The sequence below is a fragment of the Patella vulgata genome, chromosome 6, assembly GCF_932274485.2.
Source record: "Patella vulgata chromosome 6, xgPatVulg1.2, whole genome shotgun sequence".
Classification (NCBI taxonomy): Eukaryota; Metazoa; Mollusca; class Gastropoda; family Patellidae; genus Patella; species Patella vulgata.
The window spans coordinates 10,915,263-11,384,894 of NC_065884.2; the positions used below are offsets into that span (position 1 = coordinate 10,915,263).

The 469,632-nt window shown below is 36.7% G+C and overlaps 16 protein-coding genes and 2 long non-coding RNA genes across 25 annotated transcripts; 9 read left to right on the forward strand and 9 right to left on the reverse strand.

Moving 5' to 3' along the window:
• The first annotated feature begins 225 nt into the window (after nt 1–225).
• LOC126824250 (beta-1,3-galactosyl-O-glycosyl-glycoprotein beta-1,6-N-acetylglucosaminyltransferase) lies at nt 226–2,679 on the forward strand. The gene has a single exon (XM_050553447.2). It carries the CDS (start codon nt 226–228, stop codon nt 1,681–1,683), a length of 1,458 nt encoding a protein of 485 aa, XP_050409404.1. The 3' UTR covers nt 1,684–2,679.
• A 2,003-nt stretch (nt 2,680–4,682) lies between these two features.
• Nucleotides 4,683–72,176, reverse strand: LOC126824764 (sarcoplasmic/endoplasmic reticulum calcium ATPase 1). Of its 5 annotated transcripts, none has more exons than XM_050554131.2 (26): nt 71,720–72,175; nt 71,460–71,477; nt 71,159–71,241; nt 49,664–49,768; nt 48,902–49,040; nt 48,061–48,227; nt 46,247–46,313; nt 36,251–36,339; nt 35,247–35,330; nt 34,838–34,931; nt 34,088–34,218; nt 33,555–33,643; nt 32,752–32,854; nt 31,756–32,013; nt 30,947–31,165; nt 30,307–30,429; nt 29,283–29,495; nt 28,754–28,848; nt 28,106–28,231; nt 27,431–27,633; nt 26,364–26,449; nt 25,492–25,625; nt 19,022–19,139; nt 18,636–18,753; nt 16,215–16,310; nt 4,683–6,741 (listed from the first exon to the last, which is right to left on the reverse strand). In XM_050554131.2, exons 1-25 carry the CDS (start codon nt 71,835–71,837, stop codon nt 16,225–16,227), a joined length of 3,066 nt encoding a protein of 1,021 aa, XP_050410088.1. In that variant the 5' UTR covers nt 71,838–72,175; the 3' UTR covers nt 4,683–6,741; nt 16,215–16,224. The 5 variants fall into 5 exon arrangements, with proteins under 5 accessions (XP_050410088.1, XP_050410087.1, XP_050410086.1 ...); XM_050554130.2 differs by lacking the exon at nt 25,492–25,625 and adding an exon at nt 25,993–26,126 and having other exon boundaries at nt 4,683–6,258; XM_050554129.2 differs by having other exon boundaries at nt 4,683–6,258; nt 71,720–72,174.
• A 29,288-nt stretch (nt 72,177–101,464) lies between these two features.
• Nucleotides 101,465–105,119, reverse strand: LOC126824252 (glutamate receptor ionotropic, kainate 2-like). The gene is made up of 2 exons (XM_050553449.1): nt 104,209–105,119; nt 101,465–101,471 (listed from the first exon to the last, which is right to left on the reverse strand). The coding sequence occupies exons 1-2, from the start codon at nt 105,117–105,119 to the stop codon at nt 101,465–101,467; spliced, it is 918 nt and encodes a 305-aa protein (XP_050409406.1).
• Nucleotides 105,120–156,088: 50,969 nt separating this feature from the next.
• Nucleotides 156,089–158,099, reverse strand: LOC126824398 (tripartite motif-containing protein 2). The gene has a single exon (XM_050553619.2). The coding sequence runs from the start codon at nt 158,088–158,090 to the stop codon at nt 156,828–156,830; it is 1,263 nt and encodes a 420-aa protein (XP_050409576.2). The 5' UTR covers nt 158,091–158,099; the 3' UTR covers nt 156,089–156,827.
• Nucleotides 158,100–189,338: 31,239 nt separating this feature from the next.
• LOC126824854 (gephyrin) lies at nt 189,339–199,345 on the reverse strand. Its single transcript, XM_056101655.1, has one exon. It carries the CDS (start codon nt 199,314–199,316, stop codon nt 197,106–197,108), a length of 2,211 nt encoding a protein of 736 aa, XP_055957630.1. The 5' UTR covers nt 199,317–199,345; the 3' UTR covers nt 189,339–197,105.
• Nucleotides 199,346–224,160: 24,815 nt separating this feature from the next.
• On the reverse strand, nt 224,161–254,719 carry LOC126824855 (mediator of RNA polymerase II transcription subunit 15). Of its 3 annotated transcripts, XM_050554261.1 has the most exons (18): nt 254,584–254,719; nt 251,867–251,954; nt 250,917–250,968; nt 249,584–249,742; nt 248,023–248,195; nt 246,052–246,132; nt 244,910–244,948; nt 244,261–244,310; nt 243,923–244,011; nt 243,394–243,537; nt 243,001–243,064; nt 241,583–241,649; nt 240,391–240,539; nt 239,932–240,098; nt 239,470–239,568; nt 230,860–230,895; nt 226,196–226,293; nt 225,294–225,309 (listed from the first exon to the last, which is right to left on the reverse strand). In XM_050554261.1, the coding sequence occupies exons 1-16, from the start codon at nt 254,640–254,642 to the stop codon at nt 230,891–230,893; spliced, it is 1,485 nt and encodes a 494-aa protein (XP_050410218.1). In that variant the 5' UTR covers nt 254,643–254,719; the 3' UTR covers nt 225,294–225,309; nt 226,196–226,293; nt 230,860–230,890. The 3 variants fall into 3 exon arrangements, with proteins under 3 accessions (XP_050410217.1, XP_050410214.1, XP_050410218.1); XM_050554260.1 differs by lacking the exon at nt 230,860–230,895 and having other exon boundaries at nt 224,161–225,309; nt 248,029–248,195; XM_050554257.1 differs by lacking the exon at nt 230,860–230,895 and having other exon boundaries at nt 224,161–225,309.
• LOC126824856 (zinc finger protein 665) lies at nt 254,688–260,757 on the forward strand. The gene is made up of 2 exons (XM_050554262.2): nt 254,688–254,737; nt 255,509–260,757. Exon 2 carries the CDS (start codon nt 255,522–255,524, stop codon nt 257,037–257,039), a length of 1,518 nt encoding a protein of 505 aa, XP_050410219.1. The 5' UTR covers nt 254,688–254,737; nt 255,509–255,521; the 3' UTR covers nt 257,040–260,757.
• Nucleotides 260,758–262,081: 1,324 nt separating this feature from the next.
• LOC126824857 (ubiquitin-conjugating enzyme E2 G1) lies at nt 262,082–273,253 on the reverse strand. Of its 2 annotated transcripts, XR_007681653.1 has the most exons (7): nt 273,116–273,253; nt 271,759–271,861; nt 270,553–270,650; nt 269,604–269,782; nt 268,540–268,639; nt 264,153–267,269; nt 262,082–264,065 (listed from the first exon to the last, which is right to left on the reverse strand). XR_007681653.1 is itself a non-coding variant. In XM_050554265.1 (6 exons), exons 1-5 carry the CDS (start codon nt 273,159–273,161, stop codon nt 268,562–268,564), a joined length of 504 nt encoding a protein of 167 aa, XP_050410222.1. In that variant the 5' UTR covers nt 273,162–273,253; the 3' UTR covers nt 262,082–267,269; nt 268,540–268,561. The 2 variants fall into 2 exon arrangements, 1 of the variants encoding a protein (XP_050410222.1); XM_050554265.1 differs by having other exon boundaries at nt 262,082–267,269.
• A 12,379-nt stretch (nt 273,254–285,632) lies between these two features.
• LOC126824852 (uncharacterized) lies at nt 285,633–296,280 on the reverse strand. The gene is made up of 9 exons (XM_050554248.2): nt 296,229–296,280; nt 295,297–295,435; nt 294,587–294,742; nt 293,626–293,860; nt 291,507–291,729; nt 290,887–290,962; nt 289,390–290,380; nt 288,532–288,614; nt 285,633–286,928 (listed from the first exon to the last, which is right to left on the reverse strand). The coding sequence occupies exons 1-9, from the start codon at nt 296,271–296,273 to the stop codon at nt 286,429–286,431; spliced, it is 2,448 nt and encodes an 815-aa protein (XP_050410205.1). The 5' UTR covers nt 296,274–296,280; the 3' UTR covers nt 285,633–286,428.
• A 2,308-nt stretch (nt 296,281–298,588) lies between these two features.
• Nucleotides 298,589–303,193, forward strand: LOC126824859 (uncharacterized). The gene is made up of 4 exons (XR_007681655.1): nt 298,589–298,637; nt 300,243–300,285; nt 302,215–302,363; nt 303,086–303,193. It is a non-coding gene; the product is annotated as an uncharacterized LOC126824859 (long non-coding RNA).
• Nucleotides 303,194–305,983: 2,790 nt separating this feature from the next.
• LOC126824253 (probable ATP-dependent DNA helicase HFM1) lies at nt 305,984–322,956 on the forward strand. The gene is made up of 17 exons (XM_056101692.1): nt 305,984–306,005; nt 311,508–311,609; nt 312,389–312,534; nt 313,385–313,432; nt 314,069–314,115; nt 315,651–315,784; nt 316,442–316,489; nt 316,634–316,717; nt 317,224–317,315; nt 317,578–317,684; nt 318,417–318,464; nt 319,066–319,163; nt 319,487–319,615; nt 320,284–320,369; nt 321,231–321,314; nt 322,250–322,401; nt 322,836–322,956. Exons 1-17 carry the CDS (start codon nt 305,984–305,986, stop codon nt 322,954–322,956), a joined length of 1,548 nt encoding a protein of 515 aa, XP_055957667.1.
• An 867-nt stretch (nt 322,957–323,823) lies between these two features.
• On the forward strand, nt 323,824–326,960 carry LOC126824858 (uncharacterized). Its single transcript, XR_007681654.2, has 4 exons — nt 323,824–323,901; nt 324,957–325,002; nt 325,402–325,607; nt 326,786–326,960. It is a non-coding gene; the product is annotated as an uncharacterized LOC126824858 (long non-coding RNA).
• A 264-nt stretch (nt 326,961–327,224) lies between these two features.
• On the forward strand, nt 327,225–338,172 carry LOC126824860 (putative histone-lysine N-methyltransferase 1). Its single transcript, XM_050554266.2, has 6 exons — nt 327,225–327,270; nt 328,866–329,256; nt 331,442–333,905; nt 334,291–334,400; nt 334,865–334,951; nt 335,663–338,172. The coding sequence occupies exons 2-6, from the start codon at nt 328,892–328,894 to the stop codon at nt 335,715–335,717; spliced, it is 3,081 nt and encodes a 1,026-aa protein (XP_050410223.1). The 5' UTR covers nt 327,225–327,270; nt 328,866–328,891; the 3' UTR covers nt 335,718–338,172.
• A 1,135-nt stretch (nt 338,173–339,307) lies between these two features.
• Nucleotides 339,308–347,289, reverse strand: LOC126824861 (eukaryotic translation initiation factor 3 subunit I). The gene is made up of 9 exons (XM_050554267.1): nt 347,195–347,289; nt 345,494–345,674; nt 344,420–344,485; nt 343,680–343,829; nt 342,800–342,927; nt 342,272–342,382; nt 340,988–341,077; nt 340,524–340,690; nt 339,308–339,451 (listed from the first exon to the last, which is right to left on the reverse strand). Exons 1-9 carry the CDS (start codon nt 347,195–347,197, stop codon nt 339,370–339,372), a joined length of 978 nt encoding a protein of 325 aa, XP_050410224.1. The 5' UTR covers nt 347,198–347,289; the 3' UTR covers nt 339,308–339,369.
• A 9,666-nt stretch (nt 347,290–356,955) lies between these two features.
• Nucleotides 356,956–401,659, forward strand: LOC126825301 (citron rho-interacting kinase). The gene is made up of 43 exons (XM_050554884.2): nt 356,956–357,066; nt 358,017–358,220; nt 358,638–358,813; nt 359,897–360,045; nt 360,466–360,561; nt 361,424–361,517; nt 361,726–361,938; nt 362,748–362,901; nt 363,992–364,229; nt 365,428–365,761; nt 366,727–366,854; nt 367,304–367,466; nt 367,949–368,074; nt 368,286–368,450; nt 369,083–369,244; nt 369,805–369,930; nt 370,808–370,876; nt 371,603–371,719; nt 372,231–372,328; nt 373,280–374,993; nt 376,140–376,328; nt 376,791–376,862; nt 377,352–377,468; nt 377,822–377,931; nt 378,568–378,651; nt 381,887–382,022; nt 382,515–382,619; nt 383,407–383,547; nt 384,401–384,511; nt 384,886–385,054; nt 386,033–386,359; nt 386,731–386,914; nt 387,724–387,960; nt 389,342–389,447; nt 390,335–390,415; nt 392,084–392,225; nt 392,959–393,191; nt 393,836–393,947; nt 395,313–395,444; nt 397,437–397,517; nt 397,653–397,734; nt 398,306–398,482; nt 399,198–401,659. The coding sequence occupies exons 2-43, from the start codon at nt 358,025–358,027 to the stop codon at nt 399,343–399,345; spliced, it is 7,794 nt and encodes a 2,597-aa protein (XP_050410841.1). The 5' UTR covers nt 356,956–357,066; nt 358,017–358,024; the 3' UTR covers nt 399,346–401,659.
• Nucleotides 401,660–402,020: 361 nt separating this feature from the next.
• Nucleotides 402,021–417,798, reverse strand: LOC126825304 (NFATC2-interacting protein). The gene is made up of 8 exons (XM_050554890.1): nt 417,685–417,798; nt 414,807–415,062; nt 412,943–413,033; nt 412,255–412,347; nt 409,370–409,547; nt 408,679–408,823; nt 405,789–405,928; nt 402,021–405,151 (listed from the first exon to the last, which is right to left on the reverse strand). Exons 1-8 carry the CDS (start codon nt 417,727–417,729, stop codon nt 404,972–404,974), a joined length of 1,128 nt encoding a protein of 375 aa, XP_050410847.1. The 5' UTR covers nt 417,730–417,798; the 3' UTR covers nt 402,021–404,971.
• A 4,083-nt stretch (nt 417,799–421,881) lies between these two features.
• LOC126825302 (uncharacterized) lies at nt 421,882–436,939 on the forward strand. Its single transcript, XM_050554886.2, has 2 exons — nt 421,882–421,965; nt 426,090–436,939. Exon 2 carries the CDS (start codon nt 426,225–426,227, stop codon nt 432,684–432,686), a length of 6,462 nt encoding a protein of 2,153 aa, XP_050410843.1. The 5' UTR covers nt 421,882–421,965; nt 426,090–426,224; the 3' UTR covers nt 432,687–436,939.
• An 11,499-nt stretch (nt 436,940–448,438) lies between these two features.
• LOC126825303 (uncharacterized) lies at nt 448,439–458,117 on the forward strand. Its single transcript, XM_050554889.2, has one exon. The coding sequence runs from the start codon at nt 448,601–448,603 to the stop codon at nt 454,043–454,045; it is 5,445 nt and encodes a 1,814-aa protein (XP_050410846.2). The 5' UTR covers nt 448,439–448,600; the 3' UTR covers nt 454,046–458,117.
• The last annotated feature ends 11,515 nt before the right edge of the window (nt 458,118–469,632 follow it).

The following is a 469,632-nucleotide window of genomic DNA, read 5'->3' on the forward strand; positions in this document are numbered from 1 at the left end:
CCAGGTGGTTCAACACAGACCTCAAGCACTATACACCCCCAACTATTACAATTTACAAAAACTGACAGTAAAAACATTACCCAATCTTTGCTTACAACCCGAGATAATGCACTCAACAAGGCGTTTACAGGGCATCTTCATTTTTTGACAAAGCTCCCAGAATTTAGTTCAAACCAATCGCCCGACATTGGCGCTGGATACGGAAAATCCCCAAATTTAAAGTCAATGGACACTTTACCATTAACAGAAAACAAAATATTTCAAAGCTGGGTAGTTGAAACCGTTCCATTGCTGACTCAAAAACGCAATCCCCTAAATAAACTACGTAAGTCGTTCCCGAAAAGGAAAACCTGGGTAGTCGTAGATGCTCAACACCCATATCCACCAGATGGACCAAGTCGAAATGAAGTACACGAAGTTATTCCAAATATAACTTTCCCAGACATTCCAGTTCCAGCCCAACAACCATGTCATCCGAATACTTATCTTAGCGAGCAGTGCAAATCTCTCATTCAAAACAAGAAAACGCACGATTTACCCAAACCCCAGTCAAAGCCATGTTCACTTACCGCTTTAATCAAAAACTGTTCGAGATTTCGATTAGTTCATGGATATGATGATGCCCCAATAACGAAAGAAGAAAGAGAATTTCCTCTTGCATTTGCGATTAAGATGCACACGTCACCAATACAAGCTGAGCAACTTCTGCGCGTGATTTACAGATCTCACAATTTCTACTGCATCCATGTGGACAAAAAAGCAGCTGACTGGATATTCAAAACTATGGAAAGAATATCCAGATGTTTTGATAATGTACATGTGTTGGTTCGTCGCGAAAACGTGGTTTATGCGAGCTATGGCGTCATCGCAGCTGAACTCAAGTGTATGAAAGCTAGCATGAATGCGGGAATCAAATGGAAGTATTATCTAAATCTGAGCGGACAGGAATTCCCGCTGAGAACAAATTTTGAAATTGTGAAGATACTGAAATATTTTAACGGTGCTAATGACATAGAAACGTTCGATCTGCCACGTTCACAAGAATGGCGATATAACGTAAAGCACCGTATCCTGGAAGACAAAATGTATAATTCACAAGAGACCAAAACTGAATTTCAATACAACCTGTCGCTGAGCAAGGGAAGCGCTTACGGAATGTTTACTCGTGGATTCATTCAGTTTATTCTCCAGGACGACATTGTTCAGAAGTTCTTGGAATGGCTTCAAGATACTTATTCTCCTGACGAAACAGCTTGGGCAACCTTGAACACGTTACCATGGGCCCCGGGTGGTTATTCTACCGAGTCACGTCACACATTCGACACGCATGCATCACGTGCTGTGATATGGGATTGGGATCATGGTGTCACGTGCCATGGGAAACATGTCAGAAGTGTTTGTGTTTTGGGGTCACGTGATTTACCTTGGCTGTCATTGCGACCGAACATCTTTGCCAATAAATTCGACATTGACTATGACCCCGTTGCTATAGATTGTCTGGAACAATTTATAAATTTCAGAACCAAACATCCGACATTTTCTCAGACTAACTGGAAATATTTTTTGAATATGCCTCACGTGGCTCATTACAGGACCAAAAATAGAACGGAATCCGTGGAAACATTTCTACAGCAACGAAAACAGACATGGCTGAACAGACACGAGCGAGATAGTAAACGCTGAGAAATCAATCACAAGTTTACATTTGTAAAGGTTTGGGATGCGTAATACTGCGATAAACATTCTAAAAATGTTGACCATGACCCGATGGACAGAATTCTTCGACGTTTATCAGCTGTAAAGAATGGAAACAGTAATCATACTGTCATTTGTGCTGTGCTAATGGCCATCTTGTTTTGGACCATATTACGTGGTAGAATTGTCACGAAGCCGAGTCCCCTATCGTCAAAATGCGACGACATCAATGGAATGTTATCTTTGACTTATCAATATAAATACAATGCTTCACTTGTATTTAATGAAACGCTTGGAACAATCCTTAGTCTCATATTGAATTGACACTCGGCAAACCTCGGCAGATTCCGTTACTCTACATCTAGATGCAGGGTACCGTAATCTGCTGAGGTTTGCCGAGTGATTGATTTGGCTGCTCTTAATACCCGAAGTGATTCTGTAAACAACCACTGTGCAAGCCTTTAAAATTACTTTTTGTGTACCTTGTTGACATGTTGCCATGAACAAGACTTTTCCTTTGACATTTTGGCTACATTTTCCATTAATCCGGTAACCTTGGAAACCGGAATTGCTGTTAATTTTGAGCACTATGAGTACGTGTTGGTACAAACAGGTTCGCTGTAAGTCCAAATCGGGTGTGACCTAAAGACGTAGTTAATTATTTAATCTAAACTTTACATCACTGTCATCTATAGAATCCGGTTTAAGCGCTCGACCTGGCTCGACCATCTTTGTTTTAAGGGGATAAAGAAGTTCTACAACACATTAAATGTCAATCTGACTCCATCTTCTTTAATCTTACACCCATTAAAACTATTTCCAGGTTTTTTTATTCATTTGTTATTCAAATTGTTTTTCTTTAGTGCTTGAGATTTTTTTGTAAATACAATTCCACTAATCATTGTGACGTGACGAAGGTCATGAACTATTTTTAGAATCACGACATCTTTATTTGGATATGTGCGTGTTTAATATTCTTTAGAAGTCGACATTACAAAAATAAAAGTAGTAGAACATGGTTGGTTTTTAAACTTTTTTCCCACAAAGTTTTATTTATACAAATTAATTGTATAAGTTATGGTCCGTTGCTGAAGACGCCCATTTTGTATCTTTGTCTTCTTCTTGTTCAACGATTTCGCGATTGGGTGCTATTATATAAGGGCATAGTTGCGACAAAAATGAAGAAAGAGAGAGAAATGGGGTTTAACATTCACTCGACACCAACTCGGAACTAACATCTAGTTTAATTTTAGTTCATCAAAAAGCTTGAGGGAAACCGGAAGACTCGGAGAAACCCACGAGGTTGGATAGGCGATCCTATCCTTGTCACGTACAAGCATGGAATGTAAACATCACCCCTTGACTTAATGACAGAAATGAAATGGAATGGGGTTAAACGTCCTTCAGTTCTGCTCCGACTGGGTTAATGAAGACGGGCATACGCCATACGGTGAGCTATTAGGGAAATTTTGCCTAGACAGCGGAGCTACGGCCTACTCTTATATCGAATTCCAACTGCCAAGGGATGTTTTTCTTACACACCAATGTGTACACGGGACCTCGGTTTTCCATCCGAACGGCTAGTAAGCTGTCCTTGTCAGACCCCGCGTCGTGCACCACAGACAAGGGGGGACAATCACACCGGAAATCCTCGAGGAACTTTCTTGGCCAACACCGGGGTCGAACCCGTGACCTCCAGACTAGCGAGCCAGCCTCTTACTCATTTAGCCACCGTGGCTCCCGACTCAATGACAGGCGTGGTTGATCTAAAGCGCACAAGTTAAACCCAACCCCCTATGCTTAGGCATAGATGAGCCTGCTTCTTATTTTCGTCGTCCATAGAGCCACAAATAACCATCAAGAACAAGCGTGTGTTCGTTTGGTTTTTGTTCAACCATTCGATCAAATGATCACAACAAAATGGGGATCACGTGGCTAAGTGGGTAAGACGCTAGCTCGCTAGCCTGGAGGTCGGGTGTTCGATCCCTGCATTGGCCGAGAAAGTTCATCCAGATTTTCCGGCGTGGTTCTCCCTTGTCAGTGATGCAGGACGGAGGGGCTGACAAGGAATGCTGTCTAGTCGTTCGGATGGGACGAAAAATCGAGGTCCCGTGTACACATTGGCGTGCACGTAAAAGATCCCTTGGCAGTTGGAATTCGATATAAGAGTAGGCCGTAGTGCCGCTGTCCGGGCAAAATTTCCCTCATAGCACACTGTATGGCGTATGCCCGTCTTCATTAGCCCAGGTTAGGAGCAGAACAGTAGGACGTTAAACTCCATTTCATTTCATTTCATTTCACAACAAAATGCCCGATTTCATCAAGTCGTAACAACTTCATATAAACACTGGTGAGTAAATAGGAAATAAAATGAAATGGGTTTTAACGTCCTACTGTTCTGCACCGATCAGACTACTGAAGACAGGCATACGCCATGCTGTTGGATATGGGGGACATTTTGTCCGGACAGTGGCAAACGAATTTACGGCGTTTTTGATACCTGTTTTTGAAATAGGAAGTGCTTGCATACTCTTGGAAATCTACTTGGGTGAATCTCTGCAAGAAAGTCCAAGGCTCCGCCAATTCGAGTACGATTCACATAAACCTGGCATGCTTGTTGTTTGGACAATTGACGGACACTTCGATGACTTTAAATAGCATTAGGGGCCAAGGTGGCTCAGTGAGTTAGACATTGGCTCAATAACGACGGACACTTCGATGACTTTAAATAGCATTAGGGGCCACGGTGGCTCAGTGAGTTAGACATTGGCTCAATGACCTGGAGATCCCGTGTTCGATCTAGGTGTTCGTCGAGAGGTTCATAGGGTTTTCCGGCGTAGTCCCCCCTTGTTGGTGCAAGACAGGAGTCCTTGCAAGGCACAACGTATAGTCTTCATTTGCCCAACCGGAGCAGAACAGTAGGACGTTAAACCCCATTTCATTTAAATAGCATCTCAAATAAATACCTAAAGAAAGACAACAAAATGTTATAGAAAAAAAACCGATAATTTACTTCTAAAGGAAATGTACAAATTCGGGTTCCATAGTATATCTACAATAAACCAAACCTTATCAAAAGTAGGGACCTCGACTCCCAGGGGTCCTTATCTATTCTTTTAATTAAGTCACTCTGCAATTTTTATTGATGATTATTTTTAAAAAGTATACATCTTTTAATATATTAATATTTAGACTGGTGTTCGGCCAGTAACCCGCCCTCGATAGTTTTAGGGACGAGTTCCCTGTACGTGCCCGGTGGTCGAATATTGGCACGTGATATGCTCGAGGTCCCTACTTACGATGTGGTCATTGAGGTATAAGTCGCGGGAAATACACATAATGTCATAAACCTTGGGCGCATTTCGATGCCATAGATACACGTCCAACAAATAAAGAATTTAACTTTAAAATAAAATGCCCAGATAAATCAAGGTTTGGAGTTATTTCCCCTTTGGAACAAATATGCATAGCATGAAATTTGACTAAGTATCCAAAGTTACAAATAAATTAATCGATTATTTATACTCTAAAATTTAAAAAAAAAATCTCCATTCGAAAATAGAATCAGGATTAAAATTACGTCATATCGCGATTTATTTCCCAATCAAACAAAGAAAAATATCCGTTGACAATAAAAACATACTCGCTTTACATGATTAATGGGATATATATTAAATACATTTAAATAATTTAATTTTCTTTATCACAGTGGCTGATGGGATAACATTGGTACCGGAACAAGAATAAAGTTCAAGGTCGGGTCAACTGCAGGTCACGGTTATAATTACATAGCTTAAAGGTTAAAGTTCGTGGTTCAAAGTTGAAAGTTAGTTGGAGATAAACATTTTTTTAAAAAACACACACGGCTCATTCAAACATACATTATGATGTTGATAATTTTACATACATAAATATATACAAAATCTGACCTGTTAATGCCATTCAAAAATAATATTTTTTTGAAAAAGAAAAAAAAAACAACGATTAAAAACAGTTCTTTAAAATCTACATAGATTCAATATTTAAATTTTTCCCGAAAAGAAAAAGAAAAAAATATGGCAAGAGAAAAAAAATGACACACAACTTTTAACTAACCAGTCTGCACAAATGGTTTTTTTTTTTTTTTTTATTATTATCAATATTTTGTCTTTTGGCAGAATTTTGTTTGGCTTCTTTTATTGTTGCAAGTCACGTAAAGCCGAGCTGTCCTATCCATAGCTTGTGTTACACTGGAAGTAGGCCTAAATCTAAGAGTTTCTGGCGACGAAAGATATTTTGGTCTAAAAGTAGATCCAAACTGTCTAAAAACTATATCACACTCGTTGAAACAAACAAATAAATAGAAATAGAACAAGCGAGCGAGGTAATCCAATCGCAGTGCTCTCCCATTGATTAGTCCTACGTCATAAATGACATAAGAGCCTAAGCCACGCCCCGTAGAGTTTGTTTCCTATGTAAAACCGTAGATTGGTGGTGAGTTCGGGTAATTCAACTGGAGTTTACAATCCATAATTTAAATTCCACGGAATTTTCTTTTGGTGGTAGGGGGAGGCAGGAATTCAACTGGAAAAGGGTGGTGTAAAGACATGTTATACTAAAAATAGACACCGAGTATACATCCATATACAATATAGTCAGTTTCATATATATATGTAGGACATATTAATCAATGTTCATTATTCATAAAAAAAAAACATTTTGTATAACATAGTTTACATTTTGACAATAAAACAAATACACAACATTTGAATTTAAAAGAAAACAAAAGGGCCTAGAGCATGCTATGACTACGCGCAGGGCGGCATGCAATCGCTGCAAACAGATACATTTCTATGCTAATAGATCATCTGTTTTCTACGTTTTAAAAAAATGGGAATGGCAAATAGAAAACGCAGTACAGATAACGCTATCCAGCGCAATTCGCCTATTTGGATTGGACGGCTAAGCTTGATGCAATATTTGCATTTCTCCAGTCTTCATTACAAAACTCCAGAAACGAGGCAGGGAAAATAACCTCGTTATCACCTTAGAACATCTCAGGATAATCTGAAAATAGGGATAAAACAATGCCATTATTACTGACCAATCGTATCGTTGTATTTTGAAATTAATGTTAATGCGTTAGTGCCTGTATTGTTTAAAAATAATGTATAGAAAGGTTTGTGTATTCCGGGACTACTTTTTCCTATGTTATAACATCTAATATTTCCCCTTTGACCCGTTTAATATATTTAATACTTGTCCGTTTCTTTAGATACTCCCATTCTGTCTCGATCGGTTATCCTATCTATTAAACAAATGTTACCCTAATCTTATATTCAATACCTATTTATCGTTTATAAACCATTTTTGGTATATGCCCTAATCTTATATACAATATCCATTTGTCGTTTATAAACCATTTTGGCCTGTACCCTAATCTTTAATTCTATGCCCATTTATCGTTTATAAACCATTTTGGCCTGTACCCTAATCTTATATACAATATCCATTTGTCGTCTATAAACCATTTTGGATTGTACCATAATCTTTTATACTATGCCCATTTATCGTTTATAAACCATTTTGGCCTGTACCCTAATCTTTTATTCTATGCCCATCTGTCGTTTATGAACCATTTTCAAACCCCCTTTGTCTGTATCCTATGCCCATTTTTCGTTTATAAACCATTTTTAGCCTGTACAATAATCTTTTATTCTATACTCATTTGTTGTTTATAAAGCATTTTTGGTCTGTACACAAATCTTATATACAATACCCATTAGTTGTATATTGACCATTTTAGCCTGTATCCTAATCTTATATACTATATCCATTTGTCGTCCGTAAACTTTTTTTGCCTATATTCTTCTATTATAACCTACCTAAACTTAATTTTTCACCAAACACCCTATACCCACCCCATTACCTATTTGCTACGTAGAACAATGCGGTGTCGGTGAATGTATTTATCACCCACCTGTTAACTCATCATGTACCCTACATACTGTTATCCTATACTTTACCCATTATTCGTCATATATACCCATCTGGCATCCTACCCTTTACCCATTATTCGTTATATATTCCCACCTGTCCTGTCATTTACGCATTATTCACCATATAGTCCCATCTGTTATCTTATCCTTTACACTTTATTGGTTATATATTCCAATCTGTTATTCTATCCTTTACCCATTATTCGTTATATATACCCATCTATTATCCTATCCTTTATATATTCCCATCTGTTGTCCTATCCTTTACCCATTATATATACCAATGTCCTATCTCATCTGGCATCCAATCCCATACCCACCTTTTATATCCTTTACTGCTTTATTTTTTATGCCATATATCTTATCATTTATCCTATCTTTTATAGATCAGTTGTCCTATCCTTTACCCATCATGTATCTAATAATTTACACACCATTTATCCGATCTTTTACCCATCATTGATAATAATAATAATCGTCTTATACAGCGCTGGAATTTCAACCAAATGGCTGCTCATTGGCGCGAAAATTCATCCTATCTTTTACCCATCATTCATACTATACTTTACCAATCATTTATCCTATTCTTTACCATCATGAATCCTATCTTTAGCCCATAATTTACCCATTAGTCATAGCACTTATCCAAAATTTATCTTATAAGTTACCGTCATTTATTGTATTCTTTACATACCATTTGTCCTAAAATATATCCTATGATCCCCCCCCCCCCGCTCAATCATCCGATGCTTTATCCCCCCCCCCCATTCATCTTATGACTTTCCTGGTAATTTATCCGAAATTTTTCCTACGATTTGCCCCTCATTTACCCTATACCTTACATTCGATAATTTACCCAACTCGATATCATTTGTCCTATTATTAACCCCTCATTTATCAAATACTTTTACCCACCAAAACCCATCTTTTATCCCATACTTTACCTAATAATTTTACCCAACACTACTCATTATCATGTATCCTATTATTCACCCATCTTTTATCCTATAATTTACCTATCTATCTATCCTATAATTTATCCTACTATTAACCCCTCATTTATCTAATAATTTTACCCACCACTACCCATGATGTATCGTATTATTCACTCATCATTCATCTGATAATTATCCCCATCGTTTTTCCTATAATTTACACAACTATATACCCCACTGTTGTCTCATTCTACACCCAGTATTTATCATATCAATGCAATCTCAATTTACCCACCTGTAACCGTATCTCTTACCCACCTGTTAAAATATCCTTACCAAATCATTTATCCATCGAGTATCATATATTCATTTAACCATTATGCGTATATCGTTTACATAATACAAATCAATTATCCTTTATTCTACCTATTATACATACTGATTAAGATTATTCTATCCATTACCCATACTGATTAATGTTATTCTACCCATTACCCATACGGATTAAGGTTATTCTAACTATTACCCATACAGATTAACATTATTCTATCCATTACCCATACTGATTAAGGTTATTCTACCCATTACCCATACCGATTAAGGTTATTCTACCCATTACCCATACCGATTAAGGTTATTCTACCCATTATCCATACCGATAAACGTTATTCTACCGATTAGCCATACTGATTATGGTTATTCTACCCATTACCCATACTGATTAAGGTTATTCTACCCATTACCCATACTGATTATGGTTATTCAACCCATTAGCCATACGGATGAACGTTATTCCACCCATTCTGATTAAGGTTATTCTACCCATTACCCATACTGATTATGGTTATTCAACCCATTAGCAATACGGATGAAGGTTATTCCACCCATTCTGATTAAGGTTATTCTACCCATTACCCATACTGATTATGGTTATTTATCCCATTAGCCATACGGATTAATGTTATTCTACCCATTCTGATTAAGGTTATTCTACACTTTAGCCATACTGATTAGGGTTATTCTACCTATTACCCATACTGATTAACGTTATTCTACCCATTACCCATACTGATTAAGGTTATTCTACCCATTATCCATACTGATTAAGGTTATTCTACCCATTATCCATACTGATTAAGGTTATTCTACCCATTATCCATACTGATTAAGGTTATTCTTCCCATTATTCACACTGATTAAGGTTATTCTACCCATTATTCATACTGATTAAGGTTATTCTACCTATTACCCATACTGATTAAAAACTAGCGAGTTTTGTTGGCATCAGATTTTCCTACGTGATATACACAAACCAATCTACAGCATTATCTAACAACAATTCATCTAACAAAACTAGCTAACTTTATTGGTTTTTAATTTATTATATTTTCTTTCTGATTCAAACAATCTAAAATAGAGATTGGAATGTAAAATAGCTTAACATCAAAATAGATATAAAAACAACTAAGACGAGTGGGTGGGATTTTAATGAAGAAATCACATATTATTAAATATCATTTAAAAGGATTTCATTTATATAATGTATATAAATCCAATCGAGTGTTGGTAATCATAACGAATAGAAAGACACGGTATGTGAGATTTAGATAAAGACCTGGCTGTTCTTGCTATAATAGTTCAAAAATGAATAATGCAAAATAAATATATTGAAAATGTCATTCAAATTACTTTATTCTGAGCAAAGTTATGGCTGTAGTTTTGACAAGATGTGTGCATTGATTGTTTATTATCGTAACCACAGTATTGGTATATTCGAGACTTAGCCTCGCTACTCCATTTTTAAATTAAATCATTAAATAGCCGAACAGTTCTAATGTCGATGGCATCGAGAGTTGGTTGTGGCCTTGGGGTGTTAACACGTATCTAATTAATAATTTATATAACACGTAAACCTAAAGAAAGACCCGCAATAGACAAATTTAGCTCTTGAATAATGTATCTTTAACTTAATACATTTAAAAATAGAATAGTAATGTGATGTAATCAGAACTGTGCTGAAATTATGACAGTTTTCACTATTGGTATATCACGTCATATCCGATATTAATTTAACAAATATGCTGAATATTAGTAAAATTTATATTTATTCTCTAGAAATGTAGTTTAACTCAATTTTATTACTAATATTTGTAGAAATTTACCCCCTTGATATCACGATTACCGTGTCTTGGGGCAATTTACATTATTTTACAGATTCATAACACTGAATTGCTTGGATGCATTAGGATTTCGCATATTTATTAGTCTATACAGTGGCTTATTTTAAACTTGTTATATTTTCTACAACTCGGTATTTAGTTATTATTAACAGTTCATTTGATTTATTAGAATAATCAACATCTCGATTGTTTTCTTTTTATTTTGTAAGAATGTATACTATAAGGATTTGCAAGACAATATTTCACACGAGTGTTACTTCATACAATTTTGTGTGATTTAAAAGGTTTGTTGATTTTTATTGTTTTACGGTACTTTTAAAATACATATATAAATATTAGATTTAATAGGAATTGTACATAATTATCAAAAATGAATCTTGACGCATTTTGTATGAATTCTTTTCATTTTCATAAGTAATTTTTAGCTTTTTAATGACTTCATTGGAAATTAACATTTATTGCAATTAGAATATCTTAAATGAATTAAACTGATTTTGAAAGTTTAAAAAATAAAAGAATTTACAACAATTTAAACTTTTTTTTATATCATGTTATGAGATTATTTTTCAGAATTTACAATATATTTTACAGATTAGGACATTTCGGGACCAACATATATGGTTCAACCTTATTTCAATAATTCGCTTGCGCGTAGGGGTCTTTAACAGTGGGGGGAAACAGGAGGACGCGGAGAAAACCCACGAGTTTGAAGAGGCAACCATACTCCTTGTCACGTACAACCGGTGAACCGAAACCACGCTAGTTGACTCGATGACAACGTGCACGCGCTAACCATTCGGTCATCTAACCCTCCTTACAGATTAGGAATTCATAGCATTATGGTACGTTCTCTTTCTATCCACTGATTAATAAAATCATTCCGTTTACAACATACACGTAGTTATTAAATTATAACTTCTCTAATTTATTTATTCTCTATAAAATACTATAGTCGATTTCAGTATTTAGCAAAATCAATACTTTTCACAAAAATTATTTTGATAATTGTATTATTCTTTGCATAAATAGAAATTTGTTGCTATTCTTGTGATTGTTTATATGGTTTTTTTTACATGTTTTTATATTTTTTTTTTACTTAACATGTGATTTCTTCTGGGTCGAAAAAATTAAATTCAAAAGTAAAAATTAAACCACGAAAATTAAAAAAAAAATGCAATACGTGAACTATTTTACTACTTATATTTTGCGGTTTTACATGCTGAATTTAATTTCTATGGGTTATTAGTGTTTTAATTTGTACTAAAAAATTTAATTTTTTCAACTAATTTTACAATTTATTCTTTATATAAAAATCAATTATTCAAAATAAATGAAATCCTAGATAAGATAAATTAATAAGCTAAAAGAAAGGCTCCGCTGCTGTAGCTGAAACGTAGATTTACCAATAAGACAGAAATGAAAGCACAACAAACATGCACGCGACTTGACATGAAAACATATTCATACACAAAACACAAATAAACACATAATCTTACCATTTCATCCCTGTTGAGTCTCTAACATTTTTACTTTTAAGTATTTCAGATCAAGAAAAGCAATATTTGGGTATCCCATAACGGAGATATCCAAATAAGGTTCCTCTCAATCTGTAATACTTTAGGGTGTACAAATATAAAATACTCCTGTGTTTGACGTTACCAAGGCAATAGTTAAACCCCCAAACACTTCCATTCCAATTTTTAAAATGGTAAAAGTGTTATTCGGTGAGTTTGGGAGTGAAAGCATTACCCATTAGCCATCTAGAAAACGTGGTCATGCAACGGTCTCTAGGTTACTAATAGTAACGGTGTGATAGTATATTTCTCTTTTGACAGACACTTTGATGAATACAATAATCTTTTAAATCAAAATGCACAAAATTTAACAAACTGATTCGGTGTTTCATATTCATCACCAATGAAAGTCAAAATAGAAATATACTCCAGATATAAATTAACAATTAAAATTTGGTAAACGCGAGAAATGGTCAATTTTCTATATAAACTTTCGTTTGGGCGAAACTCAAATTTTGCTTGCCAATGTATATCGGGTTTATGTCCTTTAAAATAAAATGTTTTAACAAACAACTAGGAGTGCATTACTCTTTCCATAATGATTACAATGCGATATTTTTTTTTAAAAATAATAACATTGTATGTTCAATGTGGTCAAGTAATGCGTAATTGTTCAAGATGTATTTCAGATTTAGAAAAACAATAATCATTTTTACTCCGGGTCGAATATTATTCATATTCGGCATGTGTAAGTCCATGCTTCTATTTCGGAATTAACTATTCTAAATTGGTTTATAGAATATATATTAGTGCTAACATGTAGTTTAACTAGGACATCACAAACATACAGTACAGAAGAATAATCACAACAAGGTATTTTGCGCCATTTTTTTTTTTAATTTTTGAATAAAAAATAAAGAACAATGTTTACCAAATAATTCGTGAGCAATCTACCTTGCTGCTGATCACTTTCGTTTATTTCTACAACACGAAGACAGTTAATGAAAGTCCACAGGGCTGTTCAGACCCCCCAACCCACTGTAATGATTAAACGCCTCATAGGTCAAGTGGAAAACTTTCCCCATAAGGTGTTTAAAAGTAGTGTATGAGGACAAGGCATTACAAGGGGCGCCACGGGTGTGAAGGTGATGTGCAGTCATGATGATGCATCCATGCCATTAGTGTAGTTTTCCATAATATATATCTTGACAAAAAAAAGATTAACCTTTTGAAAATTAATCCAAAAAGCATAAAAAAAGAAACTATTTTCATTTTTATTTTTAAAAAATAAAAAACTCTAGTATTTCCATTCGTGTAAGAATAAAAAAATAATTTGAAAATAATAATATTAAATGATGGTTAACTCATAATCAAGGATTGTTGGCAACATTGTTATCATTTCCAAACACAGGCGGTTTGGATAAAAAAACAAAAATAAAAAATTCTTTAATAATTAATATTATGGGAAAACTGGCAGCAAACAACATGGATGCAACAAACTAAGTCGGGTTCACACACTCCCGTTTATTCTAGAAAAAAATAACCCCAGGGTTTCATACACGAAGAACAGTCATCTGTTCTTTGTATCTTCGTCTTTAAACCACATCTCACATTTTTGTTTTATTTAAATAAACAACACAAACACCCCTTTCTTTAAGGGGCCGTTAAGTATATATGTCATTTTAAAAGTAAAATTTTACATACAAGACTGTCTTTCAATCTCTTATTTAAATTTACAACAATTTTCTTAAAACCAGACCAAAAATAATAGTATAGAAGTAAACAGGTGAATAGAAATTCTAAAAGTTTCCCAAAAGTATGTAGCTTAAGCCTTACAATCGGACTACGTTAGATCAAGCTTGCCAGTAAGCCAATACATTGCTCAACCTTCCCCCAAAAGTATTTTGAGTAAAGCTCTTGTGAAAGAACTAAAGAAAGAGTAAGGTATATCCAAGCTTTCACAAAAGAACTTTGATTAAAATCCCGGATAATGAAACAATAAAGACTGAGATCATAGTCATAGTGCATAATATGTTAGTTATATTGAGATGTGGTTATATAGGGGGAGGGTTTCGTATTTTAAAGGTTACAAGTTCAGGTGGAAATTTGAAGAAGGAAAATAACACACCATGCAGAATAATTTTATTTTAAGAAATTCTTTATTTACAAACAATATCATATACACAAATACTCTAAATTTCCATGCATAAGAATAAATACATGTTTTCATTTTTTTTTTTTTAAAAAAAGGTGAAAATTGCCATAAGCTCATTTAAATTAGACCGGTTTATAATATCCTAAACACCAATTCACATTTATATACACCAGATGCGTGTCAAGTGGATATTCTACCCTACTTCAATATGTGATAGCCTTAAATCTACACTCAGAAAAAAAAGTTACGAATCTAAAGAAAAAAAAAAAAAATAAAAATAAATTGGACGGTTATGTTTAATTTTTGGGTAGAAATGACCATTATAAAACAAATTGTTCAAAGAAAAAAAAATCCTGGATTTCAATCTTTTTCAAAAAAAAAATCTGACAAGCTGTTTTGGATGTTGTGAAGTGCATTTTGTATATTATAAATCGTTTAAATTTTCACACAATGTTAACCTAATAAATAAATAATCTAGACTCCTGTATCAATCTTTAATAGTTATCCACAAAACCCTGTAGAAATTTTTCAGCAAATTATGAAATGTGTGAAATTTAGTATTTCTTAATCATTTGAAAAGATAGAATTAACAGCTTCAAAGCTTTTTTTTCCTAATTGAATTTGATAAAATTGATTTCTTGATCTTCAGGGTTTTAAGGAATGTCAATCAAATAAAAAAACTACCTGTAGCACAGTAAAGGGAAATAGATAATTTGGTTTTGGACTCTATTGACATTCTTAGCAATGCTTGCGTCAGAATACTGAATGTTTAACTATGCTAAAATATTTAAACCACCTTGGTTATTGACATTCTAAGAAGTGCTTGAGTACCAATATACTGAATGTATAAAGTACACTGAATTATAACAGATTTCGAGACACTAGCAATATAATTATATAAAAACACCTTACATTTATTTAATGCCTTCCTTATTCTAGTCTTTAGAACTAATTAGCTAACTACAGCGTAGATCATATTTGTAAAAATAAAATCAATTTAATATAATGATGAAAAAGGATTACTCTAAAATAAATAACACCCCAAAATATAAATAAATAAGCCCTTTACCAATAAACATCCCCCTTAAAACTAATCTTATTCAAAATTCTAAAATTATTTCAGATTATGAGTCAAAATGACAGTGCTGCTGTGAAAAATGATTCAAGATTAAGAATGATATTAAATGAATAAAAGTCAGTATATTTCTTATTAATATCCACGAAAAGCAGTTATTTTGGCTAGATTAAATCTGGATTAAATATCTATTTCAACAACAAATATATGACAAACGATACCAAAAAAAAAAAAGAAGCTAAATTAATAAACCCAATAAATATAAATTATGTTTTTAATATTGAAAACCGTTAGTGATGTTTCTTTGTTTTGTTTTCTAAATGCAATTATTACATTTACAGTAATTATTCACGACATGAGTTATCCCCCATTGATTTCCCTTTACTGTGCTTTACTAATTAACAATTCTACTACAGTCAATTAACAAGAAAAGCCATCAAACCACAAAATGTTACAGACAGCGTCTAATTTTACTTCATCAGCGAATAACTAGACCATTCACACTACTTCATCTACATTATTGTACGCTAACGAAACGCCATAACCAAGCGGAAAAACTAAAAACGTTGCGTAAGATGGATGTGGCGACTTGTTTTAGTGAATTAATAAAAAAAAAAATAAAGACTAAAAGGAAAGAGTATTAAATACATAGAAATAATTTATATAAAAAAGTTTCAATTACTTTCAATACTTTATCCCATTTTTTTCAAATGAAAAATGGATGAACGACGTCGTGTCATGTCCGGTGGGGGTGCTGGCTGCTCTTTCATAAATGGGGCTGAAACAAGATGGCCTGAATGAAAACCCCCATAAATATTTGACGATCGCCCGCGCATAATATTATCAGACTACTATATGAAATATTAAATATTTTAAATCAAGCACTGAAATAATGAAGAATCCTAATATTAGAATGACTATCTACTAAAAGCTAAATGACCTGACAGCATTGGTTATATCCAATCCCTAACAGCTAACTAAGAAATGTTAGACGATTCATATTTCTACTCGCAAGGGTTTGTATCTGAAATAGCGCTAAAGCATATCTGAGTGCAATTTTCACTTATTACTAACCGATTTTAAAAATATTTTACACATATACAAAGATAAAAAAAAAGAGTCTTCTGTGATAGAATAGTAGTAGATCAGCAATATACATATATTTTTCAATGATATACACAGAATATATTACAGCAATTATCAGAAATTAGAATAAGCTTGAAGAGTTTTGAGGTATTTATATCCCAAGCTTGGTTCTGGCTTAAAGAAAATCACAGTTTGTTTGGTATCCCTTAAACATAGCTTTAATATAGAAGAACTCTGACTTATTTCGCCTTGACAGAATTTATATTAAACTTTTTCACCCAGTTTTTTGTCAATCAAATTTAAAAAAAAAAAAATCATCCGCAGCAAAAACATAAAGCGTCTATAAAACCCTTTCTCGTTCAGATCCCTTTTTTGACGTGTGCACTTATACATTTCATAATGTAAATTAAAACATTTGAAGTTTATTACGATCGCAGGGTATTAGTTTTGTACTCTTTTGTTTACTTCAGAGTATATACATTTGTCAAGCATTCAAAATGTTAATCTGTTTCTGTCATGTGATTTAGTAACCAAAAAAACATCTGTTTGAACAAACAAGGTTGTAATAAAACAACCTCCAACATCACTTGGGATGCAACACGCAAAAAAATAACATATACATGGCAGGTAACTTTGGTGAAAGGGGGTCACTCATGATGGAGAAAGGGTTTCATAGAAATATTTGCAGCATTTTTCTGATCAAAATATTAACATTTTGTTTTTTGTTTGTGCATTCTTCACATTCAGACGCACTGCGTAGAAAACAATCCACTCCACACACCAAGCAATGTTTGCGACTGATGACTGAAGGTTAACGAATGAAAGGCATCGAGACAACTTTAAATATCCAATGAAATGGCATGTTCCACAAGCAAGTCAGGTCAATATTGAGAATTCCAAAGATAAATTTTTTAGATTAATTATCATGTCCTCGATTCAGATAAAGAAAAAGTTGAACCCGCAAAATTGCATGGAAAACCAACTTTAAACATTCATATCATCAATGATTTGGTGAACTTAGGATGGTATTCAACATTTTAACAAAAGTTTTTATTCTGTTTCAAATTTCATTCCTTGTCATTTGGTCTTGGGTAAGTTTAAAATTGTCTCAATGAGATGCTAAAGGATTCTAATGAGAGATTTATCTGTATGAAAGGTAACTTATATACAATGTGAGGCAGATGATAAAATATGATGATATAGCCCTGTTTAATGATAATATACATTTGACCAAGGCAGTCCCAGGTTTTAACTGAGCGTTATTCTCTATCTCGGGCAGAAAAAAAAAAAGTTAATAAAATAAATAAATATTCAACAGGTGTAGACACTATATAACAAATATCTATATATATTATCTTTTATATTATAATATTTTTCATCTCAAATAAACATTCCTAATTTCATTTACCACGCTTACGCATCAACATTTGAGTTAATTTACAATTATTAATTTAAAAAAAAAAAATGAACTTTACTCTTCCCACACAAACTATTTAATAACTCACACTTGCGTTGCGTTCATCCCATGAAAAACAAAATATATTCTTTTAGTATATATAAACTAACTTTCTCGATACAGCATCTTACATTGTGTAAAAAAAAAAAAAAATTTTTTTTACTCGCAATACCTAATAAATTTTTTTTATTTTAATCGTTTCTTGGTTTTGCATATAAATTTTTAAACAAATTGCTTTACTAGTTAATTTTATTTTTTATTTCGGAAATTTTATTGATCAAATTACAAAATTTATTATGAAATCAGTATTCTTCTGTTTTTGAATTCTAAATTTGTTAAAACATTTTCACAATTTGCTAATTCATTCACTAATTCCGGAAACGATTATACGTAAATGCTGAGATAAAGTTAAACGATTAATTAAATTAAAACGTGGCACTGCCATATTAAATTTGAATCGGACTAAAGAACATGAACATCAGACTGGACAATAATACAACATGACCCCGTATAAAACCCACGATAAAACAATCCATTGACATTCGAAAATAGGATTTTTACCATCTGCAAACTTTCTTGCCACGAATTTGAGTGCTTCATCCAGTATTATAACAGGTATAGAGATCTTTAATACAGCCATCCACTCAACTAAGTTCAATGGTGTAATCTGGAAGATCACCTGGAATACACAAAAAAAATCAATGCATAAAATAAATTGTGTAATCACACTCTCGTATCAAATTTGACTGACCAGAGATCTTTTAACGCGTGCATGAATGTGTACACAGGACCTCAGATTTATCATCCGATCCAAATGACTGGATGCTGTCAAGGAAGAAACCACACTGAAATATACAAGGAAACTTTTCTTGGCTAACACTTGAATCGAACTTGGAATGGAACTGTATGAAATACTAAGCTAAATGTAAATATGTAAAAGAACTTACCGACATGACGTCGACGTAGAGGATAAGGAAATGTAGGGACATAGACAGAATAATGGCCATACATAACCATTTGTTAGTCCATGGTGGCATAGCCCACAGTGACTGATTCTCTGATAAACTGGAAAAATAAATAAAATACTCTTTATTAGTATAGTTTATATACTATTACAACATAAGATCATACAATAAAACATTATTTTCTAGAAATAAGATCAGTTTCTTCATTTTTACACAGGGAACCGAGTCCGAAATGCGGTATATCTTATTCTTGGGGTAACACTCTTCACCCCCCCCCCCACCAAAAAAAATGGGATTCATGTTGCTTGTTGATCGACTTATTGTCATAATTTCAAAATTTACAAAATGGTGGCCATGCCATCATGCTCGGCTTCTGTTACATAGTATGATATTATACTGGTTTTATATATAATTTTTGAAGAAAATACTGTGGTTCCCCATCAGGTTCGCTTTAGGAGACTATCCTCAGCTGATGTTCATCCTGACATTTGACCCTAGATTCAGATTGACGTAACTTAGAAAAGAACAAGTGGCCTCCCCAACCCTCACTCTGAAAGATTGAGGCAAGATCCATTTCATATTTGTGGAACTTCAAATCCTTCCTTACAAGAAATGATCTTATTTCCAGAAAGATATTTATATCAATTTTACTGTTCTTCATTCAAATATTACTGTACAAGAGGCAATCCAACGAAAATCTAAACTTAACTATATAAAAAGCAATAATGGCATGTGATTAGAAACAGATTTTTGGAATAGGATATGGCTCGAGTTTTGGTGAACGTACAGAAGACTAAAAGTAAGACCGAGTCCTGGTGGGAAACAGGGGAGGTGCCACAATATTTATTTATTTTTTTACGATTTAATTATAAGATGTTTAAAATATTGTGTCACCTCCCTCCAGACATGATCAACATTCTGAATTACGGCATTATACATAACAATATTTTATTTTAGATTTTCGTCAAATTGCTCTCCAAATCAAGAAAGTAATTTTCATGAATAACACAAATTATCTATTAGTTTTTGGAAGACTAAGTTTAAATTATTATCGATGAATTGACAAATATAGAAAAGTTATGTTATTCATAGAAATTAGCCTTATAAAAAATATTTATCTTAAATTCATTTGTCCATATTAATTTGTTAATTTTTCAATGTGCAACAAATAAGGATCATATATACTGTCAGGAATTTTTTTTCCCCTCATATTGTGACGAAATAACAATTTTAAAGTACTGTCCCTCCTTCAATAAAATTTCTCTGAATCAACAGATGCAATCCTTGCACCAGACATGTTTATTAACTCTTTTTAAAACACCAGAGTTCATATAACTAACAAAATGTTACACTCCGACAACAAAACCAAGCTTAGGCATGAGTCTGAGGGGCCAGGTCCAGGACCGCGCAGTTCATGGCAAAGAGAAAAAATTCAAATTCCAAATGAAAGTTTCATGGTAATCAATCTAGTGGAGCAAGGACGGACACTGAGCTATCCCTCAACCTTCTCTGTGAAGTTCCACTAGGTGATCAGTCTAGGCTTCTAGCGGCGCGATGGGCGGAGACTGGGTGAGTCTGCAATCCGTCAACCTTCTGTTATTGGTCAAAACCTATTCAAAAGGATATGAAATAATCTTTTCGTCGTGTTAGGGGCCCCACGATTTTAGTCAGACCCACGACCCCGCTCCAGTTAAGCTGGGCTTTGTCCGACAACTTCCGTCAAACCTTAACAATGTGACATGTTGAAAAATTAACAATATGAACAATTATTGAGGTGATTTGAATGGTGGTCTTTTATTTCATTAATACAGAATTAGTGCACTGAAAGAAGTGTCCGTCATGGTTTTGAAAAAGCCCTTAATACTATTTAGAAAGTAACCAATATTGTATAACATGATTGTGTGACCCCACCGAATAAACACTCCCTATATACCATTTCCCATACAAATGAAACAGGGTTTGACGCTGGCCATGTAGTGTGCTGGGCGATCCATCCTGCACCACTCATATTGTGTGAAAAGGCCCTATTTAGTAAACAACCTATATTGTATAACTTGACGGTTGGGACCGGGTACCACACCCAATAAACACTCCTTACATACCATTTCCCAGACACTCTAGACCACTAGGCCATAGGGTCTGGACATATGCCATGTAGTGTGCTGGGCCATCCATCTTGCATCACTAATATTGTGTAAAAGGGGGAAACCAGACTGAAAATCTCTGTGAAACTCAGTCCAAGCAACACTTGAAACAGGGATATCTTGGTTAGTGATCAAGAAATGAAATAGGAATTAATGTCCTACTGTTCTGCTCCAACTGGGCTAATGAAGACGAGCATATGCCATATTTTGCCCGGACAGTGGCACATTGGCCTACTTTTATATCGAATTCCAACTGCCAAGGGATCTTTAACGTGCACTCCAATGTGTACACAGGATCTTGGTTTGTCGTCCCATCCGAACAACTAGAAAGCTGTCCTTGTCAGGTCCTCCGTACTGCACCACTAAAAGGTTAGTGATCCGGAGTCACTCAAAAAGCTACCTTGGTTCCCCCCCCCACCATTAAACTCATTTTGGGGGTCTTGTTTATTGACCGACAGATTTCTGTCCAAAAGAAAACCTCCCTATTTTACTTAAAACTTTATTTTAATACATGACAGTCACTTCTTTCCTAGCTTGCATAGCTAACTAAAGCTGTATGGTGTGAGATAAATATACCATGCTAATTTAAAGGGTTTCTAAATACATTTCACTAGTTATATGTAACAATAAAAAAAATCCTCAAAACTGTTTTACTTTTAGATTGAGCTTTCAATAAAGATAGAAATCCTCTTGCTACCTAAAATTACCAAGCACATTGATTGAATCACTGCTTTTTTTTGCTTTTTTTTTTTCCAAGGAATAGATTTTCTTTTCAATTAGAAATCGAGTTAGCTGATACTTTGTTGGCTGTCTAATGCCTGTTCTATTCTAATAGATTCTCTTTTTAATTAGAAATCGAGATAGCAGATACTTTGTTGGCTGTCTAATGCCTGTCTAATAGATTCTCTTTTTAATTAGAAATCGAGATAGATACTTCGTTGGTGATGTAATGTCTATTCTATTAAAAACTCAATCAAAAACTATTAATTAAAACAAACTAAGGTAATATTTTGTTTCTAAAACAACAAAGCAATATAAAAAACCAAAATATATTAGATTCTTGTTGATCAAGACTAAAGGATCAATTGTCCAGGTTTTCAATGTGAATCTGCTTATGAATTAATTATCTAATAAACATGAAAAGTTTCGATTCAAAAAGATGATCAACAAGATCTAATGTACTTTAAAAAAACAAAAACACACAATAATTACATTAATTTGAACATGTGAATTCTACCCTTTCAATTTTTGGATTCCATAAAGATGGCTGCATAGTGTACATCAAATATACAGCCTGCAACATTAGGGGGTTGGGGAGGAGAAGGGGGATGGGGTAACAATAACTTACCCATATTCTGTTCACCAACAGACTACACCCCCTAAACATGGAGCATTCCCAGCGATTTATGACTGATGCACAATGTTTCCCACTAATATGATTATTCAGTACGTTATACTGAATAAATTAAAGCACTTCGCTTTAATTGGAATTTAAGAAAATAGAAAATATTTGTATCTTTTTTCCACATGGGATTTGTCACACTCATTGTGCTTTGATAGGTTCCTAGGGACATTTTATGCTGGCGAGGGCCAATAGGTATAATTGTTTGGTACTGGATGAAAGAGTAGAACATTTGATGAGTATGTTTCAGCAATACTATCCAATTGTTTTTCATTCATTCCGCACTGATGTTAAGACTCTGATGTCCAGCACTATCTCTTTCCAGCTTCCAACAAATTAGTTTATTAATATTAGTTGATTGGGTAATGGTAGGGCAAGGTTATTAATCCTAACATGAAGATGAAAACAAATTCTTTTAGTGGCCTTTATCGATTGACACAAGTAATAAACACAAAACATTATATGGAACACAATTACTGTTTTCATTTATAAGTGATGTTTCGTTCAGGGTTGCTCGATAATGTTGAGTGAAACCTCAATGAAACATCATTTTAATTTCAGACAGTAGTTGTGTTCTATATGTTTTTGTGTTTATTATAAATTATATTTTTAATTTTCGTCCTTAAAAGATACTGTGAGTGTATTCAAATTTAATATTGATCGCATTACTACATATCTAAGATAAGTCGAACCTATTTCTTAAAATTTATATTCTTTTTTATAAAATAGTTTGAGGATATTCATCACAACACAATTTTAATATTGATCGCCTACATATCTAAGATGAGAAGTTGAAACTATTTTTTTTAATTTATATTTTTATAAAATAGTTTTGAGGTATTCATCACAATATTGATCTAAAATGAGGAGTCACAAACTTTTTTACAAATTATTTTTGCAAGTAACTGTGAGGGGAATCATTTTGATTCAAATTTAAATTTAATGTTTATAACTTAATTAGCCTCAACTTATCCCAGCCTCGGTGGCTCAGTGAGTAAGATATTGGCTTGTTAATCTGGAGCTTTAGCCGAGAAAGTTCATGAGGTCCTCCTTTGTCATTGGTTCAGGACAGAGTAGGCAATGGAGCTTTAGCCTAGAAAGGTCATGAGGTCCTCCTTTGTCATTGGTTCAGGACAGAGTAGGCAATAGCACCACTGTCCGGTCAAAATGTTCCTCATTGCACACTGTATGGCGTATGTCCACCTTCATTAGCCCAATCAAAGCAGAATAGGATGTTAAACCCCATTTTATTGCGTTTCCTTTCATTTAGCCTCAACATATCCAAATGAATGGGGAGGAGGGGGGGGGGGTACACGACCATGTACATCATGTACACGACCACAAATTTTCTTTCAAGTTTTTCTGTCTTTTATCATGTTATTGTAATACGGAACAAAAATTAAACTAGTCCCCACTGTAATAATGTCAACAGATTGTATACATTTGAAATGAATTTGTGTTTTAAAAGTAAAGATTCCAAATGATCATCTTATTAGCATTTATTTTTATGAAAATGAAATGGGTTTATCGTCCTACTGTTCTGCTCCAACTGGGCTAATGAAGACGGGCAGTCGGGCATACGCAATTCAGTGTGTTATGTGGGAAATTTTGATTAGACAACGGTGTTATGGCCTACTCTTCTATCGAATTCCAACTGCCAAGGGATCTTTTATGTGCACACCAATGTGTACATGGGACCTAGTTTTTCATCCCATTCGAACAATTATATGTTGTCCCTTGCCACTAGTAAAATTAATGCAACGTCAGCTAGTTTACAAAGACAAAAATTTAACTATCAACATCTTAAATTAAATATATTGCCTGCAAATTTTCTTTCAATTTAATACAATGCTATTATTTTTGAGTATCACTTTAAAATGAAAATAAAGTGTAATTTTTGGGGGAGGTTCACTTTACCATGAAGTCTTAATTTCTTTGGGAGGTTCACATAATATTACAATAATGGCCTACTACAACGTAATACATTGGTAATCTAAGATTCTCTCAAAAGCATAATCACATTGAATCTAAGAAAAGCAATCTAACACTTAATATATTTTTTTTACGTAAAATATTTAAATTGGAGTGTAAGGTGTACAAAGAAAAAATTGTGTGATACAAAAAGCACAATATTAGGATTAAATTATTAGTGTTCAACATTTAAAAAAACAATTAGTTTTTTTATTAACAATATCTGTGTTAAATTTTGTTTTTAAAACATTAGGTGTGTTGGAGCTGGAAAATTGAGACATCAGATATGGCTGGACAAAAGAAGCTATAAAACTAGGTAAGGGAGCCAACTAGCAGGCTACAAAAGCATGCAGGAAGTCGGTTACCGTTCTTCAACAATCTGTACCACAAAAGGGGGGTGATTTCTTTTTTCATTCGCCACTTTTTACCGACAGGCTGGACGACACATTGGTTTTAGCCTCTGGAAAAATTGAGGCGGATCGGTAGGAAATTTCCATTAAATTGTTACAAATAGTAACAATTTTTAAAAGAAATTATAAATTTACAAAAATACTTGTCGAAATAGGTAAAATTTTCTGAAATTTTAATTTCTAAAAAGTTTGACCAATAAGGTAAAACTTTACTTTGACAAATTACAAAAAATAAACATGGCTAAATTACTGCCATGGATCCGACGTTTTAGTGTCGATCCGAGTCCAGTTTTTAGATTGAAATAATTAAGTATTAAAATATTCACCACCCTTGTGTCGTACACGTGTTGCTCTGTTATTCATGCAATCAGAGAGCCAGTAACTTGACGAACACAGATGAACACTTGCCTTTAGCAATAAAAAACACCACCCCTTCTAGTGATTTCAATGATTTGTTGTAAATAACACGGCAAGCAAACTTCCTGACACACCAAGCCTTTCTTTACATTTCATTGGCTGCCTTACCTGTTGAGGGCATTTAACATCTCTACGACGACGAGCACTGACAAGGCCATCGTCATGGGTTTTGGGTGGCGGAAGACACTGCAATCAATGCCTTCAAACATCTCATCCTGTGCCAGGCACTGAGCTTGATGGGTCTGTGAAATGCAACTAGTTAGCAACATGTTCAAATCAACAGAATAAAAAAAACCTGGACAACAGAGCCTTCAGGCTTCTGCGCCTTCAATAAAAAGAAACATGCAGCGCGGCAGATGTAGTAAAGACTCAATGTTCTGGACAGAGAGAAAAGATGGTTGCTCAATTGACGAAAATATATCTCATAAAATCTACATTGACATTTAAATTTCAAGAATAAGTGAGCTTCAAAATGAAGAATTTTTGTTTCCTAGCAACACCCCTTTTCTTGACTTTCCATAACAAAGAGTGGTTACTCTATCCTAAAGGGAGCGGCAATTTCACGCATGGCAGCATTTTGCGCAGCACGCAGGGAGCTGTAAAAATTACCTGTTACATGCATTAAGCATTTCAATAGTAACTAAAACTGATAAGGCCATTGTCATTGGATGTGGTTCAGAGAAAACTGAACAATCCACGCCCTTAAACATCCTGGGTTCAGCTGGACACTGCATGTGATGAGTCTGTTTGGGTTGAAAGGTTAGAGGTCATGACATCATATATTTAATATTACTTTCAATAAAATATTTGATTTACTAAATCATTTAAGTTTAAATCTGATTTCATTTCATCATATGTTTAATTTTCACATTTTTTTTTTTTTTTTTTTTTTAAATTAATAAATTATTCAAGTAAAAATAGGAAAAGATTTCAAGGATGTATTTGGTTATTTCCAAGTAAAACCTTAACCGGTTTCTTACCAACTGGTAGTAGTTAAGTCGTGGGCCGTGTTCATAGATCATGAACCACCAGGCAGCAGAACCAACAGTAGCACATCCGACGTATACTGGAATAGAAAAATATTATCTTGAGTTGATTTTGGTATGGAACTTTTTTCGAATATGTAGTCTCCAAATTCCAGACTATCCTCAAGTGGAAATTCCAGACTATCCTCAAATGGAGAGAGAGAAATCGGGTTTAATGTCCACTAGACACAAATTAGGTCATTTCGGGAGTAACACATGGTTCAATTTTATTTCAATAATTTGCTTGCGCGTAGGGATCTTTAGCAGTGGGAGGAAACTGGAGGACCCGGAGAAAACCCACAAGGTTGGACATGCGACCCTACTCCTTGTCATATACAACCTTGGAATCGAAACCCCGTCAGTTGACTCAATGACAGACCGTATGATACATCGCACACATGCTAACCATTCGGCCATCCAACCCGCCTCCTCAAGTGGAAATTCCAGATTTTCCTCATGTGTCTGGATAGAAATGTCTACATACAAGACTTCCTTACTCATACTACTAAAAGAAATTCCTTAAATGAACCAGGGTTTGAAGTCCTACATTTATGCACCAACCGGGATAATGAGGAAGTAATTCCTTAAATAAGCTAAGCAACGGCAATACTATATACCGGAAAACACCCGGAAAACACAATTTTATACTGAATACCGGAAAAACACTAAATACTGGAAAACACACTATATACCGGAAAATACCCTAAATAGGTAACCCGGAGACTGGCACCCTAAATAAGTAACCCTGGGTTAGGGTTAGTTTCCGGTTTATAGTATAGCCCTTCTCCGGGTTACCTATTTAGGGTGTTTTCCGGTATTTAGTGTTTTTCCGGTGTTTTCAGGTATTCAGTGTAACATGGTGTTTTCCGGTAGTTTTCCGGTATATCGTATAGCCTCTTAGCAAGTGTTCCAGAACACTCGAGCTCTTTGGTTATTGCCCCTATCTTCTAGCATTTATACCCACTTGTATCAACAAGGACCGTGTGAAATTAGGGAGGGCTCCTTTAAATAAATGTACTTACTTCCAATAGCCATATATCTGAAGAACAACCATCCTGTAATAAGACCTTCTTTGGGATTTCGTGGTGGTTTTTTCATGATGTCCAGATCTGGGGGATTGAAACCAAGGGCAGTGGCAGGGAAACCATCAGTTACCAAGTTAACCCACAACAATTGTACAGGAATCAAAGCTTCTGGGATACCAAGAGCAGCAGTCAAGAAAATACTGGAATAAGAAAAGCAGACGATTTAAATAACAAGTCACAATAGTAAGACATGCTGATATACTCCTAACTGGATCAACATGGAGTTTAGGCCAATGAAATCATCAGTTAGATAAACATGACTTGTGAAATTAGGGCCAACCCCACTTATTAAATATGAAAGAGGAGGAGGAGGGTGGGCTCACTCCCACAGAACATTTACGCCTATGTACAGAACCTCTGTGTTAATTATCCACAAGGTTTATTGTTAGGGCAGACAAGTTTGGATCTTGTATAAATCTGCATTTTATAGCACAAAATATAGTTCATTCGATTTTGCACCACTATCACATTCAATCATACCTCGACAGCCATAATATATTTCAAAAATTCCAAAATATCATACAGGGAAAAAGATTACTGCCTGTCTTTCCCCCAGTCAGCTCTTCCATGGATTCCAACTATTCAAAATCTAAAGAGACTATTTTAACTTACCAGACTACTTCACCAATATTGGATGAAATAAGATAACGAATAAATTGTTTCATGTTACTGTAAATAGCACGTCCTTCCTCTACAGCAGCTACGATAGTCGAGAAGTTATCATCAGCTAAAATCATCTGTACGATGTGTTAAGGACAAATATATCTATAGGGCACAGTCACGCCAATGAAATGAGGTTTAATGTCTTACTGCTAAGTTACTGGATTTATCGGCGTACTCTTCTCCACCTACCAGAGTAATGAGGACTAATGAAGACGGGTATGCACGATCCAGTGTGCTATGAGGGAAAGAGAGAGAGAAATTGGGTTTAATGTCCACTCGACACAAACTAGGTCATTTTGGGATCAACACATGATTCAATTGTATTTAAAAAATTCGATAGCATGTAGGTTTCTGTAGCAGTGGGTTGAAACCGGAGGACACTGGGAAAACATACAAAGGTTGGACAGGCGACCCTATTCCTTGTCACATACAACCGGGGATTTGAAACCACACCAGTAGACTCAATGACAGACCTTAGATACAGTCTGCACATGCTAACTATTTGGCCATCCAACCCCCAATAACACATCAGAGCTACGCAATTAACATGACCTAAATTAAAGCGGTTCAGTTCTGTTGTATATTTTAAAAAGGATATCAGCAGCAGATTTGGCTACAGCAGTACCGGAACCCATAGCAATACCAATTTCAGCTTTCTTCAAGGCAGGGGCATCATTGACACCATCACCAGTCTGTAATATAAAACACATTTTTTTAAATTACAAAATAAGTCTTGATTCTTTGACCAATTTGAAATATCTATAACATCAAAGACGGTTCTCGTTTCAATAGTTAAAAAATAGATAATGAAAAGAGAATATGCTGTAAATTTCAGCCAAATGGCTTTATTCTGAACCTAGATTTTGGCGATTCAATTTAAGACTGGCCTTGATGGTCTTTACTACCGTTGTTATGATAAACAAAGTCTTGATTATCCATTTTTACGTTATTTTTATCTATCACAAAACGTGTTCAAATCCACTCGATAGCATCAAGAGCTGATTATGGTCTTGTCATGAAAATAAATATTTAATTAATAGTTTATGTAACATTTCAGGCCTAAAGAAAGAATTTCAATAGGCAGATTTAATTTTGCATAATGTATGTTTTAATAATGTCCACTTACCATAGCAGAGATTTCACCTTCTCCTTGTAAATATTCAACAATCTTAGATTTATGTGTTGGCTCTACACGGGCGAATAATCGGGCACGCATACAAGCAGCTCTTTGTTCTTCTGGAGCAAGTTCATCAAATTCACGACCAGTGTAGGCTAAACCATCAGTAGATTCATTTTCACCGAATACACCAATACGACGACAGATAGCTTCAGCTGTGGCCTACATTCAAATAATATAAATTAATAGAATTTAATTGAAATAATAACAGCGGCTGCCAGGTCATTTTGGGACCAACATATGGTTCAATTTTATCTCGATAATTCGCTTGCGCGTAGGGATCTTTAACAGTGGGAGTAAACTGGAGATCCTGGAAAAAACCCACGAGGGGAATCGAAACCAAGCCAGATAATAATGTGCATATATATAATGCGCTATATCCACAAACTAAGTTTATGCTCAAAGCGCGAAACAATTACTATCCCGGTCTCTAGGATACAGGTAAAGCCTGATTACCTCCCTTTACCCCTGAACTCTTTTTAAATGTTAGAAAGAGCCCCAACATATGCTGCTTCAAGGAGCGCAACAGTTTTTCGTGTAATACATACACCATCCTACCGGTACCCATTTACAGCTGGGTAGACTGGAATACAGGGATGAAGTGTCTTATTCAAGGACACAATTCGACGCACAATTCGGGTCTCGAACCTGCAACCGTTAGGTCGCAAATCCTACTCGCTAACCGTTGCGCCAAGTCCCTCAATGATAGACCTCATATCTGTGCTAACCATATCTTGGAGGTGCCATAACTGTGTACATGACTGTTGGTTTCAGTACTCTCAGGAGCACAAGTTTTGGGAGGGTTAAACTGATCAAAATTACTGGCTACTATGATAAAAACAGGTTAGAAAATAAAATTACTTGACACTGATGGTGGCCTATAAAAATATAATTTGTAATGTTATGGCAACTGTTAATGCGATTGCTGTTACTATAACAACTGAACACGAGAGAAGTAACTATGGTAACTCACCTTGTTATCACCAGTAATGACAATGACACGGATACCAGCAATAGCACATTGTACAATGGATGCCTTGACTTCTTCACGAGGTGGATCCAACATACCAACACATCCAACAAATGTCATGTTTGTCTGAAAATAAATTGTATATAATGATCCTCAATTCAAAGTTTAAAAACATTAATTGTACGTCAATATCTTCGATTCAAAGTTTAAAATATATCAATTGTACATTAATATCTTCTCTTCAATTCAAAGTTGGAAATCAACGGGAATTAGATTAGATATCATACTATGTCCAACCATCTGCATCCGTTTGAACTATGGTAGGGACAAGCCAAACCATACGAAAGAGCACTGTTGAGCTATTTCCAAGATGGAGGACAAGATTGGAATCATCCCCCTCACAAAAAGATTCAGCATAGCACAAAACTTTTGAAAGAGTGATTAAGAATTTATCCATGCTACCAATTAACTCAGATGGAGTCGACTGATTGATATGGGTGCCACCATATTAAATAGACTGTGGTCTGGATCATTTGCTGTTTGGGTGCTATTAGGCTACCCATGGGGATAACTGGAGATACAGTTCTTACATAACATTTATACCGTACCTTGATTAATGTACTATCCAAATGACTAAACCTACCTCATACTGAATGAATTTTCTAGAGTCTTCTAAATCCATTTCATCTAATCTGGGTGGAGCATCAATAGTAGCAAGAGCTAAACAACGGAGAGTATCTCGTCCAGTACCGTAGATCTTCACTTGTTTAATAATCTCAGCCTTGATAGCAGGTGACATGGGTACCTTGTTGTTTCCAATACGAACATGAGTACAACGATCCAACATACCTTCAGGAGCACCCTAAAATACATCAATATAAATTAAATTAGGGTAAAATATTCCATAATATTTATCTAGAGAGAGAAATTGGGTTTAACGACCACTCGACACAAACTAGATCATTTCTGGACAAACATATGGTTCAATTTTATTTCAATAATTCGCTTTCACGTAGGGGTCTTTAACAGTGGAAGGAAACTTCGACAATAGATCTTTGCCCTGAATGATCGCCATATCAAATAATATATTGTTTTGTAATGCGGTTCTATATTCATATCTGCCATAAACACAAAGACTAAATAAACCTTTTCAATTTTATTAAATAGAATGGAAGCTAAATAAATACTTCTCAAAATTCTCAAAGTATACTTTGTGTTTTCAACTATAACCGTTGAATTAGTTTAGCTTAGTGTCTGTAGACAGATAGCATAAGTTTAGTATTAGATTGTGACATAACCAAACATTGAAGCCTTGGTGATTGGTCTAGATAGTATATTTAATTGGTGTTTGCCTTCTCCTCTAAAACCTTGTGGTTACCCTTATTGATAGCTTGACAGAAACATTGCTTCACGATTTTGAAAACTTGTTCAACAAAGTTCCTTGTTTCTTACCTTACAGAACATACGAGCTCCATTAGCAATTCTTGTTGGCTTGTTGGGAGTGGCGAAAACACTCATGGATTTACGATCTCGGGAGAATTCAAGGGTGACATCTTTTTTCCACATTTCGTTGATAACTTGATTACAGCAGGTACAGTTTTCACGTTTTGTGAGACCAGTTCTGTCCGTCTGGTAGACGTTCATCTTCTCACATAATACTGTTAAAGCTGTCTCCGTAGCCTCACCTACTTTCTCATAAATATCTTTCGACTGAAAAAAAATACACAAAATGTAAATAATGACCACCTTATCAATATATTTTAGACTTGGCCTTGAATATCCATTTTATGGGTAAATTTAAAATCTTGTGGGTGTTTTAATCCATTCAGCCACCCGATGGACCAGAGATTTGATTATAGGCTTGTCATGTGAATAAATGTCTAAATGATAGACACTTAAACAAAATAAAGACCTGTAATAGGAAGATTTAGCTCTTACATAAGACATCTTTAATGATCACTGTGCAATATTTGCAGCATACACCAAATCAAATTAAACCCAAATTAATGATTCATCATTTAATCGAGAAAACAAAATCAATATATCAACGGTTGATCAAGTTTTCTATTTTTACACACTATATTACAGCACATCGTTCACTCTGATGTCATTTTCTACAGTTGGGAGAATGATCAACACCTGTACAGGTGACTGATGAAAATAAAATAGGGTTTAACATCCTACTTTTCTGCACCAACTGGGCTAATTAAGATGCATGTACGTCATCCAGTGTGCTATGAGGGGCAGCCTGGACAGCATGAGAGTCTACTCTGATTTCCAATTCCAAATGTGAAGGGTTCTTTTATATTCATTCTAAAACTTCAGTCTTTCGTCCCATCCGAAGGATTAGACACTATCCTTGCCAGTCCCATGTGACTGATGGAACCCACAGCTTCCCACTTGCAAACAGAAAAACTAGCTCTATATAAAGCCACAATAAAAACTTACGTCGTTGAAATCAACACTAGAATCGTTACACATGGCACAGATGACAGCCATTTCTTCTAGACCTGGGAAATCGGCACACTTAATCTTACGGCTCTTGTAGAATCTAAAGTATTACAGAAATATAATATATAAATGAAATGAAATGTGATTTAACGTCCTAATCCTGCTGGGCTAATGACGTAAGCTGTTAGGGGGAACTGTGCCCAGACAGCAGCGCTACAGCCTATTCTTATTTCTAATTCCTACTGTTCTTTTACACGCATGCCAACGTGTTCACTCTACCTCATTTTTCCAACACATCCGAACGACTATACGTTGTCCCTTACCAGACCCTTCGTCCTAAACCACTGATAAGGGGAACCACGGGGGAAAATTCCTGATGAACAGGACCTGCAGGTTAGCGAGCAAACATCCTACTCACTGAGCCACCGTTCACTAATGAACCAATACATGAGATTCTAAACTTTATGCCAGACATGGAATTATAAATACAATAAAGTTTAGGGGAAAAAGAGACAGAGAGAAATGGGGTTTAACATCCATTTCACACAAACAAAATCATTTTGGGACTAAGACACGGTTCAAGTTTATTTCAATAATTCACTTGCTTGTACTGGTCTATAGTAGTGGGATGAGATTGGACAGGCGATCCTACTCCTTGTCATGTACAAGTTGGTAATCGAAACCATGCCACTTGACTCAATGACAGACCTTATGATTCAACATACACACGATAACCATTTGCCCACTAAAGTTTATGAATATGTGGGAATGTTTCTATTTAATATTATAGTAAAACTTACATTTCTCCTTCTGGGGCGTAGGTTGATCCAGTAATTTCAAACTGACTTGTTTCAATCATATTACCTTCAATTTTACTGAACAAAAACATCTACAACATCAAAATAAAAACACACTTAATTTATACTAGTGCCTGTCTGGTCAATATGAACATATGGTTCAATTTTATTTCAACTAATTCGCTTTTGCGTAGAGGTCTTTACCCGTAGGAGGAAACCCACGAGTTTGGACAGACGACCCTACTCCTTGTCACGTACAACCAGGGATTCGAAACCATGTCAGCTGACTCAATGACAGACCTTAAGATGTAACGCACACTAGCTAACCATTCGGCCATCCATCCTCCACCCAAATAAATGGTATAAAGCAGCTCTGATAGTTATTTGTATTTTTCGGTCATTATCTCAAATGCTAAATGTGTTTGAATGATTTATGGACTGATATATCTGACAATTTTTAATAACTGATTGCCTTGGCTAGATTTCGGAGATCGTCATTTATTGTTTCTTATATTAGCTTTTGATTGGCTGCTTACCTTGCATACTGACATCTGATTGGTTGTCAGAGTACCAGTTTTATCTGAACAGATAACAGAGGTACAACCAAGAGTTTCGACGGAGGGCAAACTTCTTACGATGGCGTTCTTCTTGGCCATTCTTCTGGTACCTATTAACACAAAGTATTGAGATTAGAAATATGTTATAACATTATTTCTTTAAACAATTCACACATTTCAGATTTTGTTTTTTTTTATTTTTGAACAGTTTAACATCTCAGTTTGGAAACCAAACATGAAAGAATAGACCGTCGAAAATATTAAATTCTTTCCATTAAAGTAACGATGCGCCATTGGCATTTCTCTCCTAAATATCAGATTTCTTACAGCCTAATCCATGCCAATATGTACTCAGATTAAATATTTAGCATTTAATTAAGACAAAATAAAAATACCAACGCTAGATAATGTCCTGGTTTGGAATCAGTCGGATTTAAAACATGCCTATCAGTAAATTTTTCATGGATAACAAAATGGCAGAGGGCTTGTCGCATAGCAAGCAGCATAAATCAAGCAATTCAGTTCCATATCTTTGTAAAAACTGAACTGTTATTGGACTGATATTCCTATAAGAGATTCATCTTTGACAATATTGTAGTTTGTAAGTGACACCTATTGCTTAAAATAGCACATCAGAACTTCAAGTACAAATGAAAAGCTTTAAAACCTATTAGTACATATAGTGGATTTGGCACTATATAAATGGACATATTATTATTAAAACCTTACCTAGAGCAAGACAGGTGGTGATGACAGCTGGTAAACCTTCAGGAATGGCAGCTACAGCAAGGGCAACAGCAATTTTAAAATAATAGATGGCACCCTGTCAAACAAAATAACCATATTAAATCAACAGGTAAAAAAGGTAAAAAAAAAAACCATGCAACCCAAAATGTTGTAATCTTAATCATACAACAATGGGATTAACAAGGATGGTTTTCATACATTACAAATTTTGTTCAGAGATTCAAGACGTCGATAATACAGCTCTGAAAATCTTCTATGTACATTCGGATTAACAAGAATAGTCTTCATGCGTTACAAGTTTTGTTTGATAATATAGTTCTGAACATTTCCTTTGTATGATACAGGAATTGAAGTTAGAAATGTTTACGATAAAAAAAACAACAATACATACCCTCATCCAGGAGCCACCATGGGCAGGATCGTTAAAGTGACCAATATTGATGGCCCAGACAGCAACACAGATAACAGTGATGACCTGAAAAATACATCAAACAAATATAAATACAGGTATGTTCAAATAGTATTGAAAAGTATGAAAAATTTGATTATCCAGACTATTTTCACGAATCTGAATACATTAATGAACCTTTAGCAACACCAAATGTACGAATTTTTATGCAAGACAGTCTGGAGTTTTTAATGTCCAAAGTTCATGACAGACCATGTGTTTTATTGCAGTTTACAATGTCCCCCCATGTAATTAATTTGTTGGAGCAGTTTTTGATAATTTGAATTTTTCTAAAAATGCTGTAGAAATTTATTATGTATTGATTAATTTCATATACCTTAGACACCTGTTCAAATTCATCAAGTTTTCTTGGTAATTAGAATTTTTGTGAAAGCCCAGTGTAAAATTTTATTATAATCTGTATTAATCGATTCTGGTCAAGCAGTAATTAATAATTGTTAATTTGATACCACATATGTGGGAATGGATCGCAGCGACGAAGAGTGATGGGCAACCATACACACTATATAGATTAATCGATTCAGAAATGAAATGGGGTTTTAGCATCCTACTGTTCTGCTCCGATCTGGGCTAATGAAGACGGGCATGCGAGGGGAATTTTGCCAGGAGAGTGGCACTATGGCCTACTCTTATTATGAATTCCATCTGTCAAGAAATCTTTTACATGCACGCCAATGTGTACACAGAACCTCGGTTTTTCGTCTCATCCGAACGACCAGACAGCTGTCCTTGTCAGGCCCTCAATCCTGAAGCACAGACAAGGGGGAACCATGCCAGAAAATCTGGATGAACTTTCTCGGCCTATGCAGGGATCGAACACCCAACCTCCAGGCTAGCAAGCCAGCGTCTTACCCCACTTAGCCACCGTGACCCCCCGATTAAGATCAAGCAGGGCCATATATTATAAATCTATTAATATAACATACCTTAGACAACTGTTCACCAAATTCATCAAGTTTTTGTTGAAGTGGAGTTTTCTCGGTTTCAGTGTCCATCATCTCATTACGAATCTTACCTGAAACATGAAAACAATTTAATTAAAATATTGGTTTTTATTTCACAAGATACATCATAGATTAAACCACATGATTACAATATTATCATTCACAACTGTTTTGTATATGATGGCCTCTGTAAGAACTTTCCAGCTATATAAAATCTCCTCCATACATGAAGTAAAGGATGCAATATACATTCCAGTCAAAAACAGTTTGTGATAATCGACGGACCAAAAACCATTGGCTACTTTCAATTTGTTTATGATGCAATGTTTTATTTTTTTTTCATGGAAATATGATTTTTTTTTTTTTGGCTCTTACCGCAATATTGGGTGTGGGGCCCATATACAACAATTTGAAAAACTTATATAAAGGGTACAACAACAATGCCCATTTCTTACTTTTTCTTTTATTTTAAAGTTATTCGTTTTCATAATAAGGATAGAATTTAAGATCTGTTTAAAATGAGTTACATGCTAGGTACATGTACAATAAAAGTCCTATAATTCTTTTAGAATAAAACAGGCCAAATATATGAAGAAAGTTATATGATAGTGGAAGGAAGTGTCTAGTTAGATTGGATATATTATAACCACTGTTGCTAGTAGAATAATTCCATATTAAAAACAGTTTTGTTTTAGATAACTTGCAATGGATGCTAGAGATTGAATATCCATTCTCTTACCAGAACAACAATATTATACTATACTGAAGTCCAAAAGAAAGTATACACACTAAAAATATGACTAAGTTTTGTTAAATCAAAAAAATGTGATAAAACTACACTGAACACGTCTCGTGCGTCCAAACTCAACATTTCTAAGCAAATAAATGGCAAAACAAATGGACATTGTACCCAAATACCGCATACAATGGAAAAACGACTTTGTTTGAAACAGGACGAAATGAACAGTGTATACTTTCTTTTGGACTTCAGTTTAGAATAATACTAAAAACAAGGAGTTGTGTACTGAAATGTTTTTGAGTTGCATTTCTGGTTTGTATAATATTAAATCATATTTATATGTAACCTCCCTCAAAGATAGTAAAAGCTCAGAGTATACATGTAGTAGCAAAAGGGACTACCTACCCTGACCCTCACCCTCACCCTAAAAATCTATACGTGCCAACTTCCAAAAACATGCTCGAGATTAAATAGGCTGACAAAACTCAAATCTTAAAAAAGATCCTGGCTTCATTATTGCTCAATTCCATACTGCTCATTAATTTTTTTATTTTTGTTTTGGTGCTATTTTAGATTAAAGATACATCATGTAAGATTTAGATAAAGAGCTAGCCATTCTTGCTATAATAGCTCAAAAATAGATAATCTAAAATGAAAATATTGAAAATTAAATACTGAGCAAAGTTATCACTGTTTGTAGTTTTGACAAGATGTGTGCATAGTGGTAACCAGAGCACTGGTATATTTGAGACTTAGCCTCGCCTTCCCATTTTTAAATTAAATTATTAAATGGCGAACGGTTCTAATCTCTTTAAAATCTCGAGCATCCGATGCCATCGGGAATTTATTATGGTCTTCTTGTGTTAATAAATGTCTAATTAATAATTTAGGCCTAAAGAAAGACTTGGAATAGGCAGATTTAGCTCTTGCATAATGTATGTTTAATGTAATATCAAGGTAAGAATCCACACAGTTTCTACTTGTGTTACATCTAGTACAATGACTGTATGACATTATACCTCATCTATTTTTAAACTGACAATATAAGAACCATCCCCAGCTTTGTAACTGATATCTAAGAATAAAATAAGTTTGTATATAATGTGGGCAACTTCTTCTTTAACAGTCTATTTTGACATCCCATTCTACCTTGATTATTGTGTTTTTTACGGAGAGGATTCTATCATGGTTTCTTTACTAGTATAAACATGATTTAGAAATCCGAGCCGTTAGACAGCTGTTTGTGGAGACTTGTACAGATATTAAAAAAACATTTCCTAGAGTGATAGACCAAGTACATAGGGCGATGTTTTGTACATAATATACTAGTTCAGTTATCTGGCAAGTATAAATATAGATAATTAAATAAATAGACCTAGTGTTTGAGTAGTCTCCCTTGTGTGCTACAGGATACTTGTTCATGACAGAGTTACCTCCCTTCGATTGTATGAACTGCTACAAGGTAAGAATATCCAGACCATCTACCTGACCAAATATGGTAAAGGTATAATATAGAGGTGTATGAAGTAAACTGAATGGTTTAAAGGGTAAAGTTAATAGATGATTTGGATCTGTTAATGGCTGCCAACTATCTGATTAGCTAGTTATATTATATAAGTTACACTGAGAGATATAATTATCTAAATAGACACTGTGCGTTATCAGGATATACATCATATATAACAACAGTATGGTATAATTCAACCTGGTGTCATATCAATATAATAAATCACAAATATTTATACATTTTATTTTTCTTCACTCTTAATTTAATTTTATAATTTATCCTTATCAGAACATAAATTTAACCCTGAATTCCATCCATAATGTGTGTGGTATAATTTAATCTCAATTCATATCAAATACAAAAAATCAAACTTATTTTTCTTCACTTTTAATTCAATTTTGTTAAAATATGCTTTAAAACATTATTACTTTGAGCAGCTATAAAAGAGAAATAGGGTTTAATGTCCACTCTACACAAACTAGGTTATTTTGGGACTGACATATAGTTCAATTTAATTTCAATCATTCAGTAGCGTGTAGGGGTCTTTAGCAGTGGGAGGAAACCGGAGGACCAGGAGAAAACCCATGAGGTTGGACAAACGACCACATTCCTTATCACAAGCGGTGAATTGAAACCATGCCACTTGACTGAATGTGGACTGGCTATAACTAGGGCTCCTTAGACCGCTCTGAACCACCCGATTTAAGAGAATAGCTGTGACGGCCCCAAGAACTAATAAACAGTCCTATAATATTGAGATCTGTCCAAGGATGTATATCAATTTTCTCTAAATTTCTTTACAGAACTAGGGTGCTATAGTCAATATTTACTTGCACCAAGTGCTAAATGTTTACGCTAATCTGTTCCTGTATTACTGGTCTTTGAGGTTTTTTTAGTATGTATTAAAAATTTTGAGTTTTTTTTTTAGTATGTATTAAAATTTGTATAAATGTTTAATCTACTAATGTCTAGTTTTTAAAAATGGGATTATTTATTTTGATGGGTAAAAAAAGTGAAATTGAGTACACTTTCTGACACCAGAGAGAGAGAGAGAGAGAGAGAGAGAGAGATGGGGGTACAGGTGCCCACCACACAAACTATGTCATTTCAGTATATTGATTGTAATATTTAACTGATGTATTATATTACAGTATACTGATAGTAATATTTGACTGATGTAATATATATTATGATATACTGATAGTAATATTTAACCGATATATTATATCTAATAGTAGTACCTGACTGATGTATATTTATAGTATACTGATATAATAGTAATATGAGTAGTAGAAGTACTATAGATCACATGTTGATAATCACAGTTATCTCTACTATAAGATAAACATCATTACATACCCCCTAGTGTAATAAATATTATATAACCTTATATATGTAATGGTATTTAACATTTCAACGACAATAGATTGAACATTTTGAGAATAACATGTAACTATTATTTTCTTTGGTCATGTCTTTGTGTGTGAAATGTTAGAAGAATTTTGCCCAGGCAGCATTTCTTCTGTTAACCCTTTGTAGAATTTAAACTGTCAAGGGATCTTTAACGTGCACTCAGCCCATTGAACTGACTAGGCAGCAATTTTTTTGGACAGCCCGATAGAAACCTGGCCTGATAAATCCCAATCACGTTTTCCAATCTTTATTAGGGGGCCACGGTGGCTTAGTGGGTAAGACGCTGGCTCGCTTGCCTGGAGGTCGGGTGTTCCATCCCTGCATTAGCCATGAAAGTTGATCGGGATTTTCCGACATGGTTTCCCCTTGTCAATGGTGCAGGACTGAGGGCCCGACAAGGACAGCTGTCTAGTCTTTTCGATGAGACGAAAAACCAAGAACCTGTGTATACATTGGCGTGCACATTAAAGATCCCTTGGCAGTTGGAATTCAATATGAGAGTAGGCCATAGTGCTGCTGCCTGGGCAAAATTTCCCTCATAGCACACTGTATGGTGTATGTTCATCTTCATTAGCCCAGTCGGAGCAGAATAGTAGGACGTTAAACCCCATTTCATTTCATTTCATTTCTTTATTAAACTGGTTGGTGCAGATAAGTAGGACATTAAACTACATTTCAGTTCAAATAATAATGGAAGTCGAGTAACATTTAAAACCGTATAATATAAACCAAGTTAAACTGTGCAAAAACATCGTAAAATCTATAATAACAATAATAACGCAGATAAGATCCCAAGAAAAACATTTTCATTTAACTTTTAGATACATGTATGTTGCAAGATTATTGATTTCCAGATCAACTCATTTGACATTTTCATAAAGTAAATCAAAAAAATATATATATTTATGAAGTAGAAGTTTTATATGAAAACAAAAGAGTTAGGAAATTACATTTTCATAAAAGAAAAATTAAAAAAAAGAAAAAAATTTGTAGCTCAGGTTAATCTGAAGAGTTAGGAATTTACATTTTGTAAATTAAAACCCATAATCTGGATGAAAAAGAATAAAGAGAGCAATCTGTTGTATCTATTGATGGTTCATGCACAACTCTGCATGAAGTTGATTAGTTAATTAAATACAATAAAGCCGAGTTTAGAAAAAAAGATATCTTTAATGTGCATTGTATATGGTGTGTATTGTCAGATTAGGCCAATATATCAATTCTTTGTTTCCCTTACACTGTAAATATTAAGTGCAGGGGGACTGCACCACATACAATTTCACAAAACAAGTCTACAGACAAGACACAATACGCAGAAATCACAAACAAACATACATATCAGATTAAGTGAATGGATCCGCGGGCTGGCGGTAAGCGTCAACTGCGCTGTACAGTCCCGGGCATGTAGTGATACATACTTCACTCAAAAATGAAAACTAACAATGAGGAGGAATATATCCCAAAAACATTGTGTATATTATATTGTTCACTTATGAAATGAAATGGAGTTTAACGCCCAACTGTTCTGCTTCTAACCTGGGCTAATGAAGACGGGCATACGCCATACAGTGTGCTATGAGGGAAATTTTGCCCGGACAGCGGCACTACGGCCTACTCTTATATCGAATTCCAACTGCCAAGGGATCTTTTACGTGCACGCCAATGTGTACACGGGACGTCGGTTTTTTGTCCCATCCGAACAACTAGACAGCTTTCCTTGTCAGCCCCTCCGTCCTGCATCACTGACAAGGGAGAACCACGCCGGAAAATCTGGATGAACTTTCTCGGCCAATGCAGGGATCGAACACCCGACCTCCAGGCTAGCGAGCTAGCGTCTTATCCACTTAGCCACGTGATCCCCCTGTTCACTTATGGAAATACTTGCTACAATTAGAGCGAAATGAGGTTTAACAGTTACTTCTTTTGACCAACATGGTTCAATTTTATTTCAATAATTTGCTTGCACATAGGGGTCTTTAACAATGGAAGGAGAGAGAGAGAAATAGGGTTTAACGACCACTCGACACAAACTAGGTCATTTCGGGACTAACATATGGTTTAATTTTATTTACATAATTCGCTTGCGCGTAGGGGTCTTTAGCAGTGGGAGGAAACCGGAGGACCCGGAGAAAACCCACGATGTTGGACAGGCGAAAAACAATGGAAGGAAACCTGAGAAAACCCAAGAGGTTGGACAGACGACCATACTCCTTGTCATGACAAGTGAATAATTGAAACCACGTCACTTGATTTAATGATTTAAACTACTAGATACATGACTATCACAACAGTTTGTTTTACGCCTCGACAATAGATCAATAAACTTAACTCAATCAATTTAAAATTCTTCCAATCCACTGATTTTATATCTTTTTTTTTTTTTTGGCCACATTTCCTCCAATCCACTGATTTTATATTTTTTTTTTTTTTTTGGGCCACATTTCCTCCAGTCCACTGATTTTATATCTTTTTTTTTTTTTTTTTTTGGCCACATTTCCTCCAATCCACTGATTTTATATCTTTTTTTTTTTTTGGGGCCACATTTCCTCCTTTCAACAAAATAGGATCAATGAACTTTTTCCAAGAATTAAACAAAAAAAATAATTTGAAAATTCTAGTTTATTTGGTTATAAATTCAGAAGGAGAGAGAGAGAAATGGAGTTTAACATCCACTCGACACAAACCAGGTCATTTTTGGGACTAACACATGGTTCAATTTTATTTCAATAATTCACTTGCGCGAAGGGGTCTTTAGCAGACAAGTACAAGCGAGGAATCGAAACCACGCCACTTGACTCAATGATTTAAACTATTAGATATATGATTATCACAGTTTATTTCAAGTTTTCTTTTTGCCATATTTCTTCCTTTCAACAAAAAGAGATCAATGAAATTTTTCCAACGAATTAAAAAAAACCCAAACATTTCAACATTCTAGGTTTTTTTGGTGATAAATTCGATCAACTATTTTTCATGGTAAAGTGGTAATGAGATCAAGACATCTTCAGTTTCAAATTAGATCCACTGGCAAGATTTTCAAACAAACAAGATAAATATTCGCATCAATGTCGACTTGATCTACTTCAAACTGGAAATTTTGGCAATGGGTTATGGATGGCGTGTCTGTCGGTTAATGGCATTAAAGCACTATTTATGTAGGTGTGAAGGTTACGGTGATGCACAAGTAAGCATGTCTTCGAAGTGGTGCATAAAAAAATGGGGCTGAAGTGGTGAAGAAAACAAATTTCCACTCAAACAAAGCTAAATCGTTTTGAAACCAACACAATGAGGGGAAGGAAATCCTTTGGGCGGGGGGGGGGGGGGGCATGGATGGGACGGGAAGACCCGGAGCAACAATCGCAACAAACACTTTGATCCACTCAAATAAAGCTAGATTGTTTTGAAATCAACACAATGTGGGGAAATCCTTTACCACTGAGAAGTTTGGGGGGGGGGGGGGGCATGGAGGGAGACAAATGGGAAACAATAGCAACCCTTTGATCCAACCCAGGGCCTCATACTGTGGTATAATTTGTTTACTACAACTGCATTCAGAGATCTTGCGATTAATTAAAAGGTCCTCGTCGTATTTCCTGATTAATATCTAACTTCTGTATCCACGACTAAGTTTTAATTGACAGAGCTAAGATCGCGGAGGTGCCTCAAAACAAATGAAATGTTGCTTAACGCTGTACTTTTCTGCACCATGCACTTTGCTATAAAGGACATTTTGCTTGGACAGTGGCGCTACAGCCTGCTCTTATTTCGAATTCGAACTATCAGGGGTTGCGTTACGTGTTTGTTACCGTACATATTGCCATGACATCACAACAACTAGACAATGTTTGGTGTCAACCCCTCTCGTCCTGCATCCTTAATAAGAGGCAACCACAGCTACAAATGTCATAAATTTTAATTTCAAAATCTGTGCAAAATACTCTTTCACACAAATTCTATATATTGATGTTTATTAAATATATTGTTCGTTCAATCTTTAAACATATTATATAACTACTATATTTCTCTATTATTACTAATATATCTATGGAAAGAGCTGATATTTGTTTCAAGCCTGTTGCTAAATCTCATTTATATATATATGAACAAAATACTATTAAAACATACATTATGCATTATTGCGGGTCTTTCTTTATCTAATCTCCCATAATTTATCTTTTTAAATCAATTCAAAATCTTTCCAGAACGAGAGAAATGGGGTTTAACATCCACTCGACACAAACTAGGTCATTTCGGGAATAACATGGTTTTGATTTTATTTCAATAATTCTCTTGCACGTAGGGTTCTTTAGCAGTGGGAGGAAACCGGAGGACCCGGAGAAAACCCACGAGGTTGGACAGACGACCCTACTCCTGGTCATGTACAACCAGGGATTTGAAACCATGCCAGTTGACTCAATAAAAGGCCTTATGATACAGCACGTAACTGCTAACCATTCGGCCATCCAACCCCCTAAAATCTGTCCAATATATAGCTGTAGGAGTATAGGTATGTGTATATATAGATAGTTTTATGGGTGTATATATGTATGTACATTGTTAGTTGTTGCTGGTACAGTGTTAGCATGTGACTATAAATAAACTAGTATTAACCCAAGCTGTTTTGTTTATTTTATGTGTTGCTACAGATCCATAAAGATCTAAACATCAAAAACTACAAAAAATACTCATAATTTATCTCTATTAACTATTACATGGCTACTAGCCAATTTACATGTTTCATCTACATGGGGGCATATTATTACATTCTGTTATTTAAGTCATGAAGCCATTTTTTGCATGTTGGAATAGAACCTTTTTAATGGTTAAGTACTTGGTTTAAGTGTGGAATTCTTTCAGTATCAATCTTAACACCAGTTTCTAATGGAGAAAGTATGATAAGTGTTTCAAAATGGTTCTAACAAGACAAGTTATAACGGTTCAAGAAACAGGCCACAATAAAGGTTAAATACGAGTTTAAGATCATACGCCATTTTTTTTTCTCTTAGATAAACATAGTGATAATAAATTCTCGGATTATCCACTACCCGTGTCTTTTTCCGTCATTTTTATCTCAGAAAGTGTTGTACATCTAACTCTTCATAAAGTTTATCAACTTGTACATCAAGCGCTCAATGTTCGCGTGTGACCTTTGACATCACGCGTGCGGAAATTCCTAATCGTCAGGCTGTTGATTAGGGGAACCCTTACATTTTTGTCCTGTATATTCACTCCAGTATTTTTTTTAGTAAGATTGGATATCTCTACTTTCCATATATACCAAAATTACCATACTTTTATTGGAAATAACCACCCGATAAATACTTTTCTGGGAACCCATCTTTAATCTAGAATATATTTTTGACTTTTGAAATATGAATGTACATGTATGTGGCTAATCTGATTTGATATTCCTTTAAAGGGACAATAACACTCTTGCTGGCTTGAAAGCTCCAGAAAATAAATAATGTCTCTATCTAAGTACTAGATGTTTAAGTGTCCTACCTGTTGTGTAAATTATCCATTACATCCTATTTTACTTGTCCAGAGGGTTCGAAAATATTTTTAAATCGAAGTTTCATTTGAAAAGGTTTACGTTAGACATTTCAAACCATTATGTTGAATTTTTCAAAATTTTTAAATAAGGTGTGTTAAGATGAAATTTGTATCATCAATTAATTGGAATATTGTAAAATAGTACAATTTGTTGACCAGAATAAAGATTGGGACATATTATTCAGTTACAACAAGAGTAGTATTGAGTCTTTAAGCAACTGGAAGAGAGGATCTACACCAATTAGAAATGAAATTGGGTTTAACGTCCTGTTCTTTTCGCCGACTGGGCTAATGAAGACGGGCATACGCCATACAGTGTGCTATGAGGGAATTTTTGCCTGGACAGCTGCGCTACGGCCTACTCTTTTATAAAATTCAACTGCCAAGGAATCTTTTAAGTTCAAGCCAATGTGTACACGGGACCTCAGTTTTTTGTCCCGTCCGACGACTATACGTTGTCCTTGCCAGGCCATTGGGCCTGCACCACTGACAAGGGCTACACCCAATTAGGCCATGCCTAGTAAAAATTCTGCTTGTTTTTTTCTACATAATAAAAAAACAATTTAAAACTAAAGAGTACTTTTTCACAAGGATGGCCAAAGAATTAAAAATTCAAATGGGTTTAGCCTTAATTTTGTATATTTTTCAAAATATGCCCAGTTTGTTTGGTCTTGGGGTTTAACTTTTTTTTCCTGTAAAGGTGATATTTCAGACAGAAAAACAAAATGTACATTTCTTGTAACATTTTTTAAATTTAAAAACTTACCGATTTCAGTGTTAAGTCCAGTTCCAATAACGATACCACGGCATTTACCAGCAGCAATGTTAGTTCCCTAAAATATTAAAATATAATTCATTATTATAACGTTAGCCTCAAGCCACTGATGATAACTTTTTAACCCCTTCAATGCACATTAGCCTCAAGCGATTGATCATAATTTAAAGGATTTTGATTCCCTTGCAAACTATAATATTGTGAAACAATCAAAATATGGTTCATTTTTCATTCAGTATTTGTAAAAGATATGAATTTAAAATTTTGCAAGATTTGGCATCTCCTACACACGACATAAAATGCAATTAAATGGGGTTTAACATCTTTCGGTTCTAATGAAGACGGACATATCCCATACAGTGTGCTATGAGGGAAATTTTGCCCAGACAGCGACACTACAGCCTACTCTTATATCGAATTCCAGCTGCCAAGGGATCTTTTACGTGCACATCAATGTGTACACGGGACCTCATTTCTTTTGTCACATCCAAACGACTATCTGTTGTCCCTTGCCAGGCTCACTGTCCTGCACCACTGACACAAGGAGGAACCACGCCAGAAAATCCTGATGAACTTTCCCGGCCAACGCAGGGATCCAATACAGGGCCACCAAATTAGCGAGCCAATGTTCTACTCAATGAGCCACCATGGCTCCCCACACCACACACACAAGTGTTGACTGCAAGCCAGCAGATTAAAAGCACTTAATAGTTTGGTTTTTGTTTTCTTAAAATGTTTAATAATCAATTTGTATATTGCTTAACATAGATTAAACTGTGAAAAAATCAGATGTCCGAAAAATGCACAAGAAAATCAGCGCTTTAAAATTTTATATCAAGAATTAATTTAGCGACAGTAAAACCTGTGAACACGGATCTTAACATTAAAGTAAAACATGCCTCTCGGCTCTTTTTAGATCTTCTACATCAAGACATTCTTCTCATCTAATAAAAGAGCCCGATCAACCAGAATTCGTGATCTTTTTGGTTTTACTCAACCACAAGATATCTAACAGCTTACATCAGAAGATAATAAAATGATTCAAAGAACACATTCATCCATTTACTTGACGGTCTACTGTTGCATAAAATGAAATGCCAGAGTATTCAGGATGTATTCGCATGTAGAGAGATGTACAAACCAAGACAACCATAGCGATTTTCTTAAAGGTCTATTGTTGCATAAAATGAAATAGGAATCCTTACTGATGCAATGAAATAAAATAGGGTGTAACATCCTACTGTTCTGCTCTAACTGGGCTAATGAAGATGGGCATTCGCCATACAGTGTGCTATGAGGTAAATTTTGCCCAGACAGCGGCACTATGGCCTACTCATACATCAAAATCCACTGCCAAGGGATCTTTTACATGTACACCAATATGTATACATGGGGCCTTGGTTTTTTGTCCCATCTGAATGACTAGACTGCTGTCCTTGTCAGGCCTTCCGTCCTGCACCATTGACAAGGTGAAACCACACCGGATATAATACAAAGAGAGAGAGAAAGAGAAATGGGGTTTAATGTTCACTCGATACAAACTAGGTAATTTCGGGACTAACATATGGTTAAATTTTATTTCAATAATTCGCATGCGCATAGGGGTCTTTAGCAGTGGGAGGAAACCGGAGGACCCGGAGAAAACCCACGAGGTTGGACAGACGACCCTACTCCTTGTCACGTACAACCGAGGAATCGAAACCACTCCAGTTGACTCTATGACAGGCTTTATGATACAGCACGCACATGCTAACCATTTGGCCATCCAACCCCCCTAATACAAAGAGAAGCATGGAGATACTTACAGAGAAGAGGATGTTTTTCTTATCTTGATTGACAGCTCGAGGATCTGGGACAGCTTCTGTTTGTTTTAATACACTAACACTCTCACCAGTTAGAATAGCTTGATCAACACGAAGGGTTGTAGACATAATAGCTATTACTCGAACATCAGAAGGTACTTTGTCACCAACTACAAGAATATTATAATATATTGACAAAGAAGACTGACTCATTAAATCTGCCTATTGCAGATCTGTCTTTAGACCTGAAATGTTATCTAAATTATTAATTAGACATTAATTAACTTATCCAGACCATAATCAACTCCTGATGTCACCGCTAGCCCACGATATTTACTGGATTAGGATCCGATCTTCTGCTCAATGCTCATTCATGATTATATCAAGAAATGGATAATCAAGACTGTTTTTTATCGTACCGACTTTAGTAATGATGATCGAGGCTAAGCTCAAAATTCAAACACTAAATTCTCGGTTCAGAGTGGATCAACCTGACTGAAATTTTCATCAATCTAGCTGCCAGCTCTTTATCTAATCTCCCATAATGTCTCTTTAAGTCTTCAATCCCCATTCTTAAAATGGTTGATAATACAGGGCATGTGTAATCAGAATTATACTGACATATCTTTCCATTTAATTTACTTGTTTTCATCTTAAGACTATCAATATTCTTTGTAGGGTATAGATTGTGATTGGTCAACTCCAGATACACAACATGTAACCTACCAATCAAAACTGTCAATAGATAAAGTTCCCCAAATCTTTTAGAAGTCTTTGATTATTGAGACCTTTGATTGGCAGTCTTTTTTCTTAAAAAGATGACAAACTCATATCCTTAACTTACCGGAAATTTCAACGAGATCTCCGGGCACCAGTTTACTTGCCCGGATTCTCTGAACACCTTTGTGGTTCTGTCGTACAACTTTAGCGATTTCGGGTTCATATTCTTTGAGAGCTTCAATGGCACTTTCTGCATTTCGTTCCTACAATAACAATAGAATGAGGTTAAATTTCCTGACAAATGTTTTTCAATTTATCAAAAAACAAATTTGACTCCATCAAGAACAACTCTGGTCTAGTCTGTTAAAACTTAAATACTTTAGAAATGCGCCAAAGAATCGAACGCATGCTCTCCTGGTCAAGTGTGTTAGAGTGTCCAGGAATTTGAGCAGCGGAGGGTTAAAGGTGGGGACAACGTCAAGTTTGGAGTTGGGATGGGAGGGGGAGAGACTACCCATGAATTTGGTAAAATCAGAAGCTGTCAGACAATATTACTGCTGCCTTAGATGCATGTATGTGATTACAGTGGAGCGTGTCAAAACTTCACGAGTCAGTTTTTTTAACGTTATTTCCTTGAATGTAGGAGAAAAAAGATAAAAAAAATAAAGCTTTGTGCCAACAGAGGGGGTGAGGGGCAGACATCATGCCACCCTCTGAACATGTGCCTCTGTGGTGAAGGCTTCTATTAATTACTGTGAATGTTCAACATCTGTGATATTCCTCGTTTCAATTTTCTTTTAACAGTATGGGGGGGGGGGGGGATGGAATCAGATTTTTTTTCTGGTTTTCTTGTAAATATAAACTAAAAGTATGTACATGTACTAACCTGCCAGACACCAACAATTGCATTGGCTATTAAAATAGTTAAAATAACAAAAGGTTCAACAAAAGCTGTTACTTGTTCTTCAGTTTCTTCAAACCAAGCTAAAACCTGAAATAATAAAATACATCTTGTTTAAAAGGCAGTCAGTAATTTACAAGAATAAAACTAAAACAAGCAGAGAAATGTCTAGATTAGACAATGAGTGCAGGGCTGTCGGTAATTTTTCACAGATGATTAGCAGCACTGCTAATTAAAAAGTCCAATTTTGCCAAATTTGATTAGCAAATTTAAAAATCGATTAGCAGTTTTTCAGTTTCAACATAAAACACCTAAATTAACAAGATTATTTTAATTTTAATTTATAACAAATGATTAGATTTCATTCTTAAGATTTTTTAGAATTTTAGCACTTCTACAGGTAGCTGTGAACATTTCTGAATGAATGTAGACTTTTGGTTAGGCCTTATGTCTGAAGTCAATTCTTGGCAGTGGCTTCTTATTTCTTCGTTAGAAAACCATTTCATCTGCTTTTTATCATGTGTTATTATTTTTGTTCAATCGGAAGCACACGGTATTTCACGAATAATCTCGATTAACTAGACGCACGTGATATAAACAATAATAGTTTACGGGAATTCTTACTTTGATTTCTCATTTTACAATACGTTAACACGTATTTATATTTTATTTACAATTTGTTTGGGATACACTGAATTTATTTTTTTCGAATTGAATACTGATATAATTACTCGAAATTGACATGTCTCGCAACGTGAGTGGTACTACTTGATTCCCTATTTCCGGTTTAACAGTCCCGATTCATAGAGTTATGTCCCTGTATTATATAGTATAATGAATTGAGTCTGGGTAGTTCGAGAAGAAAATGTCAAACAGAGAATTCCGTTTTGTTTATAAAATTTATTTGATATTTTATATACGTTAGGGTTGAGAAATGTGGATAAATCTTTGTGACAATATCCGAAATGACAGGCATGTTAATGATTCGCAGTTACTGCGAATCAAAAACGTTAGATTTTAATTTTTGATTAGCAACGGACAAAATATGTATCGCAAATTGCGCTGCGATACTGGTTGTCGCCTGAATGAGTGTTGTGTTTACGAATGTTTACTTTCACTAGCAGTGTTAAGTAATCAATTATTGATCTGTTAGAGGTGTAACTGGATAGAGCAATAAATTATAACACATACTTATGGAAGAACAATTACTGATTTATATAGGCGATGTTTCAAAGAGTATTATCTCAATGTTGAGAGAACACTCTTCGAAACGTCGACTAAATAAATCAGTAATTGTTCTTCTATAAGTGTGTGTTATAGTTTATTAAACATACATTATGCAAGATCTAATAAATCAGTAATTGTTCTTCCGTAAGTGTGTGTTATAGTTTATTAAACATACATTATGCAAGAGCTAAAATCTGCCAATTGCAGGTCTTTCTTTAGGCCTGAAATGTTATCTAAATTAATTAACTTATCCAGACCATAATCAACTAGTGATGGCATCGTTAGCCTACGATATTTACTGGATTAGCAGAACCTGGTCTGCTGCTTCTGATTAAATCAACAAAATGGATAATCAAGACTTTTTTTTATTGTACCGACTTCAGTAATGATGATCGAGGCTAGGCCCATAATTCAATCGCTAAATACTCTGTTCAGGGTGGATCAATTTGACTGAAATTTTCAGCAAATTCCCATTACATTATATAATTTTAACTATCATAGTGAGAACTACCAGTTCTTTATCTAATCTCCCATAATGTATCTTAATCAGTCTGAAAATTACTCATCACCGCTAATAATCTAGATCTAATCTAGATGAACTATTTTAAACTACATGAACAATGAACCCAATATTGTTTGATGATTCTCACTGATTTACTAATCTAGATGTAACTATTTTAAACTACACCACAAGGAACCCAATATTGTTTGATGATTCTCACTGATTTACCAATCTCCTAACAATGGATTGAAACTAAACATTAAATACAGAAACTTCTGTTAAAACAGCACAACTACATGACACCCAAGTTGTAATGATAAAAGCCAAGTAATTGTTAATCCATATACACATAGTTATACACATAAAATACATGTTTACGTTTAATACCAAGTATGCAATCATTTCGAGATTTTAAATGCATTTTTACACTTAGAGAATTGCTTGTGTTAAAATACAGAAGAGTTTCAATTTTCTCATCACTATACCAAAAAAAATCTCCCAAGCTCCTACATCTGTAGATCTTCAAAACCAGAAACCTATTACACTAATCAAATTAACAGAGTTCTACGAGAATATATCAAAATAAAAGAGATAATTGTACAATTATCACCTGTCAGACTTCAATTAGAAACATTTCGATTCATCACTTCAAAAGCCTTACAAATAAATGATAATAATTGATTATGGCTGAAAACAATTTACTTAGATAATATTTAGACCAACATATTCATGAAAGGTAGAATCATAGCTTGCTAGGTAACAAAAATCATGAAATATGGTTTAAAATCCTACTTTTCTGCTCCAAGTCGGCTAATGAACCTAGTCATACAGTGTGCTACATATACATTGTATGTGCAAAATTTTTCCCCAGTGGAGCCACACATGTACATATCACATTTCAACTGTCAAGGGTTCTTTTTAACTTGAACGCCAATGTGTACATGAGATCAATATAAGTTTAAAGATACATTATGGGAGATTACACGTAGATAAAGAGCTGGCAGTTCTCACTATAATAGTTAAAAACTAGATACATGTAATGTAAAGGAAATTTTCAAACAAATTACAGTCAAATTGATCCACTCTGAACCGAGATTTTAAGGATTGAATTTTCGGCCTAGCCTCGATCATCATTACTAAAGTCAGTACGATAAAAAACATAGTATCGATTATCCATTTCATGATAGTTGAGCAGCAAATGGTATCCTAATCCAGTAAACATCGCAGGCTAGCGTTGACATCGAGAGTTGATTATGGTTAGTAAGTTAATTAATGTCTAATTAATAATTTAGATAACATTTCAGGCCTAAAGAAAGACCTGCAATAGGCAGATTAAGCTCTTGCATAATGTATGTGTAAGAAAGCTTGGATCATAATTGAAGCCTCACAACAAATAAAAACCTTCAGAATTAATAGGCTTCTTTAAATTTAACAAATTCAAAAATATATGGATTATATTGTGACCGATAGACCGACAAACTATGTACATGTATGCTTGGTAATAAAAATAGGATTTAATGTTCACAAAAAACTAGGTCCACATGAATGAAGATGAAACTAGAAGTTGGGTCAGACTGATAAGACGACTGTCCATGTTAGCCAAAGTCATACAGAGGATCAATTCCAGAACCATATCGGTGATAAAAGATTCACACTTAGACCATTCTGTCACCTAAATCCATTTTTAGCGCGAGTGATGAGGTCATATTGTAGTCTACATCGACAACTTAATACATTATAGCATTAACATGAGGTTAAGAACATTCTCAGCTAATTTAGAAAGATTTACAAGTCTCTCAATCTGATTTATGTTTCGTTTCGTCTTTTTATGTTTTTGATGGCCTCCACTACATGACGATCTATGACATCAGACATTTGATTAATCAAAACGAAATGAAATGGGGTTTAACGTCCTACTGTTCTGCTCCTAAACTGGGCTAATGAAGACGGGCATACGCCATACAGTGTGCTATGAGGGAAATTTTGCCCGGGCAGCAGCACTACATCCTACTCTTATATCGAATTCGAACTGCCAGGGGATCTTTTACGTGCATGCCAATGTCTACACGGGACCTTGGTTTTTCGTACCATCCGAACGACTAGACAGCTGTCCTTGTCAGGCGATCCCTGCATTGGCCGAGAAAGTTCATCCAGATTTTCCGGCGTGGTTCTCCCTTGTCAGTGATGCAGGACGGAGGGGCTGACAAGGAAAGCTGTCTAGTCGTTCGGATGGGACGAAAAACCGAGGTCCCGTGTACACATTGGCGTGCACGTAAAAGATTCATTTGTCCTTGTCAGGCCCTCCGTCCTGCATCACTGACAAGGGGAAACCACGTTGGAAAATCTGGATGAACTTTCTCGGCCAATGCAGGGATCGAACACTCTGCCTCCAGGCTAGCGAGCCAGCGTCTTACCCACTTAGCCATGTGATCCCCTTGCTTTACAAGTCTTCGCTGCAAATGTCTACCCATGGTTACGTGCAATGCAGGCTAAGAACTCTCCACAACAGATATTAGCAGCTTTAATAACATGAAAAAAGAATTGCAGACACATGGACCTAGAATTGTTTTTTTACTGGAAGCATTGAAATGTGTATCATCGACACTAACTAATTGGTAAGCTAGACACAGCTTCCTTTGGTTTTTTTTAAAAACACGAAATTACTAGAATACACAGACATAATGTATATTGATTCTAGAAGTCACGAAAGAAAAAACATTAATATAACCAGGATAAAACATGAAATAAAATAGGCTTTATAACGTCCTACTGTTCTGCACTGACTTAGTGCCGGACATATATTTATAATCTCAATAAAAAAGACAAATCAGTGCACTGACTGAGCTAATGTGGACAGGCAAGCCTGGAAATAAGGCACATGTCACAGATAATGTTAGGTACAGATTCAGGCTTTGTCAGGCACAAATCTTCTGGTGCCTGTCATTTTTTCCGGCACTGATTTGTCTTTTTTATTGAGATTATAAATATATGTCTGGCACTAAGTTGAAAATGTCAGGTACTATTTCATTAGTGCCTGACATTTTGTCAGGTACATCTAAAACCGTTATTTCCAGGCCTGTCTACAGGCCTATGTCATACAGTGTGCTATGAGGGAAAATTTGCCTGGACAATGGCACTACAACCTACTCTTATTTTGAATTCCAACTGCCGAAGATTCGTTCACATTTATGCCAATGTGTACGTAGAACCTTGTTTTTTTGTCCCATCCAAACAACTAGATACGGTCCTTTCCAGGCCCTCTGTTCTGTCCCATTGACATGATAAAACATGACCAATAACCTACACTATTTGTAGTGAAAATTACTGAATAAACAATGGTGGGATAAATTAAATAGAAAGCACTTGACATACATTCTTTCGATAATAAATCATTCTATATCAACAACTTCATAAATTTTAATGAACTGTAAGTAAACCTTACTGATAATTACAGAGAGAGAGTTGATCATTAGAGAAATGGGGTTTAATGTCCACTCGACACAACGTCATTTTGAGACTAACACATTGTTCAATTTTTATTTCAATAATTTGCTTGCGCATAGGGGTCTTTAGCAGTAGGGACGAGCCGGAGTACCTTGAGAAAACCCACTGTCAACCCTACTCCTTGTCACGTACAACCAGGGAATTGAGACCACGCCAGTTGATTCAATGACAGACCTTGTGATACAGCGCATGTGAAATTTTAATGAATTGTAAGTAAACTTTACTAACAGCCACATGTAGAATTAATCTTTGGTTGTACATATTTGATCATTACAATAATACAGTTAAAAGAAATGAGGTGCATGAACCATGTAATGAACACTTTACTACTTTTCTAAACAATTTTGCCCAGAGAGTAGTGTTACAGCCTATAATTTTTATTTCCACAAGCACGCCAAAGTGTACACAGGACCTCGGGTTATTTTTTTACGGATTGGAACGATTGGATGCTGTTCCTTGCCAGGCCCGCCCTCCATCCTGAAATTCCTGGGGCACTTTCCTCAATACCACCTGGATTGAACACTGTTTAGCAAACCAACATCTTAGTGAGCCACAGTGGCTGCCACACCTTACTTTAATGTTGGTTTTTCATCCCATCCAAACAACTAGTCATAAAAATATACGTATCATGATTCTCTACACAAATCTCTGTTTCAATTAATTACGACCTGATTTCATTTCCTTTGATTATTAAACCAAGCTCGCAATGGATCAATAGCCACACTTAAGAAGGTGAAAAAGCCGGTCACTGACATTTCAAACAATTTAGAACTCAACCTAAAGTATTCTATTGATACATGACCACAGAGAGAGAGAAATGGGGTTAACAGCCACTCGACACAAACTAGGTCATTTCAGGACTAACATGGTTCAATTTTATTTCAATAATTTGCTAGCGCGTAAGGGTCGTATAGTGGTGGGAGGAAACTGGAGGACCTGAAGAGACGAGGTTAGACAGGAGACCCTGTTTCTTGCAACGTACAAGCAGGGATTCGAAATTGGTGATTTCCAGATTAACTGAACCTATTATATCTTATAATCTTCACTGCGTTATATTTACTGTTTTAAAGAGATAGGAATATGAATCCACAGAAATTTTAATACAAATAGGCAATTTTTGACCAACTTAACCTATTATAATACCTTAAAATCTTCAGCTGCCATATTTAGAAGTGGTGTGAAGTCTCTAACGACAGTCATAAGTTTAAAGCAGCAACAAGTTTATACAAGCTGGAAAACTTGTCATTGATCATACAAAGTGTTGAATATGCATGTTAATTTAGAAAATTTTGACAAGTGCTTGCAATATTCTCCATTTATCTCTTACTGTTGAACATGTAGCTTATCGTTTAAAGAATTAAGATTTTTGATAGGTATTTGAGAAATGTGGAGATTTGTAAATAATTCAGTATGTTTGTAGACCCATAATATAGTATCTTTCATAGTATGCAAAGACAGAACAATGGTCGGTTTTTATAAATAACTAACATTATATTGCTACTTTAGGTAACTGCGACTGACTGTCCTACACAAGACCTGTATTACTGATCCAACACTTGCACAGTAAAGTGATGTTAATAGATCAATCATATAATAAACTTACACCGTAACGATTAAAAACATGAATGGAATTAACATCTTATTAACAGCATGTAATTTTGAGACTAACATATGGGAATTTTCATTCCAATCTGTGGCGGAGATTCCTGGGAGAACATTGCCAGGGCAGCGACATTTTGTCTTACTCATTCCAATCTGCAGGGGAGAATATTGCCTGGGCAGCGGCATTTCGTCTTACTCATTCCAACTGACAAGGTTAGTTTAACATTCACTGGGGTTTTTTTTAGTCCCATCTGAATTACTAGACACAATTTACACATCAGTCTCAAATTTTGCACAAGGGCGTCATTCCTCACAACACCGGCTATGGTGAATTGACGAAATCTCGCATTGATAAACGAGATGATGGTTTATTTTTAGAAACACTGACACACCCCACGTGCTAGGGTTAGGGTTAAGGTTAGGGTTGGGTTTGGTCCAAAAATTCTTATTGAATTGTGCAATTCAAAGTGATTGATCCCGTGAGGAATGTCTCCCTGGCGACCAAGCTATCAGTCTCTTAAAATACCACCAATGACGAAGTAAGAATAATAGTTAAAGAATCTAAAATTAAATGCCTCCAAACCATTGTTAAAGATACATTATGGGAGATCAGATAAATAGCTGGCAGTTCTCACTATAATAGTTAAAAACAAGATAATGTAAAGGGAATTTGTTGAAAATTTCAGTTGATTGAGAGTTGACTATGTTCTGGATAAGTTAATTAATGTGTAATTAATAATTTAGATACCATTTCAGGCCTAAAGAAAGATCTGCAATAGGCAGATTTAGCTCTGGCATTATTTATGTTTAACTATATTGACTGCAATATGCATGCACAGATAGTTAAAATATCATATTGAATGACAACATTGAAATCATATACATTGATATTATTATTTAATATCAAAATATTAAATTACAGTGGCAGACATGAAGCTTGTTTTATTCATGTGACAGTTGGAAAATATGCAGGAGAATTTCTGTTAGTGGTTTTATTTATAATACACATTTAATCAAATCAAGAGTGAATTATTTCAACGACATTATTCATATTATATGGAGAATATTCTAATAGTAGGAAAGCACATTCAAATAGAATTCCATTTGATAATTTGATCTATTTTCTTTGAGATTTCTTAAATACATGTATGGAGCATAACATATTACAAAGTAAAGATTGTAATTATGTGCTTGACAAAAAAATCTCACACAAATTATATGAATTCATCGAAAATTAAATTTCCTATACTATAAATTAAATTTTTGTATTGAAAGGCGAAGAAATCTATCAAGTCAAGGCAGTGTTATTTAATCAGTAATCTATTGGAAAAAAAATATTTGCATCAACAGACATTGCCACAGATAAGTGTGTAACAGTATTGATTTTAAACTGTGTCCTGAGCACGTTATAAATTCGACATTTAACATCTCTTCTTCTTCACTGCCAATCGAATTTCAAATTATTTTCAGCTTTTTTTATTTAAACCTTTTGATGCAAAATGGTGGAATGATAATCCTCACTTGAGTCATTCAGTCTGGATTATAAAACCTCCAATCTTCAGGATAATTTCAAGAAGAGTGTGTTATAGAGCGATTGAGAGAGAAATGGGTTTTTAATATCCACTCGACACAAACTAGGTCATTTTGGGACTAACATATGGTTCAATTTTATTTCAATGATTCCCTTGCGCGTAGGGTTCTGTATCAGCGGGAGGACCCAGAGAAAACCCACGAGGTTGGATAAGCAACTCTACTCCTCGTCACATACAAGCGGGGAATCAAAACCATGCCACTTGACTCAATGACAGACCTTCTGATCCAAGTGTTAACCATTCGCCCCCCCCCCCCCCAGGCCCCCAAAGAATGTGTTATACACTTAGCAACATTATCATGGACTAATTTTCCTTTTATCATTTCAAAAGGAAATGGGGTTTAACATCCCACTCCACCTGGGCTAATGAAGATGGGCATATGCCATACAGTGTACTATGAGGGAAATTTTGCCCGGGCAGCGGCACTACAGCCTACTCTTTCGCTGTATCAAATTCCAACTGTATTTTGTATCATTATAGCAGTTCTTTTGTTATGTACATAGGAATAAAGAAATTAATTATGGAATTTTATGACTTCTTTATAGACCTACTTCCTTCCATAAAGGATGTATATCACATCAATCAATTACAATAAAAAGATCATATTTCAAATGGAATTAAAACTATAACAAAGATATGGCTTCATTATCAGTTATTACATGTATATACCACATGTTTTTTTTTTTTTATACCTGACTTTATGAATGAAATAAAGCGTGTGAAATAAATAATATAACATCCATGAAGTAGTAGATATCAGGACACCTGTTACACATACTAACATGGTCATTTAAATTTATTGATTAATTTGATATCAGTAGGATCTATCTACTGTATTTAACAGTTTTACAACAAATTACATTTTGTCAATATTACAAAATTTGTCAAATTTCATCATACTTTAATAATAATGGTTTATTACACAACTGCCTACTCTTATATCGAATTCCAACTGTTAAGAGATCTTTTATGTGCACGCCAATGTGTACACGGGACCTCGGTTTTTTCGTGCCATCCGAACGATCAAAGAACATAGAATAAGGTTTACAGAGGTTTCTAAAAGTATATTAAATTATATTAATATGCTTGTAAGGTATATATTAGGCCTTACACTGTACATAGCAAATGGTATTTAATGTCTATTTTTAAACATTTCATATACGAACGTTGCAACATCTTGTTTACATTTATCATCGTTCATTATATGCATTATTGAATCATTCAAACTAGTTTTAATTTGATGACTTAAAAACTTTTTCCGAAGATTATTGTGGGTGGAGCAATGAAAAAGAATGTGCGCATTTCATCTTCCTACATCTCTATTACAATTTTTACAGGTCCTCTAATCCCTGTGGACAAAAGTTTTTTTTATGCCTTCCTGTCTCCATTTCAAGCTTATGTGTAATGAGTCAATCTGATCAAAATACAGATCTATATTTCGTTTCGTTTTTTTATACTTTCGATGGCTTACACTACATGAAGATCTGACAAGTTATAGCGATAGATCACGTCAGGGGTCAAAAGACCGAATTTTGACCTATGACGTCAAGACATTTGATTAACCAATCAGCATTGATGTTACTAGTGGATTACCCACAGTTCCGGGCAAAAAAGATCAAACACTCGATTCGACAGACCATTTGATTGGCTGACCCCTCATTTCAAGCAGAACGCGAGTTAAATAACAAGTCTTCCAGATCCAAGTGTAGTAAAGACAAGTAAAACGAAATTTTGAACTATAAAAACGAAACGAAATAGGATCTGTGTTTTAACCATATTGGTAATGAGTCTAAGATTATATACATGTAAGCATTTCATTGCACTATGAAATGAAAACAAATGTACTACTATGAGCTACAAGGTGCTATGGGGTAAATTTTGCCCAGACAGTGGCGCTACAGCCTACTCTTATAGCGAATGCCAAGATACACTAGGGACCAAGTATCATTCAGATTTGACGAAAAAAAAAGAAAAGAAACTGAGCTTACCATCTAGAATCTAATAGAGGTATCCAGTTAATAGATTGCCGCACAGAAAGTGTTAAATGCCATCCAGATTCATCAAAAGCATCCAGTTTGTGCTACCGTGTAGTGTTTCTTAAACTACACGGTAGCACAAACTGGATGTTTTTTGATGAATCTTGACGGCATTTAACACTTTCTGTGCAGCAATCTATTAACTGGATTCAGTATTAGATTCTAGATGGTTAGCTCAGTTTCTTTCCTTTTGTCATCAAATCTGAATGATACTCGGTCCCTTGTGATATTCAAACCACATTTGTTTTTTTTGTTGGCAAACACAGAAATACACCAATTACTGTAGGCTATACCTGCTGCCTCTTGCACAACATCTGTCAAAATTAACCACTGCTTAGGGTTACAATAGTTACATGTACATGTATGAGAAGTTACCAGGGCTTTCAATTTTCTTTATATATGTTGTTACTTCAGATAAACAAGAACATGATAGTTTTTGATTATCGCAAAAACGTACGCTACAAATGAATATGAAAGTATACCCTGCCTGGCACACAACATTTGTCAATCGGGATGTCACAAAATATGAGTCATTACAGCTTGAAACCTGATCATACATGCAACTTTTGGGCTGGAGAGAATAAGGTATATTAGTAGCTAAATGAATAAGGTACATGTACATTAACGTTAATGAGAATAACGGATTGTAGACAATTTTATCGTCTTAAAATATCTTACAAGTCTTGGTTAAACCATTTCTGCATGTTTCTATTTTAGATTTTGCTGATTTCAGCGCAGTACTCAGTACATGTGTTTGATTGACTAAACTGTGTCAATTACATTTGAAACAGAAATGCACGGCATATGATTTTATGGAATACGATTACGTTTATTAATACCAGGCAACTAAAGAGGAGAACCCTAGTCGAAACATGGCTTAATCATAAACATTAAACAGTAATTGACTTGTATTCCATAAAATTGTGAATATATCGACTGGATAATTTACATCATTCTCATACATGTACATAATGCTACTGAGTACCGGTAAAATATTTTTTTTAGCTATGCGAATCCCCCAAAATTAAGAGTGGTACCAGGTGTTCTAGAAATAGTGAGCATATCCTGCCTATCGCACATGACATGTCAATATTCGTATTTCATGACAGTTTGGATGTAGACTTCAGAAGATGAGCTTCCTGATAGCAGGGTTTTTTTTTTCTAATTTCACTTAAACCTGCAAAGACCTTTTCAACAATGAATTTATTTAAAAGAAAAAAAAAATCACGTAAAATATCCCCCCCCCCCTCCCTCAAAAAGCAACACTAAAAGTCCTAAGAGTAACACAAACAGTACTAATAGAAAATCCAAGTAAAGGACGATAAAACCCCCACATTCGAAAAAAAGGAGGGCGTAAGATTCCCTAATACAGTGCAGGCAAGTCTGGATCTCAGTGATACATTCGGGGATAAGCAGGAACCGATCCATGAAAAATATCAAAAATAGAGGATCCCAGTACTACATGTACACGACATGTAAATCCAAAAAATTATGTTAATAAACATTTTGGTCCAAATTTTATTCAAATAAATGCTGTACCCTTAAAAGAGCTCTATTATATTGCGTTAAATTATTGGCATGAGCTGCTTTGAAAGAAGAAAATATCAATACAGTGTGCAGTGAAAATCTAGCAGTTTTAATCTCTTCTCAGTTGTCAAGCATAAAACTGTTTGATGTGTTTTAAAGAGACAGCCAATAAAATATTTTAAAATCAAAAATATCTAAAGGGATGTTCACCACTTCATAAAAGTTAAGAGTGACATTAATAATCTACTTGCACGTTTACCTCTTTAATCTAGCAATCACATTGTTATGCAAATTGCACATATTTAACTAAGTCAAAGTATGGAGGTATACCAAGTTTCTTCAATCTCAATTGTAGAATCAGAGTTATCTGTTCCAAAGCACTGACATATCACATTGCTCATCTTAGCATGGATGGACAAATGAACCCATTTCTCAAAAAAAGAGCAAAAACTATCCTTGCATACATTTTGTTAACAGCAATATGACTGGGTCAATGTGATGCCCTTTCGGATCGAGGGACTGGGTTCAGGTTTTTTTTCAAAAGAGACTAATGTACGTTTCAAAGGGCAATAACTTAATAATCTTGAACTATTCACTTTTTAATTAGACCACTCATTTTTTACCTTTTTCTATATTCTACATGTATATGTACATGGTACAACAGAGAGAGAGAGAAATGGGGTTTAACATCCACTCGACACAAACCAGGTCATTTCGGGACTAACATATGGTTTAATTTTATTTCAATAATTCGCTTGCGCATAGGGGTCTTTAGCAGTGGGAGGAAACCGGAATTGTACAACAGAGTCAAGCCTTAATAATAATACACGTATCTTTAATAAATGTTTTAAAAATAGAATATAAATCACTTTTTATAGACCCATTTTCGTATATTTTTATTTTAAGGTTTCCAAAATTAGAGACATATACCCTTTAAAAAGGTCAGATACCAGTTCATTAGCGTCTGACATTTGATGTCAGGTACTGGGGATACTCGATTGAATGTTCCGGAATTAAATTCTATCAATTCCCAAAATAGTGTCATTCAAGTGAAAAGGAGAATCGCGGAGTACAACGCATGTGCCGACTGCATAAAAATTATCTCAACCAATCATGGCAGCTGAAACATATTTGTTACTGAAAATACGTCACAATTCTACTCACACCACCTCAGCTGTTGGGATTGACAGAACTTTGACAGGACCGAATTCCGCGTCACTCGATTGCAATTCTGTCAACTCGGGGACGTTCTGGACTGTGAATCGAGCATCCTCACTATTATAATTTCCAGTCCGTCCCTTTAATTTAACCAGTTGAGAACCAAATCCATATATACTGTCATCTTTCTACGAGAAATCCACATTCCAGTGCCTCTTCTTTATTGATTGTTATTTAATTCCCGAGTATTTACGAGTCGTGATTTATTTAGTTCCATCTCTCTAGACGAGTCCAATGAAACGAAACCTACACCTCCAAGGGAACTATATTATGCCGGTTAAATCTCATATGGCGTAAAAATATTATTTAATTCAATAAATAATTTCTAGGATCAAGGAACTCAATAACATAGATTTATTCAACAAACCTAAAAACTGAAAGATTCAATAAATAAGTTCTTGGATTAAGGAACGAAATGGCAAAATACAGATTTCTTGATCAAACCTAAATAAAATTCTAAAAGATTCAAAAGCACATATACAAAAAGAGAGAGAGAAATGGTGTTGAACTTTCACTTGACACAAACTATGTCGTTTCGGGCCAAATTTATGGTTTAATTTTATTTCAATAATTCGCTTGCACGTAGGGGTCTTTAGTAGTGGGAGGAAACCGGAGAAAACCCACGAGGTTGGACAGGCCACCCTACTCCTTGTCACGTACAACCAGGGATTCGAAACCATGCCAGTTGACTCAATGACAGGCTCAATGATACAGCGCACACATGCTAACCATTCGGCCATCCAACCCCCCAAAAACCCATCAAAAGAGTTCAGCGAAAATTATTGGTGGCACTGATCTCTGTTGACTACATCGTAAAAAGAAAGACCTGCATTAGGCAGATATAGCTCTTGCATAATGCCTGTTTAACCTATTGTATTTACTGACTATTTCACAATGACTTAATGCCAGATTAACACACAGTACACTCAAATAATTCAATCATGACAACGCAGAAAAGTTACAAAGCATCGATAATAGACAATGCCATCAATAATCAAAAAAAAAGTAATTTTTCAAAGCCCAGCGAAGTGTTATTGTCAATTGATCTTTATGGCTTCCACAGCTTTTAAATAACCTTTAATCTTAATGATTAAATATTTTTCTAATATTGATTGTAATGATTAAAGGCACAGCTCCTCCTTTGCATTCCTAAATTTTAACCTTATTCATAATTTCAATCCCTCATAGCACACTGTATGCTGTATGCCCCTTTTCATAAACCCTGTCGGAGTAGGACATTAAGGCCCATTTCACTTCACAAAAATTTCTTTCTACTCCTAGCAATAAACTCAAATTAATTGTTACTCATATTTCCACCCTATTTATATCCTTTCTACATACTGTACCGTTTCTACCCTATTTCCACCCTTTCTACCCTATTTCCACCCACCCTTTCTACCCTATTTCCACCACCTATTTCCACCTACCCTTTCTACCCTATTTCCACCCACCCTTTCTACCCTATTTACACCCTTACCCTTTCTACCCTATTTCCACCCTTTCTACCCTAATTATACCCTTTCTACCCTAATTATACCCTTTCTCCCCTATTTATACCCTTTCTACCCTATTTATATACCCTATTTATACATACTGTACCCTTTCTACCCTATTTCCACCCTTTCTATACCCTATTTCTCTAAAATGAGTGGCAGTACTTGATATAAAAGTAGAACTTATTCCTTCTCTTTAAATCATTCCAGTCTGCAATTCTCGTAAAAATCTGATATGTTCAAAGTTCTAATATAAATCTAAAATACAACACGTAAATATCAATTACTTGCCACTCACTACACATGCCTCGGAGATTTATTAATTATCTGCTGACTTTTGACATTTTGTGACAATGTATTACATGTCAATCAGATATTAATATTGCAATTAGGATTACAACTCGGAGCATTCATGTATATGAAATGAAATGGGGTTTAATGTCCTACTGTTCTGCTCCGACTGGGCTAATGAAGACGGGCATACATCATACAGTGTGCTATGAGGGAAATTTTGCCTGGACAGCTGCACTATGGCCTACTCTTATATCAAATTCCAACTGCCAAGGGATCTTTTATGTGCACACCAATGTATACATAGGTCCTCGGTTTTTCATACCATTTGAATAACTAGATAACTGTCTTTGTCAGACCTTCCGTCTTGCACCACTCACAAGGGGGAAACCACGCCTGAAAATTCTGATTTACTTTCTCGGCCAATGCAGGGATCGAACACCCGACCCGCTTAGCCAACGTGGCTAATAAAGATTTCCATGTGGGCGTATAAAAACTGTAACTGAGATTAAGTAAATATCAATAAACATGTATAATCAGATATAGATTGTTGTGTACTGAAGAAGGTTTTGTTCCGTCAAGATTATTCCATTTAAATGACTGAATGACTGTCAAGAGATGAGTTCTTCTAGAATAATTGAACCCAGAACTAACTGAAAGAAAGGCTAAAAAGTCAATACTTTAGATGAAGCCAACTAATGATTCCAGTACAAAAAAACAGATATAATTCGTAAAACTGGATCGTTGTTAAAAGCCGTATTATTGACCGGAGTAATCATTCTATAAGTCTGTAGAGTAGACAACTCAATCTCTTTTTTTCCCCGTCAACTTTCTTAATGTCATGCATCTAGTCAGTTTCTTATCTCTATTTTAATTGTATAACTCTGAAATCGTTTTAAATGCCAAATGTATTCGAACCAACTCAGTAAAGCCGCTAACGTCATTTGCGTTTTCCAGACGAAATCCAACTTTTCACAGCCTAATCCAACTGAATCATCGAAAATTTAATTTAAAAAAAGGAAAAAAAAAAAAAAAAAATATGAACAGATAATCTCCAAAATTGAATTGAATTTGATTAAAATCATAAGATTTGACCAACATGTGTATGTATGTAATCTTTGTAAAATACTGACAGGAATTCACCAATTTTTGCACTGATCGAGTTTCCAGCTCAATACTTAAAATAACATTTAGAGACTTAAAAGATTTATTGAGTGGTTATTTCCAATAAAAGTATGGCAATTTTGGTATATACATGTATGGAAAGTATAGACGTTCAATCGTACAAGAAAAATTGAATTACAGAAAAACTGAACAGTTTATAATTAAAACAGATGTCCATTACAATTTTTGAAAATTAACAGTCAAGACAAACACAGCAAAAACAGGGTTTTTTTTTTTATACATTAACGAAAAATAAATGTGTATGCCTAATTAGCCAACAGTTGTGGACAAAAAGCTTTGAACTTTGACCATCTTCTATTAAAAGCAGGGGATGTATTAATATTATTAATTATTAAAACCTTGTTGAAAGGACCTTACTAATGTGGTAAGATAGTCAATAGTCTGTAATTTATTAATAATTACCAATTGATGTCTTCATTAACATCATTACTAACTCATTACTACAAATAAACATCTTAATGATGGGCATATGGTCAATTTCACTCTTATTTCAACACGATTATTATCTAACTCTCAGATCTGAGCATGAAAATTGATAGATCAAACCATTTAGATTGAACCCTTTAATCCCTAGTACATATAAATATTAATAACTACCCGGATTTCTTGATAAATATTTACACAAACAGCAATATATTTCATGTATATCATTCAATGGACAGTTTGAAACTGTAATGCTTTTCCTACAACTGCCTCAAACCAGCCCGAGCAACACGTATTTGAGTAGCTCTCTGTATTGCTGGAGTATACATGTACCGGTACCATTATAATACATGTATTATTTCTTGGGGGCACCACAACAATCGATGTGACAGTGTAAATAGTAGCATTAGTAAGAGGTGATCCTGGTGCTATCATATATAAGTACATGTACACTGTATCAAATACCTTTATCTTTTTCTACCTTATCAATATGTGTAATTTAAATCCATAAGCAGCTTACGTGATGCTTTAAGTAGAATCACTTTTTACTTGACATCCCAGTCCTAATTATCATATATATACATGTTGATATCAAATGCTTTTATCATTTTCTACTCAAAAAAACAATTATCTTATTTAAACCCATAAGCGGTTTATTAATATTTAAACATATAAGTCGTGATAGAGCCATATGATTGTGGAGAGTAGACTTGTATAAGATTTAAAAAGTATTTATATCCAGTCAACACGGGTAGAGATTTATGGTCGACCAGTCACTAAACACGAACTATGGGACAAACACATTAAATTTTTATTTCACCAATTTCCTTGTGTGCATGGGGTGTTTGGAAGGGGAAGAAACCCCACAGACAGCTAACAGACTTTTCATCAAGGAAATGAAATGAAATGGAAAGGAAATGAAATTGGGTAATAAGTACAAACTGTCAAATGAAGAACGGTAGGATGTGCATAAGACAACTCCACCATGCAAACTCCGAATTAACACAACTTGGTTGATCTTGGGATTAACACACAATAATGAATCATTTTTTTGAACAGCCTTAAAGCCAAATTGTGCAAATCCACTTTCTTCATAACAAATATGAGGACTATTATATGTGATTTAATCTATCTCTTATTATGTCTGCATAATTCTATACATCAGGCCAAATTAAGCAATAAAACTGGCTAGCTGTTATATAACATCCAACCAGATTCAACAACCAACTTAATCACATCTTTATCTAATGTTAATGTCCTAATCTCTTTCAATACTTTCATCATTTACTGGATTTAAAAAGAACATTATACCAATAGTTGATAGTATTGATCTACAGGTATTATACCAATCCTTGTATTCTCTAATGTAATTCTCTTAGTTCATGTTACAGTCTGGGTATCAAAGACTAAAGATTAATCCATTTTAATGGGGTTTTTCTTTTACATACTGTATACATGTAGGTTGTCTAGTTAATGTCTATAAGCTTATATTAGCATACATGTAATTAGGAACATTGGAACTTAACCATGTCATAGATCTAATGTCAAAATATAGAACTATGTGTTTTTTTAAAGGCTCAATACCACTCTTGTAACTGAAAAATATGTCCCAATCTTTATTCTGGTCAACAAATTGTACTATTTTACAATATTCCAATTAATTGATGATACAAATTTCATCTTAACACACCTAATTTAAAAAATTGGAAAAATTCAACTAAATGATTTGAAAAGCCTGATGTAAAGCTTTTCAAATGTGACTTGGATTTAAAAATATTTTTGAACCCTTTGGACAAGTAAAATAGGATTTAATGGATAATTTACACAACAGATAGGACACTAACACATCTAGTACTTAGAATAAGGCTATTTTTTATTTTCTGGAGCTGTCAAGCCAGCAAGAGTGTTATTGTCCCTTTAACAGGAATATTTTACAGTATTCAACCAAATATAAAAACAAGGAGAAAGATTTAAAACTGTGATGGTAAATCCTAATTAATTACAACACTAAAACAAAACAATTTAAGATTTAAATTGCCAATTTTTCATTTTTCGGAAAAGATCTCAATTTTAAGACTTAATCCAATGCTAAAAAGTACACATACCAGTGCTCAAATCAATTAAAAAAATAAAACCAAAATATTAACGGCAGTTATGTCCCATCTTGGATTCAATCAGATTAAAAGAGGCTCATCAAAATCTTATTACTGCATATTGTATTCGACTTCCCCACAAATGGATATTCTTCTCATTTTCTCAAATTAACTGTCTACACAAATTGTATTAGAATGGAACTTTTTTTGTAAAAGTGTTGAATTATTTAACTACATGTATAACACTAAACCCTGTATCTGATGATATAAATGGACTTTGTAAACTGTACATGACACATATATGGACTTGCATACATGTACTTAAAATAGTAACTCAAACATCACATGACCTCATAAAATTTACTCATTTACTCCATACACTTATACAACCATACATGTACAATAATTTATAAACCCATATTAAAAATGAATGGGAATATATGAGTGAGAGAGAGAGAGAGAGGGAGAGAGGGAGGGAGAGAGAAAGAGGGATAGAGAAAGAGGGGGAGAGAGAGAGGGGGAGAGAGAGAGGGGGAGAGCGGGAGAAAGAGAGGGGGAGAGAGAAAGAAAGAGAGGGGGAGAGGGAGGGGGATCCACCATACAAACTAGGTCATTTTGGGACTAACATATCTTCACCATACAAACTAGGTTTTTTGGGGACTAACACATCGCACAATTTTAGTTCAATAATTCGCATGCATGAGTGGGCCACATACAATAATGTTTAAATGAAATGTGATTTTAAGATTTACTTTCCTACACCAAATGAACTTTAACACAGAACCTATTTTCCTGTGGCCTTCAGTCACAAAAAGAAAACATGTCCAAAATGTGTGGCATGAACACAAAATAAAAATATACCACAGACTACACACACTGTACATACCGTCGAGTCTATTTTTAAACTTCGACAAATTATCTCCAATTAGATTAGAAATATCTAAATTAAGAAACCTCAAAGCCATGGCATCGGCTTGATATCGCCTAACAGCAATCTCTCTCAGCATGACATAAATGGCTTTTTATTTCAGGCCCGTTCTCTATTTACAAACAATCTGCGGGAAAATTTCTCCATGTAAAAACTATTTCTAGACATAGACCTGCCATCAATAGATTCCATAAATCAGAAAAGGAAGACAAGTTTTTTTTTAAGGAATCTGGAGGCATTTGCGTTCCATGTTACTCAAGGTCGGATTAGAAAATAAAAATACATTTACATTCTTGAAAAATATGCAAGAAGCTGGCTTGGAATACGACACTTATTTACTAGCCAAGACTATAATCAACTCTCTATGAACTCAGATGCTCTCAATTTTCATCTGATTGGCAGTTAATGATCCGATTCCAAAATGGATACCGTAATAAAGACTTTGTTTACTATTGTAACAAAGATAGCAATAACAATCAGGACTGGAATACATTTTTTGAAAAATAATTAAACGTAAAAATGGATAATCGAGACTCTTTTTTTTATCGTACCAACTCTAGTAATGAGGATCGAGGTTAGCCTAAAATTCAAAAGATAATATCTAGTTTCAGAGAGGAGCAATTTGACTGAAATTTTCAGCATATTCTATTTACATTATCTATTTTTTAACTATTATAGCGAGAACTGTCAACTCTTTATCTAATCTCCCATAATGCCACTTTAAGGCAACATAAATGAAATGAAACGGAATTTAACATCCTACTTTTCTGATTTTCAATTAAAATCTATGCTCCGACTAGTAGTGGAAGGTTTAAACCATTTAAATCACCTCAGTTCAATTTATTTTTCAATCAACGAAATCAAAAACAAATGACATCGTTAAATTCTCTATTTAATCTTAGTACATGCATGGTATTGTATAGCCTGGTGCTACAATTGTACCCATGAGACCAAAAGTCATTTAATACAACTTATAAACACAGCCATAAAAGGTGAATGACAAATGTTATCTACTGCAAAGCCATTGGCATTTCAATGATTCAAAGTCAATCTCTACGCGCATAAATAATTCTTTTAGAAAAAAAAAACACTCTTGAACAAATCTCATTATTCTGATTAAAAAATGGCAATGTTAAAAAAAATCAAAAGATAAAACAATGAAACTCCTACAAATACAGCACCAGTCGAATATATAAAGCATACAGTGGGACAAGCATTTATATGTACATAAATCTTTGGCCATATCAAGCATTTACATTAACTTCAGCTAATATCGTGTAATTTCTAACCCAAAACCTAGGTAAAAGAAACCCTGACAGTGATACAATGTGCATGTAGGTTGAGCAAAACACTTTATTTTACAGTCTAGAAATCAAACGTTCCAGTATTTGTAATTTAACTGACAAATGGGATAAAAACCCACAGTAGATATATTATATACGACAATCTATTATTTAAAATAAGTTCAATATCTTTTCTGGTTTAGTAGAAATCACTCGTGCTACAATGTATCTAATAATGCAAGTGTTTAGATAAGAGTTGCCATTATTGGTGGGAAGAATGTGTTAGCCTAAGGTAGGAATAGTATCATGGGTATGGTTGGCATATCGTGTCAGTATTCTATTGGTGCCTCACTGCCTGCTATTTTGGTAAAGACCTTGGTGAAGGTCAAAAGAGGTAAAAATTGCCCGAACATCTGCTTGGATGAGGTTAGGCATTGCATCGTTAAATCACACTCACTACAAGGGTAAAACAACATACATTCTACAAGGATTGTTTAATAGGCTATTAAGCTTTTCCATTGTGGGGTGGGGCTTAAAATTTGTGAAAAAAACTAAAAATTCATTTTAAATACTTACAAATGAAATCACAGCCGCTAAGAGTAAAATCTTCACAAGTAAATCATCAAATTGTTCTAAAATAAGTTCCCATAAAGGTTTTCCTGGAAATCAAGAAGCACACAATTTTTACCCTGAATTTTTACAAAACACTTTGAAGAATAAACTATTTAATCCATAAGTGAAATCAGCTTTATCACACAACTTTCAGATTTGTTGATAATTCTCAATGACGTGTGGGACTTTGTTGATAACATAAGCGATCACTATTAATTGCCAAAAACCACTTCGAAAGAAATTATTATACTCCATTTAAACTTACCTTCTTCCGCGGGCAATTCTGAAAAGAACAAGAAAAAAAAATTGACCATTAAATCACCGATTTATCATTCATGGATATCAATTTATATCATATCACAATAGGACACGTTTATAATATATTCAATTCCAAAAGTCACATTTTACTCGCGTGGAAGCCGCCATGACAGTTTCATCACACATCGACGTTCGTTAAGTAACTCAATATGGTTCTACCACGATATCTCCTTCCAAGAAAGTTAATATCATAAATTTTCCACTTACCATTAGGTCCATATTTTTCTAAAGCTCTTTTGACTTGCTCATCCGACAAACCAGAATTTTCATCGGTGCCGAAGTTATCTAATACTTCTCTCACCGGTTTTGCGAATGCTACATCCATGGCACTCGCTTCAATATGCCCCTCTCTTTACAAATATCACCTTCGGCTCATAAAAATTACTTTCTAAAAAATTCCCCTTCCCCTGTAAAGATGAGGTGATACTTAGTCGAAATGAAACTAGTGAAGTAAGTAAAATCCTGCCGAGTGAATTCCCCTATCTCACTGAAGCAACCTGCTGTTGGATGTGAATCGACTATAGCCGTAATTGGTAGCTCCTAGAGAAAGGGGCGCCAGATCTTACGCCCGACACCGAATCTTACTACTGCGCGAAGAGAACGGAATGAGGGATGCGATTTGGCATATAGGTAGTCAGATGATAGCAGAATCCTACTACGTCAAGAAAATCTACAAATAGAATCAGATACTGCGGCAAATTACCGTTAGTATACCATGACTGTAACACGTTTACCCCAAGTAAGAGTGAAATGGACTCGTCTATAACTTTGACATCACACATGGTTCAATGTGTTTTAATGCGATTGGTCGAGTCAAGAATAGGGGGTTAGGCAACTACAACTCGCGTATATTGACGTCATGTAGGTATAGCGATACACTTTCAGGTTATTTTTACACCTTTACCGAATAATCTGTACGACTGAAGCTGATATTATTCTGACTTTCTTCATCGAACAATATATTTACCGCTATATATCGCCGAGATGGGAACAATCATACCGTGGTTTTAAAACGTTAACCTAATTTTAAAAGACGCACGTGTTACATTATTTCATTCACAAATTTCACTGATGAGGTCAAATTTCGGTCATAGAAATCTAAACGTAATGGCTAACCATGTTATTTCAAAACTATTAACATCTTTCAAAAGATGTAAAAAAACCCACAACAAAGCAGGTCGTGATGTTTCTAAAATAACATAATTACCCCAGCATTAAATACCGTACTGGTTACTAGTGGACGTTAAACCCCATTTCTCTCTCTCTGTTACTGTTGCGTGCTGGGGGTTTAAAATATTACTATGTCAAACGTATATATGGCATATTGTATGCCAAGTCGTTCGGATGGAATTTAAAAAAACGATGTCCCATGCATGTACACCTTTTGGGATCTATGTTATAAGAACCGGACACGTCTGCGATATCGCTTTGGTGGAAGCGGACGTAAAATAAAGCTACATGTATTTCACAGTCACACATAGGCCTACGAAATTCAATTTCTTTCCGCTCAAATTGCCCCTCATAGTACGCCTTCATTAGCCGAGGAGCAGAAAAGTAGGACGTTAAACCCCGTTTCATTCATTCACACCTATTTAATTTTTAAGCTCTTCATAAAATTTACAGTCTTCTTTTTATCATTTTACCTGTTTTTATTTTATTTATACCCGAATTGTTGTTTATGCAGTGCCATGTATATTATATCGGTGCCAAAGTGTACCTTTGTTTACTTTGTCTTCTCCGCAGGTTAATCTTATCCGTTTTGTTGTGCGTAAAGCGCTGTTCTCTTGCTCTCATTAATTGGGTGTATAGTTCGATTTTATCTGCACTATCAAATGATTGAATTATTATCATCACTATATATATATTATGGGAAATTAAAGTTCTTTTATTTTAATATTTAAGCGCTAGGATTGGGTTATTCATAGGCCTAAATGAAATGCAGAACTGCATTTGATAGAAACCCCAAACTATATAGGAAAAGTTGTAAAAATAGCCGAACAAGTAGAATAGCTTGTTTCTGGTATTCTGACTGATGCGTTACTATTAGTCATCGTACGATTGGTTTTCTCTATACCAACGAGAGCAGCGACTCCCGAGAAATAGATTATTATTTGTTTTGTTGATGGAGAAAACGAACAAAAGTCCTATTATTGATATGCACAGTTAAAGTTTGCATATATTATCGCCATTGCTGTACCCTACCCAACACCCACTCCACATCTCCACCCTAAATTAAGTACATGTATAACTTTGGTTCATTTCGGTTTACTAATTAACGTGATTTTGTATATTTTGTCCAATAATTATTATCAAGTCTTGTGTATTAGGTAATGAACTAGGTGTTTGTCTAATGATAATCACCCGATATACAATACACAATATTCTTTTACACATTACCCCCCCCCCCTCTCTCTCTCTCTCTCTCTCATCTCTCTTTCTCTCTCTCTTTCTCGGTGTTCCGTCAGCCCCCCTCTCTCTCTCTGGATGTTTCTTCAGTCCCTCTCACTCTCTCTCTCTCTCTCTCTCTCTCTGGGTGTTCCTTCAGTCCCCCTCTCTCTGGATGTTTCTTCAGTCCCTCTCTCTCTCTCTCTCTCTCTCTGGGTGTTCCTTCAGCCCCCCTCTCTCTCTGGATGTTTCTTCAGTCCCCCTCTCCCTCTCTCTCCCTCTCCCCCGCTCCCTCTCTGTCCCTCTCTCTCTCACAGATACACCATTAAAGAAAGCTAATATAATCTGAAGTAATGTATCACATTACCTATTTTACCTTGAATAATATTTCAAATAATTGTGATATAAACGGGAGGAATATTAAAATATTTATCGGGTTTCTATTATATTAATTTTTAATGACGAGCCCATTGCTGTAGGTATAAACTATCTAATGATCTGTTTGAAGTTTCATATTTATCTGTCTATTCCGTGTGCGATATATAATATTAAAAGGAAATGAAATGGGGTTTAACGTCCTGTTCTGCTCCTAAACTGGGCTAATGAAGACGACCATACGCCATACAGTGTGCTATTAGGGATTTTTCGTCCCATCAGGCCCTCCGTACTGCATCACTGACAAGGGGAAACCACGCCGGAAAATCTGGATGAACTTTCTTGGCCAATGCAGGGATCGAACACCCGACCTCCAGGCTAGCGAGCCAGCGCCTTGCCCACTTAGCCACGTGATCCCCCGAATATTAAAAGGGGGTTTAATGTAAATAACACGTGTACATTGTTTGTATATATAAATTACAAACAAAATATTCGAGGGATTTTCGGAAGTTTTTTTTTTTATATACCGCTACGTTCTAACAAACCGATAGACAACCTTTGTAATTGTATTGCATTTATAAATACGTTTAGTTAGCTAACCCAAACAAAACGTCGCCACAAATTGTTTCATGACTTATTAGCCCCCCCCCCCCCCCACTCACTCCCATATCTTCCTTGTAATCCCTTACATCGTCTTTCGATACAAAATAAATCAAACTCCCCTCTCTGTATCTGTCGAGTTGATTCATCCAGTATCACCTACACCCCACTCCATATCCCCAATTCACGTCACATCGTCTTAGATACCAAAAAAATCAAACACCCCTTCCTACATATATTAAATGAATACAATGGGGTTAAACGTCCCATTTGTGTGTGTGAAATAGCTTTATTTAACGTCCGCTTCTACCGAATTGATATCCCATTTGTCTGCTCCAGCGTTTATATACCCGTCCATTAACTAGTATTACCTATATGTGGTATACATGGCACATAGGTGAGAAAGTGTATATTTTAGCCCCGCCCCACCCTCCATTCACACCACAATACCCAGCATCGTCTTCACGATGCAAATAAAGCAATCAGGGGGTTTATATAAGTGTGTATTAACTGGTGCTACCTACATGTGGTATACATGGAACATGGTTGAGAAAGTGTATATTTTAGCCTCACCCCACCCCCTATTCGCACCACAATACCCGGCATCGTCTTTACGATACAAATAAACCAAACTTCCCCCTTTCTGTATCCGGTAGGTTTATATAAGTATGTATTAACTAGTATTATACACACGTGGTGTACAGTATATGTAAAGATTGGTAAGTATATAGCTGTAGCCACATCTGGAATGATGGTATCTTCATATGGTCATTATCACCTAACAGACCAGTCGAAACAGAAATATACACCATATACTCCTTACAGCAACCTCACTACTCTCTATACAGGTAACAGGATTCTGAACATGGCACTAAAGCCCTGATGATAGTCACAGGCGCATTGATTTTTTTTTTATATATGCAGTTGCGTTTCATAAAATATTTTATAGTGTCAAAGTATCTAGGTAGGGTAAAATATAAACACCAAACCCCGAGCATGACGTCATCACCACCATCTTGAAATTGTAACGTCATATAATGATTGTAATTCCATTGGCGGAACTATAGCGATTTTTTTTTTCTCGAAGAGTACCCCCCCCCCCCACAACCAAAGAAGACCACCACCACCACCAACAACAAGAGGAGTAGCACTTGCGGACCGGTTCCTGATCCAATAATTCTCACTTGATTTGATTTGTTCAATTGAGATTGTATCAACAATTTTGACAGACTTCCAAAATCATTGCTGAGACACAGACGTTTTAATATTCTTTACGAACCGTATACCAGGAGCGGACCACTAGGTAGAAGACGGATCACTGCGCTGGATGAAAATACTGCCGGAAACCAATTAATGAGTAATGGGCAGATCAAGTATAGATGTAGGGTGGCCGAACCCATTATAAGACCCAGTCCGTTATTGCCGTAAAGCCTACGACTTTCGTGTACCTTTAAAGGAGGACCACACCACAACAATAAAGCAATCTGATTAAAATACAGATCCTATTTCGTTTCGTTTTTTTTTTATACTTTCGATGGCCTACAAGTAAAACGAAATTTTGAACTATAAAAACGAAACGAAATAGGATCTGTGTTTTAATCAGATTGAACAATAAAGTGGAAAAGCAATAAGACAAACCCACATAGAGAACTACCAGAATATTTCTTCCAACAGATTAAAATATTACTGCTCATGGCCATGTATAATCATATAATAAAACGTAAATATAATCTGTACCAAAGAGAGGGAGAGAGGGAGAAATGGGGTTTAACGTCCACGCGACACAAACTAGGCCATTTCGGGACCAACACATGGGTCAAGTTTATTTCAATAATTCGCTTGCACGTAGGGGTCTTTAGCAGTGGGAGGAAACCGGAGGACCCGGAGAAAAACCCACGAGGTTGGATAGCTGTACCAAAGAACGTAAAATGACACCGCCGTGTTTATCTCCCCTTTTCTAACATGATAATCATTAATTTCCGCCATTAAATACCGCACCAAACACAAAGTAAACAACACCGCTAAAATTCTTATAAAACATATTATTATGATATGAAATTATTTTAAAGTTCACAAGGAAAAACAATTTGGCTTCCTGTTACAAAAAACTAGCTTTCTTGATGGATTTTTTTTTTTTTTTTCGATCATAAACAGTTAAACCTAATGCGGATATATACGTCAAAATGACGTAACACCTTTACGGATGTGCGGATAATTATGTGTATATTTAGGCCACGTGCATGCAATACGATATTATAACAATACTTTAAATTGGACAGTTTCAATTACTGGCTAATTTCATAATGATTATTATTCAAATTCAGCAATTATTACTTGTTTTCCGTACACATTAAATTTGAGTCAAAATTAAATTCCTCCTGACAAACTTAATGAGAATATCATTCGGTTTATTTACTTCCAATACCGGATAAATGCAGAAATAAAAATGACCTATCTTGTATGTAATAACGATGTATTAAACCACAATCAATATGGAACGCTGGCTGTTAAGGAGCATGTTTTACTATCTTCTGGTACTTCTTCCAACTTTCCCCCAGTTAATTTCTCTTCAAAAAAATTGACCTTCAAATAACAGAGAGCATGGTCGGGGTCAAAGGATATTAACTTATCATATTACTGAATGATGTTTTTTCTACATATTTACCTGGTATATTAAATAACTACCAATTTGTGTTCAGGGTTCATTCAGGGTCGAAAAATATATAGATAACAAATGCTATTGGAACTAAACAATTAAGAGAGTTAATTAAGCAGGTGTGAATTAAAAATATTAACTGAACCAATGTTCTAGGAATTATAGTTATTAAAATCAAAGTTCGTCAAATTGGAAAACAAATTTCTTACTCCATTACCACAAGGTCAGCTATACAATCAACAATATCAGGATTCAGGATGAATGTATCAGTAGAGTTGCCAATGCCATAGACTACCTAAATGTATCAATTACAGCTATTAAAATGACAGTTTGTCAAATTCGAAAACGTAATTTTCACTTCACTACCACAGCAGGAAATAAAGCTACAACAGACAACAGTAGGGCAATAATGCGACAACAGGGAATAGTGGGGAAAAAAACGTTACAACAGGCAGCAGTACGGAATAACACTATAAACAACAGACAACAGTAGGGAATAACGCTATAAACAACAGACAACAGTAGGGAATAACGCTATAAACAACAGACAACAGTAGGGAATAACGTTACAACAGTAGGGAAATGACGCTACAGCAGACAACTTGCGTTTTTGAGATCGAAAAAGCATACATTCATTATAGATTTTGCTGTTCCCTCTGTATTTAGTCTGGGTATGTATGTTAATAGTTTGTAGATTCAATAGAAATATATCAGTCTATTAACGACCAGAATAGTCCAACGATCGTTATTTATATAAATACAGTTTTAATGTAAAGTATAGCCTATTATATTGTCAATAATCCAGAAACCGATATGGGTTTTATTGAGTTTCTATAATGATAGAAATAAATCGCAACATGTTGAATATCACTCGGCTGATTCCATAGAATAAAAAAAGGCACTGACAATATAAACTATTCAACCAGGTCAAATTTAAATGGCATAGGCATTGTTATCCAGGCTATTTAGGGAGCACCGTTGGCTCGGTGATTAAGGCACTAGCTTACTAACCAGGAGATCCAGCCGTACGGGGTTCGATCCCGGTGTTTTCCAACGTAGTTTATCCCTGTCAGCGTCTACATTAGCCCAGTTGGTGCAGAAAAGTAAGACGTTAAATCCCATTTTATTTCCAAGCAATGGAAACAAATAAGAATGCGTTTCTGATATGCGAAAAAACTAGAATTTTCCTATAAAAATAGATTTCATATATCTATGTTTCTATTATTGTGTCCATGTTTGCCGTAGGCTTTGTATTTATAATGCCCTTTTTTATATCCCAATGAATGCTCTATATAACGTCACTACTATTGACCTTACGACAATGTGCTCAATGACAGGCTTGAAGCTTCATATTCGAACCATGGAGAAGTTCGCAAAGAACATCTGGGATGACCGAATTCACTTTTACATGTACAAGCTTAAAATACATAGCACCAAACCAAATCCCCGTGCATCACCAGCGCGCGTGTAGAGGCTGGGGGTTATTGAATGAAATGGAATGGGATTTAACGTCCTACTATTCTGCTCCGAACTGGGCTGAAGACGGGTATACGCCATACAGTATGCTATGCGGGAAATTTTGCCCTGACAGCGGCACTACGCTACTCTTATATCGAATTCCAACTGTCAAGGGATCTTATATCGAATTCCAACTGTTAAGGGATCTTTTACGTGCACGCCAATGTGTACACGGGACCTCTGTTTTTCGTCTTATCGGAACAACTAGACAGCTGTCCTTGTCAGGCCCTCCGTCCTGCATCACTGATAAGGGGGAACCACGTTGGAAAATCTGGATCGAACAATTAACTGACCTCCAGGTTAGCGAGCCAGCGTCTTACCCGCTTAGCCACCGTGACCCTGCAAAACTATCCCGTTATGTGTTACACAAAATGAAATGACTTCTAATGTCCTACTTTTCTGCACCTTTATAATAAAGTCGGGCATATGTCACGCGTTGTGCTATGAGAGCGACTTGCCTGAGACAGCGCCGTTTCCGCCTACTCTTCGTCGAAATTCAATTCATTCTACACTCAGAGAAATATCTATATACTCAACTTCGTTATAAACCTGTAACGGTAAATCTCTTTGATCTTTGGGGTATATTCTATGCCCGGAACAACCTTCGTTCAGAAAGACGGGGGGAGGTTTTGGATATATACAGGGAAATTTGGGGTTATTCTTCTGAATGTCTTTCTTTAAACCTGTAACGGGTTATTCTTCCAGGGTAGGTTTTTTTTATCCATAAGAAAACATGATATAAGGTTTTTCTTGTGGGAATTCTGGGATATTCTATATATATTATCATCTTGCGTACATGTAAACATAGACGGTTTATAATTATAAAGGCCTCGACTTCGGTTATGCTGGGGAAGAAAGACTTCAGAAAAAAACACTCGACAGAAAAACCTCGGCCTACCGGTCTCGGTTTTTATTTCTCTCGGGTTTTTTCTTCAGTCTTTCTTTCCCCAGCATATAACCTCAGTCTCGTGCTTTATCCTACACAGAATAGATCTCTGCCCTAAATGGCCGCCATATCAAACAATTAGTGTACTGTTTTGTAATGCGGTCCTACTCCGTTTCATCTGTTTTGTAATGCGGTCCTACTCCGTTTCATCTTTTCAAATTTATTAGGGGGGTTGGATGGCTGAATGGTTAGCGTGCGCGCGCTGTATCATAAAAGTCTGTCATTGAGTCGACTGGCGTGGTTTCGAATCCCCGGTTGTACGTGACAAGGAGTAGGGTCGCCTGTCCAGCCTCGTGGGTTTTCTCCGGGTCCTCCGGTTTCCTCCCACTGCTAAAGACCCCTACGCGCAAGCGAATTATGTAAATAAAATTAAACCATATGTTAGTCCCGAAATGACCTAGTTTGTGTCGAGTGGACGTTAAACCCCATTTCTCTCTCTCTCTCTCAAATTTATTAAATGAAAGCAGATATGCTTCTCAGTATTCTCGATTTATGACTTAAAATGTCGGTTCTCAAGCGGAGTAAATTGTAGACAAACGACGTCATACAGTTTAGTATGAATCCAACTGTCAAAGGTTTAAACAGAACCTGGGGAAATTAGAAATTATTGATGGGAAAATTATGAGTTCACACCACACCACAGAGCCGGTGCTGTACAGCGTAGTGGACACTTACGACTAGCCCCTGGATCCATTCACCCGATCTGATATTTTCTTTGTAAAATGTTATGTGGATATTTGTAGGCTGCCTCTTATGGGATGTTTAGATACATTAAAAATCTGTAATCTAGTAATCTGTGTGCGTTTGTTGTTTGTGATTTCTGTATAATATTGTGTCCGTAGATTTGTCTTGTTTAACTGTGTGTGGTGCAGTCACCCTGCACTTACTTACATAACACAAATACTTAAATTTTGTAAGATATTTCACGTGAAAAGGAGTGGGTCGCCTGTCCAACCTCGTGGGTTTTCTTCGGGTCCTCCGGTTTCCTCCCGGACTGCTAAAGACCCCTACGCGCAAGCGAATTATTGAAATAAAATTGAACAATGTGTTAGTCCCGAAATGACCAAGTTTGTGTCGAGTGGACGTAAACCCATTTCTCTCTCTCTGTAAGATATTTCATCAGAAACTACGCCACATAAACAACAAATGACACCTATTGTCCCACGTGTATGATAATGTCTATATTTAGACCATAACGCGTGTGTATACAAACAGCAATTAACAATCAACCAATCAGATTCGTTCGAAAATTCTCGAAGCGATATGTAATTCATACATGTAATATTGGTCAAGCCAGCCATACTGTTTGTAAACGTGACATTATTAATCGAAATCGCAATAAAAATTGCTATTAAAACTTCTTCTAAAAATAAACCAATAAATGATTTCATTATTGACTTAATAAAGGACAATATTGGTGTCAGTCATTATTACATATGTGATAGAGCTGGTTAAACACATTCCAAATATAATTTTAACACAGAGGTCATTACGATAGCTGAGTAATACAGGTTTCCTGAATCGGAAGTGACGAACGCCAAAGGAAAACATGAGTAATCCCTCTATATAACTGACTGATGTGACGAGTGATAACAGATACACGGCCGAATTTCTGCTCACTAATAATTCCTTCCAAGACCATATTAGAGGTATGACTCGTGTTTTCCTTTGGCGTTCGTCACTTCCGATTCAGGAAACCTGTATTACTCAGCTATCGTAGCAATGATCTCTGTGTTAAAATTATATTTGAAATGTGTTTAACCAGCTCTATCACATATGTGATAATGACTGGCACCAATATTGTCCTTTAACCAAAAAGATAAAATCTTCATCGTGTCACGTACCGCTTCACCACCGCCTGGGCTATATACGTTGCTTTTGGTCAGTGCAAGACAGACAAAAAGATCAACAGTAAAAACACCATCACAAAAATCAAAACATATTTCGCAATATAAATATGTTAAAAATTACCTATAGATAACATCCGTAAAAAGTAAACTAAAATTAGTAAAATGCATGATAAAATTCTAGAAATGTGTTCCATATTCTATTTGCACTTTTTTTTTACATTTTTAAAGCTATCACACTGTGAACACCATCGATATTATGTTTTGAAACCATGCGACTCCATTAGCATTAATACGCCTTTATAATAGGCTACGTATTTAAATGTTATCTATAGTAATGCTCGAATACACTATAACTATTTTTGGTTATCATACATAATAATTGTACGATTCATGAATACAAATGGATAACGGATCGATTAGTTTTGAAATGAAGATGTTAAAGTGAGGGTCAAACAACTTTACATTCATAATATTCTGTACAATTCATGAATACTAATGGATAAATGTATAAGGAAGGGGGAGAGGGGGAGAAATGGGGTTTAACGTCAGCTCGACACAAACTAGGTCATTTTGGGACTAACATATGGTTACATTTTATTTCAATAATTCGCTTGCGCGTAGGGGTCTTGAGCAGTGGGAGGAAACCGGAGGACCCAGAGAAAACCCACGAGGTTGGACAGGCGACCCAACTCCTTGTCACGCACAACCGGGGAATCGAAACCACGTCAGTTGACTCAATGTCAGATCTTATGGCTGCAACGCGCACGCGCTAACCATTCGGCCATCCAATCACCAATTATGTTTATATACAGGTGTAAATAACCACTAAATCAAGTTTATTGACCATACGTACGGCATTTGTTGTTCTTAGTGTTTAGCGTCCGCTTTTCCGATAGTCTTATTTTCATTTTTATTATCTTAGTGTACGCTGCAATGTAGGAGGAAACCGGAGTACCCGGAGTAAACCCACGAGGTTGAGAAGACGCCCCATATCTCCAAGCCACATATACGCCCACACCAGGGATCAAACTCACGACCTCAAGTCTTCGAGGTGCCGGCCAGCTAGAACTCGAAGAGCTACACTATAGACCACTAGCCCACCTCCCACATGTCGTAATCAAGAAATATAATAAAATAAAACGAAATGGTGTTTAACCCCCTACTGTTCTGCTCCGACAGGGATAATGAAGACGGGCATACGTCATGCAGTGTGCTATGAGGGAAATTTTGCACGGACAGCGGCGCCATATGGCCTATCTTATTTCGAATTCCAATTGTCAAAGATTATTTTACGTGCACTAGGTCCGTTTTCTGTCCCATCCGAACGACTATACGTCAAAGCTTGCCAGACCATCCGCCCTGACCACAAGAAAGGCAATAGGGTGATCCAGTTGTTTAATACTTCAAGTCATTGAGTCGACTGGCGTGGTTTCGAATCCCCGGTTGTACGTGACAAGGAGTAGGTTAGCCTGTCCAACCTCGTGGGTTTTCTCTGGATCCTCCGGTTTCCCCCCACTGCTAAAGACCCCTATGCGCAAGCGAATTATTGAAATAAAATTAAACCATATGTTAGTCCTGAAATGACCTAGTTTGTGTCGAGTGGACGTTAAACCCCATTTGTCTCTCTCTTTAATACTTCAAATATTTTGACTTTAGAAAAACTATGTAATGATATTGTATTATATTGTTATTATATATTTGCTCTGTAACCATGTACTATCATTCATAAAGTTCATTCATTCATTAAGATCCCTTGGCAGTTTTGAATTCGGTATAAGAGTAGGCGATAGTGCCGCTGCCCGGGCAAAATTTCCCTCATAGCACACTGTATGACGCATGCCCGTCTTTATTAAAACAGTTGGAGCAGAACAGTATAGGACGTTAAACCCCATTTCATTCATTATTAACGATTTCTGATAATCTCATTTGACAGCAAACAAATACTGACCACATGTGTTAATTAAGAAATGTATATTCCTAAGTACGGGAGTTAATTAAGAAAGGTTATATGAGATAATCCACAATGATTTCTGTTAATCTTATCTGACAAACAATAATTACTGACCACGTGTCTTAATTGAAAACAGTCAAGAGATAATCTATAATAATTTTTATTAGTCCAATTATCGGTTATTTATTTCGGATTCTATTCGATTTAGCTGATGATTATTAGTATATTATAAGTCATATAATAATACAATGTTATTGTTTATAACATTATTACTCATAACTTTATTGTTTTTATTAGGAGTCACGGTGGCTCAGTGCGTAGGACGCTGTTGACTCGTTAACCTGGATGTCCCGTGTTCGATCCCTGCGTTGACCGGGATGATCTGGCAAGGGACAACTTATACGGGAAGAAAAAAACGAGGTCCCGTAAACACGTAAATGACCCATGTAAGAGTAGGCAGTGTAAAGGTAATAAAAATGAAATGAAATGGGGTTTAACGTCCTATTGCTCTGCTCCTAAACTGGGCTAATGAAGACGGACATACGCCATACAGTGTGCTATGAGGGAAATTTTGCCCGGACAGCGGCACTACGGCCTGCTCTTATATCGAATTCCAACTGTCAAGGGATCTTTTACGTGCACGCCAATATGTACACGGGACCTCGGTTTTTCGTCCATCCGAACGACTAGACAGCTACCCTTGTCAGGCCCCCCGTCCTGCATCACTTACAGGGGGAAACCACGCCGGAAAATCTGGATGAACATTCTCGGCCAATGCCACGTGATTCCCCCATAAAGGTTATAAATAATACAGTTAAAAACAATAAAGTAAAAAAAGGTATAAAACCAAATCAGAGGTGCCGGTCAGCTAGAACTCGAAGCGCCACACTACAAACCATTAGGCCATCTACACCCTATATACCACGTAATGTAGAAATGTAATAAAATAAAATGAAATGGGTTTAACCGTTAAGGGATCGTGTGCGTGCACGCCAATGTGTACACGGGGCCTCGGTTTTCCGTCCCATCCAAACAACTATACGTTGTCCATTGTCAGACTCTCTGTCCTGTCCCACAGATGAACTTTCTCGGGCCCTCCAGGTTAGCGAGCCCCCGTGGCTTACTTTAATAACATATAATGTATCGTCAATCAAATGGTAATAAATTTCTGTTTTTATATCTTCTGTTTTTTGGGGGATTTTTTTTTTAGAAATACGTTGACGATAACGGATTAATTGATTTCAAATTTAAACATACATTATGCAAGAGCTAAATCTGCTTATTGCAGGTCTTTCTTTAGTCCTGAAATGTTATCTAAATTATTAATTAGACATTAATTAACCTATCCAGACCATAATCAACTCTAGATGGCATCGATAGCCTGCGATCTTAAGTGGATTGTGGGCCGATTTACTGCATAACTTTCCTTCTCGATTAAACGATTAAATGGATAATCGAGACTATGCTGTTTATCGTACTGATTTTTGTATTGATGACCGAGGCTAGGCAGAAATGTCATTCGCTTAGTTCTCGGTTCATAGTGGATCAATTTGAATGAAATTTTCAGCAAATTGACTTTACGTTATCTAGTTTTTAATTATTATAGTGAGAACTGCCAACTCGTTATCGAATCTCCCATAATGTATCTTTAAGGAGAACATTTTACAAGAAACGTCTAATGACAGTTGGAATTCGACGGAGAGTAGGCGGAATATCCGCTGACTTGACAAAATTCCCCTCATAGCCCACTGCACAGCGTATGTCCGACTTTATTAATCCAGATGTTGTTGAAATAAATGTATCGGAAGCTAAACGACATTTCAATTCATTGTTTTATTATTTTCACGGAGTTTGGATTCTCGACTCATTAACAATAATTAAGCGTTAATGATGTTATTATATGTCATTGATGTGTCAATTTGGTAATATTATAAGATTATTGACACTTGACATGGGATATATAATATTTATAGACAAATATTATATTGACACATGTCATATGACAAATAATATTTACAGACATAATATGTGTTCTGTTGATCATACATGATTGTACGAACAGGAAGACATTTTGAATTGTCATACTGTCAAATTATTGACTAAAAATTATCGTTCGCTTGAAGGCGGTAGCACCCCACCCATCACGCTCACTATTCTCCACATCTCATTCCCACTCAGACAAAATATAGAGAATTATCTCAAGAGGTCCAGGAGGCTACTTGACAGAACCTTTTTGCTTACCATGTAATGGGCCTTGTGCCAGTTTTACTCACATACGTGTAGGGAGAGAGATAGAGACAGAGAGAGAGAGAGAGAGAGAGAGAGAGGGGTAACGTACTTTCGACACAAACCAGGTCATTTCAGGACTAACATATGGTTCAATTTTATTTCAATAATTAGCTTGTGCGTGTGAGGAAACCGGAGGACCCAGAGAAAACCCACGAGGTTGGACAGGCGACCCTACTCCTTGTCACGTACAACCGCCGAATCGAAACCACGCCAGTTGACTCAATGACAGACCTTATGACCCCCAGCCCCATACATGTAGGCCTATGTCAATTGTAGAACTATGTATAAAAGAAACCGGGCTTATAGAAGGCGGCCCTACAACATGATGATGTGTGCCATGGGGGAATTTGTGGCCAGCAAGCGGTGCTACGACCCTATTCTTCACCGAATTTTTCGTACACATCAAATCCAACAGTCCCACACCACTGATAAGCGGGAATAATGTCGGAAAATCCCGAAAAAATTTCTCGGCCAACACCGAGATTATAACAGCCCTAGAAACAATAAATAAAGCGTGTCAATAACGAACCGTAAAACATACATATTTTAATACTATCTGATTTATCTATGTCAGATCACATCAAAGGGATTTAAGATTGTTGAAGGCGCCCCTCAGGGTTCTCTCTCGCCATCCTTATCTTTAATATGATCCATAAACAAACTTCTACCGCCATTAGCTTTTACTCTTCGTGTTATATCCCTCTAGTCATTTTAGCCACGTTTTACTCATATTATCACACGTCACAATTTTCGTCATTGATGTCATCATTATTATGACGTTAATCACACAAATACATTATGTAACGCCAATATTGGGTAGAACAATAGCTCTTCAGTTTATTAGATCTGAGGATTTGATCTTTTTTCTACCCGCGTCCTATAATAGTTCAAAACATTACAATACAAAAATATAACGTAAGTCGGTGAAGGGCAATTTGGTATGAAAAAAACTAGGTTAGTTCTCGATGGCTGAACTTGAGAATTATTTTTAAAAATAAAATAAAAAGATAATGTCAGCTTAAATGTTGTGAGGCGTGAAAAGACGTCATTGCCAACTGGTTTAAAGTCTATTTATAAATTAGTTGTTTAAAAAAAAGTTATGGTGTAACGATTGGAGATGGTCTATATATATATGTAAGTACAACTGGTAATAGAACGTGAGAACCATTGAGGTTGTTGGAAAGACATGATATATATATACATACTAGTATAGCAGACATTGTGGAATAGTGTGGAAGGGGTGTAATTGAACCAGACATGCCGTAAAGTTAACTGGACCAAACCAAATAAGGTTCGACCCCGGAGTTCGCTGAGAAAGTGCCTCGGGATTTTTCAGCCTGGTTTTCCTTGTGTAAGGCGAGGAACCGGACAATCAATAACGCATATTCCATTCGGATGGAACAAAATACTCGCGCACGTGCACGTAAAGGAATTACCTTTGACGGTTGGAAATTGATGAAAAGCAGGCGAGCAATTTGCTGCTACTGTCCGGGCAAAATTCCATGTCCTTTTTCATGAGCTCGGTTGGTACAGGTGGACGTTAAACCCTGTTTCGGTGTTGATTTAAAAACCATGAATGTTTTGCATACAATAAACTAATCTGTAACGCACAGCGTGACGAAAAGTTTATTGCCCCGTATATTGTGCACTTATATAATATCTCCAATAAAAAACCCCATAGGTACTATGTTCCTTTACAGCTCAAGTTACTTGAAATAGACTATACTGTCACCATTCACCGCTAATACAGGACGGGGACATACTATGACGTCATATCGGTAATAAAAATTTATAAACTAACTACGTCAATGGGTTTTATCTAGTTGTATAGTTGAATATTTAGTTTTATAGCCTCAAGTTCATCTAAATACAGACGGCGATAGTATCAACTATCTATTTTTATAGATCATTACATTTTGCTTATGTAAATAAGCAAATATTTTAATTCGTTGAAGCTGTCACAGACGGAAAAATATGCCTGTAGGAATTTAATATATTTTAATGTTTTCTCAATCTAGTAGTAGGTGCAGGAGGACGGCACTACATGCAAACAGTGAATTAAATGCAATGAGATTTAACGTCCTACTGTTCTGTTCCGACTGGGGCTAATGAAATGAAATGGAGTTTAACGTCCTACTGTTCTGCTCCGATTGAGCTTTTGAAGACGGGCATACGCCATGCAGTGTGTTATGAGGGAAATTTTGCCCGGACAGCGGCGGCGGTACAGCCTACTCTTATATCGAATTCCAAGGGATCTTTACGTGTACGCCAATGTGTACATGGGGGCCTCGAGTTTTCGTCCCATCTTAACGACTAGACAACTGTCTAGTGTGCTATAGCACGCTAAACAACAGTGTGCTATATGTGGAAAATTGTGCCCGGACAGCGGGGCTATGTCATACTCTTATTTCAATATGTACAGTAGACCTCTGTTTTTCGACCCATCCCAAGGACTATACCTTGTCCCCTGCCCGGTTAAAACCTGCAGACCAGATACACATGTATACACACTTCAAGCGAAATAAACAACAAATCAAGCGAAAGTATCCGGGGGCCACTTCGTAAGCCTCCACATATCAAACAAACACTTAATTTAAATATAATGACTTTAATATTTATATTGTGATGTTTAAAAAAGAGAATTTAAGGTAAGCGTAACACTGAGCATGACGTAAGAGGTTTATGATAACAGATTTAGATAACGTCATCAATTATAGACCTGCCGTGTTTTAGTTTATGATGTCTAGAAGAATGTGATAATGATGAATTTGTGCTAGCACCTGCAAGTACAATCTCATATACAATATTTTTAATGGATTAAACACTGGTGGCACCATGCAGGCTGATGTCTGAATGGTGACCTGTACAGGGGGGGGGGGGGTGCGTAACGGCGAAATAAGCGATTTTGATTAAGAAACATCATCACTATGGATAACGGAATCTTAATATCCAAAGAGTTGGAAATTTACTCATAAAGTTGTTAATGGGCCTCCCATAACTTCGAAAGAAATGTAAACATACAATTTCTCAAAAGTGTTTTATAGCTGGGGCGCTGGAGGCGGATGCCTCCTCGCGAAAAAAATCAAAGAAGTTGAAAAAATAAAACAGGAGAAAAATGCTAAAACCGATGAGAAAAATGAAAATGTACCCTAGTTAGGGAGGGCCCTAAAGGCAGACAAAAGGGCCCCAAGTCTGACAAAAGGGCCCTCTGGCCAAGGGAAAGGGCCCCCACGTCCGAGACAATCGTTTTCTATACACTGTTACTGTCGAATCCACTACTGAATGAGAATGCAGTCATTGCATTGGCATGAAAATCACCATTTCTGAAAACCTACTAATAAGCTATTCAGGAAAGAGATGGCTAGGCCGTCCAGTGTGGCCTGGCTTGGCGGAGCGATCATTTCTTTGCTGAATTAGGCCCCGGCCCTCAGATTGGACCGGCCTCAAGGGGCCTGGAAGATATGTCAGAATGCACCAAAATGTTTTCTATTTTGCAAAATTTCACTACCTCCGGTGGCCGGGGGCAGAGACCCCCCCCCCCCCCGCGAAAGTTAACCCTCAAAATAGTATAGCATCCGCAATGATAATCCTTAAAACGCCCCTGATATTATTTTCTAACACCCTTCATTGCACGTTTAAATCGCAAATAATCCTGATTTGTAATAAGTAGAATATTTCCCATCATTCTTATTGTTTATCACAATCACTAGAGCCATTTTCCCTACCGGAAGTTAATTAAGGCTCAACTCATTAAGAGGTAATTAAATGCAAATAACTTAATCAAATATATATATATAAAAAAAAAGAAAATGGGTAAAAACACAATGCAAAAAAGTTCTTGTATATCTATAAGTCAATCTGATTAAAAGACAGATCTATATTTCGTTTCGTTTTTTTATACTTTCGATGGCCTGCACTACATGAAGATCTGACAAGTTATAGCGATAGGTCACGTCAGGGGTCAAAAGACCGTCTTTTGACCCTATGATGTCAGACATTTGATTAACCAATCAGCATTGATGTTACTAGTGGATTACCCACAGTTCCGTTCAAAACACGCCTAAAGCTCGCCGTAACAGACCGTTTCATTGGCTTATCCCTGACACCATTCAGAACACGAGTTAAATAACAACTCTTCCAGATCCAAGTGTAGTAAAGACAAGTAAAACGAAATTTTGAACTATAAAAACGAAACGAAATAGGATTTAACCAGATTGATCTATAAGTCATTTGAAACTCTTTTTATTATTAATATTGTTGGAGATAATCTCGATTGATTCCAGTACCCCCCCCCCCCCTTCCCCTCCACACACACACAGCGCCAACCACTAGTTACGGACCAGTCTCGCTCTCTCTCTCTCTAAGGAAATGAAGATACTATAATTGTATATAGGTAAGGTATTGTTTGTTATGTCTGTGTCATGCAGTCAGTTATCATGTATTGTCTATGATATTAAGTCGCCGGTTCTGTATTTACATCCAAGATGGTCGACACAATAAGCTATATCAACAAATCTCCAGTCGACAATCATCTCTATTTGCTCAGTAATAATTGACATGAATATTGGCTGGATCAGCAGACGACATAAATTCCCGCCACTGTAATCTATTTTCTCCTAGAAATGAACTGGGGTTTAACCTCTTACATTTTTGCACCAACAGGCTTAATGCAGACAGGCACACACCAAGCAATGTGCCAGGGAAAGAGATCTTCTACGTGCATGCCAACAATTACATGGGTGTACTTTGGTTTTTCGTCCAATCCGAATGGTTAGAAGCCGTTTGTTTGCCAATGAGGAGCCACGGCGGCTCAGTGAGCAAGACATTGGCTCGTTATCCTGGAGGTCCCGTTTTCAATCACTGCGAAGGCTGAGCTGGCATAGTTCCGCTGTCCGGACAAAATTTCCAACAAAGCACACTGTTTGGCGCATGTCCGTCTTTAGTAGCCTATTTCTTTGCCAATATCCCACTCGGCAAACCTCAGCAGATTCATGTACCCTACATCTAGCTTCGGCTGTGTGACGAATTCCGCCATTGGAACTACTTTCAAGTTCCCGGATTACAAATTGCGGGGCCGATGAAGATGCATGTGAAGAGTGTTTTAGCTACAAAGCTTTCAATGTTTAAAGCTGTTTTTCTTTAAACGATTTTCTTTAAACAAAGGACAACTTTGCAATGAAAACTCTACACACACTTCGAACGACGCCATTTTTAGAATTTCTTTCTAAAAGCGGCAAGTTTACCTAATAAGTAAACTAATAGCCGCATCAAAAGTGTATGGGTGTAGGTACATATCACTACGTCATACAGCCGAGACTAGATGTAGGGTACCGGTATCTGCCGAGTGGTGAAAACCACGCTGGACCAGATGTAGGGTACCGGTATCTGCCGAGTGGTGAAAACCACGCTGGACTAGATGTAGGGTACCGGTATATGCCGAGTGGTGAAAACCACGCTGGACTAGATGTAGGGTACCGGTATCTGCCGAGTGGTGAAAACCACGCTGGAGAATCCATGGCTAATTAAAACCAGCATTATGCCACGAAATGTGTGTTATGAGAGCAATTCGTTTACCTTTCATCGGATTCTAACTGCCAAAGGTTCTTTTACGTACACACGAACGAATCCACAATGGACCTCATTTTCCCGCGGGGGTTGGGTGGCCGAATGGTAATTGCATGAGTGTTTGGTCAGAAGGTCTGTCAATGAGTCAAGTGGCGTGGTTTCGATTCTTCGCCTGTACGTGACAAGGGGTAGTGTCGCCTGTCGGGTCCCGCCACTGCTAAAGACCGCTATGCGCAAGCGAATAACTGAAATAAAATTGAACCATACGTACGTTAGTCCCGAAATGATCTAGTTTGTGTCGAGTGGCGTGAAACCCCATCTCTCTCTCTCTCTCTCTCTCTCTCTCTGGCCTTTATCCACTTAAAGTAGGAAATCGATGCCAAGATTTTATTAATGCTTATGATGGTATTTTCCCGCCCCGTCTGAACGATTAGACGCCATTTCTTTTCTAGTCCAGGGCCTACACCACCGACAAGTGAAAACCAGGTTTGAAAACCCCGACTAATCGTCTCGTCCAACACCGAGATCAAACCGGGTTCTTTCTGGCATCTCAGTTAGTAGACGGAGAGGTATAATTTCTGTTTGTTAAGTACTGAGAACAAATTGCAAAAGAAATTCTTTCACTGGAATCTAGTGAAGTGATACCTAAAGGACTCCCAACTCAAAATTGTCCGCTGAAACTCTGTAGCTTTTTTCATAATTAGCATAAATCCACGATGGCCGCCAATTGAACTTTCTATCCTCCATATCCTGGAAACGGCTCGTTTTAGAACATATAAATGTATTATCATTATATACAAAAGTGATACCAACGAATCGGAAATGACGTCAAAACCCTTAGTCTGGCAGAACTATGGCTGAACCTCGAAATTGTATACAAAGTTTTTTTTATGATTGATTTTATTAGCCTGGGGTGTCCTCTTTCAGAATCTGCAGGGTGAACCTGGGTCACCCTTGAGCGTTTTGAGCGACCGTGGCCCCTCAACTGTCAACAAATGGCTTCGTTTTCTCTATAATTTATCAATGGTTTCTTGTACAGTTGACCTTTAAATAAATTGATCATTGTCATATTTCACCATCGCAGCAAATCTAAAGAGATTATTGCTGATGGATTTCCATGGTAATGTAATATCAGTAGCAGTAGGGTTTTGGAACGCGAGGTCGAAGAACCCAACTTTCCGATAGATCAAGATCCATTTCAGTAAATAGGAATCATTAAATTAGCCTACTTCCATTACAGCTTTGAATGTTATTCTGGGGAGTGGAGCCAAGCGAAAGACTGTGAAAGGAGCGCTATGGGAGATTAGATAAAGAGTTGACAGTTCTCGCTATAATAGTTAAAGATACATTATGTAAGATTTAGATAAAGAACTAGCCATTCTTGCTATAATAGTTCGAATATACATAATGTAAAATGAATAATTTGAAAATTTCATTCAAATTACTCTATTGCGAGCGAAGATGTTAGATTTGAAAATTTGACAAGACGTGTGCAATAATTTCAACCACCGTAGCCTACTGGTTGTTCGAACTAATTCTCTCTCCTCCATTTTTAGCTTAAATCAAAGTAAGGCTGAACTGTTCTAATCTATTTAATATCAGAGAAATCCGATGCCATCAAGAGTTGATAATGTCTAATTAATAATTAGAAAACATTTCAGGCCTAAAGATTTAGCTCTTGCATAATGTATGTTTAAAAAATAGATAACGTAAATGCTGAAAATTTCAGTCAAACTGCTTCACTCTGAACCGAGATATCACTTTGAATTTTAGGCTAGCTTCGATAATCATTACTAAAGTCGGTACGATAAAAATAAACAAAGACTCGATTATACATTTTTACGTTTAAATTTAAAAAAAAAAATCTATACCAATCCGCTAACGATGTAATCGAAAGTTGATTATGGTCTGGATAAGTTAAAAAAAATGCCTTATTAATAATTTAGATAACATTTCAGGCCTAGAGAAAGACCTGCAATACGCAGATTTAGCTCGTGCATAATGTATGTTTAACCAGTTCGAATGCAGAAGTCTTAACAAAAACCCCAGGTCCTGTATACACATTGGCATGCACATAAAAGAACATGTGACAGTTGGAATTCGAAATTAGCGTGGACCATATCGCCCGTGTCCAATTTCGCTCATAGCACACTGTATGGTGTATGCCCATCTTCATTAACCCAGCAGGCGCAGAACAGTAGGACGTTAAACCACATTTCATTTCATTTCCTTGGCTACCTCTACTGAATTCGTAGCCAAACTGGACATTTTATTGGCTCCAGACTGCAAGTATAAGAGGAAATTATGAAACTTTTATTATGGTTTTTAGTGACGACCATCTCGTCTGGATTTTACCAAGGGTAAGATAATGTAACAGCCAAGGGAAAAGCCAAGATATACATATAACGGTACATCTTAAAGATGATAAATGAAAGAGGCATTATCAGTTTTTCCAAGACTATAAATATAATTTTTTCCATATAATATCATACCCAAAATAACCACACATCCATAAAACGTGTTTAATGCGAGGGGTGGAGAGATCCTAAACGCAATCTTTGGCTGTTTTCTTTGCTGTCATCGTACAATGACGTATTTTGTGGTGTGATTTTATGTGTATTTTGGTCGTGTTTTGAGTTATAAATAACACTGTCTCTGCTACCAAAAATAACTCAGATTTATACATACTAGTGTTTGTTAAATACCAGCTCGTGACCCGATCCTTTAATTAAATAAAACTTGAAAGATATTCATTGAGTTCTGTTGTTTATGTTATCTTTTGATTATTTAACTAATGTTATTAAAACACATTATGCAAGAACTAAATCTGTCCATTTCAGTTCTTTTTTAGACCAGGGGCCTGTTTCACGAAATTGTAACTAAGATAAAATCCAAATTTTAGTAATTTGATTGGATAATATTAGATTGCTTTTAGTGTTTAGCCAATCAAAATTGAAGTATCTACTAAAATTTGGATTTTATCTTTAGTTAAAATTTCGTGAAACAGGGCCCTGAAATGTTATATTAATTATTAATTAGAAATTTATTAACTTGCCAAAACCATGACCAACTCTCGATGCCACCGGGTGCTATAGATTTCAACTAATTCATACACGATTTGCGGTTAATGATTTAATTAAAAACTGGATAATCGAGAGTTGCTTTACTATCGTAACAAAGGAAGCAATGACAATTGAGACTGCTCTATTCCCCAAACAGCCCAGAATTAAGTAATTTGAATGAAATTTTCAAGATAATCTCTTTTCATTGTCTAGTTTTTTAACTATTATAGCTAGAACTACCAGCTCTTTATCTATATTTTACACCATGCATCTTTAATTTAAAGTTATAACTAGTCAGCCAAATTAGTATCTAACGTGCAATATATTATACACAATTACTTTATTTCGGGACTTCCAACCTCGTGGGTTTTCTCCGGGTCCTCCAGTTTCCTGCCACTTCTAAAGACCCCAAGCGAATTATTGAAATAAAATTAAAACCATATGTTAGTCTCGAAATGACCTGGTTTGTGTCGAGAGGACGTTAAACCCCATTTCTCTCTCTCTCTCTCTCTCTCTCATTTCGGGACTAACATATCTTTTAATGTAATAAGCAGTGGAAGCCGACAACAACTCTCGTAAAATCGATCGAAGTAGCTGGAGACTAGTGATAGGAGGACATCTAAACTGGGATCTCAGCGATACATAGATGAAATATGTAGAGAGGCAACCCCTAAAACCAGTGAAGATAGGCGAACTCCTAGCTAGTCATCAACAAATTTATTCGTGTAGACGTTTCGGACAGATGACGAAACCAAAGAATCCGTACACTTTGAAAAACAAAAGTAGAATATTTGTTATTAGGCCTAATCTATAAATAGATTTAATGTTCTCAGTGGGTTCCGGCAGCGCCCTAGACCGGTCCTACGTGGGGTCGAATTCTTCGTTTAACGACAGATATCAACGAAAGTCATAAAAATTTATATTGTCAAAGATTTAATTCACACGTTGCCAAGGGAACTTAATTTTAAATTACAATATCACCTCTAGAATATAAAATATCCTCATTTGCCTCTCATTTTCAACACAGGTGCGGATCCATGCGCGGAGTAATCCGGTGTAAATAGTGCCACGGTTCGGCTTGTGCACTAGCACTTGATCTGAGGTCATCCCGTTTGATTCGACAACCGGTTTGGCCCAGTGCCTCGTGTACTGGTACCCGAGCGAGATCTCATCAGTTACATAGCTATAATTTCCTTTTCTCGTATGGGGTAAGTGCACAAAAGTAGGCATAGGACGTTAAACCCGATTTCATTTCATATGGGATAAGGCGTAATCTCTTAGAACCGGTTTGGCTCAACTCATGGCGCCGCTCTCCGGACAAAAATTTCCCTTATGGCGTAAGCTGAAAAGTTAGACGGTAATCCGCATTTAATTTCATCTCATATAATGACTTCCTGTTATCCTATGGAGTAAGGGGGAATCCTGTGAAACCGGTTTTAGCTATTTGAATGAAGTCGTTTATATTAAAGGCGAACGCGAATGCTGCCGATTTTCATTAGCCAAAGAAAGTGCGGGGTCAAAAGATATACATGGTCAAATGGTAAATGCGCCAGTACGAACGATAATTCGCGCGGAAAATCGCAGTGGTCGCGTTCGACTCACTATAAACGAACCTTACGATTTGGGAAGATCCTCTAAGCAGTAAAGGTGTGTGTGTGTGTTGTACGTGACAAGGAGTAAGGTCGCCTGTCCAACCTCGTGAGTTTTCTCCGTGTCCTCCGGTTTCCTCCCACTGCTAAAGACCCCTACACGCAAGCGAATTATTGAAATAAAATTGAACCATATGTTAGACCCGAAATGACCTAGTTTGTGTCGAGTGGACGTTAAACCCCATGACTGTCTCTCTCCCCCCCTCTCTCTAAACTGTAAGGTCCAGTAGCCAGGATCCGCCAAGTGTATTAATTGTGTCACGTAACGGTGTTAGATAGTAATAGATTGTTGTAAATGCGATTACAACACGCCATTCAAAATTCAATACACGTTCCTAATATGGTTTAGCTGTGATCACGTGATATAATTTATATTCAATTCATGTCCACATGTTGCTATATTAGGATACATCCGGGTAAGAGATATAGTAACACGATGTCTTTCTATTAGGGGAGGTAATTAGGAAAGATAAACACATTAATCAACTGTTTACTTCCAATCGTTATTTAATGGATTAAAGGGGCATGATCACTTTAAATAAGAAATGAAAAGGGATTTAACGTCTTACTATTAAGAACCAACAGGGATAATACAGACGGGCATGCACAGTTGGACAATGGCGTTTCCGCCTACTCTTCGTCGAATTCCAATTGTCGAGCTTTTTTTTTTACGTGCACGCCAATGTGTACACCTTTACCTGAATTCCCCTAAATCTTGACCCCTAGGCATCAGCCCGCCAGGCCTATAAGTAAATAATCCATACTTCTATAGATAAATATCCATGCTTTGAAAATCTGAAATCCGTGCTTTCAAAAAATGCTATGTAGCCGTGTAAATCTGGCAAGATTGTCTGATCATTATGATCATCGACCACTTTCGATTTCTGTTTCAAAAGTTTTGTATTGTTGAAGTATATTCCCACCACCACATAAAGCACGAAAATTACATAGCAGAATTAGCGTCGGGTACAGTTGACTTTGGATGTTTCTTTGGGCATACAGTTGTAAATATATATAGAGAGAAATGGGGTTTAACGTCCACTCGACACAGACTAGGTCATTTTGGGACGAACAAATGGTTTAATTTTATTTCAATAATTCGCTTGCGCGTAGGGGTCTTTAGCAGTGGGAGGACCCGGAAAAACTCCTCGAGGTTGGACAGGCGACCCTACTCCTTGTCACGTACAACCGGGGATTCGAAACCACGCCAGTTGACTCAATGACAGGCTTTATGATACAGCACGCACGTGCTCACCATTCGGCCATCCAACCCCCCTGTTGTAAATATAAATATGTTAATTCTGTTATATTGTGGGTACAAAAGTGTAAGCGGAAGTCAAATTCTGGAAATTATCACGAAACAACAAAACACCGGAAACCGTACTTCGCTAATAAAACCTTAAAATAAGGCCCTGGCACGGACAGTTAGTGGGTACGTAGATAACGTAGTGCGCGGCTATAATCGTGCCTAGTAAGATATACACCGAGAAGCCCAAGTCGGGGTTATGGAAGTAAAAACCGACTCGCTACCTGCATTCTAGATTTACTAAGCCGACTTACGCGCTTGTCTGAATATGTCAGCTTGTAACTGATGGTTAATCCTTGATGCCTAAATCGACTTTGCTTTGACAAATTTGATATAAAAAAATCAATACTGTATTGTTGTTTAACCATGATAAGTACTGTGACATTTAGCACTTGATGTAATTATCTATCATAAAAAGGTGCGGTATAGATTATTACTTATCAACAACATTTATATTACTTACAGTTAATCTATATACACGCCTTTGGTCTCTTTCTTTGGATGGCCGAATGTTTAGCACGTGCGCGCTGTATCATAAGGACTGGCATTGAGTCAACTGGCGTGGTTTCGAATCCCAGTAAAAGTGTGTGTGTGTGTGTTGGGGTGGGGGGTGTACGTGACAAGGAGTAGGGTCGCCTGTCCAACCTCGTGGGTTTTCTCCGGGTCTCCCGGTTTCCTCCCACTGCTAAAGACCCCTACGCGCAAGCGAATTATTGAAATAAACTTAAACCATATGTTAGTCCCGAAATGACCTATTTTGTGTCGAGTGAGGGTTAAACCCCATTTCTCTCTCTCTCTGGTGGTAGGCGGGTGGTCGATTAGACTTCCCTTTTCATATTTCTCGGCGGCGTTGGCTTGTTGGGATTCATTGAAAGAGTGGGCTTTAGATAATAAAGTCTGTCATTTAGTCAAGAGGCGTGGTTTCGATCTCAAGCGTGTACGTGACAAGGATTAGGGTCGCCTGTCCAAAATCGTCGTTTTTTTTTCGAGTGTTAAAGAACCCTACGCACAAGCCAGTTACTGAAATAAAATTGTATCGATTGGAAACTTGAGCACAGAAATCTAATAACCGCATGTGGGAATAAAATTGACTATCCTAAAGTCTTATTCATTTGATACATATAGGATGACGCCGTTACCTATGCAATGTTATCCATGCAATCACTAGTAGAAACTGGAGCTCGCAAGTGGTAATGCAAGTCGACGTCAAGAATATTGTTTGCTTCTTTCCTTTATAAGGGAGCCGCGGTGGCTAAGTGAATAAGACGCTGGAGGTTGCGGGTTCGATCCCGGTGTTAGCCGAGAAAGTTTATCGGGGGTTTTCTGGCGTGGTTTCCCCTTGTCAGTGGTGTAGGCCAGAGGGCCTGACAAGGATAGCTGTCTAGTCGATCGGGTGGGACGAGAAACCAAGATCCCGTGTACGCATTGATCTGCACGTAAAAGATCCCTTGGCAGTTGGAATTCGATGTAAGAGTATAGCGCCGCTATCCGGTCAAAATTCCCCTCATAGCACACACTATGGCGTATGCCCGTCTTCATTAGCCCAGACTGAGTAGAACAGTAGGACGTTAAACGCTATTTTATTTCATTTCTTTCTTTAGTTCTTTTTTTTTACTGCTTGGGGAAAAAATCATTGGTGAAAAAATCGATTAAAAAAAATAAAAACAGGTCGCAAAAAAGTAACAGAATAACCTCGTGTGTCACTCATGTCAATAATCTGTTCGCTTGGTGACACAGGGGGGATAACTCCTATATGTTTAATACCATATAAAGTCGTAAATGTTTAAATACACATTTTTAATCCAACCACACCACAGTTTACTGAAGTCTCGATAATCAGGCACCATGCAAACAAACCAGAATATCTTACAGCTTGCCGCAAACAATAATGACGGAACCCGCAAATCCACTGTGCGTAGCCAATAAGGTTCAACCATATTTGGAGGTGGGGGCAAAAACATGAATCAATTAATTATACCAGGGCTAAAACAAGCTACTAAATAGTCCTGGTATTGTGATGATGCAAATGAATGCAATGGGATTTAACGACAAAACATTCTGCACCACCCCCTCCACACTGATCCGTAGTGAATATTCCCTAGACTGATAAGGATGACATTGATGCGACTTAATGAGCCACAAATATTAATTAAATTCTAAAACATTTTTGTTTTATGTATTAGAAAAATAAATACAGACGTTTGAAGTAGTTGTAGGTAAAAAAAATTTCCTATTTTAGTGTAAAACATATATTAAAATGAGTAAAAGGCGCCATTCTGCTCGAATCAGTAACGTCTTATGTAAACAATACACGCGCCATTGAGCCAATGATTGACGCCGTGTGATATGGCGTCATGCGTTGAAGGCAGTCATCTTTTACAGAGATACTAGAAGACTTTCGTAATACTCTGTGAAACAGATTGCACCCCCTCTACTGAAGACGGACGCATTCGCCATGCAGGCCAATTGTGCTATAATGGATGGGGGATGCTAATTGTATAGCCGGCTGGTGGGGGGGGGGATTTTCCGTAGTCCACAATGTCCGCTTTAGATAGAAGAGTATTTTGGGGAATACTCACCTTAACTCTTTTTAGAAGACGGAACTTGGATCCAATTTACCATTTGATCCTTTAGGGTTATGGTTAGTTCCCAAAAATACTCATTTATATAAAGCAGCCATTGTAGGCCGGTTGGCCCCTGTCCGACCCCACCCACCTTAACGCTTTTGACCAAGACCAATGGAATTCCTGAGTTCGAGCACCATGCCTCTAACTAACCTTCAAACAGGTTCGTTACCCCAACTGTCGCTCCACGAATATCGAGTGTTGTAGAAATAGTTCCATACAAGTCTATTTTTATAATCGAGACAAAACGCTGGAGTATGAAAAACTAAACAAGATCCTTTTAATGTTATTATGACTCCATATAGTTTTGCTTTTGATCAGAAATAATATTTAGACAGAATATCTAAACTAATATGGCAATCAGATACCTACGGTTAAAGGGTTCACATCCGGCGAAATACCGTTTCCGTGACTTTCATGGAAATATTACTCTGCATATTCTCAAAACCGAAGGCAATTTGGCTCCAAAAACATAAACTATTAGAGTGAATAAATAAAGGTTGAACATATTTAGTATAACATTTTCTAGATTTAAAAACAATTACTTTTAAAATAGCTTAGGTGGTGTGAAGGGTCTTTAGGCGATATTCAGCTGTTTTGATGACGTAGTACACATATATGGATTACAGCTGCCTATAATGAAAGGTGTTTAGATTGGTGTACTCTGCTATTATGATAGACACCGTATTGTTATGATAGTCAGGAATACAGACAGCTTGCACCAAAAGATGATAAATGTATGCTTAAAAATAACCATTTTCAAAACAATCGCAATGGTTTCACGCTGCTCGGTGCACCAGACGGTTTTTGTTTGCCGCCATGTTTGTTTTTAATGAGTTTAATTAATGTGTTGTAATATTTGGTATTTCGGATCCCTGTGATGTCTCAGATCATTGACTTTGGTTACTGAAGCCAAAAACATTACAGAAGAGTTCCAAGGCCCACGGTTTTAAAAGGTTTAGACTACTTTTATAACGCAACATGATCCCGAGTAAGCAGTTTTAAACAAATAAAGATACATTAATGGAGATAAGATAAAATGCTGGCAGTTCTCGCTATTATAGTTAAAAACTAGATAATGTAAAGGCAATTTGCTGAAAATTTCAGTCAAATTAATCCACTATGAACCGCGAATTAAGCGATTGAAATTTCGGCCTAGCCTCGATCATCATTATACTAAAGTCTATGATAAATAATCCATTTCATGATTAAATTATGAATGGTAGTCAAGCAGCAAGTTGGATCATAATCCAGTAAATATCGCAGGCTAGCGATGCCATCGAGAGTTGATTATGGCCTGGATAAGTTCATTAATATCTAATTAATTATTTAGATAAGATTTCAGGCCTAAAGAAGGACCTGCAATAGGCAGATTTAGCTCTTGCACAATGTATGTTTATGTCGGATAGGCTTCAAAAATATGCTAAAATGTCATCATGATCAAAAAATTTTTAAAAAATACAATATTTAGAATAATACTATGTATCCTGTTTGCGATCCTGTAATTCTTAATCACGTTATCTTGAAGGAGCTAAATCGCTATTCTTTGGCAACTCGAAATTGACACAAACGGGTCGCAAAGCATACAATAATGTAATGTGAATGTATATAAACTGATTTACATTCAATAGTTTCTGTTTTTACTGTAATTTCTAATCAGTTTATCAATTATATTCACGAAATACGCAAAAAGTACAAATTGTATGACAGTCTTTGGCGCCTGGTTATACCGGTAGTATTTTATGTGGAATATGTTTAGCATCGTTCATCGAGTCGCTTCATTACAAATGGCACCCAAAAGCATTCTGGCACGCGAATTTGAAAATTGTCATTTTGTCTTAAATACAGGATATCAGAAGCCCCCGTTTTCACGGTAAGATAACAACATCAATGTTTGACCAATAAGTCGTGTTTGCAATTTCGAAGACTAGATGATATTGAGTTAAAGACTTGCCCCCGTTTAGAAAAAAAGTTTTGGCTAGTATGACGTTCCGGAATGCGATATATTTAGGTTCTTTGCTAGAAGGAAGCACGTGTGTGCTACAGTAAGAAATCTCTGAACATATTATTTTGAAAACTTGGATATAGCTGACTGTAGCTCGTCCCATTATCTACAATACTCATTTGAAATGAAATGGGGTTTAACGTCCTACTGTTCTGCTCCGAACTGGGCTAATGAAGACGGGCATACGTCATGGGAAATTTTGCTCGGACAGCGTCACTACGGTCTACCACTCTTATATCGAATTCCAACTGTCAAGGGATCTTTTACGTGCACGCCAATGTGTACAAGGGACCTCATTTTTTTGTCCCATCCGAACGACTAGACAGATGTCCTTGTCAGGGCCCCCCGTTCTGCATCACTGACAAGGGGGAACCACGCCAGAAAATCTGGATGAACTTTCTCGGCCGATGCAGGGATCGAACACCCGACCTCCAGGCTAGCAAGCCAGCCTCTTACCCACTTAGCCACGTGACCCCCCCCCCCATACTCATTTGACATTGGGGAGCCACTGTGGCTCAGTGACTAAGACGATGACTTGCTAACCTAGAGGTCCCGTGTACACGTTTGCGTGCACGTAAAGATCCCTTGAGAGTTGGAATTCGATATAAGGGCAGGCCGTAGCGGCGCTGTCCGGGCATTATAAACGCACCACTGCAAGTGCTGGCCAGACATAATGAAGTTAAAAAGTGATTTTTGTCATGATTGTTAACGGGACATTTGCTAATCTGCAACAACCCACGTAACTCATAACGACCCTGAAATGTAAGTCAGTAACGCGCGTGTCCACCACATTTGCCATGCTACGTCGCCGTATTGTCCACAGGATACTCGATTGGTGACAGATTGGGAGTTGGGGGGTTGGCCATTTAAGCACCAGCACGTAGTTCTGGTTGAAGAGGTCCATGGAAACACGTGCTGTATGCGCTCGATCATTGTCATTCTCAAATGTATTATGCAGATCTCGGTGACGTTTGGCTAGCAGTCTGGCAGAGCGTAGTCGGCGACACACAGTGTCAGCATTGATGAACCCCTGTGGACCCCCCTCCACCCAATAGCAGAAGTACGCTAGCAGCCTGCTATCCTGCAGATATTGCCGGATAATGTGCCGGTCGTGTAGAGGCATCTTCACGTATTGGCCTAGGACGGTTTCTAGTGGATCACGTCTGCTGCAAAAAGTGACAATAATAGATATCCACGGACTAGTGAGAGCATTCGCCATCGCAATACGTATCGTATCTTGACTGTAGTGGCAATATCCAGCACTACATGTAATATATATGCATGGAAGTATAAAATAGTAGCCGTTGTATATTATTTGGGAAAATTGTCTCAATACATCGGTTAGCATTGTCTTTTTTAAATACAAGGCGGAGGGTCAACTTTCTTGAAACCAATCGTAACCCAAACACGAATGTTATTAGAGCTATTAGTCGAAGCGGAAACAATAAAGGTTGAAAAGATCCTGACTAGTAAAATCGAAGAAGGGCCACGGACTAAGCCCTCTGGGACACCAGCATATCCACCAATACACCATTTTATTAAAAGACAACACATAAACACAGGCAGAACAACATATCAAGGTTCAAACGTAATCCAATCTTCAGGTGATGACATACATCAAGACAATTCAATTACCATTTCATTTCATTTCATTAAAAAAAATTATGTCTGTGAAAACGTTTCAATTAATTTTATTTATTTACCATTATCTCACTGCATTTTCACTTCTACTCTTTTACGTTTAATTACTGTAAATGAACATTCTAACAGTAGTCCACCCACTGCCACAAGCAAACCAATTCCGAGGATCCCAAACGCACCCTTAATGTTGTTCAAAGAAAAGGCATCAACTCGGTCCTTCTCCCTTGTACTAGAGCAGTGCGCAGACGGTTTTTTATAATAACCTTTCAGTAACCCGGCTTCAAATCGCCTAAACATATACTCGTCCAGATCCGCTTTCAGTGGGGAGTTTAACGGAACAGCATAGCTTATATATTGTGCCGTTACAATATTGTCGATTGCTGATAACACACAGTCATTTCGAGAAGTGACATGAGTTGTAATAGATCCATCGATATAAGCGAAGTTGCCATTCAACACTTTATCTATCAATTCACTCTTATTTCCAGACAAAACAGATGAATCGGTTTCGTTTTGTTTCACAATCCCAGCCCATATTTTCCTGCTCTCCTCGAATGTAGAATCTTCAAACATTTCCTGAACACCGGAGTCTTTCATCAGACCAAATTGCCAATGTTCCTGTTTAACCAAATCAGCGAGTGAGGTAAAGGGTATTTTATTTGTTTTTACCAAAAGTGAAGAAGTTAAATTTGCCGTATAAACAGCGGCAATTATAACACAAAAAATAAACCATGCTGCATACAACAACCGACCTTTACTTGTTCTGGGTTCAATGTGGCCTCCCTCAAGAAAAAAGCATCCTAATATATCAAAGAGTAGCGGCGGTATATTTGGATATTTGCCTTTTTGTTCTCCAGCTAAGTCTAGAATTGGGTAACTTTCAGCAGCTATGAACAAAATTGTAAATATGATATAAGACGCCAAGAGCACAAAATAAACTTTAGCATTTAATGGGTTTAGTAATGATGTCCAATTATCTTCTACACCTGGAATCCTGTAGACAATTCCTATTGACGTGGTCATCAGGGCAGGTAATATAAAATCCAGAACTTTTACCCGTTCTGCTGTAACCATATACTCAGCATATACAATATCGACTTCACGACGCTGCCCTAGACCAATCAAACCACTCCACGTGTCATTGTCAGCTGACTTGACACCCCAGTCACCGTCTTCTGGTTCCATTATTTGGTAGGTAAAATTTAAATCTAATGCCATGTCTTTAAGCAAATCGAACACCCATCCGCTGTATACTGACGTCCCATTAATAACCTCCTTCCTTAATAATTCGTACGGCAACGAGCCCAGTAACAGCCTTCTGCCATTGAAATGGAATTTTATATTTGGAAAAATATCTTCAACTGTTGACAGTCTGGTAAGAGAAGTCCAAAGGCTACCCTTTTCTTTTTTGACGAGTGTATTCACTTCAAAACACCCATTCACGGATTGGTGAATGACTGTCACGTGACATAAATCTGTTAATACGTCACCAAGTGCTTGTGTCACAACCGGATACGTCAACATTAGCCATTTTGATTTTATTCTAAAGTCAGTTGTCCTGTTCGAATTGAAATCAAAATTATTAACAGTTTGCATCACACTAGAAACTTTTTCTGGGTTTTCGGTCGTAACATATAAAATGTGAATTCTAGGAAAATGTGTTCTGTGTATTTGATGAAGATGATCTTTAAGTTTTGAAGCTTGTGTGTTGTAAACGGTTCGTCGAATGTTTACTGAATCCATCATTATTAACAGATCTCCTATAAGCGCATCTATTGACGGTCCATCATCATCATAAAGTACCGTTATTTCTTCCCATTGCAAAACAGTCAAAATATTTCTAAAGAGACCACCTGCATGCTTTGTCCAAACGTTGTTGGAAATAAAAGTATCGCTGCTCGGGCATCCAACAATTAGAGTAAGAAACAAGAACAGAATACCCATTTTGCTTCTCGTACGACGACAGCTTTAAATAAACCATAGCTGACTTTAATCCTTTCTCTTTCCCTGAGTCAACGCAATCGATGGTGGATCAATATTTTAAAGGTACTTTATCACTTTCTACTATAAAATAAAAGGGCTAACATAGACTGATCCAATTAACAAAACTTGAAAGACACATTAATTACATGTATTGAAACATAATCATATGCATATCCTGTGCTTTGAAATGAAATGAAATGAAATGGGGTTTAACGTCCTACTGTTCTGCTCCGATCTGGGCTAATGAAGACGGGCCTGTGCTTTGTACACATGCTCGACATATGTGTTAAAAGAGCTAAATCTCCATTCCTTGGCACCTAGAAGTGGACACAAATGGGTCGCAATGCAATGTTTTTAAAAAAGGTTTACGCAACATGATCCCGAGTAAGCAATTTTAAAAATTTTCAAGTAAACAAATAAGTCGGATACGCTTCCAAAAATGATTGGGTTATCTAACACTCACGATTACCATTCTGCACACAGAGATCCACCTACTTCATACTTCGAGAATAGATCTCTGTCCTGAATGACCGCCATATTAAAAATAGTATACTGTTTTGTAAGGCGTTCCTACTCGGGTTCACTAATTAAACCTTTTTAATTTTATTAAATGAACGCAGAATATATACTTCTCCAAATTCTTGAAATATTTGGGACTTAAAATGACGGTCAACTAGCTTAGTGCCTGTTCTTAGACGGAGCTAACTGTAGACAGGTTGTGCAAGTTTAGTATGTGACTATTACATGCTAGAAAGTCAACCGTCTTAAAATTTCAGCTTAAAATATTGAGTCGTTTAGAAGTGAGCGTCAAAACTGCTTATCCGGATACGTAACCTTTTTAAGATTTCGGGTCAAGTTTTTCGTTTGGTAACCGGATAATCGATTCCCGTTCCTTTAGAGGTCTATACAGTAAATGACCTATGTGCTGTACTTGATAACGAAAGCTAAATTTCACCTACATGTACACATTATTTTTATAAAAAAAAGTCTGGTTTTATCTAGACACAGCATAATACAGCTTGGGATACCCACCGATCTCCATTTCCAGATGAAGACTGACAGGTTTAAGTTGTTTGAAAACGTATTACATATATTGGGTTGGTTGCTCGGCCGTAAGGTAGAGGATTTCAAGGGATTTTAACACAAAATTAAGCAGTTGTATTCTCCAAAATATTATCGGGATTGGCCCTTTAAGTAATCAATCCAATTTGTCAACATACACCTTTTACCTTTTAATGAGGTTTTCATTTCTCTTTCAATAACGACACGTAGTTACGTCGTCAACAGACCAATGGCATTAAAGAGGTACTCCCCCTGATGATTTGACTAATCGCACACAAACCCACACTCTGATTAAGACGGTTTAATATTCAGCTTTCGAACTTTAAAGTTGTTTGCTAAACGGACAACGACGATCGTGTAGTGTGTGTGTGTGTGAGAGAGAGAGAGAGAGAGAGAGAGAGAGAGAGAGAGATTGGGGTTTAACGTCCACTCGACACAAAATAGGTTATTTCGATACTAACATGGTTCAATTTTTATTTCAATAATTCGCTTGCGTGTAGGGATCTTTAGCGGTTGGAGTAAACTGGACCACGAGATTGGACAGGCGATCCTACTCCTTGTCATGTTCAGCCGGGGAATCGAATGACAGACCTTGACTCAATGACAGACATTATGATACAGCATGCACGTGCGAACCATTCGGCCATCCAACCCCCACGACTATCGTGCAAGACAGAATAGATTGCGGTTGCCCGGACAGAGGCGCATCCAGCTTCCCCTTATCGAAGTGTCAATAACTTTTTCAGGTTTATGGCAATCTCTTCAATGTATGTTGTTCCGCCAGTTTCCAGCAAAACAGAACACGAATACGACAGATAATCTGAATGCAAAATATTAAAGTTATTTTGAAAATCGAAAAGAATTAACGTTAATTTACATTGTCACTCGATTTGTGGGTAATTTTGTTACAGGACGGGAAGGTATTAATATTATTTATTTAAGTTTGTGTTTAATGTCATCTATATTATGGAGCCGAAATAAAATAGAAGCCAGATAGACATTAACGATGATGTTAAAGTGTAAAAAAAAACTATTACTTATCGCCAAAACAGTTGGATTGTTAATTTGTAGTTTCGGATCAATATTGGAAAAGCTTAAGTTTCATTAAGCCTTTATCAGCTTACCTCTTCCCAGACCAAATAGCTCATCTTACATCAACATGTTGTTTTAGGGATTATTGTAATTGCATGCTATTTTGTTAGGTACACAATGTCATAAAACTTGATATGGTCCAATAAATTTGTCTCTCCGGTATGGACTATTTTGGTAATCGATTTTATCGAAAGTCTTTTCTGTTCTGTTCCACCAGGGGCGTGGTGGGGTGGTCGGAGTTAGCTGGGCAACATTTTGTAACTGGGCCCCGGCGTGATTTATTATTAGCTGCCGCAGGAAGTGCCGAAACAAAGAAAGTCGCAAGTAAAGCAGTCAGGGGAGCGTAGTGCCCCCAAAGATATATGACTATTAATAGAATGATCCCCAAGAAAATTTTATAGTTTTGGGCGCATTTTGCTTACAAATGTGCTAAAATTTTATCCCTTGGGTACATTTCGCAAAGGATCCTTTAGAAAGAATTTTTTTTTTTAAATAAGCATTTTCTACTGTGCCGTTATCCCGTGCCATTAATTGATGCGAAGATAGAGAACCATGTAAACGAATGTGCGATTCGGGAATGATTTTGAAGCGATCAGCATTGTAGTAGTTATGTTGTTCTATGTCCAGTTTAATTGATTTACTATTGGACAGTAGGAACTTTTAGTGTACCATTGTGGTAAGCGATTTTTATATTGTTATACTATGTTTAATAATAATGTTACCACATTTATCTACTGATGCTTCCTCGTTATCAATGGCTCTTGTATTTAACCGTGGCATCAATAATTCTAGATCATGCCAACGTCCTTAACAGGTCTTGTTGGGGCGGGCTTAATGGGTCAATAGTCAATATTGATAGAATGAAAGCACGTGACCTTGATGACATTTTTTTTTAAACTAATGAAATGGATATTTATTAGACACTGACTTTAAACATCTACCTCTTCAAGTTTGGATATATATTTTTTATTTACATAGTTCCATATGATGACATGTTTTGTTTTGTTTTTTGATTTTTGTTTAAAAACCTAATGAAATGGATATTAATTAGACGGTGACTTTAAACATCTAGCTCTACCAATTTGGATATATATTTTTTTGTTTACATAGTTCCATGTTAGTCTTTTTAAAAAAACGGAGCCCGTCTGGGGTTTTTTAGACATCATTCCCGGTCGGCTCGGGCTAGCGGGTGAAGGGAACATTATTTATAGTTACTAGAGACTATAGATTATTACACATATACGTAATAACAGCTGTTGTGAAATTTGTATTGAGGACGTGGAACTGCTATAAAAACATGTATTTAGAACAACATGGTTTCCCCGACACAATAAAAGAACACAACGTGAAGTCAAGGATTTAAAGCTGTGGCATATGATCAACAGCGACGGACAAGAAAAAGCATTATCTCACTGTATTTTCACTTGAACTCTTTTACGTGTGATTACTATAAATGAACATTCTAACATAAGTCCACCCACTGCCACAAGCAAACCAATTCCGAGGATCCCAAACGCACCCTTAATGTTGCTCATAGAAAAGGCATCAACTCGGCCCTTCTCCCTTGTACTAGAACAGTGCTCAGACGGTTTGTTATGATAACCTTTCAGTAACCCGGCTTCAAATCGCCTTAACATATACTCGTCCAGATCCGCTTTCAGTGGGGAGTTTAACGGAACAGCATAGCTTATATATTGTGCCGTTACTATATTGTCGATTGCTGATAACACACAGTCATTTCGAGAAGTGACTAGAGTTGTAACAGATCCATCGATATAAGCGAAGTTGCCATTCAACACTTTATCTATCAATTCACTCTTATTTTCAGACAAAACAGATGAATCGGTTTCGTTTTGTTTCACAATCCCAGCCCATATTTTCCTGCTCTCCTCGAATGTAGAATCTTCAAACATTTCCTGAACTCCGGAGTCTTTCATCAGACCAAATTGCCAATGTTCCTGTTTAACCAAATCAGAGAGTGACGTAAAGGGTATTTTATTTGTTTTTACCATAAGTGAAGAAGTTAAATTTGCCGTATAAACAGCGGCAATTATAACACAAAAAATAAACCATGCTGCATACAACAACCGACCTTTACGTGTTCTGGGTTCAATGTGGCCGCCCTCAAGAAAAAAGCATCCTAATATATCAAAGAGTAGCGGCGGTATATTTGGATATTTGCCTTTTTGTTCACCAGCTAAGTCTAGAATTGGGTAACTTTCAGCAGCTATGAACAAAATTGAAAATATGATATAAGACGCCAAGAGCACAAAATAAACATTAGCATTTAATGGGTTTAGTAATGATGTCCAATTATCTTCTACACCTGGAATCCTGTAGACAATTCCTATTGACGTGGTCAGCAGGGCAGGTAATATAAAATCCAAGACTTTAACCCGTTCTGCTGTAACCATATACTCAGCATATACAATATCGACTTCACGACGCTGCCCTAGACCAATCAAACCACTCCACGTGTCATTACCAGCTGTTCTAACACCCCAGTCACCGTCTTTTGGTTTCATTATTTGGTAGGTAAAATTTAAATCTAATGCCATGTCTTTAAGCAAATCGAACATCCATCCGCTGTATACTGACGTCCCATTAATAATCTCTCTCTTCAAAAAATCGTACGGCAACGAGCCCAGTAACAGCCTTCTGCCATTGAAATGAAACTTTATATTTGGAAAAATATCTTCGACTGTTGACAATCTGGTAACGGAAGTCCAGAGGCTTACATTTTCTTTCTTGACGAGTGTGTTCGCTTCAAAACACCCATTCACGGATAGGTGGATGGCTGTCACGTGACATAAATCTGTTAATACGTCAGCAAGTGATCGGGTCACAACCGGATATGTCAATAGTAACCATTTTGATTTTATTCTAAAGTCAGTTGTCCTTTTCGAATTAAAATCATAGTTATTAACAATTTGCATAACACTAGAAACTTTTTCTGGGTTGTCTGCCGTAACATATAAAATGTGAATTCTAGGAAAATGTGTTCTGTGTATTTGATGAAGATGATCTTTAAGTTTTGAAGCTTGTGTGTTGTAAACGGTTCTTCGAATGTTTACTGAATCCATCATTATTAACAGATCTCCTATAAACACATCTATTGACGGCCCATCATCATCATACAGTACCGTTATTTCTTCCCACTTCAAAACAGTCAAAATATTTCTAAAGAGACCATCTGCATGCTTTGTCCAAACGTTGTTGGAAATGGAAGTACCGCTGGTCTGACATCCAACAATCAGAAACAATAACAAAATACCCATTTTCGTTCGACAAACTACAACGCGTTTAAAGATAGCATGTAGACAACTGTCTAGTCCTTTTCTTTTCTGTCTGATCTTACGTAATCGATTGTGGATCATTTATGTAAAGAAGCCTTATCGCCTTCACCAAGGAACAAATTGCCTAACAATAAACTCTCCCAAGCAACTCTTTAAGAACCGTATTAAAGGACAACGTTGGTGTAGGCCATTAGCAAAGACATTGCGTCTTATCCAAATAAGTTGGGGGAATCACGTGGCTAAGTGGGTAAGACGCTGGCTCGCTAGCCTGGAGGTCGGGTGTTCGATCCTTGCATTGGCCGAGAAAGTTCATCCCGATTTCCCGGCGTGGTTTCCCATTGTCAGTGATGCAGGACGGAGGGTCTGACAAGGACAGCTGTCTAGTCGTTCGGATGGGACAAAAACCCGAGGTCCCGTGTACACATTGGCGTGCACGTAAAAGATCTCTTGGCAGTTGGAATTCGATATAAGAGTAGGCCGTAGAGTCGCTGCCCGGGTAAAATTTCGCTCATAGCACACTGTATGGCGTATGCCCGTCTTCATTAGCCCAGGTTAGGAGCAGAACAGTAGGACGTTAAACCTCATTTCATTTCATTTCCAAATAAGCTGGATCAAGTCTATTTTGTGATTTCCTCTGGCAAATTTCTTAGGAAATACTTTACGATTTCACCCTTGGTGGAAGTGAACGTAAAACCTCAGAAACGAACGTCAGCCATTATCATATATGCAATAGAACTGTCACTAGATAAAGGAAAACGAAACAAAATAGAAAAAGTCCGCGCATTACCATATTTTTATTTAGTAAAGAAATAATAAAAACAAGGGAATGCACGGGCCTTTTCTATCTTTCTCGTTTTCTCTTATCTAGTGACAGTCAATTCTTCTTTTTTTCTCTTTTTTTTTGAATGGACAGATATCCTCTCAGTCTCATAAAACAACGTTTTATCTTACGGAATTATTAGTGAGCTGAAATTCGACCGTGTATCTGTTATCGCTCGTTCCTTCAGTCAGTCAAAAATAAGGATAACTCGAGTTTTCCATTTTTTTGCGTCACTTCCCGTTTCTTCAAATCTTCGTTACGCACTACCGTAGCAATGTTCTCTTGTGTTAAAATTATATTTGGAATGTGTTTAACCAGTTCTATCACTTATGTAATAATGACTGACACCAATATTGTCCTTTAATTCATTGTGGGTAACTAATAAACAGAAACGTTAAACACGAATACGCATGTAATCCAATATGGGGTGGATCCAATATGGGGTAGACCATCATAAACCTATTAAAATACGTTGATATGTTATGTTAATATTGTATTGATCAGTGGAGACGGAAGTCGTCTTGTTTACTTATTTTACTACAAATATCGACGTACTCTGTCTATTTGCACTATTTTACAATATTCCAATTAATTGATGATACAAATTTCATCTTAACACACCTAATTTAAAAAATTGGAAAAATTCAACTAAATGATTTTAAAAGCCTGACGTAAAGCGTTTCAAATGTGACTTGGATTTAAAAATATTTTTGAACCCTCTGGACAAGTAAAATAGGATTTAATGGATAATTCACACAACGGGTAGGACACTAACACTTCTAGTACTTAGAATAAGGCTATTTTTTTATTTTCTGGAGCTGTCAAGCCAGCAAGAGTGTTATTGTCCCTTTAAGTAATAAATCGAATTCTTCACAAATGCTTTCACACATGTATAGAACATGTTATCGTTAATGATGTTTGTATTTCTCTTATGACAAAAAAACAATCATGTCGTGGACAGATAGTGGGTACGTTAAAGTTACAATTTCATATTTTCTAAGAAAGTCAAAACATAATTATTTCTATGTCTTTTGATGAATAGGTTGTCAACTCACTATTATACGATCATAGGTGTCATTCTCACACTTAAAACTCATTTACACCGGAAATAATAACACAGTTACCTCCCAATTACCTCCCTTGTTTTCTATTCTCCACCATGGAGTAGCTATCCTCAAACGTTTGAATTTGAAGAGGAAAATGATATTTTTGCCAATTTCTCAACTGGCAATAGTGAATTATAGGATTAATAGGATTATTCTTTAACAAGGTAGGACTGTTTATAGATACCATCTATTTTAAGGCTTTATTTTAATAAATTTTAAAAATATAACGTAGGGAATTACTACAAACAATATTTCGTCATGGTGATTCTATGGAAGCCAATAAGTACCCCTTTCCCCTTCTTGCCTTCACGCCAACTAAGTGAGATGGATGGCCAAGCCAAGAAGCAGCGAGAAATGGTCGTCATTTCGCTCCGTCGTTGATTCGACAAAAAATGATAAGTGCGAAGCCAAGATGCCGGATCACTACTTATTAGCTTTGCGTTTTTCCACTTCCTAGCTATGAATTTTTAACCTAATGTCCTAGAGAAACCGAGAGTTGATCCTTAAACAATAGGCGTGCGCATGACAGATACAAACCGGAAGGTGGAGTAAAATCACTTCTCGTGTTCTTGCATATGGTATTATGATCACGTTTGCGGACACCTACTTTTTTCGAATCGTAACATTCAAGGCTTCTTTCACGTTCAAACCCGTCTCGCCAGTTCCAGCGAATCATACAATAAACATTACACAAATCCCACAGACAAACCAAAATGTCAAGGGATGGGTGGGGATTGGTGGGGCGGCGAATGAATTAATGTGCGCTCTTTAGATCACAAGGTTTGTCAAGTGAACCTGTCATTGAGTCAAGTGGCGTGGTTTCGATTGCCCGCATGTACGTGACAAGGAGTAGAATCGCCTTTCTAATCTGTGAGTTTTCTCCGGGTCCTCTGGTTTCTCGCGCTTGCTAAAGACCCCTACCCACAAGGGAATTATTTAAATAAAATTGAACCATATGACCTACTTTGTGTCAAGTAGACGTTAAACTCCATTTCTCTCTCAATAAAATATCAAGGCGAATGGTTTAGACCCTTGTCAGTGATGCAGGATGGAGGGCCTGTCAAGGGAAGCTGTCTAGTCGTTCGGATGGGACGAAAAACCGAGGTCCCGTGTACATATCGGCGTGCACGTAAAAGATCCCTTGGCAGTTGGAATTCGATATGAGTAGGCCGTAGCGCCGCTGTCCGGGCAAAATTTCCCTCATAGCACACTGTATGGCGTATGCCCGTCTTCATTAACCCAGGTTAGATGCAGAACAGTAGGACGTTAAACCCCATTTCATTTCATTTCCAGTGATTGGGTGCAGTAAAAGGGAAGTAAACAGTACCTCGTTAATAATAATTCGATTTGCCGATAACTTAATTACACAAACCCAGTTATAGTATTTATCTAAGTTATATTTTAATGGCATCTATAACATCGAGTGGAAATCAAATATAAATGAGATAGGCTAAACGATCATTTTATAGGTGTTTTCTTTTATTCTTTAGACATCACAATTTAATTCGGTTTTAAAGGCTCAATACCACTTTTGTTGTAACTGAATAATATGTCCCAGTCTTTATTCTGGTCAACAAACTGTACTATTTTAGAATATTTCAATTAATTGATGATACAAATTTCATCTTAACACGCCTTATTTAAAAATGTTGAAAAATTCAACATAATGGTTTGAAACGTCTAACGTAAACCTTTTCAAATGAAACTTCGATTTAAAAATATTTTCGAACCCTCTGGACAAGTAAAATATGATGTAATGGATAATTTACACAACAGGTAGGACACTTAAACATCTAGTACTTAGATAGAGATATTATTTATTTTCTGGAGCTTTCAAGCCAGCAAGAGTGTTATTGTCCCTTTAAAAACTGTTTAAATATATCACCGTTACGCCATAATGAGGACTGAGATCGAAATTCGGGTAAATCGAAACGAAACTGCCCAACAAAATGGACGTACGTTGTACGCAAAAAGTGTAAAAGTAGGTAATACGAAGGTTGTGGACCCTCTAGAGGTCACAATATTTGTCCGATTTTGAGAAAACTTAAAATATATATTTGTATCCCAAAGATTTCAGTTCCTTTCGATATTCGCGCATTTCAGACCGTAAATACATGGATTATAGCCCCTGATTGTACGAAAAATCGCGTTTTATAGCTTGTGGAACCGTTGGAGATCACAGTTTTTATCCGATTAAAAAAAAAACGTTTAAATATATCGCCATTACACCCTAATGATGGTTGAGTTCGCGTTTTTTAGCTTGTGGAACCTCTGGAGGTCAAAATTTTTATCCGATTTTTAAAAAAACCCAAAACGTTTAAATATATCACCACTACACCCTAATGATGGTTGAGTTCGAATTTCATTGAAATCGGACCGAAACTGCCAGACAAAATTGTCGCTACTTGTACGCAAATTGTGTAAAAATATGCAATACCAAGGTTGTGGACACTCTAGATTTTACAATTTTTATCCGATCTTGATGAAACTTAAAATATATGTTTATATCCAAAAGATCTTGGTTCCTTTCGATATTAGTGTAAATCGACCGTAACTTCCTAGATTATGGCCCCTGACCCATCTCTTGCAAAATGTGTGTGTATCTTGCCTGGCAAACGCCGGTTTCTTGTTGGGGTGACGCTTTTCAAAAACAGGCCGAGACCCTACCGTGGGCACTTGGCATGTTTGTTCTTTGAACAATTGCGCATCGATTGAGAGACTTCGAATTTAGGTATGACGTCACAATTCCAATATGGTTGGTTCCTGGTTCACGCAGTACGCGCGTGCTTGTTTCGACTATCTATTTATAAATCTACTATTCGAAATCAATTTTGTCCATTAATAAAATGTTGACATTACCGACGTTTTCAAGTGCACGCGTGGCTTGTTTTATTTGCTAATCAGCATAATGCTATTATGGGTTTATTTAAGTAAACTTAATCCGCGAGGTGGTGGTAGGCGAGATGGGCGGAAGCAGGGGGGGGGGGGTAGATGGTTAAGTCTGGCGTCCCGAGAAAAGAACAGACGTTTTGGCCGATATCTTTTGGGCCACAGAAGTTAGATTTGATGTTGGAATCCTCTGTAATACTAGCTAAGGTCATTTTTAAAATAAAAACATATACCACCCCACCCCCCGCGCCACCTTCCACCCCAACCGATCGGAAATCAGGCATATGCAACTATGTCATAAGTAGACCAAATGAATATAATTTCTACTTTTTAAAATTGCTATGACAAAAAATTTAGTACTATTTTTTTCAAACTTCGTTGTATTTTCTTATACATGTACACAAAGAAACCCCACAAAGTAAATCAAATATGCTTTCCATACGTCGTTATTATTCGGCTTCTCCCAACCCCACCACCCCGAAGTCTAAACACAATTGGACAAAGACGAGGATTCTGATGGATGCTTAAACACACATTATGCAAGACCATAATCTGCCTATTGCAGGTCTTTCTTTGGGCCTGGAATGTTATCTAAAATATTAATTAGACATTAATTACGTTATCCAGGCCATAATCAACTCTGGATGTCATCGCTAGCCTGTGATATTTACTGGATTAGGGTCCGATCTGCTGCTCAAGGCTCATTCATGATTGAATCAAGAAATGGATAATCGTATCGACTTTAGTAATGATGATCGAGGATAGGCCCAAAATTCAGTCGCTAAATGTAGCAATATAGTCGTGGCGACATTGTTTTTAAATTTATAGACAAAGAATAGAGAAATAAGATGACTTTATATTTCATTAATTAATATATTTGGCAAATTAATAGTTTCACACATATTCACATATATATTATATATAGTGTGTACTAAATCAACTTAGTCTGTAATTGACAGTTGACACATAAAAAGAGTTATTTAGCCAAAACATGTGTCTATAAAATACCACGAGATATCACGTGAATGGAAATTTTACCTTTGCATCATTTGACTTAATTTAACCAATCATATCGTTAATTGCACAAGTTCAGGGTCATGAACACGCTCTGCTGTGCGTGATATGAATGAGCTCTATAAAAGAAATCATAGTAAACTTTTAAGTCAGACTTCCATTAGATTCCAGAGAGGTTCCATCTGAGTTCCTAGACAGCCGCGAAGCTGGCTAGGGTGGAGAAATGGTTTTAGCTAGTATTGTAATCTGTGCTTGTATACATGTATTCGGCTATGCTATATAAAATGTAGAAGCGACCTGTTGCCCTGTTATTCCTGGTAAGGCAAACGTCTTAAGAAAACAGTAAGAAGTAAATACACAACGTGAAGCAGAAGTAAAGACAGTTAGAGACAAATTCTAGACGATCACAATTCACAAGGCTACAGAAATATGTAGTAAGAAAAGATGCGTGGGTCGTATGTAGGAAGTGGCGACCGGTCTGACATCTCCCGATATCCACGTCTGACAGAAAGGCCCATGGTGCTACATAAATTCTCGGTCCAGAGTGGATCAATTTGACTGAAATTTTCAGCGAATTCCCTTTACATTATTTAGTTTTTAACTATTATAGTGAGAACTGCCATAATCTCCCATAATGTATCTTTAAGAAAGGCTTATGACAGTGGCCGAGAAAGTTCATCCACATTACCCCCCCCCCCCCCTTGTCAGTGGTGCAGGACGGAGGGCCTGACAAGTACAGCTGTCTAGTCGTTCGATTGGGACGAAAACCCGAGGTCCCGTGTACTTATTGCCGTGCACGTAAAAGATCCCCGATAGTACTATATTACACTGTATAGTGTATGCCCGTCTTCATTAGCCCAGTTCGGAGCAGAACAGTAGGACGTTTAACCCCATTTCATTTCATTTCCATTTCTTATGACAGTGTCAAAAATATAATACACCTCGGCCGGAGGCCCCGTTGATACTGAGGCCAAGCCTATATGGATAAGATATTCAGTATAATTTGAATATCATATTTTTAAAATGTATTCTGTTTCTATATATAAAGGACCTATCCCACACTCCTGAAACCCATGTTTAAACTTTCGCTTTAACAAGCAAAATGTAATTATAGACACAGGTGCCATTTACACGTCATAACATCATGTATATCTATGATTAACCTATGTTCAGTACAGGTGAAAAAGTTATCATAGAATTCATCAAATCATTCTGGGTGGTACAATATACAACATACATAAACATCATCACTGTTGAGTAACCAACCATCAATAAACACGAGTAACTCATACTCAACTGTTAATATCATAATTCACTTGTCATTTAACCCGAGTATTTCATAACCTTGACTGAGCTGAGTTTTAGCTTTGATGGTTCTGGCGTGATCTTCGATGTATCCCATTAGATACCGAAGATTCAAGGTGAGAGAAGGTTTAACGTATGGTTGACGCCTGGCTGTGGTCATTTTGAGACTAACATGATTATGAGTGATGAAAACGTGGTTGATATAGAATCTATCGCACTGTAATTATGGTCATACTTGAGAGATGAAAACTTGGTTCATAATGAATCTAACGTACTGTAATTTCCCTGATAGAGGCCCTTCTGTCTATTCTTGTTTCGATTTCCAACTATCAAGGGATCTTTGACATGCTCAGGGGCGGATCCAGGAATTTTTGCAGGAGGGGGTTTGCCAGGTTCTTGAGACAATGTACCCCCCCCCCCCCCCACATGGTCTCTATCGTCATTTTTGCTTATATACATACACATTGAGCTTTTTAAACAGAGAAATTCAACACCTCGTTTGACGTCAATGATTTAATACAATGACATTGTGATTCAATTTCGTGGATGCAAAGCATTAATTGTGATATCACATAATGTCTATATCATTATCTCGTGCTTTGAGTGCCCATCCTGTCCCACATCTGGCGATAAAGGATAAAGTGCACGGCCGAAAAACTTTTCTCATAAAAAGTGTTGATTTACAAAAAAAATTATGTAGCTGAGCAGGGGGGGGGGGGGGGTGGGAACCCCATCCCTCTCTGGATCCGCCCCTGCATGCTGCCAATGCAATACAATGCAACCTCATTGACAGATTAGATGCTTGTCCTTGGTTCTGCTGCTGGAAAATTCCAAGGTTTTCTCGGGTAACTCCGGTATCGAACCGGGTCAGGTCTAAATATTAAGGCCACCTTCAGATTTCGTCAAGGTCGCGAGATGTAAATAGGGTTAGAGCACGTGATTGTTGACGAGATTGTGGGTTTCCCCCCACTGCTAAAGTCCCCTAAACACAATCGAATTATTGAAATAAAATTGAACCATATGTTAGTCCCGAAATAACCTAGTTTATGTCGAGTGGATGTTAAACCCCATTTCTCTCTCTTTAGCAGTGGAAAAATCTCTCAAGGTTAAGCACACGACAAGTATCACGTAAAACTGCGGATAAAACTCACGACCGTGCATCCGACCACCCAATCTCCCACAAATATAGAATACAGCGATAAAAATAAACCTGTTTACGACCATGGGCTAAAACTCACGATTGAATAGATGACCGTGCATTCGACCACCCAACCCTATTCATAGATAGAACACAGTGATAACAATCTGTAAAATGTGTTGTTTATTTGAGTAAGAGACGAATATAGAGATAGCTTGGCACAATTTGTGAAAATTCCTGCAACTAAAAGACTGCTGTATGTAGTGTTTTTAATCCTATAAAGAACAAAGATTATTATTGTTTGATTCACTACGTATTAAAACATAATCAACGTTGACGAAAAAATCCACAATTTGTTTTTAATATAAAGGAAAAGTCTTACATATAATACGAAAATTATGTTGAGTATTGGTAGTACATATGACTGTTTTAACCCTTTTTGATAGTACATGTGATTGTTTCAACCCGTCTTGGTAGTACATGTAGCTGTTTCATCCCTTTGTGGTGGAATATGCAGCTGTTTCAACCTTTTTAGAAAGTACACGTAGCTGTTTCGGCCCTTCTTGGTAGTATATGTAGCCGGTCAACCCTTCTTGGTAGTGCATGAACTGTTTCAGCCTTTCTTGCCAGAACACGTGGCTGTTTCAGCCCTTTTTGGTAGTACATGTAGCTATTTCAACCTTTCTAGAAAGTACATGTAGCGGTTTCAGCCCTTTTTGGTAGTAAATGTAGCTGATTCAACCTTTCTTGCTAGTACGTATAGCTGCTTCAGCCCTCCTTGGTGGTAGCATATGCAGCTGTTTCAAACTTTCTTGGTAGTACATGTAGCTGTTTCAACCTTTTTTGGTGAAACATGCAGCTGTTTCAATCTTTTTTGAAAAAACACGTAACTGTTTCAGCCCTTATTGGTAGTATGTGTAGCCGATCAACCCTTCTTGGTAGTACATGAACTGTTTCAACCCATTCTTGTTATTATTATATGATGCTGTTTTAAACCCCTCTTGATACTACAAGAAGATGTTTCAACCCTACTTGACAGTAAATATAACTGTTTAACCCTACTTGGAAGTCATGCAAACCCATTTTATCCTATCCTGTAATTGTTACCTCCTTGGCATCTATGGTAGTAGCTGTTTTGTGATTTCAGTCTTCCACGATCGTTGATATATATAGTTATCGACTGTGTTGTTGGCACTGGTTGTTCGTCGGTTCTATCACTGCCATGGTAACATTGATTTAAAGTAAATTTGATGATTCAGATGAAGGATTTGTTATGCAGGGCGGTATCTAGTAGGCGGGGCAACGTTGACCCGAGTTGAGACTGTAAATCATGTCCAGATTTGCCCTCCAACCTCCCATAATATGTTAAACGGTGAAAAATAGAACTTGACATTATCAAATTGTATTTGTTGCATGTTTTAATGATACACATCCCATAATATTAGGCCCGATATTCGGGTAATTCATATCTTCCATATTGGATATTGCCAACTGGTTTCAATCATCTCAATGTGCCACTTATATAATTGTGTATTATAAAAAGATATGATCTTTAATTGTTTAAAATAAATATCTCACTATCGGTTACACGTGTAATGTACGTGCTAGTGTTCAATATAGCACGTGCTGATAGCGTGATGTAATGGCATGTAGGTTTAGATGGGTAGGTATCTGAGAGAGAGAAATAGAGAGAGAGAGAGAGTACAAGTAGGAATTTCAATTTCGGGGTCATTCTACATGCCCTTGTCTAGCAGAACCCCGCCCTTGTTTCTGGCATATTTGCGCTGAGCTCTATTGAACTATCGTGTGCGCATAACCTTAGGTACATGGAACATTGAACAATCACCAGGAAGCTAAAGTAGACACATCCATACTTACTTACTTTTAAGCCTTTTAAAACCCTTCACATAAACAGACTTGTTCCAGCGAGGGAGTAGGGGGCAGGTTCAAAGAGGGAACATTCGATTGTCCTACTTTGTGCTTTAGATACAACTCTTAAACACTTCGGGGGGTTGGATGGTCGAATGGTTAGCACGTGCGTGCTGTATCATAAGGCCTGTTATTGAGTCAACTGGCGTGGTTTCGAATCCCTGGTTGTACGCGACAAGGAGTAGGGTCGCCTTCCCAACCTCGTGGGTTTTCTCCGCGTCCTCAGGTTTCCTCCCACTGCTAAAGACCCCTACGCGCAAGCGAATTATTGAAATAAAATTAAACCATATGTTAGTCCCAAAATGACCTAGTTTTTGTCGAGTTGACGTTAAACTCCATCCCCCCTCTCTCTCTCTCTCTCGCTCTCTCTTAAACACGACACTTTGTTTATTTTAGAGGACGTTTGAAAATACAAAACACCATAATTAATCCCAATATTGCTAGTTCCCATGGTTTTCAGGGCCAGCTCAATGCCCGGTGGTAACGCGCATGTCCTTCAATATAACACGATATGATGACGACAGTGCAGATCATCCGAATGATCGTACTTTTGGTAATTAAGTTGTATATTTGGGCTTCTTGTGGGATTTCCGACGTGGTTTCCCCCTTGTCAGTGGTGCAGAACGGAGGGCCTGACAAGGACAACTGTCTAGTCGTTCGGATGAGACGAAAAACCGAGGTCCCGTGTATATGTTGGAATGCACGTAAAAGATCCCCATGACAGTTGGAATTCGATATAAAAGTAGGCCGTAGCGCTGCTGTCTGGGCAAAATTTCCCTCATAGCACACTGTATGGCGTATGCCCGTCTTCATTAGCCCAGTATAGGAGCAGAACAGTAGGACGTTAAACCCATTTCATTTCATTCATTTTCTTGTGGGATTCTTAATTTGCCCGGTGATAACGCGCGTGTCCTTCAAATACAACACGATATGATGACGACAGTGCAGATCATCCGAATGATCGTACTTTTGGTAATTGAGTTGTATATTTTGGCTTCTTGTGAGATTCTTAATTTCTCCTTTCTCTTGTAAAACAAACACGGAAGATAAAATTAACAGAACAGCCTGAATAGAACAACCAGATATAAGAGTAGAATGTTAGCACGTGGGGAACATAATTTGTTTAATCAAGTTAAGACGCAGGTAAATTAGCTGTAATAATATTTCTAACATGTGCAGCTTTCTTCATCTCTAGGCATTCGGTGCATTTCAATTTATTCGACATAATGATTTGTACGTGTACAGTCGATTATCCAGCAATTCTTCAATTAAAGGTGACGCCGATAGTCGTGTAGGTATAGAGTATGGATAGACGCCGGTATTAAGCCCAAGGTTTAAAATGAAATGGGGTTTAACGCAGGCCCGTAGCCAGTGGGGGGCAAGGGGGGGGGGGCAATGTCCTCCTGAAAAAATGTCCACCCCCCCTCCCGAAAAATAATTTGCCGACCATAGCTCTAAAATACCTACTGTAGACTGTGCCGGGGGTGCCCCCCCCCCTCCTAAAAACTTCACTGCCCCTCCGCAGCCAATGAGCTGGCTACGAATCTGGTTTAACGTCCTACTTACTGCCTACTGTTCAGCACCGATTGGGATATTGAAGACGGATATCGGCTATGCAGTGTACTGCATTCGGTACTGCCTGCTCAACTGTCGATAGGTTCTTATATGAATACATGTGTACGCGGGACCTCGTCATGTACCACTGCACGCGACCGTAAAGCCCCGATTAAGCTTCTTGACTACCACAAGGAACGAAACCGAGACCTCCCGATCAGCAAGTCAGCGGCTTGCTCACTGGGACATCATGGTTTTCTCCAGAGGTTTAAAATATCGACATGAACCGAATGACTTTAATGAAGGCTCTCACTCGTCAAGGAACTCCTAATGAGTTGACAGACAAAACGTGTCTGGTCAGTCTGGTGAGAAAAACAGGAGATCCAATACACATACCGGCATTATGCACGTAAAAGATTGATTGACAGTTGGCTTTCGAAGTAAGACGTGCACTCGGCAAACCTCGGCAAATTCCGGTACCCTACATCACCGAGGTTTGCCGAATAAGACGTGATGATCGATCAAGTCAGTCGCGTAGGATATGCATATAGCCTCGTTATGGAAATTACGCATGTCTGCCTTTCGTTACCCAAGAGTTGGTGCAGAAATTCTGGACGTTAAACTCCATTTCATTTCATTATTAATTCCCCTGTGGTTTGCGCATATCATGACACCACCCAATGTAAAAAAAAACGTCGACCGAAAATAACATAAATTACATATAACATCAACACAGCATTATATGCGGCTATATATTATTGGCATCTATCTACCAAAACGTATTTAACAACATCTAAGACAAACGAAACATCAAAAAAATTATCATGGTATACGATAGGAGCCTGGCTCTGTAACATACAGTCATTAAGAATTTTTTAAGATTTTCTTTCTTTAAAGTAAAAGTTGTTTTGAAATTCCTGAATTTATTTCGCATCTGCTTCAAACTTTGGCGCACTTGTTTTCAATACCGCTTATATCTCTGGGTTTTTATAAATCATTGAATAAATGTTATTTTACTACGGTTATATGGTGAATTGATTATCATCCAGAGATGTCTGTGACGTAATAACTTTAAATCTAGATACATCTGGGAATCTGCAAATCTTGGATGATTTTTTCTCTTCCTGGCAGAATGTAATTTTATAACCACTTTGTTAAAATTTGGACGGTGGGACTAAACATCGATCAAAAATAAGAAATGTGGTGAAATAAAAATTGTTTTAATGTTTGTGTCATATTTATATATTCCAAATAGACATTGAGTTCAATTTACGACACAGAGTTTGTCGATTCCATTTATCAAAAGGATTAAATGGGGGACTGGTGTAAAAATAATTCCCGTCCTCAACCCGATTCTTGTGATAAAGTGCTCAATTTTCTATTTTAAAAAATACGAACTATTATTTAGATCCAGTGAACTTATTGACCCCAATGATATATATGGTCATAGATAAGCTTTAGAATTTGTGGACCAATGCAAATCTGGACTATACGCCTTAGAATCTGTGTACCAATAAAAAATGCGAATATAGGCCTGAGTATTTATAGACCAATAGTAAATGTTAATATAGGCCTTAGAATTTGTGGACCAATAATTTGATATTTTTTAGAAAATTATACTATGGTTCAAGGATGTTTCCTAAGAATTTGTGTAGTTTTGGATCGGTCGATGTCACAGAGATAGAGAGAGAGGGTGGAGTTTAACGTTCACCAATAATAATTTAAGACAAAATAAACATTTTACCATTGATACACGAATCGTGTACCATAATGCGTTTCAGCGCCATTTGTAACACGAGACTCGAATGACGAGGTTAGACATATTCCACCATGCATGTCAAACGGGGACGTCATATTCTCTGGAGAGCATACACAATAAATACTTTCTGTGTAGACTTGAATAACAAGACGCTAGAGATTTCCATTCGATTGAGACTTCTGGCGTATTTCGCCGAAAATAACTGATTTGAAATTAGAGTAAAAACGAAAACGATTGAATGTAAATCAGTTTATATACATTCACATTACATTATTATATGCGTTGCGACCCATTTGTGTCAATTCCTAGGTCCCAAATATTAGCGATTGAGCCTCTTTAATCTTAGTAAAAGCCTTTGTTCAAACACTTGTTACATTGAGATTAGATCAAAATAATTCTGTACTTATTGGTTTACTAACTGATGAATTGCAAAATGTTCAGAACGGGGTATCCCGCTTTATTACCGGAAGTAAATATCGTGATCACATCACCTCTGCTTGAATCTAACTTTACTGGTTACCCATTGCTTCATGAGCCAATATAATGTTACTCTTTTAACTTTTAAATATTTAAATCATATGGCACCGTTGGTTTTATCATCTCTTTAAGATCGTATTCGTACATTGGGGTCCTGGACTGAAATCATACGGTAACCGATCGCTTACTGTGAAATAATACGTACTAATACGGAAGATCTTCTACTGGAAAACGTTGAGAGAACAGTTTTTGAAACGTCGTACAAAAAATTGTTTTTCCATAAATATGTGTTATAGTTCATTGCTCTATCCAGTTAGGGGCGGGCGGGCGGGCGGGGGGGGGGGGGTGGCTGAATGGTTAGTGCGAGCGCGCTGTATCATAAGGACTGTCATCAAGTGACGTGGTTTCGATTCCCGGGTTGTACGTGGCAAGGAGTAGGGTCGCCTGTCCAACCTCGTGAGTTTTCGCCAGGTCCTCCGGTTTCCTCTCACAGCTAAAGACGCCAACGCGCAAGCGAATTATTGAAATAAAATTGAACCATGTTAGTCCCGAAATGACCTAGTTTGTGTTGGGTCGACGTTAACACCTCTCTCTCTTTCTCTCCCCAGTTAATTAATGTCTTTAAAGGATTACTCTCATATCTCTACCTCTTTATTCAGGTTTAAATCACAATTTAATTTAGATAAGCTTTTGATTGATTGATTTATTTTTACTGCTTTTATTTATAGAGTTTTTGTAATTTGGAACCAAAAGAAAAATAGTGTCTTTGTTTCAAAATATATATTTTTTTTTATATTTGACATGCTGATTTAAACATACATTATGCTAGAGCTAAATGTGTTGATGGATGCAAATTGTTAATGAAGCTATACAGTTAACTGTAGTTGGGTATGACAGGAATGTAATCAATTGGTGTTCTTTTTCGAAGAAAAAAAATTACATCGTCCAGAAAGAATACTATAGTACTATCTTTTCCAAGGTCGAAAGATGAGGTTACGTATCTAATAAAACTATTATTTGAATGTCTGTTAGGTACATGACCAAACACTGAACAAACTGGTCAGAAGCTCTGTTGATGAGAAATGATGAATTGAAAGTAGAGAATGTCAATAACTCATCAGCTACAGTCGAACAACTGTCATTATCTATCACACTCACAGCTATGTGATCGGCGGAGAAAACAAAATGAGCAAACATCGTAAATCGTGCAATAGTATACAGCTGCCGACTGTGAAATACGTTTATCGTCACATTCGAACCGGATTAAAATACCTCAAGGTTATTTACCGCGTTCGGGCAAAATGTTCGTCCCAGAAGGGAACTATAGAAATGGATTCTTAAAACTGTGCCAAATCTGGAAAGTGAATCAATATTTGAATTAACATTAAATAAATAATTCATGCGATACTGTGGTTTATGCTTTCTGCCATCATGGGTAATTCCGCCCCCTCTCCCTTCACCCAATCTCAGCTCCCAGAGAGAGGGAGGTTTAGCGTTCATTTATCTCTCTGGAGAATCACGCCGGTCATTTTGAATGTCACGTGATGAGTCCTTCCACCGATCGCTTTACAAAGATCCAAAATGGCGGCTCAACTTCGCGTTTGTTCGTGCTTTTGTTCGTTCCTAGAGTTTTACGTCCACTTCCACCAGGGGTGACATCGTAGACAAACGCGTTTCTTTAGAAATTTAGCGTATATTACGGTCATATCGCCGAACCAAACACAATGCGCGCTAAAAGTAGTTCCCGGTAAATCATCACATCGGCTGTTTTTGAATGAACTTTTGATGTCAAGATGTGGAAAATGTTCCCAGGATCATTAATATCTAACTCATGCGACGAATCGATACCTAATTGTCGAGTAATCGGCAGCATTCCATTCAAACAAATCCAGCCAATTAGGAGCTAATGGGGGAGGACCTTAGTAACCGAATTTAGACTGTTTAATGGACGGCGTGTTTCCAGCAGAAAGAAATGAAAAGGAGTAGGGTCGCCTTCCCAACTTCGTGTGTTTTCTCCGGGTCCTCCGGTTTCCTCCCACTGCTAAAGACCCCTACGAGCCAGCGAATTATTAAAATAAAAAATGGACCATGTGTTAGTCCCGAAATGATCTAGTTTGTGTCGAGTGGACGTTAAACCCCATTTCTCTCTCTCTCTCCAATATTTGGTTCCCGATTCGAATGGCACTGTTAACTGTAGTTAATTGGCAGATCTTAAAGATTGTGCGTTACTTGGAACACCAAAGTTAATAATTAGAATTCGATCCGAGCACAAATTGGAAGCCAACGAAAACCGTTAAGAATGGGATATAATGTTCCTGGATATTTGTGCGAGTGATAAGTCTAGCGAGTGATACGCCTGGTTGCTGTGTCGATCAAGCTGTTCCTGATCATATATTAAATTGAAAGAAATGGTGTTTAACGTCCTATTTTCCTACACTAACTTGGATAATGAGTGGAATTTTGCCGCCTACTTTGTGCACACCATGGGACCATGGGGTCCCATAAAAGCAACCGCCATCCCCGCGCAAAAGGACCTCCCTCTGCCTACATTGGGGTAAGTAAGCCACCTTGGCTTCCTTGCTCAAAAAACGTTGGAACAATGCTATATCCATCGGCTTAACAGTGTGCTGAGGTACACCATTTTATATTACGTTCTGCAGATTCTAGAACGTTGTCGTATTAATTCACACTGTAAGAAAAGAAACTTTCTAGTCAGACAATTCTACGACAGTAATTGATTTTACAGACATGCGCAATCTATTTTTGATGATTTATTCTGTTGTCTAGATAACACACCCCGAGTTAAAGAGGCTTGTAAATCGAGAAAATGATTTATGTCACTCAGTAGGGCATCTTAATTATTTTTGAATTTTCGTAGTCGACAATGGATGCTGTAAAACAGCAATGAAATATTCGCTAAGTCGTAAATATCACTGAGAGGAATGACATCGGTGTGGGTTAATGTGATCGCAATATTAAACATGCATTATGCAAGAGCAAAATCTGCTTATTACAAGTCTTTCTTTAGGCCTGAGATGTTATCTAAATTATCAATTAGACATTAATTAACTTATCCAAGCCATAATAAACTCTCGATGTGCAGGCTAGCCTTCGATGTTGGCTGGATTAGATTCCTATATGCCGCTAACGGCTATTGATAATTAATCAATAAAAGTGGATAATCGAGACTATGCTGTTTATATTAATGATTTTAGTAATGATGAAACAATTTCAGCCGCTTCTTTCTCGGTTCATAGTGGATTATTTTGACTGAAATTTTCAGCAAATTACCTTTACACTATCTAGTTTTTAACTATTATAGGGAGAACTGCCATCTCTTTACCTTATCTCCCATAATGTATCTTTAACTTTCTGCAAATTAAATGCTAGAATAGAATAGAAAAATAAATAAGTAGTGTCTGGATAAAAAAAAATATCCTATTTAGTGTAAATGAGTATATAAAATGAATTAAAGGCACCATTCTGCCCGGACTAGTTCAAGGTGTATCAATAATCGACGTCATGTGATGTGACGTCACACTTAGAATGCACATGAACTTTATAAAGATCGTTGCAATACCCCTGTTAATTAAACAGATTGGTAAAACCGGAGTAAGGATTAGTCTTTATGGGACTGTGTTCAGACGGTTGGACTAAAATCAAACATCCGACTTTGACTTCGAAAACAGGGTTTCGTGATTCCACTTGGCTTCCAGTTTAAATGGGTTTGGGGTATAAAAACAACTTCCTGTCCTCCACCCAATTCCAGGTTGTTGACCAATGAAATTTCCGGGTTTGAAAGAAATAGGAGCCAAGATGACTAAGAGCGCGAGACGCTGGCTCGCTAGTCTGGAGGTCGCGGGTTCGCTCCCGGTGTTGGCCGAGAAGTGGTTTCCCTTTTGCAGTGGTGCAGTTGTCTATTCGTTCGGATGGGACGAAAAACCCAGGTCTTGTGGTACACATTGGCGTGCACGTAAGAGATCCCTAGACAGTTGGAATTCGATATAAGAGTAGGACGCTGTATGGCGAACGTTCGTGTTCATTAGATCAACCCGAGCACAATAATAGGAAGTTAAACTCTATTTCATTTTTATTTCATTTCACCTTGAAAGAACTCCAACTTTAATGATGTGTACTTGCAGTGCGAACTTGGTGCATGGATCGTTGTGTTGGCAGTAAAACTTAAACAAAGCACAATAACATGCTGATTGTATTAACAGATACAGGAATTAGATTTAATACATATCGGAACTATTTTAGGTAAAGTTTATATAAAATAAACCCAGATAATATTACCAATAACCTTGTAATTAAAATGAACCATTGACACAAAGGAGCCACGGTGGCTAAGTGGCTAAGGCACTGGCTCGATGGTCTGGAGGTCGCGTGAACGATCCCTGCATTGGCCTAGATAGTTCATCGGGATTTTCCGGCGTGGTTTCCCCTTGTCAGTGGCGAGTCAGAGGGCCTGATAAGGACAACTGTCTAGTCGTTCGGATGCGACCAAAACCGAGGACTCGTGTAAGTACGTAAAAGATTCCCTGTGAGTTTGAATTCGATAAGAGTAGGCCATAGTGCCGCTGCCCAAGTAAGATGTCCCTCATAGCACACTGTATGGCTATGCCAGTCGGAGCAGAACGGTAAACGCCATTTCATGATTTTATTTTCAACCATTTGTGACCTTTTTCGGTGACTTAAGCTGGCTGTTTTTGCTGATTTTCGACAGCTTTGATTTGTCGTAGGACGAAATAAGCTGACTGGAGAAAGACGTTAGAACCTATTTTAACCTCCATATTCGTCTATCAGCTGTTTTCAACAGAAAGGTTAAACACAGGTGGCGAATTATTAGCTGAATCAAATCAAAATTTATCGTCTATTTCCACCAATTACTCAGATAAAACCAATCTTACATAAGTTCTTATTAGTTTAATATCGTAACATTATGTAATTAACACGTGACCCTTCAGATAACTCATGTTGCCTGTACCGGAAGTAACAGTTGATGAAGTCAGATTAAATTTGTAGAATCATTGTAAGTTATGCGAAAAGATTGATGTTACTGTGAATCGGACCTGGCTTCACTACTCCCAGACAAATAGGGGTTTTTTCCACATGATTCTCAGGGTACCTCCAAATGCCAAATAGTACTGCTTGCAAGAAAAATATTGAAAAACATTTCTGATAGGCAAGGCGTCTCCATGTAGTATTTGTAGAATGGTCCATCCGGAAATTGAAATTCCTGATCGTCTTGAAATACAGTCACCCACCGACCCCCCTCTCCCCTCCCTCTCTCTCTCTCTCTCGTATGTATCTATTTTAAGTCGAAACCAACTTATGTGGCCGTGCTTATCAGGTGAAATCATATTAGCGCTATAAACTTTTCAATGTATATTGTTGTATACAAACTGATAACTACATGTTTTAGTTTGACTGTAATGGCGTCTTGAACATACAGGGGGTGTATTATACCATATTTACATCAGCTCTGGGGTATATAAGGTTAATACACACAAGTATTCTCTGTTTAGATTGAGATATCTTCTATAATCACGGGGTTATTCGGTAGATGATTTATTTATAACACATCACATAACATGAAATGAAATGGGGTTTAACGTCCTACTGTTCTTCTCCGACTGGACTAATGAAGGCGGACAGACGCCATACAATGAGCTATGGGGGAAAGTTTGCTCGGATAGCCTACTTTTATATCAAATTCCAACTGCCAAGGGATATTTTATGTGTACGCCAATGTGTACACGGAACGCGAATGAAATGAAATGGGATTTAATGTCTTGCTTTCTGTCCCAACTGTCCTAATAAAGATGAGCACAGTATAAGAGGTGTTTTTTTACGTTCACGGGACCTTGGTTTTTCGTACCGTCCGAATGACTAGACAATGTCCCATTCGCCCTGTGCCACTGGCAAGGGGAAAGCACCTCGGAAAAACCTGATAAACACCGAGATCATTATATTCTGTATTGAAGGCGACCATAATATTTTTTGAATTCACATTTAAATTCACATGGTGTCTAGTCTTAAACTCGCTCATACAGTGTACACGCTCTGGCATATTGGGTCAGTTGAGAAACAGCTGCCCTCAATAAGTACATTAATAACTGGAAAAGCAAAATTATCTAGTATTTACGACCACCCCTGGTTGTAAACAATTCTTCTTGACCCTTTCAAAATAATTAGATATGTCGAATAATTCGTGTATTTAAACGATGACTGATGAGTAGGGGAATTCGGTGATTTGTATCTGTTTCTCTGTGAGTTTATATGGTTAATTAATTGTAGCTTATGTTGGAATGAGAAAATGGTTTATGAGGCTGTTGTTCTGTGGTTAGGAAATGCTCGCCATTTATGAGGGCCTATTGTAGTTTATGAGGCCACTTGCTGGACGAACATTCCAATTAGAAATAACACTTTATTTGAAAATAGCTGGAATGAAATGTCTTTCAATTTTGAAAGGATTAGTAGCCTAAATGTACGCGTGTTCAGTAATCGGGAAGCTTAAAAAAAAACGTACAACCTCTAGAGCTGATCTGCGTGAAATGTAAAAGTACGGATTTCTTTTAATCAGATGTATTTATTTATTGTTTGGTTATTGGAATAAACATAAAGTTTATATAGCTATCTGCATACCTAAATAGACAGGATTATTGGACTATAAATATGAATTGGCCTACAAATAAAGTTGTGACCAAATTGATCTCAATATGACCGAAGTAATGAGTTAAAGGAGCTAAATCCCAAATATTTGGGACATCGAAATTGACACAAACGGGTCGCAACGCATATAATAATGTAATATGAATGTATATAAACTGATTTACATTCAAACGTTTCTGTTCTTACTGTAATTTCTAATCAGTTATGTTCGGCAAGGCAATCTCTAGCGTCTGGTTATTCCAACCTACACCGATATTATGTATTGCGCATGCTCTCCAGATAAGAATATGGCGTCACCGTTTGACATGACTTTTGGAATGTCTAGCCTCGTTCTTCGAGTCACTTGTTACAAATGACGCCGAAACGCATTATGGTACAATGATTCGTGTACCAATGGTAAAATGTTTAATTTGTCTTGAATATTGGATACCAGAAGCCGACCTTTTCCCGGTAAGATTACAACATCAATGTTAATTTAAATTGACAAATAATTCTTGTTTTCAATGTCGAAGACTTTTGATGATATAGCGTTAGAGACTTAGCTACTTTAAGGAGACACTAAACCCCATTAAACTAATACGACCAGGGTGATTTTGGTTAAGAAATAAAGTGTCGATTACATTTTTAACCATTTTTTTAATCGTTACCCGTTTTCATTCTTGATTTCCATCTGCCCCCACCTGGAGCCCAGATGAGTTGTCGTTTTCTGGAAAGTAAGCACCAAATGTGACCCCCACCACACCCCCATCATCACCCCGAGCTCAACATCACGGCTCTATGTATCACAATTTGCAAAGAATTTAAAATCCCCCAAATGAGGATCGGCGTCTTTAAGCCAAAATGTAAACTAAAAATTGGACAACAAACAGACCCCCATCCCCGGACTGAAAACCACTGCTCTATATATCATAATATTGTAATTGGCTAATAATATAAAACCCATCAAATAAGGATCAGCGGCTTTAAGTCAAAATTTACACTAAACATTAGTCAACAAACAGACGTTAATCCAATGATTCTCAACTCGTGTGCCGCGAGATCTTCTTAAGTGTGCCGCGAAATTTTGAACAGCACACTAAGAATATTTCTCACTAAAGAATCCAGCTTTTCAACTGATGAAATTCGAAACACTGCAATAAAGTAAGTTCATTGCTGTGTTTTTCTTTATTTAGTTCGAGCCATTCTATGTGTATATGACTAGTCTGTGTCTACGGTTGTATACCGTTTATGACTAGCCATGTTTTTATTTTGCCAAATTTAAAAAAATTTTATATATATATTTAGCCAGGTGTGCCCCTATTTGTTCATGGGTTCCAAGTTGGGCCGTTAGCAAAATAAGGTTGAGAACCACTGCTTTAATCGTAAAGAGCTTGTCCCATCAATAATCAAAATAACACTTCAGAGCAACTCAATTCACCATAGTTACAATCTGATTACAATACAGATCTATATTTCGTTTCGTTTTTTTATACTTTCGATGACCTAGTGTAGTAAAGACATGTTAAACGAAATTTGAACTATAGAAACGAAACGAAATAGGATCTGTGTTATAATCAGATTGCCATACTTCAATTTTTCATGAGTTATAAGATTTGTGAATTTAGGAAATTTGATATATGAGTAAAGATAAATCGTTAACGATGTTCTGGACGACTGTTGTTTTGTTTTATCTATATTTTGTTGATTGATTCTGATGAGTTGGAAGGACGCCACGAATTCCTCTACTGTAACCATTAACTACATGTATTCGTCCTTCTAGAATGACCGTGAATCGAACAACATGTAGATAGTAACATGCATTATAGTATTATTAATGATGTATTTAACAGGCTCTTGTTCGACTCGCTTACCAGTCATAGTATCGGCATTAGTTAGCCATGACTGACGATACAATAACATCATCTATAAATAGCATCATTCCAAACTTTATTACCAGATTTTAATCATGGCGGAACGAATGTTGATATCCGGTATGGACGGTTGCACACGCGTGTTGATAATTACATGGCTGTGGTCTCAGTGATGTTTATATCAACATATCAACATGTTTTAATAAAAGGCGGAAGTTATTCGTGTAATTGAGGGAAAAAAGAAATTAAATTTGCTGTAATTTTGATACTGGCTCTGCGCTGAATCTTACTCGAATCGTCAAGGTCACAGGCCTACGTGACAACACCAACGACGTGTCGGATCTAACAAGCGTACCGTATCCCATTTTACGCGTAATAATTATCTAACATTAGTTGTTCAAAATTGGCTGATATTTCTTTTTTCGCTAGCTTTTCAGTTTAATTTTATAACCATACCTTTTGTACGCCCCAAAAATCAAAATATCTTTCAGTATTTTTTTAGTAATGTTTATTCATGTCATGGTAAATATATTATTTCCAACAGTTCTGTGTTTAACACATATACACTTATAGTTTTAATTTCCATTCAGCTGTAAAAATGGCAGATAAAACTACTCATAACAGGTTGAATACGCCGCTGTCCGTTCAGTGGGTATTATGCTTGAGTCAAGTGGCGTGGTTTCGATTCCCCGCTGGAGCGTGACAAGGAGTAGGGTGGCTTGTCCAACATCGAGAGTTTTTTTCCAGGTCTTCCTGTTTCCTTCCACTGCTAAAGACCCCTAGGCCGCCAAGTAGCTTCGCGCCTATTCTTAAGCAGAACCAATTTCAAAGCACACAGCTAAGCTTCGTATGGCGGATAATTAGTCATTGTACTGAAATCCCCCTTTTTTTAGATGCAGAAAAATAAAATGGTATTGTTGTTTCTTAAATGCTTTTTTGTTATTTTAAAACATAATATTATGGTAATTAATGTCTTCTTTAACAGAAGAATTTGAAGTCGCAATTAATGATAATTTTCACCAAAAAACAAAATCTAAAAATTAAAACATCTCGAATTGTTACCATGATAATTTTCACCAAAAAACAAAATCTAAAAATTAAAGGATCCCGAATTGTTACCAAACTGCATATTCAAGGATTCCACAGTATTCAGTCTTTTTTACCTGTGCTATTTAGTGGGCTTTGTGCTTGTTAAAGATACCTTCCCACTACAAAATGAGTGATTGATGGCATACATGTATTTGGACTAAAACATATTCAAGTTAATTTAGCAAAAACTTGCTTTAAATACTTCTCAAAACAGTTTAATTGCAAGAAAACTACCCTATGCCGCAAGAATCTATTTTAAGCAACCCAGATTGAGGTAGAATTCATTTTCAACCTGTATTTGTAGGGGGGTTGGGTGGCTGAATGGTTAGCGTGCGCGCGCTGTATCATAAAGTCTTTCATTGAGTCGACTGGCGTGGTTTCAAATCCCTGGTTGTACGTGACAAGGAGTAGGGTCGCCTGTCCATCCTCGTGGGTTTTCTCCGGGTCCTCCGGTTTCCTCCAACTGCTAAAGACCCCTACGCGCAAGCGAATTATTGTAATAAAATTAAACCATATGTTAGTCCCGAAATGACCTAGTTTGTGTCGAGTGGACGTTAAACCTCATCTCTCTCTCCCTCTGTATTTGTAGTTAGTCGTTGTCGATTTATCATAAATATGGAAGTCTAAATACATTAGTGGATTATCCTCTGCTAACTTCTCTTTTCGCCATTAAATCGCTGAGTATAGTGTGCATTTAAGTGTCTCAATGTTCCCACAATCAGTGGCCATTAGATCACCACATACCAAACGAAATGAAATGAAATGAAATGGGGTTTGACGTCCTACTGTTCTGCTCCTATGCTGGGCTAATGATGGCGGGCTTACGCCATACAGTGTGCTATGAGGGAAATTTTGCCCGGGCAGCGGCAACCACTCCGGAAATTCTAGATGAACTTTCTCGGCCAATGCAGGGATCGAACACCCGACCTCCAGGCTAGCGAGCCAGCGTCTTACCCACTTAGCCACGTGATCCCTCACATACCAAACGTCACTCGGAAAGACAGGTTATTTTTCAGTGTTACCCTTACATTTTTGTACCGCGGGCGCCATATGAGTTCTTTTCGAATGCCATAATTGATGCATTCGTGTGAACGCCTCTTTAAGTGATAGTATTTAGATCAAGGTCAATATTTATTGATGTTGTATTAGCCATATTTGTTTTCTGTGGATAATGATTTACACATTTTGTTTCATGCAAATATTCATACTATCTGGCGTGCATTTTATATTTTTTTTTAAAACAGTGTTTGAACAGTTTTACTAATATTTTTTAATCGATGTACAATAAATGAGATGTACAATAAATGATATCAATTTAATTCTTCGAGTTAACGGATAAACTTTGCCATGGCAACACCTTCTAACGTTTCGTTTTACTTGGCTTGTTATACATTTTTTACGCAAATGTCAGGGGCGGATCCAGAGGGTTTGTGTGTGTGTGGGGGGGGGGGGGCACCGCCTGCTCAGCTACTTTCAAGAAATTGTAAAACATCACTTTTTATGAGAAAAGTGTCACGGTCGTGTGTTTTATCCTTTATCATCAGATGGTTCTGTTAAGAGGGATGGTCGTCAGATAGACTTAGCCCAAATGAACGTTAAATATACTTTCGAGCTAGATATCGATGCCATTATAGATGACATTCACCAAAAAACATCCACGCTGCTTATTCTGTCCATTATATTTGGAGTCAAAATTGTGCAAAACTTTAATTTAGGCTCTTGTAAAGTTATCTGTTATAGTTTATTCGGGATCCCATCCGATCGAATAGACGCCGTTCTTTGCCAGGGCATCGTTTTACACAACTGTCAAGCGTAAACCACAATGGAATCCTCATTTGGTATGTCAAATAACTCGTATTAGAGAACATTTCATGAACCTAGGAAGATGTAATAGAGAAATAACATGAGAGGTAACAGGGAAATAACCTAAGAAGGTGTAATAGGGGAAATAACATAAGAATATGTAATAGGGAAATAAAATAGGGAAATAAGCAAAGATGATGTAATAAGGAAATAACCAAAGATGATGTAATAGGGAAATAACATGAGAAGATATATTAGGGGAAATAACTTAAGAAGAGGTAATAGGGAAATAACCTAAGAAGAGGTAATAGGGAAATAACCTAAGAAGAGGTAATAGGGAAATAACCTAAGAAGAGGTAATAGGGAAATAACATGAGAAGAGGTAATAGGGAAATAACCTAAGAAGATATAATAGGGAAATAACCTAAGAAGAGGTAATAGGGAAATAACATGAGAAGATATAATAGGGAAAAACCTAAGAAAATGTAATAGGGAAATAACATGAGAAGATATAATAGGGAAATAACCTAAGACGATGCAATAGGGAAATAACATGAGATGTAATAGGGAAAAACACTGTCCTCATAAGCCCAATAGGGGCAGAACAGTGGGACGTTAAACCCAATTCATTTCGGTTATATTCACCATGTCAGACAGTACACACGTTGCAATAACGATCACATACTTTAATCCGGTTCTGCTCACCATGTCAGGTAGTACACAAGTTATAAAAAAGCCATGATTGTAAAGTAATGAAATTATTATAAAGTGTTACACCCTTCTGGTTAGTCCATAAACCGTAACATAAAGCTCACAAAACCAGGAATTTCTCACAGACAACTATTTACTTCGAGAATAGATCCCTGCTCTAAAAATGGCCGCCATATCTAAAAATTAATATACTATTTTGTTATGCGGCTCTACTCCGGTTCACAATCTGTTATAAACAAAAAGCCTAATTAAATCTTTTCAATTTTATTACATTGAAGCAGAATATTTACTTCTCAATATTCTCGAAATAAACTTACAGATTTCGACTAAAGTCGCCAATTTAGGATTTAAAATGTCGGTAAGCTAGCTTAGTGTCTGTTCTCAAGGGGAGCTAAATATAACAAACAACGTAAGTTTAGTATGGTACCTTATTGTACTGTTGGTTGTAAATGGTTCTAGCATGCTGTGAATGTAGTAAAATGTATATAAAGATGTTATTATTAATGTGTATTGTTGATGGTGTTATTGTTGATATTATGTTTATCTGATATAACATACATCATCTTCTATAAGAATAGTAATATAACACAATTTATTGCCGGCATTAACAACACAATGATGCGCTTAATGAGGCACTCTGTCTCTCGACTAATGGAATGTGGTGCTGATTACACTATTTTGCTTAAATACACTATTTTGCCTATAACGTTTTTTAGGACTTCGAATTCTGTCTTATGGTTTGGATTGTTCGTACTTGGTTTTATTTTATTTAACTCTCGGCAGCAAAATACGTCGATAATTATGAGACTAACACATAGTAAATTTTATTTCTATTTCTACCAATCGGATTAAAATACAGATCTATATTTCGTTTCGTTTTTTTATACTTTCGATGGCCTACAGTACATGAAGATCTAACAAGTTGTACGGGAAGGTCGTGTCAGACGTCGTATGAGCGGCTTTTGACCCTATGACGTCAGCGTTGACGTTTCTAGTGGTTTACCCACAGTTCTGTGCATGGCATGCCAAGAGGTCGCCGTAACAGACCTCTTCCAGATCCTAGTTTAGTAAAGACAAGTAAAACTAAATTTTGAACTATAAAAAAAACGAAACGAAATAGGATCCATGTTTTAATCAGATGGTATTTCTTCATGTGCCACGTCAGGGGGTGGGGGGTTAGGGTGGGGCGCCGGACCCATGCTAACAAGCACATGTTCGACATAGCCAATTTTGCTTGAAGGCCCGAATTGTACTAAGTATATTTTAACATCTGATTTTTTATTTTATAAATTGAATCGACATTTTTTTATTATTATTATTCAAATCGAAGCGACACATTTTTTAATCCTTGCGAATCGACATTTTTTTTTTATTATTATTCAAATCGAAGCGACATATTTTTTCATCCTTGTGACAGGGTATATTCAGCCTTCCAATCAATGTTCATTGCAGGATATATTTGTATTCAAACTAAACTTAGGTTGCCTGTCTACAGTTAGCTCCGCTGGAGAACAGGGGCAAAGCCAGTTGACCGACATTTTGAGTCCCAAATCGACGATTTTAGTCGAAAAGTATTTATTCCGCTTCCATTTAATACAATTTAAAAAGTTTATTTGTTCTTTGTGTGTATGGCAGATATGAAACGGAGTAGAACTGCATTACAAAGTACATATGTAGTATACTAATTTTTGGATATGGCGGCCATTTAGGGCAGAGATCTATTCCCAAAGTATGAAGTAGATGGATCTATGTGTGCAGATTGAATTGTGTTAACACGTGAAGTTAGGACAGCTGTCTAGTCATTCGGATGAGACGAAAAACCGAGGACCCGTGTATACATTAGAATTCACGTAAAAGATCCCTTGGCAGTTGGAATTCGATATAAGAGTAGGCGATAGTGCAGCTGCCCTGGCAAAATTTCCCTCATAGCACACTGTATGGCGTATGCCCGTCTTCATTAGCCCAGTATAGGAGCAGAACAGCAGGACGTTAAACCCCATTTCATTTCATTTCATTTCATTTTCTGTAAAATAAAATTACAAGATGAATTGCAAAATAAAAAAGAGTTAATCAAAACTGTTAGGATTTGACCTTAAAACGTTTTTAACCTTCCAACGGTTGATTAAAAACAAAGCATAGCGATCGACCCAATGAGGTCATTGATTGATGTGCACGCAATTTGTATAGCCTAGAACAAACTTGTCAGAAATTACCTACTTTTCGTATATAATTTACGTATAATTTGATTGAACCTCTAGCCTGGGGTCATATCAGAACTTTCCATATTCTTTGCAACAAAACCTGGTTCACCTTTAAACTTTTCAATGATCGACGGGCGTCTGTGACGTCATTGTTTTATGTCGGTTAAAGATGCTTATTCTGTCCATTTTAGGTCATTTTCTGACTTCAAATGGTACTCAACAATTGGGACTTTTGAAGCCATTTCTTGTCAAAACTTCGCTTAGAATAAAGTAATTTAATTGAAATATTTAATATATTAATTTTTCATCATCTATTTTAAAACTCTGATGGCAAGAACGGCCAGCTAGTTAGCTTCTAATGATCGACTGGGCTGACGTCATTGTTTTATGTGGGTTAAAATATCTCTAATGACATCTATTTCGGTAGCAGATAAGAAATGTTGATCCTGGCAACCCCTAGGTGTAACGATTCTTTTGATTTTTCCATGCAGCAATTCTAAAGTGAAGTCTTTGATCAGTAAGGATAATTATAAATGTCTACCGCCCTCAAACACGCTCAGTAAAGAAGTTAAATCATTCGTATACCGAAACAGTCATAACGTAAATTTAAAGGTGCCAAGTCTTTAACTCAATATCACCCACAATCTTCGACATTGCAAACACGACTCATTGGTCAATTTAAATCAACATTGATGTTGTTATCTTACCGTGAAAAGATGAGCTTCTGATATCGATGAACGAGGCCAAACATATCACATGTAGGAGAATACGACCTATGTAGACTGAAATAACCAGACGCCAAAGACTCTCCTTCAATTCAGACTCTTCGCGCATTTCGCCAAACATAACTGATTAGAAATTACAGTAAAACAGAAATGATTGAATGTAAATCAGTTTTTATATAGTGTACATTCATATTACATTATTATTTGCGTTGCGGCCCATTTGTTTGTCTACGATGTCACCTATGGTGGAAGTGGACTTAAAACAAACTAACGGCCCATTTGTGTTCATTTCTAGGTGCCGAAGAATAGCGAGAGAGAGAGAGACAGAGAGAGAGAGAGAGAAAAATGGGGTTTAACGCCCACTCGACACAAACTAGGTCATTCGGGACTAACATATGGTTCAAGTTTATTTCAATAATTCGCTTGCGCGTAGCGGTCTTTAGCAGTGGGAGGAAACTGGAGGACCCGGAGAAAACCCACGAGGTTGGACAGGCGACCCTACTCCTTGTCACGTACAACCGGGAATCGAAACCCCGCCAGTTGACTCAATGACAGACCGTATGATACAGCACGCGCGTTCTAACCATTCGCCCCCCCCCCACCCCCGACGAAGAGTAGCGATCTGGCTAGTTCAAACAGACACTTAGTATAGAAAACTGTTTTATTGGTCTGGGCAGGCTAATCCACTATGTCATCTCCGTGTGTAACAAAATATAAATATTGGTATTTATCTATATACCTTTCGGAAATGGTTTCGGCTACAAACAATAAAAAAAAGGGCACCACAGGACACATCCTCGGTATCCTCAGTGTTTTCATTCCGTTCTACTAACCTATGCCTTTTCTCAGACTCAAATATGTCCGTTCCCAACCCGTTGTAGGGATCCCAAATGACTCAAACCATCGACTCAAACACACCAGTCAGGGAAATAGCTCTTGGAATGGCTACAGATGCAAAAAAATGACGGATAATTTTCTTGGGGACCCCCCCCCCCCACCCCACTACAGCGGCGTGCTCCGTCTCCGCGGTCAATGCCTTCATTTTGCAATCCCCCCCCCCTTTTCAAAATTCCTAGATCCGCCCCTGTAATCCATACGGTTTCCACGATTTCAAATTATCTGCCCTGGCCTTGATTGTAGATAAGGTCTACGAACCAATCAAGAAACAATTTACAAACCAGTCGTTTCGCCTTCGATTTTATAAGGGTAATTAACCAAATTCATGTCCATTTACTGAACGATTTCTGTAAATAATGTATATATTTCAAATTCATTTATAATTAATTGTAATATCAAAATATGTAGTATGTTTCGCTGATTTCAAATATGTATAACATCTATATGTTTGACTTTTGTTATTATTATTACTATTCGTTCTTTATCTGAAATGTTTCATTCTGTTATGTTTATTATTATTGAACTTATACTTGGCAATTTGGTCCGGTCTTCATTAATTTCATATTATATAATTTGTTGTTAGTTAGTAAGTAAAATTGTCCGATGAGAGTTACTTTCCTTTGCCAACTTCTTTTTCAATTAACGATGCATGAGATTGGTCGTTAAAAATAGCATAAAACATCAAGGGCGAATAATTTGAAAACGTGTCTCCCCCATAGATTAACCCAGGGGATAGTGGAGTAGAACGGAATAAAACCACCGGGGATACCGAGGATGCACAGGACACTACATCTACGGAAGATGGACCAAACTAACTGTTTGTGTAGATGGCAAATCATTTGGCCATCCTTTCTCAATAAGGTGAGGGGGCGAATGGTTAGCACGTGCGCGCTGTATCACAAGGTCTGTCATTGAGTCAACTGGCGTGGTTTCGATTCCCCGGTTGTACGTGACAAGGATAAGGGTCGCCTGTCCAACCCCGCGGGTGTTCTCCGGACTCTCCAGTTTCCTCCCACTGCTAAAGACCCCTACGCGCAAGCGAATTATTCACATAAAATTGAAACGTGTGTTAGTCTCGAAATGACCTAGTTTGTGACGAGTGTACGTTAAACCCCATTTCTCTCTCTCTCTCCTTATGTCCATTTTGCAAAACAAAAATTTAGGACAAACTTGGTTTAACCTTCAAATGTTCAAAGACATATTCTTATAATAGGTTTAAGTTTATTATAGTCTATAATGACGTCACTGATTGTATCAGAAATTAAACACTTTTCCCACAGAATTTCGACTGTAGACGAACCGGAATGATTTGACCTGGAGATGAAGAGAACTCTTTGTAACATTAGTGTAGCAAGTTTAAATGAATAAATAAATTAGATGTAAGTTAAAACATATGGTAGTGTTTAGGTAGATAGTGAAAGCTTTAATCAAACAGATTAAACGATGAATCCAGGTTTAAACATAACCATATAAATAGGCCCACACCTGATTCTTATTACAAAAGTTACCATCGCTGACTCCGGAACAAAAGAGTCCTAAAGGAAGCACATGCTAATTACCCCCCTTGCTATTTAATCGACTTCGACTTATAAAGAGCTTTTAATAATATACGTTCGTTTATTTCTTACATGTATATTTGTTGTATTGTATTAATATCATTTCTGTAATTGTATGCTGCTCCTCGTGGGCGTTTTTATGCAATAAATTTACTTACTCAAATATAACTTTTACTTTCGTTTTATGGAACTGCAATGTGGTTTAACGCCCTACTGTTCTGCCCCGACTGGGTTAATGAAGACGGGCACACGCAATATGATACAGTGTGCTATGATAGTGGCGTTACGTTCTACTCTTATATCGAATTCCAACTGCCAAGGGTTCTTTTACGTGCAGCCAAATGTGTACACGGGACCTCGGTTTTTCGGCCCATCCGAACGACATTATTATATTGTCCCTTGCCAAGTCCCCTATCCTGCTCCACTGGCGAAGCGAAACGTGCTATAAAATAATGTCCAGACAGCAGTGCTTGTGCCTACTCTATATGGAATTCTAACTTGACTTGTTCTTTGCCAGGCACAGAATTCAAAAGTACATTAAACATTGTGAATTACTCGATTCAAATTTCCCAAACAAATAAAGTGTTTCGAAAATCTGTAATTATCCGTAATTATAAGAACCATAGCATGTAATACATTTTTCTTGGATTCTAGACTCATTAGATTTGACCTTGCGGGGTGGTTTCTGGTCTGTAGTCTGTGCAATAAAGCATGTGTGTGCATTACATGTTGTATATGAGACACCGCCCCACTCTACACAGCCGCATCTATATATCGTAAGTATCAGTTAATTAGATTAGAAAGTAATTTATCTACCCTCTACACTTCCATCCATCTTTCACGTTTATTAAACATTCACTGATTCAGATGATCTTAACTTCTGTTCATTACTCGCTTTGTTTACAGTAAAAACACAGATAACATATTTTTACAGAAAGGCTTGGATGAACTCATTCTCTATCTTTCTACAGAGACTTAAACAATATTTTTGATTTAATTTCCCGAACAACCCCTTGTTTTCTAGCGAATTTCGTCATGTTGGGGTCAAGAACAGTTGATTCCGAACGAAATGAAGGAAAGAAATTCGGGTTAAACTACAGGGCCCTGTTTCTCGAAATCTTAACCAAAGATAAAATCCAATTTTAGAAGATACTTCAATTTTGATTGGCTAAGCACTAAAATCAATCTAATATTATCCAATCAAATTACTAAAATTTGGATTTTATCTTAGTTAAAATTTCGTGAAACAGGTCCCAGATCACGTGTATGGTGTATAACCCACAGGCTTGACTTGTCTAAAAGTTATCTAGTAATATTGATGGCTCCAGCTGATATTGTCTTTGATTCGACAAATTAGGGCCGGAACCATCCAGACAAATTACGTAGTGGCGGCTAGTGATCAAGAATAACATCGGACTTCGAGATTATATGCACGCACTTCCAGAACTGACCTCATCCAGACATCTGCTAAAAAAAACACGCTAGAGTCAAAATAGACTTTTGTACCAACGGAAACAAAGCACATTTAACTTGGTAGAGATTCGAAGTTGCGATGGAATTGTAACTTTGGCAGATTCTACTCGTCTGAGTCACCCTGTATGCTAGACTTTAAAGGATATTGTTAATAGGATATTTATATACAACCCGTTTATCTTTATATAAAGGTCATAATTGATCTATATGAAGTCGAGGTTAACCAGGTACAAACTCACTTGAGTTTCTGTTGTAGATCTCTCTGGTGTGTTTCTCTTGTGCATTTAAAGTGGTGGTCTCTGGTACAGACCATTTCTTCTCCCGAACCAAATCGTATTGGATATTATTTATAGTCGTTCGGGTGGGGCGACAAATCGAGGTCCTGTGTACACACCTGCGTGCACGTAAAAGAAACCTTGGCAGTTGGAAATGAAATGAAATGAAATGGGGTTTAATGTCCTACTGTTCTGCTCCTATGCTGGGCTAATGAAGACGGGCATACGCCAAACAGTGTGCTATGAGGGAAATTTTGCCCGGGCAGCGGCACAATCGCCTACTCTTATATCGAATTCCAACTGCCAAGGGATCTTTTACGTGCATTCCAATGTATACACGGCACCTCGGTTTTTCGTCTCATCCGAAGGACTAGACAGCTGTCCTTGGCAGGCCCCCCGCCCTTATCACTGACAAGGGGGAACCAATGCAGGGATCGAACACCCGACCTCCAGGCTAGCGAGCCAGCGTCTTACCCACTTAGCCACGTGATCCCCCCTTGGCAGTTGGAATTCGATCGATGAGTAGGCAGTAGCGCCGCTGTCCGGCCAAAGATTTCCTCACAGAACACTGCATAACGTATGCCCGATTTAATTAGCCCAGTCGGAACAGAACATTGGGACGTTAACGCCCATACTTGAAGGTGTTCGGTTGCAAACATTCGTGACACACGAGTCTATTAATCTGAAAGTCGATACGGATAAGGAAGCGATATAAAATGAAACGCCTAGGAATTGAATGAATTTGTCTGCGATATTACCCTAGGTGGAACGGACGTTAAGTCCCATTTAATAGAAGGGGTCAAGTGTAATGTCTCAGACAACACCTATACCCTTATGTCGTCGTTACGATACTGGGTTATAATACCTACAGGGCATGTGTAATGCTAAGTTATTTTACCTACAGGACATGTGTAATGCTGGGTTATATTACCTATAGGACATGTGTAATGCTGGGTTATATAACCTACAGGACATGTGTAATGCTGGGTTATATTACCTACAGGACATGTGTAATGCTGGGTTATATTACCTATATGACATGTGTAATGCTGGGTTATATTACCTACAGGACATGTGTAATGCTGGGTTATATTACCTACAGGACATGTGTAATGCTGGGTTACATTACCTACAGGACATGTGTAATGCTGCGTTATATTACCTACAGGACATGTGTAATGCTGGGTTATATTACCTATAGGACATGTGTAATGCTGGGTTATATTACCTACAGGACGTGTGTAATGCTGGGTAATATTGATTACAGGACATGTGTAATGCTGGGTTATAAAACCTATAGGACATATGTAATGCTGGGTTATAAAACCTATAGGACATATGTAATGCTGGACATGGGGTTAAACATAATACATCGGTCATTTTGCGACAAACATACGGTCATTTTTATTTTCCCGGACCTTTTTCGCTTACTCTTATTTGATTTCCAACTTCCAGTAGTTTTTTTACGTGCACATCAGGATGTATACGGGTGGATCTGGACTTTTACGCGCCATCAGAACTACTAACCGGACATTCCTCGTCTCAGCCCCGCAGGCGCCACCCACTTTCAACTGGAGGCCGAGTATGAAAAGTCCTGAAAGACCGTCTAGGCACATGCCGAGATAGCAATCCGTGAGATTCTAGTCAACAGTCCAGTTCTTTGACCCCCTGACTTCTAGGGCCCCAGAAATGATAGGATAATTCGGCGTTTCAAAGGATCTTTCCTGTGCCTGGTCAATCTCGTATATAGATGTAACATTTCCAACGACTCGGCACACCTTACTTTCGTAACCCTGGATAGGTGGGTGGCACCCCGGATTTTCTTCGAAGCCAGAACAGACCGGATGCCCGCAGAATAGTATTCTATAATAGTTATATATAAAGACAGGACGTGGAGCTTTCGGTACATATGGTATATATACCTGATCGTGTTTTAATATGGCATCTATATAAACAGATAGTATATTTACATGCATGAACGACCAGTCTTGCCATCGAAATATTGTACTGTTAAAAGTTATTGAGAGCTAGTTATTTCCAAATTTGATTTAATATACAGCACGGACGACTGGGTTGGTGTGGGTGTAGGTCCGATGTATGATAAACTATCTTGATGGGTCTTTATAAGAGATACATGTGCATTGGTTTAATCCGCTTGCTCGAGATTCAACCGGAAGTTCATTCGATGAGTAGTCAGCGAACTAGAGGATGTTAAAGCAGCTTAATTATGATTCGTCAATATTATTACTTCCAATCTCTGTTGAGGATTGGTGGTCAGATATATATTTTGTGTCTTATTTCAACACATCGGAGTATAAAAAAACATCAACCGAGAAAAACCGGCCTTCTAGGCAATATGCCAGATAGTTCCTATTTGGAATATTGTGCCCGGATACCGGTGTTACGGCCTAATTATATCGAATTCCAACTGCCAAGGGTTCTTTTACGTACACGCCTATGTATACACGTGACCTCGATTTTCAGTCACATCGGAACAACGCCAGAAAATTCCTTGAACTTTCTCCAAGACCGGGATCGAAAATGGGACCCCCAGATTAGCGAGCCAACGTCTTACTCACTGAGCCACCGTAGGCCCTGTCTATGAAATCAATAGAAACCAATACACATTTGAAGATGCCATAACTTAAATGTAGAGTTGATTTAAATAAATTTTAGACCAACATTTTGTTTTATTGAAGATGAATTATGTAAGAATTAGATAACGAGCTGGTTGTTCTTGATATCATAGTTCAAAAATAGATAATAAAAAATGAACATTTTGAAAATTTCATCCAAATTGCTTTATTCTAAGCGAATTTGTGAGTGTTTGTGGCTTGGAGGAGATGACGTGTAGATTGTTTAAATAGGGACCTTTCGCACCGGTACGAAAACGAATACAAAAACGAAAACGTCATCGATTCGTGTGTACCTTTGACGTCAATCCGTAATGAGTGTTCGGCCAGTGAAAAACGTTACGCGTATGGAGCTGGATTTACGTAGGTATGCAAACGAATATATTTCTTGTCACATATATATTCTGCTTGATTTGTTGTACATTTGCCGAAAAATCGATTGAAAACTTTGCGTTGACCGAGAAGTTCATGGAGTGGAAATTAACGCCATCTAGTACGTCGGATTGCGAAACCGCGTGTTAGAGGATACGAAAACGAAAACGTAAACGAACATATGTTCGTTTTGGAGTTCGTTTTCGTACCGATGCAAAAGGTCCCTTTTATCGTAGCAACTGTACTCGGGTTAGTCTCGATTATCCATTTTATCGTTTATAATATTTTTTTTAATTTCGCGGGTGTTCGAATCCATTTCGATCTCGGCCATCCGATGACCTAGAGAATTGATTAAAGGCTGGTCATGTTAATAAATGTTTAAATAATAATTTATATAACATTTGAAGTCAGACAAAAGTTCTGCAATAGGAAGAATTAGCTCTTACAAGATGCAGCTTTAAAAGTAATTTGTATCGTGTATACTTTTGACTGTAATGTTAATCAATACGAGGCTTCAATATGTTTGGTTGGTTAGCATGATACAGAAACGAACAGAATTACCCAACCTTATTATAAAGGAACATGGTCTATAATCTTAATGGCTTAGAATACAAAACGTGTAATTAGCCTTTATCTTTAGAAAAGGCCATTTCCTATCTTTTACGTTAGTAGTGTTCGTCTGTTTTCTGCTAAGGCGGCTTATCACTGCCAAATAAGGGCACCTTCTTCGCCTCGCGTTGCTGGTTCTGGCGGTGCATCACGTGACTTGAGAACGTACAAGAGCAGTCTTTTCGTCCCAGAATGAATTAGCGGAGATAATTGCTATAGTGATGTAATCAAATGTTAGATAACGCGGGAAATAAAACATGCCACTTGGCGCGTGTACTTTATTGACCAGAATAAAAGGGAGATAACCGCGCCATTATCAGACAGGAGACGACCTTGTTAAAAGTCACACAAAGTCATTACCTTGCTATTTTGTAGCGAAATCAGGGTGCACACATACTTACACCATAATTGAATTAAAAGTCTCGGTTGTCCAGTCGGGAGGAACAGCGGCATATTGACATGGTCCCCGATGGAAGTAAAATTATGTAGCTACCGTAGGTTGAATGGTCAGTATGTATGTATGCCTACTAGTGTGGAGAGGATGATGGCATCTTACATTGCCAACTGTCAATTTTCCGTAACAGGAACCTGGCAAACCCCCTCCTGCAAAAATTGCAGGTTAAATAGTCACGAAAACCTAAATGGGGTTCTGTGGGGCGTATTAAGAGATTTTAGACCCATTATCTGATAAAATTGTTTTTATCAGAAGATTTACCCTTTTAGGTTTAAAGAAGCCAGAAATCTTTGCTGATAAATCAATATGATTAAAATACAGATATATATTTCGTTTCGTTTTTTATACTTTCGATGGCCTTCACTACATGAAGATCTGACCGGTTATACTTGTCTTTACTACACTAGGATCTCGAAGAGTTGTCATCATTGATGTGTTCTGAATGGTGTGAGGTGCCAATGAAACGGTCTGTTACGGCGAGCTTTAGGCGTATTTTGCACGAAACGAAATATAAATCTGTATTTTTATCAGATTGCTATACCTGCTCCTCGTCGACCTGCTTTGTAATTGTTATAGTCTCGTTCAGTCCAGCCCCAAACTGTACGCCGATTCGACTATGTCACTACTGTAGTAACGTATTTAATTTACTAATTTGTGGATTGGTTAAAACCCTAACTCTAAATTGACTCCTTAAAGACAAGGGAACTACATTAACCATTTTGTTAATTGGAAATAGTTTCATTTAAAGATTTCAGAACATTAACTGTTTGGTTGAAATATGATTGATTATCAAGACATTAATCCGTTCAGACCTGAGATTTGACATATCCAACGATTGTGCTTCTCCGAATGAGCTAATGAAGACGGGCATACGTCAAACAGAGTGCTATGGGGGAAATTTTGCCCGGACAGCGGCGCTACAGCTTACTCCTGTATCGAATTCATACTGACAAAGGATATTTTACGTGCACGCCAATGTGTATCCGTACGACTAGACAGCTGTCCTTGTCAGACCCTCCGTCCTGCACCATTGACGAGGGGAAATCACACCGGAAAATCCCAATGAACTTTCTCGGCCAACACAGGGATTGAACCCGACAACAGTCTTGTGTTGCCTTTATAAGCTTAAAGGCTCAATACCACTCTTGTTGTAACTGAATAATATGTCCCAATCTTTATTCTGGTCAACAAATTGTACTATTTTAGAATATTTCAATTAATTGATGATACAAATTTCATCTTAACATACTTTATTTAAAAATTTTGAAAAATTCAACATATGGTTTGAAACGTCTAACGTAAACCTTTTCAAATGAAACTTTGATTTAAAAATATTTTCGAACCCTCTGGACAAGTAAAATAGGATGTAATGGATAATTTACACAACAGGTAGGACACTTAAACATCTAGTACTTAGATAGAGATATTATTTATTTTCTGGAGCTTTCAAGTCAGCAAGAGTGTTATTGTCCCTTTAAGATTACCAAACATTAACCCTCTTCTTTTTTTTGGAAAGATTTAAAATACCCCAACACTAAACACCTTGTTGCTTATCTAAAGATTCGGTACCCTTTGTGAAATATGTAAGTTATCTAAAGCGGGGCTTATGTCGACTTTGCAACTCAAAGAAACTAGTTGCAGTCAGTTGCAAGAGTGCTTATGTCGATCATATCTGCAACTGAGGACAACTGGGAGCAACTGAATTCGGAGCGCTTATGTCGACTCGGAACTGATAGCGATCACACTGAACACGTGACTTTTAATTTATTCATCATGTGATTAACAAAATGGCGAAGTACTTAGAAGAAGCAACCCAAAGGCATGGTCGGTCTTGCTACAATTCTATTAGTATATTATAGTCGACATCATCAAACCTTATTTATATAGTCACATAACACGTGTCTCTTATCACGTGATGTTATTTCCATAGAAACGAGTTGACTCCAGTTGCAAGAACGCTCATGTCGACTGCAACTAGTTGCCGCTAGTTGCCGCCAGTTGCAGAAAGTTGAACATGTGCAACTGACTGCAACTATTTGTTTTGAGTTGTAAGAGGCGCTCAGGTCGACTTTTTTCGGTTGCATTCAGTTACTTTCAGTTGCTCCCAGTTGCCGAAACGCCAGTTGCTTTCAGTTGCAAGGTCGACATAACCACCCCCACCCCCCTTAATTAAAACTCTGTGTGGTTAATGGAGTGGACAAAACATGGAAGATGATGGGGAAACAATCCTGAACTAATTCACTTTACATATAAACAATTTCTACACATTGTTGTACATTGTGTATCTAATTTCTTTGATGTTTTCAACTGATGCCGCCATATGTTTTATTTCTCTTTCTTCCTTCTGTCTATCATTACTATTCTTATTGTGGAGGTCAAAGGTCGGGATTGATTAATATCAATCTGTTTCTTCCTTCTGTCTATAACAGGCCGTATGGTTTTCAAGGAGGTTAACGGCCTACTAATCTGCATCACCGGAGCTAATGACGACATTCATTCGCCATGGGTGTTCTGTGGGGTAAGTTTTACCCAGATAGTCTCGATTTTAGTCCCGTAGCGACTAGACAGAGTGGAAGACCAACGATTTTAGTCCCGCAGCGACTAGACACAGGGGAAGTCCCAATGATTTTAGTCCTATAGCGACTTGACACGAGGGAAGAACAACGATTTTAGTCTCATAGCGAATAGACAACGATTTCAACAAGATTTACATAAATTTTAAACATTTTTGCTTGTGTTACAGAGGGGATTATTTCTACATACATATTTTAGAATTCATGAAAATCGCCCCCGCCCCACGGTTCTCACTATACATAGTACTAGATCAAGATATACAAAATATTTTAACGTGTTATAAAGATGGTGTCATATTTAAATTTATTATTTTGTAATATTTTAATATACATAGATTACCGGGTTGGATGGGTTACCGCGTGCGCGTTGGATCAGGGGGTGCGTTATTCATCAAAACGGCGTCGTTTCGATTCCCCGGCTGTACGTGACAAGGAGTAGGGTCGCCTGTGCAACCTCGTACCTTTTCACCGGGGAACCCGGTTTCCTCCTATTGCTAAAGATCCTTATGCACAAGCGAATTATTGAAATAAAACAATTGAACCATATGTTAGTCCCGAAATGACCTATTTTTTTCGATTGGGCGTTAAACCCAATTTTTGTCTCTCTACTTAGATTACCACATAATTGTACATTCAGCTAATAATCATGAATAGGGAACTCCTTTCGTATGAAAATCACACCAGTATTTGCATACTAACATATATAACGTCTTTAAGGAAAATATGTCATCCATATGAATTGATTGAGTTCTCTCAAGTAGGAATCAACATATTACAATTACAATAATTCATTTTCCAGAACAATCACATTAATCATTAGATTATCAGTACATTCTAAAAAAATTCATTTTCAAATATGATCATATCAATTTCTGAAATGATTAGTTTGCCATTATCTGCGCAAGTTATTTTCTAGAAAGAATTAGTTGTCCTGGTCAACATCGTAAATTTACACTGATCAATTCGCTATGGTCCACGTGGTAAAGTTACTCAAGTATCTTCATATGGTGGTTTATTGAATGCTACAGTCTCTTTAAATGGGAGTTTTTTTTAATGGTTGTTTCTAGTGTAAACTTGTTCTCTTCGTCCACAAAATGGTTGCCTTTATTCAGGAAGTCATTCGATTCTATTATTTCATACCAGAAACAAACAATTCCTAATTTTCGATATTCAACTTGGTGTGGAGTGATGTTATCTACTTTCATAACAGACTTGTTTTGATCTGTTTTGTTTATCAGTTTTACTGAACCATTTACTATGTCAAAGTTCTCATTGATATCTTCTGAGTTCTTCAGAAATAAAACAACATCCAGTCTGTCTTCAAAGTAATTGACTTTTAAATACCACGTCAATCCGAATATAACAGCATCATTACTGCAGTAAGATTTTTCTACTTTCATTAAACTCGTATCAAATGTGGATGTTAAAGTTCCTGTGATGATGGGGTTTAAATCTCCCAGCTGTTGTTTTAAAGACTGGTGGTCAATGTCTACCATTGGGAAATCTGGATATCGTATTTCCGGATAATCGAGACTTCTAGATGCGTGGTGATCTGCTAATGTTTGGACTTTGTGTAAAATATCTAGAACTGGAATGGTAGCCTCCCTCTTTAAAGCATCATCGGAACATTGTACACTGGTCTGGAGTTGATTTTCTAATTTGTTGAACTCTTCCTGTAATTTCCGGAGCTTTTCACATTCTTCATCTCGTATTTTAATGACTTCCTGTTTTACATCCTCGCCCTGTTTTATCGCTGCACTACAGATCTTCTTCACTTGTTTATCAACATCATCGCAGGCTCTAGCAGCTGAATTGTTGATATTGGTTATTTCTTTGGTTAAAGTATAAGTAAATGACTGTATTTCTTTAACCTCCTTTTCTAATTTCTGTTTCAATGTTGCCAGCTTTTCTCTAACTTCTATCCTGACTTCGTCAAGGTCAGCTTTCTTGTGAGTTTCATGGCCAATCACATTACATTTATAGCAAATAGGTGTTGAACAATCACGGCAATACAAGTCTAACAACAATTTCTTATTGTTGATTGTCGATGTCTTCGATGTAGAAATTTGTTGTAAACCCACTGGCTCCACCCTTGGGAACTTCGGTCACTGTTCTGCAAATTGGGCAGTTGAACTTGTTGAGATGAGTATGTACCTTGATATGATCATCCAGACATTGTTGACAAAAAGTGTGAAAACATGGAAGTATCTTGGGTTGTTTAAAATCCTCCAAACAAATCGAACAGGAGTGTTTATGATTAGACGCCATCTTGGGTGTCTCTACAACAACTCAATAATACATGTATGCATACCTGTATATTGGATGACCTATAAAAAACGTGTATATAGATATGACAGGTATTTAAGTGGCGGATCCGGGATTAAGCTCGGTTTAAAATAATATTATATTATACGCCGTTTCGTTTAGGGAGGGGCGGAGGCGTCCCAACTCTCCACATTGATTTTTTAAAGGATTAAGAAATAAAATTCAGTATGGACACCACCACAGGGGCGGATACAGGAATTTTTGCAGGAGGAGGTTTTCAAGGTTCCTGTTAAGGACATTTGACATTTTACAATACATTATGCCATCATCGTCTCCACATTGCACAGGCATTCATACACACTGAGCTTTTTAAAGAGAGAGATCAAACACTTTGACGTCAATGTTTATTATGAATTAATAGGAATTAATTTCAGTGACGCAAAGCATTAATTGTGATATCACATATGTCTATATCATTATTTTCCGCTTTGAATGCCCATCTCATTCCACCATCTGATGATAAAGGACAAAGCACACGACCGTCACACTTTTCTCATAAAAGTTTTATTTTTTATGAAGTTGAGCGGGGGTGGGGGGGGGAGAGGAGACACATCTTCTAGGTTCCATTTAAAATTAAAATGGCTCCATATTTTGTGGATACTGTTTTCTGTATCCAGGAAACTTGATAAATAACAACTACCAATCGACCTTTGGAAGAAATCTAAGATGGGTTTTCTCAAACGATTGAAATGTCTCAATAACTACTTAGAGTACCAAAGGATTACCGTTAATACTTACAGAACATGGGTGTATCTTTTCTGCTATGACAATACAGACAACAGTTGGAGTAATGTAAATAGTTTGCAATATTTTATAGAAAAGTTTGAAATGTCCGCTTGGGATCCGCCCCTAGTTTTATCGTATGATCTATTTGTATATCAAGTTTATTGTGTTCTTATCACTGACGAGGAAGGTTTCGTATTTTTAATAAATAGATTATGTTAAACGGACTACATGTATTGTAAATTTTATAATTTACGGTTAGGCATGTAAAGAGTGATAGTGTTTGTTACGTACAGTATTTAACCTCTCTTTTACCACGACAAACTCTCTCTCTCTCTCTCCCTCTCTCTCTCTTCTCCCCCTCTCTCTCTCTCTCACACACACACACACTCTCTCTCTCTCCCTCTCTCTCTTCTCCCCCCTCTCTCTCTCTCACACACACACACGTAGAGTATTTATTGAAATAAAATTGAACCACATGTTAGTCCCAAAATGACCTAGTTTGTGTCGAGTGGACGTTAAACACACACACACACACTCTCTCTCTCTCTCTCTCTCATTTATTACGTACAGTATTTATATTATTAATAATCTTTTTAACTCGACAAACAACTACATCAGTCAAGTATATGTGGCTTGATGCCTGTAACAACTGATGACGTCACTAGGGTCAATATACTGACGGTATAGCCGTGTTATTGAGAGCTATAAAGGGAAATTAGACGTACTAAGATATATCCCCACACCTGGTTAAAACATGCTACCATTATCTAATGGTGTGTGTGTGTGTGGGGGGGGGGGGGGGTTAAACAGGGAGCCGAGGTGGTTCGCTAACCTGGAGGCCCCGCGTTCGTTCATTCATTAGGATAAACCGGCGTGGTTCCCCCTTATTAGTAGTGCAGGACGTGGGGTCTGGCAAAGAACAACGTTTAGTCGTTAGGATTGTACCAAAAACCGAGGTCCCGTGAACATATTCGCGTGCACGTAAAAGAACCACGGACATTTGGAATCTGCCAGTTGAAGTACGATCGACATGCAACTTGGCTTGCCTGTTCCTTGGTCAATTGCAATTTTTTATATGACGTCATAATTCTAATATGGCCGTGATGACCAACAACAGCAGCGGATTTATATTCAACTTATAGGCTTAAACGATTTTCCCGCAACGAATCCCATCCCTTCTACACCACTTTTTTCGAAAAATTTAGATCTACAAGTGTACACCCCCCCCCCCTTCTAGCGAATATGATATTGCCTCCTGAATGAAATAAAGTGCTTTTGTTTCTGAAGATCGTAAAAGCGATTAGTTTTCATTCCAGAAAGTTTGTTCAATCTACCTCTCGTTGAGTCATGATGCAACGCCGGAAACAAAACATGCCACTTGGCGCGTGTACTTTATTGACCAAAATAAAAGGGAGATAACCGCGACACTATCAGACAGGAGACGACCTTGTTAAAAGTCACACAAAGTCATTACCCTGCTATTTTGTTGTGAACTTAGTGTGCACACACACTTACAACATAATGAAATTAAAAGTCGAGCTTTAGGCGTATTTTGCACGGAACTGTGGGTAATCCACTAGTAACATCAATGGTGATTGGTTAATCAAATGTCTGACGTCATATGGTCGAAAGCCGCTTAAATGACCTCTGACGTGACCTATCACAACAACCGGTCAGATCTTCATGTAGTGTAGGCCATCGACAGTATAAAAAAACGAAACAAAATATAGATCTGTATTTTTATCAGATTGCTATACCTGCAGCTTAAACACTGCTCCTCGTCGACATGCTTTGTCATTGTTATAGTCTCGTTCAGTCCAGCCCCAAACTGTACGCCGTATTTAATTTAATAATTTGTGGATCGTTCAAAACCATAACCCTAAATTGACCCCTTAAAGACAAGGGAACTACGTTTACCCAAATATGTCCTAACATTAACCATTTTGTTAAGTGGAAATAGTCTTATTTAAAGGGGGTTGGATGGCCGAATGGTTACGCCTGTCGAACCTCGTGTGTTTTTTCCAGGTGCGCCTATTTCCTCCTATAGCTAAAGATCCCTGCGCTCAAGCGAATTATTGAAATAAAAATTGAACCATATGTTAGTCCCGAAATGATCTAGTTTGTGTGAATTGTGTTAAGCCAAATTGTACATTCAGCTAGTGATCATGAATAGGGAACCCCTTCAGTATGAAAATCATTTTCACTATTACTTGTTACATATACAACATCTTCAACGTCTTTATGGGAAAAGTGTCATCCATATGAATTGATTGAGTTCTCTCAAGTAGGAATCAGAATATTACAATTTAACAATTACAATAATCCATTTTCCAGAACAATCACATTAATCATTAGCATTATGAATACATTCTAAAAAAATTCATTTTCAAATATGATCATATCAATTTCTGAAATGATTAGTTTACCATTATCTACGCAAGTTATTTTCTAGAAAGATTATTTTGTCCTGGTCAACATCATAAATATACACTGATCAAGTCATCATAGTCCACGTGGTAAAGTTATTCGTGTGTCTTCATATGGTGGTTTATTTTAATGGTTGTCTGTAGTATACACGTGTTCTCTTCGTCCACAAAATGGTTGTCTTTTTTTAGTAAGATGTTAGGTTTAATTATATCATACCAGAAACAAACCATTCCACTCTTTTTATATCTAAATTCATGTGGAGTGATGTTGTCTGTTTTCACAACAGACTTGTTCTGATCTGTTTTGTTTATCAGTTTTATTGTACTGCTTTCTATGTCAAAGTCCTTATTGATTTCTGCTGGATTCCTTAGATATAAAATAATATCCAGTCTACCTTCGTGGTAATCGATTTCTAAATACCACGTCAATCCGAATATTTCAGCATCATTACTGTAGTAAGATTTTTCTACTTTCATTAAACTCGTATCAAATGTGGATGTTAAAGTTCCTGTGATAATCGCATGTAAATCTCCCAGCTGTTGTTTTAAAGACTGGTGGTCAATGTCTACCATTGGGAAATCTGGATATCGTATTTCCGGATAATCGAGACTTCTAGATGCGTGGTGATCTGCTAATGTTTGGACTTTGTGTAAAATATCTAGAACTGGAATGGTAGCCTCCCTCTTTAAAGCATCATCGGAACATTGTACACTGGTCTGGAGTTGATTTTCGAATTTGTTGAACTCTTCCTGTAATTTCCGGAGCTTTTCACATTCTTCATCTCGTATTTTAATGACTTCCTGTTTTACATCCTCGCCCTGTTTTATCGCTGCACTACAGATCTTCTTCACTTGTTTATCAACATCATCGCAGGCTCTAGCAGCTGAATTGTTGATATTGGTTATTTCTTTGGTTAAAGTATGAGTAAATGACAGTATTTCTTTAACCTCCTTTTCTAATTTCTGTTTCAATGTTGCCAGCTTTTCTCTAGCTTCTATGCCGACTTCGTCCAGGTCAGCTTTCTTGTGATTTTCATGGCCAATCACATTACATTTATAGCAAATAGGTGTTGAACAATCACGGCAATACAAGTCTAACAACAATTTCTTATGCTTTGGACATGTCTGTTGATTGTCGATGTCTTCGATGTAGAAATTTGTTGTAAATCCACTGGCTCCACCCTTGGGAACTTCCGTCTCTGTTCTGCAAATTGGGCAGTTGAACTTGTTGAGATGAGTATGTACCTTGATATGACCATCCAGACAGTCTTGACAAAAAGTGTGAAAACATGGAAGTATCTTGGGTTGTGTAAAATCATCCAAACAAATCGAACAGGAGTGTTTATGATTAGACGCCATCTTGGGTGTCTCTACAGCAACTCAATAATACATGTATGCATACCTGTATAATGGATGACCTATAAAAAACGTGTATATAGATATGACAGGTATTTAAATAGCAGACCCGGGGTTAAGCTTGGATTAAAATAATGATATTATATCATACGTCTTTTCTTTTAGGGAGGGGCGGAGGCGTCCCAACTCTCCAGATTAATTTGTTAAAAGATTAAGTAATAAAATTCAATATGAACACCACAGGGGCGGATCCAGGAATTTTTCAGGAGGGGGTTTCCCAGATTCCTGTTCAGGACATTTGACAGTTTACAATGCTATATGCTATTATGGTGTCCAAATTATTACACAGGCATTCATATACACTGAGCTTTTTAAAGAGAGAAATCAAACACCCAGTTTGACGTCATTTTTTATTATGAATTAATAGGAATTAATTTCAGTGACGCAAAGCATTAATTGTGATATCACATATGTCTATATCATTATCTCGTGCTTTGATTGAATGCCCGTCCCATCCCACCATCTGATGATAAAGGACACGACCGTCACACTTTTCGCATAAAAGTGTTGTTTTTTTAATGTAGCTGAACGGGGGGGGGGGGCACATCTTCTAGGTTCCATTTAAAATTAAAATGACTCCATATTTTGTGGATACTGTTTTGTGTATCGAGGAAACTGAATAAATAACAATTATCAATCGACCTTTGGAAGAAATCTAAGATGTTTTTTCTCAAACGATTCAAACTGTTCAATAACTATTTACAATACCAGTGGATTGCCGTTAATACTTACAGAACATGGGTGTATCTTTTCTGCTATGACAATACAGAAAAAAGTTGGAGAAATGTAAATAGTTTGCACTATTTTATAGAAAATTCTGAAATGTCCGCTTGGGATCCGCCCCTAGTTTTATCGTATGATCTATTTGTATATCAAGTTTATTGTGTACGTATCACTGACGAGGAAGGTTTCGTATTTCTAAGAAATAGATTATGTTAAACGGACTACATGTATTGTAAATTTTATAATGCACGGTTAGGCGTGTAAAGAGTGATATAGGTGTGCGGGACTGGGGAGATCTGCAGCCAGATTCAGTAAATATAAAACCATTCATTTTTCGGGAAATGTAATTCCGTTTTTCGGGCGCAAACATCAGAGAATGAGACCTTATATCATAGAAATATAATTGAATAATTGTAAAATGAAATAGCTCGTTTTAGTTAATGATTGATTCATTCTGAAAATTCGGGTGAAAAAAGAAAATATCCGGACAAATAGCCTCAGACCCCCCACCCCGACCCCACCCCCACCCCCGTGTAATAGCCTGTAATTCAGACAACTCTACGACTCCACCCACCCTATACAATTGCCATGGGTACGATTCAACACTCGTGTACAATCGGGTAGATTTCCTCCATCTAGAATAAAGAACACTGCGCAAATGCTAGTGTTTGTTACGTACAGTATTTATCCCCCCTCTCTCTCTCTCTCTCTCGCTCTCTCTCTCTCTCTCTCTCTCTCTGATTTATTACGTACAGTATTTATATTATTAATAATCTTTTTACCTGACAAACGACTACATCTGTCAAGTATATGTGGCTTGATGCCTGTAACAACTGATGACGTCACTAGGGTCAATATACTGACGGTATAGCCGTGTTATTGAGAGCTATAAAGGGAAATTAGACATACTAAGATATATCCCCACACCTGGTTAAAACATGCTACCAACTGTAAAGATAGATATTATATTCTACTCATTTACTTACATTCAATGATTATCTAATGGTGTGTGTGTGGGGGGGGGGGGGGGGCTTTTTTAAACAGGGAGCCACGGTGGTTCGCAAACCTGGAGGCCCCGCGTTCGTTCGTTCATTAGGATAATCCGGCGTGTTTCCCCCTTATTAGTAGTGCAGGATGTGGGGTCTGGCAAAGAACAACGTTTAGTCGTTAGGATTGTACCAAAAACCGAGGTCCCGTGAACATATTCGCGTGCACGTAAAAGAACCACGGACATTTGGAATCTGCCAGTTGAAGTACGATCGACATGCAACTTGGCTTGCCTGTTCCTTGGTCAATTGCAATTTTTTATATGACGTCATAATTCTAATATGGCGGCGATTACGTCATGTTTGGTTATATTCATAGTTCACACCCAGCCCCCCCCCACCCCCCACCAACAACAGCAGCGGATTTATATGCTTCAACTTATATGCTTAAACGATTTTCTCGCACCGAATCCCATCCCTTCTACACCTCTTTTTTCGAAAAATCTAGATCCACATGTATACCCCCCCCCCCCCCCAACGAATATGATATTGCCTGCTGAATGAAATAAAGTGGTTTTGTTTCTGAAGATCGTAAAAGCGATTGGTTTTCATTCCAGAAAGTTTATTCAATCTACCTCTCGTTGAGTCATGATTCAAAAGTTATCATTACAGACCGGCCAGATTTCAAATTATGGGAAGATTTCGTGCTATCAGTCAAAGGAAAGAATGAAGGCACGTTGTGTTTTACCTGCCGTCAGCTGTGTTTAACGACGGTGTTTATAAATATACAGAGTGGATACAGATGGCGGTTCATTTAGTTAATTTATGTAAATAAATCAACCCTTTAGTTTATATAGTTTCAAGACAACCATGCACAGACAAAATATACAACGCAATTACGTAACCGGAAGTACAGAAGCTATTTTATTTTCTCATGGGTACACGGCGTATGCCCTTATCATTAGCTCAGTAGGAGCAGAACAGTAGAACGTTAAACCCCATTTCATTTTATTTTTCTCATGGAATGCGCGAATATCATGAATTTCACCATTCGTCTGCATTGTTACTGTTCAAAGGTAACTTCTGACGCTAGAGCCAATTGAAATTGACCGTTCACATTTCAGTGACGTCTTCAGATCTGCGTCCAGAAGTTAGAAGGTTTTTATTACTGTAGACCCAGTTTGATGAAACCTATATGTTATTATCATTCCATTAATATTATTCCGAATTGATCAGATCAGATTCCTTGGCATTGTTATAATTACAAAGTAAATCCTGACACTATAACAAATTGGAATTATAATTTTCAGAAATGTCCAGTATATGCGTCCAAAAGTTGGACGGAAATGAAATGAAATGGGGTTTAACGTCCTAGTGTTCTGCTCCGAACTGGGCTAATGAAGACGGGCATACGTCATACAGTGTGCTATGGGGGATATTGCACAGATACCGGCACTAAAGCCTACTCTTATTTGAATTCCAACTGCCAAGGGATCTTTTACGGGCTTTTCGTACAATCCGAACAAAAATACATTGTCCCATGCCATACCCTCCGTCCTACACCACTGATAAGAAGAACCACGCTGGAAAATCCCGATGAACTTCCTCGGTCAACACATGAATCGATCGATCACTGGAGCTCCAAGTTAGCGAGAGAGTGGCTTCCGTGTAAAGAAAGGGAAGAATTGGCCACTGACAATTTTTTTCTCGCCTTCTTGTTTTGAAGGAGAGAACTCGATGCTTCAGGAATATAGTATTTACTAAGTTGACAATAAGAAATTCCGACAATGAAATAAAAATAAATGAAATGGGGTTTAACGTCCTACTGTTGTGCTTCGAACTGGGCTAATGAAGTGTGCTATGAGGGAAATATAGCCCGGACAGCAGCACTACGGTAGGTCTTATATCGAATTCCAACTGACAAGGGATCTTTTACGTGCACGCCAATGTGTACACGGGACCTCGGTATTTCGTACCACCCGAACGACTAAACAGCTGTTCTTGTCAGCCCCTCTGTCCTGCACCACTGACAAGGGGGACAACCACGCCAGAAAATCTGGATGAACTTTCTCGGCCAATGCAGGGATCGAACACCCAACCTCCAGACTAGCGAGCCAGCGTCTTACCCACTTAGCTACCGTGATGATACCCTTCCGAAAATGAGACCATCTGGAGATTTTGAACAAGTGTAAAATGCAGACGAAAGGGCGAAAATGAACTTTGTCTTTTTTTAAAGGCGAGAAGGGCATAGTTAAAAATGGTCAACATATTGATTCGTTAAATAAACTCAAATCGACTCCCAAATTCCACAATTAATCTATGCTTAGGCCGAATATCCCACCCCTGCAGAACACGTGCAAAACACGCCAGATATAAAAACAGTTCTGATCAGTTTGCCAAATTTTAAATAAAACATATAAAAAGGCTATAGATATCTCAGACATTCAAAGAATATTTTGTTTTTGTAAATGTAAAAATAAGCTGAGCGCCGAATATGACCATACTGCAGTCTAAAATTGGTCATTGATAGCTAATAATTCTATTTTAGACACGTTCTCCTAGGCCATCTGCTGTCGAAGAACGTACAGTAAATACTCCGTTATCAAGACTTTTGCGTGAATGATTTTTGCATTATGATCGTATCTGGTTGATCTCGACTTTCTCCAACTGGCAAGAAACGTAAATAAAATGCCGGCTCGATCAACGCGCAGACGACACGCAGCCAACGTGTGACGTCATGATGAGATGCTTGTCGGGTGATTGTTTAATGTCAAAGTTGATTGCTAACGCACTAAGCGGGAAGTCGGCATTCTTTTGTCTTCATTCGCTGTCGATCTAGGAAATAAAGAGAGGAACATAAGATGAGATAAGAAGAGTTATATTAAGACTTCCATACTCTATCTACAATACGTTAAGGTCGTGTCATACATTTGCGAGGTTATTACAAACACATCGCATCGTGTATTAAAAAATAACCTTTGCTCGTCTCATACGATGGTGCTAACCCTGAATCTAACGATTTCTGTGCTGACGCATTAATTGTAGCTACTCAAGCCAACAAACTATAGGCCATATATTCAATTCACTTCGACCATATACTGATGCAATTTAGATACTGTTCCGCTCCGTGAATTGAAGAGACCCTGGTACTGACCCTTGAGTTACATCTGTTGTTCACCGGACTATTTGTTTTTAGGCATCTGCAGCCCACTAGATTCGTCTCAGATAATTTAAATACCGGCTCTTAGCTTGAACTGACGGGGCCCCCAGAAACGAACCCCGGGGCACCTCTATGTTGGTCATTCCTCCAACCCAGTTAACACTAACTATCTGTCCACCGAACTGTATTTACAACGACCTAGGGCCGTATCACGAGTTTGATACCTACTGTATGAACAGAGAGGGTCCAAGTACTGATCCCTGGGGTAATCCAACATCACTGACTGAAACTCTATGCTAGATACAAATACTTTCACGTATCTCTGAGAAGAACTGAAATCGACAATATATATCATATATATATATACCAAAACTACTAAGATTTTGAATGGAAAAATCAATATTTTAATTACATTTACATATTTGCCAAGATCATTCGGCTTCAGGGCTATGTACAAGCCTTTACTTACTACGTGTATAAAGCCAGAAACAAGATACAATAGGTATCTAGAGAGATTTCTACAAGTCGAGATTCAACGATTACCAGTGGCGACCTAGTAACATTTACATCTTGGCAGATGGAAGCCCCGGTCGTCCAGTTGACCCAATTACTTGGATATACTGCAGAAAAGACGTTGCGACCGACAGGGTATTTCAGCCATGCTTTGGCATGTTGTTATCTACTCTAGCGCGTTTATTTAACGCTAATTATCCAGGGAACCCTTACCTACCGTAGCCAAGTTTTCCTTTGTAATGGAATGTAGCTTATTTGTTTGAACCATCTCAACTTATGGTTGATGAGATATTTTAAGCACACTTGCGACCCGAGAGTCGTGTGCTTGGCTCCATATGTCAAGAGTTAGTTCATACCTCGGTAGGTAGGGCACTGGTAGGGCACTGGTTGTGGGGTAAGGGGGTTTTGAAGATGACATGTACGGCGTTAGCCTAGCATGCATGTGGGTTTGCACGACAGTAAGTATGGCACCGCCCTTCTTTGGGAAACTAGCGCCGGTAGGTACAACGCCTCACACTCCGGCACGACGGTACGTATGGCACGATCCTGCTTGGGGGAAGCCGACGTTGGTACAATGCCTCACACTTCTGCACGACAAGTATGGCACCATCCTGCTTGGCGGAACTGCCGACGGTAGGTATAACGCCTTACACTCCTGCACGACGGTAAGTATGGCACTATCCTGCTTGGAGAAAGCCGACGGTAGGTACAACGCCTCAAAGTCCCGCACCATGGGAACTACAAACTGTCCCGGATACCTCGAACGTGTAAGTTAGCGAAAAAAGGTGAAATATACGTTGCGTACGACTAGGTTAAGCCGGGCAGGTGATGCGTGCGTCTGGAAACCATATATCTATTCCTATCATTCTCTATAGTAGAAAACAAAACGCGCGTTCATGTGCCATCCAATAACGAAAAGAATACATTACTTTTCGGTCTAGTATATTTTTGAACGTTTTCTAAATGACGCGGGGGTTGGATGGCGGAATTGTTACCGCATGCTATCATAAGGTTTGTCATTGAGTCAACTGGGGTAGTTTCGATTTCCCGGTTGTACGTGATAAGGAGAATAGCATGGGCTATTGTAAGTTTGTAACCTAAAATATATCTCCAGTTTCATAAAAATGGAAATGAAAATTAAATGGGGTTTAACGTCCTAGTGTTCTGCTCTTACTGGGCTAATGAAGACGGGCATATGACATGCAGTGTGCCATGTTGTCAAGGGTTCTTTTACGTACACGTCAATAGGTCCATGGGATCTCAGTTTTGTCGTCCCATCCAAACGACTATACCTTGTCCGTTACCAGGCCCTCCGTCCTACACCACGCTTGAAAATCCCAATGCACTTTCTCGAGCAACCCACGGATCGAACACGGGACGTCGAGTTAGCGAGCCAACGTCCAACCCACTGGAACATCTTGGCTCCCTGATAAACAATTCGTTATTCTTAGCAGAAAACAATCTCAACACTCTGGTACAATTTTATGGATACACAATTACTGAGTTTAATACTAAGTGACGTTTTGACGAGGATACTCTCTTCTTTATCAAGCAAATGATACAGGTATGTGAATAGTAGGCAAATATATACAGAATATGCAACAAAAATAACAATCAAATACAATTAAAACTTAAAAACGTTGATTAGGGGGCCATTTACAACTAAACTTACACAACGGAAACTCGTCGAAACTGAGTAATTGTGTATCCATAAAATTGTACCCTTTGTCAATCTGTTCCATTACTAAATGCCAATCAAAGAAGAAAAAAAATCTCATTTATAGTTTTAATACAACTCGAGTTGAAGCTGGACAGGTGATACATCATGGAGCCAGATATTTAATCCTATCAATCTCGCGTAGAAAACAAAACGCGCGTTCATGTGCGATTAAGTAATATAAAGAGTATATAAACATCACCCGTTTAACAGCTGTCGGCCATTTTTTTTCTCAGACTCTCTCAAATAATGTACTGCACTTGGAATTTATTTATATAATGAACACGAGAAGATGTTGCGTGGCTGAGGTTCCAGCATTTTTTGTTGGGAAAATTTTTTGCACATATTTGCATGGATACTTTCTTCTGGAGTGCAGTGTTTGTTTTGTGGGGTGTATTGAATACCGCACGTGCAATATTATTTATATACATGATGATGTAGATATATTTTCGGTACAAAATAAAAGTAATTTGCCATCCCCTCCTTTAGAGGCTCTACCTTTGAGCTATGAAGTTCAAAGAGATGAATAACATTAAACAAAATATATGTTTGGCTACATCTGCATATCTTTCAAATAGTTCATTAAAAGACTTGATAATCCTATCCAAAACTCTAACTCTGGAATCCCTGAATGATTATTGATGATCCTATCCCGAACCGTGAATGTGGAACCTCATTGGTCCACAGCCTTGAGCCATGATCATGCAGCAGGAATGCGCTACAGGTCGGAGAACGGGTCTATTCCAGAAACGTTGTATTTTATTACATCAATTACATCAATTCCTGCGTTGTTTCGTATATTTCAAGAACTCATAAATGCTTTTTAACCCTTGGCCGTATGGTTTTACGTATGCATTTGTACTTGACAAGGATCACGGTCGCATGTCCAACCTCGTGGGTTTTCTGTGGGTCCTCTGGTTTCTTGTCACAGCTAAAGTCCCATAGCGCAAGCGAATTATTGAAATAAAACTGAACATTGTTTCAGTCCGGAAATGACCTAGTTTGTGTCGAGTGGACGTTCAACCAAATTTCTCTCTCGGTGATTAAGGCACTACTTCATTATAACCGTTCGTTCGCCGGACGAATCATTCATCATTTCCCCATTTCATTTCTAAACCTAAATATAATATAACTTTGCCTACTGGTATGATTCGACATTTTATAAAAAAATCTCTTGAAATAATTGACTTCTTGTAGCGAGTTGTGCTTCTTTTTTTCACAAGGAGTGTGTGGGTTTATAAAACCACAGTGCCAGATCTATACAGACTTACACCGTTATTGGTATATTTAGTCGTGCAGATGTTACAGGAATCTGACACGTGCTACTTCAAACCGTCTAGGTAATCAACAAGAATAGTTTATCGTCTTGCTGAAAGTTTCAAGTATTTTATTTAACACCCTCACTTCCAAACTCGCAGTTTGAAGGGCAAATTGATCATTTCTTCTAATACTTGAATAAGTTCTAATTAAAGTCTAGCTTACAACCCGCAATACGTGCTACTTACGGGCAGTCTGCAACGAAACGTTTAGTAAACCCGTACTTGAGACTTACGCGTCACATGCGTGCGTTCGGCGTCGTAGAAGATCGCAGACTGACCGTAGTGACTTTTGTCTTGTACGTTCAAAATTTTCAACCGGTTTCTTGCGGTTGGTGTGCGAACTACCGAACCCTACGACCAATGCATGTCAAACACGAAAGTTGTGAGCTAGGCTTTAGATATTTTTGTAGTGCGATTGTGCCTGGAGTGAAATTTCTAGTGATAATTATAAATCTAAACAGCAGGTTCAGGAGGAAACCGGAGGACCCGGAGAAAACCCACGAGGTTGGACAGGCGACCCTACTCCTTGTCACGTACAACCGGGATTAAATATTTGTATAAGACTAAGCGATCAACTGTTAATGTATTATCTTTATAAATAAAATCAAAGATGTATGCGTGTGTGTTCGCCCATTACGCTTCGTCACCGCGATAGACCTGGTATCAAATATGTGATTTCAAATTAACCAGCATAACCCCTGAATGTTTCAGGTGAATTGGGCCCAAGGCGAATTTGGGCGCCGGGTGAATTTGGGCCTCGGGCGAATTGGACCTCAATTATTAGTGTTAGATTAAGTGGTCAACTGTTAGTGTGGGGATATTTTAATACTATATAAAACCAAGCGATCTTATATTAGAATAAATATTTTAATATTATACAAGACTGAGTGATCAACTGTTAAAGGAGCTAAGTCTCTAACTCAATATTTCCTGAATATTTCGAATTAAAAACACAAATTAGAATTCAATATTGGTCCATTTCAATCCATATTGATGTTGTTATGTTGCCGTGAAAATGTGGGATCCTAATATCCAATATTTAAGACACACTGAATGTTTTAAAATATGGTACACGAGTCGTGTACCATATGGTTTCGGGTTAAAAAAAATCAATGAACAAAGAAAAACATATCCTAAATTACAATGCGACAGTAAATAGTAATGGCTGATTCACAAATGATAAAATAATAATAAAAAAATGGACGAAGCAGGCGCAAGCGACTGTCATTTTCAGTTTGGGCGTTTATATATTTCACCGAACATAATTGTTTAGAAGTTACAGGTTTTTTTTTATAAATTGAATATAAATCACTTTATATACACTCATTACATTAATATGTGCTTTTAGAGCCATTTATAGATTTAAAAAATACAGCCAACTATTAGTGATCAACTATTAGTATTAAAGTAAGTGTTATGTGAGAGAGAGAAAAATGGGGTTTAACGTCCACTCGACACAAACTAGGTCATATGGTTTATTTTTTTTTATTTCATTAATTCGCTTGCGCGTAGTGGTCTTTAGCAGTGGGAGGAAACCGGAGGACCCGGAGAAAACCCACGAGGTTGGACAGGCGACTCTACTCCTTGTCACGTACAACCGGGGAATAACTGTTAAGTATTAAACTAAGTAATCTAGTGTTAGTATTTAGTATAATGTGGTGTACTCTTAGTATTAGACTGTTAGTATTAGACTAAGTGATCTACTAAAAGTATAAGTGGTCAACTGTTAGTATTAGTATATTATAATCTATATATATATATTTGTGACTGTCGTCTGTCTGTCTGTCTGTCTGTCTGTTTGGGACTGGCGGCTACACTAGGTCTGCCCCGAGTCTGAAATTTGGGGTATACAAGTAGCTCGGACCGAGGAGTAACATAGGCCAGGTGGCGTTAGTCTACCACTTCCGGTTTCGGAGTTATGACCCCCGAGCAAAGCCGGTCTGTTCGGGGTTGGCGGCTACACTAGGTCTGCCCCGAGTCTGAAATTTGGGGTATAGGGATAGCTCGGACCGGGGAGTAACATAGGCCAGGTGGCGTTAGTCTACCACTTCCGGTTTCGGAGTTATGACCCCCGAGCCAAGTCTGTCTGTTCGGGGTTGGCGGCTACATCTGTCCCGAGTCTGAAATTTGGGGTATAGGGGTAGCTCGGACCGGGGAGTAACATAGGCCAGATGGCGTTAGTCTACCACTTCCGGTTTCGGAGTTATGACCCCCGAGTGAAGCCAGTCTGTTCGGGGTTGGCGGCTACACTAGGTCTGCCCCGAGTCTGAAATTTGGGGTATAGGGTTAGCTCGGACCGGGCAGTAACATAGGCCAGGTGGCGTTAGTCTACCACTTCCGGTTTCGGAGTTATGATCCCCGAGCAAAGTCTGTCTGTTCGGGGTTGGCGGCTACACTAGGTCTGCCCCGAGTCTGAAATTTGGGGTATAGGGGTAGCTCGGACCGGGGAGTAACATAGGCCAGGTGGCGTTAGTCTAACACTTCCGGTTTCGGAGTTATGACCCCAGGAAGCCGGTCTGTTCGGGGTTGGCGGCTACACTAGGTCTGCCCCGAGTCTGAAATTTGAGGTATAGGGGTAGCTCGGACCGGGGAGTAACATAGGCCAGGTGGCGTTAGTCTACCACTTCCGGTTTCGGAGTTATGACCCCCGAGCGAAGTCTGTCTGTTCGGGGTTGGCGGCTACATCTGCCCCGAGTCTGAAATTTGGGGTATAGGGGTAGCTCGGACCGGGGAGTAACATAGGCCAGATGGCGTTAGTCTACCACTTCCGGTTTCGGAGTTATGACCCCCCAGCGAAGCCGGTCTGTTCTGGGTTGGCGGCTACACTAGGTCTGCCCCGAGTCTGAAATTTGGGGTATAGGGTTAGCTCGGACCGGGGAGTAACATAGGCAAGGTGGCGTTAGTCTACCACTTCCGGTTTCGGGGTTGGCGGCTACACTAGGTCTGCCCCGAGTCTGAAATTTGGGGTATAGGGGTAGCTCGGACCGGGGAGTAACATAGGCCAGGTGGCGTTAGTCTACCACTTCCGGTTTCGGAGTTATGACCCCCGAGCGAAGCCGGGTATCCTGCTAGTACTATATAAGACGAGGTGATGTACTGTTAGTATTTAGTATATTATTATACTATATGAGACAGAATGATCAACTGTAAAATCAGGTACTATAACCCATACCATCTGTTTCTTCATATGGAACGATGCCAAGGTATATTATAGTCCGTTGTACTCAATTAACACGAATTGATCAAAGACAGACGGTGCAAGTTAGAATCCCCCATGATCTCATACAATAGACAAGAAAGGGCTATTGGAGGACCTTGTCTGTAATTGCAGAATAACTATTACACATTTTCTTAAAACGATGAATGTCAATACCAGCAGTGTAGAAGAATACTTATTCGAACTAGAAATGAAATGAAATGGGTTTTAACGTCCTACTGTTCTGCTCCGAACTGGGTTAATGAAGACGGTCATACGCCATACAGTGTGCCACGAGGGAAATTTTGCCCTGACAGCGGCGCTACGGCCTACTCTTATATCGAATTCCAACTGTCAAGGGATATTTTACGTGCACCCCAATGTGTACACAGGACCTCGGTTTTCGTCCCATCCGAACGATTAGACAGCTGTCATTGTCAGGCCCTCGGTCCTGCATCACTGACAAGGGGGAACCACGCCGGAATATCTGGATGAACTTTCTCGGCCAATGTAGGGATCAAACACCCGACCTCCAGGCTAGCGAGCCGGCGTCTTACCCACTTAGCCACGTGACCCCCCTACATATTCAAACTAGAATGTAATCTCTTTAATAGCCATTTAGTAATTGAACATAGTAACATATGTACAATTTTATGGATTCACAAATCAGAAATTGTGTATTCATGAAACTTTACATTATTTTGAAATTAATGTAAATGGTAAACTGTAAGATCCAGATAGAGAGTTGACCCCGTTCTTGCTATAATAGTTCAAAAATAGATAATGCAAAATGAATATAATGAAAATTTCATTCAAATTACATTTGATCATTGATCGTTTATTATCGTAACCACCGTACTTAGCCTCGCTTCTCCATTTTTAAATTAAACCATTAAATAGCCGAACTTTTCTAATCTACTTAAAATCCCATTGGCTAGAGGGTTAATTATGGTCTTGTCATGTTAATAAATGTCTAATTTATAATTTATATAACATTTAAGGCCTAAAAAAGACCTGCAATAGGCAGATTAACCTCTTGAATATTGCATCTTTAAGGTACAAAAAGTAGAGAAGCTTAGTTGAAACATTGCTCAGTAATAAACGCTAATTGTATTCCGTAGAAGTGTGTCGTGTATAATGTAAAGGGTATTGAATACTTTGAAAAGGGTTCCAATTGCTAGGGCCTCCATGGTCTGAAACATCGCTATTTTACTAATGCTAGGTTCCCTCTATCACGATTCGCTCTACGATTGAAATTGTGGTTTTAATCACGGAGTAATCGTGGTGATCCTGTCAGGTCTTATATGAATACTGAGGTCAGTCATAGCAATCGTGTTGATCGTATCGAAACGTATCCGAACGCATCTGCACGTACCAGATCGTGGACTCAATAGGGACAATCCTATCGTCCTAACTAGCATTAGTTAAAGGAGCTAAATCGCTAATATTTGGGACCGAGAAATTGACACAAATGGGTCGCTACGCATATAATAATATAATGTGAATGTATATAAACTGATTTACATTCAATCGTTTCCGTTTTTACTGTAATTTCTAATCAGTTAATATGTTCGGCGAAATACGCCAGAAGTCTCAATCGAATGGCAATCTCTAGCGTCTGGATATTCCACTCTATACCGATAGTATTTATTGCGCATGCTCTCCAGATAAGTATATGAAGTCACCGTTTGACATGATTTGTAGAATATATCTAGCCCCGTTCTACGAGTCCCTTGTTACGAATGGCGCTGAAATGCACCATGGTACACGATTGGTAAAATGTTTATTTTGTCTTAATTATTGGATAGCATAAGCCAGTCTTTTCCCGGTAAGATAACAACATCAATGTTGATGATTTAAATTGATAAATAATTCGTGTTTTCAATGTTGAAGATTTTGGATGATATTGAGTTAGAGACTTAGCTACTTTAATTTCAATATTTGAGATACTGTTGAAGTTTTATTGTTTATTCGAGCAAGTTAAAGTTTAAATGGAAGTTTACAAGGGTAAACAGTAGACGTCGAATCCTAACTAAAAATGAACACATTCGACAGCTTAGTATACTCAGCCATTCTTTGTGGCTAACAATAGGTGAGTCAATACTTTGTGAAAAAGTTTAAGTCATAACAAACTTGGTGAGAAGATATGTTACCAGTGCTATAATGCCTGACAATGGTTAGGAATGGGCCATACCGTCTAAAACAAGAAATGAAATGAAATGGGGTTTAATGTCCTACTGTTATGCTCCGACTGGGCTAATGAAGGCCACATTACCATATTACACCCCCCCTCCAATATCTATATCTCAGTAGGTCCAAATTACCGGACCACGACACCCGCCACAATCGTCATCTCAGCAGGCCCACGGTGCAGGATCACGATTATGGTGACCCTTTGAAGAGAAGGCTGTGGGAAAACGGACATTTTTTTTGTTCTGCTAATGACGGACCCTACTTAACATAGTAAAAGTTACATTTCAACTACGTAAAGGCATCCGTCGTGTTTTATGCCCGAGGCACATTATTGAGTGTTAGATCCTTTTAATGAGAATAAAGGTAACATACGGGAGTGGTATCAAATGTTAGCAGGTTTACTGTAATTCTGTAAGTCACGTGATCATATGAGCTGATCTTTAATAAACAAATGAAATGAAATAAAATGTAGTTTAATGGGCTACTGTTCTGCTCCGACTGGGCCAATGAAGACGAGCATACGCCATAAAGTGTGCCACAAGAGAAATTTTGCCCGGACAACGGCGCTAAAGGCGTACTCTTATATCGAATTCCAAATGTAAAGAGTTCTTTTACGTGCATGTCAATGTGTACTCGGAACCTCGAGTGTTGGTCCCATCCGAACGACTATACGTTGTCTCTTGCCAGGCCCTCTGTCCTCCGCCACTGACAAGGAGGGGGGGGGGGCACGCCGGAAAACCCGATGAACTCTCCTGACCATGCAGAGGAACAAACACAGAACCTGCAGGTTAGCGAGCTAATGGCTTACTCACTGCAACATAGCGGAAAGATTCAGGTAGACAGAATGACCCCACAGTAAGAACAGCAATGATAGAAGGAAGAAACAGATTGACATTGATCAATTCCGACCTTTGACCTCCACAATAAGAATAGTAATGATAGACAGAAGGAGGAAAGAGAAATAAAACATATGGCGGCATCAGTTGAAAACATCAAAGAAATTAGATACACAATGTACAACAATGTGTAGAAATTGTTTGTATGTAAAGTGAATTAGTTCATGATTGTTTCCCCATCATCTTTAATGTTTTGTCCACTCCATTAGCCACACAGAGTTTTAATGAGATAACCTATATATTTCACTTAGATAAATCTGTTAGTATATAACAAGGGGTTGAATGTTAGATAAGTCTGTTTGTAAGTAACAAAGGGTTTAGTGTTGGATAAGTCTGTTAGTATGTAACAAGGGGTTTAGTGTTAGATAAGTCTGTTTGTAAGTAACAAAGGGTTTATTGTTGGATAAGTCTGTTAGTATGCAACAAGGGGTTTAGTGTTGGATAAGTCTGTTAGTATGTAACAAGGGGTTTAGTGTTGGATAAGCTATTCTCCTGGTTACCTACACTGAAAAAAAACTTGTGTTGAAACAACACGAACTTGTGTTGTTTTCAACACAAGTTAGGTGTCTCTATTTAACAACACAAACTTGTGTTGAAACAACACAAACTTGTGTTAAATGTTGAAACAACACAAGACCTGTGTTAAAATTTACCAAACAACACAAACTTGTGTTGAAACTTGTGTGAAAATCTACACAATACTTGTGTTGAAACTTGTGTTGAAATTTCTGAAACTTGTGTTGAAATTTCTGAAACTTGTGTGGTTTCATAAAAACTTGTGTATAACCACCAACAAAAACTTGTGTTTTATTTTCCCTCAATTTAGCAATCTTTCCCATGCAGCCCCCATCCCTTTTGCTCTGTTTAACCTGTAAAGTTTGATAAATGAGGTAACAATAATTTTATTTGTTAAATTATCATTTATTCATAAAATGATAGGAAAAAGTAAATTAACACCACCAAATCAAAACTAAATAGACATCATTTGAAATGTTAACAGAAAACAGAGATATAATTCTAATACTAATAAAAATTTTGTTATACTTTGCCCCCCTTCCCCCACATCACAAAATACAAAATAGCTATTTAATTTTTTCTTTACCCGAAAACAAGAACTGAGAAAAGAAAGATCCCTACCCCATACCCCAAAAATATATAATTCAAATATATCTAAATTTAATAACATCCAAACCAAGCCCTAATTAGATTAATTATGCACTAAATTGAAATACTTTCAGAAACTGAAAAGTGCTACAAAGTCATATTACAAGTGATTTGTGAGGCATCTAGAAATAACTAGCATACACAGGAAACTAACAAAAGAAAAATGCACTATTTTGCAGGAGTAATAAAATGATGTAGAACCTTTTCCTCATTAAAAAAAAACAACAAACAAAATGAATATTTTGTACATAAAAGGAGCAAAGTATCAAGATTACAGGATTGAAAAATAAAAAAATATCAGAGAAAATCGCAAACATTAAATAATATGTACAAAATATATATAAATAATCACAAGTCAAAAGCAAGGAGGAGCCACTGTGGTTCAGTGAGTGCATTGGCCGAGAAATTTCAACTGGATTTTCCGACATAGTTCCCACACGTCAGTAGTGTAGGACATGGCAAGGGATAATTGGGTATAAGCCCAGAATTGAAACTACCCCCACTGCGTTTACTTTAAAGACAATTGAATTATCTGACTCAATGACAGACCCTTCTGATCCAATGTGCGTGTGTTAACCATTCGGCCCTCCTGGGTTCCCTTTAAACAACCCTTGACAGTTGAAATATTTGATATAAGAGTAGGTTGTAGGGCAGAATCACCATAATAACACAGAAAAGTAGGATATTAAACCCTATTTCATTTCATAAGCAAGGGAAAGTCACCTTAATGTAGGTCAAGGTTTTTTGTAAATCTGGGTATATTTGATCTACATTATGCCCACATCTTACTTATGTCCAGATACATGTAGATATAACTATCTCATCTGTGGGGACCCATGGTGACCAAGTGGGTTAGACACTGGTTTGTATATTTTAAGGTCGCGGGTTTGCAGTAAGACGATGCAGTACGGAGGGCCTTACAAGGACAGCTGTTTAGTCGTTCAGATTGAACAAAAAAAACGTGGTCCCGTGTATACAGTGGCGTGCATGTAAAAGATCCCCTGGCAGTTAGAATTTGATACAAGAGAAGGCCTTAGGGTCACGGTACCCGGCAAAATTTCTCTCGTAGCACACTGTATGGCATATGCCCAACTTCATTAGCCCAGTCCTCCGTACTGCAATGTCTAACTGCAAACCCGCGACCTTAAAATATGCGAGCCAGTGTCTAACCCACTTGGCCACCGTGGTCCCCCACAGATGAGACAGTCATATCTACATGTATCTGGACATAAGTAAGATTCTGTTTGTGCACATACATGTACGTGTACAAATTTACTATACTAAACTGAATTTTAAATTTCAAAACAATAAAATGAAATGGAGGTTTATGTCACATCAGCTCCAACCGGGATATATTGTGCCAAACACATTATGGTGAGATTCTAAAATACCATAACAACAATCTTTTCTATTAGAATTGAACACTCACCCTCCAAAAACACCTATGAGAAAGCATAGGTGCTCAAATCACCATTTCTTCAGCTCTTTCTTTTTCCATATTTGGGTTTTTTGACTTATTTTATTATATGATCTTTGATTTGCTATGGCATCTAATATGGAAACTGAAAAATATGAATATGTGACATGTAATAAACTGTTTAAGATGCCTTACCATATACAAACTGTGTGATATCTAAAACCATTTGAATCCCGACGATCTTACCCAAGCCTTGAAAATCTGTTTTAATAACCCTTGTTTGTCATGTGACTGGACTGTCACAGTAATTAGAAGAGAGCCATGTGGCTTAGTGTGTAAGGCACTGGCTTGGTACCCGGGAGGTTGCGGGTTCGCTCCCAGTGTTGACCGAGAAAGCTCATTTGAATTTTTCAGCATGGATTCCCTGCCTAGTCGTCATGGTGGCTAAGTGGGTAAGACGCTGGCTCGCTAGCCTGGAGGTCGGGTGTTCGATCCCTGCATTGGCCGAGAAAGTTCACCCAGATTTCCCGGCGTGGTTCCCCCTTGTCAGTGATGCAGGACGGAGGGCCTGGCAAGGACAGCTGTCTAGTCATTCGGATGAAATGAAAAAAACGAGGTCCCTTGTACACGTTGGCGTGCACGTAAAAGATCGCTTGACAGTTGGAATTCGATACACCGCAGTGCCGCTGTCCGGGCAAAATTTCCCTCATAGCACACTGTGTGGTGTATGCCTGTCTTCATTAGCCCAGTTCGGAGCAAAACAGTAGGACGTTAAACCCCATTTCATTTCATTTCTAGTCGTTTCAATGGAACACAAAACCTGAGGTCCCATTGGCGTGCATTTAAGCCGATAGTATGGTAGTTGGAATTTGTTGGCTGTAGCACCCGTGTCACAGTTCGACTGCTAGTTTGTGATACCCACTCGATATGAATGAGTGGTGATTGGCTAATGAATTCTAAAATCAGACGAATGCTTCGGCGAAGCGGACACACCACTCAAATACAAGTCAGCCAAATATATCAAACATGTTTGATTCGGGCGTATGTCAGTGGATAAACTAGGTGAAGTTTAGCGCCAATTGATTCAGCCAAATCCTTTGGCTAGTTTATCCAGCACTGACGATTTAAGTTTGTACTTTCTTTATATGCAAATATCACATTTGAAAGAGGCTGTAGGCCTACTTTCTTTATATGCAAATATCTTTTTTGAAATAGGCCATTATTATGTGATTCCCCACTTGAATGTGACTAGGAATAGGGTCGCCTGTCCAGCCATGTGGGTTTTCTCCGGGTCCTCCGGTTTCCTCCTTTTGCTAAATACCCCTAGGGTGTATTCGAAACAGTGTTCCGGTGCAGAGAACGGACGGAGAATGGGTTCTTGTCGGACTTGGGCAGTCTGGAATGCGTTCACGAACACATTCCCGTTCTCAAATCCCACACTACCTCATAGCTGGTGTGAGGGAGAACAAACATGGTCGACGTATCGATAACTGCTGAGAAAACAGCATCATGGGTGCATTTATTAATTTAAAAGTTTAATACCGTTCGAAAATTGGATGTAGTATGTGGCCAGTATAACATCAAGTAAGTTAGGTTGCCAGGCAACGAAACATATGCCCACAGCAGTTTAATCGTTTGCGCAGTCAACAGGGATTGTCGCATATTCATTCTTTTGTAGGTAATGTGGGCATTTACAAGAAAGTTTCATACAAGATTATAATTTTCGTCGTTTGTGGGTTTACAAAGGTCGACGCATCGATAACTGCTGAGAAAACAGCATCATGGGTGCATTTATTAATTTAAAAGTTTAATACCGTTCGAAAATTGGATGTAGTATGTGGCCAGTATAACATCAAGTAAGTTAGGTTGCCAGGCAACGAAACATATGCCCACAGCAGTTTAATCGTTTGCGCAGTCAACAGGGATTGTCGCATATTCATTCTTTTGTAGGTAATGTGGGCATTTACAAGAAAATTTCATACAAGATTATAATTTTCGTCGTTTGTGGGTTTACAAAGGTTCTACAAACTGAAACAAGGGCCTTAATTGTTGAAATTTGACAAATTTTTTTGTTTTGTGTTTTACTAATTTAAATAATGCATACAATTTTCATACAAATCGGATGATAATTTTGTTGTTCGCGCGTTCACAAGGTTCGAAAAAGTGAAACAAGGGCCACAACTCTAGACATAATTCACAGAAATCGCAGAAATTTAATAGACGTCTTCGTTTCACTAATTTAAAAGATTCAAATGAATTTCACAAAGTGAAACAAGGGCCATAACTCCAGAAGAAACTAACAGAAATTATTGAAATTAAATAGGATTCATCTCATTAAAATAAACAACATATCAATTTCAAAATAATCAGTTCTGTAGACGACGGACAAACCTACGGACGAGGGCGTATCAAAAGGTGATGTAATCGTCATCCAAAGAATTGAAAAGGAGTAAAACGGTGTCATAATTTATCAAAATTATGCTTAATAGCGAAGTAAATACTAAACAAGTTATCGTAGCAGATTGTATAAATTTAATTCATCTTGTTACCATGGATACCGTTCTCTCATGTTCGAGACTCATGAAAGTGTTTTCATGTTCTTCAGCCGTTCTCGAACCTGCGCGAACACTGTTTCTAATACACTCCTACGGTACGCGCAAGCAAATCATTCAAATAAAATTGAACAATATTAGCCTCGAAATTACCTAGCGCCAGTAAGTATAAAGGATCTATCCGACAAACACTAACAACAACTCTAGGTTGATTACATGTCATTTGGGACTCATGTCATTTGGGACTCGCGTCATTTGGGACTCAAAAAAATATGACCACGACATTTGGGACTCGGGTATACGACGTTTGGGACTTTGGTATACGTCGTTTGGGACTCGGGTTAACGACGTTTGGGACTCGGGATAATTTATTAGAAATAGGCCAATTCAAACAAAACACGAAAGAAAATATTTATTAACATGAAACACGTGGTTAGTAAAAGGCTCAACCAAACGATAAAACATTAGTTGCACTTACGGTTCTTTGATAATCATCGTTTCTCATAAAAGTTTTATATTTATTTAAAACGAATAATATGCTGATGAATTTATTTGAAAATGACCTACACAAAAAACAAAATAAATATTTAAAAGACATGCAATCTTTTTTTACAAGCCCCTAGAAATTGTTAACGATAATCCGTGAGTTGCACGTTGACATGCTTGTCGTAGATGGCAATACCAATTGATAAATTAGTGCGTACAAGGCACAAAGTTTTTTTGTGGAAAATATAAGAAATGGCAACGATCAAAGCGGGATAATTAAAGCTGATTAACTGATAATCCCAATGTTATTACAGTATGTTCAAAGAAACCTAACGGTTCTTTGGTGGATGAGGAAAAACGTGAGTTGTCAATTATCGAGAATGGCGGCCGTGTGTTGATTGCGGTTATACCGTTCACGAAAAAACATTAGCAGTGGTCGGTCAATCAAGCTCGTTTACTATTTATAACGCAAATTTTTCGTTTCGGTTAAAACAAAATATACGTCCATTTTAATTGGCCGAAGGATGTGTGACTAATAGAAATATGACGGGCGGACAAACTGACCAAACAGTATATTTCGAGGTATTTGAGGTAAGCTAATTTAATATTATATCATAACTGCATGTGCATACTTGTGTTTCTGTGTGATTAAATATTCAAAAAATCATTCTTAGGATACAGCCTCGACACCAGTCCGCCTTGAATTGCAATGTTTGTTTTGTGTTCTGGGCGCCATTTTGAAAAAAACTGACATGACCTATATAATACAATCCAGCGATAGTGCAGTCAATTTCCTTTAAAAGGGAATCCGAATTTGTTAATTTTCTGCAATATCACTTCGGTGGTAGCGGACGTTAAATAAAGCTATTTCACGTACAAAGACCTACAATAAAATCCAGGTGAATTGGGAAAAATATTCATGTATTTTCTTGATGAAGAGTAGCTATTTCAATTTGTAAATGCCCAGTCATCTTAGACAAATAATAATTCCAACTTCATATCAGTTGTATTTATTCAAATCATACTATGAATAATTGTATTTTTCCACTTGCATAATAATAAAAACTTGACTTTTATTATTTTATTTCTTCAGGCCAAGAACATGGAAAATTGGTAATTGCCTTGTATCACTGCTAACTATAAGGCACAGGGAGCCTTGGGCAGAAATGATAATAATATGGTTCTCAGATATGTTACTGTGTACAGACTGAACAGAAAATATATATACACTTGCTATTACATGTACATTATATCATTGGCAATAATAAGATCCAATTTTAGTTTTTAGTTACACACTGTTAACCACCAATAGATGACAATAAATCATAAAATGTATTCAGCTCGACGTAAGACTTAAATAAATAGATACAGTTGGTTTAACTTGAATAGAAGTTTTAATTATCTATGCTGCATATATGCATATATCACCTTGCAGCTGAATCACATTACATATCTTTTTAGTTGATGTTCATATCGTCTTACGTATTTGTCAACATGTTTTTCTTTGTGTAGTACATGCTAACATCAATGACTGGAAAAAAAATATAAGGAAACTGTAGAGAAACTTCTGAATCATTGAAAGTCTAATATTAGGCCTACACATTGATGACATTGATATAAAAAAAGGCTGATTTGTTTGTTGTTGTTTTTTTTCTTTTACAGAAATAAGATTACATTTCAACTAAACAACTAACACAAAAGTTAGTATCTAGCTATAGTCCATGTCTGGATATACATTTCTCCTTTTGCCCGAACGTCTATAAAAATCAAAGATGGCGGCCAATAATTGCAACCGGGTATTACTATAAAATCAAGACAGATTCTTACCTGCTGGTCCTAGTCGTGGGTTTCTTGCAATTATAAGTATTTGAACAACGGTGTAGCGCCGATTAGCTAATAATAATTAAGCACGATTTCAGAAAAATAAAGACAGATTCATTAGATTCCTGAATTAGCGGAACACTTTTAGAACACATCAAAAAAAAAAATTCTTTGTGGCGCCATTATATAAATAGACTTCCGGTGCAGTCAGTGGCAGTAGTTCTAAATCTGACTGTTTTAAACGAAACGAATTATTATATACATAGAAGCAATATATACATGCTAAATTAAATACACGGTTTTATTTTTTGTAAAAATTTACAAACCTGCGGTCTGGTATTCTATGTGACCATTATAATTTTTTTAAAAATATCACGGCTAAAGCACCCTGTTGATGCTAACTTCACTACATCTATCTAACTGAATGTCGCTGATATAATATCAAAGAAAGAATTTGTCGCAATGACTAAAGTATAGATACTTCTTCTTAGTTAGTTGTATTTTACGTCCGCTTCCACCGAAGTGATATCGCAGACAAAAAGTATAGATAATTTGGAGAATCATTATATCAATAAGTCGATTATGAGATAAACGTGGAAGTTCAATTAAATTTGATTGGTTACTTTTCAGTTAACCAATACTGTCCAATTTCGATTACATCAACCAATTACATTATTAACTATATATTCATTTGATCTATCAGTTTATTGGGTCAATAAAAAAAGACAGACATTTTAACTATACAGACAACTTAACATCAATTAACATTCAAGTCTGTCTGGCAATTGTCTGATTAATTGGTACTCACACCCTTCCAGTGAAGAACAGCATGTGATTTTCGAGATGTGAATTAAGCCCTTTATTACTTTTCTTAAAACTTGACGACTCCCGAATTCAGACTTTGTATGGAGTTTTTTTTTTAAAAAGAAAACAAATCTTGGAAGGTACACATTACTTGTGTTAATGATATGAAAAAAACACAAGATTTTATAAATCGACACAAGTTTGTGTTAATGCAATGCAAAACAACACATAACTTGTGTAGATTAGTTTTAACACAAGTACTTGTGTTGAGATCCAACACAAGTGTTTTTTCAGTGTACTAAATGCTAAATAGAGGAAGTGCTGAAAACCAGTCGCTTTTACTAACTTCAAAAACACTTTATTTCACTCTCTCGTTAGGAGGGAAGGGGTGCATATTATGTGGATCTAGAATTTTTCTAATAAAAAGTGGTGCATAAGGGATGGGGTTCGGTGCGGGAAAATCGTTTAATATCGATGATGAAGCATATAAATCCGCTACTGCTGTGGGATTGGTTTGAGCATGGACCGTATATAGATGGACAGGCTTTGGTTGGATTCTCTGCCGCTTGCGCGAGACACGACGAGATCTTAATGTCAACGGTAAACCGAGCGACGTTATATTTGACATTGCGGGATTTTATACAGATTAATTTCTCGAACTCCACCTTAGAATTCACGACATTATTATAGTTACAAAGTAATTTTTCAACCCGATAAGTATTTCTATCCGGTGGTGACGAATTTCTCAAGTTTAGAACTTTGAAATTTCCAAATGCAGCAGTTGAAAATTGTGAAATGATCGATTTCAATATTTTTGTAGTTTTTGTAAGCATTTTGGTTTTGCTTAATATTCCAAATTGCCGTATGTATGAAGAATTTTAAAAATATGAAAATAAAGTTCAGGTATAATAAAAACACAACACAGTTTATATGGAAATACAATCACTGGTTTATAAGTATAGCACTTATAAACCAGTGATTGTATTTCCATATAAACTGTGTTGTGTTTTTAATGTGTTCAATCGCTAAATGCCACTCAAGGATTATATTCAGGTATAATATTGTCCGAAATGAGGATTAATGGTGCAGAAGTAAAAATTAAAAGAGTGTTTTAGTAGGTTTGTTTTAACGAAAACTCGACATGGTTTTTTTTCGGATTCACAAAGGCGTGTCCAAAGTCCGAAGTAAACAAAGACGATGTTTTGATACATTTACACCCCAATCATCAGTAGTCTATCTATGTATGGGCTGAAAAAAGTGTAGCCAAGATTAATAAAAATGTTATGAATTGATTTCTGTTTCTTTGCGTTTAAACTTAATAGGCCTACTGGTAATTGCGCGAGGGGAGGTATTTTTATTTAGGCACGATTGCCAGGTCTACTAAGGAACAGGCAAACCAAGTTGCATGTCGATCGTACTTCAATTGTCTGTCTACAATTAGTTCCGCTTGAGAGTAGACAGTTAGTACATTTTGAGAGAAGTTAACGTCCGTCAACTCGAAATTGTAATTGCGCAGTGTTCTTTATTGCAGGGTGGGGTGGTGTAGTAGAGTTGTCTTAGATCATAGTTGACTGAGTTAAAGGCAGTTTAACATAGTTTTAGATACTGGCTTGATGAGTTCTAAACGTGGGCCTACTATGTCTATTGGTAAATCCGTCCCTTACACGCCTAACCATGCATTATAATTTTTTTAATACATACAATCCGTGTAACGTAATCTATTTCTTAGGAATACAAAAAAAAAGCGTATGTCCTACATAATAAACTTGATATATAACCTCCCTCGTACACAAAAAAGCTTGATATTACGTCAGTTAGATAAATAGCTTTAAGTTCTAAAAACCGATAAAACTAGGGCGGATCCAGGCGGAATTTTCTAAAAACTAATGCAAGCTTTTTACATATCTTGAACTAATGTCATGGCTTAAAAGATACGCACATGTTCTGTAACTATTGGTGCGGTGGGTAGTTATTGAGCAATTTCAATTGTTTGCGAAAACTGTCTTATCTCTTAAATCTTATAACAAATTAATGTGGAGAGTTGAGACGCCTCCCACCCCTTATTCTTAAGTGAATAATTAACCAAGCAGCTTCTTGGACTCCCTAGAAGAAAAGACGTATAATATCAATTAAATATACATTATGGGAGATTGGATAAAGAGCTGGCAGTTCTCACTATAATAGTTAAAAACTAGATAATGTAAAGGGAATTTGCTGAAAATTTCAGTCAAATTCATCCACTCTGAACCGAGGTTATAGCGACTGAATTTTGGGTCTAACCTCGATCATCATTACTAAAGTTGGTACGATAAAAAAAACATAGTCTCCATTTTTTGATTTAATTATCAGTGAGAGTTAAGAAGCAGATAGGATTCTAATCCAGAAAATATCGCAGGCTAGCGATGACATCGAGAGTTGATCATGGTCTGGATAAGTTCATTAATGTCTAATTACTAATTTAGATAACATTTCAGGCCTAAAGACAACGTGCAACTGGCAAATTTAGCTCTTGCATAATGTATGTTTAAATATTTTAAACCGGGATTAACCCCGGATCCGCCAGTTAAATACATGTCATATTTATATACATAATAATACAGTTATGAATACATGTATTACTGTGTTGGTTAATTTATAGGTCATCCATACAGGAGTGAATACTTTGTAGCATAGGAGACACCCAAGATGGCGTCTAATCATAAACATTTCTGTTCGATTTGTTTGGAGGATTTTACACAACCCAAAATACTTCCATGTTATCACACTTTTTGTCTGCAATGTCTGGACGATCATATCAAGGTACAAACTCATCTCAACAAGTTCAACTGCCCAATTTGCAGGAAAGAGACGGAAATTCCAAATGGTGGAGCTAGTGGATTTACGACGAATTTCTATATCGAAGACATCCACAATCAACAGACATGTCCAAAGCACAAGAAATTGTTGTTAGATTTGTATTGCTGTGATTGTTCAACACCTATTTGCTATAAATGTAATGTGATTGGCCATGAAAATCACAAGAAAGCTGACCTGGACGAAGTCGGCATAGAAGCTAGAGAAAAGCTGGCAACATTGAAACAGAAATTAGAAAAGGGGGTTGAAGACATACAAACATTTTCAAATTCCTTCACACAACAAATCACCAATATCAACAATTTAGCTGCCAGAACCTGCGATGATGTTGATAAACAAGTGAAGAAGATCTGTAATGCAGCTACAAAACAAGGCGAGGATGTGAAACAGGAAGTCATTAAAATGCGAGATGAAGAATGTGAAAAACTCCGGAAATTACAGGAACAGCTCAACAAATTTGAAAATCAACTCCAGACCAGTGTACAAAGTTCCGATGATGTTTTAAAGAGGAAGGCTACAATTCCAGTTCTAGATATTTTACCCAAAGTCCAAACATTAGCAGATGTCGACACATCTAGAAGTCTCGATTATCCATTGATAAGATATCCAGATTTCCCCTCTGTTTTAATTGATCCACAGTCTTTAAAACAACAAGTTGGTAAATTGAAAGTAGTTCTAGGAGCTTTCACGTCAATATTTGATACGAGTATAATGAAGATAGATGAATATTACTACAACAAAAATACGGATTTACAAGAAATTGCATGGTTTTTACGAGTCATACCTAGAAACCATACAAACAGCACTAAGCTGTGTATTTATTTGTATTTGAGGAAGGGAGTGAACGTCAATGTTAACTCCTGTTCGACTAGTATTACAGTGACCCTGGTAAACAGAAAAGATGAGAAAAAGTCTGTAGTGAAAACAGTTGATGATGTCATTCTGACACCGGAAAAGATGTGTTATAGTTTGGATAATGTCATAGACTGGGACTTCTTATTGACTAAGGACAATAATTTTCTTGACGATGAGAATAAATTTGCACTTGAAATAGTTATTAGAGAAACAGAAAGACACCGATAACTGTACGACTATGGTCAATTAAAAATAACTTGATGGAGGGGATAATTGTAAATGAATAACTTAATAAATAAACCAGAAAATAACTTAATAAAAAACCCAGAAAATAACAATAAATGAATTATTCCAAAAAGTAACGCAATAAATGAATTATTCCAAAAAGTAACGCAATAAATGAATTATTCCAGAAAACAACTTTACTTTGTTCAATTTCCAAATATGGACAAAAAATTATAATCCCGGTGGTGAAGCTACATAAAAGTAACGCAATAAATGAATTATTCCAAAAAGTAACGTAATAAATGAATTATTCCAGAAAACAACTTTACTTTGTTCAATTTCCAAATATGGACAAAAAATTATAATCCCGGTGGTGAAGCTACATAAAATGAAATGAAATAAAACGGGGTTTAACGTCCTACTGGGCTAATGAAGACGGGCGGAAACATATGAAAGTGCTGTTAAATAATGTATCTATAGTTTTGAGAACTATGATCATTCTAAGTCGGTATACTATTAGGGAAATTTGCCTGGAGAGCGGTCTATTCTTATTTCGAATTCCAACTGATAAGGGTTCCTTTATTATTTTACGTGTACAGCAAGTTGTACATGGTACGTCCGCTTTTTGTCCCATCGACTATACCTTTATCAGACCCTTCGTAAATCAGCACTGAAATGGAGAGAGGGGGGATTTAATATCCACTCGACACAAACTATATCATTTCGGGACTAACATATGGTTCTATTTATTTCCATAATTCGCTTGCGCGTAGGGGTCTTTAGCTGTGTGAGGGGGAACCAAAGGACCCGGAGAAAACCCACGAGGTTAGACAGGTGACCCTACACCTTGTCACGTACAATCGGGAAATCGCGGACCTTATAATACAACGCGCACGCGCCAGCCATTCGGCCATCCAACCCCCCTGCACTGAGCCATCGCGACGCAATATTAAATTTGTTGATAGTCATTTGCACATTTCAGTCAGTATTCAATTTCCCATGACATAATCCATGCTAAGATGTACTCGGCATGATTATATAACATTTAATTAAAATAAAAACTGCCATTCTCAGTCTTGCTCCAAATTGTTCACCTTATGTTTTAATAGGGGGGTTGGATGGCTGAATGGTTAGCGTGCGCGCGCTGTATCATAAAGTCTGTCATTGAGTCGACTGGCGTGGTTTCGAATCTCCGGTTGTACGTGACAAGGAGTAGGGTCGCCTGTCCAACCTCGTGGGTTTTCTCCGGGTCCTCCGGTTTCCTCCCACTGCTAAAGACCCCTACGCGCAAGCGAATTATGTAAATAAAATTAAACCATATGTTAGTCCCGAAATGACCTAGTTTGTGTCGAGTGGACGTTAATCCCCATTTCTCTCTCTCTCTCTTATGTTTTAATATATCAATAAGAAACTTTGTGAAAGGTTTTGTGTTTCTGGATCAAAGATATTTTTTTTTTTTTTGTAACAGTGATTGGAAGTTGAGTAAATTCTGTCTGAGAATGCTTCGTGAACTCGGGGTCTGATTTTCTATTACGAGATCCCTCTAATGACGATCAGAGATTTTAATATACAGCTCTAAAAATAAAACAAGACCATTATAATACATATTATATATATATATATATATATATAATAAATCAAAGTTTGTGCGATTCATATCTAAAACATATACAATACACGTGACCTAATCCACTTATAAAGATAGGTTGCCAGGCAACGAAACAAGCCCACAGCAGCAAGTCGTCCGCGGAGTCATATTTTTTCTTTTGTCAGAAATGAAAACATTTACAAGACACTACGAGTAACAATCCATTTGGCTTCTAGTTCAGCCCTATTCTAACATTTAGCATACAAAACTTAGAGCTAAATCGCTAAAATTTGGGACCTAGAAATTAAAACAAGTGGGTCGCAACTCATATAATACTGTAATATGAATGTATATAAACTGATTTACATTCAATCGTTTCCGTTTTTACTCTAATTGTCCCCCGCCTTTCGAAGAAAGCAGGGGACTATTAAAATGGGTTCGTCCGTCTGTCTGTCTGTCTGTCTGTCTGTCTGTCTGTCTGTCTGTCTGTCTGTCTGTCCGTCCGTCCGTCTGTCCGTCTGTCTGTCCGTCACACTTTTTGGGACACAATAACTCTCTTCCTAATTGAGCTAGAATGTTCAAACTTGGTGTATGTGTTTATTAGGTCAATGCCTTGATGGAGTTCGAAGATGAGCATTTTCCGCTTAGGGTAAGCAGAGATAAGCAATTTGATTGGTTGATGCTTTGGGACACGATAACTCTCTTCCTAATTGGGCTAGAATGTTCAAACTTGGTGTATGTGTTGATTAGGTCAATGCCTTGATGGAGTTCGAAGATGAGCATTTTCCGCTTAGGGTAAGCAGAGATAAGCAATTTGATTGGTTGATGCTTTGGGACACGATAACTTTTAATTGAGCTAGAATGTTCAAACTTGGTGTATGTGTTTATTAGGTCAATGCCTTGATGGAGTTCGAAGATGAGCATTTTCCGCTTAGGGTAAGCAGAGATAAGCAATTTGATTGGTTGATACTTTGGGGCACGATAACTCTCTTCCTAATTGAGCTAGAATGTTCAAACTTGGTGTATGTGTTGATTAGGTCAATGCCTTGATGGAGTTCGAAGATGAGCATTTTCCGCTTAGGGTAAGCAGAGATAAGCAATTTGATTGGTTGATGCTTTGGGACACGATAACTTTAGTTCTAATTCAGCGAGATTGATGAAACTTGGTGTATAGTTTCATTACATCAATACCTTGACTAAGTTTGATAATGAGCATTTTCTGCTCAGGGTAAGCAGAGCGATACGCAATTTTATTGGCCGAGACTTTGGAACACAATGACTCTCCCTCTAATTGAGCTAAAATGTTCAAACTTGGTGTAGGTGTTTATTAGGTCAATGCCTTAAAGGGGTGTGGAGATGAGCATTTTCTGCTTAGGGTAAGTAGAGATAAGCAATTTGATTGGCTGATGCTTTGGGACACGATAACTTTAGTTCCAATTTAGTGAGAGTGATGAAACTTGGTGTATAGTTTCATTACATCGATACCTTGACTAAGTTCAATATTGAGCATTTTCTGCTCAGGGTAAGCAGAGCGATAAGCAATTTGATTGGCCAAGACTTTGGAACACAATAACTCTCGTTCTAATTGAGCTAGAATGTTCAAACTTGGTGTAGGTGTTTATTGGGCCAATGCCTTGATAGAGTGCAAAGATGAGCATTTTCTGCTTATGGTAAGTAGAGATAAGCAATTTGATTGGTTGATGCTTTGGGACAAGATAACTTTAGTTCTAATTAAGTAAGAGTGATGAAACTTGGTGTATAGTTTCATTACATCAATACCTTGAATAAGTTCGATGATGAGAATTGTCTGCTTAGGCTAAGGAGCAATAAGCATTTTGATTGGTCAAGACTTTGGAACATAACAACTCTGCTTCTAATTGAGGTAGAATGTTTAAACTTGATGTAGATGTTCGTCTTGACTGAGTTCAATGATTAACATATTGAGCTAAAGCTAAGCAGAGATAAGCAATTTCCTTGGTCGATGCTTTGGGACAAGATAACTTTGATTCTATCTGATAGAGAGTGATGAAACTTAGTGTATAGTTGATAATCAGTTTGATTGCTCGATACTTTTGAAAAAAATAGATGTGTGATTAATTAATATGTGTCATCTATTTATTTGGGATTTCGGCGGGGGACATCAGCCTCACTGTTGGCTTGTTTCAAATCAATTATGTTCCGTGAAATAAGCCAGCAGTCTCAATCGAATGCAAATTCCTAGCGTCTGGTTATTCCAGTCTACATACGCTATTTGGTTTGGTGTAATATGTCTAGCCTCGTTCCTCGAGTCTCCTGCTAGAACTGGGGCTGAAACGCATTATGGTACACGATTCGTGTACCAATTGTACAATATTTATTTTGTCTTAAATATTGGATATCAGAAGCCCATCTTTTTCCGGTAAGATCACAGCATCAATGTTGTTTTAAATTGACAAATAATTCGTGTTTTCAATGTTGAAGATTTTGGATGATATTGAGTTAGAGACTTAGCTACTTAAATATCAATTGCCATAATCATTGGAAATCGTTGAAAATTGATAGGCTTCTTCGTCACATGACCTTAAACACTGTGTATAAATTAAAGGTCCATCGGATATTAGCTTTAGTCCGTAGAGCGTCCATAAGCAATTGTGGACGACGGACTGACAGACCGACGGACGGGGGTGACGAGAATATATGACCACATTTCAATTTGGGCATATAAAAATAAACAAATACAATACACGTGACCTAATCCACTTATAAAAATAAACAAATACAATACACGTGACATAATCCACTTATAAAAATAAACAAATACAATACACGTGACCTAATCCACTTATAAAAATAAACAAATACAATACACGTGACATAATCCATTTATAATAATAAACAAATACAATAAACGTGACCTAATCACTTATAGAAATAAACAAATACACGTAACCTAATCCACTTATAATAAACAAATACAATACATGAGACTTAATCCACTTATAAAAATAAACAAATACAATACACGTGACTTATTCCACTTATAATAAACAAATACACGTGACCTAATCCACTTATAATAATAAACAATATATACCATCTACCTCACTTTCTCAATATGCCCTTGTATAAATACAGATACATATATATTTTGTTCGAGTAAATAAAATAGTTTTCATTAACATCGCAATCGTTAGCCACGAGATCTCCTCTACTTAGAAGTGGCCTCGGGTGTTTTAGAACGGGAAAGCATTCCCTGTCTCGTGTAATAATGATTTGTTTTGTTTATCTTTTTCAGGAAACTTGTCGATTCAATCACCCCTGGATCATAGCTTTTTAAACGTGAACACAGTTGCCCTTGATTGTTCTGCGAGCTGTGCGCTAAAAGCAGTTTATCGAAGGGCAAACAACCAAGTTGATTAATTCTTTGTTCTAGGTCCAGTGTCATTATTCCAAAGGTGATCTGGGAACTCGCTGACTTTAAGAGTACAAACGTTTATACACCACAACAAAAACATTACGTTATATTACGTGAATAGCTAAAACTAACTCACAAACAATAAACAGATAAAGAATCTCCTACAAGTCTTGTCTTTTTATATAAAAAAAAATCAACGCAAGTCGATAATATAAAAAAGAACGAGGCCGTGCCGAGTTGGTTTTTTTTTCCTTTTACGTTATCGACGAGTGTTGATATTTTTTTTATATCAAAAAGGACGAGTAACAGATTTTATTGATCGCCCAACCCGTTCCATCCTTTTTAATTGATCAATCAAATTCATGTAGAATATGAAATTCATCACACAAGACGGTGACAAGCGATATCTACTGTAGAATGTGTTATTAGGTGATAATATCAAACAACTATTCCCCCGGGAGAGGCCAAACACTCAAAACTTGACAAATACATTCTAACATACCAACCAATATTATATAACATAATTTCGTTTGTAATCATTGTACTTAAATTATAACAATTGATATTACATTGATAAAATGATTACTATTAGGTTTTATCATTAAAATGATTACTATTAGGTTTTATCATTAAATTGATAAAATGATTTCTATTAGGTTTTATCATTATCTCAGTGTTTATATGGAAGTTGGATACAATTGTGTAGGGAAGATATATAGACCAGCAACAACAACAAATCAGAAACCATTCAGGACAGCGAGATATATATTTGCCCTACACATTTGTTAATGTACATCGAGTCAATACTCGTGGATGCAACACCTAAATAAACAAGCCAACAGTGGGGCTGATGTCCCCCGCTGAAATCCCCAAATAAATAGATGACACATATTAATTAATCGCATATCTATTTTGTTTTCAAAAGTATCGAGCAATCAAACTGATTATCACTCTCTATCAGATAGAATCAAAGTTATCTTGCCGAAAGCAACCACCAAGGAAATTGCTTATCTCTACTTAGCTTTAGCTCGATATGTTAATTATTGAACTCAGTCAAGACGAACATCTACATCAAGTTTAAACATTCTACCTCAATTAGAAGCAGAGTTGTTATGTTCCAAAGTCTTGACCAATCAAAATGCTTATTGCTTCTTAGCCAAGCAGACGATTCTCATCATCGAACTTAGTCAAAGTATTGATGTAATGAAACTATAGTCTATACACCAAATTTCATCACTCTCACTTAATTAGAACTACAGTTATCGTGTCCCAAAGCATCAACCAATCAAATTGCTTATCTCTACTTACCATAAGCAGAAAATGCTCATCTTCACACTCGATCAAGGCATTGACCTCATAAACACCTACACCAAGTTTGAACATTCTAGCTCAATTAGAAGGAGAGCTATTGTGTTCCAAAGTCTTGGCCAATCAAATTGCTTATCGCTCTGCTTACCCTCTGCAGATAATGCTCAATATCGAACTTAGTCAAGGTATTGATGTAATGAAACTATACACCGAGTTTCATCACTCTCACTTAATTGGAACTAAAGTTATCGCGTCCCAAAGCACCAACCAATCAAATTGCTTATCTCTACTTATACTAAGCAGAAAATGCTCATCTTCACACTTAATCAAGGCATTGACCTAATAAACACCTACACCAAGTTTGAACATTTTAGCTCAATTAGAAGGAGAGTTATTGTGTTCCATAGTCTCGGCCAATCAAATTGCTTATCGCTCTGCTTACCCTGAGCAGAAAATGCTCATTATCGAACTTAGTCAAAGTATTGATGTAATGAAACTATACACCAAGTTTCATCACTCTCACTTAATTAGAACTATAGTTATCGTGTCCCAAAGCATCAAACAATCAAATTGCTTATCTATGCTTACCCTAAGCCGAAAATGCTCATCTTCGAACTCCGTCAAGGCATTGACCGAATAAACACCTACACCAAGTTTGAACATTCTAGGTCAATTAGAAGGAGAGTTATTGTGTCCCAAAAAGTGTGACGGACAGACAGACGGATGGACAGACGGACAGACAGACAGACAAATGGACAGACGGACAGACAGACAGACAAACGGACAGACGGACGAACCCATTTTAATAGTCCCCTGCTTTCTTCGAAAGGCGGGGGACAATCAAATGACTTATGTCGGCTTAGCCTGCGCAGAAAAGGTTCATCTAATTAGAACTAAAGTTATCGTGCCCCAAAGCATCAACCAATCAAATAGCTTATCTCGGCCTATGCAGAAAATGCTCATTATCGAGGTATTCATGTAATGAAACTATAAACCAAGTTTGATCACTCTCACTTAATTAGAACTAAAGTTATCGTGTCCCAAAGCATCAACCAATCAAATGACTTATGTCGGCTTAGCCTGCGCAGAAAAGGTTCATCTTCGAACTCCATCTAGGCATTGACCTAATAAAGGCCTACACCAAGTTTGAACCTTCTACCTCAATTGGGAGGAGAGTTATTGTGTCCCAAAAAGTGTGACGGACAAACAGACAGACGGACGAACCCATTTTAATAGTCCCCTGCTTTCTTCGAAAGGCGGGGGACAATAAGCATACACACCAATTTTGAACATTTTAACTCAATTCAAAGGAGTGTGACGGACAGACAGACAAACAGACGATGGACGAACCCATTTTAATAGTCCCCTGCTTTCTTCGAAAGGCGGGGGACAATAAGCATACACACCAATTTTGATCATTTTAACTCAATTCGAAGGAGAGTTATTGTGTTCCAAAGTCTCAGCAAATCAAATTGCTTATCGCTCTGCTTAATCTGAGCAGAAAATGCTCATTATCGATCTTAGTCAAGGTATTACTGTAATGAAACTATACACCAAGTTTCATCACTCTCACTTAATTAGAACTAAAGTTATAGTGTCCCAAAGCATCAACCAATCAAATTGTTTATCTACTTAATTAGAACTAAAGTTATAGTGTCCCAAAGCATCAACCAATCAAATTGTTTATCTCTGCTTACCCTAAGCGGAACGGACAGACAAACAGACAGACGGACGAACCCATTTTAATAGTTCCCTGCTTTCTTCGAAAGGCGAGGGACAATAAGCATGAACATTTACTCAATTCGAAGATCAACCAATCAAATTGTTTATCTCTGCTTACCATAAGCGGAACGGACAGACAGACAAACAGACAGATGGACGAACCCATTTTAATAGTTCCCTGCTTTCTTCGAAAGGCGGGGGACAATCAAAGTAGGAGAGTTATTGTTTTCCAAAGTCTCGACCAATCAAATTGCGTATCGCTCTGCTTACCCTGAGCAGAAAATGCTCAATTATCAAACTTAGTCAAGGTATTACTGTAATGAAACTATACACCAAGTTTCATCAATCTCACTTAATTAGAACTAAAGTTATCGTGTCCCAAAGCATCAACCAATCAAATTGCTTATCTCTGCTTACCCTAAGCGGAAAATGCTCATCTTCGAACTCCATCAAGGCATTGACCTAATCAACACATACACCAAGTTTGAACATTCTAGCTCAATTAGGAAGAGAGTTATCGTGCCCCAAAGTATCAACCAATCAAATTGCTTATCTCTGCTTACCCTAAGCGGAAAATGCTCATCTTCGAACTCCATCAAGGCATTGACCTAATAAACACATACACCAAGTTTGAACATTCTAGCTCAATTAAAAGTTATCGTGTCCCAAAGCGGAAAATGCTCATCTTCGAACTCCATCAAGGCATTGACCTAATCAACACATACACCAAGTTTGAACATTCTAGCTCAATTAGGAAGAGAGTTATCGTGCCCCAAAGTATCAACCAATCAAATTGCTTATCTCTGCTTACCCTAAGCGGAAAATGCTCATCTTCGAACTCCATCAAGGCATTGACCTAATAAACACATACACCAAGTTTGAACATTCTAGCTCAATTAAAAGTTATCGTGTCCCAAAGCATCAACCAATCAAATTGCTTATCTCTGCTTACCCTAAGCGGAAAATGCTCATCTTCGAACTCCATCAAGGCATTGACCGAATCAACACATACACCAAGTTTGAACATTCTAGCCCAATTAGGAAGAGAGTTATCGTGTCCCAAAGCATCAACCAATCAAATTGCTTATCTCTGCTTACCCTAAGCGGAAAATGCTCATCTTCGAACTCCATCAAGGCATTGACCTAATAAACACATACACCAAGTTTGAACATTCTAGCTCAATTAGGAAGAGAGTTATTGTGTCCCAAAAAGTGTGACGGACAGACAGACGGACAGACAGACAGACGGACGGACGGACAGACGGACGGACAGACAGACGGACAGACAGACAGACGGACGAACCCATTTTAATAGTCCCCTGCTTTCTTCGAAAGGCGGGGGACAATAAGCAATTGTCCATAGCAATTGTTTATTGCTCCATCCAGTTACTAACAATCTGATTAAAACGTGGATCCTATTTCGTTTCGTTTTTATAGTTCAAAATTTCGTTTTACGTGTCTTTACTACACTAGGATCTGGAAGCGTTGTTATCATTGACGTGTTCTGAATAGTGTTAGGTATTAACCAATGAAACGATCTGTTACGGCGAGCTTTACGCGTGTTTTGCACGGAACTGTGGGTAATCCACCAGTAACATCAATGCTGATTGGTTAATCAAATGTCAGACATCCGGATCAAAAGCCTCTGGTATGACCTCTGACGTGATCTATCGCAACAACCAGTCAAATCTTCATATAGTAAAGGCCATCGGAAGTATAAAAAAACGAAACGAAATATAGATCTGTATTGTAATCAGATTGAGTTACTAAATCAATGTCCCTAGAGGTTTATTTTAATTAATTCACTGATACGTGATATAATTCACACATGACTAATATCATATTTCACATTTTAACATATATAACTAGCATTGTCAACATTCCTTATTTACACTAATACGTCATAACAACATCATAATAATCATTCATTAATAAAACAAAAAGAAATCATGCAATTTCAAAAAACATTTCACACATTCAGTATTAGCTACTTCATAAATTATTGATTGTGTCATTCACTGTATCATTATTCACTATATCATTATGATTGATTTAATCACTGTATCACTCATAATTCACTAAGTCACTCATTATTCATTGTGCCATTCATTATTCAATGTGTCATTCATTATTCATTGTGCCATTCATTATTCATTGTGCCATTCATTATTCACTATATTCATTGTGCCATTTATAATTCACTATATTCATTGTGTAAGTCATTATTTACTATTTCGTTCATTTTTCACTATATGAATTATTCACTATATGAATTATTCACTACGCCATTCATTATTAGTCAATTAGTATTCCCTGTGTAATTAATGTGTTAGTCATTACGCCTTTTCGTTATTCAGTACTCAATAGTTATTAATACAATTAAAGACGTCACACCACTAATAAAAATCAATAAATCGTAATTTTGTAAATATTTCGAAAATAACTTGATTAACTAGCTTTCGAATTCGGTTATTAAAAAATAAAAAAAACATATCAAAATTATAATTTTCGTTGTTATTTAAAATATTGGCATTACTGTTATTTTTTATAGGAGACAGGATTAATCATTTATAATTTAATACATATCCTATATATGATGATATGATATACATCCAATATATTGTGATATACAAAGCATTGACACCCAGATTCAAAATGAAATGCATTTAAATATATGTATACATATATACTACCCTTAACCACACCAATTATATAATTCATAATATCACTGTATAACATCCTTGTTAAGTAAAACCACAGATCAATGAAGCATGAAATTAAGGCGTGTATATTGAAATGTTGGTGCATTCCAATGTCTCCATAATACAGAGGTGTTCGTGGGTTCCAAATGTCCCCATAATACAGACTTGTTCATGGGGTCAAAATGTTGACAAAATATAAACGTGTTCGTTGGGTCCAAATGTTCCTATTAATATAGAATTGTACTAAGGGGTCAAAATATACCAAAAAGCAGACTAAGACTTGTACAATGGGGTCAAAATATACCCATAATATAGACTTGAACAATTGGGTCAAAATATACCCATAATATAGACTTGTAATATCAAATAGCTTTAACAACAAAAGCATACTGGCAGAGATACTTATTAATGTTCCAACCATTTATAATTTACAATATATCATATATTTTAAAAAATATTAATAAATTGTTCATATTCGGAGATTATTATATAATTAACACTTTAGAAACCAGAGCAAATGAGAAATGGGGTTTAACGTCCACTCGACACAAACCATGTCATTTCTTGAGTAAAATATGGTTCAATTTTATTTCAATGATTCACTTGCGCATAGGGGTCTTTAACTGTGGGAGGAAACCAGAGGACCAGGTGAAAAATCCCTTGAGGTTGGACAGGCGACCCTACTCCTTGTCACGTACAACCAGGGAATCACAACCTCGCCAGTTGACTCAATGATATACCTTATGATACAACGCAAACGCATTTGCTAACCATTTGTCCATCCACCCCCCCCCACACCCTTTCCCCAAAACAATGTTCATATGGCATTTTAGTAAATGGGAACATTCATTAAACTCAAAACTTTATGAAATAAAATATTGCATTTAATACTAACGAAGTTGACGAGAGAATAAGTGTTACAACATTGCCCCCATTAAATCCAATAATTATTATATTTCATAAAATTTTATATTTTTTGGTACATTAAAACATCTAAATACAAACAATTGCTGCTATTTCAAACAAAAATGACATCAACATATATAACAATATTGACAATATGAAGAATGTTCTAAATGTTTTGCTGCCATACTATTAAAGCTAATTGTTGAATTCAATCCCTGGGAAAATCATTTGCATAAAAATGGTTAACACCTCACATACTTTAAAGGGAATTAACTATTGAGATCAGTAAGACTGTAATGCCTTAGTTATTTACAGACATAACAAAGTTTAGCACATGGAATTGTATCTTTTGGAATATTGGGTTTTGAATTAAAATCTAGCACTTGGAATTTTAGCTCTTGGAATATTAGCTTTTGGAATATTAAATCTCTGAGGATTTAGAAATCTGCTCTGCGCTTTCATATTCGACCAATGATCATGGCATCCACAATATCTCCTGCATTGAGCTCCGTCAAATTATCTGTTTTTGGTGGTAATATCATCAGGGCATTGGCACATCTCATACTCAATAATCGACTACTTATTTGATTACCAGTGCTGGTTGCTATGGGGGTAGGGTCATCTGGTTTCCATGACAGCTCAACCCGGTGATACTCCGGTCTGGGATCTAGCCTGGCATCCCGGTCAATTCGAGCTTTGACAATGGTTCGTCTTGGATTTGGCGAGCCGATCATTTTGTGATAAGCCGGAATGACGTACAAATTACAGGTAACCAAAGCAGATACGGGGTTGCCGGGAAGACTAAAGAACAGCTTTTTCACCCCGTTGAAATCCAGAGAAGCAAAAGTTGTAGGTTTACCAGGCTTCATAAAAACACGACCAAAATGGATATCAGCTTTAAAATCTGTCTGCAAGACTTGTTTTACAAAGTCCTTCTCTCCCATTGATACTCCCCCAGAGGTAACGATGATTTCAGCGCTCTTCAGGGCAGCTTTGAGAAGTTTTAATAAGCCATCGGGTGTATCAGGAGCAATACCAAGATCTTTTACGGTAACTCCATAATCTGTCAACTGGGAAATAAGCGTTGTCCTGTTACTATCTCGAATTTTTCCTTTCGTCAAAGGTACGTCAGGTTCCACCAATTCATCACCCGTCGACATGACGCCAACAACAGGAACATGGTAGCATTTTATTGTTGTTACACCAACGGTTGCTAGGAGACCAAGTTCTGCAGGACCTAACCTCTGACCTTTACACAAGACTTGTGAGCCCTCGGTGATATCTGACCCAACTTTACGAATATCTTGACCAATCTTAGGTTCTGTCAGAAGTTTAATTTCAACTTCTCTTTTGCCGTCGTCCGTCCATTTTTCCAGTGTCGTATCTTCTACTTGAATAACTGCATCAGCTCCCTGGGGTAATGGTGCTCCAGTGTTAATTCTCATGCAATTTCCTGGAGTAACTTTCCTAACTGGCATATCTCCAGCTGTAGATTCACCCATGACGTGCCTTAAACCACTTCCGTCAGCAGCAATAACAGCATAGCCATCTTTAATAGAGGCAGGAAAAGGGGGCAATGCATCTTTGGCAAATATATCCTCGGCTAAATATCTTCCCAAAGCTTTCCTAAAATCTACTTCTTCAACTTTCTGGGTTTCAGCGTGCTCTAGAACAATTTTTAATGCTTCGTCCACGGTAATGATAGGATATGGTGATTCCCTGGCTCTGAAAGCGACTAGAGATGGGTCAACTTTACTGTTGCTATGGTGTGCATGTTTGCGGTGATGATTACTATGGTGATTGCCATGGTGATGGTCATGATGACTAGGGCTATGGTGACCAGAACTATGATGACCAGGACTCTTGTGACCAGAACTATGATCACCAGGACTGTGGTGACCAGGACTGTGATGTCCACGACCACGGTGATCATGTTCTCCAGGACTCTTGTCGCCATGGTGATGATGGGAATGGCCATCATTTTGGTCGCCATGGTTATTATGATGATGGTGATGGTGGTGAGTGTGTTCAAGTTGGTGTTTATGATGCTGGTATTCATGGGTATCTCTGTGGCCAGGTGGAAAATTAGAGCCTTGAGGAGGAAACTTAACTCCCTCAGCCAACAGATCTTTATGAACCTGTGCCACTTCGACCCTTGAGTCTCTGAGTAAATCGACAGCGTGTGGAATGCTTGGAGAGACAATGCGTAAACATTCTTCAGACCCTTTAGGACTGCCTGGTAAATTGATAATTAGAGTTGAACCTCTTATACCACACGTCAGTCTGGTTAACATCGCTAAAGGCGTAATATCCAGAGAACCTTTAATCATCGCTATAGCCATACCAGGGGCCTCCTTATCAATGACGGATTTTGTTGCTTCAGGTGTGACATCACGAGGAGAGAAGCCCGTACCGCCTGTTGTCAGAACAAGTTCAAGTTTTCTGACATCACTCCATTCCTTCAACCGATCCGCTATTTTCTCTCGGTCGTCGGGGAGAATATCTTCTAATACAACTCGGCCAGTGAATAACTTGTCTTCTTCAATCAATCGGCGCAAATTATCCCCCTTCCCCTGATTGCCTCCGATACTGTCGTTGTAATACGTATCACTGACAGACAGAATCCCAAGAAGAATTTCATTGTTCTGTTCACTTTTATCGTCCGCCATGCTTGTTTACAATCTTCAAACAACATAGACTCCGCTATCCAGCCTATCAAAATACGTACCGTAGTATAAAACGACTCGTTAAACCAGACTATTAAAGTAAATAACGGAGTGGTTTAGAGCTAGGAGTCGTTAAAATAATACATGTAAGGCCAAAAGTTCATTTTCCCCTTATACTAATAAAGAGCAGTTTGCGTTAATAATCCAAATAATGGATTTAATGACAAAATCTTTTCTTAAATGATATCCAAATAAGATTTTCTAACTTCATCTAAATCTAAAAACAACCAAACGAATTGTACAGGCCTAATTAATTAAACGGCAGACATATTATAGCTGCTATAAAGATCTAGAAAATGTGGTAAAAGTTTAGAAGAATTTTATGCTTGGTTAACAGGTTATAGTGCGTGAATCTTTTTATGTAAACATTCAAAGAGAACTTCTAGATATTTTCCCCAGCTTTACTTTTATTCAAACATAAGATTAAGAATAATTGAATATTGCGTTTTTGTCCTCACAGATCTGTGAAGGTTTGAATAAATTATTTTAGCATATGTTGAACGGTTTCAAGATACTGGTATTTGATCATGCGGAGAGACTAAAATGCTTATAATTTGCCAAGAAATGTGTTTCTTGTTAGGAAAAACTTGCACATTTCTAGCTTCCACATTTCAAATGAGACCGGTGCCATAAATCTGTCTTAGGTTTATTTATTTTATTTATTTATTTATTTATTTTGGTCCCTTTTTCAATTTTTTTTTATCTCTCTTTTAATTGCATTAACCCAGGCCACGCCTCTGTCAGGGCAGTTTTTACCTCATAACACATTGCATTGCTTGTACTTTGGTCCTCTTAAGACTAACATGTGGGTTACGGGTACCGTAGAATTTTGCACGGACAGAGACTAATATTTTCCGGATTCCAACTGCAACTGGAATGGAATCGGGTTCAATGTCTGATCAACACTATGACTATGGTAATTCTTGTTTCTATGGTTACGTGTAGAAAGCAGAGAAGTAGAATCTTGCACGTGAACTCGGTATTTTTGTACACTCCGAACCACTAGGCCCACTGCTGTCGGTCATGCAGACACGACGCGGAACATATCTATCGAGGAGCCTAGTGCAATGGTTAGGTTTAAATATTAAGACCATCTGCGGATTTCAGGTCACAAGATGTTAACAGGGTTCGCAGTATAACCCAAACCCATAACCTCGTCAACAGTCATGTGCCCTAACCCTATTTTCATCTCGTGACCTTGACGAAGTCTGCAGGTGGCCTTAATATTTAGACCTGACCGGGTCACAAGCGGGAGAGAGAGAGAGGGGGGGGGGGGGCGTCCACTCGATACAAAATAGGTCATTTTGAGACTAACACATGATTCCATGTCAGGTACAAGCAGAGAAAAAGAGAGAGAGGCAGACAGACAGACAGGCAGACTATTGGGTTTAACGTCCACACGACACAAACTAGATCATTTCGGGACTAACATATGGTTCATTTTTATTTCAATATTTCGCATCCGTGTAGGGGTCCTTAGCAGTGGGAGAAAACCGGAGGACCTGGAGAAAACCCACGAGGTTGGACAGGCGACCCTACTCTGTCACGTACAACCGGGGAATCGAAACCACGGCAGTTGATTTAATTACAGACGCGCAGGCATTAACCATCCACCACCCCCACCTCTACCCAACCCTACCCCCCATGGGTTGCAAAGGAACTCATTCAAAACTTAATCTTAAAGTATTGTTTGTTCTGGACTGTTCTCATTCCATTTGCTTATCTCGAATCATGTAATTCCTTCCACCTTTTTAGAAGACAATTATTTTCTTGAACCATAAATGACACAATCACCTGCTGTTTGCTTTACGTACAAACACTGGTTATTTTAGTGAGTATAATGTGAAAAATCTGATAATTTCTGTAACTAATTTGATTTTAAGACCCCGGAGCGTAATCAGGTGTACCCAGTCACTACTTACTTCCCGATAAACTCATCAATACTTTTTTCTAATCAATTTAATACTATTATAAAGGGTGTCAGGGTTATCCCCCCTGTTGCTATGATGTAGATATCGGAATTGTGTACTAGGTTAACATCAGCATGTTGCCATGATAAAAATTGTAAATTGTTTCTTCGTCTTGGAATAAATATACAGTCGTAGATCATTCAACCGTACACGTGAAATGGGTATTGTCGATTTGTCCCTTCCGGGAGTGGAGGGAGGGGGGTATGAGTGATATGGGGGTACGATCTGTCATCAATGCAAAGGTCGGGTTTTCGATCCCACGGCTATATGTGATAAGGAGTAGGACCGTATGCCTAGGCTCCTGGGACCTTCTCTGGTTTCTTTCCACTGCTAATGTCTTACTTTCCAGAAGGTGGGCATACGTCATACAGTGTGATAAACAGGGGGATCTAGCCCGGGCTGCATCGATTCCGCCTACTCGTCATCAAATTCCACCCCAACCTCGTGGGTTCTCTCCGGGTCCTCCGGTACCCTCCCACTGCTAAAAGACCCCTACGCCTGCAACCGAATTATTGAAATAAAATTAAACCATATGTTGGTCCCGAAATTACGTAGTTTGTGTCAAATGGACGTTAAATTCAAATTCTCTCTCTCTCCCTTTTTAGTGTGTATACTCTCTCTCTCTCTCGCAGGACCCCTTTACATGAGTACACGGGATCTCGGTTTTTCAACCCATCCTAACGAATGCGAGCAGTTCCTTTCCAGATCCCTAGATTGTTTATAATGTTGACGGAACTGGACGGATAATGCCACTGCCCAGACTAAAGTTTAAAAGTTCCCGCGAGGCGTTGGAACAGTTTTTATATTCCCAACAGTAAACATTCTTGAGATACACAATATGTGGCAATATACTTAGGAAATAGAAACCAGTTGCTCGGCTGCCCGAGATGATTAACTCACCTCGAGGCTCCATGTTAATATATTGTTTTTACGGGTCCGCCCATGTCACTTCCTCGCCTAATTACAGGTATTTCTGTCCAGTTTCACCTTCTTTGTACTAGGAATCCCAGCAGGCATGGGAGGAACCAAATCCATAAATAGTTCCTCACAAATGTCAGGATGTCCCGTTTTCATGGTTCAACAACCGTTTAAAGGAGCATGTGTTTATTAAAATCAGAATAACTTCGCGTATTAAAAGCCCCATCATGCCTGAATATGGGTTAAAGGAGGCAATAAGTCTCTATAACTCAGTCTCATCCAAGTCTTCAACATTGCAATCAAGATTTACTGGTCTATTTAAATCAACATTGATGTTATCTTACCGTGAAAAGATGGGCTTTTGATATCCAATATTTCAGACGAAATGAAAATTTTAATATTGGCATTGAATCGTGTGACAGAGTGTTTTCCAGTGCTATTTGTAATGAAGTGACTCGATGAACGAGGCTATTCATACCCAGGAGAATACTACCAGTGTAATATCCATGTGCCAAAGACTCATTCAATTTGGACTCCTCACGTATTTCGCCGAATGTAATTGATTAGAAATGACAGTAAAAACAAACGATTCAATGTAAATCAGTTTATATATACATTTACATTACATTATTATGCGTTGTGACCCATTTGTATCCATTTCTAGGTGCCCCCAAAAATAATAGGGATTTAGTGTTTATGAGACCATACACAATCAAGAGTATTTATATTAAAAAAAATATTTTGGTACAAATCGATTGATTCTATTTAATTTTTAACATTCCAATCTTCCAACCTGCTGCGCGCACCTGTAACTTGTATCGTACCGAAGCCATAACTTACATCACATGAGCACCAATCAAATGTTCTGGATCTTGGACAAGCAATTCAATAGAGTTTTTTTCACTCAACAGTAAAACTTTCTTGAATTTAAACATAAAAATATAATTAAAAACTGAACTCCTTAACCATATGTATAGCTTCATGGCGAGTTACTTTATGAAGAATTTCGATGTTAATATAAGAAATGGAACTCGCCAACCGTTTGGTGGCTTCATGGCGAATTTTGACATCAAATATGTTAGAAATGACATCCACTCTTCACTTGGTAGAAACCAATTCATGGGAATTATCTTGGGTGGCCAACACCATGGTATTTATAAACAATATGTGGAATTTATTAGTGTTTTTCAACAAGAGCAGCTACTGAACCATTTGTCCGCCTTGAAGGAGAGGGCGATATGGGGGTTTAACTCGACACAAACTAGGTCATTTCGTAATTAAGCTATGGTACAATTTTATTTCAACAATTTGCTTGCGCATAGTGGTTTTTAGTAGTTGGTGGGGGGAGGACAGAGAAAACCCTTAGAGAGGCCATCTTACTCCTTGTCACGTACAAGTGCGGTAATGAATCACCCGCCTTCAAAGCAACTCATGGGACATTATTATGGTGTTGATGAAACCATAAAGTGATTACATTTTATACGAAATATTACTCAATTTGGAGTCACGGTGGCCTAGTGAGTAAGACGTTGGCTCGCTAACCTGGATGTCCTGTGTTCGATCCCTGCGTTGGCCGTGAATGTTCATTGGGATTTTCCGGCGTGGCTATCCTTTGTCAGTCGTACAGGACGGAGCACCAAAAGAATCGTTGGCAGTTGGAATTCGCTATACGAGTAGGCTGTAGCACCGCTGTCCGGGCAATATATCTACCATACTACGCTGTATGAAATATGCCCGTCTTTAATAGCCCAGTCGGAGCAGATCAGTAGGACGCTAAACCCCATTTCAGTTCAGTTCATTTCATTTCATTTCAATATGTATTTACTAGCAGAATGCCCGGCTTCGCTCGGGGGTCATAACCCCGAAACCGGAAGTGGTAGACTAACGCCACCTGGCCTGTGTTACTCCCGGGTCCGAGCTACCCCTATACCCCAAATTTCAGACTCGGGGCAGACCTAGTGTAGCCGCCAACCCCGAATAGCCCGGGGTTCATAACCCCAAAACCGGAAATGGTAGACTAACGCCACCTGGCCTATGTCCGAGCTACCCCTATACCCCAAATTTCAGACTCGGGGCAGACCTAGTGTAGCCGCCAACCCCGAACAGACAGACAAACGATAGTCACAAATATTAGTATAGAAGAAGATATAAAGAACGCGGGAAGTATTTTATGAGTTATGGACTACTCTGCTATAAGAAGCATTGTATTAGACGTATTGTGCATAAGTTTATTTTAGTAAGAATAGAAGCGATAGACAATCATTACCTCAGTACGTGACCTTGAGAATAGCAATGACGTAATATTAGTCTATATACGGAGTAGACCCAGTGACCCAGTGATCTTAATATAGCACCGTACACTGTAAATAAAAAACGTTTTTCTACATTTACATAAATAGATGCATGTTCTTAGTTGGCAGTTGGTATATAGATGAATCGAAGGTGAACAATCTATAGGCTTCAACTTTAAGTCAATACGCAGTATTTAATAGGCCTAATCATATGAGTAAAAATTCCTGAAAGAATAATAATATATACGCACGGTGGCCTTTTAGTGCCATACGTTAATTTATACCTTTTTTCTTGTAATTTACCTCATATGAGAAATCGCAGTGAAAACTATGATAAATCAAAAACACACGAAAAACATTTTCTCCACGGTGTTAACCTTTTCTCCGCTGACCGGTCTTGCTATAATAGTTCAAAATTAGATAATGAAAAATGAATATATTGAAATTTCCACTCAAGTAACTCTATTCTGAGCTAAGTTACGACTTTTGAAGATCTAGCGCTGATCGTTTATTATAGTGGCAACGATACCCGACAACCGAGGCTTAGTATCGATTATCTATTTTATCGCTAAATTTTCAAACCTCGCGGTAGTTCAAATCCATTTACATCTCGGCCACCCGATGGTCTAGTGAGTTGATTAAAGGTTTGGCATGTGAACAAATGTCAAAAAAATATTTTATATAACATATTAAACCAAATGAAAGACCTGCAATAGGCCGATTTAACTCTTACTTAATGTTTCTTTAAATAGATAAAATGACCGATTTGGAACATAGCCTCATAAGGATGTTGGGCCAATTCGGGGAAATGCAATTAAATGTTGTTTAACCCCAAATTCCCCTGTATATATTCACAGCCGCCCCGACTTTCAGACCTCAAGTAATTCCGGGCATAGAATATACCCAAAAGATCAAAGAGATTTACCGTTATAATGGTTGAGAACAATCGAGAATTGGGTGTTTCTTTTCTACCGTGTTAAAATGAAAGTGATTAAAGTATGAACGGTAGAATTTTTTCCTCGTTAAGCTCTGTAATCATATATTACATGTTAAACCTAATTTGGTGTTGTTTGTTTACAGTGTTAAACCGGAAGTTGTTAAAGTGTGATATATGAGATATAGATATAAAACAGGTAGAATTCATCCCTCGTTAAACTCTATAATTACTATCAGTATATATTAAATATTTAAACCTAATTAACAGATGTAGATAATATAACACGTGTACTTATCACCTCCACGTCGTATTAAACAATTTACTTATAAACGCGGTTAAAGATAATATCTACATTTACAACTACGTCTTCATTTTATTTAATCATTTATCTATTTATTTATTTATTCATTTATTCATTTTTTTTTTATTTATGTCATTTGCAATATAGATCATTTTTACCGATAGAACGCCAGCATTTATATATCTGGTTTGATGTTCGGAATTAAGCGGTATATACAGGGCAGTGACCCGTACACAGATATTGTTGGGCTATATTACACGTGCACTAGGAGACGGGGTGGGTGGGGCGATAAACGAGCGGGGAGACTATTTTCAGAATTTCAGGTCGGTTGAGATGGTCGGAATTTTCCACACATATTATCTACAGCTATTCTTGGCCCTATCCCTGACCCCAGCCAAGAATTCTTGATAGATGAACAGACAACACCCTAGACATCAACGGGCCTGACTACAGCGGATCGAAATCAGTCAGAGTTTACCGGTATTGAATTTATTTTTTAAAAATTCGACGTGAGCCTGCATTTTACCAGTCATTCAACTCATCACTAATTCATCATTTCACCTATCATGAACCGAGACTTAAAAAAACTGGTACCTTATTGACTAGAAATTAATCGCGGCTTCAAAATTATATTCCGAACATTCAGAGCTTTCCTAGAGCTTAGGTAGTTTTATCATGGACCTTATAATACATGGACTGGCAACGGCTTAATAACCTAAGGTCCATGGTTGTATTAATTAAAAGGTACAAGGATGGAATCAGACCGAAATAAAAGTCGAAGTGAAGTATTGCCAAATGTATTGAACGTTTTCTTTGGAAGATAAGATTTAACCTGGAATGTTTGGCAGGTTTTGTGCATCTCTGTAAAATGGTAAGTTAGCGATACAGTTACTATAGCAACATAGCTTATCATTACTCACTGCCTTTCTCAAGGTTATAAGCGACCATGCAATTACTAAAATACTTTTTGTACATAGTATATAGCACGCAGGTGAAAAGAAATAATTCTTCATTGGCCCTATAATACGCCTCTTATCGCTTTTCAAAAAATATAAATTGATTAAAACGTGGTTTAAAATGATTAAAAGTGTTATATTTTAATATTTGGCAAGGAATAATATCGTCCAGTTCTTCGGATGGGACATACACACAAGGCCCTGTGTAAACGTCGGCGTGCACATTGCAGTTGGAATTGAACGAAGAGTAAACTAGTGGAAACGAAGCTGTTGAGGCAAAATTTTCTTAATAGCCGACGGATTTCGTGCGAGGTACCTTTTTGCCCAAGTGCCTTCGCCATCTGAGTAATTCTATCAAAATGGATCCGTCCACCCCTCTTCTTTTAGTACTTCACGATATTCAAGACAAGTCTTCTTGTTAAAGGACAATATTGGTGCCAGTCATTATCACATATGTGATAGAACTGGTTAAACACGTTCCAAATATTATTTTATCACAGAGATCATTGCTACGATAGATGAATAATCAATGTTTCAACAATAGGAAGTGACGAACGCAAAAGGAAAACACGAGTTATCCCTCTATATAACTGGCTGAAGTGACGGGTGATAACAGATTAATGGGCGATTTTCTGCTCACTAAAAATTCCTTCGAAGATCAAAAGTTGTTATATGAGGCTGTAAGAGTATATCTGAGTATTCAAAAAAGTAATTGCATGTCATTAGATAAGAGAACACGAGAAAAATAGAAACAGTCCGTACATTCACGGGTGTTTATTCATTCTATACTTATAAAAACATGGTAATGCACGGACTTTTTCTATTTTTCTTTCATGTTCTCTTATCTAGTGAGAGTCAATTTTGTTTATGAATTGTCAGATATCCTTTCACAGTCCCATACAACAACTTTTGGTCTTCGAAGGAATTATTAGTGAGCAGAAATTCGCCCATGTATCTGTTATCACCCGTCACTTCATTCAGTTATATAAAGGGATAACTCTGTTTTCCTTTTGCGTTCGTCACTTCCTATTGTTGAAACATTGATTACTCATCTATCGTAACAATGATCTCTGTGATAAAATAATATTTGGAACGCATTTAACCAGTTCTATCACATATGTGATAATGACTGGCACCAATATTGTCCTTTAAACAAAATCAGCATCAATACCACGAACTTGTGTCACCCGGCTACAAAACTACCACACTAACCCAAATATTTTCTCGTGGCGCCCTGATACAAATGATTAAATCTAGTGTAGTTCTTGGATACATTAGGCTTAAAGTAGATTAATTCAAAGATACGATGCCAAATCTAAGGTAACAAGATGCGCGAAATATGGAAGATCTCAACTTAATGGTCTAGTTCAATTTTATTTATTTATAGTGGCCACCATTTCTAAAGCCTGTGACGTAATACTTTACCCATTCAAATGTCGAGTTTAAATATAACATGTAGGTCTAACGTTGATTGGTGGATATATGTCATTACGCCATTTCCTATTATATTTGCGCATCAAGATCCAATTTGCACGCGTTGCTGCGATGGTATTACGTCACTATGTTTACCTACTTCCGGATTATTGTCATTTTTTTTTCTCATTTTTTTTTGTGTAAACACGTGCGAGACATACTTTTATAAGAACGCCGAGAAAGATTTGATAAGTGCGGGGTTAAAGCAACAAATCGCTATTTATTTTCGGCTGGTGGAAAATAATTTTAGAAACGGAGAAAAAATTTCTCAGCTGTTAGGAATTACCACAGATTTAGGCTAAGTTTTTGTTCAAATCTGGGAACGAGGAATCTGACGTCGCAGAACATTTGGTACTGTGTGTACAACGGTCGGTAGAACACTCGGTACTGTGAGTAGAACACTCGGTACTGAGTGTAGAACAGTCGATAGAACATTCAATACTGTGTGTAGAACAGTAGGTACTGTTTGTAGAAGCATCGATAGAACAGTCGATAGAACATTCGATACTCTGTGTAGAACAGAAGGTAGGCCTACTGTCTGTAGAACAGTCAATAGAACAGTCGGTACTGTGTGTAGAACAGTAGGCCTATTCTGTGTAGAACAGTAGGCCTATTCTGTGTAGAACAGTCGGTACTGTGTGTAGAACAGTAGGCCTATTCTGTGTAGAACAGTCGGTACTGTGTGTAGAACAGTCGATAGAACAGTCGGTACTGTGAGTCAATAGAACAACCGATAGAACATTCGATACTGTGAGTCGATAGAACATTCGATACTGTGAGTCGATAGAACAGTCAATGGAACAATCGGTACTGTGAGGCGATAGAACAGTCGATACTGTGAGTCGATAGAACAGTCATTACTGTGTGTTGAACAGTCGTTAGAACACCAGGAAAATACCAATCTCTTTGTTATACCCTAACCCTAATCGAACTCTAGACCCCTGTTGTTGTCGCCCCCTCCCATCCATTACCTTTCAAATTACATGAAAAGGAAAACCCCAACATACATATGGCACAATGCTTTTGTATGTAAGGGCTCTATATCTTCCACTACATCCGTCCTGAAGAGGGGGTTGAATGGTCGAATGATTAACACGTTCGCGCTGTATCATAAGGTCTGTCAATGAGTCAACTAGCGTGGTTTCGATCCCCCGGTTGTATGTATCCTACATCGTGGGTTTTCTCCGGGTCCTCAAGTTTCCTCCCACTGCTAAAAATCCCTATGAGCAAGCGAAATAAAATTGAACCATGTTTTAGTCCCGAAATGAACTAGTTTGTGTCGAGTGGACGTTAAATCTCTCTCTCTCTCTTTCTCTTGCTCCCGTCCTGAATAGTACTACTATGGGTTTACGCCCGCTTCCACCTATTGCTATGTCAACTGTCCCACTTAGTGACATCATTTGGTTCATTATGTGGCTACTTTTCGTTAATTTCACTTGATCGTTTATAGTATGTAGAGGTAATAAGATTGACGTGTTTGGTGTGGTAATAGACCTCCTGTGGGTTAATAGTATGTAAACATGCCAATTATAACGGCACCATGGTTAATACACGATAAAATAAACATTATAATTAATACTAACATATATATCACATATTTTATTAACAACTTTTAATATAAACATCGGCTAATGTTCGGTGTTCAGTTCGGGTTACTTTAACATTTAACGTTGATTCAAAACTCATAAGTAGGGTGTGATGGCCGAATGGTTAGCACGTGCGCGCTTTATCATAAGGCCTGTCATTGAGTCAACTGGCGTGGTTTCGAATCCCCGGTTGAACGTGACAAGGAGCAGGGTCGCCTGTCCAACCTCGTGGGTTTTCTCCGGGTCCTTCGGTTTCCTCCCACTGCTAATGACCCCTGCGTGCAAGCGAATCATTGAAATAAAATTAAACCATACGTTTGTCCCGAAATGACCTAGTTTGTGTCAAGTGGACGTTAAACCCCATTTTTCCCCCTCTCTCCAAAACCCATAAAGTTAGTCACAGAAATAGAGGCTGAGAAGATAATTTGCAAGGAAGACTTATGGAAATCCCGGAGTATTTGTATCCACAGCACTGATAATTTTATTACCCTTTTCGCTTTTCGTTTGTTTGGTTTTTTTTATTTTTTGTGTGTGTGGGTTGGGGGGGGGGGGGAAGGGGGTTGCACAACGAGAATCTGAATATTTAAGGGGAGATCTATAGTTCGATTTCAATTGAGCAGTAGCACCGCCCTCGCTTCGTAGGTGTTCCCGCCACCGACTAGTAGTCGGCATCTACTGAAGAGTCCTTCCTTGCGGCAAATTTGTTTCAGAATATATAATCTGGACAGTGGCGGTAATGAGACTTTTCAATTGTTTTGATGTGTACAATATCATTTGTCCAACATGACTAGTGGCGTAGTGAGGCTGTTTGGGTGGTAGGGTCAATGACTATGCAAATACATAGACCGCGGATGATTTTCAAATAATTTGCTGAAGATAACAGAGAATCATCGTATCATCCATGTTATAAACAGTATGTTATATTTATATAGTACATCGCTATCATCAAGTTATTAGAATATAAATATATACATGTAATAGCCATCTTATAAACACCGATACGTTATGGTACCTATATATACACTATGATATATACCTGTGTTAGTACCTGTTTATTACTCAACTATAACTGTGGTTACTGACACCTGGCCTTCTATATAAACACCTATTATATATCGGTATGTTAGTTGGTAGGTCTACTAGAGGTTATGTCCATAGGCTAGCACATCGAGACGGTTCTAAAAAGTCAGTGGCTTTTGGTACCATTTTGTGGATAGCATTGGGTACTGAAATGATTACAGAAAATTACTTTTAAATCCGCTGATTGTCATTTGAGGGAAATGAAATGAAATGGGGTTTAACATCGGTTGGTCTAATGAAGACAAACAGTTTGCTATGAAGGAAATTGTGTCTGGGCAGTGGCGGTATGGCCTACTCTTACGTGCACACCAATGTGTACACGCGGCCTCGGTTTTTCGTCCCATCCGAACGATTATTATACTTTGTCCCTGACCAAGTTCTATACTCTGCATCACCGACAAGGTGGAACCACGACGGAAAATCCCTGTGAAAAGGGAGCATGTTCTGGACATTGTCCGTCACAATGAAACAGTATGGTAGATATAACAACATAATAACTGAAAAATAATTTAGAACTAATTTGGGGGCTTCATTAATATTGGGGCCCCTGGCTGCGGCAGCCCAGTCAGTGCCTGCGCTCAGTTGATTTTTTTTTGGTTAAATTTTTTTAAAATACAAACAATTTTTATACCTTTACCACTTTATCTAAATAACTATTTATTAAAACAACTGACGTGTAAACTTGTTATGTTTATTTTCCCTTGAACCCTCCACATGATCGAAAAAACCTATAATGTATCTTGGAAAAATCATATGAACTGCTGGTTTACACATGCGTGGGTGAAGCGAAGGACGGTAATTTGGTATCTCAGCCTCCAAGGAGGCTAGTCCATAAATATTCGAAGGGCCTACCTTTGAATACTTCTGGTATACACTTAGATAATTTGCCGCCCCAAGAAGTGTCGCCCAGGGCATTTGCCCCCCCCCCCTCTCAGTCTCCCCTATGTGAGGGCCCTGCCTGTCTGCAGCCCAGTAAGCCCTCTCCCCACCCCTCATTCTCCTCAATCTCTTGATTCGAGAGAGGGAGAGAAATGGGATTTAACGTCCACTCGACACAAACTAGGTCATTTCGGGACTAACACATGGTTCAATTTTATTTCAATAATTCGCTTGCCGGTAGGGGTCTTTAGCAGTGGGAGAAAACCGAAGACCCGGAGAAAACCCAGGAAGTTGGACAGGCGACCCTACTCCTTGTCACTTACAACCGGGGATTCGAAACCACGCCAGTTGACTCAATGACAGACTTTATGATACAGCATGCACGTACTAACCATTCAGCCATCCAATCCCCCCTCTTGATTCGAAGTGACGGAAGTTGGCTATCGACTATAATAGAAAGAGGGGCTTATTTTGTTAGTGACTAATCTATGGTATATGTTGCTATAAATCTAATATAGAACTATAGCACGAGCTACTAACGTGATCTAGCAAAGGTAAACAAGTGTAAACCACGAACAGCGGGAGAGAGGAGCACAAACTTGGTCATTTCGGAACTAACTTACATGGTTCAACTTTATTTCAATAAATCGCTAGCGCGTTGTCTTCAGCTTTTGGAGGAAACCAAAGGGCCTGGAGGTTGGACAGGCGACCCTTCTCCTTGTCCCGAAGAAGCGGGGACTCGAAACCACGCCACAGACTCAATGCTAGACCTTATGATCTATTGCGCACGCGTTAAACCATTCGCAGACCGCGAACAAGAACATAAACATTGGTCAATGACACTTCGATGGTTCGGTTTCTGAACTCGTTTTGAATCACATAATCAGGCAATTGTAAGAATACGATGATTTACAATTTAATTATCTCTCAAGTTGGGTTTAAAAAATGTGTTATGGTCTCGGGCCAAGAATTAATGGAATACCAAGAAAGTTCGAATCAGGAACCTATAAGGCTTCTCAGATTTTTAATAAACTGGAATTAAACCCAGCATGCCTGTAATCAGCTGCACTAAGATAACTGTTCTGGTACAATCGAGTCAACAAACGCAGAGTCAAGATACACAAAGCGAGCCTACATATTTATATCGGAGTCTCTTAACACCATGGGACTCACGAAATATGTAAGAAAGAAAATGAAATGGGGTTTAAAGGGGCTAAATCTCTATCTCAATATCTTCCATAATATTCGAAATTAGAATTCAATATTGGTTCATTTCAATCAATATTGATGTTGTCATCTTGTCGTAAAAACATCCAATATTTAAGACACAATTAACATTTTATAATCAGTACACGGGTCGTGTATTCTATGGTTTCAGGTGCCATTCTGTAATGAACAAATACAAATTTTATCCTACAAGATAATTCGGAAGTATTAGTAAAGGCTGATATAACAAGCGACAAAATAATAATTTAAAAAATGTGTAGAATGCACTAAGTAGACGTAAACGTCCGCCGTTCAATTTGAGCTGTTCACGTATTTTATCGAACATGAATATAAATCACTTTTAATACATTCATATCACATTAGTATATACTTTTAAAACCATTTTCGTCTATTTCAAGGTTCCAAAAATAGAGCCATACGCCCTTTAACGTCCTACTTTTCTGCACCAACGATGCTAATGAAGGTCGATGTCAAAAAAACCTTCAGTAATGATGTTCAGCCACTTTAAGGCGATCTACCAACGATGTTCAGAAATTTTGGAAAGGACCGACTAATCCTTTAATGACATGAAGGATGTAGGCAGGTCCGTAGCCGGAGGGGGGGGGGCAAAGGGAGGCAATGCCCCCCTGAAAAAATGTTTGCCCCCCCCCCCCCCCTGAAAAAAAAGGTTACTGTAGACCGTGCCCCCCCCCCTTAAACCTTCACTGCCCCTCCGCAGCAAGCTGCCTACGGGCCTGCATGTAGGGGAGCAGGGGTATTTAATGGGTATTCGACACCACCACCCCTCCCCCATGATAATCAAGGATAAAACCTGTCAATATATGACATTATACTATGGTAGGACAAAAGGGCAATGACCGTTAGAGGGCATATTCGTCCAAATACTGTATCAATTCGCACTAATTATACCTCAACAAAAACTTCTTCCGTGCCAAATAAAATATTACCTTATTCGCCATTTTGTGAATATAGTAATAGAGTATCTTTTTGAACATATGTACACAGAAAATAATTACATTAAATCGAAATAATAAACATTTGTCATTGAGCATTAGTTCACATAACACTGTGACGTATTTGGTAAGAAAATAGACGTCACCGATTACAGTGCTGGCATCATAAAATTAACAGGTATGGTCGACTGATAATAAAGTAAGCGCGAAATGGTATGCTATGAAAACAAAACAGTTCTTGTAATTATCTACAGTGACCATAGCAACCTATATCTAACGTTCATCTGGTTTCCCTAGATTGAAGAGTACCTGTGTTTTCAATCAGCCGTAAAAAAATGAAAGGATTCCAAATAATTTCTAGGCCAAGTTACTTTTATTCTGTGCTTCGGGACTCTAGCCAAAAGTGCAAAAAAGTCGGATTTTTTTTTAGGTATTTTTTTTAGGTGTAAAGCTATGCCATGTTAATCGAATTGCTTGATTTGAATTATAAAACATGGATTTTGAAAAAGCTGATTATAAAATTTTCTTGATTATATTGTCATCTACGGTATTAATCTCCCAAGCCGAGTTGGGTCCCCTTGCAGTTCACACTGACTGGATAGCGAGACTTGAATGATACGGTATAACGTTAATTGCTTATAATGTTATCGTGTTTGAGGCACAATCTTCATTACGATGTTTTTGGTGATTATAGTTCATCGGTTTTAACGTTATATTGCTTGTAGCGTTATTGTGGTTGTAATTTTACCTCGATATAACGTTTTGGTTTATAGTGTAATACTGGTTATAACGTTGTCTTCGTTCATAACGTTATCTAAGATTACCCCTTATTTAAAAATCTTCGTTTGATTGTAATTTCTGGTTTTTTTTGTGTTTTGGTATTAGATTTGATATTAGAGGCTTTAATCGCCTTACAAATCTTCGATTGATTGTAATTTCTGGTTTTTGTGTTTTGATATTAGATTTTGAAATTAGAGGAATTAATCGCCTACTACTTTAATATAAGAATTGTATTCTAGTTTATTGTGCTTTTAGAACGTTTACGGTAGGCCTATATGTTTAGTACAATAGTACACAGAGACAATTGTAGACCAAAAACTAACAGTTGAGATAAGATCTACAAATATCTAGCGAACTAAATATGTCAAACAGAGCTGTCAAGTTAACTCGGCATAACTTCTATTTTTATTGACATAAACATTCCTACCAGAATCTTAACTACGTCTGGAACTTTCCAATGTCATGGATGCCACTGCACTGCCGCTGAATGAACGGCATTTAACGGTTATTTTTTTCTAGTTTTAGTACAAGTAACACAATAGCAAACAATGTCTTGGTTGTTGAGCGAAATGAAATGAAATGAGGTTTAACGTCCCACTGTTCTGCATACGCCATACAGTGTGTTATGGGAGGAATTTTTCCCGGACAGCGGTACTAAGGCCTACGCGTATATCGAAATTCCAACTACCAAGGGATCTTTTACGAGCACGCCAATGTGTACATGGGACCTCAGTTTTTCGTCCTAATAGAACGACTAGACAGCTGTCCTTGTCAGACCCTCCGTCCTGCACAACTGACATCATAGGGAATCCACGCCGGAAAATTCCGATGAACTTTCTCGCCCAACACCTGGGCTGGCCATAGCTATCAGGGTGTCTAGTTCTCAAACTCTAACTGCAGTTCCAGAAAATTCGCTCAGCTAGATGCTACTTGCCGTTATTTTTCGAGATTTTACTACGGTTATTTTTGGGAGGCTCTGTCGTCGTACTTTTCAATTTTATAGGCAAAAATGATACAGCCCCACCCCACCCCCGGAAGGAAAATCGGCCCGTACGACTATGGGCGTGCACTCACCCGTGTATAAATGGGCGTGCCTGCCGTAAGCGAACCGCACTTTGTACCCGTGAACATTGGAATAAAAAGTTCCATAGGTTCCGATTGGACGATAAACCAAGGTCCTATGTAAGCATTGACATGGACATTAAAGAAAACTAGGCATCCGGGATTTGCCCAAGAGTGGTTATAACTGACCTCATAGCACGTTAAACCCCATAATGATGATGCCTATAAGTCTTCTTTATTGTAGCGACCGAGAGACAATTTGCTGCGGATCAGGAGTCTGTTGCAGTGGAACTTATATCCAGCATAAACACGGTTAGATCTATTCCTTAAAGCCACCTCCAGATTTGGTCAAAGGTCACGAGATGTAAACAGTGCTAGCTCTCACCCCAGCCCTAACCCTTACCCAAACCCCAACCCACAATCTCGTCAGTCGTCAACAAGCACTTTCCCTAACCTTATTTACATCTCAGTGACCTTGACGAAATATGGAGATGGCCTTAAGAAATGGATCTAACCCACAAAGACATGATTATGTCACATGACCACTAATTTCACCACTCACTTTAATACTAATTCTCGTTTCTTTGACCTGTTCGTTGGGTTGAACGCTCTCTACCATAGATAGATGTAGAAACATGTGGCAACATCTTGCTCAAAAGCATGTGTGGGCTTCACCATGGAAATCTGCAGATATTTCAACGCAAATACCTGTTAACTTTGTTATGTTTCACGAATATTCACCCAACCCAGGTGGAAAATGTAAATTCAAAATCCTATACTAAAACGTCAACAGATTTCGCCATGCAAAAGAACAAAAAGGAATTGAGAGGGAAAGACTCTAAATAAGAGAAACTACATTCCTGGATATGAATTAATTGTGGTCTGTATCCACATCTTAATACTTAATTCTGCACATACGGTTAACAGGGTCGGATTAAACTTGTTCCTGGGACATTAACAGTGAAAATGGCGCATATTTCCGTGCATGCACCTCGGTTGCCTTATGCCTTACCGTAGCTGCAAAAATTGTATGTCATATTTAGGCTATTAAATTTTAGGGTAAAAATAAGTTTAAGCACAATTTTGAGCTGCTTTAATATTGGGAGCGCCTGCAGCCCAATTAGCCTTCCCGCCCCTCTAATTCAACCCTGACGGTTAATACTTCTGTCTGTGTCAACAACCATGATATATATACTTGTATAGGTTATTATTATTGTGTATGATATATTTTAATAGTGGTCTGTATCCACATGTTTTTACTTGTCTCTGTATAGGTTATTATGATTGTGTATGATATATTTTAATAGTGGTCTGTATCCACATGTTTATACTTGTCTCTGTATAGGTTATTATGATTGTGTATGATATATTTTAATAGTGGTCTGTATCCACATGTTTATACTTGTCTCTGTGTAGGTTATTATGATTGTGTATGATATATTTTAATAGTGGTCTGTATCCACATGTTGATACTTGTCTCTGTATAGGTTATTATGATTGTGTATGATATATTTTAATGTACAGATATGGTGTATATTTATAGACTAACCACGATTTATTTATATATTAACAACAAATATTTACACCTGTTTATATACCCACCGCCATTACCAACAACCTACCGTCATCACCAACACTCCTACCGTCATTATCAACAAACCGGACGTCATTACAAACAAATCAAACGTCATTACCTACAAACCTACCGCCATTCCCAACAAACCGGACGTCATTCCCAATAAAAGTACCGTCATTACCAACAAACCAGACGTCATTGCCAACAAACTTACCGTCATTCCCAACAAACCTACCGTCATCACCAACAATCCTACCGCCATTATCAACAAATCGGACGCATTACCAACAATCCCACCGTCATTACCAACAAACCAGACGACATTCCCAACAAACCGGACGTCATCACCAACAAACCAGACGCCATTGCCAACAAACCTACCGTCATTCCCAACAATCCTACCGTCGTTACCAACAAACCAGACGTCATTGCCAACAAACCAGACGCCATTCCTAACAAACCGGACGTCATTACCAACATTTCTACCGTCATTACCAACATTTCTACCGTCATTATCAACAAACCGGACGTCATTACCAACAAACCAGACGTCATTACCAACAAACCGGACGTCATTCCCAACAAACCGGACGTCATTACCAACAATTCTACCGTCATTACCAACAAACCTACCACCATTCCCAACAAAACTACCGTCATTACCAACAAACCAGACGTCATTGCCAACAAACCTACCGTCATTACCACAAACCTACCGTCATTACATGAAGCCTACCGTCATTCCCAACAAACCTATTGTCACTACCAACAAACCTACCGTCATTACCAACAAACCTACCGTCATTATCAACAAACCAGACGTCATTATCAACAAACAGGACGTCAAAACCCCTCCTTTTCCCCGACTTGTAAGATATGCAACAAATCGAATTTTAGCATGTCGCCACTTTTCCCCGACTTGTAAGATATGCAACAAACGACCCTTAACATGTCGCCCCGTTCCCCGACTTGTATGATATTTGGCAACTCATCGCCGGCGGCAAAAGTCGATGTCCGTCGTCGTTACATGAGGCCAACAAATTATCTAAGATAATCGTCGGTGTGCAATAAGCATTAGATGTCTGCCTGTTCTTCCGTTACCAGATGAGGTGAACCTTGGGTTTCATTAAGTTTTCCTTTTCATGTCCCTTGAACGGTAAATTGTGTAATGAAATGCACGTGCCAGAACTTGTATGATATAAGATAAAAGTGTTTATATAGACATGTAATAATATAGCCTGGTGATATAAAGGTTATATAAGAATAAGAAACATGTAAATACGATTTATTATCATAACATTTATAGTAGAGAGAAAACAGGACAGATTTTATAGTCATAAATAAACACATAATAGATAGCATATTTCTAAAATAACTGATTACAAACATAATATTGGAAGAGAAAATATATTCTTATCACAGGGGAAGTTTTAGTACAGAAAGTCATACAGAGAGAGAGAGGGGGGAGAGAGAGAGAGTGAGAGAGATCGAGAGAGAGAGGTCGTTCAATTTTATTTCATTAATTCGTTTGCGCGTAGGGGTCTTTAGCAGCGCGTGGAAACCGGAGGACCCGGAGAAAACCCACGAGGTTGGACAGGCGACCCTACTCCTTGTCACGCACAACCGGGGAATCGAAACCACGGCAGTTGACTCAATGACAGACCTTATGATACAAAGCGCACGCGCTAACCATTCGGCAATCCAACCCCTAAGAGCCATAGTGACTGCGGTTTTCTTCTTCGCCCAGAGTAATGATGTATGCAGATTTGTCGATAGGTAGAGTGGGGGGGGGGGTCACAATTGTCCTTAAATTGAAATTGCAATTCTGACTCATCGTCAAGATCTGCACATTTTCCTGAATGGTAATACTTGAACCAACACAGTACGTTTCACCACTGAATAACCGAAATAAAGTGGGAGCGCTCGAATGGAGCGACTGATTTCGACATTTTGAGATCTTATGTTGTAGCCATGGTTTCAAAATGTCAGATCGACATTTGACCCAACAACCCCTCTGTCTATGTCATTGTGTCAAAAGCTTTGACCCACAGCATAAAAATTCGATATTCTAGAATCTGACACTCTTAGAACTACTTCGACTTGACCTTTAAATTTCAGGTGAAACCGGCGGCTGATCTACATCTGAAGTACAACGGGAAAAGAAAGTTGACCTATATTCTGTAGTGTAAGGATATTTGATAGAAGATCTAAGGCAGGGGTGTGGTGACAGCTGATTATTCTTGAGAAATATGATCCTGTTGGGCACAAGATATAATATTTATATCGTAATATCGTAAGGGGGGGGGGCAGAAATTTGGGACTGGGTGGAAATGAAATGGGGTTTAATGTCCTACTGTTCTGCTCTGACTGGGCTAATGAAGCCGGGCTTGTGCTACGAGGGAAATGTTGCCTGGACATCGGGGCTACAGCGTATTCTTTTATCGAATTCCAACTGCCAAGGGATCTTTTACATGCACAGCAATATGTATACGGGACATTGGCTTTTGGTCCTATCCGAATGACTAGACAGCTGTCCTTGCCAGGCCTTCCATCCTGCACCACGGGCTGTGTGGAACATGCTAGACTCGATCACTTGAGAAGAGGTGTAACGCCACCTGGGTTGTGTTACTCGCCAGTCCGGGCTACCTCTACACACCAAATTTCAGCCTCGGGACAGCCCTAGTGTAACCGCCAACCCTGAACAGACAGTCAAATATTAGTATAGATTACATTATTTTCATTTGGGTAGTCTGCATCCAAAGAACAAATGATACAGTAACAACTATATTTTAAAAGTTCTCTATGGTCCAAATGGGATGAACCCCCCCACCACACCAAAAAACATACACATACACACAAAAGATCCAAATAGAAAGAAAATAAACCACATAAGATATACGGTCATATCATTTGAATTACATACGATAAAAATATATATATGGACATCGGATGATTGGGTGCCATTTGGTGGTTCACAATATATTATCGGTTGTCAGCCGGAATTGACAGGATAGCAGTCGAGAGATGCAGAATTCAGTCCTGTCACAGTTCTGTCAGTTCCAACAGAGATGGTGTGAGTAGAATCCAATCTAGGCCCCGAGTTCACAAAGCATTCTCAGGCTTAAAGGAGCTAAATCGCTAATATTTGGGATCTAGAAATTGACACAAATGGGGAGCAACATATACAATAATGTATTATGAATGTATATAAATTGATTTACAATCAATCGTTTCTATTTTTACTGTAATTTCTAATCAGTTGGGTTCGGGGAAATACGCCGGAAGTCTCAATCGAATGGAAATTTCTAGCGTCTGGTTATTCCAGCCTACGCCGATAGTATTTATTGCGCATGCTCTCCAGATAAGAATATAGCGTCACCGTTTGACATGACTTGTGGAATGTGCCTAGCTTCGTTTTTCGAGTCCCTTATTACCAATAGCGCTGAAACACATTATGGTACACGATTCGTGTACCAATTGTAAAATGTTTATTTTGTCTTAAATATTTGATATCAGAAGGCCATCTTTTCCCGGTAAGATCACAACATCAATGTTGATTTAAACCGACAATTAATTCGTGTTTTCAATGTCGAAGATTTTGGATGATATTGAGTTAGAGACTTAGTTACTTTAAGTTGAGAATTTACTCAGAATTGTTCGTCTTATGTTAACTAAATTATAACCCTTTATAAAACTTTTGTTGTTTTAATCTATCACATACATCAGTAAGAAACTCTATGCAAATGTTTGTGTTTATGGATCAAAGATTGAAAGTGGAGTAAAATCCTTAATTAAGTCTGAAAATGCTTTGTGAACTCGGGGCCGGATCCTATTTGGTTTCGTTTTTTATACTTCAAAATGTCGTTTTATTTGTACTACACTTGGATCTGGAAGAGTTGTTATATTACCTGCGTTCTTGATGGCGAGAGGAATTAGCCAACGAAACCATCTGTTACGGCGACTTCTTGGCTTGTGATGCACGGAACTGTGGATAAACCACTCGAAACGTCAACGTTGATTGATTAATTAATCAATGCATGACGTCATAGGGTCAAAAGCCGCTCGTACGACGTCTGACGCGACCTTCCACAACAGCCGGTCAGATCTTCATGTAGTGTAGGCCATCGAAAGTATAAAAAAATGAAACGAAATATAGATCTGTATTTTAATCAGATTGAGTGGAATCGTGAGGTAATTAAATACAACGAATATGTTTTAGCTGCCATAGTTGGTTGTAGTTTTTTTTCTTATGCATTCCAAGAATGCATTGTAGGCTTGTAGCCCGACCAAAATTTTATGATAAAGATCAGTATCCCCACAAAGCCACTGAATATGGCAAGAGACAAATGGTTGGCTGATCTAGCAACACTTTTAGCAATGGTATTTAAACATGTTTAGTCTGTAAGCATGCACGTCTGAAAGCCCCTGTGTAGTAAATACAGTAAAAGTATATGTTGAATAACATGATGGAATGCGTTAATAAGATGTGGTGTATATCAGTGTTGATATAAGTCAAGTTATATAAGGTATATAAAACATATAATCAGATATCCCATTGTGATTATAGATATAAACTGGTAGATATAGTATATTATACTTTAAACAAGAAACACATGTCATATTACTCCAACTTTCTACATTTGACCTTGGGTTTCAAGGTTAACATGACTTTAAGAACAGATTTTGTTTTCATTGGTATGATTAAGAAAATAAATAAATGAACTAAACAACACATATCTCACCCAAATACATCTTACGTAACAATACAACCCCGAACCAAAATTATCTCATGTATAACCTAACCATCAAATGTCCCACCAAACCATATCATGTCTCACCAAACCATCTCATGTCTCACCAAACCAGCTCATGTCTCACAAAACCATCTCGTACCCTACCTACCCATCTCATGTCACACCAAACCATCTCATGTCTCCCCAAACCACCTCATGTCCCACCAAGCCATCTTGTACCCTTCTTAACCATCCCATGTCTCACCAAACTGTTTCATAACCCACTAAACCTAATGTCTCACCTAACCCATCTCATATCTCACCCAACCACCTCATGTTGCACCACACCATCTCTTGGCTCACCAAACCATCCCATGTACCACCACACCATCTCATGGCAAAACAAACCATCTTGTGTTTCACCTAACCACTCCATGTCCCACCTAACTATCTCACTAACCCATCTCATGCCCCAACTAACCATCTCACCAAGCCATCTCTTGTCTTACCTTACCAACTCATGTCTCATTTCATGTCACATGTCACATCTCATATCCAACTAGCCATCTCATTTCTCACCAAACTATATCCTGTTTCACCCATCCCATGTCACACCAAACCATCCCAAGTTTCACCAAACAATTTTATTTCTCACCAATCCATCCCAAGTCTCACCTAACCATCCCATTTCTCACCAAACCATCCCATTTCTCACCCAACCATCAAATACCTGACCAGACAATCACATGTCGGACAAAGCCTTATCTCTCCAGATCATCTCAGATTTAATCAAATCCTCAAATCGTACCATGTCTCGCCAGGCCACTTCATAGCATATTAGGCCTCCTTCCACCAACTTGTGTTTCATATAACCATATCATATTACATCAGCCTTTATTGATCTCTCTTGGTCATCCAACAATGAATATTACACATATAGATTTAGCTTTTGACACAGTGACACAGTATTTTGGATTCAAGGTGTATGATCATATTTATTTTCTATGTTTTTATCTTCAATGAGTGAGTGAACAATTTTTGTCTACCTTGCTTTGCATCGCAACTGACAAGAGATCTTTAACGTGCACAACAATGGTTTAATTGGGTTTTAAATAAAGGCAAGACAAAATCGGTATGTTTGACTTAAAGGTAGAGAGAGAGAGAGAAATGGGGTTTAACGTCCATTCGACACCAAACTAGGTCATTCCGCGACTAACACATGGTTCAATTTTATTTCAATAATTCGCTTGAGCGTAGGGGCCTTAAGCAGTAGGGAAAACCGGAGGACCCAGAGAAAACCCACGAGGTTGGACAGGCGACCCTACTCCTTGTCTCGTATAACCGGGGAATCTCACTTAAAGGAGGGAAGTCTCTAACTCAATATCATCCACAGTCTTTGACATTGCAATTTAAATCAACATGGAGGTTGTTATCTTACCGTGAAAAAATGGGCTTCTGATATCCAATATTTAAGACAGAGAAATGGGGTTTAACATCCACTCGGCACAAACTAGGTCATTTCGGGACTAAACAATATTTAAAACAAAATGAACCTTTTTAAAATTGGCACATGATGAATTGTGTGCCACAATGCTTTTGAGCGCATTTGTAATGAAGTGACCCATGAACGAAGGTTAACCGTATCCCAGAGGAGAATACTACCGCTGGTGTAGACAGGAATAACCAGATGTCAAAGAAGGAGAGAGAGAAATTAGGTTTAATGTCCACTCCCACTCGACACAAACTAGGTCACTTTGGGATTAACATATGGTTCAATTTTATTTCCATAATTCGCTTGCGCGTATGGGTCTTTGGCAGTGGGAGGAAACCGGAGGACCCGGAGAAAACCCACAAGGTTGGACAGGCGACCCTACTCCTTGTCACGTACAACAGATTCGAAACCACGCCAGTTGACTCAATGACAGACTTAATGATACAGCGCGCACGTGCTAACCACTAAGCCATCCAACCCCCCACCAGATGTCAAAGACTGCCATTCAATTTGTACTCTTTGTGTATTTCGTGGAACATAACTGATTAGAAATTACAGTAAAAATAGAAAGGATTGAATATAAATCAGTTTATATACATTCATATTACATTATTATATACGTTGCAACCCATTTGTGTTCATTTCTAGGTGCCAAATAATAGAGATTCAGCTCCTTTAATCTATAGGAATATAAAAACTTCAAAGTTTAGGACAGAAAACAATGTGAATTGTATAGAAATAAAACTTCACTACATAATAATAATATCTCATTTTATATAAATGATACAATGTTTGCATATGTCATATAATGAGCCATCTGGAAATCTTAACAAATTGTCTTTAGTTTCTATATTACTTTCAAATGAATTTTGGAATTTTTCCCATATTAACTGACGATAATATACTGTTAGCAGTAGTAGGTGTAGTAGCCAGGATAAGCTTACTCCTAAGACACAAGATATTGCTATTCAAAATAAATGATTTCATCGGGATATAGCCCACTAATCATTACTTGATTTATTTTTTTTATCAATTTAATAAATTCTTTTGTCTCCCTGTTAGGATCCTTTGTTCCACTTACAAACACAGTTTTGTCAGGCAATGAATCTACAACCATCGACATCTTCATTAAGTATCACTTTCAGGGGCAATAATTAAGGATAAAATTGATGTGTAAGTCTGAATTTCAACAGGGTTCCTCCTCCTGTTGCACAATTTTGGCTCTCATAACCTCTGAAGTCTGAGAATGGCAATAAATAAGCATAAAGTTGATATGTAAGTCTGAATTTCAACAGGGTTCCTCCTCTTGTTGCACAATTTTGGTTCTCATAACCTCCGAAGTCTGAGAACTGATAGACAGAAGTCATTACAAAAAAATTATAAAACAATAAAATAACTGGAAGTTTTTAAGCCTGATGGACATGATTTAACGAACTATATAAAACAGTGAAATATTGTGATGATACTGGGGGCTTATAATAAATAATTGAAAGGTACAACAACTCAATATTTTGATTTGAAATTTTCTCACAGCGTAAACAGACTACATGTATAAGTTTATTGTCACATTTTGGCTTTTGATTTACATCTGTAAAGCCACTTTAATTTACAATGTCCTGTGAATTCTGGGAGTGTTCCTTTAACCAATCAATAAATGACGTCTATTATATAAATATAGAAATTTATATTTCACGTTTCACATGATCTCCGTACACTCATTTCCTGGTAAAAATAAGAAAGAAGAAGAATGAATATCTGATATTTATAGAAATGAAATGGGGTTTAACATCCTACTGGTCTGCTCACATTACTCCTGTTGGTGCAGAAATGCAAGACATTAAATCCCATTTCATTTCTCCACTGAAAAATTTGAATTGAACTCAATTAACTACAGTTCTGACTAGATCTGTGAAATAAATGAAATGAAATGAAATGGGGTTTAAGGTCCTACTGTTTTGCTCCGAGAGAGAGTGAAAGAGAGAAATGGGGTTTAACGTCCACTCAACACAAACTAGGTCATTTCGGGACTAACATATGGTTCAATTTTATTTCCATAATTTGCATGTGCGTAGGGATCTTTAGCAGTGGGAGGAAACCGGAGGACCCGGAAAAAACCCACGAGGTTAGACAGACGACCCTACTCCTTGTCACGTACAACAAAGGAATCGAAACCTCGCCAGTTGACTCAATAACAGACTTTCTGATAAAGCGCGCACATGCTAACCATTCAGCCATCCAACCCCCGTTTTGCTCCGAACTAGGCTAATGAATACAGGCATTTTCCATACAGTGTGCTATGAGGGAAATTTTGCCCGGACAGCAGCATTACGGCTTACTCTTATATCAAATTCCAACTGTCAAGGGATCTTTTACATGCATGTCAATGTGTACCGATTGACTAGACAGCTTCCATCTGAACCGAGATATCAGCAATTCAATTTTAGGCTAGCCTCGAACATCATTACTAAATTTGGCAAAATAATAAACAAAGTCTTGATTATTCATTTTTTCGTTAAATTATCCATCACAAAATGTTTTCAAATCTATTAAATATCACAGGCTAACGACTGCATGTTTAAATCTAGTTAACCCAAACAAATCAACTTACCCATGAATTCAAGAGAGCTGACAGTGAAAATTTGTTGGACATCTTTAATAACGATCTCTCTAAATTCTGCTGAATTTCTTGAAAAAATGGAGTAGCATCTGCAAGTAAAATCATATAAATTATATATATTGTTTAAAATTTCTATCTTGTAGGTTTCAATCTGATTAAAACACGGATCCTATTTCGTTTTATTTTTTATAGTTCAAAATTTCGTTTAACTTGTCTTTACTACACTAGGATCTGGAAGAGTTGTTATATTACCAGTGTTCTGGTTAAAGTGAGGGGGTAGTCAATGAAACGGTCTATTACAGCGAGTTCTTGGCGTGCGATGCACCGAACTGTGGGTAATTCACTAGAAATATCAACGCTTATTGATTAATCAATGCCTGATGTCATAGGGTCAAAAGCCACTTGTACGAACCCTGACACAACCTTCCAGTACAACTGGTCAGATTTTCATGTAGTGTAGGCCATCGAAAGTATAAAAAAAAACGTAACGAAATATAAATCTGTATGTTAATCAGATTGTGTATGTTTAGACAAAGCAGAACAAGCTACAAGGATGGTTAGTTGGTTATTTGAATCAACTTCAATTAAAACAAAGATTGGTTGCTAGGCAATGAAACTGACGCCCACAGCAGCTACATTTAAATTGTCCTAGCAGTTCACAAAGGTTGTCTCGTTGTTAATCTTTAGGTTAATGTTCATAAAATGCAAAATCTTGAATTTCAATAGGCTTCATCATTTCACTAATTTGAATACAGAGCATCAATTTCCAATCCCCCACTTGTTGTTTACTGACAAGGGGGAACCAGGTCGGAAAATCCTCATGAACTTTCACGGCCAACGTAGGAATCGAACACAGGGCCTCCAGGTTAGCTAGCCAACATCCTACACCCAGAGCCAACTATATACCAAATTTTGCCAAAATCTGTTGAAAAATGTAAAAGTAATAATTTAAACTCATCTGAGAACAAAAAGACATTAAGCATCAGCCAGAGTCAAGAGAGTTTGTCTAGGTCTTGTTCTGATTAAAAATTCTGTATCTTAAAAGATGTGTTTTAGCCATATTTTACAATGATCAAAGCAGTTCTTCCACTTCAAAATTTTCATTGACGGTCATTTTTGAAAACGGACGAAAACTTTGAAAAATAAATTCATATTTCATGCTTTTTATTCATGGTGGGTTATTGTGAATTAACATGTCTATCCCACTTTGTCAGCATGGCATACACAAAAAAATATATATATTGGACTTAAAAATAAAATATTAGTAGGGTTTATAAATGAAATAGGGTGGATGGCCGAAGGTTAGCACGTGTGTGTTGTATCATAAGGTCTGTCATTGAGTCAGCTGATGTGGTTTTCATTCCCTGGTTGTACGTGACAAGGAGTAGGGTCGTCTGTTCAACCTGCTAAAGACCCCTACACGCAAGCGAATTATTGAAATAAAATAGAACCATGTATTAACATTTAACGTTGATTCAAAACTCATAAGTAGGGTGTGATGGCCGAATGGTTAGCACGTGCGCGCTTTATCATAAGGCCTGTCATTGAGTCAACTGGCGTGGTTTCGAATCCCCGGTTGAACATGACAAGGAGCAGGGTCGCCTGTCCAACCTCGTGGGTTTTCTCCGGGTCCTTCGGTTTCCTCCCACTGCTAATGACCCCTGCGTGCAAGCGAATCATTGAAATAAAATTAAACCATACGTTTGTCCCGAAATGACCTAGTTTAGTGTCAAGTGGATGTTAAACCCCATTTCTCACGTTTTCTCTTATAAATCAAATACATGTATTCCCTTTTGGCTATTTACCAATAAATAGCTTATACTATCAAAGGCATAACATACAATAGATTCTGGATTTTTTCCCATATTAATTGATGCCAATATACTTTAAGCCAAACACATGCTAGTACATATGCTAATACATATGGAAATCATTCAATTAAAATTCACTGATATAATTTAAATCTGTCTGCAGATTACAACCTAAATCAACTAAATGAAAAGGCAGACTAACAATTAAGAGTTTAATACATCAACTAAATGATGGTTTCATCATTTATTTTACTTAATTCTTCAGCTGTTGAGTTCTATAAAAGCATGACAACTGTTGATAATGTTTAAAACTGTTTGACTTATAATAAAATAACAAAACAGCTACAAAACAACAAACTGACTAAAAAATATTCAATGATGAAGACAGATTGGTTTTGTAAATTAGGAATACAGAATGGTTTCTGGAATGAGTATACATACACACTAAAAAGAGAGAGATAAAGATCGGGTTTAACGTCCACTCGAAATAATTTAGGTCAGGGGAGTTTTAGGGGTGGGAGGAAACCAAAGGACCCAGAGAAAACCCATGAGATTGGACAGGCGACCCTACTCCTTGTCACATAGAAGTGGGGAATTGAAAACCACACCACTTGACTCAATGCATTGGCTAAAAAACTTCATCTGGATTTTCCGACGTGGTTTCCCCCTTGTCAGTGGTGCAGGAAAGAGGGCTTGACAAGGACAGCTGTCTAGTTGTTGGGATGGGACAAAAAAACGAGGTCCCGTGTACACATTGGCATGTACATAAAAGATCACTTGGCAGTTGGAATTCAACATAAGATTAGGCCATAGTGCCACTGCCCGGGCAAAATTTCCCTCAAAGCACACTGTTTGCTGGCCATCTTCATTATCCCAGTTTGAGCAGAACAGTAGGACATTAAACCCCATTTCATTTCACAAGATACTCTCTCCAGGCGCGGATCCAGGGGGGGGGGGGGGGGTCCAAACCACCCCCTGCTCAGCTACATAATTTTTTTTGTAAACCAACCTTTTTTATGAGAAAAGTGTCATAATTGTGCTTTATCCTTTATCGTCAGATGGTGCGGCAGGATGGGCACTCAAAGCGCGAGATAATGATAGACATATTATGTGATATCATAGTTAATGCTTTGAATCAATAAAATTGAATCACAATGTCATTGTATTAATTCATAATAAAAATTGACGTCAAACAGGATGTTGGATTTCTCTGTTTAAAAAGATCAATGTGTATGTATACACGCCAAAACGACGATAGAGACCATGTATTTCTCAAAAAATTTCAAGCCGGGGGGGGGGAGGAGGATACATTTTCTTAGGAACCGGGCAAACTCCCTCCTGCAAAAATTCCTGGATCCGCCCCTGCTCTCACACACTTCCTCTCAGCTGTTATTCTTGGATTCTTGATATGTTTTATTGTATTATTCATCAGTTGTGCAGGTATAAAACAGGAGTTAGTTTGAAAGATTAGGACAGATAACCAACTCAGAATAGACCAAGAGTCAAACATAACAGCACTGTTAATAAAATACTGACAACTTACCCAGGCTTTCAATCACGTGAAAAGTTATCCAGACATTATATTCAATAATCATCAATCTCTGTTAAATAAACACAACCTCACCATGTTTATTTAACACGAGAACCAGGAAACCTGACCACAATTCAATCATTATAAAGAACATTACTGTCACATAAACTTCCAGTAGAAGAAACCAAGCATGAATGAAATCAGGTCTCATTTACATGTACAACAGGAAAACGCACAATAAAAGTGCCTCAGAAAATCAACCACAATAAAATACAGAAATAAATTTTAACAATTTCGCAACCTGTAATTGTCTGTAAATCTTAGTGATTTCAATAGTAAATTCTAGTGATTTCAATAGTAAATTCTAGTGATTTCAATAGTAAATCCTAGTGATTTCAATAGTAAATCCTAGTGATTTCAATAGTAAATTCTAGTGATTTCAATAGTAAATTCTAGTGATTTCAATAGTAAATTCAATAGCAAATCCTTTTGATTTCAATAGTAAATTCTAGTGATTTTAATATTAAATTCTAGTGATTTCAATAGTAAATTCTAGTGATTTCAATAGTAAATCCTAGTGATTTCAATAGTAAATTCTAGTGATTTCAATAGTAAATTCAATAGCAAATCCTTGTGATTTCAATAGTAAATCTTAGTGATTTCAATAGTAAATCCTAGTGATTTCAATAGTAAATTCTAGTGATTTCAATAGTAAATCCTAGTGATTTCAATACTAAATTCTAGTGATTTCAATAGTAAATTCTAATTCTAGTGATTTCAATAGTAATTCATCCATGCTTTGTGGTATATGTGCATAACACCTGTCACACTTTGTGAAACTCGGATCATAAAGCCAAACATTGTCATTATCATATTTAACAAATAAATTTCTGTCGACAGGATATAATGAGCCTTCTATTGGAGTTTTTATTGGGGTCACAATGAAAATTCAGTAAGCTAAAAAATAAACGGCTTTCAGTGGTCTCTGGTGACTGAAAAAACATTTTAAAAGAGCGAGAGAGAAATGGTGTTTAATGACCACTCGATACAAACCAGGTCATATCGGCACTAACATATGGTTCAATTTTATTTCAATAATTCACTTGCCTGTAGGGGTCTTTAGCTGTGGGAGGAAACCGGAGGACCCAGAGAAAACCCACGAGGTTGGACAGACAACCCTACTCCTTGTCACATATATGGGGAATCAAAACCATGCCAGTCGACTAAATGACACCTATTGATACAATACACACACGCTAACCATTCGGCTATCCACCCCCACCCCCCCAAAAAAACCATTTTGAGATACATACATTTAAGTTTCAGTTTTTGGCATGATTTTTGTCAGACTGAAAGTAGAGGAGAGCAATTATATAATATAACATACAAATATGTTATTTATAGAATTAATCTGTCAAACATATTAGACAGAAAGTTTATTTATATATCTCAAGTACAGGTACTTTACTCATCACAAAACATGTCTATTCAACATGGCAGATTTATTCGGCAATAAATATTTTTAAATTAAACTAAAATGATAGGCATTTTGATATGCTACCCTGATCTGACAAAAAGAAGGAAAAACAAAAAAAAAATAAACATTTGTAAAAAATTAGACTAAATTGTACCTCAATTCCCTTTTTTGAGTAAAATTAGATTTTGTTACTTACTGTTCTTCATAACATAATGTAAGGGAGTATAGTCAGTAAGAATTGTTGAAGTTTTGTTAACACTAAAGTGGTAAAAATAAACTACCGGTAACTCAAAACCCTTAATTTCTACACTTAAAAATCATATTAAACAAAAAAGAGAAAATTCAGCAGATGGTAATTACATATTATTATACGCATAACACAGCAGCTTTGTCTCGAAAAAATATAGACTGCAGCTTATCTTGGATGTTGACCAAATTTGATAAGGATCCTTTATGCATTTAAGAAATCTAATCTCTATCATGTTCACAAGCTTTTCTGGACACCAATCTGATTAAAACACAGATCTTATTTCGTTTCGTTTTTATGGTTTAAAATTTTGTTTTACTTGTCTTTACTACACTAGGATCCGGAAGAGTTATTATATATCAGGCATTCTAATTGATGTGAGGAATTAGCCAATGAAATGGTCTGGTACAGCAAGCTCTTGGCGTGCCTTGCACGGAACTGTGGGTAAACCCCTAGAAACGTCAACGCTGATTGATTAATCAATGTCTGACATCATAGGGTCAAAAGCCGCTCGTATAACCCCCGACACGAATGCTGAAAATCAACAGGATTCATCTCAATCATTTACACCAAATTTGAAAATCAATAGGCTTCTTCACATCACATTCCTAATGTGTCGCACAAAATTTATATAAATTTGTTTAGAAGTATAGCCTCTATCACATTAATAAACTTTTTGTAAATTAAGGTAAATCTGGAAATCTAGGTTGCGGAATACCGAATATTGATAGGCTTTTTCCTGTTTTGAAGCCAATGCTTCACACCAAATTTGAAAAAAATCCAGTGAAAACTGTAACCTCTACCTGTGTTCATAAGTTAATTGTTGACTGAGAGACGGACAGACATGGGTAACAACGACATACAATACACCCACACTGAAACCTAGACTGTGGATATTAATGTCAAAAATGCCATAAAAGTATAATTCAAGTCAACACGAAAATGAAATTTAATGTCCTACTTTGTCGCAAGTGGGCCTAACCATGGCAGAAGTAAATTTAAATTTAAATGACCTGTACCACCTCTCGGGATATTACTGTCAAATATGCCATAAAAGTATTGTTTAAGACTACATAGACCGAACGCTTAAATTCATTACATTTTAAAATGTCATGCAACATTGTGCATTTTTTTCTTTTAAGAATATAGCAACACTTCATACATCAATATATCTTCATCTCTCACAACATCTGACAGAGATCTCCCATTTCAAGCATTGAACCATATCTCAATTTTAGTATTAACATCAGTCTAAGTGATTCAAAAAAACAATAATTAGTCCTCCATCATAACTTTAACTAGTAAAATCTATTGGGGTATATTTTTACCATTAGACTAATAGAGTTTACCATAGTATAGAGTAATTATCACTAACATAAACACTAGATTACTTATCTAACTCTTAAACAGTAGAATTATAGTAACAGTACTAGTATTGACTTTCCAGACTTACATACATAATTATTGTTACACTAATAGACAGTGCTGAAATTCCAGATTTAAACACCTAATTTATTCGTCAACAGATCTATGTTAAAGATAATTTTATCCTAAAAATATACATCTATATAGCTGTGTGTGTGTGTGTGTGTGTGTGTGTGTGTGAGAGAGAGAGAGAGAGAGAGAGAGAGAGAGAGAGAGAGAGCGCAAAAACCAGATCGCTTAGGGACTAAAATATGGTACAAATTTACTTAAATCAGAGTGGGACTGGGAGGTAACCAGGGGAAACCAACCCACAGGGTTGGGAAGGGCAACCCTAGCTCCTGGTCTTGCACAAGCCTTGGATCGAAGCCATGCCACTTGACTGAATGACAAGACCTTATGATCTAAAGCACACTTGTTAGACCACTCCACCCTTTCAATTTTACCCACTCACAAATAGGAAATGAAATGGGTTTAACGTCCTACTGTTCTGCTTCGTATTGGGCTAACGAAGACGGGCATACAGTGTGCTGTGAGGGAAATTTTGCCCGGCACGGGACCTCGGTTGTTGGTCCTTCATCACTGACAGGGGGGAACCACGCCAAAAAATCTGGATGAACTATATAAGAAGATTAACTGATTAAAACTATATATGGAATAACCTTTACTAGTTTATAAACATTCAACATTTCAATGATGATACTCGCTCGTTTGAAAGAAAATGAAATTAACTTCCTACTGTTCTGTTTCGGCTGGGCTAATGAAGACAGGCATACACCATATAGTCTGCTATGAGGGACATCTTGTCCGGACAGCGGCACAAAGGCCTCCTCTTATATCAATTCCAACGGTCAAGGGTTCTTTTAAGTGTACACCAATGTGAATATGTGACTCGTTTATGGTCCTCTCCGAAGGACTATACATTGTCTCTTGCCAGGCCCTCTGTCCTGCACAACTGACAAGGGTGGACCATGCTGGAAAATCCGGCCAACACTGGGATCGAACAAGGGACCTCCAGGTTAGCAAGCCAATGGCCCCTTAATAAACCAGCCATTGTTATTCCATATATAGTTTTAGTGCTTTTCTCTCTGAATACTTGGGAGTCATGGTGGCAAAGTGGGTGAGTGTAGGTGGCACGTTCGATCCCTGCATTGACCGAGAAAGTTCATCAGGATTATCTGACACGGTTTCCCCTTGTCAGTGGTGCAGGATGGGGGCCTGACAAGGACAACTGTCTAGTCATTTGGATGAGATAAAAATATCAAGGTCCTGTGTCTACATTGGCTTTCACATTAAAGAAAGTTAGCATTTGATATAAGAATCGGCCATAGTGATGCTACCTGGGCAAAATTGCACTCGTAGAACACTGTATTGCGTAAGTAGCCCAGTCGGAGCAGAACAGTAGGACGTTAAACTCCATTTCATTTTTGTCTAAATACTAAATACCATTGAAATAAGATTATCAGGTGCAACATAAGGAAACAAGCTTCTACTAATTCAAGGAATGTTTTTAAACTAATAATTAAATTAGAAACAGAAGAGATATGTATGATATAAAAAGATTAAGCGATCTATTAGAATGATGGATGTGTTATACAGAGATGTTATATTCTAGAGAATGTGATGGATTACTGGGTGTGGGAGGAAACCTGTTAAATAATTATTTCAAGTAAAAACACTGATGCCATTAACCAACTTGCTTCTGGATTCCTTGGTGGGTCACGAGGCGTGGTTTGACCACAGGTTTCAATTCCCCGCTTGTACGTGACAAGGAGACTGAAGGAGTAGGGTCATCTGTCCAACCTCAGTGACTGGGAGTGGAGTTTCCATGTTCAATTTTAAAACTGATTACATCCAAACAGGGAGGTCATCCATCATTGGCTTTTGATTTTGTTTTCTTAATTAAATTTTAAATGTTAAATAATGAATCTGAGTAGATTTACATATTAGTGTGGATTAAGCAGTGAGAAATTTGATATCTTAGCGTGGATTAAGTTGTGAAAAAATTTGATATTTCAGTGAAAAATACAAATGATGCATCATTACTTTAATAACAAATTTTAACAAATGAAAATAAACGACCATCTTGCACGTGTCTGTCTGTTTTATATGATTCCTCATACATGGAAACTGAGGTAACTGCCAGAGAACTATGATCACAAACTTAAAGTGCACATAAGATGGGCTTGGAAAATTTTGGATATGTGTAGCCAATGGTTACAATATCAACTTTACGGCAAGTTCACAACAATCTGATTGAAATTAATTCAGTTATCTTCACTCAAAGTCGTAAAAATGGACCTCCCATAAAAACGACTTTGCCAATTATCGAAAACACTCTTAATCCCCTCAGACGCCAGTGACGTCACAGTGACCGAATGCATATTCGGAAAGTTTATTCCTTAATTACCTATATACAGCCGGCGTGTGTACTCATTAACGCCTGACTGGTTCCTTAATCCCCCTTAGTTCCTTAATTAAATAAAACAATTGACTACGGAATAATTTGTTTTGTAATTCATATTAATTTAAGATTCAATTTAGAATTTGTTTCTCATGACAGCAATTTTAATACCCTCTAACATCGTGTGCAGTCCAATTGATTAGAGATACATTTTCGTCAAAAGAGTATTGTGGTTCTAATTTCCCCGAGTAAAAAAGTACAGGGGTAAAAAGATGTGGTCACGCAAATTGTATCATAAAAGTCAAACATGAATGAAAAGCGATTTGTAAATGACGATCCGTTATCATCGTATGGCGGATTTGACTTCATTAGTCTGAAATAGACCGTAGAAATGAATGCGAAAAAATATCTCAATATACAGTACAAATAAATTTTGTTGGTAACCATCTAAATGGAATAACAGACAGATTGAGAAGTGTCATCTAACTATCTTTGTGTATTGATAATAATAGTCGTGTCGTTAACATCAGTCATTAATTAATCAATCCGACTAAACTTATACAGACTTGGGGGTCATTAATTAATTTACATCTCGGTGTTAGCAGTGATTATTAGTGGGATTAAGAATGCTGATTAGGTAATTATCTTTTTTACGCAGGCCAGATCAAAGGCATCACTCTAGGTGGAACGTGTGCGTAGTACCTACAAATGAACTAATGGTAGAATCGTACAGAGACATATTTATTGTATAAAATAATTAAATTTTACTCATCAGTTGTTTATAATTATAATTTAATTTTTGTGTTTGTGTAATCAAGTAGCATTGCATTATTTGTTGACTGGCGTTTAAACAACATTTAATTGACTTGATATGAAATATTCTTTATAATAAAAGTATTTTACAATTGCATTGACAGTTTAATCACTCACCAAACGGCATCAGGAACTCCGCGTATTTAATATGCATGTCCATGAATCCCATGGAATTTTCGCGCCAAAGTTTAACCTCAGTAACTACGCCCGTAGTGCATGGAACCGTACATGGCAATAAGATTCCCAACGTTGATTGGCTGAGAAATGAAGGCGATCTATGGATGCTCATCGGAAAATTCCATATTTGCTGTGAATTTCAAATTGAGTTACGATACAAGTTGTTCTTTGTATATAGAAATGGTTATTATTATTATGTATAGCTAATAATGAATATATCGACAATTGACTGGCATCATTTGTATTTCTGTACTTAAGTTTGGGATATCTGCAAGTATTACGGGGTTATCCAAATTACCGGTAAATGCGCTAATTGCTTGAGTCATCTTCATTTGACACGTGGCCTATTTAAACAAAAGCAGCTTAAATTGATCTACGGCATGATACGGCATTTTAAATTCACTCTAAAATATTCCAATCACAAATGTCTAATCTATACCAATGAAAGACGATAATTCGGTGATTATGATTAGGCCAGTCACATGGTAATCGGAACGTCAATAGACGCTTGTCCAGTTGCCGTGTGTATTGATAGTGCTATATTGTACATACAGTGAGATATTGTATAGATAATGTATATCCTATGTGTAGTGCCTGTGACGTCACCAGCCAATCAACCGGATTAAGGTCGTAATTGAGAAATCGAAAAGCGTTTTGGCGTGTCGGATACTTAAACGTTAACAGCAGACTTAATTTTAATCAGATTGGTGTGAACTTGCCGTAAAGTTGATATAGTAACCATGGTCTTTAAAAACAATCTCAATCCTGTGTTTCTCAACATGAAAATTTTTCATACAGGCCTTTAATGTATTCATGGCAAATACCTTTAAATTTGCTGATCATTATTTGGGAGATTCTGAATCACTTGTAAAATACAATATTGTGACAGTTGAATCTACAAGAAATATCAGTCCAAAAATGGTTGAATTACATTCAATATTAACAAGAATATGAGGAATTAAATATACTTTCTAAAATAAACAATAAATAAACAATACGAGTACATTTTAATAGGCATGAAGCCATGAAAAATTGGATATTGGCCAAAAAATGCAAATGGGGATAAGCAGATTTGAAGATTTCTGTTATTTTTACACGTTTCTATATGCTCAATTCAATATATTTTGTAAAATGTTCATGTATTGTTTTTCTGTATCATCATCACTTTCGCATCTCATCAAGAAGGGGCAAACACCTCAACTATATGTATTTTTTAAGGAATTAAAGTTTTGGTTGTGATAATAAATCCAAAAGTGAGAGCCAAAAGATTGTCCATTATCTATTCCAAATGTAGAATTATGATATCTAAATATGAGGCAATTCTAAACAAGGACATAAGTAGGATGTGACAAAATTCGCAGCATTTGTGGTCTAAGGGGAGATAAAATGACTTTAAGGTCATTTATACAGAGTTATCTCCCTTTAATTGCAAAGGCCACCCGCCCCCCCCCCCCCCTTGGACAAATTTGTGGCCTTTTCTGATATTGCATATGCATTATGTAAGAGTTAGATAAAGAGCTAACAGTTCTAGCTACAATAGTTTAATATTGATAATGATATGTGAATATATTGAAGAGCTCAGACAATTTTATTTATTTTGAGAGAAGTTAATGACTACTGCATTGCTTTTTCTAGAACACTTGTTTATTTCTGTTCTGTTTTTCAAAATAATGAAGTTTACTTTGTAATTTAAAGAGAGAGAGAGAGGGAGGGGAGTTTAACGTCCACTTGACACAAAGTATTTCATTTCGGGACTAACACATGGTTCAATTTTATTTCAATGGCCCTGCTTGATTTGTCAATACCGGCGCATACCAGCTGACCACAGTTTGATTTCACCGGAAGTCAACAAAAGTTTGTCTGCGGCGTACGCCAAATGCGCCGCTTTGGTGGCAGCGGCGAACACCGGCACAAGATGGTGAACATGTCAACAAGATAAAATTCACGTTATTTAGGAATGCCATAAAACACTAATTTTAAAGCGTTAAAATTAAACCAAATATTTTGAAGATGAATTTGAGCTTCGTAAAACCAGAAGCTCATATGTCATTTATTTTTTCTCAGTAATATTACTAATAATAATTTTCTGCTTATTTTGTGGGCACTTTCAAGTCATACTTTCAAGAATACTGTTTTTGATGTCATGTAACCGGTTTAATATTATAACATTATCCGACGCCATATTCATACCTGCCAACTTTTGAAACCCAAAAAGCCTAGTAGCCAGGGTCTAGGGCCGCTGGCCCCGGTTGGTCCAGGACATAGTCCTGGCGGGGGGTTCAGGGGGGCAAAGACCTCCGACGCAAAATGAATATTAGCATTCAGATAGGTTAAAATGTGGCCAAAATCATCACATTCCTACCACAATCATAGAGACTTTCTACCAAAAATAATACTGGAAAAGTCATAAAGGTTGATAGACATATTTATTCTATTAGCTACCTTAAATTTAATGAACAGTCATCTTAATAAATAGTATGAAATTTTACCATTATATTGGCAGTTATGCTGTCAACTATTGAGATTTAAAAATAACAGTTTTAAACACTTCCAATAGATAACATTGGTGTGGTCTTTAACATCGCAAATTCCTCCGTGTCCAATTGAAAAATCTTGTCGACATAACGTGCAGTTCGCGTAATTTTCACCCTTTTTTGAACAGATAATTACTCTTGGGTAGGCTTTGGAATATTCCTCACGGAATAACTGCAATTGTCTTTTCGGTTTTACACTCGTTTGCGATTTTTCTCCGGCTGATTCCATGATCGTTCACTCGTTTGGAAACAAAGACTGGTGCCTCGCGCTTGGCAGCAGAGCTATAAATAGCCTCACGCATACAGTAGCATTCAGAATGGCTCAACAGGAAGTTACGATAAAGCCGTGCCGATTGTCTTTGTATTGAATTACAGTACGGCTCTTTCGCGATTTCGTGAATAAAACTTTTTAACAAATTCTAATTTTTGGAATATTTTTAATGAAAAACCGTATTTTTTATCAATGCAGCCGTAACCCGGAATAAGTTGATGGAAACCGTACTTGTTACGGTAAAACCGGAGTAGTTGGCAAGTATGTATATTGTTTATCAGCCAGGTCACTTGATTTGCTTCGATACGGTAACCTGACCGGCGTACGCCGTAGTAGAAACCGGCTCACCTATCGGCGGACAAATCAAGCAGGCCCAATTATTCGCTTGCGCATAGGGGTCTTTAGCAGTGAGAGGACCTGGAGAGGTTGGACAGGCGACCCTACTTCTTGTCACGTACAACCAGGGAACCAAAACCATGCCAGCTGACTCAATGACAGACCTTATGATACAATGCGCACATGCTAACCATTCGGTCATCCAACCTCTCTTTGTAATTTAAAATGATGTAGAGACTTACCATAACCTTCCGAGTGTGTATCACATTCAGGTGTCTGTTTAGGATAATCTGTAGGTATCTGTACAATTAATGGTGGAACACTCGGTAGATTTTTATCATCTAAAAAATATAATAAATAATAATGACTTAATTAATTATAAGACATTAATGAAAATGTGTACAAGTGATAGGGTTTAATTTCTGCTCTTACATCTTTGTTTTGTTAATTTATTTGTGCACTGAGGTTTTGATCATTTACTTGTGCAATGAGCTCACTAAGTTACTTGTGCACCAAGATCTTGTTCATTATTTAAGCACCAAGCTCTATTCGATTTACCAATGCACTGAACCTTGTTTAATTTATTGCTCAGTAGCAACAAAAGAAGACCTGAGAACCTAGACAGAAAACTCACAACAATACTGGTGACACACTGAAAATATGTAAAGTTATCAGAACCCTTGAACAGAAAGAAATGGACGTACCTAATTTACAGATGAGATGTATTGAGAGATTACTGGAATGATGTAATGGATCAACACTGATTTTAAATCGTGGATCTAATCTGGCGATTTCACCTTGTAAAACATTTGATAATTCATTCTCATTTGACGGCTGTAATTTACGTTTTCTACTTGGTGCCACTGGAGCTCTGAAAACAATATTGAGTTATCTTATAAAAGATTTAGAGCCGGCTGTTCTTGCTATAATAGTTCAAAAATAGATAATGAATAATGAATATATTGAAAATTTCAGTCAAATTACTTTACTGAGTGCAGTTATGAGAGTTTGAAGTTTTGATTATCTCTTCTATCGTTAAATTTTTAAGTGGCCGCGGTGTTCTAATCTACTTCAAATCTGAGCCATTCAGCCATCTACCCCCCACCCCCCCTCGTAAAAATGACATGTTTCGAAAGCAGCAGTCTATTATTATTTGTACTTACTTGATGGACTGACCAAAGAAGGCTGATATAGCTGGACCAAATGTTCTCTGTAGACTATGGTTTATACTTGTTGTTTTAATATTAGCTGCTATACCTTCATATAAACACTCAAACATACTCGCTGTCGTTACAGGCTGAGATGGTGTTGACTGTTATAAAATAAAAATTAATACAGATGAAATGAAATGTGGTTTAACGTCCTACAGTCTTGCAATGATTGGGCTAATAAAGACTGGAATACACTATACGGTGCACTATGATGGAAATTTTGCTAGGACAGCTGCACTACGACCTACTCTTATATCAAATTCCAACTGCCAAGGGTTCTTTTACATGCATGCCAATGTGTACACGGGACCTTGGTTTTTCATCTCATTATACATTGTCCCTTGTCCTCTATCCTGAATAATGACAAGGGGGAACCATGCCAGAAAATCCTGATAAACTTCCTCAGCCAATGCAGAGATCGAACCAGGTTAGTCAGCGTCTCACTCATTGAGCCACCATGGTTCCCATAATATTGATGAATTACAGGGAAACTATTCCTTCCTTTACAGGATGTTACAGAACAAAAATCCATATTGAATTGAAAGTCATCAATTACATTAAAGTTTAGTGTCTATTGTAGACATCAACAAATTAATATAAAGATACAATTGGATTATTGCTGGGAAACTATTCCATTTTACAGAACAAATATCCAAATGGAATTCAAAGTAATTAATAACTATATAGATATAGTCTGGAGGTATGTATAATGGAAATGAAATGAAATGAAATGAAATGGGGTTTAACATCCTACTGTGTTCCTCTGACTAGGCTAATGACGATGTGCATACGTCATACAGTGTGCAATGAGGGAAATTTTGCCCGGACAGCGGTGCTACAGTCTACTCGTATATTGAATTCCAACTGCCAAGGTATCTTTTATGTGCACGCCAATGTGTACATGGGACCTTTATTATTCGTACCATCCGAACGACTAGATAGCTGTCCTAGTCAGGCCCTCCATCTTGCACCAATGACAAGGGGAAACCACATCGGAAAATCCTGATGAACTTTCTTGGCCAATGTAGGGATCGAACACGCGACCTCCAGGCTAGTGAGCCAGCATGTTACCCACTTAGCCACTGGGGCTCCCGTGTATAATGGAACTCTCCCTACAAACATAACGTTGTATAATATAACTTACTGATTTTACAGACATGTGGTGATTCTCTAAAACCTTTTCACATTTTTCTAATGTAGCATATGGTACCCTGGAAAAAAAACAAACATAACTTAAAGTCAAATAGTTGTTTGTAAATATATTATTAAATTGAAGAATAAAACAAACTATATTTTAAAAAGTTGACGGGGTGGGTTGGTCTTACTAGTGTGCTTTAGACCATAAGGTCTTGTCATTCAGTCATCCAAGGCTTGTGCAAGACATGGAGCTAGGGTTGCCCTTCCCAATCCTATGGGTTTCCCCTGGTTACCTCCAAAATTTATATCAATTGCTACAATTCAAAAAAAAGGAAGCTCATATTAACTCCTCTACATTAGATACACAAACATCCACTTAACACAAACTAGGTTATATCGGGACTAACAAATGGTACATCCCTTTATTTAAATTAATCACTTCTGAGTACAGTTGTTTAGCAGTGTGAGGAAACCGTTGAGTGTAGAGTCATTTAGCTGAGTGAGGAAAGTGTTGAGTTCAGTGAACAACCATTAATCGCTTGAGTGTAGAGTCATTTAGCTGAGTGAGGAAAGTGTTGAGTTCAGTGAACAACCATTAATCGCTTGAGTGTAGAGTCATTTAGCTGAGTGAGGAAAGTGTTGAGTTCAGTGAACAACCATTAATCGCTTGAGTGTAGAGTCATTTAGCTGAGTGAGGAAAGTGTTGAGTTCAGTGAACAACCATTAATCGCTTGAGTGTAGAGTCATTTAGCTGAGTGAGGAAACTGTTGTGTTCAGTGGACCAACATCAATCACTTGAGTGTCGAGTTATTTAGTAAAGTGAAGAAACTGTTGAGTTCAGAGGACCAACATAAATCAGTTGATTGTAGAGTTATTTAGCTGAGTGAAGAAACTGTTCAGTTCACTTGACCAACTTTAACCGCTTGAGTGTAGAGTCATTTAGCAGTGTGAGGAAACTGTAGAGTTCAGTGGACCAACATTAATCGATTATGAGTACAGTTGTTTAGCAGTGTGAGGAAACTGTTCAATTCAGTGGACCTACATTAATCGCTTCTGAGTACAGTTATTTAGCAGTGTGTGGAAACTGTTGAGTTCGGATGACTAACATTAATGGCTTGAGTGTAGAGTTGTTTAGCTGTGTGAGGAAACTGTTTAGTTCAGTGTTGACCAACATTAAACCTAATAGAAACAACAACAATGGCACCAAATTGCTCTAATCTTTAGTCTTATTGTAAAAAAGGTCAGAAAATTTTTCATAAGACTTTTTACACAGTTCAGATCCTCATTTCTCATGATCAGTAATAAACTAATAAACAATATAATTTTTTATATCATTTATCATGATCTGTAAGAAAGAAGCTAATAAACAAACCATTGTTTAATCAGTTGAGATCATTTATCAGAAAGAAGCTATAATAAACAAACCGTTTTTTAGGATCTGTTAAAATATCAAGTAAATTCTTCATCTTCTCATAATCTATTCTTCGACCTAAAATATACAAAAGGAATAAATTCAAATATCAATTTCACTCAACAAATATAAAATAATGAAGGGAGGGGCTTCATTGGGGTCTCCCAAAAAAACCCAAATAAAATATGGGGTCTGTGAAGTTTTAACCCTGTGTTTACTCAAACTTGTTTTTTAAAAACTTGACTGTTATTTTAAAGGCAAACAGTCAGGAGAGAGAGAGAGAGAGAGAGAGAGAGAGAGAGAGAGAGAGAGAGAGAGGGGGGGAACTTCAATCAACAAAAAACAGATAACTATAGTTGCTATGGAAGATATAGTCTGCAGGTGAGTAAATTGAAATAATGACATACTTTCATCTTTTTCGAGTGTATTAACCATTCCACGAAGTGGTCCAACAAATTTCGATAATTTTTGTAATTTTTCCATATACATCTGTTCATCTGTGATTTGTCTACCACCAGGACTCGGAGCTGGTCCAACAGATCCAGGATTCCCTGAAAAACATTTCATAGATAATATAAAATAATGACAAATATATCCTTGAGATGTAAATGTATCCATGTACACTGCTGTACTTAGCCATCATTTTTGTGTCTAACTGTAATTAGTTTTTCACATGGTGACATATTTTAGTGTGGACTAATGACAAAATATGTCTCTTATCCAACTGTAATCAATGTATATGATTCAATTCAAAAAGACTTGGGTTTATATTTTGTAGGTTTATACCCAATTTATACTCTAAGAGTGTTACTAATTAACTCCTACTAAGAGAGGAAGAAATAGTGTCTTGAATAAAGAGCTACCCATCGAAATGTGCCCTGGATTAAACCATTATACTTTGTATACCACTTGGGATTTATCATATATCTATATTACCTGGAGTGTTTAGTGCTGCACCAGGGGAGGGAACTCCAGGTCCACCACGCATTGTAGGAGGTGATGGTGCCATTAAAACTGCAGGAGAACTAAAAATAGAAATGAGAGATAGATTATAGATTATGTCTACTATTACAGTACATACAACAATACACACCAAGTTATTCCTGGTCAATTCACCTAGGATTCTTAACCCGACCACCTCAGATTTGAATAAAACTTTGAAATTTGGCATTTGTCAGACAACACCTTAAAATACCTTTGATCGAAATCTGAGATGGCTGGGTTTATGTTTATATTACATAATTTATTCTATGTCATCATCTTGTTCAACTTACCAAACATTCTGTGCTGGAGAAGGGGCTTTTCCAATCTGCTGATTTGGCATCTAAAACAACACAAAATAGGCACAGACTTTAAACTTCTAGGAGAAAATATTTGACAAATTTAACAGTTTATATTTTCTATAGAGTAAGAGACAGCAATTTAGTGTTTACAGAGAGAGAGAGAGAGTTTAACCTCCATTCCACACATACAAGGTCATTTCGGGACAGGAGACCCTATTCCTTGTCAGGCACAACAGCGGAATCGAAACCATGTCAGTTGACTCAATGACAGACCTTATGATACAATGCGCATACCCTAAACATTCAGCCATCCAACCCCACTTTCAGGGTATACAACTGTTTACTTTCACTAGCAGTGTTGAATAATTAATTAGTCTGTTAATCATTTAACAATACTAGTGAAAATAAACCCAAAAATCAATGTTAATCTAGATGGACCATTTTAAACAGTAGGAACCCAATATTTTTTGAAAATTTGACAAATTTTCCAACAATAGTTTGAAATGAAATGAAATGAAATGAAATGGGGTTTAACGTCCTACTGTTCTGCTACAATGGTTTGAAACCCAAACATTAAACACAGAAACTGATGTTAAAACAGTACAAGTTGTAAATTTGTTTGATTTACATTTAAACTTACCTGTCGAGGCATATTTGGTGGTTGACCTTGGAAAGGAAGCTGAAAAATAAAATTTGACAATAAAATCACTGTTAATATATTTTTCAAAATTATAGGAATGTTAAAAGCAACTGGCCATTAAAACTTCATTTCCTGCCATGTACCAGTAGTCATTCATGGTGATCAGCCAAGATAGAAAGAGTTGAAAAATTTCAGTTTTATTACAGGCAGCCACACATTTTATTTTTTGTCATTTAATTCAAAGTCAACAACTAACTTTTTTTTTTTTCTTTTAGTAAACCCTAAAGCAAAACCCAACTAGACAACATTTTATAGAACTATATGTACTCCACAAAAACACATACTTATGGAAAAACAGCTACTTAATTTATTTGGGTATTCGCTTGATAACGTTGAGAGAATACTCTTCGAAACATCACCCAAGTAGCTGTTTTTCCATAAGTATGTGTTTTTCTGTATTGCTCTGTCCAGGTACTACATGTAAATGCCCCTGAAAGATTATATGTATTCCATTTGCTAGTGTTGTATATTTATGGGTCTCCCATCTGCAACAGAAGGCTTGATCTTGAATTAACTCTGTACATCTTATCAAGGCCTTCATGTAATACTTTGGGCACTAATTTTGATTGGGTATTCACCCAGCTTAAGAGCCTATCAGATTTCTCGATCATCGCAAATACCAAGTCACGCACTTTCTGCATGAAATATCTACCTGTGATAATCAAGTTGCAATGTTCAAGGTTCGATCAATGTCAAGGTTACTGTGGAGGTCGCTATATTTGATTTGAGCATGTCTGTATCACAACCTCTGATTGGAAGCTACTGTTCACGTGTGTACAGTAAATGAAGATAACGTAGCTATAAATTCGGGAATCGTAAAGTAATCTAGCAACGTCCAGATGTCGTTGCTTCAGGAACATGTAGGTCTCCATACTTTTATCACTTATTTCATTAAATGGCAATGCAGCAGAAATTAACTGACTGATGCCGATTTTGTGCATTTTTATAATTCTATAATTTTGGATGATAATAATATCTCATGCAGCAGAAATTAACCTCCCCTGTTTTTTGGGTAAACTGTAACATTAAAATCTAATTTTAAAGAATATAAATCAAATTAAAATTTGTAAATTAATACATACGTTAGCTGCTGAGGCTGGTAATGGCTGACTTTGTACTGGGACTACATTCTGTGGTGATGTCACAATAAACGCATCTTGTCTCTGAAAAGTGAACCTAGTTAGATATTTATTCCATAGCATGAACTGAAACAATCTGAGAGAGAGAGAGGGAGAGAGAGAGAGGGAGAGAGAGAGAGAGAGAGTTTAATGTCCACTCGACACAAACAAGGTTATTTCAAGACTAACATGGTTTAATTTTATTTCAATAATTCCAATTATTCGCTTGTGCGTAGGGGTCATTAGCAGTGGGTGGAAACCGGAGGACCCAGAGAAAATCCACAAGGTTGGACAGGTGACCCTACTCCTTGTCACGTACAACTGGGGTTTCGAAACCACGCCAGTTGACTCAATGACAGGCTTTATGATACAATGTGCACACACTAACCATTCGGCCATCCAACCCCCCACGAAATAATCTGATTAAAATACAGATTTCATTTTGTTTTTATATCTTTGCGTGGGCTTCCACTACATGAAAATCTGACTTGTTGTAGTGGGACCCATAGACATTCCATTAGCAATTAGTATCAGTGTTGCAAGCTATTCACAAATACAACTTTTGTTTTGTTTTCTATCCCTGAGAGAGAGAGAGAGAGAGAGAGAGAGAGAGAGAGAGAGAGAGAGAGAGAGACACTAACATATGGTTTTTAATTTTATTTAAATAATTTGCCTGCGTGTTGGGGTCCTCAGCAGTGGGAGGAAACCGAGGGATCCAGAGAAAACCCACGAGGTTGGACAGGCAACCCTACAACTTGTCATGTCTATTGCTGTGAATGTCTACACACAGTTCCACCCACCGCACATATCCATCGATTGGCTAATTTCTCACATTACCAAGAATGTGTGTTATTTAACAACTCTTTCAGATCCTGGTGTAGTGAAGACAATTAAAACGAAATTTTGAACTATAAAAAAACGAAACGAAAAAGGATATGTGTATGGTGCTATATTAGATGTTAAATTAATCTGTTAAATTTAATGAATTTATTGATCCGTTTTTACTAGAAACAGATTGATAAATGATGCCAAATTCATACATAACTATAATTCTATATCAATAACAGTTATGTTTTTCTCCAATTAAAGAGAACATATCTGTTCATCAGTCAAATTTATTACAAAAGAGTGGCAAACAAAATATTTAAAAAAGAAAACATAATCAGCAGTGTTGAAGGAGATAAGATCATCACAGCAATAATTTCACCTTCAGTCTCTGATGCAGAGATTAACATGACACAATTATATGTAACAAGGGTTCGAAACTTGATAAAGATGAGAGAGAATATTCATTGAAAAAGGCACCAGAAATAAACTTATATTCCATTATATTTGTGCCATGTGTTATTCTCATTCAGTTAATAAATACTGCTTCAATAAAGAACAATGATAATAATGATTAGTATTTCATGAATGACAAATGAAATGAAATAAAACATCTTTTAATAGTAGTACATCTGTACCATCTGGGCTATAGTATACCAGTGTGCCTGAATGAATGAAAAATGAATGAATGGATAAATGAAACAATAACTATAGTTAATGAATGATAACTAAAATGATAAAGATGGTTAATGAAAGATAAATGAAATGATAACGATGGTCAATGAATGATAAATGAAATGATAACGATGGTTAATGAATGATAAATGAATTGATAATTATGGTTAATGATTTATAAATGAAATGATAAGGATGGTTAATGAATGATAAATGAAATGATAACGATGGTTAATGAATTATAAATGAAATGATAATAATGGTTAATGAATGATTAATGAAATGATAATAATGGTTAATGAATGATTAATGAAATGATAACGATAGTTAATGAATGGTAAATGAAATGATAATTATGGTTAATGAATTATAAATGAAATGATAAGGATGGTTAATGAATGGTAAATGAAATGATACATGAATGATGATGATTACCTGTACCTGTAGTGGAGGTTTATTCTGTTGCTGTTGTTGTTGTTGTTGCTGTTGCTGTTGTTGTTGCTGCTGCTGTTGTTGTTGTTGAGCCTGATGTTGTTGTACTTGACGAATCTGTGCAGCAGTCATCATACCTGGTCTATGCTGTGGTATCATATGACTTCCCATCATACCTATTACAACAAGTACATTTAGTATACATTGAATTTGTTAGAGACACATTGAATTGTTTTTTGTTTGCAATTTCCCCCCCCCCCCCCCGGCCTTTAGCTTTGAGATGTAACTCATCCGAACCCTAGATAAGATAAGATAAGATAAGATTTTATTGTATCATTTCATCCAGCAAGGACAGCATACACAGTTTAAAGTAGCTAAGTCTTACCAGGAAAAGATGGGCTTCTGATATCCAATATTTAAGACAAAATAAACAATTTACGATTGGTACACGAATCGTGTACCATAATGTGTTTCAGCGCAATTTGTAACAAGCGACTCGGAAGAATGTGGTTAGACATATTCCACAAGTCATGTCAAACAGTGAGCCCATATTCTTATCTGGAGAGCATGCGCATTAAATACTATCGTTGTAAACTGGAATAACCAGACGCTAGAGATTGCCATTCGATTGAGACTTCTGGCGTATTTTGCCAAACATAACTGCTTTGAAATTAGAGTAAAAACGGAAACGATTGAATGTAAATCAGTTTTATTACATTCATATTACATTATTATATACGTTGCGCCCCATTTGTGTCAATTTGTAGGTCCCAAATATTAGCGATTTAGCTCCTTTAAACAACAGTTGATTATACGATTATGACATAACATGAAAACCATAAGGCTGTAAAAGGAATCTGGTGTGGTACAAGAAACGCTACTCCTTCTCACATACAACTGATCAAGAATCACCAGTAATTTCATATGCAGGTGATGATATCTGCAAATTGAAATGACTATTTGTCTATTTTGTTGAACAATAACTAAACTTTTATAAAAATACTATGTCTATCTTCATACCTGGACGAAAAGGCACCTGTCACAGCCTTTGTCACAACAAATTATCACACAACATAGGCCTATATATTATAATAAAGACTTGTAATATTGATAATTTGTGTCTGACACAGTCTGACAGGTGCTTTTTTGTCCAGGTATGAAGATAAACATACATGTAGTATTAATATAAAAGTTTAGTTATTATTCAACAAAATAGATGAATAGTCATCTGGGGTCATTGTTAACACCAGACTTGCATATATATTACTTTAAATTTTACATACTTTATGCACTCTACCCACATGGAGTCCAATCAATATAAGTGCCACATGGCTTGTTATATTGTATCATGATCTTAATAGTATCAAATTGTACATAATCTTTCAAATAAATATTGTTTAAATCAAAAACAACATTAAGAGATTTGAGAAATTGTAAACATTATAGAAATAGAAAACATATAGGCACATTGAAAACAATACATAGATATTGTAATACAAAATATTTTTCCGCTATTTGAACTTTTCAAATGAGAAGGAGTGTCAGATGTTTTATATACTGGTACCTGGTTGATTTTGTTGCATGGGTCTTGCCAGGTTTGTTAAGGCATTTAGTGGATCCTGCATAGGTCGTCCCTGCATTTGTGGATTCATTTGGCCTATGGAATGACCTGCGATGGCCCCAACCTGGCCAACAACCATCTGTTGATTCCGCTTGTCTTTATCTAAAACAAGATGCAAGAGGATAGATATTTAATTTAAATTTTCTATTTCATCAAAAGATTGCTGGTTGTATCTTAGAAATTAAGAAAATTTGTCTGTAAATTCACAGGGATTTGAGTGAGTGCATCATAATTAGCTTCACTTACAAAATGGAATGAAATGGGGTTTAACGTTCTACTGTTCTGCTCCTATACTGGGCTAATGAAGACAGGGCTTCACTTACAACCCTTAATAATTATGATCAGCGATAGAGAGATATGGGGCTCTACACAAACTATGTCATTTCAGGACTAACACTAGGGACCGGGTATTATTCAGATTTCATGAAAAAAGGAAAGAAACTGAGCTTACCATCTATAATCTAATACACATATTCAGTTAATAGATTGCCATGCAGAAAGTATTAAATACCATCAAGATTCATCAAATAACGCCCAGTTTGTGCTACCGTTTAGTTTATGAAACACCATTTAGTTTTGACATCGGTCACCTAGTTTATGACCATTTAGTTTAGTTTTGATATTGGTCATTCAGTTTATGACCATTTAGTTTCATAAACTAGACAACCAATGTCAAACAAAACGGTAGCACAAACTTGGCGTTATTTGATGAATCTTGATGGTATTTAATACTTTCTGCATGACAATCTATTAACTGAATATGTGTATTAGATTATAGATGGTAAGCTCAGTTTCTTTCCTTTTTTCATCAAATCTGAATGATACCCGGTCCCTAGTGTAACACACGGTTCAATTTTATTTCAATAATTTGCCTAAGTGTAGGGGGGTTTAGCTGTGGGAGGAAACATGTACATATTAGTGTAATTTAAGCAGTGAGAATTTGATATTTTAGCGAACAATGCAAATGACACATTGTTAATTTAAAATAATTTGAAAATGAAATGAAATGGGGTTTAACGTCCAACTGGGCTAATCAAGACAGGCATACGTCATACAATGTGCTATGAGGGAAATTTTGCTGGGGCAGCAGCACTATGGCCTGCTCTTAATTTGAATTTCAACTGCCAATGGATCTATCACATGCATGCCAAGAGATACATGGGATCTCTGTTTTTTTGTCCCATCCGAACGACTTAGACAGCTATCCTTGTAAGGCCCTCTGTCCTGCGCCACTGACAAGGGGGAACCACGTCAGAAAATCCTAAAAATAACTTACTGCTGTCTTTAATATGAAGAATGAGTCGTGCTACCAGGGCTAAATACTCTTCCTGTTAAACATAAAAAGGCAGATTTACTGTATCATATAAATATTATTCTATATTTACTTAACATATTACATACTTTCATCAAAATAAATTTAGCAAAAAATGTTCATTTATTCTGTGTTCAAGTAATTTAACAATGGAGATAATAACGGTATTAAAAACAACAATATTTTTACACTACATGTTTACCTGTATTATGCTGTATATAGCGAGAGAGAGAGAGAAATGGGATTTAACATCCACTCGACGCAAACTAGGTCATTTCGGGACTAACATATGGTTTTAATTTTATTTCAATAATTCGCTTGCGCGTAGGGGTCTTTAGCAGTATGAGGAAACCGGAGGACCTGGAAAAAACCAACGAGATTGGACAGACGACCCTACTCCTTGTCACGTACAACTGGGGATTCGAAACCACGCCAGCTGACTCAATGACAGGCTGTATAATACAGCAAGCACATGCTAACCATTCGGCCATCCACCCCCCTCCTGTATATAGCAAGGCTCTTACTAATATAATAGAATACATAATGGCTCCATTCTTTTGTAAACAGATATCAATGTTGAAAGAACGACTTCACATAAATGAAATGGAGTTTAACATCCTATTGTTCTGCTCCAACTGAGCTAATGAGGACGGGCATACACCATACAAGGTGCCATGAGGGAAATTTTGCCCGTACAGTGACACTTTGGCTTACACTTTATATCAAATTCCAATTGCTAAGCTATCTTTCACGGACACGTACACAAAACCTCGATCCAAATGACTAGACAGCTGACAATGTGAAACCACAATGGAAAATCCAATGCCAGGAGCGAACCTGCAACCTCCAGACTAACAAGCCAGTATCTTACTCACTTAGCCGCTGTGGCTCCACCAGATATAAAACTATTTTACCTTGGTTTTAGCCTTGTTAAATACATGACTCTCCATTTCCGTACTGGTTTTATTTATCTGATTTCCTGCCGATCGAATAGCTTCATCTCTGTGATAATACAAACACAATAAATAGATGTTGAATTAAAACTGAACACAAAAGAACTATAACACTAATGAATTAATTACATAAGAATTAAAAATACATTAAATAAAGGGGGTTTAACGTCCTACTGTTCTGCTCTGACTGGGCTAATGATAACAGGAAAAATACATTAAACTCACAAAACACCTTTTAATTTTAAGATTAAGAAGGTTTAAAAATCAAGCTTATCTGTTGTGCATCAGCAAAGATACAAAATCAGAAGAAAAAAAAAATTTAGTTCTTAAAGATGCATTATGTAAGATTTAGATAAAGAGCTGGCCATACATGTTATAACAGTTCAAAAATAGATAATGAAAACTGAATATATTGAAAATTTCATTCAAATTACTAGTTCTGACCGAGTTATGAGTGTGGAAGATCTACATGTAGCCTAGACTCGATTATCCATTATATCATTAAAATGTTACTATCATATTACGATTTTTATCAATTTTAGTTGACTATAACATCCAGATTTCAGTTTTAGAATTGGTACTAGCGATTCTGAAGGGAAAATACCACTTTTGACGTCATTCAGATATGACTGAAAATAGTGAAAAACACTTATTTTGGTGCCATGGCATTGGCATGCACTGACTGAGTATCATCATATGGAGGATTTTGATTTAATTTTAATACATTATAGATGTCGATCTCAGATTTTAAAATTCCATAACTTTAGATCTAATTAGAATATTTGGATAAAATAAAAAATATTTGAGTAGCATTTTATGTATATTTTCACAAAATATTTTTTTAAAACAAAAAATTTCTGTCATTTAAAACATCAATCTAATTAAAGGCTCAATACCACTCTTGTTGTAACTGAATAATATGTCCCAATCTTTATTCTGGTCAACAAATTGTACTATTTTACAATATTCCAATTAATTGATGATACAAATTTCATCTTAACACACCTAATTTAAAAAATTGAAAAAATTCATCTAAATGATTTGAAAAGCCTGACGTAAAGCTTTTCAAATGTGACTTGGATTTAAAAATATTTTTGAACCCTTTGGACAAGTAAAAAAGGATTTAATGGATAATTTACACAACAGGTAGGACACTAACACATCTAGTACTTAGAATAAGGCTATTTTTTATTTTCTGGGGCTGTCAAGCCAGCAAGAGTGTTATTGTCTCTTTAAAATATAGATCTATATTTCCTTTCGTTTTTTATACTTTTGATGGCCTACACTACATGTAGATCTAACAAGCTATAGTGGGGGTTCATGTTAGGGGTTTCAGGTCAAAGTTTCAAATGACAGAAAAAAAAAAAAAAAAAATATTTTGTGAAAATATACATAAAATGCTACCCAAATTTGTTTATTTCATCAAAATATTCTAATTAGATCCAAAGTTATGGAGTTTTAAAATCTGAGATCGACGTCAATAATGTAATCAAAATGTTCTATACCAGTCAATGCGTGGCATGGCACCAAAGTGAGTGCTTTTCAGTCATATTTGAGTAGCGTCATAAGCGGTATTTTCCCTTCAGAATCGCTAGTACCAATTTTATAACTGAAATCCGCACGTTATTGTCAGCTAAAATTTATTAAAATCGTAATAATTTGAATGATAATATGTCAAATATTTATGATCTGGATGATACCTCAAGAAAGTTTTTTTATATTTAGTCGAAATTTAGCAATTTTCAGTCATCAAAACAGATAAATCCCATTTTCTCCGGGTCTAATTGTCCGACCACGTGGTATCAACAAGCATAATAATCACAAAAATGTTATCTATCATTTGATTGGTTCTATATCAAAATCCCCCGGTAACTAAGCTGCGGATTCACCAATGAAGTGAGTCGTAGCAATGGAAAATCTCAGGCCGCGTGACATCAGAGCGGTATTTTCCTGCAAGCGTCTCATGTAAACAAACGGTAATTTCGCTTACATTTCGATAATTTTTTAGCCTGAATCTTTGCAAATATTGAGATTGATATAAAACTATTGCAATACAATTGCTAGTAATGCATTTACATAAAATAGTAGATTAAAGTGGGGTATATTTCAGCCTCTGGCTGTCCGATTTCACGCTAAAGTCACGTGACCTGAAACCCCTATTCAGGTTCTATGACGTCAGGTACCAAGAAAGCGACATTTGACCCGATTACGTCAGTCATTCCATTAACCAATTAGCGACCATGTATTTTTTATCTACTTTTGCTTTGTTTTGATTTGTATTGTCGCTAATGTCTACCCACAGTTCCGCGCAAAAAAGGTCAAACGCTTGATTCGACAGACCATTTGATTGGATGATCCCTAATTTCAAGCAGAACACGAGTTAAATAACAAGGCTTCCAGATCCAAGTGTAGTAAAGACAAGTAAAATCGAAATTTTGAACTATAAAAACGAAACGAAATTGGATCTGTGTTTTAATTAGATTGTTAAAACATTAAGTTGATTAACCCGAAACCCTATTTTATTTTTATTATGTTCTGTGTTTTGGTTGTTTGACACAACCTTACCAGTATGTATATCAATCAAATTTACATTTGCCAACATCTAAAATATTCAAATAAGGTTCATAAACAATAAATGCATGTGAAATACTTTAAAAATCCGATAAATTAGTTCGTACATTTGACCTATAAGCTTATTCCGACAAATCGGAGATCTCCAGTCTTGTCCGTCAGCCATCTTTAATTATTCTGATTCCGAGTTCATTCCCCTTGAAAGGGGAAGGTAACTCTCAGTGCACAACCCTGTAAAAAAAAAATATTTGGTTAATAATTGTAAGTGTTGTAAATAAGGCTATTCATCGTGCAAGATAACAGTTTTGATTTTAGCACAATTACTTTACGTTTCGTTGGCCAGAGCATTTTCATCTAGAAAGAGTTTTTGAATATTTTCTTGAAAGCTTAGTCAGACCAGACTGGTGCAATTCAGACTAGGTATAGGCCAAAAGTGTCACTCAGTGTCAGTCATCAAATTATCAATCGTCACAAATACTTCCTCATCAGTGGAGTAACCAAACTAAGTCTATGATTCTGATTCTGCTTCTGTCTATGTATGGCTACCATAAACGAGTTGATATGTTTGCCCCATTACATTGGTGCTTAGTCACCTGCAGAGGCCAAAGCATAAACGTATTCATGCAACAGCAAAACAACTATATCAATAACCATCAATAATTAATATAAATAACAAAATTAAACAGAATCAAAATACCTTCAGTATTTACATGTTGAAATGAAATTTATTTTGTCAATCTTATATGCTGCTTGCTAACTTTTATTGTTTGCGGACATACATGTAGGCCTAATTGATGGACATGTTTTAAGTCCAAGGCTCAAGATTGTATTGGACTGGTATTTTGATTTCATTTTGTTATGGGTAATTAAATGTTAAAGATTCAGTCTGCAAACATGTGTAGCCTACATATTAAATTAACGTGAAATAAGGTGAGATAGTTGATATACATGTATTTTAACGAAAAATGCAGATGATGTTATAGGACTTATTGTTATATTATGTTAATTAATTGTTTATAAAACATTTTTCAGGTTTTTATCAAATATGGAAGCTCATTGTGGAAAAGACAATAACGATGATAGTACATGTACTCCAGAGGAGAACCATATTCCAGAAAAGACCGATTTAAATAGTGATGGAACAGATGTAAATAAAAAATTGAACTCCAAGCTGACACCAGCAACATGTAGTCTATTAAATTATAAATTTAAGACTAGAATTATTGAAGCACAAAGTAAAAATTCCTCCTTATGTAATACTTCAGAATGCCATAAAACACAAAATCTAATTTACAAAAATACAAACTTAGAAGAAGTTGATGATAAAGACTGTGTAAAAAATGACAAAGAAACTAAGAACAACTTATACGAAGAAAGTAATGATAAGTTTTGTGAGTCGGAAAATGAAATGAAAGCAAACGATATGGATGAAAGTGATGAATTTAGTGAGTCGGAAACGAATGAAGAAATGAAAGCGGAAGAAAGTGGAGAAGAGAAGGAAGTAGATAACGATGCCAAAGATATGGATGAAAGTGATCAAGAACTAACCAGTGATGGAGATATTAAATCAAACGACAAAGAAATTCGACCAGTGAATAAACCAAATAAAAAAACCTTCAAAGTGAAACTGAAAGAACAAGATAAAGACAACAAAAAACTTGTCAGGAAACGGGTAATAAAACCAAAGAAAGAGAGAATTTATCGCTGTGATATTTGTGGTAAATGTTTTGGTAAAAGTAGCCATCTTCTTCGTCATGTGAGAATTCATACTGGGGAAAAACCCTATCATTGCAATGTGTGTGGGGACTCCTTCTCGATAAATAGTATTTTAAAGAGCCACATGTTGGTACATACAGGCGAAAAGGCATATAACTGCGAGGTGTGCGGTCTTCCTTTCGGGAGATCTGGGGATCTTAAGTCGCATTTTCGGACGCATACGGGTGAAAAACCCTATAAATGTGAATATTGTGGTCGATTATTTCGACAAAGTGGAGTTCTAAAAAAACATGAACGAATTCATACCGGTGAAAAACCTTATACTTGTAATATTTGTGGAAGATCTTTTCGCCAGAATGGAGATGCTCAGAAACATTTACGGACTCATACCGGTGAAAAACCGTATGACTGTCAATTCTGTGGAAAAGAATTTGCCCGAAATAGTGATATGCAGACGCATGTACGTCGTCACACAGGAGAAAAACCCTATTCGTGTGGTATTTGTAATAAATCATTTGTTGATAACTGTGGCTTACGTCGGCATATGAAAATTCACTCAAAAGAAAAGGTGCGGGCACCGAGAATGTATCCAAGTATTTTAGACCGAGTGACCGTGCCTGTAAAGCTTCCAGATTCAGTTGATGCAACATCATCTTCCAGACTTCCTTCAAATCTTCACAAGCAATTTATATCTCAGAACTTTGGAAACACGTCAAGTTTTATAGAGTCTACTGCCACTAGTTCTGTGGACGAATTAGAAAAGTCAACGTCTTGTGAGTCAATGTCGCCAGAAGGTTTAGAGATAAGAGAACACATTCAACAAGTTATTCCATCGTTACCAGAGTAAACCATCTTGTATTTATTCTATTCATGAACATATACATATGTTATCTATTCATGAACATATACATATGTGATTTATTCTATTCATGAACATCTACATATGTAATTCTGTTCTATTCATGAACATAAAGATATGTGAATAATTCTATTCATGAACATATACATATCATGAACATAAACAAGTGTAATTTATTCTATTCATGAAAATAAACATATGTAATTTATTCTATTCATGAACATATAATTCATTCTTTTAATGGCATTTAGATATGGGGACATAATCAAATAAAAAACACCAATTTGATTAGAATACATAGAGGATATTTGTCGTTTTAGAGTGAATAACATATTTTATTTCATCGAGAAGCAAGAAAACTTATATTTTCATGAATGTGTAGCATGAGTGAAAATATAAACGTTTTCTTGCTTAGAGATGAAATGAAATATGTTATTCACGACAAAACGACAAATGTTCTATTTATTTTATGATTTTACAATTATTTTAGGTAAAAACAACTAGCCAGTGGAATAACACTTTTATTTCACTGATAAAACTCGGTATTCCACTACTGATCATAAAATAAAGATTTATATTTCGTTTTGTTTTTTTTTATCTTCTACATGAAGATCTGACCAGTTGTAGTGGGACTGTGGGAGGTCGCGTCAGGGGTCATACAAGTGGCTTTTGACGATTAACCAATCAGCATTGATGTTTCTAGTAGGATACCCACAGATCCGTGCATCGTACGCCAAGAATTTGCTGCGACAGATCATTTCATTGGCTAAACCAGAATGCGGATTATATAACAATTCTTCCAAATTCTAGTGTAGTAAAGACAAGTAAAACGAAATTTTGAACTATAAAATTAAAACGAAATAGGATCTGTGTTTTAATCAGATTGATAAAACACTATTTATGGATAACAATTACATGTAGGATGGTTTATTTCACCTCAGCATTTCAACAAGATTTCACAAGTCATTATCAAGGATATATGAAACATTGCTGTGTAATAAAATATAGTAATTGTTATCCATAAATACCTTTAGTATTTTATTTGAACATATAATTCCTTAAAATTTATTGCAATAAACTTGTAGATGTAATTAATATCTTGTACCATTATTATTTAACATTCCTAAAATTTTAGGCTGCCGATTCATGAAAATTTAAAACTAAGATAAATATTTTAATATCACTGCCTTTCCATTGACTGAAAGTTTGAATAAATTCTAAGATTTTACTTCTCAGCAAAGAAAATATTTTAAAAATATTTTTTCTAAATTTATTTATTGAAAACATAACTTCTGGTATTTTAAGAATATTTTCTTCTCCTAAATTGGTGGACACACTAGCCGAATCGTTCGGCTGATTCATTAGGCGTCAAAGTGCAGCCGAATTCATTCGGCTGAATAAATGAACAGAGCAGACGAATCCTGTGCTCAATTCACCAGTCGATTGCATCTCCATTCACATCACATGATTAAACATGGCCACGACCATATCTTCAAACAATCATGTGACTTCTCAGTGGTGATTGGCTAATGAATTCTACAATCGGACAAATGATTCGGCGAAGCGGACACACTAGGTGAATATATCAAACATGTTTGCTTCAGGCTTTAATTTTTAGCGAGTGGTCACATTGATTTAGTTCACTTCAGTTGAAATTTTCATTTTTGGGATTGTTATTATTGAAGCATGAAGCATTTTCAGATTTCTACAAGTCATGAATCTTTTAAAAAAACATATCTTTTAATTTGTACAAATTATCAGATAACATATTATGTATATACAAGCCTGGAGATCAGGCACCTGTCACAGAAATAGTCAGACACAAATGTGTGATAATATATGTCTGACAAAGTCTGTGACGGGTGCCTTATGTCCAGGCTTGCTGTTCTGTTAGCTTATATATAATTACCCGTATAATCTTCAAGCTATACGGCACCACACGATAAACAAACCTCTAATCTTTATCTTTAGTCTTGTCTAGAAATATATCCCATATCTAATTGTACTGTCTGCCATATTACTGTATTGTTTGTTGTGTCTATGTTTATTTGGGCAGTTATCCTTTATTGTTTATCAGATTCATACAAAGAAAATGTAAGTCGGGCTTACAGAGAAAAATTGTCTACAATATCACAACTGTGGAAGCACATTAAATCACCAGTTACTATATGCGTACCTCTACTATCCTTTATTGTTTATCCGATTCATACAAAGAAAATGTAAGTCAGCCTTACAGAGAAAAATTGTCTGCAATATCACAACTGTGGAAGCACATTAAATCACCAGGTACTATATGCGTACTTCTACTAGCATTCTGCACACGGAGAACTATCTACTTCGAGAATCTCTGCCCTAAATGGCCGCCATATCCAACAATTAGTATATTGTTTTGTGATGTGGTCTTACTCCAGTTCACATCTGTTATACACAAAAAGAGTACTTAAACCTTTTCAATTATATTAGATGAAAGCACAAAATTCTTGAAGTATACTTAGTGCTTACGTGGGTTAACTAGACAGCATAAATTTAATGTGTTCTACTTGTTGATCAATGGATCAATGAGCCAAAATAAACTATCCATACCATAATTGTTACTGTTTTGTATAAAATTTTGAATGATTTATATTATTTAAAAAAATTTTTTAAAAGATTTTTAGTATGTAGTTGTATTGCTTAAAATTGCTATATGTAATATATCTTAAATTTTTATTGCACGATTCAATCAAATCAAATATTTAGATTCTTATATTTTATAAATGATCAAATTATGTTTTACTAAGTATTAAAATTATAATTATGTAAATTGTAAATAAATTTTATCTACATTTCTACTCCATATAAATTTGCATGTGTTGGTATGTACATGTATCTTTTATTAAACAAGCATTTTGTAAGAGCTAAATCTGCCTATTGCATGTCTTTCTTTAGACCTTAAATGTTATATAAACTATTAATTAAACATTTATTAACATGACAAGACCATAATCAAATCTCAATGCCATTGGATGGCTTCCGATTTTAAGTAGATTTGAACTGTTCAGCCATTTAATGATTTAATCTAAAAATGGTGAAGCGAGGCTAAGCTTCGAACAACCAGTACAATGGTTGCAATCAGTGCACACATCTTGTCAAACCTTCAGAGGCTAATATCTTTGCCCAGAATAAACTAATTTGAATGAAATTTTTCATATATTTATTTTGCATTGTCTATTTTTTAAATATTATAGTAAGAACGGCCAGCTCTTTATCAAAATTGTACATAATGTATCGTTAAGTGCAAAAGTATTTATGATTTTATCTGTATTTAATAAACTAAATAATCATTATGTGATACATATGTATCATACTATCATACATTCATATTAGCCAGGTTTTAGAACTTGCTGTGAAATTGACCAAAGACAAACTTGATGAAATTATATGTCAATGAATTTGAAAACCATATTTCATTTATTATTTAAAAACCAAATAACATTTAAAATATGTTAGATGGGTTTAAGGAATATCAAAATGGTTTTGAAAAAGAGTTTTCCTTTTGGAAAAGAGCTTTCTATACATACAATGTATAGACATGCTGAACAATTATTTTTCACTACTACATGTAGATAAGATCATTGATTATGACCTTATCTGTTTTCAATCTGGAGAGTAATATCTACTGAAGAGCACTTCAGCCTATCTGTATAATCTCATAATAGATAAAATATTGTCTAAAATCAAAATATATGTCTTCTTTATTAATATTATGCAGAAGTATATGGATAATTGAATACAATCTTATACATATAGGAAATCGGGGAGGGGGGGGGGGAGAGAGAGATTTCAGGACTCACATATTGGATATTGAAATGATCTTGGTCTGTCCACTGCCTTGGTTTTAATACCTTATTAACCTACATATATCGGCCTGTTTTTCCAGTGTGGGGAGAAAAATGGGGTTTAACGTCCACTTGATACAAACTAGGTCATTTCGGGACTAACATGTTTCAATTTTATTTCAATAATTCGCTCGAGCGTAGGGGTCTTTAGCAATGGGAGGAAACTGGAGAAAACCCATGAGGTGGTACAGACGACCTTACTCCTTGTCACGTACAACTAGGGAATCAAAATCTTACCTGGAAGTCTTTGGTTCTTTTATTACACCAAACACAAACAGATGTCTTGCTGAATTAAATTGATTTATAGATTTTCCAGCAGAGGTTAAAGACCAAAGCAAGATTTGATAGAAATTAAATGAAATGAAATGGGGTTTAACATACTACTGTTCTGCTCCGAACTGGGCTAATGAAGACGGGCATACGCCATACAGTGTGCAATGAGGGAAATTTTACCCGGACAGCGGCACTACAGCCTACTCTTATATCGAATTCCAACTGTAAAGGGATCTTTTACGTGCACGCCAATGTGTACACGGGACCTCGGTTTTTCGTGCCATCCGAACAACTAGACAGTTGTTCTTGTTAGGCCCTCCGTCCTGCATCACTGACAGTGTAAAGAGATCAAAGCTCGGGATCAAATTCATGACTTACATAGATGGTCTACAGTTCGAGTATTAGACAACTTGGCCACCCCTTAACTTGAAACATAGGGTGGTAACCAATGAGCTGATGAAGATGCCTTGTGCTTACCAGTCCCTCTTGCCCTGCACCACTGGCAAGGGGGTAACCCAGGCTGGAAAGGATTGAACCTGGGACCTTCTGGTTAGTGAGCCAGCATCATACCCAGTGATCCACCAAAAGATCATCGACTGCAAGTAGTCTCTTCTGTGGGTTTTTTGAGTCAATAGAGAGAGAGAAGGGGTTTAATGTTTACTTTACCCAAACTAGGTCATTTCAGGACTAACATGTGGTTCAATTTTATTTCAACAATTTGCATATGTGTAGGGGTCTTTATATTAGCAGTGGGAGAACTCAGAAAACCCCACAAGTGGGGAATCGAAACCATATCATTTGACTCAATGACACACTTAAACTATTAAAGAGTCAGAAACTAAGAACCATAAGTTTTAATAAATAAAAAAAAACAGTAAATAATTTAATATATCAACTTATTTATTCAAATTCACACCAATAAGATAAAGAGCATTCTCCTATCATGTTATTTGGTATTTTGGGACCATAATGTATAAAGCAGTACATTAGGGCTATCTTGGCATAACCATGGATCTAACCTTTCAATTACTACCCATGGACCTGTTCAGTTATGTTTATGTTTCATGAAAAACCATATTATCATGCAGGACTTGTAGAATTTATTGTGGTCTTAATCCTAAACCAATCAGTTATGAGTTATGTGTCTTAGTTAGAACCAAACTGTGTCAAAATCTAAATCGTTTCCATAGTTGAGTCATATACAAACAGTTTTACAAATCCAGATTAGTTTCCATGGAAGACTGGCATGACGTGTTTTTGATTTGTGAATGATCGTGGATTCAGATTTGACAATCAGTCAAGACAGATAAATAAAACCTAAATGAGAACCTTAGTTTCAGGTATTTTGATGATCACCTTGACAATCCAACATCAAAGTACAGGTGTTGTTGTCATACAGAGAACCCATCAAAAGTACATTCCTCTCGATGTTGTATTTAGCTGTTTTGGGATACAGGTAGTAATGATTTGTTAAGTACACATGAACACATGCACCATGGTGATTCCAAGATATATATATATATATACTAGTAGTAGTAGTATAAGATAAAATTACAAAGTGTAATAGTGATCAAAAAATAAATGAAAGAATCCCATATTAGCCCTTGTACTGTTTAATACATTCTGGATCCTAGTACATGTACATGTATGTATAATATAGACCAGTTATAATTATCAGGGTTAAAATTTGGAAAGAGAAACTTATAGGAGGACACAAGCTCTATCAAAGTCAACAGGCAACCAAACAGCAATAGATTTTAAAAACAAAATCCTTCAAAGCGAACCCCAAACATTTGTTTAAATTATATGAGATATCAATTCGTCTATATATTGTTCAGGTCTATGAGCAATGTCGTGCAGAGGTTTGGTGAGGCCAGGGGCTAACTCCTTGATTGTATCCCTCCCCTCAACACGACTCAAAATATATTGGGCCTAGTATGCAGAAATGTGACAAAGGAAGACATTTTAAATATGTCAAAACAGATGAAACAAACGTTTTATTCAAATCAAATATGGCAGCATGTACAACAAAGTCAACAGCGATAATTTCAAATTTTACTCTTTAATTGGATGCATTCCTGAAATGGGATACCCAGTCATTTCTCCCTCTGCACTAGAGAGAGAGAGAGACAAATGGGATCTAAAGTCCACTCGACATAATCCAGGTCTTTTTGGGACTTACATATGGTTCAATTTTATTTCAATAATTCGCTTGCACATAGGGGGCTTTAACAGTGGGAGGAAACCGGAGGACCCTGAGAAAACTCACGAGGTTGAACAGGTAACTCTACTTCTTGTCACATACAAGATCAAAACCACACCGGTTGACTCAATGACAGACTTTATGATACAGCGTGCACGCACTAACCATTCGGTCCCCCCCCCTCCACCTCCTTCTCTCTGCATGCCACTGAACATAAAACAATATGATTCAATAACAAAATGCCCATTATATGTAGTGTGATTTGTAAATTGTTCTCAAACTTACTACACCCTGACTGAACTAAATACAACAAAAAAAAAGATCTCCAATACCACCCCATTCCCATCTTTATATACTAAGCCAAATTTCAAGAAAAGACGAAAATAAATTAGCACTACAAATTCTTCGTTTTATAATCGAGTAGCACTTGGATTGCATTTAAATATCAACAAATTCATAAATAATTAAAACCTTCTAAATATTTCAAGTTCAACAGTTAATTTGAAAAAAATCTACTCAGAATTAATCTATACATTCAACAGTGCTTTGAATCTGGTCATTTTATTGCGGAGTATACTAGCGAGTTTCTATTTATTAGTATTGGTGAACCGCATTTTGGATTTTAGAGGCTCAAAAATATATAATTACATTAAGTATTACCTCACTTAAGACACTAATTTATTAGTATTGATGGACTGCATTTTGGATTTAAGAGGCTGAAAAATATATAATTACATTAAGTATTACATCACTTAAGACACTAATTTTACTGTCAATATTCAATTCAAGCTTATCGTCATATGAGTGATTTTTAATCCCTTGCAAACTACAATACTGTGGAAGATGAATCTCTAGAAGGAATATCAGTCCAAAAATGGTTTGCAGCATTTGGATTCCTCCGTAGAGTAAAATCTGTCGATGAGCCTCTTATTAATTAATTTAATCCTAAAACAAGAGCTGAATTATTCATGTTATCAAATGATCAAACTGTTCCAAGTACACTTTTCCATTTCATATATTTATATTCGATTTGCAACAAGCGTCTTAATTTCATCTCATACTATTCAAATCATTGATTCCTGAAAAAAACTGAATTTGGTTTAACGTCCTACTTTTCTGCACTGACTGGGCTAATGAAGATAGGGTCATCGATTCCAGATATTTACATACCAGAGAAAACCCTGTCATGTTGTTTAATCTTTCTACAAATCTAAGTGATGCGAAATGTGAATCCTCATGTGCTTTACACAAATGTTTGATCTATAACCAAAATATCTTTGAAAAGAAACAATTAACTATGTTCAATCCTGGAAAAAACATGAAACAACTGAAAATATGATAAATTTCAAGTAACACCAAAACCTAAAATATCTCTATTGACACAGCAGTTTTAACTTAATTTAGGAGATAAACACTTCCTGTTTCACATTTAGAGGGGTGTTATTGTCCAATAGACATGTCCTCAGATCATTAGGATCCAAGACCCCTCTAAATGCGAAACAGGAAGTGTTTATCGGCATTGTAACATAATGTTTTAGCATTTTAAAAGATATTACTAAAACAGAGGGGTGTTATTGTCCAATCGACCGTGTCTAATTGACCAATCAAAACGCAAGATTCACCCTTAAGCATGTTGCAATAACCTATATTCAGTAAGAGTTTAAAGCCATAGAATTGGAATTATAGAGTAAAGTACAATATCTAACTCACATACACAAGTAAATATAATTAACTAGGTGTAGTATTGGATACATACAGGAGACAATTCTATTGAATACAATTAACGTTTCACCACTGGGCTTCATTGGTCTTTATCAAGTAAAAGATACAATTGCGGTATATTGTTTATTACTGTGGGATGTTTCAACTGGGCTTCTTTGGTCTTATCAAGTAAAAGATACAATTAATTACTGTATTGTTGATTAGTCAACAAGGTTTCAACTGGGATTCCCTAGTCTTTATCGAGCAATGATATGATACTTTTTACTACTGAACAAGATTTCAACTTTTATTCTCTTGATATTTTCTCTTGATATTTTCAAGAAATGATCAAATTACTGTTGGAGGTTCATCAAGGCTTCTTTAGTCTTATTAAGCAATGACCCTTGCAAAGTCTAGTCGAAACATCGCTCAGTATTTTGGTTTTTTTGTAAACAATATTTTATTTCAAATTTATGAAAAGGGATCAGGGAACAGGCAGTATTAATAAACCCTAACTGTGCTCAATAGAATTGGGTCCTGTGTAATAACACAATTAACTAGGTTCAGTGTTGGATACATGTACAGAATATTCCAACATGTACAGATTGTCCCATTCATTCCATAAAACAAAATACATAAACATTTTCGCCTTATAATAGTCTCTACATGGAGATTATTTCATAAATACACAATGCCGTATATATGTAAAATATATATTTGTATCCATATATTCAGCAATATTTGAGAAACTGAGCAGAACAGATTAGCCAAGGAGTTAAACATTGAGGAAATTAAATTGCAAGGAAAAATATCCAAATATCTTATATGGTAATAAAGGGTTATCGAATACGTATTACTTTGTACAATATAATATATATACATTAATAATATAATTATAGCTCAACCTCCACAAGAAAATTATCCACATAAAATAAATTCATTCTATATTTAAAATATTTGTGTTCAGTTTTATTCCCTTTACAATCATCAAGTTTTTGCTCATAGGGACTTAGGCTAAAGATTATTTTCAGTCACTATCATCAAGTTTTTATTCACAGGGACTTGTGCTAAAGATTATTCCCGGACAATCCACAACTGACTTAACTCGGTACCCACAGGGACATCAATCAACAAACATTATTTAGAATAAATTTATTTTGAACATCTTTTTTAGTAAAGGCCTTTTTAATTTCTAATTTCAGGCATATTTCTAACTTGTTAGTAACCTTTAATAAGTTCAGTTTGAACAAATTTTCTTATGGAAAGAGCTATTGTGGTTGAAGTGAAATAAATGACGGCTAAAGGATAAATTAGGGAAAAAAACATCCCATAAACCCTCACTCATTTCAATTAAATGTGCTGAATGACAATTTGAGGGTAATTACTCAAATATCCATATTCGTCTATTTTCACGTTGCCATCACTACAGCCTACTTATATACTTGAAATTACATACTTCATTACAGTTACACAGATTGATACGGGAGAAAATAAGTTTAATTTAAATAAAATATAATTTCTATGGAAAAGGGTTAAAACTATTCCCTCCATCACAGCTCTTTACACAATATGGGAGAAATTATATTTAATCTAAATCAGATATAATTCACTGGAAGCAGTTTTAAAATTTGATATTTATATATCTGTCAAAATTATTTTCTGATTTAAAACATCTGGGCTTACAACCTGATCCACTGTAGTTCCGAGGAAAATATCAAACACTAAGTCCGGTCACCACCTCAATACAACAATTAAAGCTCCATTCCAACTAATGAATTACTCGTGGACTATGGGGAATGCCAGAATGTATTTAAAGATACTCTAGCCATGAAATACATTATCATATGGAAGCAGTTAAAGAGATTGTTTTCATTGATATTAAAACGTTCTAATTATTAGACTAGAATATATAGAAGACTGAATAACATTACTTTAGGATTAATTATTGCGTATTATACCCACAAATTGTTAATATGATGAATGACATGTGATAAAAATAAGGCTTTGTGATTGGATGATTTATAAATCGATGATGTCCAACAATGGCAATCACGAATATAACAACTTATTAATACAACAAAACTTAGTCTGAGGATTGGATTTGTTGCATTAATTGATATTTACTTCTCAAATAAATCTCTCTCCTATCAAACTTGCAAGAATCTGAAACAAAATGCAGACAATTTAGCTTAGGGTTAAAAAAAAATAAAAATCACTCATGCCATCTATATATGGAATATAAGTTACTTAATAGTTTATTTCTGGTGACATTTAGACGAGGGTTCTCTCAGCTTTATCAATCAAATAAAATCACAGATTGCCATGTAAATAGTTGTATGGTAAATCTTTCATAAATTTTTTCAAAACCTTGCTACTGTAATAACGACTGCATTTTTTTAAATACCCAATTGTTCACACTAAAATGAGAGAGAGAGAGAAATGGGGTTTAACGTCCAATCTACACAAACTAGGTCAGTTCGGGACTAACATATGGTTCAATTTTATTTAAATAATTCGCTTGCGCGTAGTGGTCTTTAGCAGTGGGAGGACCCTGAGAAAACCCACGTGGCTGGACAGGCGACCCTACTCCTCGTCACGTACAACCAGGGAGTCGAAACCACGCCAGTTGACTCAATGACAGACTTTAAGATACAGCACGCACACGCTAACCATCCAGTCATCCAACCCCCCAACACTAATATGATCTTTGTGTCAAACTTTGAAATATCAAAGGTAGATAATCACCAGGCTAGGATTCAAATGAATAAAAATGAAACCCATTTAAAATTTTTCATGAAGACTGAAGGAGGCACTGGCTTCTGTTGACCCCACAGGATGCCAAACATTTTTCAGTTCATCATAGATTTGTAAATACTGAACAGAACTTCACCATTTTTGGAATGATATTGCTTTTAGACATACAACTTTCACAATATTTACCATATCTCAAATGATATGGGGTTTAACGTCCTACTGTTCTGCTCCTTCTGGGCTAATGAAGACAGGCTTACACCATACAGTGTGCTATGAGGGTAGATTTTTGCCTGGACAGCAGCTCTATGGCCTAGTCTTATATCGAATTCCAATTGTCAAGGGTTCTTTTACGTGCACGCCAATGTGTACACAGAACCTTGGTTTTTCATCCCATCCGATGAAGATCAGAGACTTTAGGGAGAGCGAGAGAGAAATGGGGTTTAACTTCCACTCAACACAAACTAGTTCAATCGGGACTAACATAAGGTTCAATTTTATTTCCATAATTCGCTTGCGTGTAGGGGTCTTTAGCAGTGGGAGGAAACCAGAGTACCCGGAGAAAACCCACAAGGTTGGACAGGCGACCCTACTCCTTGTCACGTTCAACGGGGGAATCGAAACCAGCGTGCACGTGCTAACCATTCAGCCATCCATATTATTAGAATATCATAAAACTCACTTTTAACCAGTGTTATTTATTATCATAATTCATCTTGACTTTTTCTAACAAGGCGACCAACTTTCTTTTTAAAATCATCTGGTTGTTCTCGCCACATTTTCTAAAATACAAAAATAATATGATGACAGTACTAGCAAAAGAATTTATTGAGGGGTCAAACCAACATACATTGTCAGTCAGTTCAAACTTTTAGAAATGCAAATGATGGACGTAATAGAGATTATAATCTGAACTACCCACTTGGATGAGTTTTGATGGTGATATGTCAAACTCAATGAGGATAAAATTGTCAATTTATAGGTCAAAGCCTGCTATAAAAATCTCAACCGGGACACAATTCAGCACAAAATCTTGATGAATTGGTGTCCACTTCAGGCCAGTTATTTTGATAAAATGTGAAAGGGAATTGTGCGTCTTTAAGTACATCCTCGGTTTCCCCTGTGGTTTCATTCCATTCTAATCCACTATACCCTGGGTTAATCCATAGGGTTTTCACGATTTCAAATTATCTGTTTTGGCCTTGATTGTAGCTTGAGTATGTGAACCAATTAAAAAACAGTTTACAAAGGAGTCTTACTAAGACTCTTTAGACTTTTTTTAGTGGAGTAGAAAGGATTGAGACCACTGAGGATGCTTCAAGTCTTGTCAACATTTTGGTTATTTTCACACTAATTAGTAATACCAACTAAACACAACACTTTTCTTTTCAGTCACGCATGCATTACCCTTGAAAACTGGGTCTGAAATATCCTGACAAATCTTCTCAGCCCAATAATATCTTTTTTAACATCGATATGCCAGACTATTATTGAAATGAAATAGGGTTTAACGACTGGGCAAATGAAGACAGGCGTATACCATACAGAGTGCTATGAGGAAAAATTTTGCCTGGGCAGCGGCTCTATGGCCTACTCTTATATCAAATTCCAACTGCATAGGGTTCTTTTACGTGCACATCAATGTGTACACAGTGTTTTTCCGTCCACTTCGAACACAACACCTCCACATCAGTGAGTCATCTTACTCACCGAGTCACCTCGGCTCCCTATTTGTTTAAAACTTACTGCTGCGTCTACATTTGCTGGTGATTCATCATTAGGATCGGCTAACATTGAGATAACACTTAATAAAATAGTTTCTACTGTATGAACAGGTAACCATCTTTCTGATGCCTGTTCATATCCATATTTATCATCTCCGGGTTCATGTAATATAGAAATACACACACTACCATCAGGTCCAACTGGAAAATAAAAAAAAAAATCAGGATAATGGGGTATTTCTTTGGGCAACACATCAGAGGAAAGGGATATTTTATAAGTACAGCACAGACCTAGAAATAATAGTTGTAGTTTAAAATATGAGAGAGAGACAAATGTTGGCCAAGTAAGTACATCAGCATTTGTTATAAGAGTAGGCCTTAGCACAATTTTCCTCATAGCACACTGTATGGCGTATGCCCATCTTCACTAGCCCAGTCGGAGCAGAACAGTGGGACGTTAAACCCTATTTCATTTGTTTAAACTTAGGCGCACTACCAATTAATACATGAACATTACCAGCTAATGAATATTAATGCTCGGGGGGTTTGGTGGCCGTATGGTTAACAAGTGCATGTTTGTTCAGTAGGTCAGTCATTGAGTCAAATGGCATGGTTTAGATACCTCCCTTGTACATGACAAGGAGTAGGGTTGCCTGTCCAACCTCGTGGGTTTCCCCCTACTGCTAAAGACCCCCTACATGCCATTATTGAAATAAAATAGAACCATATGTTAGTCCAAAAATGACCTAGTGTATGTCCAGGGGACATTAAATCCCATTTCTCTCTCACAAAGGATTTCATGTATTGTTCATTCTAAGATAGTAGCAGCTGCCATTGTTTCCTTGACAATATAATACATTTATTGAACAGGACACAATAATAATGATGTGAAGCTTAGGCCACCCATATTATCATCTGTGAGATTCTTAGAAGTTTCGTATCAGATCATTAGTACGGGTATCCATACTTACTATTTGGATGCCACATTTCGGTAACAAATTTCATCTTAGGTGGACGATGTGGATATTCTTTTGGAAAAGTTAAATGAGCTTTAAAAACACCTCCTTCACTGAAAAATATAAAACAAATCATAATATCTCATGTAAAGAACTTTATTAGCAAACTCTTGTTACCGATGAGATTAATAAGTCTATAGTTAAATTTAGATATTATGTATTAAAATACAAAAAAGACATCATCCTTTGATGATGGTGAAGACTTATTTCAAATAATGATACAGGCAATGTGCCAATAGTACAGTGTATATCAGTGTACAAGTTTTTTTACGTTTTCATGCACTATCAATATATTATGCTTGAAACCATTAAACCACACCTAAAAGACAGACTTAACACTTAAGTCTGTATAGAGTTCCTTTCTTTGCATCGGACATATTTCTGCTATTAATATTTTGTGATATATGTACATGAACATTAACTTTCTGATCAAATGCGTCAACGAGCAGGTTTGTCAGTGATCAAACTATTATGCCATCTCTATGGTTACATTACATGTGCAATACGTGGGCATTAATTTTGCTCTGATAGCAGGGTTTCAGTCAACTCTACCTTGAAATTCCAACAGTTCTATTACATGTACATGTAGGGGGGTTGGATGGCCGAATGATTAGTATGTGCGCGCTGTATCATAAGGCCTGTCATTGAGTCAACTGGTGCAGTTTCAAATCCCCGGTTCTATGTGACAAGGAGTAGGGTCACCTGTCCAACCTTGTGGGTTTTCTCTGGGTTCTCCTACGGCTAAACACCCTTTCGCGCAATTGAATTATTGAAATAAAATTGAACCATGTGTTAGTCCCGTAATGACCTAGTTTGTGTCGAGTGGACGTTAAACCCCATTTCTCTCTCTCTATTACATGCACGCCCTTGTGCACATGTGCAAAGACATATTGTACATACACGCTTTTGTGTACACAGGTGCAAATAGGTTTTTTGTATCATCTTAACGATTAGGCACATTTGCCATGTCAGTCTTGTAAAAGGACAACCTCTGACAACTGAGAGCCGAGCTTAAAAAATCAAGAGCCCAATGTCCTACCATTCGACTACCACAGATCCCTGAATGCGTGTTGAAGTTTTTATAATGCAAGTGATGAGACGGCTTAAATTGTCTTCTTTTCGAGATGAGAAAAGGTGGAATGTCCTGATTTTATAACTTACAAAATTGTGTCACCAGGTCCTAAAATAACAACTTCCCATTTATATATATCATCATCATCAATTAATCCTGCAGAAAATCCTTCAACTGGATTCTTGTTTAAATCTACAAAATAAAAAAGGCTAGAATTATAATTTATCATTTCAAATTAAGAAACGAAAGTAGAAAATGAAAACACTGAGGCCTATGTAGGGATCTACAGTGATTCAGTGAGTAAGAAATTGGCTTGTTAACTTGGAGGTCTCGGGTTCAGGTTCGCTCTCGGTGTTGGCTGACAAAGTTCCTTAGAATTATCCGCCATGGTTTGACCTTGTTATTTGTGTTCTTCTAGGACGGAGGATCAGACAAAATGTGTCTAGTCATTTGGATGGGATGAAAAACCAAGGTCCTGTGTACACATTGGCGTGCACTTAAAAGAACTATTAAGATTTGACAGTTGGAATTCGAAATACGAGTAGACCATAGCACAGCTGTACCTGCCATATCCCCCTCTTCATTAACCCAATCAGTGTAGAAAAGTAGGATGTCAAACCCAATCTTATTTTATTTGTGTATCATTTTCTGCTCAACTAAAAAATTTAATGTCTTTAAATCTCCTGAATGAATGAACATTTGAAGTTCATAATCCTTTAAAAGTGGTATTTAGCATAGCTGACAGGGCAAATTCAAAAGACGACGACCATTTATATGGGCAAATTCAAAAGACGACGAACATTTATATGGAATACAATCACAGGTTTGTGACACATATTGAGCAATGTTTCCAAAAAAAAAATTTTTTTTTTAACATTGTTAATATTTTTCTTTATAAAGTTTTCTAGATCAAATGCGCTGACTTAAATCTTACTGAATATTTCATAGAAATCCAATAAAAAGTACTTTACATACATGTACATTTAGGGTCACGTCCTAATGTTTAAATATATTTAATTACTTAATTCCACAGAGAAATTCTATTTTAGTTCCTATGGTTTATTCCCAACCCCATCAGCTGCTGATGGCCTTGATTAATTGTCAATGAATTTCAGTGACTCAGATTTTTTGATTTTTATTTTCTATAGCTATCTTTCAGTGTTTTCTTTTGTTTAGTTCAGTAGCCATTGCTAACCCAATTATTTAATCTTATTAAACACGGATTATTAAGTCAGCAAGTACACAAATTCTCTGTCACCCGGACATAGCGTCGACTGCTAAATTCTTTGTTTTTCTTACGGTTACACACAAATGTTGATAAATGACTGAGTGAGAGGCCATTTCGTTTTCCTTTCTGAACTCAACTTTTCAATCGTCCAGGAAGTTTCTTAGTTCAGTTGAGAAAACTTCAATATTGTGTAATTTATACTTAGCCTTCGAACTCACCCCTCAACTGTTTTCGAAGCAATAGGGATGACTGATCGTGGGCCATGGCCCTAAATTATATTGTTTCACAGCTATCCAACTTGCAGATGGGAAACAAGTGAAGTCTATTTTGGACTACTACGCATGCGTACGGTGACTTACACAGTGACAGGGGCAGATAACCGCTCCAAAGAACTTAGAATTTCTTGCACTTTTCTCTAGAATTACGCAGTTTTCGCTCAAGAAAATCGTAAAATAAAATAAACACACGACGTAATTTTTTCAGTTCCTTAACTTAGTACACAGTGGACTACTATTTATATCTAACGAAATAATACTAGAAAACGTTTATAGCCTACAGTGACTAAGGCGTAATTTAATGTAATGACGTTCAAGAGTGTTTATTATAGTTAAGGCTTTTCAAGTGAATGGGGGGGGGGGGCGATTGGTTAAAGTGCGCAGAGCATCACGAGTTCTGTCATTGGGTCAATTGGCGTGGTTTCGATTCCCTGCTTGTGCGTGACAAGGAGGAGGGTTGTCTGTCCAACCTCGTGGCTTTTCTTAGGGTCCTCTGGTTTCCTCCCATTGCAAAGACCCCTCTCGCCAGCGAATTAATGAAACAAACTGAACCATATCTTAGTTCCGAAATGACCTAATTTGTGTCAAGTGGACGTTCAAAATTTCATTTGAATAAATTTCTAAATAATAATTCATATAGCATTTGAAGCTAGAATAAAAAATGCAATTGAATAACGCATGATATTAAGCGCAATGCTGTCAGAAAATAATTTGGTGAAATATTTGAAAGAAAGTATATTTTTTCCCTTTAGATAACTGATAGATTATCTGGTTTTTATACCACAGAAATCTGTCCCGCGTACAAAAAAAAAATAAAAAAGAAATAAAAATAAAAGTCAATATGCCAGTGAAAAGGTAAATGTGCGACGGAAATTTGTGATACGAAATTAGAAATAATAAATATAGACAATAAATTATAATCCCTCTGAATTATTATAAGACTTCTGCCTTATGAATTACAGTAATGAGAAATCGCTGTAAATTTGAAAATAATCGATCAGAAACTCTGATTGTAGAAATGTTCACATGAATATGTTGACTGTCCGGTGTGTCCTCACTGTGCCCACTTTTGATTACTCCAATTAAGGTCTAATTAGGATTAGTGGATTAAGCGGATTAGGATTAGGTGTTATAGGTAATTAGATGGAAAAAAAACCCAAATATTTTATGTAATTTTTTTTTTATTTTTCGATGTTTTATATATATTTAATACTCGAATACAGTCTTTATACCGTTCTGAAGATCTGTTTTCAGAGTTTGGAGTCGGGTTTCTAGTTGCCTGTACTTTCTTCTCTTAGGCCGTAATTTTCCGTTGGCACCTAACTGGAGAATGGTTACTTCGGAGTAAGCTTGTTCATTCTTAAAAAAAGCCACCAACTTAAAAATATTTGGGTGAGGGGTGGCAATAATGGATGTTATCTTGGAATGCCATCCTTCAACATGGTTCGTTGTTCGTGGACCTTCAGTGTGGAAATGGTTCCACATCATTCTGCCATGCTGTCCCTCCACCCAGAACTCAGTTACGTAATCTGCAAATTGCAACATTTTATTGTGTACAAAAGCATGTATAGTGTAGATCTGGGTGAATAAGGTAGGACTCATGCTAAATGTTCCATCACAGTATATAGTGTCTGCATTGGCGAGATGGTAAAGATTTTCTTGTGTGGAAAACACTAGAAACCTATTGTCGGCTGCTGCGTGGAGAAGGAAGTCGTCTCCGGATGTGGTCTTGGTGTAAGAATCTGGAAGCTGGATATCGTTGCGGGTCTGAGGAAGTGCTGGGAGGATCTTTGCTCGGGCTCTATACAGGGAAGCACAGCAACTATAGAATGTTGGAATCTCTCTGATCATCTCACCTGAGTCACGATCAGATCGAAGGGCTGTAAAATAACAAAAAGAATATATTTATTATACATATTATTATATCATTAATACTCGACCAGACACTCGATTGGTTTGTTACGGAAGAACATGTTCAGTATGCTTTAACGTTGAATCATTTAAATCAACGGCACACAACATTAGAGATAAATACATACCTTATACTTCTTCTTGATAGATGGCACAGACTGGTTTGGTTTCCTCTTGCACCTTGGTTTTCATGGCAACGAGAAATTTGTCGACTGCCACTTTGTGTGGGTTAGCAACATGGTTGTGGTTTCTGGAATATTTGGTAATAAAGCCTTGGTGGGTGTTCAGGGTTGCTGGACAACCTTTTATACAACATCTCCAGTATACTCGTTCTGCCTTCCTATTCTTCACTCGGAATTTGTATTCTTCATGGACTAAGTTTTCTCCACCTTGAGCATTGGGGATGTACTGGATGTTTACTTGAACGTTTGCCATGATGAAATATGACAGACTGACTTCTGTGTGTCCTTATAAAGACCGTGTAATGTGTAGGCTTACTGAACATAATTCATATTATATTCAAGTGTCATTTTTTGAATAAAATTCATCACTTTAACGATTACAATGAGTTCATCTCACCAATTATAAGACTGAATATTTAGTCACTTTCAATATTTGTTTTTTTTCCATCTAATTACCTATAACACCTAATCCTAATCCGCTTAATACACTAATCCTAATTAGACCTTAATTGGATTAATCAAAAGTGGGCACAGTGAGATGTAACCGACTGTCCGACGTGCCGGAGAAGACAACCATACTAAAATTTAAAAAAAAAAGCGAGCGTGTAAAACGGGTCCATACAGTATGGGGCGGATCCAAGAATTTTTGCAGGAGGGGGTTTGCCAGGCTCCTGAGACAATGTATCCCCCCCCCCCCGGCATGGTCTCTATCGTCATTTTGGCGTATATACATACACATTGAGCTTTTTAAACAGAGAAATTTAACACCTTGTTTGACGTCAATTTTTATTATGAATTAATACAATGACATTGTGATTCAATTTCATGGATGCAAAGCATTAATTGAGATATCAAATAATGTCTATATCATTATCTCGTGCTATGAGTGTCCATCCTGTCCCACGATAAAGGATAAAGCACACGGCCGAGAAACTTTTGTCATAAAAAGTGTTGTTTTACAAAAAAATTTATGTAGCTGAGCAGGGGGGGGGTCGACCCCTCTGGATCCGCCCCTGAATACTAAAATTAGCTGTCTGTCTATCAGCTCCGTCTGTCAGATAGCCCCACACGAGAACAGGCACTAGTTGACCGGCACATTTCGAGAATTTTGAGAAGTATTTATTCAGCTTCCACTTCCATTTAATAAAATTTGAAAAAGGTTTATTTAGTCTTTGTGTTTATGATAGATATGAAACGGGGTAGAACCGCAATTTACCCCATTACAACATAGTTTTCTATTTTTTGATATGGCGACCATTCGAGACAGAGATCTATTCCCGAAGTAGATAGTTTTCTGTGTGCAGAATGAAACGGGTCGTGTCACAGTAAGATTCGTATTTAAAATTTCTAGACGTTATTCGCATAGCTTCATAACCATCGAATATCATCAATAGGCTTCACTAATAAGAAGCGGTTGCCATGCAAGATACTCCCACATATCGCAAGAGATTGATGGAGAACTGGGTAAATCGGTATCTAAGAAACAGGGAGCATAGCTCCAACACTGAAGGTCCGATACGCACCAAATTCGAACTCATAAACATAAATCGGAAAAAAGTCCTTTACAACCATTTGAGATTTCCTGGTGTCTCGTCAATGTAACGGCAACATTCTGATTGATAGATAGGATGGACTATATTGGACCACTTTCAGGTCGCTGGATATTCCTGGCTATCTCCACCCTCACCCCCACCCCCACCCCACCACGCCACATACCCCACTAGTGACCTGCTCGGATTTGAGATCTCGCTTTCAAAAGCCACACAAATTAGGCTATATCGGATTGTTTTTTTGTTGCTTTACTTACAATAGCCGGAAAACGCGTTTGCGGCAATCTAATACCGCGCCACGTCGATTTTCATCAGTGCTGGATTAACCTTAACCATTAAGCAAAATGTGGGCACCACAGAATGTCTGCTTTTAATAGATGCTAATATTTATTGAAAAAATGAATTAAGAACTTTCGATCAGTTTTTCATTGTTTTTATCTTTTCATATTTTTACCTTTTTTGTCGCAATTAATGATGATGTGTTAAAATCCCCGAAGAAAACTCTAATCATGTACATGGTGTTTTTTTGTGGTTTATTATTGTTTATATTTTGAATGACATGTGGGGGCATCAAAATCTTTTATGTGCTTAGGGCCCCTATGCGTCCTAATCATACACTGTTAAAAATAATAAGGTATAGTTTACACCAATTCGGATGGAAACCAGTTGCCACCTAAATAGGGGTAACTCCTAACAATTAGTGGTGTAAACTGATAAACACCCGACTAGTGTAGAACATTACACCAATTCAGGTGGAAACTAGTTGCCATTTCCAGTAGGGTAACCTGCCTGATACACTACTACTCACTACATTCGGATGAATGCTGCACTCAGGCAGTGTAAATTAGTAATGTTACTCAAGGATGTATTGGAAATCACACTTCCATTTCAATTATTACACCAAAGCGGGTGTAATTTGTTTTGCTGAAAATACTGTTGTAGAACATTATAGGGTTGGGTATTCATTTCAAACCAACGACTTTTAAGTTCATAAAACGTGAAATTGACTACAGGCCTCTATGATAATTGGTACACGTGTGTATAGGGCGTTTAGCCCGAACCGGATTACATATAACCGTCGGCTACTTCGCTTCATTTTACGATGACATTAATTTGACAAATGTCAATCAGACTGATTCAAATTCAACAGCTGTTGGGCAATTAGACAATCAGTATCAATTTACAATGAATATAAATCATGAGGAAAAATCAATACACATATCCTTACAACTTACCTGAATAATGTGGTTTAAATGCATTTATGCACCTCATCTGAATTAAGAATAATTAGTTGCTTTAGTACTTAGTAATATTTTGGAACATTTATACGTCTTTTAGTTTAAACAAGCTAACATAATCTATACTTGAGGCATTATGAAAAATTATTAAGATTATTATACATGATAATATTCTGGAAGACTTATATTCGTTATGAGTAAACACGCAAAAATGAGTTAAAGTTTTGTTACTAATGCAATTAACGCCATATTTCACAAAAAAAAACAACACTTAAATTGGAGTACACAAACACCTTTCTGACGCAGGATACGGTGTAAAATTGCCACTTTGTTCAGAGGAATGTTTCCGCAATAAAAATTATACCTGTTGGTGTAAATGCAATAAAACGCTTGTCGAGGTGTAGCTTATCCCAAACACCCTTTAGCGACTACAATTATAACTATCCTCGTGTTCAGTACTCATGAATATGGATTACACTTTTGCAACCCAATAAATGGTGTAAAATTAACACTGTTAACTTAACACCATTAACACTTTTGACACCATTAATAGTTACATCCTTTGGAGGACTTTGGTGTAAATGCAGTATAACGCTGCTAGTGATATAGCTTATCCAAAACACCCCACAATTACACCCATGCAGGTGTTCAGTAGTCATGAATACCGGTTACACTTGTTGAGTTAAGCTCGTTTAGTTAGTTACCCTTGCAAAAGTGTTACAAATTAAAAACGCTAGCTGTGGTGTAAAATTTACTTTTAATCTACACAGCGTATACTGTAGTTCTTAATTACGCTCATTTATGACAGTGTATCTACACAAACTTTAAATAAAATTGTTATACCTCGTGGTTGCTGTAGTGCGTTTATGTCCGCAAATATGGAATTTATCCCTGTTCGTATTTGTTGATGGCTTATATGAAGCTAAATCAACGTGACGTTTCTGATTGGCAACGATACTGATAAAGTTGAATGTCGTCTACTTTGGCAGGAATATTTTATTCGTATTTTATTCTATGTTTCAGCGTTTTTATAATTGTTCACACTGCTACCACGCTAATGGATCTTTTGCCGCCTGCAAAATATAAAATGAGCCTCTATTTTAGTAGATTTCTTTTGTCGTTAACGTCGCAGAACGATTACTATTGTAGTCAACGACTCCGATAGATTACTATTGTCGTTAACGACTCCGATAGATTTCTATTGTCGTTAACGACTCCGACTGATTATTATTGTAGTTAACGTCTCCAATAGATTACTATTGTAGTTAACGTCTCCGATAGATTACTATTGTAGTTAACGACTCCGACTGATTACTAATGTAGTTAACGAATCCGACTAATTACTATTGTAGTTAACGACTCCGACAGATTACTATTGTAGTTAACGTCTCCAATAGATTACTATTGTAGTTAACGACTCCGACAGATTACTATTGTAGTTAACGTCTCCAATAGATTACTATTGTAGTTAACGACTCCGACAGATTACTATTGTAGTTAACGACTCCGACAGATAACTATTGTAGTTAACGTCTCCAATAGATTACTATTGTAGTTAACGTCTCTGACTGATTACTATTGTAGTTAACGACTCCGACAGATTACTATTGTAGTTAACGACTCCGACAGATTACTATTGTAGTTAACGACTCCGACAGATCACTATTCTAGTTAACGACTCCGACAGATTACTGTTGTAGTTAACGTCTCCGATAGATTACTATTACTATTGTAGTTAACGTCTCCGACTGATTACTATTGTAGTTAACATCTCCGACAAATTACTATTGTAGTTAACGACTCCGACAGATTACTATTGTTGTTAATGTCACCGATAGGTCACTATGTGTATATATTTTTGGCAATACCGATAGATTACTATTGTAGTTAACGACTCCGACTGATTACTAATGTAGTTAACGAATCCGACTAATTACTATTGTAGTTAACGACTCCGACAGATTACTATTGTAGTTAACGTCTCCAATAGATTACTATTGTAGTTAACGACTCCGACAGATTACTATTGTAGTTAACGTCTCCAATAGATTACTATTGTAGTTAACGACTCCGACAGATTACTATTGTAGTTAACGACTCCGACAGATAACTATTGTAGTTAACGTCTCCAATAGATTACTATTGTAGTTAACGTCTCTGACTGATTACTATTGTAGTTAACGACTCCGACAGATTACTATTGTAGTTAACGACTCCGACAGATTACTATTGTAGTTAACGACTCCGACAGATCACTATTCTAGTTAACGACTCCGACAGATTACTGTTGTAGTTAACGTCTCCGATAGATTACTATTACTATTGTAGTTAACGTCTCCGACTGATTACTATTGTAGTTAACATCTCCGACAAATTACTATTGTAGTTAACGACTCCGACAGATTACTATTGTTGTTAATGTCACCGATAGGTCACTATGTGTATATATTTTTGGCAATACAATTTTTTAATAGAATTTTGAAACGATGATATGAGCTTGTACAATACCTGTGTGAATTTTATTACAATCTTCTAGCACAATACCAGTGTGTCTGAGTTCGGACTGTTTTATATCAATTGTCTACATAGAAATTACCAGATAATGACCTCATTGTTAATTTGTTATGTTATCAATGACATTGATCAGCTTACAATCTTATTAATCAACACTGATTATTTTACTGTTTTGAGGGATGTTACATTTATGCTCTCAATTTGTGCCATTACTAGGCTATATTTTATTTTACGGAACATATTCATTGAAATTGATGCAACATGGGATAGACTGCAATTTACACATATGATTCTTCCTCACAATAATGTCTTGCACACTGCACAGGTCACTATTCCATGGATAACAATTACTACTTATTACTGAGCGCAAGGTTTCTCTTGTTGATACGCTGTATCATTAAGTCTGTCATTGAGTCAACTGGCGTGGTTTCGAATCCCCGGTTGTATGTGACAAGGAGTAAGGTCGCCTGTCCAACCTCGTGGGTTTTCTCTGGGTCCTCTGGTTTCCTCCCACTGCTAAAGACCCCTACGCGCAAGCGAACTATGGAAATAAAAATTGAACCATATGTTAGTCCCGAAATGACCTAGTTTGTGTCGAGTGGACGTTAAACCCAATTTCTCTCTCTCTCTCTTGTTGATAAAGACTAGAGAAGTATAGTTGAAACAGTTGCTCAGTAATAATAAGCATTGGACTGTGACCCAGTGTATTCCAGTTCAGTTGGGGGATTGGAATGCCGAATTGTTAGCATCTGTGTGCTGTATCATAAGGCCTATCATTGAGTCAACTGGCATGGTTTCGAATCCCCAGTTGTACGTGACAAGGAGAAGGGTCGCTTGTCCAACCTCGTGGGTTTTCTCCGGGTCCTTTCACGGCTAAAGACCCCTACGCACACGCGAATTGTTGAAATAAAATTAAACCATATATTAGTCCCGAAATTAACTAATTTGTGTTGAATGGACGTTAAAACCCATTTCTCTCTCTCTCTCCAGTTCAGTTACTAAACGCCATTGAAACAATAATGTCTTGTTTTGAAGTCAGTGTGGCTAAGTGAGTAAGACGCTGGCTCGCTAACCTGGAGGTCACGAGTTCAGTCTGGGTGTTGGCCGAGAAAGTTCATTGGGATTTTCTATCATGGTTTCCCCTTGTCAGTGGTGCAGGATGGAGGAGCTGTCATGGACAGCTGTCTAGTTGTTTGGATGGGATAAACTGAGGTCCCGTGTACACATTGACATACCTATAAAAGATCACTTTGCAGTTGGAATTTGATATAAGAGTAGGTCGTAGCGTCTGTATGGTGTATGCCCATCTTCAAAAGCCCAGTTGGAGCAGAACAGTAGGACTTTAAACACCATTTTATTTCATTTCGTTTTGTAGTATTATTAATTTAAAATATGAAAGATAGTCAAATGATGTTTAGGACCAGAGTAAAAAAACACAGGTGACCCTAGGTCTTGTCATGAACAGATCTGAGATAGAACTCACGACTTTGCATGGAAGGCAGATCTTCTGATATGCATTACTCGTGTTGACCACACAACCTATCATTCATGCAGATCTGGGATGGAACTCACGACTTTGCATAGAAAGCAGCTCTTGTGATATGCCTTACATGTGTTGACCACACAACCTATCATTCATGCAGATCTGGGATCTAACTCACTACTTTGCGTGGAAGGCAGATCTTCTGATATGCATTACATGCGTTGACCACACAGCCGATTATTCATGCAGTAGTACCGACATCCTGGTCTTAGAATTGTGATCTGTCAGTCAGCTAATATATGAAACATAAATCTGTAGAGATTTACACATGAGCTCTGCTTGATGCACACACACATGCACCTTCCCTTCTGCGCTCCTCCTAAAATAAGCATATGCAGTTCACCCACATGTTAAACTGATTCTCTGCCAATGAACAAATTTTAAACTTTTGTTAACTCTTTAAGTCACCAGAGAACAATCAAAATTGAAAATAAAACTTGTAAAAACAAATGATCATTTTTACTATTTTTATTTTTTGATCATATATAATCATATTTTAGCACATCTAGTATTAAAGTGTAAATTAATGTTGTAACAAAGTAGATAAGCAACATTTCTAGGTATGGAAGACAATTATAATAATCATTCAGTTTCTATACTTTACATTACACCTTTATTTCATCTACACTCAATTAACACGAATTCATCGATGATTGAATATTTTATTCTAACTTGTCACTGAACAAAGGAGGTGATAAATGTAAAGTTCAACAATTTCTCACAGTTTCTAACAACTAGTCTCGAACCATGCTGTTTCATTGTTTAAAACAAACGGTCTGTCCATGTTGCTTCACCGTTTAAAACAACCTGTCTCTGGCCATGCCCATGCAGCTTAAGTCTATAACAACCAGTCTTTGACCATGTTGTTTAACAATTTATAACAACCATCTCTGTCCATGTTGTTTCATAGTCTTTAACAACCAGTCTCTGAACTTTTTGTTTCATAGATTAAAACAACCCATTTCTGTCCATGTTGCTTCACTCTTCATAACAACCAGTGCCTGTCAATGTTGTTTCAAAGATTAAAATAATCAATCTCTGTCGATGTACAGTACGCCCGCCGAGTCGCTTTGATGGAACACGATTATCGTGTCGTTTTTTGTTGAAAATTGCCACGATAACGCCACGATATTGCCACGATAAATAACTCGGTGTAGCAGTTGCTATCGTGTGCCACGATAGTCGTGCGACACGATAGGCCTCGGTGTAATTTTACATGCAAAATTAACGGTATTTATTTGTCATAAACAATCGATGTCAAAACGATATACAGCCACGATGTTATGAATGTTGAATATTTTCGTTAATAATACGGACGCATTAGGTCACGTTGTATAGTTAGAAGTAGAACATGCGTGTTCACATATTCTGCACGATATATGCGGTTACATTTCCAACCAGTCATGTAAAGCTGCATGTCTATTACACTTTGAAGGACAGTATGCATAAGACTATACATGTATTACACAGTTTAGATATTTATGCCGTGTTAAAATTGTTTTGCATATTTACTATATTATGAGTTTATAGTTAAGAACTACTCTCGAATCACGGCAAAGATAGACTTTTAAATTGCAAACTATAACGGTATTTGGGTTACCGGTCTTACAAATAGAAATAAGACAAATAGAACTTGCAACGGGGTTCGAAAGCGCTTTCAAATCAGACATAAGTTCGTACTTACCGTAAAAATGAAATGAACGCGACACAAGTCTCCGATGTAAGAGAATATTAGTTAATTATAACCGCTATCAAATCCACGCAAAAAGCCAAGGCACTCGTTTTATTTTAGAAAAGAATAACTGTATTTCGATGGAAGAACCCCAAATCAATGATAACTGTCAACTTGTATGTTGTCATTCTCGTGCAGATTGGTTTGAATAACAGAAATGTCCCTTGGATCCAAGATCAAAGAATAAAATCGCACGTAGCCACTTTGTTGTTTTTATTGGTTAAGACTACATTATGCCGCAAAGACCCAAAGTTGCCAGAAACCATGCAGTGTTCACCTTACAACAGGTCCATTGATTTATGGTTTATTTTATAATTTATGATACCGTTTAGACCACAATGCGTTACGATTTAAATTTTGGTATTCCAAGTTGATTATATATGCAAGCTTATATGCAAAAGGATATTAATTTGGATTGGTATTATTTTTATATTTGCCTGTGATAATTATTAAGGATATTTAACATCTACAATATGAGTATAAAAGGTAAGGTAAATACTTTTTACATATTGCGTAAATGTTTAATAATGTACATTATGTAAGCGGTAAAAGATATCAGCCGAAAATCTAACTGATAAATTCACGACAATGTTTCCTTATATTTGGAGTTGTTTAGTTTCGTGTACGGAAAATAGATTAACGATTAGTTTTAACATTATTTATCATGCCGAAACATATCATTCCAATTTCTCTTGTTAAAGGGAGTGTTAAATGGAGGTTCGTACTATTTAAGAAATGACCTTTTGGCCCGACATACATGTACGAATAATCGCCGTCTTATAAAATGCGAATTCCGTTTATGTAAAAGGGGCTCCGGCGCAATTTAAGGAATTATTGTTGACCCAATATTAACCATCGCCAATTTTTTAAATCATGGGATAAAGTCAATCAGCAAACAATACGGGTCTACTTTATTACAAAAACATTGGTGAACTTATCGTTGATCGTTAGGTAAATAAAACAATATAAACAACCAACTGGTCCTCTTCAATAGTTATGAAATTAATTAATCTAGAAAGCACATCAAAGAGTGTAGAATAAATGGTCTAACAGAAAATTCAGTTGTTAAAGGGGCGTGGGGCTATTTAAGGAATGACGTTTGTGCACAATATAATGAAATGATTTCCACCGGTGTAAGGCAGAATATGTCAACTGCAAATGACTAAACATCATTTTGTTCATAAGCCGCTCTGCATGCGTGAACCTTAAGCCTGTACCGATTTAAAAAAAAAATACGAGTTTTACCGTAACAGAGTAATCACAATTACTCGTTACAAATTGGTATTACATGCAGCGGATTGGGTGGGGGTCTGGTCGAATCCTAACAACCCCGTGAAATCGCGACGAATAACTTCTTGGTTACCGTAGTCATATTTTAAGTGTAACTTTGTTTTCTTTATTTTCACATTCTGCTAATTAAGAAACCATTTGAGTAATAAATACAGGTAATTGAATGGACTGAAGCTACATGTATAATCAAAAAGAAATCGACATCTCTTTTGAAAATATGTAATTATTACTACTGACAATTAACAATAAAAGTCATATTGTCCACGAGCACAAGACTACAACAAGGTAATAGTTTGTTGTTAAAGGGGCGTCTATGTTCTGTCAGTCGATTTCCTTTCATGTCACGTGTCAGTTCTCATTGTGGAACCTTGATTGACAGTATGCATCTACCAGACTCTATGGTGCCGAAATGAAAACGTCAGCAAGGTATTATCGGACTGATACGTGTCAATGTACATGTATTCAGCAAAGTTCCATAAACTTGTTGACGGTGAATTCTGACTTTGTGTGATTACATATCAGGAGACAAAAGCTTTTAATTTATTTGTGATTTAAACCAGAATTATTTATCAGTATGTGAATTACTATTTAGATGGATAAATCTACGCCCCCGGTAAGACTAGCATATATTGGTGTCATGTTATAATTTTTCAGTAATTTGATTGAATTTGTAATGGTCCATCGATGCAAGTCTTACAAATGTCGAACATATTAATGAAGTAATAATGTATCGGTATAAGCATATTTCTGTTTAAAAGATGACAATACCCGGGTTTAAATAACAGAATTACCCTGTGATATAACCCTATATACGGTCCATGATATAACAGATCAAAGAAACGCGAACGCCAATCTTCACACGTAGCTACCAACACATTAAGTGATCTATAATAACAATGTATAGCTCTACATGTACTTCATCCTAAAATAAACGATCAGAGGCATGGTTTAATTAAAACACCGAGTCACACCGTGTTTCCAACACCGAGGCAGTGCTATCGTGTCACTCGATATTCGCTCGGTGTTCACTCGGTAAATCACAGAATTCCACGATAAAAAACACGGTAATATCGTGTCCCGTCAAACCATCGTGACGGCCGTACTGTAGTTTTACAGTTTATAACAAGAAGTCTCTGTTCCATGTTGTTTCTAGTAGTTTCACTGATTATAACAACCCGTCCATGTTACTTCACTGATTATAACAACCCGTCCATGTTACTTCACAGTTTATAACAAACAGTATCTGTCCATGTTGCTTCAAAGATCCTAACAACCAGTATCAGATCACCACACTGTTCATAGCTTATCTAAACATGCATTTGTATGAATTGTTATCATATCAGCTGGGAACATCTCAGTACAGACAGGACATGATATAAACACATCTGAATCATCTTGTATTAACACAGAACTATTGTCATGTCTTGATACATTGTTGTTCGACCATGATGGACTGATACGCGACACAGAGGTATTACCGTTCAAATCAATCACAGGGGTATAACCGTTCGAATTAATCACAGGGGTATAACCGTTCGAATTAATCACAGGGGAGTTATTGTTCACTAATGAATCACTACTTATATGAGATATAGAAGCACTCATGTTAGAACTGGAAGCTACATCAACTGAATTATTGGTCCTTGTGGATTTTTTGGTACCCTTAGCTCGAGATTTCTTGGAGACTGCACTCTCAAAAGCAAATGTTGGCAATGGTGGAATTTCAATCTCTGACAGACGAGCTTTAGCTGAACACTGGATAAAGTGATGATCCAGCAAGTAATCTTTGATCTTAGCTGAAATATAAAAGTTTTTACCAATATCGATTACAGCTGTTGACACCTAATTTTTACCAAGGGTTCTATTTTTTTTTTCATTTTGGATAAACCAGTATTTAGTGGAATAAACATACAGAGATAATCAACAAGTAAAAATAGCAAGAACTTACAGATCTCAGATTTGAGCCTATAAAATGACTGCATTCTACAAATATTCTAGTTTCAGTTTGCGTAAATAAGGCCCCTTTCAGAAATGAAATGGGGTTTAACATCCCACTCTGAATGGGCTAATGAAGATGGGCATATGCCATACAGTGTGCTATGAGGGAAATTTGGCCCAGACAGCAGCGCTATAGCCTACTTATATCGAATTTCCAACTGTCAAGGGATCTTTAACATGCACGCCAATGTGTACTTAGTTTTTCATCCAATCCAAACAACTATATGTTGTCCTTTGCCAGGCCCTCGGTCCTGCACCACTGACAAGGAGGAAACACGCTGTAAAATCCTGATAACTTTCCCGGCCAACGCAGGGATCTAACAGGGGACCTCCATGTTAGCGAGCCATCATCTTACCCACCATGCCATCGTGGCTCCCGGTCCCTTTCAGAGAAATAATGATGTATAGTAAGATTATGATATCCCAAGCATTATCCTTATCAAATAAAGTAACTATCTGGAACATTGTGATTCATGCATGTAGACTACACAAATCTGAAATATTGGCAATACAAGACCAGGGCATCATTTCTGTAAAACATGCAGGAGTCACAAAAAGCTCTTGTGCTTAAATTTCCGGGAGCACATAAAAACGCACCCGCGTTTACCATCATTTAGTCAATATTTCTATTGATTGTATCCAAATTCTAGCACACGAATACGCTCATTGAACATGCCATTGGTTGTCAAGTAGTCGATTTACCGGTCTTATGCTTACAACAGAAAACACTACCTTGGACGTTCGCGTAAATCTCTGGCTCAATGCCAAAGGCGGGAAAGGAATGTATATATATCGTGATTATCCAGACGCTTTCTATATGACCACGACAGAAATTCATAACGTTATATTTATTCAAATTTCACAATCAAAAACTCTTACAAAACTAACGCATTTAATTTAAAAACGATCAATCGTTTATTACTAATGTAATACTATCAGTCGATCACTAATAAATAATAATCTATCGTGAATGCAAACGTCATGGAGAGACTTGACAACCGAGATAATAATCTTCAACCCAAATGTCTTGATACCATAACAAAACTACTCTTCACGATTTTCAAGCTCGACTTTCTTGATAAAACTGTTGAAATTGTCTGAATTTTTAGCAGGAGCTATAACCTGTGCTTGTGTTTTCAAGATTACAGGCGCAGACGGGCGCGAGCGCGCAAACGCCCGTCAAAAATGATGCCCTGCAAGACCAACACAAGGACACCACAAACATAAGAGGGAGTCAGTAGGTAACTCTAAAATCAAGAATACAAGACCAACACAAGGACACCACAAACATAAGAGTGAGTCAGTAGGTAACTCTTAAAGCATGAATAATTGATTTCAAGGTAGTCACAACAGTGCCTACATATACTATATGAGTACCGGTATATAAATTTGATATCATACCGTTACAAACTGAACAAGTTGCCATATTTTGTTCTGATTCATCCGTAGATGTAGATAAACCTGCGGAAACCGATGGAGATGTCCTGAAATATATGCAAAATATGTTAAAAGTCTAAAATCTAAAATTCACAAACATTTAACATACAAATATCAATTCAGAAAGAGACACATAATGAATAAAATTCGTAGCTTTCAAATTTTTTAGTTGTTGGCTGTTGATGAGATTGGAAAAGGGGAAATAATTTCAACTCCAAATAAGGTCATTTGGGGACTAACATGAGCTCATTAGGAATTATGATCAATGTCGATTCCAATTTACCAATTTGCAACTTGGGACTTACGTGTCCTATATTCTAGTCCATTAATTTGCATTCACACATGGCATGCATATAAAAGAACCCTTGAAAGTTGGAATTCGATACAAGAGTAGCCCATAGCGCCGCTGTACGGGCAAAATTTCTCTCAAAGCAGACTGTATGGCATATACCTGTCTTCTTTACCCCAGTTGAGAGAGAGACAGAGGGTTTAATATCAACTCAACACAAACCAGGTCATTTCGGTACTAACAAATGGCTCAATTTTATTTCAATAATTCGCTAGTGGGTGGGCATCTTTATCACTGGGGGGAACCAGAAGATGCAGAGAAAACCCACGAGGTTCGATAGGCGACCCTACCTACTCATTATCATGTACGAGCGGGGAATCGAAACCACGCCACTTGAATTAATGACTGACCTTATGATCATTTGCGTTAACCATTTGGCTACCCAATCTCCCCTACGATTTCAGGTCGCAATACACAGCCCTATTCTCACAGGGCTCCTTGGCAAGTAAAGAAAACCTGAGCAACTTATTTACCTTGGACTAGATGAAGAACATGAACCAAGTTGATAACCAATACCAGCACTCAACCAGATACCATCTGTTAATATACAGTCATTATCCATCAAACTTTCTTTACTAGGTGTCTTGGTTTGACCACGCCCCCTTCCTCGACCACGCCCTCTCCCTCGTTTACTACTTATAGGAATAATTGTGACATCATCTTCAATCAAACAAATATCACCAGAATCTTTTCGTTTACGTTTATTATTCACTGATTTATTTGCAGCACTTTTTGGTTGTGTTGTCGGTGCTGGTGAGCTCAACTCGTGACAAATTCCCATATACCATAACGTTCTGGGCTTTGTAGCATTGGGTGGTAATTCTCCTGATGAAGGTTTATAGGAAGATAACTTTGATTTATAATCGATATTGCTATTTTTAGAATTTTGGGCGGCTAAATCACTATCACTATCAGTAGTAGACAAATCAAATATATTTTTATCGCTAGTCTGTGCAGAGGTAGATGATTTCACACGATTTTGTAAAGTTTCACTGAATTCGTACTTCTTCTTAATAGACGATAAGTTGGTATCTTCTGACTTTTTCATTTGTTCTTTAATTGAAATACTCTTTGTGGTTTTAGGTGTCGTGGAATTCATGTTGGCACCATTTGAAGTCACATTTTGATTTACTAACAAACAATCATTGTCTTTACGAATGCAATTATCTTTTTTTCCCGCACGATTGGACGTTAATTTTTTAGCAGAATTCAGAAGTGTTTGATTCTTTGATAAAATTTCATCTAATGTGCTCTCGGCTGAATCTGTTTGTTTCTCCTGTGATGAGGCTGGTGAACACGAGTCATGTTTTCGTGACACGTCTAAAGGACTTGTGGTAACTGGAACAGATCTAATATCACCATCAAGCAGTTCCACTAAATATGACTGACAATAATTCATAAAGATTTTTTTCTCTTCACTGGTCAGTTTTCTTTTCTTTATTTTCTCAAGTTTATGTCTCAAATCTGAAGTAAAAAGAAATATTTTAGGGCAGATTATCATAATTATGAATTAAAATAGGAATGAAATGGGGTCAGCGTCCTTTTTTTCTGTACCAACTGGGCTAATGAAGATAGGTATATACCATGCACTGTGTTATACCAATCCTTGGTAGGAAGGAGGGAGGGAAATTAGGTTTAATGTCCACTCGACACAAACTAGGTCATTTTGGGACTAACACATGATTCAATTTTATTTCAATAATTCGCTTGCACATATGGGTCTTTAGCAGTGGGAAGAAATCGAAAAACCCACTACGTTGGACAGGCGACCCTACTCCTTGTCACGTACAACCAGGGAATCAAAATCTTACCCGGAGAAAACCCACGAGGTTGGACGGACGACCCTACTCCTTGTCGCTCAGGAGATTTGGCAATGCTGATCACTACATTCTTGCAAATTTGTAGCCCTGGTTTTTATAAATAGCTCAAGTCTCTTATATGTTCCACTTACAGTTACTTTTTATACTAACCTGCTACAGTGACCAAATCTAAATCCATGGGTGATAATTTCTGATCAAACAAAAAATTCACTATTTCCTCTTCAATCTAAGGTAAAAATCAATATCAGATTTTTAACAATGTATTTTGAAGGGTTGAGAATGAAATCATTGAAGGATATGATATATTTAAGTTGCACGGATTTGAATTCCTTGCCAAATACAATACGGTGAATGAAGAATCTCTAAAACAAATTTCAATCCAAAAGTGGAGAGAGAGACACACACACAACTCCACTTGACACAAACTAGGTCATTTCGGGACTAACACATGGTTCCATTTTATTTCAATAATTCGCTTGCATGTAGGGGTCTTTAGCAGTGGGAGGAAACCGGAGGACCTGGAGAAAACCCAGAAGGTTGGACAGGCGACCCTACTCCTTGTTACGTACATCTGTGGAATCGAAACCACACCAGGTGACTCAATGACATACCCTTTAATACAGTGCACACGTACTAACCATTCGGCCATCCAACCCCCAATCTAAAAGTGAATTAAGCTAGGAAAAATATTGTGAGTAAAATGCACAAACTGGATTTGCGACTTTAAGAACTGATGTTCTAAAAACAAAATGGCATTGCCATGATCTTACCGCAGGTGATGTCTTTTGTTCCATGTGTTCAGAGAAAAGATCACGTCTTGCTGTGGTGTTGTTTGTTTCTTTGGCTCTATTAGCAGGACTAAACTTATTATCTGTATTTTCGGTGGCGGCTAGAACAAGTTTAGCTGTTCTTGACAAAGCTACACCAACTCCTGATTCGCTACTAGAAGATATCTTCATTAGCTTTTCCTTTAATGGATCTTCTGGAGAATCTCTTCAAAAGAAAAACACAAGTATAATCATTGAAAATGTTAAAGTAAATTTGCTTTTTTCTATAGAGTTCTCTATTTTCACTCTATTAATAGGGTGACCCACCATAAATAAATATCTCCATATATCTCGACAATTACGCCACAATATTTATATATATGCCAAGCCTCAAATCAGTTTCACACAATTATAGTCATTAAATAAACGATCATGTTGTACTTAATAAGCTATGACCATTAATCATGTATAAATAATAGACTGAAAACTGGTTCCAAGAGTCGTACATAACATCCAGACACTTTTGAGTAAAAGATAGGTTACGTGCCCTTGTTTTGAAATTAGTCTCGCTTAACCAGTCTATCGACCATTCTATGTCTGATTGACAGGTCGGGATAATCAAGACTACTTTTTTACGAAACATAACAGAAAGCTAGAATAAGAAATTGAATTTAGAAATAAGCACGTTAGGTAGCTCAACAATTGTTTTAAGAAGCTTGTAAAAGTAAAATGAAACTACTGCTAGTATCATGTTCCTGTCTAACCCGAGTGATTCAGAGATATTATTTGTACTAAACCAAAAAATGCCGCTCTTAACGGTACAGTTAATGATAAAGTGATTTAAAAAATGAAACAAACGTAATTTCTAAATCTGCTGTAATAACCAAGAAGCTTAATTTTACTGCTATTCAAAATCGTCAACAATAAATCTTTTACGGCTGTAATAGTTGATAGATTTGTAGAGAATTGCACGTGCCATGGCTATTTATAGTATCATACTGTCAGAAAGTTGGTCTCGGCACGGCGAATGTGCACGCTTCAGTGGTAGTCTCGAACTATCAGCGGTGGACTGTATTTCTGTGAGTACATGGGTCACCCTACTATTAACAAAAATTGCAATACATGTTGTATGTGAGAGAAATCTACATTTATTTTGACCAATTCTGTTTTGAAATGAAATGAAATGGGGTTTAACATAGTTCTTTCCTAAACCAAATTCCCATTCTACCACCAAGACGCTGCACCACTGACAAAGGGGAAAGCGTGCTGGAAAATCCTGATATCCTTTCTTAGCCAACATTGGAATCGAGCCCGAGTCCTCTTCAGTTAGTGATCCAGAGAGAGAAATAGGATTTGGCATCCACTTAACACAAACTAGGTCACATCTGGACTATACATATGGTTCAATTTATTTCAATAATTCGCTTGCACGTAGGCACTTGCATGTAGGGGGTCTTAGTGGGAGGAAATCAAGCGGGAAATCACTACCACACCAACGGACTCAATTGACAGAAAAGAAATGAAATGAAATGGGGTTTAACGTCCTACTGTTCTGCTCCTAAACTGGGCTAATGAGGACAGGCATACGCCATACAGTGTGTTATGAGGGAAATTTTTCCCGGCAGCGGCGCTACGGTCTACTCTTATGTCGAATTCCAACTGCCAAGGGATCTTTTACGTGCACGCCAATCTGTACACAGGACCTCGGTTTTTCATCCCATCCAAACGACTAGACAGCTGTCCTTGTCAGCCCCTACGTCCTGCATCACTGACAAGGGGAAACCACGCTGGAAAATCTGGATGAACTTTCTCGGCCAATGCAGGGATCGAACACCCGACCTCCAGGCTAGCGAACCAGCGTCTTACCCACTTAGCCACGTGATCCCCCTCACATGACAGACCTTGTGATCCAACCATTCGGCCACCCAACCCCCCAAGCCATTGTTATGCTCACTGAGCCACCATGACTCCCAGTAGTGTTTTGAAAACATGAAATCTACAAATGAAGCCTAAAAATGAGTTACACCTCCAGATGAATCAAGACCTCCAGATGAATGAGCTTCAAAGTTAAAAATCTTAAATACGATTTTGATTTTAAAGAATATCTACAGATATATCATACCTATCTAGCTGTGATCCAAAGAAATGTTTCTGTATCATTTTCACTCGTTTATTTTCTGATACAGTCGAAAATTCAATCTTTTTCCTGCTGTTCACATTTACAGCTACTGGATTTTTAGAGGAAGACTGAACTTTAATAAATGCCAATCCAAACTGAACATCTTTACGGTACGGTTGTCGAAGTATTACTTTGATCCGATCCCATTTTTCAGAGACAACATTATCAACAAAATCAGCTGGAAAAAAATCAAGAAATAGTCTCTAACATTTCAGGCATAATATATTCACAGAGAGAGAGAGGGAGACATGGGGTTTAACGTCCACGTGACACAAACTAGGTCATTTCGATACTAACATATAGCTCTATTTTATTTCAATAATTCGCTTGCACATAGGGGTCTTTAGCAGTGGGAGGACCCGGAGAAAACCCACGAGATTGGACAGACGGCCCTACTCTCTGTCACGTACAACCGGGGAATCGAAACCACGCCAGTTGATTCAATGACAGACCATACGATACAGTGCACACGTTCTAACCATTCGGCAATCCACATATATTTAGGGTTATCAGGGTGTGATTCCAGAAGCATGACATGAGAGACCATCAGAGGGGTGAAACTCTTTCTGAAAACCAGCTGCTACCACTTGCCACCAAAGTTATCTGTTAGGATAAACCAAATTTGTAGTTATGTTGAGGACTTGATTAATAAATATACACTTGAGTCCTGTGAACATTTTTATAGTTTAAAATTTCAAAACTAATAAATGTGGAAGTAAAAGCCGTTTAAGACATGCATAGAAGTAAATTTTGTTTTTTAAATTATTATTTTCTCTTCTAACAAACAAGAAGCAAAGTTATAATTTGTATTGTCTTAGGGGATTTTGCCTCATAACAAAATGTTGTCTTCACAATATTGTATAGTGTTTCCTGCAATGTCCATTAATTCAAACCGACTACACACCTTTCGCAAACATTCTTGCTTTTGTTGAATTTTTGCCTGTTTTACTGTCTAATGGTGTCATTAAACTAGCTGTTGGGGTGAGGGTACGATAAGCAGTATCTTGTGGCCAATCAGATCGTCCAACCTGTATCTCTATATTACCACACCAAATAGAACCTGAAAAAAAAACCAACCCATATCTTCATGTTTAGTCTTCATTATTTTTGTGCAAGATTCTCCATATCCAACAAAAAAGGCTTATGAACAAAGCCTAGTCAACATAACTAAAAAAAAGATGTTGATAAAAATATGGTGACAAATAAGGGAGAAAACCAATAAAACAGCAGCACTTGAAAACCTTCGAACTGGGCTGGCGAATTTACTCCTTGGGATCGAAACAATGCCACCTGACTCAATGAATGAGCTCATGATCTAAAGTGCACATGTTAGACCACTCAAACCCGGGAAATTAGGTCAACAAAACTGACATTCCTTTCAGACATTGAATATACCAGCCGGTATTGTAATTTGCAAGGGATTCAAAATCCCCCAATTGACGATCAGCAACTTTCAAGTTTTATCTATACTGTATTATGTATATCAAAACTACCTTCTGAGAATAACATCCGTGGACTGTGGTCAATGCCCATTTTGGAAATTTCTTCAATTAGGCCTATTAAATGATTGAAATTATCAAAAGATTCTAAATTTCAAATTAAACTTAAAGTTACCAATATCAATATTAGATAAATAACAAAAATCTTCCAGCTGTAGAATGGCCTCAATTTGTCCTGATCTTTCTTTTCGATGTGACAACCATTTTTTACATTCATTAACATTAAGTAAATTTTGAACCCTGTGAACATCATCCTGAAAGCAAAATAACAAATGTTTGTGAAGTACTGTAGTAAAGACATGGGACATACACGGGAAGATACAAAAATAAAATGTACACAAAATGTGATAAAAGTAAGATTGTCTTATTTGTACTACGTAGCCCAAGATGAGAGAGAAAATGTTGTTGGTATGCAGTGTCTTGAATTTTTGTACAACTGGAATAGATTAGACAAAGCAGGCCTGTGAAAATAGTAAAATTGCTCCGAAAATATCAATAGTTCAGATTTTCATATGCTTGTGTAAAAGCATTACGTACAACTATACATGACATGGCCAAGGGTTTAACTGAATGCTGTGAATCAATATTGGTAATGTGATTTAAAACCATCATTTTTGACATATGTATATAATAAAATTTATTCTTTTCCCACTGTAGAGGCACTGCCACTAGACTATAATGTTGACAAAGTAAATCGAATCGGTACAATAACAAATGGCTGCATTTCTATCATTTCGAGAGATGGATCACATCTTTTGAACATTTTAATTGATCCATATGTTCATTACAATAGGATCAGAGGTAGGCAACCCAGGCTGTTGTCCTCTACATGAGAGGTCCATAGCTCTGACCTAATTCATTGAAATAGGGAATATTGAAATTAAAATAATGAATGTAAACAAACCGGGAATACATTTCATTAAAGAAAATTCAGACAAGCAGTGATACTGCGACCTTATTTTTTGATTAAAAATGATGAAATGGCATGTATGTGAATAGAATCAGAAGTTGACAAGGCTATATTTCGAATAAATACTGTGTTATTACTTGAGAACTGAAAGATACGACAAATTTGAGTAGAACAGGCGCCATCTTGAAATGTGGCGGGATTGTAACAACTTCCAAATATAGAACTTCAGGTAAAGCAAACGAAACGAATTTGTTTCTGGAAATATTGTAATGAAGCACTGCGTCAGAATATGTGACGTAACATTTCAGTTATATTTTTAAGTAATATTTTTAATCATAGGAATCACCTCAAATATTTATTTTTGTTCAATATTACATGTACTACGGAAAGTGATTTCTTTAATTATCCATTATCAAATATTAATTCACCGCCATGGAGAATTCGTCGTCTGCTAGAAAACAAAATGGAAAGTAAAACAAAAAGATTGTTGCTCTTCAACATTTAGAGATTATATCAAGGGAAGGTTTATGCAAAACCTATCGTAGTTTCAATTGCAGTCTGTGATATATCTGGTAAACCAAAATTCAATGTCAATGCCTGATACCACCGTGACAAAGTTCGATCCTAATTAAAACTTTTAATATTATAAAGGCTCAATACCACTAGGCCTATTGTTGTAATTGAATAATATGCCCCAATATTTATTCTGGTCAACAAATTGTACAAATTTACAATATTCCAATTAATTGATGATACAAATTTTATCTTAACACACCTAATTTAAAAAATTGGAAAAATTCAACTAAATGATTTGAAAAGCCTAACGTAAACCTTTTCAACTGTGACTTGGATTTTAAAATATTTTCGAACCCTCTGGACAAGTAAAAAAATAGGATTTAATGGATAATTTACACAACAGGTAGGACAATTAAACATCTAATACTTAGAATAAGGCTATGATTTATTTTCTGGAGCTGTCAAGCCAGCAAGAGTGTTATTGTCCCTTTAAGTAGGCCTAGTAGTAATAAGATATAAGCCTTCCGACCTACTAAACCTACTCAGTCTAGCAGGCAGGTAGATCTACTCACTGAGTCTAGCTTTATTTAGCAGGGGAAGGTCAAAAAGTTTAGGCCCAGTTTTTTTGGGTTTTTTTTTTGAATAATAGTGCATTTCTAACAGTGTAGAGTTTTCGCCAATTTTGGAATTATAGTATTATTATAGTTATAGCTGATACGGCGATAGCCTATGCGTAGGTCCAAAACAGTTATCACTCAGCCTTCTTGAGTTCTGGATGTAAATTTCTAAATCACATACTGTGTGTTACCCCGAGAATAAGTAACTGACAGTCTGTATTTTTCTTTGTGACTATAAATGAGATCTAGCTGTTTCTCATGAGCATAATGATGGGACAAATGCATTTCACTTAAAATGCAGTCAATTCCCTCTGTAATGCGAAATGTGATGGGGTCTCACACAGGTCAGAAGCCCCAGATTAATCTGAAAGTGTGCGTGTGCGAGAACTCTATTTCAACCAAAGTATATGAGCCTAGATAAATCATGTCTTAGATGTTGATCTATGATGATGATAGATTTTAACCTTTTTTGACTAAACTAAGGTTTTCATTGCCATTTGCACATCTTCAGTTTTTTCTTTCTTTTTTAGTTTTCAGAGATGTATAAATCCAGCCAATCTAAATACAGACCAACATTTCAAGCTCCAAGAGTTTTGAAGAATCCTTTTGATAAAGAAAATGATGCCAACAACTTATCACAACTGTTGAATGAATCACAGCAGATGCCACAAGTTCTTGAAAACAAATCATGCAATCTCTTTTCAGTTCCTGAAGCTCCATCATATTTTGAAGGCGACATAACAAACAATAAAAACATTACTTTATCACAAATTTTACCATCATCCAAACCCAAACCAGTTAGAAAATTGAGTGTTCCGATGTTAAAGAAACAAAATGATGATGACCATGAATTATTACAAAGCACACAGAGAGATCTGACATTATCTCAGTTACTAGGATCTCCGCCGAGAAAAACATTAGGGTCTTTGCAATCTTCTTCAGTGCAAGAAAAATTAAAAAATCCTTTTCTTGAGTCTCAGGATGATGCATTTAGAACTCCCCAAATTACAAGGAAAAAAGTATTCAAACCTCCATTGGATGGAAAGCATGAAGAAAAATATTCGGAAAATTCTTTCTTCCCATCGAGGAAACTGATTTTCTCCCCATCAAAGAGGAAGAAATCATCAGATCCATATTATTTTGATGACGAAAATAAAGAATTATTTTCACAATCCACAACAAAATGTAAACCGAATCATAACATACATAGAGCATTTGCATCACAAGATGTGAACAAAAACAATTCCTTGACAAATAGAACAAATTTATTTCAAAATGATACAAACAATATTGTACCAGAGGCACCTACAGCTAATAATCTTTTTTCTGATGAATCAAATTTTTGTGATCTTTCTGTGTCTCAGACCCAACCAAAATATACCGATGGTCGAAATAATGAAAACTTTCGAAATGGTAATCATCTCTTTCTATGTGTTTTGTTTTGTTTGTTAACTTGTGAAGTTAGGCACAGGGTTGTCTCACCTTTAATATGCTTTACAAATCAGGTCAATTGTTTTGAAAATCCATAATATTCTGTTCATCAACCTATAACTCTTACAAAGGTTGCGATATAAAGGTGTGTTTGATTGAAGCATTATAGCGATTCCCCGATATACTGAAGGGCTTCACCATAACATATTTAGTCTGCGATATCATATATGGTGGAAGTGGACGTTAAGCCTTAAAGATGGGTTCCCAGAAAAGTATTTACTGGTTGGTTATTTCCAATAAAAGTATGGCAATTTTGGTATATATTGAAAGTAGAGATATCTAATCTTACTAGAAAAATACTTGATTCCCCGAAAAACACTCATGGAGCGTATACAGGACAAAAATGTAAGGGTTCCCCTAATGGACAGCCCGACGATTAGGAATTTCTGCATGCGTGATGTCAAAGATCACACGCGAACATTGAGCGCTTGATGTTAGACGTACAACACTTACTGAGATAAAAATGACGGGAAAAGACGCGGGTAGGGGATAATCCTAGAATTTAATTAGGATTCGATATTTGTAATAAATAGTAAGCGATTCAAGACAACATCGTCTTATGTATGCAATGAATTCTCCTCTGACTTACGAGAGAGGTAAGTCACGTGACATAAACATGACCTGGTTTGATCAAATTTTTATAGCAGGGCATTTCTTGTTTCTTGGCATTTACAATGTTTGAGAAGGATTTGAAGCAAAATTATGACAAATTAATTAGTTTGAATATGTTTTTAGTCCATATATACCATTAAATCACCCAGTTTGTACGTGGGAATGTATCTTTAAACATACATTATGCAAGAGCTAAATCTGCCTATTACAGGTCTTTTTTTAGCAGGGCATTTCTTGTTTCTTGGCATTTACAATGTTTGAGAAGGATTTGAAGCAAAATTATGACAAATTAATTAGTTTGAATATGTTTTAGTCCATATATACCATTAAATCACCCAGTTTGTACGTGGGAATGTATCTTTAAACATACATGATGCAAGAGCTAAATCTGCCTATTACAGATCTTTTTTTAGGCCTGAAATTTTTTCTGAATTATTAATTAGACATTAATTAACTTATCCAGGCCATAATCAACTCTCGAGACTTAGCTTCTAACAACCAGTCCTGTGGTTGAAATTATTGCACATGCCTCGTCAAACCTTCAAAGGCTAATATCTTCGCTCGCAATATAGTAATTTGAATGAAATTTTCAAATTATCCATTTTACATTATCTATTTTCGAACTATTATAACAATTATAATGTATCTTTAAGGAAGGAAGGAAGGAACAATTCACCATAACAACACTGTTAAAAATCATGTTGATCTTGGCCGCCTTAACCTGAAACAAACTTGATCAATTTGAATTAAGGAGGAATCCTATTGAAGTTCAGGATTATCTGATTTCAAATCATGTAATCCCTCCCATTTAATTAATGAAATCTTATGAACAAGATACATGACAGGACTTTGTTGTTGGTGGGCATATGACTGGCTTTGACAAGCTCCCTTTTATGATTTCGTTTTGAATTTCAGATGTAGAAAGAAGGAATGAAGATTTGAACATGCAATCACAAATGTAGGTTTGGCATACATGATGTAGTATTAAATTTACCAAGTGAAAAATAACAAACGTCTAGTAGATGATTTGGACCCATGACAGCAAAATAAGTAGGAAGTCACAAGTTATTGTATACAATAATGATACATGAACAAAAATATCAAAATAGGCTAAAAATATCAAAAAAATTAGTTTGCCTTATTGTCAAATCTAAACACATTTTGTGTTAAATCATAAAAAATATATTTTTAGCCTATATTAACATATTTGTTCATATCATAAAAGACTTCAGATTAATTTTGCTACCACAGGTCATATTTCATTTAAACACAGGAAAATTATGATAATTTCAAACAATGAAAAAGAAAAAAAATCATATTCATATTTGGAAAGGGAAAATTAAAAAAGCAACAAAAAAATAAACCATGTGAAATTCCTAGTTTTTACAATTTGTTTCTTTGAACAAAATATGTTGGATGTTAGTTTAGTATAAAAGAAAGAATAAAATGAAACTAATTGACATCTAGTTTTAATCCGATTTCAAAAGTGGATGTGACAGTAGAGTAGTCTGAATTGAGTTATGATGATCCATGCATCACCTCACAAATTGAACTCAATGTTGCTGGTCATGGAGATTTCCAACCAGTTAGAACCCATAGCATCAACCCTCTAAGAGTATCACCTACCAGAATCAAGTTCTAACCAGCCATATTTCTGTTGCTCCACCCCCTAATTTCCAGGGTCCCCTGCTAGAGGATTGATTGACCTTTGTCTCAGACCTTCCCAAGGGTTTTCAAGGTAATGGATACCTGTGTGTGGCCCCTATTGTGAGCATTACCATCACTCCCTGTGTAGAAATTGACTAGCCAAACACTTATATTTACAGCATATTCGGTGCATTTTATTTAGATGATTTCTAAATTAAGATATTCTGTTTAAGAACTAGGAGGTGAAAAATATTTCCGTCTTTCATAATAATTTAAGATATATTTCAAATTATGATTGAGTTTTACTCCAAGGTTATGAAAAATATATTATCACAGATTGACAATGTTAATATAAGAAAATGAGTGAAAGACATAAGTTAAAATAATTTCTATGTAAAGGGAGATAATTTAGATATTTCTTCTTTCTCAGTTTTACCTCAAGAAATATGGTGTCTTAATGAGTTAATGAATTAAGTGTTTGTCACTTTGAATGAAGAAATTTTAGTCTTTTAAAGACACCTTCCTGTTAAAATAGGGAAATGATGTAAAGACTAAAATGTTTGCTGTGTCAAGGGAGATAATTCATGTATTTTTTATTGATTTGATATGGTGTATACATTTCTGAATCAGTGATGTAAAGTTATAAAACGGAGAGCTAGAATTGTAGAATTAAAAAGCATGTACCTGTTTTTAAATTGATTAATCTTAGTTTAGTGACAGCAAACTTTATTTTTTATTTAATGAGAAAAAATATTTGAAGATTACCTGTGAGCAGATTATCTGGAACAGTTAAATCTGATTCTGAGAATTGTAAAATTAGAATACATACCTGTATTGAAATTAATTTTTAGCAATTTGGTTATGGCAAATTATTATGTAACATAATGCATCAAGGGAGATGTTTAGTGAAAACATTACTTGAAGATTATCTGGGTGCTATCACATGTGAATCCCCGGTTGTATGTGACAAGGAGTAGGGTCGCCTGTCCAACCTCGTGGGTTTTCTCCGGGTCCTCCGGTTTCCTCCCACTGCTAAAGACCCCTACGCGCAAGCGAATTATTGAAATAAAATTAAACCATATGTTAGTCCCGAAATGACCTAGTTTGTGTCGAGTGGACGTTAAACCCCATTTCTCTCTCTCTCTCGCTATCACATGTGTATGGTGTATGGATGGAAATATTTCAACAGATTCTGATAATACTGTGTTTATCCTTGAAACAATTTATTTTAAATTTTCAGTTCATTGTTTGAAGAAAGTTCCCAGAGACTAGATTACAGAAGAAGATCTGGTGGATCAAAAGATGTTTCAATATGTAAAACACCTGCTGGGTATAAATATAAAAAATCTTCAGATGATTTCAATACACCTGCTCCACTCACATTACCAGGTAAGATGTGAAAAAATTGATTCTAAGAGAATAAGTGGGGTTGGTTGGTCTGTCATTCAGACAAGTGGCTTGGACTCCATCCCAAGCTTGTCACCATCTAGGTCCTCCAGTTTAATCCCACTGCTAAAGAACCCTACGCACAAGCTTATTATTGAAATAAAATTAAACCATATGTTAGTCCAGAAATAATCTAATTGTGTCGAGTGGAAGTTAAAAGCCATTTCTCTCCCTCTAACTGAAGGAATATAAATATATACTTTGTGGGGAATTGCAATGTTTGTGTCAAAAGCACATTGGACTACCACAAGTTGAAATCTGGGACTGTCTGTGAACTGAGACGAACCTTAAGTTTTTTTCAAAGCGAGTTCTCACTAGTTCATGTGATTTCGCTGGGGCTGACAAAATAAAGTATTGTTAGTTATTTGGATCAGATTAAAAACTAAGGTCTCATCTGCACATTGGTAGTGCATGTATAAAATCACTTGACAGTTGAAAATTTAGGCAGAAATGTCACTGCTGCGGTTAAAATTTTCTATTACCAATGACCGTATGTTAGTCTCATATTGGTTGAGGTATTGTATAAATGATATGTTTACACCCCAAAGACAGGGCCTCCAGGTTTTTTTTTTCATCTCGCAAATTTTCTATCAAGTAGATCTATCAAAATATGAGAATTAGTTATTCCAATATACCACATAATCTCTTTAATTATTAAATTTCAGGCAACTTACACAAGCTGAGATCAATTGAAGAAATTCGTATCCTTTATTGAAGCTTGGAAATAAGACACCTGTTACAAATATTATCTAGCACAAATGCAGTCTTTGTCTGGCACAATTCCTCTGGTGCCTATCTGGCACATCAGTCACGTTCTCACGATCCAATGAATCTGATATATTTAAATATTGAGAATTTTGCGTTTTTATCTCTGTAGCTATGGCTTTTCTCAGGGTTCTCTAGTTTGGTGTCAGCAAGCGAATTATTGAAATAGAATTGAACCATATGTTAGTCCAGAAATGACCTAGTTTGTGTGGAGTGGACATTAACCTCTCTCTCTCTCTCTCTCTCTCTCTCTCTCTCTCTCTGTGGCTCAGTTTGTTTTCAATTTAAGGGAAGACTGCATCACTACAGTACAAGGCAGTGGATGCATACTTGGTTCGGTAACACTGTTTTTGTTTATTACTTACAATGTCGGGGAGCCGTGGTGGCTCAGTGCGTAAGACGTTAGTTCATTAGCTTCAAGGTCCTGTGTTCCATCACGGTGTTGATCAAGAAAGTTCATCAGGATTTTCTGGTGTGGTTCCCTCTTTTTAGTGGTGCAGGACGGAGGGCCTGGACGGGAAAAAGGCGTCCTGTCTACACATTGGCGTGTATGTAAAAGAACTCTTGACAGTTGGAATTGGACATAAGAGTAGGCTGTAGTGCCACTGTATGGTGTATGCCCGTCTTCAATAACCCAGTCGTTGCAGAACCCATTTCATTTCATTAACAAATTGCCTTATTGGAAGACAAAGCTGATGGTAAGCATAGTTTTTATTTCATTGTTTTCTTTAATACAATATTGACATCGTGTTTTAATCCGAATTTAAAAGAGGAAGTGACAGTAGAGTAGTCTGAATTGAGTTATGATAATCCATGCATCACCTCACAAATTGAACTCAATGTTGCTGGTCATGGAGATTTCCAACCAGTTAGAACCCATAGCATCAACCCTCTAAGAGTATCACCTACCAGAATCAAGTTCTAACCAGCCATATTTCTGTTGCTCCACCCCCTAATTTCCAGGGTCCCCTGCTAAAGGATTGATTGACCTTTGTCTCAGACCTTCCCAAGGGTTTTCAAGGTAATGGATACCTGTGTGTGACCCCTATTGTGAGCATTACCATCACTCCCTGGGTAGGAACTGACTATCCAAACACTTATATTTGCAGCATATTCGGTGCATTTTATTTAGATGATTTCTAAATTAAGATATTCTGTTTAAGAACTAGGAGGTGATAAATATTTCCGTCTTTCATAATAATTTAAGATGTATTTCAAATTATGATTGAGTTTTACTCCAAGGTTATGAAATATATATTATCACAGATTGACAATGTTAATCTAAGAAAATGAGTGAAAGACATAAGTTAGAATAATTTCTATGTAAAGGGAGATAATTTAGATATTTCTTCTTTCTCAATTTTACCTCAAGAAATGTGGTGTCTTAATGAGTTATTGAATCAAGTGTTTGTCACTGTGAATGAAGAAATTTTAGTCTTTTAAAGACACCTTCTTTTTAAAACAAGGAAATGATGTAAAGACTAAAATGTTTGCTGTGTCAAGGGAGATAATTCATGTATTTTTTTATTGATTTGGGACAGTGTATACATTTTCGAATCAGTGATGTCAATTTATAAAATAGGGAGCTAGAATTGTAGAACTAGAATGCATGTACCTGTTTTTAAATTGATTAATCTTAGTTAAGTGATAGCAAACATATATATTTTATTTAGTGAGAAAATTGCTTGAAGATTATCTTCGAGCTTTCACATGTATATGATATCAGCCAGTAGCAACAAAGTGCTTTACAGATGGAAACAGTTAAATATGATTCTGAGAATAGTAAAATTAGAATACCTACCTGTATTGAAATTAATTTTTATACACCCACATTGAAATGTGGTCGTATATTGTCGTCGCCCCCATCCGATTGACTTTAAATTTATACACAGTGTTTAAGGTCATGAGAAGAAGAAGCCTGATTTGCAGCGATTTCCAATAATTACTGCCAGAGTTATGGCTCTTGATTACTTTGTCATGGAAGACAAAGCTGATGATTAAGCATAGGTTTCATTTCATTGTTTTCTTTAACACAATATCAGCTTCTAGATATAGAGATATATTTGAGTTTCCATATTTTAATGTTATTCAGTCTATGGTATTTGATGAGGTAAGTATGATATTGCTGACAAGGGGAAACCACACTGGACAATCCTGAGAAACTTTTTCGAGTGCACTTTACTCAATGAACCACAAAATGGTGAATGTTCATGTAGTTTTGCTTGGATTAGAAGGCTTTTGAAACTTGTATATTATGAAAGATCTGATTATTTAGTTATCAAAATAAACAGTTCTATTTTTCATGTTTCAAATTTAAAGAGCTAGATGACCCTTCCTCCTGAAATTAAGACTGACAAACTTTTAGTATTGAATAATCGTCTATCAAAATTAATAACTATAATTTTTCACATTTCAAATTTAAAGAAGTTAGTAAGATGACCCTTCCTTCTGAAATTTTTTAGTATTAATCGATTCCCCGGTTGTACGTGACAAGGAGTAGGGTTGCCTGCCCAACCTCTCGGGTTTTCTTCGAGTCCTCTGGTTTCCTCCCACTGGTAAAGACCTCTACGTGCAAGCAAATTATTGAAATAAAAATTGAACCATGTGTTAGTCCCGAAATGACCTAGTTTGTGTCGAATGGACGTTAAACCCCATTTCTCTCTTCTCTCTCTTTAGTAATAAATAACCATCTATCAAAATGAACAACTTTAATAAACGTTTGTATTATGTTTTTTCACATTTCAAATTTAATAAAAGAGATTTATATGTTGTTGTAGGTATTTTATACAGATAAGTCTATGGTTGTATCAGCACCAACAGGTTCGGGTAAAACAGTTGTATTTGAGATAGCCATTGTTAGACTTCTTACAAATACAGACTATAGCCAGACAAAAATAGTTTACAGTAAGTTATAAACAAAGACAGTAATTTATTCAGGAATATTACTGACGTGAACTTCAAGCTGAATTAAATATGGAAAATTTTCAAAAGGTGTACCTATTTGTCGTTATTTTTGTAGTAATCACATACATTAGAATATGATATTCTCCATAATAAATTACCAAGAATTATTTTTGTTGAAGTTATATTAATGGAAATGGAAGCTTTTAATTACCCAATTTCTTACCAGGACCTCATTTGACCCAATTCTGGCCATTTCAAAATGGATTAAGAACCCTGAGTTATACAGGGTTCTTAAAAAAGTAAAAGTGTAATTGGTTTGATTATTATTTAATTAATGATTTTTTAATCCCATCTATTATTAACAATAATTGAGATTAGTAATAGTTATACTCTTGGTACAGTCAATGTTTTTGGAATTCTTTGAAATTTTGAGTCTAATTCACCACATTTTGATGTCCAGTTAGGCATATTGCATATTTTTGTGATCAGTCTTTGTCAATCCAGATGGATATGTTCAGCATATGTTGGAATAGAGTTTGTTAATTCTGAATATAAAGTCACATTATAAACATACTTATGTAATTTGCATTCAGTGAAATACTAAAATATTTTTTACTCACATGCATAAAATTTGTTGTTTTATAACCCTTGACAGTTTGAATTCGAAATTAGTGTTGGCCGTAGCGCCGTTATCCGGGCAAAATTTCCCTAATAGCCCACTACATGCCATATGCCTGTCTTTAATAGCCCAGTCGGAGCAGAATAGTAGGACGCTAAACCTATTTCATTTTTATATTTTAGTGGCTCCTGTGAAAGCTCTTTGTTCAGAACGGTTTAATGATTGGAAGGAGAAGTTTGGACCACTGGGCGTAATCTGTAAGGAATTAACGGGGGACACAGTATCAGATGAATTTCAGGATTTACAAGAAGCCAACCTGGTGCTTACTACTCCGGTTAGATTATTTTTAAATTGTTAAATTGGAATATAAAAACTTGGTCAAGTGTTTTTTAAAAATATCGAAAATGACAATTTTCTGTTTATGGTCATGGAAATATTAGGAGATAGCATTGCCTCAGAATAACAAGTAGACTCAAACATTCACATTTTCCTTCTTAATTTGCATAATTGTGACGTTCATAATCTGATATGATTGATAATGTTTTATGGCCTTGTTGCAAAAATTGTATCATTATTCGTGAGTACTAAAACTTTCAATTCATTTATACAAAATAAGCAAGTGTAGATTTCTAATGATTTTTGTGATATATATATATTTGACGATGATATGTTGTAGGAGAAATGGGATAGTATGTCTAGAAAATGGAAGGATAATAAATCTTTGTTCAACAATATTGCTCTGTTTTTGGTAGATGAGGTTAGTTGATCTGTTAATAGATTAATACAACAAGGTAACATAAAGGAGCTAAATCTCTTTGAATTAAGACAATCTGGTGTGCAGGAACCAACCCCTGACTCCTTTATAGGAATCTGAAATGAAATGTCCTACTTTTCTGTAAGACGCGTATACACCATACAGTGTGCTATGAGGGAATTTTTGCCTGGACATCGGCACTATGGCCTAATCTTATATTGAATTTTAACTGCCAAGTGTTTTTTTTATGTATGGGACATTGTTTTTTTGTACCATCCGAATGGCTATATGCTGTCCCTTACGAGATGGTTACTAAGTTTTTATATAATTCTTACAAACTTTTATCATATATTCACTTGTTTGAAACTTTCTGAATGTTAACAAATATTACCAATGTACCTATTTTAATTCTCTATTTCTATAGATCCATATATTAAATGATGAAACACGAGGTGCAACAGTAGAAGCTGTACTCAGTAGAATGAAGACCTTGATATTAACAGATCTAACAAAACAACCAAATAAAACACCAATCAGATTTATTGTTGTATCAGCCACCATTCCTAATAGTGAAGATGTAACATTCTATTTCTTATTTTTCTTTTCATCGGAATTTGTTTGATCTCTTTTGGGTCATTTTTTTTGCACTAAGTTGAACATGACAACAGTTTGTGTGCTGCATTTTGTTGGAACAAATATTTATCAGAATATTTTACATATATGTAGCTTTTCATGATTTAGGTGAATTTTTTCATATTTCGATTAGAATACTTATTTTTGACAAAGTTTGGGCGAGACAGGATTTGTGTTTTTCTTTCTATGAACATCCAGGGTGAACAAACAGGATAGTATATAAATTGTCGAGGAACTCTAGAACTCAACAACATTTCACTGATTTGAATTCTGTACTTTTTATTTGGTAAAAAATGAGAGACAGAAATGGAGTTTATCGTCCACATGACACAAACTAGGTCAGCTTGGGACTAACACATTGTTCACTTTTTATTTCAATAACTGGCTTGTATGTAGGGTCTTTAGCTGTGGGAGGAACCAGGGGATAGTAAAATATATATTAATTTATAATAATATACGTCATGTATTAACAGTTAGCTGATTGGTTAGGAAGTTCTGAAAGACCAGCAAAACCAGCATTAAATTTCAGGTAAATATTTCATGGACTGGCTTTAATATCTTTTCTGAGGTGTACCAATTAATTTTTTTTTATGCCACAAGTTCTAAAAAAGACAATGTTCTGTATTTTGTCACTTTCTTTATTTATTTTTTGTGACATTTGTAACCTCCTGAGACACTTATAACCTCCTGAGACACTTATAACCTCCTGAGACACTTATAACCTCCTGAGACACTTATAACCTCCTGAGATATTTATAACCTTCTGAGGCATTTATAGCCTTCTGAACATTACCTTCTTAGTCTTATAACCTTCTGAAACACTTATAACCTCCTGAGACATTTGTAACCTCCTGTGACAATTATAACCTCCTGAGACACTTATAACCTCCTGAGACACTTATAACCTCCTGATACACTTATAATCTTCTGAGACACCCATAACCTTATGAGACATTTATATCCTTCTGAATATAACCTTCTGAGAATCTTAGTCTTATAACCTTCTGAGACACTTATAACCTCTTGAGACACTTCTTAGAACCCCTTGAGACACTGATAATTTCCTGAGACACTTCGAACCTTCTGAGACACTTCGAACCTTCTGAGACAAATTACCTTCTGAGACAAATTACCTTCTGAGACTCTTAGTCTTATGACCTTTTTAGACTCTTAAAACCTTCTGGGACACTTTGTATGTTTAAGTTTATAATGTTTTATGATTAAGTGTTGTTGTTGCTATATTGTTATATTGTAGACTGGATGAGAAATACCGACCAGTGAAGTTAAACAAGATAGTCCTTGGTTACGTACATAAAGAAGGAGAATCTGAGTTTAAGTTTGATATTAACTTGACATATAAACTAAAAAATATCATCGATACATATTCAAATGGTCGACCTACACTTGTGGTAAGTTCCTGTAGTGTATATTGTACAAATTTTACTTTCTTGACTTTTTGAAGTGTGACTTACATTTCATTTACTTGTATCCCTAGCACAAATTTTACTATAAAATTTTGTTGTATCTTGCAAGGATATTACAATTTTCAGCGTTATCCCTATATTTTTGTAAAATGTATATTTACATGTTTTTCGCTTTAACCCCATATTTTTGGAAAAAATATATATTTACATGTTTTTACACTTAAAAGCAATTGATTTCACTGTATTTATTGTGTTTCAAGGTTATTTTTTTTTAAATTCTTATTTTATGGTATTTAGGTTCTCCTAGCATTTCATTTCTCCAGCCTGTTAATTTCACTGTCCATCAATCAGGACTGGCATATGCAACTCAAATGCTAACCCTGCTCCCTAATAAGTTAATTTCACTGCAGGCGGGCTAGTGTCAGGATCAAACATGCAACCATGGAGACTAGCTTGCTAACTGTTGTGTCATTTTTGTTCTAGCATACAAGATGTTCGAGAAATATTCTCATTTTTGTAGATTCCCTCTTATTGTGAGTTTTTCATTTTAAGAGAAGACTGTATCACTACAGTACAACACAGTGACTGCTTGCTTGATTCGATAACACTTTTTTGGTTGATTACTTTCAATGACGGGGAGCTGCAGTGATTTTGTGAGTAAGGCGTTGGCCCGCTAACCTGGATGTCCCGTGCTCGATCCGGGTGTTGGCTGAGAAAGTTCATCATGTTTCCGCTTTCCCCCTTGTTAGTTTTGTAGGATGTAGAGCAAGTTCCCGGGTACACATTGGCGTGTACGTAAAGGAACCATTTACAGTTGGAATTCGAAATAAGAATAGGCCGTAGCACCACTGTCAGGACAAAATTTCCCTTGTAGCACTCTGCATGGCGTATGCCCATCTTCTTCATCCCAGTCAAAGCAGAACAGTAGGATGTTAAACCCAATTTCATTTCATTTTATTTCTTTTTCAGCACAATCGGAGCAGAACAGTAGAACATTGAACTCCATTTCATTTCATTTCATTTCATGTCTGCTTACAATGTCTGTGTGTTGTCCACAGATTTATCTTCCATGTTTCTATTTGTTTGTGTGTTGTTTTGTTCTCCTGCACTTACTAATTAAGACTTTTCCTTGTCAGACCATTTCAGTTTTTGGAACTAACATTTTATTTACATTTCAGTTCTGTTCTTCAAGAAAGATGGTGACCCAGACTGCAGATGTGCTGATAAAACAGAATCATGGTCGATCGTTCGCACAGCGTGAAAATAAAGATTTACTGAAACAAGAATCTGTAAAATTAAGAGAATCAAAAATAGCAGGTAAATTTGTCCACAGTAGCAAATAAGAAAACAAAACATATCAATTAAGGAATAAAATTTTCTAAATGATGTAATTCCTCAAGGTTTGTTTTTCACGTATTGGGGAGTATAGGCCACAAGATAGCCTGGATTGTTTATGACAAGCAGACGGGCTAATTGAAAACAGCCATCTTACATTTCACTCCATCCCAGAATTCCATCTAGGATCAAAGCCTTTGGTTATTCAAGGGAAGTAACTCAATTAACACAAAGAACTTTAGAAGGATTCAGACCACTATTTCTTAATGAATAAGTTGGTTTAGTAACGAACTATATGACAATAGCTATGGTACTCACATGCTGTTCCATTATGCCTCACTGTTATTATAAACCATTTGGCAGCATAATGTGGTTTATGTTACTGCTGAACCTACTGATACTAGACCTACCTTAGAAATTACTAGCTCATTGCATATAAGTGACAGCAAGTTGAAAATATAGGAATATTTTAAAATTATCTCCCTCTTTTAATGTCTCATCTGTTATTGTTATTACAAATATGGGGCCTTGTTTATTATACCTATGAAAAGAAAAAAAAATTAGTGTTGTCCATCAAGAGCAAATTCAATCTGCTAAACTACACATTCCAATTTTAATCTGATTATGTATAAATGGTTTGTGGTTTAATTCAGATCAGTTAAGTCATGGTATTGGGGTACATCATGCTGGTATGGATTCTCAAGATCGTCATTCGATAGAAGATTTATTCAGACAGGGTATATTACCAATATTAGGTATGTAAATAAAAGTTGGAACCCTTTGTTAACTAGGGAGTCACAGTGGCAGTAGATCAGTGAGTATTGAGTTGTCTCACTAACAAAACGGAGCCACAGTGGCAGAGGCTCAGTGAGTATTGAGTTATCTCACTATCTAGGGAGTCACAGTGGCATTGGATCAGTGAGTATGAACTTGGAGATTCCAGGTTTGATCCAGGTGTTGGCTGAGAGAGTTGGGATCTTTCAGCCAGGTTTCTCCTTGGCAACGAACAGCATCATGTTGTTCAGAGGGAGGTTCACATGTGTTCTCATTGGCTCGTATTGCTATTCATGCAAAGTTTTTCTTATTGTAAACTGCATGGCATATGCCTATCTTCATTAGTTTGGAAAATCAGGTCGTTGACCCCCCCCCACCATTTCATTTCCTTGTCAACTAACATAAGGTAAACCATGATGCTTGAATTTATGGATATGGGTGTAAAAGATTGACAGGTACTTGTTGATCAAACTGCTGGAGCTGCTGTCTCCTTCTAAAGTCCCTGTAACCTCATACTGATATGATCTGAAATCTCACCAGGGATAAGGGTTAGTCCTCACTCAGACAGACAGTATATTTTATATTCTTTTTATGTTGCGAAAACACTTCTGTCTAAGCAAAAACTGGTATATGCACACCTTCATTAGCTCTGTTGTTGCAGAACGATTGACAGCTTTCCTGTGATGTCAGCATTGATAGGGTTAAGTGGTCATTCAATGTATTTGAATCTATATACAGTATATTCCATATTCTATTGAAGTTGCAACATCAACATTAGCTATGGGAGTAAATCTACCAGCACATCTGGTAATATTGAAGTCTACAACGTTCTATAGTATGGGATGTCCTACAGAATATCCTGATACACAGATACTACAGATGATAGGTAGAGCTGGGAGACCTCAGGTACTTTTTAAAGATACATTATGGGAGATTAGATAGAAAGCTGGCTATTTTCACTATAATAGTTAAAAACTAAATAATGTAAAGGGAATTTGCTGAAAATTTCAGTCAAATTGATCCACCCTGAACCGAGAATTTGGCGATTGAATTTTAGGCCTTGCCTCGATCATCATTACTAAATAAAACTTGTTTTATACAGGGACATACAAAAATGTATCTTCCATATTTCAGGCCAAAAATGTTGCACCCTTCCAACAGATGTGGACCCTGCATTCTTTTATCAATCGTTATCTTGTTATTAAATTCAAGGCAAAAAATGTTGCAGCCCTTCCAACCATCATGAGTCCTGTATTCATTTGTCAATAATTATCAATTGTCATCAAATACTGACAAATACTGATTTCACTGGTGAACCCCAAAAATGTTGCAGCCTTTTGAGCAAAAGTGGGTCCTGTGTGCCAGTATTAGTGGTTATTTTGTCATCAAAAACTGATTTCATTGGTGAATCCCAATTACTGTCTCACAGGTCACAATTTCTGAGGTACGTCCTCTGTTCACATTGGAGTGCATGTAAAAGAACCCTTGGCAGTCGGAATTCGACATAGTAGACATTGCTCCACTCTCCGGTCAAAATTTCTGTCATAGCACAATGTATGGCATATGCACGCTTTCAACAGCCCAGTGGATGCAGAACAGTAAAACGTTAAACCCCATTTTATTTTATTTCTACTTACAATGTCTGTGTGTTGTTGATCTTGTCCACAGATTTATCTTCCATGTTTCTATTTATTTGTGTGTTGTGTTGTTCTCCTACACTTTTTGATTTCATTTCATTTCATTTCATTTCTTTCAGTTTGATACAACAGCTACAGCAGTAATTATGACAAAAACTTCTTCAAAGGTAAAACACATTTCTTTTCTCTAAACAGATAATTAAAAAATCTATGGTTACTCTATAATTTTCAGCAACTGAGCTCATTAAAAATTGAATGATCATTTACCTGCCCATCCATGTTTCTCCATGTCAATGGATCTGGATGGCATGCATGTAAAAGAAACCTTTGACAGATGAACCTGGAATACAATAAAGAGTAAGCAGACTTACTATTGTCCAAGCAAAATAGCACAGAGTGAGAGAGAGAGAGAGAGAGAGAGAGAGAGAGAGAGAGAGAGAGCGAGAGACAATCAACACAAACTAGGTCATTTCGGGACTAACATATGGTTCAGTTTTATATTTCAATAATTCGCTTGCGCGTAGGGGTTCTTTAGCAGTGGGGGAAACCCGGAGAAAGCCCACAAGGTTGGAGAGGCGACCCTACTCAATGATCATTTACATGGAATACCCACAGTAACATACAGCTGTGAATTAATATCCAAGTACAAATTTGATCTTTTATCCAATGAAAAGATAGCAGTCTTGAAATATTTTAGTTTAAGATTTCTTGAATAAGGCCCATGTTTTCTTGTATTAACCCTGCTCCCATGAGTTACGGTCGACCATGATTTAAGTGAACAGGTGTTGACATCTATATTTCAGGCAAAATATGAATCTATTGTTAATGGAACTCAAACCATAGAGAGCAGGTAAATGAATTTAATAGACAATACAGCGCATCAACTCAACACATAAAAGACAATACAGCGCATCAACTCAACACATAAAAGACAATACAGCGCATCAACTCAACACATAAAAGACAATACAGCGCATCAACTCAACACATAATAGACAATACAGCGCATCAACTCAACACATAATAGACAATACAGCGTATCAACTCAACACATAAAAGCACAGAATGAATAGAAATAAAATGGGGTTTAAAGTCCTACTTTTCTGCACTAAAAGGCAAAATAAAGAGGGACACACGCCATGCAATGTGCAGGAACTTTTGCCTGGACAATTGTGCTTCGGCCGGCTTGTATTTCAAATTCCATCTGTAAAGGGACCATGTTTTTATCCCATCCTAATGACTAGACAGAGAATAAATAAATTTAAGCTGAGTGTCAAGATGGATACAAATCTTTGAATGCACCACATGTGGACCTCATTTATCTGTAGCAAGCATATGGAATCGAAACATGTTTTTATTTAAGAATTAATTATGCATACATTAACCATATCTAACCATTTATCTGGGCATAATGGTAGCTCAGTGAGTATGGAGCTGACTCTCTAATCAGTAGATCTGTGGTGCGATCACTGTGTTGTCTTAGAAAGTTCGTTCATCCACGTTTCTCCTTGTCAATGATGCTGGATGGCATGCATGTAAAAGAAACCTTTGACAGCTGGACCTGGAATACAACATCTGATTAAGATACAGATCTATATTTCATTCAGTTTTTTTTTATACTTTTGATGGCCTACTCTACATGAAGATCTGTAGTGGAAGGTCTCGTCTGAGGACATACGAGCAGCTTTTCACCCTGTGACATCAGACATTTGATTAACCAATCAGATTTGATGTTTCTAGTGGGTTACCCACAGTTCCGTGCAGCTCACGCCTAAAACTCGCCGTAACATTGGCTAATCCCTCACATCATCCAGAACAATTCTTCCAGATCCTAGTGTAGTAACGACAAGTAAATGAACTTTTGAACTATAAAAAAACAAACGAAATAAGATCTGTGTTTTAATCAGATTGGGAATACAATAACGAGTAGGTGGAAATACTATTGTCCAAGCAAAATAGCACACAGCATATGGCGATCTTTGATAGCCCAGTTGGTACAGAAAAGGCGAGAGAGAGAGAGAGAGGGAGTTTAATGTCCACTGGACACAAACTAGGTCATTTCAGGACTAACATACTAGGTCATTTCAGGACTAACATACGGTTCAGTTTAATATTTAAATAATTCGCTTGCACATAGGGGTCTTTAGCAGTGGGAGGAAACCAGAGAACTCGGAGAAAACCCACGAGGTTGGAGAGGCAACCCTACTCCTTGTCATGTACAACCAGGAATCAAAACCATGCCAGTTGACTCAATGATAGACTTTATGATACAGCAGGCGCTAGCTAACCATTCAGCCATCTAACCGCCCAGAAAAGTAGAACATTAATCCTCATTTCAGTTCTTTATTTTATTTGAGAATGATTCATTCTTTTGTATATTTTCAGTTTACATAAGAATCTGATAGAACATCTGAATGCTGAGGTTGTTCTACATACAATAACTGATATAGCTCTAGCTGTAGAATGGATTAGACACACATTTCTCTATGTTAGAATCATGAAAAATCCCAGACATTATGGTAAATATAGAAGATTTAAAGTAGCAAAGACGTATTGTCAATGTTCTCTGAAGGCTTAAGAAATTGGATTTTCAAACACATTATTTGAGAAGTTCGGAGGGTTGTTTATTGCAGTGAGCTGTGTATGGCCATAATATAATATGTTTTTACTCAAAGGAAAAATTTGATATGAATTTTGTGGGGTGAAAAAATGACAAAATGGCTTTTTAATGTTCCTTATTCTACAAATGGTGACTCCGTTAGCATGGAATTTCCTCACTAAGAAGGAGGTGCCAGGTATGATGCTAAGGTTGACGAAGAAAGTTCCTCAGGACATTCCAACCATTGTCTCGTTATTTGGATTGGCACTGTCATAATTCTGTCAGTTCTCGATAACATGTTACATGTGTGGTGATTGGTGGAGATATATTCTTGTCAGAATTTTTGTGTAACTGAATTACAACTGTTTGTGAGATCGGGAGAATTCAATTTGTGAATGTTCAGTCAGGTGCCCTCAATAATTGACTTATAGGATTGAGTGAATTGAATTCAGGATTGTTTGATCAACTACTCTCAATAATTCACTGATAGGGTTGAGAAAACTGAATCCTCCTCCTATAGGATTGAGAGAATTGAATTCTTCCGTATATCTCTTTTACAATTTTGAATTGATTACAGGTGTACCACCAGGTGTTGACAAGAAACAGGTAGAGAAAAGGTTAGAAGGTAGGTGAAATAAATATGTTCATAACAAACTTTCTTGAAAACCTAAGCATTTGTATCGCCTAAAGATTCTTCGAAATTATATGTCAAATTTTCAGAAATTTTAAAGAAAAATCAAATTAAAATAAATTTGTTGAATAATTATAGATTTATGTCTAAAGAGTGTGAATTCGTTAGCGGGGATGAGTTTAGTTAAGATGAATGATGAAACACTAGAAATAGAATCAACAGGTATGTATTGGTATAAAAATATGGAGATTCATTGATTGGAAATGAGAATTCATTTTCAGAATATTTGCATTTCATTTAATCAATTCCGACATTTTCATTCCTCAGCGTACATGGTTCTGGAATCAGTGCATTCGTGCAGAGTGATTTTCCCCAGTAATACATTCTGTTTTGTAGAGTCTGTCAAGGAACAACCTATAGTTGTTCGAATGTTACAAAAAAGCGAGGTTCTGTGTACATATTGGCATGTACGTAAAAGATCCCTTGGCAGTTGGAATTTGATATGTAACACCATGTATGGCGTATGCTCGTCTTCATTAGCCGTTCGGAGCAAAACAGTAGGACGTTAAACACCATTTCATTTCATTTGTTTAGTAGAGTCTATTAATTTGAGTGGTATCAAACAATCTTCATATAAAGAGTGTCATTTTTTTAATGTCATTTTGAGACCAGTATTTCTGACTTGTGGGGATTAAACACGAATTTCTCTTCGTAATATCATTTTTCAGAAACTGGTAAATTAATGGCTAGATATTGTATAGCTTTTGAAACAATGAAGAAATTTCATAATATAACAGGAAAAGAGCATATTGATGAACTGGTGAGTCTGATTATTGACATCATTCTATCTAAATAAACTGCCATTTGTCACTTCATTTGAGGCTGGCAAGGAAAGTGTGTGAAACACCAAGGTCCATGCATGTACGTACACATTGGTTTGCATGCAAAAGACCCCATTGTGCGCTGAGACATCTCACAGTTGTGTACTGTTCAGGGAGAAAAATACTCATAGTATATATTTGTTTGAATTAACTTTAATAAAGGATTAGATACTCATGATATTGTATGTTTATGATTTTTAGTTAACTTTAATAACTGATTGTGCTGAGTTTCAAGATATAACTTTACGTCAAACCGAGAAAACAACATTAAATACACTGAATAAAGACAAGATCAAGGAAAGTATCAGGTAAATGGCTCTTCACAAATACTTCCATGTTCATTTCAAATACTTCCTTGTTCTTTTCAAATACTTCTTTGTTCATTTCAAATACTGCCTTGTTCATCTTCTATACTAATATTTGTGACTGTCGTTTGTCTGTTTGTCTGTCTGTCTGTTCGGGGTTGGCGGCTACACTAGGTCTGCCCCGAGTCTGAAATTTGGGGTATAGGGGTAGCTCGGACTGGGGAGTAACATAAGCCAGGTGACGTTAGTCTACCACTTCCGGTTTCGGAGTTATGACCCCCGAGCGAAGCCGGGTATCCTGCTAGTTTCAAATATTTCTTTGTTCATGTCTAATAATTCTTTCTTTGTACATTTCAAATATTTCCTTGTTCATTTCAAATATTTGCATGTTCATTTCAAATGTTTCTTTGTTTATTTCAAATGCTTCTTTGTTTATTTTAAATACTTCCTTGGTGATTTTTAAAAATGCACAAAAAATTGCAATATCTTCAGAAAAATGCATTTACAAGAGGTATTGGGGGTTCTGGAAAAGGTAAAGATACTCAGATACTTTTCAAATTTGAAACTTCTGAAGCTCAACCCTCCAGCTGTGCATTCAGTAGAATATGTACTATGCATTGTTTGTGAAATTATTGTGATAGAATATTTACTAAATCATGAGTTCTGACAACAAATAGTATCTAATGACTGCTCTACTGTCTCTAAACTATGTTTTTTTTAATTCTTTCTCAATAGATATCCTTTAATTGGTAAAATTAAAACAAAACAGATGAAAATCAACTGGTAAGGCCCATTTTTCATGAAAAGTCGTTCTAATGCAAATGTATCGGAACCGTGTCCTCGTAACTGAAGAAAAAGTGTGTGGAAATACACATGGAAAACAGAACAGGCTTAAGATAGATTTCAGTATTTCTGATATCATACTCACATTATAAAAACATGAAATATATTTTTTTAAGCCGCTGATTGTCATTTATATATTATGGCCAATATCTTATATTTAACAGTTTACTTCAGACTAAATGTAACTCATATTTAACGGCTTGCTTCAGATTAAATATACTCAAACTCATTATTTAACATTTAATTAAGAAAACAAAATCAAACATCAACAGTAGATAATCTCCCGGTTTGGATTTAATCAGATTAAAAACAAACCCATCAGGTGAAACTGGCTAGTTCACCTGTGGAGGATGATGAATGTGGACAAATTTTCATTTCACCATATCTTTGTAAATACCGAACAGATATCCCTTTTAGAGATTCAGCTTCACTCAAAATCCCTGAAATGACAATCTGTGGATTTAATTGCCTCAATTATCATATATGTTATTTGTTCTTTAATCAACGCTGTTATATTCTGATTTTAAAATTTTAATTCCAGTCTTATTCAAGCCTCATTCTCCTGTCTCCCTATTCACGATTATTCTCTCACTAATGATGTCACCAAAATATTCCGAGTTGGCGTTCGAGTTGTTAAATGTAAGTAGAATTTATAATTAATCATGATTACAGAAAACTTTTAATGGAAATGATTCAATTTTTATGGTCTTTGTTTTTGTTTATGTTCCGGATTTGTTTTTCAATTTATATATCGGTAGATGGCTATCAAGACCTGATCAAGATGAGGAATGAAAACTACTCCTTTTCAGTGAGATCTATTTTTCATCTTTCAATGTCAGAATATGAAGGATGAGTTAAGTGCTTTTAAAAGTCAATGACCACAATTTTATTTGAATGCAAAGAAGAAATATTGGATAGTTGATTAGGCCATTACTGAAATTTGTATTACTTGTATTTTGAAGGTTTATTGGAGTTTTTATGGCAGAGAAAGGACTATAAAGTTCTTCTATCAGCTATACAACTGTCTAAATGTTTTAAACAGAGACTCTGGGAAGATTCAAAATATGTCACAAAACAACTTGACAAAATAGGTATAATTTATCAATCCAAACAACATTATGGAAACTTTTGTAACTGTAGAAATTTTGAAAATGGGGGATGCCAGGAAAATTTACAATAGACACATAGTAACTGACCCCCTGCTTTAGGAGTTTTAATCTCGACTGTCTGTGTTGTAAATTTAATTACTGGTAAGATCTTCAGTTAACAAACAGATTCAGTACAGATAATCTAATAAAGATATGCTGCAGAAATAATGTCATAGGACGCAGAATGCCATTTCAACATCCCTCTCAAACTTCAGACACCTCGTGATAAATTACCACTTCAGTTAACTTTGAGAAATAAAATGAAATGAGGGTAATCTCCTACTATTCTGCTCCGACTGGGCTAATGAAGACGGGGATGCCATGCCATACAGTGTGCTATGAGCCTACTCTTATATTGAATGCAAACAGCCAAGGGTTATTTTATGTGTATTCCAGTGTGTACACGAGACCTTGGTTTCCCATCTGAATGACTATAGGTTGTCTCTTGACCGTCCCTTTTTCCTGCACCACTGACAAGGGGAAACTTTGAGAAAGATAATACTAGCTTAAAGTTAATTGTGTTATATGTATGATTATTCATGAGAATATTTTTTTAATTCAGATAATATCTTTTTTCATCATTCAGCATTCTTATCTTATCTTTGTTTCAGGAACAACAATTTCTCTGGCACTTGCCAATGCAGGATTAATCAGTTTTCATAAACTTGGTGAAACAAACCCCAGAGAAATAGAACTGGTATGTTTCTAAACATTGCTTATTTCAAGCTTGGTTCCTACTTGATGCCCATAATATTTTATGTTAATTAAGGTGTCATAAATTATACACAAAATTCTTTCTAATTCCTTAGATGTTAACACATAAATGTTATATGGAATATAATTAATGTTTTTACTGAATGCTGCTTCAATTTGGTTCTGCTAGTTTTTATAGAAATGTCACTCAGTAATAAACAGTAATTATATTCCATAAAATGGTGTCTTATGTATTTCCAGTTCTATTACTAAATTCGATTGAAACAATTTCCTTTAAATGGTGTTTGTGACTATTGAACTCGGCAACTCTATAAAGTACGGTGTTGTTTTCAGTAATACATCCACTTAAAAATATTAGATTGTAATTGGATATAAAAATGAAGTGAAATGGGGTTTAACATCAGACTGTTCTACTCTGAATTGGCTAATGAAGACAGGCATACGCCATACAGTGTGCTATGAGAAAAATTTTCCCAGACAGCAGCACTAAGGCCTACTCTTATATCGAATTCTAACGGCCAAGGGATCTTTTACGTGCACGCCAATGTGTACATCCGAATGACTAGACAGCTGTCCAGGTCAGGCCCTCCATCCTGCACCACTGACAAGGGGAAACCATGACAGAAAATCAGGATGAACTTTCTTGGCCAACACCGGGAGCGAATAATTGGATATTATATAACTACGAATCTCTGTTAATTAATTGAAAATGTGTTATATAGTTATATATACTTTGTGTTGTTTTTGATGTAAATAGTTCACCATACTTCCAGATGTCATTTAAGGAATTGCATATTTATATTGGGCAATAATGACAAACAACTGTGATGTTAAAATGTTTCAGATTGCCAACAGACATCCACCATTTGGTAATCAGGTAAAAGAAGCTGTATCTAGTTTACCTAAATATGAACTGGCTATTGAACAGGTAATTAGTAAAATATATTTGACTCTAGATACATGATGCTTGACTTGCATAGATCTATGATATTTGGCATTTTTGATTTTCAAATCTGGTTCACACTATTTAGAAGTAAAACACATGACAATGATAAAATTGAAAATCTATATAGTGACAAGTAGTCGTCCCAAATTTCTCTCATGAAGCTACTAGTTTTGTTCCTATGCGATATACCTGACAAAGGGTGTTATGTTGGATGAGATAATGTTGTCTGACATCTTATGGCAGTAAAACGAACATTCATTTGGAATAAAATGGGGTTTAAGTCTTACTTTTCTGCACCAACTAGGCTAATGAAGAGAGGTGCAGTGTGCTATGAGTGAAATTTTGCCCAAACAGTGGCACTACAGTCCGCTCTTATTTGAATTTCCAATAGTAAATCTCCTGCAAATAGTGAAATCAAGACATCGGTTTTCCATTTTGCCCGAACAGCTAGATGTTTATCCTTGTCAAGCTCTACGTCCTGTAGAGATTCATTTGAATTTGAGTAATGAAAAGAGACTCTAGTTGGCAAATCATCATTTCCAGATTATATTTAAACCAACAGGAAAGTGCACTAAATCTCATCAACATCAATGTAATTGTAAAATTTTCTGTAGCATGCCAATGTGTACACGGGACCTTGGTTTTTCGTCCCATCTGAAGGACTATACATTGTCCCTTGCCAAGCCCTTGGTCTTACACCACTGACAAGGAGGAACCACACTGGAAAATCCCAATGAACTTTTTCAGCCAACCTATCAATCGAACTCGAGATTTCCAGCAGGTTAGCGAGCCACCATGGCTCAAATCAGAAGACGTGATTGGGTATTTAATAAAGGCAAAATCCAAACTGAATAACTAAATATCAGTTAATCTTTTTGAATAGATTCTATATTTTTGTATTATGAAAAATTTTATAGGTGAAGAAATATAAAGAGAGAACAGCTGATCTGGTTATCACCATTAATCTGATCAATAAGGATATATTACAGTCTAAACCTAATACAAATCACCAGGCTTATTTCCTTATAGGTGATACTGATAATAATATAGTCTTTAAATGGAGAATCCTGTAAGTTTTCTATACTTCCATATGGTGTTGGCTTTTTATTTTAAAACTTGTTAAGGAGGTCAAGCAAATTGGCAAGTAGATCAGGCTGCTAGATGAGAGAGGAGATCAGGCTGGTGGGGGAAGATGTCAAGGTAGTTGGGGACATCAGGCTGGTTGGGGAGGAAATCAAGCTGCAGCCTACTCTTATATCAAATTCAAATGTCAAGGGTTCATTTACATGCCTTCAGAATGACTATACACTTCATGCCAGGCCATCTGTCATACATCACTCATAAGGGGGAACCACACCGGAAATCTTGATGAACACAAGGATCGAACAGGGCACCTCCAGGTTAGCGAACCAGCATCATACTATCTAAGCCACAGGGGCTCAGCACTCTCAATGTATCTAATAATAATAATACAGGTATATATTGTTATTTGTTGTTTTTCAGTGATTCTGTGTTGTTGAAAGACGATGGTTGGAGAAGAAAGATAGATGTTAAAAGAAATGAAATGGGTCCAGATTTATTTGTACATTTGTTAAGTCAAGAATGGGGTAAATTGGTTTCTTAGTTAATCTTTGCTTGTTATTACTTCACCCACAGTTCATATTGTTGATTGTCAATGCTGCTCCTCGTGGGGCGTTTTTATGCAATAAATTTACTTTACTTTACTTTTAGTACCATTGCCAATGATAATAAATGTTAATAATTGATATGAAATTTGAAGCCAGAAAAAAAACCTGCAATAGGCAAATTTAACTCTCAGATAATGCATCTTTGATAGGATAATTGATATGATAATTTAGTTTTTATCAAGCAATGATATACTGTAGTATATTATTATTAAACACTTGTTATTGCTTGATAAAGAGAAAAAGAGAAATGGGGTTTAACGTCCACTCAACACAAACTAGCTATTTTGGGACTAACATATGGTTTAATTTATTTCAATAATTTGCTTGCGCATAGGGGTCTTTAGCAGTGGAAGGAAACCAGAGGACCTGGAGAAAACCCACGAGGTTGGACAGGTGACTCTACTCCTTGTCACGTACTTAATGACAGACCCTTATGATACAACATGAACATGCTAACCATTCGGCCATCCAACCCCCCTGTTTGAGAAAGACTAAAGAAGCCTAGTTGAAGCATTACTAAGTAATAAACAGGGCCTTTATTCACGAAAACTTAAACTAAGATACAATCGAAATTTTAAGAAATACTGCAATTCGATTGGCTGACCAGTAAAATCAATTTGCATATATCCAATGAAGTTGCAGAATTTCTTAAAATTTCATTTTTAACTTAGTTTAAGTTTTCGAGAATAAGGGCCCAGGTACATATTCTATAGAATTGTGACCTGTGTGTTTCCAGTTTAATTACTTCCGGTAAATGCTGTTGAATCAATTTATTGTGATGTAAATATTTATTGTATTTTTTAGTTGGAATTGATATCCATACTGTTTATGTACCAATTTATACTGGTAATAACTCTATCAGTCGTGATAACCATCAACAGGTACTTGTCTGATTTCTTTTACTTCATTATGGTTTTACTCATTCACTGTACAGGTGTAACATGATGCCTGTGTGTTGAATTGAACCAACGACCCCAGGTATGGAACCAGTGGGTGAACAAATGTGAAGTCACCCCCGACCAAGTCTGTAGATATAAACTTTATACAGCTAAGAACAGAAATGAAATGGAATGAAATAAAATGAGGTTTAACGTCCTACTTTTCTGCTCTGACTGGGCATGAATACGGGATCACAAGACAGAACAATCTAGACGTCCCCTGCTACACGAACAATCACACAGCACACGACATACTGACATCCCTGCTACACAGGATCACTGTGGTGATGTGTTGATTGTTTTAGCTTCCATTTCAACTAATGTGTTTCTCTTTTATTTTCAAAATAATCCAGGCACACTGTACTCACTATAATGTGGTTCACTGGTACTAGTAGGTTGCCCGACACATCCAGAAATGGGCTCCAATAAAAAGTTGAACAAATTACAAACCTCACGTGACCATTTCTAAAATGATTATGATACAGCTCAGATCCACATGCAATGTCATGATATTCTCTCTACATCTATCAAATAATCTCTCTTTCTGTCATAATATATTTTTCAAAAAAAGTGATGGATATTGAAATGCAAATTCAACGCCATCGAAAAACACTGCAAGAATTGGTCGTGGCACTGCAAGAGGAGTGGGTCAGATTGCCCCAAATCATGATTGGACTGTTGATTAGGAGCATGCCACGATGAATTGCTGAATGTCTGAGGATTAGTGGAGCAATTACTCATTATTAAGACAAAAATCAAAAACGTCCATATTCACTTTTGACGGTGTATCTCTTTGCGAGTGAAATGGGGCCGTCAGATAATTCACCCATATGAACTGTTTATGTTAATGTATAGGCAATTGGTCTGTTATTAACATACACTGGTTACCTCTAATAAAAATAGCAGTGCATTTTCGCAGTTTTGTATTGTTTCAGAATATCCCCTACTTTTTTGAAGAGTATAGTTTATGATAAACATTTTGTTGTAATTTGTTACAGATTAAAAATGAAGTGCCTGATCTTCCTCGCCATCTGTCAACAGAAGGTAAAATCATACATCTGTTCATTCTAATTGAGTGCAGTTTCACCCTTTGTGATGCAAAAATATAAATTGATTCTAGAAATTATATTATTATGTTCTTGATGATTGACAGAACTCTACCATGTTAGATTTCATAAACAAACGAAATAATGGGTGGAGGCCTGAACAGCTTTCGCTCTCGGCGCCAGCACAGCTCTCGACAGCCCGGAACCTAGCTTACTCCTTCCCACTTGACTCAAACATACTATTATGTCTTACAGTTGAGTGTGGATATAAATTTCGAATGAGGGCCTCGAGGTGACTTTTGTTCTATTTAGCTCTCGACAGCCCTGAACCCTGCTTACTGCACACCCACTCTGCTCAAACATACTTGTTTATACGGCATAATATTATGTATTCCAGCTGTGTGTGGACATAAATGTGCCAACAAATCGACCTGTGCCCATAAATGCTGTAAAGAAGGTATAAACAATAGTAGACAAACTCCTAAAACACCAAAAGCATCCAAACAGCCGGTTAAATTACGTGGTTTACAAGCTCAGATGAATATATTAAAACACAGAACACAAGATTTACCACACAGTGCTAAAGATGTCAAAAGACCACGGGTAGGATATTTTACTACTTTGCTTCCAAGAGCTATACTTAGCTTCTTTTCTTATCCAAAAGGTTTTTTTTGAACATGCTTAGAAGGAGAGAGAGAGAGAAATGGGGTTTAACGTCCACTCGACACAAACTAGTTCATTTCGGGACTAACATATGGTTTAATTTTATTTCAATAATTCGCTTGCGCGTAGGGGTCTTTAGCAGTGGAAGGAGAAAACCCGCAAGGTTGGACAGGCGACCCTACTCCTTGTCACATACAACCGGGGAATCGAAACCACGCCAGTTGACTCAATGGCAGACTTTATGATACAGCGCGCACACGCTAACACGCTAACATGTGTACACGGGACCTCAGTTTTTCATCCCAACTGAATGACTAGACAGCTGTCCTTGTCTCAGGCCCTCTAGAAGGAAGATAAAAGAAGAAATTTATCTTTCTTGGTGTGTTAGTTTGGATAGAATTTTATGATTCGGTTTCTTGAAGCCGCTCCTAAGAAAACTAAATTGAAAGAAGTTGTTATTAAATGTAGTAAACAAAAAATTTACTGGACCAATTCGAATATTTTCAAGCCAAAAGTCAACTTATAAATATTAAGTGTTTTGAAATGGGCTGATATTTTAAGCAGCTAGAACTAGATTTCTATGACATGCAAATTATATTTGAATTTAATTTGATTTTAGATATTCAAATGAAAAATTACTGTGTCAGTAGCAAACCTGGAAACAAGTCACTTGTCACAAACATTGTCTGGTACAAATCCAGGTTCTGTCAGGCACTGTTCCTCTGGTGCCTGTAATTTTCTCAATCTCAGATTTGTCTATTTTCTGAATTTTTGTTGACACCTTTTGAATGCAGATTAAGTAGTTGATCAAGGTAGGTGTATAGATGCTATAACACGATAAATACGTTGATCACTTAATTACCTAATCAATCCAGTCTATTATCAATGATAATTGGGTTGAGTGGTAGTTATACACTCATATTCCTGGTCAGACAATTTAGGACGTTTTGGAAAAAAGCGACGGACATGTCCGGAATATATGGGCGAAATCCTATCACTGGTTGGTACAAGCATGGCACAACGATAAAAAGGTAAGGTAAAACATTTTGTCAGGTCCAACAAAAAGCATTATTTCAAGGCCCAATCAACAAATCTGAATTCTTTTTATTTGTCCATAGCTTGGTACAAATAGTTCAGGTCAACCAACACCGACCATAGATTTGAGTATGTACGCATATCAGAAGAATAAGATGGCCACACCACAACAACAGAAACCTGGTTGTAGTTATATTAATGAAACCCCTATAGAACGTGCAACACCTCAACATAATGAACAAGCATCTGTCAGTCATAATACAGGTAATATTTCAAAATATTGATATTGAATGGCCCCTCTCTGTTAATAATTATTTCCCCATTAAAAATTTGAGTTGATCAATTTCCTAGAAGTTTTTATTTTTTTACTCCCAGATATATCAGATTATAAGAAAATAACATTGAATAGACCAATTAGACCTGCTGTATCATAAGTCATCTGATGTGGTTTCGATTCCCCGGTTGAACATGACTAGGAGTAGGGTTGCCTGTCTAACCTTGTGGGTTTTCTCCGGTTGGGAAAAACTGAATCAACACCAACAAGAACAAGAATCTATCTATAATCAAGGTACTGGACAATCCTTCTTCATTATCAGTTAATATATCTATAATCAAGGTACTGGACAATCCATCTTCATTATCAATTAATATATCTATAATCAAGGTACTGGACAACCATTCTTCATTATTGGTTGATATATCTATACTCAAAGTACTGGACAATCCTGCTTCATTATCAGTTAATCTATCTATAATCAAGGTACTGGACAATCATTCTTCAGTTAAGGTTTCTATCATAAAGTTACTGTACCTGGAATTTCATTTCAAAATTTTGTCAATCTGGCAATTATTGACTGAAACAAGAGCTGTATGCTGTACAACTGTTCTTCAGTATCTGTTAATTCATATAATACTAGCAGGATACCGGCTTCGTCAAATTCGCCAGGGCCCAATTTTCCTGGGGCCTATTTCACCGGGGCCAGTGATTCGATGAACTAAAACATTCACTGCGTCATGCTGGTTAATTTAATACGATATATGTGGGGGTGGAGTGGTGCGACAAAGCGTGATTCACCCGGGTCCCAAATTTGATGGCCTAAAATATTCATGCTGGTAAATTTGATATCGCATATGTAGAGGTGGATCGCGGCCACGAAGTGTGATGGGCAAACACACACACATACACACAGACATCTTTGATTTTATTTATAGGGATATTACTGGTATATTATTATTTCTAAAGTTTTTCATCAGTCTCACTAGGTATCACAGTCCATCCATCCTACTTTCAGTTCATCATACACACTGACATCTTTGATTTTATTTATAGGGATATTACTGGTATATTATTATTTCTAAAGTTTTTCATCAGTCTCACTAGGTATCACAGTCCATCCATCCTACTTTCAGTTCATCATACACACTGACATCTTTGATTTTATTTATAGGGATATTACTGGTATATTATTATTTCTAAAGTTTTTCATCAGTCTCACTAGGTATCACAGTCCATCCATCCTACTTTCAGTTCATCATACACACTGACATCTTTGATTTTATTTATAGGGATATTACTGGTATATTATTATTTCTAAAGTTTTTCATCAGTCTCATTAGGTATCACAGTCCATCCATCCTACTTTCAGTTCATCATACACACTGACATCTTTGATTTTATTTCATCTATTTATAGCTGTTATTCCACTATTACCGAGATTCTTGAAGTTTATTATAGTATTTATCGCCACCTCCCCACTCTCATATCCCTTCTCCTTGTCAGTGGTGGACGGAGGGCCTGACAAGGACAGCTGTCTAATGGGGCGAAATCCATTGATGTGCACGTAAAAGATCCCTTGGTAGTTGGAATTTGATATAAGAGTAGGCTGTAGCGCCGCTCTGGGGGCAAAATTTCCCTCATAGCACACTGTATGACATATGGCCTTCTTCACTAGCCCAGTTGGAGCAGAACAGTAGGTCTTTAAACATCATTTCAGTTTTATTGCGTTTCCCCTATCCCTTCATACATTAGTTCCATACTCAGTGATTCAATCAATGACCAGAATTCAGATCCCTCCATTCAATCGATATCATTACATCCCTTGCTTTGAGTATCCTTATTTATACCCCTTGATTTTATACCATTTACTTGTTTTTATTTTTCAGGTAATTTTAATATCGAACTATCACCGATGATTGAGAATGACACCAGTTCCGGAGAACTATTACAAACCATTGTTCCATATAGTTCTGACGAATTTGAGAGTCCTAGAGCTAATCTTTCTTCTGCTGGAAATCAAGTGAACCATCGGGATCAAATCAGCTATGGCCCCAATAACTACAGCAACAGGGTCAACAGATCAGATATTATTAGCATAGAACCAGTAGGATATTATTCCCATGGTAATACAGATTGTATGAATAACAGAGGTGAAAACCGAACACATGGGAATAATTCCATTTTAGACAACAGGGAGACTGCAAATAGAACAGATGTTAATCTGGCAACTGATAACCAATGCATTGATGTAACTTACTGGAATCCAGGATTTTCAAGGTATTGTATTTAAACATACATTATGCAAGAGCTAAATCTGCCTACCGGTATTGCAGGTCTTTCTTTAGGCCTGAAATGTTATCTAAATTATTAATTAGACATTAATTAACTTGTCTTGACCATAATCAACTCTCAATGTCATCGCTAGCCTACAATATTTACTGGATTACAATCCGATCTGCTGTTCAACGCTCTTGGATGATTTAATCAAAAAATACTGTGATTTTAAAATTCAATCGCTAAATTCTCGGTTCACAGTAGAGCAATTCCCTTTACATTATCTAGTTTTTATACGCCCAAATTTTCATGTGGACGTATATTGTCGTCGCCCCTGTCCGTCCGTCCCTCCGTCCTGTTTGTGAACAGTCTACAGGTCACAATTTTTATCCGATTTCAATGAAACTTGAAATATAGGTTTATCACCCTAAGATCTCGGTTCCTTTCGATATTGGCATGTATCGGACTGTAACTTCATGGATTATGGCCCCTGATTGTACAAAAAATCACGTTTTTAGCTTGTGAACACTGTAGAGGTCACAATTTTTATCCGATTTGGTTTAAACTTGAAATGTATGCTTATAACCCAAAGGTCTCAGTTTCTTTCGATATTCGTGCATATCGGAACCTAACTTCCTGAATTATGGCCCCTGATTGTACAAAAAATCACGTTTTTAGCTTGTGGACCCTATAGAGGTCATAATTTTTATCCGATTTAAAAAACATATTATTATATCACCGTTACACCCTAAGGACGGCCGAGTTCAAATTTCGTGAAAATCGGCCTAAAACTGACAGATAAAATTGCCGCCGTTCGTTCTCAAATAGCGTAAAAATATGGTATATCAAGGTTGTGGACCTAGAGGTCACAATTTTTATCCGATTTTGTTGAAACTTGAAATGTAAGTTTATAACCCAAAGATCTTGGTTCTTTTCGTTAGTCACACATATTGGACCTTAACTTCATGCATTATGGCCCCTGATATTGTACGAAAAATCGCGTTTTTAGCTTGTGGACCCTATAGAGGTCATAATTTTTATCCGATTTAAAAAATCGTATTCTTATATCACTGTTACACCCTAAGGATGGCTGAATTTGAATTTCGTGAAAGTCGTCCCAAAACTGAAAGACAAAATGGCCGCCCCTCGTTCTCAAATAGCATAAAAATATGGTATATCAAGGTTATGGACCCTATAGAGGTCACAATTTTTATCCGATTTTGTTGAAACTTGAAATGTAAGTTTATAACCCAAAGATCTTGGTTCCTTTCGATATTCGCGCATATCGGACCATAACTTCCTAAATTATGGCCCCTGATTGTACGAAAAATCGCTTTCTTTTTAACTTGTTCTCTATCCATCTCTCGAAAATGTGGGCGTATCCTGGTTAACTATTATAGAGAGAACTGCCAGCTTGTTACCTAATCTCCCATATTGTTTCTTTAAATAACACATTAAACATTTGTATGAAATAGGGTTAAGCAGGGCCAGCCCTAAGCATGTACTGATTAGTTTTAATCCAGCCCTGGGTTTAACATCATACTTTTCTTGCACCAACTGAACTATTGAACTGTGCTTTGAAAGAAATTTTGAACGATTATCCACCTGCACTTCCATCAGATATCAACTAGTACACAAGTAGAGCTTGGAATTTTCCCATGTGAATGACAATTTGCTTTTTCCTTGCAAAGCCCCATGCTCTTGTCCTGCAGCTTTGACAAGAGGAAGCCAGATTGAAAAATCCTATATCGTCCACTATGAATCCTACAATAAAGACATTGCCACCAGCTCTAAATCATCGCTCTTCTGGCAAACCGACAAATCTGCTATATTTAAGTATTGAGAATTATGTGTTTGAAATTTGCTTCTGTTGTTATATCTTTGGACATCAAATAATAACATTCATTTGTGATTTAATATTTCATAGACATACATATACATCAGGACACCGAATGCCATTAACATAAATGTTATTATTTGATGGATACAGAGATAACAACAGAACGCAAATTTCAAATGCATAATTCTCAATACTTAAATATATTAGATTCGTTGGTTTGCCAGAAACGCGACGAAATGTTCTCTTATTAGCCATTCAGGCTGTCTAGGAACAAGCAGAAAAGCTGTAATTTACACTATAATTAATAATTGAACGAACTCAAATTCAGTTTTGCCATTTATTTTTCAGTGATGAAGATATGGAAATGTTTGAGGATCAAAATCAGAAGAAAAATGCAGTAATAATAGGAAAACCTCCAAGTGTCTCAGAAACATCAAATAAATCCACTAATAAAATAAATCCAGTAGGAGCTAGGGGAAGCAACTCTTTCTCAACTAACAATCAAAACCGAACTGAATTGAATGATAAATTGGGCAATCGTACGAAAATCTCAGATGTAACGGATTCTAGTGGAGCTGTAAATAAATCCACCAATAAGAACTACTCACAAATACAGAAAGAGATGTTGATGGAAGTAGATAATCTGTTTTGTGGTTTGGATTCAGACACGGACGAGGAAAAAGAGACAGGGTTTAACGATGCAATAATTAAAGAGGATATTTGTTTACCATCTCTTAATTATACAAGAAGATCAAATCAAAGTCGTCAGAATCACATTCAAAACATCGGAAAGCAAAATTCTGAAAACGCAGCTCTAAATCAAAATCATGCAAATTCTCATCAAAATCGTCAAAATTATGGTCTGAACCCAGACAGTCACCATCAATATCTTAAAAATTCAAATCACTACGCTGAAAGATGTGATGGTGAAAATGGAGTTAACAATAAGTCTCAAAATGTTGCACAAACAGATAACAGCATTAATGTTCTAGAAAACCAAAATTTGAGAATGTATTCATCTGAAAAACAGAAAATTACGGATAGACAACAGACCTCAAATATTTTTCAGGTAGATTTCGATGATGATTTTGATCAGTTAGATACTGAGTTGTCTCCCCCTAGAAATCAGAATAATCCAGATAGGGGCCATACTAATACTAAAAATATATTTGATCTGTATAAAGAAGAAAGCCAAAAAAGACTACATTCAACTGATTCATCTGTTTTAGATCAGTCAGATTCACATCAAAGCGACAATCTGACAGGACAGATAAATCCAGCTTTTCATCAACTGGATCATTTAGATCTAACTAATACTGCAATAGCTGGTATAGATTCGAATAAAGGACAACTTTTGAAAGTTCTACAAAAATCCAATGTTCCAGATGATTTTCAGGATGACTGGGATTGCTCTCAAATTATTCCACAGATGTCCTCATCCTCTCGATTACAAGAATTATATCCTGTACAAGATTCAAAAAGATGTCACTATGGTAACACATCCAATATCAACAGATTGAACCACTGTAAAAATATGGAGCAGCCCTTCCCACGAAATCAAAATAAAATAATTGAAAACACAGGAATGCAAAATCATACCGAAGTGAAAAGTGAGTATACAGCAAATTCTACTATTCCAGAGAAAATCAGTGTCTCCAGACGCAAGGATGTAATGAATGGTCCAATTTATTCTCTGTCTTCTAATTTATCTGCTCAAACAAATAAAAACATTTCTAGAAACTCCTCCATTAAAAGAAGCAATGAAAAACCTGGGACAGACCTTCAATACAAAGAGGTAGAACAATCAACAACTCAGCCACAAGGAAATCACACCTCTGAAGACTTTATTGTACCGTCAAAAGTTCATTCCAAACCAAAATTCAATTTAAAATCAGTAGATTATATTTATTCGGATGATGATACATCAAATACATTAAAACTATCTCAGCATGACAGGGTCTTATGTCAGCCTGTAAAACATGACCAATCAAAAGATAGATTTCAAGAAATGATTCCAGTCATAGATTCGTTGGCCGACAGTAATAGCCGCAGAGTTGACGTTCAGATAAATGACAGAATTGGTAGTAAATGGAACGACTCAGAATGGCAAAGTTACCAAGGAGATTTCAATGAATCATTTAGATCTGGTTCTAGATCAGTGGGCAATAATCTTGGGGAAAGAGATATTGACAAAACAAATGCGAGATTACCATACAAAGAATCACCAGAAAAGAGTTTCAGGGCTAATGAGTCATTAAGAACTCATGGTAGTATTGGTGACATTGTCAGACGAGACTATGTCATGCCAAGGAACGATGTAGCAGAACACATTGATCATTTTCATCAACCACCTTACAAACTATCATCTCATGCATTGGAGGCTAACAAACCACCAGTAAACACATCATCGGAGAAGTCTATCTATAAAGACATAAATACTGAAATATCGTCAGATATTTATCAGGCCATGGAAGCACAGACATCTGTTTCTAGGCAACCTCAGTACAGATTGTCATCATCTGATGATTATCAAGCTAAGGTCCCAGAGATATCTGTCTCTGGTGAAATGGCATACAGATTGACATCAACTGATGATTATCAAGCTAAGGTACCAGAGATATTTGTTTGTAGACAACCTCAGTACGGATTGACATCACCAGATGGTTATCAAGCTAAGGTACCAGAGATATCTGGTCATGGTGAAATGCCATACATATTGACATCAACTGATGACTATAAATTAACATGTTATAAAGATAAAGATGTTAATACCAGCCCTATCAACTGTAGTAAAGAACATAGATATGGTCAGGTAGGTGGAATGATGCAGGTACTCTATTCTATACATGATACCTTAAAGCTTGGAGCAATGAGGAATGAGGTAGGTGCTCTATAAAAAAAAAACACACACCACACTCCATGCATGATACATCCACCTCTGCCTATACCTAAACTGTTAAAAAAGGGATGTTGTCATGGAAAATTAAGATTGTTTTAAGCACCATTTATCCTTCTACTGTCCCGGCAGATTAGCAAACTGTTTTTTCAATGCCAGTAGACTAAAACTTGCCCAAACATCATCTTAACTTAGGTATGCTACATGTCATATAAAGTTGTTCTAGGCTGGAATAAAAACCAACCCACATGCAAGATTTATTGTGTACTATGTATGAAGTAATATATTTATTGTTTACCAGGTGTTAGCATGGGTACCAGATGATGGTGGATCACCTAGACCTACAACTTTACCATTAAAATCACCTGTGCCTCCAGCTTACCTGTCGCAGTCACCACCTTTAATTAACAGGTGAGTTTAAAACTAAAACTGTACCTAATAGCAAAATTGACAAAACAAACCTGTGGACAAGACAAACTATACAGACATTGCAAGAAATAAACAAGAAATAAATATCAAATCATGTGAATGTATCTGGTATCCATTGGTATAATGCTATTTTTTTGCAAACAATATCTTGCTCAACTGAGAGAGAGAGAGAGAGAGAGAGAGCAAGAGAGAGAGAGAGGGTTTAATGTCAACTCAACACAAACTAGGTCATTTCAGCGACCCTACTCCTTGTCATGTACAAGCGGGAATCGAAACCATGCCACTAGACTTATTGGCAGACCTTATGATGCAACGCGCACGCGTTAACCATTCGGCCACCCCTGGCCTAATTTTCCAGTGAAGGCTCTGGATTTCATTCTAACAAAAAACTACCTCTAGTATTTGAAAATAAATTTCATGATATCGAGTGTTTTATTCCATTACAGTGAAAGAATAATGTTGACTAGTGATCCTGTGAAACCAGAAATAGAGAAATCTGTTGGATTATCCAGTTTCTTCTGTCCTATTGTTAAGTAAGTCAGGTTTACATGTCAGATTATCCGGTCCCTTCTATTATCCATTCTTTTCTTAAGTGCGATTTTCTCTTCAGTATTAACAATGATGAACTAAAGATTAATGTTTGGAGACAAACAATTGATCATAAAAGTTTTCAAGATCTATTTTCGGTCTGTAGAATTTATATTTGGGAACAACTGTCTGATGATTTTAATCAAATAAGATGTGCCTTCATGTAACCAGATCGTATAAAAGTATTTCCCACATAGCACAATCTGATTAAAATACAGATCTATATTTCGTTTCATTTTTTTTATACTTTCAATGGCCTACACTACATGAAGATCTGACCAGTTGTACTTGGAGGTCGCGTCAGGGGTCATATGAGCGCTTTAGACCCAATGACGTCAGGCATTGATTAATTAATCAGTTTTGACGTTTCTAGAGGCTTACCTACAGTTCTGTGCAGAGCACGCCAAGAACTCGCCGTAACAGATCGTTTCATTGGCGAATTCCTCAAATCAACTAGAAGCCTAGTGTAGTAAAGACAAATAAAATGAAATTTTGAACTAAAAAAACTATAAAAAAACAAAACGAAATAGGATCTGTGTTTTAATCAGATTGCCCATAGCACAATGTAGAGTGTCTTCATTAGTCCTGTTGGTACAGAAAAGTAGAATGTTAAACCACTTTTTTTTTCAAAGTAACTTATTTATTTTGTTTTACAGGGTAGATGATAACAATCATGATAACTTCAATAATCTGTTTGAAGGCATTTTTTAGTTGAAGAAATGGCTGTATCTTATACTGTAATAACCAACCTCATCCTGTTGGAAGTGTAATAAATGTATCTGTACTCTTTTAGATCCTGTACAGTATTTTCAAGTTCATCAGCTGTTAAATAATGATAAATTTCAGTTGATATACTGTACTGTGCTTTCATTCTGCATAAAGTGGGTGGAAAATGTTGTTTGAGGTTTATTATAGTGAAAAATGTTATTTGAGGTTTAATTATAGTGAAAATTCTTATCTTGGAATGTTTGATTAAAATCTGCAGCGGCTTGCAGAGCTTTAATATAGTGAAAAATGTAGTTTGAGGTTTATTATAATGAAAAATGTTGTTCAAGGTTTATTATGCGGATGTTGTCTTGGAATGTTTGATTAAAACCTGCAGTGGTTTGCAGAGCTTTAATTGGTGATGTCCTAGGGCTGACGTCTTGATTGTATGCCCCCCAAGATTCCAGTATACCCCCCCCCCCCACCACTCTGTCCTTGCTTATTAAAAGACTTTTATATTTATTTTCACCCTTTAATTGGATCCCCCCCCCCACTTACTAAAATGATGCTATGATCCATTTGCACGCCTCCATTTGTCTATTCAAAGATTTACCTTAGCCACAATAATTCCTGTCATCAACTTGAATCCAAGTTATAAGTTTTCCAACTGAACACAATCTCTAAAATGTCTTAACTCAGTTTAAGATACATTGACACATATCTGTGATTTTTATATGCCCATGTCACTGACTTTTTGAGATTTTCTTTCAAACAAGCTGGGATTGTTTGGCTAGTCATTACTGTGATATAAGGGACCCATCGAACGGAACTATTTTTTTCTTCGATAATCTTGAAGTCTTCAAATTTCATATACTATATTATGCAATTTATTTTTCATTTTTGTTATACAAATTATATATATTTCTACTGCCAAATAATTAATTTTATGTAGAATTTGTTATATTATTTATCTTGTTAATGTTAACCAGCAGCTGTGATAAATTATTTTGAGATTGTTTTGTGCATTTCAAATTCTGTTTAATATATCTGATATCTAATTTCATGTCAGATAATTGGTTTACAAATTTTATTTTCTTAAAGATACATTATGTAAGATTTAGAGAGAGAGAGAAATGGGGTTTAACGTCCACTCGACACAAACTAGGTCATTTCAGGACTAACATATGGTTTAATTTTTATTTCAATAATTCGCTTGCGCGTAGGGGTCTTTAGCTGTGGGAGGAAACCGGAGGACCCGGAGAAAACCCACGAGGTTGGACAGGCAACCCTACTCCTTGTCACGTACAACCGGAGAATCGAAACCCCGCCAGTTGACTCAATGACAGACCGTATGATACAGCACGCACGTGCTAACCATTCAGCCATCCACCCCCCCTGTAAGATTTAGATAAAGAACTGACCATCCTTGCTATAATAGCTCAAAAACAAATAATGTAAAATGAAAATATTGAAAATTTCATTCAAATTACTTCAATCTGAGCTAAGTTATGACTTTTTGTAATTTTGACAAGATGTGTGCATCGTGGTAACCAGGGCAATGGTATATTCGAGACTTAGCCTCGCTTTCCCATTTTTGAATTAAATTTTTAAATGGCTAACTGTTCTATTCTAGTTAAAATCTTGAGTATTTGATGCCATCGAGAGTTGATTATGGTCTTGTTTTGTTAATAAATGTCTAATTAATAGTTTATATAACATTTCAGGCCTAAAGAAAGACCTGCAATAGGCAGATTTAGCTCTTGCATAAAGTATGTTTAAGTCCGGAAATAAAGTAATTGTGTATAATATATTGCACATTAAACACTAATGTGGCTGACTATTTGTAACTTTAAATTAAAGATGCATTATGTAAGATGTTGTTCCTATAATAGCTTAACTATTAATAGAAAATGAAAAATTAATATGTTGAAAATTTCCGTCAAATTACTTTATTTTGAGAAAAGATGTGAATGTTACAAGTTAAAAGAATAGTGTAGTCGATTTTCATTACTACCATTGTTAAAATAATAAACAAAGTCTTGATTATCCATTTTAAAATTAAATGATTAAATAGTGATTGTGTTTCAATCCACATTCACAATTTATATAACATTTGAGGCCAAAAGAAGATCTGCTATAGGCAGCTTTATCTCTTACATATTGTGTCTTTATAATCCTTGAATTGCATTTAGTGATTGAGCACAATAAAAAAAACGCAACACAATTTATATGGAAAACAATCACTGGCTTATACACATATAGCACAACATTTCAACAAGTATTCTCTTATCATTATCTTGTACTTGATAACGATAAGAGAATACTTGTTGAAATGTTGTGCTATATCCAGTAATTGTATTCCATATAAATTGTGTTGTTTTTTATATTTTGTCTTTAATAATAATAATTGTGAGCCATGGTCAGTCTTGACTTTGACAGCTTAAAAATATTATGTGTAACTAGTCTGTAATTTTGTTGAAAATACATAAATTGATGATTCATTTTGTTGTATCCCTTAATTATTTCCAGTGCTTAAAGCTATAATGTACAAGGCAGCCATGCTGGAGGTCTCAGGTTTGCACCCAGTGTTGGCCGAGAAAGTTCCTCTTGATTTTCCGGCATGCAGGGGCTGAGAAGAATGGCTGTCTAGTCATTTAGATTGGAAGAAAAATCGAGGTCCTGTGGACACATTGGCTTTGATTGTAAAAGAACCCTTGACAGTCAAGAATACAGCTGTAGGCCTCTGTCCGGACAAAGATGTACAACAGGGCTGAGCTTGTAATGTATAGAGACTTGAATGTGTTTTGATTCAATGTTACTATCGAACTAAGTATTGACAAGTTGTCAGAACTGCAATAACTTCTCATATCACAAGATTTACTAACAAGAGAGAGAGAAACAGGGCTTCACCTCCACTTGAAACAAACTGGGTCAATTTGTAACTAACAGATGTATCAAATTTATTTAAATCATTCTCTTGAAAATAGGGGTTGCTAATTTGCAGTAGGAGGAAACCGGAGGACCATGCGAAAACCCATGAAGATGAACAGACAACCCTACCCCTTGTCAAAGACAAGCTGGAAATCAAAACCATGCGATTTGACTCCACGACAGACCTTGTGATCTAAAGCGCACACATTAACCCAATCGCACTCCACACCCCACCTGACTTGACTAATCACAGATAAAGGGGCATTAAGTGCCTTTATAACTCAACCATTGGTCGACTTTATTTGCCCAGTTTGTGAAGAAAAGTATGACGTAAAATCTCACAATATATTAGAAATAGAGAGCTTAGTGTTTATATTAACAGTTTCGCTGTGCTGTGCATTTAGCTCCTCAGAATATAAGAGAAAGATAGAAACAGGGTTTAACGTCCACTTGATACAAACTGGGTCATTTTGAGGCTAATATATGGTTCAATTTCATTTAGGGGTCTAAAGCAGTGGGAGGACCCAGTGAAACCCAAAATGTTGGATCCTACTCATTATGTCCCTTGATTCAATAACGGGCCTTATGATCTAAATGCATGTCTTAGACCACTCGACCACCCAACCTGTAATAATCCCTTGAGGTGTCAAATAAGAGCTTGAAGATCCATCTGAATGGTTTATTATATTTTTGATAATAGCCGGAATACATTATTTAATTTAGTTGACTACAGCTCGAAATTATGTTCAAAATAACTCTGATCAAAATTATGTACACGAATAAATCCATCTTCTCCACCACTAGCATAACTGAAATAAACAAAAGGGAAATGGTTCAGTATAAAAAAAATGTGATGCGATTATCTTCACCAAAAACAAAAGGAAATGTCATTGCTTTCACCACAAACCAAAGTTCATGTCATTGTCTTCACTTCAAATAAAAGGAGTTTGAGTATCAAAAAAACACTTTATGTTATCATCTTCACCACAATAACTGATTCAAGACAGTACATTAGGTATCATTATGTCATTCACAAATATAAAATGGTACGATAGCAGGCTTAATTTACCTCCAATACAAACCAAAGGGAGATAACTGATTCAAGATGTGCGTTCATTAGGCAATTCACATATGTGACCCCCATAGCATACTGAGTCACAATGAGGAAATTTTTAAAATTGAGTTATTGTTATTTCACTTTCTCCAACTCATTACCTTCAATTTGATGTATAGTTTGTTTGAATTGGGCAAAAATTGACTGAGCTGTGTCCATTAGAAGCTACCCAACTCACAAAAGTAAGATTTGAGAAAAAGTCAAAGATTTGGTATGTTCAAAAACAAAATCCCATAGCAACCAGGCCATTTATCTGCTGTTTTGTCGTTGAATATATCTTTCCATAGCTGCGGCCGGTCACATATATCAACTAGCCAATCTGATTTAAATACAGGGCCCTTATTCACGAAAACTTAAACTAAGATACAATCGAAATTTTAAGAAATATTGCAATTCGATTGGCTGACCAGTAAAATCAATTTGCATATATCCAATTTGCATATTGGTCAGCCAATCGAATTGCAGTATTTCTTAAAATTTCGATTGTATCTTAGTTTAAGTTTTCGTGAATAAGGGCCCAGATCTATATTTCGTTTGGTTTCATTTTTTTTTACTTTCGATGGCCTACACTACATGAAGATTTGACCAGTTGTAGTGGAAGGTCGCGTCAGCAGATATTGATAAATCAATCAGTGTTGACGATTCTATTGGTTTATCCACAGTTCTGTGCATGGCACGCCAAGAAATCGCCGTAACAGATGGTTTCATGAATTTAGCATGAGGCCAGTTTTTTGGAATATATTTTAGACATAAATTAATCTACTCACCTTCTACCATCTGGATGAAAGACAACTGTGTTGATTGGTCCAAAATGACCTTTAACCCTAGCAAATTCTTCTTCAAATACCAAAGAGAAAAAACGAGCATCAAATTTACCAATTCTGGTTGAGGTTGTCGTTACCTCCATAGCCTCTTGACCTCCACCTAATACAACCTGCAAATATTCAATAATATAAACCTTTGTAGGCAGTTTTCATTGATCTTAAAGAGACATTCCCACGAAAGTATTTATCAGGTGGTTATTTCCAATAAAAGTATGGCAATTATGGTATATACAGACAGTAGAAGGACCCAATCTTACTAGATTCCCTGAAAACAAAATGAATGGATATCCTTAAAACCATATTCAAACAAATTTATCTATCATAAGTTTCCTTCGATTCCCTCTCAAAACTTATTCAAAACTTTAATAAACAAGCAAATTATCTATATTTAGCCGGCTCTCACTTACATGATCTTTAATAGGAGAAATAGCAGCTGAATTTACAGGTCTTTCTGTTTTATATGTCTTAAGATGATCTAACGTACTTGTGTCAAATAACTGTAATATAATAAAATATTATTACATTTAGCCATTTCAAAATTTACATCATTATATCTATAAGAAAGCTTATCACCCAATAATACATTCTATAGCAGATATCGCTTGTGTGATAAATTTCATAATTTATGAATTTGATTAGTCAGTTAAAAGGAACTACTTTTTTTTTTTTCAAAGAACAGTTCATTTTTTTATTACAAGTAATTTCTTTTTTTTTATTAAAAATGAACTATTTTTATTTAATTGACCTTGATGGAAACACTGGGTCAATATAAAGGACTTTGCAATGGTTGAATTGCTGTCAAAAAATGATGCATCACTACGCCATAATGTAATCAGGTTCAATAAAAGTAAAATCTATAGCAAAAAATTATATTTTTTATTTGTGCATGTAAGAAATGATTGGGTGATAAATAAAATCTCCTTCTCGTTCTTTTTGATATCAAAAAAAGACTCATAGGAGATTCTCTATATATGCATGTGAGCAGATTATTATTCATCGCTGGGAATATATATTGTTGAAATGACTGATAAGATGTTTATAGTCCAATTTCTAACTAGTATTTGAATATTTGCACACAAATGTTACTTCATATCTATTTAATCTGATTTTTTTAACCATTCAACATTTAATATAAATCAAAATTTAGACTGATTTTTGTGTCCTGTGAAATACTTGATAATATAAACTCAACAAAATAAACTAACATTCAAAAACTAAACAGATAAAACAAAATAATATACTAAAAACTGTAAATGTACGACAAAATGGATTAATTTAATGAAATAGAATTTTCAAATAGCATTTGATTTCTGACTACCCTCCACAGTGCTGATGGTTTTAGTGTAATTTCTGACTACCCTCCACTGTGTTTGATGGTTATAGTGTGATTTCTGACTACCCTCCACTGTGATGATTGTTTTAGTGTGATTTCTGACTACCCTCCACTGTGATCTATGTCTATAGTGTGATTTCTGACTACCCTCCATTGTAATGGTGGTTTTAGTTAATTTCTGACTGCCCTCCAATTCGATGTTTATTTTGTGATTTCTGACTACTCTCCACTGTGATAGATGGTTTTAGTGTGATTTCTGACTCCTTCATTTCTGACCAGCCTCCATAGTTTTGTGTTCTTGTAACAGAGTATATAATCAGAAAAATCAGACTGTGGATAGTCCACAATATAATCTTACCTTAGCTGTAGTATCTTTAGAGGCTGATACGATCATAGTTAAATCTTTCGATCCCTGAATATCATTTATTTGTTTATTGTGTTCTTTAATCGATAGAACCAATTCTCCTGTCTATAAATATAAAATAAACACATGTCTCAAGCATGGAAGACAAACAAATTATTGATGGTCGTACTGATCCTAACATTTTAAGATTTTCTAATTTGCAAAAACAACAATGTTCAGAGTGGGATAAATTTTTTACATTTTTTCGATACTTTACCTTCAATATATTTTTACCCAGAACACAGTTTAAGGGTCAACCAAGTTTTGAATGAATAAAGAGAGAGAGAAATGGGGTTTAACATCCTGGGTCATTTCGGGACTAACATATGGTTCAATTTTATTTCAATAACTTGCTCGAGTGTCGGGGTCATTTTCTATTTTTGAACTATTATAGCAAGAATGGCCAGTTTTTATCTAAATATTACATAGTGTATCTTTAAGCAACACTTGAAAACCAATAAAGATGGAGAAAGTCTAACATACCTTTGTATCATATTGACACATTTCACCGTTTTCATGACCCGTTATCATATATTCTTCAAACGGACCCCATAAAGCGGTTGTTACTTTAGACCCTTCTATAGGTATCGATAAAAATGGTTTACTGGCTCCTGGAAAATAATTCAAACATAGAATTAGAAAACAAGTTTCCATTAAAGATACATAACGGGAGATTAGATAAAGAGCTGACAGTTCTCGCTATAATAGTTAAAAACTAGATAATGTAAAGGTAATTTGTTAAAAATTTCAGTCAAATTGGTCCACTATGAACCGAGATATCAGCTTTGTAAATTTCCGCCTAGCCTCGTTCATCATTACTAAAGTTAGTACGTTAAAAAGCGTAGTCTCGATTATCCATTGTTTTGATTTAATTATCAATAAGCGTTTGCAGCATACAGGATTCTAATCCAGTCGTTATCGAAGGCTAGCCATGACATTGAGAGTTGATTATGGTCTGGATAAGTTAATTAATGTCTAATTAATAATTTAGATAAGATTTCAGGCCTAAAGAAAGACCTGCGATAGGCAGATTTAGCTCTTGCATAATGCATGTTTAAGAAATTGTTTAGAATGGCCAAGCCGTAAAGGCGGCTCGATACAATGATATAAAACTATAGGTATCGATAATAAACAATCACAGGCTCCTGGAAAATAATTTAAACATATTCAATTATAGCATTAGGAAACAAGTTCCATCATAAGGTTGTTGAGAAGGGCCATGATGTAAAAGCATTGCGATACTAAGAGGAGTTGGGTTCCAAACTTTTCTTTTTAACCACACACTCCAAATATCCCCTTTAAAATATCTAATCAAGAGTCTAACAACCACACATTCATTAAATAAAGGCATTTAAAAACTTACTGAGTTGTTGTGGGTCTAAGACATCGTAGAACTGTATTTCACAGGGTAAACCCATAGTTTTATCTGTAGATAACGCTAATACACGACCACTAAATGAGAAACTACATGTTCTTACACCTGTTCTTGTGTCTATCGTTACCAAATTTTTACCTGAAAATATTCAACAGTTAAATATAAATAACTAGAGAGAGAAAGAGAAATGGGGTTTAACGCCCACTCGACACAAACTAGGTTATTTCAGGACTAACATATGGTTTAATTTTATTTCAATAATTCATTTGCGTGTAGGGGTCTTTAGCAGTGAGAGGAAACCCACAGGGTTGGACAGACGACCCTACTCCTTGTCATGTACACCCGGGGTATCAAAACTACGCCAGCTGACTCAATGACAGACTTTACGATACAGCGTGCACACCATTCAGCCACCCACCCACCCCTATAGATAACTACTCATCTCAAATTCCAACTGCCAATGGATCATTTATGTGCACGCCAATCTGTACACAGGACCTCAGTTTTTTTCCCCATCCGAACGAGTAGACAAGGGGAAACCATGCCAGAAGAATCTCAATTAACTTTCTCGGCCAACACTGGGAGCGAACCCGCGACCTCCAGACTAGCGAGCCAGCGTCTTACCCACTGTGGCTCCCCTGTATAAATGAACAAATTATTATTATTAATACATGATTAAATATTTTACCTATTTTCAAAATGAGAAATACATGTAGGACTACTCTTACCTGTTTCACAATCCCATAATTTACATGTATTATCTGCTGAACCTGTTAAAACTTTTGTAGAATCCCCTTAAAATATCAGTTAAGTCAATAAAAACATAATACAAAAAGATCCTGATTAGCATTGAGTGAAAAAGGAAGGAGTAGCTAAGTTTAAATTTTATATGACATTAAAACTAAACCAACGACGAGAAATAATTCATTTGTTTTACTTGTTGAATTGATTTTTTAATCTCTTGTCCACCTGAATGTGTCGTGACCTCTGAAGTGGGTTTCTAAGAGTAAGATATGAACAGAAATGTGGTCAGAGAACCGATGCTGCTTACAATAGCAACGGACATGTTTTGGAAATCCAACATCTATACTGATGTCTAAAAGAAAGTATACACACTAAAAGTATGACTAAGTTTTGTTTAGATTAAAAACATTTGATAAAGCATTACTGTGTTTGTCTATTGCGTCCAAACTCAACATTTCTAAGCAAAATAAAAAATGTGAAACAAATTGACATTCTACCCAAATACTGTATACCATGGAAAAACGACTTTGGTTGATGCAGCACAAAATGCACAGTGTATACTTTTTTTTGGACATTAGTATAGATGTAACCAAGTGAAAACTGTGCTAAGACATCCAGCTGCTCCCATTGTGGGTACTACGTCCAGTCACTTGTCTTCAATTGGTTAATAAATGGACTAACTCTACTTATTCCCACAAAATAATTCAATCATTTCTGTCCTGCCACATACACGTAACTGACTGAAATAACAATTCTAATCAGCTTCATTCCACATTTTATTGTGATTGAAATAAAGTATGGTCGTTTCTTTTACTATCAGATATATATAAAGTATCATGTCATCAGGACAGTTGTTGTCATCTACTAATTTATCACTTTAACAATTAGCCACAGTGATGAAACTACTAGCGCCTACAACTGTCTCAGGTCATGTGAATAGCTGTAAACTATTTAATGACTGTAATATTTGTAGTTTTGGGTGATAAATTGTTCACGGAACCATGGTAGTCATTAGTCAATATCTAAATGTAAATAAGTGTTCATATTGAAAAGGATACAGTTAACATCCATACACCATACAGCACCATTATGTCCGTTAAAACTTCCCAATCTTTCACCATTTATAGAATACCATATATTTGGTGTGTTGTCTTTGGCACAGGAGAATATCAAATCCCCTTCACGGTTATATCTGACCTGTGTGATAGACCGCTCATGTCCTTGTAATAATATGGGTTTCTGAAATATGGATAAAAAAAATTAATCATAAAACAATTCAAGCCTGATTTAGTGATTACTGAGTCTGAGTGTCATTTTCATTTTCATTTTGAGAATAAGTTTACTCTTTTTGGGGGAGATATTCATGGGTTAAATGTTAAATATATAATTTCTTTGTGTATCTATGTCAATGGGTATATTTAAAGTGGCTGACAAATCAAAACATTTTACCCAACACCTATGCCTATAGGTAGTGCTGATATCAAGTAAAATTTTACGCATCGATGCATCGGACGCAAACATCGATTCTCATATCGATGCATCAGGAATTTTTTTTGCCGCCATTTTGTTAATCAAAAATTACAGAAATAACATTAGTATTTCTGATAGAAACATGAATTTCCCTAACATTATCATTAAGCCTACTATAGAAATGTCGATTTATTTGAATAAATTTACATGTATTTCCACAATATTCTTCTGTTATTTATTATGACATTAATATCGTCCGATTCACTTCAAATTTGTTGTGAAGGCATGAGGGGTGAGGTGATTACAAGAGACAGCGTTTGCATTATTTATACGGATCGTATCAAGGCCTGTCTATAGGGGTTTATGAAGTATATTCTCTATTGCCCGTGGCAGAAAATAAGACTGAATCGTTTTAAAACTAGCGTTAGGAACCGGCCGCGAAAAATTATCCTTCTGACAGTTCGTTTGGTCATTTAAATGAACCGTGAAATTGACCTTGGGGTTAAAGGACATGATAGCCAGGGGACGTAACCAGCAAACGCAGTCTTTGACTTTGTAGTCACTGGAAAATGGAGACAAACATAATGGAAGCGTAGGGTAAACAGGTCAAGCCTAATAATTCGTGCGGGATTCATTGAATTGTTCCGTTGTTTTATTTTGAATTATATAAAACATGCAAAAAAAACGTATTTAAAAGGTGTTTTTTTATTCTAGTGGACGAACTTGTGAACTCCTCCGAGTCCTCGGACACATATAAAGCTAATTATTAGTATTTTTTGCGGATGCATCGATAATACAAAAAAGTCCCGAGAATCGAATCGGCGTCAGTCGAATCGATGCATCGATACTTGATATCAGCACTACATGTACCTATAGGTGGTGCTGGCTGGTTTACATTGTCAAGTAGTCTACAGACTTCTCGTTTTCAATTCATCGTGTATCTGTGTAAATACTAAATGGAAATGAATGATTCTTTTGACCGATATTCATTTTAAAGATGTAATTATCACAATATCGTATAGTGAAGAGAATCTAAATATTACACAATCACTAGAATATGGTACATTATTAATAGATAAGAGAGCGATTGAAAACATGTCCAAAAAAATATCTAAATTATAAGCAATCTGGACACTAAATACAGGAGAGAATTAAATCAATTTCTATACAAAAACAATTAAAATAAAAGAAAGTTAAAATCTCCGATGGAAACAGAAAACAGGGAATGAAATCATTATAAATATAGCGGTGTATTTGGCCGGTAAAATTGTATTACTCTGTTTTCTTACCATCTTGATTATTTTTATAAACCGGAAACATGAGGTATATGAACGCACTACGCATGTCAATATTAGAATCGTAATTTGCTGCTTTATAAAATTGGACCCGATATACTTCAATATTTTGATTTATCTCCCTTACACTAATAGCCAAAAACAGCCGCATGAAATTGGAGAGAGAGACATAGAGAGCGAGAGAGAGAGAGAGAGAGAGAGAGAGAGTTTAACATCCACTCGACACAAACTAGGTCATTTCGGGACTAACAAATGGTTTTAATTTTATTTCAATAATCCGCTTGCGCGTGGGGGTCTTTAGCAGTGGGAGGATCGAAACAGGAGGGCCCGGAGAAAACCCACGAGATAAGACTAAGAGAGAGAGAGAGAGAGAGAAATGGGGTTTAACGTCCACTCGACACAAACTAGGTCATTTCGGGACTAACAAATGGTTTTAATTTTATTTCAATAATCCGCTTGCGCGTAGGGGTCTTTAGCAGGGGGAGGAAACAGAAGGGCCCGGAGAAAACCCACGAGGTTGGACTGGAGAGTGAGACCCTACTCCTGGTCACGTTCAAACTGACAATCGAAACCACGCTACTTGACTCAATGACAGACCTTATGATTTCACACGCATGCGTTAAACCACCAGGCCCCTTATCTAACCTAACAAAGAATACCAAAAGTTGGATTTGTTTTGCCAAAATGTACAGACTAAATATTAACAAGAAAGTGGCCGCGCCCCAAAATAAATAGTTGCTGCCTTTACGGTATAAGAAATAAATATTCAAAGTTCCACGATTATCCACTCAGAATTACAACATATAGTAGACAATAAATGGTGGTTGGATATGAAACAATATGAATAGGTGCCACCCAGTTATTGAAATGATTGATGTGCTGAATTTGTACAAAATCTGTTAATAATTGCAACTTGTAGAGTATTTACAAACAAAAAATTATCAAAACACATCTGGGGGTCGGGACATGCACCAAAATAAATACTTCCTATCCCTACTGTGTAAGGAACAAGAACACCGCTAACGCTGCAGTATACGTCCACATTCCTGGTTTCATTGATGGTACTTTTTAAAATGAAGAGAATGAAATATGAAATGGCTACAATGACTGTAATATGACAAAGAGGCAAAGAAGGCTAGGCGTTAAAGTTTGTTTTGCCAAATTTACTGACTAAGTAATATCAAAAAAGTGGGTGTGACACCATCCCAGGGGGGTCCGGGCATGCACCAAAATAAATAGTTGCCATCTTTACGGTATAAGGAATAAATATGCAAAGTCCCAAGATAATCCATTCAGAATTGCAGCCTGTAGACAATAAGCACAAAAATTAGGCGTGGCTCTGCCCCTGGGGGTTGGATATGGAACAATGTAAATAGGTACCACCCCCTTATTGAAATGATTGATATGCTGAATTTGAACATAATCTGTTAATTATAGCAACCTGTGCAGTATTTACAGACAAAAAAATTAACAAAAAAGTGGGTGTGGTACCACACCTCTGAGGTCGGGACATGTACCAAAATAAATAGTTGCTATCCTTACAGTACAAGGAATAAAAGTGCCAAGTTCCAAGATGATCGATTCAGAATTCCAGCTCGTAGACAAAAGACACAAAAATTGGGAGTTGAACATGAGCCAGTATATAAATAGGAACAACCCTATGATGGATCATGCCGAATTGGATCTAAATCTGTTCATTGCAACCTGTAGATTATTTACAGACAAAATATTAACACCCACCCAAAGATATCCTGGGGCAACGGAATAATACGTCCACATATAAAAATGGTTTATATTTACTTTACTACTACTGTATGCGTGTAATGGAGGTTGTAAGAATTTTGTCCGGGCAACGGATTATCAGAAGACTTCGACCAAGGTTCTTCTCGGAACCCGAAGAGGAGAAACATGTAAAGAGGTTTAGCTCTCAAGAGGCAGTATAGCTCGTCAACAGAATCATTGTTTATCCAACCAAAACGAGTATTTCTGCAAGGGTTCGACTCGGCAAGATGAAGATCCCAATCAGTTATACCAGAAAAAAAAATCAAAATATGATTGGCATCTAAACACAATAAATTGCAAGTCAATCGGATGATAAATTTTGCCCAAAAAGCGGACAAGAGTGATAATTCAGATAGAAATATCAGAAATCTTTGGAAATCAGTAGGATTCTACGTTTCATGCACATAAACGCTGTCAATTGGATGATCACTTTAACCTCTAGAGGGTCCCAAAAGCAATTATGAATGGAGGACGGATCCGATAGGGAAGAGAGGACAAATACGACCACGTTTGAATGTGAGGGTAATTAAAAGTAACCATAGTATTAAGTTTTAACATTTTTAATTAAATACAAAATAATATAAATAAACTTGTACATTTCGAAAAGAGAACTGTACAGTTATGTGTACAAAATATTTAAAAAATATTTTGAAATTTCATTGAGACACATTGCATTTATTGCAATTTCAACCTTTCTGCCTCTTCATTAGAGTTTCTTAATCAAACTGTCCAATCAAATTCAAAACTTTAGTTTGAAATTGCGCGCATTGTTTCTATTCCTTTCTATTCATTGAGGTTGATTTATTTTATAACGTGACGTTTTAAACACATTCAGAATTCAGATGCCATTTATCCAGTTCCGGTTCCAATCCATAACCAATGAACGTTTCCGTTACAAATCAGTCCTGGAAATAGACAAAATTCGATAATTACAAACAAGACAAAATTCGATAATTAACAAAAAAAACCCCAAAACCCCAAAAACACAAATATTAAGATTTCTGCAAGAGGCCTTGATCGTCTAACCATATGTATAAGTCGAAAACTGCACGATATGTGTGTATTTTATTCATTACGCCAGCTCTAAATTATTCAAATGCATTAACATGTTCGAAAAATTGCTACCCTGAAACAATACCTTCAAACAAATTTCTAAAATGAATACAGAAATTGTTATATGCTCCTTTACTTTGTTTTTATTGGCTATTATTCATTATTTGTGAAATATACCATCTTCACGTATGCTATTCTTTATGGCTTTGAAAGCTTCAGATATGCCATTCTTTATTGCTTTGAAATATGCTATTTTTACGTAGACTATTCTTTATTGCTTTCAAATGTACGATATAAATTGTGTTTAAAACAAATAATGATACATCGATATTTCTATGACATGGTTGTTTCATTAATCTTATGAAGTATACAATAACAGCCTGAAGGCGACGAATAAAATGTATCTTCGGTCTACCGGTTTAATAGCCTTGACCTGAGCTTCACCCCGGCCAGACATTCGTTGGGTGGAAACTGAGACAATCTGAGGTTTAACTTGCAATATGTCGAGTCGGCAAATATTGATCTTATATGTATGTTATTTACTGACCCCCGAGAACTTTCTCGATCTAATACATCTATATGGAAAATGCCAAGGTCACAATATTTACTAGATTTCGAGCTACTGGTTTTAATGGCCAAAGACCTAGGTACTGAAGTATTTGTTCTTGTTAATATGTCAAAACTAACAATATCACATACTAAAAATTACTTGGTTTATTGTACACAGGGACGTCATTTCGGTAACGATTAAAAAAATAAATAATGAGAGAGAGAGAGAGAGAGAGAGAGAGAGAGAGAGAGAGAGAGAGAGAGATCATTATGGGACTAACATATGGTAATGTTTTTTTATTTTAACAATTCGCTTGTGCATAGGAGTCTCTAGCAGTGAGAGAAAACCGGACAACTCCCAAGTCGTTGGGACTATTTTTAAAATTTTAATAAGGTTATATTATTCTATCATAAATTTAATTCTGTTTCACATATAAGTTTGAGTGCATCTGGCTTAAATCTAAAACACCTATTTTAACGTCAATGTTAATTTCCTATATGGGACACTTAAATATAAGGTGAAACACCTACAACATAAAACACTTCACAGGTTGACAGAGTGCTGGATCTGAAAACCGGTTTGCCCAATAATTTAACGACCGTTTAAATTTTAAACACATGCCTGGAGTGTCTCATTAATCTCTTAAACAAATGTCTACACGAACTTAGCGTATTAAAACAACTTGTCAAATATAAAGGTAAATTTAGTGTTGTTCAAATCTAAACAGTACTTTGTTAACATTAAACGTCCTGAGAGTATTAAACAATTGCATGGGCGTGATATTCAACATTTAATCCCTGTTTTGTACCAATCAGATGCGCGTCTAATATACAGATCACGCCGCTAGCTCTTGCCTGCGATATCACACAAGATTGAGCCGGAGGTAAAACCCTACAAACGAACGAACGATTATCCACCCCCACCCAATCACAAAATAAGCCGCGTTTCTCTATTTTAGCGTAAATTGGCCAATATTGTGCCCACCCCTTCACGAAAAGGTATGCCATCTTGTCGACCAATACCTTTTGAAACCTGTTTTGGTGCAGGTATGTATGTACGTGGTATGTGTCATTGACTTGATGTGTTAACCTGTCAAGCCTATACTAATATCAATCTATATAACAAATTATATATATATTTATAGTCTACCTGTAACCGGGTTATTGATAATTACCGATCACGTGAACATAAATCAATATACAGGTATACAGGTGTAATCTTATCTGTTTAACAGATCTGCAAAAATATCAACGATTTGATCAAAAGTGGTTAAAGCAGAGTGGTTTGTTCATCGAATAGAACGGTCAAATAAACGAAAACTATATAGGCCTACGACACATATTTTCCCCGCTAAATCCGGTACAGCCGGACGAATCATGTGACTTTTACATTCTGTATCTAAAGAAACGAAATGACAGCTGCAACTTTCAAAAAAACAAAACATGGCTTTATTAATTTGTTTCCAGTGACATATTGGGAGCATGTCATTCGACTACAGAAGTAGCATTCTTGACTTTGTCATTCAACTTAGGCATTCATGTTTGATGCGACTCATATTTCATTGTTGTTAAAGATTTTGTCTTACTCATAGGTTTTAATCTTAACCCCCTAACCCTGAATTTAGAGGTTTTAATCTTAAATATCTGACCCTAACCCTAACCCTAAAATGTAACAGTGATAGAATGTAAAAGTGCTGGAAATAGAAAACATGATCGCCTTCAACTTATGGATAAATAACAATGGGGATTGTTTATTTACACCGTATCTGCATGTCATAGAAAACATCTGATCTCCAACCGAGATAACCTTTAGTCGTTAAGTTTGTTTACCTCGACTTGCGTGAACTCAGATCAAAACAAGTTCAAATTTCAGCCCAGACAATTCATCTTTTTTACGAAGTTGTTTTGTACCATTGGCATTTGTTTTAGAGATCAAAATGAATTGTTTTTGTGTTTACGCATTTGGAACATTCTCGACAATGTCGCCAACGACAGAGACCTGTCCCTATTTTGTTTTTCATTGTTTTTATAAAAAAAAACTTACAAATAGGCTATAATATTTTCAGAGCCATGTTTCTACAGTAGCTACGAGAACGTTGCTAAAAACGTTGAGACATAGGCCTACTGGTGAGGTTTCTTATCAATGTTTCTAGATGCAAAAATATCTTCTCTTACAAACCTGTATCAGTACATTTCTTTCATCGTCTACTTCGACTTGTTCTTCTTTTCGTTGTTCATTAATTTCGTGACAACTTTTCGGTTATGGCCGGCTGGGTCATGGTGATTAGTATGTTCGCGAGCTTCTTGTTTGCTGCGATCCTTTCCACTGTGTCCAGTATGTACGTGCTTATGCACATCAATGTCGTATTCATCTAAATCTGTGGTGTATGTTGATTGTGGAGCTGACATTTTTCTAATGATTTCTTAATTTAGTCGACAGTAAAAACACTTTAGATTGTTCTCGAAAGCTTTCTGCTTGCTAAATTATGATGGCGAACAGTAATCCAGGGCTTTTATATACAGCTAAACAAACCCCGCCTACAGCACGTGGCAGAATACAGCTCAACAACAACATACGTCATTTGTTACTAAAATTAGTAGCATAACGTCATTGAGCTGCAAGGAGAATCCTTTATGAATATTCAACAACGGATTCGTATGTGCGGTTATCCAGATACTTTGAGTATGAATCAAAACTTGTATAGTTATTTCCGACTCGATAATCGCGAGCAATTTGATCACGGTAAATAAATATTTAAATTTGAAATCTGGTCAGCCTAAACCCTTATCTGCGATATCACCCTCGGTGGAAGCCGACGTCAAGTCATAAGCCAGAACATTCGACGGAAACAATAAAATATATATCCTGACCAACGGCATGGCAACAAATATATAGATGATGCAATCCATACAGAGATATTCAACTACAATAATTTAAAAACTGTATTCAATATATGACACACTTCTAAAAAAATAGATGTCGGTAAGCACATGTAACCTTGCCAATATTTTGATGGGAGATTTGAAAATAGATTATAGACCAACAAAAGAAGGATTTTAAAATCATATGAAGCTAATTTTGAGTAGTCCGCATGTTAAGATTTTGTTGGGATAGATTCTAAAATAAATAAATAGAAACAGGGGATTAAAATTATATTCAGCTAGTTTTGGGATTATCACGCTTAGTATTAATATGTAACTGGAGAACGGTTTTCCGGAGAGCCCCGTTTTACTCGCACTTCTTAGTGCCCCCCCCCCCCCCCCCGGGCACACATACTTAAAAAAATAATCAATAAATAAAATTATTAGTCTTTATAAAATCCTCTGTGATTTAGGGTAAAATAAAGTATTGGGGTAGATTAATCATGTCATTGAGAGAGAAAGAGAGAGAGAGAGAGTTTGGCGTTCACTCGACACAAGCTAGGCCATTTCGCGACTGACATATGGTTCAATTTTATGGTTCAATTGTCACGTACAAGCGGGGAATCGAAACCGCACTACCTGACTCAATGACAGACCTTATGATCAAACGCGCGCACGCGCACCACCTGTACAAACTATAAAAAAGAAGTAACCGGAAAATAATACTGCAAAACGCAATCAACCCAAAGTCGACCTAGGTATCATCGTGAACTCCTCACGTTTCAGGCTTGCCCTTCCTTACAAAATGTCCTTTCTGCGGTTTAGATTTTAGCCCCCCATCCCCACCAAAACTAAAAGGGAAATGTTGGAATATTCTGATGAAATAGTATGACACATGTTGACACATTTCACACACAAATAGACTAAACAACACCAGATGTCTACAGTCACATGATTGCTCAGATATTTGTCATATTGTAAACAGCATGGACAATTTAATAATTCGATAACCAAAATATATGTCACTAAAAGTCACGGGGCAATGGGGTATAGACGAGGCACTAAATAAACCAAAAAATCTGCCAAATGGATGTATTGTTGAGGGATGATTTTGGTACTCGTCCACACAGGCCCGTTGTCCCCCCCCCCCCGGTCTGGTCCACGAGATCGTGTTCATGTTCGAGGCCGTGGTAGGGGAGTAGTAGAGCACTGGTACCGAGTTCACAAAGTACTCTCCGGCTTAAATTCGAATCCTAACATGGGCCGAGTAGATCCTCGGGGGTTTTCATGCCTGGTTCCCACTTTTAAGGGGGCAGCGCCCGTGGGTCTGATAAGTAGTGTTACCTAGTCGTTCGGTTGGGACGAAAAAACGAGGTCCAATGTCCCACGTTCGACTTGTAAATATAGAAGTAAAAACTGAAATGGGGGTCAACGTCCTACTGTTGTTATTTAAACAATATTTATTCAAATAAGATTCATGTTAAATACATAAATTGTCCAAAAATAAGGTTTCAAAAAGTATGATATTTTATATTTGCTATTAATCGTGCATGCTAGTACACATAATAGATTGTGTCACAACGTCCTATTCTGCTGCGACCACATAACAACTGACAGCGCTGTGAACGTTCCAACTATCTTTCCAGATCTCAAACTGTTCAATATCCAGGTGGTTATAGAGAAAACTATATACAGCCGATCGATATCAGACCTTTTAAGAGTTATAGAAGTTGTATAAAATTATATTTATATATATATATGGGATAATGTTCTTGGTTTCACGTGATCTATATGTGTTATTACTCATTTTTATTATATAAAAAATCAATATAACCATAAACAAATAAATATAATCGTTTGACATGACCAAAATGTATATCGGAGAACATTATTTATCAAGCGAGGTGCTAAAATAAGTGTGCAATTTGCAACACATTTGACGGCACGGAAGCAAATGGGAGAGTTATAATAAACATACACTTGCTATGCATCTAGGGTTGGGGTTAGAGTTAGGGCAAGATGCATTTTAACGGTCTAGGTTCTAGTGTATATTACGGGGGCTGGGTGACCGAATACGTTAATGCTTACACTTTACATCATAAGGTCAGCCATGAGTCAAGTGATGTTATTTCCACTCCCCGCGTGCACGTGACAGACAGTATAGGGTTTTCTCCGGCTCCTACTAATTACGGTTTCCTCCCACAGCTAAAGACCCCTGCGCACAAGCGAATTATTGAAATAAAATTGAACCATATCTTAGTATCTCTCTCTATATTATATACATTGCATGATACTATTTATAAAAGCTATGAATCTCATGATAACGTTAGGTTACATAATAAATTTGTTTTGGTTTTCTGCTGACACTAGATCCGGTGTTCTGTACGCAAATAAAACATGCGTCTATTTATAATGTTGACGTTAAATAATATATCTTCGGGTGACAAGTTTATTTGGGTTTTTTTGGTAGCCTATATTTTAAATGGGCAGTCCCTGAAATGAAATAGGGTTTAACGTCCTACTTTTATGCACCGGCTGGCTAATGGAGACGAGCTTACGCCATACGGCGTGCTATGCGGGAATTTTTGCCCGGACAGCGGAGTTACGGCCTATTCTTATTTCGAATTCCAATTGTCAACGGTTCTTTAAACGACGTGCACGCCAATGTGTACAAGGGGTCTGCACCACTGACAAAGGTAAACATCGCCAGTAAACCCCGTGAAACTTTCTCGGCCAACACCGGGAACGAACCTGACAACTCCTGGTTAGCGAGCCCGCGTCTTACCCAACGAGTCACCGCTTCTCCCATAGGCAGTCTAAGATTTTCTAGGGTAGTCGTAGAAAAAAATTGTTTTTTGTCTGCAAACCAAACGTCAAATTTCGAAGAAAAAGCGCAATGGCAATTACAAATACAAAACTTAAAAATGCATAAAGTTCTCAGACTATATATTATCTGAAAATGTCCATGTATATCTGTTGTGACATGCCTCAAGGATACAAACTGTAAAATCAACAATCACAATTTGGTATTGATAATTAAGCATTTGAGACAAACTAGAAAAGAAGCAAAACTAAAATTAAATAGCGGACCAAGGAAACAACCTACACCAATCTTTTAATACTAAACAATTAAATTCTAAAACTGTTTACAATATAATTTTTTGGCAGAAGGGGATAGCTTTTTTTTTCTTTTTTTCTTTTTTTTTTTTACCAAGACCTCTACTTCTAGTGCCGGGCTTTAAAATTAAACAAAACAATAGCGTCTGTAAAGGTTTTCTACAATTATAAAAATTCGCTACTGCCTTTGTTTAAAATCTTGTCAGACATATAATCCCCTACTTATCCCAGCAGTTATCAACAGATCCTGCTGTGACCGCTGAGACCATTGTCCCATAACTGAAGTCTTTGTTGGGATGAAGCCAAATGCGATCTAATCAATGGTGATGAAGAAGCGCGTCGCTGATTGGCTGGAATTGAAAATAGGATTTGTCCTATTTCCGCGGCCTTTTCAAAGAAACTGTAAATAAACTAAAATAATTTATGGAATATGGCAAATAATAAGAGCAGAAATAAGTAAACAAAGGAATACCAGAATCCCCTTGGTCTAGAGAATCTCCACAGTAAGTTTTGAAAGCGAAATATATTTGTTTACAGCAGAAATTCAACGTCACATTTCTGGTTCGGATTCGTTTGTTTTGACTTTTCTGAGACCCGCATCTTCTTTTCTTGACTTGGATTTTGTGTTGCTTGAGCAGGATAAATAGAGCCGCAGCCGTAGACATCACCAACCTTCGATTGGAATTATTTCTGATAGTAGCGTATTATTTGTATTGTAGGGCAAAATGCTAGCAGTAATTATGTGCATGCAAGATAGAAATACATTTTTGTTTGTGCAACTTTGCCATCATGATCGGATAGGCTAGTTTAGTTTGACCCTCCAGCTGTGATCAACCACTAGCATGCTCACTACTAATTGTAGCTTTCTATATTAGTAACATTGTCATTGGTATTAATTAGACAATTCTATTTTAATAATTGCAAACTGCATGTCCCGTTTGCGTAAGGTCAAAACATTGGTAGGCCTAGCTAGTAGCCTAAGCCTAAATTTGTGTTTTTCTTTTAAAGGAGCTAAATCGCTAACATTTGGGACATAGAAATTGACACAAGTGGGTCGCAACTCATATAATACTGTAATATGAATGTATATAAACTGATATACATTCAATGGTTTCGAATGCAAATTTCTAGCGCCTGGTTATTCCAGTCTACATACGCCGTTTGGTTTGGTGCAATATGTCTAGCCTCGTTCCTCGAGTCTCTTGCTAGAACTGGGGCTGAAACGCATTATGGTACACGATTTGTGTACCAATGGCAAAAAGTTTATTTTGTCTTAAATATTGGATATCAGAAGCCCATCTTTTTCCGGTAAGATCACAGCATCAATGTTGATTTAAATTGACAAATAATTTGTGTTTTCAATGTTGAAGATTTTGGAAGATATTGAGTTAGAGACTTAGCTTCTTTAATGAATAATCATTTAAAAACTTTATGATTAAATTGTATTCTTCAGAAATAAAGATGGAGGAGGAGGAAACAAAAGGAGAAGGGATCATACCACGAGTTAATAAACTTACAGAGATCGTGTTGGAGAAAAATGATTCAGATTTTTTATTAAATCAGGATGGATTGATTGATGGCTTCATTTCTCTGTATGAAGAATGCAGTCAGGATTATTTATTTAGAAATGCCAATGCTACGTCTTTTGTCAGAAAATGTAAGAAATACTACTTAATTTACATTAAAATTTAAACAGTTATAGATATGTTATACTATTTAATCACCTAAAATCATTCTTGATGACCCATGATTATAGTGTCAATATTGCGGCAATAGCTATGGGAATATCATCATCTTTCATAGCCTTGTATCATGGTCCCATGTAGTCCTGGAAGTAATGATTTTAGCTACCCGTACACCTGACTAAAATTCCAATCTCTTTTAAGTTGTAACGGACATTATTAATATTTTAATGCAGGATGTCTGTTAAATGATAACAAAATCACAAAAACACAATAACAACAGTTGACTTTATCCAGAATTTGTCCCATGTCAGTTCCATGTGTGGTATTTTGATCATAATTTTAATTTCATTTCAGTGTGCTCTTTATAAAATGTCTTTGTTTTATTTTAGATAAATCTACAATATCGAAGGTGAAAGAATTACGTGTGAAAGCATCAGATTTTGTTGTCAAGGATGTTGTTGGTCGTGGACATTTTGGTGAGGTACAAGTCGTAGAGGAGAAGACATCAGGAATGGTTTATGCTATGAAAGTTTTAAGAAAAGCTGATTTACTCTCACAGCCAGATGTAAGATTTGATTTTTGATTTTTCTGAAAATTTTGCAAAGTTTTTTAATGAGACATGTGCACTTGGTTGTCTTTGCTGATGGGTAAAAAAATCATATTCAATTGATCCTGGTTTGAATAGCCGATAGAACGTCACAGGAGATACACATCAGATTTAGATTGTATTATTATAATTATGGCATAACATTCCCAGGTGCTCTTTACAGAAAGGTACTACCATCAAAACATGTCACAAGTTGCAAACAAATACAATATTTTAAAACAAAAATCAAGACAAGATGGTCCATCAAAAATAATAAAAACATGTTAGCTAAAATATTGATATAAAAATATATTTCAACGGATGAGTTTTCTATTTAGATGTTCAACGTCTTATGTCTTATGTCATAGAGGTGTTTATTAAGCTTTTGATTCTTGAACCTCTTACAAAAAAAGATTCTTTCACATGTTTGCTGAATGTTTGACATTGCCAAATTAAAGCCTCTACGCTAAGCTTTTTATAATATCTCGGTTGGTCAAAGGCTATGTTAGCAACATGTATGATTTTGTCCAAAATGAACCATATAGCTTTTGGTACATGTGAATATTGACTATCTGTAATCCATAAACAAATTAATAGAAACTGATGTTTTTTACATAGTATTTTGCAGCCAGATATCTGTTTAATTTTAAACATATTTTATTGATCATAAATCACCAAAGGGATGAGAGACAAGTGAATTTACTTACAATGCTCTTCTCCCTACAAATACCTGATATACATGATTGTTAAAACAATATACATGCAATAAATACCAGTTTATATTATACTATTATAGTCATAACTGTATTTTATATTTTAACTATACTTCTATAATTATAGCTACAAATTTGATAATTATAGCTACTATTTTATATTTATAACTTCAATTTTATTATTTAAAACTACAACTTAAATAACCATAATCACCATATTGATAATTATATCTACAATTTACAGAATTATAATTGCAATTTTATTCATATCTGTTGTTATTAAATTCTAGTCCTCGGCGTATCAGTAAATTTGATCAATATTGATTGAGAATTTAATTTTACATTTCAGATCTCTTTTTATGAAGAAGAGAGAGATATAATGGCACAGGCTTCTAGTCCATGGATAACCCAGCTACATTACGCCTTCCAAGATTCTACCAATTTATATCTAGTCATGGATTTTCACCCAGGTGGTGATCTACTTTCACTTTTATCTAGGTGAGTAATTAGATTTATAGTACACCATGTCCGTTGATTAAAGCATGCACTTTAGATCATAAGGTCTGTCATTGAGTTAAGTGGCTTGGTTTTGATTCCCTGCTTGTATGTGACAAGGAGTTGGGTCGCCTGTCTGTCTATCCTCTCATCTCTCTCTCTCCATTTGATTCAATAGTTATATTTGAATAGCTTGGATTGGCACACAAACTTATTGTTTGATAAGAACCCTATGCAAGGGGCTCAGTCCCTGAACCAGGGCTTCAAATCATGACTGCCTCACAGTGTTATTGACTCACTTGAGAACCCTGTATAACAGTGCAGAAAGTTTGATTAGTCATTTAGCTAAACCCAAAAACATAATAATAACAGAAAATAGCATCTGATTTTAGTTAGACTGATTATTTTTTTTTTTTTTTTCAGACATGATGATATTTTAGATGAGAAGATGGCCAGATTTTATCTAGCTGAGATGTCGGTTGCTATAAATACTTTACATGAAATGGGCTATGTCCATAGGTAATTAATATTCTATTCTTTAAATTCCTATCTAGAAAAAAGCCATGTGTTACTGTCAATGTCAGTCATATTTGTGGTTTACTTTTAGTCAGAGGTTCATCCAGATTTTCCGGCGTGGTTCTCCCTTGTCAGTGATGCAGGACGGAGGGGCTGACAAGGAAAGCTGTCTAGTCGTTCGGATGGGACGAAAAACCGAGGTCCCGTGTACACATTGGCGTGCATGTAAAAGATCCCTTGGCAGTTGGAATTCGATATAAGAGTAGGCCGTAGTGCCGCTGTCCGGGCAAAATTTCCCTCATAGCACACTGTATGGCGTATGCCCGTCTTCATTAGCCCAGGTTAGGAGCAGAACAGTAGGACGTTAAACCCCATTTCATTTCATTTCATTTAGTCAGAGATTGAATACTCATTATTTCCAGATTAGACCATGGTCTGATTTTGCGTTTTATTTTATAGTATCTCTCTCTTATTCCTTTGCTTTATTTTGTGTGGCTAGGTGGCCTATTGCATGTGGTATAGATTATAAGTCATGGGTCCAATGCCGAGGTTTACATGTATACCGTATTAGGGTTTGTAGGTTTCATACCACTACTAAAGACTTTTGTGTCCAAGCAAATTACTAAGCTAAAAAATGACCTGGTTATTGCTGAGTGGACTTAAAACCCCATCTCTTTACAAATTATGGGATTGAAAGACACCACCCTAGTATATTGTGTTAGTTCTTTCCTTCCCTCCATAGGTGTTGACAAAAAAATTAACAGATTCCGCAGTATCTTTCCTTGCACCAGTTTTTAAATCCATGGCATATTTTTGCATCAGTTTGTCCATCAAAAGCCTGTATATTATTGTTGTTTATTTACAGAGATATAAAACCAGAGAATATATTAATAGATCAGACAGGTCACGTCAAGTTGGCAGATTTTGGTTCGGCAGCTAAAATGAATGAAGATAAACAGGTAATATAAGAAATTGCATAAATTTGACCTATTAATTGGGATAAATTCAACGTCAATCAGATAAATTTGACGTAATGTAATGAAGCGCCATTTGCATTGATTTTTAGAAATGCCAAAAAAACCTTTATATTTAGAAAGTAAAATTGAATCTCATTCTGTAACTTTATAATTTGTGTCTAACTAAACATATGTTATTTTTGTCTTTAAGGTGTCATCTCGAATGCCAGTAGGAACACCAGATTATGTAGCACCTGAACTTTTGACCTCTATGAATCTAACTCGTGGATCACGAGCGTATGGTGTTGAAGTAGATTGGTGGTCATTGGGTGTTTGTGCGTACGAGATGTTATGTGGTAAAACACCGTTTACTGATGAACATGGCTCAATGGTTACAACTTACAGTAATATTATGAATTTTACGGTAATCAGATTGGATCTTATTGATTAATTAGTAAAGGAGCTAAATCGCTAATATTTGGGACCCAGAAATTGACACAAATGGGTCGCAACGCATATAATGATGTAATCTGATTGTATATGAACTGATTTACATTCAGTTGTTTCCGTTTTTACTCTAATTTCAAATCAGTTAGGTCCAGCGAATAGAAATAGGCATGAGTCTCAACCGAATAGAAATTTCTAGCGTCTGGTTATTCCAGTCTATTGCACATGCTCTCCAGATAAGTTATGGCGTCGCCATATGACATGATTTGTGGAATATGTCTAGCCTTGCTCTTTCTGGTCACTTGTTACAAATGACGATGAAACGCACTATGGTACACGATTCTTGTACCAATGGTAAAATGTTTATTTTGTCTTAAATATTGGATATCAGAAGCCTACCTTTTCCCGGTAAGATCACAACATCAATGTTGATTTGAATTGACAAATAATTCGTGTTTTCAACGTGTAAGACTTTGGATGATATTGAGTTAGAGACCTGGCTACTTTAATGGTATTTTGTGAGGAGCCGAGGTGGTTCAGTGCGTAAGACGTTGACTCACTAACCTAGAGGTTCCATAATCTTTAAGTGGCATTTAGCGATTGGGAAACACAGTTAAAGACCCCTAATTATTGAAATAAAAAAATCGAACCATGTTAGTCCCATATTGACCTAGTTTATGTCAAGTGGATTTTAAACCCCATTTCTCTCTCTATATCTTTCATGTATTGTGGGAACATTCATTAAAATGTTCTTAATTTGTTTTGTTTTGTATTATTTAATTTCAGACGAATTTAATGTTTCCTAAAGATCCTGAAATTAGTGAATCAGCTCAGTCGTTGATAAAACAACTTCTAACATCTAGAAATGATAGATTAACATGGAAAGGCATCCAGATTCATAAATTCTTTAATAATATTGATATTATTAATTTACGACAAGGTAGTATATTTCTCAAATCAAATAATCGTATTTTGTTCTAGTATGAATTTACCACATGCGTTGTACAGTCCCAGGCTTCACTCAGAATTGAACAAAATATGATTTACAAGAAAGACGTAACAAAATGGCGATAGTCTCCCAGTTGTCAAACAATTCAACAACAATAAGGGCAATAATCCGATAGAATCTCGAAAACCCCTAAAAATGATAAAGTAACTTACCATCTGAGTTTTATCTTTTACTTGCAATATATAAAACAATAATACAGTTTTTAACTGTGATACCGCAGTGGCTCAGTGAGTGAGGAACTGGCTCGTTATCCAGGATATCCCAGGTTTAAACATACATTATGCAAGAGCTAAATCTATCTATTGCAGGTCTTTAGGTCTGAAATGTTTTCTAAATTATTAATTAGACATTAATTAACTTATCCAGACCATAATCAACTCACGATGTCATCGCTAGCCTGGAATATTTATTGGATTTTCTGTTCAACTATCATTCGTGATTTAATCATGAAATGGATAATCGTGACTATGTTTTATCGTACCAATTTTAGTAATGATGATCGAGGCTAGGCCGAAAATTCAATCGCTAAAATCTCAGTTCAGAGTGAATCAATTTGACTGAAATTTTCAACAAATTCCCTTTGCAGGGTCGCAACACATAGAATAACGTAATATTAATGTATATAAACTGATTTACATTCAATCGTTTCTGTTTTTACTCGGTGAAATACACCAGAAGTCTCAATCGAATGACAATCTATAGCGTCTGGTTATTCCGGTCTACATAGTATTAGTATTTATTGCACATGCTCTTCAGATAAGAATATGGATCATCGTTTGACTTGTGGAATATGTCTTGCCTCGTTCTTCAAGTCCATTGTTACAAATGGCGCTGAAATGCATTATGATACACCATTCATGTATCAACGGTAAAATGTTTATTTTGTCTTAAATATTGGATATCAGAAGCCCATCTTTTGCTGGTAAGGTCACAACATCAGTGTTGATTTAAATTGACAAATAATTCGTGTTTTCAATTTTTTAATTCAAGTTGTTTAATTTTTGTTTGTATTTTATTTCAGCTGAGCCATTATTTGTACCAACTGTAACCAGTCTAGATGATACGTCAAACTTTGATGAAGTGGAGAAAATACGCCAGCCAGTCAATGTTGAAGATTTGAAAACACAGCGAGAATTTTCTGGCAAAGATTTACCGTTTATTGGTTTCACATATATTAGAAAAGAGAAGGAATGTCGAGAAACAGATGCTAAAGTTGTTGAAACGGAACAGAAAATAATAGAAACTAAATTAGGAACAGGGTAACCTTTTTATCTTTAGAACAAGAAGATGAAACATGCCAAGCACCATTTTGAATAAAATAAACAAAGGAATTTTGAGTTGTATGCCCTTGTGGTTGCTCATATTAAATACTCTTTCTATGATTTAAAAAAATGAAGAACCACTGTAATCTCTGTTCTGCTAAACATATAGGAGCCAAGGTCAGGGATACATGATGCATAGAATAGAAGGCAAAAGAATCTAGATCAGTGGTACTCAACTTTTTTTTTGCCAACGGCACACCTTGGAACACATGAAAGAAAAATGGCACACCACCTGGCTAAATATATATGAAAAATATATGAATTTTGCAAAATGAAAACATGACAGCATACAACCGTAGACACAGACTAGTCATATGACTCAAACTAAATAGAAAAAAAAACACAGCCATGAACTTACTTTATTGCAGTGTTTCGAATTTCATCCGTCAAATGGGGGGGGTTGGATGGCTGAATGGTTAGCACGTGCGCGCTGTACCATAAAGTCTGTCATTGAGTCAACTGGCGTGGTTTCGAATCCCCGGTTGTACATGACAAGGAGTAGGGTCGCCTGTCCAACCTCGTGGGTTTTCTCCGGGTCCTCCGGTTTCCTCCCACTGCTAAAGACCCCTACGCGTAAGCGAATTATTGAAATAAAATTAAACCATATATGTTAGTCCCGAAATGACCTAGTTTGTGTCGAGTGGATGTTAAACCTCATTTCTCTCTCTCTCCGTCAAATGGCTGACTTCTTTAGTGAGAAATTTTCAAAATTTCGTGGCACACTTAGGAAGATCTCTCAGCACACCTGGTTGAAAATCACTGATCTAGTTGTTCGATTGAAGTGAAAAACTAAAGTCCTGTGTATGTCACTGGCAGCATGTTGAAAATCTCCAGACAATTGGAAATCAAAACAAGGGTAACTCATATCAGAACGCTAGATCGGAGACGGTCTAGCATATATGACGTTATATGTAGATTGTGGGTTGGGCAAGGGCTAGGTCTAGGGTTAGCACCAGAGAATCAACATATGAACTCACATGTGCTAGAACTTCTCCGATCTAGTGTTATCCTAAGTCATAGCGCTGCTGTCATAGCAAAATTTTCTTCATAGCACACTGCATGACAAATGCCCGTCTTCCATAGCCAAGTTGGTGCAGAAAACCAAATTTAATGAACATGTTTATTTATTTTACAGAAAGAATTGTAAATGTAAGTGTAGATCAAGATCAAGATCCAACTCCAGGTCGATGTTAGCAAGTAGTGGCAGTCATGCTGGGTTTAAAACACAGGTTCATGCAAAACAAGGGGGAGGTAACTCTGGTGTAGAAGTTACCATGACAGTAAAAATAGCCGAGTTACAATCCGTGAAAGAAAAATGTCGTAAATTGGAGAAATCTGAGTGTGAATTACAGGCTGAGATTGAACGTTTAAAACTTTTAAATAGAGAAAAGGATGAGAATCTGATAAAAGCAGAATCAGAGAATATTTCTTTGATGAAAAATTTAGACATTTATATCCAGAAAACAACGGTATGTTTATATTTTTGTTCTAATTTGCAGGCCTGGAAATAACGGTTTTAGATGTACCTGACAAAATGTCAGGCACTAATGAAATATTACCTGACATTTTCAATTTAGTGCCGGACATGTATTAATAAATATGAACAAAAAAGACAAATCAGTGCCGGACAAAATGACAGGCACCAGAGGTTTTGTGCCTGACAAAGGTTGAATCTGTGTCTGACATTGTCAGTGACAGGAGCTTTATTTCCAGGCTTGCTAATTTGGGTAATTTTAACTGATAATTTTGGTCAGTATAATTTCAAAACGGTTTATCAAGCTTTTTGCTTTTATTTTACAAGAATAAAAAACCTTCTCAGCATAATACTATTTACTAGTAAGTCTGTAGATTTGTGTTATATATTTTTGTGCGATATATTTGATGTTTTTCTATTTAATTCCTTGGGTTTGAATGAAATTCTCTGAGTTAGAGGGGGGTTGAATGGTTAGCATGTGCGCGCTGTATCATAAGGTCTGTCATTGAGTCAACTGGCATGGTTTCGATTCACCTGTTCCCCTGTCTTCTGGTATCTTCCCACTGCTAAAGACCCCAGAGAGCAAGCGATTTATTGAAATAAAATTGAACCATGTGTTAGTCCCGAAATCACCTAGTTGTGTCGAGTGGATGTTAAACCCCATTTCTTTCTCTCTCTCTGAGTTGGAGCCTGTCAACAGTTTTATTCACTTTTGTACACTATGTAATTTTCCTGAAATCATTATTTTAAATTCAGGGACATCATATCATTGGAATAATTTAAAATTCTTTACCATTCAGAAATATTGGTAAAAAATGGCTGCGTTTTTTGTCATCATTGTTAGAAGCTGCGACACCCCTGTCGGTTCAAATTTTGCCTAAGTTATCCCTGAAATGTATATGTTTGTTTTGTGCAGAAAAGTAAGATTTTAAACCCTATTTGATTTGATATTATTTTCAGGTGCTGAGTGAAGAATTAACTATAGAATCAAAAGAGAGAGAAAAGTTGGAATTTCATACGGAGGAACTTTATCATCAGATTAAAGATCTTAGTTCTGATGCTAAAAATATAGAACTTGATCTACTGTGGTAGGATTTTATTTAATATTTTGATACCTTTATCATCAGTAGCTTGTCGGGTATGGAGCTGCTCACTAACCTGGGGGTGCAGTGTTTGATTCCAATGTTAGCTGAACAGTTAATTTGGATTTTTCTTGTCAATGGTGGAACCTGGCATGGAAAAGTGTCTAGTTATTCAAATGAGGCGAAAAACTGAAATCCTTTGTATACCATTGGCTGCACATTATAGATCCCCTAACAGTTGCAAATTGAAATAGAGTAGGAGGTAGGAGGTCAGTGAACAATTTTTTGTTACAAATTTCAAAACTTAAAACAATTTGGAACTATAAGCTTTTGAGAAGAGTAACTGCATAATTTTTTCCTTCCTGACCTTCCTGACTGCCCTGTTCTTCCCTCTAAACAGCCTGATTAACTAAGCTGGCCGGGCATTTTATTATGTATACCTCTACTTGTTACAGTGGTCAGAATGATGAACTACAAGATTTGATAATACAGTTAGAAGCTGAACAAGCTAGTATGGTGAAGCGTATGGAACAGAGAGAACTAGAGATTTCCATGAATAAAAGTTCCCTACAAGAAACACAGGAACAAGTCAGTCGTTTACAGATGAAACTAAACAAGGTAAAAGATAGCTTATCTTTCTGAAGGGGGTTGGTTGGCAGAGTGGTTAACGCGTGCAGGTTGCATCATAATGTCTGTCATTGAGTCAGGTGGCATGGTTTTGATTCCCCGCTTGAGCATGACAAGGAGTAGGGTTGCCTGTCATACCTTATGGGTTTTCTCAGGGTCCTCCGTTTTCCTCCTGCTGCTGAAGACCCCTCCCGCTGACCTCTACTCGCAGGCGAATTATTAAAATTAAAATGAACCATATGTTAGTCCTGAAATGACCTAGTTTGTGTTGGGTAGACATTTTACCCCATTTCTCTCTCTCTCTCTCTTCATTAGTCCAGTTGGTGCGGAAAACTAATGATATTAACCCCATTTCATTTCTTTCTCTTTAATTTCTCTGAATTTTAATTAGATAACAAATAATTCAGGTAGTTTTATGTTCTTTTATGACTGTTGGTAGGTTTGTATTGAACCCATTTTGTGTTTTGTTGTAGGAGAGGCGTAAATCTCGTGATGATCAGAGAAGGGATTTGGTCCTGATGGAGAATCGTGAAGATACATGGACACATCAACTGGATGAAAAACAGGCAACAATTGATTCACTCAATAAAAAAATCAAGGTACATCTTTTTAGAACGTAATCATTTCATATTTGATCATTTTTGTTTAATTGGATATTTTAGTCAGCTGTCTGCATGCACAACATTGGACAGCATAAAATCATAATATTTATTTTTTTAACCATCTTGAATAATAATAACGATAATGTGAGCTTTTGTATGGTACTATTTTTTGTGAACACTGTTTTGTATTTGAATCGTTTCCTTTTAGGATTTGGAGGATTTAGTCGAGGCATATGAACAGCAAGAAGAGGAACATGCTAAAGATTTAGCAGAACTGAATCAAACTCTCGACTTATCTTTAGTGAATCCTAACCAAGCTCATGTAGAATTACCGTCTTCACGTAACACTGGAGGTGCAAATATTAAACGTCTGGTGAGTTTTATTCATTTAATTTCTCTATTACTACTATTAGTTAGTGTTGGAGGACCAGACTACACGCAAAACAAACCCGACAAGACAAACCTTGGGACAAGACAAACCTGTAGACAAGACACACCTGTGGACAAGATAAACCACATAGACATTGCGAGAAACAAGCAACAAATATCAAATCAAGTGAATGGATCCAGGGGCCTGTCGTGAGTGTCCACTCAGAAATAATGTAATAATGTGTGTTGGACAAAGAACTTGGTAATCTTCTACTTGAGGCGGCGCTCTTCCAAATGAGCCTAGGGCTTAGCCAATTTTCTTGTGTTGTTCCTCCTTGTCAGTGGTATAGTTCTTCAGATGGGACAAGAGGTTCTGTGTACACATTACCATTACCATTACTCCAGCCCTGTCGTGCACCTGAAAGAACGATTAGAATTCCATGTATGCAAGAGTAGGCTATAGTGACGCTGTCCGTTCAAAATTTCCCTCATAGCACACTCTATGACTGACGCCTGTCTTCATTAGCCCAGTCAGTGCAGAACAGTAGGACGTTAAACCCTGTTTTATTTTTATAACAGTGTTACTGTGTATATTGTATAGGTACCGTTTAACTATATTTATTGTATATTTACCAGGAACTATTGATAACAGTAGACACTAGTGGTGGCAGACGGTCATTATTAAGCGACAGTAAAACGGCGGCTAAAATTAAAGAAATGGAGAGTTTGATGAAGAAATTAGTCGTAGAAGCTCAGGCATGGAAAGAAAGAGAAGCTGATATGAAGAAATCCATCAAAGTAATTTATTAAATTTTCTTAAAAGTTGACAATTGCCACAGAGCATGTTTTGGATAATGTCTTATTTTCAGTAAAATGTCAAATGAAATTGAACTATCACTGCTTTATCCACACGGTAGAACGGAATTGAACCATTTTTGGACCGATATTTCTTTTAGAGATTCAGTTTTCACTGCTGTCTTAAAAGAGATTTCTTTAGATTAATCAGCTTGTTGAGGGGGTGGGGGGTGGATGGCCGAATGGTTAGCATGTGCGTGCAGTATCATAATGTCTGTCATTGAGTTAACTGGCGTGGTTTCGATTCTCTCTCTCTCGTCAGCTTGTTGAGACAATTAGCATTTCTAAATTTAGATCTTTTATGTTTTTATGTCACATTTTATTTTTTTATGAATTTATGTCATTTTCTATTTATAAGTTATTGCAATTTTGGATGAAAGTATGTATATAATTTGTTAATTATCTTAGTAGTCATTTATAGAAGTATGTATATAATTTGTTAATTATCTTAGTAGTCATTTATAGAAGTATGTATATTATTTGTTAATTGTCTGTATTTGTAGTCGTTTATAGAAGAAATGAGTAAATGTAAGAAACGTGAAGCTGTAAACTTAAAGAAGAAGAATGAAATGGTTCAGCATGTTCAGTTATATCAACAAGAAGTTCAAGATCAAAAACAACTTATAAAGGTTAGTCACCCCTGTAACTTCTATGGGTGGCTGTGATGACATCTTGCTCGGTTTCTGGTCCATATAGTACGCTCGTACTTGTTTCAGATCAGCTGTCCTTCAATAGAATTGATTCAGATCAGCTGTCTTTTAATAGAATTGATTCAGATCAGCAATCTATAAATAGAATTGATTCAGATCAACAGTCTTTCAATAGAATTGATTCAGATCAGCATTCTATAAATAGAATTGATTCAGATCAACAGTCTTTCAATAGAATTGATTCAGATCAGCATTCTGTAAATAGAATTGATTTAGATCAGCATTCTATAAATAGAATTGATTCAGATCAGCATTCTGTAAATAGAATTGTTTCAGCTAAAGAAGAATTGTTCTTTCAGTAAACACCTTGCAAGAACATTGTGTAAGTTATATTTATAACACGGCTTTCATGAGTTAACAGGTTTAACCAGAGGCCGTAGGCCGAGGTGTTAAACCTGTTAACGAATGAAGCGTGCTATAAATGACTTGTAACATTGACACCTGCTCAACATGATTTCTACTAAAACTAGTGTAAACCAGCAAGAGAGTGCAATAAAATTGAACATGACTTGTCATTGCACTTTTAAGCTCCACCCAATCTACTAGAAGAACAAAGGAAGATCTCCCGCCCATGTTACAAGCGTTGTTTAGGTCCTTTTAGTACAGAAATATTATTTAATGGATACCCGCTTAGAACATAAGTGTCTGTCTGTCGTAAACATATTTAAAATCAATCTGTTGCAGTAAAGGTTGTTGGTCTGTCATTATGTTACACATTTAAGATTTTGTATTATAATATGAAAGTTAGACTTTTTCTCCATTGATTCTAACACAGGTATGTTTGATATATTTACAGGATTTACATCAGACCATCACAAAATGTTTAGATAAAGATCCTAATGATAAAACAGATCAACTTCTTAAGGTAACAATTCTTTATTTATCTCTTGAGATTTTCTGCATGTCATGTTTTACAAAATACAACTTGAGATTGTCTGCATGTCATGTTTTACAAAATGCATGTTGAGACTGTCTGCATGTCATGATTTACAAAATACAACTTGAGATTGTCTGGAAGTCATGTTTTACAAAATACATCTTCAGATTGTCTGCACGTCATGTTTTACAAAATACATCTTCAGATTGTCTGCACGTCATGTTTTATTTATATGTGGAGATTGTCTGAAGTAGTGTTTTACAAAATACATCATAATTACTGTATGTTATTTATAGCAACGTTTCTACAATGATCCTGGTGTTGTCCGAGAAAGTTCTCCTTGATTCGAGGGGGGGGGGTGCGTGCTTTATCATAAGACCTGTCATTGAGTCAACTGGCGTGGTTTCGAATCCCCGGTTGTACGTGACAAGGATTAGGGTCGCTTGTCCAGCCTCGTGGGTTTTCTCCGGGTCCTCCGGTTTCCTCCCACTGCTAAAGACCCCTACGCGCAAGCAAATTATTGAAATAAAATTAAAACCATGTTAGTCCCGAAATGACCTAGTTTGTGTCGAGTGGACGTTAAACCCCATTTCTCTCTCTCTCTCTCCTTGATTCTCTGGTGTGGTTTCCGCTGTCAGTGGTGATGGATTTTGTTATTTAAATGTCTTACTCGTAGCAGATACACGTGTGTCATTACAATAATCAATATTACAGGAACTTCAAACAGAAATTGTTAATCTACGAACAGAGAAGTTGACGTTAGATACACAACTGCGACAGAAGACAGAAGAAAATGAACAATGTAAAGAACAAATAGCAGAAAAATCTAAGGTATGCTAGAGACTCAATATTCTAGACTACAAGGCAAATATAGACCTTCAGATCATGCCCATAAAAATAGTCTCACCCAAAAACCTTACACAATAAAAGTCAAAAAGTAGTGTCACCCAAAAACCTTACACAATAGAAAGTAGTCTCCCCCAAATAGCAAGTTGGTTCGATGCTTATTAAGTTTCATTCAAATTACTCTATTCTGGGCAAAGTTATGATTGTTTAAGGATATAGTTTAGATCGTTAAATATCGTAGCAACAGCACTTGACAACCAAGACTAATTCTCAATTTTTAAATCTTTTTGATGTTCAAAACCATTTATATCCCAGCATTCCAATGGTCTAGAGGGCTGATTATGAGCTTGTCATGTGAATAAATGTCTAAATAATAATTTATATAACATTTGAAGCCAAGAGAAAAACCTGCTATAGGCAGATTTAGCTCTTACATATTTTATCTTTAAGTTATAAATGAATTTAATATATTACATCTTTGTTATTTGTTTTGTAGGAAATGGAGAAATATCAAAGTGAATTGGATGAATTGAATAACGAGGTAAAAGACATGAAAACTAAAGAAAAACGAATGACTGAGACTTCAGCTGCAAAGTAAGAATTTTATTGATCTAGTTCACCTAGATAATGGTTTTAGTTGATAATTAGGTTTAGAATCTTGAAACTTTACCAGATGTTTGGTTCATTACAACACACCATTTCATACAACATAGAATTAGATTTGTATGCACCCACATTTTCATCTGGACGCATATTGTCGTTGCTCCTGTCCATCCTTCTGTGTGTCTGTCCGTCACAATTTGTTTGTGGACACTCTAAAGGTCACCATTTTTATCCGATTTTAACAAAACTTAAAATATTGGTGTATCTCAGTACCTTTCGAAATTGGCAATTTGTATTCAATTTTAAAAACCGTTTAAATATATTACCGTTAAACACTCCATTGTTGAGTTTGATTCTCGTGATAATTGGACCGAAACTGCTTGACAAAATGGCTGCTACTTGTACGCAAATAGTGTAAAAGTATGTAATACCAAGGTTGTGGACCTTCTAGAAGTCACAGTTTTTATCCGATTTTATTAAAACTAAAAATATATGTTTATAACCAAAAGATCTTGGTTGCTTTTAATATTTCTGCATATCAAACCATAATTTCCTCTGTACACAGGATATCGGTTTTTCGTCCTATCCAAACGACTATATGTTGTTCCTTGCCAGGCCCTCCGTCCTACAAAAATTAAAAGGGGGAACCATGGGGGGGAAAATCCTGATCAACTTTCTTGGCCAACACCAGGATCAAACACGGAACCTCCAGTTTTGCGAGCCAACGTCTTACTCACTGAGCCTCCACTATTCGTTATCTGCAAAGAGGATGCCAAATGTTAAATAATTTTCAATGCATCATGTTTACTTACTATTTATTTTTCACTGTCCGGGCAAAATTTCCCTTGTAGTACACTGTATGGCGTATGCCCGTCTTCGTTAGCCCAGTTCGGAGCAGAACAGTAGGACGTTAAATTTCATTTCATTTCATTTATTTTTCAGATTAACAGCAGCTGAAAATCTTATTGATGAATTGAAGAAAGAAAGATTAGATCTAGAAAAACAAATTCTTTATCTTCGATCAAAAACAGAAGATCTTGAGAAAGAGGTGTCGGATAAAAATTCTAAAATCATGTCCTTGGAGGAAGCCAAAATGGAATCAAAGGTAGAACTGCAGAAATTGTACGATAGAAATCGAGAACTCAGTGTCGAAATGGAATCCTTGCAGAGAGCTAAAACGAAACTTGATTCGACTACTGAGAAATTAGAAAAGGTCACGACTAGACAAGTGGAAGATAATAGAGAACGTGAGAAATTAAACGAAAGAATTCAAAAGTTAGAAATGGATAAATCAGAATTAGAGCAAAAGGTGAATAATCTACGAATGGAGAAATGTAAAGTGGACAAGAAAGTCGTTGATTTACAGTGTGTCGAACATGAAAAACAACGACTGGAACGAAAGTTGGACCGATTAGAGAAAGATAAAGATAGTGCCGAGCGAAGGAACGAGAAAATCGATGATCTTGAACGCGAGAAACAGAGATTAGAACGAAAGGTCGAACGCTTAGAAAATGAAACCCGTGAAAAGTCAACCACCATTGAAAGACAAAGTAGCATGCGTAGCACACTGGTAGAACGCTTACAAACGGAAAAGGCTGAACTTCAACGACAAGTGGAACGACTTGAGCGTGAAAAGGAGGAGGACAAAAAAGAAATCAGACGAAATACGGCGGTTGATGAAAAGGGACTAAAAAGTACAACCCAGGATTTGGAAACGAAAGTAAAAAGATTAGAAAAAGTTGCTAGTGATTTAGAAAGAGAACTGAAAAATAGTAAGGAACAGATTGTGGAACTTAGTAAGCTAAAAGACGGAAAAAGAACGCTTGAACTGAAGATCGAGGACTTGAACTCGGAAATTGCACGTTTAAAGAAGGATCATGAGAGATCTGATAGCAGTTCTAGAACGATCGCTGATCTTAGACAAGAAAAGAGAAAACTTGAAACCAAAGTGGAAGAGCTGGAATCGAATCAAAACAAACCAAAGCGAACTCCCTCCTTTTTAGTGAACAAAGACAATCAGGTGTCCGATCTTCAGGCTGAGAAACGTTATTTGGAATCCAAGATTAACAATTTACAGAAACAGATTGATCAGAATGCAAATAATAAAACTAAATTAGAATCAAAAGAGATCGAAACCTTAAAACGACAAAAGTCGGATCTGGAATCGAAATACGACAAACTTGATGCTGAACTATCTAAAGTTAAAGCAGAACTTGAAGAATTAGAAAATGTGAAGCGTGAAAATGGAAGACTGGATGAAAGGGTGAAAAACCTTCAGAGTCAGTTAGATAAATTATCCAGCAAGAAAACAGAAGAACAGGTGTCCGATCTTCAGGCTGAGAAACGTTATTTGGAATCCAAAATAAACAATTTACAGAAACAGATTAATCAGAACGCAAACGATAAAATTAAATTGGAATCAAAAGAGATTGAAACTTTAAAACGGCAAAAGTCGGATCTGGAATCGAAATATGACAAACTTGATGCCGAACTATCTAATGTTAAAACAGAACTTGAAGCATTAGGGAATGTGAAACGTGAAAATGGAAGACTGGATGAAAGGGCGAAAAATCTTCAAAGTCAGTTAGATAAATTATCCAGTAAGAAAACAGAAGAACAGAATGGCCTTAGACAAGTTACAGCAGAAAAACAAAAGGTTTGTAAAATTTTAAAATATTTTACTGATTTTGATTTGAAGTTTATCAAAAACAAATACTGGTACCAAAGTTATAATATATGTAATTGATCTCTTGAAAGGTATGTTCTGGTTAAAGATCACACCCACTTGAGAGAAAAAATTTGAAAAGAATTTTTTTAAAAAGCTTAAATGTTGGCAATGAAAATGTCACTATACATATTACTGTAAAAGGATGTAAAATTGACCAAATTTGTGTTTGAATATTACACTGTAACCCAGGTATCATTTAACCTTTTGTATCTAGCACTAATTTCTTTCACATTCGTTTAATATCCAATCTTTGTTTAAGAAACTGGAAAAAAGGTTTAAAATTACCATAAATCGTTTAATTTGTACTTCTGTCCAGTTTAAAGCTGACCATTCAATTTTGATAATGAGTGTCCAATCTACAAGTGTTTAATTTCTTGATCACTGTTAAAAAATAAACAACCCAATTGATTAATGATGTATAATGATTAATTTTTGAACAGTGGTCAGGAAATTAAATACTTGTAAATTGGACACTCAATATCAAAATTAATGAGTCAGCTTTAAACTGGACACAAGTACAAATTAGGTGATTTTTGGTGATTTTAAACGAATTTGTAAACAAAGATTTGATATTAAACGAATGTGAAAGAAATTAGTGCTAGATACACAAGATTAAATGATACCTGGGTTACAGTGTTATGTCTTAAATGTAGTAGAGAACCACAGTGGTTCAGTGAGTTAGATGTTGGCTAGCTAACCTTCAGGTCCTGTGTTCGATCCCGGTGTTGGCCAAGAAAGTTTGTCTGGATTTTCCAGTGAAGAGTTCCTCTTGTCAGTGATGTAGTACATATGGCATGGCAAGGGACAATGTATAGTCGTTCAGATGGGATAAAAAAAACCCAGGTCCCCTGTACACATTGGCATGCAGGTAAAAGAATCCCTGGCAGTTAGATTTCAACATATGAAAACGCTGTAGCGCTGTTGTCTGGGCAAAATTTCACTAGTATATCATGCCGTATGCCCATTTTCATTAGCCCAGCTGGACCAGAACAGTACAATGTTAAACCCCATTTCATTTCATTTTTCTTAAAATATAGTTGAAAATGTCTGATTTGTGAAATGAAATATTTACAGGAAAAGTCCAATTATGAAAAGGCAATGGCCGAAATTAGGAATGAGCTGAATGAGTCAAATTTAGCATTGAGTGAGGCGAGATCGTTGCTATCAGCAACCAGACGACAGGAACAAGAGTTACGTGATCGTGTAGCACAACTTCAGAATAAATTAGATAACCAAGCCATGGAGAAAGAAGTAAAAGTACAGGTACTATAACTTTAATAGCCTACATATTTAAATGGCTAGTGTAAGGCCATATAAAAAAACTATTCTGGTTCTCATATAGTCCAACATGACTTCTAAAGGGCCGCATGACATGTTTTTATTTAAAAAAAATAGAATACAAAAAACATTCTTATTGATTAATGCATGTAAATATTTAACTCAGTTACAGTAAGTAACGGGTATTAAAGAAAAATTGAATGAATCCGTAGGCTCATTTATAAAGTACTAGTGGATGAACTGATGCTGATCAGGTGGTGCTCGGAAGCAAAAGTAGTATAACTGCTAAACCGGAAGCGGTAGTACAGCGCCACCAGGTCTGTGTTATTCCCCGGTCCAATTGAACCATAAATTAGTCCTGAAATTAAAGACTTTGTGTCAAGTGGACGTTTTTAAACCCCAGTTCTCTCGCTCACTCTGTTATTATATATACATGTATATTTATAGGCTAGTAATAATGCTGAAGGTGAAATGAAGATTTTACAGTCGCAACAGGATTTACTTCGACGACAGAACAAGGTAAGCTACAACATCATCAATATATTTACACCCCAATTTAAACATTTCCTGAGTGATTTTATACATCTATTTATAAAATTGTTATATAATTTATATAAGATGGTTGGAGGGAGAAGCTGAATGGTTTTATGCATGTTCTGCAGATTGTATGTACATGTAATATTGGTCACTTCAAATACTGATTTTACCTTTCAAATATCTTGATGAAGTATTCAAAGTATTTAAGACAAAAATACACAACAAATTCCATGACTTTTAATTAAATAGCCAATACTAAGAACTGTTTAAAATCAAATAGTGTACAATTTTAGTAATAAAGCCCCTAAAGCAAAACAAATTCTGTGACTTTCTATTGAATAATGAATACTAAGAGCTGTTTGAAATCGAATAGTTTAGAATTTCTAGAATAAAGTCCCTAATACATGTATTTAACGTCCCCCCCCCCCTCAATATATGAAGCCCTTAATATATAATCCCTGTATTATATAGAATTGGGAAGATAAATATAACAGTATACAGAAGGAGAAGAGTGCTGTTATCATGGAACTTCAGACATTACGAGATCAGATAAAAGCCAAACAACATCAGTTTGATTTAGAAGTCAAGGTAAGATAAAAAGTTTATATTTGTAATCGACCAGTTTAAAGGACATTTATAGGGTTGCTGAACACCTGATACCACCTCCAATTTATTTAGGAAATTACAGTCTCTTTTGTAGATTTGTGAAGGATTATGAAACATCTCTTTGGTATTACTCCGCGACACATAGTATCAGAATATTCTATCCCCACCCTCTTTGTTTACATTTTAGGTACCTGTATCAACATTCCTATAAGTTGCACACTGTTCTGTTTCTGTGTTATCAACGAGTGTAATATCAATGACTGTTCTACAATCCATTTTCAAATGAAATAAAATATTGTTTACAATTTACTGATGACTTCTTGTCTTTATTATAGAAAAGCCAAAAGTTAAAGGTTATTTGTACGGAGTTAGAAGAACAGACCAATGATCTTGAGGCTCTTGTAGCCAAATATGAAGAACGGGAGAAAGAATGGAACATGATCAAGTAAGTTTTATTGATGAGTTTCGTGGAATTGAATCCACTCATGTTTTTAGAGACAGGACTAACAACTGACTTGATTAGCTCAATTTGCTACAGATACCTAAGATCTCGAATTATATTATATTTTTTAAGCTATACATTGAAAAGCTTATATTTAAAAAGCATCTGATCTAGTATATAGATAAAGGTATTTATTTCAGTAAAAATATATCCATCAGTAAAAATGTTATGAGATTTTGGCTTCAAATGGAATATAAACTATTATTTAGACATTTAATGACAACCCATGATCAACCCTCTAGACTATCGGATGGCAGAGATTTAAATGGATTAGAACGATAAAATGGATAGTCGAGGCCAAGTCTCGCTTGTCAAGTACCGCTGCTACGATAATAAACAATCTACGCTACATCTTCTAGCACAGATAACTTCGCTCCGAATAAAGTTATATGAATGAAACTTGCAATGTATTCATTATCTATTTTTGAACTATTTATAGCAAAAAGGTACAGCTCTTTATCTAAATCCTACATGATGCATCTTCAATAAGTGAATGATTGATATTTGATCATTTCTGTTATACTTACACATGTATATAAGTGAATGAATGATAACTTTGATATTTTTGTGTGTTTTTAGGAGTACATATGAGAGGGCTGTAGGTGAAAGGGAAAATGAATTAGTAGGTGCCAGTAAGGAATTAGATGCCATTAGACATTCTAGGTAAATTTCATGTTTTAATATGTATGAGACTGATTGCCATTTGAGGGAGTCTGACACTACAACTTTTATATCGTTTAGTTGTACTGATTTAGCAGCAGTTTCCGTATTTAATATTTAGTTTCAAACCATTGTTGACAAATTGTTCAAGTTCCTACTGTTGTGTTATAGAGTATATTATAGCTTTATCTGTACATACCACATTAATTGTGAAATATGATGTATTTAAAGTTTTATATATATACTATTCAAAAAAAGTAGGGGATATTTGATTTTTAAGTGTTATTAAAGTCACCTAATGAAACTGACGAAGAAACAAATGACAAAATGAAATGAAGTTCACATTCATCGATTTATTCCAAATGATCGTTAGACTAAGTAAGGCACAGACTGACCATTATAAGGGTAAAATGATACCCGGGGTCAAACAGCAAAGTTACCACAGCATCACAACCATGTCAGTAACAGGTAAATCCTCCTCTGTTTGCCAAACAAGCATTGATCCGACGTGGCATACTTCTAATGAGACGTCTAAGGTCATTTTGGTCCAGATTGTCCCATTCCTGTTGCAACGCAGCAGCAAGTTCTTGGACATTGGCAGGACGTTGTTGACGTTGACGTAACCTCTGTCCAAGCATGTCCCAGACATGCTCTATGGGGGAGAGGTCGGGACTCAGTGCTGGCCAAGGTAATGTGGTGATGTTCTGTTGTTGGAGGTAACCTGTAACGATCCTGGCCCTGTGACATCTTGCGTTGTCATCCTGGAAGATGAAACGGCGACCATGACGTCGTGCGAACGGCACAACATGGACTGCCAAGATGTTGTCCCGGTAGTACTGGCCTGTAACACGCCCTGCAACAACATGTAAAGCCGTTCTTCCAGCAACAGTGATGCCTCCCCACACCATAACAGAACCACCCCCAAATCGATCATGTCTGATGACGTTAACGTCTTGGAAGCGCTCGTTTCGACGACGCCACACCCTCCTACGTCTGTCCAAAAAATCAACAGTGAACCTTGACTCATCTGAAAACATCACATTGCTCCAGCATCGATTATCCCAGTGTTGACGATCCCTACACCAACGACGTCTTGCCTGAATGTGATGATCTCTCAAACAAGGGATCACGCGAGGACATTGGGCGCGAAGGTGACCCCTATGCAGTCGATTCCGAATCGTCTGGCCACTCACTCTCACACCAGTGTCTGTTTGAAGACGAGCGCTGATCTGATTTGCTGTGATGACACGATTTCTCAAGGCCAAGGTACGAATAAATCGATCCTGCGCTTGAGTTGTCGCCCTTGGTCGACCTGAGCGTGGTCTGTCCTGTACAGATTGTGTATCACGGTATCTGGACCATAGCCTGCTTATGACAGACTGAGAAACATTCATCGTCCGCGCCACAACCGCCTGTGTTGTGCCGATCTGTAGCATGCCAAGGGCACGTAACCTTTCATTTTGGGTAAGCCGACGCATATCAAAATTTGTTTTCTGGTCACTAAAACAATTAAACTGATGTTTCCACCCTGGAATTCAATGCCACAATGACTGTAACATTCAAAGTCAGAGTCGTGCAAATCTTGGGTTGGACCCCCATGATGATCCCAAGCATCACCTGCATTCCATGCGGTAGCTATTGGTGCGTTTGGGCGTCACATGTAACTGGAAATGTTTCTTCTGTTAGGTTCTATAGTGACTTTTTTCGTAGTCATTTGCATATTTTAGTATTATGCCCCCAAAATCAAATATCCACTACTTTTTTTGAATAGTATATTTTATTATTAATACACATGTTCATTCGTTATAGACATTAATCAACTGTCAAGCTTAATAGACTATTTGTAAATTAATATAATAGCTTTAATTAGAGTACAGTTTGAATGAGCTTAAATTATAAATCTCTAGACTTTTAGGTTATAATTTACTCTATCACAGTTGCGTAGTTTAAAATGGTCCATCTGGATTAGATAATGAGTGTTGGGTTTACAACTGTTTACATTCACTAGTAGCGGCAATACTATATACCGGAAAACTACCGGAAAACACTATGTTATACTGAATACCCGAAAACACTGAAAAACCACTAAATACCGGAAAACACCCTAATTAGGTAACAAAGAGCCTGGTCTTTTGTTTGCGGAGAGTTAGGGTTAATATTAGGGCTAGGGTTAGGTTTTTCCAGTGTTTTCCAGAGGACCAGCGGTGGGTTAGGGTTAGGTTTTTCCAGTGTTTTCCAGAGGACCAGCGGTGAGTTAGGGTTAGGTTTTTCCAGTGTTTTCCAGAGGACCAGCGGTGAGTTAGGGTTAGGTTTTTCCTGTGTTTTCCAGAGGACCAGCGGTGAGTTAGGGTTAGGTTTTTCCAGTGTTTTCCAGAGGACCAGCGGTGAGTTAGGGTTAGGTTTTTCCTGTGTTTTCCAGAGGACCAGCGGTGGGTTAGGGTTAGGTTTTTCCTGTGTTTTCCAGAGGACCGGGCTCCGAGTTACCTATTTAGGATGTTTTCCGGTATTTAGTTTTTTTCCGGTGTTTTCCGGTATTCAGTATAACAAATAAACATGGTGTTTTCCGGTAGTTTTCCGGTTGTTTTCCGGTGTTTTCCGGTATATAAGTATAGCCCACTAGTAGTATGGCAGAGTAAGCAATAGACTAATGATATTATACTTTTGTTTGCTAATCTTGATTCAATATCAAATAATCAGATTTTTCTCATACGCTCTTTTTACCTAAAATCGACTTTTTTAAATCTAGTGCATTACCCTCTCCTGCAAGTTGTTTTTTTTCTCCGACCATGTTAAAATTTATAGACTACAATTTTTCATTTCATTCATATGATACAAGGTTTGGGTAGTATTCCCTTTTTTCATGAGTTGCTTCCCTTATTGTTAAGTTGTTTCTCTCATTTTGAGTGAAGTCTGTATCACTACAGGTCCGGTAGCCACGACTACAGGACAGTGGAAATGAAATGTAATTGGTTTTAAAGTCCTAATGTTTTGACAGGGCAGTGAACACTTACGACTAGCCCCTGGATCCATTCTCTTGATATGATATGTGTGTTTGTTGTTTGTGGTGTCTGTATATTGTCACCTGTCGGTAGGTTTGTCTTTGGTAATTGTTTGTGTGTGGTGCAGTCCTCCTGCACTTACCAAATATATATAAAGAAATTACGTCTAAAAATCTTGATGTCGAGATAAACAATGGTTTCAGTCATTTTTTTCATAATTATTTTTTTATAACTTGAAGATCTGCCGCTGGTGAAAAGATGAATACATTAAAACAGAAACTGCAAGTAGAGAAAGCTGCTAGAAAAGCTGAAGTTGAAGAACTCAATAAGAAATATCTAGAGGAAAAGGCTAAAGTCCAGAAATTAGAAAATAAGGTAAAGCTAATATTAATGTTTTTATTGACTAGTTTATTGATAAACCAATGCACTGGTTTTAGAATCCTGTCAGTTTGTGCAGTATTTGTATGTAAATGGGTTAAGATGCTGGCTCGCTAGCCTGGAGGTCATGTCTTCGATCCTAGTATTTTCTGAGAAAGTTCATAAGTATTTTCTGACGTGATTTTCCGTTGTAAGTGGTGCTGGACAAGGACAGTTGTCTAGTTATTTGGATGGGACGAAAAACGCAGGTCCTGTGTATACATCGGCGTGTACGTAAAAAAATCCCTTGGCAGTTGGAATTCGATATAATAGTAGGGCAAAATTTCCCTCATAGCACACTGCATGGTGTATGCCCATATTCAGTAGCCCAGTCTGAGCAGAACAGTAGTACGTTAAACCCCATTTCATTTCATTTATATTATATACTCTTCTTGGAATCTTTGTAATGTTCACTTATTTATGTACGTATAAATGAATTATTATTATTAGAGAGGAATGGAGGAGAATATGAAGAGTAAATATGAACAGATATTAGAAACACAGAAGAGGAATATACATGCTATAGATGATGATAAAAATAAACTGAAAGAAGAGGTTTGTCACACTGATCAGCATTAGCTTATTTTGAACAATATCTAATCTTTCACAGCTTAATCCACACTAAGATGTATTCAGACTCAGATCCATAATTAAATATTTAATTAAAGATACATTATGGGAGATTAGATAAAGAGCTGGTAGTTCTCACTATAATAGTTAAAAACTAGATAATGTAAAGGCAATTTGCTGAAAATTTCAGTCAAATTGATCCACTATGAACCGAGAATTAAGCGATTAAATTTTCGGCCTAGCCTCGATCATTAAAGTGTGAAATTCAATTATCCATTTCATGAATTAATTGTGAATAGAAGTCAACCAGCAAATCGGAACCTAATCCAATAAACATTGCACGCTAGTGATGCCATAGAGAGTTGATTAGCTCTTGCATAATGTATGTTTAAGAAAACAAAACCAGAATATCAATGATGGATAATTACCAAGCTTAGATTCAGATGAATTAAAATTAGGCCTATCAAAAGATTTAAGTTATTATTTAGATGACTGAAGTATTGTCTTATGCTAGTTTCCCATTGTCATGCGATGTGTTGGGATAGGATTGTCCTTATTGAGTCCACAATCGGGTACGTGCAGATACGTTTCGATACGATCAACACGATTGCTACGACTGACCTAAATATATAAGACCTGATAGGATCACCACAATTTCTCCGCGATTAAAACCATGTTTTTAATCGTATAGTGAATCTTGATAGTGGGAACCTGCCATTAGAGAGATTTCAAACATTTCAAACTTCATTCCTTTTTATGTCATATTTTGTAGATTTCCAGAGTATTAACAGAATGTCAGGAATTACGTGTTAAAAATCTTCAGTTAAAACAGAATCTGGACCAGGCAGTGGATAAATTTGAACTGATATTTGGTCAGAAAATTGATTTAGAAAACTTTACGGAAGCTTTGCAGGTATTTAATTTATTGTTAAATTTATAATCCCTCACTAACAGGTGAAAGATACCTTTTCTCCTCATCTAACTCAATATTATAGCATAAACCTGACAGTATAATACAACAATAAAATTCACTTCCATTTCATTATATAGTTTATCAGTTTATTCTAGAATGAGAGTAATATTTTCTTAATTCTGGGTAAAACCAGAGTTACTCAAATTGTAAATAATAGCGACATCGCTACTTTAAAGATGGGTTCCCAGAAAAATATTTATCTGGTGGTTATTTCCAATAAAAGTATGGCAATTTTGGTATATATGGAAAGTAGAGATATCCAATCTTACTTGAAAAATACTGGTTTCCCCGAAAAACACTCATGGAGCGTATACAGGACAAAAATGTAAGGGTTCCCCTAATCAACAGCCCGACGATTAGGAATTTCTGCACGCGTGATGTCAAAGGTGACACGCGAACATTGAGCACTTGATGTACAAGTTGATAAACTTTATGAAGAGTTAGCATACAACACTTTCTGAGATAAAAATGACGGAAAAAGATGCGGGTAGTGGTTAATCCGAGAATTTAATTAGGATTCGATATTTGTAATAAATAGTAAGCGATTAAAGACAACATCGTCTTATGTATGCAATGAATTCTCCTCTGACTTCCAAGAAAGGTAAGTCACGTGACGTAAACATGACCTGGTTTGATCGAATTTTAATAGCAGGGCATTCCTTCGCAATTACAATGTTTGAGAAGGATTTGAAGCATAATTATGACAAATTAATTATAACTTAATTCCCTGTTTAACATATATATATATTACATATGCATGTTCTAACCAGTATATATATCTATGTTTAACCAGGGTTTACATTTCCTCGAGAAATATAAATTTGAAAGTCAGATCGGACAACAGATGAAATTAATCGACTATTTACAAGAACTCTGGCTAGAAAACGTCAATAAAAAGAAAAAGGTGGGTTAGACTATACATGGACCTTAATGCTTCCTAATACTTAACATTCTCTCAGTTTTCTGATGGAATTGGTGGTGGTAGGAGAGGGAGATAGAGGACCGTGTGGGTTGTATCATAAGGTCTTGTCATTGAGTCAAGTGGTGCGGTTTTGATTTCCTGCTTGTACGTGATAAGGAGTAGGGTCACCTGTCCAACCTAGTTAATAAACCTAGTGAATGTTATCCATAAAGCTATTTGTTTTTATATATAGCTTTCACTAAATGCCCTTTAAAGATATTCAATAAAGTTAATCGACTTACAGAAAGTTTAGGGTTCTAGGAGAACAACATGTTTCTTTTGAATGATGTTTAAAATTGTAGTTATTGTTGTTATAGTCTGGTAAATGGTTTGGAAGTTTGAAAGGTAAAGATGCTGCTATGGCAGGACTACCATTACCCTTAACGGACATCCAGTTGGCGTTAGATCAAGAAAGACGTAAATGTGCAACACTGACGGAACAACTGGACCGATTACGACAGGAGTTATACCAGAAAGAAAGTGAATGTAAGTATTGTGTACTCTTCACATTAAATACTGATTTTACTATTTGAGTATTGGGTACTCATCACATTGAATACTGATTTTACTGTTTTAGTCACATTAAATACTGATTTTACTATTTGAGTATTGGGTACTCATCACATTGAATACAGATTTTATTATTTGAGTATTGTGTAGTCCTCACATTGAATACTGATTTTACTGTATTGGGTACTTGTCAGATTGAATACTGATTTTACTGTTTGAGTATTGGGTACTCGTCAGATTGAATACTGATTTTACTGTTTGAGTATTGGGTACTAGTCAGATTGAATACTGATTTTACTGTTTGAGTATTGGGTACTCGTCACATTGAATACTGATTTTACTATTTGAGTATTTTGAATTATTTGAATGCTCTCCAATATTTAATTTTTTGTAATTTTCAGATTTTGTGAAGTCATGAAATTTTGAAATCACTATATGCCCACTCGTATAGTTGTCACCCTGTCGGTCCATCTGGTCATTTACAATTGGCTTGTGAATGCGATACAGACCACAGTTTTTGACAAATCTTTTTAAAATCTGGTGTGAGGATGAATTTAGCATTACACAATTTCTGTTCCAGAGCTATCCCCCTTTTGCTGAAAACTTTGCGAACGCGATAGAGGCTAGAGTTTTAATGGATTCTTTTCATATTTGGTATGGTGCATAGTGGTCATGAGAATTTTGCGACTTTCCATTCAGGAGTTATCCCCCCTACCGCACACCATTTTTTATGTGTTGAATTAGTTTAAATTATGAGTTAATTTCATTTGAGTGACATTTAGTGATTGAGCACATTAAAAAACAGAACACAATTTACATGGAAAACAATCACTGGGTTATACACATATAGCACAAGTATTCTATTATCATGTATAAACCAGTGATTGTTTTCCATATAAATTGTGGTGTTTTTTTTAGGAAAGATATAAATAATGAACTAATTATATATTCCAGTGTTACGACAGCAGGGTTATAATAGAGACCGAATGAATCACGATGAACCTATCACACCAGTACCCATGTCAACGCCTAAAATAACCCCTAGAATAAACTCAACTCCTTTACAAAGATCTCCTAAACGACAGACAAGTTCTTCGTCACTCATCGTAGAAACAACAACAACAACCTACGTTATGCCACAGCAGGCACGACAGCCTTCCATTAAACGGATGCATCATAACATTCCCCATCGCTTTGTCACTGGTCTCAATACGCGAGCTACTAAATGTGCCGTCTGCTTGGGTAGCGTGTATTTTGTAAATCAAGCAGCAAAATGTCAAGGTGAGTTGGAGACATGACATTCAGAAAGTTGGGAAAGAAATGGGGTTTTGGTTGAAGTGAGGGATTAGCCAATGAAATGGTCTGTTACGGCAATACACGAAACTGTAGGTAAACCACTAGAAACGGCAACGCTGACTGATTAATCAATGTCTGACATCACAGGGTCAAAAGCCCTCCATATGACCCCTGACGCGACCTTCCAGTACAACTTGTCAGATCTTCATGTAGTGTAGGCCATCGAAAGTATAAAAAAACGAAACGAAATATAGATCTGTATTTGAATCAGATTGCTCTAAAGTGTGGCCATAACTTATAAGAACCACCCACTGATCTAGATTTTTATTTCTATGATTTGATATTTGTCTTTGTAGAATGTAACTTAGTGTGTCATCCTAAATGTGTGACGTCAGTGCCAGCATCATGTGGTCTACCGACGGAGTATGTACAACATTTTACGGACATGATGAATAAAGTAAATAATGATGAAGGTGTAGAGTCATCTACAGATGATGATGATATTGCTATTAAGATGGAAGGATGGTTGAAAGTTCCAAGGTAACTTTTTCGACACTATCATAACATGATTAATAGAATATTAAAGTACTATTGAACTCTTTATGGTCTGACAGGATCCCAGTTCATTATACAGAAGTAGTGAGAGAGAAATGGGGTTTAACATCCACTTGACACAAACTAGGTCATTTTGGGACTAACACATGGTTCGATTTTATTTCAATAATTCGCTTGCATGTATGGGTCTTCAGCAGTGGGAGGAAACCAGAGAAAGCCCACAAGGTTGAACAGATGACCCTACTCCTTGTCACTTACAACCGGGAAGCCGAAACCAAGCCTGTTAACTTAATGACAGACCGTCGTGAAAGTTGTGCGCTATAAAAACGTATAATAATAATAATATGTATTGTCATATAGTATTATCACCTTTCATGGAAGAGTTCCCTCAACCTTGTTCTTTATTTGAGTACTCGGGAGTTATCTCCCATATGTGGAATCTTTTGTACTTTGAGAGGTTGAATAAAACATGGCCTATCTCACATGTGGTTTTTAGATTCAATACATTTTATTATAAATATTATGATGGCGAAATGAAATGAAATAGGGTTTAAAGTCCTACTGTTCTGCTCCGAACTGGGCTAATGAAGATGGGCATACACCATACAGTGTGCTATGAGGGAAATTTTGCCCGGACAGCAGCACTACTGTCTACTCTTATATCGAATTCCAACTGTCAAAGGGTCATTTACGTGTATGCCAATGTGTCCACAGGACCTTGTTTTTTCTCCCATCCGAACGACTAGACAGCTAAATATTATGGCAAATTAATTGTGTGTATTATTATTTTATAGGACTGGTAAGACAGGTTGGGAGAAGAGATGGGGACAGTTAGAAGGAACATTATTAATGTTATATCGTGAAGATACTGATGCTAATCCTGTTGATACGTTTGAATTAAATCCTGTGGATGGATATGTTACTATACACAGTGCTGTCACTTACTCCGAGCTGTCCGGAACAGCGAGTTCAGATTTACCTTTTGTTATGAGATTAGACCAGGATCCGTTAACCACCTGCTGGCCTGGACGGTAAGTTCATATTTTACAATATCTGGTCGGTTTATGTCGACAACTAATATGAATAATAGGTCCAGAAATTGCTGACATAAAGTGATCTCAGTTGGTGAGAGTTCCACTTTGTGGAAGGATACTTGATTAATGATCTGCATGGTTCAGACATAATTTTTGGAAAATAAACATACATTATGCAAGAGCTAAATCTGCCAATTGCAGGTCTTTCTTGAGGCCTGAAATGTTATCTAAATTATTAATTAGACATTAATTAACTTATCCCAACCATAATCAACTCTAGATGGCATTGCTAGCCTACTATATTTACTGGATTAGAACCCGGTCTCCTACTTCTGATTAAATCAAAAAATGGATAATCAAGACTTATGTTTTTTTATCGTACCGACTTTAGAAATGATGATCGAGGCTGGGCCCAAAATTCAATCTCTAAATACTCGGTTCAGGGTGGATCAATTTGACTGAAAATTTTCATCAAATTCCCTTTACATTATCTAATTTTTAACTATTAAACTGAGAACTGCCAGCTCTTTATTTTATCTCCCATAATGTATCTTTAAAAAAAAAGGGTCTACTGGTAGAAGGGTTAACGTATATAAGAGGGGATGGTATCTATAGAAAGTTTTGTTTTGACCCATTTTAACTGATACAGACCCATTTTAAATTTTGACAGTTTTGCTACTAGAGTTTAATTAAAACATACTCATTGAAAGAATCACATAATAAAGGGGTGTAATGTTACTGATATGTCTAAAAAGTAATTTCTTCCTTCAGATCTGTGAAAATAGATGTTTAGACTGACATACAAATTAACTAAATCTAGAAGAACTATACTAAATTGATGTTTAAATGGCATTTGAAATGAAATGGGGTTTAAAAGTCCTACTGTTCTGCTTCGATTGGGCTAATGGAGACGGGCATGCGCCATACAGTGTGCTTTGAGGGAAGTTTTGTCTGGGCAGCAGCCCTATGGCCTACTCTTATATCGAATTCTAACTGCCAAGAGATCATTTACATGCACGCCAATGTATACACCAGATCTCGTTTTTTTGTCCCATTCAAATGACTAGAGAGCTGTTCTTGTCAGGCCCTCCGTCCTGCACCACTGACAAGGCGAAACCACGTCAGAAAATCCCAATGAACCTTCTTGGCCAATGCAGGGATCAAACACACAACCTCCAGGCTAGCGAGCCAGCGTCTAACCCACTTAGCCACCGTGGCTCCTTAAATGGCATTTAATAATAGACAAGCATTAGTTAGCTTATATTAGAGCGACATTTCATCAGGCAACGATTACTAGCCATAGTTGAAACATCAGGCTAATTAAAGTTGTGTAATTGTTGTTTCATGGGGTTATTTTGTTTATTTGATCTATTTTCAGAATGTTGTATATTATGACGACAAACTTCAGTGATAAACAAAGATGGGTGGCGTCACTAGAGGCAGCCATGAAATCGGCACAGAGAGGAGAAATATTCAGAAGAAATGTAAGTATATTTATTTTATTATAATGCATGGCGGAGCTGAGTGGAGTCAACAGAAGACATTGCCATCTATAGGCTTTGATGGGGAGGGTTAAGTCCGAATGGTTAGTTCGTGGAGTAGGATCGCCTGTCCAACCTTGTGGGTTTTCTCCGGGTCCTCCGGTTTCCTCCCACTGCTAAAGACCTCCTATGCTCAAGTGAATTATTGAATTAAAATTGATCCATATGTTAGTCATGAAATGACCTTGATTGTGTCAAGTGGACATTAAACCCCATTTCTGTTAATCCAGAATGCTTCAGTTGATTTAATTTAAATTGAGTGACAAGGAATTGAGTTCTGCCTGTCTTGAAAACAGATGTGGTGTGAACAGAATTATGGCATAATCAAACGTTTCAGCTGTAATGATTGGTTGAGATAGTATCATATTCTGGTAGCGTATGACTAGTCACTTGAAATTCCTGTGTTTACTCAATTGCCATGCTACACTGATCAGCAGTGAATTTCCGCTAGGCCTCTACAATCACTGATAAGGATGACATCAATGTGACTTAATGATCCAGAAATATTAACATTTTTCCTGCAACAAATTAAATTCTAAAACATTTTTTTTATGTATTGGAAAAATAAATAAAGGCGTTTGACGTATTTGTAGGTAAAAATTATTTCCTATTTAGTGTAAATGGGTATTAAAATGACTAAAAGGCAGCATTCTCTCCGAAGCAGTAATGTCTTAAGTAAACAATGCACGTGCCGTTCAGCCAATGATTGACGCCATGTGCTGTGACGGTACATGTTAAGGCAGTCATCTTTGACAGAGATATTATACTAGACTCGTAATTCTCTGTGAAACAGATTGTTGCCATGCATATTTGTTTTTTATTTTTTTCAGAGATTACAGATTAACACTGTATTAACTATGAATTGTTCCAACAGAAAAGAGTTCAACTGTTCATTAGTTCTCTCAAAAGAGGTAAATTATTTTATTTTAGTTGTCATATTACTTGTGAATTAAATAGCCGACAGACTTCGGAATCAACAAAAGTAAAAGATTAGACACTGTAAACTAGGTATCATTTAATTTTGTGTATTTAGATCTAATTTCTTTCACATTCATTCAATATCAAATCTTTGTTTGAAAATTCGTAAAAATCATTTAAAATTACCCCAAATCATCTAATTTGTACTTGTGTTCAGAATAAAGCTGACCATTAATTATCCAATCACTATCATTGATTATTATACATCAACAATCAATTTAGTCTGGAGACTCAGTGCGGGGGAGGGGGGTGTCCATCAAATGAGCACAAAACCAGGCCCAACTTTTCTAGAGTAAAATTTTGCGTAGAATACGATGCTGAGTGGTAATCAGTCTGCCGTTGGGGCATTTTCAAGATATTCGGGGTCAAATGGGTTCATTTGCACTGAAAGTGAATGCGCAGTCATTCTTGTATCATGAAAATAAGCTGAAAATGATCGAAAGTAATCATACTTTCAATAAAAATGTGAACTTGCTAATTTTTAAACTGGACACAAGGTCAAATTAAATGATTTCAGACGATTTATACAAATTTTCAAACAAAGATTTGATATTGAATGAATATGAAAAAAAATTAGGTCTAAATGCACAAGATTAAATGATTACAGCAAAAAATGTCCATTATTTCATATGCCCCTGTCCAACAGTCTGTCCACAATGTCTGGTGAAATTTCACAGACCATATTTGTTTTCAAATTTGCTGGGTATTCTAATCCAAATTTCATATCAATATGTTATAACTTATCGACCCAGACTTGTGAAATCTTGTCAATTCCAATTATATTTTCCCCGGGTGTATGTGACAAGGAGTAGGGTCGCGTGTCCAACCTCATGGGTTTTCTCCTGAGTCCTTCAGTTTCCTCACACTGCTAAAGAGCCCTACGTGTAAGCAAATTATTGAAATAAAATTGAAGCAAGTGTTAGTCCCAAAATGACCTAATTTGTGTCGAGTGGACGTTAAACCCTCTCTCTCTGTCTTTCTCTCCAATTATATTTGGACAGAGTTCATAGCACATGTTTGTTGACAATCATTGAATTGTGTAGTATTTGTTTTGTATCTGGAGCTGGCCGATATCCCAGATATTATCACAATTTTGGTTTATCACCTTTTAACTGTAAATAAACATACATAAAAAGTTGTACATACTTCCGGAGTATTCACTTGTACTATTCCAAAATTAAGCGGGGGCTTAGATGGCCGAATGGTTAGCATGTGCACACTGTATCATAAAGTCTGTCATTGAGTCAACTGGTGTGGTTTCCATTCCCCGGTTGTGGGCGACAAGGAGTAAAGTCGTCCGTCCAAAACTTTGTGGGTTTTCTCCGGGTCCTCTGGGTCCTCCGGTTTCCTCCCACTGCTAAAGACCCCTACGCACAAGCAAATTATTGAAATATAATTGAACCATATGTTAGTCCTGAAATAACCTAGTTTGTCTCGAGTGGACATTAAACTCTCTCTCTCTTCACTTAATTGTAGTCAGTATTATTCCAAAATTTAGCTGATATTCCTGAAATGACCTAGTTTGTGTCGAGTGGAGGTTAAACCCCATCTCTCTCTCTCTCTCTCTCACCCAGGTCTATTTTGAATTGTGTATTTTGTAGTTGGTGTTATTAGGATCAGAAGAAGGTTTATATGCGTTAAATGTACAAGATAAGAACTGTCAGTTAATACAGTTAACAGGTATTAATAGTATACATCATATGGTTGCTGCTTCTGGTCTTGGTATGGTACTCATGATCTCAGGTAGGTACTTTCATTCTCTCCTGCTCTTCCCAGGTGGGTAAGATGCTGACTCGCTAGCCAGGAGGTCGCGTGTTCGATCCCTACATTGGCCAAGAAAGTCCATCAGGATTTTCCAACGTGAATTTTCCCTTGTGGTGCAGGACGGGGGGCCTAACAAGGACAGCTATCTAGTCATTCGGATGGGATGAGAAACTAAGGTCTTCCGTTGAAAATTTCCCTGATAGCACACTGTGTGGTGTATGCCCATCTTCATTAGCCCAGTCGGAGCAAAAAATAGGACGTTAAACCCCATTTCTTTTCATTTTCGCTCTTCCCTGGCAATATATCACTTGATCATCAATTTCCTGAATCTTGATTAAGAAGAGAGTTTTGTTAAGCACCTGACAGCTGAAAATTGCTCCTCATAATTTCCATATTTTCTGAATAAAAGGAACCACTCTCTTTATCACAGTTTCCTCCCACTGCTGAAGAGGCCCTATGTGCAAGCAAGTTATTGAAATAAAATTTGAACAATAAGTTAGTCCCGAAATGACCTTGTTTGTGTCGAGTGGACGCTGAACCGCATTTCTCTCTCAATTTCCTCACCTAGTCCAAACAGGGAGAACATTTTTTAGGGGAATGATTTTCGACTTTCTGAAATTAAGGAGAGCTCTTTTTATGCCTCATAGCGAAATATAAAAAAAAAACTATTACTGATATTAAAACTAATGGAATCTTTTTATTAAATTTTTAGGCCAAGATCGTCGTGTTATTATGGTAGAAAAGAAGTTAATAAAGTGTCGAGTATCCCAGGCAACTGGCCCTGAAACTATACCAGTACCGTTTAAAGGTATAGATGGAATACAGAGTTGTACAGTGTTTGATGTGGGTATGTGGGAAGATGCCACATATCTTTGTGTTGGTATGCCAGATAAAGTTATCCTAATGAAGTTTAATTCAAGTCTTGGCATGTTCTGTATAAGAAAGGTAATGATAGCTTTTCAGTTTGAAGTATAAGATTAAGAATCAGTAGGCCTACGTTTATTTCATTGATGTCCATTTATTGCGAATATGATGGTGATGACATTGTTATTGTCTGTTTGAAATTTGAATGGAAATACCTTGGTACACACTAATCAGGACTTACTTCTGTCATGGGTGTTTGGTTGCCGAATGGTTAATGTGTGCACGTTTGATCATAAGGTCTGTCCTGGGTCCAGCCTTGTGGGTTTTCTCCGGGTCCTCAGGTTTCCTCCTACTGCTAAAGACCCCTACGCGCAAGCGAATTATTGAAATAAAATTAAACCGAAATGACCTAGTTTGTGTCGAGTGGACGTTAAACCCCATTTCTCTCTCTCTCTCTATTTCTGTCATATGATTCAATCAGATTAAAATTGTTTTACCCAAAACTTATAGGTGGTACTATCTTTTTTATATCATCTGCAGAGGATGTAAAATTATCAATTCAAATCTTTATAAATACTGAATTGAATTGAAACATTTTAAGACTAATAGAGCTTTAGACATTGTAGTCTGCAAGTCCAAGGAATTAAAACTCCCCCAACTGATAATCATCAACCGTAACCTCATATATAAGGAAATTAATTTTCAAATTTTGTTTTATTTTGTAGGAGTTTTCATCCAGTGAACCATGTAGTTGTGTTTGTATAACAGAGAATATGGCATTAGTTGGGACAGAGAAATTTTACTCTATTAATATGGAACATCCTAATTATATGTTAGGTATGTTTTGGATACTTCATTCATGATTACCTTTAGTCCTTTACTCAAGCCACAGTTTAGCATAGTTTATTAAATATATACATTGGTTTTTGTTTGTAGAGTGAATCTCAGGAACTGCTCTCGCACATCATCTTTCTTCAGCGTAAAGGGGAATGACCGAATGGTTAAACATACATTATGCAAGAGCTAAATCTGTCTATTGCAGGTCTTTCTTTAGACCAGAAATATTATCTAAATTATTAATTAGACATTAATTAACCTATCCAGACCATAATCAACTCTCGATGTCAACGCTAGCCTGTGATATTAATGGATTAGGATCCGATTTGATGCTCAACTTTCATTTATGATTAAATCATGAAATGGATAATCAAGACTGTTTTTTATCGTACCGACTTTAGTAATGAGGATCGAGGCTAGGCTGAAAATTCAATCGCTAAATTTTCGGTTCAGAGGGGATCAATTTGACTGACATTTTCAGCAAATTCCCTTTACATTATCTAGTTGTTAACTATTAATATAGTGAGAACTTCCAGCTCTTTATCTAATCTTCCATAATGTTTCTTTAATTAAACATACATTATGCAAGAGCAAAATCGGCCTATTGTAGGTCTTTCTTTAGGCCTGAAATGTTATAAAAACTATTAATTAAACATTAATTAACTTATCCAGACCATAAGCAGCTCTCGATGTCAAGGCTTGCCTGCGATATTTGTTGGATTACAGTCCGATTTGCTGCAAAACTTTCCTTCGTGATTAACGATTAAATGGATAATCAAGACTATTAGTTTTGTCTTATCGACTTCAGTAATAATGATCGAGGCTAAGCGGAACTTTCATCAGCAAATTCCCTTTACATTATGTAATTTTTAACTATTATAGTGAGAACTGCCAACTCGTTATCTAATCTTCCATAATGTTTCTTTATTTAATGCGTGTGTGTTACGTCTTAAGGTCTGTCACTGAGTCAAGTAGCATGGTTTCAATCGTCCGCTTGTATGTGACAAGGAGAAGGTTCGCCTGTCCAACCCCTACGCACAAGTGAATTAATGAAATAGAATTGAACCATATGTTAGTCCCATAATCACCTAGTTTGTGTTGAGTGGACGATAAACCCCATTTCTGTCTCTCTCTCTCTGAAACAAAACATTGTTCTCACAAATCAAGTGACTATTTATCAAGGCCCTGAAGCAATGAAAATCCAGTTGGTGAGGCCTAAAAGCTTCTGTTATATAAAAAATATTTTCTCCAAGAAAGAAGTAAAATTTTAGTAGATGTTCTCGTAATAGAAATGTTTCAATTAGTGTAGCCTTAAATTGAATTAAACCTACATCTCTAATAAAAATATAATTTTTTTTTATATAGATTTTGTTGATCGTCAGGACAGTACTTTAGCGTTTGCTGCGTTTGGTGCTGCTATACATCATAGTTATCCTCTAGCTGTTGTCCTCGTCTCACCCGCTGGTTTACCACTAGAATATCTACTCTGTTTCCATGGTTAGTATACAAATACATACATACTACAGATTGATTGTATATAATCAACATAAACCTTATCAATTTAGTCCAGTTTCCTCTATCTATTCGGGGGGGGGCAGGGGGGTGGATGGTTGAATGGTTAGCACATGCACAGTATAATTTAGCAAGGTTTAATAAATATATACCATGGTTATTGTTTGTAGAGTGAATCTTAGGGTTAGGGTTAGCTCTCACACATAATCTTTCTTAAGGGTAAAGGGGATGGCCGAATGGTTAATGCATATACACTGTATCATAAGGTCTGTCATCAAATCAAGTCAACTGGCATGGTTTCTATGCCCCGATTGTACGAGACAAGGAGTAGGGTCGCCTGTAGTGCTCCTACGGTTAGGACTTTTTGTTATTCGAATAGCCGTAGCTATTGACCGGTTAGTAACCGTTAACCGTATGGTATCAATTTTAAACATAAAACAGAGCTTGTCAGGAGGTGCGAGTCATTACTCGTGCGCACACTATACTCGCCTAAACGGCATTACACACGCAAATAATTCAGGAATTTTTTCAGACATGTACAATTCTTTAATGAAAATTTAAACTATCTTAGGCCGTAGTTATTTATTTACCTGGTTAACTTGGTTCATTTGAAACATTTTTTAATTCAATATAACAATAATATACAAAACAATACTCTGTTTCCCTTCGTACGTGACAGATGGCGATAATATTACGATTACACAATGTTACTAAGAATAGAATAAAGTAAATTGGAAGGCGTCTATTGATTGGACAATAAAGAAATAATTCCTCGCTTGCAAGTAGAATTTTTATGATTGGTTAATTTAACTAAAAACCAAAGTAGAATTCTAGCGAGAAATTACGAGATATGAAACGTGTTGAATGTCGTAACGAATCTAGTATAATGTCATTTTCTAGCCTTTATGATTATAATTTGAATGGTGGTTACGTTTTGAAGTAAACCCAAACCCAAAATAACTTGGATCAAAAATGATAAATTAAATGTCTGCTATTTGATATTGAATCATGAACAGACTTATGTCAACATTTTCTTACTCTGTCCACCCGATTAGATTTTATTACATATACTTCGAGAAGGTATTTGTTGAGTAATAAAACCTTCTAGCAGTTTATCGAGGTTCGGGTGTTTCCGGAGTCCAAAATGGCCGCTTTATATAAATGAGAATTTTGGGGATAACTAACCCTAACCCTTTTTAAAAGACTGAACTTGGGTCTAATTTAGTTTTTACTTCTCTTAAAAGGGTTAGGGTTCGGGTTAGTATTCCCCTAAATACTCATTTGTATAAAGCGGCCATTTTGGTATGAGTTCTGGCTTGTTCTGGAATTTGCTGCTTCTAGTGGTGATAATATTTGTACCGTGCGGTAAGGACGGCCAGCCCTCGATAAACTACTAGAAGGTTTTATTACTCAACAAATACCTTCTCGAAGTATATGTAATAAAATCTAATCGGGTGCTCTGTCAGCATGGATGGGCAGGTAGGTGGGATGAAATCTGTCCACAGGTTATTCGTTTGAATGCTTTCATGGCCCAGCAGATAATCTCAGCAAAGTTTGGGATAAATGATTCTTTTATAATGGATTAAACATATTTAAAACATACATTATGCAAGGGCTAAATCTGCGTATTGCAGGTCTTTCTTTGGGCCTGAAATGTTATCTAAAGTATTAATTAGACATTAATTGATCCAGGCCATAATCAACTCTCGATGTCATCGAATATCTCCGATATTAAGTAGATTAGAACGGTTCCACCATATTTTGATTTAATTTAGAAATGGAGAAAAGAGACTTAGCTTCAAACTTGCAATTAATGCATACATCTTGTTGAAATAAAGTAATTTGAATGAAATTTTCAATATATTTATTTTGTATTATCTATTTTTGAACTATTTTAGACAGAATGGCTAGCTCTTTATCTAAATCTCCCATAATGTATCTTTAATAAACCTGCTAGATTAATTGTTTATTTTACAGAAATTGGTGTATTTGTCAACAAAAAAGGTCAGAGAAGTCGACAACAGGATGTCAAATGGAGTGGTCTTCCCTTAGCTTTTGGTAAGTTTATGTTGAGTATTTAATTTTAAGTCAGAAATTATTAGATTTTAAATATACATTTACACGCATATTAGGTTTTTTCCAGTTTATAAATAACCATTCCTGTATATAACCTATTTTAACTCTATATTACAGCTTACAGAGAACCATTCCTGTATATAACATATTTTAACTCTATACATGCAACAGTTATACCAGCAAGTAAAAATCTCATCAAGTGAGTTCATTATTTATAATTATTAAAACCAAGTCAAATTTATTTTTTAATAAATGCTAATTCTGATAACAGCATATATTCCATGTGTCAATACCATTGTGTTCACTAAACAATGTTTAAGCATTATGCAAGAGCTAAATCTGCCTATTGCAGGTCTTTCTTTCGGCCTGAAATGTTATCTAACTTATCCAGACCATAATCAACTCTCGATGTCATCGCAGACGATGTCATCGCTAGTCTGCGCTATTTACTGCATTAGGTTCCAATTTGCTGCTCAACTTTCATTCATGATTAAATCATGAAATAGATAATTGAGATTAAGTAATGATGATTGAGGCTAGGCCGAAAATTCAATCGCTAAATTCTCGGTTCAAAGTGGATCAATTTGACTGAAATTTTCAGCAAATACCCTTTACATTATCTAGTTTTTAACTATTATAGTGAGAACTGCAAACTCTTTATCTAATCTCCCATAATGTGTCTTTATTAATATTTTTATGAAACTTAACATTATTTAATGTAACTCTTAAAAGTATTCCGACCAATATTTCTATGTTTTTTATATTACCAGGGGTCGACAGACATTAATTGATGTGCACAATCCCCGCTATCTAGGTGGGGCTGTATCATCTGGGTCTGTTTATGTAACAGCTGTAAATAATGGAGCAACAGAGATACTGTGTATACGTGGACAGGAAGATTTTAATGATATCACCACTAGTGACAGCGATAAAGAAAATACCAAAGGGTAAAAAACTTATTCATTAATTGAATACTCATTATTTATTTGCCACTGACAAGGGGAAGCCAGACTGAGGTGCTTTCTCAACCTTGAACCTCCTAGTTAGAGGGGGCGGGTTTGGATGGCCGATTGGTTAGCACTGTGTGTGGTGTATCATAAGACCTGTCCAACCTCGTGGGTTTTCTCCAGGTCCTCCGGTTTCCTCCCACTGCTAAAGACCCCTACGCGAAAGCGAATTATTGAAATAAAATTAAACCATATGTTAGTCCCGAAATGACCTAGTTTGTGTCGAGTGGACGTTAAACCTCATTTCTCTCTCTCTCTCTTCCTAGTTAGAGAGCAAGCACCATCTTCACTGAGCCACCATGACTCCCATATACTTAATACCTTTGATTTTGATCAGACAGACAATCAAATGTTTTGGTAGTCACAGTCTTTCTGAAGGCTTCTTAGATTTTTTTGATTGGTAGGTTGATCAGGAGTTTGTCCATATTTTTCTGATTTCGATTCCAACATTGTACAGGACAAAGATTAGCGTTGCTTGTCCAACCTTATGGGATTTCTCCCGGTGCACCGGTTTCCCTCCACAACTAAAGACGAATTATTGATATATAATTAAACCATGTTAGTCCCAAAATGACTTAGTTTGTGTCAAGTGGACGTTATACCCCATTTTATTGCGAATGTTAAACTCATGTTTTGTTTCTCTCTCGTGTTTCAGCAGTATGAGGCAGACAGATAAATTACAAGTCAGATTTCGACAGAGTCCGATTAAACATGAATACAGACGTCGGCCATCTTTAACATCATTAGACAGTAATAGCAGCCAATCAACATATTCTAGCACTGCTGATTCATCAGATTTATGATCCCATTTGTAAAAAAACCTTTAAATCGTCAACCTCATTGAAAAGCATCATCAGGCTTTCAAACTGAAAATAACCGTATCCAAAGATAAATTTGAGAGACCAGTGATCGTTAATTTTTAGTTTCATCATCATCAAATTATCTAAGGTGCTTATATATGTGGATTAACTTAATGTGTTACTCAACTCGTCAATATTAGGTTATCGTGATTTTTCTGAGTATAAATTAATTTTATTAGGTAGGTAGGTGTGTAAATAAAATACAAATATTGGTGCTAAACATATTAAAGTTGCATTTTTTTTAAAGCGACCAACTAACTCATCCCCTTTTTTCTTGTGTAATATTAATACTCTTGACGATTGCATCCCAGAGTAGAGACTATCATTTCTTGCTGGGCGCCGTTTCTTGAAATCTTAACTAAAGATAAAATAAAATTCAATTTTAGTAGATACTTCAATTTTGATTGGCGAAGCACTATAATCAATCTAATATTATCCAATCAAATTACTAAAATTTGGATTTTATCTCAGTTAAAATTTCGTGAAACAGGCCCCAGGTGTTTTCTGCTAAATAAAGAGAGAACTTTAAAAAATGAACAATTTTTTTTATTAATATTGTACGTATACACAGTCTAATAATGCTATTGGATGACTTTTGGCAGAAAACTACACAGTGGAAGTCTTTTCAATCCATGTAACATTTAAATAACAAGTATTCAGCATTCGCCCTGAGTTAACTGTTCCGAGATTGTCAACTATTTGTGTAGCAAATTTCATTTATCTAATTAATCCATAAGTGTGAAGAGGTGGTTATATAACGGCCTGGACAACTGCCACTCACTGTGTGTAGGGCGTAATATAACGCCTTGGAGGTATTTTCCCCAACCTATTCTTAGAACATAGTTCCCCCATGATTGCAGCAAGTGTGGGACGTTATATTACGACCTGGCATATAACACATCATTTCATTTGTTTTATTATAGTATATATGTGTGGATAAATGGTTGAAAGCGAGACATTATGTAATATATTGAAAATGCACGAGGACCTTTGTCCGAGGTTTATATCAATATATTAACAAATGTCTTGCTCAAGGCCATAAAGCGACTTAAAAAATATAGATAGTATCCTGCATGTGCATTTCAATGAATTTTTTCAACTAGTATAAAATAATGTACAGTTAGCATGTTGCCTGTACCATTATTTCAAATAGCGGTACGTCACATCTGTATTTTAATTACTAATAATGTACTTTATACCCGCCAGGCCATAATAATAATTTATCTATATTTAATAGTAAGATATGTGTTATAATAACTATTGTAAAATGCACATGGTTGACATTTTAGTATTTACTCACATTTATTAGATCCAGCATCAAATTATGTACATATGTATTTTGTAATACTTAAAATAAAATAAAAATATTTAATGGATATTGAATTTCATTCATAAGCTAGTGAAATACGCAATCTCGCTCCCAGAGATAGCTTTACCCTTCGTTCATCTCTGGTAAAACTTACAGGCCATACGTCGGCCATTTTAAATGTCACGTGATGTATCTTTCCGTCAGTCGCTACACAAAGATCCAAAGTGCCGGTTTAAGAAATTTCACGTATTTTGACAAATCACTCACATTGTTCACTAAAAATAGTTCCTTGTAAATCATCAAATCGGCTGTTTTCGAATGAAATTTTGATGTCAAGATGTGAAAAATGATCCAAGGATGATTAATATTTAATCAATGCTTAATTGTCAAGAAATCAGCAGCATTTCATTCTAACAAATCCTGCCAATCAGTAGCCAATGGGGGCAGAGCTTAGAAACCGATTTCATGCTGATTAATGGCCTGCGAGTTTTACCAGATATAAACGACGGGTAAAGTTATCTCTGAGATCGAGATTGTGAAATGTTTGACATTCAGGACCAGAATAAGACAAAGTCTCGGTGGGTTATCAGTAGTTATAACATGGACGGGAAATCTTCCTTTGTTCTTTTCGTTAAATAAGCAGATTGTTTTCCCTCTAGTAGATTGGGTGGAGCTTAACCGTGCAATAACTAGACATGTTCAATGTTATTGCACACTTTTGCTGGTTTACACTAGTTTTAGTAGAAATCATATAGAGAAGTGGGCTGGGTTTTCTGTGCAATAACATCAAGCATATTGAGCAGGTGTCAATGTTAAAAGTCATTTATAGCACGTTTCATTCGTTAACAGGTTTAACATCTCGGCCTACGGTTAAACCTGTTAACTCATGAAAGCCGTGCTATAAATATAACTTATATCATGTACCTTTGCTACGATAATGAATGATCTATGCAATATCTCCAAACAGCCATAACTTTGCTTGGAATAAAATAATTTGACTGAAATTTTCAATATATTCATTTTTAATTATCTATTTTTGAACCATATAACAAGAACAGTCAGCTCTTTATATAAATCTTACATAATGCATCTTTAATTGTCCCGTAATTTACCTGTGTCTCGGCAGATCAATAATACAGCATTATATTTCAAATATTTTGCAGTATATTTCATGTTATCAACTGTATATTAGGTTTTTCAAAAACTGTTTTTGGTGGTGCACACTGATTGATTATAGAGTATTGGCCACAATTATAACAAATAGGTTTATTGAAAATATTCTAACAAATGTTAAATTACAAGATGCAAATAGAATTCAATCATTGATATTTTATTTACAATTCTACACACACTAATCATAATCAAAACACTGCAACCAGTATGCGAGAGAAATGGGGTTTAAACTCCACTCGACACAAACTGGGTAATTTCGGGACTAACATAGTATTCAATTTTATTTCAACAATTTGCTTGTGGGTAGGGGTCTTTAGCAGTAGAGGACCCAGAAAAAAAATCATGAGGTTTGACAGGCGACCCTACTCCTTGTCACGTACAAGCAGGGATTTGAAACCACACTACTTGACTCGACGACAGACCTTAAGATTTAACTACACACTTTAAAGCACTATACCACCAATCCATTCAATATCAAGCTCTAAAGAGTTGATTATGGGCTTGTCGTGAGAGAGAGAGAAATGGGGTTTAACGTCCACTCGACACAAACTAGGTCATTTCGGGACCAACATGTGGTTTAATTTTATTTCAATAATTCGCTTGCGCGTAGGGGTCTTTAGCAGTGGGAGGGACCCGGAGAAAACCCACGAGGTTGGACAGGCGACCCTACTCCTTGTCACTTACAACCGGGGATTCGAAACCACGCCAGTCGACTCAATGGCAGACTTTATGATACAGCGCGCGCACGCTAACCATTCGGCCATCCAAGCCCCCGGGCTTGTCGTGAATCAATCTGATCAAAATACAGATGTACATTTCGTTTCGTTTTTTTATACTTTCGATGGCCTACACTACATGAAGATCTGACAAGTTATAGCGATAGGTCACGTCAGGGGTCAAAAGACCGACTTATGACCCTATGATGTCAGACATTTGATTAACCAATCAGCATTGATGTTACTAGTGGATTACCCACAGTTCCGTGCAAAACACACCTTATGCTCGCCGTGACAGACCGTTTCATTGGCTTATCCCTGACACCATTCAGAACACGAGTTAAATAACAACTCTTCCAGATCCAAGTGTAGTAAAGACAAGTAAAACAAAATTTTGAACTATAAAAATGAAACGAAATAGGATCTGTGTTTTAACCAGATTGGTCGTGAATAAATACCTAATTAGTAATTCATATATTTTAAGCCGCCCCCCCCCCCCCAAAAAAAACAGTCCTGCAATAGGAAGATTTAGCTCTTACATATTACTTTAGTACTATCTACACTTAACACTGTGCAGATGAAATTTTGAAATAAAATTGAACCATATGTTGGTCCCAAAATTACCTAGTTTATATCAAGTGGAGGTTAAAATTCCATGACATAAACATTGTATTTTATCCTATATAGAAATCCTGTTTTCATTAGTCTCATGACATAAACATTTTATTTATCCCTATACACAAAATGAAAACAGGTTTTAATTAGTTACAAGATATAAACATTGTATATTTCACTATACACAAAATGAAAACATGTTTTTATTAGTCATATAACATAAACATTGTAATTAGCACTATAGACATAATGGAAAACAGGTTTTTTAGTAGTTACATTTTAATTTTCACTATACACAAAATGAAATCATATTGTGATTTGTCACACAACATAAACATTGTATTTAGCACTATACACATAATGGAAAACAGGTTTCCAGTAGTTATATTGTAATTTTCACTATACACAAAATGAAAACAGGTTTTCATTAGTCATAAAACATAAATATTGTATTTAGCACTATACACATAATGGAAAACAGGTTTTCAGTAGTTACATTGTATTTTTCACTATACACAAAATGAAAACATGTTTTTATTAGTCATATAACATAAATATTGTATTTAGCACTATAGACATAATGAAAAACAGGTTTTTAGTAGTTACTTTGTAATGTTCACTATACACAAAATGAAATCATATTGTGATTTGTCACACAACATAAACATAGTATTTAGCACTATACACATAATGAAATCAATTTTTCATTTTAGTCACATTTATCTTGTACAATGTCCATGGTTTTCTATTATTTTATTATATACTCTATTACCTACTATATTAACAATATAAATATATGTAGAAAAACATAATAACACAAGACACAAATATTCTATTTTCACATAGCACTAATACTAACTATATACATAATGAGTCACGTGACTTGAGACATAAAATAAAATCAGTCTTTTTGGCAATTTTAACAATAAACATAGTAGGCTAATTAATCAGAAAGCAATTATATAATTTCAATGCTGAATTTAGATGAATAAGAGGTCCTATGCTATTCCCTTTATAAGGCTCCTCTCAATCCCCCACCCTCACAACTAGAGGAAGACGAGTGTGTTTTAAGCACAATTGAGCTAGGTTGCGGTTGAGGGGCTCGACGTTTAAGACTACAATGCGTGTGAGAAAGACTTATGACAGTGTCAAAATATTATACACTTTGTTTGGAAGCCCCTACATCTTAAGGTCCTGGGCTTTAACCTAACTGGCCTATAGATAAAACCAGCACTGTATAATTCCATCCTGATGATATGCATAATTATTTATAAGCACTAGTTATTTTATGTGGGTTCTCAGTTTATTTTCGCAAAATTTCTATCAAATGAAACAAGTTCAACCTGTCTAGAATAAGCCTGTGATTTCTATGGAGCTTCTTCAAGTTGTGGCCATGAATGGTTGATTGCAGTCACACAGGAACTGTCCACAAGGAGAGAGAAGAAAGCGAGCGATGGCCCCATCCTGTACAGTTTTGGTACCACACAGTGAAAAAACATGGTGGCAAACTTGGTGGCATTCAGTGAGATATAGGAAGACAATTTTTATACGGTTCTTGTACCAAGACTTTGCTATAAATTTTCTAGTGGAACATTACATACTCAGAACTGCCTTTCAGAGCACAGATATTAATCTTTTGTACCAAATTTTTGCTGTAAATTTTTCTGCGGGAACATCACATAGTTTGAGCTGCCTTTCAGTGCACAGATAATAATTGAATTTAACGTTCTGAGGTTATTTCACTGTCGGCCATCATTCATTTAATGACCACCACCTCTGTTTCAATGGCATCTATACAATCACCATTGTCCATATCAAAATCTTCTGGTGTATCACTAGCGTTTATCTCTTCATCATCAAATCTGAACATTAACGATGAAACATCAATCTTTCTATCAGCTGCATACTTTTCCATTAAATTTCTTAACGGCTCCATCTGAAATAGAAATATCATAATAATGAAAGAGAGAGAGAGAGAAATGGGATTTAACGTCCACTCGACACAAACTAGGTCATTTCGAGAATAACATATGGTTTAATTTTATTTCAATAATTCGCTTGCGCATAGGGGTCTTTAGCAGTGGGAGGACCCGGAGAAAACCCACGAGGTTGGACAGGCGACCCTACTCCTTGTCACGTACAACCGGGGATTCAAAACCACGCCAGTCGACTCATGACAGACTTTATGATACAGCGCGCGCCCGCTAACCATTCAGCCATCCAACCCCCATCATAATAATGAATTGGTAGGGTACATGGTATCAGAACCGAAAGATCAGGTACTTAGGTAATTTCGGGACTAAAATATGGTTGAATTTTATCCAATAATTTGTTTGTGCATAAGGGTCTTTAGCAGTGGGAGGACCCAGAGGACTCGGTAGAAAACAAAACAGTTTGGAAGCCACTGTTCTAGGAGATATCACATCATAGCAGACTGGTAATACAAGATGAAGTGGGAGAGAAATGGGGTTTAACATCCACTTGACACAAACTCGGTCATTTCGGGACTAACACATGGTTCAATCGACCATCCACCAAAACACCCCCCACCCCCTTCAACAGGAAGAACTAACCTTGTCAACTGTAATGTTAACTTTAGAATTACGGCTATTACTCTGAACACATAGAGTTATCCCATTCCTTCCAACATAGTCTGTTTCTAATTTGTCATCGGATACAGAACCTTGTGAATTTGATGTATGGATATGACAATCTGAAACAGAACAAGAAAATGAAAACTTTGGCCTTGAAATTTGTCATTGTCAAAGACTATAAGGCTTATGATCAACTAGGAAACTGTAAGCCGTTTTCAAAATGCGGGATTAGGAAAAATTTACATGTAAAAGCTTTGGTGCTATTCAATGATCTCTGTGGCTCTTTTACTGAACACTGAACCAATGATGAACCACAATGGTTGATTCCAATTACAAACAATTTATGAAGATGAATAGTAGTCATGAAATGTGATTGGTCTAACAACAAGCCTATATCTGTTACATGAAGAATGATTGGTCTACTAATGGTAACCTATATATGGTGTTTATTAATTGAAGTCTGATTGGTCTACTAACTTATTCTGTCTGTTAAACAGTGTATAAAATTTGTCAAGAAAAGTTGTAGGCCAATAAGACCCGCTGGTAGACGCCATTCATGAAAGTTGTAGGTCCTAACATTAAGTTGTGGGCCCAATAAATATTAACAAAACACACGTACACTACCCCACCCCTAAGGCCTTTATTTTTGAGTTCTAGCCATTTGGGACAGGTTTAAAAGTTAAAATATATATTCAATATTGATTGGCTGTACACATTACAATTCTAACTTTTGAAGGATTTAATGTTAATACTTCGTGTATAGAAAGATAAAAATCATTCCACCCCTATTTTACCCCAGACTTGATATTTATTTTTTCTGTAATAAACAAATATTTACTTGTAGTTGTATTAATCTTAATGATTATATATAGGTCTACTAGTACTGACAATATAATATCTCGAAATTCCATTCACATAGAATTCTGAAGATTACGGATTAAAATGGCCCTTTACACTCTCCGAGAATTAACAGAAAATATTGTTCATTTAAATGAAATGAAATAAAACTGGCGTTCAGGTCCTACCAGACATAGATTAATGTCTTACATTTCAATAAACATGTTAAATTTACTGTCCGGTAGCAACAATCATTTTATTTGTTTCATTCATCATGACGTGTGGAACTGTGAAATGAAAGACCGTGACCTCTTTCAAAATGAAAGTAAACTATCACTGCTGTTTGGCAGACGACACATCATTTTTTATCATTATTAAACTGACCTGATGTCACACGTTGGGATAGTCCATATTTATGAAACCATAAACTCTTTGTTATTCTTTCTATATATGACATATTGTACGTGCCTGTTTTCGAAGACTTGGGTCTCCATTACGGTAGTGAAATCGTCATTAAAGAAATACTTGATAATCAAGTCTGCTAGTAAATCACGAGATTTAGAAAGAATGGCGGGAAAGGCCACTCGTTTTTACCTCACTGGAATTGTATTGTTGCCAGTTGTTAGGCTTTCAGGGAATTTTCAGCTCTGCTTTTTCAATTTCATTTTTACAAGACAAAGAATTTATATCATGTAGATTTTTATTGTTGGATTCATGACAGTACAGTAGATGGACTGACCTAGTTTAGTAGCACACGTTTGGATTTCACAATTGAAGGAATATAATATGCCGGATTATGCATGTGTATTCAATATCGGATAAAGACAAATAAGACAGTAAGTAAGGCATACTATCGGAACACACACTCATCTATTCCATACTTGATCAAAATGGTTAAATAATATTCTGCCGAACTCTGGGAGCGTGCTGATATTTGCAAGCACAACCTCACTCCTAGAACGATTTCTTTCGCTGGACAATTTTATTTTCATTTCCGTTAATGAAATACAGTTAAATATCTGGATGAAATATATTACGGATATAAATAGGGAAAATATAATTATTTTAAAAGGAGAATTTGATAGAACCATGAACAAAATATCCATGACACATATTTTTCCCGACAAAAACAGTCGGCTCACAGGGCCGACCCACCATCTTCAAAATAAAAAGATGTCGGCCAGCCAAGTTATTTATCGGCGCTGGGCCGACGGACCGACGTAAATTTTAAACACTGCTGTTAAATGAAATATGATTGGTCTACTAACTTATTCTGTCTGTTAAATGAAATATGATTGGTCTACTAACCTATTATGTCTGTTAAATAAAGTATGATTGGTCTACTAACCTATTATGTCTGTTAAATGAAGTATGATTGGTCTACTAACCTATGATGTCTGTTAAATCAAGTATGATTGGTCTACTAACTTACTCTGTTTGTTAAATCAAGTATGATTGGTCTACTAACCTATTATGTCTGTTAAATCAAGTATGATTGGTCTACTAACCTATTATGTCTGTTAAATGAAATATGATTGGTCTACTATATAACCTATGATGTCTGTTAAATCAAGTATGATTGGTCTACTAACTTACTCTGTTTGTTAAATGAAATATGATTGGTCTACTAACTTACTCTGTTTGTAAAATGAAATATGATTGGTCTACTAACCTATTATGTCTGTTAAATGAAATATGATTGGTCTACTAACCTATTATGTCTGTTAAATGAAGTATAATTGGTCTACTAACCTATTATGTCTGTTAAATGAAATATGATTGGTCTACTAACCTATTATGTCTGTTAAATGAAATATGATCGGTCTACTAACCTATTATGTCAGTTAAATGAAGTTTGATTGGTCTACTAACCTATTATGTCTGTTAAATGAAATATGATTGGTCTACTAACCTATTATGTCTGTTAAATGAAATATGATCAGTCTACTAACCTCTTATGTCAGTTAAATGAAGTTTGATTGGTCTACTTACCTATTATGTCTGTTAAATGAAGTATAATTGGTCTACTTACCTATTATGTCTGTTAAATGAAGTTTGATTGTATTAGGTGTATCATTAACCGAGATGGTTCGATCACCCAGTAATAACATTATTTCTGTTGATATAACATCAATCTCATTAGCTAAATAATTTTGTATTTTATAAAATGGATCTGACTGAAAGAAAACAAAATAAGACTATTTTATTATGAAATGATAACTTTAATTATATTCAGAAATGAAATGGGGGTTTAATGTCCTACTTTAATGAATGTAGTATGTTATGATGGAAATTTTGTCCGGAGAGGAGTGCTTCTATCTACTCTTATTTTGAGAGGGAAAGAGAGAAATGGGGTTTAACGGACACTCGACACAATCTATGTCATTTCGGGACTAACATATGGTTCAATTTTATTTCTATAATTCAATGACAGACTTTATGATACAGCGTGCATGTTCTAACCATTCAGCCATCCAACCCCCTCTTATTTTGAGTTACAAATGTCACTGTTCTTAAGTCAGAGAGTGCTTTGTGAACTCTGGCACTGGGGAAAGTAACAAGGGCATGTCATGAAGTCCAATGCATGTTTAATCTTAAACCATTCCTAAAATTGGAAATCTATAAGAAGATTTAATACCAAAGGATCTCCACCCTCTTTGTTTATTTTTTTCATGTTAAATCGGTAAACCAGTCCCCTATGTAAAGTAGTATTAACGACTTACTTTTTTCATATGAAATCTATAAACCTTGCCTCTATGTAGAATTTTAACTAATATATCTGATTTTTCTATAACTGGACTGACACCAGTGACTATAACCTCTGTATTTACATCAGCTAACAGACTATTGTTTAAACTTTCTTCTTCTTCATCAAATAGATTTTTAGCTCGATTCAAAACACTGAAAATGGATTAAAAAAAGGCTTAAAGATACTTTCCCATGTAAAAACTGAGTGACTTGATATATTTGGACTAAAAACATATTCCCACTAATTAATCTATCAAAAATTTGCTTTAAATCCCTCTTAAAACTTTGTATTCGCGGGGAGATACCTCAAGCTATATATAAAACTGTTGTTAGCAGCAATTGTTGTCACCTAACTTCACTGATGGAGAGTCCATTTTTCAGAAAGTATTTTTCATTACTTACTGTCCAATTTACCATACATAATATTGAGGCCTAGGTAAATTCTTAATTATTTCTGTCAACTTCTTTTTCCACTGTTTTAATTGTAAGTTGACACCCCTCAATGTTCCCAAAACCGCCTAAACATTTGATCAAGAATTAACAGTCAAGCTAGCACACAATAAGCTGACAGACAACAGTCTGGATGCCAGTTAGTGATACCCTGATATTTTTGCCCAGTGCTTGCCCGGTGGGTGTTTTTGGGGTCATCCAGTATTTTTCTAGTAAGATTGGGCGTCTATACTTTCCATATATACCACACTTTTAACCACCCGCTTTGCGGACAATGTATCTTTAAGATTTTTATATTCTAGAGGAAATAATTCACCAATGTCCGTGCAAAATTTCCCACATAGTACTGGCAATTGCATATTGAATATCTTTTTTAGCCTGGTTTTAGAATAAAAGTAAGATTTTAAATCATATTTTCTTTACATTATAGCCTGGTATAACCTTTTTCTAACTATAAACATTGTCCTTGTGGTGTAAACATGGCCACCAACAGGCCTTGAAATGTTTAAAAGCGACAGGTAGCTTTTCTTCATACCTGTTGCTTCAGTAAATAACCTGTCACTCTCAATTATCAAATTTTATATTACTAGAAAAAAAATAAGCTCAAACTAAATCGCTTAAATGTCCTTTCAAAGTTGCTGAAATTCATTTGCATTTTTCGGTCAATATTTAATTTTTCATAGCTTACTCCTCGATAAGAAAAGACTTGAATTGATTATTTGACATTTAATTACGAAAACAATTTTTGGACTGATATTCTTTTTACTAATTTACAGATTAAGTTTCACAATATTGTAGTTTGCAAGGGATTGATAGACCCTAAGGGGATACTCGATTGAACGTTCCGGAATTAAATTCTCTCAGTTCCCAAAATACTGTCAATCGACTGAAAAGGAGAATTTCGGAGTACAACGCATGTGCCGACTGCATAAAAAAATATCTCAACCAAACATGAAAGTTAAAACATATTTGTTACTTAAAATACGTCATGATTCTACTCACACCACCTCAGCTGTTGGGACTGGCAGAACTTTGACAGTGCTGAATTCTGTATCACTTTTTTGCAATTCTGTTAATTGGAGACGTTCTGGACTAACAATAGAGCACCGCCTATAACAATGATGACAGGGGCAATAACTCTGCCAATACTTAATGACTGACTCTAAATTTCAGTTGATAAGCCTAGATCTGATAAATCTTAGAAAGAAACTTTGACCTGTGGAGTGCTTAAAAGGCTTTGGACAGAGGCAACAGAGATGATATGTCTTCTTTGATACTTGAACACATTAAAACAAGGTTCAGTTTTATGGATATACAATTACTGAATTTACAGAACTGATAAAAGACGTCCTTGTCAAAACGTTGTTTGGTAATAATAAATTCAATACAGTGCACTCTGTCACATCCGACCTCTGATCACTCCGGCACTCTGTTACATCCGACACCATTTTCATGTCCCGATTTAATTCCTTATTACTTCAGCCAAAAAATCTCTGGGTAATTTGACCTCTGTACGTTCCGGATTACGACATCAATCAGCCGTCCCGTCATACGATTTCCATTGAATCGACACCGTATAATCCGGCCTTCAATCGGTGGGTGTGAAGTAAACACTTACCGATCAATTATCTGTGAGATTAAAACTGGATGGGTGTGAAGCCCCAAAAGATTAACAAGCAATCACCAATCAATTATATGTGAGATTAAAACTCGCTACCGTGGGTCTTTGTTGATTACTTTGATAATTTTAATCTCTTGTACGACAGTTGTGACAAATACTCAAGAATATCCACGAATTTTCCCCCGAATTCAGTCGTAAAAATATTCCTAGCACCGGTTGGAAACATTCGTTGCGCTTGCCGATTGAACCTGAATAACCTATAAGTTTGGTCACCCTACGGATCTCTTCGAACCGTGTGACGACGACCTGGGGATACTCGATTCACAGTCCGGAACGTCCCGAATTGACAGAATTGCAATCGAGTGACGCAGAATTCAGTCCTGTCAGTCCCGACGACGGAGGTGGTGTGAGTAGAATTGTGACATAATTAAACACGATGAACAGGTTTTTGCTGCATGGTTGGATGAGATATTTATATATCCAGTTGACGCATGCGTTATAGTCCGAAGTACCCATTTTCACTCGATTGTCACTATTTTTGGGAATAACATTCTGGTGATTCGAAGTTCTATGTAAATGTTCGAAGCTACATTATAATAATACTTCCGGTTTTCGAAGTTACAATATTTCCGGTTTTGAGAAAACTGAGTATTCCGACACTCTGCGTAATCCGACATATTGTAACGATCCCGTACGATGTCGGATGTATCCATAAAATTGCACCATGTGTGAAGATGATAAGTTCAAATTAACATTTGTAACTGACGATGAACTAATTAAATTACTTACTTGAATGCTGATTGTAGTTTTTTGGTACGTTTAGGAGGAACAGTTTTTTTCGGTGAAACAGGTGAATCTTCCAATAACAAACTACAATCTGGGCTAAAAAAAACAAAGAATAATTCATGTTAAAGGACCTGGCAATGAACAACATCTAGTCGATTGTACAAGGTTCCCCGTCCCCCCCCCCCCCCACACACACACACACACACCCCCGGACAGCTGGGAATCGAAATAAAGAGTAAATCCTAGCACCATTGTCTGGGCAAAATTTCCCACATTAAGTATCTTCATTAACCTAAGTAATCTTTATTTAACGTCGGTACATTTATACATAATAACAGAATAACACAAGCTCTAAGGAGCTCTTAAACCGACAAACATAAAACAGTATATTATACAGACATAAACATAATAGCAAGCACCATCAACAGGTAGATAAGACACATGAAATAATAAGCAGTACTACAATATATTAAGCATTAAAATATGCATATATTTAGGTAAAGCCAAGAGAAGGAAAGCATTTCAGCTGTGAGAATAACCTGGTTTGAGAATAAAAGTAAGATTTTAAATCATATTTTATTTACATTACACATATAGCCTGGTATAATTATTTTTTTTCTAACTAAAAACATTGTCCTTGTGGTGTAAAAATGGCCACCAATAATGAAATTTCTGAAAGATAAATGTTTACCTGTCGACAATATTAACGTCAGGTTGGTCTTCCACTGTTATAGCATCAGATCTTACTACAGACTTTTCACACAACTCTATTCCATTCCTCTCTGTAATAAATCATATTAAACATATTATCCCAGTCAAAACAAAAGCTTCCATGGTGTAGTGAGCCTAGATTGGGAAGTCATGGTGGCTCAGTAAGTAAGATGCTGGGTCTCTAACCAGGAGGTCTCAGGTTTGCTCCTGGGGTTCCCCAAGATTTTCCAGCGTGGTGCAAGACAGAGGGCCTGACAAGGAACAGTGTTTAGTCAATCAGATGGGATGAAGAATTGACAGTAATCATAAGTCAACATTCAATGATAACTACAGAAGAGCCTCTAGTGCAGCTTTGAAGACAACATACAACCAGTTAAAAATAATCAGTATGGAACTGACCGGGACAGTACAGTGGATTCTTAGGGCTAAGCCCTGAATCCAGTATGGAACTGGCCGGGACAGTACAGGGGACGCTTAGGGCTAAGCCCTGAATCCATTCACTTGATCTGATATGTGCGTTTGTTGTTTATGGTGTCCAGTATACTGTCCATAGGATTGTCATGTAATCGTTTGTGTGTGGTCCCCCCACCCCTCATTGCACATACTATTAGCATTTCTTTGGAGTGGAATTTAGTAATTAGGAAAGAGTAAATGCTCTTTATGGAATAACAGCTACTGGTTTATTAACATGCAACGTTTCAACAATGATACTCTCGTCTTCATCAAGCAAATGAGAGAGAAAAATAGGGTTTACCGTCAACTCGACACAAACTAGGTCATTTCGGGACTAACGAATGGTTCAATTTTATTTCAATAATTCACTTGCACGTAGGGGTCTTTTAGCAGTGGGAGGAAACCGGAGAATCCGGAGAAAACCCATCAGGTTGGACAGGAGACCCTACTTCTTGTCACAAACAACCGGGGAATCGAAACCACGCCAGTTGACTCAATAACAGACCTTATAATACAACGCACACGCGCTAACCATTCAGCAGTGATAGGATTTCAAAACTTTTCTTGTCGGACATTTTTTCACGAAAATAAAGGGGCATAACTATTGTCGTTATTTAAGCAGACATTTTCAAACCACAATTAGGAATCACGTGTCAACAAAATATTCAAATTCATACGTAAATAAAAATAGGTAAACCTCATTATTTTTCATGTTTAATTCCCGTACGGTATTCAAATTCATATCAAGAATATTCCTACAAAATTATGTGACATCGTAATACCATACAATGAAAGCGTGCTGACCACTGCTGATCCGTACATGTTTTCAAATTCCTTCAAAATTACCGTATTTTACGGGTCATAAGTCGATACATTTTTCAGCAGAAGTCCGCCATTCGTCTTATACTCCGTTCCGACTTATATATGGAAGGTAAAAAAATGATATCCCGAAATTTATTTGGCAGAAAACATCGCTCTACCACAACGAGTGAGTGACACCAACTGCAAAATAATTGCATTCGACTTTAGCACGCGCTACAGTCTAAAACAATTAACTACATACATCAAACACCCCGACCATAGAGGTAATACGAAAGTCTTCTAACTTTGTGTAAGATGACCAACCTTTATAAGTTCACACGCATTTTACATGTGATGTCACATCACAGGGCATAGACCATTGACGTTGATAGCATATAGGAAATATTTTTATCCAGGTATACTTCAAAATCTATTTTTCTAATGCTTCAAAAAAATGTTTTAGAATTTAATTTGCAGATGGCAAAAAGTTAATATTGTGAGCTAATTAACCTGCACGAATGTCATCCCCTTCAGTTATTGTAGTGAATATTCACTGCTGATCAGTTTGGATGAGCAGTACAAATGCCTACCTTTTGATTTTTCATCTTCTTCTTCTTCCTCTTTCTCAAGACTGACTTTTAATAAATTATAATTATTTTGGCGATCACTTAAACAACGAGCAACTTTAGTGGAGTAGATGGCGTATTTAGTTGGACAATCCTCTTCTGATTCATTCTCTGTATTTTGTTTTGATTTATTTATGAGTCCAGCTAAGCCACGTCTTACAGTTGAAGATTTCTGTTTCTTGATTCGGGGAGGACTGTCTTCATCACTCACAGACCCATCCTGTAAACAAACAACAATAGACTTCTTAGTTTCACTAATCTAAATAATGCATATAAATTTCACAAAGATTGGGTGATAACTTTTGGCGTTGGAGCGTTCACAAGGTTCAATAAAGTGAAATAAGGGCCATAACTCTAGACCATAATAAACAGAAATTGCTGAAATTCAATAGACTTCTTTGTTTCACTAATTTAAATCCTGCATATAAATTTCACAAAGATTGGGTGATAACTTTTGGCGTTACAGCGTTCACAAGGTGCAGTAAAGTGAAACAAGGGCCATAACTCTAGATGTAATAAACAGAAATTGTTGAAATTCAATAGGATTCTTCGTTTCACTAACTTAAATATTGCATATAAATTTCACAAAGATCGGATGTTAACTTTTGGCATTAGAGCATTCACAAGGTTCAACAAAGTGAAACAAGGGCCATAACTCTAGACGTTATAAACGGAAATTATTGAAATTAAATAGGCTTCTTCATCTCACTAATGTAAACAACATATATCAATTTTAAAACAATTGGATGATAACTTTTGTCATTAGAGCGTTCCAAAGAAATTGTGGACGACGGACGCACGGGGGCGACGGTAATATACGTCCACGAAATGTGGGCGTATAAAAATGAGATGAAATGTGGTTTAACATCTTACTGGGCTAATTCCGACGGACATACGCCATGTAGTGTCCTATGAGGGAAATATTGCGACCCTATGATCTACTCTTATTTCGAATGTCAAGGGTTCTTGTACCTGCATGCCAATGTGTACATGGGACCTTGTTTTGGTTTTTTTTGTCACATTCGAACTGAGTCACTGTGGCTCCCTGTAAGCAACCAAACAAGTCTTAAACAAACAGTGCTTTAAAGAAATGGACAGAGTTGGAAACATCACAGACCTGACTTGCGACTAAACTTGAAATACCTAAACAGTTGTGACTTTAAAGAGCTAAGGATTTGAGTCGCTATTGGGGGGGGGGGGGGGTACATAAAACTCTATTTTGGGGTTAGTTAGCAGGAGAAGAGGTCATTCACAAACCAGGGTGCTGTATTTAGCAAGAAGGTTTCAGTATATGCTTTACAGATAATAACAGCTAGCTGTCCATTGTTCTATAGGTTTCGAAGTAAACAAGACTGGCAAAAATGAACTGCTGACTGATGTAATCAACTGGCAACTGAGACTTAAGGTGCAGTGACTTTGGAGTTGGGACTTAGCGTCTTGAAATGAATAGGCAGGACTGAAAATGATCTTCTTAGATGTACCTGGCAAAAGGTCAGATATCTACTGAAATATAACCTCAATAAAAACAGAGAAAACAAGCCAAAAGTGAAGCTGATGTCCCCCGTCGAAATCCCCAAATAAACAGATGACTCATTAATTAATTGCATATTCATCTTTTTGAAAAGTATCGAGCAATCAAATTGATTATCTATACTTAAGTCTAAGCATAATTTGTTCACGATCAAACTCAGTCAAGGTTTTGAAGTACCTGGTAGTGAAACGTATACAATAAGTTTCATCACTCTCCTGAGTTAGAATCAAAAGTTGCCTTGATTCATCGAACGGTGGGGAAAAATAAGAATTTGTAACAGACAAAATGACAGGCACCACAGCAAATTAGTTACCGGGACTTTAGTAACGTAAATTGTATCGACTCTGCTCTCTACTATAGCAGAGCCGATACAATTTACGTTACTTAAACATGCATTATGCAAGAGCTAAATCTGCCTATTTCAGGTCTTTCTTTAGGCCTGAAATGTTATCTAAATTATTAATTAAGACATTAATTAACCTATCCAGGCCATAATCAACATTAGATGGCTGCGCTAGCCTGCGATCTTTAGTGGATTGTAAGCCGATTTACTGCATAACTTTCCTTCTCATTAAACGATTAAATGGATAATCGAGACTATGCTGTTTATCGTACTGACTTTAGTAATGATGACCGAGGCTTATGGGAATTTCAGTCGCTTAGTTCTCGGTTCATAGTGGATCAATTTGAATGAAATTTTCACCAAATTGCCTTCTACCTTATCTAGTTTTTAACTATTATAGTGAGAACTGCCAACTTGTTACCGAATCTCCCATAATGTATCTTTAAGTAACTACAGCAAATGTGCCTGACAAAGCCTGGACTTGTGTATGACAATGTCTGTGAGAGGTGCCTTATTTCTAGCATGTTGCTATATGCATAGTTGTATTGACGTGTATAGGTAATATTTGGTATGGCAGGTAAATCGTTCTGCAGCATTATGATCTCACTCCACTGGCCTACTCACTAAACTCAGGCAATAATCCAACAATATAGCCTATGATTATCACCATTTAATAATATATTATCTAGGTAAGTAGGCTAAGAAAGATATGCATGCGTACTGTACGTGTATGGCACTATATCAACTAATGATAATGATCAATGTCAATGATCATGTGTTTTACTGTTTTCATTTTTAAACTTTTATTTGATTTTTAGACAAGAGTCCATTTCTAGATGAATTCAGGCCTAACTCTAATAGGCCTATTGGTAGAATAATCTCTATGGCGCCATGTCGTGTTGATATAACATCAACTTTAATAATTTCAAGGACAAAACAGGTACCGTAATAAAAAAAAAACTACAAACCGATAAATTAATGTTTTCGTTGGTATTTACAATTTCGTCAGCCATTTTAGATTACCGCGAAAATAGTCCAATTTTACTGGTACCTTTAAGGGACAAGGGACGGGGAAAAAATGGCTGGAAAATCAAAGCTAATTATTTTTATGTAAAAATAAAGGTTGCAGGGAGATAACTCGATTTATCTCATTGGATAAAGACCACAACTATTAATTATTGTTTTCAGAATATCGTATTTGACAGGATGTATAGCTGCTTCAGGGGAATCCAGCCGTTGAAGTAACGGAAGTTTTAGAAATTTTGGCGGAGAACCGATGGTCCGGTAACCATTCACTCATTAAATCCGATTGAAACATTAAATGCAAGGACCGACCAGATGCATTTTTCCGTATGTATCGAATAAAAATCTCAAAGTGAAAACCAGGTTCAATCTAAAAAAAAAACTTGTGACCCGTTTCAAAGCATCCAAGCCCACTGTGATCAACAGTGAATATTCGCGAAGCATCGTAAAGATAAATAATAACTATGTATATGGAAATGGAATGAAAAGGAACGTTCTACTTTTCTCCACTAATAACTGTAAGCCTACCGGTAGTTCCTTTATAATTGTGCTGGCGTCACACTGTCCCAAAAACTGACACCAAATGGCCACACGAATATGGAATTTTGAATTTTGACAAAGATGGCACCGAACTTGTTCAAAAACCTATCAACAGCCGAAGCAAAGTGCGTCGCACGATTGCACCCGAACTAGGCCTACACACGAAGGTAATACGAAGAAGCGAATTTTGTACGGTAGTTTATACCCACAGGACACACGAAGGCCACACGATGGCTCTCTAGACCGGGTAGAATAATCACCTGGATTTACCGGAATTCATTTACAATCACAGGAATTCACTTCGAAAATCTCCGATTCCTCCCACAAAACTAATTTATTTTAAATGTTTAATACATTATAATATAAAGAATAACTATTTTGATCTCTCCACAGGTCAGATAAAGGCGCTGTAAGTGTATATGTTTGAAAGACTAAATTAGGAAGATGCTTTATTGGGCGTCACTATCGCTCGAAACTGACACCAAATAGTCACAAGTTAAAGTGAATTTGGATCTGATCGTAAAAACATCGGGCCATTCATGAGGGCATCTTAAGCCATCGTATGACTGTCTGCGGAGTTTTTCAGGCTCCGGCAGCAACTTCATAAGCGTTGACAAAATCTTTGGCATGCCAAAAAATTGCGAAGGTTCATTTTCGTGTTGAATTGGTGTATCCATTTTGACTTCATAAAACCATCGTAGGGCATTGCGAGGACTTCACGTAGTCGTGTTGCCTTCCTAAGTCAATCGGGTCGATTCTTGTTTAGCCTACTCCGTATTGATGTTCGTGTGGGGAACCAGCGGTACGATCTGATCGAATATGGACAAGTATCGTGATGTTTGGGTTATAAACATACATTTCAAGTTTCATGAAAATCTGATAGAAATTGTGACCTCTAGAAGGTCCACAACCTTGGTATTATATACTTTTACACTGTTTGCGTACTGGGAGCGGCCATTTTGTCCCGCAGTTTCGATCCGATTTTCACAAAATTCGAGAGAGAGAGAGAGAAATGGGGTTTAACGTCCACTCGACACAAACTAGGTCATTTCGGGACTAACATATGGTTTAATTTTATTTACACAATTCGCTTGCGCGCAGGGGTCTTTAGCAGTGGGAGGAAACCGGAGGACCCGGAGAAAACCCACGAGGTTGGACAGGCGACCCTACTCCTTGCCACGTACAACCGGGGATTCGAAACCACGCCAGTCGACTCAATGACAGACTTTATGATACAGCGCGCGCACGCTAACCATTCAGCCATCCACCCCCCCCCCCCCCCCACAAAATTCGAACTCAACCGTTGTTATGGTGTAACGGTGATGCATTTAAACGTTTTCTTTTATTGGGATAAAAATTGAGACCTACAGAGACGACACCCTAAAAAAACACGAATTTTCGTACAGCCAGGGTCCATAATCCATGACGCATGCCAATATCGAAAAAGAACCGAGATCTTTGAGCGATAACCCTATATTTCAAGTTTCGTCAAAATGAGAAAAAAATTGCGACATGTAGATTATCCACAAACAAATTGTGGACGGACGTACAGGGGCGACGACAATATACGTCCCAATCTGTATCACAGAGCATTACTAGTCTAGTATATCTCTGTCAAAGATGACTGCCTTAACAAGTGCAGTCACAGCACGCGGCGTCAATCATTGGTTGAATGGCGCGTGCATTGTTTACATAAGACGTTACTGTTTCGGAGAGAATGCTGCATTTTAGTCATTTTAATACCCATTTGCACTAAATAGGAAATAATTTTTATCTACAAATACGTCAAACGCCTTTATTTATTTTTCCAATACATAAAAAAAATGTTTTGGAATTTAATTTGTCGCAGGAAAAAAGTTAATATTTCTGGCTCATTAAGTCGCATCGATGTCATCCTTATCTCATCCCAAACTTAGGCTGACGTAGATGGGTCGCTGCGTGCAGTATGATCCTTATCAGTGATTGTATCGGCCTAGCGAAAATTCACCGCTGATCAGTGTGTGTATACGTCGACGTAGAAATGTGGGCGTATAGGAAAATATGCCCAATGGCGCCGATAATCAGACGAAGTAAAGACAAAGATGACACGATTTGACAAGATGCCCACAAGATAGCCTTATTAAGGACAAATATGGACACACGAATTCAAAACGAAAATGAAACTTAGCAAGATTTTACCAGCGCTCAAGAAGTTGTTGCCGGAGCCTAAGAAACTTTACAGGAGGTCGTACGATAGCTTATGATGCCCTCACTAGCATTTACTCTATCGTGTGTCCATCTGGTGTCAATTTCGGGACAGTGTGACGCCCGCTTTAGGAACGATCCGAAGCCATTCCCGAAGGAACCACGCTAACTAGTCCAATGAAGACGTGTTAGCGTACGCCATGCAGTGTGATAGGGTGGAATTCTAATTATAGGGCCTATCTGTCAATTCTGAATTTCAATGAACCCTCGTAGCACCATTTACCCAAATCCACTATTATTTCAAACGATAAGACAATAATTTAAATCGATATTTGATAATATAGCGTTCTTTATACCGAATTGTAATTTTTAATTTACAATCGTAACGTTTTTGGTTAAATGTACCCCAATATACGATTTCCGAGCAAGTTTCCCAGCCAACAATAATTTTACACATAATATCACAACATTTTATATCCATAATTTATGCTAAATTGTCATTTTGTAATTAAAATCGTAAAGTTTTTGTGTCAAAACTTCCCCTTAAAATATATTTTTTTAAAGAACTGTGTTCTGTTAATGTGTTTCCCGATCGCTAAATGCCACTAAAACATTATGAATTAAAAGAAGACTTACAAATAAAGTTTGCATCTCCAACGCACCACACAATACAAGTTGCCAAGACTCTCCCACAATTTCCAAGAGATGCGACGGAGAACGGCGAAATCGACAGGGCTCATCATCTCATTGTCCAAATGCTCCACATATTCGGATCTCGGGTTAATTAATGAACTGTATCTAAATCAAGTGGACCATATAAACCATTTTGACCTAATTATATGATCTCAGGGACAAGGGGTGGGGTAGTTTAATAACGGGTGCGCGTTGCATCATAAGGTCTGTCATTGAGTCAAGTGGCGTGGTTTCAATTCCCCGCTTGTAGTTGTATATGACAAGGAGTAGGATCGTCTTGTCCAACGTCATCGGTTTTCTCCGAGCCCCCCCCACCCACCCACTGCTAAAGACCCCTACGGATTAGTGAAATAAAATTGAACCATGTTAGTTCCGAAAATATCTAGTTGTGTCGAGTGGACGTAAAATTTTGGAAAATTTGGAAAACCATTAGGAGACAGGCCACCATTAAATTTCACCATCAGTACCCACAAATTGTAGTTCGATTATTTATAGCAACTCTCTCTCTCTCTCTCTCTCTCTCTCTCTCTCTCTCTCCATATATTGACACCCCAACGTGCTTCCGTAGAAACGAGCGTACAGAAATGAAAGTAGCTTTCCAAGAAACGTATCACGCGCTTGTCACTACTGGGCAGGTGACTTCCTTATGTTTGTCGGCGTTGTTTGAAACCTGAAGTACATAATGGTTACAAAAGGATTTTGAAATATTAATAATTATCCTTTCAGTAATATAATAACACAGTGAGTTAACTATAGTCCAATGAATGTGGACGTAACACCATTCACTATCCGGCTGGACCAATGGTAATGTAAGTATAAACCCCGGAATGTTTATTATTGATTTGAGATCGATTTTCTAATTAGAAATTGAATTGAATTCCATGGGCCAGTCACAACAGACCAATGGGACGTGAAACTCAATGTCATTTCATTGTGTGGTCCTCGACCGCCTGACATTCAAATACACACAGCATAATAATATAGGATATTTAATTACATGACTGTATCTATCGAAGCGTATCTGGTTGTCAGCAATTTTGCAGTTAGTTCACCTCAGCAATAAAAATGGCGTATGGCCGTGTGCCTTATTTGACAAACTAGCGCGAAATCAAGAAAAATGACTACTTTCGACCTTGTTTTGCAGTACGATCGCAGTTGTCCCCGCCATGTCCAAATACGAAAGCGACATTGACTGTATAGATAGAGTCGTCTTGATGCGTGAGATCTATTTGATAAGGCCAACTTCAAGTTTGGTCAAACCGGGGCAGCGGTAATCCCAACCCTAACCCTGGACCTAGCCCCAATGCATACCCTAACCCTAACCTTGCCAACAATCGCATGTCCTAACCTTATTTACATCTCAACAACCTTGACGAAAGTTGAGCTGGCCTTGACAATATACATCAGAAAACGAAAGTAAAAAGGTAACTGTTGATCACCTTTTTACCTGCGACAACGACTGCATAATCGATATCTATAAATGACGTCATGTTATAGATAACAATACACAGATGGTAACTATACAAAGAGTTAGAGATCGAGCGAAAAGAGCGATATTGGCGCCTTTTGGTATACTGAAAAGACAGAGGCGACTATGAGAGAGAGAGAGAGAGAGAGAGGGGGGGGGTGGGGGGAGAGAGAGGTGGGGTTTAACGTCACGTACTAGCGGGAAATCGAAAGCACGCCATTTGATTCAATGACAGACCTTTTGATCCTAAGAGAAAATTTTCTTTGTCACCCGAATTTTCACAATATGTCTATGATATATTGTGTCTTTCTTTGATGTTGGTGCCCGAATAATGGACGGTTGACCGAATCTGGGGGAGGAGGAATTTGAAAAAAAGAAGTCCATTTAAAACTGAAGCTTCTATCGTGTTCACAAGGTTTTCAAAAAAGGGTGATAACTGAGGAATGGAATGTCGCGAAAAGTCCTGACGTCCCCTGAAAATCTGCGCCAGATTGTTAACCATGGATGAGGCCTGGATTTATCACGTTCAGCCGTCAACTGGCGTGGTTTCAATTCCCCGGTTGTACGTGATAAGGAGTAGGGTTGTCTGTCCAACCTTGTGGGTTTTCTCCGGATCCTCCGGTTCCCTCCCACCCTACGCACAAGCGAATTAATGAAATAAGATTGAACCAGAATCCCCAAATCAGTCATTTTTATACGCCCACATAGAAATGCTGACGTATATTGCCGTCGCCCCCGTCCGTCCGTCTGTCCGTCCGTCCGTCCATCGTCCACAATTTCTTGTGAACGCTCTAACACCAAAAGTAATCATCCAATTGTTTTAAAATTGATATATGTTGTCTACACTAGTTAGATGAAGAGGCCTATTTAATTTCAATAATTTCCGTTCATAACGTCTAGAGTTATGGCCCCTGTTTCACTTTGTTGAACCTTGTGAACGCTCTAATACCAAAAGTTAACATCCGATCTTTGTGAAATGTATATGCAGTATTTAAATTAGGGAAACGAAGAAGCCTGTTGAATTTCAGCAATTTCCATTGATTACTTCTAGAGTTATGGCCCTTGTTTCACTTTGTTTAACCCTGTGAACGCTCTTACCCCAAAAGTTATCATCCTATCTTTCTGAAATTTATATGCATTATTTAAATTAGTGAAACGAAGAATCCTATTTAATTTCAATAATTTCCGTTTATAACGTCTAGAGTTATGGCCATTGTTTCACTTTGTTGAACCTTGTGAACGCTCTAATGCCAAAAGTTAACATCCGATCTTTGTGAAATTTATATGCAATATTTAAATTAGGGAACCGAAGAAGCCTATTGAATTTCAGCAATTTCCATTTCGTACTTCTAGAGTTTATGGCCCTTGTTTCACTTTATTGAACTTTGTGAATGCTCTCAACATCAAAAGTTATTTGCTGATCTGTATGAAATTTACATGTGTCATTTAAATTAGTAAAGAGAAGAATCCTATTGAATTTCAGCAATTTCCGTTTATTACTTCTAGAGTTACGGCTGTTGGCGTATGTTTCGTTGCCTGGCAACCTATCTTCTTATAGTTATGATGACGTCAAGTCAGGTGTGAACTACCTTTTTTTAATAGGGTGGCTTAAGAACTTTCCAGTCAGCACTTGTACCTACACTAATACGCAGAATAATATCGACGATTATTTTTTTTTTAAAATCTGACCTTCACCCCTGGAAGCATATAATCACCATTTTGCTAACCACCTATTAGGAATACACACTGACTAAATAGTGATTATTTTAATCAGCGTTCACGATTATGTTCCAGTATTTGAAGGAACTCTAATTAGAGAATGAAATTGAAGAAAAATCATGTTTGAATACAAGTATGGTATGAATTATCTGACCACGCTAATTCCTCTCTCAACAAAATATACCATTTGGAAATAGACCCCAAATACTTTCCATATGGATATTGAGAAATGAAATGAAATGAAATGGGGTTTAAAGTCCTACTGTTCTGCTCCGACTGGGCCAATGAAGATGTGCATATGCCCTACAGTGTACTATGAGGGAAATTTTTACGTGCATGCCAATGTGTATACGGGACCTCGGGTTTTCGTGAAATCCGAACGACTAGACAGGTATCCTTGCCAGGCTCCCTGTCCTGCACCACTGACAATGGGAAACCACGCCGGAAAAACCCGACGAGCTTTCTCACTTAGCCACCGTGGCTCCTTGTATATAAAGAGCTAAATCTGCCTATTGCAGGATTTTAATGTGGCTTCAAATGCTATATGAATTAATATTCAGACAGTTATTCACATGACAAGGCTTTAATCAACTCCCCGGATTTTGTCTTAAAGGATTTAAATCGCTAATATTTGGGACCTAGAAATTGACATATAATAATGTAATATGAATGTATATAAACTGATTTACATCCAATCATTTCCGTTTTTACTCTAATTTCAAATCATTTATGTTCGGCGAAATACGCCAGAAGTCTCAATCGAATGGCAATCTCTAGCGTCTGCCTATTCCAGTATACACCAATAGTATTTATTGCGCATGCTCTCCAGATAAGAATATGACGTCACCGGTTGACACGACTTTAGGAATATGTCTAGTTTCGTTCTTCGAGCCCCACTCGGCAAACCTCGGCAGATTCCGGTACTCGGCAAACCTCGGCGGATTCCGATACCCTACATCTAGCCTCGGCTGTATGACAGTAAGTGATATATACCTACGCCTATACATTTGCGATGCGGCACCGGTTTACTTCTAAGGGAAACTTGCCCGCGTTTAGAAAGAAGTTCTGAAAATTGTGTCATTCGAAGAGTGTGTAGAATTTTCAGTGCAAATTTGTCCTTGTCTAAAGAAAATCGGATAAACTTGAAAGAAAAACAGCTTCAAACTTTGAAAATTTTGTAAGATAAAACATTCTTCAAATTCATTGGTCGTCATGGACAACGCCATTGTAATCCGGGAACTTGAAAGTAGTTCTAATGGCGGACTTTGTCATACAGTCGAGATTAGATGTAGGGTACTGGAATCTGTGCTTCGAGCCCCTTTTTACAAATGACGATGAAACGCATTATGGTACACGATTCGTTTACCAATGGTAAAATGTTTATTTTGTCTTAAATGTTGGATATCAGAAGCCCATCTTTTCTCGGTAAGATCACAACATCAGTGTTGATTTAAATTGACAAATAATTCGTGTTTTCAATGTTGAAGACTTTGGATGATATTGAGTTAGAGACTTAGCCACTTTAAATATTGGATACTATAAGCCCATCTTTTCACGGTAAGATAACAACATGAATGTTAATTTAAATTAACCAATAAGTCGTGTTTGCATTGTCGAAGCATGTGGGTGATATTGAGTTAAAGACTTGGCCCCTTTAAAGAATGGCCAGCTATTTATCTATATATTACTATAATGTATCTTTACGAAAGAAATATTAATGTGTATATTATATTTATATATTTTCAGTAACACTTGTTTTGCTATCCATGGATGGTATCTAGGCGATAAGGAGCTTGAGTAAACCGACGGAAAAAAAAAGACTACAGATGCCCATTATTATTGTTTGGTAGAAAGACTACGTCCACTCCAATATTTACTACCATGTCGAAACCCAAAGAGGGTCATTCGGCAACACCTACTACAACGATGGTCGGAGATTCGTCCCGAGGTAGGCAGAGAGGAAATGGTTTTTACCTGTACATTATTTTCAGACAAGTTTCTGGGCGAGATCTAAATTGTGAGCAGTTCTTAAAACATGAAGTTGAAAGAAATAACTTCCAGGGCCTGGAAATTATTGATTCTTCAAGGTGTGGAAAAGATGAGGTCTTTAAGATTAAGCTACCATCTATCTCAACAGTTACACGAATTATGCCCAGAATAAGGGATGGCGGTAAAAGAGAGAACATTAATATAGTCTGGGCCTATGAGCGTCGTTTGTCAAGAAAATATGCAGATTGTTTTAAACTCGCAACGTCTACACAACCAGAAGCAAAAGAACAAATTGTTAACCCTTTGTCCGCACAAGAACACAAGTGTCCCGGTGGTCCGTCGAGGGAGTCTAAAGTGATAAACAGAATGGAAGACAAGAAACATGAAGAGTTGCTGTTTTATATAGCTTTCAAAAATATTACCAATAAGACCTTTGATTGTGATATTTTTTTATTGTCTGGAAGTAAAGCTAAGGACGGTGACATCAATATATTATCTTCTGTTACATGCCATGAAGACGTGCTCTTAACGGTAACTTTTAAATCAGAAGAAAAAGCAGCAAAAACGCTTTGGCACATTCGCAATAAAGGCCACAACCTGAAAGAGAGAATAGAGATAGTATGGTACCACAAACCTTTGCTGCCAGGTAAATATCTTCGTTTTCTTGATTCTGCATCACAAGCGACAGAGAAAGAAGTTCACCCAAATGATAAGGTGAAACAACACAATGTTGCTAGCGCTGAACATCCATTCCCAAAGACCAATAGCAAGTGTGATGCATCCATGTCCAAAAACGAGCTTCAGTGTCCAAGCCCGTTGAAAGATCCAGGAGGGATTACAGGAACAAAAAGGGCGGAAGACAAAAAAATCGAACCATTCTTGATTTATGTTGCATTCGAAAATATTCCCAAAGAGTCATTCGATTGTACACAGTTTTTGTTAACTCAAAATGAAGTGAAGGATAACCAGATAAATATATTGTCCACGGTTTTATGCGGCGCTGATGTTCTCCTTACAGTTACGTTTAGTTCAAAGACGAAAGCCTTGGATACTCTGCGATCCATAAGAACCAAAGGTAATAAACTCAAAGATAGAAAAGAGATAAAATGGTACTACAAGGACTCGTTACCAAGGAAATATTGTAATTGTCTTCAATCTGTGCCGCAAAATAGAAACGAGAAGGTTTACCAAAATGATAAAAAGACAAAACAAATTCAAAGAACTGACGTCAATCTCCCAAAGCAACCACCAGTACATGCTAAAAACCCCCAACACAACCCATACGGAAATAAAGGTGGCGAAACAAAACAACAGTCAACGAAAAGTACAGCAGGATCAGATGAAAAAAACACCAAAGTTGATGCAATTCGCCCAAAAGAGGAAGGAACTTGCGTCTATGTTTCAATACAGGAATCGGTGAAAGAAAGAGTATTAGAAGGGTTTCTTCGAGCTAGAATTGGATGCGAGTCAAAGGCTACGGAATTCAAAGTCATCTCTACAGAAATAGAGCAAAAGACCTCCTTCACAATGGTGACCATTCGGTTCAAAAATAAACTTCTAGCCCGTGAAGCTCTTAACTTACTCAAGATGAGTAATTTAAACTCTGAGACCCAATTGGGGTGTTCTTTAACATCACCGAATGATACGGTCGAATTCAGAAAGGAGCAACTAGCCAATAAACTGAACGATATCCAAAATCGGTCATCAAAGGTGCTGCATGAGCTAAGCAGTAAAACAGATAGGGCTAATGATCGTCTGAACAAATTAGTTACCCCCGCTTATGTATCCACAACTGAATATGAAACCATTATGGACCAAAGATGTGCTCTGAAGTCAGATATTGAAGAATTTAAGAACCAAGAAAAAGAATATAACCGATGCGTTCAAGATATTACAGATCGCTTGTCAAATTCAATCACCTCTGAGAATTTTGAATACAATTTATCATCAGAAACGATCAATTTTGGTATAGAATGTTGTCGATTAGAATCCGGTCTGCCCATTTATGGAAGAAGATTCGGTGTCCTAAAGTTGATCCAGGAAAACCAAATTGTCATTATCCGAGGTGAAACCGGTTCTGGTAAAAGTACGCAGTTAGTCCAATACCTCTACCAAGCTGACTTCGGTAAAACAGGAATGATAACATGTACCCAACCTAGAAAGGTCGCGTGTGTTAGTCTTGCTGAAAGGGTAGCAACAGAACTTGTTACAAACGTTGGCCAAATTGTTGGTTACAAATCGGGATTAAGAAGAAAAATATCTGAACAGACCAAGATTGTATATCAGACGCACCACAGTTTACTCCAGGAGTGCCTTAAAGATCCAAGATTAATCAAATACTCCTGCATCATGATTGACGAAGCTCACGAAAGGAGCATATATACCGATATTTTATTAAGCATCATTAAAATATGCCTCCCAGTTCGCCCAGATCTTAAAGTCATCATATCATCGGCTACCATTGATGTTGAAATCTTTTCGGAGTACTTTCACGGCTGTCCTACTGTAGAAATATCTGGACGGGCGTTTCCTGTAGACGTTATTTGGCGCGATGCGGAAGAACAATATCACGATTTTAAAAACTTTGAGGGTGCCGCCGTTGCCTTAGCTAAGCATATTCATTTAACTGAAGGACAAGGAGATATTTTAGCTTTCCTTCCATCGCCGCTAGATACAGAAAAATGCAAAGAAGATTTGGACAAAAAATTAACGGGACGAACCAACTACAAATGTTTTCCATTTCACGGCCAGCTCCATCCTGTGGAGCAACAGGAAGTATTTCAGGGTCTCCCAATAGGACAGCGTAAAATTGTCTTTGCAACAAACGCAGCAGAAACATCTATCACTATTCCAGGAATAAAGTTTGTGATTGATACTGGAATGGCTAAAGAGAGAGAGTTTGATCCTATTAGACATATAAATACATTGCGACCGAAGATTATTAGTAGAAGTTCCGCTAATCAAAGGAAAGGTCGAGCTGGAAGGACAGCTCCCGGGATATGCTACAGGCTATATACACGGCAGAGTTACGAAGAAATGAATCCCTCCAGCGTTCCTGAGATACAAAGGGTGCATCTTGGACAGACACTTTTGATGCTTTACGAAATGGATATGGATCCGTTGACTTGTGATTTCGTAGAAGCACCATGTGCGGATGCTATGGATTCAGCACTAAGGACACTAGAAGAACTCCGATGTGTGGTTGATGGTAAGATAACAGAGCTAGGGAAATGGTTGGCGAAAATTCCCCTGGAACCACGCTTAGCAACGATGATAAAATTGGGCCATGACAAAGGTCTTTTATATGATGCAATAGTTTTCGCCGTTTTATTTGGTACATGTGGCAATTCCATATTTTATCGCTCAGGTTCAGATGAGGCAAAACGAAGAGCCGATAAACTAAAACTTAGATTCTGTCATGATAAAGGTGATGGCCTCACATTTATGGAGATCTACAAGGAATGGGTGAAGCAACCAGACAGACGCCAGTTTCCATGGTGCCTCGAAAACAAAATCAGCGCCAAGATTTTGCGAGGAGCTAGGGAAACGATTCTTGAGATCATTGCAGTTTTAAGAAAGGAATATCAAATCACGGTTGACCAGACATTTAAAAGGGGGGAAGAAAGTGTGGAGCATCTGCAGAAATTCGTTCTATACGCCTTCTTCAACAATATTTGTTATCACATGGGCCATGAAAAGATGGGATATTTTGTTCCAGATTTAGACCAAAGGGTCTATGTTCATCCATCGTCAGCTCTTAAAGCTCTGGGTGATTCTAGTGATTGGTTGGTATATGGAAATTTTCTTCGAACATCGCGTGACTTTATCACAACCGTAACCCCCATCAGAGAAGAGTGGATTACTGAGATAGCGAACGAGAAAAAGCAGCATTTTGACGTTGAAATATCAAAAAGCAAGAAATTATTCAGAACCCACACAGAACATTTTGGGGTTTCCACCATGGCGGCTTTTATAGGAGCTAAATATACAAATATCAGACGTTGTGAAGACATGCTATCAAAGGAATTTCAAACGCCAATAGTTCTAGAGGTGGAGAGGGACAAAGGGGACATCCATCTCTTTTCTACCCTAAATTCTATGGACGCAGTGGAACAATTTAAGAATATGGTAAAAGAAGTAAAAGAGTCGTTCCAGATGAAATCCCGGGAGTTCCAGCTTGGATCAAAACCAACTCGATTTGGCGGTGTACGAATAGTTATTGGAGTTGGTGGAGAGGGACAAATGATACTTTTACCAAATGAATACCGGTCTATTTATATAGTAAGACCTCATCGTTACACAAAAGCTGACGACGTCATCAATAAGTTCTCTGAATACGGGGAGATTATAGACACTTGGCAAGACACGCGTTCTGGCGATCGTTGGGGAAAACTGACTTTTGAATCTCCAGAGAGTGCGCTGGACGCTGTCTTGGAAACACAGGATGATGAGTTTGAGGCAGCAATCCCCGAGTTTAAATTTAATGATAACCACGATTACCAGTTTAAAGCCAAATTAACGTGGTGCAGAAGACCTTTAACTGGTTTAGCATTTGTGGACATTGATCCAGCTGATCTTCCCAAAGCTAGTCGATTGGGCCGGTTAAAGATATTGGATAGGTTTGTCAATGTCAACCTGGACAGAAAATCGGGTCAAAGTTTATGTTTGAGAGGAATACCCCAAGGAGCACAAGAAGAAGATATTCGAGAGAGTCTTATTTCTTCTATGAGATTCTGCAGTGAAGATGAAGAAGATCGAATACTTAGAATTAACTTACTGCGAGAAAAAGTCAAAACCACTGAACGAGATTTGCGTGACATCAAGGAGAAGATCGAGAGTGTGATAAGCCGTATCGTCCCAGACAGCTCATTCCTGGTGGATTTATCAGCTCCAAGGAAGGATACCGACTTTGATTTCCAAGCTTTTGTGAGATTTAAGCAAATAGAGCACGGTGAAAAAGTTTGCAGGAAACTTACTGACGATATCGAACTGACGATATCGAACCAAATTGTCCAAATCACACCAGACTTGTCAACATCCATCAATGTAACAAAGAACGTCTATGAGAAGATGCTTCCAGTTGTAAAAGAATATATCGAGATTCTGCGAACAAAACTCAGGATGAATTTCCATTGTGAGATTAAGCCCTTAAATAAAAACCGGGTTTCAATCAGAATATTTTCTGAAATACCTAAAGATCTTTCTCGGGTTAGATCCATATTGGCCACACTGTTGAAAGGAGAAGTCATGGAATGTTGGAGGAATGATAACTATCGTTTTCTCTTTCTTCAAACGGGTCGAACATTTCTAAATGACTTAGAAAAGACAAGCAACGTGCATATTGCGGTCGACGGAAGTAGGTTTACAATAAGTATTTACGGACAAGTGAAAGATACGTCTGCGGCTCAGATAGAAATTAACAAGTTTTTGGAAGAAGTCATTGAAGGGACGGGTAGGGAAATTTCTCTTAATTCTGCTGACCAACCAAAGGGATTGATGAAAGCTTTGATCAAAGAGTATGGGCTGAACCTGGAGATACTGATTGAGGAGGAAAGGTTGAATTCGGCACTTTTAAATCACTCAACACAGGTCCTTAAACTTATGGGAACTCAAAAGAATGTTGATAAAGCATTTAGCAGGATTGCTTTCATTGCGCGTGCGTTGAATAAGACCAAGTCTCAAACTAAATCAAATGAAGAGCTTCCGGAGTGCAGCACCTGTTTTATGACTGTAGAACACATCTCCAAACTGTACAGATTAGAATATTGTGGGCATGCGTATTGCCTTGATTGTCTACATCAGCAGATCAAACTCGCAATACAGAATAAAGATCTACCGATTCTGTGTGGAGGCGATGGATGCCAGGAGCCTTTTGTGTGGCATGATTTCCTTAACACTTTCAGGAAATTTAATATAGAGGATGAATGCTTAGTTAATGCTGCTGTTGACAAGTTTGTTATGAAAAATCGGGAATCCTACCGCCATTGTCTATCTGCTGAATGCCCAATGGTATACCGTATTACATTAAATGGTGCGTTATTTGTGTGTGGCGAATGCCGATTGAAAATCTGTACAACCTGTCACGTGGAGTATCACGATGGTCTGACGTGTGAAATGTTCAAAAGTATATCCAAAGAAGAACTTAGTCTTGCGAAGTTTCTGGGAGAAAATAAAGACACGGTTAAGATATGTCCCAAGTGCAAAACCCTAATTGAGAAAACCTATGGCTGCCATCATATGAGTTGTAAATCGTGTGATAATCATTTTTGCTGGCTTTGTTTAGCTAGTTTTGGAACCAGTAAAGAATGTTACACCCATATAGCTAAAAACCACGGAGGTATAAATAATTACTAGAACGTGTAAGATAGACATAACATGTGCAAGTATCTCTGAAACAACAGATTTCAAGACCATTATTTACTTTGATTATGTACTCTCTGTTAGCTTACATTAAGGGGGTGGGGATGGATGGCTTAAATGGTTAACGTTTGTGCGCTGCATCATAAGGTATGCCATTGAGTCAACTGGTGTGGTTTTGATTATCCGGTTGTACGTGACAAAGGGTAGGGTCGCCTATCCAACCACGTATGTTTTCCAGGGTCCTCCGATCCACCCACTGCTAAAGACCCCTACGCGCAAGCGGATTATTGAAATAAAATTGAACCAGATGTTAGTCCCGAAATGACCTAGTTTGTGTAGATTATGTTAGCTTACTTTAATTAGTAGCAGATAGTAAGAAACAGTAATTAAGGTTTAATATTAAGATATTAATATATTCCACATTATGATCAATCTATCGGCTATGTCATATTGGCGCACATTTATTTATGTTCATAATATTTAAAAATACATTATGCAAGAGCTAAATCTGCCCATTGCAGCTCTTTCTTTAGACCTTAAGTGTTATTTTGCTTCATTGCAATTACAATTACTGGAATGATGATGATAGTGATGATGATTAATATATTTTAATCATGTCATTACTATGGGATGGTTGTTTTTGTTATCTATATATTTTGTTGCATTGTATTTACAACTACCGGAATGATGATGATAATGATGATGATGATAATGATGATGATTTATATATTTTGTTGCATTGTAATTACTATTAGTTTGATGGTTGGGTTTTTTTTTTTGTTTTTTGTTATTTCTATACTTAGTTACAATGTGATTGTAGTGCCGTTGAATGATACATAACCTCGTGGGTTTTCTCCGGGTCCTCCGGTTTCCTCCCACTGCTAAAGACCCCTACGGGCTAGCGAATTATTGAAATATAAAAATTAAACCAAATGTTAGTCCCAAAATGACCTAGTTTGTGTCGAGTGGACGTTAAACCCCATCTCTCTCTCTCCCTCTCCCCCTCTCTCTCTCCCTCTCTCTCTCTCTCTCTGAATGATACATATCAACTGGTGACTATCGTTTATCGTGAAACAAAGTCGCGCAGTTTTACGTCTGTTATTATATTTTCGGATATATGTATATATATTACATTTAATTACAATAATTGTGGTGGTGGATATTGTTATTATTTATATATTTTGTTGTTAATATTATTTTTGTATTTTGTTGCAATGGAATTTTTGTGCTATTTTGTTAAGTGCTATTATGTATTATCAACCGGTGAATAATTCCTGTATAATTTGTACTAATAATATTAACTTCATAAATATTGTGCTCGTGGTGCTTGACAAAACATATCTACATAAGGCCTTAGCTCTCAGTTATAACTTGTTTGAAACAGATGAGTTTTTAAAAGTTTCTTGAATGACGATAGTGAGGTGCACAATCGGATTAAAAGACAGATCCTATTTCGTTTCGGTTTTTTTTTATAGTTCAAAATTTCGTTTTACTTGGCTTTACTACACTAGGATCTGGAAAAGTTGTTATATTACTGGCGCTCTTGTTGAAGTGAGGGATTAGCCAATGAAACGGTCTGTTACAGCAAGTTCTTGGCATTTGATGCACGGAACTGTGGGTAAACCACTAGAAACTTTAACCCTGAATGATTAATTAATATCTGACGTCATAGAGTCAAAAGTCGCTCGTACATTGACATGATCTTCCAGTAAAACCGACCAGAACTTCATGTAGTGTAGGCCATCGAAAGTATAAAAAACGAAACGAAATATAAATCTGTATTTTAATCAGATTGTGGGGTGCATTGGCGTATTGGTTAGCCACGGTGGCTAGTTGGTTAAGACGCTGGCTCGCTAGCCTGGAGGTTGGGTGTTTGATCCCTGCATTGGCCGAGAAAGTTCATCCTGATTTTCCGACGTGGTTTCCCCTTGTCAGTGGTGCAGAACGGAGGGCCTGACAAGGACAGCTGTCTAGTCCTTCGGATGAGACGAAAAACCGAGGTCCCGTGTATACATTGGAATGCACGTAAAAGATCCCTTGTCAGTTGGAATTCGATATAAGAGTAGGCGATAGTGCCGCTGCCCGGGCAAAATTTCCCTCATAGCACACTGTATGGCGATTGCCCGTATTCATCAGCCCAGTATAGGAGCAGAACAGTAGGACGTTTAACCCCATTTCATTTCATTTCATTTCAAACGAACGATGACCTTGTACGATCAGTTGATCGAGAGATTTTTCTATGGAATGTAAGATTGAATAAGTTCACAACGATATTTGTAATGCTGTGTAATCAGTAATGCATAGATGTTAATATTGATCGGGAGCCGGCGTTCATATCTCAGTTACTTTATCTTGTTAACGTGTCGTTTGGTAATTATTCGTTAAATTCCTGTTGCTGAATAGTCAATTTCTTAACCCGTTAGCTAACGGGCTGATTAAAGTTAATCCGGAGACGACTGATAATTATGCCCACAATTCATTTCTACATCCTGTTTCCATTACACATTTGTTTACAAAATGGCCGACGCGACAGGAATCAAGCGAAACCCATAAACCCCGTTTACATTACAAATTTTAAGCGTGCCAGGAACGGTACCTGGCACGGCACGGTTAATTATTTTGTAGTGTAAACGGGTCAAACATAAGCGTGCCGTACTGAGTATCGTGCCAATCTGTCCCACTGAACTGAGGTGGTCTCGGCACGGTACCAGGCGCGGCGCGATTAAATTTTCTTAGTGTAAACGCTATCCGGTCTGAGCACCGTTTCAGTATGGATTGTGCTTGCGTGAAACGAACCTTGACCTTTATTCTGTCAAAATAGATGCTCAAAATAAATCAACCATCATAATTGTTTTCATCTGGGTAATTTGTATAGAGACTGAAATTAACTTTTCTGTGAAGAGTTCAACATTTGGCGTGCTTGGCACGGTTATGAGACCGGTTATTTTAGAGTAATGTAAACGGGTCAATTTCTTGAAATTTATCGTGGCCTGGTACCGTGCCAAAATGTAAACGGGACTATAGAATACTTTGTAACATGGACGGGAAGTCTTCCTTTGTTCTTTTCGTTGAATAAGCAGATTGTTTTCCCTCTAGTAAATTGGGTGGAGCTTAACCGTGTAATAACTAGACATGTTCAATGTTATTGCACACTTTTGCTGGTTTCCACTAGTTTCAGTAGAAATCGTGTAGAGAAGTGGGGTGTGTTTTCTGTGAAATAAAAATTATAAAAAAAAGAATGTTGAGCAGGTGTCAATGTTACAAATCATTTATAACATTTATAGCACCCCCACCCCCTCGAAAAACCTCTCTAGAATTGGTATTCTATAGGACGTTTTACTAAGGGCATATTACTTCGATTGACAACCGACTAATGCCATCGTTAAACAGATAACCTAGCTCAAAACCGTTGTTAAATACAACGGCACGTTTACGACACGTTAAAGTTAACGGGGCCTTCAGCAACAGACTTTCTCAGCTTAAAAGTCAGCTATCTGTTAACCGTCAGACCGGGGTGGCGTCCTTACTGCGCTGCAGCGACCTACAGCGACCAGAAAATGTACAAGGTCGCCACCAAACGTAAACATAACGCGAGAAATATCCCCCAAAATTCCAGGCGTGTGCTTATACCCCAGTCAGGCAAAGATGGCGCCTTTACTGCGCTGCTACGGCTGCGAAAATGGCCCCAGAGCACGTCAAGATCGCCATAAGAGTGATAAAAGCGTGATGGAAACGCCAGATATCGCACTGTGGTCTCGATGGTCGCAAATGATCACTGAATCACGGCGTGTGTTTTGAGCATGTTCAAAACAAACGCCAAGGTTCTGCGATCTGCCCTGGAAAGATGTAACAACGCGAGACCATGGAGACCACAGCACGATATCTGGCGTTTCCACCACGCTTTTATCGCGCTTATGGCGATCTTGACGTGCTCTGCGTCCATTTTCCGTTGCCGTAGCGTCGCAGTAAAGACACCACCCCAGTCTGACGGGGGTATTAACGAGTCCTTATAACATAATGGAGCTTTGAACAACTGGCCCATGAACTTCTTGCAATGTTATTGAAGAGAATTTAAATGAAACTTATGTATAATAATAAACTGCGTGTAATTATGTATTGCTGATTAGTGAATTGTTATTCACATAAATTTTTCACAAATGTGCCTAATCAGCAAGATTCTATAATTTATTATACATTGCTGAAATCTGATTGAAAGAAATTAAATGACTATTATGTAAAAACAGTAATTGATGAGTTATTGTAATTGTAAATGATATTATGTCGTCGGCCCTGTCCGTCCGTTCACATTTTCTTTGTGGACACTGTACAGGTCATAATTTGTAGCCGATATATGTGGAAATCTGACCGAAACATCTCATAAAAATGCCCGCTTCCCTTTACGCAAATAGTGTAAAAGCATGTAATACCAATGCCGTGGACACTCTAAAGGTCTCAGTTGGTATCCGATTTGATGAAACTTAAATTATATGTTCATATCCCAAAGTTCTGGCTTACTTTCAATATTGGCTTGTATAGGATTGTAACTTATTGGATTATGGCCCTTGAGTGTACGAAAATCGCGTTTTAAGCTTGCGGACATTCTAGAGGTGAAGATTTTTATCCGATTTTGATGGAACTTAAAATTTTAATATTCCAAAGATTTCCATTGCTTTTGATATTGGTGCATAACGGACCTTAACTGGGTTATAGTCCCTGATTGTAGAAAAATCACGTTCTTAGCTTCCGGACTCTCTTAAAGGTCACCATTTTTATTTGATTTTAAAAACCGTTCAAATAGTCTGGTCACACCACCCATATCCGTGACCATATCTCGGGGAACAAGGTCTGATAGAAGGGGTCCTAGTGAAGATATCTGTGTTAATTCCCCTGACGCAAAATGTGAACTATGTCCAAGGTTTGTGAACCCTCCCGAGGCAACAATATACGCAAATGTGAAATATGCATAAAGTTTTTTTTAGACCCTACAGAAACTTTAGTTTTTGTCCGATTCACATGAAACTTAAAATATCTGTCAATGACCAAAAGATCTTGAATGAGTGGGTGCTCATCAATTTCTTGTTTATTAAAGACCATGCAAATTCTTACATTATCCTCTGCCAATATCTTTTTCTGCCGTTTAATCACGGAGACTACTGGGCGTATTAAATTAGTCTCTCGGTGGTCTCACAGCCGTTAGTAGTTAGATCGACACATAACCACGTGGGTTTTCTCCGGGTCCTCTGGTATTTCCTCCCACTGCTAAACACCCCTTCGCGCAATCGAATTATTGAAATAAAATTGAACCATGTTAATACCGAAATGACCTAGTTTGTGTTGAGTGGACGTTAAACCCCATCAGACTTTATGACAGACTTTATGATACAGCGCGCGCACGCTAACCATTCAGCCATCTAACCCCCTTCTTGTTTATTGAAGTCCATGTAAAATCTTACATTATCCTCTGACAATTTCTTTTTCTGCCGTTTAATCACGGAGACTAATTTAAAAATTAGTCTCTAGATGGTCTCACGGCCGTTAGTAGTTAGTTAGATCGACACATAAGAAATGGCCAAATGGTTAGCGTGTGCACGTTGTATCATTGAGTCAACTGGCGTGGTTTCAATTCCCCGGTTGTACGTGACAAGGAGTAGGCTCGTCTGTCTAACCTCGTGGGTTTTCTCCGGGTCCCCCGGTATCATCCCACTCCTAAAGACCAATACACGCAAGCGAATTATTGAAATAAAATTGAACCATATGTTAGTCCCGAAATGACCTAGTTTGTGTCGAGTGGACGTTAAACCCATTTCTCTCTCTTTCTTTATTGGCAATAACCGCCCTATAAAAAATACTTTTATGGGAATGTATTAATCTGCGTATATATGAAGTTTCCCGATATACCTCCCACAAGCTTTCGTAGAAATAGGCAAACAAGGAAGTCTATATTCTGTATCAACCTAGTTTTACTTTCTATTCTCTTTAAATGCGTGTATGTCATAGGCACGTGTTCTGTGTTCTTCAACAAATTAGATTCAACACGTCGTGCGCTTCATCAGGTTGTGGTCACGAGAGGATGGTCCTGTTGATAAAGTAAGAATTACATCCCACACGGTGCTATGTAGATTTGGATACGTAGACTTAGCTCATTAGGATTTTTATAAATTGGCGATAATACATAGGTGTTTGAACTCAAATAAGAAATGGTTTGAAATGTTCCATTCTCCCGATGCTCAATCGAATAAAGTCGATTTAGAGAGGTTTATTATATACCTGGATATTGTAACTGGATACGGTAGGTTTAATATATTGAAATTGCAGTATTTGTTGTTTAAAGGTACAAGTGCCCAAATTTTCCCAGCATTTGGTGCCCCCCCCCCCAGCCCCCCTGGCTCGTACGCCTATGCATGTATCACTCATAACTAACAAATTCAAGCCCAATTTAGCTTAAGTCGCCTTGAAGATACGTCATACTAAAACTCAAATTATATTAAAAGCAAGATATACCAATTGAACATATATTAAACTACTTTAGAAGTTAGATCGGTGTCAGTCGTATGATTAGAGCGTCTGTGATATTAACCAGCGGTTACAATGCAAGATCAGCCCACATTTAGTAAGAGATGGATAGAGAACAAGCTAAAAAAACACGAGATTTTTCGTATAATCATGCAGGGCCAATAATCCATGAATTTATGGGCTGAAATGCGCGAATACTGAAATGAGTGAGATCTTTGGGATATCAACATATATATTTTAAGTTTCATCAAAAATTGTGACCTCTAAAGACTTCACAGCCTTCGTATTACATACTTTTACACTATTTGCGTACAAGGAGCGGCCATTTGGTCGGGCAGTTTCGTTTCGATTATCCTGATATTTGAACTCAACCTTCATTATGGTGTAACGGTGATATATTTAAACGATTTTTAAAATCGGATAAAAAAATATTGTGTTCTGTAGAGTGTCCACAAGGAGTAGGCTCGTCTGTCTAACCTCGTGGGTTTTCTCCGGGTCCCCCGGTATCATCCCACTCCTAAAGACCAATACACGCAAGCGAATTATTGAAATAAAATTGAACCATATGTTAGTCCCGAAATGACCTAGTTTGTGTCGAGTGGACGTTAAACCCATTTCTCTCTCTTTCTTTATTGGCAATAACCGCCTTATAAAAAATACTTTTATGGAAATGTATTAATCTGCGTATATACGAAGTTTCCCGATATACCTCCCACAAGCTTTCGTAGAAATAGGCAAACAAGGAAGTCTATATTCTGTATCAACCTAGTTTTACTTTCTATTCTCTTTAAATGCGTGTATGTCATAGGCACGTGTTCTGTGTTCTTCAACAAATTAGATTCAACACGTCGTGCGCTTCATCAGGTTGTGGTCACGAGAGGATGGTCCTGTTGATAAAGTACGGATTACATCCCACACGGTGCTATGTAGATTTGGATACGTAGACTTAGCCCATTAGGATTTTTATAAATTGGCGATAATACATAGGTGTTTGAACTCAAATAAGAAATGGTTTGAAATGTTCCATTCTCCCGATGCTCAATCGAATAAAGTCGATTTAGAGAGGTTTATTATATACCTGGATATTGTAACTGGATACGGTAGGTTTAATATATTGAAATTGCAGTATTTGTTGTTTAAAGGTACAACAAGTCAGATAGTTCACACGCACACACATGGGGAGTTGGATGGCTGAATGGTTAGCACGTGCGCGCTGTATCATAAAGTCTGTCATTGAGTCAACTGGCGTGGTTTCGATTCCCCGGTTGTACGTGGCAAGGAGAAGGGTGGCTTGTCCAACCTCGTGGGTTTTCTCCGGGTCCTCCGGTTTCCTCCCACTGCTAAAGACCCTTACGCGCAAGCGAATTATGGAAATAAAATTGAACCATATGTTAGTCCAGAAATGACCTAGTTTGTGTCGAGTGGACGTTACCCCCCCCCCCCCCCTCTCTCTCTCTCTTGGCAAGTAGTAACAAGTAAAACGTTAAGCCACATTTCATTCTAACCAGCAGACATACTACATGTATCCATAGGCGTACGGGGAAATTTTTGACTGGGGGGGGGGGGGGGGGGCGGTGGTGGTTGGTGCCCAAAAAATGTAGTTAGGTTCTTAGTATGTTACATAATAATAATAAATTCGCTGTTAAATTGGACACATTCAAGAACACAATATTTTTTTATACAATTTTTACAAAGTATAATTGTGTGCCCAAATTTTCCCAGCATTTGGTGCCCCCCCCCCCAGCCCCCCTGGCTCGTACGCCTATGCATGTATCACTCATAACTAACAAATTCAAGCCCAATTTAGCTTAAGTCGCCTTGAAGATACGTCATACTAAAACTCAAATTATATTAAAAGCAAGATATACCAATTGAACATATATTAAACTACTTTAGAAGTTAGATCGGTGTCAGTCGTATGATTAGAGCGTCTGTGATATTAACCAGCGGTTACAATGCAAGATCAGCCCACATTTAGTAAGAGATGGATAGAGAACAAGCTAAAAAAAACACGAGATTTTTCGTATAATCATGCAGGGCCAATAATCCATGAATTTATGGGCTGAAATGCGCGAATACTGAAATGAGTGAGATCTTTGGGATATCAACATATATATACTATTCAAAAAAAGTAGGGGATATTTGATTTTTAAGTGTTATTAAAGTCACCTAATGAAACTGACGAAGAAACAAATGACAAAATGAAATGAAGTTCACATTCATCGATTTATTCCAAATGATCGTTAGACTAAGTAAGGCACAGACTGACCATTATAAGGGTAAAATGATACCCGGGGTCAAACAGCAAAGTTACCACAGCATCACAACCAAGTCAGTAACGGGTAAATCCTCCTCTGTTTGCCAAACAAGCATTGATCCGACGTGGCATACTCCTAATGAGACGTCTAAGGTCATTTTGGTCCAGATTGTCCCATTCCTGTTGCAACGCAGCAGCAAGTTCTTGGACATTGGCAGGACGTTGTTGACGTTGACGTAACCTCTGTCCAAGCATGTCCCGGACATGCTCGATGGGGGAGAGGTCGGGACTCAGTGCTGGCCAAGGTAATGTGGTGATGTTCTGTTGTTGGAAGTAACCTGTAACGATCCTGGCCCTGTGACATCTTGCGTTGTCATCCTGGAAGATGAAACGGCGGCCATGACGTCGTGCGAACGGCACAACATGGACTGCCAAGATGTTGTCCCGGTAGTACTGGCCTGTAACACGCCCTGCAACAACATGTAAAGCCGTTCTTCCAGCAACAGTGATGCCTCCCCACACCATAACAGAACCACCCCCAAATCGATCATGTCTGATGACGTTAACGTCTTGGAAGCGCTCGTTTCGACGACGCCACACCCTCCTACGTCTGTCCAAAAAATCAACAGTGAACCTTGACTCATCTGAAAACATCACATTGCTCCAGCGTCGATTATCCCAGTGTTGACGATCCCTACACCAACGACGTCTTGCCTGAATGTGATGATCTCTCAAACAAGGGATCACGCGAGGACGTCGGGCGCGAAGGTGACCCCTATGCAGTCGATTCCGTCTAGCCACTCACTCTCACACCAGTGTCTGTTTGAAGACGAGCGCTGATCTGATTTGCTGTGATGACACGATTTCTCAAGGCCAAGGTACGGATAAATCGATCCTGGGCTTGAGTTGTCGCCCTTGGTCGACCTGAGCGTGGTCTGTCCTGTACAGATTGTGTATCACGGTATCTGGACCATAGCCTGCTTATGACAGACTGAGAAACATTCATCGTCCGCGCCACAACCGCCTGTGTTGTGCCGATCTGTAGCATGCCAAGGGCACGTAACCTTTCATTTTGGGTAAGCCGACGCATATCAAAATTTGTTTTCTGGTCACTAAAACAATTAAACTGATGTTTCCACCCTGGAATTCAATGCCACAATGACTGTAACATTCAAAGTCAGAGTCGTGCAAATCTTGGGTTGGACCCCCATGATGATCCCAAGCATCACCTGCATTCCATGCGGTAGCTATTGGTGCGTTTGGGCGTCACATGTAACTGGAAATGTTTCTTCTGTTAGGTTCTATAGTGACTTTTTTCGTAGTCATTTGCATATTTTAGTATTATGCCCCCAAAATCAAATATCCCCTACTTTTTTTGAATAGTATATTTTAAGTTTCATCAAAAATTGTGACCTCTAAAGACTTCACAGCCTTCGTATTACATACTTTTACACTATTTGCGTACAAGGAGCGGCCATTTGGTCGGGCAGTTTCGTTTCGATTATCCTGATATTTGAACTCAACCTTCATTATGGTGTAACGGTGATATATTTAAACGATTTTTAAAATCGGATAAAAAAATATTGTGTTCTGTAGAGTGTCCACAAGGAGTAGGCTCGTCTGTCTAACCTCGTGGGTTTTCTCCGGGTCCCCCGGTATCATCCCACTCCTAAAGACCAATACACGCAAGCGAATTATTGAAATAAAATTGAACCATATGTTAGTCCCGAAATGACCTAGTTTGTGTCGAGTGGACGTTAAACCCATTTCTCTCTCTTTCTTTATTGGCAATAACCGCCTTATAAAAAATACTTTTATGGAAATGTATTAATCTGCGTATATACGAAGTTTCCCGATATACCTCCCACAAGCTTTCGTAGAAATAGGCAAACAAGGAAGTCTATATTCTGTATCAACCTAGTTTTACTTTCTATTCTCTTTAAATGCGTGTATGTCATAGGCACGTGTTCTGTGTTCTTCAACAAATTAGATTCAACACGTCGTGCGCTTCATCAGGTTGTGGTCACGAGAGGATGGTCCTGTTGATAAAGTACGGATTACATCCCACACGGTGCTATGTAGATTTGGATACGTAGACTTAGCCCATTAGGATTTTTATAAATTGGCGATAATACATAGGTGTTTGAACTCAAATAAGAAATGGTTTGAAATGTTCCATTCTCCCGATGCTCAATCGAATAAAGTCGATTTAGAGAGGTTTATTATATACCTGGATATTGTAACTGGATACGGTAGGTTTAATATATTGAAATTGCAGTATTTGTTGTTTAAAGGTACAACAAGTCAGATAGTTCACACGCACACACATGGGGAGTTGGATGGCTGAATGGTTAGCACGTGCGCGCTGTATCATAAAGTCTGTCATTGAGTCAACTGGCGTGGTTTCGATTCCCCGGTTGTACGTGGCAAGGAGAAGGGTGGCTTGTCCAACCTCGTGGGTTTTCTCCGGGTCCTCAGGTTTCCTCCCACTGCTAAAGACCCTTACGCGCAAGCGAATTATGGAAATAAAATTGAACCATATGTTAGTCCAGAAATGACCTAGTTTGTGTCGAGTGGACGTTACCCCCCACCCCCCCTCTCTCTCTCTCTTGGTAAGTAGTAACAAGTAAAACGTTAAGCCACATTTCATTCTAACCAGCAGACATACTACATGTATCCATAGGCGTACGGGGAAATTTTTGACTGGGGGGGGGGGGGCGGTGGTGGTTGGTGCCCAAAAAATGTAGTTAGGTTCTTAGTATGTTACATAATAATAATAAATTCGCTGTTAAATTGGACACATTCAAGAACACAATATTTTTTTATACAATTTTTACAAAGTATAATTGTGTGCCCAAATTTTCCCAGCATTTGGTGCCCCCCCCCCCAGCCCCCCTGGCTCGTACGCCTATGCATGTATCACTCATAACTAACAAATTCAAGCCCAATGTAGCTAAAGTCGCCTTGAAGATACGTCATACTAAAACTCAAATTATATTAAAAGCAAGATATACCAATTGAACATATATTAAACTACTTTAGAAGTTAGATCGGTGTCAGTCGTATGATTAGAGCGTCTGTGATATTAACCAGCGGTTACAATGCAAGATCAGCCCACATTTAGTAAGGGATGGATAGAGAACAAGCTAAAAAAACCGCGATTTTTTGTATAATCATGCAAGGACCATAATCCATGAATTTATGGGCTGAAATGCGCGAATACTGAAATGAACTGAGATCTTTGGGATATCAACATATATATTTTAAGTTTCATCAAAAATTGTGACCTCTAAAGACTCCACAGCCTTCGTATTACATACTTTTACACTATTTGCGTACAAGTGCTGTTCAGACGGCCTGGCAAGGGACAACGTATAGTCGTTCGGATGGGACGAAAAACCGAGATCTCGTGTTCACATTGGCGTGCACGTAAAAATCCATTGACAATTGGAATTAGATATATAAGAGTTGGCCGTTGTACCGCTGTCCGGGCACAATTTCATTCGTAGCACACTGTATGGCGTATGTCCCGCCTCCGTTAGCCCAGTTGGAGCAAAACACCAGGCCGTTAAACCCCATTTCTTTTCATTTCAGTGACTTTGCATTTAAAATATAGGCCACCATACAAAACGTATCACCTGAATTCATGAATTTTACGTCAACGTTATAAATAGACACAGATTTTAATTGCACATGCCTCATGTTCAGTGAACTGTACTATTTTAATGTTATCACTGCTAAGTTGAATAGAGTTTTAAAAAACAACAGCTACATGAAGAATGTAGTGCGGAAAAGATAGCCAAATTGTTATGGTTTATTTATATATGACACATAACGATGGGGCGGGTGTAGGGGAGGGGGCGGGTGTAGGGGAGACGTCTGGGGCGGGGGTGGGGCGGGGCCGGTGTGTGTGTGTGTGTGTGGGGGGGGGGGGGGGGGGGGGTTAACGCGTGTACGTTAGATCACAGGTTCTGTCTGTGAGACAAGTGGCGTGATTTCGACTCCGCGCTTGTACGTGACAAGGAATAGGGTCGCCTGTCAAACCTTACGGTTTTTCTCCGGGTTCTGCGGTTTCCACCCACTACTAGAGACCGCTACACGTGGGCGAATTATTGACATATAGACGAACCATTATTTTAGTCCCGAAATGACATAGTCATGTGGACATATATTGTCGTCGCCCTGTCGATCCGTCCGACTGTCCGTCCACAATTTGTTTGTGTAAACTCTACAGGTCACAAATTTTATTCGATTTTGACGAAACTTGAAATATATGTTTATAACCCAAAGATCGTCGTTCTTTTCCATATTCGTGCATATGACCGTAACTTCCTGGATTATGGCCCATAATCGTACGAAAAAAAATCACAATTTTAGCTTGTGGACACTCTACAGAACACAATATTTTTTTATCCGATTTTAAAAATCGTTTAAATATATCACCGTTACACCATAATGAAGGTTGAGTTCAAATATCAGGATAATCGAAACGAAACTGCCCGACCAAATGGCCGCTCCTTGTACGCAAATAGTGTTAAAGTATGTAATACGAAGGCTGTGGAGTCTTTAGAGGTCACAATTTTTGATGAAACTTAAAATATATATGTTGATATCCCAAAGATCTCAGTTCATTTCAGTATTCGCGCATTTCAGCCCATAAATTCATGGATTATGGTCCTTGCATGATTATACAAAAAATCGCGGTTTTTTTAGCTTGTTCTCTATCCATCCCTTACTAAATGTGGGCTGATCTTGCATTGTAACCGCTGGTTAATATCACAGACGCTCTATACGACTGACACCGATCTAACTTCTAAAGTAGTTTAATATATGTTCAATTGGTATATCTTGCTTTTAATATAATTCGAGTTTTAGTATGACGTATCTTCAAGCCGCTTAAGCTAAATTGGGCTTGAATTTGTTAGTTATGGGTGATACATGTAGTATGTCTGAGGGTTAGAATGAAATTGGGCTTGACATTTCACTTGTTACTACTTGCCAAGAGAGAGAGAGAGATAGAGAGTGAGAGAGAGAGAGAGAGAGAGAGAGAGAGAGAGATGGGGTTTGATGTCCACTCGACACAAACTAGGTCATTTCGGGACTAACACATGGTTCAATTTTATTTCAATAATTCGCTTGCGCGTAGGGGTCTTTAGAATTTAGCTATGGGAGGAAACCGGAGGACCCGGAGAAAACCCACGAGGTTGGACAGGCGAGCCTACTCCTTGTCACGTACAACCGGGGAGTGCAAGATGGGTGCCAAAGCTCTTGACTGCAGGTCAGAAACGTGTCAGATTCCTGACGTCCCGTGACAACCTTCGCCGTTTTGAAGCAGATCCTGATAATGTTTTGGCCAGATTTATAACCAGCTGTGAACGACATTTTTTTAGGGTGGCTGAAGACATCGAGGCCTTGTAACATCGTTGGCAAAAGTGTGTACACCCCGAGGGGGACTATGTAGAAAAATAAATGGAAACCATGGACTTTTTACATGTATAGGCTTAAAATCTTTGAGCCAGCCCTGTAGAATAATATCGACAATTTTCACAATATGGGTCATGTCAGTTCCATTCGGCATACTTAAAAAGATCTGTGACCTTCACCCATGGAAGCATAGTTACTAGTTTGCTAACCACCGATTAGGCATACACACTGGCATCCTCAGTATTCCCAGTGGTCCCATTCCGTTCCACTCTACTAACCCCATGATGACTGTGCTATATTTATCGACCAATCAAAAAAATCGTTAAATACAAAAAAAGTTGGCGAAGGGAAGTAGCTACGATCAAGGGCAGATAATTTGAATATGTGAATACCCCATGGATAAACTGAGAGCATAGTGGAGTAGCACGGAATGAGACCACATGGGGATACCGAGGATGACACACTGGCTAAATAGTGATTATTTTAATCAGCGTTCGCGAATATGTTTCAGTATTTTAAGTAGCTATAATTAGAGATCGAAATTTTTAAAAAAGTCATGTATGTTATAAAATATCTCCCCATAATTTAGCTTGAAATGTTATATAAATTATTTTTTAGACGTTTATTTACATTTTAAGCCTATAATCAACTCTCGAGTAAACCATCGGGATTGACAAACGATCGCCATATAATGATTTAATTTTGAAAAAATTGAATCGAGATTTAGTCTCGATTGTCAAGGACCGTTGCCACGATAATAAACAATCTATGCTACATCTTGTCGAAACTTAAAGCACAGATAACTTCGCGCAGCATAAAGTAATTTGAGTGATTTTTCAAAATATTCATTTTTCATCATGATCTATATTTGAGCTATTAAAGAACGATCAGCTCTTTATCTGAATTTTACATAATGCACAATATTAATGTATATTTTACTTCTATATTTTTCAGTAACACTTGTAATCCATAGATGATATCTTGAGTAATCCGACGAAAATAAGTTTACAGGTGTCCAGTTTATGTTGAAAGAAAGACTGCACCCACTCCAATATTACTACTATATGCCAAAATCCCAGGATGGGCATTCAGCAACACTTCCTACACCAATGACCGACGATTCGTCCCGATGTAGACAGAGAAGGAAATGGTTTTTTATCAGTATGTTATTTTCAGAGGAACTTTAATATAATCTGGTCCAACTTCTATACAACCAGGCGCAAAAGAACAAATTGTTAACTCTTTGTCCGTACAAGAACATAAGTGCCCCGGTGGTCCGTCGAGCGAAGTCTAAAAGGATACAAACATAATGGAAGACAAGAAACATGAAGATTTGCTGCGTTATTTAGTTTTCAAAAATATTACCAATGAGGCCTTTGATTGTGCAAATTTTTTATTGCATGGAAGTAAAGTTAAGGACTGTGATATAAATATATTATCGTCTGTCAAATGCCACGCAGACGTGCTCTTAACGGTTACTTTTAAATCAGTAAAAACGCTTGGGCACATTCGCGATAAAGTTTATACGCTGAAAGAGAGAATAGAGATAGAATCGTACGACGAATCAAACCTGCCAGGTGAATATCTGCCTTTTCTTGATTCTGCACCACAAGCGACTGAGAACGAAGTTCATCCAACTGATACGGTGAAACAACTCCGTGCTGCTAGCTCGGAACATCCATTCCGAAAGACCAATGGAAAGTGTGATGCATCCATGCCCGAAAAACAGCTCCAGTGCCCAGGTCAGTCGAAAGATTCAGAAGGAATCCCAGGAATACAAAGGGCGGAAGACCAAAAAATCGAACCAGTCTTGATTTATATTGCTTTCGTAAATACGTCCAAAGGGTCATTCGATTGTAAACATATTTTGTTAACTCAAAATGAGGTGGACAACCAGATAAATATATTGTCGACGGTTTTATGCGGCGCCGATGTTCTGCTCACAATTACGTTTAGTTCAATAATGAAAGCCATGGACGTTTTGCGATCCATAAGAACTAAAGAGAGAGAAGAGATAAAATGGTACTTCAATGAGACGTTACCAAGGAAATATCTCAATTTTGTTCAGTCTGTGCTGCACAATAGGGACGGGACGGTTTACCAAAATGATAAGAAGACAAAACAAATTCAAAGAACTGACGTCAATCTCCCACAGCAACCACCAGTACATGCTAAAACCTCCCAACACAACCCATTCGGAAATAAAAGTGGCGAAACAGCACAGCAATCAACCAAAAGCACAACTCGCCCATTCAAAAATAAAGGTCTAGCCTGTGAAGCTCTTAGCTTACTCAAGATGAATAATTTAAACTCAGAGACCCAATTAGGATGTTCTTTAACATCACCGAATGATACGGTCGATTTCAGAAAGGAGCAACTGGCCAATAAACTGAACTATATCCAAAATCGGTCATCACAGATGCTGCATGAGCTAAGGAGTAAAACAGATAGGGCTAATCAAAGAACAGAATATATCCGATGCGTTCAAGGTATTACAGATCGCTTGTCAAATTCAATCACCTCTGAGAATTTTGAATACATTTTGGAATTAGAAACGATTAAATTTGATATAGAATGTTGTAGATTAGAATCCGGTCTGCCTATTTATGGAAGAAGATCCGGTGTCCTAAAGTTGATCCAGGAAAACCAAGTAGTCATTATCCAAGGTGAAACCGGTTCTGGTAAAAGTACGCAGTTAGTCCAATACCTCTACCAAGCTGACTTCGGTAAAACAGGAATGATAACATGTACCCAGCCTAGAAAGGTTGCGTGTGTTAGTCTTGCTGAAAGGGTAGCAACAGAACTGGTTACAAACGTTGGCCAAATTGTCGGCTACAAATCGGGATTAAGAAGAAAAATATCTGCACAGACGAAGATTGTATATCAGACTCATCACAGATTACTCCAGGAGTGCCTTAAGGATCGCAAACTAACCAAATACTCCTGCATCATTATTGATGAAGCTCACGAAAGGAGCATATATACTGATATTCTACTAAGCATCATTAAAATGTGTCTTCCAGTTCGCCCAGATCTTAAAATTATCATTACATCCGCTACCATTGAAGTCGACATATTTTCTAGATACTTTTCCAACTGCCCAGACATACAAATATCTGGCAGAGCGTTTCAAGTGAATGTTATTTGGCGGAATGCAAATCAACAAAATATCGATTTCGAAAATATTGGGGTAGCAGCTGTGGACTTAGCTGAGCATATCCATAAGACAGAAGGACCAGGGGACATTTTAGTTTTCCTTACTTCACCAATGGACACTGAAACATGCAAAGAAGATTTAGAGAGTAGATTAACAGAGCGAACCAACTACAAATGTTTTCCATTTCACGGTCAGCTGCAACCCGCTGAACAACAGGAAGTATTGCAGGATCTCCCAGTGGGACAGCGTAAAATTGTGTTTGCTACAAACGCAGCAGAAACATCTATCACTATTCCAGGAATCAGGTTTGTGATTGACACTGGAATGGCTAAAGAGAGAGAGTTCGATTCTATTAAGCACATCAATACACTTAGACTTAAAGTTATCAGTAGGAGCTCTGCTAATCAAAGGAAAGGTCGAGCTGGAAGGACAGCTCCCGGGACATGCTACAGGCTATATACAAGACAGAGCTACGAAGAAATGAATCCCACCAGCGTCCCTGAGATACAAAGGGTGCATCTAGGACAAACTCTTTTAATGCTTTACGAAATGGGTATTGATCCTTTGGTGTGTGAATTTGTAGAAGCCCCAAGTCCTAAAGTTATGGATGCTGCGCGAAAGACGCTAGAAGAGCTCCGGTGTGTGGTTGGTGGTAAAATAACAGAGCTAGGAAAGTGGTTGGCGAAAATTCCCATGGAACCACGGCTAGCAATTATAATCAAACTAGGCTATGATAAAGGAATTTTATTTGATGCTATAGTTTTTGCAGTTCTGTTTGGTTCGTGTGACAATTCCATATTTTATCGCTCAGGGTCAGATGACGAAAAGACGAAAGCCGATCAACTAAAACTTAGATTCTGCCATGATAAAGGTGATGGCGTCACATTTATGGAGATCTACAAGGAATGGGTGAAGCTACCAGAACGACATCGGGGACCATGGTGCTTCGAAAATAAAATCAACGCCAAGGTTTTGCGAGGTGCCAGGGAAACAATCATAGAAATCATTGCAGTTTTGAGAAAGGAATATAACATCATAGTTGATGAAAATTTAAAAAGTGGAAAAGAAACTGTGGAGCAGCTGCAGAAATTTGTTCTATACGCCTTCTTCAACAATATATGTTGTCACATCGGCCATGACAAATTGGGATATTTTGTTCCAGATTTAGACCAAATGGTATCTCTTCATCCATCGTCGGCTCTTAAAGCCCTGAACGATTCTAGCGAATGGTTGGTATTTGGCAATTTTCTTCGTACATCGCGTGACTTTATCACAACAGTAACCCCCATACGAGAAGAATGGATTACTGAGATAGCGAACGAGAAAAAACAGCATTTCGATTTTGAAAAGGTAAGAAGCATGAAATTGTCCAAAACTCATACGGAACTGTTTGGGAAAACAACCATGGCGAATTTTATCGGAGCTAAATATACAAATATCAAACGTTGTGAAGACGTCCTATCAGATGAATTTCAAACGCCAATCGTTCTAGATGTGAACAGGGATCTGGGTGAAATCCATTTATTTTCTCCCAGTAAAGCCCTCCAGTCAGTTGATCATTTTAAAAGCATGGTGAAAAGCGTTAAAGACCAGGTTAAGAAAGGGTTTTGCGAGTTTCGGCTTGGATCAGCCCGATTTGGCGGTGTACGAATAGTTATTGGAACTGGCGGAGAGGGACAGATGATACTTTTACCAAATGAATACCGATCTGTTTATGTAGTAAAACATACCGGTGATACTAACACGAAAGAAATCATCCATAAGTTCTCTGTTTTTGGAGAGATTGTAGAAAGCTGGGAAGACGCTGGTCCTGGCGGTCGTTGGGGAAAACTGACTTTTAAATCACCTGAGAGTGCCTTGGAGGCTGTTCGCGTAACTCGGAATATGGAGAGTGATGTGGCCGCTCCAGAGATTAAAATTTTTAATGATAGCCATGCTTATCAATTTAAAGTCAAATTAATGTGGTGCAGAAGACCCTTAACTGGCTTAGGATTTGTGGACATCGATCCATCTGAACTTGACAAAGCTCTAGAATTTGGCGAGTTACAAGTACTGGACAGCATCGTCACTATAGACTTGGACAGAAAGACTCGAAGAAGTCTGTGTTTGAGAAGATTGCCCCAAACAGTGACCGAGAACGATATACACACGAGTCTCTGCAGTGTGTTAGGGTTACATACAAAAGATGAAAAGGCTCGAATAGGTACCATTTATTTAATCCGGGAAAAGGTAAGAACGACTGATAACGAACTAGTTTATATTAAAGAGTTGATTGAGAGGGCGATAAGTAACCTCATCCCTCCTGACTCATTCGTGGTGGATTTGACTCCCAGAAAGGATGCCAATATTAATTACCTTGCTTGCGTTAGATTTAACCACATACAGCATGGTGAAATTGTCATTGATAAGGGGTTGGTGATAATGGGAAACACTGTCCGAATAACACCAGACGTATCAACATTCATCAACGTTACACATAATGTGTTTGAGAAGCTGTGTCCAGCTGTTGAAGAAAATATCCAGATTCTAAAAAGTCATGGATACGGTTTGGATTTCAATTGCCAATTCAAGCGGATAAATAAAAACCGGGTATCGATCCAATTATTCTCTACCAAACCAAGAGACCTTGCCCGCGTTAGATTTATTCTGGCTGGACTACTGAAAGGAGACAACTTGGAATGTTGGAGAGACGACAAATACCGTTTTCTTTTTCTCCAAGAAGGTCGGAAATATCTTAGAGATTTAGGAAAGAAAACGAACACATATATTGTGGTTGATGACAGACGAATTAACGTCAATTTATATGGAACAAGGGAAGATACATCCACGGCACTAAATGAAATCGAAAAGTTTCTGACACAAATCATTGAAGGTACTGGTAGGGAAATTTCTCTTGGTTCTGCTGACCAGCCAAAAGGATTGATGAAAACTCTTATCAAAACATATGGACTGAACCTGGAGACGCTCACGGAGGAGGAAGGGTTGTACTCGGTGCTTTTAAACTACCCCACAAAAGTCCTTAGACTCATTGGACCCAAAGAGAACGTTGATACAGCAATCCGCAAGATAACTTCCATCGCCAGCGAAATAAACAAAACCAATTCAGAAATGAAAGCCGATAACGAACTTCCAGAATGTAGTATTTGTTATACTGCTGTCGAGGAGATCTCCACGCTATACAGACTGGAATATTGTGGGCATGCGTATTGTCTAGACTGTCTATGTCAACAGACCAATCTAGCTATACGGAATAAAGATCTACCCATTATGTGTGGAGGAAAGGGGTGTCAGGAGTCGTTCGTATGGCAAGATTTCCTCTACTGTTTTAAGAAATTTAATATAGAGGATGAAAGCTTGGTTAATGCTGCTGTTGACAAGTTTGTTATGAAGAATCTGGAATCCTACCACCATTGTCTAACTGCTGACTGCCCAATGATATACCGTGTTACATTACATGGTGCGTTATTTATGTGTGGCGAATGCCGATTGAAAATCTGTACAACTTGTCACGTTGAGTATCACGATGGTCTGACGTGTGAAATGTATAACAATGTGCCCGAAGAAGAAGAGGATGAATGCTTGGTTAATGCTGCTGCCGACCCGTGTGTAATGAAGAATCAGGAACCCTACCGCCAATGTTTAACTGCCGAATGCCCAATGGTATACCCCGTTACATTAACTGGTGAGTCATTTGTGTGTAGCGAATGCCGACTAAAAATCTGTACAACCTGTCATGTGAAGTACCACGATGGTTTGACGTGTGAAATGTTCAAAAGTATGTCAAAAGCAGAAGACAGTTTAGCGAAGTTTCTGAGAGAAAATATAGACACGGTTAAGATGTGTCCCAAGTGCAAAACCCTAATCGAGAAAACCTATGGCTGCCATCATATGAGTTGTAAATCGTGTGATAATCATTTTTGCTGGCTTTGTTTAGCTAGTTTTGGAACCGACCAGGAATGCTACACTCATTTAGAAAAAGACCACGGAGGTATTGGGTACTAAGAGTAAACATAGACGTGTATAAAAATAGACGTTGCCATAATATTCGTCTCCAAATGGGTTATGTTGGCTTTGTATAGCTGACATCGATAAACAAAGACCGTGGCAGATTAATGAATTTGATTGCTTAGTTTTAGAATCTGTTTTCTGCACATCATAGGTTACCAATCGCACAAATGGCTCTGATACTACAAGCATTAATTTTTGTTTTATTTATTTTACTTCCTAACCGATTGGATTGTAGACAGTAAGAACATTTTGAGAGGGAAAAGGGTTAACATCAACTCCACGACACAAAGTAGGTAATTTCGGGACTAACATTCAATAATTCACTCGCCCGAAGAGGTCTTTAGCTGTCTGATGAACCCGGAGAACGCTGAAATAACTCACCAGGTTGGATACTCGACCTTACCCCTTACAATCCGATAATCTAATTTACGCTATTTGACTCAATGAAAGATCATTCGTCTTCAGAACAAACATCCCCACCTCCATCCTCCCCCTATCAACTTGTCAGATACCGGCATTGGTTTAAGATGGGGTTTCTCCAATAAGATAGCACCTAGTCTCTGTAGTAAAAATATAATTTTTGGATCACCTGGGTTGATTAGATTAAAGATTTAAATTCAGTTGATTTTCGACATTCTTCGCATATACATAATAATCTGAAATTTAAGTCAAGATTTGGCTTTATACTCGTTGATTGTTAATTGTTTTATCTTCAAATTAAAAGAAATGCTTATTTACAGGTATATTCATACTTGGGAACCTAGCTGACTCAGTGAGTAGGCGATGGGCCAATATCCAGGAGGTCCGGGGTTCTACCCCGGCGTTGATCGCGAATTGTCCCCAGGATTGCCCCTTTGTCAATGGTATAGGACGGAGTAAAACGTCTAGTCGTTCGGGTGGGACGAAAAACTGAAGTCCCGCGGACGCCCTGTCCACGCAAACGTCCTTCATAGAACTCTGTATGGCATAGTCCGTCTTCATTAGCCCAGTCGGTGCAAACAAAGGACGTTAAACCCAAATTCATTTCATATTTTATTTGGGTGAATTGTAAATATATATAAACATAATATTTTATAGTCTGTAATGAATGGGTACTGTTACAATATTTGATTGGAATGGATGTTTTTATTATTTATATATTTTGTTGCATATTAATTTCAATTATTAATGATGGTGATGGTGATGTAAATTATAGTAAATATTTTGTGTATAATTAATATTATATATTATTAACCGGGGAATATTTTGTGTATAATTAATATTACATATTATAAACAGAAGAATTTTGTGTTTAATTAAAATTATATATTATAAACCGGGGAATATTTTGTGTATAATTAATATTATATATTATAAACCGTGGAATATTTAGTGCATTATTAATATTATATATTATTAACCGGGGAATATTTTGTGTATAATTAATATTATATATTATAAACCGTGGAATATTTAGTGCATTATTAATATTATATATTATTAACCGGGGAATATTTTGTGTATAATTAATATTATATACTATTCAAAAAAAGTAGGGGATATTTGATTTTTAAGTGTTATTAAAGTCACCTAATGAAACTGACGAAGAAACAAATGACAAAATGAAATGAAGTTCACATTCATCGATTTATTTCAAATGATCGTTAGACTAAGTAAGGCACAGACTGACCATTATAAGGGTAAAATGATACCCGGGGTCAAACAGCAAAGTTACCACAGCATCACAACCAAGTCAGTAACGGGTAAATCCTCCTCTGTTTGCCAAACAAGCATTGATCCGACGTGGCATACTCCTAATGAGACGTCTAAGGTCATTTTGGTCCAGATTGTCCCATTCCTGTTGCAACGCAGCAGCAAGTTCTTGGACATTGGCAGGACGTTGTTGACGTTGACGTAACCTCTGTCCAAGCATGTCCCAGACATGCTCGATGGGGGAGAGGTCGGGACTCAGTGCTGGCCAAGGTAATGTGGTGATGTTCTGTTGTTGGAGGTAACCTGTAACGATCCTGGCCCTGTGACATCTTGCGTTGTCATCCTGGAAGATGAAATGGCGGCCATGACGTCGTGCGAACGGCACAACATGGACTGCCAAGATGTTGTCCCGGTAGTACTGGCCTGTAACACGCCCTGCAACAACATGTAAAGCCGTTCTTCCAGCAACAGTGATGCCTCCCCACACCATAACAGAACCACCCCCAAATCGATCATGTCTGATGACGTTAACGTCTTGGAAGCGCTCGTTTCGACGACGCCACACCCTCCTACGTCTGTCCAAAAAATCAACAGTGAACCTTGACTCATCTGAAAACATCACATTGCTCCAGTGTCGATTATCCCAGTGTTGACGATCCCTACACCAACGACGTCTTGCCTGAATGTGATGATCTCTCAAACAAGGGATCACGCGAGGACGTCGGGCGCGAAGGTGACCCCTATGCAGTCGATTCCGAATCGTCTGGCCACTCACTCTCACACCAGTGTCTGTTTGAAGACGAGCGCTGATCTGATTTGCTGTGATGACACGATTTCTCAAGGCCAAGGTACGGATAAATCGATCCCGGGCTTGAGTTGTCGCCCTTGGTCGACCTGAGCGTGGTCTGTCCTGCACAGATTGTGTATCACGGTATCTGGACCATAGCCTGCTTATGACAGACTGAGAAACATTCATCGTCCGCGCCACAACCGCCTGTGTTTTGCCGATCTGTAGCATGCCAAGGGCACGTAACCTTTCATTTTGGGTAAGCCGACGCATATCAAAATTTGTTTTCCGGTCACTAAAACAATTAAACTGATGTTTCCACCCTGGAATTCAATGCCACAATGACTGTAACATTCAAAGTCAGAGTCGTGCAAATCTTGGGTTGGACCCCCATGATGATACAAAGCATCACCTGCATTCCATGCGGTAGCTATTGGTGCGTTTGGGCGTCACATGTAACTGGAAATGTTTCTTCTGTTAGGTTCTATAGTGACTTTTTTCGTAGTCATTTGCATATTTTAGTATTATGCCCCCAAAATCAAATATCCCCTACTTTTTTTGAATAGTATATATTATAAACCGGGGAATATTTTGTGTATAATTATAATTTTATATTATAAACCCGGGAATATTTTGTGTATAATTAATATTATATATTATAAACCGGTGAATATTTTGTGCATATTTAATATTATAAACCGGGGAATATTTTGTGTATAATTAATATTATATATTATAAACCGGTGAATATTTTGTGTATAATTAATATTATATATTATAAACCGATGAATATTTTGTGTATAATTAATATTTTATATTATAAACCGGGGAATATTTTGTGTATAATTAACATTTTATATTATAAACCGGAGAATATTTCAATGCATACTTATGAATGCATGGATCCCGTCCTTTAATACGTATCTTAAATCTTTGCAATGTTATTGAAATTTATGGATAATTAGTATTGGCTGCATACTATAATTATATATTATCTTTATGCGTATGACGAAGTGCTGTTTTCTGGGGGTTGTAGCCTATTCCAACACTAACGATAACGCGTGATCTAACCTGGCCAACGCTCACAGTAACGAGATAGGTATCGCTAAGGCGACCCGCTTACCAGATTAAAGTTACAGTAGAATATAGAACATATATACAAGCTTAGGATTAAAATAATTATATAATAATATTTGACCAGAAATGTTAAATTGTACATAAGAAACAGATGTTTAAATACAGAAGATAAGGACATTGCAAGAACGCGTGTTAAATATAATTACGTGATATATATGGCTACATTAAGTATAAACCCAAACAGGTTAAAAACATTGGTCAATTTCTACTTTAAATAAAATTTTATAATAAAATCTATACAAAGATACACTATAACTTGCATAACAATTGTAATGAATTTAAAAATATATCTTGTGTATAAGAAATAGGATATATATACATGTATCGTTATATTGCAGTTGTGGCTTAAATATATTACATATCAATTTCATTTTTGAAATATATTTTTTTTATTTGTAAAGTTTTGATACTTGTTTATGTCCGTTATAGAATAAATTATATTGAATTACATACGTTTGTCTGTGCAATGCTATTGTTTCGATACACCCACCCACTGCAAGGACGCCAAATCCTGTTTCATTCTTCTTATTAAGGGGTGGCGTGTGGTGGGATGTGTTGGGGTGGGCTGGGGTGCGCTATATGTGACCAATGGTTAACACGTGCGCGTTGCATCATAAAGTAAGTTTGTCACTGGGTCAAGTGACGTGGTTGTGATTAACCCTTGTGTGTGACAAAAGTGATAGATCGCCTGTCCAACCATATTTTAATCTCGAACTGACCTAATTTGTGTCGAGTGGACGTTAAAACTCTGCAGTAAAAGCTGATTCAAACAGTGATTTCAGTATATTGGCTCTTGACAGGGCGTCACTCTGTATGAATCCACTCTTGTTATTGAGTGGTGCTACTCCAGTGGCTTCGTGGCCTTTACTCTTGATGGAAGTCCAGAATTTCTTGGAGTTTTCCTTACAGACGCTGTTGACTGTGGTTTGCTCATCTGACCTCAAATGTATCTCTTTCTGTAACTTCGTCTAATTTATGGACACGGATCAAATATTGATGCAAATAAACACTTCTGCCGTAACATACCGGCCCCTAAACAATTTATTGTTTACTATAAAAGATTACGGTAGAAGTGAAAAACCCATAACATATCATTTTACATACAAATTAAAATGGACAAACTAAATTTAAGGCATTAAACATATCAATTTGGTAACAGGTCTGCGAATAACTGATGTCTGTGTTTTAACAACACCACTAGGTACTAATCCGTTTGCGTCACTAAATGTTTCAATTATTCGTCCCATACACCATTGATTTCTGGGAGCATTGTCATCAACTACTAAAACTATATCGTTCACTGATAAATTACGTTTTGGCTTTAGCCACTTTGCACGTTCTTGTAGTTTAGAAAGGTACTTTTTTTGCCAGCGTTTCCAAAAGGTATCCGTAAGATACTGTACTTGCTTCCAATGTTTACGAACAAACACATCTTCTCGTTGAAAGTCACCAGGAGGTAAAATCCATTTAGTACGCATCGTAAGTAAGCGGTTCGGTGTTAACGGATCTAAATCGTTCGGATCATCTGATACGAAAGTCAGAGGACGGCTGTTGATAATAGCTTCTATCTCACACATGAACGTATGAAAAGATTCATCATTCAGGACAGGATTACTATTAGATAAAAGCAATGCGTTGAGAACTTTACGTATAGTCCTAATTTGACGTTCCCATATGCCACCTTGATGGCTTGCTGTTGGAGGGTTGAAGGTCCACTTAATATTACGTTGCAATAACTCACTATTGATTTGACGTTGATTCCAATTTTCAATTTCTAAACGTAGTTCACGCTCACCACCGCAGAAATTTGATCCATTATCGCTACGTATTTCCTCACATTGCCCCTTCTGGCGATGAATCTACGGAGCGCTTGTATGAACGAGCTGGTATCCAGGGAAGATGCAACTTCTATGTGAATAGCACGAACAGCTAGACAAGTAAAAACTACCCCATAGCGTTTAAGTGATTTGCGACCTTCTCTAATTATAAACGGTCCAAAATAATCTACTCCTACTCTAGGTGCACGTAACTTACGACAAAGAACACATTTAGACAACACGTTACGAACAACAGAATTACAGTTGATCACCCAATCCCTTTCCCTCAGCATAGCAATAGTATGTCCTCTACCGGAATGTGTAAAGCTTGATGAGTGTTCCTAATAATAAGATTAGTAACATGTGCATTACGTGGTAAAATAATAGGATGCTTCGCATTCTCAGGTAAATCAGAATTTCGTAGACGTCCACCAACACAAAGCAGTTCACCTACAACAATTGGATCTAAGCAATACAAATTACTGTTCTTTGACACAGTTTTGACTCGTTCGTTTCTCGGTATTCCACTGTTATTAGACAATAAACGCAATTCTAGAGGAAAATGCTGTTGTTGAACAAATTTGATTATAACGTTTTCGGAATTTTGAAGCTCTTCCGCGGTAAAGTCTTTAAACACATGCTTACTGTTTCTTAGATTCATAATCTTATTGGCTAGATAACGTTCACGTTCTGCACCAACCAATACAACTGGAACATCTTGTTTAAGTATTTTAACATCTCGTACACGTTTTAAGAGAAGAGTTCGTAAACGAAGAATGTGAGCAATAGAACGTTTGAGTTTGAACCAATCGGAATAATATTCTATTAATCTTTGCAAGGGATCATTTTCGACAGTCATCGTTGCTAACGACGCAAGTTCAATTTTGACCTCAGGATCACTTGAATCAACATCACCAAGCGTTGGTTGTTGTGGCCAATTCTCTGTTGTTGTCCATAAAAACTCTGGCCCCATGAGCCAACGTGGGTTCTCTATGAAATCATTTGTGGAAATTGTCCTTGAAGAATCATCGGCTGGATTAAGCGCTGAGCTCACGTACTTCCACTGGCGTGGTTCTGACGAGCTTCTTATTTCACTAACACGATTTGCGACGAAAACATGAAACCGTTTAGATTCGTTCCCTATATACTGAAGAACAGTTGTACTGTCTGTCCAAAATGTAACAGTTTCTGGAATCAAATCAAGTTCATTCTTTAACATGCGGCTTAAACGTACTGATATTGTGGCGGCTGATAATTCAAGTCTCGGAATTGTCTTCGACTTTAATGGAGCTAATCTTGATTTGCCGATAAGGAAAGCACAGTGAATCTGATTGCGATCATTTAAAACACGTTGATAGCATACTGAACCATAACCTATCGATGAGGCATCTGAAAAAATATGAATCTCTCTTTTCACAATTTGACCGAAATTTGAAGGAATAAAACATCTATTAATTTTCAATTCATCTAATTTTAGAACCTGATCTCTCCACGAAATCCATTTTTGTTTATAATCATCTGAGATTGGATCATCCCAACCTAGCTTAGCTGCACACAATTCCTGAAGAATCCGTTTGGCTTGTAACGTTATAGGGCACAAGAAACCCAAAGGATCGAACACAGAACCAATTACAGAAAGAATACCCCTTCTTGTGAAAGGCCTGTCTTTAAGAACAATACTGAAGTTAAAAGTGTCACTCTCGATACACCATCTCACACCAAGAGCATGTTCAATAGGCAAATCATCATAATCAATGTTTATATGTTTAATATCTTTAGCGCGTTTATTCAAATCAATGCTGTTAATAACAGCTCTGTTATTGCTGATAAATTTGGTAAGATTAAATCCACCAGCTTCACATATACCCATTAAGTCATTCGCAAGTTGAGCAGCTTCTTGCTCCGTTTCACAAGATTTCAGTAAGTCATCGACGTAAAAATTGCTTTTAATTGTATTCGTTACAGCAAATCCAAAATTAATGTTATCATCTGCAGTTTTTTTAAGAGCGAAATTTGCCACACTTGGGGAAGAAACAGCCCCAAAAATATGGACAGTCATCTGATGTTTCTCTGGTGGTTTGTCTGTATTCCAGTTGGGCCAACAAAGAAAGCGCAAGTAATCCCAATTATCAGGTGAAACGTTTACCTGGTAGAACATTTTCTCCACATCCGCCATAAATGCAATAGGGTGTTCGCGAAATCGAATAAGAACACCAATCAATGAATTTGTAAGGTCCGGTCCCTGTAGGAGACAATCGTTTAATGATACACCGTTCCATTTAGCACTACAGTCATAAACAACTCTTAGTTTATCTGGTTTCCTAGGGTGATAAATACCATGATGAGGTATGTACCATGTCTGGGCGTTTGACGCGTTTAACTGTTCGGGCGATACTTTAACCGCATAACGTTGATCTAACAAATCATCAATGAAATAAATATAATCGTTTCTGAACTCAGGGTTACAGTTCATCTTACGTTTAAGAGAATTAAGGCGTTTCAGAGCATGTTCTCTGTTATTTGAAATGTGCGCATAATTATCCCTAAATGGAAGCGGAATTTCGAAGTGACCATTTTTAAACACTGTTTTGTTTTCAACTAATTCTATGAATTTTTTATCTTCTTGAGAATAACTAGGTTGATCACTTATATAATCTTTAAAATCTGACTCGACAATTCGTTCGAATAACTTTGGAATCTCGGTTTCACGAACTGTGGTGTCTACAGCCACTTGGCGTACATACGAATCATTGCTGATATCTTTTAAGAAAATGCGATTACAGTTTACATTTTTTGATGAAACATCAGGGTTAATTGGGCCTATTACAGTCCACCCTAACCGAGTTAAAACAGCATACGGACCGTTGTCATGACTAGATATTACTTTCAGAGGTTCTAGCGCCTGTGGACAATTAGTTCCTAGGAGCATTCCTACTTTAACGTTAGGGAAATATTTATGTATGACTATATCACGAAGATATTCCCATCGTTGTACAATTTCTGGTCTAGGTATTTTCGACGTAGACATAGGGATTTCATCTATAGAATAAACAGGAGGAAGATCAATTGTATTTGTCCCAGATAAGTCTGAAACTTGTAAATCTTTAAGAATAGTACTTCTAGTTTTACTTTGTCCATGCATTGTTCCCAGCACAATCTCAGTTTCTTCACAATTAACATTTAAGTCATTCTTTAATTCATCAGAAATAAAACCACCATTTGATCCGTTGTCTAAAACTAAATAAGTCAATACTTGAGCATTATTATCTTTACTAATAACGTTAACAGGAACAACTGCCATCATAAGGTCAAAGTCATCATTATGAGTATTTGTGAATTCCTCAAATGTATCAACACAACCGTTTTGAATATCAGGAACAAAGTTAGATCTTTGTTGTGCGTTTTGCTGTGCGATGTAAGATGCGTTATCGTTGCGTTGAAATGCGTTTGATGCCGGTAGATGTGCGTTTGATGAACTTGTAGCATTAGCTAAGCGTTTAACTTGTGTAGATTCATGATGCGGCTGTACGTTTCTGTTGACATTGGAATAAATGTTCATGTCTTGCGTAGATGGAGATTTGTATGCACTCGAAGTACCGATATTAGATCTTGTGGGAGGAACAAAAGTTTCTAAATGAAATGCGGTGGGATGACTCTTTCCACATTTACGGCAAATCTTTTTATTTACACAGTTTCTAGAATCATGAAATTGACGTAAACAACCAAAACAAAGTCGCTTTTCTCTTGCAAAGGCACGGCGTTCTTCATACGACAGCTTCTGAAATTCAAAGCAATAATCTAAATTATGTCCCTTGGCACAAAAGAGACACCTTTCTGCGTTACTACTGAAATTTGTTGAAGGAGCACTGTTAATACCTGTGGCGAAACTTTGTTTAGGTTTAAATTCATTAAAAGACCGAGGATTATTATTGTCAGTTATTTACCAAACACTGGATTTGTTAGAATGTCTACTTCACAATTAACAAACTTAACGAAGTCCTCAAAGGTAGCGAGCTTAGCGGTATATTCATCTGACTGTAAACTATACACTCTACGACGCCATCGATCACGCATTGAAAACGGTAATTTGTCCATAAGATCACGTAAATTTTGTGGATTATTTAGCTCTTTGAGATAGTCAATGTCAGTCATAGCGTTCAAACACAATAACAGCTGCTGCGAAAACTTCTGAAGTAAATTTAAGTTCTCACGTTTCATAACTGGCCACTTCAAGAGTTTATTCATGTAAGCGAATGTAATTCTGAAATTATCACCAAATTTCTGACCTAATGATTGTTTTGTCCGTGCATAGCCTACTTTAGGTTCCATATGTAAGCAACTTTTTATAACCGCATTTGGATCACCAATCGTGTACTGATCCAAGAAGTAAAGTTTATCACTATCATCATTAGCATACTTTTCAATTCTATTTTCAAAGGCTTTAATAAAAGTTCTGTACTGAAGCGGGTCACCATTAAATTTATGAATTTCAGGTCTTGGGAGAAGATTTCTGCGTTGCTGATTCAGAATAAGCTCTGACAATTCTATTTGTCTCTGAACAATGTTTTCTACAGAACTGTTTGAGGCATTTACTAAAGGAGGGTTGTCACGCAAATCATTCGGAGGGGTCGTAACAGGAGGTCTGTCAACCCAATTACTCGGAGTGTATGCAGACGTAGATTTAATTTGTTGCTGTGTAGAATCTGGCTCTTCTATGAGTTTATTCAAAGCACGTTGCCTGGCTCGCGATACATTCAATTCTGTTTGTAGCTTTAAACGTTCCCTTTCTGTTTGTAGATCTAACTCTTGCTGTCTTAATCGTTGCTGTTCGGTAATAGCCGCTGCCCTGGCCTCGAGCTCGGCCTGTTTTGCATGTTCCTTTGCGACAAGTACACTTGTGTTAGATCTTGCTGAATTTTTTGACGAGGAAATAGAAACCTGATCATCGTTGATTATTAACTGTGATTTCATTTCTGGGCCTGTATCATAAAAACCACCCTCATTCCATGGAATTTCTTCAAGCCATGTATGAACGTTTCTATCCGTAGGCTTTGCCATTTTTTCGCGTTTACGTTAATATTCACAAACCAACGAAAGGGTTCACGAAAGTTTGAAACTAAAATGTAGAAGGCAACTACAGTCAATAGTGACTTGCAGAAGCAAGTTAAATACAGGAATGGACGTTACATCATTACGTTGCGTTGAAATACATGTCCAACATTATTCCTTACTAACACATTTTGTAGAAGGCTTAAACAATTCAATGCCCATTATAAACTGAGCGAAGTGAACATAAGTAGAGCAATTCAACAAACAAACTTGCGGTTCAATCAACAAACGAACATGCGGTTTCACTGAAATTATAAAAATAGCAGCGAATTACAATACTATTACAATGAATAATGTAAGTCAAAGATATAAACTTAACTGATAACCAAAGCTTTTGGCTTAATGGAATTACATTATCCTAACATTATCAAAAGACCTGCGTCTGCCTCATTGGGCAAGTAGCCAAATCTTACAAAACCATGTGCGCGACAGAAATAACTTTTAAATGCCTAAAATCATCATATACATACGTTAGCAATACATGAATTTGACATAAAAATGATCTACAACTTCTTATAGCATATTTACACCAATATAAAATCCACTTACAACTTGTGAGGGGACTTAGGGACGTTATTCATCGTTGCGTTTTCGTTTTACTGCTCAAAAGGTATTATGGCGTTTACACGGTTACGTCTAGTACAAAATATGCACTAGGATTCTGCATCGTCTAATTTATGGACACGGATCAAATATTGATGCAAATATAAGGACTTCTGCCGTAACAATGTCATCCTTATCATAAGTAGGGTGACCCACGCACCTACAGAAATACAGTCAACCGCTGATAGTTCGAGACTATCACTGAAGCGTGCACATTCGCCGTGTCGAGGCCAACTTTCTGACAGTATGACACTATAAATAGCCATGGCACGTGCAATTCTCTACAAATCTATCAACTATTACAGCCGTAAAAAAATTATTGTTGACGATTTTGAATAGCAGTAAAATTAAGCTTCTTGGTTATTACAGCAGATTTAGAAATTACGTTCGTTTCATTTTTTAAATCGCTTTATCATTAACTGTACCGTTAAGAGCGGCATCTTTTGGTTTAGTACAAATAATATCTCAGAAACACTCGGGTTAGACAGGAACATGATACTTGCAGTAGTTTCATTTTACTTTTACAAGCTTCTTAAAACAATTGTTGAGCTAGCTAACGTGCTCATTTCTAACTTCAATTTCTTGTTCTAGCTTTCTGTTATGTTTCGTAAAAAAGTAGTCTTGATTATCCCGACCTGTCAATCAGCCCTAGAATGGTCGATAGACTGGTTAAGCGAGACTAATTTCAAAACAAGGGCACGTAACCTATCTTTCACTCAAAAGTGTCTGGATGTTATGGACGACACATGGAACCAGTTTTCAGTCTATTATTTATAGATGATTAATGGTCATAGCTTATTAAGTACAACATGATCGTTTATTTAGTGACTATAATTGTGTGAAACTGATTTGAGGCTTGGCATATATATAAATATTGTGGCGAAATTGTCGAGATATATGGAGATATTTATTTATGGTGGGTCACCCTACCTTATCAGTGATTGTCGCGGCCAAGCAAATATTCACTGCGGATCAGTGTGGTAACATGGATCATTTCACAAAGTTTTTTGTCGTGGGCCTATATTCATTCGAATAAAAGGATCTTATTCTGTCAAATTCATCAAATTCATAAAAATCAAAGTTTTTAATAAACCATACCCTAACCCTCGTTCTCTAACTTCCAGGTGTTACCATGGACCCTGAAATATACGGTCCATGGTGTAAACAACGCATTAGCAATCGGCAACATTATGTTTTTCAGACAAATCTACACACGTATCAGCCTTTTCACCCATCTTTGAACTATCCTGACCGTGGTCTATCGCGTGGTACGGCTGGGAGGTCACAATTTATTTCCGATTTGCGCTTATCGGACCTTAACTTTCTGGATTATGGACCGTGATTGAACGAAAAATCACGTTTTTAGATTGTGGACCCTTTAGAAGTAGCAATTGTTCGAAATTTGTTTTCCGTTGTAAGTCTATGATGAAATGTAAATTATGAAGATTATTTTTTGGATTTACTAAAATAAATTTTGTCTTTATATTGAAATAAAATTAAATTAAACAAAAATACATACATGTATTACAAATCTGATATGACAAATGTCTAATTTGTAAAACAAATATTGATTTTACGATACAAATGTTAATTTTGGTGTACAAGTGTCGAAATACCACAACAAATGAAGAAATAAGATTTAAGGACTAGGAATTAAGAACTAAAAATTAAGAACACTAAATAAAGAGCTGCTTGGTCGTCCATAGCGTTTAACGCCGTGTACATTTTCCAAGAACTGTCAATCAGATTACGTCATACAATCCCATTTCAAGGTATGGTTTAATTTCCCAGAATATGTTAATCGTTTTCTCCTTAAAGCGAGTATAACTCGAAAGCAAGGTTCAAAATATTTTAAAACATGACTGTGTCAAATCTGATCGTTAGTATTAAACAAATAATATCTCGGTTTTTCCATTCCAACGATTGGATGGTAAGTGGGCGTGCCAAATCCCTTACCGCTCGACTACCTGAGCCATGGTTTTATACATGTAGAATAATACAGTAGATTACTATGGCAATGCGTTATAAATTATATCGGATAACGTGGGTTTAAGTATATGATACATAATATGACATTTCTTACTTCGTCGTTTCTAGTATAATTTGTTAAATACTGAAAATAAAATAAAATAAAATGAAATGAAATGGGGTTTAGCGTTCTACAGTTCTGCTCCGACTGGGATAATGGAGACGGGTATACACCTGCAATGTCCTATGAGGGACATTTTTGCCCGGGCAGAGGCGCTTTGGCCAACTCTTATATCGAATTCAAACTACTAAGCGTTCTTTTACGTGTACGCCAATGTGTGCACGCGATCTCGGTTTTTCGTCCCATTCGAACGACTATATACGTTGTCCCTTTCTAGGCCCCCTTCCCTGTATCGCTGACAAAATCCCGATGAATTTTCTCGGTCAACACCGGGAGGAAGCACGGAATCTCCTAGGTTAGCGAGTCAACGACTCACCGAACCACCGCGGCTGTCTACTCAAGACAAACCTACGGACAGGACATAATATACCCAGCAAACACCAAACGTATATATCAGATCAAGTGAACAGATCCGGGAGCTAGCCTTCAAGCCCCCCCCCCCCCCATGTCCCCAACCCCCTTGTTTAAATCCAGATTTTCCTACCTTGTTTGTTCGCACACAATTATTTAAATTGGTTAATTTCTTTAATTAATCAACTGATCGCAGGCACTGAAAAAGCAGTTACAGTTCGGGCTGGAACTTTTGCCCTGGGGCGCCACATAGGCCTGTGAGGACCCTGTTAACGAGCTATGGTAACTCAAATAATTGTTTACTTGTAAAAGGGTGGGTTGCTAAACGCGACAACCATATCACGGCCTATAGACCATGTTATAAACCAGGGGCCTGTTTCACGAAATTTTAACTAAGATAAAATCCAAATTTTAGTAATTTGATTGGATAATATTAGATTGATTTTAGTGCTTGGCCAATCAAAATTGAAGTATCTACTAAAATTTGGAGGTTATCTTTAGTTAAGATTTCGAGAAACAGGGCCCAGATCAATCTCATTAAAATATGGATTTATATTTCGTTTCGTTTTTTTTTAATACTTTCGATGACTTAAAAGCAAATTTTGAACTATAAAAACGAAACGAAATAAAGAATCTGTGTTTTGATCAGATGTGTATATAACCAGGCTGTACTTCAGCTGTCATAAACTGTTCTATTCACTAAAACATTTAATTCTACGCTAAAATGAACCTGGGACGAATCTGTTAAATCCTTATTATAAGTGTTATCAGATGTTTACCAATGGGTAATCATATCCTGCCTGGTGTACTACTCGCGTCACTTAAACATGCATTATGCAAGAGCAAAATCTGCTTATTACAAGTCTTTCTTTAGGCCTGAAATGTTATCTAAATTATCAAATAGACATTAATTAACTTATCCAGACCATAATAAACTCTCGATGTCAAGGCTAGCCTTCGATGTTGGCTGGATTTAATTCATATTTGCCGCTAACGGCCGTTGATAATTAAATCAAGAAAAGCGGATAATCGAGACTTGCTGTTTATATTAATGATTTTAGTATAATGATGACCGAGGCTATGCCAAAATTTCACGAGCTTCTATCTCGGCTTATGGTGGATCAATTTGACTGAAATTTTCAGCAAATTACCTTTACACTATCTAGTTTTTAACTATTATAGCGAGAACTGCCATCTCTTTATCTTATCTCCCATAATGCATCTTTAATATTTACCAAATTAAAGGTCAAGTCAACTCGCGTGAGCAAGATTACGTAATTATTGATCTGTCAATGGGTTGTCACGTAGTTGTGTCATTATATATATGCGTTAAATACGAATGTATACACACGTATAGGTAAATTTCCGGGAAAGAAAAATAACTGAAACCGAAACTGAAACACTAAATAAGGAAATGATCGTTCATATTAACATTTCATTTTTATACGTTGTATTAAATATTTAACTATAATAATATGTAACTATAATAAATTTAATACAGAACATTACTAATAATCATTTGATATCAACTCGGGGGGGGGGGGGGGGTGACCGAATGGTTAGCACGTGCGTGCTGTATCATAAGGCCTGTCATTGAGTGTCAACTGGCGTGGTTTCGAATCCCCTATTGTACGTGACAAGGAGTTGGGTCGCCCGTCCAACCTCGTAGGTTTTCTCCGGGTCCTCCAGTTTCCTCCCACTGCTAAGCGAATTATTGAAATAAAATCAAAAAATATGTTAGTCCTGAAATGACCTAGTTTGTGGACGTTAAACCCCATCTCTCTCTCTCTCTCTCTCTCTCTCTCTCTCTCTCTCTGATATCAACTCCCAATTGCTCAAATTTTATCCTGAAGCATGCAAACACTCTTCGGTCTTTATGTCAGGATCTTCACCCAATCAATCCCTTCCCCATAGCACATTCCTAGATGCCCTGGGG

Excerpts from the sequence above, each read along its gene's own strand:
- LOC126824250 (XM_050553447.2), top strand. The coding sequence starts at position 226 with ATGGACACTTTACCATTAACAGAAAACAAAATATTTCAAAGCTGGGTA.
- LOC126824764 (XM_050554131.2), bottom strand. The coding sequence starts at position 71,837 with ATGGATGTAGCATTCGCAAAACCGGTGAGAGAAGTATTAGATAACTTC. Across the intron at positions 30,430-30,946 it reads GAAAATTCATTCAGTATGAG|ACAAACATGACATTTGTTGG; the intron begins GTAGGTTTAGTC and ends ATTTATTTTCAG. Across the intron at positions 26,450-27,430 it reads CAGATATATGGCTATTGGAA|TATACGTCGGATGTGCTACT; the intron begins GTAAGTACATTT and ends TTTCTATTCCAG.
- LOC126824252 (XM_050553449.1), bottom strand. The coding sequence starts at position 105,119 with ATGGAACCAGAAGACGGTGACTGGGGTGTCAAGTCAGCTGACAATGAC.
- LOC126824398 (XM_050553619.2), bottom strand. The coding sequence starts at position 158,090 with ATGGCGTCTAATCATAAACACTCCTGTTCGATTTGTTTGGATGATTTT.
- LOC126824854 (XM_056101655.1), bottom strand. The coding sequence starts at position 199,316 with ATGGCGGACGATAAAAGTGAACAGAACAATGAAATTCTTCTTGGGATT.
- LOC126824855 (XM_050554257.1), bottom strand. The coding sequence starts at position 254,642 with ATGGCTGACGGACAAGACTGGAGATCTCCGATTTGTCGGAATAAGCTT. Across the intron at positions 240,540-241,582 it reads ACCACATGTCTGTAAAATCA|TCAACACCATCTCAGCCTGT; the intron begins GTAAGTTATATT and ends ATTTTATAACAG. Across the intron at positions 225,310-226,195 it reads CAGCTCTCTTGAATTCATGG|GAAATGAGTGTACGGAGATC; the intron begins GTAAGTTGATTT and ends TATTTTTACCAG.
- LOC126824856 (XM_050554262.2), top strand. The coding sequence starts at position 255,522 with ATGGAAGCTCATTGTGGAAAAGACAATAACGATGATAGTACATGTACT.
- LOC126824857 (XM_050554265.1), bottom strand. The coding sequence starts at position 273,161 with ATGGCCCACGATCAGTCATCCCTATTGCTTCGAAAACAGTTGAGGG. Across the intron at positions 270,651-271,758 it reads GGACCTGGTGACACAATTTT|TGAAGGAGGTGTTTTTAAAG; the intron begins GTAAGTTATAAA and ends TATATTTTTCAG. Across the intron at positions 269,783-270,552 it reads CGAAATGTGGCATCCAAATA|TTGGACCTGATGGTAGTGTG; the intron begins GTAAGTATGGAT and ends TTTATTTTCCAG.
- LOC126824852 (XM_050554248.2), bottom strand. The coding sequence starts at position 296,273 with ATGGCGCCTGTTCTACTCAAATTTGTCGTATCTTTCAGTTCTCAA. Across the intron at positions 294,743-295,296 it reads TTTATCTAATATTGATATTG|GTTCTATTTGGTGTGGTAAT; the intron begins GTAACTTTAAGT and ends TTTTTTTTTCAG. Across the intron at positions 293,861-294,586 it reads AGCAAGAATGTTTGCGAAAG|CTGATTTTGTTGATAATGTT; the intron begins GTGTGTAGTCGG and ends ATTTTTTTCCAG.
- LOC126824253 (XM_056101692.1), top strand. The coding sequence starts at position 305,984 with ATGGTTGTATCAGCACCAACAG. Across the intron at positions 311,610-312,388 it reads GGGTATATTACCAATATTAG|TTGCAACATCAACATTAGCT; the intron begins GTATGTAAATAA and ends ATTCTATTGAAG. Across the intron at positions 321,315-322,249 it reads ATGAACTGGCTATTGAACAG|GTGAAGAAATATAAAGAGAG; the intron begins GTAATTAGTAAA and ends AAAATTTTATAG.
- LOC126824860 (XM_050554266.2), top strand. The coding sequence starts at position 328,892 with ATGATTGAGAATGACACCAGTTCCGGAGAACTATTACAAACCATTGTT. Across the intron at positions 329,257-331,441 it reads TGGAATCCAGGATTTTCAAG|TGATGAAGATATGGAAATGT; the intron begins GTATTGTATTTA and ends TTTATTTTTCAG. Across the intron at positions 334,952-335,662 it reads TTCTTCTGTCCTATTGTTAA|GGTAGATGATAACAATCATG; the intron begins GTAAGTCAGGTT and ends TTTGTTTTACAG.
- LOC126824861 (XM_050554267.1), bottom strand. Across the intron at positions 343,830-344,419 it reads ATTATGGGATTGTGAAACAG|GTAAAAATTTGGTAACGATA; the intron begins GTAAGAGTAGTC and ends GAATATTTTCAG. Across the intron at positions 339,452-340,523 it reads TTTCATCCAGATGGTAGAAG|TTATGCTAGTGGTGGAGAAG; the intron begins GTGAGTAGATTA and ends TGTTTATTTCAG.
- LOC126825301 (XM_050554884.2), top strand. The coding sequence starts at position 358,025 with ATGGAGGAGGAGGAAACAAAAGGAGAAGGGATCATACCACGAGTTAAT. Across the intron at positions 368,075-368,285 it reads CACTCAATAAAAAAATCAAG|GATTTGGAGGATTTAGTCGA; the intron begins GTACATCTTTTT and ends GTTTCCTTTTAG. Across the intron at positions 390,416-392,083 it reads CATTAGTTCTCTCAAAAGAG|TTGGTGTTATTAGGATCAGA; the intron begins GTAAATTATTTT and ends TGTATTTTGTAG.
- LOC126825304 (XM_050554890.1), bottom strand. The coding sequence starts at position 417,729 with ATGGCTGACGAAATTGTAAATACCAACGAAAACATTAATTTATCG. Across the intron at positions 415,063-417,684 it reads ACGAAAACATTAATTTATCG|GATGGGTCTGTGAGTGATGA; the intron begins GTTTGTAGTTTT and ends GTTTGTTTACAG. Across the intron at positions 405,929-408,678 it reads TCATTTAACAGACATAATAG|ATTGTCATATCCATACATCA; the intron begins GTAAGTAGACCA and ends GTTCTGTTTCAG.
- LOC126825302 (XM_050554886.2), top strand. The coding sequence starts at position 426,225 with ATGTCGAAACCCAAAGAGGGTCATTCGGCAACACCTACTACAACGATG.
- LOC126825303 (XM_050554889.2), top strand. The coding sequence starts at position 448,601 with ATGCCCGAAAAACAGCTCCAGTGCCCAGGTCAGTCGAAAGATTCAGAA.